This window comes from Rhinatrema bivittatum, chromosome 8, assembly GCF_901001135.1.
Source record: "Rhinatrema bivittatum chromosome 8, aRhiBiv1.1, whole genome shotgun sequence".
Taxonomy (NCBI): Eukaryota; Metazoa; Chordata; class Amphibia; order Gymnophiona; family Rhinatrematidae; genus Rhinatrema; species Rhinatrema bivittatum.
Genome location: NC_042622.1, coordinates 136,920,692 through 137,470,449, shown reverse-complemented (window position 1 = coordinate 137,470,449; position 549,758 = coordinate 136,920,692). Strand labels below are relative to the sequence as shown.

Here is a 549,758-nt window from a genome sequence, read left to right as displayed (position 1 = left end):
GAATGTGTGTGAGAGGAGACTGGGTGTGGGGGAGTGCGAGAGACAGCTTGGTTGGTAAGTGCGCAGGATGCTTGAGTGTGGGTTTCAGAGAGGGAGCCTACATGAGGGGATGTGTGAGGGAGCCTGTATGAGGGTGTATTTATGTGGAAGGGACACTCTTACAGTGAATTTCTGCTCAAAACAAGAGCAGATGTGCAAATAAAAAGGCTCGCCGCCCGGGCGTAGAACGGGTACAGTTGCTAGCTTCCTAGTAATCCTGTACAATCTCCCTCGTTTAAGGGACAAAGAGGGGCGAGGCTTTATCGGGAACGGGAGGGCTTCTTATCTAGGCGTTACAGACGGTCGGGTGTGAGCAGCATATGTTTTTTCTCGCACTTCTGCCATTCACTTCTTTGTAACTGAACGACAAACCACGGCAAAACTTGTCTTGCTGTTAGTTGGGACGTCCCCTTTTGTGATCTAGGATAAGTCGCTAACTAGCAGCCGGGGTTTAGGGTTATTTACTCCTTAGCAGCTGTATCCTCCTCCCAGAGCTGGCACTTAACAGACACATCCTGGGTAATGTGTGCTGGGCGCGGAGAAGTCACGAAGAATGCTTTAGGGAGACGGGGCAGTATACTGAGTTCTCGAGAATAGAAGGACAGCAAGTAGGGGAGGGAAGAAGCACAACATACTGTGTTTTGGTAAAGCAGACTTTGTTCAAAAACAAGAAGCTGTAATGTAGTTTGTATGCGAAGAAAGGCCAGCTGTCATCTAAAAATTACAGTTTTAAACGTCAGCAAAATACTTGAAGGTAAAATCTGCATCTGATACCATAATGCTGATGTTCATTCACTGTGATGTCAGATGCACATCTTTTCTAGGTAAAGAACTTTAATTTTTTAAATTTCTAAATGTGCATTTTTCACAAGTGTGTTTCAGAAATTTGAAATGTTCTATTAGTTTGGATGTGTCCATTTGTCTGTCACAGGAGCTGTTCGTACGATAGTGCTGAACTGGAATAAAATGAGTTTTAATAAATCCTTAGCTTTATTGTTCATTCTTGTTTCCATCAAGCATTGAAAGGAAAAGTCAGAGATCAAAGTGGGGTCTATGATATTGCAAGGAAAGGAACTAGGTAGACTAGATGGGTCTTGTGGTTCTTATGTGCCCCATATTCTCTGGCAGAAGTTTCTTTGACAGTTGGCTAAATTGACACAGAGAAATAAAATTATTTATCTGAAGCCACAAACACAGTTAGTGATAGAGGGGATGTGAGCTTGTGCCTTAGTTATGGTTTGACTAAGTTCAAAGTCTTAATAACTGAAGTATGCCTCCTTCCTGAAAACCACAGCTCAGCCAGTAAATGAAGCAATACGCTTCTATTCTGAAAAAGACAAGGTTAGCAAGTAAAACCACCACCTACACACTGTTTACCTACACACTGTTTTAATGCATACTTAGGTATGCCACAAAAAGTGTAAACCCCCTGAGAACTGCTTCTTGAAAGTGTTTTGCAACACACCCACTGACTGGATTTTGAAATGGTTAGCCAATCATATCACTCCAACTCATACACACAGTCTCTTGCAATGTATTTTTCTAAAGACAAAAACATTTTTGTTGTTTTTGTACAATAACTGTATAATGCAATCAGTGACTACAGGGTTATATAAAAACCTGAAAACAGTTAATGATGTTTTAAAGTTAATTTCTTGGCTATTCATTTTACTAGTAAAGGGCAGCAAATATAATTCCCTGTACCCCTCCCAAGCCCTGAACTATCTCACAACTCTTACCACTGAATCCACTCTCCATCCCCCTTTCTTCTCCTCCATGTGTCCTCTTCCTAAGCCCAGCCCTCGCTCCTCGCTCAGTATTCTCCTCTTCACTTTCCATGACCTCAGCACACTCCTTCCCCCTAGCTCTCTCCTTCCTTGGAGGCCAGACAGTAGCATTATCCTTGCCTTCTAACTCCCCGCTTCAGTCCCAGCCTGACCCAACTCCAGCGGTCTCCTTCCTGCTGGAAGTGCTGGGAAGCAGGAGAGGTCCCTTGCTCCTGGCAATGAAGAAAAAGGTATTGGCGGGGATGGGGTGCAGAAGCCATCATTTTTTGTAGTGGGTGGGCAGGTGGGAGGAGGGAGGCAGGCTGTACTCCTTTTAAAGCTAACATCAAGACAGGGGCTCAGCTTCCAAAATAGGGCAAATCTCTATGATTTAAAAAGTTTTGGGGGGCAGGGGGTTAGGATTCAAGGTATTTATTTATTTATTTATTGGTTTTTATATACCGCCGCTCATCAGAGATATCACGTCGGTGTACAGTGAACGAAACTACGCAATTGCGTTTTACATAAAACAGTATGTTAACAATTGAGGAACAATACATTAAAACAGATAAATGCAGTAACAAAAAATTATATAGATAATAAGAAAAATGGCTTAGGTATGAATTGACATGCTTTTGGGGGGAGAAAGGGAGGGGAGGGGATGGGGCAACTTATTTTTTCTTTAGTAGATGACAACACTACTTAGCCAGATATCTGGTTAAGTAGCATATTATCTGGCCTCACAAGACCGCATAAGTTTAGACCTTCGCAGAAGCAGGTCTAAAGTTATCCGGCTAACCTACGGCTCGATACAGTAAGGCCGCGGTAAAAACAGTGCGGCAGTGTCAGGTGCACCCTTCCTCCCCGCACGCACAGTTCTCCTGACCTAACGCCTGTTTCTCTCTTCTAATCGCATGCAAATGCATGCCGCGGCTGTGAAGCATTAGGGAAGGGTTATGCCCGCGCAACCCATTTTACTGTATAGGCGCTGTAACAGCGCCTATACAGTAACCTGGGTGCGCTGGTACCTGTCATTTCAAATGACATTTGAAATGACAGGCACCAGGAAGTGTAAAAAAGTGTAAAAAACAAAAAACCTGTGTGTTATATAAAAAAATAAAACAATTTTAAATACCTGTCGGAGGGCCGTGGGTCCAGGCGGCCGGTGGGCGGCGGGCAGCCATCAGCGGCATCCGGTAGTCCCTTCTCCCTTCCTCCCTCCCTCCCCTGCCTGGATGAGCGCCAAAATCGCACGGGCGGGTCGGCAGCGGGGGGGCGGCAGCAGGATCCGGGAGCAGCGGGTAGGCAGTAGGGGGGTCGGGGGGGGGCAGCGGCGTCCGGGGGGCAGCGGCAGCAGGATCCAGGGGCGGCAGCGTGTTCGATCGGGCAGGTAGGTGGGAAAAAAAGATGGCCGCCTGCACGGGGGAAAGCTGCAATTGGCCGCTGAAGACGTGACGTCACACCCCATGACGCCAAACGTCGTGACGTCACGTCTTCAGCGGCCAATTGCACGCTTTTCCCGTGCAGGCGGCCATCTTTTTTTTGCCACCTACCTGCCTGCCCGATCGAACACGCTGCCGCCCCTGGATCCTGCTGCCGCTGCGCCCCCGGACCCCGCTGCTGCCTACCCGCCGCTCCTGGATCCTGCTGCCGACCCGCCCGTGCGATTTTGGCGCTCATCCAGGCAGGGGAGGGAGGGAGGAAGGGAGAAGGGACTACCGGATGCCGCTGATGGCTGCCCACCGGCCGCCTGGACCCACGGCCCTCCGACAGGTATTTAAAAGTGTTTTATTTTTTTATATAACACACAGGTTTTTTGTTTTTTACACTTTTTACACTTACCGTAGTAGGCCCGAGCCTTGCTACTTTTTCGTTTGTTTTTTTTTTGCTTCGGGAGGAGGGGACCGGACGGGGCTGCAGGAGACCGGACGGGACCAGGGCGGGTAAGCAATGTTTTTACACTACACTACACTACACTAACTCCTACTAGGGGGAGGCGGTAAACTAGCAGGTTAAGGCCGCGGCAGAACAGCGGGTTACGGAGGAGATAATATCAGCGCCCGTTACAGTATCGCAGGGGAATAGCTAATTCCTTCATTATACAGCTTTTTCGTTCATTTACATGCTGGGTGCGGAAAGGGTTTAGGAAAGGGTTTAGGAAGCGCTAAGGACGTGTGAAACTGGAGACTGTATCGCTGGATGGCCTTACTCGTCTGTATTGTTCGCTCCCAGCACGTTACAGACCGGGAATCTTTAACTCAACGTTACTGTATCGACCTGCTAGCTGGATATTTCAGCCCTTCCCTGGAACGCCTCTGAAATGCCCCTTTTTTATCCAGCTTAATTTTAGCTGGGTAACTAGTTAACCTGACTAAAATTTAGCCAGATAGGGGCTAAATATAGCCAGTAAACCATTTAGACAGATACCTATTACATTATCCATATAAATGGCTTTTTAATATAGACTTTCATAGAAAGCTTTTTCAAAGAAATCAGATGTTTCAGTTTCACTTTAAGCAGCTTAGTGCTTAAAGCTAAGCTGAGTTTCATTTTAACTAGGAGGGTGAAACAATTCGATTTTATAGTCAAAGGTGAATAATTTGAGTCTGGTGCTTTTAACCTGAGAGTCTGTAGGTTCAGAGATCTTGTGATTAAGTACAATTCATTTTGCCTATCTGAAAAATATGAATCCTAGTGCCAAACAAATCTAGTGCTTGTACTGACCTGACAGAGGGTGGGGGAAATCTGCAAAATCGAAAATGAAACTTATCATCAAAGAGAGAATTTTTTCCCCTGCAGAACATGAAACTTATTATCACCAAAGAGAGAATTTTTCCCCTGCAGAACGTACCAAAAAGAGGCCAATTTTAAACAAAAGTGAATATAATGTGTAATATGATGGATGGCTCACTGGTTGTGCTGTCAAGGTAGAGCTCTGGGTTTGAGTCTATATACTGTTCTAACTAGGGTTGGTAGTGCTCTGAAGACAGCATTCACAGGCTCTGGAGGGAGGGAAACTATAGCTATCTAGAGACACTGGATGAAACAGATACTCCTATGGGATTATGGGGATTTCTGCAGGGAATGGCTTATTTGTTGTTTAATATGTTTATTTTTATTCTATTTCATACATTGTTTTTTTTGCATGTTATTTATATTAATTATGTATGTACCTTTGTTACCCACCTATAACTGCGGATACAGTGGGATATAAATCGTGAAAATAAATAAAATTCAATGGAGCCATTGCTGTTGTATGTGTTTCCTATTGGTGATAGGTGTACACACAGGATCTAGGAATGTTATCAGTCAAAATTAATTTAAGAAAACTAGAATTGTAGCATGTCAATACAGTCTTGGGACTTTCTTTTCTTTCAGGGGAAGTGGAGTTTCTCTTTTGGGAACAAGACAATTTCCCGTTGATAGCAGAGCTGAATTAGCCATGCTGTCATGGGAACTGTCTATCAGGGCCCAGGAGGCGGAGCTTCTTAGTAGAATACAGAGCTTTGCTTTGTGCGGCTGTGTGTGCCTTCCTGCGCAGAAAAACAGTCTTTCCTCAGTTTGTTTTTCCGTGCGCGGTAGCACACGCAAAGCTTAGATTCTCCTCGCGAGTTAAAAAATAGATTTATAAAATGTCAAGAAAGCCGGAACCAAGGCCCTCCGGGTTCAAACACTGCACTTGTGGCAAGATCATGTTGTAATAGGCTACAAAGAGCAGGCACAAACAGAAGACTCCAGGCACTTGGTCCGAGAAAGGAAAAGTTTTATTCTTTTTGCCAGCAAAAATAGATGCAGCTGAATTGTTCAGCAAGACCGCACGCCCGCACGCCCCTCCCAAGCAGGGAGTAACTTTTTATACATTCCACATTTCTTATCTTTCGCACATGCGTTCTACACACTGCTGAGCAAGCATATCCCGGCTGAGGGGCTACTGACCCCCTCCTTAGACAACCTGGAACTTTCGTGAAACTTCTCCCGTGTTCTGCAGGAGAGGCAGTGAAAGCTTATCAGAGAATAAGAACAGCGAAGCCAAAAAATGAAAACGTGCTGACAGAGAGTTTCTCAATGTCCTAACTACAGTTGTATTGCAGACTGTAAGTAAACCCATCATGAAGCAGGGCATTCTGGTACATGAAGTCTTTTTTTGGCAGGAGTTTCAGGTTGTCCTCTGACAGGGTGAAGTCTCAGCCCGCTACACATCCTTCTTCACCTGCAAATGCTTGGAAACATGCACATAACTTTCCTGTTACTGGTATAACATCCTGCACATGCACCAATGAAAAAGGATCCAGAGACCATATTCAGGGGCATCAGGCATTCTTATACTTACTCTAAAGAATCCCTAACATGAGGACAGTGAAGTGCATTTAGGAGAAAGATATGGAGTTTTATCTTGGCCATATTAAATTTAAGATAGCAGTGGGATGTCCAGGCAGCGATGTCACAAACCAGTCTGAGATTTGGGAATGGATGCTGGGGAGCAAGTTCTGGTGCAGAGAGGCAGATCTGGCAGTTATCGGCATAAAGATAGTGCTAAAAGCCATGGGAAGTAATCAGAGCCCCAAGAGAATGAGTGTATAGAAAGAAGAAAAGAGGGCCCAGGACTGAGTTGCATACATTAACTGACAATAGGATTGCTTTGCTACCGAGGAGGAGGATCCGCCAGAGGTTATGCTCAGAGTGTATGGGAGAGGAAAGAGAAACAAGATAGCACTGTTAGCACCAAGTCTGTAAATCCACGTGGAAATTCCACCACTAACAATAACTTCCTCCTTTCTTATACCTCACCTTTCCGCAGTCTGATCGGTGCTCATGTAATATAGACGAAGTGTTCGCAAACCTTGCATTCCGCAGCGCGTGTCTGATTAGATTTCTCTTTCTGACAAGCATTCAGGCGAACATCCAGGCCTGCAGAGGGCGCTGGAAAATTAATGATGATCCTGGGTCAGCTTGGGAGGAAGCAGGAAGAGCCTTTTGCAACCAGGACTGAAGGGTCAAGATTAGGGCTTCGCAATTAGCATGGGTCGCTGGCAGTAACACAGTTAAACTTAAAAGTCTGGCCGTCACAAAATGTTCTGATCTGGAGATCCAAATAACGACTAGATCCCAGTCTTTAAAGGGAAAATCCAGAGAAGGATTCTTGCATTGAGGGGAAGTACAGAGCCCACCTGCCCTGCTGATGTCCTTTGTAGCCCTGGAAACATGGTGAACCTGGGACTCTCCAAAGTAGATGATTCTGTCGCTGCTAAGCACCCGGTGTGTATGCGCCTCGTACTCCCTTCCCTCCTCCACAGCCCCACCGAGCTAGTCCTCTTGCCAGAAACTGTTTCTGAAGTTTATATGAAAACACTGAAGATAGTTTTGGGTAGGGAGTTTATTTGGGAATGAAGGGGGCTCGTGTAGTTATATTTCAGTTTTCTCGTTCATTTTCGTTTCTAAACTGTATTACTTATTTAAACTTGGGCTTCCAGATTTCCTCCCTTCTCTCGCAGAAGGAAGGAGGGGTGATGCGTTTGGGCAATTATAACACTGATCCATCAGGTTTCAGTTTGATTGGGACAGAGCATTATCTATTTAAATAAGAGTTTATAATGTGTGCTCTTGCCTAGTTAAGTCTCACTTTGGAGCTGGCTCAATAGACCAGTGCTGCTATGTGGGAACCCTAAGCTTATTTATTTATTTATTTTTAATTTTTTTATACCGATTTTCCTGCATAAAATGCATATCAAACCGGTTTACAATGAAACAGAATAAGCAGGAAGTAAAATTCCTTAGTCTAATACATTTAAACGTCAATAATGAAATAATTTTAAAACAAAGCAAAAAGCTAAATAACATTAATAAAAGTTAAATTATTAACATAAACATAAATATAATTATATTAGAAGGAGCACAAAGGGGAAAACCCCTTCGTTGCGCGACGCCTGGTGTAATCGTGCCGTTAATCGGGTCGCCGCTGGCTGGTCGTCATGACGTACGGGGGGGGGGGGGGAGCCGGTCTTCACATTGCTGATTTTCTCTTAGTTCTCACCCTTTGGGCTGGCTGGAGATGCAGCAACGTTCCCAGTCACTGGGAAGGAGGAAGGGCAGTCTGGTCATTGTGCTGATATAAACACCTGTTGATCAAACTCATGGTGCACAGGAGAGAAGAGGATCAGTCTGTAGCCTTTGATCAAGGACTGGCACTGCAATGATTGTGCTAGACAGGAGGGTGAAGAGTTTTAAAAATGAGGGTAACCCTAGGTAGCTGTGAATGAAGGTTATAAACAACCCACAAAACTGAGAGCCTGATCTGTGCTGTGTTTCAGGGGCTGTCAGAATACGCTGCCTGCCAGTCACATGCATTCATGAAAGGAATGGGTGCCTTCATCACAGGTCTGTCCTGATGGGATCCCCAGGAATGGAATGTTGTATGATGTGCAGTGCATTCCAGTGTAATATATATATAGTACATTGTAATATATGCATGTATGTGATTCATCAAATATGTGTAGCATGCTATACAATTCACTAGTTTTGGTGGTTGTGTAGCTTGCTACAAACTAGGTGGTAAGAACCAATGCCTGGAATAGGTGGTGGAGGCCATCACTTTAATGCAATTTAAATATGTTTGAGACAGATAAGGACAGTAACTTTAAAAAGAGCGCACACCCACATACATGCATATGTGGGCGCAAGCCACGTATGCTAGAATTTTAAACTGTGCATGCATATAATATAAAATATACCTTGTGCACGTATGTGTGCTCCTAATTTTAATTTGTTACGTGAAGAAATGTTCTTTGAATATATTTCCTTAGGACTTGGCTTTTACATGTGCAAGTGAGCAAATTTTTAAAGATGTGTGCACGAAGGAAATAACCAGTTTGACCACTTAGTCCACCAGTTTGCCCAGTCTCTCTCTAGGTCATTAAGACCCCTCTGGTTCTTCAGCCTGCCTTCCCCCCCAGTTTACCCAGACCCCTCACCCAATTAGTTTTTTTCAGACTTACACCTGAACAAGATCAGAAGTAAATATGCACAGGTAACAGCCCAATGTGCGCTGCATTCGCTGGTTTTAAAATCGATTTACAAGCATAAATGTTGGCCCCCACCCAGAACACCCCAACCCATTCCATTTATCACCCGCACATGCATATACGCACATAAATTACGTTGAGTATATGGGCCTTTTAACGCAAGCAATACTTTTAAAAAGTAGCGGTAGGAACAGGGTTACAAAGTTGGGTAAACAACATGGGGTGGCGAAGTATGATAATTTATATGCGCATCTACTCAAAGTAGTAGAAATGACCCCTCTTTGCCACCATCACTCCTCTCTCTCCCTTTGCTCCGTTCGGCAGGCCTGGATTTAAGGTTAGGCAATTGTCTCTGTGCCAAATTTTCATAGGTGCTGTAGCACAGTTACTGTTGCCATACCTTCATCCAGGCCTACAGTTGCTGCTACAACTTGGCCCACCCCACAGCAACTCCATCAAGAAACTTCAGCCAAAGTCCTCCCTTGCTGACTGAACCTTTAGTGCCCTGACTCCTCTTCCAACCTGAGCTTCCTGTTACCCTAGAAACCCAATGAGAGGGCAGGGTGAAGCAGGGCCTATCAGTGCATAAAGGCTCGCAAGCCCTGCATTGAAGTTGCTTGATGGAGTTGCTGCATGTTAGGCTGTTCTACAGGACCAGTGGCAAGGGTAAGGAGGGATGCCAGAAGAGAGGTAGTCTCCCCACACCTCCAATGACTTCTGAGGGCGACCTCACCATCCAGTTGCTGAGGGTACATGGGGAACACCCAAGACCACCCTCACACTGCTTATGGGTGCCCCGGTTTTAAATCCTGCGCTCCCTCCAGCTTGCTGGAATCATCACTCTTTCGCCCCTGTTCTCCATGGGCTGCCACTGCTATTACACATCCTCTCCCTCTCCCTCGGTGGCGCTACCGTCATTCATCCTGTGCACCCAGACAGGCACCACCAGCCACAATGCTATTAGAATAACAAAATAGTTTTCATCAGTTTCTCACGTTTGCTCAAACTTTTTTTTTAATTCAGTATTTTGGGGAGAATTTGCCCATCCTTCAAAGATCTATTTCATTGTTTCTCTGAAGACAAGCAGGATGGCAGTCCTCACATGTGGGTGACTTTATCCAATGGAGTCTGGCCCCAAAGACTTATGCCAAATTTGTAGAACTTTGACTGTGCCTCACTGAGCATGCCCATGCATGCTATTATGCCACATTGCTACTTGGGAGCCCCTTCAGTCTTTTTTCCACAGAACCCTCAAGTCATGGTTTTTTGCCTCACTCTTCCTCCTCATAGGCCTTCAAGGGATTTTCTGGCAGCAGGATTGTTTGTCATGGGGCCCCATGGTCATCTTATCTGATTGTTCCATAGGCAAATTTTTCAAGCATTTGCCTATGGAGGTTTTTGCAAGTTTTTGTTCTTGTCTTGGTTCCACGGTGGTGTGCCATTGGTACCTGGGGGGCATCGTTCCATTGCCACCATAAAGTTTGATTTTGCTTTTATTCTTTTTCATTTGAACATGTCTAACAGTTTCCGATGTTGTCTCCAATGCGGCGGGGTTGTATCTATCACAGATCCTCATGATACATGTATCCTATGCATGGGGGCATCATATGATGTCCATGAGTGTCACAAATATGCGACCATGATCTAGAAGAGCCACTGGTCCTGTTTGCAACTGATAGAAAAACATTTTGGGCACTGGAAGATTGATCCTCTTGCATCAATATCGAAGGACCTCGGAGCTGCATCGGAGAAGGTACTGGCATCAGAGGAACCATTGGCTCCCTTGGTGCTGGTGTCTGTTAGGGAACCCCGAGACAAGTCATTGTCTGTTTCTTTACACTCGAGGGGTTCTGTCTCTTTGTAACTGCATCAAGGGAAGCTGAAGTAGTATCAGCATTAGGTCTCCATTAATGCCCAATGCTGGAAGCAGGGATGATACAGTATCTGCCAAGAACCCCTCTCCCCCTTCCCCAAGCTGTCCCATGACCAGGAGAGCTCATCCTCTCAGAGGTCCCGGGATTTGTGACAGTCTCTAACAGTTCTGATGTCAGCTACCAATTCTTCTCTTGGTTCCAAGGATAATGTGGCCATCCTTCCTGCCTCCCAGTCGGTAGTGGCATTGGCTATCTTTGAGGAGGAGTTAGAGGAGGGCACAGGGCAGGTACTGTCTATATTCCAGTTGCTTCTCAATTCCCTTCAGCTACCTAGTGGTGAGGCATCGGTGCCAGGACTGATGCCAATTTCCACTGTCCTGTTGTTGATATCCAACTCCTCAGGAAGAGTAAACTTCCCCAAGTGGTCAAGACTCCTCAGGATCCAGGCCAAAACACCCAAGAGAAATGTTCAAGATTGTTTCTCTGGACACTTGGATTCCCTTTCTACAAAAAGGGGACTGGCTATGCTCTCTCAGTCTAAAGGATGCTTACACTCACATAGAGAGATTCCCCAGCCACAGGAAATATCTCAGATACATTGTGAGAGACTGTCACCTCCAGTATCACATACTGCCTTTTGACCTAGTGTCAGCATCATGTGTCTTCACCAAGTGCCTTGCTCTGGTGGCGGCACCTATATATCCCTATCTGGATGACTGGCTGGTCAAGAGTACTTTTCAAATGGGAGCAGCAGAATCAATGCGCATGACCATCTGGATGTTGGAGTTATTAGGGTTCTTTGTCAAGTACCTCAAGTCTCATCTGAACCTGACACTTCAATTAAAGTTTATCAGAGCTCTGCTAGATACAACTCAGGCAGAGCCTTCCATCCACAATAAAGAGCTCCCACGGTGATGTCTGCAGTGAAAGGTAATAATACAGATGAGTCAGTAGATATCAATATGGAACATGTTGAGACTGTTGGGCCTCATGGTATCAATTATACATGTCACTCTCTCGGCACATCTCTATTTAAGGAGAGTCCAAGGGAGTGCATTCAAGTCTAAGGGACAGCATTCAAGACACACAAGGACTCTGTCCTGGTGGCAGGACATTTCCAATCTGGTAAGAGGAATCCCCTTCCAAAATTCTCCTACACAAATTGGCTTTACAAAGGATGCATCCAACCTGGGCTAGGGAGCTCATGTAGAGGAGTACTGCACCCAGGGCCTTTGGTCTGCTCAGGAGAAATTCTATCAGATAAACTTCCCGGAGCTAAGGGCGATCCAGTTCACTCTAAAAGGTTTTAGAGATCATTATCCAACAATGTCATCCAGTTCAAATGGACAGCCAGGTTGCGATATACCTTAACAAGCAAAGAAGCATGGGATTGTACCCTCTGTGTCAAGAGGCTGTCCAGACATGGGACTGGGCCATCTCTTAAGGGATGGTTCTTGGGGACGCATACCTTGCTCATGTAGAGAATGTCCTGGCGTACAGATTGAGTTGGTCCTTGGGAGGAAGGGAGGGTTAGCAAAACAGATATTCCGCCAGTGGGGCATACCCATGGTGGATCTGTTGGAGTCCCCTCAGAACAGGAAGGTCCCACTCTTCTGTTCCAGAAAGAGGGAGAGAGCAAACTAGCCTTGGACACCTTTGCCCTAGACTGGGGCAAGAGTCTGCTTTATGCGTATCCTTTGATTCTGCTAGTTACAGAGAGACTGTTGAGGCTCAAGGAAGATGGAGCAACTATGAGACAGATCTGGTTCCCATTCCGGGAGATGTCCATCAGGGAACCAGTCAGAATGGGACTTTCCCAGATCTCATTACTCAGAAACAAGGCAGATTGCATCATGCCAGCATCATGCCTGAATGATTATAAGTTAACCCTGCAACCTCTTGATCTTTCTGAGGATGTGTCTCAATTTCTTTTGGCTTCAAGAAAGGATTTCACTAGAAAGTCCTAAGGATTTAAGTGGAGGAGGTTTGCATCATGGTGTGAGCAAAAGCCCCTAGGTCCTTTCTCCTGCTCCACACAAAAACTGCTTGATTACCTTCTGCATCTATCCAAATCTGGCATTAAGACCAACTCAGCTCTTCTATGACAAAAGACTTAAAGAGGTTAGGGCTGTTCAGCTTGGAGAATAGATGGCCGAGGAGGGGATATGATGGAGGGACTACAAAATCATGAGAGGTCTAGAATGGGAAAATGTTAATCGGTTATTTACTCTTTCGGATAATAGAAGGACTAAAGGGCACTCCATGAAGTTAGTAATTAGCACATTTAAAACTAATTGGAGAAAATTCTTTTTCACTCAACGCACAATTAAGCTCTGGAATTTGTTGCCAGAGGATGTGGTTAGTGCAGTTAGTGTAGCTGGGTTTAAAAAGGTTTGGATAAGTTATTGGAGGAGAAGTCCATTACATGCTATTAATCAAGCTGTCTTAAAGAATAGCCACTGCTATTACTGGCATCGGTAGCATGGGATCTTCTTCATGTTTGGGTAATTGCCAGGTACTTGTAACCTGGATTGGCCACTGTTGGAAACAGGATGTTGGGCTTGATGGACCCTTGGTATGGCACTTTCTTATGCGCAACCTTCAGTTTTTAATTTTAATTTAATTTTTTATATTTCGCTTTTCAGCACTTCAAAGTAAAGTGCTGAAAAGCAGATTACACTCAAGTACTGTGGTTATTTCTCTGTCCCCAGAGGACTTACAATCTAAGCTTGTACCTGAGGCAAAGGAGGGTAAAGTGACTTGCTCAAGGTCACAAGGAGCAGCAGGGGGATTTGAACCCTGGTCTCCCTGGGCATGTTTTAACTGAAGCCTTCCATCAGGCCTCCTGCTGTGTCTTGGTTCCTTAATGTGGTTCTGATCCAGCTGATGAAAGCTCCCATTGAACTGCTGCTTTCCTATGACCTGAAATATCTACCCTAGAAGGTTGCATTTTTGGTGGCAGTCACTTCAGTGTGCAGAGTCGGTGAGCTTCAGGCTCTAGTAAGTTATCCACCTTATATGAAGTATTTTCATGATAGAATGGTCCTATACATCCAGCCAAAATTCTTGCCCACGGTGATGTTGGAATTCCATCTTAACCAGTCAGTCATTCTTCCAACATTGTCTCCCAAGCTACATGTCCACCAAGGTGAACAAACATTGCACAGTTTGAACTGCAAGAGAGCCTTGGCCTTCCACCTGGAGTGAACTGAAGCCTATAGAAAGTCCAACCAGCTTTTTTTTTACCAGCAAATTGGGGATTGCTATTGTCGAATAAACTTGACTAGCAGATTGCATTTCCTTCTTCCTCCTGCAAGTGAACTTTACTATGGTGGGCGATGTCAAGGCTCACTCTATCCAAGCCATGGCAGCATCAGTAGCTTACCTGCAATCGGTTCCCATGGAGAAGATCTGCAAGGCCACAGCCTGGAGTTCTCTCCACACATGCACATCTCACTACTGTTTAGCAGGGTTGGCTGACGTGACAATAGGTTTGGCCATTCTGTCCTGCAGAATTTGTTTGAGAATTTCCTTGGGCCTGTTGTTTTATTCCAGGTTTCTCCTCATAGGTATAATGGAAAAAAGACTTGTTGCTAATAAAAATATTGTTGTGTCATTTGGCACTTATCGTTGTTTCCCCTTTTTTTTTGTTGGGGGCAGCATGTAGCTAGGGATTCTCCATGTGTGGGGATTGCCATCCTGCTTGTCCTCTGAGAAAGCAGAATTGCTTACCTTTAACAGGTGTTCTTCAAGGACAGCAGGATATCAATCCTCACAAAACACACCCACCTCCCCATGGAGTTGGTTTCTGTGTTTTTCTGCTAAAATATAAGACTGTGGGGCCCCACGTGAATGCATGGCATAATTCACAATTCACAATTCCAAATCATTAAATATTTGAACATGCTACACCAATACCTCTTAATCCAGATGTAACCTTAGTTTTTGAAGTCTTCACTCCTATAGAAATAACCGCCAGTTCTTATTTACTTAACCCTATTCTGTAGACGTAAACTTTTCATGAAGACTGTAATCTGTAAACACCTGTATTTATTATAAGAACTTGTATTTACTATTTATATTTATTATTTAGCTATTAACATTGTTCTATTACCACTTGGTACTATTTCTCTCCTTCACCTCTAACTCTAAGTTCCTACTAAGTTAGCCATGTTATTTATACCCAATTGTTGGATGTAATTGTATATTTGTTTAATTGTTCAATCTGTTTGATGTAATTTTCTGTTCCTTGTTCCGTGTAAACCGAAGTGGTATGCACTAGTGCATGAACTTCGGTATATAAAAGCCTTTAAATAAAAAAATAAAAAATAATGGTATGTGTGGGCATGCTCAAAGTTCTAGAAACTTTGACATGTTTTCCATGCCGGGCTCTATCGGTTTTGTCGCCCACATGGGAGGACTGACTTCCTGCTGTCCTCTGAGAACACCTGGTTACTCCTGGGGGAATTCTGCACTACTGCGGAATGCAGAATTTGCGAAGAATTCCCCCTTCCCACAGATTTCCTCTCTCATCGCCCTTCCCGCAGATTTTCACCGTCGCCTCGCCGATTTCCTCCCTCCAAAACCGGAAGCACATGGACAGCGGCCATCGTGAGAGTGGGGGCATCTCAGCACGGCAGAAAATAGCAGAGGACACCCTGGCATGCTGCGAAGATGAAGGCCTGGCGCGCCGTTCGTGGCGAAAAGGGAAGGCCCCTGTGTGCCGCAAACGGCGTGCCTGGGCCTTCATCTTTGCCACGAACGGAGCACGTCCCGTGGCATGCTGGTGAGAGAGAATGTGTGTGTGAGAGAGGGGAGGGTGACAGAGAGCATGGTTGGTGAAAGGGGGGTGGGGAAGGTGAGAGAGAGCAGAGGGTGTGAGAGAGCATGGTTGGTGAGAGGGGGGGGGTGGAGAAGGTGAGAGAGAGCAGGAGGGTGAGAGATGGGAGGTAAGAGATGGTGGGGGGGGTGCTTGAGAGTGGGTTTCAGAGAGAGGGAGCCTATATGAGGGGAAGGGGATGCAGGTGAGAGAGAATGTGTGTGTGAGAGAGGAGAAGGTGTGGGGGAGGGTGAGAGACAGCTTGGTTGGTAAGAGGGGGAGTGCGCGGGATGCTTGTAGGTTTCAGAGAGGGAGCCTATGTGAGGGGAGGGGAGGGTGACAGAGCAGGAGGGTGAGAGAGAGCATGGGAGGTAAAAGAGGGGGGCTGGGGGGATTCTTGAGTGTGGGTTTCAGAGAGAGGGAGCCTATATGAGGAGATTGTGAAGGAGTGTGTATGTGTGTGAGAGATTGGGAGCTCGTGTGTATGAAAATGGGATTGTGTGTATGTGAGGGTGCTGGCCTGTGTGAAGGGATTGTGTATGTGAGGGAGCCTGTATGAGGGTGTGTGTATGTGTATTAGAGAGAGGGAGCATATGTGTGAGAGAGGGAGAGACCGAGGGAGCCTGTGTGAGGGGCAGTACTGAGAACAGGGTCAAAGTCTGGGGCTGGCAATAGAGTGGAAAGGGTTGAGCCTGGAGGTGGAGGGGAGAGATACTGGCAGGTGGAGGAGTTGGGGCCTGAAAGGGCGAACTGGCCAGGGGAGTAGGGAGCGCGAGTGGAAGGGACACTCTTACAGTGAATTTCTAGGGAAATTCTGCTCAAAATATTTAAAATTCTGCAACTTTAAGTAACAACTTTTTTCTGTAATAATTTAAAAGGTAGTTACTTAAAGACTGTCATGTAAATTGTGTTATTTTGACCAATATAAAGTTTGCAGAACTTTGCAGAATTTTCAGTTTTTGTGCGCAGAATTTTAAATTTTTTTGCGCAGAATTCCCCCAGGTTACAGGTAAGCAATTCTGCTTTGAAATCTCACTTCTGAGGGAATCCGCTTTTGTTTCTTGTCTCTACAAATGAAAACCCCACAAGTTGTATTTGTGCTTCCATGCCTGCTGAAAGATGCGGTGTTTCTCTTCTTCCAGGGTCTGGTGCAGCCTTTGTCCTGCAGAAGCTGCTGCTGCGCCGGAGGCTCTCACTGTCGCTGCAGTGGAACATGCTGCTTGCTGTAGGTTGGTACTGGATCACATTTGTGTATTCTCTTTTGCACAATGCAGAAAATCAGCCAAAAGAGAATGTATTTGCATTCATGGAAAGCACCGTTGTTTTAAGAATACAATGAGAAGAGGAGTGCTCGTGCTTAAGGGCAGTCCTTTCACTGCTGGGACACAGAGCTAATCAAAGCAGTCGCTCAAAAAAAAAATAGTGGAAGTGCAGCAGAAGTATTAGAATGCAGAACTGGATACTTAAATCTCTTCTCCACCACTCAACATGTAATGTAACCATCCTAAGCTCAAACTTACTGAGTAAGCTCTTTGGGAAAGGGGCATTATCTTGTACAGTACTGTTGATAATGGCGCCCTCACAATAATTCAGAAATGTTTTTCTTATAAAGCAGACCCTCATCCAGATCAAAGCGAGCTCTTGAAGCCAAATGTTCATTCTTTTCCTATGACACTGGGTCATACCGGGTTCTCAGCCCTTTCTGTAGGAGTACCTCAGTTTCTTTGATTTTTCAGAGTAGCCATGATGAATATGCACGTGGTATATTTTGAATGTATCAAACTGGATCTCGGACTCAACATCTGAAAAGCTGACCTTTAAAAGCTGTGGCTTCAAGGCCAGGGTGGGAAATGGAGATTGAAGTCTGTGTTTCCCAAGGCAGTCTTGAAGTAGCACCCTAGGCAGTCCGGATTTCAGGCTGCCCACAATGAATATGCCTATGAGAGATTTGCATGCATTACACAGCAATGTGATATAAAACTGGCTAAATTCATGGATAAACAATACTGATACCTCTGCTTGACATTAATTAACAGACACTGGTCCCATGCGCTGTGCTTCTTGTGCCACTATGTAACTCTCTGTGAACCATGGGATACCTGCTTGTCCGTATTATCTCTTGGCACTAGTAGCGAAAGGTATTTCTCTTCAAGACTCTGCAGAGCTGAAAGAAGGCATGGGGTAGCCTAAAATTACAATATAGATTTTGAATTAAATCTGGGGGCTCAGTGGACATGGGGATGCCTACGCAGTGCTTTGAACTGTCACCGTGCTTATTAAGAGAAAATATAGTATTTGTATTTACTTAAAAAAATTTCTATAGCACATAATTACTAATTCTGCATGTTGATGGATAAGAAAGGAGTATGTATTTGTGTAGTAAGTAAGCAATGGACACCCTGAGGAACATCTTGCCCTTGCCAACATTTTGAGTTTGCCTTCATAAATAGCACCCCTAACTTTGTGATACTGAGTCAGCCATGACTTAGGGAGAGAAATAGTAAATAAATGCATTTTATTTAACTTTCTAGACCACCTGTCCAATCAAGGCAGTTTAACAACAGATTTAGATTAAGCTTAATAAACAAGTAGAAGCAAACACTTCCTAAACCACCTTGGTTTTGTTTCTCTGCAGTGAGATTCTTGATTTGGATCTGTTGTTTCTATGCTGTATTTTGTCTTGATGAGGTGCCTGTGTTTCAGCACCAGTATTTATACACCTGTCTTGATGAGGTGCCTGTGTTTCAGCACCAGTATTTATACACCTGACCCAGCATAGCATTTCTTATGAGAGCATAAAAAATGCTATGCTGGGTCAGACCAAGGTGCATCGAGCCCAGCATCCTGTCTCAGACAGTGGCCAGTCTGTTCGCAAGTACTTGGCAGATCCCCCAATAATTAATCTATTTCTTGTGTTGTACTCCCAGGGATAAGCACTGGCTTTCCCAAGTCTCCCTGGCTAATAACTGTTTATGGACATTTCCTTCAGGAACTTCTCCAATCCTCTTTGAACCTCACGTCCTCTGGCAGCAGATTCCACAGCTTGATTGTGCAACGAGTGAAAAACAGTTCCTACGATTTGCTTTAAATCTGCTGATTGCTAGTTTCATGGAGGGTCTCCTAGTCCTAGTGGTGTTTGAAAGGGTAAATAACCATTCCCTATGTACCTATTCCACTTCACTCATAAATTTATAAATTTCAATTATATCCCCTGTCAGTCATCTCTTTTCCAAGCTAAATAGCTCTAATCTGTTTAGCTCCTCTCTCTGCACATAGCTTTCGTGTCTTACCTGTGATGGAGCCTCCTAAGCAGATCTTAAAACCCACTCCAAAATGTACCTCTTCAAGCTCTCCTTTAAATAAACAAGACCTGAATGGTGTATAGCTTTAAGAACATAAGAATTTGCCATGCTGGGTCAGACCAAGGGTCCATCAAGCCCAGCATCCTGTTTCCAACAGTAACCAGTCCAGATCACAAGTATCTGGCAAGATCCCAAACAATACTTATCACACAGTGGTAAGTAGAAGTTATTCCCTAAGTCTACTTGTCCAAACTTTTTTTAAACCCAGCTATGTTAACTGCTTTAACCACATCCTCCAGTAATGAATTCCAGAGCTTAATTATGTGTTGAGTGAGAGAGAATTTTCTCTGATTTGTTTTGAAAGAGTAAATAAATTGATTTACACTTACCCATTCTTTCACTCATGATTTTATAGACCTGTAATGCATCCCCCCACAGCCGTTTCTTCTCCAAGCTCACCTCTTTAGCCTTTCCTCATAAAGAAGCTGTTCTCTCTCTCTTATCCTTTTGGTCACCCTTCTCTGTAACTTTTCCACTAACTATATCTTTTTTGAGATATGGTGATCAGAACTGCACACAGTACTCTAGATCAGTGTTTCCCAACCCTCTTTTCAGGATATCCTCAATGAAGGTGAGAGAGATTTGCATACGTTGGGCCTCAAATATATGCAAATCTATCTCATGCATATTCATTATAGATATCCTGAAAACCCTCCTGGCTAGGTGTACCCAGGAAAAGGTTGGGAAACACTGCTCTAGGTGCGGCCTTACCATGGAGCAATACAGAAGCTAGGGAAAGAAGTTTGCAATTGGCTTACAAAGCTATAAGTTGTCAATGGAAAGGAGGCTGTAGAACGAGAGGTCATGAGATGAGGATGAAAGGGGGGTAGACTCAGGAGTAATCTTAGGAAATAAGTTCTTTAAGATTGATGTTATATGGTTTCTACAGTTCGAATCAGATAATGGACAGACAGCAGCAGTATTCTGGAGTAATTGCAATCTCTTGGTACTTTTTACGAGTAAACTGACATACAGAGAATAGAAGTCTCTTAAACGGGACATTCAAGGAAAGCTTGAATAATTGTCAATAAGTCATTCTGACCTGGAGTGGCTAAACAAGGAATGTGTAGCCTAGAGAGGCAGGGTATTTCAGCCAGGCAGCTCCCATTTTCACAATGTTTTGTTTTTCTGGTGTCTGAATGCATACCCTTGTTTTATTTGAAGGTTTTTGGTTTGACGTATTTATTTTCGCCTTTTACTTTCAAGCAATTTCCCAGTAGGTGTAGACTGACAAGGTATCTCAATAATCACAGAACACAGAGAAGTGAACGGGAGAATCTACTGTTGACCTCCCCATCCACAACCCTCTGTATAATCTTAAGCAAGTAACTTAACCTCCCTCTGCACAAATGTAGTTTATAAACTGACTGGTGCAGGAACATTGTAACCTTGCAAAGTGTGTAGCATTCTCTTATGGAATACATATGTGTTGTTGTTATTATTGTTTTATTCTCCATTGAAAAGCAGGGCTGAATTAGCCATGACAGGTGGGCAGCATCATTCAACAGCGCCAAACAGACCACTCTTTCTGAGCTCAGTAGAGCTTTACTCTATTGAGCATATGCAGGAGTTCTCACTTGAGTAATGCCTCATGAGCCCCTCAGTCAGTTTTTGTCCATACTGCTGTCTGGATGTTCACCTGTCTGTCTTCTCAGTTTTTCTCTAATTATTTTCTAACTTTTTCTAACACACTGCCTCTGCAGCCCCCACATCAGCAGTTTTTCAGTGCCACCAGAAAAAAAGAAGAAATAGGAGAAAAATGCCGGAGCCCAAGAAGTCTACAGTCAGAGGCTTCAAGGACTGCATCTGCTGACGAAAGATGTCCCATCACAGATGCGGGCCGATACAGTAAACCGCGCGTGATCAGTAACTTAATTTATTTAAATTAGGGCCCGCTGTAAAAAGAGGCGCTAGGGACACTAGCGCGTCCCTAGCGCCTCTTTTTTGAAGGAAGCGGCAGCTGTCAGTGAGTTTGACAGCCGACGCTCAATTTTGCTGGCGTCGGTTCTCAAACCCGCTGGCAGCCACGGGTTCGGAAACCGGACATCGGCAAAAGTGAGCGTCCAGTTTTCAAGCCGCGGGCCTATTTTAAATTTTTTATTTTTTTTATTTTTAACTTTTGGGGCCTCCGACTTAATATCCCCGGCGCACAGAAAAGCAGTTTTTACTGCTTTTCTGTGCACTTCCCCGGTGCCGGAGCGCACTGTAATGTATCGGCCTGATGGACTGCCTGGAGCCATATCACAGCTCTTCTAACTAATATAATTGTCCCCCAAATCACAGAAAAACTGGGCCTATAAAATGGCCGAACTTCGGGGCCATCATAGCTCCTCCTCATCTGTGAGCTCTGTGCACAATGAGTTGAGCAAGCTTGCCGAGAAGCGCCGGGCGTCAGCTGACCTGGCCCTATTGGAGAAAGAGAAATGGGCTTGGAGCTCCTCGGCGCCATCGGCATAGAGGCTTGATGCACCAGTGAAGGAGCCAGTATCTTCTGCTGTTAGGTTTGGGACATCAGCACAAGCTGCCTTGGCATGGTTGGTGCCAAAGGATAAGGGTCCGGAGCAGTCAGCGTCATCAAAGCACCAAGAGTCTGCATTTCTAAAGTGTTCAACACCGGCGGAGCACTCAAGATGCCAGGAGGAGACTGTGATGTAATCTGTGCGGGATCCATTAGGGCCGAGACCGGAATCTTAGTGAGATCGGGAGTCGGGGTATGACTGTGCAAAAACCCCCTCTCCCTTTTTCATCAGGAAGATTGCTGTGGCTCCCTCTCATTTTGTCTCGGAGGGAACTTTCCTTCCGTCCCCCAGCCCTACCTAAATCCCCCCCCACCTTTATTTTTGTATTTATGCCTGCCTAGAGGCAGGCGTAGGTTGCACGTGCTGGCGCGCGATCCCCAGGCCCAGCGGAAGTGGAGAGGCCTCTGGCCCCGTCCATTCCCTGCCCATTTTTTCAAGCCCCAGGACTTACACGCGTCCCGGGGCTTACGCGCGTCGCCGGGCCTATGCAAAATCCCAGGTGGATTTACGCGTTTAGGCTTTAAAAATCTGTGTCTATGTTTGTACCTGAGGCAATGGAGGGTAAAGTGACTTGCCCAAGGTCACAAGGAGCAACAGTGGGACTCAAACCCTGGTCTTCTGGTTCGTAGCCCACTGCTCTAACCACTAGGCTACTCCTAGATGGACTCAGCTTCCCACCCTTGGCTGCCATATAAGTATGTCAATAGTCCTCCTGTGGGGCTTTGGGTCCCAGGGGATTACTGATAAGTGTTCATCCAGTCCCTAGCTTGAGGTACCTAGAATCTTACGTGAGTTCAGTGTTTATGATTGGTTGAGTACCGTTCTGGTTACCTGTTTTTAATCATGGTTTTTTTTAATCAATTTCTTTGCTAGTCTGTCCACAGTTGCTTTTGAAGAGAATTACTGGCAGGCAGGGGTCACTGCAGGGTTATGTATACTGTGACATCAGCTTGCTGTGTCTCCATCTGCTGGCAGGGGAGCATAAATCCACTGGTCCTCAGACCAGGTATCTACACGAAGGAAAATGAAATTATCAGGTAAGTAATTGCTCCATTATTATAAATGCATAATTTGTAATTGTGTGTGTGAGGACCAAAGGGGTTAGCGAGCAGTTGGTGCAGGGCTGTAAGATTCACCTAGGTGTCCATCTTTGCACTGGCACACACACACTCAGACATACGCACATAATCTCCCAAGACAAATGTTTGGGAAGGGGGAGGTAGGCAGTAGAGTTCCTGGGAGTGTGACAAGGTTACCAACTTCCTGGAAATAGCAATAGCACTCTATGTGCCACTCCTCTGGGATCCTGATCACTGCCTCCCCCCGTCAGCATTTCAAATCACCAAAAGGGTTAGACTCCATCAGAGATTTGACCTGCGCCATGCCTCAGGCAGCAGACTACTATGTGGACACCCTTTCAGGGAGTGACAATAATTTTGGACAAGCAGTTTTGCGTAACCTATTCTTCAAGAAATCCATACTCTATGGGAGTCCGGTTGCAGGTCTACTCATATCTTGGCTAATTCATCCCTACTTGTCAAAGGAGAAAGTGAGTTTACTTACCGTAAATGGGATTCTCAGACTGCAGGATGAATTTGCCATGCTTAATACCTACCGGCCTCCCTGGAGAGTGGATTACATAGCTAAAGATAAGCTCTGCACATGGACTGAGGGGCTCATGAGGCAGTGCTCATGCTAGAACTTTTGCACATGCTTAGTAGCTCGGAAAGGGTAGTCCTTTCAGTGCCATCTGATGACATCACCGAAGTATCATGGCTAATGCATCCTGATGTCTATGGAGAATCCTGTAAGCAAACTCACTTTGTTTTATTTTATAATTTTTTTAATTTAATTTTTATTCAAAGTTTTTTTTTTAAATACAGCCATTAATCAACAAATGTTATTTGTTTTATTTTGTACTTGAGAGTTGGAAAGCTTTTTACCCAGGCTTCCTTGGTGTTCACTCCGAGGGTTTTAGTTGCAGGTTCCATTGCCAGCTACACAGTAACAAGAAGAGAAACACAGAGATGCTCCAACCTCTGGATATACCTGGAGACTGGCAGAACCCCACAAAAGCTGGTGACAGGTAAGATGCGGGAGTTGGGCTGAATAATATAGAAGTTACACGGTAACTCACAGGGACACACTGGGAATAGAATAAGAAAAAATCAAGCATTGTGATTGGTTAGACTGCATCCTGTGATCGCACATCAGATGGCTTTAATACAATCCATGTATAGACACGGAAAGTAAAACTAACCCAATGAATGTATAATCAACATATATACCAAAACACAGGGGTAAATAAAGTTACATAATACATCTTTAAATCATTTTTATTGCACAAAGAAGTTTCATACAAAAGGCTATTTTGATTATATACAGATTAAAAAAAAAACCTAAATCGATCAAGATATACATAAAGGGCCGGATTTGAAACCATACGCGTGCGGCCTACATGTGCGCGCGCTACCTGGCGCGCGCACATGTACGCCCAATTTTATAATATACAGGCGCACTCATGTTATAAAATCCGGGGTCGGCATGCGCAAAGGGGTGCACAATTGTGCGCTTTGCGCGCGCCGGGCCCTATCCGAGCCACGCTGCCTTCCCCTGTTCCCTCCCAGGGAGGGAACTTCCTTACCCCCCACCCCCCCCCCACCCCACCTTCCCTTCCCCTACCTTTTCCTTTTTGTTTTCTTTGTTCCAAAACTTACTTCAGCCCTGGGGCTGAAGTAAGTTGTGCGTGCCGGCTAACTGCCGGCACGCCATCCCAGGCCCAGCAGCTGTGCGGAGGCCTCTGGCCATGCCCCGGGACTTACACGCGTCCCGGGGCTTTACACACGCCCCCGGGCCTTTTGAAAATAGGCCCGGTGCGCGTAACCCCCCCTACACGCGTAAATCCTTGAAAATCTGCCCCAAAGTGCATACCTCTAATTACATTCTCTATAAGACACTCTTATACACCTATATATTCTTACACATATATATAGTGCTAAGGTGCACAATCCTGACTCTCTAAATTTTAATCACCCATTACCATCCATTCGTCACTCACACCCATACACTCACATACTTCATAAAATGTTACCCCCCAAGTTAAAATCTCTCAGCATAGAAAAAATATCCCCCCACCCAACTTTTCCACAACAAGGTCCCTTGTTTCACCCACAAGGGCTTCTTCAGGGAATATCACAAAACGACTTTCCTACTACAGACACCAAATATCTTCAGCCAAAAAAAAGATGTCTTCAGAAATTTCCATCCACAGGGTCACTAATTCCATCCTTTTCCGACACCTCACTGCCGCATTTCTCCCATTAAACCACCGACCCAGCGTCCATGCTCAATCTGCTGTAGTGATGGATGGATGTTAATGGATGATTCAAATTTAGAGAGAGAGTCAGGATTATGCACCTTAACAATATATATATGTGTAAGAATATATAGGTGTATTGAGTGTCTTATAGAGAATGTAATTGGAGGTATGCACTTTATGTATATCTTGATTGGTTTAGCTTTTTTAAATATTTGTACATAATCAAAATAACCTTTTGTATAAAACTTCTTTGAGCAATAAAAATTATTTAAAGGATATATTATGTAATTTTATTTACCCCTGTTTTTTGGTATATACGTTTAATACAATCCACACATCATGAAACACATTGGGGCGGATTTTAAAGGGTTACGCGCGTAATATACACGCGAAACCCTTTAAAACCCCCTCCTGCACGCGCCGAGCCTATTTTGCATAGGCCCGGCGACACATGCAAGCCCGGGACGCGCATATCTCCTAGGGCTTGAGAAAGGGGGCAGGGTGGGGCAGGGCCGGAGCCTCTAGGCACAGTGGCCATTTGCTGCTGGGATCGCAGGCCAGTCATCAGCGGGGCGCGCAACCTACGCCTGCCGGGGTTTTTTTAGGTAGGGCTGGGGGGCGGGTTAGGGAGGAAAAGGTGGGGGGGGAGTGGAAGGAAAGTTCCCTCCGAGGCCGCTCCGATTTCGGAGCGGCCTCGGAGGGAACGGAGGAAGGCTGCGCGGCTCAGCACACACAAGGTGCACCCCCTTGCACGCACCGACCCCGGATTTTATAACATGTGCGCGGCTGCGCACGCATGTTATAAAATCGGGTCTAGATTTGTGTGCACCGGGTTGCGTGCACAAATCTACGCCCACACCTAAATCTTAAAATCCGGCCCATTGTATGTGTAGGTTTGTATCTGACAAGCTAGCTGAGGTGCTAGTGATTACAATAATATAGCCATTGGCTACACATAAGGACCTCTTGGTCCACTCGATCTCTGGTCATCTTTTTGCTTTGCCCTTTGTTATCTGTCCCAAGCATATTTGCATTCTGCCACTGCTTTGGGTGCTAGTTCCTTTGCTGTTGATGATTCCAGGCATCCGTCACTGTCTTGGTAAAGAAATCTTTCTTCACACTTCCTCTGAGCCTCCCTCCAACTTGGTATCTTAACCTCTTGTCCTTCAGCTGATTCTTCAATGGGAAATGCTGCTTTATAATATTTTACTGAAGTCTGCTAGGTATTTGAATGTTTCTAGCGTAACCCCCCACCACACAGACACACACTTTCCCATTGTTTTCCTAAGAGCACATTCTGTGTTCAGTTTGTTTTGCTAGCCTGCTCCATTTTGGTAGCCTCTCTCTGTACTGCTACTATTTTATCAATGTCCTTACAAAGGTGTGGCCTCTAGAACTGAACACAGTATGGGTTACATGCCATCAGTGACCGGTACAAGGGAGCTATTACTTGTCCTTTCCTACTCTCCTCATGGACCCCAACCTGCTGTTAACTATTCCTGTCTTTTTATCGCACTGACTGGCAGCTTTCAGGCTGCCAGTATAAGTATTTTTTTTTTATATTTGATTTATATTCTGCTTTCTGGCACTTCGAAGCAGATTACATTCAGGTACTGTAGGTATTTTGTTATCCCCAAAGGATTTTAGCTCCTTTTTCTTTTTGGTTGTTGTCACTTCTTGGCCTCCAAACTGCTTAAATGGCTAGTGTGTTTTTTGTATCCTAAAAGATGAATTTTAAAAACCCGAAGCACACATTAATTAGGGGATGCGCGAATATATCGGACTCGCGCACACTGAGCAGATTTTAAAAGCTGCCGAGATACGCACATACCTCCCGGAGCACTTGGGGGCATGGGCGTTTCGGAGCGTGAACCTGAGATGTGGGCGTAAGTAATTATGCAACCTGGCGCACATCGAGGCCCCCCCTGCCACGTAACTTTACTTCTGCTATGGATGACATGTAAGTTAAAAAAATAAAGAATAGACAGATAGGCAGGGTTTTAAGGGTGGGGGCTGGCTTGGAGGACTTCTCTCAACTGGGTGAACTGGGGCTGAACTGGTAAAATGGAATAGCGTCAGCACTGCACCTCTTTTAAAATTCCCCGATTTATGCAGTAGAAACAGCATTAGCGAGTGCTCACTTACAATTTGGTGCACATGTGCGTGCAGCCAAGTTATTTTATAACATGTGAGCGTATGTTATAAAATGGCCGCGTCCCTGGGCCCAGGCCAAACATGCACACCAGTTTGAAAGTTGCTATCCCTGTGTATGAATTTGTACTATTTTTTTTATTTTTATTTTTTTCATTAAAGTCCAACTTTTGACCATTTGACCAGGCCTTTAGTTTTTAAGTCTCTTTTCATTTTCTTTCATCCCTCTTGGTCTGTCTGCCAGGTTATAGATTTTTTGGACATCTGTGAGCACACACATTTTTCCTGCAAGTTCTTCTGCAACCTCGCCTGTCTCCAAAGATAAAATTGAACAGAAATGTGCGGGGGTGCAATCAGCACTTCCTCGGGTTGTCTCAGTGTTCTGGGGTACCTACTGCCTTATCTACTTTCAGTTGTCCCTAACACTTTAAGTACATAGATTCTGTAAATGAATTTGTGAGCAGCTCCAAGGCATTATTATCCCTGAACCTTGTTTGGGATCATCATTATTCCCTACAAGAATTAAATTAAGATTTCTGCTTTCTGCTGGTCCCTTCCTCACTAAGCCCACTTTCTCCTTTCATCTTTTCCATTTCCCCCATGTGGCCTTTCCTTTTTTTTTTATAAATCTGAATACAATTTTATTTTATCTCCCTTAACTGACTGGGCCTCTGCTCATTTAACTGCCTCCCCTGACTCTTTCTCCTCATGAGTTTGTTTGCAAGTCCTCTTCCTTGCGTGACTTTATTTATTTATTTGTTTGCTTTTTTATACCGATATTCCAGGGCTTCTATGTCTTGCCTGTATCGTTACTATCTCCTTAAAGAACGTTGCTAATTTTTTTCCTCTTCTCCTTGTTAATCTGCTTTATACAGAGATTCCTTGCCTTCTCTATGTTCCTTTTCATATTGCTGCCCACAGGTCCTCTGTATCTATTAGCTCTTTGGTTCCTGAGAGGGGATCTACTCATCATCCAGAAGTCAGCCCTCCTAAAGTCAAGGACTCCTGTCTTTTAGAATGGTTCTCTTCTGGTCTGAGTCTAACATGGTACATTCTCCAATATCATCATGTCATTGTATCTGTACAGAGCTTCGCATGTCTAGTAGCGCTGTGCAAATGTTAGATAGCCATGGTAGTCAGTGACATTGTCTCTGTTTGCCAGTATCAAATGTGGTATTGCTTCTCATAGAGCGGGTCTTCAGCTTGTTTCCTAAAGAATATCCTTTTCTGTTTTTTATTTCCTGTTGGTGTCCAGGTAGTCCCTCAGAACATTCTATTAAATTCTGTTGTTTATCATGAAGATTTATCCATTATATATACTGTTTCATGTCCTCCATTCATGAATCATTTTAGTAACCCCCTTTTGTACACTTTCAACTGTTTTCCTTATATGATGCAGTGAATGAAACAGCAAAAAATGCCAAATTTGGACAAATAAGTGCCTTGTTTTCAACTAGCATTATTTATTTCCATGCATCCAGGGATCCTTTTTGCCTTCTTCACAGTTATGCACTCTTTCTTACTGAAGATTGTTGGAAATAATCTGACCTCTTTCCTTCAGAGACTCACCTGTAACATGGATACTCTTTCATACCAGATTTATTAATAGTGACTCTCTTCTGCCCTATTTCAGCCAACTTCATCTGTGGAAGCCTTGCTGAAGGGAAACCTTTATTCTCTGTATATAGTAGGGATATGCTGTCATTTTAAAGCAACATGAAAACAGCCATATTTCTTATATTGTTTGTGTCATTTCCCATCCAAAATGACAAAAAAATACTGAAATGTTTTTGTCATTTGTTTTAGTACATGCTAAAGTGTTTTAAGGCGTGCACTTTGCAAAACAAAGCACTTTGTAGATCAACGCATGCAAAAAACTAAAACAAAAAAATGGATAAATTAAGTGAAAACAAAATAAAACACACATTTTTTCCATGCAGATTGCTAGAGTATTGACAGTATCCCCAAGTCTGGTGTTATCTGTAAACTTTTCTACACCCTTATTTAAACAGGTCACATGCTTCAGCCTTGAGGCACCCAGTCTGTTTGGACATACTGCCATTTACATTGATCCTCTGTTTCCTGTAAAGAGCCCAGTCATAGATTTTCCATTTTTATTTCTGCTTATTTTCATTTAATTTGGCTGTCTCGTCTATGGCACTGTATCTCATGCTTTGCTGTAATCTAGGCAGATTATGATCTTGATTTTTCTGTTGTCTTGCAATTTTGATTTTTTTTTTCTTCAAAAGTAAGTTACTGTATAATTTTGGCATAGCTTTCTTTCTCTGAAATCATGTTGTTTTAAGTGAACTATTATCTTACTGCTAATGATTTTTTCCAGTGCCTTCTAATATGCTAGTGAGATTTACTGGTCTGTAGGTTCAACAAAACAGAGTACTTTTTTGATATATCGGTATGATGTTTGTTCATTTTATATTGGATCATGGAAATTGAACTAATAGGAAACGCTGTTATAAATTTAAAGTATCTTAAATGTATATTTGTATAATCATGAATAAATGTGTAATTCTAACGGATTTATTCTATTGCAGAGAACACATCAATCCCAGAACCAAAGGAAGCTGCAGAGTCAAGCAGAAAGGAAACAAAATATGGCGATAATATGGAATGAAGAGAACCCCAAGCCACTGGGTGTACACACAAGAGTGCATCTAGCATCTAGCATCTGCAGGAGCTTTTCTGTTCTCAGGAAAATTGAGATACTTCTAATAAAAATCAACTTCTCAGTGCCTAGGTGCATCCATCTTTAGACCTGCGACTATTGTGAAAGCAGACCATCCGGTCCCTTCTGGAGGATAGGGGACCATGCCAATGTCCAGGCCCTGAGGAGTGGGATTTTCATACCGGTTTACTGGCAAACTGCATGTATTTTGGGTAAATAGTGGGTGCAAATAATCAGGACTATCCTTAATAAACTGGATATACAAGCCAGTCTTTTCAGTAATCTGGATTTCCCATGACTTGTTGGATTGATTCAGACTATACTTCTGCATGTCAATGTTGCTTCACCTGCCTGCACACTAGCTTTTCTCCTTGAAAGGACATAGAGGCTATTAATTTGTCTATCATGGTCTGCACTAAAAAGAGGCCTCCCCATCCCACCCCACCTCTATGAAGATCAGGACATCAGACTAAATACAACCAACTACAGGTTTTAACTTTTTTTTTTTAATGTAAAATAATTTGGTCAGCAAATTGTATTTATCTCCTTAAAGAAGTGAAAATAAACCTGGGTATTAATAAGGTTTTTAAACATTAAGAAAATGATTCAAAGGAGAATGCTCATGTTTTTCCCTCAGTATATTTCTAATTAACACCCACTGCTACTATATAATGATAAAACTGAACTACAAATTTATGTTTATTTGAATGTGTGAAAAACAAAACAGATGGCCAGTAATGCAGTATTTCTTTTATATTTGTTTTTGAGAACTGGAGCAAAAACCTGTCTTTTGAAGGTTGCGGCCTATTCTTACCTAATTAAGAAAACAAATCAGTTTGAATAATATGTATATCCTGGAGGAGGCTGAAGAGAGAGACCCTGGAGTAATGTCAAGAAGTCTATCTTTACTGGATGAATGGAGCATTCGCTGATTATCAGAATTTAAGATGACGTGGGACATGCATCATGGCAGTGAAGTGAAGGTAAAGATGAAAGAACAAGTAGAGAATGGCCCTGTCCACAAAACGGTTGTTAAATCAGGTATGATTCCTGGGGATGATGCAGCTATTAAAGGCATCTGAACTACAAGCCCATAAAACCAGGGCAATAGCCAGAATCTGAAGAGAGCCACCCTAATCTATAATGACTGGCGGCAGTCATAAAACAAAGGATAAGCCAGAATCAGTAATTGCTAAAATTGATCACAGTGGCCATAACCCAGTTGAGGGACATAAAAATCTTGTGAGTATATAGTAATAATGTCCCAGAAAAGGGGGCATTGATTGATTCATTCATACTGTAATGGGATGCCTGTCTTGGTGCACTTGGACGGGGTCTCTGACAGCAGCCCTCTGTAGTCCAAGAAGGGGTCTGCGCTCATGTGTGTGCCTAGCACTTTAAGAACTTGAAGTGCCTATAGGATTAGTATGCCAGTGATCTGCCTAGTTCCTCTCTTTAGTCATGTACCTGCGACTGGGGTATGCAGGATAGGTACACTCTCTCTCTTTCACCCTGTTTAGGTCTTTGGTATAAGCTTCCTTTGTTCCCCTACGCCCCTTCTTTAAGAATCACCAACTCATCAGGTAGCAGTTTGAACTCTTATTATACAACTCAAGCTATCTTCCAAACCCCCTCCTCACATTTACCAACTTTCCAGAGTACAGATCATACCAATCACACTGATGAAATTCCATTACATAATTTCCTTCTCTAGGAATATCAATGTAACCCCAAATATTTGTAGTGGATAACCTCTGAATGTATCTCAAGTGGCAGCTCCAGCTGTAGGAAGTCTCTGTTGTAGATTATTAGATTTAACCAATAACGTTGAAATACGAATTCCTTAGCTTTAGGGAGTAGATACAGACAATTTGAGGTAACACTGGGCAACAATGAAAGTGTTACTGACCTAAAAAGGTCCTACTCTGTAGTATCTTGATGTGCTGAACACTAATATGACCATGAAAAGTTTTTATTGGCTCTCGTTTTGAAGATATTTAATATAGTTCACTTTCTATGTTTAGTCATGTAAATTTATCCAGTAGGACTGTAAATAAGCCTAGAATGATGTAATATTGCATCATATTGCATAATACCATCATGCACACATCATCCAGAGTTTATTACATCATTTTCTGATGCAATGCGGTTCTACTGCCATGCTGCTGCCGAGTAAGCTGACGTCAGCAGTGTACTATATTAAGCCCAGTCAGAAAGGGTGAGCATTTGAAATATTCATGCTGGCTGACTACTGCTGGAGATGCTCCCGAACAGGTGTACAAGAGACAAGCAAAGAAATCTAAGACGTAGTCTATGACTTCATTTTTTCAAACGGTATTAACCGTAGGTCTCCTACTATTGGCATACAATTCAAGATGTAATTATATTATTGCATATTACAAAAAAACTAGAGCCAATTTTGCATTTTCAGAGTCACATTCATGTTTAGCACATGGAAATGTATAAGAATTGACTAATTTCATTTCCGTACATGACTTTTGTGAAAATTTGTTGCCCAGTAATCAATTAATTTATTAGCACATAAGGTAAAAAAGTAATACGGTATAATTTCTTTGTTCCTTTGGTTTGTTTACAGTGTCAGTTTGTTTACAGCACATGAACTGTAATGTAAAAGATAAGCAGAACTTAAGTGTTATCTAAGTTTAACTGTGCACTTAAGAATTACGCAATTGCCAAAATAGATTTCTTAGTGTCCAGACAGATGAATCCAGAAACTGTGAGTTATGCACTTCTACCAGCAGATGGAGACAGAGCAAAGCTGACATTACAGTATATATATACCCTTGCAGTGACATCAGCCCACCAGTATTCTCTGTCTCCAGCAAATGGTGGACGTGCATCTCCCTACTGGGGATTGTTTCAAGTTTTAGAAGAAGAAAGAAGGAAAATTCGCCCCGCTCTTCTGCGGTGATACCAAATGGTCCTTCCCCCATTTGAGAATTCCTGAGTTGATTTCCTTGGTCCCTCAGATTAGTGCCTTTTTCCAGTAGCTGGTTTTTCAGTTGGTGTGGTCTTAGCTGTTGAAACAGCTGAAAGGCAGAGGGTGCAGGAAGCTGAGTGTGGTGGTGACGATATATGTCCTCTCCTCCTGCAGCTGGAGACCGACTTTGTACTCAGTCAGGATGGGCTGAGCTCAGGTAAAGCTTAAAAAAAAGAAAGAACAGAGGCAGGATTTTTGTAGGGCTTCCTCTGGTCTCTGTGCTCGGCACACTGATCCAACATTTGTTCTCACCTCCAAAGGAGTTAAAAGGAATGTGGGCAACCTGGTGGGTTGTATGCCCCGCTCTTAGACGTTGGCCCTTAATTCCTTAAAGGTACAGGTAGTGGCTCTTGTCTGTTTCAGGGGTCAGGTGAATGGTGGTTCCTTGTCGGCTCATCCAGATGTGGCCCATTTCTTGAAAGGAGTGACATCTTTGTCCTCCCTTGCGGTTACCAGTGCCCTTGTGGCTCCATTACTGGCCTGGAATTTCACACCAGAATCATTGACCTCCTAAGAGAGAAGTAAACAGGAGAGCCACCAGGGAACAGAAAGTGAATGCGCTTGAGAGTGCCGTCTCCAAGCAGACTATCCCCGTGGAGGAAGGAGCAGCCTTGAAGGATGCGCACAATAGAAGGACTGAGGCCATCCTTAACCAAGCATTTGAAAAAGTGGCAAGGACTGTGCAGATAGGTTCTTGTTGTTCCCTGAAATTAGCCCTCCTGAAGTTCAAAACCTTCTTCTTAGTATGGTTCAGTTGAGACCAGAATTTAATATTGAACCAAACTGTACAGTGATCACTAGACTCTAAATTTTACTTTACCTGAGGTCAGTGACACTGTCTTCATTTGCCAGTATCAGATCCAGTTGCCTCAGAAATGGCCCTTGTAGGGCATCTAGAACTTCTCCACTCCTAGCTGATGTTGCTTCAGGAGGGTTTCTTCAGTCCATATCCAGTAAACTGAAGTCACTTACAAGCAGGATTTGCTCTCTGCCTGCCATCCTGGTGATGCCCCTTATATCCAAAATTACTTCCTTTTCTTGTATTGGAGGTACAAAAAAGTTTCTCATAGGTTTTTCCAGGGCAACCCACAGTAATTCAGCTGCTCCTTACTCTCCCTTTATTTCAGTGGCCACTATTCTGATCTTAAAGTAATGAACAGCGCTTCCCTCCCTCTTCTCTACTCTGTCTCTTCTGAAGAGATTATAGATTGTGATGCCCATATGCCAATTCTGGTTTCCAATACACCAAGGCACAGTACTTGTAACTACATATATCCAAGTCTGCCTCAGTCATGATGTCCTCCAAGTCTGTGATTTTGTTAACAAGACTTTGATCATTTTCACACTTATTTATTTAGGCTTAATCACATTCCAAAATTACAATAAGGTCTACTAGCTGAGCATCAATAAGAGAATACAATACAAAAAAGCATCAAAAAGTATTAACATCAAATTAAGCATACAGTGAAACAAATGAATAAAACAACTCTGCCTCCCTCTCTATCTCCTTCCATTCTCTTCTTGTTTTTCCATTAATTACTTTGGCAACTATCTTTTCTCTGCTTTTGTTTAATGTCTTCTTGTATGCTGTTGTCTGCTTTATTTTGGACTTTTATCCCTTCAAGGCTTATCTTGGTTCTCTCACCTATTTTTGCTTTTGGGGAAGAGTAGTTAGTTAAACAAAACAAAGTGAAGACACAAACAGTTTAATTAGGATGCAAAGTGATGGCTAAGGACCACAGTGCCCAACATGGAAGGATATATGTAACCCCATTTGTAAAGATTCTTATCCTTCCAGGTATATATCCCCAATCATCAACATTCCTAAAGCCAGCTTCCCTGCATCAATCTTTCAATCATGAATTAATTTTTTTTTTTTATGAGAACAATTCCTTCTACTCCCCTCTTATAGACAGGTAGCACTTCTGAGGTCATGGATTCAGCTGCCTGTCCAAATCCTTATCTTAACTCCTTATACTGCTTTTAAATCATTCTACCTAAGAATATAGTTAGGTGCAGTTCACCTCCCTTTATTCAGCTTTTCAATAACTTTTACATCACTGGGGTCTGAACTATGAAGTTTTTCCCATTATTCTAGTAGTCAGTGTTCCCCCAATATTAAAATATCAGGTCTTGGGGTCTTCCCACAATTGGGACACCCATTTTGATGGTTTCCCCATCACTGGTACACCAACTGTGATGTTTGATGGTTCCCTCTCACTCTACCACTACCAATTTAGGGTTTTTCACACTTCTGGGATCTCTTCCTTTTCATTGGACAGATGCCACAGTATACAAGCCTGTACCCACAGCTTTTGTTGCACCTCTCCACCATAAATCATCTTCCTAACCAACATGGGTCAATGCTCAAAAAAAGGCTTACCTTCAACCTCTCTAACAGAAAATGTATCTAAAATACCCTACCTTCCCCTGCAATTCTGTCACATACTTTTTATTATTCTGTTTCTGTTGTTACAAATACCATGTTATCTATACCAGCTTCTCTACCATACTAGCCAGGTTTCATATACTGTAGCAATCATGTCCTTAAGAAAGAGGAAACTAATCTACAGGGCCTGGATTGGAGAGACTTTAGCACACAGCCAATAGTGACAAAGGCTAAGGAAACATGAGAATCTTGGCAAGTTATATGTCCTGAATAAGCATTACTGCTGTTCTCAGAATCCAGTGGTCATAAAGAAGATGATGAAGTCATAAGAACCTTGTGTTAGATATAAACTATTACTCAAAAGAATACCTTCATCTTTTTGCAAAGGCTATACCAGGAGAACCCAAGGATCATTTCTTATTCAAGGCAAAATACCAGAAAGCAATTTCTATCGCCACCATGAAGGTTAATGAAACGTGGAACATCAAGGAACACATCCAGGAGCTTCACTCTATTTTTCTTATGCAGGGTAAAAATTATATTTTTATAAGTTTGATTGTCCTAAAGAAAGTTACTGAAGAGGACTTTTGTGAGTAAATGGAGGAGAAGGTGTGGGAGGCCCAAGGCAACATGAGCAGTTTCCAGGGCCCACAGGTTATCAAAGGATCCATTTTATTTCCCAGAGGGTTTCCTTGACATTGTTGCATTAGTATTTCCACTTATAATTTATATACAAATGACAGCTACATGTAATCATATCTTCTTAAATTGAAAAGGCTAGTAAAAAGGTCAAATAATACATAGAAACATAGAAATGATGGCAGAAAAAGACCAATCGGCCCATCCAGTCTGCCCAGCAAGCTCCCACACTTATTTTCCCATACGTATCTGTTCCACCAACCACCAATTTCAGGGCCCTTCTTGATAACTGTTTGATTCAAGTTTCCTGCCATCCTTATAAATTAATAAATAGTTTTTCCTTAGCTGGACACTGAAACTTCAGTACTTCCTGTCTCTTGGCTCTTCACCGCAGACTAGAATACTAAGGACCTGATAGACCCCTGCTAGGCTCAGGGTCTCCCGCCCCCAAGCTAATTACAGCAAGACACTTTCTGGAATCTTTTTCTTTTGCCTTAAATGAACCCCACAGTAAATTTATGCACCAATATCAAAAGTACACAAAGCCAGCAAGGAGGTTTGCTTGTACAATTTTGAAATGTCTTTTATGTAAGATTTTAAATTTCCAACATCTTATGGAAGATAATGCATTTCCCCAGCTAAAACGTGTGAAGAGCATTGGGATTTAGGCTCTTTCCTCAGGTTTAACTCTTATGAGCAAATGCCTACCTGCATCGGGAAATGAAGGTGGCCCAGTTTCAGTTCAGAGAGTGATTATTAATGATTTAAAAAAACAAACAAACTTATGAATTTATATCCCAGAGGAGTGTTCTGTGTAGGCAGAAGCAATAGAAGAGGAGACAGCTGCAGTAGTTAGTCAGTGGATTATGATTCTACCAGTCAGTAAACCACAAAATAAAGTTCCACCACTTATGTTTTAATATTTTAATCATTATTATTAGCAAAAGCCATACTCTAATGTAACTACTTTTATTGCAACTGTGCACTGTAATAGACTCTAAATATCTTATAGGGCCATCATATATAGGGGCAAAACATCACCAGGATCAATGAGCAATTAAATCATTGCCATGCCCTTTGCATAATCATTGGTCCTGTCTTATTTGTAAAAATATTTTTAATGTTTTTTATAAAACAAATTTTTTTTATATGCATTTAAAAGTTTACTTAGCTTTACGTCAGATGACTTTGGATCAAGATGTAAGTCCAACACACTCACTTCATGTGCCTTATAAAAAGGCACCCAAAACTCTCTACATGGTCCATGTTTCAGAAGGAGTGCTTCCTTCTTCAGGGGATAGTTATGATGTCTTCTAAGGGTTCCCTATGGCAGTAGCATTTCTCGTTATTCAATCCTGCCCTATGTCTGCTCAAAAAAGTGTCAAGATGGTGAGTGCAGTGACATTGATGACCTCGTCACTGTTTCATATCTGCCTGTAACTAATCAAATAAGTGCACGTCAGAGCTCAAAAACATTCAGCTTTATCAATACATATCAGATGACAGATACTCATATTAAAGCAAATATATCACTCTATTTCTGCATTCAAACCCTTGGGTTGGACCTTGTTAAGATAATATCAAAGATCATGTGATACTGTGAGACAGAGAGATGTGATTTTCCTCCCTCTCCAGTCCAATCTTCCCCCATCTGCTCCAATTTCACTGAAAATTACATCTCAGGTGGATTTTATGTTTCAACTGTTTTATTGATTTTCACATTAATTAAGCGGTACAAACAGATCGGGATGAGGGGAGGGCGTTGCTTCTTCACACCCTCACCCTCCAAGTACAGAATCAACACAGTACAACTAAACAGCTAAACAGGTCTCCCTTCCTCCAACTCCCCAACCCTCTCCCCTCACCTCAGCACAGGTAGACATGACTGTAGATTGCAGGGGGTGGATGTATGGAAGAGTCTGCCAACCCAAGTATGCATTCGATTATAGATGTACATCGCATCAGGTCTGAGGGTTCATGTGAAACTACGGGTTTTGTGGGGTAAGGTATGTAAATACCCTTGCCAGGTAACCAAAAAGACTTTGTTTGACCGTGATATCTACCTTTTCAATGTAGAATTCCATGGTACATAATTCCAGGAGAGCAACTTTCAATTGCGCCATAGAGGGTACTTCTGAGGATAGCCAATTCTTAAGGATAACTCGCTTAACCAGCAGTAGAGTTTTGCACATCCATGACCTAAGGTGGACATTGGGAAATGGGAGACTCTTTAAATCTTCAAAGAGTAGGTGTAGCAAATCACCTGAACCAGATGGTATGCATCCTAGGGTTCTGAAGGAACTAAAAAATGAAATTTCTGATCTATTAGTTAAAATTTGTAACCTATCATTAAAATCCTTCATTGTACCTGAAGACTGGAGGGTGGCCAATGTAACCCCAATATTTAAAAAAGGCTCCAGGGGCAATCCGGGTAACTATAGACCAGTGAGCCTGACTTCAGTGCCGGGAAAAATAGTGGAAACTATTCTCAAGATCAAAATCATAGAGCATATAGAAAGACATGATTTAATGGGACACAGTCAACATGGATTTACCCAAGGGAAGTCTTGCCTAACAAATCTGCTTCATTTTTTTGAAGGGGTTAATAAACATGTGGATAAAGGTGAACCGGTAGATGTAGTGTATTTGGATTTTCAGAAGGTGTTTGACAAAGTCCCTCATGAGAGGCTTCTATGAAAACTAAAAAGTCATGGGATAGGAGGCAATGTCCTTTCGTGGATTACAAACTGGTTAAAAGGAAACAGAGATTAGGATTAAATGGTCAATTTTCTCAGTGGAAAAGGGTAAACAGTGGAGTGCCTCAGGGATCTGTACTTGGACCTGTGCTTTTCAATATATATATATATATAAATGATCTGGAACGGAATATGACGAGTGAGGTTATCAAATTTGCGGATGATACAAAATCATTCAGAGTAGTAGTTAAATCACAAGCAGACTGTGATACATTACAGGAGGACCTTGCAAGACTGGAAGATTGGGCATCCAAATGGCAGATGAAATTTAATGTGGACAAGTGCAAGGTGTTGCATATAGGGAAAAATAACCCTTGCTGTAGTTACACGATGTTAGGTTCCATATTAGGAGCTACCACCCAGGAAAAAGATCTAGGCATCATAGTGGATAATACTTTAAAATTGTCGGCTCAGTGTGCTGCAGCAGTCAAAAAAGCAAATAGAAAGTTAAGAATTATTAGGAAGGGAATGGTTAATAGAACGGAAAATGTCATAATGCCTCTGTATCGCTCCATGGTGAGACTGCACCTTGAATACTGTGTACAATTCTGGTCGCCGCACCTCAAAAAAGATATAGTTGCGATGGAGAAGGTACAGAGAAGGGCAACCAAAATGATAAAGGGGATGGAACAGCTCCCCTATGAGGAAAGGCTGAAGAAGTTAGGGTTGTTCAGCTTGGAGAAGAGACGGCTGAGGGGGGATATGATAGAGGTCTTGAACGAGTAGATATGACTCGGTTATTTACACTTTCGAATAATAGAAGGACTAGGGGGCATTCCATGAAGTTAGCAAGTAGCATATTTAAGACTAATCAGAGAAAATTCTTTTTCACTCAACGCACAATAAAGCTCTGGAATTTGTTGCCAGAGGATGTGGTTAGTGCAGTTAGTGTAGCTGGGTTCAAAAAAGGTTTGGATACGTTCTTGGAGGAGAAGTCCATTAATGGCTATTAATCAATTTTACTTAGGGAATAGCCACTGCTATTAATTGCATCAGTAGCATGGGATCTTCTTAGTGTTTGGGTAATTGCCAGGTTCTTGTGGCCTGATTTTGGCCCCTGTGGAAACAGGATGCTGGGCTTGATGGACCCTTGGTCTGACCCAGCATGGCAATTTCTTATGTTCTTATGAAATTTGAATTTCGTAACCTCTTGAATAAAAAAGTGAGCTTGCTGCCAGAACACTTGGATAAGGGGACAAGTGGCCTAGGGTACCCAGGGCATCCCTACAATGAAGACACTGCCCAATGGAGGAGATGCGCATTTGGGCAGTGTCTTCATTGGGCAATGATGGCATGCTTGGGTGGCCCGCTTGGGTGGATTTTATATACGAGAAGACATCTGCTGTTTGTGCCTTTCAGAACATGTCAACTCAGGTCTTGAAAAAAAGACAAAGATAAGGAGAGGCCCAAAGCTCCCAACACCAAGATGGTGGATGCCGGCTTAGATGCTGAACAAGAAGTCCCTAGACTTACCTCAATTGCTGAAGTAAAATTAGCAGTGGTGAACGCTCTGGAATCCAAACTTCAGAAAATAATAGATAAGCTAGATGAAGTATCCAATATGGTAACAGGTTTTGAGCGCCGTTTCATGGAAACAGAACAACGAATATCGGACCTGCAAGATGGCCTGGTAATGTCACAAACAGAACTGTCCTCACTAGCGGCCACAATTAGGAAACAAGAGGATCAGCTGGAAGACCTCAAACAGGTCCCAAGCGGAGGGCAATCTTTCGGGACTCTTGGAGTCTTGGTTTCAACGGGAGTTGAGTCTCTCTCTTTCTCATGGCACGTTACAAAATACAAATTGAGCGAGCCCACAAGTTGGGCCCATGAAAAGAAAATGCAGAAAGACTGAGTTGTTATCGTGCGGCTCCATGATTTTTCATACAAGATGGCCATAATGCAGACTTTACAGTCCAGCAGTTATCTTATGAAGGCAAAAAGATATTAATCTTTCAAGACTAGTCCGCAAAGCTTTCTCTGGAACGCTGCAAATTTGCCCCAGTCTGTGCTAAACTCCATGCGTTGTGAGTGAGGTCGGCCTCCTGTACTCAGCACGACTACGCATTCGGCATTTGGGAGCTATGAAATGATGTCATACTGCATCTGAAGCTAAAAACATTTTGGAGGAATTGGAAAGGGCTGGTTCTCAGCCTAAGTGAGAATGACTTCTCATTTCATTTTTGGTTTTACACTATGCAAGTTGGGGCAGTTTGTGGTGCAATGTTAACCGCCATGTTATTGTCTATGCCAGATGAGACAAGAACTGTTGCTGGACATTTTGGAATGGGAGAGCCCTAATCTCTGCCATATATTATGGCGATTTTCACTTTGTTTTTCTGTTCTTTATGTTGGCTGCTGAAGGATGCCATTTTTTTTTTGTTTGTTTCAAATAATAAGCTTTGGACTTTGAGAACTAAGTTGTGATAATTGATTTTTTTTCTGTATTTTCTCACTGGACATTTCGTTATAAGAAGCCAGTTTAATTTTGTTTCCTCTTTCACGAGTTAGAACATTGACTATTATGGCTCTCGTTCTCTGTTAAGCAGAATATTCCTTTTGCCAGTGGAAATGAAAACTGATGCTCATGATTTTGGTTTAGGAGAGTTCTAATTTTTGCAATTATTTATTACAATTTTTCTTTTTTATCAATATTTTATGTTGGAAGCCAAGGGATGTGGTTTATGTTTTACATTACCATCTGTGGATTGTGAGAACTATGACGTGGTTTGATTTTTCTTTGTTTTCAATCACTGGTCATTTTCATTATGTGCATTCATTTCAGTTTTTGCTCTCTCTTTCTTTATATACAGGATCTCACTAGAGCTAAATCATTGTCTTTGAAGGTTTGTGGGACAGATGGAGGCTTTTGGGATGTGAGTAGATGGGGGACAGATTATGGGCTTAGATATAGATCATGATCTTCAGGGGACTGTTGGTGGTGATATTTGTTGTGGGGGACGAGGGATGGGAAGTGTGTGTGTGTGTGGGGGGGGGGGATTTCTTTGGTTGATTGGGTTATTCCTAGGGACAGAAACACTGTATGGATCATGAGAGCTTTTATCGAGATAAGACAGCTCAAAGTTTGTATATGGGCCTATGCTGGTGTTGTGTCCGTTGGTCCTAGACAGCTTTGCCCGACATACCTCACCTCTATTTCAGCCTTTTCCACCAGCCTCGGGAGATTGGCGTCCTTGCCGCACTCTCCAGCGTCCCCGGAGCGGCTTTGGCGCGGCTTCCTGCCATGTTGCACAAGATGGCACCACCATTGCTCCTACCATGTGACAGGGGCTGACCAATGGCACCGGTAGCCCCTGTGACATAGTAGGTCAAAGGCTATCGGCACCATTTTGATTGAGGTAGGCCAGACAGTCCAACGGCACGGAGGGAGAAATCCCTTGCGGAACCCCACTGGACCACCAGGGATGTTAGTAAGTCTTGGGGAGGGATCAGGATGGTGGGGGGGGGGGTGTATTTAATGTATTATAGTAAATTTTAATGCTTGGGGTGGGTTTTTTTGAGCTTCGTTTTCCCGTGTCATTTTTTGGGCCCATTTCGTTTTTCCCCGTTTAGTTGTTGTTCGTTTTTCCAAAACACTAACCAAGGAAAAGACTAACTTTACCCCGAAGTGTCCGACTCAAAAAACGACCTGGTAGAAAAAAACGAAGCTCATCTCTAGTAAGCAACGGATTGGATTTGTTCCGGTCTGAAGCTGCTCTGCCGCTTCTGCAAGCTATCTTCACCCTCCGGGGTTCTACTAACTTTGGTACCCACTCCTCAGGGGCCCTTTGCTTATTTCCAGGTGCTTATCCTGAATCCAGGTACTTGCTCCTCGAGGGCCTGTATGTCCATCCTGGTACCTGCTACCAATTCTTCTACCTGCTGGAACACTACCTATCAGCTACAGAGAGTGAGTACTACTTCTCCCAGTCTGTTCATCTACAGCTCTTCGTTGTCTATCCGCATCGGGCCCTACACCACCATTGTGGAACTGGACTCCTCTGCCGAGGATCACAGACTGTTGCTATCTATCCTCTCTCTACTGCTTATTGGGAACTCTATCTACTCAGCTACAAGGGAGTGTGTAATAACATCTGCCAGTCTGTCTCTCCTACAACGCCTCACTGGATATCTGCATTGGGGCCCTATACCAACATTGTGAGATGGGTCTCCTCCGCCGAGGATCACAGACTGTTGCTATCTAATCCACTCTCTACTGCCACCTCTGGTGAACCATACAAGCTGCATAATAAAGATATATTCTCTGTGTTTGTGCATCTGAGTCTAGCCTGGTGCTACAGTTCCCTACGGGGCTCCTCCTCCTCGCTGTTGCCCCTAAGAATCCACCAAACACCTCGATATAACAGCTGGGATGGCTCATATACATTCAGTTTTCATATTTCTTTTTTCTACTGCTATTCCTTGTGCCTGTGGGATGAGATATGATGTCTAATGAAGTAAAAGTTATATCATGGAATGTTTGTGGGCATAGGCTCAGCAATTAAGCGTACCAAAATTCTAGCCTTCCTTAAAAAGAAAAATGCATGGGTGATTTTTTTTTCAAGAGACGCACCTTAATAACATTGAATATTGAAAGCTTAAAACCTGGTGGGTGGGAGATGTCAGATTTGCTTCAGCAACTACTTGTTCAGCGAGTGTAGCTATTCTCATACATAAAAGTTTGCCTTTGACAGTAACAAAAGAAATTGTAGATCCACAGGGATGTTATGTGATTTTGGTCACTGAGACAGGCCGCAAACCTCTTCTCTTGTGTAACATATATGTTCCCAATAATTTTGATCTGCTTTTCTTTAACAATATCTATAGACTTCTGTTTCCTTACTTGGGAATGGGGATAATATTGGGATAAACCAGGGTCGTGATCCTACTTTGGACAAACCTAAATCTTCACAGTGAGTTAAAGTCCAAAAAGGTAAGGGATTTCTCATTCTAGAGAAGAGTCTTCATTTAGTCAATACGTGGAGATTTTTACATCCCATGGAAAAGGTTTTACTCACCTTTCAAGGGCCTGTTCCTTGCACGCCACGCTTGACTATCTTGATTTCTTCGAGTATTTTTTTTCACATTGTTGAAGCTGGAATAGGAGATCTCACTTTGTTGGACCATGCTCTGGTTTGGTTAGAGCTGGGTTGGGGACATGGATACTGGTAAGAGATTCTCTTGGAATCTCCCATACTATTTGGTGTTAGAACGTCTGTTCCAAGATTATTTAAAAGAGCGGTGGAAAGACTTTGAAGTGCATAATGGCATACATAGAGACGATCCCATTTTGTTTGGGTTCACTGCTAAACTGATCCTTCATGGCTATATAATTTCTTATGTGGTGAAACGCAGTAGAGACATAGATAAGCAGTTTTTTCACATGGAAAAACAATTGACTAAGACTAACAGACTGTTGACAGCCTCTGATACTCACGAAAATAGAGAAGCCTATTTGGCCATTAGGGCGGCTTTAAACTCTTTAATCCATCAAAGAACAGTTAAATCTATAACTTACTATACATTTAAGCTATATCAATGCAGTAATAAGTCAGGTAAGTTACTAGCAAAACTCGTCAAATCTCATACGAGTTCATGATATATTAATACCCTTAAAGCTACTGATGGCTCTTTGATAAACACTAATAAGGGCATAGTAGATATTTTGAGGCAATTTTATGAGACATTATATACCTCTGAGAATTGAATCAAGAGAAATGTAGGGTGTTTTTGGACAAGGTGGGGGTGCCCAAGTTTACTCCAGATCATTTATCTTGGTTAAATGATCTATCAATTTGATAGAGATTCAGCGAGGTATTCGTGGAGCTAAATCTTTGAAAGCCTCAGGCCCTGATGGATTCACAGCTGAATTTTACAAATCCCTTTTGGACCATGTCACAGCACCCTTAGAGGCAGTTTTTCAAGCTTTTTTAGACAGAGGTTCTTTCCCTACTGACATGAACTTGGTGCAAATTATAGTGATTCCTAAGGAAGGAAAGGACCCTACTTCTCACAGGACAAGCAGGATGGTAGTCCTCACAAATGGGTGACATCGAGGATGGAGCCCTGTACGGAAAAACTTTTCTGTCAAAGTTTCAACAAGCTTTGACTGACACTGGCACACTGGGTGCACTGAGCATGCCCAGCCTGCAATTATCCCTGTGAGCCACAGGTGTCTCCCTCAGTCTTCTTTTTTTCCGCTCTGCAGTCAGCATAGCGGTTGGAGCTCTGTGAGGATTTTTTAACTAATTACCTCATGGAAACACTTAACTTTTCACTTCAAAAAACACTTTTCCCTGCACAGGTCTCCCTCCGTGTACGTTTTTACGACGCTCGGTGAGTACTAATTCTTATTTTTCGGTCGGTTTCTGTCACTATCTTAAGGCTGTTAACTGACTGAAGCCTTCCCTTCCCCCATTTTTCAGTTAGCTTTAAACAGCTTGCGAGTATCTCTGTGACACTCTGCTTGCTTATGCTAGTGGGGTAGGGATTTTTTCCTTAACTTTAGGACCTCTGTAGCTTCAAGTCCTTCGTTCCCTGGTACCCTCACGCAGTCGATACCCTATCACTACACCGGGACCCTCCTAAACCGCCCTGGGCTTTTATATGTCATCAGCGCCCCTCCCCCCACGGTGCCCTGATGCCTTTATCCATGTTTTTTGCTTTTCAGTGCTACCAGGCTTTTTCCTCCTACGCACTGTTTTTTTTCCTTGGGCTTCCTCGGTGCCGTCCCTACCCGGATGCATGCCATTGACGCACACGCTGTTAGTCACTGCCATGCATACTCGGGTCGCCGCCACCGCTGCCCGAGACACTTTTTAACGATCCCAGGGTCACTTCATCGATGCCACCCCCCCTTTTGGGGATGCCATCGATGCCCCATCCTCCCCACCGATGTCCAGCCCTTTTCCATCGGTGGGCATCGGTGCCACATCGATTCGTCGGTGGGCATCGATGCCGGATGGTCCCCATCAGTGGACATCGGTGCCGGATGGTCCCCATCGATGGACATCGGTGCCGGATGGCTTGTCCGTCGATGGCATTGGTGCCGGATGGCCGTCCGTCGATGGCATTGGTGCCAGGTCCTTTTGCATCGATGGACACCGATGCCCAGGTGTTTCATCCATGGGCATCTATGTTAGAATGCATCCATCGAGGGCAGTCGATGCCAGGCTGCTCCCATTGGTGAAATTCGATGCCCAGGTGGGTCCCATCGGTGGGTATCCATGCCGGCTCGATTCCGTGGATGGGCGTTGATGCCAATGCCAGCCTTATGGCTGGCATCGATGCCCATGCCGATTCCAGGACTGGCGTTGATGCCGGGATGGAATTCATCGACTGGGAGATCCATGCCATCGATTCCATACGTGTCCATATCGATGCCACCGACACATGTGTCTGGGGCACCGATGCCATGTACACTTGGAAATCTGAGTCTGTCCAAATCGATACCGTCAACGTCTGTGGCCCTATAGTTGATGCCCGTGGCCATGCCACAAACGGCATAAATGCCCGCCTCCATGCATCGATGCCCTCGACACCTCCGTTTTCCTTCGGTGTCCTTGACGCCCTATTGATTCGACTTCGACTCAGTCGATGCCGGTATCTTTTTCAATAACGGCAATGTTTTTCGATTATTCGATTCCACATCGTTTCAAAGATACCTATGCCACTGCTGTCAGTGCCCGTCACTGTCATCATTCTCCTGGCCAGTCATCGACGATTTTTCATACCCATTTTGATGATATCCTCGAAGCCCCTTAGGTTGCCTTCAATATCGTCAATACCGACATAGCACCGCCACATAATACCCTCGCCTCCTCACATTGCTCCACGCTTTGGGTTCTTTTTTAAGCCCCGTATTAGCTTAAGACACTCCATTGTGTCAGGAGCAGAGCAGGCGTGCTGACAGTTCGTCATCGATCACCTTCCAGGACGACGAGGGCTTCCATCTCGGCGCTGGGGAAAGACCGGGCCGAGCACCGTGGCACCCATCATCGCCGACATCGTTATCGTCCGCCGCTGACGCCATCCAGCACATCGGTGCCATCCTTCTCCAGGCTGGACAACGCTCGGGCAGAGCGACATCACCACTGCCATCAGCACTGTTCCTACAGTTTTGGCAGTCCTTGGTGATCCAGAACTTCCGGATCCAGGTCCGACAGCTTCTGCATTGGCGTCACGACACATCGAGCCGCTGGGACGAGGGAAGGGAACATGAGTTCCGTTAGGGCTCCTCTGTTCCTGGCGTGCCCCACCGTCAAGTGGTGTGGGACTATGGCCATCTGTTACACTTAGCAGTCTAAACGCCACTCACGCCTGGCCTGTCTCCTCTGTACCTGTGCCACCATACCGGGTTTCAGAGCGAGATGGATGTTTACGTCCCCGGCCTTACCCTCGAGGACTCCGGAGACCGTCGGAGTCAACAATCTTCACCGGCTCGTCTTGCGGCGATCCACGTCGGATGGTAAGTACCCGCTTCGGCGGCATTCCCATAGAGTTGTGTTCTCCCATTCGGACCGTGGTTCGAAAAGTTCTGGGTCATGTGCATTTTAGAACTGTATTAGTGTCACATATCGCTATGTTAGCTATGTTAGCCACAATATCAGGAGAACCCCTCTATCTTCTTGGGATTGCAGCAGGGCTTCTTCTCTTGTCAGTAACAAGTCCCTGTGCCGACCAATGCTCTGACTCTTGGTTCCCTCCCAACCAAGGTCCAGCTGCATTGGCTGATCTGCTAAACATGAGATTCAGCAACCATTGCCCCATGTACAAGTCCACCTTGAGGCCTGGCCACAGGTCTCAGTGTCTCCTTGTACAGCATACAGAAATGCAGGTACCACTTACCGCTCACACACCTGCAGGAGCCTACATGATATCCTCCATTGGGACACCTCCTGGTCTCCCATCTGGTCAGATATCAGAGCGGCCACCCCACCTTGTACCAAAGTCCCGGTACACTCCCCCAGGCGCTATGAAGTGCAGAGGGGAGAAGGGAGGGGGGTTGGGGAGTTTTAATTGCACTATTCTTTCTTTTAACAGAAAATAGTTACTCTCCGCACATCCTGGACCTAAGAAAATCCAACTTTCTTTAGACGTCACAGGTACAATGGTATCTTTGGTTACCATCACTCCATACTGCAGTAAGTACATTATTTTTATGTTTCTATGTGCTTTATGGTGAGTCAACATTACAACCCCAAGCTCTGCCGCTGGCACCAGCTTCGGTAAGTGAACTGTCTCTTGCATCACTGTTGGTGAATGCTGTTTTCTCTGCGGAGTGTAACATCATTCACTTTCCTTGCATAGACTACTGCTAACCACTTTCAGTACATGCAAGGAGCTCTCACTTTTTTCAGGACTCACTATACATTTACTAACTGGGATTACTGTCACTGCCATAAATCCCTTCTGTAACACTTCTGGACACCACAGTCTTAAGACCCTCTTGTCCAGCATGCGCACAGACATTCTGATACATTGTTATATGTCCCTGCGCATATTTTCCATAACCTCAGCCTTTCAACTTTTCATGGTTGGGCTATGGGGTTTCTTCCCACTATGCATTTTTCTCATAATTCAAAACTGCTATGGGTTATATTCAGTGACATTCTATACTCAATGGACCTAAGTGGTTTCATTGCTTTCGTCCCTGATTCTTATCCCAGTTCGAACTAGGACCTAGTCTCCTTCGACTCATGCTCGCAATTCCTTAGGGTTATAAAGTTTCTCCTGAAAGCTGTCAACCCATTATGCATCTATTGCACTCCAGCATAGTTTCTCATAAACTTCCTGGACGTTGCACCCATGAGTTATGCCCTTATGCCTTCCAATACTGCTTTTGCAACAATTCTTTGTGCATACAGACAGACAGCATAGGGACAATGTGCTTTCCAACTCATAAGCACGCATTACCTCTTAGCTGCTCTGCTAGACAGCTGCGCAGCTCTACCCTTGGCCCTTGTTCACTTCATGCGTCCTTGGGCCACATATCTAAGAGATTTAATGAACGCTCTATCAGACCTTCTCCACGTAGGTTCTATCCTCTCGAATGGTCTCAATTACATGTGTACAGGGCAAATCTTTTAACGCTGAGTTTAACTAAACTTTCCTCGGCGTCTGCATCATTCCATACGATGCACAGGTTCTGCTCCCTGCACATGTTTCCTATGCGTTCCCTTAGATGCCTTTTCTTCCATCAAAGGCCTCTTCAATATATCTCTTCTGCTGCCTCTCGTAGCCAGCATTCTTCTAATGTTGAACTGGGATGGGGTTCAGTATTCTTTTCCCCACTCCCTGACTGAGATCAGTATGCTTTCCCATACTTCTCAATCCATCATATCAGTAACCTTTTATTCTCTCACCAGTCAGTCCCAAATCATAGACTTACTGATGTTCTTAGGTTCTGGTAGCGTCACAAAACCTTCTAACATAAATCTTGCCGTTTAATATGGCAGGCTTTACCTCCTGACGCTAAAAAAAAAAAAAAAAAAAAAAAGAGGTATTACCCCTTTTACTTTTCCACCATTTTTTCTTACTCCCTCGGATTCTGTTCTCCAGACATCCTCCACATAGATACACCTTTCTCTTAGGAGGTGTATCGTTTTGGGAGTTGGGTTCCCGTTTTCGGTAATCCTCTCTGAGTCGGCTTACCATGGATTATCCACTGATCAAGCCGCCTCTATTTCTCTAATCACGGAATGAACATATATATTCTCCTTATAAGTCTCATACATTCTACGTTTGAGCCTTTCCATTCCTCTCTTCCACAGTTTGGCAAGGGAACTTCTTTCCCTCTTAATGTCATTCCTGCCAGCAGGGTCCGTGAGTTATGCACTCTTTCCATATTCACCTGACTCCGTTCCTCTGCCACTGAGTAGTTCTACGCATTCAACTTTCTATCCTTTTCAGGTAGATGTTGTATCTCCTTTCCTCAGGAAATACTCTATTAATTTTTCCTAACCTCTCTCTCTCGCCCTAGGGAGAGACTGGGTTTTCCACATTCCTGGACAGTAATGCTGCGCTTACATTCTATCTACATTGCACTGCATTCCATGTGAATTCCACTTGACTCTTTCCTTCATGCAAGGGTCAAGCTGCTACTTCCAGTGGCCACACAGACCTAATCCTTCTGATTAAGTGGTCTATATTTCCTTTCCTACCAACAAGCAGACATTTCACTACAACACTGTGGGTATCCACATACTGTTGTGTCCGTCTTAGCCTTAACAGCTTCCCTTTGGTTACTGCTGCTTGTACTTTTTTATCAGGTTGCAGCCTGGAGTCCTCTCCATACCTTCGCAGCCTATTATTGCTTACATTTGACTAGCCGGCATGCTCCATGTTTGGCCAGTCCGCCTACTCTTACTTTTTTCAATTCACTACCCAACATCCTTCCACGAACCCATTATGGTGTTGCGGATGCCCTCCGTTCCCATTTCCACCTCAGTCGTTACGCCTTTGCGCATCTGCGGTGTATCTGGTGCATTCCCGGGCATCCTCAGCTCGGTACTCACCCATTTGTGAGGACTACCATCCTGCTTGTCCTGTGAGAAAGCAAATGTTGCTTACCTGATGTAACAGGTGTTCTCACAGGACAGCAGGATGTTAGTCCTCACGAAACCCGCCCGCCACCCCGCGGAGTTGGGTCTGTATACTTTTATTTTAGTTTCGCTTGCGCTTTTTAGCTATAAGACGAGACTGAGGGAGACACCTGTGGCTCACAGGGATAATTGCAGGCTGGGCATGCTCAGTGCACCCAGTGTGCCAGTGTCAGTCAAAGCTTGTTGAAACTTTGACAGAAAGGTTTTTCCGTACAGGGCTCCATCCTCGATGTCACCCATTTGTGAGGACTAACATCCTGCTGTCCTGTGAGAACACCTGTTACATCAGGTAAGCAACATTTGCTTTCTCCAATCTCTTTGTTGAACTTTAAACAAAATGTTTTTGCTAAGATACTAGCTGACAAACTAGCTGTGATCTTGGTCAAGTGGGATTCGTCAAGGGAAGATATATCTCCATGAATGTTAGATTCCTTTTAAAAGCAATGTCCTTGGGAAAAAGTCAACAATTACCTTTTCTGATGGTCAGCTTTGACGCAGAGAAGGATTTTGATAGTTCCACTTCACCCTATTTATTCTCTCTTGGACAATATGGGGCTCTCTGGATTGTTTCAAAGGGCAATCAACCTACTTTACGCTGACCCTAAACATAGAAACATAGAAATGATGGCAGAAGAAGACCAAACAGCCCATCCAGTCTGCCCAGCAAGCTTCCGCACTTTTTTTTTTCTCATACTTATCTGTTTCTCTTGGCTCTTGGTAACCTTTTGGTTCTATTTCCCTTCCACCCCCACCATTAATGTAGAGAGCAGTGTTGGAACTGCATCTAAGTGAAATATCTAGCTTAATTAGTTAGGGGTAGTAACCACCGCAATAAGCAAGCTACACCCATGCTTATTTGTTTACCCAGACTATGTAATTCAGTCCTTGTTGGTTGTTGTCTGTATATAGATCCACTTTTCTTCATTCCCCCTGCCATTGCTATGCTGGATATGCATTGAAAGTGAAATATCAGGCTTATTTGGTTTGGGGTAGTAACTGCCGTAACAAGCAAGCTACTCCCCGCTTTTTTGTGAATGCAAATCTTTTTTTCCACATTTCCTCTTGCCGTTGAAGCTTAGAGCAATGTTGGCGTCGTCTTAACTGTGTGTATATTTATTGAATAAGGGTATTATATCCAAGTAGTAGCCATCATTCCCGCGAGCCACCTACTCTTCATTCACGTCCTCTAGACTTTATGGATCCATAGTGTTTAAGACAGACGGACGCAACAGGGCCTTGCGAGACTGGAAGATTGGGCATCCAAATGGCAGATGAAATTTAATGTGGACAAGAGCAAGGTGATATAGGGAAAAATAATCCTTGCTGTACTTACACGATGTTAGACTCCATATTAGGAGCTACTACCCAGGAAAAAGATCTAGGCATCATAGTGAATAATACATTGAAATTGTCAGCTCAGTGTTCTGCAGCAGTCAAAAAAGCAAACAGAATATTAGGAATTATTAGGAAGGAAATGGTGAATAAAACGGAAAATGTCATAATGCCTCTGTGTCGCTCCATGGTGAGACTGCACCTTGAGTACTGTGTACAATTCTGGTTACTGCATCTCAAAAAATATATAGTCGTGATGAAGAAGGTGCAGAGAAGGGCGACCAAAATGATAAAGGGGATGGAACAGCTCCCCTATGAGGAAAGGCTGAAGAGGTTAGGCCTGTTCATCTTGGAGAAGAGACGGCTGAGGGGGGATATGATAGAAGTCTTTAAAATCATGAGAGGTCTAGAATGGGTAAATGTGAATTGGTTATTTACTCTTTCGGATAATAGAAGGACTAGGGGGCACTCTATGAAGTTAGCAAGTAGCGCATTTAAAACTAATCGGAGAAAATTATTTTTCACTCAACACACAAGCTCTGGAATTTGTTGCCAGAGGATGTGGTTAGTGCAGTTAATGTAGCTGGGTTTAAAAAAGGTTTGGAGAAGTCCATTAACTGTATTAATCAAGTTGTCTTAGAGAATATCCACTGCTATTACTAGCATCAGTATCATGGGATCTACTTAGTGTTTGGGTACTTGTCAGGTACTTGTAGCCTGGATTGGCCACTGTTGGAAACAGGATGTTGGGCTTGATGGACTCTTGGTCTGATCCAGTATGGCAATTTCTTATGTTCTTAGGGCAAAAACACCTGACTATCTCTTCTCACAGCCTCCAGGGTGTGGGTCCTTTTTATAGAGGGAAAGATTTAACTTTCAAACCCCAAGTGCTAGAGGCAACATTTTTCTTTGTATTGTCGCTGGAAGAGGGGTATCTTACCTCATGGTGTGCTGTTCGAAGAAAAAACAATTTGGAGTTACTTGTATAGTGTCCAAAATTTAAATTTTACTGAGTAGAATAGACTGATAAAATGGTACAATTAAAAAATTCCCAGTTCTACAGTATTTCTCTCTTGGTTTACAGTCTCTACCTCTATCTCTGCAGGCGTCCCTTTTTTTTTTTTTTGTAGGAAAGGGATCCGTTCACCCTCCTGGATTAGTCAGAATGGAGGCACCTGTGGGCAGGATAACCCTAAACTTGCCAAAATAAAACCCTGCCACAGATGGCCAAAATCCAGTTCTTACAGAGTCCCAACCTCTCTCATCCCAGGGTAAAGATGCCAGATGATGTAAATAGGTTCTTGCTCACAGTTAGCAGATTTTCAGGATCTTTACTCGTTTTTATTTTCCTGTGGGGATCCCATATGGTGGGATCATATGTCCAAACAGCGGCTTGGGCTGTTTCTTGCTCCAGGCAGGAAGGAGGGCAAAACTCTTCCAGGAAGGAGGGCAAAACTCTTCCTCCTGGGCAGCTAGCCAAAATTCTTATCTCCAAAAAATACTAACACTGGTGTTATTCTTTGCAGCAAGTCAGCACACCTCAGGTGGGATGAACTTCCCTATCCCTGGGCATCCCAAACACAGGGTTCCCCATGCCCTGAATCCAGGAGTCTCACAAGACTTCTACCAAGCAAAGTCCAAACATTCCCCAAAATTAGTCCCAGGACAACCACTCTGAACCTAAGGAGAAGATGGCAGCGGTGGAGTCCTTGACACATCCCAAAGAGTTCCAGGCAGGATGGAGTCCAGGCCTCTAGGTAGGTCAAAAACCAAAGGAGGGAAAAATTCTTCAACTTTCCTCCAAAACAGCAACTTATCCTGCCCTCTCCCCCCACTCTTGTGCTCTCTGAAGAAAGCTGTTATAACCTCTCAGGATGGGAACGTCCATCCCAACACCCTCAAGGGGAGGGGCTGTATTGCCCCTCCCCTAATTATCTCTCACTATCTGCACTAGCTGGCATGTCCCAGACTCGTAACCAGACTGGTTGTCAGTTACACACATGAAAGCTGTCAATGCATACCCAAATCAAGGCTGTTATTAAATCTGACCATTACAAATTGTGCTTGTTGAGGCCTCAGAAAACATTACTGAAAACACTGATGACATTAATGATATAATTATGAATATGAATACCAATTTCTGTAACTTAAGTGAGGGCTCTAATGCTCTCGTGAAGTGTTTGAAACAAGATTTAGCTCGGCACATCAGTGCTTTGGTAAATCTGTTTCTGAAAGAGGGGCATGTTCCAGAACCTCTGAAAGTTGCTGTCGTTCAACCAGTCTTATAAAAACCCTAATGTTACATTTTGCAGCTCACAGGACCACCCCACAAGCTTTCACACTCACTTCCATCGGTGACTAATGCTGCTGGAGGCCATCTTCCTTAAGGCATGGGCACGTATATGTGCTCAAATAATATAGACCCTCGGCGGGAAACACTGAGCAGCGCCTACCGATAACGTCAGCCTGAACAGACTATTTAAGCAAGAGCCCTGCAGCATTACCTCGCCTCAGCAATGGGTCTCTTGCCTTACAGTTCGTGTTGCTTGTGTGTTCCTGCTTCCTGCTCTCCTGCATTCCTGAGTCCAGTCTTATCTTCCAGCTTTGCCTCATCCAGCCTTGCCTTCCTGCCTTTCTTCTCCAGTCTTCTTTTGTCCAGCCTTGCCTTGTCCTATCCATCTTGTCCAGTGTCTTCAGTGTATCTTCGTTCTCCCTTAGCCTGACTCTCCGGATCTTGACCTCTTGCTTGGACTTGACCATGATTGCCTGCTGTATGGAAATGACACCCTGCCTGGAGTTGACCATAATTGCCTGCCCCCTGAACCTGACCCCTTGCCTGGACCTGACACTTTTGCTAGCCACCTGCCCGAACCTTGACCTATCTCTGACTCCATTAGTCTTCTGCCTGCCCTGACCCCAGTGTGCTTTTGGACTCTAGTTTTCTTCACCACCCTAGGGACCCGCCTAAGTTCTACTGGCTGCCAGAACCCAAAGACTCAACCTGTAGGGGAGGTGGCTGGTATAGGTGAAGCTTCAGATTGTCCCACTACAGGGCATGTTCACCAGCTGCTGCCATAGGACTTGTGGGTTTGTGTTGCATTCGTGCCTGTTCTTGCCCTCGCTCCACCCTTTCTATCTCTGAGGCGACTCCCTTCGGGTCTGACGGACAGATGCTGCAGTGGCTTCTCCTCGCCACTTCTCCCCGGAATACCCAGGCTGACCTGACGCTGTGGATCCGTCATGTTCCTGATGATGTAAGGGCGCGTGCGCACACTCCAGAGTTTGTACCAGCAAGGGCGCGAACCTCGGGGGCGTCTCCCCGTAGTGACATCATCCGTTTCCAACTTAAAAGGTCTTTGCTTGCAACTACGAATCGAGTTAGCAAGGGGGAAAATCTTCTCTCTGCTGCTCTGCCTCCACAAACTTACCTAGGGGTACCCGCTCCTCGGGGGCCCCCCTCTCTCTTCTTGATATCAGATTGTTAAGACGGGATCTGGTACTTGCTCCTTGAGGGCCTACGTCCCTGAATGCTCAGAAGACTCCTTACTGCCTGGAAGCGATCGCAGACGTGAACACTGTGAGTTCTATTACAGATAGGAACCAGTACTCACTCCACGAAGGCCTATGTTCCTAATCTCTGAAAACTCTCTTCTGTCTAAGACTTTATTGCAGGTATGGAGATCGTGAGTTGTTATTGAAGATTGCAGATAGGAACCGGTACTCGCTCCACGAGGGCCCATGTTCCTAAAACCCTTCACCGACTCTCTTCTATTTCAGAAGCTATTGCATACCTATATCTTGTGAATTACTATTACAGATTGAAGATAGGGTCCGGTACTCGCTCCACGATGGCCTATGTTCCTAAAACCCTCCAAAGATTCTCTTCTATTCCAGAAGCCATCTCATACACAGATATTGTGAGTTCTTATTTCAGACTGCATTTAGGAACCAGTACTCGCCTACGGCTCCTGTTCCTGAATATACTGAAGACTCTCTGTTGCATAGAAGCCATTACAGATAGCTACAATTGTGAGTGTATCATCTACTACTGGTTATGTATCCAGCATACCCTCTCTACTCACTACCTATAGTCTCTTTCTACAGCTCAGCAACCCAGAGATCGCAATTCCGGATTCTGAGGGACTTCAGCCCTGCCGTGCACATCAGCTCACTACTGCCACCTCTGGTGGTTCTACTTCCTGTCTAATAAAGAACTATCTGTGTTTGTCTCCATACTCCAGCCTAGCTGGTGGTCCCTCTCAGGATATCCTCCTGGGGGCACTGTCATCTGCCATCGACCCAAGGATTCACCAATTTACATTAAAGTGTTCATTCCTTATACTACTAGAGCGGTATCATTACAGACTGCCACTCTGTGGGGAGCCAACCCACAACAGATCACTATCTCCATCTACAGAGTACAACGGACTGCTGGCTACTCTCCTCAGGGGAGCAGATTCCATAACAGATTGCTACTCCTCCTCTCTGGAGGAACAGATCTACATCAGGTTGCTAACTCCTCTCCTCTGGAGGAGCTGATTCCTAACAGTCTGCTAACTCCTCCCCTCTGGGGAAGCAGATCCATAACAGATTGCTACTCCTCCCCTCGGGAGGAGCTAATCGATAACAGATTGCTAGCTCCTCCTCTCTGGGGGAGCAGATCCATAACAGTTTGCCCCTGAGGCTGTGTCAACTATGCTGCAGCACAAAAGGCTCACATACCCACTACTCTTAACACCAATTTGGATCCAATTAAGTATAAGAATTATTCTATTTCAAACTTTCCTTTTTAGCCAAAGTTTTATAAAAAGTTATCTTGAAACTTCATGTTTTCATTGAAGATTATTCATTTTTTATGTTCATCAATATGGCTTTAGAGTAGGATACAGCACAGAGACACTTTTGTTCTTGATTTTTGACTCCTTCTGGTGAGGATTTGATAATGGTGCTTCATTTTTTCTAGTCTTGTTTGACTTAACAGCGGCTTTTGATACTGTTGATCATACTAAAGTGGGAGCACTGAGAGGAGAGGATCACTTTGCTGGTGGCTGAAAGGAATCAGTAAGTTTTTGATTTGGACATTGTCTTTTTTAAAAGTATTGGGACAAAGTTAAGAACATAAGAAATTGCCATGCTGGGTCAGACCAAGGGTCCATCAAGCCTAGCATCCTGTTTCCAACAGAGGCCAAACCAGGCCACAAGAACCTGGCAATTACCCAAACACTAAGAAGATCCCATGCCACTGATGCAATTAATAGCAGTGGCTATTCCCTAAGTAAATTTGATTAATAGCCGTTAATGGACTTCTCCTCCAAGAACTTATCCAAACCTTTTTTGAACCGAGCTACACTAACTGCACTAACCACATCCTCTGGCAACAAATTCCAGAGCTTTATTGTGCATTGAGTGAAAAAGAATTTTCTCTGATTAGTCTTAAGGAGCTACTTGCTAACTTCATGGAATGCCCCCTAGTCCTTCTTTTAATTAGTGTGTTTGAGTGTTTGTGCTTTTAATAGTCAGTAAGGCAGCACATAAACAGAAGTTAGACTGTATTTTTAAATAGTCAGTAAGGCAGCTAGTAAGCAGTAGTTAGTGTGTTTATTTTTTAAAAGTCTGTAAGGGAGCTAATAAGCAGAAGTTAGAGAGTTTGTATATTAAAAAAAAAAAAAAAAGAAGAAGCCAGAAGCTAGAAATAAGCTAGGAGCAGTGTATACCTAAGAAAAAAGATTGAAAAGTTCAGTTCAGTTACTCACCTTGGAAAGATGTTGAGGTAGTGTGATTTGGTTTGATTAGGTACCAACATTTGTTAATCAAGAGAGCAGTGAGTCACTCTGGCTGACTAACTGAAGTTAGACTGTATGTTACACGCGTATCCCCTTGAAAATCTGCCCCTAAGTGAACATGATTAATAGTTTATGGATTTCTCCCCAAGGAACTTATCCAAACCTTTTTTAAACCAAGCTACACTGACTGCCTTAATCATATCCTCTGGCAATGAATTCCAGAGCTTAATTGTACATTGAGTGAGAGAATTTTCTGATTTGTTTATTATGTGCTACTTGCTAACTTAATGGAGTGCCCCCTAGTCCTTGTATAATCTGAAAGAGTAAATAACCAATTGACATTTACCTGTTCAAGTCCTTTCATGATTTTATAGACCTGTATCATATCCCCTCTCAGCCGTCTGTTCTCCAAGCTGAAAAGCCCTAACCTCTTTAGCCTTTCTTCATAGTGAAGCTGTTCCATGCCCTTTATCATTTTGGTCACCCTTTACTGTACCTTCTTCAGTGCAATTATATCTTTTCTGAGATGCGGCAATCAGAATTGCACACATTATTCAAGATGCAGTCTCACCATGGAGTGATACAGAGGCATGACATTCTCTGTTTTATTAACCACAAGCCGTTAAGCCCGTTAAAACGGGCTACATTACATTTTTTTTCAGTCCATTTTCTAACACAGCACCCTTCTACACTTTTTCTCCCTCTCTCCCCCTTCCCCTCGTTCACTCCTCCCCTTTCCTCCACTCAGTCTTACTCACCCTCTGTCTCCCACTGCCTTCTTCCCCTCACTCTCACCTCCCTCCCCTTCCCTCAGTCACTCCCCACCCTCTCTCAATCCCATCCCCTCCCCCTCAGCCCTCCTCCACTCCCTTTTTCTCTGCTCCACAACTTCTTACCCTTCCATTTACTCACATCCCTGTCTCTCACCTCTCCCTCATTCTCCCTCTCCCCCTTCCACTTACTCACATCCCTGTCTCTCACCTCTCCCTTATTTTCCCTCTCCCCTCACTCTTCCCCACCCCCTACCTCCCTCCCACACACTCACCCACTCCTCCCTCCCTCTCACTCAGTCCCTCCCTCCCACTCAGTCCCTCCCCCTCACTCAATCCCTCCCTCCCTCCCTCCCTCCCACTCCCTCACTCCCTCCGTCCCTCCCTCTCTCTCTCTCCTCCCTCCCTCGCTACTGGCCGCCGCCGCCGCCTGCTGCCGCCGCTGCCACCCGACGCCGCCGCTGCCACCCGACGCCGCCGCCGCCATGTTTTTTTTTTCTCACGCTGGCTAAGACCGATGTGCTCGCCCGCACATGCGCAGTAGAGCTGCTCTCTACTGCGCATTTGCGGCACGTCGGTCAACCTTCATTTATTAGGTTGATTCCCTTCCTAATAATTCCTAACATTCTGTTTGCTTTTTTGACCATCGTAGCACACCGAGCTGACTATTTCAACTAACTATGATTCCTAGATCTTTTTCCTAGGTGGTAACTCCTAATATGGAACCTAACATTATGTAACTACAGCATGGGTTATTTTCCCCTATATGCATCACCTTGCACTTATCCACATTAAATTTCATCTGCCATTTGGATGCCCAATCTTCCAGTCTCCCAAGGTCGTCCTTTAATTTATCACAATGCACTTGTGATTTAAATACTCTGAATAATTTTGTATCATCTGCAAATTTGATCACCTCACTTGTTGTACCCCTTTCCAGATCATTTATAAATATATTAAAAAGCACTGGTCCAAGTACAGCTCCCTGAGGCACTCCACTGTTTACCTTTGTTCCACTGAGCAAATTGATCATTTAATCCTACTCTGTTTCCTGTCTTTTAACCAGTTTGTAATCCACTGAAGAACATTGCCTCCTATCCTATGACTTTTTAGTTTTCTAATAAACCTCTCATGAGGAACTTTTGTAAAATGCCTTCTGAAAATCCAAATACACCTCATCTACTGGTTCTTTATCCACATATTTATTAACCTTTAAAAAAAATTGTAGCAGGTTTGTGAGGCAAGACTTCCCTTGGGTAAATCCATGCTGGCTGTGTCCCATTAAACCATGTTTATAAGTTTTGTGATTTTGATCTTGAGAATAGTTTCCACAAATATTTCCTGGCACTGAAGTCAGGCTCACTGGTCTATAGTTTCCCAGGTTACCCCTGGAGCCCTTTTTAAATATTGGAGTTACATTGGGCACCCTCCAGTCCTCAGTTACAATGGAAATTTAATGATAGGTTACGAATTACTAATAGGTCTGAAATTAATTGTTTAGTTCTTTTAGAACCCTGGGATGTATAAAACCCACTCCAGGTGATTTGCTACTCTTCAGTTTGTCAGGCTGGGCTACTACATTTTCCAAGTTCACAGTGATTTGGTTCAGTTCATCCAAATCATCACCCCTGTAAACCATCTCCAGAACGGGGTATCTCTTACATCCTCATTAGTAAGCATAGAACAAAGAATTCATTTAGACTTTCCACAATGGCCTTATCTTCGCTAAGTGCCCCTTTAACCCTGCAATCGACTAACTGTTCTACCAACTCTCTCGCAGTCTTCCTGCTTCGGATATATTTTTAAAATTTTTTAATTATGAGTTTTGCCTCTATAGCCAACTTCATTTCTTATTCTCTTTTAACCTGTCATATCAATGTTTTACATTTAACTTGCCAATGCTTATACTTTTTCCTATTTTCTTTAGATGGATCCTTATTCCAATTTTTGAAGGAAGTTCTTTTGGCTAAAATATCCTTTCACCTCACCTTTTAACCATTGCAGTAATCATTTGGCCTTCCTTCCACCTTTCTTAATCCATGGAATACATCTGGACTGCACTTTTAAGTTGGTATTTTTAAATAATATCTATGCCTGTTGTACAATCTTAACCTTTGTAGCTGCACTTTTCATTTTTTTAAACTATTTTTCTCATTTTATCAGTTTCCCTTTTGAAAGTTTAGTGCTAGAGCTGTAGATTTACTTTATTGCCCCCCTTCCAATCATTAATTCAAATTTGATCATGTTATGATCACTATTGTCAATGGGATCCACTACTGTTACTTCTCTCACCAAGTCCTGCACTCCACTAAGAATTACATCTAAAATAGCTCCCTCTCTTATTGGTTCCTGAACCAATTGTTCCATGAAGCTGTCATTTATTCCATCCAGGAACTTTATCTCTCTAGCATATATTGATGTTACATTTATTACCCAGTCAATATTGGGGTAATTGAAATCTCCCATTATTAATGCACTGACAAATTGGTTAGCTTGCCTAATTTCTCTTAGTATTTCATCATCTGTCTTATCATTTTGGCCAGGTGGATGGTAGTATACTCCTTTTATACTCTTCCCCAACTCACAAGGGATTTCTACCCATAAAGATTCTACTGTGCATTTAGTCTCTTGCAGGAACTTTATCCTGTTGGCCTCTATGCCATTCAGGACATAAAGCGCCCCCCCCCCCCCCTCCCCCCACCAAGTTGATCCTCCATATTGCGATAGAATTTGTACCTCAGTATAGCACTATCCCATTGGTTATCCTCCTGGTCTCTAAGATGTCAATTATGTCTATCTTATTATTCACTGCTATACACTCTAACTCTCCCATAAATTCTCCCACAGTGGCTGTTCCCATGTCCATTTCTGCTGCAGTGTAAGCAGCTCCTCACCTGGACCCACCACAGCAGAAGCAGTTCTTCTCCCTCGTCTACTGTAAGATAAGCATGACTAAGCTGTGTCACTATATTCTGGCAGCTCTCTCACTCCTGAGCTTGCAGTACTTCCACAGCACACAGATTTGACAGCGTAGACATATTTTTCTTTCCTGATTAGGCAGCCAGTGTACTCCTCTTCAAGACCCCCCCCCCCACCCCTTCCAGTTTGCTCACCCCTATATTATACCATGCAAGAGTCAGAAAGAATCCATTTGGCACTTTGCAATTAAGAAGAGCACCAGCAGCAAATCTGAGAAGCTGAGGTCATACTCGATATACCCTGGCTTAAGAGTGAGGTTCATTCATTGTACGTGCAAGACAAAACCAATACAAATCCTGTACTGCCAGTTCTGTAAATATGAACTTTGCGTCCATACCCTCCAACAAGGGGTTAAAATAGGATATTTTTCCTTACATCTCTCCATTCAGAAAAATTCTAGTGTTATCTAAGAAACAGAAACACAAACTCCGTCATTGCTAGACACATTGTAAAATACAAAATTCTAGGGGGAAAAATACTGCTCAGCATATATGTAGCAAACCTGCCATACCACAGGAGCAATAACTCACAGGAGTCCAAAAGAAACAGCCCTAGCTATGAAAAGGCAGCACTGCAAATATTACTCTGGGCTTTTGAACACTTATATACCTCGTGTTGGCAAAACTCAATGAGCAAGACTGCCATAGATTCCTTCACACTAACAGAATTCCTCAGCTTGGCCACATTTCCTGAACAGACAGACCTTCACCAAATACAGAATTGTTGACAAAAATGAAAAACTCCAGGAAGGCAGGCTCTGTATGCTGTGCAAAGCTGGAAAACTGATTTCCTTTCTTTCCCCTTGTGTATAGCAGCTTCACCCCCTGCCCCACCTCATGTCTCTTTCTTACCCCCACCCCTAATAGAAGACTTGGGATGGGGAGAGAACTAGGAGAGGAGGGGGAGAGGTCCAGGAACTGGGAGGGCAGATGGAAAAGGAGAAATCTGGGAAGGGGAAAGAAGGAAAGTTGTCCCTACCCATATTCTGGTCCTGCTCCCTTTTACATCCCCATCTCTCTCACTCTCAATACTGCATGCTCTCTCACATACACAGTACCTCCTCTATACACACCAGCTTGCATGCCTGCCACCGTCAGTCATTCCTCCCAACTAACTAGCTTCCCCCCATCTGCCTGTGCCCAATCATTTCCTCCCCATCAGTCAACTAATTCCTTAGTCAGCTGTCCCCAAGTCCTACTTGCCAGTGGCCCCCACTAGCCAGCAAGCCTACAGCCCTGACCCCCTTCCACAGCCAGCCAGCCAGCCTGAACCGCATCCAGCCTTGTCCCCAGCCAGTTTCCAGCTTTGGACTCCCTCCCTGTCCTATCCTAGCCAGTCTCCATAAGAAATTGCCATACTGGGACAGACTGAAGGTCCATTAAGTCCAGCACCCTGTTTCCAACAGTTTACAAGTATCTTAAGAACCCAAACATTAAATAGATCCTATGCTACTAATGCCGGTAATAAGCAGTGGCTATTCCCTAGGTCAACTTGGCTAACAGTTTATGGACTTCTCCTCAAGGAACTTCTCAAAACCCCTTTAAACCCAGCTAAGCTAACTGCCCTAACCACATCCTCTGGCAACAAATTTCAGAGCTTAATTGTCCAGTCTCGGGCTCTCCCTCCCTCCTCCCCAGACTTGGACTCTTCCTTCCTTCCCTTCCTTCGCTCTCTTCCTCCATCCCTAGCCTTAGACCCTTTTTCCCCTCCTCAGCCAGTATTCAGCCTTGGAATCCATCCCCCAGCCAAAGGCCTCAGAACCCACAACCCCAGGAATTTATCTCCTTTCATCCCCAAAGGGCCCACTTCTACATGCTCACACTGGTTTTATGAGACATGCAGATCAGCTTGTGAAATTTCACACTGATTATTTTTTATGTCTCACAAGACCAGTGTGAGTTTGCAGAGAGCTGCATGGAGCTGAGCCAGCAGTAAGTACTTTTGGGATAGCCTGCCCCCCCCCCCCCCCCAAAAAAAAAAAGTTGGACAGACCTGGGTGATCGAGCCTGTTCCAACACCTATGAACCTACTCAGATTTCCTCTGGCCTACAGTTATCCTATTGGTAACACAGGTTTGCTGCCTTCTCCAGGGTTTATGCAGGACAGAGAAAACCCCACACTTCTGTTGGCTGTGTACTTCTATTCCAATGAAATTTCTCTAACTACTGAGCATATATCTTGACCTTAAACATGGCTGCTATAAAGCAACAGCATCTAACTGAGCCTGCTTTGTTTCTTTCTCTAGGCTTCTCAGAAAGAAACTCACTGTGTAAATGCATTCCATGGGAATCACATTTGTACCAGGGTCTCCTTCAGGAACCCTGTATCATAAGTTCTAATTTCATCCTCCATGACTCCCTCTCTCTGCTCCACCACTGTGAACAGGGCCTCTACAACATTTCTGGCTCCAGTAACCCAGGCTGTGGAAGACCCAATCTGGGAATCAAAGCAGGAACCTTCTGCATGGCAGTACATAGCACTGCCACAGGACCAGTCCCTGTCAAATGACTTTGACATATTTGATATAAGCTTCATGAATCATTGTAACCTTGTTGGATATCTATATGGAAGACTGAAATGTCAGTGTGAATTTAGATTGTCATATTTATTGATCAAAAAAAGGTCTGTCTGGTCTTTGTGCATTTTTTCTATCTAGTGAGTTACTGGCTACAGCACCGAAACAGTGGTTTGAAGATACGTTTGGTGAATGAGCATATCAGAGGACTGCCCAATTTGTTGTTTTATTAAAGCTTTAGCCATAGCCATGGACTGAGACAGAACCCCCAATACATTAGGTCCATTGTGTGGAGGAAAGAACCGTGGGGAATCCAAGTGCTGGAGGAAAACCAATGCCAGTTTCTTCAAGCTTCTGGCTTTGTCACCAGCTGCTGGCTGCTTCCTATATTGGGTAGAGGAGTGTCTTATTTTTACTTTCTCAAAATATGTGTATTCATCTAACTTCCATCAGGTTTGGTTTGATGCCCTTGCCATTTAATGTAATTAAATTAATCCTGACGTATGCCCAAAAGGGCCATTGTAATTCAAATCATGATCTGTAATTCATAGCTGGATAGCAGCCCAAGCACCAAGTTGAAAAAAAAATGCAAGTGAATCCCAAACCAGAAAGCTCCTGGAGTGTTTTTTTTTTGTTTTTTTTTTAAATCATAAAGTGCAAATGTTGTGTTGGCTCACCTTTAGGAGAGATCAAAGCAGACCTGAATATCTGCTGCCCAAAAACAAGTGATATATCATTTTCTTTTTTGATCTGGCAGATTTCCTCCTGCTTCTTTAGGCTTCCAAATCAATTGGAATTGGTCTCTACTGGGCTATGGTGCCATAAGCCATCATTCGTAACAACCCAGGGTTTGTAATCCCCCTTCCATCTAAGCCTTAGGTATCTTGATATTGGCCCAGCCACTCTTCTATCAATCCTTGTTTAGGAGCCACAGAACTCGACCCCTTCTAGAACCTGGTGTCTGTATGAGTCACGAGTCACTATGGCACAATGGTTGAGACTTTCTTCTCCCCAACTCCAAGGGGTTGAGAACAAAATATCCTTGTCTTTTCCAGAGAGAGGATATGAGTCGTATGGAGATGCATCACGGACCTTGATGAGTAATAATAAAGAATCCATTGGAAATCTGAAAACAAGACTGGAGGATGATCTACAAGCACTAATTTTGGCAAGAAAGGTATTTATTTATTTATAACATTTATAACTCACTGATCCGCAAATCTCAGTGGGGAACAACAATACATTCATATCTAGAGTGAGAGGCTGTTTGCCAGAGACACAATAGTAAATCAGGGCTGTCAAGCACCTCAACATTGAAGTTCCAGAATGTTTAGAGAAGAGGATTTGAACAGACCAAGGCTGGTTCAAAGTGTTCTTCTTTGCTTAGAGTAAATTTGGTAACTCTCTTAGTGTAATTCTTTTGAACTGTTTTCTTCTTCTGGATTATTTATTCTCAAGCTCTTATCAGAGCCTGCCACAGTCTTATATGCTGAGTCACCATCTCATTATGCAATGCATATGCCAGTCTACTAATATTAGGGTTGGCACCTTACTGAAATCAGCCCTGACAATCTGTTCCTGTCTTGGTTTTGTCTCCCATTGCATCTATGGACTTGCAGCACTGCCTTTACCTGGGAAAACGAAAGTGGAACAAAGCCAGAACTGAATTAGTAGGGATGTGTATTTGTTTTATTAATTTCAGTGTTATGTGCATAAATCCCAGACTTTATAGTATACGCATAACAGATAGTATGTGTGTAGCTTTAATAGCTTCAATTATGCCCACATTATTCATTTTTTTGTATGTACTATAAAGTCCCAGAATTTTGCCCATAACTCTAAAATGAATGCACATCCCTACAAATGAGATGTCTGACTTGTCCTGGGTCAGGTAGCAATCTTATATGCAATATCTACCAGGCCTACCATGGCAGGTCATTGAGGGTGCTATAAAGTGGGTCTGAGCATGGGCTGGCACCATACTGTCTTCAGAATCAATTAGTAGGCAGGGAAAGTTTCAAAGCCATTTATATGGATAAAAAGTGTTATGCAAATTGGCTGTTTGAAAATTACCCTTCCTCAATGTCACTAAAAGTACACATCATGTTCTACTTTTAACTGCATTTAGAGGAGATGTTCCTAGGAATGTAATTTAGTTGGGGAGGAAAATAACACACATAAGGGTAGATTTTAAAGCATTGCTCACGCAAAAATGGCCACATATGCGTGTAAGTGGGCCATGCGCAAGCAATGCAGATTTTTTAAAGATGCAAAGTACACTCATATCTAGCGGTGCACGTGTCAAAGATAAGAGGGCAGAAAAGAGGCGTTCCATGGAGCTGCCAACAGTTACGTGTGTAACTCTGTATTTTAAAACCGGAGTCATCGGCTTGTTATCTGCATAACTTTACTGCTGCTCCAGATGAGGAGCAAGTCTGTTGATCTCACGTTTTAGGGCTTACAGGACAGGGTGAGGCCGGCATTGAGGAATGAGGATAAAAAAAATCAGAGGGGTCTGGAAGACCTCAATATTAAATGTGCAAACTGATGAACTAATTGGAAAAACTGGGTTTTCCCTCGCGTGAGCATGTTTTAAAATCCGCCTACATGTGTGTAAAAGTCAACAAAGTCCTATGGAAGACATGCTCGCTAGCTGTGCTCGAGTAACCTGTTAAAATCAGGAGCATACTTATGCATGATTGGTGCGTTTTAAAACATACGCGCACAAGTGCATGCACAATTTTAAATTCCAGTGTATCTTTGCTTGTGTGCCGATAAGTGTGTGTACGGGCGCAGGCGCATTCGTTTTAAAATGAACCTGATAGATTGCATTTCCAAATCGATGCCTTCTATTTTCCATGAAAAAAAGTACCAGCTTGAAAAGTGAGTGCAAATGTGTGCAGAAACTTTGTAACCATGGAAAGTTTCAAAACAAAACTATGGGGTGTATATTACGCGCGTAACTCTTTAAAACCCCTCCTATGCGCCTAGTCTATTTTGCATAGGCTTGGCGAGGTGCGCATGTCCCGGGGCTTGAAAAAATGGGCGGGGCATGGGTGGGAAGGGGCATGGCCCAGAGGCCTTGCAACTGCCGCTGGGCCCGGGGATCGAATGCTGGCACTCGGACAGCGCGCGCAACATACGCCTGCCCGGGGGCATGCGTAAATAATATAACAAAGGTAGGGGGGACTTAGATAGGGCTGGGGGGTGGATTAGATAGGGGAAGGGAAGGAAAGGTTGGGGGGGGGGGGGGGGCGTGCAAGGTGCACAAGTGTGAACCCCCTTGCGAACGCCGACCCGGTATTTTATAACATGCGCGCGGCTGCATGCGCATGTTATAAAATCGGGTGTAGATTTGTGCGCGCCGTGTTGCATGCGCAAATCTATGCCCGCGTGTAGGTTACAAAATCTGGCCCTATGTGTGTACTTTCTCTTTGAAAATTGGTGGAAAAGTCTATGGATAAAATGTATGCATGGTTTTTGTTCCAAAACACACACTTTGAAACACTGTTTGCCTCTATTTAGTTTTCACATCCAACAACAGTTAAACTTCCACGTTTAAGATTAAATGATTTATTTTTTATTTATTTATTTATTTATTTATTTAAAATTTTTATATACCGGCATTCATGATACAATCACATCATGCCGGTTTACATAAAACAGGGTTTGATGGGATATTTTATATTGCTAATTGATCACAGAATTTTGTGGCTACAGTATTGTTCATCTTTTTCAGTAAACATAAAAGATCCTTTGAAATATTTGATAGGATGGGGGAACTGTAGGACTGGAAAGCTCAGTCCATGCAGTCTTTCCTAGCAATATGATCCCTCTCCGAGCTGTGAGAGGGCATTCACAAATGCATGATTAGGTCAGGGGAGAAAGATTGTCGGTATATATACTTCCTCCACCCTCCTCCACTCAAAAGGGCAATTACAAAGGACATGTCTACTTTTAATGCATGTACTATAATAAGTTTCAAAGAGAAATTGCCCACATTGTTTTTCTCTGACAATTATCAAAAACTATATGTGCCAAAAGTGATCACATGCTTCACAACTATGCAAGCTATTTGGAAATTGCTCCCAATAGCCTAATGGTGAGAGCAGCAGGCTACAAATCAAGGAAACCAGCGTACAAATCCCACTATCACTCCTTGTTACCTTAGGCAAGTCACTTTACCCTCCATTGTCTTAGGTATAAAATTAGATTGTAAGCTCTCTGGGGTAGGGAAATATCTACAGAATATAAAAATCTAAATAAATAAATAATCTCAGGCTACCTTCAGACTTGTATCAGAGACAGTAACATGTAATGTGTTCTTTTGGCTGTCTAGGATCTCCACACTCACAGGCAAGAGAGCTTTTCATATGCCATTTATGGATAAGATAATTGCATTGTCTATGTCTAGTTTGTATTCAGTTTAGATATGGCCATACTTTATGTGATAATTCAAGTCTTGCAATTGGGTCACAATTAAATTCTTGTGTCTATCTCTGCACAGTACAATGAGACTACTATATCAGAGGCATGCACGGGCAAAACCCGGAGAAAAGTGGAGTTAATGAGAGGCACTGTAGAGGTAAGAAAGCCATTATACTAATGGTTGGTTGTTGACTGTTTTTTGTTTTTTTTTTAATTTATTTTTTTTTATTCAGTATCAATAAGATACAGTGATACACACATGAAACTGTTTTATAACTTTTACATATAATAAGTATAAGAGATTCTAGTATACTATAGGCATGGGATAATATGAACTTTGATAGTAGAATGCATGTTCCAATGTCTTTGAACAATTATTATAACTTACGCACGACTGCATTAGAGAGGATTTTAACAAATAACCAAAAAGTTGAGACTTCGGTTTTTAACTAGTCATATATAATAGTTAAGATAGAGGCGAGCATGCAATGACCGTGCCCCAGTACCTTAAGATACTGCCTTTTCAACCTTTACTCCCCCCCCCGCCATTGTCTGTGCTTAGGGTAGCAGCTTAACAAAGTACTAGCTCAATATGGGTTAAGAACATGCCTTTGTAGGGAGGTATCAATTTTCTTAATATAGAAACAACCCAGCTCATTAGGTATTGGTTATAGTCCTATATCTCTGCGGTGGAAGTCTTGAAAAAGAACTTGGTATTAGCGATCAGGTGTATCTTGACTGACATGAGGGAGATGTAAATGTTCAACTGTAGGTTGTTATTGGAGAAAACAGGACCAGATTTGGTCTGTCTGTGTTGTGTTCCGCGCCTGCGGCCGTCCGCGGGCACGGCCCCCTACCTCGCCTGCTTGACCGGACTGCCGGCGGCAGCGTCGGGGCAGACTGCCCCACGTTTAGGCCCAGTGCCCCCGTGCATCGGCGCAGACCTCCGGGCTAGCCGCTGGGTCTGGAGCCGTTCCTTCTCCTCCCTCGCGGCAGCTGCTGCTTTCCTCTGTGGTCCAGGACCCAAGATGGCCGCCGCCATCTTAGGTGCGAGGCCGCGCCTCCTCACCAGATTTAAAGGGACCTCTTCCCTTTAATTGCTCACAGCTGATTCCTATCCACAGGGCCAGAGGAAGTATAAAAGGAGACTTCCTCTGACCATTCCTTGACTTGGCAACTTCGTTGTTCGTCAGGTCTGCTTGCTTTGGTGAGTTCCAGTGTCTTGATTCCTTGTTCCTGCTTCGTCTTGGTATTCCTGGTATTGACTTTGGATCGGCTAGTGGTGATTCCTGGTATTGACTTTGGATCGGCTAGCGGTGATTCCTGGTATTGACTTCGGACTGGCAAGCGGTGATTCTCTGGTGTGTGACTTCGGACTGGCAAGTGGTGATCCCTTGGCATGTGACCTCGGACTGGTAAGCGGCGACCCTCTGGCACTTGACCTTGGACTTCTCCCTGACCATCGCCTCCAAGGGCCCACCTAAGTCCCAGCGGCCCGGGTGCCTACGGGCTCCTCCCGGGGGGGATCGCGGGCTTCCAGGGATGAAGCTCCAGTCAGCCCTTGCACTGTACTTCTGTTCCTTGACCTCTCAAAGGTCCACCTAAATCCCAGCGGTCTGGGTCCCTACGGGCTCCTCCTGGGGGGGCCGCGGACTTCCAGTGGTGAAGACACACCTCTGTTCCTCGACGTCACGACTCTTCGCCTGCCTTCACAGTTGCGTCTCTCTACAGTGCCAAGGGTCAGCTGGTCACATCTTCTGTTCCTGCCTCGCCACCTGATGGGAGAATCTACGGATCTTTCTCCGAGGTATACCATCCTCCTGTCGGCCCAAGGGTCCACAAGCCTGAGCACAACAGTCTGTTTTTGTCTCTGAACACTTAGAGCCACTGCTGACATGAACTTGAACGTAGCTAATCGTAACATTTTCCTGCCCCAGTGGTTGAAAGATGGAGGATCAGTAGAGACCCAGACGCTCAAGATAACTTGCTTAGCCAACAGTCCAGCTTTATCTAATAGGACCTTCTGTGGTTTAGTTAACCCCTTACATCCCTCTGTATAGTCACCAAATAGCCATATCATAGGGGCTAGTAGTATGGGGTGTGCAAAAATCTTAGAACAGTAATTGTTTATGTGCCACCAGAACTGTTGAATTTGTGGGCATGTCCCAATGCAATGAATATAATCCCCATTACTTATACCACATTTTAAACACAAGGGTGACGCACATATCCCTGCTCTAAATGCTGTGACATTAGAAAAATAAAGTTGCCATATTAATTTGTATTGTATCTCTCTTAGTGTAATATTCTCTGTAATGGTACGATTATTTTGAAAGTAACGCTTAACCTTGGCTGAGGTTAGGGATACCTCTGAAACCTTATCCCACTTATTCAGGAGCTCATCATAAGTAGCGGTGTCAGTATGTATCCTCAAGAGCTTAGTGAACAAGGAGCAAGAAAACTTCTGTGCTGGTCGGGAGCAAAAAATACCCTCCAGCAGCAGCCTCTTGGTAAGGGGGAAACCATGGAGGTCTGTTTGATTTATATAGCGTCGTAATTGAAGATATGCAAAAAAATCTTCTTTGGGGAGTTGAAATTTATCACATAACTCTTGAAAGCTATACATTATCGTTGAGTCTGGTGGGAATACCTGAGAGATACGTGTAAGCCCCTTATTTGCCCACGTGGTGAAGATTGAATGCCCCCTCTCTGGCATAAACTGCACATTCTCACAAAGGGCAATCAAGGGGGTTAAAGTTTGTGGGACATCTAATCTTTTACATAAACTCTTCCAAGCTTGGTGGCTGGAACTGAGTACAAGGAAATTTTTACTGCAAGATGGAATTTGCTGAGAAGCGCATTGTAGTAATGAAGAAAGGGAAAAACCCTGAAGCCAGCCAGTAATGTTGGAGGTTGGTGAAAAATATTCGGTGCCCAGAATCCAATCTCTAAAATGGCTTATCATGCAGGCCAGATTATACTGTTGAAAGTCCAGACAAGCTAGACCTTCTCGCTCAACTGACAAACATAAATGTTTTAGGGCTAATCTTGCTTTCTTCCCCCTCCATACAAAATTCCGAATTATCCCGTTGAGGGAACGCAAATCCTGCCCTTTTAACCCTATTGGGAGCATCTGCATTAAATATAACCACTTGGGAAGCTCTACCATCTTTAATAGATGTATTCTCCCTGTCAAGGATATGGGCAGCGGTAACCAGCGTTCAAATCTTTTTTTCATTTTTTGTAACATAGGGGTCACATTGACATGATATATAGAATCTATACGGCTAGGTATAATGACCCCCAAATATTTAATGGTTCCCGCTGCCCATCTGAATGGGAAGCTTGAGCCCAAGTCCCGCAGAGATTCCCAAAAATTTCCAGTGCTTCAGATTTGTCTTTATTGATTTTCAGTCCCAAAAATTCCCCGTATTTAGTTTGATGCTCTAACGCCTTTGGAAGGGATTCTTGCGGGTGAGTTAGAAAGACAAGGATATCGTCAGCAAAGGCTGCCACATTAAAGGGGGGACCTGAACTGTTAAGACCAAAAATACTCTCATCTTCTGAAATCATTCTTAAGAGGGGGGTCTATGGCCATGATATACAATAAAGGTGAAAGGGGGCAGCCTTGGCGAACCCCTCATTGCGGAATGAAGGGATGTGAAGTATGTCCATTAGCTAAGATATGTGAAGTTGGAGATTTGTATAGGATGGATATGTATTTGGTAAGGTTCCCATGTAGGCCAAAATGATCCAAAATAGAAAAAAGATGTCCTCAAGAGACCTGATCGAATGCTTTTTCTGAATCAAAGCTCACTGCCATGGCTGGTGTATTATGAATTTGACAGTGAGCAATTGCCGTAATAAGCTTGGCAATATGTGAACTGGCAGATCGCCCCTTAACAAAACCTACTTGGTTAGCCGAGATGAGCTCTGGTAATACCGAGCTAAGTCTCATAGCTAATATACGGGCCAATACATTTGGACGCGCATTTGGACGCGCATTTTCGACGTGCTAGCTTTACTCCTTTATTCAGTAAGGGGTAATAGCGCGCCGAAAACGCGCATCCAACTCCCCCGAAACTAATAGCGCCCACAACATGCATATGCATGTTGATGGCCCTATTAGTTATGCCTGTGCGATTCAGAAAGTAAAATGTGCAGCCAAGCCAAAGGTAGGTGTTAATTTCTCTCAGCACCGGGAAAGTGCACAGAAAAGCAGTAAAAACTAAGCTAGCTAATTTCATGATATCTCAAGTTATATCGAAGTTGTTGTTTTCCTTAATATGAGTGTCTGTTATTATCTGACTGTAGGCTTCCCAGCCTAAACACATTTGGGTCAGTAAGTTCTGAGGTTAACTGAAAGGAGACATTTCTATGTATAAGGATGTAAAAACTGCTTTTCTGTACACCCTCCGACTTAATATCATGGCGATATTAAGTCGGAGGTCCCAAAAGTTACAAATAGTTAAAAATTAAAAAAAAAAAAGTAAAATGGGCCTGCGGCTTGCAGGTTGAAAACCGGACGCTCAATTTTGCTGGTGTCCGGTCTCCGAACCCGTGGCTGTCAGCGGGTTTGAGAACGAACGCTGGCAAAATTGAGCGTCGGCTGTCAAACGCTCTGACAGCCACCGCTCCTGTCCAAAAAGAGGTGCTAGGGATGCGCTAGTGTCCCTAGCGCCTCTTTTTACCGCGGGCCCTAATTTAAATAAATTAATTTACTGAATCGCGCGCACAGGAGAGTGGCCTGTGCACGCACTGGGAGAGCGGGTGCTCGCCCGCTCTCCTGTGATTTTTACTGTATCGGCCTGATAATTGTTAAAATTTTGAGATCACAGTTGAGTAAAGATATAGGTCATAGAAACATAGAAACATAGAAACATAGAAATGACGGCAGAAGAAGACCAAATGGCCCATCCAGTCTGCCCAGCAAGCTTCCCTCATTTCTTCTCCCATACTTATCTGTTTCTCTTAGCTCTTGGTTCTAATTCCCTTCCACCCCCGCCATTAATGTAGAGAGCGGTGGAGGAGCTGCATCCAAGTGAAATATCTAGCTTGATTAGTTAGAGGTAGTAGGAGTAGTAACCGCCGCAATAAGCAAGCTACACCCATGCTTATTTGTTTTTACCCAGATTATGTTATACAGCCCTTATTGGTTGTTTATCTTCTCCCCTGCTGTTGAAGCAGAGAGCTATGCTGGATATGCATCGAAAGTGAAGTATCAGGCACATTTGGTTTGGGGTAGTAACCGCCGTGACAAGCCAGCTACTCCCCGCTTTGTGAGTGTGAATCCTTTTTTCTTCTCCCCTGCCGTTGAAGTTATGCTGGATATGCGTGAAGTATCAGTTTTTCTTTTCCCCTGCCGTTGAAGCAGAGAGCTATGCTGGAAATTCGTGATGTATCAGTCTTTCTCCGATGCCGTTGAAGTAGAGAGCCATGCTGGATATGCGTCGAGAGTGAAGTATCAGGTACATTTGGTTTGGGGTAGTAACCGCCGTAACAAGCCAGCTACTCCCCGCTTTGTGAGTGCGAACCCTTTTTTCTTCTCCCCTGCTGTTTAAGCAGAGAGCTCTGCTGGATGTGTGAAGTAACAGTTTTTCTTTTCCCCTGCTGTTGAAGCAGAGAACTATGCTGGATATGCATTGAAAGTGAAGTATAAGAATGGAGTGATCAAGCTAGTTGAAAGGCATCAGGAATAGAGGAAGGTGGAGGTAGTAATCTGGATATTTGGTTTGGGGTAGTAACCGCCGTAACAAGCCAGCTACTCCCGTCATTGTGAGTGCAAATCCTTTTTTCCACATTTCCTCATGCTGTTGAATCTTAGAGTGATGTTGGAGTCACAGTAACCATGTGTATGTTTATTGACTAAGGGTATTGTCTCCAGGCAGTAGCCATCATTCTGGCGAGTCACCCACTCTTCATTGGCGGCCTCTTGACTTTATGGATCCACAGTGTTTATCCCACGCCCCTTTGAAGTCCTTCACAGTTCTGGTCTTCACCACTTCCTCCGGAAGGGCATTCCAGGCATCCACCACCCTCTCCGTGAAGAAATACTTCCTGACATTGGTTCTGAATCTTCCTCCCTGGAGCTTCAAATCGTGACCCCTGGTTCTGCTGATTTTTTTCTTATGGTAAAGGTTTGTCGTTGCCTTTGGATCATTAAAACCTTTCAAGTATCTGAAAGTCTGTATCATATCACCTCTGCTCCTCCTTTCCTCCAGGGTGTACATATTTAGATTCTTCAATCTCTCCTCGTACGTCATGCGATGAAGATCCTCCACCTTCCTGGTCGCCCTTCTCTGTACCGCTTCCATCTTGTCTTTGTCTTTTTGTAGATACGGTCTCCAGAACTGAACACAGTACTCCAGGTGAGGCCTCACCAAGGACCTGTACAAGGGAATAATCACTTCCCTTTTCTTACTCGATATTCCTCTCTCTATGCAGCCCAGCATTCTTCTGGCTTTTGCTATCGCCTTGTCGCATTGTTTCGCAGACTTCATATCATTAGACACTATCACCCCAAGGTCCCTCTCCTGCTCCGTGCACGTCAGCCTTTCCCCCCCCATCGAATACAGTTCATTCGGATTTCCGCTCCCCATATGCATGACTTTGCACTTCTTGGCATTGAATCTCAGCTGCCATATCTTCGACCACTCTTCCAGTTTCCTTAGATCCCGTCTCATTCTCTCCACTCCTTCCGGCGTGTCCACTCTGTTGCAGATCTTAGTGTCATCCGCAAAAAGACAAACCTTACCTTCTATCCCGTCCGCAATGTCGCTCACAAAGATATTGAACAGGACCGGTCCCAACACCGATCCTTGCGGTACACCGCTTAAAACCGCTCTCTCTTCAGAGAAGGTTCCACAAACCAGGTCGATATGAAGCTGGTTTTGTGTGATCTTTGCCAGGTTTTGGGAGGATTGTAATATAAGCTTTATTGAAATTTGGTGGAAATTGTTGCACTTCCAATGCATTTTTGTAGAAGGATTCAAGCATCTCCATAACTTTATCTCCTAAAATTTTATAATAGGGAAAACCATTGGGACCCGGTGCTTTCCTGGACTTACTCATTTTGATGGCCTTTAGAATATCAGCTTCTAAGATAGGAGAATTTAGGAACTCTAATTGGGTGGGAGATACTTTGGGAATAATCACTTTGTCAAAGAAAGAATCCTCTTCTTTCTTTCCTCCTGGCCTATCTTTAGTTTATATATTTTCATAGAAGTCCTTCAACACCTCACAAATTTCTTCCCCTCATACCACCCAGATCCCCTGAGGGGTCTTTAATTTTTCGATAAAGTTTCTACTTTGGCGAAGGTGTACCAGGTTAGTCAAGTTTCCCTGACTTGTTGCCATATTTAAAGTATGAGTGTTCTTTGAATTGATAATTTTTTAAGGCTTTTTGATAATGGTAAGATTGTAAGGAACTTAAAACTGCATGATATTTAGCTGAATTAGCCATGGTAGGGGAACGTATCATGTCTTGCTTGGCATTTTTTAATTCAGCTTCTAACCGTAAAATTTTTGCATGTAAACGTTTGTTTCTGTTCTTTACATAGGAAATTATTTCCCCTCTGAGTACAGCCTTTCCAGTTTCCCAGAATAAGCCAGGATAAGTTTTATGTTGAGCATTCAATTCTTGAAATTGATCCCATTTACCTTGAATAAAAGCTTGGAACTGGGTGTCATTTTTTAAGTAAGCCAGAAATTTCCACCATGGACTTGAAGAAGTCTTCCCACCCAGATTGATATCAACCCAAATTATGGCGCGATCAGAAACCCCAGGCTGGCCAATTTCCACCGAGTCAATTAAAGGGAAGATAGAAGATGAGCCTAGGATATAATCTATCCTGGATAAGAACATAAGAACATAAGAAATTGCCATGCTGGGTCAGACCAAGGGCCCATCAAGCCCAGCATCCTGTTTCCAACAGAGGCCAAACCAGGCCACAAGAACCTGGCAATTACCCAAACAGTAAGAAGATCCCATGCCACTGATGCAATTGCTATTCTCTAAATAAATTTAATTAATAGCTGTTAATGGGCTTCTCCTCCAAGAACTTATCCAAACCTTTTTTGAACCCAGCTACACTAACTGCACTAACCACATTCTCTGGCAACAAATTCCAGAGCTTTATTGTGCGTTGAGTGAAAAAGAATTTTCTCCGATTGTGCTTTTGAGACATGTGTGTAATCCCATTCATCACTATGGAGGACCCTCCAAAAATCTGAAAGGTGTAAGGTGCGACACATTTGACTAATGCTGGATCTCGAAGTAGACTGTAAGGGTTTCTTGTGTATCACTGAACGATCTAGCAATGGGTCATGAGTACTGTTGAAGTCACCTGCCAGGAAGAGATATCCTTTCCCATGAGTAAGCAATAGGTTAGTTATTTTTGTGAAAAATCTGGGACTGGGTGAGTTGGGACCATATATATTGCCAATGGTGACATCTTTATCATTCAGCTTCCCGATAATAATAATATATCTGCCTTCTGGGTCAGTAAGTTCTGAGGTTAACTGAAAGGAGACAATTCTATGTATAAGGATGGCTACCCCAGTTTTCTTTCCCATCACTGGTGAAAAGTAGTTTGCCCCCACGCAGTCTCTTTGCAGTTTTTTGCTCTCCTTACTTGTAAGATGAGTTTCCTGTATACAGGCTATGTGCACCTTAGAACACTTTAGAAATTGAAATACCCTTGTTCTCTTTATAGGACTACCAAGGCCAGCTTGGGGGGGGCCTCCTGACCCCCACAAGACTTGCCAAAAGTCCAGCGGGGGTCCGGGAGCGACCTCCTGCACGTGGGCCGTATTGCCAATATTCAAAATGGCGCCGGCGCTACCTTTGCCCTCACTATGTCATACGGGCGACGCCATTGCCTTGGCCTGAAGGCAGAGAAGATCGTACAGGTCGTCAGCCCCATACGCAATAACACCTTCCAACCTTTCAGCCTGCTCAGCCTCTGCAGAGGGAAGATCCTGGGTGCTGAGTAATTGCTGAACCCACCTAAGGCCGGCCCGCTGCATGAAACTGCTGCAAATAGTCATCCGAACACCTAATGCCAGTACCTCGAAGATACGTTTGAGGTGGAACTCAAGTTTGCGATCCTGTGCATCCTTCAAGGCCGCAGCCCCCACCACCGGAATAGTGGTGGGCTTAGTTACAGCGGAGACGGCCCGCGTGCAGGTCGCTCCCGGACCCCCGCTGGACTTTTGGCAAGTCTTGTGGGGGTCAGGAGGCCCCCCCCAAGCTGGCCAAAAGTCCCTGGGGGTCCAGCAGGGGTCCGGGAGCGATCTCCTGCACGCGTGACGTCAGGAGCCAGGAACCAAAATGGCGCCAGCGCTACCTTTGCCCTGTCACATGATAAGGGCAAAGGGCCACCGGCGCCATTTCTCTTAACGCAGCCGTGGCCAGAGAGCGGGAGATCGTGCCGGGACCCCCCCCCCACTGGACCCCAGGTAATTTAAAACATTTTGGGGGGGTTCGGGAGGGTGGGGGATTTGTTTTAAAGGGTCGGGGTGGGTTTTAGGGTTGTTTTGGTGTGCTGGTTTTCCCGCCCTCCCCCCTTCCCCGATTTATGATTTTTTGACGATAAATCGGGGGAATTGTTATTGTATCGCGGCTCTAATGATTTTTGATGATTTAAAATATATCTGACGATTGTTTTAAATCGTCAAAAAACGATTCACATTCCTACTGAAAACTAGTACAAATGGAGCAACTGGTGTAACTGGTGCAACTAATTCAGTGGCATATTAGAACTGGAACAAAAGGTATATAAACAATTGGGAACCAAGCTGGGAGCAGGCATAAGGGTAGGATGTAATGAACAGCGGACAACTGAAAACCAGTCCAGAGGACCACCTCGAAGCATAGATAGGCAGGAATATACAATCGACAAGCAACAGACTGCCTCGAAGCATGGATAGGCGGGAATATACAATCAGCAAGCAGCAGACATATGCAAGTGAAATAGGTATGTTATTTTGGGGTAGGAGGGGAATGGCGTTAAGGAATAGGAAGGGATTGGCATTAAGGGCACAAAGAGGAAGTAGGGAACAATGAGGAAGGGCGAGACTGTAAATTGAGACCAGGTCAGGTATTAAGTGTCAGTGAAAGCTTGGATGAAGAGCCAAGTCTTAAGATTTTTTTTTAAAGTCGCGTGGCATGATTCAAGGCGTAGGTCTGGAGGGAGAGCATTCCATTGGTGAGGGCCTGCTGTGGATAGAGCCCGCTTCTTTCTTGAGGTTTTTGCCGGGAGGGCATACAGTCAGTGTGCCTTTGTATGCGCTTCTAATCGGTCTGGATGATGTATGCGGTCTCAGTTGGGTGCTTAAGATGAGTGGAGCGAGGTTGTGCGTTGCTTTGTGTATGATTGAAAGCACTTTGAAGAGAATCCTGTATTTGATGGGCAGCCAATGAAGGGAACGTAATATAGGGGTGATGTGGACTCTTTTGTTGGAGTTGGTGAGGATCCTGGTGGCGGCATTCTGTATCATCTGTAGTGGTTTGATGGAGTTGGCAGGGAGACCGAGTAAGAGGGAGTTACAATAATCAATCTTAGATAGAATGATGGATTGTAGCACCAGACGGAAAACGTTGAAGTGAAGGAGTGGTTTAAGCTTCCTGAGGACTTGCAATTTGTAGAAGCAATCCTTTGTGGTGTTGTTTATAATTTTTTTTTTTTAGGTTTAGCTGGTTGTCTAGCCAGATTCCTAGGTCCTTGACCGATGAAGAAAGGTTTAGGTTAGGTGTTGTGAGTTGAGAAGAGCTAGGAGAGTTGAGCCGGATGTAAGTGTCGTCATGAGAGATGATGAGCATCTCTGTTTTATTGGAATTGAGAACTAGGTTGAGACTGGAGAGTAGGTTCTTGATTGACTGCAAACAAACATTCCAGTGGGACAGTGCTTTATGGAGGGAATCTGTGATCGGGATGAGAATTTGCACATCATCCGCGTAGAGGTAGTGGGTTAGCTTAAGGTTAGTGAGAAGCTGGCATAGCAGTAGAAAATATATATTGAAAAGAGTGGGTGAGAGGGAAGAACCTTGGGGGACTCCCTGGTCGGAAAGGACAGGTGGAGAGTCTTTATTGTTTATCCTAACTTTAAAGAACCTGTTGTCTAAGAAGGACTTAAACCAGCTGAGGGCAGATCCCTTGAGGCCTATGTTTGCTAGTCGTTCTAAGAGGATTGCGTGTTTTACCGTATCAAAAGCTGCAGATAGGTCCAGTAGGACTAGAAGGTAGGATTGACTCTTTTCCAGATTCACGAGAATGGTGTTTGTGAGTGATAACAGGAGGGATTCTGTGTTCAGAGATTTCCGGAATCCATACTGGGTCGGAGCGAGTATGTTGTTTTCTTCCAGATATTCCCAGAGCTGTTTGTTAACTATTTTCTCCATTAGTTTGGCAAGCAGAGGTAAGTTGGCTATGGGGCGAAAGTTAGTTGGGTTCGTGGGTGGCAGGTTTGGTTTTTTAAAGAGAGGTTTAAGAATTGTAAGCTTAAGCTGGTTTGGTACTAAGCCCTGGGTTAGTGAGATATTTATGATTTCTGCGATAGGTTTAGAAATAATGTTCGGGATGGAGATGAGAAGGTTCGTGGGTAAAGGGTCAGAGGGGTGAGAGGAAGGTTTGAGTTTCTTGAGGAGATTTTCTATCTCTAGAGAGGAGGTGGGCTCGAAGGATTCCAGACTTGTGGTTGTTTGAGGCAGAATCACAAACGCAGAGATGGGCAAAGGATTGAGAGTTGAAAGAGGGTCAGTCAGGGTGGTGATTTTTTTCTTGACGTAGTTGGCCAATTCACTGGCTTTGTTAAGCGCTAGGCTGTCTGGGAAGGTGGGAGGGGATGGTTTGGTGAGTGTTGAGACATAAGAAAATAGTGCCTTAGAATCGAAGATGAAGTTGTGGATTTTTTTTGAGTAAAAATCTTTCTTTGTTCTGAGGATGGCGTTTCTGTATTTATTGAGGAGGGATTTAAAGGTAGCTTGCGTCGAGGTGGAGGGGTTTTTTCTCTACCTTTGTTCATTTCTTCTTAGTTCTTGTTTGAGCGCTGTCAGCTCTGGCGTGAACCAAAGTTTCCTGCTGTCTCGGGAAGGTTGTAAAACTTTGGTAGTGGATGGGCAGATTTGGTCCGCAATTTTGTTGGTGATATTAATCCAAGATGTAGTAGCTGCGCTTGCATCTGAGAGGTCCAGCTGTGATAATTCCTTGGAGAGCTGCTTGCTGAGTAGGTCTGGAGAGCAGGGTTTCCTGTATAGGATGGTGGTTTTAGGGTAGGTTAGAGGTGGCTGCTCTTTGATTTCTAGGGCTGTGGATATGATCCGGTGGTCCAACCAAGGGACTGGGGAACAGGTGGGATTGGAAAAGATGGAGATGTTATCATTGATGAAGATGAGGTCCAATGTGTGGCCTGCTTTATGCATTGGGCTGTTTATGATTTGTGTGAAACCCATGTGACTAAGCGAAGAGAGAAAGGTTATACAGTTGTGGTAGGTTTGTCGGCATTAATATGTTTGGCTATAAGTTCGATCAAGGGAGAGGGATCTGATTCCAGCATTCCTGGAGGGGAGTATATAAGGCAGATTTGTAGGTGCACAGATTTGAAGAAGGAGAATTCAAGCTTTGTTGTTGAGTTTGTAGGTTGTAATGTTAACCCAAGTCCTTTTTTTGTGGCTAACAGGAGGCCTCCACCTAGTTTATTCATACCCAGCCTTTATTCATACCCAGCGTTTTTATTCATACTCAATTATTCATACCCAGCCTCATTTATTCATACTCAGCCTTGTTCAGCCATCAAGCAACCATTGTATTAACTTGTAATATATAACAATTACACCTTGACCATTTGCTTAACCATCGATCTTTCAGCCTTAAACGGTTACAATGCTCACTGTTACAAACTAAAGGACGTACTGGACCATCAGCCAATGATACATATTCACTTGTAACAGATAAGAACTGCACGCTGACTATTGGTTTAACTTGTTTCTTTTAACTTTTATAAATGCTCGATGTATTTGAGAAAAGGGATCACCTGGCTCCCCACCCTACTTAGCTATTCATTAATCGTTGTGACAAGTGACACTTAGTTTAACTTAGTTTACTTTAACTTTATCGTTTAACTGTTTTATACGTTCCATGTATTTGACATAAGGAAATGCCTTGTTTCCTGCTCCCCTCGGTTGTCTGTAAGCCGTTGTGATATGTAAAATTGAACATCAGGATATAAAAACAAATAAAGAAATCTAGACCAGCTTTTGCAGAGACAATCCTCAGCTGGGACCACAAACTGCGGCTCCCTCTAGAACATACTTTCACCCCTTGAATGTGCCAGTAGGTGTCATTGCTGAGCAATGGCTGGGACTCCCACTTGTTGGGCTCAGAAATTGAAGCTGGATCTTCCCCATGGCAGCATGCTAACACTGAGTCAAAGGCTGTCCCATGATTAGACTTGAGGGTCATCTACTTTACAATGAACCCCTCCCAGATTCTCACCTCCCTTGTTCTCCTTTTCATTGTAGATTGCCAAAGAGAAGCTGGAAAAAGAAATATTTGATCATGCTAATATATTTCACCGGCTAGAGTATGAGGTAAAGAAACGAGAGAAGCTTCTGGAAGATATGAAGACTGAGCTACAAATACTGATAACTACAATTCGTCTGGATAAGGACGAAATTGAATTAGCACAGGTAATCTATGCTTTTTTTTTCTAAAGAACAAATACCACTCGACTGGCATAGTTTGGAGAATAGAGGGAGAAGCTGGGAGAGTGGCTAATTCTTCACTAAAGATTGTTTCTATTATCTTCCAGTCCTTGAGAGCTGCAAACAGGTCAAGTTTTCAGGATGTCACTAATAAATATATGCATGATATAGAATTGCATACAATTGTGGCAGTGTGCATCCAAATTTATCTCATGCATATTCATTCTGTAACCCTCAATTTGAGTGAACTTCAGAGAGTTGCATGCCTCACACTCAATTCCAGGGCTGTTTGTCACTTCCTTCACTCTTCCTTGCCCCAAATGTTAGGTTCTCTGTAGTGGGAAAGGATAAACGTCCAAGACCCTGGGCATTCTATTATCCTTATCTTCTAAGTGCAAACAAACAAGCATGGTAACTGTGCTGTTTCAATGTAAACAATAAACATTACTGAGGTAGTTTCCTTGCATGACTAGTGCTGTACTTGATACAAGTCTGTTTGGCAAAATCCTTATGGCAGCTCAAAAGAATCTGTGGTCTCATAATCTCTCCCTCCAGGGTCCCTTCTTTATCCTTAGATAGAATGTGAAGCCTCCCTGGGTAAAACTGTAAACATATAGGGTCTGCCTCTCCCTCTTCACAATACCTGGGGTCCATTGCTTGGCCTTTAACTCTCCAATGTTCTCCTTGCCATCTCCTGTGTACCATGAGGGCACCTGCATAGAGGTTTGCTGTTTGTGAGCATTCAGAGTAGTGGCTGAGAGTTTCCTCACTGCTCCCGGTTATGTTAGCAAATGGGTATTCACTCCTTCTCCACCAACTGCTAGAGAGGCAAGGGAACCCCTTGGACTAGCAGACAGTACACCAAGATGATGAAGAAAACTTTTCTTACTCCTCTCTATGGCAAGAAAGGTAGATAAAAACTTCCTCTCAACCAATCACAAACTGTAAATAACTGCAAAAATCACTAGAGATATATAACTGACCTCTAGGTATGAGATGGAAATTAATCTGTCTTCCTTGTAAGACTCCTCAATTATGGTTTTGGGCCTTTACAAACTTAAGAGAACTGAAAGGCACAGCTTGTATTCTCTCAAATGCAAACTAAAATCCATACAAACACTGGGGGTCACTTGCACATATATAAGCAGGAACAAACCATTGCAACAGTATCTAGAAGGGGTGCTGTCATGGAGATGGCACATTCCTCCACTCGGTTCTTTATGACCTAATTACTAGGCCATACTTAACAGGATCCCAATGGGGTCCTACAATTAGGGAAATCCTGAAAACCTGATTCTGTTTGTTGCCTCGCAAAATGGAAGTGAGTACCTCCGCCCTACCATAGTTTCAGAAGAATTAAAATGAGAAAGGTATGACTATTTTATATATCTCAGTCAATTCCATTTGTAAGTACAATTAGATTGACTAGGAAAAATCTTTAAAAATTGCTAAATTGTATTTTCACAGTCAGCAACTTTTGCATTTGTATTAACATTACGGTTCATGTGCAAAGTCTCTCCTTTAAAATGGAGCTACATTGTAAAATTGTGCAAAGAATATTCAACAAATACTCCACAAAGCATTTAGCTTGTGGAAGCAGAAAGGGCTATATTAGTAGTGCAAAAATCAGATTGGTTAAAAGGAAATCAGAATTGTTTGACTGAGATGATATTCTATAAAACGTTTTAAGATACAAGCTCTCAAGGCTAAGTTCCTTTCCTTCCTATTGCTAAGGAAGTACTTGGGTCCTCTGTAGATTTGCCGCTTACAAATCCATGTATGCAATAGGATAAAATCAGGACTGGTATAGCCTGCTTCTTATAACTAGGTGGCAACCCTAGTCCCCTCCTTCCTAAACACTGCTCAGCTCTGGTGTCATTGAACTTCATTGCACGGTTCTCTCAGCTATGATTTCACATGGGTGCATAGCCTCACTGGTCACTATTAATATGGGACGCCACAGTTGGCCTTTTAGCCAATGGTGGGGGCGGCTTCTAAAATGCCTAGGATATCACATTGTGCTCAGCAAGAGCCAAGCTGGAACAATAAAACCTGTGCTTCAAAAGTTAGAAAGGAATGCCTGCAGATTGACATTGTTAGTTTAAAGCAGGAAGCAGGGGTAAGTAAATTTTTTGAGCCATGGGCCCCCCTTTACATTCATGCAATTGATTGGGTCCTCCCAAGTTGAATAACAGATAAATACACACACATGAAGAGTATCCACAAGGCAGCTACACTATCAACCAGTGGCTCTAGGGCCCATTTCTCCACTTTTTTTTTCTCTCATAGTAGAAGCAACCTCTATCCCCAGCTCACCGAAAGAGATGCATAGCTAAACCATGGTATGCTTAAAATAACATTACTATGCTCTGGCAGCTCCCTCCCTCCTGAGTTTGCAGTGCTTCCAAGACACCGGGTCACAACAGCACAGCCATTTTTTCTTCTCTGATTGAGCAGCCAGCATTCCCCCTTTTAGGACTGTTTAGATCCCCAGTTTGCTCACCCTTGAGTTAAAGCGTTGATTATTAAATGGTGAGGATTCTGGGCATGATGAATTGGACTACTGCAGCAGACATCTTATTGTACCTAGTACCACCTGTAGGTCTGGATGCTTGTCATGAATTCCAGATCATTTTAATGATCAGCAGTGTAGTTATCCTTGACAAATATGTATTTATTAGGGATGTGCAGAAGAAAAAGATTTGTTTCGATTCAGTTTTCATTTCGCCGGGTCCCAAATTCATTGCATTCGTTTCATAGGGGGGAAAACCAATTCGTTAATTAATTTTATTTGTTTTCTGATTTCCCATTGAAGTCAATGGGGGAAGTATTTGCAGCCTATTTTTGGCTGCAGAATTGGAGTTTTCTTATCAATTCTGATGAAACTTCTGGGGACCAATCATCAGAATGAGAAAAGAGCTCCAAGGTACTTAGACTGTGGCAAAGTGGCACCAAAGTGGCATGAATAGCCTAAAGCACTTTAAAGGGGCAAAGGGGTACCGAGAGTGGCAAGAGTGCTTTAACAGAGGTGCAAAGCAGCAGCGAGAGTGTAAAAAACACACCACAGTTTCAAAAGAGAGCAATGATAACAGATGCATGAACCCTCGAAGGCAGCACAACAGGCAAAGTGACAAGACAAGTGGCATCTACATCCTACAGCACAATGAAGGAGGAACATAGCAAGCAGAAAGACTAGCACCAACACATGAGGAACCATGATAGTGGTAAGAACACCACAAGGAGTTGAGTGAGTCATCTGGTGTATGGCAGCAAGGTAGAGTGGCAGAAAGCTGATAGGGGCAAGACAGGTGGCAGAGCGGAGGTAGTCTGGTCCCTGTGGTTTTGATAGGGGCAAGACAGGGGAGAGTTCCCTTTCCTTTGCGCAGGAAAGGGCTCCCTAGAAAGGGTTCGCCCCTAGAGTGGGGTGTTTCCAATGGTGTCTAGTGAGCTCTCGCTGGTCTTTTAAAATCTGGTGGAGTTAGCAGATATACAAATGAGAATTTTCAAGGCCGAGGTGGAGGAGGGTGCCATTTGAACAGCAGTTCAACATGGGTCAACAGATACTAAGAGATAGGCTGGCTACCCCGGGGAGAGTTCCCTTTCCTTTGAGCAGGAAAGGGCTCCCCGGAATCAGTTGGCCCCTAGAGTGAAGCACGAGCCTTCAAAGCGTGGTGATGTAGAGCAGGGTGCCATGTGAACAGCGGTTCAACATGGGTCAACAGGTACTAAGAAATAGGCCGGCTACGCCGGGGAGAGTTCCCTTTCCTTTGAACAGGAAAGGGCTTCCCAGAATGGGTTGGCCCCTAGAGTGTATAATGGTACAAATTGTTAGGATTTAAGCATGTGCAAACAGATCATGACTTCCTGAGCAAGACGGAGGAAGTTCTCTGCTCTGCCCTGAAACTAAAAGAAAATTGTTTGTTTTAATTAAGGATCCATGCTGTGAAGGATTAGTATTTTGAATTGTCAGAGACTGAGGGTTCCCTTTGCAATGACGGTTCAGCCGTTAGGACCAAAAGAAACTCTAATGTCATCTCCCGCCCAAATCTACAATATCAGCCTATGTTGACTTTGTAGTTTACACAGTGCCTCTGTAAACTATGGGAACACAGAGGAAGAACTAGAGTGCAACAACTACCAGTTTTCTATAGTACTAGAAACATTACTGTTGGCACCTAAGAAAGATTTCAGGAACATGGCCCATATTATGAAGGTCATGAAAACTATTGAGCATATGAAATATGCAAGCTCCAAACATCTGAGATCAGCTTTTTATGTTCTTACTTTCCAAATGTGGACGGACAGGCACAGCGTTAGAGGTCAAGCTCTTGTAGGGACATAAGTCCTGGACGGACAGGCACAGCATTAGAGGTCAAGCCCTCATAGGGACATAAGGCCTGGATGGTCAGGCACAGCATTAGAGGTCAAGCCATTGTAGGGACATAAGGCCTGGATGGACAGGCACAGCATTCCAGGATAGAGGTCAAGCCCTCGTAGGGACTTAAGGCCTGGATGGACAGGCACAGCATTAGAGGTCAAGTCCTTGTAGGGAAGTAAAGCCTGGATAGACAGACACAGCATTTGAGGATAGAGGTCAAGCCCTTGTAGGGACTTAAGGCCTGGACGGACAGGCACAGAATTAGAGGATAGAGGTCAAGCCCTTGTAGGGACATAAGGCCTGGACGGACAGGCACAGCATTAGAGGTCAAACCCTTGTAGGGACTTAAGGCCTGGACAGACAGGCACAGCATTAGAGGTCAGGCCCTTGTAGAGACATAAAGCCTGGAAGGAGAGGCACAGCATTAGAGGTCAAGCCCTCATAAGGACTTAAGGCCTGGATGGACAGGCACAGCATTAGAGGTCAAGCCCTCATAGGGATGTAAAGCCTGGATGGACAGGCACAGCATCAGAGGTCAAGGCCTTGTAAAGACCCAGAAGCTATTAACTGTACTTATGCACTTCAGCTGATGACAAAGGAACATGAAGAGCTCTCAGAAATAAGAAAAACGCTACTCAAGTCCAAATCTACAATATCAACCTATGTTGTCTTTGTAGTTTACACAGTGCCTCTGTAAACTATGGGAACACAGAGGATGAACTAGAGTGCAACTATCACCAGTTTTCTATAGTACTAGAAACATTAATGTTAGCACCTAAGAAAGATTTAGGAAAAATGGCCCATATTATAAAGGTCATGAAAACTATTGAGCATATGAACTATGCAAGCTCCAAACATCTTAAGTCAGCTTTTTATGTTCTTACATTCCAAATGTTACAAAACAGGAAAAGAATATTCTGGAAAGAAGTGATGCATAAATATATGAAACTGAAATTAGAAATACTAGAACTAAACTCAGCAGGCACAGCATTTGAGGTCAGGCCCTTGTAGGGACGTATGGCCTGGACAGTGGACGGACAGGCACAGCGTTTGAGGTCAGGCCTTTGTAGGGACGTACGGTCTGGACGGACAGGCACAGCGTTTCAGGTCAGGCCCTTGTAGGGACATACAGCCTGGACAGTGAACAGACAGGCACAGTGTTTCAGGTCAGGTACATGTGCTGATATTATCTGGAGCATAGGAGGCAGTTGGAGCTGCTGCAAGGCTTTCAATTGCTTTTATTCATCTTGCCATTCACAGGTAAAATTTGAAAACCCAAGCAAAGGTAGGTTTATTTTCAAAAACACTAGCATTTCCATCAACTCTGGTACCAGTCTTGAGCAGTGAGGGCTCATTGAAAATACACGTTCACTGGGCACACTGGTTGGTGGACATGACAGATATCGCTGAGCCACTTTGGCTAGGTGTGGCCAGACAGTAGACTTGTGTGCCCAATATGCCAGTGGATCTGTCTGCATGTCCTTTGTGGGCTCTGAGAGATACCGTGACACTAACAGTTGTGCTGGTGCTCCTTTGCTTGGGTGGGCTGAGAGTCACTCATGCCAGCTGCTTTCTCTCTAGCCTGTAGCAGAACAGATGATTCTTTATGGGCAACATGCCTTTGGCATACTGAAGTAGAGGAGGAGGAGGTACTAGCTGTCGCTGACAGAGTGCTGCTCCTGCTTGGGCTAGCACAACTCTCTGAAGTGCCCGCCGCTGTTTCCTCCTCTGCTTCATGCCTAATCTGTCTCTGGCTATGGCGCTCCTGATCACAGACTTTTGCTAACAGCAGGTCCTTCACAAATGAGAGACAATTGGACTGTAGGGCGAGTTTCCCTTTCACACGGGGATCACAGACTGTGGCGAGCATGTATGTGTGGACTTCTGTTAAAGGCCTTAATCTCTCTTGCACCTGCTTCTGCAAAAAGTCCAGACAATGCAGCACCTCAGCTGTCATTCCCTCTTCCTGTTTAAAGTCCTCCAAATTTTCCTCCAGAAAATTAACTATAGGGATGATGTCAGCCAAGGTGGCACTTCTAGAACTCAGCTCCTCCATGACATCCTTGAAGGGCTGCAGGATTTTTACCAGCTGACTCATGACTAACCAATCATGATGCCCTAGGGAATTCTGCACACCTATGTCCATTGAACCACAAAGTTCATGAAGGGGTGTCTGCAGCTCCACTAACCTCTGCAGCATCATAAAGATGGAATTCCACTGGGTGGCAATGTCTTGAATGAGACGCTTGTGAGGCATCTCCAAATCAGTCTGCTTTTGTCGGAGAACCTGCCCTGCCTTCACACTTCTGTGGAAGTGCGCTGCTATGTTCCTGCACTTGTGTATTAATGTATGCAGGTATTCATTCTCTTGGTGATTGGACTCCAACCCCAGAGCTGACTTCACTACCAGGTGCGAAGTGTGTGCAAAACATCGGATGTTCTGAAAGCGCCCGTCATATATTGCCTTAACCATGTTTGCACCATTGACTGTGACAAAGAACCCTGCCTGAGGATTCCTGTCTCACTGGTGTAGTTGCCAGTAGGGATGTGAATCGTTTTTTGACGATTTAAAATATCGACCGATATATTTTAAATCGTCAAAAATCGTTAGGGCCACGATACAATACCAATTCCCCCGATTTATCGTTAAAAAATCGTAAATCGGGGGAAGGGGGAGGGCAGGAAAACCGGCACACTAAAACCCCCTAAAACCCACCCCCGACCCTTTAAATTAAATCCCCCACCCTCCCGAACCCCCCCCCAAATGCTTTAAATTACCTGGGGATCCAGCGGTGGTCCAGAACGGCAGCGGTCCGGAATGGCCCCCTCAATTGAATCCTGTTGTCTTCAGCCGGCGCCATTTTGCAAAATGGCCGCCGCAAAATGGCGGCGGCCATAGACAAAAACGATTCGACGCAGGAGGTCGTTCCGGACCCCCGCTGGACTTTTGGCAAGTCTTGTGGGGGTCAGGAGGCCCCCCCAAGCTGGCCAAAAGTTCCTGGGAGTCCAGCGGGGTTCAGGAAGCGATTTCTTGCCGCGAATCGTTTTCCGTACGGAAAATGGCGCCGGCAGGAGATCGACTGCAGGAGGTCGTTCAGCGGGGGTTCCGGACCGCCTTTTGAAGTGCCTTCTCTGGCAGTCCCAATCACTCAACCATGTCTAGCTTTCCCTGACGTTATGGATTTAATATCACTGCCTACTAGGGATTTCAATTAAAAGAATTATTTTCAAAAGAGGCCCACTGGGGATTTGGCTTCAGAGAGCACCCCAGTCCCAATATACGTGAGCCTGCAAAAATGCCCACGAGGCAGTGCCTGGATGTACACTAAAACTGGGACCGCTGTATTGTGCACACACCAAGCTTGTAACTACAAAAGAGGCCCACTGGGGATTTGGCTTCAGAGAGCACCCCTGTCTCAATATACATGATTCTGCAAACGTGCCCACTGGCCCACTAGGCAGTGCCTGGATGTACACTAAAACTAGGACTGCTGTATTGTGCACACGCCAAGCTTGTAACTACAAAAGAGGCCCACTGGGGATTTGGCTTCAGAGAGCACCCCTGTCTCAATATACATGATTCTGCAAACGTGCCCACTGGCCCACTAGGCAGTGCCTGGATGTACACTAAAACTAGGACTGCTGTATTGTGCACAAGCCAAGCTTGTAACTACAAAAGAGGCCCACTGGGGATTTGGCTTCAGAGAGCACTGCTGTCCCAATATATGTGAGTCTGCAAAAGTGCCCACTGGCCCAAGAGGCTGTGCCTGGATGTACACTTCTACTGGGACTGCTGTATGTGCACACACCAAGCTTGTAACTACAAAAGAGGCACACTGGGGATTTGGCTTCAGAGAGCACTGCTGTCCCAATATATATGAGTCTGCAAAAGTGCCCCCAGGCCCACGAGGCTGTGCCTAGATGTACACTTCTACTGGGACTGCTGTATGTGCACACACCAAGCTTGTAACTACAAAAGAGGCCCACTGGGGATTTGGCTTCAGAGAGCACCACTGTCCCAATATACCTGAGTCTGAAAAAGTGCCCCCAGGCCCACGAGGCTGTGCCTGGATGTACACTTCTACTGGAACTGCTGTATGTGCACACACCAAGCTTGTAACTACAAAAGAGGCCCACTGGGGATTTGGCTTCAGAGAGCACCGCTGTCCCAATATAGGTGAGCCTGCAAACCGCCCCCAGGCCCACAAGGCTGTGCTTGGATGTACACTAAAACTGGGACCTCTGTATGCACATACCAAGCTTGTAACTACAAAAGAGGCCCACTGGGGATTTGGCTTCAGAGAGCACCACTGTCCCAATATACCTGAGTCTGCAAAAGTGCCCCCAGGCCCACGAGGCTGTGCCTGATGTACACTAAAACTGGGACTGCTGTATGTGCACATACCAAGCTTGTAACTACAAAAGAGGCCCAATGGGGATTTCGCTTCAGAGAGCACTGCTCTCCCAATAATATATATATATGAGTCTGCAAAACTGCCCAGTGCCCACTGATGCCCAATGAATGCACTGTCTTCTTGGCTTAAAAGAGCACAAAGAGACAGCCTGAGTTCAATAAAAAAAAAATTGCAGTTAAATAAAAAGGATGGCTTGCTTGGCACAGCAGCAAAATGAAGAAATATCTTTTTCAATGGAAAAGTCTATCAAAGTAGCTAGCAATTGAATATATCTCCCACCCACAACGCCCAAATCCTGCTTGCAACCTACTCCAAGGGTTAAAATAAGCAGAAAATGCCACTGCTAGCAGCTTCTCCCAGTGGCACAGACAGAGAGACCGTCTCAGATCAATAAAAAAAAGTGCAGTAAAAAAAAACATGGCTAGCTGGCACTGCAGCCAAATCGAACAAATATCTTTTTCAATGGAAAATTCTATCAAAGTAGCTAGCAATTAATACAGATTTGAGACACTGAGACTAGCTCTGAGTAAAGCCACCATCCCCGGACCACCTCCCCAGACCACCCCCGCAAAGAAAGTGCGTGGAACGCCACGTGCTTAACGTATAAATAGTGCTGCGTTATCAGGAATAGCGTCACAGAGCACTGAGTGAGAGTGGCGATTGGCTGCATTAGAAAAATGCTTAGCTCTGATAGGTTGCATTCTGGTCTCCTTGCCAACCTGTCTGACCTACTCTATGACAGGGCTTTGAGGTCTATTATGACTCACAGGAAAGGGCTGGGTTTTGCTATCTCCTATTTCAAACGGCCGCTATGAAATCACTGCGAGCCAAAAGAATGAAACTAATATGATATGTTGTATTTGTGGGGGATTGCGATGTGTTTCGGGAACCCATGAATACAACGAATAGGGACTTATGTGTTGCGGATTGCCAATGTGTTGAAAACAAATGCACATCCCTAGTATTTATATCCACTGTGAGGAAGCACAATGTGGAACTCTTGGGAATTGCTATGTTACTGGTACTGTATAGCAAATATGGGATTGTCTAAAAAACAAAAATAAGAAACCCTTTTTAAAAAAAATGATTGTTTGACATTAAGCATGAGGGAGAGTTCTTTAAGCCTGCTTTGTATCTCTTATGAAGGAACAGAAGGGCTTCAAGCTCTGCATTCTGATTGGCTATGCTAGACTTTGTGACACATGATTTCTTTCCATGCTTGAACAGTTTGTACCTTCTTGTTTATTTATTTATTTATTTATTTGTTTGTTTGTTTCATGGGTTTTATATACCGTCATTCGGTAAAGCCATCACAACGGTTTACAAAAGCTCAAAATGCAGGATTTTTAACAATTGAGCAAAAAGGGATAACAGGAAGTATATTAAACAAAGGAGAGATATTCAATTGCAAAGATATTAACTGGCATTTGCACTACAGGTTGAACTAAGGGGTGCACAAAGGGGAGGGCCCCTTTGTCGCGCCCCGCATGGCGCCTGGTGGCAGGGCGCCTTTCAACTGTCGGAGCTGTCCCTGGTGACGTCGGGTGGGGGGGGGGGGGGGGGGGTGGAGCTTCCGATCGGATCTCTCCCTCACATTGCAGTTCTATTTTTTTCCTTTTTCAGTTTCAGGTGATATTTTTTTCTTCTCTTCTGTTCCCATGGCGATGGAGAAGTGCCGCAGGGTGCCCAAAGGTGGTAGGTGGGCTGCCAGTTCGAGGGCGCCGGTGTTATTACATCAGCATGCAGTCAGCCATCCGAGAACTGCAGTCTACCTTGGCATGGTGCTGCAGTTGTCAAAAGTTTTTGACATAAATCCATAGGAGATCCAAGATGGCGCCCTAAGGAGAGGTCGCAGTAAAATTGGCTCATCTAGGTTGTTCTGTGCCGTGTACCTTTATGCCTCATACTAAGAGGAAGGGCAGGATCTGGCCAGAATCCCCTGTGCCAGCCGTGATGACACCTTCCCAGCCTACTATAGAGGGCTTTTTTGCGCCGAGTAATGCATCAACTCCGGGAGGGAGGTCCACGGGGATGCTGGGTGAGGAACCCACCGCGTCGTTCCAGGATGTACAAACTTCGTTGAGCCCCAGAGCGCCCGAGACGCCCTCTCCCCCGACCCGTAGCATTAACCAAGACCTGGGCTGACCCACCCAGCAGATGGTAACCGAGATGGGCACTGCTGCAGAGGCGGGTAGAGGAATATTTGCTGTGTGTGCAAATGGTGAAAGCCCTGCAGTGGTGGAAATAAAATCGCAGGAAGTGAAGGCCACCATGGAGGGGCAGGCTGATATAGAACCGAGTGCTGTATTTTCTTTCCCAACAAGGGAAGAGGACTCGACCAATGAAACTGCAAGGATTTCAGAGGTTTGTCGAGGAAGCAAGGTAGGCACAAACCTCAATCAGAAATTGGTTAAGCCACGGGAAATAACTCTTGAATCTGTATGGAACTCTCTGGCTATATTAGAGAAATCAATTTCATCTTTGACTCCGGCTTTAACAAACAATCAGGAGAACATTCAAAAGATTGAGCCTGTAGTGATACAGCATGAAGCCAAGATTAAGGAGATGGATTCAAAAATTGTAATGATGCAAGAAGTTCAGTTAAACTTAGTGCAATCTGAGTTGGCTACTTAAAAAAAAATTAGAAAATCTGGAGAACTCACAGAGATATTTGAACCTATGGGTTTTAAATTTTCCTCAAGAGAGGTTGATTTCCTTGAGAGATCAATTTAAAAAACATCTACTAGAGGTTCTGCAAGTTCCACCAGATGCGATTCCCACAATTTCAAACATTTACTTCACATCGAATACAGTACCGGCTAACCTACCTTATATGTAGGTACTGATTTAACAGCTTTCCTTGAAACTTCAATGGAGGAGCAAATTGAGTCCCGAGGAACAATTTTGATTTCCTTTGTGTTTCCTGCAGATAGAGAGATGATTTTGAAACTGTTTCTTCGAAATAGGGAAAAGATGTTCTACGGGCAAAAGATTTGGATGTTCCCAGACATTATTAAAGCGACACAAATCCGAAGGAAAAAAATGCTAGAGATGTGCCAAGAGGCTAGGCAGTTGGGTGCTAGGATAACTATAAGATACCCGTGTAAATTTGTATTAAATTTGAATAATGCTCACTACATTTTTTTTTAACCAGGTCAATTACGTTTATTCCTGTATAACCATAAGATTGAGGGGAGTGATGCTTGGCTGTCTTGAGCTTAGAAGGATTGTATTGTATCCTCCTTTATTTTCTTCTTTTTTGTAATAATTGAATGGATAATGATCCTATAAATCTTGGATCTCCCTATTGCCACTTAATTGCTGAATATGGTTATGGGAGAATGATTGTAATAACTGCCTGAATGATTATTTTTTTTCTTCTTATTAATGTTTTTGGGTAATTATCCTTTGGAACATATAATGACTGTATATTACGAAAAATTTCCTGTATATCATGTTAAAATCATATAAATAAAGAATTTAAGAAAACAAAAAAAAGTTTTTGACATAATTTTTTTTTTCCACAGAGGATCCGTCAGCTGGAGAACAACATTGCAAAGACAGAAACCAAGTGGAGCGCTGCCAAGAGTCTCCACAAAACATATCTGAACATATTGGACTGCCTTAAGTTTGTGAGCTTCTCTAGTGACTTCTTTGAATGGAACAGCAATTCTTTGTAAATTGACTCCCCACACAGCCATTGTCTCTAAAGAAAGTCCCTCATTTTAGGGTAGTCTCACCCCTTGCCTCTGTATGTTAATACATATGGGTCCAAATGAAGGGTTCTTATGAAATTCTGTTGGTATGTACGTGGGATAGGATGAGACCCAGGTTAGTATATGGACTTCAAACAGTTTTTCATTCCTCATATCCAAAAATGATGTGTGATAATGTCACTTGTGGAGGGCAAATGGCCTAGTGGTAAGTGCTCAGCAGCTCAGCCTAGATCAGTTCTACCAACACTTGCAACTCCAAAATACAGGGCCACTCCAGGCTGCATAAAGCATGCACGTGAGTGAAGTTGGCAGGAGCATTTGAGAAACAGGAACAAGTCTATTGGAGATATAGACTTTAGGAAGATTGACAGGATAGCTGGGAAGAAGGGCAGGGATGGGCAATAGAAATATGCCAGAAGGTAATTAACTGCTGTTAGGGAAAAAAAAACCTCAGCTCCCTCTCCCTTCCACATGCTCTCCTACAGAGAACACCTTTCCCTTGTTTTTCTCCAGAATGGATTTCTGGCTATGATTCTTCTCTGATGGCTTTTGAAATCTGATTAAAGTTTTTAAAATAATTAAATTGCATAATGCCCCCTTCCAGAAACTGGGCCACATCATATTCATGCTGATGGGTAACTCAGCAAGCACAGATTATAAAGCTGCCCAGTAGCACAGCTGATCTGACAGTGGACTGTACTGAAATACTTTCACATGGATCTGTAGCAGTGCTGTACACTCAAAAGAAGAAAAGCAACTTGTAAATTTACATTTTTTTTTCTTCCAAAATGTAAAGACTAGTGTGCACCAGTAACTTGTAGTTCCTTCCCTGGCTCCTTCTGGGCCTTGTCATGGAAACCAGTCTGTGGCACCCAAATCTGGTATGGATACTTTGACTTTCTGCAGTTGAGAATGCCACCTGACCCATCTATGGATTTGTGGTCCCAGTTTCTCGAAGAAAAACAAGAAATAGAATGCATAGATGCAATGGGGCAAAAGCAGGCTTATTAGGGTTGAGCTGGCCAAGTGTAACCTGAACTTCAGGTGATATATTTTGGTGGTCTGCATCTGCCCACAGCATTTGTACATTGCTGACTTTGGGCTAAGCTGGCTTGAGGCTCCTTTCCAGTATTCTCTAAAACTGACTTAAATCCTGTGACTGCTCAGAGTGGGCATGCTGCCCACAGGCAAATACAGGCGTGACCTTTGGAGAAAACGAAGATGACCTGGACAGACTGATTTCATGGTCCAGACACCAAAACTACCTTTTTCTAACATACCCAATATTCAGCTGCAAAGCTCCCTAATCAGATTTTACATTTTCTCTCCAATATACTATAACTGCAACATTTTTTGTTGGGCTCATAATTAGCTTTTCTTCTGACCCCTGACTGTATATGAAATGCCTGCCCCCCAAGGCAATACCTCAACACCTCAAGTTAACTTTAGACATTTCGCCTTCCGTGGGTTTGAATTTCCTAGCCGCTTGTTGTGACTTTTGTATCATGTTGATGCATTTTAGGAAATGCTGCATTTTCCAAGGCAAGTTGCTCTGGTGGAGGAAGCTCTGCACGTCTACAAGAATGCGCTGGCTACCATGACTCAAATGGCAGACAGGGCCATCAAAACCAGAAAAAATGTGACGGTAAGATCTGCACCCCTTGACATTCTTGGCACCTGTAGGGCAGAACAAGAGGAAGCTGAGCAGTGACAAGGATTTCAGGGGGTTCCAGGAGTATCCAGTCATATCTATCCAGACAGAACAGGGCAAGAGAGGAGGGCTCTGGCTCTCACTGGGGGAGTGCGTCCATTGGGGTTGCCAAAAATTTTAAGCAGGGGCGTAGGCAGAACTGAATATTTTGATGGGCTGCCCCAAGGTTAATATGGTTAGAGACTGTGCCCACCCCATTCCCCCCCCCCCCCCCCAATCACTTACTCCATCCTATGTGGGTCTTCATAGCATTGACCTTTAATTTTTGGCATTACTCTATATCTTCTGTCTTTTCACTCTCTCATTGCCATAACTGTCTCTCTCTCTCTCCCACTGTGATTATGGCAGCTACTTTATACAAGCTGCTGAAAAGTAATTATGTAAATAGGCTTCCGCTGAGGCCAGGAATTCTTGCACTTTTAAGATGCTGAGAGGAGTAAACAGAAGGACTTTGATATCCTCAAACATTTACAGGACTAGCCCAAGGGCAGTGTTGTTTTCCTGTTCACGTTATCCTTCTTAAAGGACAGGGGTGTCATAAACTGGCACTGATTCCAGTGCCTCCAGACCTCTAACTGTTGCACATTTAAAGGTTCAGAGAGTCTCAAACTCTGGATAATCACATCTTAGAACAATAGGATGCCTGGGAAGTACTTCCACTTCTATGCTGGCCTGTCCAGCTGGGGTCATCAGTAGGATCTGCCTGATTAGGTATTGTTTAATTACCATGTACACAGGTAAGGGTCACACTCTTCTCATGGGTGATCTGTACTCTCTTTACTAGCTCCCTCCAGAAGAGTTTTTATGTTTTCTGAGTTCACTAGTGCTTGCATGGGAGAACCATCCAGCTCCCCTGGAATCACAAAGCTGAAGAATCTCAACCAAGGACTGTTCACAAAGTTGCAATCATGTGGAGTCCTTCCAGTGACATTTATAGGGTCCCTGCTTGCTCGAGTATAGTTGCAGGCAAAGTGCCACTCTCTCTCCACAGCTGAAGCACAGCAGAGGAGATGGATCCCATGACCAGTGTCTTGCTTTTGGACTGCAGCATCCCAGTACCTCTGGTGCTGGTCTCTTAGGATTGTGCTATCTGGGTCAGTAACAGCTGTTGCCGATTAAACTACTTTTGTACAGCCTGATGCTGGGTATAGTGGTTCTATACCATTGTCTGTAGTGCTGTTGCCCTCTGTGAGGCCTTCCAGTAGTCATACCATTTTGACTTAATGTGCTCTGATGCAACAGAAACTTCTTTTTTCAGCCTCAGGTACGAGAAAGAAAAAATATATAGTCTGTCCAACTGTAACTCACTACCATTCCCTACCTGTCTAGGCAGGGATAGACCCCTTAGCCTGCTATACTTGTTATGATTGGTGACTGTGTGTGGACCCTTGACCCGAGGTTCGAGTTGATACAGCCTGTGGTGAGGTGTTGGAGTACTGGAAATCTCTGTGCACAGTCGTGGGGGGGATCCTCAGGGATTAGGAGACGACCCCCGTATGGTAGTAGACTGTAAACAGAACTTGGAGAGTCTGAGGAGAGAGAACGCCAGGCAGACCACGGGGCGGTCGGCGCCGGGACAGTCAAGCAGGAGGTACTCCAGTAGGACAGTCCCGAGAGGCGGAGCTGCAGTGTAGTGGGCGAAGACGAGAGAGTGAAGGCAAATCCGCAATGCGGGGAAGCCTGAGCCCAAGAGCAGTAGCTGGTGACTGGAGGTGACTGGCTGAGCCATAGAGAGGAGGACCCGCGTAGCGGGATAGCTGACAATGGTAGAATGTCTAGGAGCAAGCCCCAAGGAGCGGGGAAGCTCAGGGTGATCTCAGGATAGGTGAGCGTGGCCCGAGGAGCGGGGAGCGCAAATAGTCTTGAATAATATAGCGCAACTCCGAGAAGCGGGGAAGGCCAACTGAGGACTCACAAGACACTGCTGTAGTTCCAAGGAGAGCTGAGAGATAGAGCAGGTAGCCAGGAGGACCCAGGAGGCGCGGGGCCAGCCCAAGGAGTGGAGTAGGCCAGGGAGCAAGTCCCTGTAGAGCGCACACTGACCCCCAAGGAGTGGGTGCCAAACAAGGTCCACGTTGCAAACAGGAACGGCATCTCAGGAACAAGAGACAGGTGTAGGACTCATACGGAACTTGTTGCCAAGTCGGCTTTCTGGGGGCGAAGCAGGAGCTTAAATATAAGAGTCCAATGACATCATCAAATGGGGTTGCCCCCGAGGTTCCCACCGAAGCAGCCTCAAAGGCGGGACTTGTGACGCGCACGCCTAGGAGGATCTGACATCGGAGCAGGAAGTAATGGCGTCCATGGCTCTGCGAGGAGGCCCGAGGAACGTGGCGATGCAGGCAGGCCCGTGCAGCGAGCAAACCCGGGGAGGATAGAAGTGTAGAACAAGCAGCGAGTACTCGCGGTCGCAGCCATCTGCGACAGACAGGCATAACAATTTAACTCCCAGCTGCCCCTGCAGCTAGACTCTTGGAAAAAAATGTATTTTTATTTTTTTTGGTTATGGATCTCTGTTCTCTGCTGGCACTTAGAGCAGAAATTCCACTGCTTCTACCATATGTGATGCTAGGTGAACAGTCTTAGGTTTTAGAAGGGGGCTGGAGGACAGAAAAATATGGACTACAGCCATTCTCCACAGAAAATGTTTTATTCACAGTGAACCAGAACAATAACAGAAACAGCCTGCTTACATCAGCAGCATAAATCAAGACTTCCAACATTCACAATCTCACCAGGATGCTGCCTTCCTCCACCTTAGGGCCTATCTGTTCTATCCTGGATTTGGTCTCTTAATCCCTTGCTCAGGGAAATGCCCTAGGACAGGATTCTCTTCTGGGCTGTGCTTTAAGGTGGACTAGGCTAAATGTCTGGTCCTGTTCTTTTAAGGGGGCCTTGATATATATTCCTTTACAATCACTAATCCCTTTGATGCATTCAGGGAGGATTGGAGGTGTGGATGGAAACGTGCTCCGTTTACCTCCACCTATCGCAAGAGCTCTTTCTCCATTGAGACTTCTGTAACAAGGTCTTTGTTTAGAGACACCAGAGCCCATCTGATCAGTGGGGTCCTTGATCTCTATGCAGCTCCCAAGACAGCTACCGCAAAGTCCAGAGGACCTTCCAGATGAACCCATTTCGCTTTCAGAAGAGAATGTTCCACCCCTAACACCTGGCAAGAGGACACAACAGCCCTTCGACCAAGTGGCAGAGTTGATGAAAACTTTATTTGCATTCCTTTCTTTGAAGGACAAGGAAAGCACTCTTCAAACGCTCTCCTTTCCGGGGTATCAGATTTGCCCCCTCTTGTCCTGAACCCGGAGGTATCTCATCAGAATCCCCATGAGGACCTCTTCTATTCCAAATTTCTGGACAAGTTGGGTAAGGTGTTGGGAGTTAACATTCATCGGGAAAAAGAACCTTGCACAGAAGTCTTTGGCCTTCTCCAGTTCTTAGACAGCAGAGCCAGCAGTCATTCTGATACATTTGATCCTGCAAGAATTACAGACAAAGATGAGAGTCCAATTTCCTGTAATCCAGTAGCTAGAAAATTAGACCTAAAGTTTAGAATCCAGGAATCCCTGGGATTTGGGATGGTACAGCTACCCATTCTCCAACACTCCAGCAGGGAAAGATCCCAGGCTGATGAACAACTTTAGGAAAAAGATGTTCCAGAGTTCAATGCTTAATCTTCACATTTCCACACCCATTTCTACATGGCACAGTATTTTTTATTTCATTCAGAAACTGAAGCCATTGCTCGGCCCAGTTAATGGGGGCAAAACTGCATATCTGCAGCCATTTCTGGACACAGAGGAATGCATACACGATCTTATTTGAACAGTATGCAAGGCATTCGACATGACTGCTTTTTCATCAGCTTCCATTAGTACACACCAAATAGTTTGGCTGCGAGCCAGCAATGTTACGTTTGGTGGCTCAAAGGACTGCCCTGTAAGCCACTGCACTCACCCCCCGCTGCTGCCTGCCACTTCCAGAGGCCTCCTGTTGTGGCAAAATGGCACTGTCACTACATGCTGCCAACCACCACTGATGCTGCCAGGCCACTGCCTTCCCTTAGGAATGTGCACGCATGTGCGCATATAAAATATGCCCCACAGTAGGAAACACTGAGCTGTGTCTTCCAATAACTTCAGTCCGACCGATCTATTTAAGCAAAAGCCCCGCAATATTACCTCGCCTTAGCAATGGGTCTTCTGCCTATTGGCAGTGCAAGTTACGTCTGCATTCCTGATTGTCCTACTTTCCTGTTTGTTCCTGAGTTCCTGGTTGTTTCTGTGTTCCTGTGCTCCAGCTTTTCTTGTCCAGCCTGCCTCATGTGGCCTTGCCTTGCCCAGCCTGCCTCGTCTAGCCTTTCCTCATCCTGATATCTTGTCCAGTATCTCCTGTGTGTCTTTGTCTGTTCTTGGCCTGATCTCCTGGATCTGACTTCTTGCATTAGAGCTGACTACGTTTGCCTGTTGCCTTGACCTGGCCTCTTGCACTGGACCTGACTACAATTGCCTGCCACCTGGACCTGACCTCTTACATTGGACCGGTTTACACTTGCCTGCCGCCTGGACTTAACCGCTTGCATTGTTCCCTGTCTACGCTTGTCTGCTGCCTGCTCTGACCATTGGCTGGTTCCTCATCTGCGGGGGAGGTGGCTGGTGCAGGTGAAGCTCCAGTCTGTCCCACAACAGGGTGCATTTGCCAGCTATCACCGTAGGTCTCATAGATTCTCCTACGAAGCTGTATCAACTACACCACAGCGACAAGGGCTTACTCTCACGCCATTCATCACAGTCGCTAACAAGTTGGCAGATGCTCCCTGCATGGAGGACCACCTCTTCAGAGATATGCTCAGGGAAATGATGGCCCAGATCAAGGAGCAGTATGTGGCAGTCCAGTTGCTGTTAAAATAACTCTGAGCAACAGTTATCATCAAGGTGCCCTTACTTCACTCTTAAGCATTTTTTATTTTCAGAGACCCTTTACTGCAATTCCAGTGTTATTGTACTCCATCTCTTCTTCTGCAGCAACAACATCTGGCTTGAAGCTGACTGACACAGCAGGTCGAGCAAAAACATGGGCCCAGTTTTTGCTTAGTCTCCAAATCCAGCACTCAGCCCTTCCAGTGGGGGTGGGGGGAATTTGTCTCTATCGGGGTGGAGTGGAACAAAATTACCAAGGATCTCTGAGTACTCAAGATTGTGGATCCTGGCGGCTTTCGACACTTCCCCATTGCTTAACCTTCAATCCAGATCTATCTCACTCCTCACAGCTCTGACTGGAGGTGGAGTCGCTTCTCAAGAGCAGACACTAAAACCTGTTCCACTGATTGACATTGTTAGGGGTTCTATTCCTGTTATTTCCTTATCCTCAAGAAATCTGGGGTATTGAGATCCATCCTTCAAACAAGAATCTATTATGGGAAAAATTCAAGATGAACTCCTTCCATACTATTCAGCCCTTCAACTAGGCAGGGGAATGGATGTGTACTCTAGATCAGAAAGATATGTATACCCACATACCTATCCATCCCTCCCTTTGGCACTATCTATGGTCTGTGGTGAAATTCTTTCACTGCAAGCATCAAGTGCTCCCCTTTGGACTCTCAGCAGTACTGAGGGTCTTTATCAAATGCCTGGCTTGTAGTGGCAGCACATTTCCATCATCAGGCAGATGTGCTGCTGCTTTAGCAAATTATGGCACCTTCTCAGGAGAGGTCTCTCTGCAGAAGACAACTCATCTTCTTCAGTTACTGGGTTTCCTATTAAATTTTGAAAAATTGACCCTGATCCCATTTCAGAAAATCAAATTCAATGGGGCATGGATAGCCTGTCTACAGAAAAGCTCCACTGGTGGTTAGATCCATACATTTTATGGGAGGGAGCCCCTCTCTCTTTGTTTCCCCATCAGATCACATTAGCAATGGACATGTCCACCAAGAGATGGGGAGCACATACAGGTCCTTTCTGAAACCAAGAACTTGTTTGTCACTGGAATGGCAGACCTCAGTGACTTGGCTGTTTAGAAAGGAAAAGCTGCCTTCCTGATTGTTCAGTCCCTTATGGTACTGAACATATCGGAAGATAAAGGAGAGGAAAATAAGGTAGCAGTGATCCTTTCATGACAGGCATGAGGAAACCTACCAGAACTTCTCCCATGCATTAGGCATGGGACAGTATTTCTGATAGTTGAAATTGCTAGTTGGAACTGTTCAGAGTTATTTTTTATGGTCTTTCCCGCTTTTTAAGAGTGAATTATCTTCATTTTCAAATGCTCAGTATGCTGCTATTTAGAAGAGTCCATGGCTTTTGAAAGTAGACTGAACAACAGTTGCAACCTGGGAAGTTAGAAGAGTCAGAGTATTTGTTCAACTATGGAATTATCTTCATTTGATTAACTGAAAGCCTAACAGGATGATCAACTTTTTGGGCCTTATTAACAACTTTTTTTTTTAAGTAGCAATGAATCAACTGGAAGGGTGTCCAAACCTTTGCACATGCCATATTCACTATTTTATTATTTTCAATATGTTAAAATCAGCAAATAGTAATTTTGCATTTAAAACTGCAGAAAGATGTGTTTAACTTTGTATTATGTAGAGGGGGTGAGCCTCTGTTCACTTACAGCGGATTTTAAATTGGCCACGTGCGTAGAAATCACCACTTATGTGCATGGCCGGGCCCTGCGCGCATTTTAAAAAGGGCCCGGCCATGCGCGTAAGTGGCGATATGCGCATTAGTGCCAGGCCCTCACAAATGGACGGGCCGGAGGGCAAGGATGGGCAGGCTGGGGGGTAGTCCGGTACAGCACCATTCATCACTGTCCTGGAGCCTCAAACACCGGCTGGCTGCCGGCGTGCGCAAGTTACTTCAGGTCGGGCCCTGAAGTAACTTGTAAAATAAAAGGTACCAAAAAAAAAAAAAGGCGATTTAAAGGGTGGGGAGGGGAAGGGGAAGGGAGGTTAGGGTAGGAGGTAGGAAAGTTCCCTCCCAGTCTGCTCCTAAATTGGAGCGGAATGGGAGGGAACTGGGGGAGCTCCAATCTCTTCACCGCGCAAATTTTCATATGTTTACTCCCCCCTTGCGCGTGCCGCTGCACATACGTGTGCGGATTATAAAATCTGGCGTGTATGTGCACCCGGCCCACGTATTTTATAACATGCGCCCGTCAGTGCACGCATGTTATAAAATCGGCACGTCCATTTGCGCATGTGCACATTTTAAAATCTACCCTTTAGAGATTATTTATTTATTTATTTGTTTGTTTATTTACTTAATTTTCTATACCGATGTTGGTATTTACCTTCACACCGGTTTACAATGTTTCGTAACTAAAAGTCATAAAATACAATAAAAATTTTAAACCAATCAGACAAGTAACTATACATCAGAATCATTCTTAACTTAATATAAAAAAACAAATCATGAAGTAAAATGATAAACTTAAAATTAAATAATCACATTAAAACATGCCCATTAGCATAAAATAATTAAAAGAAAGCATCAAAATATGTAGACATTGAGAATTACTAGCTGACTTCTACTTGGAATACTTGTACAAAAAGCCATGTTTTTAGTGCTTTCTTAAATTCTTTTAAATCTTTCTGAAGCCTTAATTCTACGGGTAACATATTCCATAGACCTGGACCGGTTAATGAAACAGCTCTTTCCCTAACAGAGGTAAGTTTAGCAGTTGCAATAGAAGGAATTGTAAGAAGACCTTTACCCGCTGAACGCAGATTTCGTTGAGGTGTGTGAATGCGTATAACTGCATTCATCCAGACTACTTGTTCTGCATAGATTGCTTTATGTATCAAACATAGAGTTTTAAATTTAATTCTATACTCAATTGGTAGCCAATGTAATGCGGAAAGAACAGAGGTAATGTGATCTCTTTTGTTAGTACTGGAGAGGAGCCTAGCAGTAGAATTCTGTAAGACTTGCAATGGTCTAAGTGATGACTGTGGAAGACCAAGCAATAAGGAATTGCAATAATCTATATTGATAAATAGCAAAGCTTGAAGAACAGTTCTAAATTCGTCATGATTCAATAAGGGTTTTAAGCGCCTAAGAATTGACAATTTATGATATCCTTCCTGTATCTTTGTAGAAATTTGTTTTTTTTAGTGTAAATTCAGGGTCAAGCCACATGCCTAAGTCTCTAATTTTATTCCCTAAAGAAATTAGAGATGTGAATCGGAACCGAAATCTGATCGGTTCCGGTTCCGATTCAAATCTTAAAATTTTTATCGTCCGGCCCGATTGGGTTTTTGTTTATCGGCTCGCTCGATCCGATAAACAAAAATCGCAGGCCATGGCCTGCGATTTTTAAAGGGTCATGGGGGTTTTTTTTATTGGGCCATCGGCGCCATTTTTCTTAGTGGCATCAAAATGGCGCCGATGGCCCGAGAGCGGGAGATCAGTCCCGGGGCTTCCATTGGACCACCAGGTACTCGTAAAAAGTTTTCGGGGGGTTCGGAAGGGTGGGGGAAGGTAAGGGTTTAGTTTTAAAGGGTCGGGGTGGGTTTAGGGGTTGTTTTGGTGTGCCGGTTTTCCCGCCCTTCCCCCAAATCCCTGATTTACGATTTTTCACGATAAATCGGGGGAATTGCTATTGTATTGCGCACTCTAATGATTTTTGATGATTTAAAAAATATCGGACGATTTTTTAAATCGTCAAAAAACGATTCACATCCCTAAAAGAAATGGTAACATTTTCCATGTTGAAAACTTTGCTTTGATCTGATGGAGTTAGTTTACGTTCTAACAACATAATTTCTGTTTTTTCACAATTGAGACTCAGTTTCATTTGTTTTAGTAATTGTCTAACGATATTTAGATAAATATTAGAAATTTTGAAGGTTTTTTCGATAGTCATTTATTGGTATAATGATTTGAATATCGTCTGCATAGATATAATAGTTGAGCTGCAGGCCCGAAAGTAGTTGACAAAGAGGCAACATGTAAACATTGAATAAAGTAGCCAATAGGGCGGAGCCCTGGGGTACTCCTGTTTCGAGTGGATAAGTTTTAAAATATGAATTGTTGATAAAAACCTGATATGATCTATTAGTTAGATATGAGGAGAACCATTCTAATGTTTTGTCCTTAATCCCATTTTCTGACAGTTTATTTAGCAAGATGTTATGGTTTACTGTGTCATATGCTGCTGACAGGTCGAGAAGAATTAATAAATAACGTTGTCCTGATCAAAACCTTTTAATATTGTATCAGATAAAGATAAAAGAAGAGTTTCACTGCTAAAATGTTTTTCAAAATCTAAACTGGGTTGGGTATAATATGTCATATAATTTGACCAGGGGTGCCTAAACCTCTGTATACAACTGTAGCTAAAATATAATATAAAAAAATAGATAAGCAATTTTAAAAGAATGATGACATATAGCCATGCAAATTTAATAATAGCTGTACTATTCTAGTTATAGAGAGGCATTATAATAAGAAGGGCAGTATGATGCTCCAGGTTGTCCTGAGGGTAACAGTATAAAAATAAATAAATGAAATGTCAATTAAGCAAGGATCATAGATTCTATTCCAAAAGGCCATAAGGATATGGCAATGGGCATGTGACCATCAAGCTGTTCTGCAAGCAGCCTACCTTTTAGGGATTTTCAACATGTTGACAGATCACATCAACAGGGTTTTTCATCCTCACAAATGTCCTTATATCAGTCAATTGCCGACAGGCTGTTCGACCTTTGGGGACATCCATTAATCAACCTCTTTGCTCCATTCTTCCAAGCAAACTCAGGTTGCTTTTCTGCTCATCTGGAATTCAGGTCTCATGTATGCTTTTCCACCAATTCCCCTGATAGCCAGAACAGTGCAAAAAGTGCTTAAAGAGCAGGCCCGCCTGACACTTATTACATAAGCATGGCCCAGACAAGTGTGATTCTCTGCATAGTACAACTGTTCATCAGCCCTCTGATTCCTCTAGAGGCTGATTTGACCTTATTGATGCAAGAGGGAAGTCTGTAACCATCCAAATATCTTCTCGCTCACTGATTATATCTCTATCCTTATGCAAGGAAGTTGAAGACACATTAACATCTGCTAGGAAGCCTTCAATAAGAAGGGTTTACAGTTTCAAATAGAAATATTTTTTGTCCTTGTGTCAGTGGAGTTCTCTGGACCCATTTGCTTGCGAACCATGAGAGCTATTTCATTATTTGTTCTCTCTTTTCTCTTCGGGGCTCAGTACCTTGTCAGTTAAGGTGCATCTCAGTGCTTTAGTGGCCTACCATGTTCAAGTAGAGGGCAAACCAATATCCATTCATCCTTTAGTGTCTAAGTTTATGAAAGTCCTATTCTATACCAAACCGATGGCCAAACCACCTGTTCCATGGGACCTTAATGTGGTTCTGCCACAGTTTGAGGCCATCCATCAAGCCTTTGGTGTCAACTTCTTTAAAATTTCTCACATAGAATGTATAATTCCTTGTTCTGATCATGTCAGCCAGATGTCAGTGAGCTTCAAACATTGGAACATTACTCTCCATATATGTAATTCTTCCACAGTAGGATGGTGCTCTACATCCAATCCAAGTTTCTACCAAAAGTGGTGTCAGTTTTTCATATTAAACAAGCCATCATATTACTCGCATTCTTTCCACATGAACATGAAGATGAAAAAGCCCTTCATTTATTGGAATATAAGAGAACCTTGGTTTACTACCAAAGGAGAACTCAGTCACATTGTCAAGCCTCACAACTATTCATCTCTTATGATCCTAATCATCTGGGCATAGCAGTTGCCAAGTGAATGTTGTCCAGTTCACTAGCAGATTGTATCACAGATTATTATGCACAGATTATTATGCTGGCCTTCATATTATAAATGCCATTAAGTGAAAACCATGGCTGTCTCATCTGCAAGCTGTGCCTATTGAGGCCATCTGCAAATCTGGGACTTGGTCGTCAATGCACACCTTCACATCCCATTACTGACTAGACAAACTATCAAGAAGTGACAGTAAATTTGGGCAAGCAGTTTTGCGTAGCCTGTTCACCTAGTAGTCCATGCTCCATGGTTGAGTCTGGGTTGTTTATTCAGTAAGTGCTCCACTGCAAGTTCAGCTTGGAACTCCCAGTGTATCATAGCTAATTCAGCTCTACCTGTAAATGGAGAAAGCAAGTTTGCTTACTGTTCTCCGTAGCAGGATGAATTAGCTATACTTAACCCATTATGTCCCAAATATTTTAAGAAGTTATTCTCTAAATAGGACACTGGGACATAATTGGTTAATGCCCGCCTGCCTCCCTGGAGAGTCAACTACCTAGCTAAAATAAGCTCTGAAATCAACTGACGGTCTCATGAGACAACACCCATGTAGGAACTCCCACACATGCTCACTAAAGCAAAAGCTCTATGAGCTAAGACAGAAATGTCTATTTGGTACCGACGAATGACATCACCCAAGTGTCATGCCTAATTCATCCTGCTGTCTATGGAGAATACCATTTACGATAAGCAAACTTGTTTTAAGGAGAATTCTCCCAGACTGTGCTAATTTCAGACATTAGGAATACTCCCTTTGTTTATGGAATTTAACTCTAATTCTGATTATAATCTGTTTTGAGACTAGTTTGGAAAAGGTGGAACATCAAATGTTTATAAATAAATAGTCTTCGATATTAGGGCGTACTCTCTCAGTTGTTCTAGTATCAGACAGGAAGAGAAATCCCCTTGGTCTGTGCTAGGTAATGGAAGGGAACAAGGAACCTCCATAATTTCAACATGTATGAAGAGAACAGAGGTGGGGCTAGGCTAATGAATCAGCAGCACTGCTGAGCTCTGCCCTGCAGAGGACTTTACTTCTGCTCCAGCTGGGTAGGCAGTGTTCACCGGCCAATATGGAAGGAATCCTAGTCACCGGACAACAGTGACACCTACTAGCTGACTCAAGAGTGTCCTTGTTCTGAGCTCCAGGAGGAACTATAGTTTGTTTCTCTCTGACAAATGACTGTTGCAGCCATGACTGTCCCAGAAGAAAGGGGCTTAAAAACAGGAGGAAAAACCCTGGATGGTTGTGAATTAAATCATAGCACCATAGCCTCAAAAGGAGCCATTAGAAAAAAAAAAAAAAAGCAGAGATGTGTAACAGCAATTGATTCCTTTGGGTGCAGATTCTCCTCATTTGGTACAAAGAATAGCATAGGCAGAATATTATTAGTGAAACTTTATTGGAGTGCTTCTCACTTGTTTTTGTTGTCTGCTGACTCCCAACAGCTGGAAATGAGCAACCTGGAGTACGACTTCATCAGTGAGAGGAAGACTAGAGAAACTATGCTTAACATAGAGAAAAAACGCATCAAGGACATCATTGAGAAGCAGCCCTACAAACGGGTGAGTGCAAGTCTGAATAGAGGAGAGCATAACAGGTGAGGAATGGGGAGGAAGGAGGATAAAATAAAATATTAATGGAGAAGAGCATGAAGGCAGATCCTGATGGGGTGGGGAGGGGGAATAGGTAAGAGTAAATCTTAATGGAGTAGAGAGTGAGGACAGATATTGACAGAGTGGAGGGAGAGGCAAGAGCAAGTTTTAATGGAGGAGAGTGCAAGGGCAGGTCCGGATAGAGAAAGTGGAGGGAGGAAGAGCAAATCTTAACTGAGGAGTGCATGATGGCAAGTCCTGATGGAACATGGTGAAGGGAAAGGTAAGTGCAGAACTTAATGGAGGAGAGCATGAGGGAAAGTCCTGACAGAGAGAGGCAGGGTGTGGTTAAGTACAAATCTGAAGGGAAGGAAGGGTGAGGGCAGGTTCTGATGGAACAGGGTGGCAGGCAAGTTTGCAGGTAAGTGAGAGTCTTAAGGGTGGGGAGGGAAGCGGCGGGTGAGGACAGAACTTGAGAGAACGGCATGGGGAGATTTTGTGCCACGTCAAGCCAGGACACCAACCTGGAACCTGGTCAGAGCTGCAATCCATGTGAGCTGAAAGGAAGGAGGTGGAATCAGTGGCCTATGTGTGACCCAAGGGAAAAGGAAGCTACAACAGCAACTCCTACAAGGAGGACGTGACATTAGTGGCTCACATGGCTAAAGGGAAGGACGCAGCATCAACTGCCCAGGCAGGCCTTAGGGAAGAAGGAGGCAGGGTCAATGGCCCACATGAACCAAAGAGAAGGAGGTGTCATCTTTGGACAAGACTGCCGGAGATAGGGATATGGTTGGTGGGGAGGGGGAGTATTTTGAGGTAGACCTGCTCCACTGATGTGGACATGGGGGCTGGAGGAGGAATTAAGGTTAGGAGTGAAGAGGAGTTCAGGACATCCTATCCCTGTTATCTACTATCCTATCAGTACCCACCCGACCCAGTACCTTTTCTTTTTGCTTTTGTTTTAGAAAATCACCCTTGAGTGAGGGATGAATAAGTATAAGTCCTTAGGGAAGAGAATGTGGGGGTAAGTCCTGATGGAGAGGGAGAGGTGGGGTTGCAGATAAGTACAAGTCCTTAGGCAAGAGAGTGTGAGAGCTGGTCCTGACAAAATGAAGAAAGAAAAAGTGCAAGTTTTAAGGGAAAAGATCATGAGGATAAGTTTTGCTGGGGCTGGGATGAAGGGCAGGCACTGATTAGTAGTAAAAACAAGTACTTAGGGAAGAGAGGGTGAAGGCAGGTGCTGAGGGAATGTGGGGTTGGGGAATTTAAGGTTGCCAATTGGCTACATGTCATAAGCAGAGCTCTTCAAATTTTGGCCCATGGTCCATATTCAGCTAGCCTAGGTTTTTTATCTGGCCTGAAAAAACTGCAACAATAGGTTGTTTGGTTGTCTGGAGTTGGAGACTACAGAACATGACTGACAGTGGGTGCCGTGGCGGCATTGAAGGAGTATGTACCATCGTCCCTACTTGCAGTGTTGGCTGTTGAAAGTCAACACAGGGACTACAAACAGAGGTGGCAGCAGGACTGCCCCAGGGACAGTGAGCACACCCACATGCACTCCTTCAACATCCGTGTGGTACACGCTGTCAGCTGCAATCTGTGACTAGCAGCTGGGGGGAGATGACAAACTGATGACACTGAGGAGGAATGACTAAGAATGGGGAGGGCACTGATGGGGACTGACTGAGGCTGCCATGGGGCACCTAGGGGGAACGACCAATGTTGGAAGAGGGCAGTTTCTCCAAATAGGTTTGTTTTTGTACATACCTTGACAGAAATGAATTTTTTGCAAGCCATGTCATGTTGGGGATCAATGCAATCTCTCAAATTTACTTCTAATGCCCTTCTTAGTACTTGCATTGTGCCACAGAGAGCATCCTTCTGGAGTTCATGTGGTATAATTTTGATTGGTAACATATATTAAGGGGGATTGACCTTTGGGAGGACATTAAGAGGGAATAATTGAGGCTGTGGTTCTATGGATGGGGACCTTGTGAGGCAGTCATGGGAAACTGAGGGGAAAAGATTTAGGTTGTGGAGGGCACTGGTGGAGGATGATTGAAACTGAGAGGTCAGTGAGGAAGGGAAATGAAGAAGAGGGACTGAGAAAGGGAAACAGGAAAAGTTGGGAGGGAGATGAAAGGGGAAGATAAAGACTGTGGTTTGCTAAAAGGGGAAAATGGAAGCTTGGGAATCAGAGGCAGAAAGATTGAGGGATGAGTTGCAGTTGAGAGTCAGAGGGGGAGAGATGGGAAAGGCAAGCCAGAGGATGAGAGTGAAAGAAAGTAAGGGGGCAGCAGAGAAAGAGTTGGAGGTGAGAGGTTGAGAAGATAGATGGAAGGAAATGAGACAAAGATGAAAGATGGACAAGATGGGAAGAAGTGAAGTTGGACAGCACAAAGACAGAGGCGAAAAAGATACAAATGAGAAGTGAGATGAGAGAGATTAACATTGGTAAGAGAAGGGGGGGGGGGGAAATAGAGAAAGGTGGAAATGCATAAGAAATGGTAAAATAGAAAGAAAATCTGGACAAAGTGTCAGAAGATAGAGGAGATGAAAGATGGATAAACCTTATACTGAAAAAACCCTCAAGCAGCAAAAGTTAGAAAAACATAGTTTACTTTTGATAACCAGGAAATTTTATAAGCTGCTAAATTTTCTTTGGTGCTGTATGGCACACCATGGGCTTCTACTCTACCCCTCATCTTCCAGGAACAAGAGAGGAGAGAGATACTCTCTGACTCTCAACTGCATCTCATCCTTCTCATAAAACGTTTGGGGACCAGTGTAGGTTTTACTTCAGTGCATGGAATTGTATATCTGATGTAGGAATGTGCCTTTGTTTAAAATTAAAATGAAAAACGCAACAAATAAGGCTAATTTGGGGCCCCCAAATGAAACAATCTTATTTGTTCATTTAGTTTTAAACTAATCATTTGGGCCTAGGTCTAAGCCCAAAGCCAAGGACTCACCTAGTGCAGTGGTCCCCAACCTTGTCCTGGGGGTCCACCAGCCAGTCAAGTTTTCAGGATATCTTCAATTAATATGCATGAGAGAAAATTCTGGGTTGGGGACCACTGACCTAGTGCATAGGCTGAGGCCAAAAGCAGGGGCCGGGGCCTATGCCTGAGTGAGACACTGGCATCTTGGCCTACGCCCAAAGCCAGGGCCTCAATTAGGGCATAAACTGAGGCCAAAAGCAGGGGCCGGGGCCTAGGCCCAAGCCTGAGGCCGGGCCTCGGCCAAGATCCCCAAAAATAAACAACAACAAAAAAATTACCTTATCTGTCAGATATCCAACAAAGGCTGGGTCCTGACTCTAGGGCCTAGGCCCAGATACTGATACTGCAACCCGATCCAGAGGCCGTGGCCCAGACCCGCCGCCGTAACCCAGCCTGGAGGCTGGGTCCTGATGCTGGGGCCTTGGCCCGGACACAGGCCTTTTGCCAGGGCCTTGGCCAGGAGGCCAGGTTCTGATGCCTGAGCCTCAGCCCAGGGTTAGGCCCAGGCCTCAGAACCCAGAACTTGGAGCCTCTTCTTCATCCTCGTCTTTCTTCGGCACTTGCAAGACAAATGATGCCATCCGTGGAGGTCGAGCTGGAGTTAACTCCAGCGCATACACCCCAGTGGATGGCGCCATTTTGATGTACAGCAATGCTGTACACATTAACTCCAGCATGACCTCAGCGGACGGCATCATTTGGCTTGCAAGTGGCGAAGAAAGAAGAGGATGAAGAAAAGACTATGAGGCCTGGGATTGACCCTGGACCAAGGCTCAGGCGTCGGGACCCAGCCTCCTAGCCAAGGCTCTGGCATCTGGCCTGGGTCCAGGCTGAGGCCCCGGCATCAGGACATGGCATCTGGGTCAGGCCAAAGCCTTGGCCTTGCGTAGGCCATGATCATGGCAACTTACTGCACCCTTAGCCTACGCAAAGCCAAGGCTTTGGCTTGGGCCTAGGCTGAAGCCAGCAGATCCCCACCAGATTGGGTAAGTGGGGGCCAGGGGGATCCCAGCCCCCTTGGTTTTTTGAGCGGGCAGGCGGGAGGCCCAGGGAGGCCTCATTTTAGTTTTTTGGCAGTGTTTTTTTGGGAGGGGTGAATTGTTTGATTCATTTTCATTCGTGAGAAAAAAACGAAACAATCCATGAACTGAAATTTGTGGAAAAAACCCTACTGAAAACGAAAATTAATTTTTTTCTCCTGCATATCCTTGTTCTTTGGGAATCATTGGGACAATCAGACCTATAATTCCATGCAGGCTGGCTTGGTGGTCAGGTGGTTAAGTGCTGTTCAGTGCCATAGAAGATGGTCCCTGGTTTGATCTCTGAGTTATCTTCCATACCCTAGGTCGATTGGGACTGGGGATGATGTAGAGGCAGCGCTCACAGATCCAGAGGGTGGAAAAAGTTATAGTCATCATTAAAGATGACATCTGATGGCTAGATTTAGAGCTCATGATATAGTGTTCCGGAAAATCCCCAGACTGTTATGATGAAGAAAGGAGTAACTACCTACCTACCTACCACTCCCTCCATCAATGCAATAGGATTAACATGGAGCCAGATATCAACCATTCAAGAAGTATAAGTTATTAGAGAAGGGAGGGTAAGTGCAGGCCCTTAGGGAACAAATAGAGGGCAGATCATAAGTGGGGAGGAGAATGAGCTCTTTGGGAGGATGGAATTTTGGGCTTGGGCAGGGTCAGTCTTGAGAGTAAGCCCTTGGTGGGTGAATGGTGAAAAGATCAGGTTCTAGGGGAGCAGAGGGCAAGGATTTTTCTTGAGGGAATGGGGTAAGAACAAGTCCTGAGGGAGTTGAGAGAGGGCATGCAAGTTCTAGAAGAGCAGAGGATGAGGATATTTCTGAGGAGAGATTGGGGACAGATCTTGGGGAATGGGATGGTGAGGGCAACTCCTGAAGGAACAGAGATTAAGTGCAGGAAAAAAAGGTGGGAAGGGAGGAGGCAGATCCTGGAGGAGCAGAGGATGAGCATACTTCCTGTGGGAGAAAAGGGTGAAGGCAGGTTTTTTGGGAGGGTGGATCCTGAGGGAGCAGAGAGGGCAGGTTCTGCAGGGAGCAGTGGGTGAGGTACTGGGGACGTAGGGATAAAGAGGGCTGTAAAGGAGTTAATATCTTATTGAAACAGATTGGATTAGGGGAATTTTATTAGAAGGGTAGAGCACAAAAGAAGACTCAGTTTATAATAAAAATGAAGATCTCTTCCTTGGAAACTGCATGTGCCTGTGATGATCAGGCCATGCTGAGGACTGGCTGTATGTGTGCCTGTACCAAAGAGGGTCCACTGTCCACACAATGTCTCTTAGCAAACCTGCCCCTCTCCAAACTATTCTCAAAGACTTCTTTGCATAAGTACTGACTTTACCTTTTTATTGCAAGATGAAATGAAATAAAATATTACTAGTGTACTGCATACAACACTGGTAAATAAGTAAATATCGATGTTCTTGCCTGTGATAAACCAAAGGCTTTTTCCATGTTACAAGTACAGTGCAAACTCCTTTGGCACACCCCTTGCTGCAGTGCTAATGCAGTTTTCTTTCAGTGCTAATAACCATGCCATTTCAGAGCCTCCTAAACTATGTAAGTTAGACGTGATAAACTGGTATGTACTACAACGAAGCACTTAAATGAGTCACTGACTGCATTAACACTGAATGATGCCTCTCTTGTGGTGCACACTGCAGTTAGGGCTGGTACCCTGTACAGAGACTGAAATTGGCACCCTATGGTGAAAAAAAAAAGCTTTACTCAAATCACCCTGTAGTCTTGTTCTTACCTTCCATCCTTGCTCTTAATTTCCATCCCTGTCTCAGCAACACCTTCCATTCCTGTCACCCTCCTTCCATCCTTGTCCCTTCCATCCCTGTCCCCACCCACCTTTTCTTCTACCCTTGCCTCTTCACTCTTATTTTCTGTCCCTGCTTGCATCCTTTCACCCTCCTTCCATCCTTTCCCCCCATACCTTCCATCCCTGACACCCTCCTTCCATCCTTTCACCCCATACCTTCCATCCTGACACCCTCCTTCCATCCTTTCACCCCATACCTTCCATCCCTGACACCCTCCTTCCATCTTTTCCCCCCATACCTTCCATCCTTTCCCCCCATACCTTCCATCTCTGACCCCCTCCTTCCATCCTTTCCCCCCATACCTTCCATCCCTGACACCCTCCTTCCATCCTTTCCCCCCCATACCTTCCATCCTGACACCCTCCTTCCATCCTTTCCCCCCATACCTTCCATCCCTGACACCCTCCTTCCATCCTTCTCCCCATATCTTTCATCCCTGACACCTTCCTTCCATCCCTGTCACCCTCCTTCCAATCTTTCCCCATATACCTTCCATCCCTGACCCCCTCCTTCCATCCTTTCCCCCCATACCTTCCATCCTTTCCCCCCATACCTTCCATCCCTGACACCCTCCTTCCATCCTTTCCCCCCCATACCTTCCATCCCTGACCCCCTCCTTCCATCCTTCCCCCCATACCTTTCATCCCTGACCCCCTCCTTCCATCCTTTCCCCCCATACCTTCCATCCCTGACACCCTCCTTCCATCCTTTCCCCCCATACCTTCCATCCCTGACACCTTCCTTCCATCCCTGTCACCCTCCTTCCAATCTTTCCCCACATACCTTCCATCCTTGGCCCCCCTCCTTCCATCCTTTCCCCCCATACCTTCCATCCCTGACACCCTCCTTCCATCCTTTCCCCCATACCTTCCATCCCTGACACCCTCCTTCCATCCTTTCCCCCCATACCTTCCATCCTTTCCCCCCATACCTTCCATCCCTGACACCCTCCTTCCATCCTTCTCCCCATACCTTCCATCCCTGACACCCTCCTTCCATCCTTCTCCCCATACCTTCCATCCCTGACACCCTCCTTCCATCCTTCTCCCCATACCTTCCATCCCTGACACCCTCCTTCCATCCTTCTCCCCATACCTTCCATCCCTGACACCCTCCTTCCATCCTTCTCCCCATACCTTCCATCCCTGACACCCTCCTTCCATCCTTCTCCCCATACCTTCCATCCCTGACCCCCTCCTTCCATCCTTTCCCCCCATACCTTCCATCCCTGACACCCTCCTTCCATCCTTCTCCCCATACCTTCCATCCCTGACACCCTCCTTCCATCCTTTCCCCCCCATACCTTCCATCCCTGACACCCTCCTTCCATCCTTTCCCCCCATACTTTCCATCCCTGACACCCTCCTTCCATCCTTCTCCCCATACCTTCCATCCCTGACCCCCTCCTTCCATCCTTTCCCCCCATACCTTCCATCCCTGACACTCTCCTTCCATCCTTTCCCCCATACCTTCCATCCCTGACACCCTCCTTCCATCCCTGACACCCTCCTTCCATCCTTTCCCCCCATACCTTCCATCCCTGACTCCCTCCTTCCATCCTTCTCCCCATACCTTCCATCTCTGACACCCTCCTTCCATCCTTACCCCCCTCCTTCCATCCTTTCCCCCCATACCTTCCATCCCTGACACCCTTCTTCCATCTTTTCCCCCCATACCTTCCATCCCTGACACCCCTCCTTCCATCCTTCCCCCCCATACCTTCCATCCCTGACACCCTTCTTCCATCCTTTCCCCCTTACCTTCCATCCCTGACCCCCTCCTTCCATCCTTCTCCCCATATCTTCCATCCCTGACACCTTCCTTCCATCCCTGTCACCCTCCTTCCAATCTTTCCCCATATACCTTCCATCCCTGACCCCCTCCTTCCATCCTTTCCCCCCCATACCTTCCATCCCTGACACCCTCCTTCCATCCTTTCCCCCCATACCTTCCATCCCTGACACCTTCCTTCCATCCCTGTCACCCTCCTTCCAATCTTTCCCCATATACCTTCCATCCCTCACCCCCTCCTTCCATCCTTTCCCCCCCATACCTTCCATCCCTGACACCATCCTTCCATCGTTTCCCCCCCATACCTTCCATCCCTGACACCTTCCTTCCATCCCTGTCACCCTCCTTCCAATCTTTCCCCACATACCTTCCATCCTTGGCCCCCCTCCTTCCATCCTTTCCCCCCATACCTTCCATCCCTGACACCCTCCTTCCATCGTTTCCCCCCCATACCTTCCATCCCTGACACCTTCCTTCCATCCCTGCCACCCTCCTTCCAATCTTTCCCCATTTACCTTCCATCCCTGACCCCCTCCTTCCATCCTTTCCCCCCATACCTTCCATCCCTGACACCCTCCTTCCATCCTTTCCCCCCATACCTTCCATCCCTGTCACCCTCCTTCCAATCTTTCCCCATATACCTTCCATCCCTGACTCCCTCCTTCCATCCTTTCCCCCCATACCTTCCATCCCTGACACCCTCCTTCCATCGTTTCCCCCCCATACCTTCCATCCCTGACACCTTCCTTCCATCCCTGTCACCCTCCTTCCAATCTTTCCCCACATACCTTCCATCCTTGGCCCCCCTCCTTCCATCCTTTCCCCCCATACCTTCCAACCTGACACCCTCCTTCCATCCTTTCCCCCCCTGCTTACAAGAGAGCTGCACTGGCAGCCTGGCAATCTGAACACTGCTTCCTACCCCCAGTGTCTCTCCTTCTCTCTCTCCTGGCCAGTTCAAACTGTGTACCTCACAGGAAAGAGAGGCGCCAGCAGCAGAAAATGGCATTTATAAGTGCTGGGTTTCCTGGCAGCAGCAACAGCATTTTGGCTCCTAGGGGCACCGAAGGAAGGAATGACGTTCAACAGCATCTCTTCTGTACCCTTTGGGCAGAGGGTAGGGAGGGAGGCAACGTCAACACTTTTACGGCTCCACAGGCCCTATTTGAATAGGAACCATGGTTCCTGTTCAACCTATCAGCTGCATTGAGAGGGGACACTTGATGGTGCCCTCTAGTGCTTGACACCCTTTGCTACTGAATGATATCCCCCACCGCCTGCCATATCCATCGCACTAACACTAAATGATGATGTCTTTGCTGTGTATACTTCATTCTCAGGTTTCCATTTGGCACTTATTTCTCCTCTGAGCACCTGGAAAGCTACTTAGATCTTTGTTCTTTAGTGGAAACTCCCCCCTGATGTTTCTTTTCTTTTTTAAGGACATGACCAAGAAGGAGCTTAGCAAGGAGATTCAATCATTGATGCAACGTGAAATTCTCTCATCAGGTAAAGTTGTACTTGTGGCCTAAGGAACTTCCAGGGCTCTTCACCAACTCTTGAGCAGGTTCATTACCAGCTTGAGTGGGTCAGTGAGGAACTGATTCAGAGTCAGAGCCAACTTTTAATGGGAAAGGCTCAGTGCATTGATGGAGCCTGCCTGTAGAACATGGGATATGGAATATACATGGCAAAAGTGTTCACTCCCTGGCTTGAGACTTGCTGCTCAGATGTAACTGGGTTAATCCAAGTGCAATAGTTTAAAATAAATTCAAAAGCAATTAATTGCCTCGAATCAGGTGAAAGTTAATTGGCTTTCTACCAGTTATAAGTGTAATTAATAAACAAAGGTTATTGGTGATGGAAGAAACTTGGCGCTGTGCTGCTGGATACCTGTCTATCTCCTCTGTCAATACTACTACTACTTATCATTTATATAGTGCTACTATATGTATGTAGCACTACACTGATACACATAGGAGACAAAAAATAAGTTTCAGAAAATGTATTTATTACAGTGAATGTGGTTAAACTTAAGAAGGCTATGATCTGGAAGAGCTAGGCTTTAAGATTTAAAAAATAACCTAAAGAAAAGGTGGATTTTTAGGCAGGTCTTGAATATGGTCAGACAGTGAGCATGATGCATCAACTCAAGAAGGTTCTCGCAAGCATATGGTGCAGTGAGGTGGAAAATGCTGAGTCAGGAGTTGGCAGTGGAGGAGAAGGGCACAAAGAAGAGCAGTTTGTTTGATGGACAGAGGACACGAAGAGCAGTGTAGGGGGATACGAAAGGAGAGGTAATGAGGAGTTGAAGAAACATGTACATGTAGGTAAGTAGAAGAAACTTGAACTGTATGCAAAAGAAGATGGGAAGTCAATGCAGTGTCTTACAAAAAGGTTATATAGATGCAGCGACATTAGCAGAAGATATGTCATGCAACTGAATTTTGAAGAGACTGTAATGAAGATAGATAGTTCAGTGGAAGACCTGTGGGAAGGCTGAAGTAGCCATAACTGGAAATTTTGATTTCCACTCACCCTGATAGGCCAATGCAATAAGGTGCAGCCAGCCTAGTTCACGGGTTTCTGATGCAATAAGGAGATTAGCATGTCCAAAACATGCACCCTAAGAAATGTGTGCCCGATAGTGCCCAACGCATGTAAATTCCATGTAGATGAAGACATTAGCTATTACTGCCCGATGCAGGTGTTAAGCCCATCAGTCGCAGACGGTTGCGACCGCTGTTGCTCACCTCTTACTTCTCATCTTTGACTCCATTGGGCTGACTCGCGGCCTCCGCCAGCTATCGACGGCCTACCTGCCTCTGTTCCCAGGCCTCCTTGGACGGCGTGGATGCTGCCGATCGCCATCTTGCCCTCAGAGTTCCTTAGGTGCGCATGTGCGCCCTCGGGCCAGTCTTAAGCACGTCAGGGTGGGAACCTCGGGGGCATCCCTTCCGGATGACATCATTCATTGTGGACTCTTAAGCTGGTTGGCCCTGTCTGCCTATGACTTGGCAATGAGTCCCTTCATTGCTGAATCCGCCTTGCTCGTTAAGGACCTTCCGTTCCAGCTCCTGCTTCCTCAGCACGAGACATCTCGGGTACCCATTCCTCAGGGGCCCCTTTCCTCATCTCTGGCTATCCGCTCCTCAGAGGGCCTTGCGCCTAGGACTACTGCCTGCCCCGTTCCCCGGGGCTTCCTCTGGAACCATCTCTACTCCTACTGTGAGTACTCTGCTCTGCGGACCTTATCATTTCATCTCTACTGAGGAACTCTCATTGGTGTACCCCGCTCCGTGGCCCACTACCCTATCATCTCTACTGAGGAACCTTCATCGGTATACCCTGCTCCACGGACCACTACCATCTCATCTCTACTGAGGAATATTCATTGTGGACCATTGCCGTATCCTCTGCGGACCATTGCCATATCATCTCTATTGAGGTATCCTCCTTGGGTGTCCCTCACTTCACAGACTCAGTGACACCTCTATGTCTGTGTGCCTTTCCTTCTATACTCCCCACTCCATGGGCAGTGATTCTCTACTACTTTTAATAAAGACTCTAAATCTCTGTTGTCAGCTGAGACCTCGCCTCCTGACGGTGAGGCTCACGGGGCTCCTCCCTGTGGGCGGGACCATCTCTCACCTCTGCCCAGGGCCCACATAGCCACAAATCCTAACAGCAGGAAAGCGCACCCAAAGGCTGGGTGCCCAGTGCACATTTTTAAATTTAACTCCAGCTCTGGAAATGGAATAAAGTTAACTTGCAGTCAAGGGCTCATGAGAAACATTAAAAAATATGGTCTTTTTGTTGCAATAAATATGTTGTTCTCCTTAGTGTAATCCTGACACTTGAATTTAATGTTTTCGGTGGAGAAAAATATCTGAACATTTAGTCAAAAAAAAGCACACTTTTCTTATGACCACACAATTTAGATGCTGTAGCAAAGGACGCCTGATATAATAAACTTCAGCATTGAAATAAGCACCTCAGCAAAATAATCAAAAAGAAGCGCAATCAAAACATGCGCTCGTATTGAATGTCCATTGCAATAAACTTTATGCGCCAGAAACGCATAATTCTCCTTTAGCGGGCCCCAATTTCCCTCTCATTTAAATACTGCATCGGGCACACAGGGGATGTGGCTGCACACGTCCTATTGCATCGGCTTGTGAGACTGTTGCGAATTGGGGTGAGGCGGGGCATCAGCATGCACCCAGAATTTCACACACTCTCTTACTCTCTTTCACACATATGCTGACTTCTCTCATTCTGCCATGCATACACTTTCTCACACAGATGCCCACACGAACATACTTCTTTCCTTCTTCCACACACACATGCATACTCACACATGTCCTTCTACACACTAATATACATACCTATACTCACTTTTCTCCCTGTCTCTCCAAATATTCATTTACACTCTTACCCCTCTCCCTCCCACGCACACGCACACACACACACACACACACACTCTCTCTCATTCACTGTCATGACAGATGGCTCCTGCAGCATACAGACCAGGATAAGGTTATTAGAGTTTATTAGAGATATAAACACAAATAGATCTCATTTTACAGCACAGCAGCTACTATAAAGAATAAAGATATACTTTACAACATAAGGCTAAAATGTGTATCTAATCAAAAGACACAGTCCAGGTCTTTAAACAGCAGTTCCTTCCTTGTGACAATATGAGCAGAATTTGAGACAAGACTTCACAATTCAGTTCAATATATTTAACACTTCACATAAGCAAGAAATCTTTGTACCACAACTTTCACCCAGAATCCAGTCTCGAATATCAACCTGCATGTCCAACATCACTGTCTGGATGCTCCATATGGCTAAGGCATGCACTGGACCTCAGAAGCAGGCTGAGCTCCAAAGTCTCAATGCATGGATGAGACAATGGTACAGGGAAGAAGGCTTTAGATTTGTTAGGAATTGGGGAATATTCTGGAGAAGGGGGAGGGTATTCCAGTAGAGATGGGTGTAACCCGTTTATTTTTATTTGTTGATTTATAGCTATGAATGTTACTTTTGTAAACCGTTGTGATGTATATGTGGAACGATGGTATATAAAATATCTACATTAAATAAATAAATTTAATTAATTAATAGATCTGCTGTTGGCACTAACATTGAAAAAGGATATAGAGGTGATTTTAAATTAGACCATGGGGGAAGCTCATAGTCGCACAGAGGTATCTCCCAAAAATACACATAAAACGGAGAAGTTAGAATATCCCAATAGAGAGGCTGTGCTAAAGGCTGAAGTAGCCCAGAAGGATTTAAATAAGTGCATACAGAAACGGATGACTCCAAACTGCTAATAAGCAGGTTGTGAATACAAATAAAGTTAAAATACAAATAAAAAACGTACTTTAAAATGTCTGTGAATGAAAAATAGTATTGATGAGTTAGAATGTAAGGCATTAGAGGAGTATTAAGGATATGTAGGGCTTATATTTTCATTTTGTTTTTTCCCCCTTTATTCTCATTTTATTTAATGTGGGGTGTTTTGTTTTTTTTTTGGGGGGGGGGTTGGTTTATTTCCTGAACCAAAAGAAAAAACATTAAATGCCCCAAAAATCCCCAAAACAAAAAAAAAATATGAAAGTGAACCTCCCAGAGACCCTCTAATCCCCTTCTAACCTGGCAAAGAGAAGACTGAGGTCTGGGATTACCTGATTGGAACTCCCCGAATCCAGCTGGAGCTTCACAAGATCCCTTCAACCCCCAACCCTGCTAATAATACTATTATTACTTCTTAATACTTCTATAGTACAACTTTATGTTCACAGCACTGTACATAAACATATAAGAGACAGTCCCTGCTTGATAGAGGTTATAATCTAATCAAGACAAACACAGAAGTCAATATTCAGAAGCATTTAGCCAGATAACTCAGAAGTTATCTTCCTAATGAAAATTTGGGTATTTATCCAGCAAAATTCTAGCAGGATAATTTTTTATCCAGCTAAAATGTGGCCAGATAAGTTAGAGGCATTCTGGAGGCATAACTAGGAGGAGATGAGTTATCCATACAAATTATTTGACTAACTCTGGTTAGCCCATAGACCTGCCCTAAATTAGCCAGATAAACTTATCTGGCTAATTTTAACATAGCCGGATATATTCAACGGCACAATCATGCCACTGAATATATAGGATAAGTTAACTGGATAAGTTTATCCGCCTAACTAACTGAACCACATAGAAGCTGAATATGGATCTCAAAATATCCCTTTAACCCCTGGATTATTTAACATAGTAACAGTAACATAGTAATGATGGCAGAAAAAGACCAAATGGGCCATCTAGTCTGCCCAGGAAGTTTACCAAGGTAGTAACTGCCACTCCATGCAGGTTACCCCCACATTTCTGTCAAGGGTAGTACTAGTAACTGCCATTCCGTGCCGGATAAGCTTTTTTATTTATTCTCATCCTCTAGCCTTTAGGGATCCACAGTGTTTTATCCCATGCCCCTTTGAAATCCTTCACAGTTTTAGTCTTCACCACTTGCTCCGGAAGGGCATTCCAGGCATCCATCACCCTCTCAGTGAAGAAATATTTCCTGACATTCTAAGTCTTTCTCCCTGGAGTTTCAAATCGTGACCCTCTAGTTCTACTAAATTGTTTTCCAATGGAAAGGTTTTGTGGACAACCATGGATCATTAAAACCTTTCAAGTATCTGAAGGTCTGTATCATATCACCCCTGCTCCTCTTCTCCTCCAGGGTATACATATTCAGGTTCTTCAACCTCTCCTCATAAGTTATTCGATGGAGACCACCCACCATTTTGGTCACCCTTCTCTGGGCCACCTCCATCCTGTCTGTATCTCCTTTGAGATATGGTCTCCAGAACTGAACACAGTATTCCAGGTGAGGCCTCACCAAGGACCTGTACAAGAGGATTATCACTTCCCTTTTCTTACTAGATATTCCTCTCTCTATTCTGCCTAGCATTCTTCTGGCTTTGGCTATCGCTGTGTCACACTGCTTCTTCGACTTCAGGTTGTTAGACACTATCACCCAAGGTCTCTCTCCTGCTCCATGCACATCAGCCCTTCTTTTGCATCCGTTGGGCTCAGACGGCTTCGACCCTTGTGCCTCACCTTTTTCTCTGCTCTCCTAGCTAGCCTTGGGAAGGTGGCTACTGCCGCGTCTGCAAGCCGAGTCCTCCGGTGTCCCCGGAACGGCTATGGCAAAGCCTCACGCCATGTTTTTCCTAACGGCCTCCTAGGGTGCGCACTCGCAAGCCACCCACGTCTTTATCCACGTCATGGCAGGAACCTCGGGGGTGTCCCCCTCGAGTGACGTCACGCCAGCCGGGTATTTAGCCTATGCTTGTTTGCTAGCTCGTTGAGTTGGACTGCTACCTCTGGATCACCTCACTACTGCCACCTCTGGTGGTATACAGCAGCTGTACAATAAAATCCACTCAAACACCTCAAAACCATAACAGATTGCTAACTCCATGGATTCGGTTCAGCTCACCGCATTGCAGGCCATTCCAGGCCTGGCCCCAATGAATCTTCGAACAGCAGAATGCGCTGGAGAATTTGACTGCTGCATTTAATCAGCTGCACGAACAGATGAATTCACCAACCACCACAGGTAAATAAGTTACACCGCCAGAAGTGACGGTCAAGACCATTGTACCTCTATCTGCTCCAACAAACTTCTCAGGGGAAGTTTGGAAATGTAGAGGATTTATCAACCAGTGTTGCATGCACTTTTCCCTGCAACCTAATCATTTTCCTACAGTCTATGCCAAGACCACTTACATCTTGTCTTATCTGGACGGAAGATCATTGGCTTGGGCCTCTTCGCTGTAGGAGCACGATGATCCGATCCTACATGATCTTGCTGGGTTCCTTGAACTGTTCAGATCATTTTTTGATGACCCTGCCTGGCACCCAACTGCAGGATCTTCGTTGGTTCACCTGAAGCAAGGTAATAAAACTCTATTAGACTTCGCCATAGAATTCGATACACTGGCGTCTGAATTACATTGGGACCCTAAATGCCTGAGGACTCTCTTCTTCGAGGGACTGAACTCTCGTTTGAAAGATGAGCTGGCAGCTTGCGAGATGCCTGAGACATTGGCCGAACTATGAAGTTGGCAACAAGGATCGATCGCTGACTTTGTAAGACCCTTCAGGGTGAAACTCGAGTTAAGACTACACCCAGGCCTGTTCTCTCGGGTCCAGTTGTGTTATGGTTTTGAGGTGTTTGAGTGGATTCTCGGGTACTGTGGAAGATGACCACGCCCACAGGGAGGAGCCCCGTGGGGAGCCACAGTACTGGGCTAGACTCAGGATGCACAAACACTGAATTGTCTTTTATTATACAGCAGATGTAAGCCACCAGAGGTGGCGGTAGTGAGCAGATTCTGAAGTAGCAGTCCAGGGACCCTTGGTAAAGGGACCCGTCTCACCAAGTTTATATAGGGAGGTTCCGCTGTAAGGTTCCCAGCATGGCAAGCTGTAGATGAGATAGACTGAGAATTAGATTACTCACTAGATGGTAGCTGTAATGTAGAAGGTTCCCACCAGGCAGAAGTAGATGGTTCCAGGCACCGAGGCAGGGAGAGCAGGCCCTCGAGGAGCGAGTACCTGATCCCAGTAAGGCACCTGAAAAAAGAGGAAGGGCCCCCGAGGAGCGGGTACCCAGGCTAGCGGGTACCCGAAGAGCAGAGAGAGAGCTTCCAGTGGTAGCACGGAAGCGGCAGAGCAGCGTAGATTGGACGAATACAATCCTTGCTAACTCGATGAGCTAGCAAACAAGCGAAGCCTAAATATTTTGTGATGTCACTCGAGGGGGACGCCCCCGAGATTCACACCATAGCTGGAATAAAGACATGGGTAGCACGCGCATGCGCACCCTAAGAGGATCTTGGAGGAACATGGCGGTAGGCAACACTATAGCCGTTCGGGGACGCTGGAGAGAGCAGTTTGCAGATGCGGCAGTGGCCATCTTTCCAAGGCTAGCGGGGAGAACAGAGAAAAGGTGAGGTACAAGGGTCGAAGCCATCTGAGACCGATGGACACAACAGTACCCCTCTTCAAAGTGTCCCCTCCAGCCCTCCTACCTGGTCTTGGTTTCTGGGGATGCATTCTGTGGAATTGTTGAAGTATCTGTTTATCCATGATATTTGCCTGACGTTCCCAAGAGTTATTTTCAGGTCCATAACCCTCCCATGACAGGAGGTATTCCCATACTCTGCCTCTTTTCCTGACATCAAGGATAGCGTCTACCTTGTATTCGATGTCTTCTTCTGCATCAATAGGTGTAGGTTCAGGTATCTTGGTTGAAAACTCAATAAGAATTAATGGTTTCAATAGTGAGTCATGGAACGCATTATGAATCTTCAATGCTGGTGGTAATTGTAGACTGTAGGTAAGAGTACCAAGTCGTCAGAGAATGGGGAAGGGTCCGATGAAGCGAGGAACAAAACGAGCTGAAGGCAGCTTGAGTCTTAGGTGTTTAGTACACAGCCAGACTTTGTCACCAGGCTGAAATTCTGGAGCCTTGACGTGATGAATAACATAGCTTTTCTTTGCTCTTTGTCCTGCTTTGTGAAACATCTCTTGAGTTTTAGTCCAAAGTTGTTGAATAATTTTGGCAGTAGATTGAGGTGCCGGGGATGACACTGAAAGTGGAAGTGGTAAAGGTGGTGCTGGTAGTCGTCCGTAGACCACTTCAAATGGTGTTGATCCAGTGGATGTTGCTGGATGAGAGTTGATGGCGAATTCAGCCCAGGGCAACAGTTCAGCCCAATCATTTTGACGTGTGCCAACATAGGTGCGAATGAACTGTTTGAGGGTCCTATTCACTCTCTCTTTTTGCCAGTTTGACTGAGGATGGTATGCAGAGCTGAAGTCGAGAGAGATATCAAACTTCTTGCACAATGCCTTCCAGAACTTGGCTGTGAATTGAGTTCCTCTGTCAGAGACGATGTGCTTAGGCATGTCGTGTAGGCGAAAGATGTGAGCTATAAAAAGACTTGCAAGCTCTATAGCTGAGGGTAAGCCAGGAAGAGCCACGAAGTGAGCCATCTTTGAGAAACGATCCACTGTTACCCAGATGGTGTTGTTTCCTCCTGAAAGTGGTAAGTCTACCACAAAGTCTGTAGCAATGTGAGTCCAGGGCTTGTCTGGCAATGGCTGTGGTTGGAGAAGGCCCCAAGGACATCTGGGTGGCGATTTCTGTCCAGCACAATTGGTACATGAAGCAATGTAGGAAAAAGTGTCTTCCTGCAAGGTGGGCCACCAGTAGTACCTCTGTAATTTTGCTAGGGTTCTGTGTTGACCAGGGTGTCCAGCCAGTTTAGAGTCATGAGCCCATGCTAATAGCTTTTTCCTTTGGTTCTTGGGTACAATGGTCTTACCTGCAGGTACAGAGTGAATAGCTGACAAGATAATTTTCTTTGGGTCAATGATATGTTGAGGTTCCTCTGGTACATCCTCAGAGAGGAATGAGCGAGATAGGGCATCTGCTCTGATGTTCTTATCTCCAGGGTGGTATTTCAGCACAAAGTCAAACCTGTTAAAGAACAGGGACCATCTCACCTGCCTATGGTTTAGGCGTTGAGGGTGGCGGAGGTACTCCAGATTCTTGTAATCCGTGAAGGCTGTGATCTGATGTTGAGCACCTTCAAGCCACGGTTGCCACTCTTCGAATGCCATCTTTATTGCCAGTAATTCTTTATCCCCTATGCCGTAGTTCTTCTCCGCTGGCGAGAAGCGACGGGAGAAAAAAGAGCATGGGTGGAGAGTCTTGGAATCACTGGACTGGCTTAACACGGCCCCTACGCCCATGTCAGAAAGATGCCTTCTCGAGCAAGCCATGCCTCCGACATCCGGATCCGACCTGGCCTTTCATCGTAGAGGTTGATGCCTCAGACATAGGCGTAGGGGCCGTGCTAAGCCAGGCTGGTGATGCTAAAGCCTTACACCCATGTTCTTTTTTCTCCTGACACCTCTCACTAGCAGAGAAGAACTACGGCATAGGGGATAAAGAACTACTGGCAATAAAGATGGCATTCGAGGAGTGGCACTCCTAGCTTGAAGGTGCACAACATCAGATCACAGTTTTCACAGACCATAAAAATCTGATGTACCTCCGTCACGCTCAGCGCCTAAACCATAGGCAGGCGAGATGGTCTCTGTTCTTTAATAGATTTGACTTTGTGCTGAAATACCGCCCTGGAGATAAGAACGTCAGAGCAGATGCCCTATCTCGCTCATTTCTCTCTGAGAACATACCTGATGAACCCCAACATATCATCGACCCGAAAAGAGTTATCTTGTCAGCTACTCACCCAGTACCTGCGGGTAAGACCGTTGTACCCAAGAACCTAAGGAAAAAGCTGTAAGCATGGGCTCATGATTCTAAACTGGCTGGACACCCTGGTCAATGTAGAACTCTGGCTAAACCACAGAAGTACTACAGGTGGCCCACCATGAAGGAAGACACGTTCTCCTACGTTGCTTCTTGTTCCAATTTTGCCAGACAGAAGGCCCCGGTCATCCTTGGGGCCTTCTCCAACTCTTGCCAGTGCCAGATGAGCCCTGGACTCACATCGCTACAGACTTTGTGGTAGACTTACCACTCTCGGGAGGTAACAACACAATCTGGTTTACAGTGGATCGTTTCTTGAAGATGGCTCACTTCATGGCTCTCCCTGGCTTGCCCTCACCCATGGAGCTTGCAAAGCTTTTCAACGCCCATATCTTTTTCCTACACGGCATGCCAAAGCACATCGTCTCTGACAGAGGAACACAATTCACAGCTAAGTTCTGGAAAGCACTGTGCAAGAAGTTTGATATCTCTCTCGACTTCACCTCTGCATACCATCCTCAGTCTAACGGGCAAACGGAGAGAATGAATAGGACAATCAAGCAGGTCATTCGTGCCTATGTGGGTACTTGTCAAAATGACTGGGCTGAACTGTTGCCCTGGGATGAATTTACCATCAACTCTCATCCAGCAACATCAACTGGATCAACACCATTTGAAATGGTCTACGGATGACTAACTTTACCACCTTTACCACTTCCACTTTCAGTTTCGTCCCCGGCAGCTCAATCTACTGCCAAAGATATCCAACAACTATGGACTAAAACCAAAGAGATGCTCCGTAGAGCTGGACAAAGAGCAAAGAAAAGCTATGATGCTCATCACTGCAAGGGTCCAGAATTCCAGCCTGGTGTCAAAGTCTGGCTGTCTACAAAACATCTAAGACTCAAGCTACCATCAGCTCGTTTTGCTCCACACTTCGTCGGACCCTTTCCCATTCTCCGACGACTAGGTACTCTTACGTACAGTCTGAAACTTCCACTAGCATTGAAGATTCATAATGCGTTCCATGTCTCACTACTAAAACTGCTAGTCCTTATCGGGTTCTCAACTAAGACACCTAAACCTACACCTATTGATGCAGAAGAAGACATCGAAAACAAGGTAGATGTTATTCTTGATGTGAGAAAGAGAGGCAGAGTATGGGAATACCTCCTGTCATGGGAGGGTTATGTAACTGCAGAAACTCTTGGGAACCTTTGGCAAATATCATAGATAAAGAGATGCTTCAGCAATACCACAGAATACATCCTCAGAAACCAAGACCAGGTAGGAGGTCTGGAGGGGGCCCTTTGAAGGGGGGTACTGTTGCGTCCGTTGGTCTCAGACGGCTTCGACCCTTGTGCCTCACCTTTTTCTCTGCTCTCCCCACTAACCTTGGGAAGATGGCTACTGCCGCGTCTGCAAGCTGCATCCTCCGGCGTCCCTGGAACGGCTATGGCAAAGCCTCACGCCATGTTTCTCCTAAGGGCCTCCTAGGGCGCGTGTGCGCATGCCACCTACGTCTTTATCCACGTCATGGCGGGAACCTCGGGGGCGTCCCCCTTGAGTGACGTCATGCCATCCGGGTATTTAGCCTATGCTTGTTTGCTAGCTCATTGAGTTAGCAAGGATTGGACTCGTCCAGTCTAAGCTACTCTGCCGCTTCCGTGCTGCCTCTGGAAGCTCTCTCTGCCCTTTGGGGTATTCTCTAACCTGGGTACCCGCTCCTTGGGGGTCCTTTGCTTTCTATCAGGTGCCTTACTGGGATCAGGTACTCGCTCCTCGAGGGCCTGTTCTCCGTCATCAGTGCCTGTTACCATCGACTTCTGCCTGGTGGAATCATCAACCTTACAGCTACCATCTAGTACTCACTAGTTTCGTCCCCGGCAGCTAGTTCTCAGTCTGATCATCTACAGCTCTGCCGTGCTGGGAAATCTACACCTGGATATCCCTATACCATCTTGGTGAGACGGGTTCCCTCTGCCGAGGGTCCCTGGACTGCTACCTCTGGATCACCTCACTACTGCCACCTCTGGTGGTATACAGCAGTTGTACAACAAAAGACAAAACTCTGTGTGCATCCTGAGTCTAGCCCAGTACTGTGGCTCTCCATGAGGCTCCTCCCTGTGGTCATCCTCCACAGTACCCAAGAATCCACTCAAACACCTTGAAACCATAACACCTTCACCCCTCAACGTGTATAGTTCTTTCGGATTACCACACAGTCCAACCAACTCCCTCACAGGCTTCCTGCTTCGGATATATTTTTTAAAGTTTTTATTATGAGTTTTAGTCTCTATGGCTAACTTGCTTTCAAATTCTCTTTTAGCCTGTCTTATCAATGTTTTACATTTAACTTGCCAATGCTTATGCTTTTTCCTATTTTCTTTAGATGGATCCTTCCTCCAATTTTTGAAGGAAGATCTTTTGGCTAAAATAGCATCTTTCACCTCAACATTTAACCATACTAGCAACCATCCACGTTTCTTAATACATGGAATACATCTGGACTGTGCATCTAAGATGGTATTTTTTTAACAATGTTCATGCCTGTTGTACACTCAACCTTTGTAGCTGTACCTTTCAGTTTTTTCCTAACTCGTTTTCTCATTTTATCAAAGTTTCCCATTTGAAAGTTTAGTGCTAGAGCCATGGATTTACTTATTATCCTCCTTCTAGTCATTAATTCAAATTTGATCATGTTATGATCACTATTGCCAAACGGCCCCACCACCGTTACCTCTCTAACCAAATCCTGCGCTCCACTAAGAATTAGATCATAAATAGCTTCCTCTCTCATGTATTCCTGTACCAATTGCTCCATAAAGCTGTCTTTTTTTCCATCTGGGAACGTTATCTCTCTAGCATGTCTGATGTTACATTTACCCAGTCAATATTGGAGTAATTGAAATCTCACATTATTACTCCACTGCCGATTTGGTTAACTTCACTAGTTTCTCTTAGCATTTCATCAGCCATCTGATCGTTTTGGCCAGGTGGACGATAGTATACTAACATTTTACTCTTCTCCAACACACATGGGATTTCTACCCATATAGATTAAATTGTGCATTTAGTCATTTGCAGGATTCTTATCCTTTTGGACTCTATGCCATCCTGGACATAAAGCTTCCCCTGATCCCACCAAGTTACTCCTCCCAATATAATTTATACCCTAGTATGGCACTATCCCATTGGTTCTCATTTTTCTACCATGTCTCTGAGATGTCAATTAAGTCTGACATCATTCACGGCTATACACTCTAATTTTCCCATCTTTCTTCTTAATCTTCTAGCATTGGCATACAGACATTTCAAAGTGTGTTTTTTTGTTTGCATTAACAGCCTGCTTTTCAGATGACAGGAATAATTCAGAAACTTTTTAACTCAGGTGATTCTTTACTTATAGGCACATGCACTACTATTGCTTTTATTGAACCTCTCTGCTTTATTAGTATTCTTTGACGATACCTCTCTCCGAAATGAGCCCATCCCTACAGAAAAGACTCCCCCTTCCTCAAAAGGATCCCCAGTTCCTTACAAAACTGAATCCCACTTCTTTGCTACATCGTCTCATCCACACATTGAGACTGCAGAATTCTGCCTGCCTCTGGGGACCAGCACATGGAACAGGGAACATTTCAGAGAATATTACTCTGGGGGTTCTGGATTTTAGCTTTCTACCTAAGAGTCTAAGAGGGTCTTTTTCAAATCACTTTAGGGTGTTAGGGCCCTAATGTCTATGATAACACATAACGCATGTGATAAATAATGCATCGTGAGATGCGTATGCAAATTTGAAAAAATTAGTCAAATGGGAGGAGTTTATGAAAATGAGGGATGCTTAACACACTATCACAGGATTTAACTACACCTTTTTTCAGGGTGTGGAGAGCGAGAGAGCTATTAGGCAACATTTTATACCACTGTAAGAGGGGCCATTCTGAACTCGGGGTGAGATTTTGGTGGTGGGATAGGTTTTGGGGGGCAGTTTTACATGCACAGTCAGAGGTAAGAACAGCACAGTTACCATCAGTAAAGATTTTATGTGATCTGGAGTGATGAAAGGTATAAAAAGATGAAATATGTACAATGTATTCTTGACCTAACTTGATGTACTCTCTACCTAGCTGCTATCAAGCTTGGTCCAGAGTACAATGTACAAATCTCATCTTTGTGTACCTTTTATCACTCCAAATCACATAAAATCTTTACTGATGTCATTGTCTACTGTGCTGTTCGTTCCACTGACTGTGCATGTAAAACTGCCCTCCAAAACCTAGGCCACCACCAAAACCTTACCCCGAGTTAATAGTTGCCCCTCTTACAGTGGAATAAATAGTTTACTTATATGAAAGCTTTATAAAGAGGTTCTCTCTCTCTCTCTCTCTCTCCCCTTTCTTTTATCACAGGTGCTATTTTCACAATTTTATAGCAAAATGATAAATCTGGGGGTAAATTTGGCTTCCAGAGCCTCCTTCCCACATTTTTCTATGTCTGTGATGCCCACATGTACCATGACAGCTGGCTCCTCCCCTGTAAAATCTAAAATCTTATCTAGATGATGTGTGAGGTCCACTACCTTCACACCTGACAGGCATGTTACCAAGCGATCCTCATGTCCACCAGCCACCCAACTATATACATTCCTAATAATAGAATCACCAAGTAAGGACAGCCAAACTAACCCTTCCCTCCTGGGCAGTAGCCCTGGGGGAGACATTCTCAGTGTGAGAGGACAATGCATCATCTGGAGAGTAAGTCACTTCCTGTTACACAAGGTTGATGCTTTCCGACCACAGACCTTCCTTCTCCAAGCCAGAAGCAAGGCTAACAGACTAGAGTTGGGACTTGGCTACTATAGCCCTGAAGGTCTCATCTATATAGCTCTCTGTCTGCCTCAGCTCCTCCAAGTCTGCCACTCTAGCCTCCAGTGATTGGACTTATTCTCTGAGAGCCAGGATCTCTTTTCATTGGGTGCACAAATACAATCTCTCACCGGTGGGTAAAAAATCATACATGTGATACTTGATACAAAAGACTGAAAGACCCCCCACTCTTGCTGCTGAACTGCTGCCTTCATCTTAATTTTTTTTGAGCTCCTAGTTAAGTTTAGGTTGCTACAGAAGTAGGAATACATACAGGTAGAATTCTTTAAATTTATTGGTATATTCAGTATTAATCTGGTAATGACCTGCAACAGGATAATTAAACTCTAGATAAAGACTGGGGTAATCCCATGTTTTAGATAAAAGTCTGATTTTTTATTTGAAAGTGTCTCTTGCCTATAAATCAAAGGATGAGCTAGAGGTGGGTGGGAGGGAAAGACCTACACAGAAACTCTAAACTGTTTCCTACCTTTTGGCTTGCTTTTTATAACCAACACACAAACTCTAAACTATTTCAATTCCTTTAGCTTGCTTTTTATAATACTCACCCACACACTAAAGAATATACCTCAGGGAGGTGAGATAGGAGATATGTGATAGAGACATTGAAATATCTCAAAGTTTTCCATGCACAGGAGGTGAGCCTTTTTCAATGGAAAAGAGGCTCTAGAATAAGGAGTCATGAGATGAGGGTGAAAGGGGGTAGATTCATGAGAAATTTTAGGAAATATTTCTTTACAGAGAGGGTGGTGGATGCATGGAACAGCCTCCCAGTGAAGGTGGTGGAGGCACAAACAGTATCTGAATTCAAGAAATCATGAGATAAATACAGGGGATCTCTAAGGAAGTGATGCTATATTAATTGGATGGATGGGCAGATTGGATGGGCTATATGGACTTTTTCTGCCTTCATGTTTCTACTTTTCTAAAAAGTGTGTGTGTGTCTTTCTCTCTGACACAAAGACTCACATACTCTCTATCGCTCTTAGACACAAAGACATACCCATAGAGAGAAAGAGAGGGTTGTGAGTGAAAGGTTGCCTCATTACTTGGCAGCTGTTTTAGGAGCTGATTGGTTGGCAAGAGACTTTAACACCAGACCAGGAATTCAGGATCTGTATATGAGAGATGTAACCAAACTTCCAAGGTCATTTATCAATTTGTGTTAGGGCCTTAATGCGCAAATTAAACATTGAGTATTCCAGTGGGAGGAGTTTGGGCAGAGTTTATGGAAACGCACACTAATGTGGGATTTAATGCTGGAAATAACTACACTTATTTTGGAGCACGGTGAAAAAAACCTTTTTAGCATGCTGCCGTGGCCATTATTACAGATCGTGGTGATTATCGCGTACGATAAAAAGAAGTATTCTATCAGACACACTTATCAGGCTCTCCTGGAGCTAATAAAAACACCAGTTCTTACCTGGCCTGTCTTCTAAACCCAAGTTTACTTGTTGGGGGATATTGGATGCTTGAGGAGGCTCGCTGCAGACAACAACAACAGGAACACAACAACAAAAAGAACCTCAAGAACAGACAAGATCAATTCCAAGCCCTCCTAGGCAAATCCCACCAGAGGCTGAGTCACTGGCCCCGCAGGTTCGGGGCCCACGGCAGCACCTGGCACACAGATGGCCACAGCAGTGGAAATGCAGGGAGCGCATCTTTTCTCCCCGAGCATTATTGCTGGGCATGCCAGAGGATTGTATGGTTAGCAGGTATTGCCTCAGCTCTCAGGCTATCCTGGAATTATATGAAGAAATCCTAGGGGATCTGGACAGAAAGGTCCACACTGTGCCTGGCCTCACCAAACTATTGGTCAACCTACATTTCATGGCAACTGGCTCCTTCTAAATGACAGCAGAAGTCATAGGGGGAATGTCCCAAACCAATTTTTCCCACTGTCTGGACCAGGTCATAACAGCTGTTTCTGACTGCATTAATTACTAAATAGCATTTTCTCGGGACAGGCAACCCTTGATGGACTTGAAGAGTGGCTTTTATCCTCCATTAACATTCAAGATGTCTGATGCTCGAATGTGCATCCTTGACATGGTGGCCAGGTACCCAGGAGCCATGCACAATTCCTTTATACTTAGGTAATTGGGACTGTGCGAAAATTTTGAGGATGGCCTCTATGGTGATGGTTGGTTCATAGGTAAGAGAAACGCTTCTTTCTGTATTCCATCTCTGGCTATGTGTTTGTGGCAAATGGCATGAACAAGGGGGGGGGGGGGGGGGGGGCTGTGGGGGATGTAACAGCATGGCTACCATGACAAGTGGCTTGTACACTTACATCTGCAGGCCATTGCCCTAGGGCCTGCCTTTTTCTTCCCATGCTGCAGAGGCCTAAGAACATGCCATACTGGGTCAGACCAAGGGTCCATCAAGCCCAGCATCCTGTTTCCAACAGTGGCCAATCCAGGCCATAAGAACCTGGCAAGTACCCAAAAACTAAATCTATTCCATGTTACCATTGCTAGTAATAGCAATGTCTATTTTCTAAGTCAACTCAATTAATAGCAGGTAATGGACTTCTCCTCCAAGAACTTATCCAATCCTTTTTTAAACACAGCTATACTAACTGCACTAACCACATCCTCTGGCAACAAATTCCAGAGTTTAATTGTGCGTTGAGTGAAAAAGAACTTTCTCTGATTAGTTTTAAATGTGCCACATGCTAACTTCATGGAGTGCCCCCTAGTCTTTCTATTATCCGAAAGAGTAAATAACCGATTCACATCTACCCATTCCAGACCTCTCATGATTTTAAACACCTCTATCATATCCCCCCTCAGCTGTCTCTTCTCCAAGCTGAAAAGTCCTAACCTCTTTAGTCTTTCCTCATAGGGGAGCTGTTCCATTCCCCTTATCATTTTGGTAACCCTTCTCTGTACCTTCTCCATTGCAATTATATCTTTTTTGAGATTTGGCGACCAGAATTGTACACAGTATTCAAGGTGCGGTCTTACCATGGAGCGATACAGAGGGATTATGACATTTTCCGTTTTATTCACCATTCCCTTTCTAATAATTCCCAACATTCTGTTTGCTTTTTTGACTGCTGCAGCACACTGAACCGATGATTTCAATGTGTTTTCCACTATGACGCCTAGATCTCTTTCTTGGGTTGTAGCACCTAATATCGAACCTAACATTGTGTAATTATAGCATGGGTTATTTTTCCCTATATGCATCACCTTGCACTTATACACATTAAATTTCATCTGCCATTTTGATGCCCAATTTTCCAGTCTCACAAAGTCTTCCTGCAATTTATCACAATCTGCTTGTGATTTAACTACTCTGAACAATTTTGTATCATCTGCAAATTTGATTATCTCACTCATCGTATTTCTTTCCAGATCATTTATAAATATATTGAAAAGTAAGGGTCCCAGTACAGATCCCTGAGACGCTCCACTGCCCACTCCCTTCCACTGAGAAAATTGTCCATTTAATCCTACTTTCTGTTTCCTGTCTTTTAGCCAGTTTGTAATCCACGAAAGGACATCGCCACCTATCCCATGACTTTTTACTTTTCCTAGAAGCCTCTCATGAGGAACTTTGTCAAATGCCTTCTGAAAATCCAAGTACACTACATCTTCCGGCCTGCTAATCTTGTGAGGGCAAACAATGCACTTGCCATAAATCTTGGTGTGTGAGCAGGCACTATAAACTTTCTACATGTTCACTTTCAAAAGTGGCCTGTTTCTATCCTCCCACTGGAAGCAGTTGAAATCTCACTGGTTAATCACAAACTTGAAGTGTCCACACTGCTGGTTCTGCCAGATCATGTGTGGCCTGTTAGTGATGCGTCAGCCAGTATGCCAGGCACAGTTTGTCTTGACCATCACACAGCTAAACCAGAAGCAGTGGCCTGTGCATTTTGGGAGCCAGGCATATTCCCTAAGTCAAGGTTCACAAATTGGTATCTCTGGAGGACCTGCTGCACAGCAGGCAGGGACTTGCCCAATCAGACTATGAGGTAGTGTTTTTTTCTGCTAGGACAGATGTGGCAACTCTTATGTATTGCTTCAAGGTTGACTGACTGCTACAAACTAGTAGGCTTAGCTTGGTTGTGAGGGCTTGGCATGCATTTGTTGGAAGCCGCAGACGTGACTTAGTAGTGCGGAAGATTTGAGCTAGCTTTGGCTACTGCTGTCCTGGACATATACTGTCCCAAAACAATGTGGCATGTACTTAGGGTAGGGAAATCAGCTTTTAAGAGTCAAGCTAAGCTACAGGCTAGTTTCTACTGTCTTATAGCATGCTGTGGTTTACCAGCCAGATCTGCATGTGACTGTGCTATGACTGATGCCCTAAATCTGTCTTTGCCTCAGGATATTCTGGGTACAGTTGCAGGACCTGGCTTCTCACCCCCCCTTGCCATTCCCAACACGCCGGTGGAGACAAGGTACAACGAGGCCTTATGTGCTACTCGCTGTACCATTGAACACACCTTTTGGAGTTCTCAAAAGTTAATTTTGCTGTTTGGACAAAACTGTTGGAGCTTTAATGTATGCCCCACCCAAAATTTGAAATATATTGTTGCTCTGCTGTGTCTTCCACAATCTCACTTTACGCCATGGTCTACCAATGGCATACCCCCAGATCCCCCAAATGCACCACACAAGCCGAGGACACCACGCTGATTGGCAGCCAGCTTCGGCAAAACCTTATACAATGCTACTTTGCCTGTTAGGCCTCATCTACACCATCTCTATCCAGGGAAGGGAGGCCAGTAGAGTGTTTGCTGCTGCTCTCCTTTCTATCATCTTTCTTTCTCTCACTGCTTCTCTATCTGGGTCAGTGTGTAATTGAAAACGCATATGACTACTTAGCAGTAGACTGTACTTGAAAAACAGTAGTCAAAATAAAGAAAACATCAAATACATGTGGCTGACTTTATATGTTCTGCCTGATGGTGAGACTAAAAGAGGCATGTATGGCACGATAATTTGTGCATGACTGCAAACACAGTGTACATTAGGGATGTGAATCGTTTTTTTGACGATTTAAAAAAATCGTCAGATATTTTTTAAATCATCAAAATTGTTAGAGTCGCGATACAATAGAAATTCCCCCGATTTATCGTGAAAAATCATAAATTGGGGGAGGGCGGAAAAACCAGCACACCAAAACAACCCCTAAACCCACCCCGACCCTTTAAAACGAATCCCCCACCCTCCCGAACCCCCCCAAAATGTTTTAAATTACCTGGTGGTCCAGTGGGGGGGTCCCGGCGCGATCTCCCGCTCTCGGGCCATCATTTTGGCTGCCACTAAAAAAATGGCGCTGATGGCTCGATAAAAAAAAAACCCACCCGACCCTTTAAATTGACCCCCTTAGCCTCCCCCACCCTCCTGCCCCCCCCTCCCAAAACCTTTTAAAATTACCTGGTGGTCCAGTGGGGGCATGTGGCACGATCTCCCATTCTCGGGCCATCGGCTGCCACTAATAAAAATGGTGCTGATGGCCCTTTGCCCTTACCATGTGACAGGGTATCCGTGCTATTGGCCGGCCCCTGTCACATGGTAGGAGCACTGGATCGCCGGCGCCATCTTTAAAGGTGGCGCCGGCCATTTACTGGATCACCGGCGCCATCTTTAAAGATGGCACCGGCTGCCTCCATAGTAAACTGCAATAATGATTAATGAACAGCACCCGTGCCTTATAGAAAATTGTAAAACACAGTTCCTCAAATAATTACACCTCAACAGCCGAACCACTGCGGGGAAACATTCGTTTTCGCCGTATTGGCGATCCGCAACGTATCTTGCCATATACGTTATATACGTGGGGAGGTGAAACGCATCGCGACTCCCCACGTATGTACCGTATTATCCGTTTAATTCGGTGCACCCTGCGGCGCGCACTTTTCTTCTCCCGATTAGCTACTAGCTAGCTTAGGATTTTCACAAAATGGCAGCGCCCATGCCCTACATTCTGGTATCCATGCCGACCTGTCTGACCCTTTCCTGTGAGTCACAGTGACTCAAAGGAAAGGGTCGGACAGGTCGGCATGGATACTGGAATGCAGCGTATCTGCTCTGAAATTTTGTGAAATGCACTGAATGCAGCCAATCATCATTCAGTGCTCTCTTTCGATTTTACTGATGAGCCAGCACTATATAAAGATCAGCACGAGGAGAGCCACACATTTTATTTCCAGCGATGCTGTGGGGAGGTGGGCTTGGTGTAAGTGGTGGCTGCACTGAGAGATAGGCTAGTTAAGGAAAGAAAAAGCTAATTATTCTTTATTATGCTGCAGTGCCAGGGCCAGCTAGTCCTGTTTCTTTCAAGCTGTTTATTTATGTGATCTGATTTATTTATTTTATTTATTTAAGGCTTTTATATACCGACTTTCTTGATACAAATCAAATCAACTCGGTTTACATTGAACTAAACAGACAATATAATTAACCAATCAACAAGAGAAAAAGGAGCATAAAAGTTACATTATAACAAGGATGCCTTAACTTGGAGTAAGAAATAAAGAGGGGGTGAACAAGATAAATAAATAAATACTATATACAAAAGAGGGGGGCAAGGAGCCAACCTCTTTAATAGATACTATACATGAAAAATATGGAAAAATTTGTATACATAAGTGGGTGATGGAACAATTCTTGATCAGGCAATGGGGTTTGTAGTGGGGAAGGCTTGGCTGAACAGCCATGTCTTTAGTTTCTTTTTAAAAGTTGTTAGACAGGTCTCCAGTCTGAGATCCGGAGGCATGGCGTTCCAAATGGAAGGGCCTGCGGTAGAGAATGCCCAGTCTCTGATATTTGAGTGGTGCACTAGTTTGATTGTAGGAACTTGTAAGGATCCCTTGTAGGCATCCCTTAACGGCCTAGCCGTCGAGTGCAGTCTGAGAGGATGAAGCAGATCAAGAGGGGTCTGATGGTGGATATTTTTATGAATGATTGTGAGAGATTTATGAAGGATCTGGAAGTTTACTGGGAGCCAGTGGAGATCTTTTAGAATGGGAGAGATATGCTCTCTCCGATTGGTATTTGTCAAAATTCTTGCCGCTGCATTTTGTAGCAACTGGAGAGGTTTAATTGTAGAGGCTGGAAGACCATGCAGAATGGAATTGCAATAGTCGATCTTGGAGAACAGAATAGCTTGGAGGACGGATCTGAAATCATAATGGAATAGGAGCGGTTTGAGTTTTTTGAGTACTTGTAGCTTGTAGAAGCACGCCTTAATAGTGTGTTTTATAAAATGCTTCCTGGGGGTCCAGCGGGGGTCCGGGAGCGATTTCCTGCTGCGAATCGTTTTCCGTATGGAAAATGGCGCCGGCAGGAGATCGACTGCATGAGGTCGTTCAGCGAGGGTTCCGGACCCCCGCTGAACGACCTCCTGCAGTCGATCTCCTGCCGGAAAATGGCGCCGGCAGGAGATCGACTGCAGGAGGTCGTTCAGCGAGGGTTCCGGACCCCCGCTGAACGACCTCCTGCAGTCGATCTCCTGCCGGCGCCATTTTCCGTACAGAAAACGATTCACGGCAGGAGATCGCTCCCGGACCCCCGCTGGACCCCCAGGAACTTTTGGCCAGCTTGGGGGGGCCTCCTGACCCCCACAAGACTTGCCAAAAGTCCAGCGGGGGTCCGGAACGACCTCCTGCGTCGAATTGTTTTGGTCTATGGCCGCCGCCATTTTGCGGCGGCCATTTTGCAAAATGGCGCCGGCTGAAGACTACACGATTTGGTGTGCCGGTTTTCCTGCTCTCCCCCTTCCCCCGATTTAGCTACGGACCGCCGCTACGGAGGTAATTTAAGGCTACGGAGGTAATTTAAACTACGGACCGCCGCTACGGACCCCCAGGTAATTTAAGGCATTTGGGGGGGGGGGGTTCGGGAGGGGGGGAGATTTAATTTAAAGGGTCGGGGTGGGTTTTAGGGGGTTTTAGTGTGCCGTGTTTTAGTGTGCCGCTGGACCCCCAGGTAATTTAAGGCATTTGGGGGGGGGTTCGGGAGGGTGGGGGATTTAATTTAAAGGGTCGGGGGTGGGTTTTAGGGGGTTTTAGTGTGCCGGCTCACGATTTTAACGATTTTCACGATACTTTACACACCCAAAGGGCAACAATACGATTCCCTCCCCCTCCCAGCCGAAATCGATCGTTAAGACGATCGAGGACACGATTCACATCTCTATTGTTGAGTGAGGTTAAGAAATTTTTTTGCAGCTATTAGGAGACCTCCTCCTTTTTTTTTTCTTTCTGGGTAAGGAGAAGACATCATATATCTGTGTAGGCAATTGATTTATTAAGACTGTATCTGAGGGTTTAAACCAGGTCTCTGTGATGGCACAGATGTCTGGTCCAGTATCTAGCAAATGGTCATTAAGGATGTGGGTTTTTTTAGTAATTGACTGGGCATTGAAGAGTGATAAGGTGAATAGAGCCAGTCCAAGTAGTTGTGTAATGGGTGAGATCATTACAGGGGATAGATTTCTACGAGTTATAGGATGATATCTTAGCGTTGGCTTCATCCTGAAGCAGGTGTTGTGATGTATTATATGTATTGGGTGTCCTAGTAACATGGTAGTACTAGGGAGATTGCTTTGATTGGATTGAGAAGAGAAGCTGTGCCAGGGAGAGAAGCAGCTACCACTCACCATTAGGGTGTTGTGGCTGGCTTGGAGAGATATATTATTTTCAATTTCATCCATTTTTCTGGAGTGACAAAAATTCCAGCTTTTTTAAACTGATTTTTTTTTAATTCAAGTCACTTAGTCTCACTGTGCAATGGGCTTCAGTGGGTAGTGGTTAGTTTAACAGACTGAACCTTACTATTGGGTGGGTCTGTGCAGTCAAATGCCCAGGGAGTCTGCCTCTTTTGTGCTTACAAGCAAGCAGCTTCTGTGTGCACACCACACACATTAGTGCACAGCCAGGCACCGTGACAGTGGGCAGTGGGTATTTTTAACAGACTGAACCTAACTATTGGGTGGGTTTGTGCAGTCAAGTGCCCAGGGAGTCTGCCTCTTTTGTGCTTACAAGCAAGCAGCATCTGTGTGCACACCACACACATTAGTGCACAGCCAGGCACAGTGACAGTGGGCAGTGGGTATTTTTAACAGACTGAACCAGTGCTCCCTCCATGTGACAAGGGCCGGCCAATGGCACGGATACCCTGTCACATGGTAAGGGCAAAGGCCATCGGCGCCATTTTTATTAGCGGCAGCCGATGGCCCGAGAGCGGGAGATTGGTACTGGGAACTCCACTGGACCAACAGGTACCTGTAAAATGTTTTTGGGGGGGGTCGGGAAGCTAAGGGATTAGTTTTAAAGGGTCAGGGTGGGTTTTTTGTTTATCGGCTCGGGCGCAGCCGATAAACAAAACCGTGATCGGACCGGACAAAAAAAAAACCACGATGTGAATCGGAACCGGAATCCGAACCGATTCCGGTTCCGATTCACATCTCTATCCCCTAGGGCATCATGATTGGTTAGTCATGAGTCAGCTGGTAAAAATCCTGCAGCCCTTCAAGGATGTCACGGACGAGCTGAGTTCCAGAATTGCCACCTTGGCTAACATCATCCCTATAGTTCATCTCCTGGATGAACGTTTGGAGGCCTTTAAACAGGAACAGGGAATGACAGTTGAGGTGCTGCATTGTCTGGACATTTTGCAGCAGCCGGTGAAAGAGAGATTAAGGCCTTTAACAGAACAGAACACATACATGTTCGCCACAGTCTGTGATCCCCGTGTGAAAGGGAAACTCGCCCTACAGTACGATTGTCTCTTATTGGTGAAGGACCTGCTGTTAGCAAAAGTCCGTGAACAGGAGCACCATAGGCAGAGACAGATTAGGCTTCAAGCAGAGGTGGAAACAGCGGGCACTTCAGAGAGTTGTGCTGCTAGCCCAAGCAGGAGCAGCACTGTGTCAGTGACAGATAGTACCTCCTCCTCCATGTCAGAACGCCTAAGGCATGTTGCCCATAAAGATTCATCCTTTGTGCAATGGGCAAGAGAGAAAGCAGCTGGCATGAGTGACTCTCAGCCCGCCCAAGCAAAGGAGACACCAGCACAGCTGTCAGTGACATGGTATCTCTCAGAGCCGATAGATAACAGGCAGACAGATTCGCTGGCATATTGGGCACACAAGTCCACTGTCTGGCCACACCTAGCCAAAGTGGCTCAGCGATATCTGTCATGTCCACCAACCAGTGTGCCCAGTGAATGTGTCTTTTCAATGACAGGGGATATCATGAGCCCTCACCGCTCAAGAATGGCACCAGAGTTCATGGAAATGCTAGTGTTATTGAAAGTAAACCTGCCTTTGCTTGGGTTTCCAAATTTTCCCTGTGAATGGAAAGATGAATAAAAGCAATTCAAAGCATTGCAGCAGCTCCAACTGCCTCCTATGCTCCAGATAATATAAGCACTGCAGCAAATGTACGTGACCTCAAACGCTGTGCCTGACTATCCACTGCCCAGGCCGTACATCCCTACAAGGGCCTGACCTCAAACGTTGTGCCTGACCATCAACTGTCCAGGTCTTATGTTCCTACAAGTGTTTGACCTCGATTGTTTTGCCTGTCCGTCCAGGCCTTATGTCTCTAGGTGGGATTGATCTCTGTCCTCTATTGCTGTGCCTGTCTGTCCAGGCCTTATGTCCCTAGGTGGGATTGACCTCTGTCCTCGACTGCTGTGCCTGTCTATCCAGGCCTTGTGTTCCTACAAGTGTTTGACCTCGATTGCTCTGCCTGTCCATCCAGCCCTTATGTTTATACAAGTGTTTGACCTCGACTGCTGTGCCTGTCTGTCCAGGCCTTATGTCCCTAAGTGGGATTGACCTCTGACCTTGATTGCTTTGCCTGTCCTTCCAGGCCTTGTGTTCCTATAAGTGTTTGACCTCGATTGCTTTGCCTGTTAGTCCAGGCCTTATGTTTCTACAAGTCTTTGACCTTGATTGCTCTGCCTGGGATTGAGCTCTGTCCTCGACTGCTGTGCCTGTCCGTCCAGGCCTTATGTCCCTAGGTGGGATTGACCTCTGTCCTCGACTGCTGTGCCTGTCCATCCGGGCTTTGTGTTCCTACAAGTGTTTGACCTCAATTGCTTTGCCTGTCCTTCCAGGCCTTGTGTTCCTATAAGTGTTTGACCTCGATTGCTTTGCCTGTTAGTCCAGGCCTTATGTTCCTACAAGTCTTTGACCTTGATTGCTCTGCCTGTCCATCCAGGACTTATGTTCCTACAAGTGGTTGACCTCGATTGCTTTGCCTGTTCGTCCAGGCCTTATGTCCCTAGGTGGGATTGACCTCTGTCCTCGACTGCTGTGCCTGTCTGTCCAGTCCTTGAGTTCCTACAAGTGTTTGACCTCGATTGCTCTGCCTGTCCGTCCAGGACTTATGTTCCTACAAGTGGTTGACCTCGATTGCTTTGCCTGTTCGTCCAGGCCTTATGTCCCTAGGTGGGATTGACCTCTGTCCTCAACTGCTGTGCCTGTCTGTCCAGGCCTTGTGTCCCTAGGTGGGCTTGACCTGTGTCCTCGACTGCTGTGCCTATCCGTCCAGGCCTTGTGTCCCTAGGTGGGATTGACCTCTGTCCTCGATTGCTTTGCCTGTTAGTCCAGGCCTTATATTCATACAAGTGTTTGACCTCAATTGCTTTGCCTGTCCGTCCAGGCCTTATGTCCCTAGGTTTGATTGACCTCTGTCCTCGAGTGCTGTGCCTGTCCGTCCAGGCCTTATGTCCCTAGGTAGGATTCACCTCTGTCCTCGACTGCTGTTCCTGTCCGTCCAGGCCTTGTGTCCCTAGGTGGGATTGACCTCTGTCCTCGATTGCTTTGCCTGTTAGTCCAGGCCTTGTGTTCCTACAAGTGTTTGATCTCAATTGTTTTGCCTGTCCGTCCAGGCCTTGTGTTCCTATAAGTGTTTGACCTCGGTTGCTTTGCCTGATAGTCCAGGCTTTATGTTCCTACAAGTCTTTGACCTTGATTGCTCTGCCTGTCCGTCCAGGGCTTATGTCCCTAGGTGGGATTGACCTCGACTGCTGTGCCTGTCCATCCAGGCCTTATGTCCCTAGGTGGGATTGGCCTCTGTCCTCAACTGCTGTGCCTGTCCGTCCAGGCCTTGTGTCCCTAGGTGGGATTGACCTCTGTCCTCGACTGCTGTGCCTGTCTGTCCAGGCCTTGTGTTCCTACAAGTGTTTGACCTTGATTGTTTTGCCTGTCCGTCCAGGCCTTATGTCAGTAGGTGAGATTGACCTCTGTCCTCTATTGCTGTGCCTGTCCATCCAGGCCTTATGTTCTTACAAGGTTTTGACTTAGATTGAAAGCCCTCTGGGGATAGGGAAATACCTACAGTACCTGAATATAATTGACTATGAAGTGCTGGAAACATTTGAAAATAGCAAGATAAATAAATTAGAAAAAAGAAAAAACTGCTGTGCCTGTCCGTCCAGGCCTTATGTCCCTAGGTGGGCTTGACATCTGTCCTCGACTGCTGTGCCTGTCCGTCCAGGCCTTATGTTCTTACAAGGTTTTGACTTAGATTGAAAGCCCTCTGGGGATAGGGAAATACCTACAGTACCTGAATATAATTGACTATGAAGTGCTGGAAACAGTTGAAAATAGCAAGATAAATAAATTAAAAAAACAAAAAACTGCTGTGCCTGTCCGTCCAGGCCTTATGTCCCTAGGTGGGATTAACCTCTGTCCTCTATTGCTGTGCCTGTCCGTCCAGGCCTTATGTCCCTAGGTGGGCTTGACATCTGTCCTCGACTGCCGTGCCTGTCCGTCCAGGCCTTATGTTCCTACAAGGTTTTGACTTAGATTGTAAGCCCTCTAGGGATAGGGAAATCCCTACAGTACCTGAGTGTAATTGACTATGAAGTGCTGGAAATGGTTGAAAATAGCAAGATAAATAAATTAAATAAACAAAAAACTGCTGTGCCTGTCCATCCAGGCCTTATGTCCCTAGGTGGGAATGACCTCTGTCCTCGACTGCTGTGCCTGTCCATCCTACAAGTGTTTGACCTCGATTGCTTTGCCTGTTCGTCCAGGCCTTGTGTCCGTAGGTGGGATTGACCTCTGTCCTCCATTGCTTTGCCTGTTAGTCCAGGCCTTATGTTCGTGCAAGTGTTTGACCTCAATTGCTTTGCCTGTCCGTCCAGGCCTTATGTCCCTAGGTGGGATTGACCTCTGTCCTCGACTGCTGTGCCTGTCTGTCCAGGCCTTGTGTTCTACAAGTGTTTGACCTCGATTGCTTTGCCTGTCCGTCCAGGCCTTATGTCCCTAGGTGGGATTGACCTCTGTCCTCGACTGCTGTGCCTGTCCGTCCAGGCCTTATGTTCCTACAAGGTTTTGACTTAGATTGTAAGCCCTCTGGGGACAGGGAAAAACCGACAGTATCTGAGTGTAATCGACTATGAAGTGCTGGAAACGTCTGAAAATAGCAAGATAAATTAAAAAAACAAAAAACTGCTGTGCCTGTCCATCTAGGCCATATGTCCCTAGGTGGGATTGACCTCTGTCCTCGACTGCTGTGCCTGTCCGTCCAGGCCTTATGTCCCTAGGTGGGATTGACCTCTGTCCTCTATTGCTGTGCCTGTCCATCCAGGCCTTATGTCCCTAGGTGGGATTGACCTCTGTCCTCGACTGCTGTGCCTATCCGTTCAGGCCTTGTGTTCCTACAAGTGTTTGACCTCGATTGTTTTGCCTGTTAGTCCAGGCTTTATGCTCGTACAAGTGTTTGACCTCCATTGCCTTGCCTGTTCATCCAGGCCTTATGTCCCTAGGTAGGATTGATCTCTGTCCTCGACTGCTGTGCCTGTCCGTCCAGGCCTTGTGTTCCTACAAGTGTTTGACCTCGATTGCTCTGCCTGTCTGTCCAGGCCTTATGTCACTAGATGGGATTGATCTCTGTCCTCGACCGCTGTGCCTGTCTGTCCAGGCCTTACATCCCTACAAGGGCTTGACCTCTAACACTATGCCTATCCGTCCACTGTCAAGGCCTTACATCCCTACAAGGGCCTGAACTCTAGTGCTGTGCCTGTCCATGCAGGTCTTACGTCCCTACAAGGGCTTGACCTCTAATGCTGTGCCTGTCCATCCAGGACTTATGTCCCTAGGTGGGATTGACCTCTGTCCTCGACTGCTGTGCCTGTCCGTCCAGGCCTTGTGTTCCTACAAGTGTTTGACCTCGATTGCGCTGCCTGTCTGTCCAGGCCTTATGTCACTAGATGGGATTGACCTCTGTCCTCGACCACTGTGCCTGCCTGTCCAGGCCTTACATCCCTACAAGGGCTTGACTTCTAACACTGTGCCTATCCGTCCACTGTCAAGGCCTTACATCCCTACAAGGGCCTGGACTCTAATGCTGTGCCTGTCCATGCAGGCCTTACATCCCTACAAGGGCTTGACCTCTAATGCTGTGCCTGTCCGTCCAGGCCTTATATCCTTACCAGGGCTTGACTGACCTCTAACGCTGTGTCTGTCTGCCCAGCTTGGAGCTAGTATATAGTTTTCATGACCTTCATAATACGGGCCATTTTCCCTAGATGTTTCTTAGTTGCCACATTAATGTTTCTAGTGCTATAGAATACTGGTGGTAGTTGTACTCTAGTTCATGCTCTGTGTTCCCATTGTTTACAGAGGCACTGTAGGGTAGGGATGTGAATCGTGTCCTCGATCGTCTTAACGATCGATTTCGGCTGGGAGGGGGAGGGAATCGTATTGTTGCCGTTTGGGGGGGTAAAATATCGTGAAAAATCGTGAAAAATCAAAAAATCTAAAAATCGCAAAACCGGCACATTAAAACCCCCTAAAACCCACCCCCGACCCTTTAAATTAAATCCCCCACCCTCCCGAACCCCCCCCAAATGAGTTAAATAACCTGCGGGTCCAGCGGCGGTCCAGAACGGCAGCGGTCCGGAACGGGCTCCTGCTCCTGAATCTTGTTGTCTTCAGCCGGCGCCATTTTCCAAAATGGCGCCGAAAAATGGCGGCGGCCATAGACGAACACGATTGGACGGCAGGAGGTCCTTCCGGACCCCCGCTGGACTTTTGGCAAGTCTCGTGGGGGTCAGGAGGCCCCCCACAAGCTGGCCAAAAGTTCCTGGAGGTCCAGCGGGGGTCAGGGAGTGATTTCCCGCCGCGAATCGTTTTCGTACGGAAAATGGCGCCGGCAGGAGATCGACTGCAGGAGGTCGTTCAGCGAGGGTTCCTGCGCCTCGCTGAACAACCTCCTGCAGTCGATCTCCTGCCGGCGCCATTTTCCGTACGAAAACGATTCGCGGCGGGAAATCGCTCCCTGACCCCCGCTGGACCTCCAGGAACTTTTGGCCAGCTTGTGGGGGGCCTCCTGACCCCCACGAGACTTGCCAAAAGTCCAGCGGGGGTCCGGAAGGACCTCCTGCCGTCCAATCGTGTTCGTCTATGGCCGCCGCCATTTTTCGGCGCCATTTTGGAAAATGGCGCCAGCTGAAGACAACAAGATGCAGGAGCCCGTTCCGGACCGCTGCCGTTCCGGACCGCCGCTGGACCCGCAGGTTATTTAACTCATTTGGGGGGGGTTCGGGAGGGTGGGGGATTTAATTTAAAGGGTCGGGGGTGGGTTTTAGGGGGTTTTAGTGTGCCGGCTCACGATTCTAACGATTTATAACGATAAATCATTAGAATCTCTATTGTATTGTGTTCCATAACTGTTTAAGACGATATTAAAATTATCGGACGATAATTTTAATCGTCCTAAAACGATTCACATCCCTACTGTAGGGTACAAAGTCAATATAGGTTGATATTGTAGGTTTGGACTTGAGTAGCAGTTTTCTTATTTCTGAGAGCTCTTCAGGTTCCTTTGTCATCAGCTGAAGTGCATAAGTACAGTCAGTAGCTTCTGGGTATTCACTCGACGCCACCGGAAATAACCCACTCTAGGGGCGAACCCCTTCTAGGGAGCCCTTTCCTGCACAAAGGAACAGGAACTCTCTCCTGGGCCAGCCTGTCTTGCCCCTATCAAAACCACAGGGACCTGACTACCTTCGCTCTGCCTGCCTGTCTTGCCCCTATCAGCTTTCTGCCACTCTGCCTTGCTGCCATACACCAGTCGACTCACTTAACTCCTTGTGGTGTTCTTGCCACTATCATGGTTCCTCAGTGTGTTGGTGCTAGTCTTTCTGCTTGCTATGTTCCCCCTTCATTGTGCTGTAGGATGTCAATGCCACTTGTCTTGCCGCTTTGCCTGTTGTGCTGCCTTTGAGGGTTCATGCATCTGTTATCGGTGCTCTCTTTTGAAGCTATGGTGTATTTTTTAGAGATGTGAATCGTGTGCCCGATCGTCTTAACGATCGGGTTTGGCTAGACGGGGGAAAAAATCTGATCGTGGGTGATATGGGTGATGTGAATCGGAATTGGTTCCAATTCACATCGTTATTTTTTTTGTAGTGAGGCCTGACCCTTTAAAATTAACCCCTTACGTTTCCCCACCCTCCCGAACCCCCCCCCCAAAACTTTTTATGATTACCTGGTGGTCCAGTGGGGGCGCGGGGACAAATCTCCCGCTCTCGGGCCATCGGCGCTATTTTGGCTGCCACTCAAAAATGGCGCCGATGGCCCGATAAAAAACCCCCACCCGACCCTTTAAAAACGACCCCTTAGCTTCCCCCACTCTCCCGAGCCCCCCAAAACATAACTGGTGGTCTAGTGGTGGTCCCAGGAGCGATCTCCCATTCTCAGGCTGTCGGCTGCTATTCATAAAGATGGCGCCAATGGCCCTTTGCCCTTAACATATGACAGGGTATGCGTGCCATTGGCCGGCTCCTGTCACATGGTAGGAGCACTGGATGGCCGGCGCCATCTTTAAAGATGGCGGAGGCCATCTTTACGACGGCGGTGGCCATCTTTACGACGGCGGCGGCCATCTTTAAATTCGGCGGTGGCCATCTTTACGAAGGCGGCGGCCATCTTTAAAGATGGCGCCGGCCAGCCAGTGCTCTTACCATGTGACAGGAGCCGGCCAATGGCACGGATACCCTGTCATATGGTAAGGGCAAAGGGCCATCGGCGCCATCTTTATGAGTGGCAGCCGACGGCCTGAGAACGGGAGATCGCTCCCGGGACCACCACTAGACCACCAGGTATGTTTTGAGGGGATCAGGAGAGTGGGGGAAGCTAAGGGGTCGTTTTTAAAGGGTCTGGTGGGGGGTTTTTTTATCGGGCCATCAGCGCCATTTTTGAGTGGCAGCCAAAATGGCGCCGATGGACCGAGAACGGGAGATCGGTCCCCGCGCCCCCACTGGACCACCAGGTACTCGTAAAATGTTTTGGGGGGGTTCAGGAGGGTGGGGAAAGGTAAGGGATTCGTTTTATAGGGTCGGGGTGGGTTTAGGGGTTTTTTTTGGTGTGCCGGTTTTCCCCGCCCTCCCCCCTCCCCCGATTTACAATTTTTCACGATAAATTGGGGGAATTTCTATTGTATCGCGACTCTTAATGATTTTTGATGATTTAAAATATATCTGACGATTGTTTTAAATCGTCAAAAAACGATTCACATCCGTAGTATTTTTTACACTCTCGCTGCTGCTTTGTGCCTCTGTTAAAGCACTCTTGCCACTTCTGGTACCCCTTTGCACCTTTACAGTGCCTTAGGCTATTGATGCCACTTTGGTGCCTCTTTGCCATAGTCTAAGTACCTTGGAGCTCTTTTCCTGTTCTGATGATTGCTCCCCAGAAGTTTCATCAAAATTGATAATAAAACCCCAATTCTGCAGCCAAAAATAGGCTGGAAATTCTTCCCCCATTGACTTTAATGGGAACCGGAAAACAAATTCACGTATCAACATATCGGGGCGCCATACTTCCGAATGCAACGGAAATGACCCCCGACGAATACGTATCACGAATGCAACGAAAATTTTCCGGCTGCACATCCCTACACAACATTATATCATAGTATTTCATAACTTATTTTTATTCATTAATACAATATCAAAAAATACATGTGCAAATTACAAAAGTCCATATAATAACTTTTCAGTCAGTTTTTAACATCTCTATATCATGGACATACCAAAGATATGGACATATGAAAGATATTCAAAAACAGTGTCCTAAAACACCCCACACATACTCATTCACATTCATACCTCATACAATCCCCCACCCTTTATAAAACTCTAAAGTGCCAATTTTTAACAATCCCAGGAGAGCCACTCTGCAACACTATCCTTTTACCCCTATATTTTCAATTCATTATATCATTAGTTTTTATTGATACCACACTGGGTCCTTCCCATGTGCCCCGTTATCAGTATTGGCCATGTGTAGGTGCACGATGTGCTGCAGGTAGTCAGAACTCAATAGATATGTGTGTCAGTGTGCATCTCGGTAAGTGATGTGCTGTGTTAGCCTCTGTCAGTCTCAGTGTCTGGAGCTGCAGTTGCACTCGTAGGTTCCTCCCTTACCATACTAGTGCATACCCCAGAGCAGGCAGTGTGTGTCTGCATTCATTTTACACCCACTGCCTTTGGCACCAGTGATCCAGTGCTTCCACTCTTGAGAAGGAGTGCTCAGAGAGTTGACTGTATGGGCTGCTGTATGAATGGGCTCATGCGTAGTACTCTTACATCCTCCCCTAGGCTGCTCACTGTTTATATCTTGCGTTGAGAGAGGGGCGGGGGTGTGAAATTTTGCCAGCGTCACACCTCTCGTTTGCAGTCTAACATTTCCGTATGAGTTGACATCTGCCTGTAATGTACACCTTCCATGCCTCCCCTCCCTTCCTGCCGCCCCTGAGGCTTTTCCACCTAGTACTTAGAGTGGGCCTAATAGTGTGGTTATTTGGGGGTATGCAGGGTTCCCATAACTTCAGCTGCCAGAGAGGCTTTCCACGTTTGGAAGGAGGGTTGTGGGTGTTAAGAAGTTTTCCACTGAATGTGGGGATGCAGGGATGGCAGAAACGTGGAGTGGCAAGGACCACCTGATGCAAATGATGTTGGGGTTATCTAGATTATTGGTTTGGGGAGGGGTTAGTGCCAGCATGTAGCAGACACCCAGTGCATGGGGGTGGTTGGTTTGCTTGGCAGGTTTGTGAAGCCTGGCGACAGACCTATTTGAGATTCCCTTTTTCTGGTCACTGGTCTTCTTAGCCTCTTCTCTGTTGATCATTTCATGGACAGTTGACATATAGGCTGACACTCCAGGTTGCATCATTTAACACTCACTCTGTATTCTATATATGCTGGCAAGGTAGGGCTACCTACATTCTGCCATATGTAGGTCAATAGGTTTACTGTGCACAAATACATGCCCATATCTGCTGTAGAATCTAGCTTAACACTTTCAGCACTTCACTTGTCCACTAACCAACCTTTCCTTGCTGACTTGCTGACTGTTGGAACAGAGTGTCAGCTGCTGTGTGACCTTAAAGGTAGTATTCAGATCCCAAAGGCAGCCCACTACAGGTTTGGCAACCAGTCTGTGGAAGTCTGCCTGGTCCCAAGCAGCAGCTGCAGCAGCCATCTAGGTCCTTTGCTCTTGGCCTTTGGGCATTCTCTACACGGCACTGCTCCCTCACTCCTCTTCCTTAGTTGTCACATAGCAGCTGACACCCTGTTCCTGCAGCCTGCAAATAGATGGCATATTTTGTTTAGTATGAAATCTAAAAATGGTTGGGTACAGATAGCATTTGAAGTGGAGTCATGACACAAGTAAGGGGGCCCAAGGTCAAGTCTTGTGTCATGATGACTGTAACTTCCTCTTAACACCACACAAGCTCTACATGTACGCAATGTACTGTGTGGGCTAGGCACCTGCAGCTGCACATTTCAGCTCCCTACAAATCAACCACACTTTGGCCATGAGTCACTTTTCAAGTAGGCCTCTGACAAAAGAGTGATGTAATGAGAGCATTCGGTGTGATAGCCAGAGAGAAGGGCCATTGTATGGTCAGAGGTGATATATCTTCACTATGGAAGAGGATAATGGTTGTTATCACTCCACTATGACCAGCGCATAGCTGTACAACTCATTGGGCCCCCACATAATGAAGACATAGCTACTAAATGTATAGCCAAGCATTTCCACACCTTTTGTACCAGACGTGTATGGAGCTGAGCACTAGCTAGCTAGTGTCCATCTCACAGGCCCATGTAACTAAGCGTTAGCTAGCAGAATTCAATGTGAAGAAGGTAACAAGAGCCAATACTGACATTCCCCAGTAAGGAGCTTCTTGTTTAGCTCTTGCTATCTTCCTTAGGAGCATACACTATCAGGCCTGGCCCATATGGTCTTGCCTTCTAAATAAGTGGCTAGTTAGGATGTGCAAGGGCATTCTAGCATGCAAGATTATGTGGAGGGCAAACCTTATATCTAGTGAACTGTTAACAGAAAAACCACACAATGAAATGATCCAACCAGAAAGTGTATTTTTCTAACCAGTGACCACTTTATTAGCGAACATATATATTCAACTGTTTGAAATAAAATCAACGTCTTTGGTAATCACATTCTGCAAGGACAAGATAGCAAGTAGCACAAAACATTGTAAATTAACCGAACAGCACATTCTGTGTAGACCTATACATACATTGTTTTAAATGGCAACATTACATATACAGGCTACATATGCATCTTATCCTTTTGATACAATCATGATTACAACCAAGAACATAGAAAGTGGAAGTGACACCCACAATAGCTACAGTACAGCTCAAATGTTGGAGCTGATAGCAACCTTACTATGTGATGGCAAAGAAAAGGCCTCAGACAGTCCATGTTGAAAGAGTGCACTGAAGGGTCAGCCTAAGGGACAAGGAAGCAGAGTTCAAGTGAAGGCTCCAGACAGTCCATGTTGAAAGAGTGCACTCAAGGAGACATCTTAAGGGACAAGGCAGCAGAATTCAAGTGAAGGCCCCAGACAGTCCATGTTGAAAGAGTGCACTGAAGGGAACAGCCTAAGGTTCAAGGGAGCAGAGTTCAGAAAGAAAGCAGCAGAACCAGGACTAAAGAACACGGCATGGAGGCAGAGGACCAGGACAAGACACAGCCGCCCATGAGAAGACTCAGCAGCATGGAAGCAGCAGCAGCAGCATGAACTGAGATGAGATGAGAAACAGCAGCATGGAGGCGGCAGCAGCATGAGCTGAGATGAGATGAAACAGTCTCCAGTATTAGGAGCAGGTGATGAGACATGATTAGAAGAGGCAGCAGCTGGACCGTTACTGGAGGCCGCATCAGGGATGATAGAATACATGCAGAGCATCAAGGAGGGCTTTAGAGCTAGGCTGCAGGACCACATTGGCAGAGAGTAGCCAATGTGGTCCTGTGCCAGCTTCTGCTAGCTGGCACAGGAACTCTGTAGTGAGGGTGGGCCCAGCAGATTTCTTCCATCTAGATGGCGCAGGAACTCTGTAGTAAGGACAGGCCTAGCAGGCTTTGTCCATCCTCCAGGCACAGGAACTCGGTAGTGAGGACAGGCCCAGCAGGCTTTTTCCATCTAGCCAACACAGGAACTCTGTAGAGAGGCTCACCCAGGTTTGTTGGTACAACTCTTCTTATTTGGCATTCGATGCCCCCACCTTTGCTGCTTCATGACCCCTTGTCACAACATGGCTTGCCACTTGGGGGACATGTCTTTTGGGGGCTTACCCTCAGGTGTCTATCAGGCCAGGGACTGCTGTGGGACATAGAGTTCAGTGATGCTGGGAAAGACACGGGTGGATACTCAGGCATTCTTTGCAGGATTTGCATGAGCATTTTGGTCATACTGTTGTTTGATGTGGCCAGCATCATTACACCCTGCGTGTGGGCAGCAGTCTGATCCCACAAGGCCTGGATCTAACTGTTCACAGCCCTCCTCAGGTGCATTAACTTGGCTCGTATCTGGCGGAGGTGTACCCCTGCCTCTGTTCCAGCTGGTCCAGCTGCATGTGTATCGACTTCTCTGTTGGTGGCGGGGATGTTGTTGGTGCTGAGGCTATTGCTGGTGCTGAGGCTGTTGCTGGTGCTGGTGGTGGTGCTATTATGGTGGTGTGGAGTGTTGAAATTTGGGCCTCCAAATGTGGCATGAGGGGGCTGCTGGGCTGCTCCGACCAAGGGCCTGGTGCTTCAGGCTGGCACCAAGGTGTGCTGGCTTGAAGTTGTGCTGCATCAATGGGCTCCTAGTCCTGGCTGGGTTCCTATCTGAAGCCAGAGATCTTCAGGGACACATTGAGTGAGCTGGCTGAACCAAGGGGTTCAAGCATCTGCATAGCCCCCTAGGCTTTGCTGCTGCTCTTCCTCCTCCTTGCTCACCTGGGTCTGGGCATCCATTAGCAAGGTCTTCTGCAAAAGGGCTGGTGCATTGTTGGTCCCTGGGCTTGCTGGCTGGTCCCTGGGGCTTGCTGGCTAGGACTGGCAGCTTCGTGGGCAAGAGCCCTGGAAACAAAGAATAAGACATAAGTACCAATGGCAGCAAGTATCCATTTTGCATTTGGCGCACTTTGCACCTAAAGCATTGTAAGCATCTTATGCCAAATGATGTGTATAACCATAGTAAGAACATAAGAAAATGCAATACTGGGTCAGACCAAGGGTCCATCAAGCCCAGCATCCTGTTTCCAACAGTGGCCAAACCAGGCCATAAGAACCTGGCAAGTACCCAAAAACTAAGTCTATTCCATGTCACCATTGCTAATGGCAGTGGCTATTCTCTAAGTGAACTTAATAGCAGGTAATGGACTTCTCCTCCAAGAACTTATCCAATCCTTTTTTAAACACAGCTATACTAACTGCACTAACCACATCCTCTGGCAACAAATTCCAGAGTTTAATTGTGTGTTGAGTAAAAAAGAACTTTCTCCGATTAGTTTTAAATGTGCCCCATGCTAACTTCATGGAGTGCCCCCCTAGTCTTTCTACTATCCGAAAGAGTAAATAACCGATTCACATCTACCCGTTCTAGACCTCTCATGATTTTAAACATCTCTATCATATCCCCCCTCAGCCGTCTCTTCTCCAAGCTGAAAAGTCCTAACCTCTTAAGTCTTTCCTCATAGGGGAGCTGTTCCATTCCCCTTATCATTTTGGTAGCCCTTCTCTGTACCTTCTCCATCGCAATGATATATTTTTTGAGATGTGGCGACCAGAATTGTACACAGTATTCAAGGTGCGGTCTCACCATGGAGCGATACAGAGGCATTATGATATTTTCCATTTTATTCACCATTCCCTTTCTAATAATTCCCAACATTCTGTTTGCTTTTTTGACTGCCGCAGCACACTGAACCGACGATTTCAATGTGTTATTCACTATGACGCCTAGATCTCTTTCTTGGGTTGAGGCACCTAATATGGAACCCAACATTGTGTAATTATAGCATGGATTACTTTTCCCTATATGCATCACCTTGCACTTATCCACATTAAATTTCATCTGCCATTTGGATGCCCAATTTTCCAGTCTCACAAGGTCTTCCTGCAATTTATCAGAATCTGCTTGTGATTTAACTACTCAAATTTGATTATCTCACTCGTCATATTGCTTTCCAGATCATTTATAAATATATTGAAAAGTAAGGGTCCCAATACAGTTCCCTGAGGCACTCCACTGTCCACTCCCTTCCACTGAGAAAATTGTCCATTTAATCCTACTCTCTGTTTCCTGTCTTTTAGCCAGTTTGCAATCCACGAAAGGACATCGCCACCTATCCCATGACTTTTTACTTTTCCTAGAAGCCTCTCATGAGGAACTTTGTCAAACGCCTTCTGAAAATCCAAATATACTACATCTACCGGTTCACCTTTATCCACATGTTTATTAACTCCTTCAAAAAAGTGAAGCAGATTTGTGAGGCAAGACTTGCCTTGGGTAAAGCCATGCTGACTTTGTTCCATTAAACCATGTCTTTCTATATGTTCTGTGATTTTGATGTTTAGAACACTTTCCACTATTTTTCCTGGCACTGAAGTCAGGCTAACCAGTCTATAGTTTCCCGGATCGCCCCTGGAGCCCTTTTTAAATATTGAGGTTACATTTGCTATCCTCCAGTCTTCAGGTACAATGGATGATTTTAATGATAGGTTACAAATTTTTACTAATAGGTCTGAAATTTCATTTTTTAGTTCCTTCAGAACTCTGGGGTATATACCATCTGGTCCAGATGATTTACTACTCTTCAGTTTGTCAATCAGGTCGGGGGAGAACAGCGTGGAGGACCCGTTGCTCAGACGGAAGCAGGGTCTACCCTCCCCACCCCCCCCCCCCCCCCCCCCCCCGGTTGGAGGCTCAAGAATTACTCGCGAGGAGTTTAGAGAATGTGGGTAATGAATCTCTGGGAACATTGAGAGAGAAGCCACAAGGAGAGGTAGGAGAAAACATCTTAGGACCCCTGGAGTTTGAAAAACCAGCGGTAATAACTTTGGAAGTCATATGGGATCTTATGGCTACCATGGCCCATACCCTGAAGATACAATCTCAGCAGCTGGGTAAATTTGAAAGTATATTGGATTCTGTGGATAAAGAGTACTCACAGAAAATTCAAGACCATACTAATAGTATACAGGATTTGACTATAAAAGTAAACCAGACACAGTCACTTAATTCTTCTCTAATGAAGGATTGTATTACATCTCAGAGAAGGCTGGAGTCAGTTGAAAATTATCTTTGTTGTTTGAATGTTAGACTGGTTAATTTTCCTAAAGTAATGGGTGAACCAGTTCTGGTGACTTTCAAACGTTTTGTAATTGAATCCCTAAAGATGGAAGCTGAAAAGGTGCCGCCTGTGAAAAAACTTTTCTTTCTTACATCAAGAAGAAATAGTTTGCAGATTACCTCTGGAGGAGAGAGGGATGATTTAAACAATTTAACACAATATTTGGAAAATTCTGAAATGGAAGTCACAGAAAGGGCAACCCTCTTTGTCCAATTCTTCACGGAAGTAGAAAAAGGACAGCTGTTGAAAGCATTTTTTCAAAATATCAATAATGTGTTCATGGGAGGGGTTGCGAGGGTCTACCCAGACCTCTCGCGTCCTACTCAACAGCGTAGGAAATTGTTTATAGCTATGCGCTCTGAGGTTTTGGCTAAGGGTGCTAGCTTTCTCCTCCGATTTCCTTGTAGATGTATTGTGAAATCAGCTGGTAATGTATATGTTTTCTTTATGCCAGATCAACTGAGACAGTTTCTGGATGGGAGGTCATAAGTTGATTTAACTGAGGGTAATAATGAATGAAAGAGAGCTTCAAGCCTTTTCTGTAAAAAACATATTTCATTGAGAACTTCTCTGTTTTCTTTGTTCTCCTCCCCTCTAATTTCCAATGAAAAAACAGCTGATTATGTGATGTAAGCCATTATATATATATATATATTTTGGGATTGTATTATAATTTTCCCGCTAATCTCTTTTCTGTAATTTCTGGCAAGGTATGTTCCTTGTATATATTTTGAAAAATTTATAAATAAAGAATTAAAAAGAAAAATAAGGTCTACCACATCTTCTAGGTTCACCGTGATTTGATTCAGTCCATCTGAATCATTACCCATGAAAACCTTCTCCATTACGGGTACCACCCCAACATTCTCTTCAGTAAACACCGAAGCAAAAAATAATTTAATCTTTCTGCGATGGCCTTATCTTCTCTAAGTGCCCCTTTAACCCCTCGATCATCTAACGGTCCAACTGACTCCCTCACAGGCTTTCTGCTTCGGATATATTTTAAAAAGTTTTTACTGTGCGTTTTTGCCTCTACAGCCAACTTCTTTTCAAATTCTCTCATAGCCTGTCTTATCAATGTCTTACATTTAACTTGCCAATGTTTATGCTTTATCCTATTTTCTTCTGTTGGATCCTTCTTCCAATTTTTGAATGAAGATCTTTTAGCTAAAATAGCTTCTTCACCTCCCCTTTTAACCATGCCGGCAATTGTTTTGCCTTCTTTCCACTTTTCTTAATGTGTGGAATACATCTGGACTGTGCTTCTAGAATGGTATTTTTTAACAATGACCACGCCCCTTGGACATTTTTTACTTTTGTAGCTGCTCCTTTCAGTTTTTTTCTAACAATTTTTCTCATTTTATCAAAGTTTCTCTTCTGAAAGTTTAGCATGAGAGCCTTGGATTTGCACACTGTTCCTCTTCCAGTCATTAAATCAAATTTGATCATATTATGATCACTATTGCCAAGTGGCCCCACCACCGTACCTCTCTCACCAAGTCCTGTGCTCCACTGAGAATTAGATCTAAAATTGCTCCCTCTCTCGTCGGTTCCTGAACCAATTGCTCCATAAAGCTATCATTTATTCCATCCAGGAACGTTATCTCTCTAGCGTGTCCCGATGATACATTTACCAAGTCAATATTTGGGTAATTGAAGTCTCCCATTATTACTGTACTACCAATTTGGTTAGCTTCCCTAATTTCTCTTAGCATTTCACTGTCCGTCTCACCATCTTGACCAGGTGGACTGTAGTATACTCCTATCACTATAGTCTTCCCCGACATACAAGGGATTTCTACCCATAAAGATTCAATTTTGTATTTAGTCTCATGCAGGATGTTTATCCTGTTGGACTCTATGCCATCCCGGACATAAAGCGCCACACCTCCTCCCGGGTGCTCCTCTCTGTCATTGCAATATAATTTGTACCCCGGTATAGCACTATCCCATTAGTTATCCTCTTTCCACCATGTCTCTGAGATGCCAATTAAGTCTATGTCATCATTCACTGCTATACATTCTAATTCTCCCATCTTACTTCTTAGACTTCTGGCATTAGCATACAAACATTTCAAAGTTTGTTTTTTGTTTGTATTTTCATTCTGCTTTTTAATTGATAGGGATAAGTTAGAATTTTTTAGCTCAGGTGAGTTTTTAGTTACAGGCACTTGGACTATTTTTCTAATTATTGGAACCTCACTGTCGGGATGCCCTAATTCTAATGCATCATTAGTATCCTTTGAAGATACCTTTCTCCGAACCATGTGCTGCTGAGCGACTGTCGGCTTTCCCCTTTGTTCTAGTTTAAAAGCTGCTCTATCTCCTTTTTAAATGTTTGCGCCAGCAGTCTGGTTCCACCCTGGTTAAGGTGGAGCCTATCCCTTCGGAAGAAACTCCCCCTTCCCCAAAAGGTTCCCCAGTTCCTAACAAAACTGTACCCCTTTTCCTTGCACCATCATCTCATCCGCATTGAGACTCCAGGGCTCTGCCTGCCTCTGGTGACCTGCGCGTGGAACAGGGAGCATTTCAGAGAATGCTACCCTGGAGGTTCTGGATTTAAGCTTTCTACCTAAGAGCCTAAATTTGGCTTCCAGAACCTCCCTCCACATTTTCCCATGTCGTTGGTGCCCACATGTACCACAACAGCCGGCTCCTCCCCACCATTGTCTAAAATCCTATCTAGGTGACGCATGAGGTCTGCCACCTTCACACCAGGTAGGCATGTTACCAGGTGATCCTCACGCCCACCAGCCACCCAGCTATCTACATTCCTAATAATCGAATCACCAACTATGACGGCCAACCTAACCCTTCCCTCCTGGGCAGTAGGCCTTGGGGAGATATCCTCAGTGCAAAAGGACAATGCATCACCTGGAGAGCAGGTCCTTGATACAGGATCCTTTCCTGCTGCACCTGGTTGATGCTCTCCCATCATGAGACCTTCTTCCTCCAAGGCAGCACCAGGGCTGCCAGTCTGAAGTTGGGACTTGACTACCATGTCCCTGAAGGTCTCATCTATATACCTCTCTGTCTGCCTCAGCTCCTCCAGGTCTGCCACTCTAGCCTCCAGTAATCGGACTCGTTCTCTGATTGCCAGGAGCTCTTTGCATCGCATGCACATGTACAACTTCTCACTGGTGGGTAAAAAATCATACATGTGACACTCTATGCCAGTGATTCTCAACCTTTCTAATGCCGTGACCCCGAAATACAGTTCCTCATGTTGCGGTGACCCCTTGCCCCGCCCTTGCCCCGCCCTCGCAGGGCGAGGGCGGGGTGAGGGTGGGGCTTTGGTCATATGGGGGCGGGGTTATGGATGGGGTTGGATTTTAGTGCATACTTATTTATTATGACATTTATAAACAGAACCACCATTCCTCATAAAACAATAAAATTAAGAAACATAAAGCATCAGTTATAATAGTAAAACCATACTAATAAAAGAATATTTTAAAATTACTGATAAATAGAATTTCTATTAATTAAAATCATATACATTTTTATAATTTCCCACACACCAATAATATTTCAAAACAGCACATATATCAAATAACACACAATAATTAAAACTAATAAGGATTTTAAAAAGCCCCTGCTGTCCATACATGGGAGCTCTTGTTTTCCAGTCACCCTGATATTGTCGAGGATTAGGAGGTTATCCTCTCTCTCTCACACATACACTCACATGTCCATTCTCTCTCACACATACACTGTCACATACTTACACATTCATGCTCTTATACCCACCATAACCTCTCACTCTCACAGACACTGATACACTCTCAGGGTGTAAGACACTCTCTCCCCCCACCCCCCCCCCCCCCCCCCCCCCCCACTCACACACACACACTCTTACTCCCCTGGATTTTCTCATACACACTCATGCTCTCACTCTTACTGGCTCCCTCACAACCTCAGAGCCTCTCAGATAAAACTCTATGCAGCAGAAATAATGCTGAATGTTGAGAATTGTGTTATGCAGACTAATCTGGAAAATGCACTAATTTCTACATGAGTCATAATGAATCAGTCCTCAGCTGCAGGCATCAATTGATTATCCTGGCTCCCTTTATGTTTGCCAAATACAGTTCATGTGTAACAGCAATCCTAATTCTCCACCAGATCAAGCTGATTTCACATCCCACTTCATACTTTGTCACCTTCAGCTGAGTCAAACAATTAATCTAATTACTGCCACTGCTGCCACGTGGCTATTGGGGAGACACTGATTGCTGCTATTGGCACTGAAGCCCATTCTGCTGCCTCCTCTGTGCAGGCCCCGTGGGTTTCCACTTCCTCCATGTTGATCTCGTACATTGTGAGATCCGCCATAGAGAAAGTGCTACTCTTGCACATTCCCAAAGATTACATGTGCCAATCAGTAAAAAGTATTTTTTTTTACATCTGCTTCCCTTTCTAATTTTTTGCCATTTCCTTTTATATTGCCTTTTTTTCTATTTCTTTTCTCTCCACCTGTCTTCTTCCCTCAAACACACAGTCAGGTTCTCATTCTCACATGCATTTCTCTCTCACACACACATACACAGGCTCTCACTGGCACAGGCTATCTGAGTCTCACACACAGGCTCTCTCACACCCCCACATGCTGCCTTGCTCAAGCACAGGCTCTCACTCTTACATGCTGTCTCTTTCACACACACAGAGGCTCTCACATGCTGTCTCTGCAAACACACACAGTCTCTCAACTCATCTCATACTCGCACACACCTCTCTCTCACCTCTGGGCCTCTTCTTTACGGGTTGCCACAGGATGGGCTCTGCAGTGGCCCTAGTCTTCCCGGCCCCGCTGCTCCTCTTCTGCACGCGGCTGAAGCGCCTCCTCCTTCCTCCCCATGCGGCTCCGGCAACATTTGTCTTCCGGGGCAGGGCAGGCAGGAAGGCAGTAGGAGGAGCACCTGCAGTGGCTGATACACCTCCTTCCTGCCTGCGCGGCTCCAGCAACATACGTCACTGCGACGCGCTACCTTTTTGGGCCATGTCTCTTCTCTTTTGGGGTTGGAGGAGGCAGGTCGCCAGCTTCGCCCCGCCTCCCCGCAGCAGCCGTGGCGCCACGGACCGGCAAAAAACCCCAACGGCCCGGTACTGGTCCGCGGACCGGTGGTTGGGGACCTGCTTTAGGCGCAGGGCCGGTGCAAGGGTATTAGGCGCCCTAGGCGAAACGTCAGCTATGCCGCCCCCCCCCCCCGCCTCCACACACAATTAACTTACATTGTGCATTAATGAAAATAACGAAGTCTGTATTTATAACAGAACACTTATTTGACATTTTTATACCATGTAAACCATTGAGATGATTTGTCTTATCGACGGTATAGAAACTCTTTTATAAATAAATAAATAAAAATATATAAAATAAACATAAACCAAAGCTATACTTGTTGCTCAAACAAAAAAAGCAGACACATCACATAATATTAAATAATTAAAATGGCAGTCAGTCAAGAAAAATGAACTTAAAAAGCCATCTTTACTTACCCCCTCCAGCAGCTCTCTTACTCTTCTTCCATGCAGGCTGTAGTACACACCAGAAGCAGCAGTAGTGGCTAAGCTCTATACCAGGGGTCAGGAACCTTTTTGGCTGAGAGAGCCATAAACGCCACATATTTTAAAATGTAATTCCATGAGAGCCATACAATATGTTTAAAACTAAATACAAGTAAATGTGTGCATTTTATGTAAGATCACACTTTTAAAGTACAATAAGTCTCTGAAAATATTACACCAGGCCTTAAGACACCAATACATCTCCTATTAGGAAAACGGACCAAGTCAGGCTGCTATAGAGTCCTACACAGAAACAACACGCCAGCAGAAAACCTCACCTGAATCACGTGCTGTCCCTCACCTAACATAGAATAAAGAGACCAAAACGCATAACAAGAAGCATGCAGAAAAAACTGAATTGGAAACTGCAACAAGCCAGAGTCTCTGTATGCAGTGTAACAAAGGAAAAAAGAAACATCACACATCCTTATAAAACAAATCAAGAAATATAAAATCATCAGCAGTAAAACTGTACTAACAAAAAGAACATATTTCGAAACAGCTGATGAGTGGAATATCCAATAATTAAAAACTCATATAAAACATTTCCAGATACCAACAAAATATTTAAAAATAGCAGACACAAAGACCCAGTAATGAAAAATAATAAGGATACAAAAATTTTTTTGCTCTGCATACCTGGGAACATTTGATATCCAGGTGTCCTGAGATTGTTCTGAATTAGCAGGAGGTGGGGTGGTTTGCTTGGAACTTTCTCCTCTCTCAGTCACATACCAGCGCTCTCTCTCACACTGGCTCTCAATGACACACCTATACACACATGCTCTCAGTACTCACATATACACATGTTTTTTCTCTCTCATATAGGCTCTTAATTACACATTTACACACATGCTGTCTATCTTTTCACGCTTACACACACACACAGGCTTTCAATCACATAAATACATGCTGTCTTTTTCTCTCACACACAGACTCTCATTCACATGCTTACAAACATGTCCTCTCTTTCTCTCATTTACACACAGGCTCTCAATCACATACTCACATGCTCCATCACCTAAACCAGCTGTCAGACACAGACACACATGATCTCTCTCTTACTTATACACACAGGCTCTTAATCATACATACACATGATTTCTCTCACACACAAAGGATCTCAATCATACACACATACTCTTTCACACAAACTTACACATACAGGTTCCCAATGGTAAACTTACATTCATGCTCTCTCTCTCACAGGCAGGCTCTCAATCACAGACATACTCTCTTTCACATACACAGGCTCTCAATCATTCACATACATGCAATCTCTCACTCACACACACAGGATCTCAAACACACATGCTTGCTCGTTCATTCACTATCTCTCTCCCCCACCCCGGGAACTAGCAGCAGCAGCAGCCTCCTCCCAACGCTAACCTCTTCATTTTCAGCCCTCGCGGAGGCGGAGTCCCATCGGCCGCGGTTGAAACTCCATTTTCCTCCGAGCCGCGCTGCAGTCTTCTTCCCGTCGGACACTAGCGTGGCCTCTTCTTCCCGCGCAGGCACCCGATGCTCTCCACTTCCTCTTCCGGGCCGCGGGAAGAAGAGAGCACGCCGGTGCCACTGACTCAGCAGCACCCGGCTGACACCCGATGACTCCAGCGCAGGCACCCGGCTGACACCCGATGACTCCCGCGCAGGCACCCGATGACTCCATCGCAGGCACCCGGCTGACACCCGATGACTCCCGCGCAGGCACCCGGCTGACTCCAGTCGTGCCCGGCGTGCTCTCTTCTCCTCCCCCCCGCGGCCCGGAAGAGGAAGTGGTGAGCATCGGGTGCCTGCGCGGAAGAAGAGACCACACTAGCGTGGTCTCTTCTTCCCGCGCAGGCACCCAATGCTCTCCACTTCCTCCTCCGGACCGCGGGGGGGGGGGGCGGGAAGAAGAGAGCACGCCTGGTGCCGCTGACTCCAGCTGTCCTGCCGCGTTCCGCCCGGGCTGACAGCAAAGGACTCACATGGTTGAAAGCGCGGCTCTCTTAATTTTACCGGGGCAGTGCCGCCCCCAGGAAGCTGGCGCCCTAGGCGACCGCCTAGTTCGCCTAGTGCTTCCGCCGGCCCTGTTTAGGCGACCCCTGCGTTTTGGTCGTTCGACCCCCGCCGGGGTCGCGACCCACAGGTTGAGAACCGCTGCTCTATGCAAAAGACTGGGAAGCCCCCCTCTTGCTGCTGGACTGCTGCCTTCATTTACATGTGAGGTGAACTTTCCTGCTGCAGCTCACGTGGTGTCTAGCCACTCAGCCATGCCCTTGAAGACATCCGGTCCCTGCCGTTGCACAAGGTGCTCCTCCGGTGTATGTGATTTTATTTTGGCTCTCCACCTTTGTCTTCAACTGCGCCTTGATGTCCCGGTACCTATGGGACACCTGCTCCCTGCTGCATTGGACACCACTGTGCTTGGAGATGGCCTGGGCTATGGTGTGCTAGATTTGGCCCTTGGCTGCCTTCAAGGTCTTTGTGGTACGGTTGCTGAACAGCATGGCATAATGCTCCAGGACCCTTGCAATCACCATCTCGTTGTCCGGTACACTGAACTTGATAGACCTGAGATGAGGGCGTCCTGCTGCTTGACTGCCAGAAGAATGTTCCACTTCACTTCTGGGGAGGTGTCCTCCCTTTCCTGAATCTTTCTACCTTTCCCCTCTCCCCTCCTCCCACCCCTGCCCTGCAAACTCCCTTCCCCTCTGCCCTCTCTATCCCTAGCCTGCCGTACTCTTCCCTCCATCCTCACCTGTGTATCCTCTTCCCCCTCCCGCCTCCTCCTATCCATTCCCTCTTGCCTATCTCTATTCCTCTCCCTGTCCATACTCCTACTCCTCCTCCTCCTCGAATTCCTGCCCTCATCCTACCACCTCCTCCTCCCCTCCTTTCCTCATGCTTCTCCTCTCTCCCTACGCCTCTCATGCTGCAGTCTCCTCACTCCTCCTCACCACAACACCACTCCTCCACTATTTGTTACTTCTCCTCTCCTTCACTCCTCCACCACCAACACTCCTCCTCACTCTTCCATTCTTCCACTCCTCCTCACTCCTCCTCTCCTCCACCACCACCACCACGCCTCCTCACTCCTCTCAAAAAAGACTGACAGATAAATATGACAAACTAACAAAAACTTTCACACACAGAAAAAGACAAAAGACAAAGGAACAGGAAACAGATGAGAAACACAAAACAAAAGACACAGCACTCAAAAATTACTAGCTAAATGTCTACTCCAACCGCTATCCAACAACTCACCTCCTCTCCTCTCTCTCCCTCGCCTAACACACTCAAAGAGGCAGCTGCAGGAAGTTGGCATATATAAACTGAAAAAATAACATGCCACGAACTAATCAATGCTAGCTGCTGTTGCGCCCATCGGTCGCAGACGGCTGCGTCCTCTGTTGCTCACCTCCTTTTTCCCTGCACCAGCGATTCTCGGATGAATGGCGGCCTCTGCCTGTGCATGCCGCTCTCCTCGGTGTTCCTGGACAGCATGGGTGATCTCGTCTGCCATCTTGAATCGGGGATTACCAAGGGCATGCGCATGCACGCCAGGGTCCATCTTATACACGTCATGGCGGGAACCTCGGAGGCATCCCCTCCGCATGACATCACCCACCAGTGTGTATTTAAGCCATCCGGCTGGTGCTATCTACAAGTTAGCAAGGACTTCCTTCCTGCTGAATTCCACTCCTTTCAGAGATGCTTCGCTATTGCTTCGCTGAATTGTTCATGACCCTGACTTGAACCCCTTAGGTACCCGCTCCTCGGGGGCCTTGTCGCATTCTGGCTATCCGCCCCTCAGAGTGCCTTCCTGCCTGGAGATACATCTACTTCTTCTCTGGGTACTTCTTGTTCAGCCTTGTGAGAACGCTAACATCTTGCTGATGGAAACTCCAGTGTACCCCGTGCCTCGGGACACTATCGTGCTCACCTCAGGAACCTTCCATCTACACTTCAGAATGAGTACCATCATCTACCTAGCTCTGCTAACCTCCTGCACTTCTCATACCAACCATCATGGGTTCTCGGCGTACCCCACACTGCGGGCCACTACCGGGGATATCATCACTGAGCTACCCTTACTACTCTGGACTGTGCCTTTCCTCCCACTTGGTGGGTATTTTCCTGACATTCCAGTATAATAAAGTCTCATTCCATCTGTGTCCGTCTCAGCTGAGGCCATGCCTATCATAGTGAGTCCGCACAGGGCTCCTCCCTGTGGGTGGAGTCAGCTCTCACTATGATCCAGGGTCCACAACCATACCAGATTATAACAGCCGCATAAAATGATGCGTGATGTGCTGATGCAACAAGCCACGCGCTGACAGAGCCTCCATAGACTTTGCGTTACTTGTCTATGTGATGTGGTAGACAGGAAATTAGCCTAACCACACCCTTTTATTTAACTCTTTATTTATTCATTCTCAAAATATAACAAGTCAAACAAATTTGATTAGAAATAGCACATAGAGATCAAAATACAATTGAAAGAAACATTATTAGAAGAAATAATAGATCTCAAGTACTTTATCAGACCACAAAATTGGGGAATCCAATACAAAATAAAGAAGAAGTAAAATACAAAGAAATCAGATGAATGCTAAGGGAAAATCTTCAAATTATTTCAGTACCCTAAGCCATGACAATCAAAGACTGACTGAAGGGGGAACAGTATCTTGTCTGTATCTATCATTGACTAAAACATTCAATTTTGGGAGGGATCAAAGAAGACATTTTTAATTCTTTTATATTTAACAACACACTTACAAGAAAAAAGTAATCAAAACAATGCCCACAATTTAAAAACAGTGGGGCGCATTAAGAGAAAACATTTCCTTTTGGATTGGGTGACCTTAGCTATATCTGGGAACATATGGATTTTAAAACCTAAAAAGGGGATATCTCTGTTTTGAAAAAACAACTTCAAAATAAAGTCACGATCAGAGTCTAATGCAAAAATGCCTAACAAAGTTGAAGGTTGAATATCTTCATCTTCTGATTTTTCAAGAAAAGAAGAAAGATGTGAAAATTCTAGTAGATCAGCAGCTGTGGGATCTTCACTTACTTGATTACCTTTCTGACTCACTGGAGCATAATAAGGTTTCGATATAGGAGGTAGCAGACTTTCAGTGATAGATTTTCCATAAAATATTTATGTAATAGCTCTACAGGAGAAGACATCTCAGGAAAATTAATAATCCTAATATTCTTGTGGTGAACCACATTCTCAAGATTATCTATCTTATTTTGCAAATATAGATGACCAGAAGAGACCACATCAGTGGTTTTCTGCATAACTGTCTCCTTGATTTCCCAAGAGTCAACTCTTGATGAAATATCAAAAGGAAGTTTGATCACATTTCTCCAACCTTAAAAAATCTTCATTGGCTACCTATTCCACAAAGAATCAAATACAAGTCCTTAACCATTCTCCATAACGAAATTTACAAAGATAACAATTCCTCTCTGAACAACATGATCTCAATACACAAATCACCACGTACTTCAAGATCTTCTGACAAACTACTTCTAATCATTCCACCCCTGTCATCTGCGAAACTATCGGCCACTAGAGATAGAGCCTTCTCGATAGCAGGACCGATAATATGGAACTCTATCCCAGGATACCTAAGCTCTATCAGAGATCCCAAAACCTTCAAAAAAGAACTAAAAACATGGTTGTTTAGACAATCATTCACAGACTGATATGATAAATCTTGATTTATCCCACTTCTTGATTTCTGTAACAAGCCTTTTTCTATTTAAGTTATATATTGCCTACTGATAACTTGTTCTACTCTGCCTTTTGCCGAGATGTTATATTTATTATCTGTAATTATTCTCAACCTATAACTCGTTATCTGTATGAAGTTTTATAACTTGTTCTCTGCATGAAGTTGTTTCACTGTAAACCGGGGTGAAGGCACTCAGCTATACTTCGGTATATAAAAGAATATAAATAAATAAATAAATAAATAAATAAATATCGAGTAACTGAGAATGTGAAGCTTGAACCGAGTTGGAAGGTCTCATTAGTGTGAAACAAACTGTGCAACCCGAGTAGAGAGATTTGCAATAGCTTCCCAGATAATATCCAATGTAATATTTGTAGGCTTAATCAAAGGAGCAGACAGTACCTCTTTAGAAGCGATCCCTTCCATAGGGATCAAAGAAAATGAAGCAGGTAAATATTCCGGTTCCTGTGCACACCAGTCAGAAGAAACATGGCTCAGCTCCAGTATTCGGGCACCTTCCGACGATGTCAGAATAGTCGCTCTGATGTTATCTGAGTGCGATGGGAGAGAAATGCTATCAACAGCGGCAACAGGTGGCCTTAGTTGCGGAGGAACGAGGTGCTCCTCTGGGGTTAAAGATGACTCCAGGTCTGGGACAGCCGCCGGCAGACCACTGCTCGGCAAGCAGTCCAACAATGCCTCAACAGAGGGAGAAAGAAGAACCGAGCCCCAGGAGATGGGCTTGTCCATCAGGCTGGTTGGAGTAGATGACTCAGAAGCCTCCAAGTATACTCTTGCCTTGCCCTTCCTCTTACCCATCGCCAGAGGAATAAAAGTAAGTATAAGGCAAAATGTTCCAGGAGGTAAGAGGGGAACCACAGAGCAGCTCCCATTAGCATGCAGCTATCTTGGATTCCCCAGTTTTTTACCACACCCTTTTTTATCACGGGTGCTATCTCCGCTATATTTATAGCATTCTGATAAATCTAGACCTTCATTAATTACCTATTGAATACCATGTTCAATATAAGGTAACATTGCTGGTGCACCAACTAGTTTGACTTTTACTCATCAGCTTTGCTCATCACAATGGGGTTTATTAGAAGGTTGTCTTGATGAAATAGGCTCATCTTGTTGAGATACATGAGCAGTCTTTCTTGATCGCTGCACCAGAACTCTGGAAGACTTTATCAGAAAACCTCTTGAACAGAATGAACTAAAAGTTTTAAAATGTTACTTAACACTTTTCTGATTAAGCGATTTTTTTTATTGCTTTTTCCTCTACCTTTTGCATGGAAGCGGTATTAAATTTATTTATTTATTCTAACCTTTTTGTTGTTTTTACAATTTTTATTATGATTTTTTAATTTTAACTTGATTATAATGTTTTACTATGTTTTTATACTGAGTCTTGTCTCTGTTGTGATGCCGCCAAGGGACAAGCCCACTAGCAGCCTCTCACCTCCTGCTAGCAGACCCCAGCTCAGTTTTTCCTTGCAGCATGGAGCCCTGCCGCCACTGCCTGCCTCCCAGCATGGCTTGGATGCCACCAATGCTGGCCCTAGTGCGACCTGGGGAGGCAGTCGACTCTGTCCTCTGCTTAGCGGCATGGGACTACTGACTCCACTTCTCTTTGTAGCCTGGATGCCACCAACACTGGCTCCTTGGTGTGGGTGGGACACTGCTGACGCTGCTGCTCCTGCCCCAATGTCTCTAGGTGTGTGCACGCGCCTCTTTTCACAATTTAAAGTGGCCGCAGCGGGAAAAGCCCCACAGCCCTGTTTGATGATGTCTCTGCCTTGTCAGTCCAGCAACCCTATAAAAGGGATCTCTGCCAATTTCTCGGGCCTTCATAAGGATCTTCATGGTCATACATGGAATTGTCTTCTTTCAAGGTCTTCCACGGTCATGTTTCTGTCTTGATGGTCTACATGGTTTTTGTTGGATGTTCTGGCCTTTGCAATGGATCCTCATGGTTGTCCATGGTCTCTTCATCCTGCAAGGTCTTCTGTGGTCATGCTTCTGTCTTGATGGTCTTCATGTTCCTCGATGGATGTTCCTGGTCTCCTTGTTCTACATAGGAACTCCTCCATGTCCTCCATTCCATATTCTTGGTCTCTTGTCAGTTTCTCATCCAAGTCTTCTGAGTCCTTGCCTCATTCTAGTCTTCTGAATCTTCAATCAAGTTCCTGATGCTCCTGTCTTCATTCCAAGGTCTGTCTTCTAGCTCCTCTCTTGTCCCTTCTCCAGGTGTGCCAGTGATGTGGTCCATGACTAGCCCATGAGGGGCTGTGGAGGGCACTTCCCAGTACAAGGCCTGACTCCAAGTCCATCTTCATTGGATCAAGCCCTTGGAGTCCAGCCTTGTTTTTAGAGTTCCAAGTACCAAGTCAGGTTCCAAGTTGTTTCAAGTTCCTAGTTCCAGGGCTCATGGAGCTTGTCTAGATAGCGGATCTCCATGTTCCTCATTTCAAGCCATGTTCCTCATTTCAAGGGATGTCTTGACTCCTGTCCTCATCCGAGTCTCAGTCTTGAGCCTGTCTCACTTTTGGCATGGTCCACAACCCACCTGTGACAGGTTGTGCAGGGTGCTCAGCGGGGCAGTGTGGTCTGCAACCAGCCCATGACAGGCTGAGTTGGGTGCGCTATGGTGCAGTGCCCGTGGAAGCTGAATTCTAGCCTGGATTAGAGCCTTCATCCATGTTCATCATCTCCAGAGCCTTTATCCTAATGCCAAGTCTTTGTCCAGGTGCCAAGCCTTCAGTGTCTTCATCTACATTCCTCAACATACCATGTCCTATCCTCAGCTTTCTTCTGTCCTGATGCACTCGCCGTTCCAAGCAGCAGGTCTGAAAGGGCTATTGAGTAGCTGGAGTACTACTCTGGAAACCAGCATTGTGTTGTTGGGTCTCACTCTGTGCATACAAGTTCAGTGGAAGTTTGAGTGTGCTATGTTCAAAGTCAAGCCCATGCCTGGATACCTCGCCTCTCACAGTGCCTACCTTGAAGCCTTGCCCTGTGGTTGTGTCATGATCCAAGGGCTCACTTTCTCTCAAGCAAGCGACTGCATCCTGTGCTTACAACAGTCCAAGTTCCTCTTTGCATGTTATTGTAGATTGTCTTAGTTGTATCACATTTTTCATTTTATTATACATGTTTAATATTGTAAATCGCTTAAAGCCTCAGCAGCAGGCAATTAATAAATTGGCTAAGTTAACTTTACCCTCCTTGGAATGCCCCCAGGTCCATAGTCAGACACAGTCTGGGTATCAAAGTTAGCCTGGATAAACGTATCCGGCTAAGTTTGGAGGTATATTTAATAATACAGCCACACTATTGAATATAGTTGGCTATCTTAAAGTCAGGGGAGAGAGAGAGAATCTGCATTCTGGTGCATATAGCTGATATGAAAGCCGTTTTAAGTGGAAATGAACAATGGTAAAACCAAAACTTCCATTATAAGATCCAGTTTTAGGAGAGAGACGGTTTTCCAGTCCTGGATTCTGAACTTGCATCTCCTTGTATTCTAGTATTTCAGATCCTCTTCCTTCCATCTGAAATCAGCACCATAGCTACTAGCTATATCAGGGAGGACTGGGAGGAGGGGTCTTGGGTAAGATTATCTTTGATGGAGGGACCGATTAAATAGGTTGGGTGGGTTATAGGTTGTGTCTGGTTATCTTGGTTGGGGAAGTTTAGGCCTTTGTAATTAATTGTGTTATGTTAGATTGATATTTTGCCTATATGACTCACCCCTAGTGAGAGTTAGTTGGATGCCAGAGTTATTTTATTGTATTGTTTATCAATTGTTTAATAATGATTCTTGAAATATATTTGTTTAATTTATAAATTGTATTTTAATGTTTTATTTCATTTGTAATTTGTATTTTTTAAATTATATTTCTGCATGTTAATAAGACACTAAGGGACAAGGAGGGTGGGATATAAATGCAAGATTAGATTATGAAGGCAGGACCAAATGAAAGTCTCCATACAGAAACAGGAACCCCTAGAACCAGAACTAAAATTGAATGATGCTTGAGTCAAACATTTTAATATGACCCAAACATAACTGCAAAAGTACCAACTGGACAATAACTTGGGCAAGTTAAAACATTTTTTTGTGCATTGTACCATGATATGTAGCTGCATATCGGCATAAAATAAAAGCTTGATTTTGCTTCTAACAATCAAACTAATATTAAAGTAAAAAAAACCTCTAGAAGCAAAGTCATTCTGCTCAGCAGATTAAAATGAATTTCCCTGAGCGAGGGTGTAGATTATGCTGGGTCACCCACTCCTGATACGTGATGCATGGCGGCTCCATGTCCCGGACAGACCCTGCTGACCTGTATCCAGATACGTTGCTGTCCTGGGCCCTAGGTACACACAGCTTTATACATATTGCTGTCCTGTGCTGATGGTACATCCCACTGTCCTGGCCTCTGTGCTGTCTTGGGGGAGGGGGGGGGGGGGAAGGCAGCAGAAGAGGGTTTCTTTTGTGATAAAGTGCTGAACCCAGTGTGTATGGCTCTGGGAAGTTTCATTTGTGAGACCCAATCCCGCACATTTCCTTTCCCTTTCTTGATCCTTCAGCCTTTCCCTCTCCCTTCCTCTCTTGCTTTCACCCAAATGTGCAGATAAATCACCAGAGAGTGTTAAAGACCAGGAGAAGTACGAGCAGCAGCTAACCTTCGACATAGACCGTCTGAAGAATGCTGTGCAGTGCACACACATCTGGGTAAGTTGTCATGTTTTGAGCACAGTATAAATGGATTGAGGTGCCTAGATCCATCCCTGGGTTAGAAAGTTGCGTCAGGCACTGCAACTAAACACAGCTAGGTTGTTTCAGAATGCAGCTATATTTAGCTGCTATAAAATGAAGCGCTCATGAAGATGTGGCTGGGAGGAGGGGGGGCGCTAAGTATGTGTGTAGAATTGAATTGGCAATAACACTACACATGTTGGTTTTCTCCTGGAACTTCAGCCACACAAATAGCAAATGCAAAATGCATGAGTACTTTTTAAAGAGGAACTACCCACATAGTTTGTCTTTGAAAATTGGCTTAAAGGTTTGAAGTTGCATACTTTGTGCTCTGCATTTTATTGACATTTGCCCCCTTTAATAATAATTTGGATTTTTAACCCGCCTTTCCAAATAATGTTCAAGGAAGCTTACAGCATTTTCAGTCCCTTTCCCAAACAGCTTACAATCAGGGAGGATAACTTTCCAAACTGCTCGCGTACGCCCATATATGCATGTACATGGGGGCACACGAATTTACTACAGTATTTTATAGCCTGCACACAAATGATATGTGCAGGTTATAAAATACAAGTATATGTGCACGCACACATGCTCATGTATGTAAAAACCGCAAGGTTCGCAAGTTCAGTCTTATCCAGAAAAGTAGTGGCACTTATCCAGATAAGCTCTGATTTAAGTGGCTAAGTAGCAGCACTTAGTCAGATAAGTCAAAAAAGCGCTTCTTGGCCAATTAACTTTTATTTTTCCGACTTGTCCGGTATGTAAGATAGCTGGAGAAATCTAAAACAAAAGTGCTACTTATCCAGATAAGTTCAAATTTGTCCATCTAAGTAGCAGCAAAGGTGCTATCTAGAAGACAAGTCAGAATTTAGCCAGATAAGTGTGTGCAAATGATATATCCGCATGTTTGTACTTTGAATTTTAAAGGAATATGCAAATAGATTTTACTTGCGTTTACCCCCCCCCCCCCCCCCTTAAGTCGGCATTTACACACGTAAGATAGGGGATTTTCTAAATGTGTGCAGCAATGAAATTATCAGTTTCACCAATTAGTCTACCAGTTTGCTCAGTCCATGTACAGCTTGGGAAAAACCTCCTGGCTCTTCAGGTTAAAGTCCCCCCATTTCATCCATACCCCCCCCCCCCCACACCCACTCATTATTTCACTTTTGAGATGTTTACGATCACTTACAACAGATACTGAACAGGAGTAAATATATGCTAGGAAAGGGCTTAACACGCTTCACTTTGGCGGCTTGCAAAATAGCAACTTATGCACGTAACCGTTGGCACCGGCCTGCCCCTTGTTTACATGCGCAAGTTTATTCGTGGTCCCCGATACATGTGCGTATGTTATGGTTTTTAAATTTGAGGCGGATAGCTGATACTGCCTTTATTGCCTTTATTCATATGCATACAAGTTGGGACGCTTGTCTAGTTTTTATGCATTTTGTATACCTGTGTTATATTACTGTTGTTCTCATGTTTATTGCCAAATAATAAAAATATAAATTAAAAAAAAAAAATAGTGTATACTTGCTTACATGCTACTTTACGCATGCATGTGCTATTTTTTTACGGCGCATATTTTGAAAACTCGCCTCAAAGTGGGTACCTAAGGCAACGGTGACTTGCCCAGAATCACAAAGAATGTCAGTGGAAGAAGCATGATTTAAACCCTGATTCTTAGCTTATTGCTCCAACCTCTAGATTAGTGTTTCCTGACTTATTAAAGCTCGGGGCATACCTACATTAACAAAAATGTTGCTTAGCCCACCAACTCAGACATGCAGAGGTTTCATAGGAAGCACCGAAAACCCTACCAATCTCTCATCCAAATTTTAAAACAAAGGGCGAGAGAGAAGGTTGTAGGATTTAATAAAAGATAATGATCATTGCTAACGATAAGCATACTGACATGCTGGGGGGGGGGGGGGGGTTTCTGTCACGCTACAGCTGCCAGAGACACAGTAACAATCTAGGATGCTATAACTCCATTGTCTGGTTCAAGTAGAAGCTTTAGAATGTCATTCAGGGACAGCTTTATTTCAATTAATGGAAACATTAATGTAATGTATTTTAATGCATTGTCAGTTACATTTTCATTAAATAACAGGAACTATTTTCCCAATTAATACTAAATGGCCTTCAAAAACTAACCAAATATTTTATATTTAGTAAAACTCTAGCTTCATTTTTTTCCCCATTTTACAAGAGATCTAAGGCATTTGAGATTATGCGGTGTACGCACTTATGTACACATCTTAAGCACTGAAGGCATCTCAAATGAGTGCTCTGCATATCTATGGATTTAGCACTGGGGGTCCCAATTCCATTCCTCAAGAGCCACAAATAGGTTTACTTTTGAGGGAGTGAACGGTTTCAGATACTAACATAAGGGCTGGGCTATCTTTCTAAGCTGAGGTATTTTTTCCAGAGGGGGAAAATACTGCAGGATTTACTCAGCTGTTGTTCTTGCTACTGCAGCTTAGTAAACCCTGCAGAATTTTCCCTTGCAGTAAAATACCGCAGCTTAGCTGCCCCCAGAACTAATGTGCAATGGTGGCCTCAGGGTGCAAGATTGCCATGCCTTAAAGGGGTCAATCTGCCTCAAGTAACACCCCCCACCCCCAATAAGAGTGGCAAAGACCTGGGGATCTCCGGAGTTCCCGGTCACATCCTCCTGCCCCCACTGCCCCTGGAACATTGTTCCCGCTAAACTGTGTGTGTGTGTGTGTACATGCGTACATAGCTTGTGAACCTTGCAGACTCTGCAAAACATGGTCGGGTAGATTTTCAAAGGGGTACGCGCGTACCCCCCGAAAACCTACCCCAAACCCCCCCTGCGCGCCGCCGAGCCTATTTTGCATAGGCTCGGCAGCGCGCACAAGCCCCGGGACGGGTGTAAGTCCCGGGGCTTGCATGGAGGGGCGTGTCGGGGGCGTGTCAGGGGCGAAGTGACGTGGCGTTTTGGGGGCAAGTCGTGCGTGACACGGCGTTTCGGGGGCGGTGACGCAGGTGTGGTTTCGGCCCGGGGGCGTGGCCGCGACCTCCGGACCAGCCCCCGGGACCGGAACACGGAGCGGGGCAGCCGGCCTGAAAGCAGGCGTAACTTTGCCGACAAAGGTAGGGGGGGGGTTTAGATAGGGCCGGGGGGGGTGGGTTAGGTAGGGGAAGGGAAGGTGCAGGGGGGTGGGAGGGAACGGAGGCAGGCTGCGCGGCTCGGTGCACGCAGGCTGCCGATTTTGGGCAGCCTTGCGCGCGCCGACCCCGGATTTTAATGGATACGCACGGCTATGGTGCGCGAACAAAAGTACGCGTTCGCACAACTTTATAAAATCTGGCCCGGTGTGCATAAGAAATACCAAATTTATTTTTATTTTACTGGCTAGTAGCTCATAAATTTGAATTCAGCTTATAAAAGGTTGTACAAAAGAACATTGTTGTGCACGTAGCCTTTCAAAAATTAGAGGGAACATTGCCCTGGAGGTAACCGAAGTTCACAAAAAAAAAAAAAGTTTTAAACTGTAGAACCACCGCCCTCAACTCCAACCTGTACCGTTTGTCACAAAATCGCTCCCTCGCACCACCCTTGTCCACCCTTAGTCACCTGTCCAACCCCCTTCTCTTGCACTTAAAAAAACTTGCTCTGAGGCCATCCAGACTGTCAATTATACTTTCATACATTCACCTAATTTGCATAGATTAGTTATTCTGAATAGCAGACCTGTTTTTGGCCCTTGAGAAGTGGGGTCACCCTACTCTGCTGTCTGTAATTCCTTATTTGCATTCATTATACATATACAGGATGCTAACAAATAGGTTGATTTAATAATGCCCACTCAGTTGTGTGGTGCGTACATTTTTGTGTGTACACTTTTACTCCCAATTTAACAAGAAGTTTAGTGCACAAAAACATGCACACAAATTAGCACTCCTCCTCTTGCAAATCCCATATTAATCAAGGAATTAGCTATTTCTCCGCAATGAAGAGAGGTGTGAGGGCTCAACTCTTGCTTTTTTTAAGACTGGAAATTTAACTCCTGGTCAGAGTTGGAGTAAAGTTTCTAAGGCTAGTGTTAGTCAATAGGTAAAGCTGGACCTCGAGTGCCATATGCTAATCTGGCTTTCAGGATATCCACAATGAATATGCATCAGATGCAGCTATATGGAATGCATGCAGTGCATGCAAATACATCTCATGAATATTTAATTGGATATCCTGAAAACTTAAATGGCTTGCGGAGTTCGCGGTGTGGGGGGGGGGGTCCTGTACTCTGGATTTTTATGCAGAAAACACGCATGTGCATATATATGTGTATAAAGTTTTATAAACCATATTTTATGTGCATTAAGAGGTGTTTATTGCTTTGTTTACTAGTCCTTTCTTATCTTGCTGTATCGTCCTTTACATTTGATGCTTCCTTCAACTATTCCCCTCCCCCCACCACCACCACCATCCTGTACTGTATGCTGCCCACACTCAGAATCCAGATGTTAGTGATATAAAAGAGTGTTTCTTTAGTTTAAGATGAGCTTCTGGGAGCTAATACTGAGAGCCAGATAGAAGTCAGCTAATGAGTGAAATATCTTCATGCGTCCTTTCAGCTGGGAGCAGCTCCCACACCTTGAATCAGGTGCCTTGCTGCATACAAACATGGGATGGGGAGAGCCAGGGATGTCTCAAGATCTGTATCTTTCTCCTCCCCTTGGACAGGAGATAGTGGGAAGGTTCATGGCCCAGCAGAAGACAGGAGAACGGCTCGAGCGACAAATAGAGGAGCGCATGCAGGAGCGTGATAAGCTGAAAGAACGCCTGCACGACTTAGAACTGGAGCACGCGCAGCTGAAATTCCACCGCACCAAAAGCGAAGACAGGTGGGCACAGAAGAGGATTCTGAGAATGACTGTCTGAGTCTTACTATGTTTAGGGCACATTGAAATCATCCCGTGTTAGCACTGAACTCACATTGCATTATCACTGCAGACAATCAGCTGGCAAAGGGATTGCTAACTGAGCACACTGCAGTGATAACACTGAAAAGGAGCTCATTTACCAAAGGAGGGCACGCTGCAGTGATAATATTGAAAAGGCAATTATTTACCAAAGGCATGCGCTGTACACTGCTAACAATGAAAAGGGGTACACACACACTGCACTCATAACACAGACCATGATATAGTTTAGTACTGTTCTTCCCTACACTTTGGACTGGGATCTGATGCCCATTCTTGAGTGAGTGGAATCATATGCCACTTTGATGAACAGGGAGTGTACATGGGAAGGAGGGGAACATTCTACTCTAGGACATTTGGGGGGGGTGGTGGGGGGGGGAGGTGCTAGCTGCATGTCTTATTTGCTCAAGCAAGCATACTCTCCTTGCCCTGTATTACTGCATATTGCACTATAGCGGCCCTGTTCAGCTAGTGTTCGTACAAGTCAGGAGATCTATTGTTGAAATGCAATAGAGAGCCTTCAAGTGTCTCTCATTTTTCTTTGGAAAGCTCTGAGAAACTGGCAGATGGGCTGGATAGGAACTTTGAGGAGGAAGAAGGTAGACTGGAAGTAATTAAAAGCAAATTAGCCGAGAAGCAGAAGATTCATCTTGCTGTTCAGAATGGGATTGATAACCTCTACATGAAACTGTACGGGGTCTCGGTTCCCACTGAGGTACAGGATTTCTGCTTCTTTTTTTTCAATCAGTTGCATTACTCACTGTTGCAAATCTAATATCATGTCATCAAGATTTTAAGCACAGTCCTGGTTTGTCTAACTCATGTAACAAAGCACTCCTCCCAGGATCACAATCTCATGCTTCAACGGAGTTTATTTGGCAGCAGAGGCATCCTCTATAAAGGCTGGTTTCTCATCATGGCACAGAGGTATGAACTGAGCCTGCCTTAGGGGTGGCCAAGGGTGGGAGTGGTTGGTCAGAGGATGCCTGCCTCACTTCTCTCTCTTCTGCTTAGGAAGAAGTGGGAGCTTTTAGAAAGTTCTGTACAACTTCCTCAGACAACAGTTGGAAGGTCCAGTCGATCTCCTTCACCTTTATAAAGATAAAATGGCACAGAGCTTTTTTGGCGCAATTCTTTATTAAGGATTCAAAAATCCAACACTAAAACAAGTTGTTATTTTACAAAGCCATATCCATTACACGTTGTAACAATATTATCCATTTAAATACAAATTAACTATGTCGAACTTTGAATACCCTTTTTTTTTTTTGCTCCCTCCTTCCCCCTTAAATCACATATTATACATTCTAACACCTCATGTCCATCTTTCCACCCTCAAGTTTGAAAACTAAACATTTCACTTACAAGTGCACAAATATCAAATTACATTTTAATAAATTTCAATATTCAGCTATGTTTAAGATAATGGAACACTTCTAAACACCCTCCTTACTACTAAAGAAAACAGGAAGAGGGGAGGAAGAAACAGCCAGCAAGTTACAGACTGTCCATCTTCCTTTCACAAACAGGATGTTACAGACTGTCTTCCCTCCTGTCACAGACAATGGTGCTCTTACAGACTGTCCTCTCTCTTCTCTTGGACAATAGGAGGTTACACACTGTCCTCCCCTCTTTCACAAACAATCAGGCTGATGTAATAAAACCCACACTAAAACAGGCGCTATTTTTTTGCACCGATTTCTGATAGCATGTGGTAAAAACAGGTGGCCCTGCAGGATGTAATAACATAATTGTATGCAAATGAGACCCATACTAAAAATCCATGCTAGGTTAAAAAAAAAAAAAAAAAAGGTGGGCAGAAATCAGCACTAAAAATTGGCTGACAAAAATGCTGCAGAGTTCCTTTATTGGCTGTTTAAAATGACGGGCCAAACTGATTACTCTACATTAATCCATATCAGAGCCTACAAAAGATTGTATTGTCCTGTGAAATGCTTATGAGTTAGATAAATACTACTGTATATCCCAAACCTAATTTCAAACTCAAGTTACTATTCTGCAGTAAATTCTTTCAGCTTCAGATAAACTGGCATACTGGAAAACGCACAACAAACAATACTTATGCGCCAGGCTCTGTACAATACAAAACATTGGACAAACGAGAACTGGGTAGGAATATGTGCTCAATTATGCAAGCAGAATTATTTACAGTTGTCATGGCTTATTCTCAGGATTAGCACTCAAATATGCTGTTAGGGAATGCTAGTTTAGTGGACCCTTGGGCCGACCTGCAGGAGACTGGGAAAGGTGTTCAAAAGTCTCTAGTATACCACAGGCCGGGAGGCAGATGTTCAGGCTGGACGTAGAGGTGCTCTTCACCCTGGAAGCTGGTACTCCCCCGGGAGGAGCCCGTAGGAGCCCAACCGCTGGGACTTAGGTGGCTTCACCCTTGGAAGCCAAAGCTCCCCCGGGAGGAGCCCGTAGGGGCCCGACCGCTGGGACTTAGGCGGTCATGGATCAGGACTGGGAACTGGAACCAGACTAGAACAGTAGGTCAGTACTGTAACAGGGCTTGGGTTCTGGAACCAGGCAGGAACTGTAGCAAGACTCGGATACTGGAACCAGGCAGGAACTGTAGCCGGCAAGCAGGAACCAAGCAGGTACTGCGGCTGGCAAGCAGGAACCAAGCAGGTACTGTAGCAGGCAAACAGGAATGGAGCGAATAGCAAAGCAGGACACTCCAGGGCACAGCGCAACAGGGATCCGGTAGGTAAGCCCGTTGCAAGGCAAAGACTGGGTGGCCGCGGCCGGCTTATCAAGGCCGCAGCGTCTGACGTCAGGAAGTGGGCGGAGTCACCACTGGCGGGAAACGACCTAGAAAAGCGCCCAAGTGGCGCGCGCCTAGAGACCGGGCGTCCATGGAGGGCTTCCCAGCGGCGCGGCCCTGGCTGGGACGCAGCTGAACAGGACAGGAACTAGGCCAGTGAAAGCGGGAACAGGTCCAGAAACACGGAGGTAAGGGTCTGGTTGCAGCACTCGTGGCCAGAACTGCAACAGTACCTCCCCTCTTACGCCCCCTCTTAACCGGTCCGGGTTTACACGGGTGGTCCAGATGGAACTGCCGTAATAAGTCCTTGTCAAGGATGTTACGGGCTGGTTCCCAAGAATTATCCTCGGGTCTGCAACCCTCCCAGGCAAGCAGGTACTCCCATAGGCATTGGTGAATCCGGACATCCAAGACCTCACATACTTGATATGTAACTTCATCCAGTACTGAAGGGTCCGAAGGTTCAGGAGCCCGGGAGTGGTACCTGGATAACACAAGAGGCTTCAGCAATGACACATGGAACACGTCGTGTTTGCGCATGGAGGAGGGTAGACGTAGTCGGTACAAGACTGCTCCCACTCATTCGGCGACTCGAAAAGGCCCACAGAATCTTGGAGCTAGTCTTCGAGACGGAATACGTAGCTGAAGATTTTTGGTACTTAGCCAGACACGGTCTCCTGGGAGGAAGATAGGTGCTGGCTGACGATGCCTATCCGCCCATTTCTTGGTAGACTGGGCGGCTTTACGGATCTTTCCCTGGATGGACGTCCACAAGGAAAGAACATGGCGGGCTGAAAGTTGTACTGCCGGGAGTGCACTAGGTTCAGGTAAAGGCAAGGGCGATTGAAGTTGCTCCCCATAGACGACCAGGAAAGGCGAACTTCCAGTAGCAGCATGCGTGTGATTATTGTACGAGAACTCCGCCCATGGGAGTAGCTTGGCCCAATTATCTTGGCATTTGTTCACGAACGAACGGAGAAAAGTCTTCAGGGTTCGGTTAGTTCGTTCCGTTTTCCCATTACTTTGAGGATGGAATGCAGACGGAACACTAAGTTGCACATTGAAGCGTTTGCAAAGTGCCTTCCAATAACGAGCAGTAAACTGTTGTCCTCGGTCGGAGACTATATCCTGTGAGAGACCGTGAAGTCTGAAGATATGCTGGGTGAAAAGGTTAGCTAGGTCAGGTACAGAAGGCAACTTTGGCAGGGGGACAAAGTGCGCCATCTTGGAGAATCGGTCTACGGTTACCCAAATGACCGAATTACCTGCTGAGACGGGAAGATCCACGACAAAGTCGGTGGAGATGTGTGTCTAAGGCTCCATTGGGATGGGCAAGGGTTGCATCAGGCCTCTGGGCTTCCCGATGAGCGGCTTCTGCACCGCACAGGTCGGGCACGAGCTCACAAAGGCTTGGACGTCCTGTCTCATCGTCGGCCACCAGTAGAATCTGTTCAACAAGTCTATGGTCCCTTTGCAGCCAGCATGGCCCCCCGTGAGGGAGTCATGGGCCCAAGTGAGAACTGCTCTCCGGGAGTGATGTGGAACGACGGTCTTCCCTTGGGAGGACACCAAGGTTGTTGCTAGACTGACTTTCATAGGATACAAAATAAACTGAGGCATGTCAGGGGTCTCCTCGACCTCAGAAGAGCGCGAGAGCGCATCGGCTCGAACATTCTTAGAGCCGGGTCAATAGCGTAAGGTAAAGTCGAACCGGTCAAAAAACAGCGACCACCGGGCTTGCTTCAAGAATGCTAGGTTTTTGTGATCGGTGTAAATCGTAACCGGATGGTTGGCTCCTTCCAACCACTGCCTCCATTCCTCCAGGGCAAGTTTCATGGCTAGCAACTCTTTATCTCCAACACAGTAGTTGCTCTCTGCCGGAGAGAATTTCTTCAAGAAATATGAGCAGGGTAGCAATTGTCCGGAATCTGAGTACTGGCTCAGCACGGCCCCCACGGCCACGTTGGAGGCATCCACTTCCACCACAAAGGGCCAGCTGGGATCCGGATGACAAAGGCAGGTGTCTAACAAGAAGGCTTCCTTAAGGACCTCGAAGGCTTGGCAGGCGGGAACAGGCCAATCCACCACGTTGGCCCCCTTTCGGGTGAGGGCAGTCAACGGGGACACAATACGAGAGTAGTTAGGAATAAAGTGACGGTAGAAATTGGAAAAACCGAGGAAGCGTTGCAACGCTTTAAGGCCCTTAGGGCGGGGCCAGTTCTTAATTGCCGCCACTTTCTCAGGATCCATTCGAAAGCCGGTTGCAGAGACTATGTAGCCCAGGAATGGCAGGGACGTCTTCTCAAAGCTACATTTTTCCAGTTTCACGTACAGGCCATGCTCCCTAAGTATTTGGAGCACCTGACGGACATGCTGACGGTGGGAAGGCAGGTCCTGGGAGTAGATTAACACATCATCGAGGTAAATGATTATGCAAGAATTCAGAAGATCCCGAAACACCTCACTTGCAAGGTGCTGGGACTCCGTCGGAACATTACGTAAGTCCAACCTTGTGAAAATCTTCGCTCCTTGGAGCCTATCAAGGAGCTCTGGGATTAACGGGAGCAAGTATCGGTCTTGCTTAGCAAAGAAATTTAGGCCTCGATAGTCTAAGCATGGTCTCAGCGAGCTGTCCTGCTCACTAACATAGGAGGAGCCTGCCCCTGCAGGCGACTTGGACGGGCGAGACTGCGGAAGGGTCTCCACCTGGGTATTGGAAATTATGTCCGTAAAGTCCTCATATGGTGCAGGAGGACCCAAGGCAGAGTGCATCAACGGAAGTGCAGGAATCTTAGGCACTTTCATACAATTAGCTAGGCAAAAAGGACTCCACTCGACAATCTGTAACGTATCCCACTGAATCGTGGGCGAATGTTTCTGTAACCACGGCAACCCTAGCACCACAGGGTGGGCAGCCTTATCCAACACTAGGAAGATTATCTCCTCCGAATGGATCGCCCCGGTGCGGACAGTAACGGGTGCCATGGACATCAGGACGGGTCCTGGAAGGAGCGTCCCCTGGATAGAGATAATTCATAACGGGACCTCCTGTCTTTGCATAGGGATGCGCAACTGAGAGACTAGGTCCTGCAGGATGAAATTACCTCCGGCTCCTGAATCCAGGAATGCCATCATCTCAAACGATCCTCCAGGATATTCCAGGGTAACAGGGATGGTACATTGAGGAGCTGTAGCACAGCCTAAGAGGAGCTCCTCCCGACCTCCTAGGCTTTGGCGTTTTCCGCACGCTCCTGGCAGCATGCCAAGAAGTGGCCCTTCTGACCACAATATAAACCCAACTTCAACGAACGACGACGTTGCCTTTCTTCAGCAGAGAGTGGGTCCCGTCCCAGCTGCATAGGTTCGCAGGTGGGAGCATCTGGACGAGAAGTCTTGGGAGAGGATACAGGTCTCACTGGCCTACGGGCAGGGCTATGGCGAGAGGAGCGCTGCTCCTTGGCCCATTGTTGTAGGCGGCGGTCAATGCGAGCAGCCATCTTTATCAAGGCATTGAGGTCCTCCGTCAGATCTCGAGCGGCAATCTCATCCGCTCGAGATCTGACCTTCCAAGAAGATGGCCTTAAGGCTACCATCCTGCCAACCTACTTCTTGGGCTAAAGTCCGAAACTCCATAGCATAATCTGCCAAGAGTCGGAGTTGCAGCAGATCAGACGTAGCCGTGGATATTCGGGCGGGCTCATCAAAGGCCTGACGAAAGTTCGAGATGAACTGTTGTAAGTTCGTTAGCGAAGGATCATTGTTTCCCAAAGGGGAGAAGCCCATATTAAGGCTTTCCCATCAAGCAGGGACAGGATGTACGCCACTTTCACCGCATCCGAGGGGAACTGCCGAGGCAGCAGAGAGAACCGTACAAAACATTGGTTCAGAAAGCCGCAGCAGGTCCTTAAATCTCCAGCGTAGTGGGAGGGTGCCGGCAGCTGAGTCACTGAAGAGTCTTGACCCTCGGGGGCTGGTTCTGGGGCAGACGAGGCTCTGGCATCCAACCGGGCCGATAACTCCCCTACCGAACCAGTAAGGACCTCGAGGTACTGTTTTTGATACTGCAGCTGCTGGGCCAACCAAGGCAGGTACAAGGGGACAGGCGCATCCGCCGAGTCCATGGCCTTGCAATCTGTTAGGGAATGTCAGTTTAGTGGACCCTTGGGCCGACCTGCAGGAGACTGGGAAAGGTGTTCAAAAGTCTCTAGTATACCACAGGCCGGGAGGCAGATGTTCAGGCTGGACGTAGAGGTGCTCTTCACCCTGGAAGCTGGTACTCCCCCGGGAGGAGCCCGTAGGAGCCCAACCGCTGGGACTTAGGTGGCTTCACCCTTGGAAGCCAAAGCCCCCCCCCCCCCCCGGGAGGAACCCGTAGGGGCCCAGCCGCTGGGACTTAGGCGGTCATGGATCAGGACTGGGAACTGGAACCAGACTAGAACAGTAGGTCAGTACTGTAACAGGGCTCGGGTTCTGGAACCAGGCAGGAACTGTAGCAAGACTCGGGTACTGGAACCAGGCAGGAACTGTAGCCGGCAAGCAGGAACCAAGCAGGTACTGCGGCTGGCAAGTAGGAACCAAGCAGGTACTGTGGCTGGCAAGCAGGAACGGAGCGAATAGCAAAGCAGGACACTCCGGGGCACAGCGTAACAGGGATCCGGTAGGTAAGCCCGTTGCAAGGCAAAGACCAGGTGGCCATGGCCGGCTTATCAAGGCCGCGGCGTCTGACGTCAGGAAGTGGGCGGAGTCACCACTGGCGGGAAACAACCTAGAAAAGCACCCAAGTGGTGTGCGCACCTAGAGACCGGGCGTCCATGGAGAGCTTCCCGGCGGCGCGGCCCTGGCCGGGACACCGCCGAACAGGACAGGAACTAGGCCAGTGAAAGTGGGAACAGGTCCAGAAACACGGAGGTAAGGGTCTGGTTGCAGCGCTCACGGCCAGAACTGCAACATATGCAGCAGAATTTATAGCTGGCATGGTTTATTCTTGGAGTGTTTTGTGTATCTCCGACATGTGCTTTTTTACTCCTGTCCTGATCTAGGAGCTAAAAAAAACCTGCATAAAAAAAACAGGCACTAACTGGTCTCCCTGCTAGTGTGGCTGTCTGCATTGCCTGATAATAGCTAATAGTTTCATTTATATGGCATTTGCATGGGCCTGTACTTTTTTTTTTGCACAGGTTTTTTCAGCAGTAAAACTTTTTATCATATACATAAGTTAGGTTAGCACTGAAAACTCCATATAAAAACCCGCAGATGATTTAGCGAGGCTTATTACATTGGCCTCAAAAGGAGGTTACAGACTGCCCTCCCTCCTCTCACAGACAGGAATTTACAGACTGTGCTTTCTCCTGTCATGAACAATAGTTTACAGATTGTCTTTTCTCTTCTCATGGACAATAGTTGTCTTTTTTCATAAAAAATTGGAAATTACTGTCATGGTTCGGCTGGCTGGACAAGGGAATTCCTCCAAGTTGAGCAGTGCAGGGCTTTCTAGCAAGGCAACGCAGGGTCTTCTGCCTGACCAGCCACCTCTCCCTTGGGTTGGTCCTACAGGTTCTGGGGACTAGCAGGACTTTCCTAGACTAATACATGGCAAGATGTGGTCAAGTTAAGCAAGGTCTTAACCTGTCCAGCCACCTCCCCCTTGGGTTGGTCCCACAAGTTCTTGTGGCCAGCAGGACTTCTGGGACTGGTCTTCTGGAGGTGGTGTACTGAGTAAGGTACAGGACACAAATTATATCAAAGAGGGTACTGGTAGACAGGGAAGACAAACAGACACAAGGAAGGGCAAGACTGGAGGAAGGTACAGGGCAAGGAACACAATGGGAAGCCAGGCCACTGGGGAGGCCTGGAGGAGACACAGGGCAAGGTCAGGAGAAAGATACCAGGCTAGGCAAGGCTGGACCAGGTAAGGGCTAGGAGAAATAAGACAGGAACTGGGTCCAACATTTAGACAGGAGCAAGGTAAATAAGAGCCCTCCAATGCAGAGCATGAGCAGACTTGAGAGGCCACAATTGACAAACCTTTTCTGTTGGAAAGAAATCAGTAAAACTAGGGATCAGATAATGAAACTTCAGGGAGGACGACTCAGAACCAACAGCAGGAAATATTTCTTCATGTAGAGGGTAGTGGATGCCTGGCAGGCATGGCCTTCCGGAGGAGGTGGTGACGACAAAACCAGTGAAAGATTTCAAAGGGGCATGGATTAAACACTGTGAATCCCTAAAGGCTAGAGGATGAAAATGAAGAAAAGAGTGCATGGGGGTAACTTGCTGGTGTGGTGGTTACTACCCTTAACCAATAAGCTTTCATACTGTTGATACAACTCCATTATTACTCTCTGCTTTAATGGCAGGGGGAAAAGAGGAAAAGGAGAATTAGATTCAGACAACAATCAAGGGTATTGAATTTTATGGTCTGGGAAAAGGAATAAGCATGGGGGTAACTTACTGATGCGGCTGTTACTACTCTTAACCAATAAGTCTGATACTTTTGATGAATTCCAACATTGCTCTCTGCTTCAACGGCAAGAGGTAACGGGGAATTAGACTCAGAAGCAATCAACAAGGGTCCTGACTTTGACGGTTTGGGAAATTAAGTATGGGCGCGACTTTTAACGCGTGGCAGATGTTACCATAAGCTTGCTGGGCAGACTGGATAGACTGTTTGGTCCTTTTCTGCCATCATTTCTATGTTTCTGTGAAACAAGACAAGGCAAGGAGGCCATAACGCCACATAGGAAACAAGGTAAAGCACAAGATTGACCAAAGTAAAGAGCCAAGGTGGCTCGATGATGAGGTACCGAGGCTACTGTGAGAGAGGTTCTTATAGGGAAGTCCTTGCTGAGTCATGCAGCCTTCAAGAAGGCATCTAGAGTGGGTGCGAGCGTGGCTCAGTGAGGACCCTTGCTGGCAAGGAGGCTGTGTAGCAGCCAGAATCAGTACAATTACAGATTGTTCTCCTTCCTATCACAGACTAGAGGAAGTTATAGATTCTCTTCCTTTCACTGGGAAGTTGGAGACATTTCTCCTTTTTCTTTAGTGGATGGGTGGACGCTACAGAAAGTCACCTCTTCAGCTACAGAATGAAGGAAAAGCTGGTACATGTTGACTTCCTTTTTTTTCAGAAAAAAATGAGAAATTGTTCCCTTCTTTCCCTCCACACTTATGCTTTGAGACCATGTAAAGTTTTAGACTAATTCCTGCAGACTGAATGCAGCAGGAGGTTGTAGAATGTAGCTTGCTTTTTCTTCTTCAATGGCAATAGGAAGCTCGGTGTGGAATTACCTAGCCTTTTCTTTTTCAGGGTGCAGATCCTACAGATTCCAAAGACTCTTATGACAAGCTGAAGGCCTGTGAGATAAAGCTGGCATACCTAATGGACATTCATGCCAACCTGATAAAAACGCCCTGGGTGAAAGATGAGCGTATCGAGGTATTGTCAGTAAATTGTGTTGCCAACTGGCTCCAGTTGCTCAGGGCAGGCTAATCTAGTCCTAGATTTACCCCTAGTACATCTGTAGATATGTAGTCCTGCATTTCTTGGGGAATTCAATAGAGAACTGAGAACTACAAGTCCATGAAGGCAATTAGGGTAACATCAGAGCTGAATCAACCTTTCCTGCAAAAAATGAAACCATTTGGCAGTCCCCTTAGTATTTTGTGATCTTGTATCTCTATTAAGCTGTTTATCATCTAACCTGTGTCATGCGTGCAGCCCTTCCTGCAGGTTCGAGAGCTCCTTGAAGCATCTGCAGCGGTGGATTTACACAATCGGAAGGTGATATTAGAGGACATGAGCAGTTCTAGAGGTAAGTGGAGTGGACCAGAGAGAGATCAAAAGAAACAGTACCAACATTACTCTCAGAGCCTCTATGCCTGCTCTGTCATTAGGGGGGAGGGGATTCTTTTGTGATTTTTCATTGTATATAATGGGGAATCTCTGACATTTCAGACTATGATGCAGTTAACCTGCAATTCTTATCTGGGTGGGGAGTCCTGATTCCTTTGAGTGTTTTAAAACAGCAATACAAACCAAACTGCTCCCTCCCCTTCAATTTTCAGAGAATTCAGTTGACAGTTGAAATTCAAGCATTACACACTCCCTGGTCTACTGATTTTTGTTTCATGTCTGAAGAAAAATACTTGGATATCTATTGGACACATGGTAACAAACCAAAAAAGGGGGTTGAATCTACATAAGTCTGAAACTTCTCAGCAGAAGAAACAAGAATGTAAAGTTTTAGAAAGCTGGTCAGTCTCTCTCTCTCAAGCAGGCCGATTCAATAAGAGATGCAGGAGAGCTGGCACTCCGAGTCGAGCGCCCGCTCTCCTGACATGTGCCCAGGCACCTCTCCTGGGCACGCGATTTTGTATTTAAATGAGACCAGGTGCTAATAAGGAGGCGCTAGGGACAATAGTGCATCCCTAGCGCCTCCTTATTAGTGGAAGAGTCGGCTGTCAGCGGGTCCGACAACTGACACTCAATTTTACCAGCGTCGGCTTTCGAACCTTTTCACAGCCATAGCGGGCAAATTAAAAAAAAATGTTTTTTTGGTTCCTCCAACTTAATATTGCTAGGATATTAAGTCAGAGGTTGTACAGAAAACCAGAATTTTCTGCTTTTCTGTACATTTTTCAGGGTCCCTTAGAACTTAACGCCTGCCCTTGGCAGGTGTTAATTTCTGAGAGTAAAATGTGCAGCTTGGCCATACATTTTACTTTTAGTATTCCAGGCGACTAACTAATAGGCTCATCAACATGCATTTGTATGTGATGAGCGCTATTAATTTTGGGGGGTTGGCCATGCATTTTCCACATGCTATTATTACCCCTTACAGTATAAGTGGTAATAATAGCGTGTCTGAAACGCGCAGCCAAATGGGGGCTAAATGGTGCGCTTGGTCAAGCGCACCATGCTGTATAGAGCTGTAAGAAAATTAGGGCAAGCAAGGGAGGAGCGCTGCTGTGCTGATCATCATCAGAACTCCCAAGCAGGTGTTGCACAGAGACACATTAAACCCGATTCTAAAACCCTGTGATTTTAGAGATTCTTTTCCAAAGCATTATCCCAGCACAATGCTATAGATGAGATCAAAAGCCTATGCAACCAAATCAATTCTTATTTTGCAGTAGTAATACTAATCAGGTACTTTGTGGTGTGTGCTGTAGCAGAATCTATGTTCATCTTGGGAGGTTGAGGTCAGGCAGCCTTTAGTCTTATGGTTCACCTTGTACCTGAAGCTTGTCCCTATACCCACCAAGAATGTATACTCTTTTTTGTCAGCAAAACCTGAAGAGGCAACACTCCAAGAAAATTAAAAAAAAAAAATCATTTTAGAAGGCGAGGATGCATCAGCGCTAAAGAATGTTCATCTTTTTTTGCCCAAAAAGAAAGGAGACCAAAGAGTAATACTAAAAGCAGACTTGTAAAAGAGAAAATTAAACCAGCAGGTTTGAGATACTGTATCTGTTTTAACAAAGTTCCCAAACTAGTTTTTGTTTCTTTTCCTCTGTACCTCCAACTGCAGGCTCACAGCTAAGCAATCTGTGGCCTTGTACATTATGGGGTGGTTTTCTCATTCCTGTATCACAGGAAGTCTTTGGGTGACACACCTGAGTGGCAAATGAGAGAAAATCTCATTAATGGGTTCTTAATATATTCTTGTCTGAGGGAGTTTTTCCCTCCTGTTTCAAGAAGGTGGTAGTTTGCCCTATTTTATCTTCCTATAGATAGATCCTGCTGGGTATAAACCCATTTCCATCTTCCTTCATTGAGCAAATTAATCGAAAAAATGGTTTTATCTCAGTTGGATATTCTTCTTACACAGAATGATGTTTTATTCAGTTCTCAGTGAGCTTTTTGAGCCAGTAATAGTACTGAAACCTTCCTAATAACAGTTTCAGATTTCATTTTACATAAGCTGGATTAGAAAGAGTCAGCAATAGTACATTTTTTAGCTGTTTAAGCAGCTTTTGATTCAGTAATACATTCTGTTATGCTACAGCGTTTAACAGAAATTGGAATAGGTGAGGTGGTTTAGATTGGTTAAACTCACTTTTGCTGATCATTATCAGCAGATTTATGTAGGCCAAAAGTTTTCTAATTGGTACCCTATCTTTTCTGGTGTTTTTCAAGGGTCCTGTCTCTCAGCATCTCTATTTAAATTGTTTATATGCTCCCAGTAAAAATTATGCTGCAGGAGCTGGGGATTGCTTTTAAAATGTATGCTGATGATATACAGCTGCTATTTCCCGCTGCACCAAATTTAGGATACAAGTTAGACAATGGATGAATGATAAGATCATAAGAACATAAGATATTCCATATGGGTCAGACTAAGGTTCCATCAAGCCCAGCATCTTGTTTCCAACAGTGACTAATCCAAGGTACAAGTACCTGGTAGGGATGTGAATCGTGTCCTCGATCGTCTTAACGATCGATTTCGGCTGGGAGGGGGAGGGAATCGTATTGTTGCCGTTTGGGGGGGTAAAATATCGTGAAAAATCGTGAAAAATCGTGAAAAATCAAAAAAACGTAAAATCGCAAAACCGGCACATTAAAACCCCCTAAAACCCACCCCCGACCCTTTAAATTAAATCCCCCACCCTCCCGAACCCCCCCCCAAATGACTTAAATAACCTGCGGGTCCAGCGGCGGTCCGGAACGGCAGCGGTCCGGAACGGGCTCCTGCTACTGAATCTTGTTGTCTTCAGCCGGCGCCATTTTCCAAAATGGCGCCGAAAAATGGCGGCGGCCATAGACGAACACGATTGGACGGCAGGAGGTCCTTCCGGACCCCCGCTGGACTTTTGGCAAGTCTTGTGGGGGTCAGGAGGCCTCCCCCAAGCTGGCCAAAAGTTCCTGGAGGTCCAGCGGGGGTCAGGGAGCGATTTCCCGCCGCGAATCGTTTTCGTACGGAAAATGGCGCCGGCAGGAGATCGACTACAGGAGGTCGTTCAGCGAGGCGCCGGAACCCTCGCTGAACGACCTCCTGCAGTCGATCTCCTGCCGGCGCCATTTTCCGTACGAAAACGATTCGCGGCGGGAAATCGCTCCCTGACCCCCGCTGGACCTCCAGGAACTTTTGGCCAGCTTGGGGGGGGCCTCCTGACCCCCACAAGACTTGCCAAAAGTCCAGCGGGGGTCCGGAAGGACCTCCTGCCGTCCAATCGTGTTCGTCTATGGCCGCCGCCATTTTTCGGCGCCATTTTGGAAAATGGCGCCGGCTGAAGACAACAAGATTCAGTAGCAGGAGCCCGTTCCGGACCGCTGCCGTTCCGGACCGCCGCTGGACCCGCAGGTTATTTAAGTCATTGGGGGGGGGTGGGGGATTTAATTTAAAGGGTCGGGGGTGGGTTTTAGGGGGTTTTAGTGTGCCGGCTCACGATTCTAACGATTTATAACGATAAATCGTTAGAATCTCTATTGTATTGTGTTCCATAACGGTTTAAGACGATATTAAAATTATCGGACGATAATTTTAATCGTCCTAAAACGATTCACATCCCTAGTACCTGGCAAGTATGGAAACATTAAATAAATCCCATGCTGCTAATGCTGGCAACAAGGAATAGCTATTCCCTATTGATTAATAGCAGTTTGTAGACTTCTCTAGGAACTTATCCAAACCTTTTTTAAACCCAGCTACACTAACTGCACTAACCACATCCTCTGCCACAAATTTCAGAGCTTAATTGTACATTGAGTAAAAAATAATTTTCTCCGATTAGTTTTAAATGTGCTGCTTGCTAACTTCATGGAGTGCCCCTAGTCCTTCTATTATCCGAAAGAGTAAATAACCAATTCAAGTTTACCCATCTAGACCTCTCATGATTTAAAAAACCTCTATCATATCCCCTCTCAGTCATCTCTTCTGCAAGCTGAACAGCCCTAACCTCTTTAGCCTTTATACATAGGGTAGCTGTTCCATCTCCTTTATTCATTTTGGTTGCCCTTCTCTGTACCTTCTCCAATGCAACTATATTGTTTTTGAGATGCAGCGACCAGAATTGTACACAGAATTCAAGGTGCGGTCTCACCATGGAGCGATACAGAGGCATTAATACATTTTCCATTTTATTCACCATTTCCTTCCTAATAATTTCTAACATTCTGTTTGCCTTTTTGATCGCCACAGCACACTGAGGCGACGATTTCAATGTCTTATCCATTATGATGCCCAGATCATTTTCCTGGTTGGTAGCTCCTAAAATGGAACCTAACATCGTGTAACTACAGCATGAGTTATTTTTCACTATATATATCACCTTACACTTGTCCGCATTAAATTTCATCTGCCATATGGATGCCCAATCTTCCAGTCTTTCAAGGTCATAAGAACATAAGAAATTGCCATGCTGGGTCAGACCAAGGGTCCATCAAGTCCAGCATCCTGTTTCCAACAGAGGCCAAACCAGGCCACAAGAACCTGGCAAGTACCCAAACACCAAGAAGATCCCATGCTACTGATGCCAGTAATAGCAGAAGCCATTCCCTCAGTCAACTTGATTAATAGCAGTTAATGGACTTCTCCTCTAAAAACTTATCCAAACCTTTTTTGAACCCAGCTACACTAACTGCACTAACCACATCCTCTGGCAACAAATTCCAGAGCTTAATTGTGCGTTGAGTGAAAAATAATTTTCTCTGATTAGTTTTAAATGTGCTACTTGCTAACTTTATGGAGTGCCCTCTAGTCCTGCGTTTTATCACAATTTGCTTGTGATTTAACTACTCTGAATAATTTTGTGTTATCTGCAAATTTGATCACCTCATTTGTCATACCCCTTTCCAGATCATTTATAATTATATTAAAAATATAATAAATATAAAGATAATGGCCTCCTGTTGAATGTAGAACTCAAAACCAAAGGGATACACCAGTATCATATTAACTGTACAGAAAACTAGCTGGTGCAACAAAAGAGGCTGCTATTCTGTGGTTATAATACTTCTTAAGATTAATGATTTATAACAGAGAGGAAAAGACCTCAGCACTGGTACCAATCTGTTTTGTACCGTCGGATTTTGTTGTAACCAGTAGTTGCAGTCATGGGTCATAAAAACCTCTCATTTTTTATTTTCACTTCAAAAATTTTTTTTTTTATTTTCTATTTTTGTTAATAAATCACTTCTATGACTGGTTCTTGTATTTTGTTTTTGTGTATGTCATATGTCTTTTCTTTTGCCAATCTTGGTTCAAAACAAAAAACCAGATTTTTACTTTTAAACGTCAGCAACGAAATCGCCCGATAGATATTGATTGTCACACTTATCTTATTGAAATGATTCTTGTTGAATTTTTCACCAAGATTTCAGAAAGCTTTATTTTACAAGTTCGATAGAACTTGTAGCAGAAACATGTCATGAAAAATTCTGAAATTGCATTGTCCTGATGCAGCATTAGCGAAACGTTGACAACGTTGGCATCTTACAGCAGCTGACATAGCGCTGACTAAGTATATTAAAAGAAGGCTTTCTGAAATCTCGGTGCATTTAGTCTCATGCAGGATCTTAATCCTATCTATGCCATCCCGGACATAAAGCACCACCCCTTCTCCCAGATGCTCCTCTCTGTCATTGTGATATAATTTGTACCCCGGTATAGCACTGTCCCATTGATTATCCTCCTTCCACCATGTCTCTGAGATGCCAATTAAGTCTGTGTCATCATTCACTGCTAACATTCTAATTCTTCCATCTTACTTACTTTTTGTTGTATTGACATGCTTTGTTTTTATCCTTTTATTTTATGATTTTTATGCACGTTGCCGGTGTGCCCCACTCAGATCAAAGGAAGGGTGGGTAACAAATATATTAAATAAATAAATAAATTGCTTCGCCAACTTCATTTCATCAGACACTATCATCCTGAGGTCTCCCAGTTTGTGCACATCAGTTTTTCACACACCCCTCCATAAATACACTCCTTCTAATTGTCATAACCCAAATGTGTGCCTCTGCACTTCTTGGCGTTGCATCCCAACTGCCAAACCTTTGACCACTTCTCAAACTTTCCTAGCTCTCTTCTCATTCTCTCTGCTCCTTCAGAATGAGAATTTCTATTGTAGAACTTTGTATCATATGCAAAAAGACATTTTCTTCTAACCCTTCTGCAATATTGCTCACAAAGATATTGAACTGTATCAGTCCCAGAACAGTGATAAGTGAGGAACTCCACTTATCACTCTTCTTTCTTCAGAGTGGTTCTATTTACCACTACTCACTGATGTCTGTCAGTCAGCCAATTTGTAAGTAATTTCACTACATAGGTACCCACTCCTAGGCTTCTCATTTTATTCATGAGTCTCCTATGCTTGACCGTATCAAAAGCTTTACTGAAATCCAAGTAAACCATATCAAGTGCTCTTCCTTGATCCAATTCTTTAGTCACCCAATCAAAAAAATCAATTGGATTAATTTGCCAGGGCCTTCCTCTGGTAAATCCAGGTTGCCTCAGATCCTGCAAGCCATTGGATTGCAGATAGCTCGTTATCCTTTCCTATAGTTTCCATCCTCCTCCCTGCTACCACCGTTGTGAAGCAGTATCATCACTGCCTTTCTCTAACCCTATGGCACTCCTCTCTCCAAGGATCTAGTAGACAGGTCCTTCAGTGGACCCACCAGCACTTCTCAGAATTCCATAAGTATCCTTGTCCACTTTCAGTCTTCCTAGCTCCACCCAAAAACACTCTTCTGTAAATAGGGATGTATGTACCCCATTATCATCAGTATTCTTGCTAGCCAGCAACAGTCCTTCACTAGTGCCTTCCTTAGTGAAAACTGAAGTATTTGTTTAATATTTCTGCTATTTCTTCATCTTTTTCCATACCTTGCTCTTTCAGTCTTATAACGCCACCTCTGGTCTTCCTCATTTCTCTGATATATCTGAAAAATATTTTGTTAGCACGCTTTACCTATCTGATGATATTTTTTCCATACAAACTTTCGCTATCCTGATTTCTTTCTTTGTTTCCTTCAGCTTTGCCAGATATTCTTGCCTATATTCCTCTTTTTGAGTTCCGTTGTACTTTTTGAATGCTGATCCTTTTGCCCTTATTTTCTTAGCCACTATCTTGGAGAACCATATTGGTTTCCTTTTTCTCCTTCTTTTATCGCATACAGGTTTGTCGTCTTTGTTATAGCTCCTTTTAATTTGGCATACTGTTGTTCCACTTCACCCCTCTCCTCTCAGCCTTCTAGCTTCTTCTTGAGGTACATTGACATTTTGCCAAAATCTATGTTCTTGAAGTCCAGGATCTTGTTGTTCATTTGACTTCTCTCTCTCCAGGGCCAGATTAAGGTCAACTGATAGGGATGTGAATCGGGCTTCGGACGATTGAAAATATCGTCGATATTTTCAAAATTGTCAGAAATCGGGGGCTCCCCCGAAATGATAGGAAAACCCCATGATATTGATCGTGGGGGTTCTCTTATCATTTTGGGGGAGGGCGGGAAAAACGGCACACAAAAATAACCCCTAAACCCACCCCGACCCCCCCAAAAACATTTTACAGGTACCTGGTGGTCCAATGGGGGTCCTGGGAGCGATCTCCCGCTCCCGGGCCGTCGGCTGCCACTAATCAAAATGGTGCCGATGGCCCTTTGCCCTTACCATATGACAGGGTATCCGTGCCATTGGCCGGCCCCTGTCACATGGTAGGAGCACTGGATGGCCCGTGCCATTTTTAAAGATGGCGCCGGCCATCCAGTGCTCCCTCCATGTGACAGGGGCCGGCGAATGGCACGGATACCCTGTCACATGGTAAGGGCAAAGTCCATTGGCGCCATTTTTATTAGTGGCAGCCGACAGCCCAAGAGCGGGAGATCGCTCCCGGGACCCCCACTGGACCACCAGGTACCTGTAAAATGTTTTTTGGGGGGTCGGGAGGGTGGGGGAAGCAAAGGGATTAGTTTTAAAGGGTCGGGGTGGGTTTTTTGTTTATCGGCTCGGGCACAGCCGATAAACAAAACCACGATCGGGCCCGATGAAAAAAATCCACATGTGAATCGGAACTGGAATCCGAACCGATTCCGGTTCCAATTCACATCTCTATCAACTGATGCCCTTAGCACAGCCCAATAATGGTGCCTACTTGGCCCTTCCATTGCTTAACTGACAAGACATTAATATTCAGTAAGTGCTGAAGGTGAAATAAGAGGCTAAAAATTAAGTTTTCTTCCAGGCCATCCCCTACAACTATATTAAATATAAACTTTTAAAAAAATGTTTAACACTAAATAGCAGTAAGCAATATAAGCAAATTATTTACTTAAAACTAGGGGGCAACAGAAAAAAAGAAAATTTTCAACACTCTGTGGTGCCCCCTCTTCCCTTGGAGCCCTATGCATCTGCTTATTTTGCTTAACAGTTAATCCAGGGCTGCCTCTCTCTTGGTTGATATATCAAACCATACTGTCTGATGATCACTGGTGCCCAAGTGGGTACCTACCCAACATTTGAGATACTGTCTCCATATTTGTGTACCAGATCCAGTAGAGCTCCACCCCTCATGGGTTCCATCATCCACAATTGTACAAATGTCATTGTTGTGTGAGTTTCCTCACTCTGAAGGACATCAAATCTTCACAAGAGAGCACTGTTCTGTTCGTACGTCCCACTCTGCATGTAAAAGTGGTCCATAACCCCTACACTTCTACCTAAACATCACCTCGAATTACTAGGGGGGCTTCCTATAGTAGCATAAATAGCTGATTACTATGGTGCCACCCCCAGAGGTGCTCTCTCTCTTCCCCCTTCCCCAGCCTAAAAATACCCAAAACAGAATTTGTGAAAAAATTCCAAATTGCATTAAAACATGCAGTATCATGCATTATGGCTTTGCAAAGCCAGCCCACTTTTACAAAAATCCTTCCCCTTTTAAAAATTTGCATTGCACCATGGGTTATGGTGCTTATCGCATGCGTTATGGTGTTTTTCGCATGCGAAAATGCCTTAACATGATTTGATAAATGACCCTGAAAGCTTGCTGCTCTTCCTGGATACCTTTTCTGCTGATTTTTAATTTCTCCACATTCCAACTTCCTTCTGCCACCTCTGTTTACTAGTTTAAATGCCTTATGACATATAGTTTGAATTTCTTATTTCTCCTTTTTCCTTCCACGGAAAGACGTGAGACATCCTTACCATATACCCTTTTACTAATCCATACCAGCCCCATCCCCCAATATATCCCAAACCTTCTGCCATACACCAGGTTTTGAGCCATGTATTGAACTTGGTTATTTATTTTATTTATGTATTTATCTATATGGCTTAACATTTTCTTCCTTTTTCCATGAACCTGAAAAAGAAAAAGTATTCACCATATGCCCAATCTCCTTACCCAGATTCTGGAAATCTCTCTGTACTGTTTGGATGTTGTTTCTAGCAAGGTCATTGGACCCCATATGGATGATTGTATTGATTTTAGAGTCCTCACTTTATTCTTTAATAGCATTGACTATCTGGTTTGCATTTCTACCAGGTGAGGATCCTGGAAAGCATTTAATGGTTGTATTCTCATCAAAATGAATTCCCAAATTAGTGCCTCCTATGACTGAGTCTTCCAGCAGAAGGAACTTTCTTTTTTTTTTTTTAAACTCTTTATTTTATAAATCAGAGTCGAGACAGACACAGGGCAAGACAAAGCAAAACAATGTAAAACACAAAGATCAGGGAAGCAAAACACATATCTGCTTAAGATGAGTGGAAAAAATTCCAGTATCTTTCCCAGATTATATTATAGAAAGACATATTATCACGCAACATGAAAGTTAGTTTTTAAAGCAAGACTACAGAGTGAGCCTGAGTTATCCAATCATGCAGGGTTGGAGTAGACTTCCACTTCCAGGCAATCGCAACGTGAGCAGCATGCAGTAGATGTTGAATCAAAAGTTTCTTTTATCTATCCAGCCTCTGAGTACCCCAAATCCCCAGAAGATATAAGCCAGGAGTCACAGAGAAAGTACAACCTGCAATCTGCCCAGTAAGTTTGCTTACTCATGCCCAGAAAGTAGATACAAGAGGATAGTCTCACCAGACATGAAGGTAAGACCCAGGTTGGCCACAACCCCACCAACAATTTGGAGAGGAGGTGGCAGAGAAATGAGCAAAGAAAAGCGGGAAATGGTAAGAGTGCATAATGAGGTGAACCAGCAACTCAGCCCTCTTGGTGCAAAGAGATGATATATGCACCCGGCACCAGATTCCCCGCCAATCCTGTGGGCTAATCGTGAGCCCCAAATCAGTACTCCACTGCCGTTCCACCTCCACCTCCCTGTCTACATAAGTCTAAATAATCACTCAGTATAAAAAGGAACTCGTCTTCCATCGCATAAAACCCTAAGTAAATGCAAGTTCTAAGACAGTAGGAGCAACCCAGCGCCATCCCACAAGCTGTCTTCGAGCTAGATCCTGCTTTAAAAGATCATAATAGGGCTGAGTGGTGGCCTCAATATCAAATTCATCCTGAAGCTCGGCAAAGAAGAGTAGTCTATTGCCCTCATAGAGATGACCCAGACAGCAAAGATCTTCCACCCTTGTTTCACTGCCTGACTGAAAGTGTGAATAGTCAGAGCAGGGTTCTTCCAGAGCAATGAGAAGGCATAGGGGCCCTGATGCGTGATACGTAATCCTTTGCAGAGCACTTTCCAAACTCGGACAGTGCAGGCAATGAGCGGACAGTTGCAGCAGGCTCATCTAACCCGGGGGGAGAGAGGAGATAGTGAGAGAAGCGACACCAAATCCACTCCATCAGCAAGGTATCTTTCAATAGCAAGCCAGGGCGAGGTTCGATCCCAGTAGAGCCAGGTATAAATGCCCGTTAAGCATGCCATTCAAAAGTATGCCTGAAAACAGGGAAAAGCCATTCCCCCTTCTCCTTGGGGCGAGACAGCACCTTTAAACTGACCCTGGCAGGTTTTCCCTCCCACAAAAAGTCAAGTAGCATAAAATTTACAGTGGAGAAAAAAACGTTTGGCAAGAAACAAGGAACATGCTGAAAATTACAAGATAATCCAGGCAGTATGTTCATTTTAATTACATTGTTTCTCCTACCCCAGGAAAGATAGCAATTGCGCCAGTCCCGAAGGTCACGTCTAATTGCTGTGATTACCAGGGCATAATTAAGCCTAAACAAGTCTTTCAAGTCTTGCGGGATATGAATCCCCAGATATTTAATGGAAGTTGTTGCCCGTTTGAAGGGAGCAAAACAAGTCGGTATCCTCTCTGGTGTACTGGTACCGATTGGGTGGACAACAGATTTGTGAAAATTAACCTCTTATCCAGACACAGCACCAAAAGCCGTCAGCTCTGCTAATAATACCGGTCCTTTGCGTTTCGGGTCTGCGAGAAAAAGGAGGACATCATCAGCATACAGAGAAATCAAGTGAGAATGATCACCATCCCTGAAGCCAGGCAAGGCCTGATGCATGTGCAGCTTAACTGCTAAAGGTTCAATGGCCAAATTGAAAAGCAGAGGCGACAATGGGCAACCCTGCTGGGTACCTTTCAATATGGGAAAAAAATCCGACAGATCATTCGTAAGGACTCTGGCTCGGGGACGATAGTATAAAGCTTGAATCCAGTCACAAAACAAATCAGGAAACCCATTTTGGCTAGGACTGCAAATAAAAACAGAAAACTTAACTGATCAAAGGCCTTTTCTGCATCTGGACTAATGACTAGACCGGGGATCTTGTCTTGTTTAGCTAAGGCCAAGATATCAAATAGGTGACGGGTGTTAGTCACTGAGGTGCGACCACTAATGTCTGGACCTATCAATGAGCCCATACAGCTTTTGAGTCGCAACTGTAGTACTTTCGCTAAGATCTTGACATCAACATTCAATAATGAAATTGGCCGATAAGCTTCCAGTTCAGTGTGATCTCGCCCCAGCTTTGGCAATAAAACTATAGTGGCATCGGAGAGACTGCTGGTACCATCAGGATGGGCTTGCATATAGTCAAAAATGTATTTGAGAGCCCCAACGAAGTCTGCCAGGACGTATTTATAAAATTCAACCAGGTAGTCATCTGGACCCCGACTCTTCGAGCCAGGTAAATGTGAGATAGCATTCTGAATTTCTAGGGTAGAGATAGGGGTCGCCAATCGCTCCTTCTGGACATCAGTCAGGGTAGGCAGCAACAGGTTGGTTAGATACCACGCTAATTCGGCAATGGAGGCCTGATTATCAGCAGAATATAATTGTGTGAAAAAAGTCTTGAAGTGAACATTGATGCCCTCAGTAGAGTGAGTCAGAGAGCCATCTGGTCGTTGAATACCGGAAATCAGGGCCCGTTGTGATTGATGACGCAACAAGCGAGCAAGCTTGGGCCCAACCTTGTTCCCGAATTCATAGACTCTCTGACGAGAGTACCGAATAACATGTTTGACATCTTCGAGTTGCAGCTTATGAAGAGCAGCCCTGTGATGCTCCAGCTCTCGATAGGTACGGTAGGAGCCAGTGCATTTGTGGGCATGCTCTAGCTGTCGAATGCAAAGTTCCAGAGAGCACTCCCTGTGAGCCCACTCACACTTATGGTGAGAAGCAAAGCTAATAATGCGGCCTCGCAAGTCTGATTTTAATGTCTCCCCCAATAAAACTGAGGTATAAGCATTAGAATCATGAATTTCTAAGAACTCTTTTATCAAATCCCGAATAAGCTCGCAAAAGGGTTTCAGCCGTAATAGGGCCGTATTAAAACACCAAGTTTTCCCCGTGATGGGACCATGAGGAAAATAAAGCGGGAGATGAATAGGACTTTGATCAGAGATAACTGTGGAACTGATATCAGCCAGACCAGCCCAAGAAAGAAGTGAACGGGAAGAAAGAAAGAAATCTATCCAGCTGTAAGAAAGAAATCGAGGTGAGTAACAAGTATAATCTCGGCCAGTAGTATTTTGTTCCCTCCAAACATCAACCAAGTCATAACTGTTGCACGGGAAAGTGGACCCTTGGCCTGGTGCAGGATTGGTAGGCCCTCCGGTCGGACCTGGAGGGTGCCTGCCACAAGGAGGTGGAGTACAGGAAGAGACTGAGGTTAGTTGGAGCTTCACCAATAGGAGATGATCTTAGGTGGGCCTCGCAGGATGTCCTATAGAGGAGTGCCCACCATGGGCAAGGGTACGCGGTCAAAGTTCAAGGAGGAAGGCCAGAGGTCATGGAAGGCTAGCATAGAGAGTACAAGTGGAAGGCACGGGTCAAGGCCAGATAATCGGTCCAGAGAAGTTAGCCAAGGTGAGGGTCAGATACCAGAGGTCAGTCTGGACAAGGTCAGGTCAGGCAAAGGTCAAAATCCAGGCAGCAATGCAACATGGTCCAAGGACAGGCAATGGTCAGTACTGAGAGATCAGTCCAGGGGGTACTACCAAGGAGACACAAAGGACCAGGAGATAGAAGGAACAGGAGACACTTGGAACAGGAGATGCTTGGAACAGGAGACACTTGGGTGTCGACCGAGGAGGGTGCTCAATGAAGGTCCAACCAGACCCGGTCTCCAGCCACCGAGGAAAGCGGACACCGGATGGAACGGATAAGCCATATGATCAGCCAAGGACAGGATCCAGGGTGAGCAGCTGACAGGACAGGAGTGACCCAATTCCAAGGTGAAGTGGAACTGAGCGAGCAGCCCTTAAGTAGGGCCAGAGAGGTAACTCCCTGGGAGGAACTAACAGGTGGGGCCCTGGAACGGAACAGCCGCGGGCCCTTTAAATCCTAGGAGAAGCCGCAGGCCTGCCCCTTAGGAAGGAAGGGGCAGGACCCTGGATAGCGGCCATGCTGCCGACCGCAGCAGGGGAGCAGGAGCTGGGCCTCGGCACAGGACCCATCGATGACGGCGGAGTCCAGCCGCGAAGAGGAGGCAGAGGAGCAGCTTCCTGCCGCGGGAATGAGGACCCCTCCCCCCGGAGGGGGCAAGGGATGTTGGTGGCCTCCTGCCGCGTTGGGGAAGGCCCGGCACGGCTCCTGCTGTGCCGGCAAGATGGCGGCCAGGCCACAAGGACCCACGGCGTTGGCAGCTCCTGCCGTGGAATCAGGAGAAGGCAGGCTGTGGCCTTACCGGGCCGCTGAGCGGCGGCGACATTGGCAGCACTGCCACGGAGGTAAGCGTAACAATAACACATCATCAGGCTTTTAAGGAGTCTACTACCCTACCTGAGGAGCTCTCAGAATGCCTATCCAATTTGGGGTCGAGACTAACATTCCAGTCCCCTCCTGCTACGAGAAGGGCATTTAACAAATCATGCAAGTGTGAGTAATAGTTTTCTGTCCTGTGTTGGGGCCATATACATTTATGAAGATTAAGTGTTCCTCATGGAGAGAACATTCCATAAAAACATAATGCCCTTTTGGATCTTTATGGACCATGTGGATGATCAAGGGCAGGGCTTTATGAATCAAAATACATACCCCATGGCTTTTGGAATTGTAAAAGGCACATTCTACTCAGCCCACCCAGTCCCGGGCCAGCTTAGCATGTTCTGAGTCAGTTAAGTGAGTTTCCTGAAGAAAAACCACTTGCGCCCCTTTTTTCTTAAGATAGTCCAGTATATGCCGACCCTTGATGGGAGAGCCTATACCCCGCACATTCAAAGAGAAAATGTTAAGAGGTGCGTTAGCCATTAGGCAGGAAAATAAAATCTTGCACTATACATGCCGAAGAAGATTTGCCCCAGGTACGCTTGATTCCAATTGGTTTTATGTGATAACTCTCAGAAACCTAAAAGAAATTGTGAGTAACCCACCCCAAAACTCACTCCAAGTAAAGAACCCAAATAATCCTGCACTAAGAGAAAATAAGCAGCAGGATGACACCACCACCCTCCCATCCCTCTCACCCACCCCCCAAGGAAGAACTTGGACCACTGGGGGTACTCCCAGAACTAGCCCGTATTTCCTATCAGCAACCCCGTGTAAACCGACCCTCCCCTCCCACCATCCAAACACCAACCATCTCACATAACCATCCCAATAAGGATAACTGTAAAGACAAAATTCCAGTCCAGAAAAGAGTGTCTACGCTAATGAGATAGGCATCCATCCTGGGAGGGAAAGCTGGGAAGTATAGCTGAGGAAAAACAGCAAAGCGTCCTTGGGAAAGCTGAGCTCGGTGGCCATGAAGGACAAGGCCCAGGAAGGAGTCAGGATCTCAAAGTAACGAAGGCCAGATATGCCATATAGCTTGACCGGAGTAGACAAGGAAAATAAAATATATAGAAGCGACCCCAATACTTCTATCAGCAATCTCCACATAACCCACCCAAACCACCCAAAGCCCTCCCCGGTCCCCTCCCCGCCTCCTGACCCCAGCAGCCAAATACTTAGACAATTGTCGAACTGATGAAAAAGGAAAAAAAACAACTCTGGCAATAAATAAGTTCAGGCTAGATCTAAGCGCTTCTTTGAAGAAGCAACAATGCCCCAGAGAAACAATTTTGGAAAAAGGATATACAGCCACTAGCCAGAGAGAAATTCTCAGGGAGCATCAGCAGAGGCTCTGGCAGCCATTCCTCAAATCTTCTGAAGGAGCTTATGTGCCGCAACCATGGATTCACAGATCTCTGATGTAACGTCAAGCAATATGTGAAGATGAGCTGGATATAGTATTGCATAGGTTAAGCCGAGATTATGGAGCTCTTTTTTAACATCCACAAATGCAGCTCTACATTGTTGCACTTCGGCCAAGTAGTCTTGAAAGAGAAAGATGCAGTGGTCCTAATTTGCAGCTAGCTTCGAGCAGGCAACACTTATCTTTAAAGTTATGCACATGGAGGATTACTGCCCTTAAGCAGCCAGCGTCCTTCGGCATGGGTTCCAGGGCCCTGTGAGCCCGATCCAGTTAAACTTTACCCCATGGAAAGGGGCTCTGTAACAGAGTGAGCAGCAAGGTGGAAAAAAACTCCACTGGGTCCAAACTCTCCACCTGTTCTGGCATGCCCACAATACGAATATTATTGCAGCGGCTCCTGTTTTCCAAGTCATCTTGCTTTTCCTGGTCCGCCTTGTGTCCCCTTTCCAAGGCCTCTAATTTCTGCCGAGTGGTGGTGAAGGACAATTCCAGCTCCTCAACCTGCTCAGTGATGGTGTCCAACTGAGCACAGTGCTCCCCCACTGTGGAGACCACCTGAGAGACGCGATACACTACTGCTTCCAGCTTAGAATCTAAGCTGGAGTGGATTTTGTCTCCCAGCTGACTGATTGCTGCTTTCACTACCGCGGCGATGTCAGCAGGGAGCATGGCATCTGCCATGTTGTCGTCATCTGAGGTGGCCTCATCTGCACAGGCCGCGCAATCCGACGGCAGTTTGCGGCCAGAACGTTTGGCCCTGACAGCCTGCTCTCCCCACATCAATGGAAGAGATTTCTTGGCCACTTTATCAGCCATCGCAAGAGCGTGAGGAGCCAGAAGAAAGTGAAAATGGAGCCATTAAAGGGCTGCAGGGTCAGGAGCTCCAGGGAGATGTGACCAATTGGCTCTTAAGCATCACTTCACAATGAACTTTCTGTTATGACTTTTGATTGTGTTATGAAATTTCTGTTTGCATTGGGTATCATCTTTCCTTTCAGATTCCATTTCAGTTTCCATTGCTAGTGCATCATCATTTTCCATACAAAAAAGGCATTTTGTACCAGTATCATTTGATAGAAAGGGTGTCTCTGGGTCACAGATCTTGCTCTACCAGAGGCCACTGCAAACCACTTATTCCTAGGTTTCTGGATGCTCTGTGGAGTGGGGGTGTATATCCAGGCAGTACAACTGGGGAGAGTGGGTGGCTGTGGGTCACAGGCCTTATTCCACCATAGCCCACTGTAATCCACCTATTTCTGGGTTTCTGAATCCTCTCTGAGAGTGGAGACAGGTTTTCTGAATGCTGTAAAGTGAGGGAAGCTCCTTTGGTGGTTGCTAATTCCTGTTTAGCCTTTTTATTTGTAGCTAATTCTGGTTTAAGTTGAGCCAATTCCTTTTTCATTGAAGACAGCTGCAAACAAATGTGGCACGCTCTCTTCAATGAAAAATGACTTACCACCAACTCCTATCATGTTGCAATTTTCCTTGAAGAGGCCTAAGGTATTCATTCTTGCATCCATATTGATGGCTAGCGAAGGATTTGGGAACAGTCTGTCTGCTCAGTACTCTGCATTATTAAATCAAGTTTCCTCTATGAATATGAAGTTGTAAGTACAGGAGGGGCAATTAGCACAATGTCATGAAAAATTGGAAGTATGTGAAGCAAATAGTACTAAATTGCAATCTGATGAATTATTGTTAATTATATATAACATCATGTTTCATAAGTTAGAAAATCTTGAGAATGTTGCAACGTGAAAGAACTTGCATCCAATGAATTTTCCTAAAGAAAATTTCTCCGATGGAGATGTTTAATAAATATTTATTGGAGGTGTTAAAAATTCCATCAAATGCTGTTTACCACCAGTTAAACATGAAGTTAATTCAAACAATACATTGGAACTTTCGCCATATCTTCTGATAATTTTGATTTGACTGCTTTTCTGGAAATTTCAGTGGTCGATTCTATTCTTGCAACTTTGATTGCTAAATGTGTGTTGGAACCTGATATAGATTGAATAGTAGGACTTTTCTCTTGAAATAAGCAGACTCTTTCTGAGAATTTGAAAATGCAGATTTTTCCAGATGTGGTTAAGGCTACACAAAAGAAAAGATGCCAGTTTCTTATCTTGAATTCTAGAGTCCTGAAAATTGGAACATTGTTTTTTTTTAAATTTCCATGCAATTATTTCATCAAATATCACAATGTAAAATATATTTTCTTTGATCCAACTCAATTAATTTTTTTGAGTGATAAGGTTCCATCCTCCTCCACTGTAACACTCCCTGAGGTAGAATCATTTGTATCTTGAGTTACCAGCTGTTGCAAGCACAGCCTTCAGGGACCGATGGTGTGGGCTCGGTGCGCATCACTTGGCTCTTGGGAGAGCAGAACCCATTGGCCACAGGACGGCTCAGGTCAAGACATGAGTTGCACCCATGGTGAGGTGTATGAGCGGGAATGGGCCTCACAGGAGCAGAGCTGGACGGAGCTAGGAACACAGGACTATAATGAAGTCTCTGGCTAGGACTAGGAACTTGGAACATAGGAACTTGGAATTCACAAGGAGGACGATGTGGAGCTTGGGACTCACGAAGAGTGCATCGTAGAGCTGAAGACTTGGAACTTGGAACATAGAGCTGAAGACTTGGAACTTGGAACGTGGAGATGAAGACTTGGAACATGGAAATGAAGACTTGGGATGAAGAAGGTGAGTCCCACAGGCGCCCTACATAGCATGTGGGGCTGGTCATGGACCAAACTGCAGACTCATGGGAGAACATGGACACAGACGAGAATGAGCAAGACCCTCAGGTGCCCTACACAGCATGAGGGGCTGGTCACTGTTGCGTTTGTGCCTGCTTTCGCCCTCGCTCCACCCTCTCTACCTGTGTGGCGACCCCCTCTGTGCCTGATGGACGACTTGATGCCATGGCGTCTCCATGCCGCTTCTCCCCGGCGTCCCTGGGTCAGCTCTACGCTGTGGATCCACCATGTTCCTGATGACGTAGGGTGCGCGCGCTCTGGAGTATGTACCAGCAAGGGCGCGAACCTTAGGGGCGTCCCCCTGTGTCAATGTCATCTGCTTCCCACATAAAAGGTCTTTAATTTTGCTAACAGATCGAGTTAGCAAGGACTCCGATGAGACTAGCTTCGGCTGTCCAAGACTACTTTGCACCCAAAGGATTGCTTGCGGGATTTCTTTTTAGCCCTTTAAATCGGGATTTCTTTTTAGCCCTTTAAATTGGGGCTCTCTTCGCGGCGCCGTGCACCAGGCATCGCGAGCACGAAGGAGCAAGACCAAAGGGGCCTGCCCCTTGGTTCGCTCCTTAGTGTGCCCTCAGTGTGCTCTCATCGACCGTCTCCAACCCTCCGACCAATTCCTCTCAATCTGACCTGACTTAACATAACGCACCCTGAGCTCTGAGCTCCATGCTCAGTCCTGGAGGGTAAAGCCTGCTTATACCCCGAAATCTACTCGCCCATCCATGTGCTTACTTAAGGACCTGAAAAACAGGAGGCCCACTCAGCCTCCTCTCTCAGCTGATGGACGCACACTCAACTCTCAACCTCCACACTCAGCAGATGGACGCTCACTCATCTTTCAACCTCCACACTCAGCAGACTGACGCTCACTCAACTCTCAACATCCTCAGTCAGCAGATGGATGCTCACTCAACTCTCAACATCCTCAATCAGCAGACGGACGCTCACTCAACTCTCAACATCCTCAATCAGCAGACGGACGCTCACTCAGCTCTCATCCTTCACCCAGCTCTACAGGACTCTCACTCGAATTCCAGCCACTCCCCAACTCTTCAACAAACGGACGCTCACTCAAAGCTCACCCTGCCCCTCACCACAAGAGGAACATGACACAAGGCTACCCAATCTCTGTCCTACACCACAGCGTGCTTACCAAGGAAAAATCACCCATGCAATTCAGGACCCGCGTTACCAGATCTCTCATCCCAATCATGATCTCCCTCTTTACTCAACTTCTGGGTCTTACACTATTCTCACTGACTCTGTTCAATGCTCAATCCCTCACTAAGAAATTACATATTTTAAATGACTATCTCCTTGACTCAAAGCCAGACATCTGCGCTATAACGGAAATCTGGCTTAAACCCACAGACATAACCCCGATAAACCAACTACCTACACATCTCTACGACTTCTTCTCTATTCCCAGACAAAAAAAGAGAGGCGGTGGCCTGCTCCTAGCAGCCAAGAAACAACTTAGGCTAACTCTACAACCAGCCAAGTCGACATCTAAATTAGAATTTGGCCTGTTCAAATCTGACCAGATTCAAATCCTTCTCATTTATGCCCCGCCAGGTCTCCTAGACACCGACGCCTCCCCCACTGTAGAAACCATAGCCAAACATATCAATCTAGATGCCCCCGCCATGATCTTAGGAGACTTCAACCTCCACGTTGATTCAATTCCTCTCTCTACCAACTGCGAAGCATTCCTCACCTCCCTCAAGGCTATGGGCTTCAAACAAATTATCAATAAGCCCACCCATAAAGCAGGTCATACTTTAGACCTCATCTTCATAAACTCCGGCTTCTCACATTCTACCCCCCCTGAATGTACCCCAGTCCCCTGGTCAGACCATTCATTGATTTCCACCACCCTAACGAGAAAAGAAAATCCCAACTCTCACCCCACTCAATCCACATTTCACTACAGGAGATCATGCTCCCCCGAGGTCCTCAATGAACATCTAACAAAGGAACTACTTAACCTAGATGTCTCAACCCCCAACTCAGCTCTGTCTTCATGGAACAGCATCACAGAATCAGTAGCAAACAAAATATGCCCTCTTACAACCAGAAAAATCAGACGTCTAACAGGAAACAACCATGGTTTTCCGATGAACTCAGAAAACTTAAACAAAACCTTAGACAGAAAGAGAACAAATGGCGTAAGACCCCATGCTCGAGCACACTAGCTGCCTACAAATCAGCCCTCCACTCCTACAGGACCTCCACTCTTCGAACAAAAAAAGATTTTTATGCCCACAGAATCCACGACCTTGTTTTTTATGCCAAGGCCCTATTCTCATATGTATCGGATCTCACTAGAACCATCACCCCATCCATCCCAGACGCACAATAAAGCTCTGGAATTTGTTGTCAGAGGAGGTGGTTAGTGCAGTTAGTGTAGCTGGGTTCAAAAAAGGTTTGGATAAGTTCTTGGAGGAGAAGTCCATTAATGGCTATTAATCAATTATACTTAGGGAATAGCCACTGCTATTAATTGCATCAGTAGCATGGGTTCTTCTTAGTGTTTGGGTAATTGCCAGGTTCTTGTGGCCTGGTTTTGGCCTCTGTTGGAAACAGGATGCTGGATTTGATGGACCCTTGGTCTGACCCAGCATGGCAATTTCTTATGTTCTTATGTTCTTATCAAGCACAATCAAAGGCAAACGAACTCGCAACTTTCTTCCAGAGCAAAATAACCAACCTACTAACACTCCTGCCCATCAACCCCACCTATACTCCCATCTCCATCTCTCTCTCGTCAAACTCTGGAACCACATTGGATTCATTTGAATCTACATCTGCCCTAGAGATAGAATCCTTAATAAAGAAAATGAAACCCTCATACCATCCCCTTGATCAAATCCCAACTAAACTACTCCTATCGGTACCAGACGCCATTTCCAAACATCTAGCGGATATCATAAATTGCTCACTATCACAAGGAATTTTCCCGAATGTAATAAACTTGCCACTCTCAAACCCCTGCTCAAGAAACCAAACATAGACCCTAAGGAACCCAACAATTTCCGCCCCATCTCCAATCTGCCGTTTGTTGCTAAGATTATGGAAAAACTAGTCAATAACCAACTATCAGATACCTGGAAGACCACAACATTCTCCACCCAACGCAATATGGATTCCGCAAATCTCTAAGCACGGAAACCATCCTCATCTCCCTCACAGATCACCTCCTCATGGGGCTGGACACTGGACACTCCTTCCTCCTAGTACATCTTGACATCTCGAATGCATTTGACACGGTGAATCACTCCATTCTCCTCAAAAGACTTTCAGACATCGGGATAACAGGAACAGCCTTCAAATGGTTCAACTCCTTCCTCAGTAACAGAGGATACAAAGTAAAAATCAATAACAAAGAATCTCCTCACATAAACTCCACAAGAGGTGTACTCAGGGCTCTTCCCTGTCACTCACACTCTTCAATATATACCTTCTGCCCCTCTGTCAGTTGCTTTCAAATCTAAAACTTAAACACTATTTCTACACAGACGACGTACAAATCCTGATCCCAATAACCAGATCCCTCGCAAAAACACTTAAGTTCTGGGACAACTGTCTCCAAGACATCAACCACCTCCTAACTAACCTAAACCTAGTTCTGAACACATCTAAGACGGAACTGCTCCTTATATCTCCCAGCCACAGTGATAACCTTCACTTGACTCACACTAACATCCTGGTCAACCAAGCAAGCGATCTCGGTGTTATAATTGATAATCAGCTAAATCTAAAGAGGTTCATCAACAACACAACCAAAGACTGCTTCTTCAAACTTCAGGTGCTAAAAAGACTCAAATCTCTTCTGTACTTCCAGGACTTCAGATAGGTACTCCAGGCCATTATATTTTCCAAATTAGACTATTGTAATTCAATTCTACTAGGTCTTCCCACCTCTTCCACCAAACCTCTTCAGATGCTGCAAAACTCGGCCGCCAGAATCTCAACAAACGCCAACAGAAGATACCACATCACACCTATCTGCACTGGCTTCCGGTAAGCTTCAGAATTTTACACAAATGTCTCACCATCATTCACAAATCCGTTTACAACAAGACCTCTATCGATATCCATTACCCACTCACGCTCCACACGTCTCCAAGACCCATCAGAGAAGCTTACAGGGGATCGCTTCACCCCCCCCCCCAGCCAAATCCACACTCCACTCAGCCACCAAAGAGCGAGCCTTCTCGACAGCGGCGCCTACCATTTAGAATGCTATGCCCCCTGACCTCAGACAAGAATCCTGTCAATTGACATTCAGAAAAAAACTGAAAACTTGGCTATTTCAACAAGCCTTCCCTTAATCTGGGACCTCCACAACTACAGGCACACTCCAAGGCCCTCTAATCATCGCACCCCCTTTACCACTATTGTAAATATTGGGGGTCATTTTCAAAGGAGTTACGCATGTAAATGTGACATGCTATCGTAGCAATTTTCAAAAGCTATTTACTCGAGTAAAGTGCACTTACTTGAGTAAATCCTATGGACAATTCAATGGCATATATTGTAGCAATTTTGAAAAGCCCACTTACTTGAGTAAAGTGTATTTACTCGAGCAAAAACTAGTTTTGCTCGAGTAAATGCTTTTTAAAATCTACCCCATTGTTAATATGGTTAATGAAAATACAGTATTGATATTGTTTAGTTCCGAGTTTCCTCTGCCACTGGCTCCTCCTTTTCCCAGTTTAACTACCCCTGTTTTATTGTAACTTTCGCTATCTTCTTGGTTATGTTAACATTATTTCCCCTTGTTCCATGTAAACCGATATGATATGATCTGTATCATGAATGTCGGTAAAGAAAAGCACTAAATAAATAAATAAATAAATAAATAAATACATAAATAAATTTCCTTTGGACCCGCTTCACTCTTGCAACATTGCCTCTCCGGACCTACCAGGGGTACACGCTCCTCGGGGGCCTCATTCTCTTTCTCTATTTCAGATTACAGAAAGGACCCGGTACTCGCTCCTCGAGGGCCCATGTTCCTAAACTCTCTGAAGACTCACCATTGCCTGGAAGCGATCGCAAGAGACGGACATTGTGAGTTATTATTTCAGACTACAGATAGGAACCAGTACTCGCTCCTCGAGGGCCTATGTTCCTGAACACTCTGAAGATTCGCCTTGCCCAGAAGCTATCGCAGGTACAGACCTTTGTGAGTTATTATTTCAGACTACCGATAGGAACCGGTACTCGCTCCTCGAGGGCCTATGTTCCTGAATTCTCTGAAGATTCTCCTTGTCCAGAAGCTATTGCATGTATAGACATTTGTGAGTTACTATTTCAGAAGGTATATAGGAACCGGCACTCGCTCCTCGAGGGCCTATGTTCCTGAACACTCTGAAGATTCTCTATTGATTAGAAGCTATTCCAGATACAGATTATTGTGAGTAACCACCGCTCTCTCAGAGCTTTCCCTGGAACCAGGTACTCGCTCCTCGAGGGCCTAACCCTTTCCAGCTACTGAGCCATCTCAAGACCTTATGTGAGTTATCATCTAGTACTGGATATGTATATCTGCATACTCTGTCTATTCACTATCTACAGTCTCTTTGCAGCTCAGCAACCTTGGAATCGTAGTTCCAGTATCTGAGGGACTTCAGCCTTGCCGGGCATACCAGCTCACTACTGCCACCTCTGGTGGTTATACTACCTATCTAATAAAAGAACTATCTGTGTCTGTCTCCATACTCCAGCCTAGCCGGTGGTCCCTCTCGGGACTCCCTCCTGGGAGCGCTGTCATCTGCCATCGGCCCAAGGATTCATTTATCTACTTTCTGTCCAGCTGAGCACCATCTCTAGTACTCCGCTGGTACAGATTGACAACTCTGCAGTCTACATCATAACATATTGCCATTCCTTAGTAGACCCATAGGAGTCAGTTCACTACAGATTGCTACTCCTCCCCTTTGGGGAGGGGATTCTATCAGACTGCTATTCTCATCTGCTGGCTCCTCCTATCCGCATAGCAAATCCCAACAGATTGCTAATCCGCTAGCAGAACCCACAACAGATTGCTAACTTCAGTGAATCCGGCTTAAAGGTATGGACACCTATGAATTTGCTTAAGGTATGGGAAGTCTATAACCTCAGTGACTTCAGCTTAAAGACTGAAGAAGCAGTAATCCTGGGAATCCAGCTTAAGGTATTGGATGTTAGTAACCATGGACCCGGCACACCTCTCCACTTTGCAGGCTATACCGGGCTTGGCTCAACGCATCTCAGAACAGCAAGAAACCCTGGAGAAACTTACTGCAGCATTTCATCAGCTTCATACACAGAAGATACAATGCACAGCTTCTACACAAGAAGGTCAGTTACAGGAGGTAACCTTAAAGACTGCTGTTCTACTGGCAGCACCTATTCTATTCTCCGGAGAACTCCAGAAGACGCGAGGCTTTTTGAACCAGTGCAGCTTACATTTCACTTTACAACCTTCATTATTTCCCATGGGCCTTTCTAAGACCAGTTATATCCTGTCATACTTGGATGGGAGAGGCTTATCGTGGGCATCTATCTTGTGGGAATGAAAAGACCCTATCTTGAAGGACATAGAAGGATTTATGGACTTATTTAAATCCGTCTTAGATGACCCTGCTTGTACGTCTGTTGCCAGGTTTGCTCTGGTGGACTTGAAGCAAGGCAACAGATCTCTGGCTGAATTTGCCATAGAGTTTAAGACACTTGCAGCGGAATTTCGCTGGGACCCCAGATGTCTTAAGACTCTCTTTTGCAGAGGCCTGGATACCCTCGTGAACGACGAACTGGCCCCTCGTCAGACACCTGATTCGCTCTCGGGACTCCCTCCTGGGGGCGCTGTCATCTGCCATCAGCCAAGGATTCACCTATCTACTTTCTGTCCAGCTGAGCACCATCTCTAGTACTCCACTGGTACAGATTGCCAACTCTGCAGTCTACATCATAACATATTGCCATTCCTTAGTAGACCCATAGGAGTCAGTTCACTACAGATTGCTACTCCTCCCCTTTGGGGAGGGGATTCTATCAGACTGCTATTCTCATCTGCTGGCTCCTCCCATCCGCATAGCAAATCCCAATAGATTGCTAACCCGCTAGCAGAACCCACAACAGTCACGGATCACACTGTCCCCTACGCGCCCTCCACAGCTGGATGGCTGGTCGTGGACCACGAGGAGATCATAGCACAGGATAGTGGAAACCCCTAGGATCCTCCGGAGTCAGAACTGGAACAGGCAAAAGCTTGAAGCTAGCAGGCTCGAAGTAAAAGCAGGGGAATCTCCAGAGGCATGGGTCCCACTGGACCTGGAGCATTAGGACTGGGACAACATCAAAGGGAGACAGGACCCTCACAGGCAACTTGGAACTAGGAACTTGGAACTTCTAGGGTCATCTAAAAACATCTTGGAACATCTATGATCATGGTACATCTTGAAACCAGGAACTTGGAACTAGGAACGTCTTGGATCATCTTGGAACAGACTACAGGGCTGGAACATGGAACTTCTTGGAACGGACATCAGGATCCGGACTTCAGGAATAAACATCAGGATCCAGACTTCAGGACAAACATCAGGATACGGACTACAGGAACAAACATCAGGATACGGACTACAGGAACAAGCATCAGGACCCGGAGTCAGGAACAAGCATCAGTATCCGGAACCAGATGAAGAGACGTCTTCATGAGCAACTGAGCTGATGCGAAGACAAAGCTGAACTGAAGCAGGACCCTCTTATAGGGCTGAAGAGGCAACTCACTTGGAGGAGCTGCTAAGAGGACCACACCTCTCTATCCCTACAAGAAGGGAAGAGAGCCGCGGGCCTGCCCCCTAGAAGGAGCAGAAACAGGAAGGTCAGTACCCTGGACAGCAGCGTCCCTGCTGCTATGCTGGGAGGAGGCAGAGCAGTGGAAGCGGGCCTCTGGGCAGACCCTGATGACGTTGGCAGCCTCGCGCTGTTATTGTTTTGAGGTGTTTGAGTGGATTCTTGGGTACTGTGGAGATGACCACGCCCACGAGGAGGAGCCCCGTGAGGAACCACAGTACTAGGCTAGACTCAAGGCATGCAAACACAGAGATTTGTCTTTTATTATACAGCTGATGTATACCACCAGAGGTGTCAGTAGTGAGGTGATCCAGTGGTAGCAGTCCAGGGACCCTCGGCAGAGAGGACCTGTCTCACAGAGATAGTATAGGGAGATCCGGATGCAGGTTCCCAGTGTAGCAGAGCTGTAGATGAGACAGACTGAGAATGTTAGATTACTCACTAAGTTGGTAGCTGTATAGGTGGAGATCCCAGGAGGCAGAAGTAGTTGAATACAGGCACCAAGCTTGGGAGAGCAGGCCCTCGAGGAGCGAGTACCTGATCCCAGATAGGCACCTGAAAGAAAGCAAAGGGCCCCCGAGGAGCAGGTACCCAGGTTAGAAAAATACCCCAAAGGGCAGAGAGAGCTTCCAGTGGCAGCAAGGAAGTGGCAGAGTATCTCAGACCGGAGGCTTTCCATCCATTCACGATCCTTGCTAACTCGATTAGCTAACAAACAAGGGCAGGCTAAATACCCGGATGGTGTGACGTCACTCAAGGAGGACTCCCCCGAGGTTCCCGCCATGACGTGGATGGCGTGTGCGTGCGCACCCTAGGAGGCCCTTAGGAGAAACATGGCATGAGGCTTTGCCATTGCCGTTCCAGGGATGCCCGAGAGAGCGGCATGCAGACGCGGTGGTAGCCATTTTCCCACGGCTAGCAGGGAGAGCAGAGAGAAAGGTGAGGCACAAAGGTCAAAGTTGTCTGAGACCGACGGACGCAACACCTGCCCTGTGAAGGAGGAGGAGAAGTGACTACAGCCTCAAAGGACAGCCTGAGGATGTGGCCTCCAGGCCACGGCACCAAATGGCGGCGTCGGTGGCCTTCCAGGCCACGAAGGAAAGCCTGGCACGGCTCCTGCCATGCCAGCAAGATGGCGGCCAGGCCACAAGGTCCTGGCGTCGGTAGCTCCTGCCGTGAGCAGGGAAGCAGGCAAGGCCCCAGCTTGAAGTGCGGCCTCTGACCGCGAGGAGTAGCGTCGGCGGCAGGCCAAGCCGCAAAGGTAAGGCCCTGTCCGCGTGAAGCGCGGGCAGGGGCGTAACAGTACCCTCCTTCAAAGGCCCCCTCCCAACCTCTTTTGCTGACTCCGGGAGGAAGGCAGGTAGAGTGCCATGAAACTTGGGTCCAACACACTTCACCGACTGAAGAGCTGAAACGAGAAAAATAGCTTGTCATAGACATATCAGATATCCACTGTATGTGGAATCATGAATGTGTGGGCTAGGACCCACCAGCTTGGACTCAAGTGTCCTTGGACTCAGTGATGTGTGGGCTGGGACCCACAAGCTTGGAATCAATTCTTGGAAGCGCCAGAGTGGGACATGAACCCACGACCTTCAGATCAAGGTCTCTTCACCTTAGGCATTGCACCACATGCTAAGGCAGGCAACAGGTAAAATCAACAAGGCTCGGGCTGGGGTCAGTACCAGTGAAACAGTCCTGAGGTACAACCTGGAGAAACAGACAGACAAACAGGAAGAAAAGGACGCTGGAGTACTAGGATGCAGGAACCATGGAACCATTGAAGTAAGGCTCCTACTAGGAGTAGGTTTTTGCTGGAGAAGCACTGATGGAAGATGCCAGGCCTGGGATGCAGGTGCCTCCTGCTGGTCAATAGACCCAGGATCTGGGGTACTGGAAGGACTCAAGGTTCAATTTTGAACTGGAGAACATTGACTCAAATAGAGATCAGAGAAGAATCGGGGTGCAGGCGCCTCCTGCAGGTCGTTGGAACCCAGGGGTAATACCACTCCTCTACGGAGGGTAGAAGAGATCTTGAATTGATGTAGACACCCTGCATTGGCTAGACGAACCTCAGGACTTGTACTGGCTGATGGGCACAATTTGCAAGTACCTCCAATCAAGGAAGATATAGAACTGATGAAGGAAGAATCAGATAGCTGATGCCTCTTGCAGGTTATAGGAAGCTCTGATACATGAGCCGGCTAGCAGAGGATCAATTGCAGGTGCCTCCTGCAGGTCGTGGGAACATAGGACGCTCTAATGCCGATCTGGGAGAACCCCGGAACTGGAGCAACTCGAAGGCTAGAATAAGACTCTTGTAGATAGGAATCAGGTACGTGGAAGAAGGCAAGTGAGCAAAAACGTTTTTGTAGAAACCAGAGTATTAACAACAAAACAGTTCAGAGAAAGTACAGGAACTAGAAACAAAAACAGGAACTTAGAAACATCCAGAGAAGTTAGAAAAAAATTTTAAGCCAAACTTCAAAATCAACACGAATGTCCAACACTGAGCCCAGCACACCACACCGAGTTCTGGTCTTTGCATTCTGTTGCAAGTGCAGCCTTCAGGGACCGATGGTGTGGGCTCGGCGCTCATCACTTGGCTCTTGGGAGAGCGAAACCCATGGGCCACAGGACGGCTCAGGTCAAGACATGAGTCGCACCCATGGTGAGGTGTGTGTGCGGGAATGGGCGTCACAGGAGCCGAGATGGGTGGAACTAGGAACACAGGACTATAACGAAGTCTCCGGCTAAGACTAGGAACTTGGAACTCATGAGGAGGACGACGTGGAGTTTGGGTCTCACGAGGAGGACGATGTGGAGCTTGGGTCTCACAAAGAGTGTGTCGTGGAGCTGAAGGCTTGGAACTTGGAACGTGGAGATGAAGACTTGAGACGAGGAAGGCGAGTGCCACAGGTGCCCTACACAGCACATGGGGCTGGTCGTGGACGACACTGCAGACTCGTGAGAGAACATGGACACAGACAGGAATGAGCAAGACCCTCAGGTGCCCTACACAGCACGTGGAGCTGGTCGCAGACCACACTGTCCCCTATGCACCCTACACAGCCGGATGGCTGGTCACGGACCACGAGGAGATCAGGGCGAGCTTAGGAAGTCTCATAGCACAGGGTAGTGGAAACCCCTAGGATCCTCCGGAGTCAGAACTGGAACAGGCAAAAGCTTGAAGCTAGCAGGCTCAAAGTAAAAACAGGGGGATCTCCGGAGGCATGGGTCCCACCGGACCTGGAGCATTAGGATCGGGACAACATCAAAGGGAGACAGGACCCTCACAGGCATCTTGGAACTAGGAACTTCTAGGTTCATCTAAAAACATCTTGGAACATCTATGATCATGGGACATCTTGGAACCAGGAACTTGGAACTAGGAATATCTTGGAACAGACTGCAGGGCTGGAACATGGAACTTCTTGGAATGGACAACAGGATCCAGACTTCAGGAACAAACTTCAGGATCCAGGATCCAGACTACAGGAACAAACATCAGGATCCAGGATCCAGACTACAGGAACATGCATCAGGATCCAGACTACAGGAACAAGCATCAGGATCCGGAGCCAGGAACAAGCATCAGGACCTGGAGTCAGGAACAAGCATCAGGATTCGGAGTCAGGAATCAGCATCAGGAACAGGTACCAGATGAAGAAACGTCTTCAGGAGCATCTGAGCTGATGCAAAGACAAAGCTGGAATGAAGCAGGACCCTCTTATAGGGCTGAAGAGGCAACTCCCTGGGAGGAGCTGCTAAGAGGACCACACCTCTCTATCCCTACAAGAAGGGAAGAGAGCCGCGGGCCTGCCCCCTAGGAGGAGCAGAAACAGGAAGGTCAGGACCCTGGACAGCGGCATCCCTGCTGCTATGCAGGGAGAAGACAGAGCAGGAGAAGCGGGCCTCCGGGCAGGCCCCAATGATGTTGGCAGCCTCCTGCCGCGTGAAGGAGGAGGAGAAGCGGCTCCAGCCGCGAAGGACAGCCCGAGGATGTGGCCTCTAGGCCACAGCACCAAATGGCGGCGTCGGTGGCCTTCCAGGCCGCATGGGAAGGCCCGGCATGACTCCTGCCATGCCGGCAAGATGGCGGCCAAGCCGCAAGGTCCCGGCGTCAGCGGATCCTGCCGCGGGCAGGGAAGCAGGCAAGACCCTGGCTTGAAGTGCGGCCTCTGGCCACGAGGAGTAGCGTCTTCAGCAGGCCAAGCCACGAAGGTAAGGCCCTGTCCGCTTTAAGCGCGGGCAGGGGCGTAACACCAGCTTAGCCCTTAGATGCTTGGTTAGGTTATGGCACCTAGTTGTCAGGTCTATTTTTCAGATCTGCTATAAGTTCTATGGATGTGGGTTTATTTGCTCCGAATATAGTGGACTGTTGTTGGATGGGTGATATGCAAACTGCTGTAATTTTCTTCTTGGCTTTTTGTATTCAGATTATTTCTTGTTTTCCATCTTTATTTCTTTAACAAGTATATTTTTGGGTGTTATTTTTATAAATATAAATAAAGAGTTAAATAAGAACCCAGCAACTTGTCTCCTAAGTTGGGTTTAGGAGCACAAGTTTCCCTTTTTACACATGAAGTGGATTTTGCAGAATGTTTTGGCTTTGCATCTAATAAGCTTACAAACACACACACACACGTTTACACTTGTGAAATTTTATGCAAAATCACAATTCAAATTCATGCAGAGCAGCTCATTAACTATGTTTGCAGTGGTGTAGTTATTTTTGTGAGGTTTTCCATAGGAAACTTCTATAAGTATGTTTTTTTTTTACAGGGCTTATTTACATGGAAGTCCTATTAGAAAACTTATCCATGGAAAATTGCAACTTCTGTACAAAATTTGGAGCTCTTTAGTAGGGATGTGCAGAGCAAAAGTTTATGTTCATAAGTCCATAAGTCGAAAGGGGGTCCCATTTGCGGTCAATATGGACATATGGAGAATTCCATAAGTTGAGTCTATGTCCATATGTGCAAATAAAAATTTAAACCCCTCACCCTCCTTAATCCCCCCCCCCCCCCAAGACTTACCAAAACTCCCTGGTGGTCCAGCGGGGTCAGGACGCCATTTCTGACCTCCTTTGCAAGGAGCACGTGACGTCGGCGTCACGTCGGAGTGACGCGGCGTCACGTGATTCCCCGCGGGTTCGCTCCGGGACCCTCGTTCGACCCAAAAGGAACTTTTGGCCAGCTTGGGGGGGCCTCCTGACACCCCCAAGCTGGCCAAAAGTTCCTTTTGGGTCGAACGAGGGTCCCGGAGCGAACCCGCTGGGAATCACGTGACGTTGGCGTCATGTCGGAGTGACGCGGCGTCACGTGATTCCCCGCGCGATCGCTCCGGGACCCTCGTTGCACCCAAAAGGAACTTTTGGCCAGCTTGGGGGGGTCAGGAGGCCCCCCCAAGCTGGCCAAAAGTTCCTTTTGGGTCGAACGAGGGTCCCGGAGCGAACCCGCGGGGAATCACGTGACGCCGCGTCACTCCGACGTGGCGCCGACGTCACGTGCTCCTCGCAAAGGAGTTCAGAAATGGCAGAAATGGCGTCCTGACTTCTCGCTGGACCACCAGGGAGTTGTGGTAAGTCTTTGGGGGGGGATTAAGGAAGGTGAGGGGTTTAAATTTTTATTTTGGATCAACAATCGCGATTTCCAACGTATTCAACATAGCTATGTTGAATAAGTTGGAAATCCGATCGTTTTCGCCTCATCACTTTTTTAAGTTAAAAAAAAAAATAAGTAGCGTTTTACATTTAAGTTCAAAACGAATGCACACCCCTACTCTTTAGTACATCAAAGGATTTCTAGTTAAAATTCCCCAGTTCTGTTTGTAGTACTAGGTTGTAGAACCCTCACATACCCCATAACATCTGTGATAAGGGGGAATGCATTTCTATAATGATACTATGGTAGAAAACCTAAGACAAATCACATAAAGTTCCAGCACTAGATAGCTTACTGTCTAAGAGCCCGGTGAAATAAGATATAGGTTAAAGTTTCTTAATACACAGATTAAAAACTGTGGTCAGTATTCAAAACTGGCTGGTCAAGTAACTTTGCTGGTTAGAACGTATCCAGTTAATGTATATTTGCTGGTTAGAACGTATCCAGTTAATGTATATTCAGCAGCACAGCTATGCTGCTAAATATATGTGTATAACTGAGCACTTAGCCGTATAAGTTTAGCAAGCTAAGTTTAGACCTGCTCTGTGGCACATTTAGCTTAGCTATACAACTTATGTGGCTATGTTCGAATATCAGCAGTTAGCCGCGTAAGTTCTATGGCTAACTCGCTCTGTCCCAAACCACCCACTTCATATGCGGCTAACGTTTTAGCTGTATAAGGGACTTATACAGCTAAAACGCAGCTAAAAAGCAGCGGCCACTGATGTGGGTACATATTCAGAGGCCACTACTTAGCCACATAAGTCCTGCTTATCTGGCCAAATAGTGCTGAATGTGCTTTGAATATTGGGGCCTTGATGCAATAAGCTAATGGTAAACTAACTGGAGAATGTAGACACAAACTGGAGTTAAAGAGTGCACTCAGTAAACTTTAACTCAGAGGAGCAGGAGAGTCTCTCAAACATGATTTATGTGCACAAGAATCATGTGTTGTGCATATAAAAGCATGATTTATGCTCATATGCATGTATAAAATATGATTTATGTGCACAAAAAATATATTCAGCGCAGAAAATCCTTCTTTGTACACATCATATTTATGCGCACAAAGCATGTTTTCTGCAAATAAATCCAGATTAGAGGTCCTGGTACCAGAACAGACATTAGTGCTGGAAACTTTACTCCATTTTTGACAGGAGTAAACGGCCGAATTTTAAATCAGCCACGTGCGCAAATATAGTCACTTATGCATGTGACTGTATCCTGCGCGCACCGCATGCATTTTCAAAATGACCCAGCCACGCATGTAACAATACATGTATAATTGCCTGGCCCTAAAAGGGGGGGGGGGGCTTGGGGGGTGTGCTCTGGATGGGGACGGGCAGGACGGAGGCCGGCTGGGACAGCAGCCATTAGCTGTTGTTCTGGGCCAGCGGCAACAAACTACTTCTGCTCCAGGGGAGCAGTAAGGAATGAAACAAAAAAATTGTTAGTTTTTGGGACAGGTTAAGGGGGGTGGGGAGGAGAGGGGAAGAGGGAAAGAGGGAGGGGGTTTAGGTAGGGGGTTAGAGAAGTTCCCTCCCAGTCCGCTCCTTTTTAAAGTCCAGCGTGCATGTGTGCTCAGCCCACGGATTTTATAACATGTGCGTGCCGGCATGTGCATATTACAAAATCGGCACATCCAAGTGTGCTTACTGGGAACCGCGTGCACATGGATGCGTGTGCGCACCTTTTAAAATCTACCCCAAAATTTCCAGAGCAAAAAAACAAAACAAAACAATGAATTAAGCACGCTTATCTTTCTGCAAGGGAGAGGAGGGGTGGGTGGTAGTAGTTAATGTCTTCATTAGCATGGAATTTCCATGCAAGGGCACCAAGCAGAATGAAGTTCTACATTTATTTATTTATTTATTTATTTATTTATTTATTTATTTATTTATTTAAGACTTTTTATATACTGTCTTTAGCAAATTAGATTTGAACAAAAACGGTTTACAATAATGAGCAAAATAATAAATACTATTCTTTCATAAAGTGAAAGTAAAAATAAAAATAAAATAAAAATAATAAAAAGTATGAATAAAAATTACATAGTAACTTATCACTATCAATATTACTAAATATCTTTATCCTAAAAGATATTAAAATAAAATAAAATAAACTTTAAATTTAACACATTTATGCACATTTTTGTGCAGAAAACTCCTTGAATTAGGAGTAAAATTTGCGCACAAAAAATGTGTGTGACAACTGTGGATAAAGCTCCGTACTTTGCTGAGTGCATCTTATTACATTGGGCCCTTTGTTTTAAGCAAGAAAAAGTTAAATGACTTACTTAAGCTCACACGGTCATTACTGGAAGTGGGAATGGATTTTGGCATGCCAGGTGTTACAATATTTAACTTTTACCAGTCAACTACACTGCCAGCCATGTTAGGAGGGACTGTTTATTAGGGATGTGAATCGTTTTTGAACGATTAAAATTATCGTCAGATAATTTTAAAATCATCCTAAATCGTTAGATACGCGATACAATACAAATGCCCCTGATTTATCGTCAGGGGCATTTGTATTGTATCGTTAAATAGGGCACGGGAATTATTTGGGGGAGGGTGGGAAAACCGGCACACCAAAACAACCCCTAAACCCACCCCGACCTTTTAAAACCAATTCCTTACACTCCCCCACCCTCCCGAACCCCCCCCAAAATGTTAAATTACCTGGTGGTCCGGGGGGGGGGGGGTCCCGGCGCGATCTCCCACTCTCGGGCCATCGGAGCCATTTTGGCTGGCACTAATTAAAATGGCGCCGATGGCCCGATAAAATAAAAAACCCACCCGACCCTTTAAATCGACCCCCCCCCCCCTTAGCCTCCTCCACCCTCCCGACCCTTTTTTTTAGGGAGGCCCGCGCCGCTAAAAAAAAACAACCCACCCGACCCTTTAAATCGACCCCACCCTCCCGACCCCCCCCGAAACCTTTTAAAATTTGCCTGGTGGTCCGGGGGGGCCTCGGGGAGAGATCCGGGGGGCCTCGGGGAGAGGAGAGATCCAGGGGGGCCTCAGGGACAGATTTCCCGTTCCCAGGCATCACTTGTCCTAAAAAAAAAATGGCGCCGATGCCCCTTTGCCCTTACAATGTGACAGGGTATCCGTGCCATTGGCTGGCCCCTGTCACATGGTAGGAGCACTGGATGGCCGGCGCCATCTTTACTCATTAGCCCCGTAGCTAAGGTGTGTGCATGCATGGCTGCGTATACTTTGTCATGTGACTGCGCCTCCCACACCTCAGCCGATTCATAATCTGACCTGGGCAGAAATGAGAGCCCCTTCCACCAATCCTTCTTGTGTGCCTATTCAAATCTCGCAGGGTTTGCATTTCCTGTATGTTGATCTCGTGATAGGGCCAGCAAATGAGGAGGAGTGGCAGCACTGGCTCCTCTCTCCTCTCCTAATATGGCAGTGGCAGCAAATCAGAGGCCCCAGTGCAGCTGCCAACAGATACCATGCTGCCACTGGCTGAAGAAAGGAGAGCCAAGGGCGGAATTTGGGGGGCATTGTCAAATCAAGAAGAGAAAGAGGACCCAGCAACAGCCAGCAAACCCCATACTGCTGGCAGCTGAAGAGGGAGGAAGGCCTCTCCTTTACCAGCGGACCCCATCCCGCTTGTAGCTGAAGAGAGAGGGCCTTACAGTGTGTGTGTGAGAGAGAGGGAGCCTGCCTGCATATATGTGTGTGTGTGAGAGAGAGAGGGAGGCTGTCTGTGCATTTGTGAGAGTGAGGGGGACTGCCTACAAGTGTGTGTATGTGTGTTCTGTGAGAGGGAAGAAAATGTTGTTCTCCCGCACCCCACCAATATACGATAAGCTCAGAGTGACTGAAAATCAAAAGTTCCCAGGTATGGAGAGCAGGGAATTTTTCAGCCGTTATTAGTTTTAATTATTGAGGCTTTTATGTGTGTATTTTGAAATATTTTATTACTGTTTGGAAAAATGGTAAACATTTTTATGAATTCTTAGTTATTGATTATTATTCTATTCATCAGCAGTTTGGAAATATTTATTCTTTGTGTTAGTGCGGTTTTACTTTTATGATTGATCTTATATATTTCTTGATTTTATTTTTTGTTTTAAAAATGGTGGTATTTATGTTTTTCCACAGTTACACTGCATACAGAATCTGGCTTGCTTTAGTTTCTAGATCTGTATTTTTGCATGCACATTTCTATTTATACTTTATAGTCTCTTTATTCTGTATTTGGTGAAGCTTTGACTGTGTTCTGCATGTCCAACCGAGGTGAGGTATTCTGTTAGCATGTAATTTCTGTGTAAGGATCTATAACAGCCTGGCTTGTTCTGTTTTCCTAATAAGAGCTCTATTGATGATTTAGGGCCCAGTGCAATATTTGCACTGTTGCTTTTTCATAGGTAGGATTGTTACTGTTTGACTACTGGCAGTTAGTGCTGTTTTGGTATAGGTGGTTTACTATATTTTAATTGTAATTCCATTTACTCATGTCTTTCTGAGGGCCAGACCAACACCTAACACATGTTACAACCTAATGCCATATAGGTTTCAAGTGTCTTTTGCAGACTTTTCTAGTTGACACCATAGCAGTACATGTATTTCTGTACAACAAAATGGTGCAGGCTACGGTGCCATTTTTACATATTGATAGAGGTGCTTGGGGTTTGTTCCTTTTTCATGTAAGCATTTTGGACCCACGGATGGGGTAAGATAGGTTTAGGGGGTGTGTCAATTTTGAAAGTTTGGATTGCTGCAGGGAACAGGACTTTTTTTTTTTAGGTAAGGAGGGGGTCATGGAAAAGTGTGTGAGACTAAAAGATGTGAGAAAAGCTTAAGAACAGTGAAAAGAAATGCTAATGAAGAGATAAGAGATGGAAGCTGAGAAGACAGAGATGGATAGAATGAAGGCAAAAGGCAGAACTTGGGCCCTTGGTGGTGGGCCAGAGGCAGCAGCAAGTAGTAGTGGCACAACATAGAATCACTTGTCACCCCTCCTACCACTCATGCAAAAGTTATGTGCTCAATGATAAGGTACATCTGCACACAGCCTGGAAAAAATTAGAGGGAATATCGCTGGCAAGTCTGTGGAATAAAACTTAAACATATGTAGTAAGAAAACCAAACAGTATACTATATAAGTAATTACCACTAAGAAAAAAAACACTTCCAATAGTAGTCAAACTGAGTTTGGTAAAAAATAGAATGAGCTAGGGAAGAAAGTGAAGGATGGTATAGCATGAGATGTAATAGTGTGTCCCTGTGGTGGTATGCCTGGGAGGAGCCCTATAATCCCAGAAGCATCTGCCAGGGGTTCTTTTTCTCAGCTGCCTCAGAGTTTTACAACCCATACACTGTGAGCCAGCTCATATATAATATCTTCTAGTACAGCTCAGAACATGGTAGAACAACTATGTAGGGAATGTTTATTTACTCTTTCAAACAGTTCTAGAATGAGAAGATACTCCAATTAAAATAAGTAGTAGCTTAAATGGGTCTCACTTCAAAAGAGAAATGCATTAGATGTCAAGTGAATAGAGGCATAGTAGTATATATATCTTTATTAGGTATTAAACTGTATCCCTTTTAGAAAGAAATGTTATCTGTAATCCAGAGTTGCTATATTTGATAGTGGGCTATTATTGATGGGTTCCTCTAAATTTAAGTTTCTGCAGTTTAAGGAATTTATGACATTTGTATATACAGCTATTTTACTAGCATTTTGAAGCTTTGGCTTCAAGCAGAATTATCTCCCATTTTGTTATGTATCAATCATTGTCAGAACGGATCAATTGGAGTGTTTAAATATTTTCTATTGCCATCTTGTCATAGCCAAGGACTATCTTCAAGCATGGCAGAATTTATAAAACCTCCTGTCATTATCAATTAAAGACCATTAAAGATTTTAGGGCACTGGTTTCCAAACCTGTTCTGGAGGCCACCCAGACAGTTAGGTTTTCAGAATATCCACAGTGAATATGCATGAAATGAATTTGCATGCACTGCTGCCATAGCAAGCAAACTTTATCCTCTGCATATTCATTGTGGATATCCTGAAAACCTGATTGGTTGGGGGTTCCCCAGGAAAAGTTTGGGAACCTCTGTTGTATGGTATTCTACTCAATGGGTTTCAGTCCTTGGAAGCCATAAGTGTTTTGTGTGATTGAATGGATGTATTGTATCTGTGTTAATGCTTCGGCATGGGTCTACCTTCTGTGTTAAAAAGATGGATACTATGATTTGACTTGACTATATCATTTGGTCCTTTACTAGTTTTTGTATATTTATGCATCCTTCTAAATAATCAAAAAAATAAGTGATAGCAGATTTAAAACATATTTTATTATATTTTTTTCAGTCAATTCACAATTAAGCAATGGAATTTGTTGTTGGAAAATATGGTTAAGGCCAGTAGTATAGCTGGATTTAAAAAAAGGTTTGGACAAGTTCTGGAGGACAACTGTTAACCAGGCAAGCTTGGGGTATACAACGTTTTACTGCCAGTAGCTTTGAGCAAATAGGCAATGGATCCCCTCCATTAGGATCTGCTGGGTAATTCCAAGCGGCCCAGATTGGCCATGGTCAGAGACAGTGTGGCATTTCTTATATTAGGTGTGGTCCTCACCCTCCTATGGCTAGGACAGGTATGGATCCTCCCTCCCTTCTCTGCGTTGCCTTACCAAAAACACTTTGCTCACTCTTTTGCTTTCTCTGTGCCAGACCTATTTGAATATGAAACCCAAGACACAGAAAGCATCACCACCAGGGATGACATTAAAAGACAAAGCCAAATGATTGTTGAAAGCAGCACTAAAGAGAAGGGCCAGAAGTAGCCAATGCTCCTGCAGACATAGATAAAGGGGGGGGGGAGGGGGGTCCAGAAATGATACTTCAAATACTTACAGAATGATTTTCCAAGATGCAATAAAAAAACAATCTTAAGTGTTGGTGTCCGGTTTCTTTCACCTACACAACCTTAGAAAACTACACAAATGAGAGGCTGTGTTATGAAATGCTTCGTTTCACATTTTTCGCAGTGGCTTGAAAGTTATAGTACTGTTAAGCTACTGTATTTACTGTGTGTATAGTATATAATATATTCTTTTATACATACAGGTTATTTGGAAATAATTTACATATACAGTAACTACTTAGTATGCAATATATATATTTATTTATTATTTGAATTTTTTTATATACCGATATTCCTATAAAGAATATAGATCACACCGGTTTACAAAAGAACTGAACTTTCGCTATGAGGCGATACATTAAACAATGAAAATAGCCATTGAACATTTGAAACAAATGGAATCAAGGCACAGCAGCAAACCGAGAACAAAAATAAATAAAATGTGATTCACAAATCGAACATTGTTTAAGATTGGAAAGTGTTCTTAAAGGGCTGTGAGGAAAAAGATCAATAAGTCCACTAGACGTAGGTCATAGGACTAGCGTTCATGTTTTTAGATCTGCATCAAGGAGAACCAGGGTTTTCAGGGAAAGATTGATTAAACAGCCAAGTTTTTAAGTCCTTCTTGAAGGTGAGGAGACACTGTTCTTGACGAAGGTCAGGAGGAAGAGTGTTCCAAAGTGTTGGCCCAGATGTAGATAATGCTCTTTTGCTTAGAGAAGATTTAGAAGGGGGAACTTGCAGAGAGCCTTTGTAAGCTCTTCTAATAGGTCTTTCAGAGGATTGAGCACGGAGTTGATGGCACAGATTTAGAGGGGCAGTGTTATGAATGTGTTTATGTATCATCATTAGTACTTTGAATGAAATCCTAGCTTTGATAGGTAACCTGCAGTATAGGGGAGATATGATCTCTTTTGTTTGAATTGGTAAGTAGTCATAACTATACTGGAGTTACTATCTGTTAAATGTATTATATATGTATAGATGCAAACACTACACTATATACTGTAGATGCTACTTATAAAAAGCTCATAAATACTTCAGTACTTACTGTAGTATACACACACACTATAGGTACTGTATATAGTAATAGCTTGTAAAATGATCTATTTGGATGTGTGATTTAATATAGTGGTTTTTAGCCTTTTCCACCTGAGACTCGTTTTGAGCTGTAATACTTAGCACTATCATAATTTATTTATATTCTGCTTTTCTGGCACTTCAAAACAGATTACATTCAGATAATCTAGGTATGCAGCAAGGAGTTTCACGCTCACAAAATGAGCGTTCAAAATGTGCAGTCAGCTCAGCGCCCTTGTATGGAAATTCCATGCTAATGAGGACATTAAGTATGTCCTCCCAATGCAGAGATGCACTGGCTGAACACATATTTTTTTAACGCGGGAAACTTTACATCTGGTGGAGTAATGTTTCCAGTGTTGCTGACAATGGACAGATAGTTGGATAAATGGCAGTGGCTTACCACAGCCAGATCGCCAGATAAACCCGGACATATCTGCAGGGCCGGCGGAAGCACTAGGCGAGCTAGGCCTGGGCCTAGGGCACCAACCATTGGGGGCCGTGAGCCATGTGGGGCTGCGAGCGGCAGCGCCAAAGAGGAGTGGAGAATCAGCAATTTCCACTCCTCTTTGCCGCCGTAGTGCCACCGCTCGCGGCCCCACATGGCTCGCGCCCCCTAATGGGGGTGGCGGCACAACCCGGGGGGGCGGGGGGGGGGGGGCACTCCACTTTGCTGCCACTCATGGCCCCACATAGCTTATGCTCCTTAATGGGGGTGGTGGCGGCAAGAGGGGAGGGTGCAAGGCAGAAGGTGCCTAGGGCACCTACTCCCCTTGCAGCGGGCCCTGCTAATCTGGCTGGCCTGAGAGAAAACCACCAATTTCAATAGCAACTCCCCTCACCTCCTCCCCTCCCGAGTTAAAATGCGAGTTCAACTTGTGCTGAGCACACACTTAACTCATCAAATGCACATTTTAACTCCTGATGCATTAGCATATCATTGGCTTGCTACATCGGGAGTTAAAAACCTTTTAAATCTGTGCGTTAAGAAACTGTGCGATGGATTTCAGTGTACGGTTTTAATGCAGATTATTCAGTTTATACTTGAGGCAATGGAAGTAAAATAACTTCAAGTTCCAGCTCAATAAGTATTTTTTCCATAATTTTTAATACCAGAAATGAGATGCTGCCATGTGTCTCCAATAAGTCACCTACTTGTGATTGGCAGTTAGTTCACCCTGGCACAGGTGGTGATTTCTTTTCTGCTGTACCCAGGAGCAAGTCCAGCCCATAGATTCTGAAATTCCTAGGTTAATGGTTAGAATAAGGAACCAGATGATTAGAAAATTGAAACTATGCTGTCTCTGCTCGAGTTCTATATGTCTCGGTATACCAAGGGAGGTCAATAACACTGTATTTTTTTATGCTATTGTAATCTCCTCTTAACAATGGTTTGGTAAAGAGTGGAATTTTAAGACTTTGTAAAGGGGCATGAGCATGGCCAGGGTTAAGTATAACCTATGCAAAGGGGCGAGACCAGGGCCAGGTGTGAACTCTCTCTCATACATATATACATAACAAACCTGAACACGTTCTTCACACTCTTAACATGCTCGATGAACACTGGTAGGAAGATGGCTGGGAGTTGGGAGAAGGCAGATAGAGAGAAAGCAAAATTGCTTAACTTGTAATAGGTGTTATCCCAGGACAGCAGGATGTAGTCCTCACATATGGGTGATGTCACTGACGGAGCCCTATCACGGAAAACTTTCTGTCAAAGTTTCTAGAAACATTTGACTGGCATCCTGAGCCCACTGAGCATGCCCAGCATGCCATGATCCCTCGAGCCACAGGGGTTTCCCTTCAGTCTCGTTTGTAGCAATAAGCTTTAGCCAAAAATAAAATAATAAAACATACCGGACCCAACTCTGCAGGGTGGCGGGTGGGTTTCGTGAGGACTACATCCTGCTATCCTGGAATAACACCTATTACAAGGTAAGCAATTTTGCTTTATCCCAAGACAAGCAGGATGCTAGTCCTCACATATGGGTGATTAGCAAGCTACAGGCTGAGTCATCCATGCGTTGGACCAACAGCGTACAATTTGTGCAACGGGCACAACAACTGGTGCACTGTTGGAAAAGATGAGGCAGCCTGAAATCACAGCAGGTTGGATGTGGAAGGAGTTGGCACTATACTGGAAACAAGTTCTTTAAGACAGACTGTCCATAGGCTGATTCCTGTCTTCCTTCCTTGTCCAGGCAGTAGTGAGCTGCAAAGGTATGAAGAGAACTACATGTTGCGGCTTTACATATAATAATATAAATCCTGTGAAATGTATGAGTGGGGAAGCCCAAAGTGACCTCATATATTGTGCCCGAAGGCTACAAGCTTATACAAGCTTTCAGTGGCAAGGGCCTTTTTTAATCATTGGTCACTGTGAGCTATTTTTTGGGAATGCTTCCGTATCTGAAGCTGTACCATCTGTATGCACTTATTCTTGAGACCGCTTCCGTGCCTGAAGCTGTACCGTCTAAGTGTACTTATCTGCAGTGCTCTCCAGTCCAATTTTCACGTTAGAGAGCTAAAGTATGGTGCGGCTGGGTGGGTAAATCCGACGTTGTACCGACACTCAGTGTTTCGGAGAGAGCCTCCTTCTTCAGGGGGTCGGATGCGAATCCTGCCGGCCCAATAGCTGTAGGTAGTATAAGTACAGTAAAATGAAAAGTGCATGAAAAGTCCCACTGATGTTATCTAAAACATGGCGATTCAATGAAGAAACACTTACATGCAAGAGAAACACTCTTATCTGGCTGCGCGTTTAGCGTCTCAGCATGGCTCTACAAAGAAACAATGTTAAACGAAGGATGAAAAAAGGGAACCCAATATTGAGAAACTCATACCAAACTCTACCTGGCCCGCATAAACAACTGACTTCCGCGATGCTGGTAAGCAGTCTGTTGCCTTGCCATGAGTTGTCTGTCAGCAGCGGAGTTTGAATGAAGACTCTGAAATTTAAAGGTTACACAGGCCCGCCAAAATAGTGGATGTGTCCTTAATTGGACTACATCTACATCATCAATGACGCCATCTTGGATTGCAAACTATCCAAAAAAGTATATGAGCATTATCAATCGTCATCTTGAATATTTCTGATTCGGGAAACGACTCAAAGTTGATCCAAATAGGGATATCTACGTCATCAGACGCCATCTTGGATATATTGGCCTGGACGGAGGAAAATTCTCATGCTGTGGAAAGTATATCGCAATAAAAAATTTAAAATTTAAAATTTAAATATCGCTGTTGGTAAAATGGTAAAGTGGAAAGAAAGAAATTGCCGTGGGTGTTGCTAATGTATAAGAAAAAGGCAAATCGTGAGGGAATCAAATAAGGGTATACCACTCAATTTTTTCATTGAGACCTTGGGGTTCCACGGATTGTAGATGGTGAATCCACTGATTTTCCTTCAAGTTTAAAGCCGATAGTCTGTCACCACCCCGCCATGATTGAGTGACCTGATCTATAATGAGCACTGAAATTGCTCGAAAGTATGTTGATATGTGGCACAGTGCTGCACCACAGGGGCTTTCAAGTCCAGATTTTTAATCCGTTCAGCTATTGGCACTGAACGATAGTGTGCTACTGAGGTTGACATTGCTCTTACTGAGTGCACCTTTACTCGCCCTTGGAGAGGGAGGCCTGCTTTTTCATAGCATAACGCTATACAATCTGCAAGCCAATTAGAAAGAGTTTGTTTGCCCACTGCTTTTCCTGGTTTGTTTTTATCAAAAGAAACAAAGAGCTGGGTGGATTTCCTATGTAGAGGCCAATTCGGGGCTATGAGTATCATGGACCCTTCGTCCTGTTGCAGCTTCACTAAAGTCTTGGTTATTAGCGGTATCGGGGGATACGCGTATAGAAGGCCTGAATTCCAATGGCAAGCAAAGGCATCCCTGGGTAATTGGCTTCTCTGCTTGTGCAGGGAGCAAATGTTGAAGGTCCAAGAAAACAAACTGCAAGTTGATCCAATACTGCAGTAGCGACCAAAAGAAAAGAGGATCAATAAACACCAGGATTTCTTTATTGAGCACTGAAAGTGATAAAAGCTCGACTCAGGCCGAGTTTCGCTCTATGAGCTGCTTCAGGGGCTAACAAATAAAACATATATAGAAACATATAAATACAAGTAAAGTGTTCTCTGGTGAGTTTTCAAAATCCCGAAGCCGGGCCTGTTTGCGGTGGGGGTTGAGCTCTAGGTGCTCTTGGTTGTCGGGTCTGTGATCTTTGTGCTGGCCTTGATGACCTTCCACGGGCAGCAGTAGGATAGTATCTCTGTGGTCTATAATATGGCCTTTTTGAATCCTTCCTTGGAAGTCTACGTGTGGATGGTTGGGATTCTGGTGGAACAGAGGAAAGTTGACTTAATGTTTCCGAATGTTCCTTCAGTTGAGAGACTGCTTCACGTACCTTATCTCCAAAAAGATTATCTCCTGCACAAGGTAGATCAGCAAGCTTCTCTTGCACCGCTGGTCTCAGGTCGGAGGCCTTGAGCCAGGCCCATCTGCGAGCACTAATGCCTGTGGCAGACATCCTAGATGAAGTTTCAAAGCTGTCATAAGCTGCTCTAACTTCATGTTTCCCAGCTTCCAGGCCCTTATGAATGATGTTGTTAAAGGAATCTTGAAATTGTTGGGGAAGAGATTCTGATAACTTCTGAAGTTGTTTCCACAGATTACGCTGATATTGCGTCATATAGAGTTGGTAGGACGCAATTCTGGACACTAACATGGAATCCTGGAACATTTTCCTGCCGATGGTGTCCAAAAACCTGTGATCTTTTCCAGGAGGATTTGATGAATGAGGTTTAATCCTTTTAGACCTCTTTTGAGCTGACTCTACTACTACCGATTGGTGAGGTAGTTGTGTTTTCTGAAAGCCAGGAATATGCTGGACTAGATAGGTAGCATCAGTATGATGTCACTCTGGTCGACAGCACTGTGAGCTAGCTCCGGGCCCCCCCCCCCCCCCCCCGATTCGCCCGCCATCCCTCCCTTAAAATTATAAAAAACATTTTTTTCTCGGCTGGATGTAGTGCAGGACGAAAGGGCTGCTATTTCGCCGCAGTTTGGCGAAAAAACGAGCATCCAGAGACCCGCAGTGAGCCCAAGATTGGTGCGGCCTACCTGGCTCCCCTGGTGAGTTTGCTCCGGAGCACCTCTGTTCAAATCGGCCGCCATCCTCCCTCAGTCTGTTTTTCTTTTGCCTGTCTGGCGCTTGGTGGTGATAGAGGACGTGTGGGGCTGTCGATTCGCTGCGGCTGGGGACCAAAATGAGCGCTCTGCGACCTGATATGCGCCAAAGATCGGCGCGGACTCCCCAGAAGAAAAGGCATAGTGTGGCCAAGATGGCTGCTGCCATCGCAGGAGACAGCACAGCTCCGGTGGCAGAGGCCCTCCTAAAAATATCTGCTAGGGTTGCTGAACTGCTGGATGCCAGGCTGTTAAAAATTCAATCCTCCATGGAGGAAATAAAGAATGCAGTAGAGTGGCAGGCTAAAAGGCTAGACGAGGCGGAGCATAGAGTATCTGATCAGGAAGACCGGCTGCATATTGTGGAAAGGCAAGTACAAGACCTAACCACGCAAAATTCCTCACTGCTGTACCGTTTACAGGATCAAGATAATAGGAACCGGCGTAACAATATCAAAATAATTGGCCTTCCAGAATCCGTGTCAGACCAAGAATTGTATGATCTTATTGAAGTCTGGCTGCCAGCTCAGGTGGGTCTGACTTTGATTTCTGGTTGCTTGCGCTGCGAAAGGGTACACAGAATGGGGCTGACCAGGGAAGCGACTTACAAGCCTCGGCCTGTGATGGCCAGAATTTTAAACTGGTCCCACAAAATTCAACTTATGAGAGCCTTTCGGCAGCACAGGGGTGTGGAATATCAGGGCCACTGGATCATGCTGTTTCATGATTTCTCCGCAGCAGTCTCAGCACAGCGTAAAGCTATGTCTCCTGCATGCACAGAGTTAGACAAAAGGGGGATCCAGTTTGCACTACTTTTTCCTGCCAAACTCCGAGTGCAGCACAATGGTACTACCCTGTTTTTCTCTAAAAAGGAGGAAGCCAATTCTTTTATATCCTCGCTGGAACAAGTCAATGCTACTTGAATGATGCAGCTCTGCTGGACTGAAATTCACCAGCAAGTCAGGTCTTCAAATTCCTAGCGGTGTGAGCCTGCTGGCTCTGCATTTGCAAAAGACTTTGTTTTTCAATTTACTGTAGTTACCCCATGCCTGACTTTGGGCCCCTAATTAAGGGTACAATTCTCGTCTCCTCACTAGAGATGTGCTTCGTTTTTTTCTACCGGGTCGTTTTTCGGTTCGAATACTTCGTGGTATAATTCGGGTCTTCTCGTTTCGTTTTCGGTTCGTTTGCCCGAAAACGAAACGAGAAACCCGAAACCGGACCGAAAAACGAATCGGTAACGAAGCGAAAAAAAAACCACCCCAAGCATTTAAAAACATTTTTAAGCATTTTCGTACATATATAACAACCCCCCCCATCCCGATCCCTCCCCAAGACTTACGAAGATCCCTGGTGGTCCAGCGGGGTCCCGGGGTCCATTTTCCCTCCGTGCCCGGTGTGCTGTGCTGCAAGCCGTGCGCCTCAAAATGGTGCCGAATAGCCCGAACTACCATGTCACAGGGGCTTTCGGCGCTATTGGTCAGCCCCTGTCACATGGCCATCGGCGCCATCTTGTGCTCCTATCATGTGACAGGAGCTGACCAATGGCGCCGAAAGCCTCTGTGACATAGTATGGGCAAAGGCTATTGGCGCCATTTTGGTTACTGGCAGCCGAAAACGAAATCGCTTTCGGACCCTTGCTGGACCCCCAGGGATTATTGGCAAGCCTTGGGGGGGTCAGGAGCCACGTGTAACAAGCAGAGAAATGCAGAAATTCTGAGTTAAAGCGAGCGCAGGTTAAATCTGCTTGCGACTCAACTTCAGCCAACAAGCAAGAGGCTGACCGGATACGGAATGCCTTAAACAATGCTCTGCACCAGAGAGCGTCGAAATCCTTAAGATATTTTAAATATCAATTATTTAAACATGGGAATGTTCTGGGTAGGCTTCTCGCGAACTTAACCAGACCTCGCAAAACCAAGTCTTTTATTGCAGGGATTAAGGGTAGTGATGGTACCTATCATACTGATCCACATAATATTGAAGCGAGTTTTGTAAAGTATTACAAGTCGCTATAAGCATCTAAACCTTTCCCTCGATTGTAGTGGGAAGCTTTTTTTCAACATCTAAATTGGCCAAACCTGCCTGGAGACACCCTCCATACATTAAATGCCCCCATTGTGGACTCTGAAATTTTTGCTTTCATACAGAAACTGAAAAAGGGCAAGGCAACTGGGCCTGATGGGCTAAGTAATGAGTTTTACACAATCCTAAAGTTCCCATTATTGAATAGTTTAACCTCATATTATAACTCTCTCATTCAGAGTAAGAACCTCCCACCGGATGAAAATTGTTCCACTATCATTTTATTGCCAAAACAAGGAAGGGATTTACAAGAGGTGGGATCTTACCGGCCCATTTCTCTAATAAATGTGGACATCAAAATTCTTGCAGCAGTTTTGGCAGCTCGGCTCAGCATTATCTTGCCCACCTTGGTGCACTCAGATCAGACTGGCTTTGTTTCTCATCGCCAAGGGGTGCAAAATGTGAGACGGCTCATTCTTGCCCTAAATTACTATCCCCAGGAGGAAGCTCTTATTCTAAGTTTGGATGCCGAAAAGGCTTTTGACTCCTTATCCTGGGACTATATGTTTTGGGTGCTTCAGCAATATGGGATAACTGGGGACTTTGTTACGTGGCTACAAGTTCTGTACAATAATCCTAGTGCCAAAATTCTTATTAACGGAGGTTTATCGGTCTCCTTCCCTCTGCAATGTGGGGTTTGGCAAGGGTGCCCACTTTCCCCTCTACTATTTGTACTGGCAATAGAGCCACTAGCTGAGAAGTTACGATGGGACAAAGGATTTTGGGGAATCAGTTTGAGTGGACATCCCGTTAAACTTGCTTTGTTTGCAGATGACATTCTGCTCTTTGTCGGACGACCCCGGCAGAGTGTGCCTGTAATACTCTCTATTTTTACACAGTTTCGGGATATAGCGGGCCTTCACATTAATTTTTCAAAGTCAGAAGCATTCACGGCTTCCACAGACGTGGCCTGGCTCCTTCCCCTTCAAATGGGCACCTGGGAAACTAAAATATTTAGGAGTATGGATCCCCAGAGAATTGGATAAGCTCTATGAGTGTAACATATGTGAAACCTTGGCATCCTTGGGGCGGCAGTTGCAGGCCTGGCAGTCTCTTCCCCTCAATTTTGCAGGGCGTTGTGCTCTAGTTAAAATGATGGTTGTTCCTAAATTGCTATACAAGTTACACATGCTTCCCCTTTGGCTTAAGGTTTATGATCTTAATAAATCGCAGAGGGGGTTGATCCAATTTATATGGGCGGGTAAGCATGCACGGATTGCCTATCAAACACTAGTGCACCCAAAGGCTCTGGGTGGGTTGGGCCTGCCTGATTTCCGTGCTTACAATGTTGCTTGTCAGATGCGTTTTATTGGGGAATGGATTCTTGATGAATATACTTACTGTGAAGAAGGGATGTTAAATCATATGACTTGGCCCTGGTCTCCTCTCTATGTGGTCCAAGCTCCTGCGGCCAGGGTACAATCTCTCAATATTCCCAAATGTTTTTTTTATCCATGCCGCAGGGCCTGACGGTGGCTCCGTTGGCTGTATAGATTGCCGGGCTTGTTCTTATTGTTTACCCCGTTGGTGGGTAACTGTGATTTTCAGCCTGGTATTACCACCAGTGGCATCTTCAAGACTTGGGCTCGCTGTGGACTTAGGTATGCCTTTCATTACTTTGAAGAAGACGTCCCTCAAGTGTTACAATATACAACTATGGTTGAGAATTACAAGTTACCCCGTAAGTTTTTCTTTGCCTACCTACAAGCTCGCCACTACTTGCAGGCTTTTCGCTGGCAATCAGAGGAGTATGCACGCGAAACTGCTTTTGCTAAAACACTGGTTGAGTGTGCGTACTTACATAATTCTATACAGGGCTGGAGTAGACTGATTTCAAATACGCGATTGACTTCTCATATTGATCTTGTGGCCCGCTACTGGACGCCGTTTTGTGCAAAAGATGTTACAGTTTCCTTCCTTACTTCATGCTTCACTTCTCTACATAAACGACTGAAGGACTGCGGGTTGCGCGACCTGCAATTTCGGATTATCCATCATACTATTTGTGATGTGCGCCGTTTTCGAATGGGTCATCTCTCCTCTCCACTCTGTATTAAATGTTCCACAACAGAGGGTACCATGTTGCATCGGCTGATTCTCTGCTCTTCCCTGGAGACTTTCTGGAAAATTTACTGGCCTGTGTCAATAAATGTATTCAGATACCTTTACGATTGTCTGCTGTGCTCCTATTGGCAAGACCGCAGGCGCTCCTTGTGAAATGTACGGGGGCACAGGATCGCTTTGGCAGGACTGCTTTTCTACTAGCTTGCCGAACAATACTTGCTGAGTGGATTGAATCTGTGAGTACACCCTCACTTGTGGCCTGGCACCATCGCATGATGGACATGATTTTGCTGGAACGCATGGATTTTCCCAAGTCTCCTCAGCCTAGGGATAAGCAATATGCAGATTACTGGGCTTGCTATTACTCTTCTCTCACCTTGGATTTCCAGACTCAATTGCTTACAGCAGGATATATTGAAACTTGGTACACCAACTCTCCCGGGGCGAGTAACTCCTGAGTAGCCTTGGTACTAAATTCTCTTGATCAGGGTTTCTCTTTCCCTAAATGTTTTTAGGGCTCTTGGGCAGGGGTTGGGGGGGGGGGGGGGCCGCGAATGTGGTTGGAAGGTGAGGTGGTTGTCTGAATGGGGTGTATGTGGTGTGTTTGGTTTGTGCAGTTTGAATGTGTTGGGAGTGGTGGAGGTTCTGGTTGCTTATTGGGGTGGGTATTGTTACTAAACAGGAGGCCAGCATCACTACTGTACTGTTTGTTCTCTTGTTGCTATTGTTTTTTAATATGTTGCAGTGCTAGTGGAAATGCTTGTCTCTACAATAAAAATGATTTTGCAAAAAAAGATAGCATCAGTCTGTTTATTTACAGGTGGTATGGTGCAGGGATGTTCCCATAGCCTGTGTTGCAAGTCCACAAGAACTTCGTGAACTGGTATTGCCAGGACTTCTTTAGGTGGATCCACAAACTGCAATACTTCCAGTGTTTTATGTCTAGTATCTTCTTTGGATACTAGCTGAAAAGTGATAGTGTCAGCCATCTCTTTAATGAAAGTAGAGAAAGAGAGGTCCTCTGGAGGGGATTTCCTTCTTTCTTCCGGAGGAGAAGGATCTGAGAGGACTTCCTCCGAGGAAAAGTCGGTATCTGGATTATCCCAAGTGTCCGATGAATGTGGACGAAGAGGAGTCGATGGAAGAGGAAAAGATGGCATCGACGGCATTGAGGGTTTCACCGGTGGTCTCGATGGAAACAGTGGAGAAAACAATGGTCTTGAACGAGAGATTCCCGATGAACCTGGTATAGGCTCAGGCATCGGTACATCCTTTGTTATCTCTTCTTCCATCGGTCTTGGCATCGGAGCATCGGGTGGTTGCACCGGAATGACATCGATGAGTGTCCAACTTTGCTAGTATTGATGTTAAGAAGGACATATCTGGCACCGGTGTTGGTATAGGCATTGGTGCTGGTGAGGGTAATGGTCTCAGTGGTTGAACCGGAACCGGCGATGGACTCGGTGACGGTATCGGAATCGACACCGGTGACGGGGGTGGAACCGATGTCGGCGATGGAACTGGCATCGAAGGTGGAACCGTCATCGGTGCTGGCATCGAAGGCATGTCTCGGAGTGCATCTCGAACTGCCTGGCGGATATAACCATCCAGTTCTGCCCTCATAGCTGGTGAAGTCAGAGCAGCTACGGGGGGAGGCAGTGAAGGCGATACCGGTATCTCCACAGGTCCCTGTGGAGGTACGGTTCCCGGCACCGGTATCGGTGGGGATTGCCTAGGAGTTGAAGGCCTCGAAGGCCGTAGAGACTCCTCTCTCCGAGGTTTCTTTGGAGTTGGTTCGATAATTATCAAGGGAACTCCGGTTATCGGGTCCAATTCCGGATTCTGAGGCCTCCGATGTCAGTCGGTTCTTCTGTCGATGTTCGATGCCTTTTTCCATTGTAGATGTAGACTTTATCGATGACCGTGAAGGGGTCGGTGAAGGCCAATCATCTGCTTCATCCGGGCGACGTCTAGTTTTCAGGACGACTTTTCTAATCGCTCCAGCCAGAGACGATTATGTCGAAGTTGAAGTTGACGGCATCAGTTGAAGATGAAAAAGATGTTCCATCTTTTCCATGTGCGCTCGTCTGCCTTTCGGCGTCATCTCGGTGCATCTCGGGCACATCGACACATCATGTCTCTCGCCGAGACAGAGTACACACTCGATGTGTGGGTCCGTTATAGACATAGTGCGGGAGCAATTCGAGTACTTTTTAAAACCGGTAGCCATAACGAAGGCGAGACAGCCGTCGATGACCTTCTGACTAGGTTTAATGATAACGGAACCGACCAGAAAAAAATAAATCACTCACCGACGGTGGAAAGAGGGAGACCCCTATGGTGGGATAATTTTTTCTGAAATTTCTGAAACTATTTTTGTAGTGAATATTCACCACACAGGGCTCCTTATCTGTGAGGTTAACAACAGCATGGAAAAAAGAAGACTGAAGGGAGACCCCTGTGGCTCGAGAGATCATGGCATGCTGGGCATGCTCAGTGGGCTCAGGATGCCAGTCAGAAGTTTCTAGAAACTTTGACAGAAAGTTTTCTGTGATAGGGCTCCATCAGTGACATCACCCATATGTGAGGACTAGCATCCTGCTTGTCCTGGGATAATAGGGATCTCTCTCTCTCTTTCAAACCGCCTCCTCTCGGCCCTGGTGAGCTTGCTCCTTCAACCCCAGCCCCCCTTACAATAAATTTCCTAGTCAACCTTGTCCCCCCTCCCTCCACTTATCGAAAAGCCCCCAAGTCTAACCCCATATTCCTAGTGATCCTCTCCCTGGAAAATCACCCTCTCCAGCAACTCTTCTCTTCAGCCAGTAAAGAACAGGCCTCCTCTTCAAGCCAGAATCTGCTGGCTGCCCTCTGCTTTGGTGAAGGGGGGTGGCAGGAGCAAGTTGGTGTTATCCTTGGACAGAGGTATAGAGCCTGAAATTCAAAATCATGGCCTGCTCTTTGACGCCTCATGGGTGGACAGGAGCAACGTCACATGTGCTCCCTACTCTCTCCCTTTTCCCAACACACCCACTCCTTCCTCCATCCCCTCTGATTACTCGGACTGTGCCCTCCCTCTGATCATCAAACTCAAATCTCATTGTTCCTCCTATCCTCTCACACCCTGCAGCATCTTTGATCCCCTCACTCACTCTTTCCCTCTTTGCCCCACATAGCCCAAAGCCCTGATTCTTTCACTCGTACTTTTGTCCTCCCACATCCCATAACACAATTTCCTTCCCCTTTCTCTGATCTGTTCACTCACCCAACATCTCCTTTCATCAGCAGCAGAGGCAGCAGGGCCTGGGATGATGGCACATTAAGTGTGAAGCCAATACATCCCAGACTTCCAGAAGCATTGGGGCTGACAGGCATTCACCCCATATCCTGTTTTTACCTTGATGCTGTCCCTGACAGCCTCCTAAGTTGTGATGGGAAATTGCCCAAAAATCAAACCCATGTGGCTGTTTTTGTCTCAGGGTAAGCAGCTCCAGCACTCTGGGGCCGATGCAATTAAGTACGCTCACCCAAGCACACTGTATAACCCGCAGTCGGACGCGGGATAAATAGGCGCTAATCCACCCCCTAATGCAATAGGGGGATTAGTGCCTATTTAACGTGCATCCAATGCGGAGTGAATGAGATAGCGCTCATCAATACAAATGCATGTGAATGAGCCTATTACTCATTCACTCCGCATGCAAAAAGATACATGTGCGTCTCAGACACACATTTATTGCTCAGGTATTAACGCCTGCCTGGAGCAGGCGTTAATACCTGAGCATTTGCATGTTGAAGGCGCTATTAGGAGCCGCAGGTTGGACGTGCATTTTCCTCCCCTTACTGAATAAGGGGTAAGGGAAAATGTGCGTCCAAGAGCAGGCTAACAGTGCACTCCGATGGAGCGCACTGTACTGTATTGGCCTGAAAGTTATTTGGAGTAGACTTAGATAGTGATTGATTAGAAAACTTTAAGAAGAGCTGAAAATTAAGAGGCTGGAGTTATTAAGGTTTCCTCTTCTCATCATGAATTTTATTATGTTCTGTTCTTCCTAAACATAGCTTAGATTGTGGCATGAGGTCCAGTGTTCTGCTTGGTGATCAGTATTGATAGTGTTGCCAGATTTTAAATGTGGTTTATAGCCAAAGTAAGACACTTTGTAGCACAAAACAAGCCCAAGTAATCTGTGGAAAAGGAGGTCCCAAGCCCAAAAGTAGCCCTGTCTTCAAAAGATGAAATAAAGGTTAAATATTCCATTTAAAATCAGAAATGTATCTCAATCTTGATGGTGGAATTTTAAGTTCTGCAGAGGCATATGAACAGAATGCTGCGCAGGACTTAAAATTCCATTGTCAAGAATGAGATGTTTCTAATTTTAAATTCAATGAAAATTTGCTTACAAACATATAAAAAATGGTTGATGGACACAGATCAATGATTACATATAAGGCAAACAAAAGTGTTCAACTTGTAATGCCTAGTTCTGTCTATAACAGTTAATAGGGAGTACAGCAGCGTCTCCTGAAGATAATTGTTTTCCGGATTAAATGCAAAGCACTGGGGACACTAACGAGTGGTTCCAAACAAAGGCAAATTCATGATGGCTCCTACACAACTGGCCTTATCGCTCATCTTTTGGGCTCCTGTCTCTCCCAACGCAGCCCATGTGGCGAAACACGGTCCGTGTCGAAGGACCAAAAATCTGTTCTCTTCAAGCAACTGTGAATAAACAATGAATATGTTAAAATTAATTCTTTGTTAAGTCTCTTCGACTGAGTTCTGTAAGACAAGGTTCCATGAACGTAACCAGCGCTATACTACCTACTACTGTGGTCTGTGTACACAGTAAAACATTACACATCCATCCCAACAGGTAATAGTGTAGGTTCTCCATGGCCCATTTAACTGCTAGGCATTATTTTTCTATAGTCAGTGTTTTTCATTATCTTGTAACTTATGACTAAGATATAGTACAGGGTGCACCTCTTCTCCCATGCTCTGGGATAGAACTGCCCCAACCCTAAGTCCAAGGCATCAGAGCTTAAAATGAACAGGAGCTTAAAGTCCATGCTATGTAAAATGGGATGTTCACAAAGGGGTAGATTTTATAATTTTGCGCGAGCACGTAATTTTGTTCGCGCACCAGGCACAAACAAAAGTACGCTGGATTTTATAAGATACGTGCGTAGCCGCGCGTATCTTATAAAATCCGGGGTCGGCGCGCGCAAGGGGGTGCACATTTGTGCAACCTGCTCGCGCCGAGCCCAGCGCGCGCTGCCTGTTCCCTCCGGAGCGGCCTCGGAGGGAACTTTCCTTCGCCCTCCCTTCCCCTACCTAACCCACCCCCCCGGCCCTATCTAAACCCCCCCCCCCTTACCTTTGTTGCACGATTTACGCCTGCTAAAAGCAGATGTAAATCTGCGCGCGCCAGCGGGGTGCTGGCGCACTATCACCCGACCCAGGGGCTGGTCCGGAGGCCTCGACCACGCCCCCGGGCCGGCACCACGCCCCCGGACCCGCCCCCGCAACGCCACGTCACGCCCCCGAAACGCCGTGTCATTTTAGGACATGCCCCCGACACGCCCCTTTTACAAAGCCCGGGACTTACGCACGTCCGGGGCTCTGCGCGCGCCAGCAGCCTATGCAAAATAGGCGCGCCGGTGCCCTGCGCGTGTAAATCCGGCCGGATTTACACGCGCAGGGCATTTAAAATCCGCCCCAAAGCTTCTTCTTTAATTCCTCAAAAGCCTTTTCTGTGGCTGAATCCCACCGGACTTGATTAGGTTGGTCCATTTTCAGCAAGTTGGTCAAGGATGCTGTAAGATCCACATAATTTGGAATGAATCTTCTATAGTACCCGGCTAGTACTAAAAATGCCCATACCTGCTTTTTTGTTCTAAGTCTAGGAGTTTTTTCCACCTCTATTTTCTTAACCAAGGGTCTTATGGTCCCATTCCCTATAATGTGCACTAAATATTGTATCTCCATCTGTGCTAATGTGCACTTCCTTGGGTTTGTGGTCAACCCTGCTTGACATAGGGATTATAGTACCCCCGTTAAATGTTCAATGTATTCCTGCAAAGTTTGGTAGAAAATGATTACATCAGCCAGGTAAGCTCTGATGTAAGCATGGTGCTGCCTTAGTACCAGGTTGATTGCATGCGAGTGCCCCGTGAACCCCAAATGGGAGGACTTTAAGCTGGTAAAACTCCTGTGGATGATGAATGCCATGGAGATTTTCCAAAATCCCTTAGTTAAGTCTAAGGTTGACAGATAGTGTGCCCCCCCTCTCAATTGCTCAAGGTCCTTAATTCTTGGCACTGAGTATGTGTCAAAGCACAATATGGCATTTACTTGAACAAAATCAATACAGAAATGGGTAGATCCATCAAATTTAGGGACTAATACTATGGGGCTTGTCTATTCACTATGCAATTCCTCGATTACTCCTACCTTCAACATTTCATCCAACTGTTTATCAATTTCATTTTTTTTAGCTTCAGGAATCCTATATGGCTCCTGCCTTATTTTTCAGGTTCTGTATATATCTTGTGTTGGATTATCTGAGTTTCCCCAGGCATACTGGAAAACACGTTGGAAAATTGCTCTATTAGTGTCTTACTATCTTACTGCTGGTTTGTGGGGGTCATGTCAGTACCTACTTGTATTATATCCTTTTCTGCACCCCTGTCTATCTCTGGGCTGAGATCCTCCTCCTCATATCTGGGGTTGCCCGTTCCTAGCACATCCCACTCAACCCAGGATTTCAGCCAATTGACATGGAAGACCTGTGTCTTATTTTTCCCTTGCATAACATTGTAATCCACAGGGCCGAGGTGGTTGCATATTTTACACGGGCTCCTCTAGCGGGCTAGCATTCAGTTAGGAGAGGTGGGTACTAACACCAGTATTTTATACCCGACTTGAAATGCTCTCTCTCTTGCCACCTTATCATAAAAGGTCTTCTGTTGCTCTTGAACTTTTTGAAAATTTTCTTGGGTTATTCATTGTGTTTTCTATAACCTGTCTCTCAGCTGCAGTATATAACTGAAAATGTTTGTCTGATGAGGTCTGACCCTCCCCAAACTCTCCCAGAGCCCGTAAAACTCCTTGGGGGTGCCTCCCAAAGAGTAGCTCAAAAGGTGAAAATGCACTTCAGCTCTGGGATACACCTCTAACTGTAAATAAAAGGAATGGGATGAGCTGGTTCCAATTTCGCAAGTCCCCCTCGCTGCATTTATGTGGCATTATTTTTATGGTTCAGTTGAATCATTCTTTGAGCCCATCTGTTTGAGGGTGGTAGGTGCCAGTCTTGCAGTGTCGGATCCCAAAGGTGGCCCATACCTTCTTCAGTAATTGGGACATAAAATTTGTTCCTCTGTCAAAATAATCTGGGGGAACCCTACTTGGCAGAAAATTCTAATCAGTTCCCCCACTATGATTTCAGCTGAAGTAGTTTGCAGGGGTACCAGGTTGTGTAATCCACCATCACCAAGATTTATTCATAGCTCCTCACAATCCTTTCTAGAGGGTCTACTGTGTTCACAGCCAACAGCTCTCAGGGTTGGGCAATTACTGGTAGAGGGACCAAGGGACTCCGTTTTGGTTTGTCCTTAGCGGTTTTCTACAAACAGGGCAGGAGGAACAATAATCCTTTATAGCTGGGCTATTCGTGACCAGCAAAAATGCTCTATTAGTTGAGCCAGAGAGGCTTTACCTCCCAAGTGCCCTTGCCATAGGAGTGTCATGGGTGAGGGACAACACTGTCCCCTGAAAGACCTTTGCCACCAGCAACTGCTTCCTTGCCAAACTTCTTCACTAATCTTACAATATGGGTATGCTTCTTCACATTTATTAAAGCATTTTTCTTCCATATTTCTCCTCACATCCTGAATTACAGTATCCATTTTGTGTTCTTCCCTGAAGTCTGATAGCTTCTTATAGCATTTTAGGCCCCAACCCTACTATTCCCCTGCTGTCTTTCGTGCTCTGCCTGCCCTCTTTCCTGCCTCTAGTTGGGGATCCTCCCCATTTCTGGTCTTTAGGTTTCCTGGTACTTTCCAAATCTGAAAAAGGGAATATTTTCCCCAGTTCATCTGATCCTTCTATCACCTCTGGCTCACTGTTTCCATGAGATTGAGCTCTTGCAGCAACCCAAGTTTCTTGGTCTAGAATTGGCCTTGCAGCTCCTCCCACTCCCTTCCTAAAATCAGCAGAAAGGGGAGCATTTTCACTACTGCCAGTTTTAGCTTTATTTCCTTCCCCTCCCATCCCACTGTGACCTCAGTCAGGGAGCAACTGTAGATGACCCCATATACACACCGGACCTGCAATCAGAGATTGGTTGCTCCCTGTGTCTAGAATTGCTCTCATCTGGGCCCCATTCATGCTTACTTCTCTGGTGAACCATTCCTCTTGTCCACCTTTTATTATCCTCTCCAGTTTTCCCAAGCCAGTAAATGCCCCTCCACCCACAGATAAAACACCTGAGTGCCCCCCCACCCTTCCTCCTGGAGGAAAACCTCTTACTTTAAATCCTGCGGGGCTTCTATCCTCCTTTCTCCGGGATGGACCAGGTTTTTCCATCCCCTTTCTCCAAGGGAACCCCTTAGTCTGTGCCAATCTGATGCTCAAAGTCCCTTCTCTTGTAGCTTCCCTGAACCGGACCTCTATACTAGGTTTCCTATTGGGATTGATGCCCTTGTCTGAGTTCAGGAACTATTTGCTACATTGGATAGCCTCTCCCAACTCAATGGGTTCCTACTGATCCACCTAATTCCTTGTAGAGGAGTGTAAGATAAATATCTTACTGCTCAAGTATTAAGGATGGTAATACCTCTTTACTGCTTCGGAACTCAGGATGCAGCCACCGGTTTGCTAGATCCTTTAATTTCTGCATCATTACTTGGGGTCTTTCTCATTTTCCTATCCTCAAACTCCTAAGCTTCCTGTGATATGCCTCTGGAGTGAGCCCTAGGTAATTGATAATGGCTGCTTTTACCTCGCTATGGTCTTTATCTAGGGTCCTATAAGCTGCCTGAATTTCACCTGTCAGTTGGTACGCTAACCTAAAAGCCTACTGCTCCCTGGGCCAACCAACTATCTCTGCAACCCTTTTGAATGTGACCAGGAAGGCCTTGGAACTGTTCTCAGGTCCCAGTTTGGGCAGTCAATCCCTTTGGAAGCCCACCCATTCCACTCTCAGTGTTTCTGGATGTAAATGGTGCTTCTCCCACCTCCTCCTGTAGAGACAGACACTGCTATTATTGGACTAAAGTGAGTGTGTCCCTGGCTAGTTCTTCAAACGGTCTTAGAAGGGGCAGGTTTTGCTCACTCTGGTGTTAGATGGCCTCCTGCACCAGTTGGCTTGTAATGTCTTGCTGCTTTTGCAGTTGCTTGATCAACCATGCTAGAAGCTTCTTGGTCTCTATTCCGGTCTCTGGGTTCCTCCTACAAACAAACAAAAAAACAACTCAAGTGTGGACCTTCATGAGAGAAGGCAGAGTGGGGTTTCTAGGTAAACAGTTCTGCCTTTCTCCTCTTCCCCCAAGCTCCCCTCCTTATCAGAAATTAATGTCAAGCTCACCTGATACTCTCAGTATAGCAACTCCACCTCCAGAGAGGTCTCCGGCTATCCTTCCCCTCAAGGCGTAGGTATCCTTACCTCCCAATTTCTCAACTGTAGGCCTTGCCAGGGTCTGTGGGGGTCCTTGCTGCTTCCTTCTCTGCTCTCTGTATGGTCTCGAGAGATACTTCTGTCACCAATTCGTAAGACTCCATCTCCTTGTATCTTGATTTACTCCACAGCTGAAGTTGCCAAGGGCAGATTCTAACTGCACTATCCTAGGATAACCAGCTGGTAGTTGGAATACCCATGCACAGCTCCCCTCTTCTCACTCCACCATTTGCTTTCACAAGTCTTTACCTTCTTGTAGCTCCTCCTCCCTAATTAGGTTAGTTTCTGATTCCAGACGCTCGTGACTTGCTTCTCAGCTGCTTCCCTGGGGCCTCTGGGAGTTGTCATTTTTACCTCCCCTAGCCGCTTTTTTTCTTATCCATGATTCTCTTAGAGTCTTCCTCTAGTCTGACTTAGAGAATGGGACATATGTCCCATTACAGTAATACACTAGCAAATAAGTTATATTCAAGAAAAATGTTTCCATAGCTGTTCTCACGCACCACAGGGGGGCCATTATGAGAGGATAACAATTGTTTTAAATAATAAAATGAAGAAGAAATGTCTGTTTATGCAAGTAATCTGCAGAGGTCTATCTGTACTTAAAAAGAAAAATGTTGGGCACTCTAGTCTATTTTTACAACTTTCCAATGATTTAGATGAAGCTCAAATCGCCATTAAAATGCAAAGGACCCAAGTGATAGAAGCTACAAATTCCTGGTTAGCTGTTAGTAAACAGGAATCCAATTAAGCATTTAAAAAGTGAATTGGCCTCCCAGGGACAAGTTAACAATTCAATGTCCTGCCAACCGTTTCTATCTTCCCTTTTGCCCCTCCTGATTACCAAGACCTCCTCACTGCATGACACCAACACAGTATACTGAACAAAAGGTAAAACAAAAGTTTGCATGGCAGGGCTAAGACGTGGCAAAATTACAGAAGTTGATCAGATAATAGGGTTATGGCTAAGTTGGTGCATCCAGATCAGATGGGGTTCATCCCGGGGAGGATGGCTGCCCATTATGTGCGCAAAACTATAGATTTAATTTGGGGTAAAAGAATTGCACACCCGTGCAGTCTTCCTCGCAGTGGACGCCAAAAAGGCATTTGATTTGGTGCACTGGCCTTTTTTGTTTTGGGTTTTACAGGGGATGAATGTTGGTCCATTTTTCCTCAGTTGGCTTCAGTTATATTCTAATTGCATGGCCTGCATGAAAGTTAATGGGTCTTACTCCAGACCTTTCCATATTCAACGTGGGTCGTAGGAAGGGTGCCCTTTATGATTTGCTCAGTTCCTACAGCCTTTTACGTTACAAATCAGGAAACAGGATGCCTGGGGTTAAGGTGGATGAATGAAAATATAAGCTCTGACATTTTATTTACTTTAACGGACCCTATTCTATCCCTGGGGCGGCCATGGTAGCATTAGATTTTAGCAGGGTTTCAATGTTTCAAACTAAATATAGAGAAATCTGAATTGCTAAGTCTTACAGTAGTTGAGGACCAACTTTCCATGCTACAAACCAGGATTCCACTCAAATGGGCTACTCAAAGTATTAAATATTTAGGGATTTGAATTAGCAGTCACCTGGAGGTTTTATTTGCATTGAATTATAAACCCTTAGTGAAATCAATTAGTCAGGATTTAGATGTTTGGTCTGGGTTCTCCTTACCATGGTTTGGTAGAATTGCCTCTGATAAAATGAATGTTCTACCTAGATTCGACTACGTTTTTCAAACTATTCCAATTTTCATCCCCTCTAAGGTCCCACAGAATTGGCAACTGCATATATTTTTCTTTTATTTGGAAATGTAGACCACCCCCCGGGTGGCTAGAAAGATAATTTTCCTCTCGAAAGTGCAGGGTGGACTGGATGTCTCTAATCTACACTGGTACTATGCAGCAGCCCAACTTCAGGCAATATTAGATTGGAACAGAAAGAGTGAACAAAAATTATGGGTACTAATTGAACAATCATTGGTGGGGTCTATGCCGCTCTGGGATTATATTTGGCAACCCCGGGAGACCTGGTTGAAAATACCATGGCTTCTTCCAACCATGAGTCTTACCCTGCAGGTATAGAGACAATTGAAATTCATCATGGGGGGTAATCGTAGATACTTTTTAGTTCTGCTATTATAATTCTTTCTCTGTGAGACTGTCACTCATCATTTTAGACATTGGATAGCTCAGGGGTGACCCAATTTGGCAGGGTTTGGAGTGTACAGCAGTTCCTCACCTTTCAGGAACTTCAGGACAAATTTAGTTTGGAGGTGGGGGAAGCCTTTCAATATTTACAATTTCGCCATTTTACGGTAAAGGAGGGGATCAAGGAGAATCTAATGTTGGGTAAAACCCAATTTGAATATTGGAGTGATCATGTTGATTATATGACAGGTATGGTTTCTAATATTTATAAATTTCTTAATAAAGATTTACATGAGCGGACTTCTTTTGTTTTGGCATGGGAGAAAGATTTGGGGAAGAAATTGCAGACAAGGAATGGGACTGTATCTTTCTACACACACACAAAAAAAAAGAGTTTGATTTTGGCTATTATGTCAGAAAACAGTTATAAGGTTCTAATTAGGTGGTATTTAACTCCAGTGCGTATCCAGAAAGCATATCTGAGTATGGATATTTCATGCTGGAAAAAGTGTGGGAACAGAGGAACCTATCTTCATTTGTGGTGGGAGTACCCCCGAGTATCTTTATTTTGGAGAGCTTTCTCCTTTATTGAAGGGATTCTAGGTTTCCAATTAATATTTGCCCCTGAAAATGTGATATTGAAATTACCCTTAGCTATCCCAAGAGATAACTGGCGATTGGTTCATCAGGTTTTGCTTTCCGCTAGGTGCAAGTTAGCGGGGTGGGGGGGAGGTGGAAATCCAGATACTATTCCTTCCATTGATATTATTAAACACTTGAAGTGGGTTTGCTTTCCATCAGGCCTATACAGTAACATTCACGAGAGAGTGGGCGAGCGCCCGCTCTCCCGGCGCGTGCACAGGCCACTGTCCTGTGCGCGTGATTCAGTAAACCAAAATATTTAAATTAGGGCCTGCTGTAAAAAGAGGCGCTAGGGACACTAGCACATCCCTAGCGCCTCTTTTTGAACAGGAGCAGCAGCTGTCAGTGGGTTTGACAGCCGATGCTCAATTTTGCCGGCGTCAGTTCTCAAGCCCGCTGACAGCCACGGGTTCGGAAACCGGATGCTGGCAAAATTGAGCGTCCGGTTTTCAACCCGCGAGCCGATTTAATTTTTTTTTTTAATTTTTAACTTTTTTTTAACTTTCGGGACCTCCGACTTAATATCGCCATGATATTAAGTCGGAGGGTGCACAGAAAAGCAGTTTTTACTGCTTTTCTGTGCACTTCCCCAGCACCGGCAGAAATTAACGCCTACCTTTGGGTAGACGCTAATTTCTTAAAGTAAAATGTGCGGCTTGGTTGCACATTTTACTTACTGTATCGCACGGGAATAACTAATAGGGCCATCAACATGCATTTGCATGTTGCGGGCGCTATTAGTCTCGGGGGGGGGGGGGGGGTTGGACGTACGTTTTCAATGCACTATTACCCCTTAGGGGTAGATTTTCAAACCGCGCGATTTGGCGTACTTTTGCTGGCGCATCAGGCGCAAGCAAAAGTACGCGGGATTTTAGTAGATACGCGCGGAGCCGCGCGTATCCGCTAAAGTCCTGGATCGGCGCGCGCAAGGCTATCAATTACGTATAGCCGGTGCGCGCTGAGCCGCGCAGCCTACCCCCGTTCCCTCCAAGGCCGCTCCGAAATCGGAGCGGCCTCGGAGGGAATCCTCTAACGCCCTCCCCTCACTTCCTCTACCTAACCCCCCCCTTACCTTTGTCGGGGGATTTACGTCTCCCGGAGGGAGACGTAAATCCCCACTCGCCAGCGGGCCGCTAGCGCGCCGGGACGCAACCTGGGGGCGGGTACGGAGGGCGCGGCCACGCCCCCGGACCGCCCCGGGCCGAACCACGCCCCTGGACCCGCCCCCAAAACACTGCCGACACACCCCCTAAACGCCGCGACAACCGGGCCTGCCCCCCCCGACACGCCCCCCTCGGAGAACCCCGGGACTTACGCGAGTCCCGGGGTCTGCGCGCGCCGGTGAGCCTATGTAAAATAGGCTCACCGGCGCGCAGGGCCCTGCTCGCCTAAATCCGCCCGGATTTGGGCGGATTTAGGCGAGCAGGGCTCTTAAAATCCGCCCCTTACTGAATAAGGGGTAAAGCTAGCTCGTCGAAAACACGCGTCCAAATGCTGGTTAACAGTGCGCTCCACCGGACCTGTACTGTATCGGCCTGTATATAAGCTTTCTAAGTTTTATAAGATTTGGAATCGTTACTTATGTTATCATGTGGGTCCTAGCTTTCCCTAGGAGCATCTTTGCAGTCTTAGTTTTCTTTAGAGAATCATTACTTGACTTTGCTATTCTTGTTTGGTACTATGAAAGCTATTTGTCATCTCACTGTCTTTTATTGATGAGGGGGAAGGAGGGAAGGGGAGGTTACCATTGATAATGTTTTCAAATAATTGCAATCACACCAGATTTTTTTTATATTACAATGTTTTATTGGTGACTTGTACTTGTGTGAGCAATAAAATGTAATTGATTAAAAATTTTTTTTAAAAAGTTGATCAGATTGGCCAAACATTACAATTTGTACTATCGTGAGATGGCACCACGACCAGCTGCACTTACCTCCAGATGCTGCTGACCTACACTGATGCAAAACCCTCTTGCTCATGGGTGCATGCTGCTGTTGCTGGGGGTACTCATAGGTGTGGGGGCACTCACTCATATTGAAGGTCCTGTGGCGGGAAACCTCCAGCAGTGCTGCTTGATGACATCATGGGAGGCTGCCCTTTTAAGCCTAGCCATCCCGTTTCTCAGTGCCTAAGTAACAGGTCCTCCTGCCTTGTAGTGCCTGTTGCTACTACTCTGTGTCCTGCTTTGTTATTTCCTTGCCCTGCCGGTCCTTCAGTGTCTTGTTTTTGTCTAATCTGTCTGTCTCTGACTGATTTCTGGTTCTGATCCCAGCCTTGTACACTGACCACTTTTCTGGATTGCCACCTGCCTGATCTTTAGCCTGGAACTTGACACCACCTGATTGCTGCCTGCCCTGACCTCAGCCTCAAACTCAACATCATCTGCTTGCTGCCTGCCCTGACCTCAGCCTCGAACTCAACATCATCTGCTTGCTGCCTGCCCAGACTGCTGCTCGCTACTCAACTTTCTCTGTTTAAGGGACATTCACCTAAGCCCTGCCAGCCCCTGGAACTGAAGGGCTCAATCGGCAGGAAACGGGGATGGTATAGGTGAAGCCCTAGTACCAGTATGAGCAAGTCCACCTGCTTTTGGTGTGAGCCTAATAGGTTCGCCTGCCAAGCTGGCCAACCACGCCACAGCCCAAGGGTTCACATAACAGTATGCCAAGGCCAGGAGCTCAGTGGACTCGTCCCATCTTCAGCTTGGCACTCCAGATCCAACAGCAGCAAGACCACCTTAATCAAATGACCGGCATACTACAAGTCATTGTAGCCCAAATGGAAGCCATGCAGGTCATGCACCCAATCCTGCCTCAGCACCTTCTCCCATGGCAACAACACAGCCCCCGAGATCCATGCTATACTTACCACCTCCGTCTAAGTATGAAGGAGATCCAAAGGCCTGCAGAGGCTTTCTTAATCAGTGCAAAATGCACTTTGAGCTGCAGGCCACTAGCTTCCCCTTGAACCAGACTAGTCATGCTTATTCTGTTTCTCCTAGCAAGCTCCACCCTGGCCTGGGCTTCCCATCTATGGGAATGGAATGACTGCCTGGTGAGGACTGTGTACAATTTCCTGAATCAGTTTTGAAAAGTGTTCAACAAGCCTGGTTGATTCTGTGCCACCACAGAGTTGCTTCACCACAGAGTTGCTTCGTATTGAGCAGGGCAACTGTACAGTAGAGACCCACAACATTCAATTTCAGACCCTGGCCTCAGAGCTCCGTTGGGGCAAAAATAGCCTTGCTGCCATCTTCTGGTAGAGCCTTATGGACTGCACCAAAGATGAGTTAGATGGACGAGACCTGCTGCTAGGCCTAGACAATCTTATTACACTTGTGTTTGAGTAGACCTCCGCTTTCAGGAGCCGGCCTGATAGAGAGAGGTTTTCCCAACGACACTTCAGACTGGCACTGTTTCAATATCCCCTGGTCCCCGCTGTGGATGCAGTGTCTGCCTCCCTCACAGAAGAACCTATGCAACTCAGCAGGGCACAACTCACGAAGAAGGAGAAGCTGAGACACCGGCAGCTCAATTTCTACCTCTACTGTTCTGCTCAGGGCACTTTGCTGACTGATGCCCTATGAAGGCACAAAACTTCCATACCTAGGGTTGATGGGAGAAGCAACCCAAGGCCGACTTTCTTCCTCTCTGCAGTTACTCAAACCTATTCGTCTTAGCTCCCATGATTCAGAACTGTATACAGAGGCATTTATGGACTCTGGTGCCAGAGGCAATTTCATCGATCCAGGGTTGGTTCACCAGTACAACCTTCCCACAGTGACTTTGGATAAACCAGATAATATCTCCACCGTCTGTGGGGAGTCTCTTCTGGGCCAAATGCCATGATTGCCCTATCACTTACCCTTCACACTGAGTTCCTGCTCAAGGAAAGTATTTCTCTTTGTGTGATGACCAAGGCAGTCATCCCAATCATCCTGGGCGTTAAGTCACAACTCCATTATTGATTGGCAGTCTCTACAGATTGCCCATGGAGGGTCCACTTGCCAGCAACAGTTTCTCACTTGGGTTCCTTCACTAGTACCACTAGCCCGGTCCATGACTTCTGTCCTTCTGGGTCTTCCTCCTCAGTACTCCACATTTGCCTATGTCTTCAGTAAGAAGCATGCGGAGACTCTGCTGCTGCTGAAGTCTTACAACTGCCTAATTGACCTGCTCCCAGGGACAATGTGCATTAGAGGGAGGGTCTATTCCCTTGCTGGTCTGAAAACAATAGCTATGTTGAGCTACTTTAAAGAAAACTTGGACTGAGGGTTCATCTGCCCTTCCTTCTCCCCAGCAGTGGCAGGATTCTTCTTTGATGGGGGGAAGGATAACTCCCTCAGGCCATGCATTGGTTACAGGGGTCTTAAAGCTGTAACTTGTAAGAATAGGTACCTGCTACCTCTTATCACTTAAATTTTGATCGTCTGCAGGGAGCGCAAATTTTCACCAAACTTGATCTTAGAGGGGCTTACAACCTCATCCGGATATGAGAAGAATGGAAGATAGCATTCAATACCCATGATGGACATTATGAATACCGCATAATGCCATTTGGCCTTTAAGAACATAATAAAATAAGAAGTTGCCATACTGGGTCAGACCAAGGGTCCATCAAGCCCAGCATCCTGTTTTCAACGATGGTCAATCTAGGTTACAAGTACCTGGCACATACCCAAAACATGAAGTAGATTCCATGCTTCTAATGCCAGTAATAGCAGTGGCTAATCCCTAAGTCAACTTAATTAATAGCAGTTAATGGACTTCTTCTCCAAACCTTTCTTAAACCCAGCTACACTTACTGCCCTAACCACATCCTCTGGCAACAAAATTCCAGAGCTTAATTGTGCGTTGAGTGAAAAAGAATTTACTCTGGTTGATTCTAAATTTGCTACTTGCTAACATCATGGAGTTCACCCTAGTCCTTCTATTATTCGAAAGAGTAAATAACCAATTCAGATTTACCCGTTCTAGACCTCTCATGATTTTATAGACCTCTCTCATATCCCCCCACCTCTTCTCCAAGCTGAACAGTCCTAACCTCTTTAGCCTTTCTTCATAGGGGAGCCATTCCATCCCCTTTATCATTTTGGTCCCCCTTCTCTGTACCTTCCCCAGTGCAACTCTATCTTTTTTTGAGTTGCGGTGACCTGAATTGTACACGGTACTCAAGGGTCGGTCTCACCATGAAGCGATACAGAGGCATTAAGACATCTTTCGTTTTATTCACCATTCCGTTCCTAATAATTCCTAACATTGTTTGTTTTTTTGACTGCTGAGCCAACGATTTCAATGTATTATCCACTATGATGCCTAGATCTTTTTCCTGGGTAATAGGTTCCATATTAAGAGCTAACTGAGTAACTACAAAATAAATTGAGTACCTATCTTTCTCTCTCTCCTGTATCGGGACTGGTATTGCTGCTTGTGAATAAACTAAAATATGTTTATTGTTGTTTGTACCACTTCTTTTTGTGACCCTTGCATGGGGACTGAATAAATGCTTCTTTTACTCGGGCTTATAGTTCCAGAGCATATCCCCACCGAATCACTTCTAGGATCCACTGGTTCTCCTGCCTAAATCAAACAGGGTGTCTGGTACAAAAGCCACTGCTGACTCTAGCTGTGCTGTCTGAATGCTACTGAATTGTGATAACTCTGGGTCTTCGCCCAAAGGGGACTGTTGCATGCACCCAACCAGTGCTCTTGCTACATATCTTTCACAGATGGTTGCCTAAAGAGAAAGGCTAGCCATTTCAAATTATCTCTTTAGTGGAGACTCCACCTTCCTATCCTGTCAGTCCTTAAGCGTTGCTCCACCTTTGACTGGAGCGAGTGAAATAACTAGTCCATCTGTTGTTGCAGTGGGTATGGTTTTTCCACAGCTCCCCCCCATCCTCGATTAGCGCTAGTGTCATGACTGAGGGCCCAGCATGGGCTGGAGAAGAGCTGTGAGTAACCTGCACTTCTGAAGCAATCTTTAAAACTTTATCCACATGTTTAAACTTAGCTAAAACAGGCTGAACCAGACTGCTGGTGGGAAAATGCAAGCTGCTTCCTGTGGTACTTGAATTCTAATTAACCATTGATTAGCTACAGCTGAAGTTTCAGATCTCAAGGCATGGCTTGCAGTATTTGTCAATAGAGTGGAAAACCCATAGGCAGTGGAATGGAATCTTACCACTTCTTCTTGTTCAGACTGGTTTTAAAGGTAAGTTAACCTGAGCTGGAGATGAAATAAAGATAGGTGTAGCCATTAACCTGGTGGGACCAAGAGTCAGATTGGTGGCAGAAGAAACTCAAGCACAATTATCGTTTATTAAAACAGGTACATTTGGACACATTTCTCTTAAATTATTACTTTTTTCCTCCAGTGATTTCTGCAAACCCATATTACTTTCAGAAAAAGTCAGAGCAGGTAACAGAGGCAGAGTGAAGATGCTTTTCTTTTTTTTGTGTTTGGCACTGTGGATCAAATTTGGCGCAAGAGAGTCCTGTGAATGTGTGTTAATTGAAGCCGAAGGGAAGTCATGCCTCAGGTGTGTGGCTTCCTTCTTGTTTCTACTGAAAAGGAATACTGAAGTCCTCTAATCAAGAATATATCCTTTTAACTTGCTTGCAGTATTTCTCTTTCTGAGTTCTACTGAAATATATTTCCTTCAGAAGGATTTAAAACAGGTAACTTTAACAATTGATCATGTTTTTCTGTTTTCATTGTCTGGTGGTGCATATTAACTACAGGGTGATCACTTTGGTAAGCTTGGAAGTGCTATTAAATCAAACATTTTCTCTGGGCTTACCAGACAGATGAGAAGTCCTAGCCCTGCTACCATGGGGATGGTGTGGCCTTGTCATTCTGTCATGCTAAGGGCTCAGCTTAGGCTGGAAAACCCCTATGGGTGCAGCGCAGGATTTCATGGCAAGACAATATAACTGGAGAATCTTCTGCCTGTACCAGCCAACTTCCCTGCAGGTTGAGTCCTTGGGTTCTGCTGGCTGGCAGGACTTAGGCTGTGGCTGGGCCTTGGAGTCTGAGGCATGGACTGGAGTTGCGTGGAGGTAAGAGTGAACTGGAACATCTGGAAGAGACTGAAGCTGCATACAGGTAAGAGTGGAACTAGAACTCAGGAACAAAATAGGTCCGAGGGCCTCAAAGCAAGGGAAGAGCCAGAATGTCCTAAGGTCACAGGCAGGCAAGGGCAAAGCAGAAGGCCTAAGAGGCCACAAGAGTAAGGATAAGGCTAAGCGAGACAGTGCTGAAAAGCCCAAAGGCCAAAGCAAAATACAAAGAAGGGACCAAGCAGGAGGCGAGTAGACTCGATGACAAGGCAGCGGGTTTAGCAAAAGATAGGTTTAAGCAGGCTGAGCCCTGCTGAGTCATGGGATGATGGAGACTAGGCCTGGAGCGACTTCTGGTGGTTGGGAGGCTGCATAACAGGCAGAATCCTAACAGGTTGCTGCTCTACTTCCCTCGTGCCACAAACCCCATCACAGCTCTTGCGAAAGGAGCTAGCTACACTACCAATGCAGTGGGCTCTGCACCCCCTACACTTTCTCCTGCACTCTATACCTGTGATCTGAGGGTGAGGGGGGTGGGAGTGCTCCAAGTAAGGCTGGAACCTTTGGCTGAGTCAGTGCTATGGGTTGCTCCTTGCTACCGTGGCTTTTTTTTTCCCCCAAGCCTCCTAAAAGCTGTCCTGAAGATCTGCTCAGCAAATAAACTACAGCGATCTATAGCCCCAATTGCCCTGGGGGAGAAAGAGCAGCCAGCTTACTGATTGGTTGTCAGGAACTCCAAACCCTTACTCAGCCAAGGTCTCCCTGGAGAAAGCAGCCTGCCTGAGAGCCTGTTGCCCCAGGAGCTTCCTTCCTTCTCCAGATTTCTCTTGCCATCTGCTGGAGGAAGAGAACAACTGACGTCTTCCCTGTTATATAGGGAGGGACGCCTGGACAAAACTTGGATTCTGCCTCCATTTGCTGATAGGGGGATGAGTAGTACCTATCGTGTCTGGTCTGCAAGATGATGAGGAGAAAAGAATTATTATGATGCAAGACCCCAAAGGGGGATCTAGTTGAAATACCAATACAAGGAAAACAGTTCAATATAGACAATAAATACTTATCTGATAAAATCAAGTCAGTTTTTAAAGTTTGATTACTGGACGAAACTGGGTTGTTTTTTTTCACAGACCCAGGGCAGAGACTGAATGAATTGAAGTGGGGGGAGAGGAGTAAGAAAAAAACATTAATTGTTTGCACAGAGCAGCAAAAAAAAAAAAAAAAAGCTAACAACGGCAATGTTCCCCCATCTCTGCTCCTTACCTCCTTACTCCCCTCTCTGCACACCAACTCTCCTTTGTTCTTCTCCCCTCATTTGCACCTCACTCTTTGCTCACCGTCCACACTGTCCCCTCATCCTCACTTTTCTTCCCTTTCTTCTTCTACATTCCTTTGCTTATTCTACCCTTGCCATTGCACCAGTATCCCCACCATTCAACCTTCTGTCTTTGCCTTCTTTTCATGGTGTTAATCATCCTCTTTTCCCCAAATTTCTCTCCCTGTCTTGCCCTCCACCTATCACCTAGAGCTACTCTCTCTTTTCCCCTTCCCCAGGAAGTTAATCCTTAATGGGGCAAAAAAAAAAAGCTTCTTACCTTAATTACGACTCTTATCTCTATTTCCCCTTCCGAGGCAGGAGCTGGATTAGGAGGCTTCAACAGGGAAAAATGGGGAGGTCAATAGCTTCGGAGTTCAGGGCCAAGATGTGAGAATTTAGCAGGTTCAGAAGTGAAAGCAGAAAGCTCTGTTTTCTCAAAAGTTGCAAATAGCACGAAGGTGTGCTGGAACAGCTCTACTTCTAAGCAACTGCATATACCTTCCTCTTCCTTCCTGTTCTGCAGCAACATTTCTCTTCCTTCCTGTTCTGCATCGGCCCTGCTGTTCCTCTCACCTCAGATTGGCTGCTATTGATGAGGTCATCACTCTACGACTGCTGGCTGGGCTGCCTGAGGCAAAGAAAAAGACGCCAGTAACATAGAGAGCTGCTAGCACTCGGCTACCCAGTTGCCCAGACCAAAATTAGTCCAACCTGCACAAAACTATTTCTCCCATACAACAGGAAAAAAAGAAGCCAAATGTGGCTACTTTTTTCCCCCTTCGGTTGGCCACATAATGTTAAAATATATGGTATTTTCAATAATAATTATATTTCTGATGTATTAAAACATCCACTCAGAGAACACTCCGATCCACGAACACTGGGCTCATTCCTACACCATCACCAAAAATGGCCCACCTAACCTCAACAAGGGAACGATCCATAACAGTGGCAGGCCCAACACTCTGGAATAGCCTACCACCTCAACTCAGGCTCAACCCCACAACCCAATCATTCAAAAAGAATCTTACAACATGGCTCTTCAATAAAGCATAATCCAACTACCACCTACCACCCACCACATGAGGAGCTGCCCCCCCCCCCCCCACACACACCTCCCCCCCCTTACCACCCCACTTTCCACAGAACCGCATAACGATTTTTCTCTATCCCTTTATCATAACTTATAACAACTCCCCACAGACCAATTGATATGCATGATACAAAGTTTTCGATGCAAAATGTTATAAAGTGCAACGCTATATTATATATAAAATACAATGCAATATTTCATAAAGTTCGATGCAAATTGTTACAAAATGCAATATAAAATGTTACAAAGTTCAATCTAAAGTGTTACAATGTTTCAATGTAAAGCAAGAAGTCTGTTAGACTCCTCTGTTACAATATAAACCGGTGTGATATGTCCGATGAACATCAGTATAGAAAAATAGAAAAATAAATAAAGTATGCCAACAGGTGGATTTACAAATCTGCCAAATACATTACGGTAAATAAATATTAAAATCCCTCCCTCACCCCATTATACACAGAATGACATTCCAGTGTTAGTCCAAATACAGTTTTTTAACAAAGTTTTGAGGGAAGCCTGGGGTAAGAAGATAAGGAAGGAAAGAGAGCAAGGGCAAGAAAGGGAAGGAGGGCAAGAGAAATAAAAAAAAAAAAGCAACAATAGGAACTACCGTATATATCCAATATTACACGTCTACCAGTCTCCCTTTCCAGTTTTCTCCCCCCCTGAACAATGTGCTCAATAGTCTTCCCATCTCTCCCACCCACTAACATCTCTAGGTCCAGTGCTATTGGGTGTGCATACCATGAAATTGCATGGGGTGATACACCTGGGGGACACAGCAGCAGTGGACTGCAGAGCTGGCATCAGCCCAGTGCAAGGCCTATATGCAGCAGTTGCCACCTTCAGTCCAACAGGTGAGATCGCAGTGGTGGACCGGCACAGAAAGATAAAGAGAGTGCTGGGTTGCAGCATTTTGGAGCTGATGTCATCTTTTGAAGAGGCATGCCAAGCGATAGGCCATGAGACATGAAGTCCAACAGATTTAAGTCACTCCCACATACGTGGAGCAAACGTGGACTCGGTCAGCATGATTTTTTTTCCTGGTTTCACAATGCTGCTGCTGACTTGCCGCTCCTGGAATGCCAATAGCAAGAGTGAAAGCAGTAGGGGCAGGGTGTAGGCAAAAATCCAAAATAGCCACCATTCCCGCGCCCTTGGAGGATGAATCAGTACCCTGGACAGAGTTGTGGCCAAAAATAGCTGCCGAATTGCCGGAACGACACCGGTTTGCCGGTGGAGGAGCTCAGAGGAGCCCTTCCAGCCCTCCGAGCAAGGAGCACAAAGACCAGCCCTGTTAAGACGCGACCGCGTCGAGCCACAGGCTCGGCACGCGGTCCCCCGGGTCATGCTGAGGGAGGGGAAGAAAGAAAACCGCCAAGAGGGAAAGTATAGAGGAGGAAAAAAGACCCCAAAGGAAGAGAAAGCTTCCCTCACCCCGGAGCTGATCTTACCAGGGGGAAGTCGCTCTCAGAGCTGTTTTGCCGTCTGCTCAGAAAAAACAGCTTCTTTTTTTTTTTTAAATTTTATCCAAAAAAACCACTAGGAGCCAAAAAGAGAAACCTGACTACAAAGAACAGGCCCTCTCAGCGCTAGGGAAAGGTAAAAAATCCTCGGAGAGCCTGCAGCCATCTGGGCGGGCTCATGAGGGAGGGATCTGGACAACCAGATGTACACCCCATGGGCACACAGATGGGCTCAGAAAAAGGGTAACAACCCCGGCCCATCTGCCTCTACCAGATGGGGTAGGACCCACAAGGAATCCTAAAGAGAAAAAACCCCTGGGAGGAAGGCTCAAAAGAAAAAGCGTTAAAGAAAAAAACTAGCAGAACTGCAGGTTGAGCACCCTGTGCCATCTGCTAGAAGCAGAGAAAATACTGAGGAACTGCAGGTGGCACTAGGGTTTATGTGGCAGTGTCAGACAAGTTTTTTCTTGGTCTCCACCTGCTGGCAGGGATGCATAAGCCCAGGTGTCTGGACTGATCCAGTTACGTACAGGGAATTGCTATTTCAATATTTCTGCCCATAAAGTAGCAAATATCTAGAGCTCCCAAGTTGTTAGGTGCCATGATCAAATGGAACTCACTAATTTTCAGCTAGAATTTTTTTTTTTTTAATAGCAACAGAATGGTCATGGATTGACAATCACTGTAATAGCTTCTTATGTAGAAATAAAGGGTAGGTTGTGCATTCACAAAGCATAGCTAAAAACTGAAATGGCAATCCTAAAACTAGCTGTCCCTTGTTGCAAACAATACTTCTGAGTACTATAATTGAGTCTTTAAGGGGCAATTTATAAATTTAAAATGCAATTGTGTAATTTAAAAGCCTCTCTTATTCTTCGAGCATGTGTATGTTAGCAGCAGCAGCAGCAGCAGCATCTATTGAGAAAGCAGATCAAGTGAATCCATGCTTCAGCATGGCTCTGCCCAAGTGACCACCACAGTTATCTCCTGCTGCAGAAGAGCAAAAGAAAAGCAAAATTGCTTACCTTGTAATAGGTGTTATCCCAGGACAGCAGGATGTAGTCCTCACATATGGGTGACGTCATTCACGGAGCCCTTAAGCGGGAAAAAACTTCTGGCAAATTTCTAGAAGCTTTTGGTTTGGCTGCCTGAGGCTACTGAGCATGCCCGGCATGCCATGATATTCCCTGCCACAGGGGTCTCACTCCAGTCTTGTATGTAGCAATAAGCGTTAGCAAAATAAAATAATAAAGTCTGATGCCCAACTCCGCGGGGAGGCGGGTGGGTTCCGTGAGGACTACATCCTGCTGTCCTGGGATAACACCTATTACAAGGTAAGCAATTTTGCTTTATCCCAGGACAAGCAGGATGCTAGTCCTCACATATGGGTGATTAGCAAGCTAGAGGCTGAGTCATTGTCCATGCAGGTAACCGGGATGCTTTGTTGAAGAAATGAGTCAGCCGAAGAATATAGCAGGATGGATGTAGAAGGAGTTGGGATTAAACTGGAAACAAGTTCTTTAAGACAGATTGTCCATAGGCTGAATCCTGTCTTCCTTCCTTATCCAAACAGTAATGAGCTGCAAAGGTGTGAAGGGAACTCCATGTTGCTGCTTTACAAATGTCAATAATTGGCACTGAACGAAAATGTGCTACTGAAGTTGACATGGCTCTTACTGAATGTGCCTTTACTCGCCCTTGGAGAGGAAGGCCTGCTTTTTCATAGCAGAATTGTATGCAATCTGCTAACCAATTGGATAGAGTATGTTTTCCCACTGCTTTACCTGGCTTATTTGGATCATAAGAGACAAAAAGCTGATTGGATTTTCTAAGGGATGTAGTGCGATTCAAATAAAAGGACAATGCACGTTTACAGTCCAAAGTGTGTAAAGCTCTTTCCCCTTGGTGAGAGTGAGGCCTTGGAAAGAATGTGGGTACAACTATCGTTTGATTTAAGTGGAATTCCGTAACTACCTTAGGAAGGAATTTTGGATGTGTTCGGAGAACCACTCTGTCATGGAGAAACTTTGTGTAAGGTTCGTATGTGACAAGTGCTTGTAACTCACTAACCCTCCTAGCTGATGTGATGGCTACAAGGAAAATAGTTTTCCATGTGAGAAATTTAAGGTCACAGGAATCTATGGGTTCGAAAGGAGTATGCATTAACCTTGTTAAAACCAGATTCAGGTCCCATTGTGTAGCTGGAGGCCGAATTGGTGGCTTAAGGTGAGTGAGACCTCTCATGAATCTATTGACGAGAGGTTGTGTGGATATAGGTGCATCTCCTATCTTATTATGATAAGCTGAGATTGCGCTGAGATGTACTCTGATTGATGATGTCTGAAGACCAGAGTCTGAAAGATGGTACAAATAGTCCAAAAGAGAAGTAGTGGGGCAAGTGAAAGGATCAATATGGTTCTGCTTGCACCAAAAAGTGAACCGTTTCCACTTGTAAGAATAATTGCGTCGTGTGGAAGGTTTGCGGGAAGCTATAAGTACCTGAGAAACATTAGTTGAAAGATTAAGGGATTGTAGGATTAAGCTTTCAACATCCATGCTGTTAGGGATAGGGATTGAAGGTTGGGATGGCGCAACCGACCCTGATCCTGAGTGATGAGATTGGGAGCTACTCCCAGGCGAATTGGATCCCTGACTGACAGGTCTAGCAGTGTGGGAAACCATACTTGTCGAGGCCAATACGGGGCTATGAGTATCATGGTCCCCTTGTCCTGTTGTAGCTTCACCAGTGTCTTGGTGATAAGCGGTATTGGAGGATATGCATATAGGAGGTCGGAGTTCCAAGGGCGAGCAAAGGCGTCCTTGGCTGGGTGGTTCTTCTGTTTGTGCAGAGAACAGAAGTTGTGCACCTTGTGGTTCAGATGCGACGCGAAGAGATCTGTTGATGGTTGTCCCCACCGTTGGAAGATCTTGGTCGCAATGGAGGGATTCAGAGACCACTCGTGTGGCTGGAACTGGCGACTGAGTCGGTCTGCCAGGACGTTGTGAATCCCTGCTAGATAAGTGGCCTGCAGGAACATTGAGTGGTCTAGGGCCCAGTCCCAAATTTGTGCTGCTTCCTGACAGAGGAGATACGAACCCGTACCTCCCTGTTTGTTGATGTACCACATGGCTACTGTATTGTCCGTTTGGATTAGCACAGTCTTGTGTGAAAGGTAGTCCTTGAACGCATGCAGCGCATAACGTATAGCTCGAAGTTCTAGAAAATTGATTTGATATGTGGCTTCGAGTTTTGTCCAAGTCCCTTGAGTTTGAAGAGTGTGTAGATGAGCTCCCCATCCCAAGATGGATGCATCTGTAGTTAATGTTATCTGAGGGATCGGTTTTTGGAAGGGTAGGCCCTTGCGTAAATTGTCCTTGATTGTCCACCATTGTAGCGAGGCTCGAAGTTGGTGGGTTACCTTGACTTGATAATATAGCGGTTGAATGGCTTGGATCCATTGTGATCGTAGAGTCCATTGGGTGAGTCTCATGGCAAGTCGTGCCATAGGAGTGACGTGAACCGTGGAAGCCATGTGGCCTAGCAGGATTAGAAACTGATGAGCTGTCACTTGTGGTTGAATTGATATATAGTACGCCAGCTGGGACAGCGTGTGTGCACGGTCCTTTGGAAGAAAAGCGTGTGCTAGGTTTGTGTTTAATTCTGCACCTATATATTGGAGTAAATGAGATGGGTGCAGGTGGGATTTTTGATAATTGATGAGGAATCCCAACTTGTGTAGTAACTGTATTGTGCAATGAAGAGAAGTTACTGCTCCTTGCTGTGACTGACTTTTTATGAGCCAATCGTCGAGATAAGGGAACACATGAACACCTTGTTTGTGCAAATGTCCCGCCACCACAGCTAGGCATTTGGTGAATACTCGTGGAGCTGAGGCTAGGCCGAACGGCAAGACTCTGTATTGGAAATGGTGATTTCCCACCTTGAATCTGAGGTATTTGCGATGAGGTGGGAAGATTGGAACGTGAGTGTATGCGTCTTGAAGATCCAGAGAACAAAGCCAATCTCCTTGTTGTATGAGTGGAAGCATGGTTCCTAATGATACCATCCTGAATTTTTCTTTTCTGAGAAATTTGTTGAGATTTCTGAGATCTAGAATGGGACGTAGGCCTCCGGTTTTCTTTGGAATGAGGAAATACCGGGAATAGAATCCTCTTCCCTTCTGATTGTGTGGTACATGTTCCACAGCTCTTGCTGTCAGAAGAGCAGATAATTCTTCTTGTAATTGAGGATTGTTGTCTAGATAGGAGTTTATTGGTGGTAACTCCTGAGGGGGAGATGTGAAGTCTAGTTGGTAACCTTGACGAACTATTGATAAGACCCACTGATCTGTTGTAATGTTTTCCCATTGCGTGTAAAATTGGGAAATTCTTCCCCCAACTGGTAACTGTGGATGAGGGTTTGGTAGTTGGCAGTGTTCTCTGGAACGGTTTTCAAAAACCAGAGGTTGAAGTTGTTTGAGGTGGTGGCTGAGGCCGTGCGGCTCGTTGCTGTCGCTGTTGAGGACGCTGTTGGGTTCTCGCAGGCCGTGGTCTGGTGTTCTGTGGATAATATCTCCTTGGCCTGTAGAATGGACGCTTTGTGTCCCTATGGGGCGGCCTACGCGGAGGATGAGATGATGTATTATGTGACAAAGTGGAGAGCTGTTTCAAAGTCTCAGAGTGATCTCTAAGTTGTGCCACAGCGTCTTGCACTTTTGTGCCGAACAAATTGTCACCCTGACACGGCAAGTCCACCAATTTGTCCTGAACTTCTGGACGCAAGTCCGAAGCTTTTAGCCAGGCCCATCTTCTTGCAGATATTCCAGATGCTGCAGTCCTAGCAGAGGTCTCAAAGGCGTCGTATGCTGCTCGAACCTCATGCTTTCCAGCATCTAGGCCCTTTTGGACAATCTGTTGAGCTGCCTCTTGTTGTGACTGAGGCAGGGAGGGTATAAAGTCCTCTATCTGCTTCCATAAATTTCGTTGGTGCTGCGTCATGTATAGTTGATAAGCAGCAATTCTGGAATTGAGCATAGCCCCTTGATAAATCTTTCTGCCGATGAGGTCTAGAAACCTGTTATCCTTTCCAGGGGGAATAGAGGCATGCGTTCTGGATCTACGTGACTTCTTTTGGGCAGATTCCACTACTAGGGAATTGTGAGGAAGCTGAGTTCTTTCGAATCCTGGTGCAGTTTGGACCAGATAAGTAGAGTCCACTCTTCTGTTGACTCCAGGGGTTGTGCAAGGGTGTTCCCAGATTCTTTGCTGGAGTTGCAGCAACACCTCATGTACTGGAATAGCCATATTATGTTTTGGGGGATCTACGAATTGTAGGATTTCCAGTGTTTGTTGTCTTTCGTCCTTTTCAGCTTGGAGTTGAAAAGGAATAGATTCTGACATCTCTTGGATGAACGCCGAGAATGATAAGTCCTCTGGAGGGGACTGTTTCTTTGCTTGAGGAGGAGTATGTTCAGATAGGAAATCCTCCGAAGAATGGTCAGATTGTGTATCTGACCGTGTATCTGATATGGGCTGGTACTTATGAGAAGTTTGTACTCTAGATGGGGACATCCCAGATGTGCCCTGCAAGGGATCTTGATGGTCAGGTGAAGTGTCACTTGCTTCCCTTTCTCTCTCTATTTCTTCCTCTTCTTCAGGTCCAACAGGCAGGGATGCCAAAAGATCTTGGTATCGCTTCGTGAGGATTGCATGTAATTTCCTTTCAGAAGAGATGTCAGGGACAGGTTTGGAAGTGTGTTTAAACTTCCCTGGTGCCTTTTTTGAGGAAGGAATTAGGCCGTGTACAGGAGGGTCAGTTGAAGCTATTGTATAGTGAGGTGTTACTGTGGAAGTAACTGGTATGGAGATGGGAATCAGTGAAGAAATAGGCCTGGGAATCCATGAGGATGCAGAGGTCATCGATGCCATCGATGGCTGCAGCTGGATCGACGATGAGGCTAGTGATATCGAATCGGTAGCCCGTGTCGTATCTGAGCAGGTCGGGAACGTTGCCGGTACAGATAGTGTTGTTAAAACATCCGTTGATATCGGCATCGTCATCGAGGTCAATGGTTGTAGAGCCATGGAGATGGATGGTGGCATCGACATCGAAATCGATGGCGTCATCGACTCTGTAGTCGCATCGACTGGTCCTTCGGCATCGGCTCGACGGCCGGCATCGACTGTAAAGTCGGCATCGACCCGGTGGTCGGCATCGACACTGAGGTCGGCATCGGCGATGACGCCGGCATATTCTCTTTGAAGGCATCCGTAACTATTTGCTTGATTAAAGCCGTTAAGTCAGATACGGATGTCGATGGCAGCGATTCTGTAACGCTGGTCGATGACTTTTTTCGGCGTTTAGGCACCGGTTCCTCTGGCGGTGGAAGTGGAGGAATTAAATGATGTCTACGGTGCTTATGCGGTGGACGAATGTCAGACGCCGATTTTGTCGACGATGTGGATGGGGTTGGCGAGGAGGCGTCCCCCGATCCTTCGGTGAGGCGTTTGGTTATCAATAACTTTTTTGTTACGCCGGCCGGCGAGGATTTAGAGGAAGTTATCGGTGATGGCGGTGTTTGAATTTGAAAAATTTGGGCCATCTTTTCGTATCTGAGTTTCCTACCTTTCGCCGTCATTTCTTGGCACTGGGTACAGGCCGCGATGTTATGGTCCTTTCCCAGGCAGCGAACGCACTCGACGTGCAGGTCTGTAATTGACATAGTCCGGTTGCAGGCCGGACATTTTTTGAACCCTGAAGTTCTGTCGGTCGACATCCGTCGATCGATCGGTGTTACTTTTTGAAGAAAAAGTTATGGTGTTTGTCACCAGCCGGTGACAAACCGAATGAGACCCGGTAGGGTGAAAAAAGTTGTAAAAAACTTGTAACGTTGTGAGGTAATCACAGGCTCCTAAGAAGACCGCGATGCAGTCAGCAGCGCGGAAAAAAGAAGACTGGAGTGAGACCCCTGTGGCAGGGAATATCATGGCATGCCGGGCATGCTCAGTAGCCTCAGGCAGCCAAACCAAAAGCTTCTAGAAATTTGCCAGAAGTTTTTTCCCGCTTAAGGGCTCCGTGAATGACGTCACCCATATGTGAGGACTAGCATCCTGCTTGTCCTGGGATAAAACATGCTACCTTCCTCCCTGTAGTACATGTGTATATCTCAGGCAGGACATTATTCCCCTCCCCCTCCGCACCTTCTTGCCACTATATTTGTTTGTATTTTATTTATTGAAACATTTTTTTAAAACCTGCCATAGCCAAGGTGACTTAATGCACCTTTGAAATTGTGAGATCCAATAAGTAAGAATTATCTCCATATTTAAGTGTGAGTAAACAGCAAGTTGCCTCCATTTAACTATTTATGAGGTCTTTACTCACTATATATATATATATATATATATATATATATATATATATATATATATATATATAAATAAATGTTTCCATTTATATGATGTTGGCTGGGATCTAGTATTCATAGCCAAATCCATGGCAGCTAAAAAAAACAAACCATATATATAATGAGAAATTATTACTTACCTAATAATTTCCTTTTCTTTAGGACAGTCAGATGAACCCATGACAAATGGGTTACGCACCTCTACCAGAAGATGGAGACGGAGCAAATTGATGTCACAGTACATATATCCCTGCAGTGAAATCAGTTGTCTACAAAAGCAACTGTGGACAGACTAGCAAAAATTATTCAGATAACCATTTGAATACTCAGCCAACACTGAGCTCAGACAAGAAAGTATTAACACTAGTCTAGGAACTGGATGATCACTTACCAGTAACCCTGTATCACGTAGTCACTGAGGAGGACCATATTACAACCATTTGGCAGCCAAGGGAGGGAAGCTGGATTCATCTGACTATCCTAAAGAAAAAGAAATTATCAGGTAAGTAGTAATTTCTCATTTCTTAGCATCCAGTTAGATGAATCCAGGACAAGGGGGATGTACACAAACTACTCCCGAATAGGGTGGGAGGCTGACTGCAGTCCAGTCAAAACTGCATATGAAAAGGTTGTGTCCTCTCAGGCTTGCATATCCAGACGATAATACCTGGAAAAAGTGTGTAATGAGTTCCACGTCGCAGCTTGGCAAATGTCGATGGGAGAAAACAATTTCACTTCCGCCCATGACTCTGCCTGAGCCCTAGTGGAATAAGCCCTGACCTAACTAGGTAATGGCTTCCCAGCATCAGCGTATGCAGCCGTGACTACTTCCTTAATCCAGCGAGCTATGGTAACCCACGAGGCTGGCTTTCCCTGCCTAGTACCGCAGTGAAGGACAAACAGGTGATCCATCTTCCATAAAGGCTTGGTAACCTCCAGATACCGGACAATATGTCTCCTAACATCCAAGGGTTGCAAAAGACAATACCCCTCTACATCTCTTTCTCTGTTCAGAGTTAACAGGGAGATGGACTGATTCAATTGAAAGTCAGTGAACACCTTCGGTGGAAAAGAAGGACCAGTACACAGCTGTACCGCCTCTGGAGGAATGGCTCCCGGCAAGGTCTGCAGTTCAGAAACCCTATGCATAGAACAAACTGCCACAAGAAACACCATTTTCAAGATCAGTAACCGCAAAGTCAGGTTACGCAACGGTCTAAACGTAGGGTCCGCTAAGAAATCCAATACCAAATTAAGACTCCATAAGGGCAGTGGAAACCGCAAAGGAGGAAGATGTTTCACTCCTTTTAGGAAACGGGCTACATCAGGATGAGTCGACAAGGAACCACCATTCATCTGACCTCTGAAACAGGCAAGAGCCTCTATTTGTACATTTAAGGAGTTAAGTGCCAAGCCTTTATTCAAGCCATTCTGCTAAATTCCAAAATGAGTGGGATCTTGACCAACAAGGAAGAGTACCTCAATCCTCAAACCACGCCTCAAACACTAGACAAACCCACAAATATGCCAAGTAAGTGGAGAACTTTCTAGCTCTTCGCAAGGTGGAAATAATGCTGCAGAGTATCCACGTTTTAGCAAGCGAGCCCTTTCAAGGGTCATACCGTAAGACAAAATTAATTTGGATCTTTGTGAAGATTAGGATCCTGCCGCAACTGATCCCTGGGCACCGGAAGCTGCCACAGATCTACATACCACGGTCTCCTGGACCAATCTGGAGCAACTAAGATCACCATCCCTCTGTGGTGCTCGATCTTTCAGACTAATCTGCCCAATATAGACCATGGAGGAAAGGTGTACAGCAACTTGTCTTCCGGCCACTCCTGCATACCAAGGCATCGATCCCCAACAACTTCAGATCTCTCCTGCGACTGAAGAATAGCGGAACTTTCGCATTGCGAGAACTTGCCAGCAGGTCTAGAAACGGGAGACCCCAGAGATCCAGAATCAGCTGAAACACCTCATTTGATAGTGCCCATTCTCCTGGGTCCAGACTTTCCCTGTTGAGAAAGTCTGCTCTTACATTGTCTTTTCCTGATATATGCGAGGCTGAGGTCATCTGAAGATGTAGTTCAGCCCATTCCATAAGTTGATCTATCTCCTGCGGCACTTGTTGGCTCTTGGTTCCTCCCTGCCAATTTATCCCTGACATTATCCGGACTGCTCAACCCTGCAGCCTGTCGCCGAACTGTAAACATGCCAGCCAAATTGCCCTGACTTCCAAACAATTGATGTTCCAGAGAGATTCTTCTGCATCCATGCGCCCTTGCGCTGTCAGCTCCTGACAGTGAGCTCCCTGACCAACAAGGCTTGCATCTGTCGTAGGTACTACTTTTAAATTATCAAGATTCTGAAGACTGAAGTACTCACCATTCTTTTCGAGACTGACGTACTCACCATTATTTTCAAGATAAGTGTTTTATTTGAGGCTTTTTTCACAAAATTCACTTGTTCACAAAAATTGAATTTTAATTTAAAGGTGGTTAGAGGCATAAGCTCGATGATTAAAAAAAAAATAAAAAATATATATATAGGCTTTATGAAGTTGCAGATAAATAGTGCAATGGTTAGCCTAATACTTTGAGGTTTATGCCTTCTCCACTTAACTATTTGTTGTAAGAAACTGCTAGTTCATATATCTATTTTACCTTTGGCTGTTAGGTTTGTTATTTTCTTATTTATTGGAATTTTCTACCTTGGACTTATTTTCTTGGTTCTTGCACGTCAAACCTGTCAGCAGCTTTGGTCCTTCATATGAGCATTCACACTCTCTTCCCTGCCTCCCCCACCCTTCTATCTCCCACTTTATTTAGAAACTTTTATATACCGGTATTTGTGGGGACATCATACCGGTTCACATGGTAACTGAAAGATTGGAAAATACATTGCAACAGGGGAATGTAACTGGGCGGGGGAAAAACAGAAAGGCAGTAGGAATGATAGGAGAACAAGAAGGTAATAACCAAAACAATTTACAATGAAAGTCTCCTTAATAAGGAGGTTACCTGAAAGGGGACTGCGAGGGGGAGTGGAAGGAGTTATTCTGTGTAAGCATGGTTGAACAGGAGAGTTTTTAATTTCTTTTTGAATTTAAATGCACAGGGTTCAAGTCGCATGTGGACAGGTAGTGTATTCCAGAGAACGGGCCCGGCAATAGAGATGGCACGGTCTCGGGTGGAGGAGAGATGTGCCTGTTTCAAGGATTGAACGTGTAGGGTGCCTTTGTTGGTAGATCTGGTGGCTCGGGTGGACAGGGGGGCAGTGAAAGGGAGGTCGAGCCAGTTGGAGTTGTGGGTGTAAATGGACTTGTGAATTATGGTCAGAGTTTTGTAGTGTATACGGGACATTATGGGGAGCCAATGTAAATCCTTGAGGATGGGGGTAATATGGTCATGTTTGCGTGTGTTTGTAATGAGTCTTGCAGTAGCATTTTGCAGAAGTTGAAGGGGTTTGATAGAAGACAATGGGAGCCCTAAGAGGAGGGCATTACAGTAATCTAGTTTGGAGGTGAGGGTAGCTTGGATCACTGTGCGGAGGTCATGAGCGTAGAGCAGGGGTCTGAGTTTCTTTAGTACATTTAGCTTGAAGAAGCCAGTTTTGAGGATGGAGTTGATGTGAGGTTTCATACTTAGGTTGGGATCAAGAAGGACTCCGAGGTCTCTAACGGAGGGTTGAGCTGTGAGGAGGTTAAGTTTAGGGTCTGTTTTCTATCCCCAACCCATCTCTATTGCGCTCACCCTTTTCTCTCTGCTCTTCCTGCCCCCACACCCATCTGCCCCACCCTCTACAGAGCACCAGCTTCCCCCCCCCCAACCAACCACTCTCTTTGCCCCTTCCCATGGTACTTAACATCCCCTCTTTCTCCCCCACCCTTGTTCCCTATCTATCCAATAATGCTATTCTGTTTCTCCTCCGTTCTCCAGGATGTTAAACTTCAGTCACCATCATACCTGTGGTGGTCAAGTCTCTGGTTCCCAGGCAGCAGCCAGGTTATGAGGCTTCAGAAGGGTGAAGAGGGGAGATTTCAATGACAACTGCAGCAACTTTGATAATGTGGGCAAACAGGTTGGGCTGTGATGGCAGGCTGCTCTGTTTTCTGACATGATAATGTTACTGGCATGATAATTTTACGTGTTGCCAAAGTAATAAATAAGAATTAAAATAAGAGGAAGGAAAGAGGAAAAATAATAGTAAAGTAAACTTACAGATTACAGGACGTACAAAAGCAAATCTCAGGTTTTTGTAGGCAAACAAAATTGTGAGTTTTGATTTGAAAGAAGTATCTTGTGGCTTAACACCCATCATGATTTCTTTAGTGAAGGGTGTACAGTCTCCTCTCACAACTCCTATTGTGTTTTGGGACTTTTTCGTCAAATTATGACCCATAAATCATAACATTTATTGCTTAATTTTAGAGAACCATATTTATAGAAAAATAAAAATGAGAAATCAAACCAATGCACAATAGCTATATTCAGGATGGGGAGGATTCTGATAGATTTAGCCTTGTTGCCGGTTTAATTTATATCATATTTTCTCTATGTCTGGAGTTAGTTGTGTTTGGTGGTGTTGCTTGCTAGAAAACGTTAGTGATACCAGCACAAAAACAAGCTACAAAGAAACAACTTACTTTCCAAGTTTGCGTTTATAATTTGTTTTATGAGCACGGTGGTGTAAGAGCGCTCTCTTTGTGCAACCACATACCGCTTCCCCTTCCGAGCCTGCGAACAACATTAACTGCCCCCTCCTGCAGTCTCTGATTGGCTGCTGCCGGTGAGTCATCACACTGCGACAACTGGCAAAGTAGCCCGGTCGTCTGCAGTAAAGAAAAAAAGGTGCCAGGAACAAACAGGGTTACTAGCACTCAGCCGTCCATTTGCCTAGCCCAACCTGCAGACAAAAAAAAAAGTTACCACACAACGGGAAAAAAGAAATAGTCCAAGTGGGCGGGAAATAGCCCAGTGTGGCAATACTGTTTGACGCCTTCCACTATTTGTTTCAGTCGCCTCTGATTGGCTGATGACCATGAGTCAACATTCTGCAACTACTGGTACAGAAGGGACTTCCTCGGACGAACAAAAATGGCGCGGGTTACTATAGTAACCCGCGGATAGCCTTAAAATTAAAATAAAATAGCTATCCGCTCATCTAGCCCAACTGCACAAAAGATTTTTTTCCCCGCACAACGGCAAAAAAAACCTGGGCGTGAAATAGCCCAAACTGGCAACACTGTCTTCTACACCTGCCTAATTATTTCACCTCTGAGGGGGCTGCTACCAATGAGGTCATCACTCTACGACTGCATACTCCTTCTTCCTTCCGTGTCCTGCAGCAACAGTCTCCTGCATCAGACCGCCTGTTCCTCTCACCTCTGATTGGTTGCTGTCGAAGAGGTCATCATTCTGCGACTACTTGCTGGGCTGCCCGAGGCAAAGAAAAAGACGCCAGCAAAATAGAGGGCTGCTAGCACTCAGCTACTGAGTTGCTCGGTCCAAAACTAGTCCAACCCGCACAAAAATATTTTTCCCGCACAACGGGAAAAAAGTAGCTGGGCCTGAAATAACCCAATCTGGAAACACTGACAAGTGTATGAATTTTGTTGCATAAAAGGCTGTAGCCCTTTTTTCACATTAAATCAGAGAAGATGTTTTCTGCCTTAAAGAAACTGGTGGGCTCTGACCAGAGTCCTCTCAGGGATAAAAACATCCCTGCGGGACTGCAATCTATGAACCAAGCACTGCAGAGGAGGTTTGCCAAGGGAGTTCAATATAATAGTGAGTATTGCGCTTCTCGTGCACTGTTCTTTTTTTGCAGGCCATCGAGATCAGATGAAGCTAACAACTTTTGGATCTGATTCAAACCATTTTTTAAGGTAAATACTACCTATATCGCCTATTTATCAGAGCTTTATGAAATGGAAAAATATAAGCATCCAAATATTTTATACTTAATATTTAGTTTATTTATACACATATTTCACTTTTTTGCAATTTTAAGCAGATTACACCACAATTACAAATAAAAAAAAATCACATAAAACACATTAAAATCTAAAAACACAAACTTAAAAAACACCATCACAAATATAGTGCTATTAGATTAATATGGTTACAAAGATCTTTGCTGCACAGAGCTTAGGTGCTTTTTTTTTTTTCATGGTTAATGGTTTATGTTGAGAAAAATCGAGCTTAGGTATTGAAGTTAACCCCCTGCTGCATCTATCCATTGCACTATGTTGCTAGTTTCCTGATTCTTTCTTATTCAGACATGAATAAATGGAAGAAGGAATATGCATTTTGCTATCATGTCCTTCTGAGTATATTAACTACTTAATGGACACTCACAGAAACACAATGAATTCATCTGGTGTGGCATAACCTCTTTTAAGAAAAAAAAAAGGTGGTGGGGGGAATAAGTCCAACCTTCAGAGGGAAGGTGGTGCATGGACTAGCACATGCTCTACTGAAATTGATCTTTATACAATAAGGGTGAGGTCATTTTCAATAGGACCAAATATGAAAAGCACTAAAAAAAAATCCGTTCTTAGTATACATTTAAAATCAGTATAGTCACACTTTATCCTAATAAATATAGGTGGGTATTTAACTTCCCTTATAGATCTATAATCATATTTTAAGTTTGCAAGAATAGGTGCATGACAATTCCAGCCATAAAAATGGAAAACCTGTTACTTAGTTGAGTCCGTTTGAAATTATGAAAACCATAACAGACACCAAACTATGACACCAGCAATGTTGTTTTTTTTAAGAAAACAAGAGTGATCAGACAAAACACATCTGTTATTTTTAATGTTTCAAATTAAACTATTTTATGAATAGCACAATAATTAAATCATAGCATTAAAGGAAATAATAACATGGTCCTGTTCAAAAGTTTACACACCCTTAGTTCTTAATATTGTGTATTGCCCCCCTTTTGCATCAATAACAGCTTGGCAAGTGGCGTGGTCATTGTTAAAAAATACCATCCTAGAAGCACAGTCCAGATGTATTCCACACATTAAAAAAATGTGGAAAGAAGGCAAAACGATTACCCGCATGGTTAAAAGGGGAGGCAAAAGAAGCTATCTTAGCCAAAAGATCTTCATTCAAAAATTGGAAGAAGGATCTAACAGAAGAAAATAGGATAATGCATAAGCATTGGCAAGTTAAATGTAAGACATTGATAAGACAGGCTAAGAGAGAATTTGAAAAAAAGTTGGCCCTAGAGACAAAAACTCACGGTAAAAACTTTTAAAAATATATCCGAAGCAGAAAGCCTGTGAGAGAGTGAGTTGGACCGTTAGATGATCGAGGGGTTAAAGGGGCACTTAGAGAAGATAAGGCCATCGCGGAAAGATTAAATGATTTCTTTGCTTTGGCATTTACTGAAGAGGATGTTGGGAAGGTACCTGTACTGGAGAAGGTTTTCATGGGTAATGATTCAGATGGACTGAACCAAATCACGGTGAACCTAGAAGATGTGGTAGGCCTGATTGACAAACTGAAGAGTAGTAAATCACCTGGACAGGATGGTATACACCCAGAGTTCTGAAGGAACTAAAAAATGAAATTTCAGACCTATTAGTAAAAATTTGTAACCTATCATTAAAATCATCCATTGTACCTGAAGACTGGAGGATACTAATGTAACCCCAATATTTAAAAAGGGTTCCAGGGGCGATCCAGGAAACTACAGACCAGTTAGCCTGTCTTCAGTGCCAGGAAAAATAGTGGAAAGTGTTCTAAACATCAGAATCACAGAACATATAGAAAGACATGTTTTAATGGAACAAAGTCAACATGGGTTTACCCAAGGCAAGTCTTGCCTCACAAATCTGCTTCACTTTTTTGAAGGGGTTAATAAACATGGATAAAGGTGAACCGGTAGATATAGTGTACTTGGATTTTCAGAATGCGTTTGAAGTTCCTCATGAGAGGCTTCTAGGAAAAGTAAAAAGTCATGGGATAGGTGGCGATGTCCTTTCGTGGATTACAAACTGGCTAAAGGACAGGAAATAGAGTAGGATTAAATGGACAGTTTTCTCACTGGAAGGGAGTGGGCAGTGGAGTGCCTCAGGGATCTGTATTGGGACCCTTTCTTTTCAATATATTTATAAATGATCTGGAAAGAAATACGATGAGTGAGGTAATCAAATTTGCAGATGACACAAAATTGTTCAGAGTAGTTAAATCACAAGCAGATTGTGATAAATTGCAGGAAGACCTTGTGAGACTGGAAAATTGGGCATCCAAATGGCAGATGAAATTTAATGTGGATAAGTGCAAGGTGATGCATATAAGGAAAAATAACCCATGCTATAGTTATACAATGTTAGGTTCCATATTAGGTGCTATCACCCAAGAAATAGATCTAGGTGTTATAGTGGATAACACATTGAAATCATAAGTTCAGTGTGCTGCGGCAGTCAAAAAAGCAAACAGAATGTTGGGAATTATTAGAAAGGGAATGGAGAATAAAACAGAAAATGTCATAATGCCTCTGTATTGCTCCATGGTGAGACAGCACCTTGAATACTGTGTACAATTCTGGTCGCACATCTCAAAAGAGATATAGTTGCGATTGAGAAGGTACAGAGAAGGGCGACCAAAATAAAGGGAATGGAACAGCTCCCCTATGAGGAAAGATTAAAGAGGTTAGGACATTTCAGCTTGGAGAAGAGATGGCTGAGGGGGGATATGATAGAGGTGTTTAAAATCATGAGAGGTCTAGAACGGGTAGATGTGAATCGGTTATTTACTCTTTCAGATAATAGAAAGACTAGGGGGCACTCCATGAAGTTAGCATGTGGCACATTTAAAACTAATCGGAGAAACATCTTTTTCATTCAAAGCACAATTAAACTCTGGAATTTGTTGCCAGAGGATATGTTTAGTGCAGTTAGTATAGCTGTGTTTAAAAAAGGATTGGTTAAGTTCTTGGAGGAGAAGTCTATTACCTGCTATTAATCAAGTTGACTTAGAAAATAGCCACTGCTATTACTAGCATCAGTAACATGGGATAGACTTAGTTTTTGGGTACTTGCCAGGTTCTTATGACTTGGATTAACCACCTTTGGAAACAGGATACTGGGCTTGATGGACCCTTGATCTGACCCAGTATGGCATGTTCTTATGATTGTTATGTTGGAAAGTCTGTGTGCCCCATGTGCAGCTTCCTGGCTGATGAATGCAAATTCTCCTCCAATGTTTTCTGATAAGATACTGCATTTATCCTGCCATCAATTTTGACTAACTTCCCTGTGCCATTGTAACTTGCATGCCCCCAAAACAGCAGAGATCCATCTCTTTGCTTTATGATAGAGATGGTGTTGACTCCTCTCCAAACATAGCATTTATATTTGTGACCATAGAGTTCAGTTTTGGTCTCATCACTCTAAATTATTTTATTCCAGAAGTTTTGAGGCTTCTCTAGTTGTCTGGCATATTGTAAATGGGCTGTTTTGTGGCATTGGTGCAGCAATTACATTTTTGTGGCAACTCTACCATGCAGCCCATTTTTGTTCGTGTCTCCATATTGTGCATGCGGAAACATGCATGCCACTTTGTTTCAGAGAAGCTTATATTTCAGTAGAAGTTGCTTGTGGGTTTTTCTTTGCATCTCAACAAACTTTCCTGGCAGTCGTATCTGAAATCTCTCTTGGTCTGGCTTGGTATTAACCAAACCCATAATTTTCCACTTCTTGATTAAAGTTTGAACAGTATTGACTAGCATTTTGAATATCAATTTATATTCTTTTCCTGATGTATAAAGTTGAACTACTTTTGCTTGCAGATCCTTTGACAGTTCTTTTGCTTTCCCCATGCTTTAGTAATCACCAAAGTCAGTGTAGCCCTGGATGAAAAGATTTCACAAGAGCTAAGAAACTCACTAATTACAATCAAACAAGGCACAAGTGTGGCTACCTGTCCTTCATTGCCATCTCGACTTGTGTGTGTTAACTTTAATGTATATTATCAGCCCAAACTTTCAACAGTGTGTAAACTTTTGAACAGGATCATTTTATTATTTCCTTTATTGCTATGGTTTATTTAATGATTGTGCTATTCTGTGATACATAAAATAGTTTAATTTGAAATTCATAACAGATGTTTTGTCTGAGCACTTATGTTTTCTTAAAATGCTACACATCATACAAATTCTGCCAGGGGTATGTAAACGTATGAGCACAATTGTAACATCTGTTGTGGATGCTGGCCTATATCAGATACAGTAAAGGTGTCCATGATTAGTCTTTTATTGGAACTGATACTCTGAGATAAATTCTTAAGCATGCTGGTAACAGATCACTGTGCCATAGCTGTTTGTGTTACTGTGAACAAACTGCCTCTACCAGTTGACAAAATTAATACAAGATACAGCGAGAAATCAAGATAACATATGGAATGTCCGGATGGAGGTATATGTCTAGAAAACTTGCAGTCTATATCTGTCTGTAATGAGATTCACTTGCATCCAGCCAAGGAAGCAGACATGATATTTGTCAAGGCCTTTGTTCAGTGAAAGACCCAAACCATGTAAATGGCCAACTATTAGGAGAAACTTTTACCTGTGGCATTTTTTCTCATTTTGCAAAAAATGTTTGGGTTGTTTGGCTGCTTCTGACAGATTTACTCCTGTACATCTATTTCACATCTCCAAAAAGTGAACAAAGGTTTAGAACAGATGTATTGTACCCAGGTATCATATAGCTCTGTGGCTGCCTAAAGTTACAGAGGGGTCAATATTGAAAACGGTTTGTCCTAAGTTTGGTTCAACCCCTGACATTTCTGGATAAGCTCTTATCTGGCTATTTCGGGGTGGTCTGGGGCAGAGTGGTGTTATCTGGCTAATTTTTAGATAGTCTGATATATTTGGTGCTGTGACTATGCTGCTGAATATCTAGGTAAATGGGATGGATGAGTTTGTCCAACTTTGCCAGCCACCCAGCAGCTAAAAATGGATCTTGGTTTTACTTAGGGCAGCTGTAAATACAAACATCATACTATACACTAAGAAAGCAAAGGACATTCAACTTGAAGCTGGGCTTTATATATATCATGATGTGTGTTGAAATTGTTGAGGAAGGTTCTCCAGTTTTAAGCAAGAGCCTTTTCATTTGTCTCTTTTCATTTATTCCGGCACATTAGATTTTCTTCACTGAAGCAAACAGTTGCTGACAACTAAATGAATTTGATAATAGTGCTTTCATGCTTTGTCAGTTTATTAGAATCTGAAAGAACCAATTCATATTGAGTTTGCTATTTGGGTTCATTAGTTCTTTTGGTTGCTGGTCTATCATGATTAGTTTGTTGTAATTAACTGTATAAGATGGGGGTTTGATTTATTTTATGATTCATTTTGGAGACTTGGCACACATTTTAAAAAGATTGGAAGGTGTACACTAAGGAGTACATTAGTTTCAAAGGAGTTCTTTACATTGCCGTTCCTATAAGTCTATTCTTTTGGAAACCCTGGTGCGTAGTCTTGTTTCTTTTCTCCTCCCTATCCCAATACAGTCTTCTTTCCTTTCCCTTCCTTCCTTGGCCCTCTCAATTTCCTTCTCTACTCAGCCAGGTGCAGTATTCACTTTCCTCTCATACTCTTCTTTCCTTTCCTTCCTCCTCTCTTTTCTCTGCCCTACTGCTGTTGACGTCATAAGAGCATAAGACTTGACATATTGGGTCAGACCAAAGGTCCATCAAGTCCAATATTCTGTTTCCAACAGTGGCCAATCCAGGTCACAAGTATGTGGCAGGATTCCAAGGGGTAGATCGATTCCATGCTGTTTATCCCAGAGAAAAGCAATGGACTTTTCCTCCAGGAACTTGTGCAAACCTACTGAAAGCTTTCACTACATCCTCTGGCAACAAATTCCAGAGCTTAGTTATGCATGGAGTAAAAAATATTTTCTCTTACTAGTTTTAAATGTATCACCTAGTTACTTCATTGGGTCTCCCTTAATCTTTGTATTCTTTGAAAGAGTAAACAACTGATTTAACTTTTATTAGTTCCACTCCACTCATCATTTTATAGACATGTATCATATCTCCCCTCAGCTGTCTCTTCTCCAAGCTCTCTCTCTTAATCTCAAATATTCCCCTTACCCTGCTGCTGTCAACCAAGCTCAAAGAGCCTCTTCCTGGACCAGCTGCTGCTGCTGGCTCTTGGGGCCTGATTGGAGTTGAAGATCCTTCTGCGTTTATTCAGCTGGCAGAGCCTGAGGAATCCTGCTAGTTAGACTGCATTGCTCATCCTTGTGTCCATCTATTTTATACTTACCCATGTAATTTTCTGTATATATGCATTTGAAAAATAAGATACACAACTGGTCAGACACAAGGTGTTCCTACAATACTATAAATAATGCCTTAAAAGAAAACAAAATTGTATAGCACACAACGGAACTCTCAAGATTCTCAGAAGCTCTTGGGATCCAGGTACTAAGCATTTTAGATGTGTAACTAATGCTTTTTACCCTGAAATTTCCTCTTAAAGAAAGTGTAGCATCACCAATTACTGATGTCTGTTGCGCTACCTCTAATTTGCCTTGAAACAGTGGTGACTTGATAAAAGAAATGAGTTTTAAGGGTGACTCTGCTACAGCCCACTAATACTGTTAGAGCCATTAACATTATTACCAAAGTGGGTGTGGAAATATAGCCACAAGAGACCAGCCAGTGGCACTGTGATATTTATTTTAATCCTGGTAATAACAAATCAGAAAATTAGAGCCAAAGGCCAGATAGTTCCACACAAAAATGTCTTTTCTGTGCCTAGCTACCAGAATGAGCAGGAATTATCTCTCTTCTAAGCCAGCTGATTCCTTACTTTGGCCAGAGAAGAAGGAAATGGGATGCAGTTGTCCAGGCCACTCAGTGGTCTGCTGCTTGTTGACATTGTGCGCTCTCTGTGATGCTCTTCTCACACACATTATCATAGTCCTCATTGTGCATGTCGGGCCAGAATTTTTTTTTTTAATCTTTCCAATTAGCAGTAGATATTCTTTGATTCTGGCTTGGCTGATCTGGTTCAGTATCTAGTTATCTGTTGCATGAAATAGGGAGAGAGATGGCATATGTGGGAGACCATCTCTTGCTTGAAAGTACATTGTCTGTAAGTTAGTTGTGGAGCTTATTAGAATGCTGGAGGACGTATATCTTATTGCAGGTGATTTAGATCTCCATGTTCTGTGCTGAATGTCCTTGAAGCTGCAGGGCATAACATTTTTTTCTTCTGTGGGAAAGTAAGTGTTGATGATGTCATCCAAATGTGTGTGTTTTTTTCCTTCTGCATACTGGCACAAGCATGGGAATAGGTTGGCTATCCTTAATCTAACTGACTAGGCCTCTTACTAATGCTTATGACCACCCAGTGTTATACTAATCTAACACTGCTAAATATATGAACATACTGGTTCACAAGAATGCACCATCCGTAAAGATGTGGGTGACAGATCAAACAATTGCTTGCCCGGTTTGTTGTGCTACAGATTAATTGTTCTGTTATTAAGGCAGGAATGCAAGCTGTTTTATAAAACTTGGGTACCAGCCAAGAATATTTTAGGAGCCAGGGGAGCATTCTTTCTCTCCTCTTACCTGATTTTATTTATTTTGCTAATTTTTTCCACTTTTGCTTTTTTTTTTTTTTTGTTCTCTCTCTGGCCTCTGCCCATTCCCCACTCTTCTCTCTTTCTAGCCTCACCAAGTCTTGTACCTGGGTCTAGACCTATCGCGGTATGGCTCTTCCAAATTCGAAGATCTATTGGCATGCCTCCGTATCTGGTTGAGCTCCGGCATCCCCCCCCCCCCCACCTTAGGACCCCCTGGATTTATACCAAACCAATGGATACAATCTTACTGTTTTACTAAATTCACCCAAAAGTACCCTAACTATAAAATGGATTTGTAGATATCATCACGCATGAGGATCAACTTCAGAGTTCTCATATTGGTTTCTCTAGACCATAATAATTCATGTTTATCACCAGTAACCTATTTCCCATGATAAAAGCCTTAAATTCCTAGACTAAATATGGCAGGGAATAGGTTTTTAATTGTAAATGCCCTATACGCAAAGTAATCCCCCCTAAATTACCAAGGTATTGCTTTAGAAGGCACTAGCATCCCGTCTATTCTCATTCGGAAATGGAACGATGAGCTACAAATTAATCTGTGACCAGATGACCAGCAGCATTTTGGGTAGGATGTGCGCATTTCTAACAGCAGTAGAAAATCAATGTATGGATTATTTCATACATGTAGATTTCCTTTCCTTTTTTCTATGTTCAATCAGTCAAGCCCCCTCTGCTTTGTGTGATGTGACATGACTCAAACACATGATGCAGTACAAGTTTGTACTCAATTTTAGGAATATGCTGTTGTTTGTTAGTGCACACTAAAATGAAACCACAGGAAAAAAAAAAAGCAAACAAAAAAGAATGAAATACAAACATTTTGGCTGCATACTCCTACTAAATTTCTGGTTCTTGACAGAGTTGGGGGATGGATAATTGAAGTTCTCTTAAACTCACTTACTCATTATGTTTTCTGGGTTACTGAGATGAGGTTTTTATACCCTCTAACAGAAGCTGAAAGTTAAAAAAATCATGCTGTAATACTACCATAATTTACTTCTGGAAATTCATGTCTCAAACTGAATTCTGAAGAAGACTTAAGGGGCCTATGCAATATTTGTGCGCAGAAAACAGGTGTCCAGCCACCTATCCTGGGCGCACGATGCAATATTTAAATGAGGGGTCACGCTAAAAAGGAGGCGCTAGGGAAAATTATGCATCCCTAGTGTCGCCTCGGTTGGGAAAACGGATGTTCAGTCCACGGCCTGGACCGTGTATCTTCTGTGTGTATATTGGGTGACCAGAATTTTTTTTTTCAAACCCCACCCCTTTTTTTTTTTTTACCTAAATCTGCTCTCTTTGGTTCTTCCTACTTAGTATCATGACGATACTATTAGGAGGAATCACAGGTGGATTTTTCTTATTTTTTTCAATGCACCCTTGAACATGGCATAACTCTTACATCAGCGCCAGGCTGGCGCAAAATTTGCCATCTTGCAGTGGGCGCATTGGCCATGTGGGAAATCATTTTGTTATGACCACCGGCCGTGGCCGCCCGCGGCAGGCCCAACTTATGTCATACTTGGTTCTCTACCCCCGGTACTCTCGCAGAAGTGGCCAGTTGCTGCTGCCGCGTTCCTCCTGGCTCCCTGCACTCCACATGGCAGCTGGGATGCTGCCGACCTACGTTCCTATCCTGGACTTCTCTAGGCGCGCGCGCCATCTGTCCTCCCTTTAAAGGGCCAATGGCGGAAACTCCAGGCTCATCGCCGACTGATGACGTCACTGGCCCGGGATATTTAAGCCTCACCTCTAGCCACCACTAACCGACTTGGCAACGAGTTCCTTTTGGTGACAGTTCCTTTCTCTGGACCAGCTGTTCCTGCCTTTGAGTCTCTGCACTTCTCCATCCGGGTTCTGCGGGCCCTGGCTCAGCGCTACTTCACCTGCACACTCTCAACGCTGCCCGCTCCTCGGTGCCAGGCTCAGCACCTCTTCACCCGGTCTCTCTCAGCGCTTCCCGCTCCGCGGGCCCTGGCTCAGTGCTACTTTACCTGCACACTCTCTCAACGCTGCCCGCTCCTCAGGCCCTGGCTCAGCGCTGCTTCACTGGACTCTCTCTAGGGCTCCCCACTCCTCAGAGCCAGCCTCAGTACTACCTTACTTGTGAGTCCCTCCCGCAGTGCCCTCTGCTCCTTGGGACTCTCATGGCACTTCTCTTTCAGGACTTTGCTACAGTGCCTTTCTCAGCAAGACTGGGCTCAGCGCAGTACTCACCAGACTGTCTCGCGGTACCCCTGCTCTTCGGGGTATCACCCTGCGCTGCTACCCTCCTCGCACCTGCTACACTGGGTCCCACGCTCTAGACTTTATTCAGCATACTACAGTTCGTGTCTCTGCACCTGTACCTCCTCACCTCGAGGCCACTCCCACGTGGTCCTGCTCTACTCCCTTCAGAGCAGCAGTGGCCTTGCACTCCTTGAGCCTCTTTCTCCTCTTCCTCCCTCGGAGAGCGCTCCTGTCTCGAACTGTGCCTAACCTCTCTGATTCTCTCTGCACTCACTTGCCTGCCCCTCTCCGGGACCAGACACACAGAGGCACTCCTAAGTCCTGCCGGCACCCAAAGGCTCAACCTGCGGGAACGAGGGCTGGTACAGGCGAAGTTCCAGCTTGCCTGGGTTCCCGGCCAGCCTCGTCTCCCTACAGTGGGGACCTGTGGGGCCCAACCCTTCAGGTAGCAACAACCCCACCTCGGGCCAAGGGTCCACAATTCCTAACACTTTTTTGCATCGCAGGGATTAGCTAATAGCTCAACTACATGGAATTTACATGTGATGAGCGCTATTAGCTATGCAGTGATTTGGACACATATTTTGGACACGCTAATCTCTGTATTGCATGGGGGGTTATGGACCCGTGGCCAACCGTGTTCTAGCTGCTGTGCATGGTATTGAATTGACCCCATAATGCAGATATGGTTAATATAAAGAGGCTTTCTTTTCAGCCTGTTGCACCAGTCCAGACTATTGGGTTATCCTCCGCTTACTAGAAGATGGAGACAGGGCACACCCATTTTCAGTGACATCATCACTTGGTATATAGTCTGGTGCTGCACCAGCAATAGTCAGTATTTCTCTGTCTCCAGCAGATAGTGGACACATGCTGGACTGGTGTAAGGATTTCTTGGCTCCCAGGTCTCCAACCTTTGAGCCTAGTCCCTAGTGGAGTTTGCTTCCAGGGCAACGGTTTGTGTGCTGTTTTCCTTGGTGGAGCAGGATCTCTGGCTCCTAGGCAACTATTTTTGTGATTGTTCCCCTAGTGGATCAGGCTGCGCCCAGGGTTCCTTTTGGGCCTGGTTGAGCAGGGTCTGGATTTTGGCTGCCAGGATTCCCTTGGGGGTCTGGTTGAGAAAAGATCTAGATCTTGATTCCCAAGTTCCCTTGTGGGCTTGGTTGAACAGCATCTGGTAAGCAACTCCCAGGTTCCCTTTTAGGTTTGATTGAGCATTGTCTGGCAGGTGGCTCAGGACCCTGTAGGCAGTTCCCAGGCCTCCAACTGAGCCTGGTTGAGACTCGTGGTCTGATAGAGAAGGCCTTTGGCAGGTGCCCCTCTACCTGAAGCTTATGGGCGAGGGCCCTTCTCCCCCTTCCCCCCCCCCCCCCCCCCCCCCCCCCCCCGCATGAATTGAGTTCCCTTTCCTCTGGACTGACTGGACTAGGCAACAGCAGCAAAGCTGTTTTTATCAGAAATAAAAAAAACCAAAAAACCAACAAAACCCCACAGCTGTCGAAATGCTTCCAGTTTTTTCCCTCCCTGAGGTATGTTTGAACGGAAGCTGCTGCTGTTGTGGAGATGACCAGTCCTTAAGGGAGTTTCTCTGTTGTCTGGCAGAAGCATTTTTGGTGGCAGACTCTGCAGCTGTTCAAAGAGCTGGAACTTTCAATGGAATGTCCTGTGCATGGGAAAAGCCGTAAGGCAAAGGAAAGCAGACCATGGCAGTCCCACTGGCAGTGCCAGCCACTAGTTTGTGGTATTTTATGATGCCACACGTTTATCACTTGTACCTATTGGGGCTGAGTGGGTGACTATGGGCAGAGCAACTCTGTTATGTACACAGACAGTGTGAACCCAGCAAGACCACACGTTCAGCACAAGGCTCACTTGCAGAGGGCATCTTGTTAAAGGCATTATGAAGATCTGCAGTTTAAGCTATGCTTTGGAGGGCCTGTTTTTACCTTCACCTTCCTGGTGTGCTTGTGGGAAAGTGCTCAAGCCCCAAATAAAAAAATACCACTTGCTCCTCCCAGTCCTCCTCAGCCCAGACTCTTAAAACACTTTCAGGCCAATACAGTAAAATGCGGCCACGGTTAACCTGCTTCTAACCCGCTTTCTACTCACAATTTGGCCGTGTTGGTCCAACCTGCGATTCACTATCCCTTTTAACCCATCCTTACCGCTTCTTTAAATCAACAGGTAACCCTTTCCTCCCGCGGCATGTGTATGAGATATAAATGATCGGATTAGCTATTCCCTCCCATTCAGTAACATGCGCCCCGACTATCGCCTTTTTAACCTGCAGTTTAGCCGCGTCTTTAACCTGCTAAATTACCGCCTATCCTTACCCCTGCGTTAGAGGCAGGGGTAAGGGTAGACGGCAAACTTTCCCCCAGCCCCCGCTCACCTGCCCTGGCCGCGTCCATGGGTGCCGGTCTCCGGGGCAGCCCCAGTCCTCTCTCCCCTCCTCCCGAAACAACTTTAACCAAAAGAAAACCTAAAATCACCTCCTCCCGAAGCAAGGCGCAGGGCGAAAAGCGACTCTACATGTAAAGTATTGTGAATAAGTGTAACCAAAGTAAACTTACTTTTTCTTTCTTTCAGCCCTCTCTGCCCTCCTGCGGAGGCGCGCACCGCGGCTCCCCTGCCTCCCGGGGGCAGCCAGCGGCGAAAGCGGCTTCCAGCAGCCCCCGCCGGCGAAGACGAATGAACGCATGCCCGTAGTGCACGGGCGCTCAAGCCAGCGAAGCGTATGAACGTACGCCGTGATGTCACGCATGCCCGTTCATGTGCTTTCGCTGGCTTGAGCACCCGTGCACTACGGGCGTGCGTTCATCTGTCTTCGCCGGCGGCGAATAATTATTCACAATAGGGCGCCCGGCCCTAACGCACCTCTTTCTACCGCACCTTACTGTATCGGCCCGTTTGTGTGGACAAAAAAAAGGGGGGGGGGGGGGCACTAGTGTGAGTGTTGGAGTCCAGAAGCATTAGTAGGATTCTTATTCCCTCTCTCTAGGAACCATCTTCTTCAAAGGGATGTAGTGCCCTTCCACCCTATGCTGATTAGTGAATATTGGGCTCCCAGGGTATCTCCTCCACCAGATTCCCTTGTAGCCAGCAAAGTAGCTGATCATGGTGGAGGATAATCCCTTGGGAATAAGGAAAGTATTCTGCTGAAGAGTGCTCCCCCATCATTGGGTTATTCCATAGAGAGAGGCTGGTTCCCGCTTTCCCTTTGAGGTAATGCCATGGTATTGGCCGTTGACGACAAGACAGGGCAGCAGGTTCAACATTTAGAAAGTATTCCCTTTTAGGATTACTATTTGGACAAGATCTGAAAAGGATGATTCCCATTGTTTCCCAGATTTCCACAGGATAGTGGCCATAAGCCTCATGACTATTTGAAGCCATGTGGCCTTGAATGTCAGAAGGGTCAGCCCAGGGAGGTGATACTCTTGTCCAAATGTCGATCAGCCCAGTCATAGGGTGATGAAGACAATTCTTGTCTTTACAGAGATTTCTCCATATACTCATCTGGCCCATGGAGAGTTGGTAGGCCCCACCCCCCAAACTTGTAAAACCATTCTGGTAGGCAGCTGGTTACAGTGGCCCTACTGTGAGTGATTCCTCGCCACATCAAGCCCACAGTTCTGGTCATGGCATGGGACAGGTGGTCCCTAGAGGTTGCCATTCCTTTGTTTCAGTGTTTTGAGAATGTTTCCCTGTGTGTCAGTCTCCAAGATTAGGTAATAAATGCTGCCCGGGGGAAGCTTCAGAGTTTGATAGCCATGTTCCAGTACCACTCAAGGCTCATGGTTTAGCCTGGTACTCTTATTTGGGGTTCTAAAAGAAAAGGCAAGACTGGTCTGGCACTCCCTCAGTCAGAAAATAATTGTTGGATGTCTTGGGATGTCCCTCTTCGGAACCCTTGCTCCGTCAGTTTGGCAGCGAGGCATGAGGAGTTCCTTTCTTTCTTAGAACTTTTAGAAGCTTCTGTTGAATTCTCATTTGGAAAGATCTCTTGAAGTCCGTCCTTCCTTTTGTGTTTTACATTTGAAGGAAGCATGTCCGCTCTTGACATCTGACTTGCCTTGATGGCAAAGTTCTTCGCTCCTGAGTCAGAAGGATACATCCTAGCCTTATTTCAGTCTGTGCCTATCAACTTCACCTAAAGGGGCTCAGGTTCTCGGAGTCTTGGACTGAATGAAGAGCTGCACAGGAAGTCTGGCACCCTTCCAGTCTCTGGGTTTGCTGGGGGTGCTTGCCCTGATACCAGGGTGGGCAGAGGTTTTCTCACTCAGGTAAGAGTCAATAAATTGTTAGCTCAAATGTGAAACATTCCACAGAGTTCCCCAGGAAGTAGGAGTGTCACCAGCTCCTGGGTTCTAACATAGTAATGAAAGCAGATAAAGACTAAATGGTCCATGGTAGTTAACTACATGACAAATAGAATTTTCTCTGCCCCTCCTGTTTTATGAAGTCTGTCTGTTGTTCCTGAAGTTAATTATGTTTTAGGGGCAGTTGGTATTTTCCATTGCTTAGACATAAGAATTCTGATTGTTGCTGGTGCAGAACCATCCTATATACCAAGTGATGATGATAATGAAAAATGCTAGAGATGATGTCCTCTGTCTCTATCTGCTAGTAGGTAGAGAGAACCCACTAGACTGGAATGATTTAATAGGACTCAAGGAAAGGAAATTAACAGATAAGACTAAATTTAACTTTATTTTTGTGCACAAGACAGTGTTTCTCAACCCAGTCCTCAGTTAAAAGGAAAAAGTAATTCATCAGACAAGGTTAATCCATAGTCTATGAAACTTGCCAAGTCCCCTGTGGATCCCAGATTTGATTGCACTTTGCAAGATCCCTCTTGCAGCATTTGTCAACTCGGTTCTCGGGACATACCCATTCAGTCAAGTTTTGGATATCCACAGTGAATATGCATGAGAGCTTTGCATGCACTGTCTTCATTGTTTGCAAATGTATCTAATGCATATAGTCATTGTGCGTATTCTGAAAAATCAACCAGATGAGTGTGTCCCGAGAACTGAGCTGAGAAGTGCTGCAAGAAGGATCTTGCAAAATATAATCAAATCTGGGATCCGTACTGGATGTGGCAAGTTTATTAACTATGTATTAACTATGCCTGATGATGATTTTCTGTTCAGATCTCTGGGACAATCAGTCTAATTACTTTTACCTTTTTAACTAGATCGGTGCTGGTAAAATTAAAAAAAAAAAAATCTATTCTGTACTAAGGTATCTGAATGAGTAAATGAAAAAAAAAAAATCTGCGAGTTCATTACTGTTCTAAGATATTTCCTGTTGTAAGAATATTCTGGATTTTACGGTATGTTAACTGATCTCCACAGAGACCTTTAAGGAGAATCCAGTATGCCCTGTCCTAATGTATTGAAGAGAAATTTGATTTTAGCTCTAAAGGGATTTTTGTTTTGTTTTTGTTTTAATGTTGCTCGAAAGATGCACGATATTTGCTTCACTGACCCTGATGCAGTCTCTTATGGCTATACAGTTTTTACACTGTTTGAAAATAATTGTGCTGACAGGAAAATTTTCTGACACATGCTTTTGTGACATTTGGGGCTTGATTGACTAAGGATTTTCTCGCATTCTGTGTCTATGGGATAAAAATTAGATTAATTCAGGCCCTAGGTATGTTATATGACCTTTAGTGTGAATTACTAAAAATCAATGATGTCACCTTCCATTTCTGTAACTGAACTTTTTTTTAAAGGGAGAGCAATATTTCCCTTTTTTTGTTCACTCTCACACTACTGGAAGCCAGATATTAAAAGTATGACAACCATTTGTGATACATATATATAGAAACATAGAAATGTCTGCAGAAGAAGACCAAACGGCCTATCCAGTCTGCCTAGCAAGCTTCCACATTTACTTTTTCTCATACTTATCTGTTACTCTTGGCCCTTATCAGTAACGTTTTGGTTCTAGTTACCTTCCACCCCCACCATTGATGTAGAGAGCAGTGCTGGAGCTGCATCTAAGTGAAGTATCAAGCTCAGTTGGTTAGGGGTAGTAACTGCCATAATAAGCAAGCTACTCCCACGCTTATTTGTTTATCCAGCCTATGCAGTTCAGTCCTTGTTGGTGGTTGTTTTGAATATAAATCCTCTTTTCTTCATTCCCCCTGCTGTTGAAGCAGTGAGCTACGACTGGAAAAAAGTAATGTGAAATAATTATTGTTGCCTAGGGCAGGGACATACAAACATTTTGATATAGAGCCCTTGCCCCTAAAAGATTATTTTTAAGAGACTAGCCGCCTCTCTACCCCAGTGGGCAGTTCTTCACCATGCTGTCACGGGGTGGACTGGCTGATCTTTTTTTCTTCCCTTGAGGTCCTATTTAGCTTCCCTTTTCACTTTACATTAGTCACCAACTGTGCCTTCCTCTCTCCTCTCTCCATGTTCCTCTCTTTTACCTTTCTCGACCCAGCAGCACAGGGACAAAGTGAGATTGCTCCCTCTGTCTCCAGCAGCTTCCCCCACCTCATGCTTCAGTTATGCTGGCTGTTTGTAATCAGCAGCCAGCATTCACCTCCTCCTCCTCCCCAACCAAGTACTTCACATTCCCCAAGGCTGGGAGTGCCTCCCCATTTCAGCACCACTGACCTAGCAGCAAGCTGAGCCTTGCTCCAAGTTATGAATAATGATCACTGAACCAGTTGTATCTCTTGTAATGCATGCCTGAACATGCTTGGCCTATACCCAAGGCTTCTGACGCCAGTTTAAAGTAGCAACAATTTTTTTTTGGCTCAGTGTTTTCCAGTGCTTTTGAATTTCCAGCTCAATTGGAACTGCTCTTTTTTTGGGCTATTGTGCCTTTAGCCGTCATTCACAACTCCTAGAGGGTTTCCCCCTATTTTATATCTCCTTTCGAATACCCTTATCCTAGTTATTTCAGTGACCATCCTCAGCAGGGTGCCATACAGGAGAACTCCCCTAGAACCCTGGACTCTTTCTTGTGGACCCTAAATTGAGCCACTCTTGTTTTACCGTTGCACAATGCCTGGAACGCCTCCAGAGACTAGAATGCTGCCTTCATAGCATCCTTGGCCAGCACAGGGAATGAAAGACCTGACCCAGGAGGTGGGCCCAGATATTTCACATGGCAGTGCACAGCATTTGCCATTGAACCACTTGACTAGCCCCTCAGATTTCAGCAAGGCCTTTGACATGGTTCTGCATCGGTGACTTAAAAACAAATTGAGCATCCTAGGTATAGGTCCTAAAGTGAGTGGGTTAGAAACTGGTTTTATGGGAGGCAACTAAGTGAAGTGGTAAACAGAGTTCACTGTTGCAGAATAGAGGGTTACCAATGGTGTGCTGCAGGGATTGTCCCTGGGTCTGTTCAACATAGAAATGTGGCAGAAAAAGACCATATGGCCTTCATCTGCTATCATGGTCAATGTTGCTATGGATATCGATAATCCATCCTTTTTATCCTTAATGGGACCACCTCATTTTCCAAAACAAATTGCAAAAAAATAAAAATGATGTATTTTGGTATGAGCAGATTAGAAATATTTTAATAGATACCTTCATACACAGGACCTGCTGCTCAGTACACTTGGTTATTGCAGCTACTGTCCACCATAATAATCCAAGTTCTTATGAAAATGACCATAACATTTTCTTTCTAAAATTTTTCTGTGTATAAAAACAATGTATTTCCTAGCCTGTAGACAGATGGACTGAGGTCCAGTGGATTATTCTCCCTTGCCAGCAGATGGAGATGGAGAAAGCTGACGTCACAGTATATATATACTCCTGCAGTGACCCCAGCCTGTCCGTATTCTCTGTCTCCAGCAGATGGTGGACATGCATCTCCCTATGGGGATTGCTTAAGGGTTTTTGGAAGGAGAAATTTGACTTCTGGAAAAGAAAGCCCTGCTCTCCTGCAGTGATACCAGATGATCCCTCCCCCATTTGAGAATCCCTGAGGTGATTTCTGTGGTCCCTCAGAAGTGTGCCTTGGTCCGGTAGCTGAGTTTCCCGGTGTGGACTTAGCTACTTGTTCAGCTGAAAGGTAGCAGGTGCAGGAGGCTGAGCATGGAGGTGACAGCAGATGCCCTCTGCCCCCACAACTGGAGACCATCTTTGTACTGAGCCGGGTAAGCGCTGAGCTCAGGTAAAGTTTAAAAAGAAAAAAAAGTTTTACCTTCGGAGACAGAGGGGTTTTAGAACTTCCTCCAGTTGTCATGCACGATGTACTGTCCCGACGTTCATTCCAGCTCTCATTGGGGTTGGGGAGCTGGGGAGTCTGGTGGGTTGAGCAGTCTCAGTGGGCTAGGCCCAGTAGTTAGGTTTTTTTGCTTGCAAGCCGCATGGTAGGTCGCGGTGGCATTTTCGCGAACACCTGTGCGTGATTTGCTGCCCTCTATAGGCTGTTGGTGTGTGCAGTGTGTCTGCTCTGCGCACACATTGTGTGCTCAGTTTTGGGCGCGCCTTTTGTGCGCACAAATTTTGAACTGTTTCAAATGCTTTAGCTTGGCACACAAATTCTGCGTGTGCCTTGCCGTGCTTATTTCTCTGGCGCTTAATTTTTCTGTGTGTAAATTTTTGAGCACGAGCCATTTAGATGCACGATTTCTGTCGCAATGGCGTCAGTAAACAAAAAGCCTAAGCGCCTTTCTCATTGTATTGCTTATCATATTAGGGTTTCTCAGCTTGACCTGTCTTCTAACTTGTGTCAGGACTGTTCGGACACTCAGGAAGAGTTGTCTTCCTTCAGATTTTGCTAAGCCTGGCTCTTCCCATTCTGATGATGGGTTAGTTACGGCCTTGGCTGGAGAGATGCCAGACCTTGGTTCTCCCTTGACTGGCTCCTCTGCAGGAGAGGGCAGTTCTGTGGGCCCCGCTCCAGTTCCTTCTGGGTTTGGTTTGGACCTGGCTGCTTTATTTTCAGTGGAATTTTTCAAGGCTTATAAGCTTTTCTTTAGGTGCAGTCCTCTGCTTCACCCAATCCTGTTAGGTTGGACCCTCAGCTGGTGGCTCCTCTCTCTTCCAGTTCTTTGCTGAAGTGCCGGGGCTCACCTTAGCTCCCTGCAGGTATTCCTGATTGGAATCCGGATGGCACTGATGATGAGGCATATCCTGATTCTCTGGTGGATGGAGAAATCCCTCTGGGTTTGGAACTGTATCGAATCATGTTGCGGTTCTTTCATAGAGATGAACTGTGGGCTCTGATTTCCAGACTTTGAAACAGCTGGATGTTCCTGGTACAGATGTCATATCAGAGCCGAAGAAGAAACCCATTTTGGTTTCCTTGCATAAAGCCTATTATTTTTCCCTGTGATGGAATCCATTTAGGAATTGATTGATCTTGAATTGGATGCCCCAGAGACAAATTTTTAAAGGGGATCGGACATTGGAAGGCCTGAAACCCCTGGATCTAGCTGTGAGAGAGTGTTTGTGTTTTCCCAAAGTGGATGCACTGGTATGTGCCATCTCTAAGTGGATAACTATCCCCATGGATGTGCATGATAGGAGGATTGAGGCTACCTTAAGAAGCCTTTGAGGCAGTGGTGATGACTTTACAGATCACTTCCTGTTGTGCCCTAGTGGCGCAATCTTGTCTGTTTCTCTCTCAGGACTTTGATTCTGGAGTGAATTCCAGAGTGGTTGTGGAGCTTGCTGCCGCCTTTTTAGCAGACACAGGCTGCGATTTGGCCTGTACCTAAGCCAGGGAAGTGGCTTCGGTGATAGTGGCAAGACGTCAACTCTGGTTGCGAAATTGGTCAATTGACGCAGCCTCTAAAGTTAATCTTACAAGGATGCCCTTTAAAGGTTCGTTCTTGTTTGGGAGTGAGTTGGAGAAACTGGCCAGTAAGTGGGGTGAATCTCCAGTTCCTCGGTTGCTGGAGGATAAGCAATTGCAATGCCCCTTTGGTAGAGGGTTGTCTACAGGGTTCCAAGCAGTTTCGTCCCTACAGAGGGTCAACCTTTCAGAGGACGCGGCCTTTTGGTGGGTCTCTGTTCTTTTGTCCCTGACAGCCCAAGAGAGGAGCGGGCTCAGGTGGCGGATCTTCCTGAGCCTCCCATTGAAGGTTTGCTGACCCATCTTCGGGAACAGGAGATAGGGGGATGCTTCTCTCTCTCTCTTTTATTGGAGGTAGGTCAAGATCACGTCTGACCAGTGGGTCCTGGAGATGATACAATAAGGATATGCGCTGGAATTTTGCAGTAATCCTCGGGACATGTTGATTGTGTCACCTTGCCACTCCCTACAGAAGAAGCAGGCAGTGGAGTTTGCACTTCAAAGGCTCTTTCAGGCTGAGGGCTGTGGTTCCGGTGCCCAAGTGTCAAGAAAATATGGGGCAATAATCAATTTTAATGTACCCAAGAAGAAGGATTTCTTTCGTCCCATCCTGGATCTCAAAAGGATCAACCATCATTTGAAGGTGACTCGTTTTCGCTTGGAAACCTTATGCTCTGTGATAATGGCAGTGCAGTTGGGGGAATTTCTGACTTTCCTGGATCTGTCTGAGGCCTGGCTTTATATTCCCATCTGCTTGGAACACCGTTTTCTGCATTTTGCGTTGTTGGGATGCCATTATCAGTTTTGGGTGCTGCCCTTTGGTCTCGCTACCACCCCCAGGACGTTTTCCAAGGTTATGGTGGTAGTAGCAGTGGCCTTGAGGGGTGAAGGGATCCTGGTGCACCCATACTTGGACAACTGGCCAATTAGTGCCGAGTTCAGGAAGAGAGCTGCCTGGAGACACACAAGGTTATCTCCTTGTTGCAGGAGCTTGATTGGGTAGTGAACCTGGCTAAGAGCAGGCTTTAGCCATCCCAGTCGTCGGAATATCTGGGGGTTCAGGTCAATATACGTCAGGACAGAGTTTTCTTGCTGGAAGTTCAGATTCAGAAATTGATGTCTCGGATGCGTCAGTTGGTGAACACTTTTATGTCCGGTGTGGTCCTATCTACAGGTGCTCAACTTGATGGCAGCAACTCTAGAAGTGGTGCAGTGGGCGAGGGTGCATATGTGTCCTCTTCAGCACTTGCTACTGTCTCATTGGAACCTGCAGTCTCAGGACTATTCGGATCAGCTCCACTTGCCAATGAAGATCTGCTGTCTCCTCCAGTGGTGATCGCAGGCGGCTCAACTGAGAAAGGGAGTTTCCTTGTCCTCCCCGACCTGGTTGGTACTTACGATAGATGTGAGATTCCAGGGTTGAGGAGCTCAGTATCAGGAGTGGTTGGCCCAAGGGCATTGGAATATCAAGGAGTCATGTTGGGACATCTATCATCTGAAAACCTGGGCAGTCTGATTGACATGCTTGCAGTTCAGCCACAGGCTGCAGGATCAAGCAGTCCACGTGATGTTGGACAATGTGATGACGGTGGCCTCCCTCAGTTGCCATGGGGGAACCAAAAGCCAGCAAGTGTCTCAGGAAATAGACCAATTTATGGAATGGGCAGAAGGACATCTACGGATGATCTCGGCCTCTCACATTGCAGGAAAAGACAATGTAAGAGCAGACTTTCTCAGCAGGGAGAGTCTGTACACAGGAGAATGGATGTTATCAGCTGAGGCGTTTCAGCTGATTGTGGATCACTGGGGCCTTCCGTTCTTAGACCTGCTGGCGACTTCTTGCAATGCGAAGGTTCCTTGATTCTTTATGCCTTTCCTCCGTGACCCTTGTTGGGCAAGATAATTTGCAAGATTGAAGGCCACAGGGGGTTGGTACTCCTGGTGGCACTGGACTGGCCCAGGGGTCCATGGTATGCAGATCTACGAAGACTCCTGGTGGAGATCCCCCTTCGTCTTCTGCCTCTCATGGATCTGATGCAACATGGACTGGCCCTTTATTAGGATCTGACTCGGTTAAGTCTTATGGTTTGGCCCTTGAGAGGGCTTGCCTGTTGAAATATGGATATTCTTCTGCAGTGATTGCCACCTTACTCCGCGCTCAAAAGTTCTGCACTTCCTTAGCCTATGTGCGGGTTTGGAGAGTATTTGAGGCCTGGTATGAGGAGCATGGTGTTCTTCCTTGTTCAGTTAAGATCCCGCTCATTCTGGACTTTTTGCAGGATTGGTTGAATAAAGGATTGACCCTTTATTCCTTGAAGGTGTAGGTTGCAGTTTTTGCCTGCTTCAGATCCCCGGTGAATGGTGGTTCCTTGTCATTTCATCCTGATGTGACCCTTTTTTTAGGGAGTGAAGCATGTTAGGCCTCCCTTGAGGGTTACCAGTTCCTTTGTGGAGTCTTAATTTGGAGCTGGGATTCTTGGCGGATCCTACGTTCCGACCTCTGCGTGGCCTTTCCTTGCGGTTGTTGACCTTGAAGACAGTGTTCCTGGTGGCTATATGTTCTGCATGTCGAATTTCCGAACTTCAGGACTTGTCTTGCTGGGAGCCGTTCCTTCGGGTGATTCCAGGGGCATTACAGCTGCGTACTGTTCCATCCTTCTTGCCTAAGGTGGTCTCAGAATTTCATTTGAATTGGCCTGTTTCCTTATGTCCCTAGATAAGGTCAGGGATGCAGAGGAGTATCGCATCCTGCGCCCCTTGGATGTCAAGAGACTTGTCATGCGGTATTTGGAAGTTTCTGAGCCTTTCCGGAAGACAGATTGCCTGTTTTTCCTCCATAGCAGAAGTAAGTAGGGCACTTCGGCTCGCGGGTTACAATAGCTTACTGGATTAAGCAGGTGGTCATGGCTGCGTATGTGGATGCTGAAAAGCTGTTGCCTTCGCAGATTTGAGCTCATTCCATTAGGGCTCAGGCAGTGTCATGGGTGGAGGTTAGATTGTTGTCTCCCATCAATATCTGCTGAGCTGCTTCATATGTAACTCCTTACATTCTTTTTCCAGGCTTTATCATCTGGATGTGCAGGTCTGGGAGGATGCAGCCTTTGCACATGTGGTATTGATTGGACTGTGGGTCGCCTCTCACCCTGTTGGGGAGTAACTTTGGTACATCTCACTGGACCTGAGACAGTCTGTCTACATGCTAGGAAATGGAGAAATTACTTACCTGATAATTTCATTTTCCTTAGTGTAGACAGATGGACTCAACTTCCTGCCCTCGGCTGCCACACGAGTGTGTCAGTAGTCCTCCTGTTGGGCTCCAGGTCCCAAGGGATTACTGGTAAGTGTTCATTCAGTACCTAGATTGGGGTACCTAAATTCTTACATGAGTTCAGTGTTTCTTGATGGCTGCCTATTTTTAATCAAGTTTTTTTTTTAGTCTGTCCACAGTTACTTTTGAAGAGAATACTGGCAGGCTGGGGTCACTGCAGGAGTATATATATACTGTAACGTCAGCTTGCTCCATCTCCATCTGCTGGCAGGGGAGCATAACCCACTGGTCCTGAGTCCATCTGTCTACACTAAAGAAAACAAAATTATCAGGTAAATAATTTCTCCATTGTATGCCGACCAGTACTTATCTGTCAACTGAACTTGCAGATGAATATTACAAAACAACAAAAAAAACCAAAACCAAAACACCCCTGCCCTCCAACAAACCCAATGTAGTATTGTGTTTAAAAAAAAAAAAAAAAAAAGCCATCTGCTTTATGGATCTAATACTAGCAGTGTGAGGCCCCCCTCCCCCAGAAGCAGACAACTATTTTGAAATATATAACTTGGAGGGGGGGGGGAGGGGTTAATTTTTTGTATTTTAGTATTCCTCTAAAAGTTCAGTCGACAAATAAGTACTGCTTGGCATACAATCCATTGTTTTAATGTGTAGAGAAACTTAAAAAAAAAAGGAAATATGGGCATTTTTACAAAACCTATAATAATGCTGGCAGGCCGTGTAAAGCGCATCAGCCCGGTCTATTCCCCCGAAAGAATGTGGTAAATTAATGAACACATGAATAGTTAATGGGATACAAAAAAGTCTGCAGCTTTATTACTATCATAAACAGGAACTATTATCATCTTATACCCGAGCTGGAATTGTAATTGACAACAACCAGGGCAACACCCTCTTCTTGCCACCCACTATAGCCCTCAAGATAGCCTCTTTTTCCAGGTTCTTTCCCCCCCGCTTCAAAGCAAGGTGGCTTAATTTCCAGAGACATACGATTGACCCCTAATTTGCCAGAAAGATGCCTTTTTGTCAGCCTTTCAGCTGGCCAACTTTTGTGATGACACCTGCTAACACATTTCAATTTCCGCACCAGCTCAGGTAGGGAGTCCCTTCCGCTAATCCCTCCAAGATGCAATGTCCATTAAAACAAGCATACATAAGCCAGAGTCAAGTGTATAACATAGCGTATAATCCATGGTTATTGAAAATATGCACAAAAAACCCTCAAATAATTAACATTGCAAACTATTAGCAGGTTTGTAAAATGCGTTCACAGCTTACACATTAAACTTTCCGTCCACCGCATTAAACATTCCTGCCTATAACTTTATCCTAATCCCCCTCCTTTTTTTTTTTTTTTTTTTTTTTAACTTATCTGTCAACTCCTAGGAAACATAACAAACATGCTGAATATTGCAAAGACTGAAATTATTCTTAGTAGCTTTCCACCATGAATCTTTCCTTCTTCATTGAAATTCGATGATCAGAGTATCCCAGTCAGCTTTTCAGGTGCATAATTTAGGTGCAATTATTGAACCTAGTCTTTCATTGACTCCCTATATCAAGTCTGTTGTGAGATCTTTTTATAAATTTGTATGGTCAGACAATTGCATCCGTTTTTGAAACCAGAAGTGTTCCGCACTGTTCTTCAAGCATTAATTTTGAGCAAACTTGATTACTGCAATGCATGTTTCTTCAGCCTTTCCTCAAACGCGCTATGCCCATTGCAACTGGTACAAAATGCTGCAGCTCGAATACTAACTGCAATTCCTATGCGTGATCATATTTCTCTGATCCTGGTTTCTCTGTACTGGCTACCTATCACCTTTACAGCGAGCAACACTGATTTACCAAGTTCATAAAGGGGAATTCAGACTTCTGGATAAACACTCTCTTTTAAGGATTTACCAAACCCCCTTGTTTCCTGTGGTCTGAAGGAAAGATGGTAGAGGTGCCATCAGTCAAGCTTGCATGCTTGGATATGACTAGAAATAGGGCCTTTTCGGTCACGGGCCCACATACTTGGAATTCTCTGCCGGTCTCTATTCGGTCCATTGAATGTGAAAACATTTTAAAGAAATCACTAAAAACATTCTTGTATAAGCAAGCTTTCCAATTAGATAGCCAGTTATAATCTGCTTCCTGTATGCAGCAAGTGTCCTGTTGAGGATTCAGGCCTAGCTAAATTCTTGTTTTGCGGGTTTGGAGGGTTTGTCTGATTTGTAATGAGTTTGTAAATATGAATTCAGTGGCATTTTTTATGTATGTTTTATATATAATTTGCCTCAAAATGTATTATAAAGTGTATGAAACATAGGTTTTAATAAATTAAAATTCAAATACAACAGTTGGGTGGAGGGTGGGAAAATACTGTCGCAAACAAAGAGGGGAGAGACTGCCCGCTTTCAAGGCCTCATTTTGGCCATGCTCTTTCCCTCCGTATGTCATCCCTCTCTCACTGATATCACGAAGGGTGGGGGAGGGAGATCAAGCACACTGAGGGACCAGGCTGACTGTTGGCATGGTGATGGGGAGCCAGATGTGCAGAGAGCCAGGTTATCTGTGGGTTCTGGGCACTGGGCATGGGCCCATGCATTTATAATGGTGGACAGTAGGTGCAACGACCAAACATATTGAGCAGTGGGTCCTGTGTATGAAGGCCTTCTAAAATTATTTTGACATATTTTGCAATTTGTTTTTTAAAATTAGGTGGTTCCATTTAAGGATAATGAGGGTGGATTGTCAACATTTATTTGGGTATTTTCTGACCCTGTGTGGTTCTTTTTGACTGTTTCTGTGAACCATTTGATCAGCACCCTATTAATATATTTTAAACAGGTTTGTTGTTATATAGACATGGAAACATTACAGCAGAAAAAGAACATATGGCCCATCTTGTCTGCCTATCCACACAACTGCTTAGTTCTGCAATTGCTACCACTCCCTCAGAGATCCCTTGTCCTTGCCCCATGCGCATTTTCAAAAAGGGCCCGGCCACACGTGTAAATCCTGATACGCGCACAAGTGCCGGCCCCTGAAAAAGGGGTGCGCTGGGGGCTGTGGTCTGGACGGGGTGGGACGGAGGCTGGCCAGGACAGTGGCCATTAGCCACTGTTCTGGGGAAGCGCGCGCCAGCAGTTGGCCGGTGCATGTAACTTGCTTCTGCTCCAGAGGAGCAGTAAGTAATAAAATAAAAAAATTAGGTAAAGGTAGGTTAGGTTTAGGAGGTGGGGAGGAGAGGGGAAGAGGGAGAAAGTGTAGGTAGGGGGGTAGGGAAGTTCCTTCTTAGTCTGCTCTTTAATTGGAGCGGGCTGATAGGGAACTGGGGAAGTCCTGATTGCGTTGCCGCGCATATTTTACGAAAATTCTCCACCCCCCATGTGTGCTGCCTACACATGTGCACGCAGATTTTAAAATCCAGCGTGCTTATGCGCGCGGCTGATTTTATAACATGCATGTCTGTGTACGTGCCAGGTACTGTGCGCACAAGGACGGCCGCACACTGCTTTGAAAATCTACCCCTAAGTCTAATAACTATGACAATTGACAGTTTTAGTAGCCATCTTCTGGACAGATTCCATGCTATTATATCCTTTTGAAGGTTCAGTCTCCAGAACTACAGTATTCTAAATGAGGTCTCACCAGGGATTTATACAGGGTCAATATCTCCTCTTTTTTTTCTCTTAAGCTTTCCTCTCCCTATGCACCCAAGCATCTTTCTGGCTTTTGTTGTTGCTTTATTCACCTGTTTGGACACCTTGCTTAAGAACATAAGAACATAAGAAATTGCCATGCTGGGTCAGACCAAGGGTCCATCAAGCCCAGCATCCTGTTTCCAACAGAGGCCAAAACCAGGCCACAAGAACCTGGCAATTACCCAAACACTAAGAAGATCCCATGCTACTGATGCAATTAAAAGCAGTGGCTATTCCCTAAGTAAAATTGATTAATAGCCATTAATGGACTTCTCCTCCAAGAACTTATTCCAAACCTTTTTTGAACCCAGCTACACTAAGGGGCGGATTTTCAGAGCCCTGCTCGCGTAAATCCGCCCAAAACCGGGCGGATTTACGCGAGCAGGGCCCTGCGCGCCGGGAAGCCTATTTTACATAGGCCTCCCGGCGCGCGCAGAGCCCCGGGACTCGCGTAAGTCCCGGGGTTCTCGGAGGGGGGCGTGTCGGGGGCGGGCCCGGTCGGCGTGGCGTTTCGGGGGCGTGTCGGCAGCGTTTTGGGGGCGGGTACGGGGGCATGGCTACGGCCCGGGGGCGTGGCCGCGCCCTCCGTACCCGCCCCCAGGTCGCGGCCCGGCGCGCAGGAGTCCCGCTCGCGCGCGGGGATTTACGCCTCCCTCCGGGAGGCGTAAATCCCCCGACAAAGGTAGGATGGGGGTTTAGACAGGGCCGGGCGGGTGGGTTAGGTAGGGGAAGGGAGGGGAAGGTGAGGGGAGGGCAAAGGAAAGTTCCCTTCTAGGCTGCTCCGATTTCGGAGCGGCCTAGGAGGGAACGGGGGTAGGCTGCGCGGCTCGGCGCGCGCAGGCTATACGAAATCGATAGCCTTGCGCGCGCCGATCCAGGATTTTAGCCGATACGCGCGACTACGCGCGTATCTACTAAAATCCAGCGTACTTTTGTTTGCGCCTGGAGCGCAAACAAAAGTAGGCTGTTCGCGCTCGTCTGAAAATCTACCCCATATTGCACTAACCACATCCTCTGGCAACAAATTCCAGAGCTTTATTGTGCGTTGAGTGAAAGAATTTTCTCCGATTAGTCTTAAATGTGCTACTTGCTAACTTCATGGAATGCCCCCTTGTCCTTCTATTATTCGAAAGTGAAAATAACCGAGTCACATCTACTCGTTCAAGACCTCTCATGATCTTAAAGACCTCTATCATATCCCCCCTCAGCCGTCTCTTCTCCAAGCTGAACAGCCCTAATCTCTTCAGCCTATCCTCATAGGGAAGCTGTTCCATCCCCTTTATCATTTTGGTTGCCCTTCTCTGTACCTTCTCCATCGCAACTATATCTTTTTTGAGATGCGGCGACCAGAATTGTACACAGTATTCAAGGTGTGGTCTCACCATGGAGCGATATAGAGGCATTATGACATTTTCCGTTCTATTAACCATTGCTTACCAGATACTGTCATTTCCAAATCCTGCTCTTGATTTGCGCATAGAAGAATTTCACCTCCTTATATCTTTCCACTCCTTGGGTTTTTGCAGCCCCAATTCATGACCCTGCATTTTATTTAGCATGAAATGTAAGTAGGCATCCTTCAATCTTCTCTGGATCCCTCCTCATGTTCTCATCACCTTCTGGGCTGTCTACCCTGTTTTTCAGATTTTGTAATCTGCAAAAAAACCAACCTTTCCGGATGAGGCCTCCCACAATATCACTTACAAAACTGTTGAAAAGAAATGGTCCCTGTGGCACTCCACTAGTAACACCCCTCTCATTGAGTGAGCTCTATTTACCACTACCCTTTGTCGCCTACTGCTCAACCAGTTTCTAACCAAGTCTGTCACTTTTAGGCCCCATACTAAGGGTGCTCAGTTTTATTTATAAATTACCTATGTGGAGCTCTCTCAAAGGCCTTACTGAAATCCAAGTACAGTACTCTGATCCAACTGTGTGTGTGTGTGTGTATCGTGCTGAAACAGGAGTCATTCTGGGGATGGGAGATGGCGTGTGCCAGCCCCCGGAGATGGTTCACATTCCCTAAGTGAAGGATATTCTCCAGAGCTGAAGAGAGGGAGTTTCTCACAGGAGAGGACTGTGCTGGGCTACATTAACTGACTTAAGTTTTCACCCATCCAAAAAAACTGTATTGAATTGTTTGAATTTCTGTGCTGGACTAGACTGACCTAGTTCTCTAGCTAGCCAAAGATGTTATTTTGAACTGAATCTCTGTGATGGACTGCATTGATCTAGTTTTCTAGATCAATGCAGTAAAGTGCGGCCGCATTTACCCCGCTCCTACTCACTTTCCGGCCGCGTTAGCCCTTCCTGCGATCCACAATCCCCTTTAACCTACTCTTACCGCGTCCTTAAATCCCCAGGTAACCCCTTCCGCACGCGGCATGTATATGAGATGTAAACGATCGAATTAGCTATTCCCTACCATCCAGTAACACGTGCCCTGACTATCGTTTTTTACCCTGCCGTTTTTCCGCGCGTTTAACCTGCTAACTTACTGCCTACCCTTACCCCTGCGTTAGAGGCAGGGGTAAGGGTAGGCAGCAAACTTTCCCCGAGCCCCCACTCACCTGCCCTGGCCGCATCAATGGATGCTGGTCTCCGGGGCAGCCCCGGTCCTCTCCCCCCTCCTCCCGAAGCAACGAAAGCGGAAAAACATCTAAAAATCGAAAAGTGAAAAAAAAAAAAAAGTAGCAATGAAGTGGATGGTCAAGATTGCCAGTCCTCTCTCCCCTCCTCCCGAAGCAAGGCTGCTTTACTTTACTTTACTGGATTGACCTGACACGCTTTGAAGCTTTCCCGTATTTTTTCTTCCCTTCCCTCCACTTTCTTCCAGCACTTTGCCTGTTTTCTTTTGGGAGACTCTCGTTTTCACCACTTCAATTCCCTGCTGGGTCCCTGGGGGGACCCAGCAGCTAAGGCCTCCTCCCTCCTCACAGTCCCATGTGTAAAGCAACGACTAACTTTTTTTTTCGCAGCCGCTCGAGATTGCCAGTCCTCTCTCCCCTCCTCCCGGAGCAAGGCGCGAAAAGCAGCCTTGCTTCGGGAGGAGGGGAGACAGGACTGGCAGGGTAAAGCAATGAATTACTTTTTCGTAGCCCTCCTCCAAAGACGGACATCGGCAGAGACGGACATTGGCTCCCCTGCCTCCCGGAGGCGAAGATGGATGCCTGCACGGGCGAAAGCAGCCCCTGTGCGTGCAATTGGGCCGCTCAAGGCGTGACGTCACGACGTTTGGCGTCACGGCATCTGACGTCACGTCTTGAGCGGCCCAATTGCACGCACAGTGGCCGCTTTCGCCCGTGCAGGCATCCATCTTCGCCTCCGGGAGGCAGGGGAGCCGATGTCCATCTTCGGAGGAGGGCTGCGAAAAAGTAAGTCCCGAAGCAAGGCTGCTTTTCGCGCCTTGCTCCGGGAGGAGGGGAGAGAGGACTGGCAATCTCGAGCGGCTGCGAAAAAAAAAGTTAGTCATTGCTTTACACATGGGACTGTGAGGAGGGAGGAGGCCTTAGTTGCTGGGGGGAGCAGGGAATTGAAATTGTGAAAACGAGAGTCTCCCAAAAGAAAACAGGCAAAGTGCTGGAAGAAAGTGGAGGGAGGGGAAGAAAAAATACGGGAAAGCTTCAAAGCGTGTCAGGTCAATCCAGTAAAGTAAAGCAGCCTTGCTTCGGGAGGAGGGGAGAGAGGACTGGCAATCCCAACCGTCCACTTTGTTGCTACTTTTTTTTTTTTTTTTTTTTTTTTCGCTTTTTCGATTTTTTTTTTGCTTTCTTTGCTTCGGGAGGAGGGGGGAGAGGACCGGGGCTTCCCCGGAGACCAGCATCCATTGACGCGGCCAGGGCAGGTGAGCGTAGGAGAACCGTCCACTTCCTGGTACCTGTCATTTCAAATGACATTTGAAATGACAGGTACCAGCGTGTCCGTGAAGCGTTAGGCCCGCCCACCCAGGTTACTGTATAGGCGCTGTATAGCGCTCTATACAGTAAAATGGGTTGCGCGGGCCTAACGCTTCACGGACGCTTCTTAGATGCAGTTTGCATTTGCAAGCTATTTACATACAGGATCGAGCGGTAGGTGAGCTGGACTGTGTGTGTGGCAACTGAGGGTGCGCCGGGCACTAACGCAGCTCTTCCTACCACTCGTTACTGGATTGACCTGCAAAGAAGCACAAGGCTGCTGGGAAATGTAGTTTGGAGACCAATTAAGTCAAAGTAAACAGCAGCTCTGGAAAGCTGTGTAAATAATTGGGAGATATAACAGAGGCAAATTACAAAGCTGTCAGCTTTTGTCAGGACAGTTAGAAAGAAAGAGCTCTGTCTACAGACAAGAAGGAAACAAGGAGAAGCCAGGAGAGATGGCATACCTGTACTCAGAGACAGATGTCACAGCTTGATCAGTAGGGATTTTGAATCTGGGGTGATACTGGTGTATCAGAAAGAGATGAATCTTACAAGTGTGAACAGGGGCAGGTTGGCCTATTGGGGCTTCGGGTGTGCCCAGGTGGGCTGGTCAGGCCAGTAACATGACACTAGTGTTGATCGCAGCAGCCCCATGCCCGCGGAGCCTCTGCGATTAAACCTGGCCCCAAGCAGCTGTTCTGGCAGAGCAGGAGTCTCCACTGAGGCTCTCCGCTCATTTCTATTTTTGTTTTATTTTTTTCTCGCTGCTGCAGTCACGATTCCATGGCTTACCTTTTAATTTGTTGTGTCCACGGCTGCAGCATGGCTCTGTAGGCCTACATTTTTGTTTTTCTTTTCTGCAATGTTGCTGAGCTCTTTGGGGTCACTCCCTGCCCCTCCTCCATCATTGCAGTGGCATTCCCAAGGCCTTCCCTCACACTACCTCATCCCCCCCCCCCTTGAGGCAGCCAGCAGACCTCTTGCTGCTGCCTCACCATGGATGAAGTCCTCAGGCTCTGACTGATGGCCTCTGACTCATTTCTGCTGATGGCCCCCCTTATGTTGGGGCTGAGGCAAAAAATAACCCCACCCCGCTGTAGCAGGCTCTCTTCCCACAGCAAGGCCATCAGCTGGTTTCCCTGCCTGGATCTCTCCTGCACGCCAGTGTAAGTAAATTTTTTTTTTTTTTTTTTTAAATATATTTAGAGGTCTCGGGAAAAGAGAGAGAGTGGGAGTGTGCAAGGGAGCATGCATGTGTCAGTGGGTGCAAGGCAGTGTATGTGTGTCGGTGGGTGTGACTGAGCACGTGTGAGTGTATGTGGTGTGTGTGTGTGTGTCTTTGAGCCAGGAGGTGTCCCTGACGTGTATATCTGTCAGTGGGTATGAGGGAGCATGTGGAGTGAGTGAGTGTCAGCGGGTGCGAGGGAGTTTGTGTGTGTGTGAGGCAAGAGAAAGTTTGTGCGCTCCCTCACCCCCACTAATCCAGAACAATCTCAGGGTGACTGGAAAGTATAGAAAGCAGGGAATTTTTAAAATTCTTATTGGTTTAATTATTGGGTATTATCTGATGTTTCTGCTGTTTAAAAATATTTTATTGGTTTTTAGGAAATTTTTTAGTTTTATATGAGTTTAATTGGATGTTAAGCTGTATTGAAATATTTATTCTTTTTATTAGTATGGCTTTACTATTGCTGATTTATATTTCTTGATTTGATATTTTATGAGGAATGGTAATGTTTCTCTCTTTCCATTGTTGCACTATATACAGGATCTGGCTTGTTGCAGTTTCCAATTCAGTTTTTGTCTACACATTCCTATTTATACTTTTTAGTCTCTATTCTGTATTTAGTGAGGGTCAATCTGTGTTCTGCATGTGTGCCAGAGGTGAGGTATTCTGCTAGCATGTAGTTTGTGTAGGGACCTATAATAGCTTAGCTTGTTCTGGTTTCCAAATTGGTGTTTTAGACCCCGGTGTAATATTTTTAGCATTGCCTTCTCATTGGTAGGGTTGTCACTGTTTGAATGCTGGCTGCTGTTGCTGTTTTCGTATTGGAGTTTTACTATATTTTAATTGTAATTCAGGTTACCCAAGGCTTTCTGAGAGCCGAGCCTACACCTAACATGTTACAATAGGCTTAATGCAATATGGGATCCAAGTGTCTCTATTATTTATTTTGCAGGGTTTTCTGGTTGGCATCACAGTAGTGCATGTAAACATAATGTACATGCTGTAAGTGATACTTTCAGCTCATAAGACTGTACTTTGTCCTTTTTAATGTAAGAACAGTTATAAATGCATAATTAACTGTGTGTGGGGAGGAAGGGGCTGGGGGTACAAGGCTGTAAGGTTTACCTATGACGCCCCTTTCACCATCCCTGGCTGCACTGGATCGATGTGGGAAAGCAGGATTCTGGAGCTGTACTGCTTTGAGTCCTGTGGCTCTCTCCAGTCTCAGCCAGGGCTTCATTTTTCTATTTAAGTCATGGAGGAACAGGACTGGTCCTGGTCTTCCTTCCCCTCCCCTGGAGTGGGTAGGCAATGTGGAGCCTGGGGAACCATAAAAGCAGCAGTAGCACTCAGTCAATGGTAATGCGCTGAAATGGTGGCGGGGGCATGCAGAAGTGAAGGCAAACTCCTGTCTCAAAAAGGAACAGGGTGAGCCAGGAGGAAGTGCCTGTGCAGTGTTGGGGAGGCTTCTGTAGGCTGGTTTTGTCTTTTGAAAGGGTTATTAACTAACTGTGGAACCAGTGAGTCTCCTGGAGTGGGGGGGGGGGGGGGGGTCAAGAAGGGGGGGGTTGGGAATGAGAGAGGGAGAGGGCTGCTGCAGGGTGGGGTAGGGCTGGCAGCAAGCAAATACTTTTTACATATTGCTGTGGCAGTACTGGGCCAGGGGCACTCACTGTGCGAGCATGTGAGCAGCAGCGTAATGATGGAATGTGTGTGTGTCTTTGTCTTTCTTCCTAAAAGTCGCGGGAGAGCCGGCGAACAGGCCAGTGTCCTGGGCGCGCGATTCAGTATCGGCCTGTATGCAAATTAGGCCCGTGGTAAAAGGAGGCGCTAGGGTCACTAGCGCGTCCCTAGTGCCTCCTTTTTGACAGAAGCGGCGGCTGTCAGCTGGTTTGACAGCCGACGCTCAATTTTACCGGTTTCGGTTCTCGAACCCACTGACAGCCACGGGTTCAGAAAACGGACGCCGGCAAAATTGACCGTCCGTCTTCCAACCTGTGGGCAGATTTTTAAATTTAAATTTTTTTTTTTATTTTTGGAGCCTCCGACTTAATATCGCTATGATATTAAGTCTGAGGGTGTACAGAAAAGCAGTTTTTTTCTGCTTTTCTGTACACTTTCCAGGTGCTGGCTGAAATTAACGCCTGCCTTTGGGCAGGCATTACTTTCTGTATTGCGCGGGAATGACTAATAGGCCCATCAACATGCATTAGTTTCGGGGAGGGGGGGGTTGGCCGCGCGTTTTCCACGTGGTATTACCCCTTACTGTATAAGGGGTAAAAATAGCGCGTCAAAAACGTGCGGCCAAACGGGGGTTAACAGTGCGCTCAGCCCTATAGAAAGACACCTATACACACTTTCTCTATGACACACTCATACACTGAGAGCGAGAGTGTCTGTGTGGCTGTCTTTGTGTTAGAGAGAGAGAGAAACACAAAGTGAGTGTCTGAAAGAGTGTGTGAATGTTTGTGTCTAACACTGGCTGGCTGGCACTGTTTGTCCCATTACTTGGCAACTGGTTCAAGAACTGATTGGTTGACAAGAGACTATTTATTTATCTATTTGTTTGTTTTTCTATACCGAGGTTCAATTAGACATATCACTCCAGTTTACAGATTAACAGAGGAGTCTATTAAACATAGACTTCTTATTTTACATTGAAACTCTAAAACATGTGTAACAGTCTTTATAACAAGGGTAACAAACTTGATAACATGCGTAACAAATATATACGTCCATTATTATGGACTTCATATGTTACATGAAAACTTTGTAGATTGAGTGATAGACCTATCACTCCGGTTTATAGATTAACGGAGGAGTCTATTAAACATAGATGACTTCTTTTACATTGAAACTTTAAAACATGCGTGACAGACTTTATAACATGAGTAACAAACTTAACGAAATGCGTAACAATTCTTTAGTACCAGATCAGGAATCCAAGATATAATTATGAGAGATATAACCAGACTTGGGGGCAGATGGCGACCGATTGCATGGATGGAAGAGGGCCCACAGCTCTGTTTGCCCACCCCTGGTTTAGGGTGTATTCTATTACTTAGTTATTTAGGAAAAATGTCAAATTTGTGTTACAGATTTTTTGGCTTGATTCTGCCAGGCTCCAGGTCACATGAAGGGACATTTTTGTTTTTGAGAACTGTTGAAACACATCCTGCAGGGGAAAGTGCACAAGGGAGTCAGACAGATACCACGTGGGCCGGATTTGAAAAAAATCCCCCGGGCTGATATTTTTTTGCAATCCGCCCCTGAATGTGGAGTAAACATTGATGTCTGAAGTAAAGCTGTTCTTACTACAAGTGCTGGTTTCAGAGCAATGTGTTCCAAAGAACTGTAAATGGGTTGTGCAAGACTAAGCCAGCGACCTGTAAACTATATGTACATATTACTTGGCACAACTTTTGGGGATGGAGAGGGTTGAGGAGAAGAGGATGTAAAGAGCAATCCTACAAGCCTATCTAGTTATAGCAAACTTCAGTTTAACAACTGCTTTAATCTGGTGCTATTCAACCTGAATCTTGGGAATTGCACTTAATGTTATGAGTCCTCACTGTGGCTTTCACTCCATGTATAAATCAAAAAAATAATTAAACTGTACACTTACATTTATCACTTGAATTAGTCTTTGAAACCCTCTCATCAAAATTAGAAACAGTACAAAAAATATATTTTAAAACAAATCTGTAGAAATGCTGGAGTGAACAGGCTGCTGCTTTGTTTTTTTGCCTCAGGGGTGGGGGCCCACTCTGCCCTGTCCAGCTCCTTTCTGTCATATGTCAGTAGTGCTTCTGTAATAAGCCCAAGTTCTTTTTTTTAAGCTTTTTTTTTACTTCCTTTTGAAATGGATTCAATAAAACATTTATTGTTATTTTGGATCACTTAAGCTGGAGGTATAGGCCAACAACAGACATGGATTTCAGGTTATATGCAAGGAATATTGATGATGATTATTTGTATATAGTTACTCTTGTTCTTGGTTAATTTCCATGTTTGGGGTGTCCTAAAATCTAGGTCTGTTTGTAGGCCTGGGGGCTGGAGTTTGACACCTCTGTGCATTGTAACTTTGCAGTGTGTAGGAGGTATTACTGCTTTCCATAATTGCACCTCTTGTGCAGTGTTTGAAAAGGCAGCTAGTTGCAGCCTGCTGATCTGCAATCATATTCTCTCTGGCCCATAGGCTGTAAAATTAAACTCCATGTTTTTCATAAATAGCATCTTTCATTCAAAATAGATGTTTTTGCTCTAAGACTGCTATGGGTAACATCTCAGAAGGAATGCAGATGGGAGCAATGTGGGCAGATTGGAAATTAAGTGATAGCAACAGCACAGCATTTTTATTTATTTAGTAATTTAGCCATTTTATATATACCATCATTCCAAGTAAAGATCACAACTGTTTAAATCATGACACAAATATTAGAAGTAGCCAATTACAGTAAAATCCAGCAAGCTTACTCCACCACACCCCCTATTACATAAATCCCCCCTCCGAATGTTACTCTGCTTTCCTGATATAAACGCCTCTATGCCTGTCGATTTGGTACTGTGCACTAACTTTGTACATATTTGATGTATATAGTTTGATGTATGGGCTCCTCCCACAGTTTTATTTGTAATCTAGTTCAATATGTATGGGCTCCTCCCACAATTTAATTATTTGTATTCTAGTTCAATATATTATCTGTTCTATGTAAGGGCCTTGCCCAATGGTTTTGTGTTCACTGTAAACCGATGCGATGTGTGAACGGCCATCGGTATAGAAGAAACGTTAAATAAATAAATAAATAAATAATTCGAAGTGTTCAAATGTCATACATTTAGCAATAGACACGTACATTGCTTAAGGCAGTCATGGAAGGACAGATGTACAGGGATGAGGTAACAGGAAACAGGAAACATTTTTCACAAGAGGCATTAAGAGGTGCTAATGGGATATAGGGGAGAGAGTTGAGCGAAGGTGCTTGCTGATGAGATATAGGGGGGGGGGGGGGGCACGGTTGACAGAAGTATGTTTCCTGTCAGGAAAAAAGAAATAAAACATTTAAAAAATGTCTGCTAAAAGTTGAGAAAATACTTGCTGTTTCATTATTTGGGGCTGGAGTTTTGTTACATGCCTTTCCACATAAAAATGCTCAAAGTCTGGTACATCAGGTAAGCATAACGATTCAGAATAAAAATGATTTCCCAGTTGTAATTAGGGCATTTGTTCTCAGTGTGGCTCTTGATGCTCCATCCACAGCTGGAGTAGGTATGACAGATCTATGTGTGCTGAGGTCTAAAAGCAAGGTTGTGGAAACACCTCTAATGCCTATTTTTGGTGGGTATGCGAAAAACCCAACTAGATGGGTTTTTCAAGGACTGAATTGAAAGATATTGTATTGGAAGAAAGGAGTGAACATTAATTGGGGAAAAACATTGTGGAGGATAATAGAACATAAGAACATAAGAAATTGCCATGCTGGGTCAGACCAAGGGTCCATCAAGCCCAGCATCCTGTTTCCAACAGAGGCCAAACCAGGCCACAAGAACCTGGCAATTACCCAAACACCACGAAGATCCCATACTACTGATGCAATTAATATCAGTAGCTATTCCCTAAGTAAACTTGATTTGTCTTTCAGGACATTCTATATCACCCAGAGGGGAAAGCTCCCATTTATCTACAGCACATTCGGAGGAAGAATACGTTAGGGTAACATTGTCTTCCCCATGACGGATATCTTCCAATCGTTCGCCCGTCTCGGAGCACAGGGCTATCGACATAGAGCTACAGGAGCCATTGCGGAAGAAAAGGAGGGTATCCGAGCACATACAACCCCAACAAATTCCGACTAAAGAGCTGGATACTGATTTATTATTGGGAGCAAGTTTACCGCCACAGTCGATAAACCCAGCAAAGCCAAGAATACCACCACAAACTCAACAAACTTTTTCACAACTCTCATCAGCCCTTTCGGATTTCTTTGACACACTACAATCCACATTTGCACTCCCTCCATCTCCAACGAGTAGTGCACCTTCACCTCAGCCGCATTCATTGCCGGAACGACCAAGGAACCCCTCTCCGCAGGTTCCTTCTCATCAAACAACAAAGCAACCTGTACAGAGAGAATCACTACCAATGGGAGATTCCGACTCCCCTCCATCATCGTCTACATCATCCACGGGATACTCATCGGACCCACCGGAGGATCCCCCTGAGCCATACTCGCCTCTGGAAGATCTATCTTATCCCAAGTTCCTGGACAAGATGGGAGCAGTCCTTAACCTAGATGTCCAAAAAATACCAGATCCTTGGGTGGAGACGCTTGGTCTCAAAATATTTGATGTATCGGCTGAACCCACCTCGCTTCCATCCACAAGGTGTTGGATTCGGTCCTAGAAAAATCGTGGGAAACCCCCTTCACTATCCCACCATTCTCCAGGAAGACGGATCTCAAATTTAAAATGTAAAAATCACAGTTTTATTCAACACCACGGCTCCCACACCATTCCCTGGTCGTAGAATCAGCGATGCTGCGGGCCAAAAAATCTAAGTTACATGCCTCTGCACCTCCAGGAAAGGAACATTGATTCTTAGATGAGTTTGGGAAGAAAGCGTATCAGTCGGCGATGCTATCCGCTTGCATAAATCAACATCAGTTCTACCTGGTTCAATATTTATACGAGTGTTTCCAAACACTGAAATCGGCACTTCCTACTGCGGAAACATCAACATCACCAATTACCCAGCCTATTCAGGACATAGAAGAAGGTATACGGCACCTTCTTCGAATTGTGTACGAAGCGTTTGAATCTGCGTCTCGTACGTCAGCATCGGCTATAGCAGCTCGGAGAATGACCTGGCTCCGTTCCAGTGCCATTCGAGAAGATCTCCATGCTAAGCTTGCTAATTTGCCATGCAAGGGTGATAATCTTTTCGCTGATCGCTTCCAAGAGACGGTAGCAAATTTAAAAGACCAAGCAGTTGCCATCCAGTCGCTGATCCAGCCTTCATCCTTCACCAAACAGTGCAGATACTATACCTCAACCCGTAGACAGCAATATCATCGGCGACCTTTTAGGCAGTATCCGCAGTATAGACCTGCCGCTTACAACCCTCCTCAACGAGCTACACCTCAGCCTCTTCAGAATAGAAGGGGTAGACTAGAGTGCAGAGAACTCAAGCACAACAGCCTCAGATGATGTCCAAAATCACCCCATCTTTTTAATGGAGGCTCCGTCATCGCTTCCACTGAACCCACCAGGCAGGATCACATTGTGCCTACAATACTGGGAGACCATAACCACAGATCTATGGGTTCTGGAAATAGTAAGACAAGGATACCAACTCCGCTTCACCACCAAACCCGATCTTCCACACGTACTCGCAAATCAAACTCTGGGTCGTCAACATCAGTTGACACATGAAATAACGTCCCTACTCCAACAGCGAGTGATTCAAATTGTTCCACCACATGCTCACAACAGGGGATTCTAGTCACCATATTTCCTAATTCCCAAGAAGACCGGTGGTCTCTGTCCCATTTTGGACCTATGTGAGTTGAACAAACACCTAGTCAAGGAAAAGTTCAAAATGGTATCGCTCAAAACTATCTTGCCACTTCTTCAACCCAAGAACTAGATGTGCTCGATAGACTTAAAGGATGCTTATACCCATATTCCTATCCATCCATCTTCGTGGCAGTAGCTGTCCTTCCAGTTTCGGAACCAACATTATCAATACAAGGTCCTGCCGTTTGCCCTCTCAGCAGCTCCCAGGGTTTTCCCCAAGTGTATGGCAGTGGTGGTGGCGCATCTCAGTCAACGGGGCATCAGTATATTTCATATCTGGACAACTGGCTCCTAGTAGCGTTGGAACCCCAAACTCTCAACGACTACCTTCACCAGACATTTCAATACTTGAACAGTTTGGGAATTGTAGTCTATTATCAAAAGTCCATTTTAATCCCGACACAATCTCTTCAATTCATGGGAGCACATCTGGACACCATACAAACCAGAGCCTTCCTACCGACAGATTGGAAACTGGAAATGCAACGACTTTTTCGGTCCATCCGATTAATTGAAAAGCCTTCAGCTCATCAAGTCCTCACAGTGTTAGGACACATGGCAGCAGCCATTAATACCGTTCCCTACACGAGATTGCACATGTCGCCTGCAATGGGGACTCAAACGACAGTGGAAACATTCACAACCATTAACGTCAAAAGTGAATTTGACACCCTCCATGCTGCAGGATATAGCGTGGTGGCTCAAGGAACCGACTCTCGCCAAAGGAGCTCTATTCACTACACACCCTCACAATGTAGTTCTCACTACCAATGCCTCTCGCAAGGGCTGGGGAGCACATTTGGACCACCTACAAACCCTATGTCTGTGGTCCCCACAAGAACAAAATCTACAGATCAATCTCCTGGAACTCAGAGCGATAAAACATGCTCTTCAAACTTTCCTTCCACACTTAAGAGGTCAATGGGTCATGGTCTATACCGACAATCAGGTAGCGATGTTTTACATCAACAAACAAGGAGGGTTGGTTCATGGTCCCTCTGCAAGGAAACACTACAGATTCTGGATCACACAGCTTGTTACTCAATATACCTGCAAGCGACCTATCTGCCGGGAGCCATCAACACTCGGGCAGACCGCTTGAGTCGCATATTCTACCCTCATGAGTGGACACTCAATCAACAAGTAGTGGACACTGTTTTCAAGGAATGGGGGATACCAAGGATAGACCTCTTTGCCATGAAGGAAAACACGAAAGTTACTCGGTTTTGCTTAGTTTGGCCCAGCGAACATCGGACAGCACAGGATGCGTTCCTCCTACCATGGACGGAACTCCTCAAGTACGCGTTCCCTCCAATACCCCTCGTAACCAGAACATTACAAAAATGCATACTGGATGCAGCTCAATAATATTGATAGCACCAGCGTGGCCCCGACAACAGTGGTACACACACCTCCTACATCTATCAATCGCAGATCCAGTCTCACTGCTGGATCGTTCAGACCTCTTGTCACAGGAAGAAGGGACACTGCACCCGATGCATATCTCCCTTCACGTGACAGCGTGGAGATTGAGCGGCTCCTCTTAATGGAGCAGGGAGTCTCCTTGTCTGCACAAAGTATACTTCTCAAATTGAGGAAACCATCTACCAGGTGGAATTATGGATTTAAATGGAAAAGATATTTGACCTTGTGCTTGTCTAGGGGCACACATCCATTGAACTGTTTACCTGAATGTTTGTTGGATTATCTACACACCTTATATGTCATGGGCCTCACAACCTCATCTATTAGAGTGCACCTCAGTGCAATAGCGGCCCATCACCGACCCCATTGCAGACAACCTATCTCTGTTCATCCTATCATTTCACGCTTTCTGAAGGGCCTTTCTCATCTACGACCTCCAATTTCTAAACCTCCAGTTCCGTGGCATCTCAATGTAGTTTTGAACATCTAATGGTATCGCCCTTTGAGCCACTGGAGTCAGCACACATCAAGTACCTTACATGGAAGGTAGTGTTCCTCATCGCAGTAACTTCAGCGCGCAGAGTCAGTGAAATCCAAGCTTTGGTGCATTGCAGCCCTTTTCTACAATTTTATCATCACAAAGTAGTGCTTCGATCCATCTTTTCTTCCAAAAGTGGTAACCCAATTCCACTTAAACCAATCCATAAAACTGCCGATATTCTTTCCCAAACCTCATCACAATAATGGAGAACGACTGTTGCACACTTTAGACTGTAAAAGGGCCTTAGCTTATTACAAAAGAAGAACACACTCAGAATCATGAGCATCACAATTGTTTGTTTCCTTTAACCCAAATGTTCCAGGCCTTCCAGTTGCTAAAAGGACTAGAGCCAGCTAGATAGCCCAATGCATTCAATTCTGCTACCAAAAGAATAACTTAACATTATCTTCTCATCCTAACGCACATCAAGTGAGGGCAATGACAACCTCAGTGGCGCATCTACGATATGTGCCCCCCATAGACATTTGCAAAGCAGCAACATGGTCGTCTTTACATACTTTCACGTCCCATTACTGTTTTTAGATCAACAAACAACTGGCGACACCAAGCTGGGGCGAGTCATCTTACAAACGATGTCAACGTGATTACATTGCCACTATCCACTTTCTTTGATCACGCATACAGAAGTCACTAACACATAAAAGCGTGATCAGGAACTTAGGACTCCCATGATAGCATGGCTAATTCAGCCTTGCTATCAACGGAAAAAAGCAAGTTTGCTTACCGTAAACGGTGTTTCCGTAGATAGCAGGATGAATTAGCCATGCTGACCCATCCACCTCCCTAAATAGTCGATATACTATACTTACTTCATAAACTGCTACATTACAGACTGAGGAGAGACTGTTTTTCTGCGTGGGAAGGCACGCGCAACCATACAGAGCAAAGCTCTGAATTCTACTTAGAAGCTCCGCCTCCTGGGCCCTGATGGACAGTTCCCATGACAGCATGGCTAATTCATCCTGCTATCTATGGAAACACCGTTTATGGTAAGCAAACTTGCTTTTCTGCATTTTTTAGCATTAAATCTTGGCTTCCAGACCTTAGACCATTTCTCGAGCTTCGCTAGATCCCTCTTCATGTTTTCCATTCCTTGGCTGTCCAGCTTGTTACAGATTTTAATATCATCAGCAAAAAGACAAACTTTTCCCTTCCACCCTTCTGTTATGTTGCTCACAAACATATTGAGAAGAACTGGTCCAAGGACAGATACCCGAGGTACACCGCTAGTAACACCCCCTCCTCAGAGAAAACTTTATGTACTACTACCCTTTGTTGCCTTCCACTCAGCCAGTTTTTAATCCACTCAGTCACTTTAGCATCCTTACCAAGGGTGTGCAGTTTATTTATAAGTCTTCTGTGCGGAACCGTGTCAAAGGCCTTGCTGAAATCCAAGTACACTGTCTAGTGCTCTCCCTTGATCTCCTCTTTGGTCAGGATCTCCTCTTTGGTCAGGATGCTGGGCTTGATGGACCCTTGGTCTGACCCAGTATGGCATTTTCTTATGTTTCTTATGTTCTTATGTTCACCCAATCAAAGAAATTGATCAGATTCATCTGAGATTTACCTCTGGTATAACTATGCTGCCCTGGATTTTATAGTCCATTAGATTTCAAAAATCTAGGTGTCATAGAGAGACAAAACATTGAAATCGTCAGCTTCGTGTGCTGCAGTAGTCAAAAAAGCAAACACAAAGCTAAGAATTATTAGGAAGGGAATGGTGAATAAACAGAGAATGTCACCATGCCTCTTTTGCTCCATGGTGAGATTCTGTCTTGTGTGTGTAATTCTGGTCTGTGGTAAAGGCAGTTTGCTTAGCTTAGCTAAGTTTAAAAAAAGTTTGCACAGTTTCCTGCATAAGAAGTCCACAAACTGCTGTTAATCAAGTTGATTTATGGAATAGCTACTGCTTATTACTGGCATCAGTAGCATGGGATCTATTTAATGTTTGGGTACTTGCCAGGTATTTATAACCTGGATTGGCCACTGTTGGTGGCAGGATGCTGGGCTTGATGGATCCTCGGTCTGACCCAGTATGGCAGTTTCTTATGTTCTTAACACCAGATCCAGCCATAAAAACGTACTCATTGCACAACTTTCTAACAGACCACGCCCCTGACATTCTGTGCCTAACTGAAACTTGAGTACATGAAACAGACACTCCCCAGTTCAGTCTAATCTGCCTGCAAGGTTACTCCTTTGCCCATTCCCCCTGCCAGGGAAACCACAGTAGAGGGGTATCCATTCTTTGCAGAGCATCTCTGGGCTTGACCATCTCCCCTATCAGGAAATTGGATGGCATTAAAACACTGCTTGGTTCAATCAGTGGGAGCTTTTCTTGGTATACCGCCCACCTTGTCACAGTGTTGAGGCCCTTCAGTAGCTCCTAATAATAATATCAGAGATGATTCTTGAGCACCTCAGTCATTTTGGGTGACTTCAGTATTTATTGGGATGACCAAAACGCATGTAACTGATGACTTCTTATCCTCCCTACAAGCTCTCAGTTGGTCAAGGAGCCTATCCATGAAACAGACCATATCCTCGATCTAGTTCTTGCCCCACTGACACTCCTACAAGAACTATCAAAGTCACACAAATTGCCTCTTTGTCATGGACAGACCCCATTATCTGATTTATATGGAGTTGAGGTCACTCCCAACAAATACACCCACAAAGGAAGCCCCTTCAAAGCAGGTCAGACCCACCTCCTATCTAATCATGAATTGTCTAAAGTTAGCTCCTTCAACACTTATCATTGTTAGATGGAGCTCTACCTTTGCTCTACCTCTACCTTTCATTCTGTGGAATTCTGACCTCAAGAAAGCCCTGGAAGATCACAACTATAAGGAACCCCAATCCCACACCTAGTTCACCTCAGAATTGAAGAGTTAAAATTGGAAGAAGACTGGAATTTGCTGCTGGTGAAAATCAAAATTCCAAATGGATAGAGATAACTGCAGAAGACACCAGACTCACAATAAAGCAATCTTGGAAGCAAAAAATACTACTTCTCTAATACAATCTCTCAAGCAAAAAATTCACCTCGAGAATTCTTCCACTTCATCAATAAGCTCATACGAGTTATTACATCCTTGCCCCATCTTTCGACACAGCCACTGCAATAAACTAGCCAAATTCATTGTCAGTCAGATCAGAATTTAACCTCATCACCTCTGATGTCCCAATGCATACAGAGCCAACCACACCTTCACATTCACTTGCCTCCTTCTGCCCCCAACTTCTGGAAGAAATAGTCTTCTCACAAGACCTCAAGCACACAATCTGTCTGAAGGAACTTTGCCCAACATGGCTCATCAAAAGGCCAAATCTGTTCTCCTTGCCCACCTTCAGAACATCATAAAATCTTCCCTATTTGAAGGCCACCTCCATAACTACCTTAAGAAAGCTGTGGTAAAACCCTCACTGAAGAAACCAAACCTGACCCCAGCAATCTTAATTACAGATCAGTCTCAAATCTTTTTTTTTTTCCTCAGTAAAATAATTGAAAAAGTGGTTCTGACTACTAAATGAGCTCCTAAAAGCCACCAACTTCTTGGACCCCTTCCAGTCTGGCTTTAGACTTTACCACAGCACAGAAATAACTCTAATATGCTTGCTGGACAACTTATGCCTATACTTTGAACGAGCTCAACAGGCTCTCCTCGTGCTCTTAGACTTTCAGCCGTGTTTGACACAGTAGTCCATAAACACCTTATGACCCGACTAGAGGACCTATGTCTTTCTGGCTATGTGCTATCCTAATTCAAATCCTTCCTCCAGGATCACACCCAAACCAGCGCCCAGGGACAGTCCTTCTTCCACCCACACCCCCATCCTGTGCAATTTCCCACAAGATTCTGTCCTGTCCTTTATTCTATTCAACATTCACCTAGCTCTTCTTGGCAGGCGAATCAGGGAATGCCAAGTCCCTTACCACACCTATATGGATGATATCTAGCTACTGTGCTCCCTAGGAACAAATCCTGACCAAGCAATTGCCAACCTAAACACCTTAAGAAGATTGCAAGCTGGCTTTACCTCATCAAACTAAAGCTTAACCCTAAAAAAAAATGGACGTGCTATGGATTGGAAAGTTGGACCATTTTCATATCTATTCTAGAGTAATTCTAGAGGGCTCTATTCTGCCTTTCAGTTACCAAGTCCATAGTTTTGGCTTTATTGTGGACTCCAAACTTTGAGGCCCAAATTTTATCCTTCACAAAGTCAGCCTTTTTCCACCTAGGCCAGCTCTGCACCCTCTTCGATGACAGTGCTTAAACTACTGTTATCCAGGACTGTGTAATTTCTCACCTAGACTAATGCAGTTCCCTTTACATGGGCATGCTGAAAAAGCTGGTTCACCAGATACAGCTCACAGGCCTTCTCAATGCCAGCAAATTTGATTGGGTCACCCCTCTCCTAAAATCTCTTCATTGACTCCCAATCTCTTGCTCCTGGATTATAATGCACTCTAGGGTTTTGCTGCCCCCCTACCTATGCAATTAACTCTCTCTGTATATACTCCCTTTCACTGTCTGCACACTCTGCTTAATGCTCGCCTGGTAGTACTGGCTCCCAAGGAAATGCGGCTCTCTTGCAGAAGAGAGAATTTTTGCTGAAGGTATCTCTTCCCTCTGGAACTCCTTGCCAGTAGACATCAGGCTGACGTATGATCTTTTGACCTTAAAAAAACAAAAACAAAACAAAACTGAAAAATAACTGTTTGTAGATGTTTTTGGCCCATGAACATGAACCACTAGTTATGCCTTCATAAATCCTTAGCCACCTGCCTTCTCCCTTTTGAGCCCTCTCCCTCATTTCTTCCCTTTCTCTTCTGAGTTCCTAGTATTTTCTTCCCTTGGACCCCCTTGTTAAGTATACCTCGTACCCTATAGGCCACTCTGTCTCTCCCTTTCCAGAGTGGATGTATCTCCCTCTTATTTTACTGTTGAATGTTACTGCACTTCCTATTTGATATGTTCTTACTGCTGCTAGTTTTTATGCCTTTCCTGTGCTCGGCTATTTGTATTGCTTCGTGCCATATATATATATATATATTTTTAATATGACCCCACTACTGCTAGTTCTTATATCCACCCATGCCTGTTTGTATTGTCTCATGAATCCTCTGTTTTGTAATTCCCTGCCATTGGTTTTGTTAACTGTCTCTGTAACACACTTTGAACTTTTTCACTGGAAGAGCATGAAATAAATAAATGATGATGATTATATAAATCCTCTATTGCCTTTGGATATGTTGTACTTAAAACAAGGTAAAAACTTTGAGCTGTTTCAAAAGGTTGTGGGTTAGTTCCCGGCTTTCATGCTGGAAGGCTGTTGCTGGCCTGGAGAGAATTCTTCTGGGGGAAGATTCACCCGCTTCTGGGTCAGTTGTAAGGAATGAGCATGAAATGCAGTAACCTTGAGACTGCAGTATAAGGTCATGGAACTAGGATAACTACTATTGAGGCTAAGCTAAATAATATTAAAGTCAGTGGTGACTGTATATGATGGACAGTCTTGGCTCTTCATTGGAACAAGGATGGCTCTATTTATTTATAAATTTTCCAAAGATGCCTACATTAACCTTTCTTTCTGTATTTCATAATTTATATGACTCAAATTGTTACTGTTTCTTAGTCTTTTCCCCTTAGTTATAGAATATATTGTTCGTATTTGTTGAAAAAAAATTGTCCCCAGAAAATAGAGATTTCTCAGTCTTCAGGTTTGGAATGTGATAGTTTAGATGTTTCAGCATAATTAGAAAGTCAGAGGGGGAACTGATTACTCGGGCTACTTTTAATAGTCAGTTTTGCGATGGAATTTGATACTTAATTTGTGTTTAAAATGTTTCTTAGGCATTGTAAAAACTTAAAAAAAAAAATATCCGAAGCAGAAAGAAAGCCTGCGAGGGAATCAATGGACAGTTAGATGTTCGAGGGGTTAAAGGGGCACTTAGGAAAGATAAGGCTATTGCGGAAAGACTAAATAAATTCTTTGCTTTAGTGTTTACTGAAGAGGATGTTGGGGAGATACCCGTTCCGGAGACAGTTTTCAAGGGTGATGATTCAGATGAACTGAACCAAATTAAGGTGAACCTGGAAGGTGTAGTAGGCCAGATTGACAAATTGAAGAGTAGTAAATTGCCTGGACTAGATGGTATATACCCCAGGGTTCTGAAAGAACTAAAAAATGAAATTTCTGATCTATTAGTAAAAATTTGTAACCTATCATTAAAATCATCCATTGTACCTGAAGACTGGAGGGTGGCCCATGTAACCCCAATATTTAAAAAGGGCTCCAGGGGAGATCTGGGAAACTATAGACCGGTGAGCCTGACTTTAGTTTCGGAAAAAATCATGGAAACTGTTATAAAGAATAAAATCACAGAACATTTAGATAGACATGGTTTTAATGGGGCACAGCCATCATGGATTTACCCAAGGTAAGTCTAGCCTCACAAATCTCCTACATTTTTATGAATCGGTGAATAAAAATGGTGGACAAAGTTGAACCGGTAGACGTGGTGTATTTGGTAAAAAAGCGTTCGACAAATGTCCTCATGAGAGGCTTCTAAGAAAACAAAGTCATGGGATAGAAGGCGATATCCTTTTGTGGATTGCAAACTGGTTAAAAGACAGGAAACAGAGAGTAGGATTAAATGGTCTTTTTTCACAGTGGAAAAAGATAAACAGTGGAGTGCCTCAGGGATCGTACTTGGACCGGTGCTTTTTAATATATTTATAAATAATCTGGAAAGGGGCACGATGAGAGAGATGCTTACAAAATTATGCAGAGTAGTTAAATCAAGAGCAGATTGTGTTAAATTGCAGGAGGACCTTCTGAGACTTGAAGATTGGGCATCCAAATGGCAGATGAAATTTAATATGGACATGTGCAAGGTGATGCATATAGGGAAAATGAATCCTTGCTGTAGTTATACAATGTTAGGTTCCACATTAGGAGTTACCCAGGAACGAGATCTAGGTGACAAAATGGCTGCTGTGGCAATCAAAAAAACAAACAGAATGTAAGGAATTATTAGAAAGGGAATGGTGAATAAAATGCTGGATGTCATAAGGCCTCTTTTTATCATTCTATGGTGAGACCGCACCTTGAATACTGTGTGCAGTTCTGGTCACCGCATCTAAAAAAAGATATAGTTGCACTGGAGGAAGGACAGAGAAGGGTGACCAAAATGATAAAGGGGATGGAACAGCTCCCCTATCAGAAAAGGCTAAAGAGATTAGGGCTGTTCAGCATGGAGAAGAGACAGCTGAGTGGGGATATGATAGAGGTCTACAAAATCATGAAAGGACTTGAATGCGTAAATGTGAATTGATTATTTTTTCTTTTGGATAATACAAGGACTAAGGGGCACTCCATGAAGTTAGAAATTAGTTCATTTAAAACAAATCGGAGAAAATTCTTTTTCATTCAATGCATAATTATGTTCTGGAATTCCTTGCCAGAGGATGTGGTTACAACAGATAGTGTAACTGGGTTTAAAAAAGGTTTGGATAAGTTCCTAGAGCAGAAGTCCATAAATTGCTATTAATCAATAAGGATTAGTAGTTTGGGATCTATTCATTTAATGTTTGGGTACTTGCCAGATACTTGTGACTTGGATTGGCCACTGTTAGACACAGAATACTGGGCTTGATGGACTCTTGGTCTGACCCAGCATGGCATTTCTTATGTTCTTTTAGAGCGAAATGGTTTTCTCTCTTTAACTGTAAGAGAAGAACTTTTCTTGATGTTTCAAGAAGTAGTCAGTAAAGAAGATAGTCCTTTCTGTATTTGAGATCGAAAGCACTCCAGATGGGATGATCTTCTTTCTGAAGTATTCCTGTAAGTGGTTACTTTTCAGGGAGCTATGTTTTTCAAACCATCCCAATTATATGTAACTTTGTGTGATAAAACTCCTCTTTCCAAGAAAATGCAGCCAATGATTCAAGTTTCATCATTTCAATCACTACATATTATGTTTTTCTTTGTTTCTCTTTAAAATTGTCATCTTGCCAATTGGTGATCTGGTTTTCCTTTCCATTTGATGGGCTGTTAAGATGTTTAGTAGCTAATATTGTGCAGTTGTTTCTGTGTAGATACATTTTTATGCTTAATTATGTGTTAACTATTTTCAGGATCAATATTTATTTATACAAACTTCTATTCCGCTGATCTGCATATTTTAGCAGAGTATAAAAACATACAAGAGAAAATCGGACAAAAAAACAGATAACTTATTATTAAGCAGCACTAGTAGTTAAGGAGAAGAGCTACTGGAAATCTGAAAGGTAAGAAGTAAAAGGGAATCTCATTAGTCAAGGAAGGCAGGATAAACAAATAAGATTTTAGCAGCTTTCTAAAACAAAGTAGGTCCTTTTCTTCTCTGGTTTCCAATGGGAGACTATTCCATAGGTCTGGGCCCACAATAGAAAATCTGTGCTTGTGAGACTTCGATAGCTGTGCTTGTTTGAGAGAGGGAATTTCTAGTAAATGCTGGGAGGTGGAGCAGAGATTACAGGCTTGCTGATATATTCAAATAGAGGAAGATAAACAATTTGGAGCTAACCCATGAAGGGCCTTAAAGATCCAGGTGAGAGTTTTGAATTGTGCCCGTCACATGATGGGCACCCAGTGCAACTCAGTGAGAACCGGACAATTGTGACTACATAGAGAGGCGCCAGAAATTAAACGAGCCACAAAATTTTGGATTAGTTGAAGAGCATGAAGATGAGAGTTGGCAGACCCAAGTACAAACCCATTACAGTAATCCAGGTGTGACAAGATTTAGGGATTGAATGATGGTGCGAAAATCAGATTAACAGAGAAGCAGTTTCAAAGGGCGCAGCAGGCGAAGCCTGTAATAATATTGAACTAGGGACCCTATATGAAGCTGTAGAGTCGAGGAATCAATGAGAACCCCCAAGGTATCTTGTAATTATTTTTTTAAATTATAAATTTATTTTATTTATTTATGAATTTTTTTTATATACCGCGACACGTTTAGGACATCACCTCTGTTTACAATGAACTATAATGCAGCAACAGGCTTTACAATGAAATAGTTAAATACCAAACAATAAATAAAACAATATACATACAACTAGCTTTACAATAAACATAATAGTAGAGCAGTATTTGAAATACTGGAGATTACTGTACAAAAGGAAGACTTATTCAATGGGACATAGATCGGCAATAGAGAAGCGGAGCATGGGGGGCAGGGCGGGGGAGAGAGGGAGAGATAACGAGAAAAAAAAAAAAGGTTTCAGCGTTGGTCATGTGTTATGGAAAGGTAAACTGTCATGTTGTAAGCAGTTTAAGAGCCATATCAGTCAAGGGTATGCTAATTTGAAAAGAATTAAATTATAAAGAATTTAAAAACAGCATTTGCTTGGCGTTTTATTAGATATTGTCTGAATTTATTTCACAACCTTTGTTTATGTATCAATGCTTTGGTCAAGGTTGATTTTTTTTTTTTTTTCTTTGACCACGATATTTCTTATCTTTCAACCAAACTGAGTTGTCGAAGGCAGACATGGAGTCAATAATATTAGGAAACTTAAATGCTTTATATACTCCTTATCTAGGCAATTAATCTGGTATGGTGATTATATACTTCTCTACTGAACCTCATCAAAGCTGAAAAAGCTTTGATGAGGTTCAGTAGAGAAGTATATATTTTGGGTTTTAGAACAATATGGGATATAGGTGTCATTTATTCAATAGCTACAGCTATTGTATGCTTTTCCTCAAACTCAGATAGTTAATGGACAAGTTTCTTCTGTGTTTTTCTTTGTTTTATGCTACTAGAAACATAGAAACATAGAAATGACGGCAGAAGAAGACCAAACGGTCCATCCAGTCTGCCCAGCAAGCTTCGCACTTTTTTTTTCTCATACTTATCTGTTTCACTTGGCTCTTAGTAACCTTTTGATTCTATTTCCCTTCCACCCCCACCATTAATGTAGAGAGCAGTGTTGGAACTGCATCTAAGTGAAATAGTTTAATTAGTTAGGGGTAGTAACTGCCGCAATAAGCAAGCTACACCCATGATTATTTGTTTACCCAGACTATGAAATTCAGTCCTTGTTGGTTGTTGTCTGTATATAGATCCACTTTTCTTCAATCCCCCTGCCATTGAAGCAGAGAGCTATGCTGGATATGCGTGAAGTATCAGTCTTCCTCCCCTGCCGTTGAAGCAGAGAGCTATGCTGGGTATGCGTGAAGTATCGGTCTTCCTCCCCTGCCGTTGAAGCAGAGAGCTATGCTGGATATGCATTGAAAGTGAAGTATCAGGCTTATTTGGTTTGGGGTAGTAACTGCCGTAACAAGCAAGCTACTCCCCACTTTTTTGTAAATGCAAATCCTTTTTTCCACATTTCCTCTTGCCGTTGAAGCTTAGAGCAATGTTGGAGTCGCATTAACCGTGTGTATGTTTATTGAATAAGGGTATTATCTCCAGGTAGTAGCCGTCATTCCCGCGAGCCACCCATTCTTCATTCACGTCCTCTAGACTTTATGGATCCACAGTGTTTATCCCATACCCCTTTGAAGTCCTTCACAGTTCTGGTCTTCACCACTTCCTCCGGAAGGGCATTCCAGGCATCCACCACCCTCTCCGTGAAGAAATACTTCCTGACATTGATTCTGAGTCTTCCTCCCTGGAGTTTCAAATCGTGACCTCTGGTTCTGTTGATTTTTTTCCGACGGAAAAGGTTTGTCGTTGTCTTTGGATCATTAAAACCTTTCAAGTATCTGAAAGTCTGTATCATATCACCTCTGCTCCTCCTTTCCTCCAGGGTGTACATATTTAGATTCTTCAGTCTCTCCTCATAAGTCATTTGATGAAGACCCTCCACCTTTTTTGGTCGCCCTTCTCTGGACCTCCTCCATCTTGTCTCTGTCTCTTTGGAGATACGGTCTCCAGAACTGAACACAGTACTCCAGGTGAGGCCTCACCAAGGACCTGTACAAGGGGATAATCACTTCCCTTTTCTTACTCGATATTCCTCTCTCTATGCAACCCAGCATTCTTCTGGCTTTAGCTATCGCCTTGTCACATTGTTTCGCCGACTTCAGATCATTAGACACTATCACCCCAAGGTGTCTCTCCTGTTCCGTGCACATCAGCCTTTCTCCCCCCTTGAATATAGTTCATTTGGATTTCCACTCCCCATACTAGGCAAGGTTATAAGAACATAAGAAATTGCCATGCTGGGTCAGACCAAGGGTCCATCAAGCCCAGCATCCTGTTTCCAACAGAGGCCAAAACCAGGCCACAAGAACCTGGCAATTACCAGGCAATTACTCTCTTATATATTTTAACAGTCAAACCCTTAGCTGCCAAAATAGTCTTCTGCTGATATACAGATTCTTAAATTTCTGTTTATCTGAATTTAGAACGTCTGAGCAGCTTTGTCATTTTTTGCCAGGGCTTTGATAAGGGCACTCGGTATCTTCTAGTTTTACTTGGCATATCAACATTTTTTGATATTCTCAATCATTCTTTTCTACTAGTCTATCTTGAATCAGTGGGGGTTTCCTCCATTGTCCTTTCCTGGTTCGCTATTTTAGAATGATGATTGGAACCACTTTTTCTGGCCTGCATCCATTGCCTACAGGAGTCCCTCAAAGATCCACAAGATCAGCTCTTCTTTTCAGTCTTTATTTGGTATAACTTTGTTCAGTTCTAGAAGGCTTAGATATTTCATTTAAACTATATGCAGATGATATACAGTTTTTCTTTCCAGTTTCTTCTACCATGGAGGAAGCTCTACAGAAATGATCCTCTTGCTTAGGTTAGATTACAAAGTGGCTTGGATCCAATAGACTTGCCCTTCATATTGGTAAGATTCATACTGTATTATTATCTCATATTCCTCCAAACAAGTGTACTGCTAATTCCTCTGTTCCTCTTTTCCTATTAAACTTCAGGCTCGTAATTTGGGTGTCATATAGACTCATCTCTATTATTGCACGCTCACATCAATTTTGTGGTTCAGTCTTCATATTTTAAATTGTGGATCCTGTGTTCTTTTAAACCTTTTCTTTCTAGCTCCGATTTTTATACAGTTACCCAAACACTTGTTCTGTCATCTCTTGATTATTGTAACGCATTGTTTTTAGGCCTGCCACAGTCTCATTTGAAAATACTACAATTAATCCAAAATTCCACGACATGTCTAATTTCTGATACCTCCCCAGGGGATCATATAACTCCAGTCTTAGCCAGTCTTCATTGACTTTCAGTAGAGTGGCATGTTAGATTTAAAATTCTCTCAGTTTTAAGGCACTTCATAATCTTGCGCCTCCTATTATTCAAGCACTAATTCTCTCTCTCACGGCAATTACACTTATCAAAATTAGTATTAGAAGTGCCATCTCTTAAGATAGAAGATCCTTGATTTCAGAAAAATGGGCTATTTGGCATAGCAGCCCCCAGAGTTTGGAATTCACTCCCTGAAGTGATCAGATTGGAACAGGACTTTACTTACTTCAGAGAGTTCTGAAAGCACATTTTTTTACCCTCAACTTTTCAAAGGTATATCACTTTTCAGAGGTATATCACCAGATTGATTATTTTAAACTATTTCTGTTTTTGTTTATATGTAATACATTTTGATTACTGTGTATGTGAATTGTTACCCTTTGTGAATGATGGATCAGCAGAATATAAATGGTGCAAATAAATTAATAACTCTGGGGCATTAGTTTCATAAATTGGCTAACATCAAGCATTCGATAAAAATTGCAAAAAATGTTATTTAACAAAACAAACAAGCAATGTATCATTCAATAACATATCAAATACAATTATAAGATCCAATAACCACCCTTCCCTTGCAGGTTACACCAATAATCATTCATAACACACCACACATCACCAACAATCATACATAATCACATAAAAATACTATTATCCCAACATGTTTCACTTGACAATGGCTCTTCAGAGGAATGCCATTTATAATTATCTGGTGATAACCTAATATACTCTATGGAAAGTTTCAGATGAAAATTTTCAAGATTGAAGGAGCCAGTTGAAATGTAATCCTTGTATTAGATCTTTCTCAAATCTTCATACTTCATCTATATGTACAAAATGGCACAGGTAAAGAATATTTTCTTTGTTTGAATATACAAATCACTTGATCAAAATCTTCACATAGTGTATACACTCTGGGAGGTTAAATGTCTCAGCAACTTATCGCATATTGCCACAAGCTCAAGCCCAACAAACATTTGTTGCTATGAAACGCCACCCTTATTTAATCAGATCAAACAGGTTTGTGATGTGTTATGAATGAATCTGAATGAATGATTATGGGTGTATCCTGCAAGGGAAGGGTAGTTATTGGATTTTTATAATTGTATTTGATATGTTATTGAATGATGCATTGCTTGTTTGTTTTTGTTAAATAAAGCTTTTTGTATGAAATATGTTTATATCATTTTTTAATTGATGTATAGTTGATATAACAATGTATAAAGCCAATTGTTTTTATTTAACATCTATCATTACCAGGTGGTAGATTCCAATGTCCTTGGCTCCTTATTTTAAATTGGGAAATGCAGCTCTAAACTTGACTTAGAGTGCATGCATGCAGAATTCTTCGGACCAGGGTTTATAGACAGAAGTGTTTATATTTGGTAATCCCACAACCGTACAGTCCCGAAACTACTGAGAGCTGACTTTTGGAGCTTGCTTGACTTGTCTGATTCTAGATTTCAGAAAAACTATTGGTTGTATACCCTGGCATCTGTTCTCCCTCTTCTCCCTACCTGTGTATTATGTTGAGATCAGGATATTCTTTAGTTATCTCTCCATGCTGGAATGGTGCTTAACTCTGAGCCAGTTAGAATACTGTGTAGGCTGTGAATTTTAGACACCACACCTTGCTAAATAACAGCCCGATATTGTAAAACCGCGGGAGAGCGGACGAACGCCCGCTCTCCCGGCGCACGCACCGGCCCTTCGCCGGTGCGAGCTATCCAGTATGCTCCAGCATGCAAATTAGGCGACGTGGTGCAAACGAGGGAAAGGAGGCGCTAGGGACACTAGCGCGTCCCTAGCGCCTCCTTTTGGCCTGGAGTGGTGGCTGTCAGCGGGTTTGACAGCCGACGCTCAATTTTGCCGGCGTCGGTTCTCGAGCCCGTTGACAGCCACAGGCTCGGAAACCGGACGCCGGCAAAATTGAGCGTCCGGTTTTCGGCCCGACAGCCGCGGGCCGAATTCAAATTTTTTTTTTTTAACTTTTTTTTACTTTTGGGGACCTCCGACTTAATATCGCTATGATATTAAGTCGGAGGGTGCACAGAAAAGCAGTTTTTACTGCTTTTCTGTGCACTTTCCCGGCGCCGGAAGAAATTAGCGCCGACCTTTGGGTCGGCGCTAATTTCTTAGAGTAAAATGTGCGGCTTGGCTGCACATTTTACTTACTGGATCCCGCGTGCATACCTAATAGGGCCCTCAACATGCATTTGCATGTTGAGGGCGCTATTAGGTGCCGCGGGTGGGCCGCGTGTTTTCCTCCCCTTACTGAATAAGGGGTAAGGGAAAACACGCGTCCAGAGCAGGCTGACAGTGCGCTCTGACGGAGCACACTTTACTGTATCGACCTGTAAGTGGCTTAAAAAAAAAAAGGAAAACTAGCCCCTAGTGAACTCTGGAGCTAGTCTACCCATCCTAAGAACAAACAAAGCTTGTTAAGCTGCACCAAAAGTGAAATTTCAGTCAGAGCCCTGCATTGATCCTTCACTCTTCTTTCTTGTACACCTGATCTTTATCAATGTATCTCTAAATATCCAGCGATTATCAATGGGCACCCAAACAATTGTAGAAGGATCTTTACTGTACTAAATAGAACTGTACTAAATAGACCTACACTTGGAACCTAGCAGGCAATGGCCCAACACTGACCGACGAGACATCGGAAGAGGATTAACTCCCTGATGAAAGGTCTCAGTGCAGACCTGAAACGTGGCTACGTCGGTGACCCATCAAACCATCAGATAAGTCGGGGTGTTGCAAGAGCTTCTGTTGTAAGCCATAAGAGACTGCCGGTTAAGCCTCCTTGGGTCGCGTCCATCAGCGGCTTTTCAAGTTTTATACCCTTTGTTTGGGATTAGTTATCCAGGCTGCGAGGAGCGTTCATTTGATAACACTTTGAATTATTTGAACACTTGAGTGTATTTTTGCACCACTTTCTACAGATTTTTAGATCATCATACAAAAATCCTTTAAAAAAAAATGTCCTTTAACAAAAAGCTGTTTTGACTGCAATATTGTTTTGTACACACATTGCACACATTGGTCGGAGGAGGGATGTTTATGATTACACTCCACAGTCATATTACCCTGGTTGGGGATTTATGATCTTGCATATGAAACATTCCTTTCCTTCCAAAAAAATTTTTTTTGTTCGATTAATAGTTTAAAAAATTTTTTCATTCGTTTCACGAGGATTTAAGAGTTTTTGAAAGAGTCGTCACATCTATTATGAAGGTTCTATTTTTGAGGTTCTCTAAATATCCAGGCATTAATAAAAAGCATTACCATTTTTAACCTATGCAGTGTTTCTAAAGTATATATGGCAAGCAGTACTATTTATCCTATATCAGTTGAAATTTTTCTATATCTGCTTTTCTGATTTTTGATTCCCTGAGAGTTTGATTCCCTGAGAGTTGCCATTTTGTAAGAATCAAACTTAACTTATATTTACTGAAAGTGATTTTGGTCTATATGGGATGTGATGTCACAAATGACATGACACATTACATGAGCCAAGCAGCTGTTTCCAGAGGGTCAGGAGACTTGTGCAAGAGCAGTTTAAAGACTTTCAGTGATCACCTAGTATTCATGGAAAAACTGACACTTGCTGTGTATGCTTTTGATATATACTTATTACTTAAAGGTATTTATCCTTTTCCAACATTTTTAGCATAGGCAAAGATACAGAAAGGGATTGAATTAGCTCAAATTTAAAATTTGTGACCAGTAGTGCCGATCGTTAAGGCTAGGGTTCAAGTTTTGACGATTAGCGCTACTGTTCACAAGATTCAAACTTATGCCATTTCAGCCCCGTTTAGTGTCTGTCACCATGTGTGCAGTATATGTGCAAGTATTTTTCTGTAGCATAGGCAAAGAACGGGAAACCCCTTTTTTGAAAATGTCACCTAGAATTATGTCATCTCTGCAGGTATATTAGAAAATCAGTCTTCATGTATTTCCCTCCGAATATTACCTCATCTGTTCCTCTTGGTGATTTTAGTTCCAGGTCTCCTTCCCTTTTTTTTTTTTTTTTCTAAAACCTTTATCTTGTATTGACTTCTGCATTGTTTTGAAATGTTGAGTATAGGCTTTGGTGTAGCCTTGATATGTTTGTCCCCCCCTCCCCCCTGGCCAAACCCCTTGAGGATACTGGTGGTGCTGCTGCTTCATTATGATGTAGAAGTATAATGGTGGTGATACATAGTTTTTTGAAGACCAGTATATTTAGATCCACCATTCTGGAGAGTGGAAAGGTGAGATGATTTTTTTGGAGGTGAAAAAGTTCTAGAACCAAGAGTTCATGCTATGAAGTTGAAAAATAGTAGATCAGGAGTAACACAAGGACATAATTATTCACATGAAGGGTTGCGGATGTATGGGAACAGTCTCCTAGTAGAGATGGTAGAGACAAAAACAGTATCAGAATTCAAGAGACTCTGAAATAAGCACAGATTATCTTCCTTACAGGAAAGTGAAGGTAAAGTGAGAGATCAAGGGGAAGAAGTAACATCAATAATCGGGATGGCAGCTTGAATGCAGAGCTCCCTGCCTGTTCCAAGTGTGTTTGGTTTTTTTTTTTTCCCCCATATAGATTGGTTGCATGAATTGAGCACATTGAAGAAATAGAAAGCGACTCCCTCATGTTAACTATTTGCAAGCCTGTTTATTTGAAGTAACTTTCTTACCCCAAGAACGGAGGTGTGTCTAGTGTGGCAAGAAACATGGGTGGCAAATAGCACAGAAGAAAATGTGGAGATATCACTGTTGTGAGTGCTGGGGAAGTTCTCTCTAAAGAGGAATTGCAACTTGGTTTAAAGACCTAAAGAATAAGGATATGGGAGTGAAAACTTAACTTTTAGAAACTGTAAATGACCTCCAGGGAGATATCTTGGAGATTGGCCAGAGAGGTGAAGAGGCAGAGTTGAAGTTGGAAGATCATGTTGAAGTTAGCATGTGGCACATTTAAAACTAATCGGAGAAAGTTCTTTTTCACTCAACGCACAATTAAACTCTGGAATTTGTTGCCAGAATATGTGGTTAGTGCAGTTAGTATAGCTGTGTTAAAAAAGGATTGGATAAGTTGTTGGAGGAGAAGTCCATTACCTGCTATTAATTAAGTTGACTTAGATAATAACCACCGTTATTACTAGCAACGGTAACATGGAATAAGCTTAGTTTTTGGGTACTTGCCAGGTTCTTATGGCCTAGATTGGCCACTGTTGGAAACAGGATGCTGGGCTTGATGGACCCTTGGTCTGACCCAGTATGGCATGTTTTTAAGCAATGATGCAATTACAGACTTCTGCAAATGATTTGGGGGAAAAAAGAAATTGGACTTGTCAAATTTATTTATTTGATTTTTTTTTTAACTCTTTATGATATAATTGTATAAACAAATAATACTGTACTACACATACTAAAGTTGGATAAAAGTTCAGAGCATACAATCAATAAACTGCATTTGTCTCAGTCAATGTGTGTTCATTACCGTCATAGTAACCATCAATTAGACATCCGTATCCATTTCCCGCCAGGTCCAATATGGATCCCATATTTGCTTATTGGTATCCATTCTATTCTGGAGCCATATAGGTTAGCCTCTCTTGTACAAGTTTGGACTCCCAACAGTTTCTGGAGGGAATACTTTTCCATAGGGGTGCAATCGTTAAATGGGCTGCATGTAACTAATGCCCCACCAACTTCCTATGCCCTCTCGTTTCCCATTTGTTACCCCATTTTCCCAACAAATATAAAGAGGCATCAACAGTTGCTTGCAAATTGCAGAAATACAATCAGTAATCCATTCAATGCAGACCCACCACATATGAAGGTATGAACTCTCCTTCCTGCACCCCCTCCAGCAGAGTGGACTGCTGTTGCTAAAGCAAGCATAAAATACAGGTGTGCGATATAAATAATGTAATGATTTGTATAGCACCTCATACCCTTTTTTACAGATAGAAATATTCCGAGCAGCTTTCCAATCCCTGACCTCTAACTGGATATCCAGATCAGTAGTCCATTGTCTGAGAATCCAGTTATTTATGTGGTTTTTATATTCCGCTTTTTGGCACTTCAAAGCAGATTACATTCAGATACTGTAGTTATTTCTCTGTCCCTAGAGGGCTCACAATCTAATCCCTAGATTCATCAAAATGCTATAACAATGCATGAATAACGCCCACGCCAAGAAAAAGAGACGTGTTTATGGAAATTTTAGAATTTCCACATCACATGGTAACATAGCGCTTCGCATCAGTAGTATTGTGTGGTGCAGTAAACCTTTCGCACCCCGCAATAATTCCTATTTCTTATCTCGTGCTGAGAGAGAGAGCGCCCATCTATAAGGCCTTCATAGTAGTCAAGTATTTATATCTCTATAGGAGGGCCATCTAATAGCTCAAGGTGAGGTGGTGTTGGTGGTTTAGGAGCCAGTTTTTCATGCAGAGTGAGTCGCATGAACAGCACAGTACACCTCTGTGAAGATTTGATGTCATTTGGAGTAAGGAAAGGCTCACAAAGATGACATTTCTACTATGTTCTCTCACCCTAGCTTGATGGACTCTATAACAGGGTGCCATCAAGCTAGGGTGAGATAACATAGTCCAAAATTTCATCTTTGAGAGACTTTTTCCTCACTCCAAATGACGTCAAATCTTCACCAAGGTGTACCGTGCTGTTCGTATGTCTCACTGTGCATGAAAAACTGGCCCCTAAATCACCACCCACACCTTACCTCAAGCTATTAGATGGCCCTCCTATATGCATATAAATAGTTGCATACTGTGAGGACCTCCCCAGAGGTTCTCTCTCTCTTCCTCCCTCTGTCTCCCCTCCCAAGCCCAGAAATGTCCAAAGTACAATTAGAAAAATTTATCGCTAATTGTGTTTCGGTCAATTTGCACAGCTTAATGCTAGGAAAAAAGATGTAGTTATTTCCGGCATTAAAACCGTGTGATAGCATGTGTTATGCTATCCAACGGTGCGATATTGCTCCTCATTTTAATAAATCCTGCCCAAACTCCTCCCTAATCCTGCCCCTTCCCAAAATTTGCATTTGCGCTGTGCGCTAGCGTTATCGCATGCGTTAACATCATAACGCATTTTGATTAATGACCCTGTAAGTTTGTACCTGAGGCAATTGAGGGTAAAGTGACTTGTCCAAGCTCACAAGGAGCGGTAGTGGGATTTGCTATAAAAATGATTATTGTCCCAGACCCTGCTCTCAGTACCTCAGGCTTTTTGGAAACTGTGTAACTCTGTACCATACTCCCAGCCTTCCATTTCTGCTGGAGCTAAGACCTAAAGCCATTTTGTAGAAGCAAAGTATACAGAAACATTACCTTACGATGGCCTACAGTTTCAGCATAGCCTGACAGGCATATCTGGTGACATAGGAATGGATATTATTAATTGTATTTATGAAAAAATGGTAGTAAACAAGCATAAGAGTAGAAGAGACTGAAGGAAGAGGGGGACAGAAGAGTAAATCAAATGCTGAAAAGAGACAAAATCGAAATTGCCTTCTTTTCTACTACTGAACTTCTCTGTCCATTTTAAGATATGGAGTTTGTAATGGTATCTCAGACATGACTTCAAAGTGAAAGTTTTTTCACCCCTAGTGCATGAAAACAATCTCTCACTTGGGATAGTGTCTCCTAAAGGGCTAATTTTGTGCATAATCAGGCCAGTGGTGCCCAAAACAATTGGGAGAATTTCTGCATCTTTTCTTAGTCTCTGATTGCATCATTTGGTACTTGAGGATCTGTTCCTTCTCTCTCACTCTCTCTACTTGGTCCGCAGAATAGTTGCTTGGTACCAATACTTCTCTAGCAACAGAGCTATTCTTCTGTTTTTCTTTTACAACATCCAGTTTTCTTGCATTAGAGCTTCATTCTGTACGAATCTCTCAGGATCACGTTCTGAGTACTTTTCTGGTACAATGATATTTTGTTTACACAGTTTCCAGGGGATGAGCCATGCCACTTTATTATGCCTTTCTGTACACAGGCTTTCTGACATTAGTACTTGACACTCAATGAAAGGTGTGTAACATTTTCTAATTTTGTTTTACTGAATCTTCATTCATTTGTTTTACCATTGTTTTCAATACCTGCTGTAAACCATCTTGTCCATAATCCACTATCCTGTACTGCAATTATAAATATCTCATCCTCAGGCCTAAGCTCACCTGACCTTTGCCATTCCTGAGTCAAGATTTGATCTCTATGGGATTTCTGAAGCAACTCTGTATTTCCCAATATATTTGTGCTTTCTCCAATTGTTATTTCCTTGTTTGCTTGTCTGATTCTTTAAAGAGCTTTTTGTTTTACAAATTCTGTTGCTTCTTTCCCCTTATGTACTACCGTGTTTCCCCGAATATAAGACAGCGTCTTACTTTCTTTTTACCCCCAAAAGTCCCACTATGTCTTACTTTCAGGGTATGTCTTATATTGGAAAAACAGTCGAATTTTTTAAATACCTGTCGGAGGGCCGCGTGGGTCCAGGCGGCTGGCGGCGGGAGCCGGGTGGTCGCGTGTTACCGTAAATCTAGGCCGCGGGCGGGTGGGCGCTTGTTCCAGGCGGCGGGGAGGGGGGGGGGCGCGGGTGGACGCGCGTTAAATCTAGGCCGCGGGCGGGTGGGCGCTTGTTCCAGGCGGCGGGTGGACGCGCGTTAGTTCGAGACGGCCGGCGGGTGGTCGCGTGTTAAATCTAGGCCGGGTCGCACAGGCGCGCATTCATTCGCTGCCGGTGGGGCAGCCCCCACCGGCAGTGAATGAATGCGACCCCTGCGATTCGATGCTCAAGGCAGTCACATGCCGTGACGTCACGGCATGTGACTGCCTTGAGCGACCCGGCCTAGATTTAACTTGTGCGACCCGGCCTAGATTTAACACGCGACCACCCGCCGGCCGTCTCGAACTAACGCGCGTCCACCCGCCCCCCCGCCGCCGCCTGGAACAAGCGCCCACCCGCCCGCGGCCTAGATTTAACACGCGACCACCCGCCGGCTGTCTCGAACTAACGCGCGTCCACCCGCCGCCTGGAACAAGCGCCCACCCGCCCGCGGCCTAGATTTAACGCGCGTCCACCAGCCCCCCCCCCCCCCCGCCGCTGCCGCCTGGAACAAGCGCCCACCCGCCCGCGGCCTAGATTTACGGTAACACGCGACCACCTGGCTCCCGCCGCCGACCACCTGGCTCCCGCCGCCAGCCGCCTGGACCCACGCGGCCCTCCGACAGGTATTTAAAATTTTTTTTATTACGTCTTACTTTCGGGGGATGTCTTACATTAGCCGACCCCCCTAAAATTCCCACTACGTCTTACTATCAGGGGTGTCTTACTATCGGGGAAACACGGTAGTAGTTTCTCGCTCGTTTCTCCCACTCGTCAAAACAATCGCCCCAGCTTTAGAATGGAAACTGATCTGTTGAGGCTGCTAAGTAAGATTGAAGATCTTGAAAACAGGTCCCAAAGGGGGAACCTTAGGTTTCAAGAGCTTTCTGAGCTGGAAGATTATAGTGATTCAGCTGATTGTGAAGCAGATTAGTAAAGCCAGTTTGCTAGTGAGAGATTATCCCAATAAGAATATAGAAGTTATGGTGGACCAGGCACATCGGACATTGAGGGTGTCTAGTCTTAATGCTCCAAGAGACATTATGGCGTGTCTGCGTGATTTCCCAGTGAAAGCATTAATACAGCATGCTATATCTTTGTATTGGGAAGAACACAATTTAGGATTTTTTATGATATCTAGCTTTTAATGCCATAGAAAAAGAGAATTTATAAGAACTAACCACCATAGTGCACAGAGAAAATATTAGCTGTCAATGGCTTTTTCCATTTGCACTAGCCTTCACCATAAGTGGGGTGATGTTGAGAGCCAAGACTGTGGGGGAGGCTTTATCCATTTTAAAAGCTGCAGACTTAGTGGTCCATGTACCTGCATCTACTCTGGGATTGCCAGTAAATTACCTTGGCTATTTCTTTTTTAGCTCATTGTTAATTTCTCTTTCACCTTCTCTACAATCCAAGTTGCATTATGTCCCTGTTTTATTGTAACTGCTATTTTCCTATTCTATCACATGTTAATGTTAAGTGTTTTAAGTATTTATCCTTTTGTCACACCCTGTTTATTGTAAACCGGCATGATGCGACTCCCATCGCGAATGCCGGTATATAAGAAATGCAAATAAATAAATAAATAAAATGTGCTCCTGTGATATGGCAACAGATGTCTAAAGGAGGAAAGCAGCTGCAGAGGCACTCAGGTCGCTCTGCTACTTCAAAGGAAACTGTGACATGATTTGAGAAATGCCTCTGATATGTTCTTCAATGTCCGAATAATCTACAGTTTGTTGTGAGGGTTCAGACAGGATTGGACTTTTATTGTAATTTGATTGCTAGTAATGGGGAGATTTCCTGATTGCTGACACTATTCCTCATATTAAACTGTTAGATTTATTTATTTATTTTTTTGGCGGTTTGGATACATCTAGATATGTTTTGGGGGTTTTGTTTTGCTGGGGGGAAGGTTTTGGAGGTATGGGGGAGTTGGGAGAGGAGTTCAAGGGGGCATAAGTTAGGAATAAACAGATTCGCAGGAACATGCACTTTTTAGTGTGTATACTTTTCATTGATTGTTTGAATTTTGGGGAATTTTTTGGCTTATTTGTACCCTTCTGATATTTAATGAATGGGTTTATTAAGATTTTCTCTCCAAATGTTAAAGGTCTTAATGTTCTGATGAAGAGAGAGTTATTTAAAGAAGTATCCAATATGAAAGCGTCCATCTTTTTTATACAGGAAACTTTTCCCCCACATGTTTGCATCTAGTTCTATACTGAATACATGTTGTGGAGTTGGGATTGTTTTCTAAAGATCTCTTGGTTAATGTTCAAGATGTTATAAGGGATAAAGAGGGTAGATTTCTTGTAGTTAAGATGCAGTTAAACACACAATTGTAAACTTTAGTGAATGTTCATGCTACGTACAAATTCTAACTCGGGTATATTTTTTGAGTTCCTAAGTCAGATGATCTTATTTTGAGGGGATTTGTTTTTGTGGATGATGATTTTAATATAACTAATAATCCAACTTTAGAATCTATCTAAATCTGACTCACCAATAGAAAAATCCATAGCATATCACTAAAAAAAATTCTGCAAAAATCCAAGATGGAAATTTAGCAGTCAGCTGTGTGTGAACATTCTCTTTGCCTAGTAGCTCAATCTTGGTATTTGTAATGCCTTATAGTGGTCGGAAACGATGGATGAAGGAGAGATCTTTCTCTGCAGCTCCTCCAGAAAGTCCCCTGACTGGCATCCATAATGTACTTGTCCATGTACTTCGGGAGACAGTTGTATCGAGAGTTGAGTTGCTGGGGAGAGTGCATGAGGAAGTAGAACTCTCTTCTCCCCCTGACTCATTACTATCTCTGTCCCAGATAGCCAGAATTTTCTCGGCGAATCCTGCTGCGGCGTGAGACCCTGACCCCCATGGTTGGGGTCAACGCAGGCTATGGTGCCGGCAATGCAACGACCCAGGCAGAGATCGTGGTGGTTCAAGGTGCAGCTGTTGAGACTGACCTAGACCTCGCTGGAGGTCCAGGAAATATGTCAATCTTAAGAAGGCAGTGGAATGTAGAAGAAGGCTCTGCTCAATCTGCCAGCTTTTCTGTTGGAGTCACCTCTACTTCAGAGCAATTTTCCTTGGTAAGACCAGATATTTCTTTGGAATCGATATGGGAAGCCGTTGAAGTTTTGGGCTCTGCTATTATATAACACAGCTTAGTCCTCTAGTATCAAAACATTCTGATCTTGAGAGTCTAATTCAGAATTTGGAAGCCTCCAAACTGAATATGGGACAGCAAATTGATACATTTATGCAAGGTTTCGAGCATGTTAAATCATTGCAAGAGTCCCTAATGAGAGAACATTTACTGATGTCAAATAAGTTGGAAAACTTGGAGAATGCAGTGAAAGGAAGGAACCTTTGATTTATTCATTTTCCTAAGCTCCCTCTTACCTCGCCTAATGAAATGTTCAAAAGATATTTAATGTAAGTTCTGAAAATTCCTGAACAAGCTGTTTCTCTAGTTTCCAAGGTATATTATTTACCTCAGTTTAAAAGAGGGGAAGAAGTGGAGCAAGAAAGGTAAGTTTTACTCTGAACCAAATCGAGTAACCTTAATATTTCAACATTACTTGAGTCCGTGGATATTGAGGATTAGAGTTTTTCCAGACTTGGCCAAACAAACCCAGGAAAAAAGGAAGCAATTTCTGATCATGAGGCCTAGACTTTTTCAATTGGGAACATTTTTTCTTCTGAAATACTCATGTAAATGTTGTATAAAATATAGAGATGTGTATCCCCTTATTTTCTTTCAGCCTGCACAGTTACCTCATTTTCTGAGTGATAAGTTTCCGCTAGATGAAGTTTCTCTGACGTTAACTGCCTTTCTTTCTCCCTTTAGAGTGCTTGCCTTTTTTTCTTTCTTTTTAAATTAATTTCTTTGAATAGTGATTGGATCCCCGTTTTTCTTGAGGATTTGAGGTGAATATGACATTTAATTTCTTATTTAATTTTTATTTCGTTTACTTGTATCCATTTTCTGTTTTTTCTTTCAAGTTTATTCTTGAATTTGTAATATGAAAAAATGCATAAATAAAACATTAAAAAAAAAATAAATTCTACAAACCTCACTCACATATCTGCATTCCATAATAAGAGATGACACCGTTTATCTCTTATCCTCACAGCCTGGACCATTTGAATTTGTTACCCAGAATTACCACTTTAAAACCATCCCAAATAATTTGTTCAGATTCTCCATTATTATTGTCCCTAAAATAATTCACAATTTCATCTTCTAATTGTTGACAAAATTTGGAATCATCCAGTAAACTCTCATTAAATTGCCAAAAATAATTACCTAAATCTTTTTGAGAAGGAATAAAATCCAATCAAATTGGAGCATGATTGTACCATGAAATAATATCTATATCATCATTTACTACATGAGAAACTAATATTTTATCAATAAGAAAAAAATCTATCCTGGAGTAAGAGTCATGGGGAGAAGAAAGGAAAGAATAATCCCTATTGGACAGATTTATCAATCTCCATTTATCAATTAAATCAAACTTCGCAACCACCTTCTTAATTTGTCTATGGGAGCATATCTCTAACCCTGTCACTGAAGAATACATTTATTTAGAACACATTTCCTTGTCCGTCAAATGTGCAGGAAAGATTGAACAAGGAGATCTCAGAATTTTAAGCTTTACAAGCTATTTTGAGTTTTAAATTAGGAAAATCTCCTGGCTTAGATGGATTTTCCGGTAAATTTTATAAGAAATATAAGGAACTGTTAGTTAGCCCACTAATACTTATGTTTTAATATGCTGTTAGCAGAAGTTTTCCACCTTTAATACAGATGATAAAAACTAAGGAAGAGAGGGCTTGCACGCTTAGTGGATCATATTAGGCCCATTTTGTTGTTAAATTTGGACAGTAAAATATTGGCAAAAATTTTGGCCATTAGGTTGAGAGGGTAGCATCTGATCTATTGCATGAAAATAAGATGGGGTTTATTGTGGGAAGGCAGACTACTTATAACATTGGTCAGGTTTTGAATTTGATCTAGCATGCTAAGGTGGGGAGTATTTATTCATTGTTATTAACTGTAGATGCTGAGAAGGCCTTCAGTAGGGTCTACTGGTCACATTGGGGTAGATTTTAAAAGGGTATGTGTGTGCTACCCGGCGCGCACACATGTACGCCCGATTTTATAACATGCGTGTGCAAGGGAGTGCACAATTGTGCACCTTGTGCGCGCCGAGCCTGCTCCGAGCCGCGCTGCCTTCCCCGTTCCCTCCCAGGCTGCTTCGAAATCGGAGCGGCCTTGGAAGGAACTTTCCTATCCCCCCCACCCCACCCTTTCCCTCCCTACCTTTTTCTTCGTCTTTTTTTTGTTACAAAACTTACTTCAGCCCTGGGGCTGAAGTAATTTGCGCGCGCCGGCCAAAGGTCAACGCGCAATCCCTGCCACAGTGGCAAATGGCCGCTGTGGCAGGGATTGCCAGCCTTTTGAAAAGAGGCCCGGCGTGCGTAACCCTTTGAAAATCCGGCCCTTTATGTTTAGAGTTATGAAGAAATTGGAACTTGGCCTTCACTTTATTACATGGGTTAGAAAACTTTCTGAATCCCCTAATTCATGTGTCAAGATTAATGGAGGTTACTCTCACCCTTTTTCCTTTGGACTGGGTACTAGGGAGGGATGCCAGTTATCTTCATTATTATTTGCCTTAATTATGGAAACTTTTGTAAAAAGAGTTGGAAAGCAATTTGGATATATGTGGCATACAGTTAGGTTTGAATGAGTGATCCTTTGCACTCTCTCCTTACTTTGGTTCATGAAATAGATCTTTTTGGCAGGGTCTCTGGTTAAAATGAATATGGGTAAGTCTGAAATGTTAAGTATTCATTTTTCTTCACCTTTTGTTTCTATGCTAAAACAGCATTTTTCTTTTCAATGGGCTGAACAGTATATTAAATATGTGGGGGGGGGGGGGGGGTCAAATTCCAGCTAATGTGACTATATTACAGAGCTGTAGCCAGGTAACTTGGGGTGCCTATGGCCTTGTAAAAAAATACACCCTCACCCTATACACAACATGAGCTTGAAGAATCTCTTAATTTTTTAGCTTTGGTTGAAGATCTACAGGACAAGGTGGGCAACTATAAGGGCAGATCTTTAAACCTGCGCGTGGGCGTAGATTTGTTCGCTCAACCCGGCGTGAACAAATCTATGCCCGATTTTATAACATGCACACGCAGCACGCATGTTATAAAATCCAGGGTCGGCGTGCGCAAGTGGGTGCACAATTGTGCAACTTGCACGCGCCGAGCCATGCAGCATTCCTCCATTCCCTCCATTCCCTCCGCACCTTCCCCTCCCTTCCCCTATCTAACCCGCCCCCCAGCCCTATCTAAAACCCCCTCCTTACCTTTATCGGGAAAGTTACGCCTGCCTCTGGGCAGGCGTAACTTGTGTGCGCCGGCTGGGTGCCGGCACGCCATCCCCCGGCACAGCGGCTGTTCCAGAGGCCTCTGTCCCGCCCCCAGAATGCCCCTTTTTCGAAGCCCCAGGACATAGATTTCCATCTAGTTTTGCAGTCCACCATTCTATCAAAACTAGACTACTGCAACTCCCTCCTCATAGGCCTCCCACACTCTACCATCAAACCCTTACAAATCCTGCAAAACTCCATGGCAAGAATAATCACTGACACTCGAAAAAGAGAACATATCACCCCAGTCCTAAAGGATTTGCATTGGCTTCCCATCCCCTTCCGCATAAAATACAAAACCCTCACCGTTCTTCACAATGTACTCTATAGCAACAACCCCGCCTGGCTCAAGGAAATGCCACGCTTCCGTGCATCCAATCGCCCATCCAGAGCCACCTTAGCTGGCACCCTCCACACCCCACCGCTCAAAACTGTGCATCTCTCCTCCACCAGAGATAGAGCATTTACCATAGCAGGACCCACCCTATGGAACTCACTCCCCACCTCACTCCGCCTCGAACCCTCCCTTCTCAACTTCAAAAAAGGCATCAAAACATGGCTCTTCCTGCAGGCCTACCCCGACTCTAACCAAACCTAACCCCCCTGCCCCGGCCACATCGCCACTCTACTTCCTGCCACACCTCCCTACAAGAAAAGGTTAATTATGCAATCTATGAAAATGTAAGGATTTTGTTAATGCTGTTATTCCACTAAGAATATTGTTAAGACTGTTATTTCAGTTCCTATCCACTTTTCTCCTTTCTCTCCTACTCTTGTTTTTCACGCCCCTCAGGCTCTAGCTTTCTCCCTACCCCCCCCTCTCTCCCTTTTCCTCCTCTGCTCCCCTTCCCCTTTCCCGGTTATTTGTAATTTCTATTTCCTTTTCTCCATGAGTTTATTGTGAACCGGTATGATGTGTCCCACGAATATCGGTATATTAAAAGTTCATAAATAAATAAAATAAAATAAAAATACGCACGTCCTGGGGCTTGCACGCACTGCTGAGCCTATGCAAGATAGGCTCAGCGCGCAGGGGCAGCTTGGGGCAGGTTTTCGGGGGATTACGCGCGTAGCCCTTTGAAAATCTGCCCCGTAATGTGTCCCTAGCTGAGATTGGAAACTGGGTGAGTGATCATAGTGACCATCTGGACTCCCTCGCTAATACCATCGCAGAGCTTAGGAGAAAAAATAAGCAATGACAGAAAGGAGCATCTTGGTGGCAGGGTGGTGCTTTATGTCCGGGATGGCATAGAGTACAACAGGATAAAGATCCTGCATGAGACTAAATGTACGATTGAATCTTTATGGGAAGAAATTCCTTGTGTGTTGGGGAAGAGAATAGTGATAGGAGTATACTACCGTCCACCTGGCCAAAATGATGAGATGGACAGTGAAATGCTCAAAGAAATTAGTGAAGCTAACCAAACTGGTAGTGCAGTAATAATGGGAAATGTCAGTTACCCCAATATTGACTGGGTAAGTGTAACATCAGAGCATGCCAGAGAGATAAAGTTCCTGGATGGAATAAAAGACAGTTTTATGGAGCAATTGGTTCAGGAACTGAAGAGAGAGGGAGCAATTTTAGATCTAATTCTCAGTGGAGCACAGGATTTGGTGGGGCCGCTTGGCAATAGTGATCATAATATGATCAAATTTGAATTAATGACTGGAAGGGGGACAGTATATAAAACCATGGCTCTAATGCTAAACTTTCAAAAGGGAATTTTTGATAAAATGAGAAAAATAGAAAAAAACTGAAAGGTGCAGCTACAAAGGTAAAAAGTGTGCAATGGGCATGGACATTAAAAAAAAAAAAAAATAAAAATTGCCATCCTAGAAGCACAGACTAGATGTATTCCATGCATTAAGAAAGGTGGAAGGAAGGCAAAACGATTACTGGCATGGTTAAAAGGTGAGGTGAAAGAGGATATTTTAGCTAAAAGATTTTCATTCAAAAATCGGAAGAAGGATCATTCAGAAGAAAATAGGATAAAGCATAAGCATTAGCAAGTTAAATGTAAGACATTGATAAGTTAGGCTAACAAAAAATTTGAAAAGAAGTTTGCCATAGAGGCAAAAACGCACAATAAAAACCTTAAAAAATATATCCGAAGCAGAAAGCCTGCAAGGGAGTCGGTTGGACCGTTGGATGATCAAGGGGTTAAAGGGGCACTTAGAGATGATAAGGCCGTCATGGAAAGATTAAACAATTTCTTTGCTTCAGTGTTTCTGAAGAAGATGTTGGAGAGAGACCCATTCCGGAGAAGGTTTTCATGGGTAATGATTCTGATCAACTGAACCAAATCACGGTGAACCTGGAAGATGTGGTAGGCCTGTTTGACAAACTGAAGAGCAGTAAATCACCTGGATCGGATGGTATAAACCCCAGGGTTCTGAAAGAACTAAAAAATGAAATTTCAGAACAATTAGTAAAAATTTGTAACCTATCATTAAAATCATCCGATGTACCTGAAGATTGGAAGATAACCAATGTAACCCCTAAACTATAGACCGGTGAGCTTGACTTCAGTGCCAGGAAAAATTGTGGAAGCTCTTATAAAGAATAAAATCACAAAACATTTAGATAGACCTGGTTTGATGGGACACAGCCAACATGGATATACACAAGGGAAGTCTTGCCTCACGAATCTCCTACATTTTTTTGAAGGGGTGAATAAACATGTGGACAAAGGTGAAGCGGTAGATGTGGTATATTTGGATTTTCAGAAGGCATTCGACAAAGTCCCGCATGAGAGACTTCTAAGAAAACTAAAAAGTTATGAGACAGGAAGCGATGTCCTTTTGTGGATTTCAAGTTGGTTAAAAGACAGGAAACAGAGAGTAGCATTAAATGATTTGTTTTCACAGTGGAAAAAGGTAAATAGTGGAGTGCCTCAGGGATCTGTACTTGGACCGGTCCAGATGACACAAAATTATGCAGAGTAGTTAAATGTCAAGCGGATTTGTGATGAATTGCAGGAGGACCTTGTGAGACTGGAAGACCTGGCTTCCAAATAGCAGATGAAGTTTAATGTGGACAAGTGCAAAGTGATGCATATAGGGAAAAATAACCCTTGCTGTAGTTATACAATGTTAGGTTCTATCTTAGGAGTTACCACCCAGGAAAGAGATCTAGGCGGCACAATGGATAATACATTGAAATAGTTGGCCCAATGTGCTGTGGCGATCAAAAAAGCAAGCAGAATTGTAGAAATTATTAGGAAGGGAATGGAAAATAAAAGGAAGATGTCATCATGCCTCTGTATTGCTCCATGGTGAGACCACACCTTGAATACTGTGTGTAATTCTTGTCACTGCATCTCAAAAAGGATATAGCTGCACTGGAGAAAGTGCAGAGAAGGGAGACCAAAATGATATGGGGCATGGAATCGCTGCCCTATGAGGAAAAGCTAAAGAAGTTAGGGCTGTTCAGTTTGGAGAAGAGACGACTAAGGGGGGATATGATAGAAGTCTTCAAAATCATGAAAGTACTTGAACAAGTTAATGTAAATCAGTCATTTACTCTCTCAGATAATAGAAGGACCAGAGGGCACTCCATGAAGTTAGAAAGTAGCTCATTTAAAAGAAATCAAAGAAAATGTTTTCACTCAGCGTATAGTTAAACTCTGGAATTCATTGTCAGGGGATGTGGTTTCAGCAGTTAGTGTAACTGGGTTTAAAAAAGGTTTGGATAAGTTCCTAGAGGTTAAATCCATTGCGGATGATATGTTGTTATTTATACAGAATTTGCAAGCATGCTTGAGCGACATTATGGAATGTATTTATATGTATGGCTCTTTTTCAGGGCTTAAAATTTAACTATGATAATAAGTCTATGGCGTTTCCACTCGACGCTGAGCTACCCATAAGGTGGAGAGGTGATTTCCCCTTGGAGTGTGGAGGGCATGAAATACTTAGGAATTTACATTGCTTGTACTGTTCAAGGCTTATATCTGCAGAATATAAGTGCCACTCTCTGGAAAGTTCAAGTGTTACTAGAGAGATGAAGATCTTTTCCGTTACCCCTTTCTGGGTGTTGCGCACTAATGAAGATGATTATTCTCTCCAAAGTGCTTTTCCCTCTTCAAATGTTTCCTTTCTGGCTCAAAAGATCTGATGTTTTCCAATTTAGGTCTATGGTCTTCTCTTTCATTTGGAATGGGAGATGGCCTAGAATATACTTAAATGTGCTTAAGCAGGGTAAAGGGAAGGGAGGCCTGGCTGTACCAGACATAGAAGTGATGGCAGAAAAGAAACTAATGGCCCATCCATTCTGCCCAGTAAGCTCCCATAGTTATCAGTTTCCTATACTTACTTACCAGTCACTCAGACTACCAAGGTTAGGGCTCTTGTTGGTTACTGTTTGAGTCCAATTTCCTTTTACCCCCTGCAGTTGAAGCAGAGAGCAATATTGGAGTTGCATCAGAAGTATATTATCCGGTTTTTTGGTTAAGAGTAGTAACCACTGCATCAAGCAAGTTACCCCCATGCTTACGTTTTTTTCTCAGACTGTACAGTTCAGTGTCCTTGTTGGTTATTGTCTGAATCCAATTCCTCTTTTCCCCCTGCCGTTGAATTAGCGAGCAATGATGGAGTTGCATCAACATTATGAAGGCTTATTTGTTAAGGGTAGTATCCGCCACACCAGCAAGTTACCCCCATGCCTCTTATTTCATTCCCCTCCCCCTTGCTTTAGGGATCTACAGTGTTTATCCCATGCCCTTTTTAAATCTTTCACCATTATTGTCTTCACCACCTCCCCTTGTACAATGCCACGTGTCTTCTGCAGTATGTACAAGGCTGGGCTTCGCATCATAACAAATTTGATGAGGAGGGGCTACTGGTGGAATGGGTTAGCCCATATCAGGGGATGTATTTACTCCATCTCCCAAAATCCTCTATTTGGGGCCTAACTCTTAACACTTTTTGGGTGGGGGCTTTATACAAGGCGTGGCAGTGGTGGAGGCCTCTTGCACAAAAGTCTGCCTTGGTTACTCCTTTTTTGCCTCTCAATGGCAATTCGGCCTTCCCTGCTGGTTTTGATAACTCTGTTTTTCATGCTTGGAGAGAGAGGGGTCTATCTTGCCTCGGATACCTGGTTGACTCTAACGAGTGTTAGCTATGGTCATTCCAGCAACTATAGGAATCCTGGGACCTTCCCAAGGAAAATTTATTTGCTTATTTGCAGTGTCACCACTATGCCTTGACAGTTTGCAGTGGTAGTGTGTCACTCCTTTCTTTTTCAGATTCAGAGGAAACATTTTTGGAAACCACTCTGCATTTTAATAAAGTTGGTATTTGGGTTCATTTCCTCTCCGAATATCTGCCTGATATCCGGAGAATGTTCAAAATGATTTATAGATATATGGTACTGGTCAATCTACTAGAAATATAGTTTAAAATTTTACATTGCACTACTATATCTAGAGATAAGGGGGTGCATATGCGGCTTTGGGAATCTGATGAATGTTTAAAATGTCTGAATCTTAGAGAGGATTTCTGCCACATGTTCACGGAATGTTCCAAATTGAGTTCTTTTTGGAATAAAGTATGTGGTGCCATTGAGAAGATGCTGGGATGTACAATTCCTTGGAATGGCAGGCTTCTCTATTTTCACTTGTTTGCTGATGCCCCTTCTTTGCCTGGTGTGGGACAGAGGTTTGTAGTGGTCTCGCTGACTTTAGCGAAAAAAGTGATTCTGTCCTGCTGGCATAACAATGAGATACCTGCTTATCGGGACTGGAGGGAAGCAATGATCCAGAATGCTCGGATGGAGCGTTTGAGAAAAAGTGATTCTGGCAATAAATGTATTCTGTATTGAGGGGTTATTTCCAGTTATGGGAGAAAGTTCTACGTTGGTAGTTTGAGGGATTTTGCTAATGATGCTAGATCTCCTGCGGTTAGATGTGGTGATGTTACTGTATTTATTGGTGTTGGTGTGCATGGTTTAGGGTTGGGGAGGGTGACTTGGGTGTGTATCTGGGTTTCTATATTGTGGGGGGGGGGGGGAAATCAGAAAAATGTGGTATGCAGCAATGCTTACTGGATAATGTGTATATCCTTTGCACTTCTCGCTCTATATATTTGCGATTGTCTTCTTGGTGGACGTGCTGTTTCCTTTGATCTTGTTTGCTGTGTTCACTTTAATGAAAAGTATGTTGAAAAAAGTCAGATTTTGCAAATTGGTGCACTTTCTTTTTTTTAAATTCCCATGTAAATGTTTGGCATCATATCAAGATAACAGGTGTGTTTTGTATGAATCTGTGCAGTTAGAAAATGTTCTTAAATAAGATTTGTGTATGATTTTTCTTTCTTCTGACTTACTGCTAATTAGGAATATATTTAGAATCATGTAATACTGATTGGCTGGGTTTTTTTCTTTTGATTCTTTGGAGCTATATTTGTTGGATATTATATGGAATTCCATCATCATCTCCCCTTTTGGAACCTGAATCATAGATTTGTATTATTTTTTCCTTTCTCCTAGAACAAACAGGATTGTTGTCTTCACATATGGATTACATCATCAGATGGAGTTCAGCACAAAAACTTTGACTGGCACACTGAGCATGCCCAGCATGCCACTATCCACACGTCCATGTGGGGTCCCTCTTCATTCTCTTCTTTTCTGCGGAGCTATTGTCTCGCGGATGTAGAGCTTGCGCTGTTTTTCTTGGAAAACTGTCACGTTCGAGTTTGTCAGATTTTTTCCTGTGTCGGGTCCCTCGTCTTCTTCCTGGCCTTAGTTAGAGGGTGTTGCAGTGAGTTTTATATTCTTTGTGGTCGATCTACGACTGTGCTGTCTCCCGTGGCCGCCAACCATTGACCGCTCGCCGGTTGTTTTTTGATATGGTGGCATCGCCGGTGCCCTCGGACGATGTCCATAACAGACCCCCCAGACCTAATCATGCAGGATCAGGGTAGACTGCACCATCCCAACCTCCAGGCCTTGTCCCTAATGGCTTGGATGTTGAGAGGGTGATTTTGCAGCCCCTGGACCTCTCAGATGATATGTCTCTGGTCCTGGTGGTGTACAGGAAGCCTTCCACTAGGAAGTCTTATGGCCTGAAGTAGAGGAGGTTCTCCCTTTGCTGTGAGCGCCACAGCTTAGATCCATTCTCTTGCTCTACACTGAAGCTACTTGATTACCGCCTACACTTCTCGGAGGCTGGCCTACAGACCAACTCCATCAGGGTACATCTTAGTGCTATTGGGGCTTACCACCAAGGGGTGGATGGTTTGCCCAACTCAATACAACCGCTAAGAAACCCTGCTGTGTCCTGTGACCTCATTGTGGTCTTGGCCCAGTTTATGAAAGCGCCTTTTGAGCCTTTGCACTCCTGTGACCTGAAGTACCTGACCTGGAAGGTCATTTTCTTGGTGGCGGTCACATCGGCATGCAGGGTCAGCGAAAGTCAGGCCTTAGTGTCATATCACCTTACACAAAGTTCTTTCACAATTGGGTGGTTCTGCATATGCACCTAAGTTCCTGCCTAAGGTGGTAACAGATTTCATCTGAACCAGTCAATCGTCTTGCCCACTTTTTTTCCCAAGCCTCATTTGAACCACGGCGAACGGGCTCTGCACAGTTTGGACTACAAGAGAGCCTTGGCCTTCTACCTGGATCGAACAGCAGGCCACAGGCAGTCCACACAACTCTTCATTCCTTTGACAGGAACAGATTGGGGGTTGCTGTTGCTAAGAAGACTGTCCAACTGGCTGGCAGATTGCATTCCTTTCTATGCGCAGGCGGGACTGCAGCTTGAGGACCATGTCAAGTCTCACTCTGTCAGAGCCATGGCAGCTTCGTTGGCCCACTTGTGAGCAGTTCCAATTTATGAAATCTGCAAGGTGGCAACGGGGAGTTCCCTTCACACCTTCGCCTCCCACTACTGTCTGGAAAAGGATGGCCGACGTGACAGCAACTTCGGTCAGTCTGTCCTCAGGAATCTCTTTCAGTAGTGAAACCCACCTCTTCCTGCCTGAGGCCCTTTTTTCAGATTCATGCTGTTTCCCGCTGTTACCAACCGCACCTCTGTTGTTGTGCCTGTTGGCACCTGGTTAGGTGGCAGTTGGTCCTTTGGTTCAGGAACAGCCTGTAGCTAGGGATTTACCAATACATGAGGACTACCATCCTGCTTGTCCTAGGAGAAAGCAGAGTTGCTTACCTGTAACAGGTATTCTCTTAGGACAGCAGGATGTTAGTTCTCAGGAAACCCGCCTGCCACCCCGTGGAGTTGGGTTTCTCCTCTGTTTGTTTTATTTTTTCGTAATTCTATGTTACGAGACTGAAGAGGGACCCCCGCGTGGATAGTGGCATGCTGGGCATGCTCAGTGTGCCAATCAAAGTTTCTAGAAACTGATGATGTCACCCATATGTGAGGGTTTAACTTCCTGCTGTCCTAGGAGAACACCTGTTACAGGTAAGCAACTCTGCTTTTTTTTTCCTGTTAAGGTTGACTTAGAATACTTATGATTTTTTTTTTATGGTGATGTAAAATTTTGAAATTACTATAAATAAAAAAAAAAAAGTAGCACATTAAAATATATCAGTTGCAAACATACAAAACATTAAAATAATTCACTTATAAAAACGCAGACATCATAGCATAAACACACAAAATCATACTAAAAGACAAATGACAAAACCCCCTAATCCTCTTGAACTGAGCCCAATTAAATAACTGCTAATTCACAGAACTAAAAACTTGATTAAGAAACCACCATTTAATGGATTTTCTAAACTTTAAGAAATTTGACGACTTGCGATATTCAGGAAGAATCACTTTCCATAACAGAGGACCTTTATATTCAAAAGCTACCTGTTGCATACATTCCAACCTCCTCTCAACTTGACCTAGCAATTTTTAACAGATCCAGAATCGATGTTCCTAACATACAGCTCGATCCAGTAAAGTCCGTGGGAGAGCGGACTAACGCCCGCTCTCCCGGCGCGCGCACCGGCCCCTCCAGTATTTAAATTAGGCGACGCGGTGCAAACGAGGAAAAAGAGGCGCTAGGGACACTAGCGCGTCCCTAGCGCCTCCTTTTGGCCTGGAGCGGCGGCTGTCAGCAGGTTTGACAGCCGACGCTCAATTTTGCTGGCGTCGGTTCTCGAGCCCGCTGACAGCCACGGGCTCGGAAACCGGACGCCGGCAAAATTGAGCGTCCGGTTTTCGGCCCGACAGCCGCGGGCCGAATTCAAATTTATTTTTTTTTTTACTTTTTTTTTACTTTTGGGGACCTCCAACTTAATATCGCTATGATATTAAGTCGGAGGGTGCACAGAAAAGCAGTTTTTACTGCTTTTCTGTGCACTTCCCTGGCGCCGGAAGAAATTAGCGCCGACCTTTGGTGCAGTTTTAGTAGGATTACTTTTCTGATGATCCAAAGAGCTTCTGATTTTAAAGGATTAATTTTTAATTTATGGACAGATAGCCAAAAGGAAGTGTGATCCAAACATTTGTTAAAATTCTATAAATCGTCTAGTTGTATTGGATCTATAAACACAATTGCTTGTAAATGATCTGCATACAGATAACAGCTAAATATAAAACTTTGAATGAAAAAGAGAAATTTGAGGAATGGGAAACATTGAAAATGAGTACTTTGAGATCTGTGCACTTTCTCATATATCACAAGCACTTTTCAGGACAGAATACAAGGGGTATAAAATTTTGCTTGAAATCCGATGTGAAAATAGGCCATGGTACCAGTCGTGTAAAGTCATTTGGGTTGGTTGATACCTTCTACACTACAGTATGTTGTTTATGTAGGGCCTGCATAGTGAGGATTTTGCACCATAAAATGCCAAACCTGCCAATCTGATTGGCTAATTAGCTTTTTGTTATATATCAAAGATCTGCAGCCTTGGCAAGGTGGCATGATTAATAGATTATTACAATGTATTCAAGTAGTCTGATTTTGTTTTGTGTTTTTTCTCTTCTCAGTGAAAATTGTGATCCGGGGGGATAGGAATACAGGAAAAACCACCTTATGGCACAGACTACAAGGGAAGAAATTTGTGGAGGAGTATATTCCTACTCAGGAGATTCAAGTCACTAGTATACACTGGAATTATAAAAGTAAGTGTGGGGAGCAAGGAGAGGAGACTGCTTTCATACTTATTCAGGAGAGAAATGAAATGTGTACCTAGGAGTTATATCTTGTGTCCACTGCAAAAAGAAAAGCTGAATGCAGGTATATGCCTATCTAGCTCAAGAAGACAACTCTTTTATAGGAAGCATTTCACAGAACCATAAACTGATTACAACTTTAGGTGGCAAAATCTGGCACTCACCTTGCATGTGAAACTTAGAACATAAGAGGTGACTTCTTGGTTACACTAAGGTCTATCGAGTCCGGCAATCCTGTCTCTGACAGTGACCAGCCTAGATCACAAAAGCCCAGCAGATCCCATAAAGTAGATCTAATTTTATGTTCCTCATTCCCATGGATAACAGTGGTTTTCTTTAGTCTACTTGGCTAATGTTTTATGGACCTTTCGTCCAGGAACTTGTCCAAACCTCTCTTAAATCCCACTATGCTAGTTGCCTTGACCATGTGCTCTGGCAAAAGTTTCACAACTTGATTGTGCATTGATTGAAAAAGTACTTTTTAAGATTTATTTTTAATCTGCTGGTGGTTAGTTTCAAAGAATGTACTCATATTTTAGTATTATTTGAAAGGGTAAATAACTGCCCTTTATTTATCCATTCCATCCCACGCATGATTTTGTAAACTTCTATCATGTCCCCCCTCAGCCATTTCTTTTCCAAGCTGAAGAGATCTAAACTGTCTTCCTAGGGGAGCCTTTCATGCTCTTTATCATCTTTGCTGCCCTTCCCTGTACCTTTTCTAGTTTTGTTATATATTTTTTAAGATGGGATGACGAGAACATATACTTGTGTACAAGGGTCTCCTGCACAACTTAGATTACAGTTGATCAATAAGTGCAAAAGTCCAGAGAGAGATTAACTGCACTTCTGACAGATGTTCTGTTTCTCCCCAGTCACCAGTGCATTCATAGATCTCTGTAAGACACTCTTAGTTGTTAACTGATGTATTAAAAGCAGGTGTGATCAAACAGGAATTGCCAAAGATAGCCCTTGCCAGATGCAAAACAGTTGTGATAGCCCCTGCCTCCATCACAAGGGGACCCCAAAAAAACCTGGCTTTTAAATAGGGACTTCTTGTTTTCAGTTTTTTATTTTTCCTGGGAATTTCTGTGTTTATTACAACAAGAAGAAAATCCAGATAAAATATATATTTATTTTTCCTTTTGATAAGCAGGCTGAATTATTCATTACATGTGGGTGATATCATCCGGCAACACTGAATGAACTCGTCTCTCCAAGCTAGTAGAGCTGTAAGCTATATTACGCATGTGCGGGAGTTCCCTTGTGAGTTTTCTTTGTCATATTTTTGTCCAAGTACAGCATGGATATGAACTCAGTCTTTCTTATTAATATTTCTGTAAAAATTCTTAAAACTTTTTAAATTTATATTTTTCCTTCAGACACAAGTGGGACTGCAGAGGCAGCACAGCTACAACAGCACTTTTCAGTGCTACCAAAAAAAACAAAACAAAGAAACGTGGTCTTCTCTTCCATTATGTAGTTGAAAGCTCATTTGTTTAGATCTGCGTTTACACTGTCTTGATTGCTTCTGAGTTGCACTCTGATTATTGGGGTCAGGATAAATTATTCTTAGTCTGGTTGTTGCTATTTGTTTAAGTATTATTATTTTGTTTTAATGTCCACTGTAGTATAAAGACTTTTCTTGCTGATTTATCACGTTTAGTGAAAGATTCATTTCATGAATTGCCCAAAGACATTTAAGGTTTTCCCATTGATAAGCAGGCTGAATTAGCCAATGCTGTCTGGGACATCCTCTGGCAGCCCTGGGCAGAGCTGCTCTCCAAGATCATAGAGCTTTGACTCTGTGAACCTGTGTAGGTCTTCCTGCGCCATTTCTGCTCAGTCGTCTTCTGCGCCGCCGGTGCTCTTCTCTCGTCTCCTCAGAAGGAATTTTCACCTAAGTAAATCACCAAAACAGTACTTTTAAGTGCTACCATGGCACTCAAGCCACCGGGATTTAAATATTGCCATTGTGTCAAAGTTATGTAAGAAAATAAGAACAAGAATAATCAAAAAGCAGAACACCTCTCTAATAAGTCAAGAATCACAACAAAAAGAGAGGGAAAAGGATCAAAATCCAATCATTAAAGCGAATTATGGCAAATGACAATATCATAAATAATTGCTTCGGAATTTCAATCTGCAGCCTCTCGCCTCGCAATGGGCCGCAAGCTTAAATCAGCTTACAAAGCAATGTATAACATTCAATCATTTATTGTCATATTGCTCACTATTAATTCCAGTTTTGTAATTTCAAAAATTCTTTTATTGATGCAAAATTAATTAAATCACCCAAAAAGGTTTAAACATGCCCATGAAAAAACCATATACTTCCCACATCTAAACTATCCAAAGTTTATATTAAAATTCCGACATCAAAAATGTTGGAAAAAGGAATACTTAGCCAATTCTTTGCAATGTCCTAAGACAGTCATAGATTACAATTCAGAATACTCCCGACATGATTCATGTTTCGATTGTTGTTACAATCTTCCTCAGGGGATTTTTATCAAATACTTTTTCTTGAAAAGGCCAATATTCTTCAACACCTTAAAAACAAAAGTAGATAAAAATCAAATCTACAAACTCACAGAACCACAGGATATATATGCATGGACCTGGTTCAAATGAAATTCAATAACAGCACAGCATAGGAAAAAATTCACCCGGACGACAAAACTGTCTCACCCAACATGTTCAAATATGGCGCCAACGCGTCTTTGAGGCCATCCTCACCGACTGGCATTTAAATTTCACTTAGTCTTCATACGTCACCGGAAATCCTATCCAAGAAACTTGCCAAAGAAACTACTAATCCCACACTGCAAAGGACTAAAAAAACAGACCAATCAATTTCTTTATTTAAGCCCTTAGGGACTACCGTGTCAAAATAATGTATCCATTTCTGTTCCCTGCGTAAAAGGTAATTATCAAAATCACCTCCTCTATTGCTAGGTATCAATCTTTCGATAACCGCAAAGCGTAAAACTTCAAAAGAATGACCATGTTGTAAACAATGTTGCACCACTGGTGCCTCCACGCGTTGACGCGCGATGGCACTTTTGTGTTCGATCATACGAGTTTTTAAACTGCGTTTGGTTTTGCCAATATAGAGTAAGGGGCATGGACACCATAGCCCATAAATTACACCCTTCGACTGGCAATCCGTGCAAGACTTGAATCTAAACTTGCCATTACCAAACACCGGTAAAGACTCTCCAGAAAACGACTGACTGCAAACGCTACACTTATTACAGGGAAAATGTCCCTTAGAATCCATATTATCAGCTAAATCCCATATTTTTTCATCAGAAAAATCTGAACATACCATAAAGTCTCTTAAATTTTTGCCTCGTTTAAAGGCAAAACGGGGAAGTTGCTGTAACTCTGTGTGTAAACTAACTACATGCCAATATTTCTTTATAATGTTTTGAACTTTATATATCTGCGGAGAGAATGGAAGTACACAAGTACTTTTGTTAGAAATCGGCTGATTATGAGAAGGCAGAAAGAGAAGGTCACGATTAACCCACCTGGCACGTTTATATGCCTTTCTGATGATTTTTAACGGGTATCCTCTCTGTTGAAAATTGAGGATCAAATACTTCTCATGATTTTAAACACCTCTATCATATCCCCCCCTCAGCCGTCTCTTCTCCAAGCTGAAAAGTCCTAACCTCTTTAGTCTTTCCTCATAGGGGAGCTGTTCCATTCCCCTTATCATTTTGGTCGCCCTTCTCTGTACCTTCTCCATCGCAATTATATCTTTTTTGAGATGCGGCGACTAGAATTGTACACAGTATTCAAGGTACAGTCTCACCATGGAGCGATACAGAGGCATTATGACATTTTCCGTTTTATTCACCATTCCCTTTCTAATAATTCCCAACATTCTGTTAGCTTTTTTGACTGCGCAGCACACTGAACCGACGATTTCAATGTGTTATCCACTATGACGCCTAGATCTCTTTCTTGGGTAGTAGTACCTAATATAGAACCTAACATTGTGTAACTATAGCATGGCTTATTTTTCCCTATATGCATCACTTATCACAGATGGGCATAACTACTGTTTCATCTGCCCGGGCCCTGACCAGTCCACCTGCAGGGCCTGTGGTCGGATGTTGCCCAAGGCCCAAAGACAGAGGACTCAGAAGATTGCAAGACTAAGAGGCGGGGACAAACTCGTATGCTCAGGCGTCTGAATGGCTCTCTTCGCACTCATCCCCAGTATCGAAGACGCATTGAGCTGAACAGGCAAGGCCTTCCTGGGCCCACCTAGCGGAAAAACAGAGCAGAGCCAAGTGGGTCATGCTCCCACAGTGCTCGACCTCCCCCCACCCCCAAGGAAACAGGCGTCGAGGAATGCGTTCGTTAGACCTGTGACCAAAAAAGCGTTGACAGCCGTTGGCAGCATTGAAACCCACGGACTAATGCAGGTGTCGAAGCAAGGCAAGCACAATGCTTGATGCAGGAGCGACCCAGCACTTGCAGCAAAGAGGGAAGTATCTCACGCAGGGACACATCACAGAGCCACAATGCACCAAAGTGTAGCTCACAAGCGCCGCTTACATCGAAGCAGATGCCTCCCAAGTGGAAGATGATGCAAGCCACGCAATGAAGCGTCTATCCACGACGCAGATGAGCTGTGCATCAAACCCAATGCATGAAGAGACGGTGGTGAAGCACAAACCTTACCAGAAGCAGGCTTCTCACAAGGAGAAACCGAAGAAAGAACCTCAAGTGGTGTTGTAATCGGAAGAGCTCTTGGAGCTAGGTTTCTCATATGTGGAGCCACTCTAAGATGACAATTTCTCAGTGAGATCCTCTGGCTCATCCCAAAGAGAATATTGGATATGTCTTCTGTGTCAAAGAGGAAGATGCACTTGCCTTAATTACAGGAGTGACAGACATTTACACAGGGATAAGAATCCAAACGAATGTGGTAGGGGACCTGATTCTACCATCCTCTTAGCTGCAGTGCATTTTCCAATCAGAAGGGCTAAGTCCACCCTGGATAAAGGACAGGACAGAATCACACCTACCGCCCAGAAGAAGAGGCACCAGGTTCCTAGTGTGGGAGGACTAGCTTCCTAAGCAATGTCTCAAATCTCTGCAATTCTGAGCAATTTTTTCACGTCCTTGGAGAGTGGCTAGCAAGGGCATCATCCACCCAGCCCCTTGACTGAAGAATTCTCCCCTGCAAGGGAGTCCCTGTTCCCTTCCCCCCCCCCCCCCCCATGGGGGGATTATAGCCCACAGGATTAGATGGTGGACCTCCATCCACAGTTCTCCCAGCAACCAGACTCTGAGCTCAGAGACTCCCCTCCAACGTTACCGGGTCCTCCACAGGAATCCCGTCGGACCTGCCGGAGGAACCACCAGAACAGTTTTCACCCCTAGAGGACCTATCCTACTCTTAAGTTTATTGAGAAGGTGGGGACAATTTTGAAGATCGAAACCAAAAAGATGTCAGACCCAAGATCGGAAGTCTTGGGGATTTTAAAGATCTTTGAAGTTCCAGCTGACCCTACAGCCTTGCCCTCCCATGCAGTCCTGGACGTGGTAATCGACAAGACCTGAGAATCCCCCTTCTGAGGACTAGCAATGTCCAGGAAAATGGACCTTAAGTTCTGGATGAGGAAGACCCCATACTATGGAACCGTGCAACTGCCACATGATTCTGTAGCTGTAGAATCAGCCATGAAGAAGTCTAAAAAAAAAATCTAGGCTACACTCAAACTTTCCAACTGGTAGGGACAACCGTTGCTTGGATGAGTTTGGATGGAAAGCCTTTAAGCAGCAATGTTGAATGCCAATATTCAACAACATTAATTCTAGATCACTCAATATTTCTATAAGTGTCTACAGTCCCTCAAACTGCACTTCATGGCTGACACATCAGATAACTCATTGCCTCAGATCTTCACTGATCGGAGGAAAGATTGCACCACCTCCTTCGCATGGTTTATGAGGTGTTTGAAACATTGGCCTGCACATCAGCGGTGGCCTTTGCGGCCCGGAGAATTGCCTGGCTGAGGGCCAGTGCCATACATGAAGATGTCCACAAGAAGTTGGCAGATCTGTAGTGTAAGGAAGACAACCTGTTTGGAAACAAGCTGCAGGAGACAGATTCCCAGCTTAAGGAGCAGAACGTGGCAGTCTTGTTCTGTTGGCTGTTGTCCCTAGCTTCCCCCAACTGCCAGAAAATATTACTCAGTCTACAAAAAAATATTACCAAAGGCACCCTTTCAGGAGGACGTACACACCCTACTGTCCACCAGGGTACCAGCAGCCGCAGCAGTCACGGCCCAGGAATAAACCAAGGGCCAACATCAACAGAGGCAACAACAAGGCACTAACTCGAAGCCTCAACAGGGCTTTTGAGAAGGGCCCAACTGTGGCTACCACTATTGGTGGGGGGCAGAATATCCAAGTTTTACGACTCTTGGGAATCAATTACATCGGACTGTTGAGTATTGAGCATTGTCCATGAGGGGTACGTATTGAACTTCAAAAAAACACCCGTCTCTCCTGCAACTGGTTTCTTCACCGTGGGACCGCATGCAAGCGCATCTATTGCAAAAGGAAGTGGACTCACTACTACAACAGGATATCCAGGCGGTGCCTTTGCACCAGTGCAACAAGGGTTTCTATTCCCAATATTTCCTCATTCCAAAAAAATCGGGGGGTCTTCATACAGTTTTGGATTTGCGGGCTCTCAACAAATTCATTCGCAGGGAGAAGTTCAAGATGACATCCCTCAAGACCATTCTGCCTTTTCTGCAACCCAATGATTGGATGTGCTCGCTGGATCTCAAAGATGCTTACTTCCACATTCCAATTCACCAATCTTCATGGCGCTACCTGTGTTTCCAAGTCCGTGCATGGCATTACCATTACAAGGCTCTTCCCTTTGGGCCATCGTCCGCCCCGAGAATTTTAACAAAATGTTTAGCAGTAGTGGTTGCCCACCTGAGAAGGAAGGAGATTAAACTGTTCCCTTATCTGGATGATTGGCTTCTGGTGACATCAGAGGCAACTACTCTTTAAACACACTTGGACACAATAAATTGCTTGGAAGGGCTAGGCTTCATAATAAACTTAAAGAAATCCAGCCTTTAACCGACATAAACTCTTCAGTTCATAGGAGCCAGTATAAACACCATTGTTGGGAAAACATTCCTGCCGGGGGACAGGGCTCAAATACTTCGCATTCTAGGTACACAACTGAATTTTGCACGCCCCTCTGCATGTCAAATTTTAACCCTTCTGGGTCACATGGTGGCAGCGATATATGTAGTCCTACACACGACTACATATGTGCTGCCTGCAGTGGGGGGCTAAAGGCCCAATGGATCCAATTTACTCAACCATTGTCCAAGACTGTGACACTTATCTAGGCTATGAGAAGGAACATTGCATGGTGGCTGTCCCCGCCAGTCCTTACTATGGGATCCCCATTCCGCAACCCGGCACACCAACTAGTTTTAACCACAGAAGCATTAATGAGGTTGGGGAGCTAATTTAAGGCATGTAAAGATGCAAGGTCTATGAACATCATTTGAGAGAACCCAACAAATAAACCTCCTAGAGTTGAGAGCGATAAGGAAAGCCTTCATATGTTCCGCGACCACCTTCAAGGAAGAAATGTCGTGATCCACACAGACAACCAGGTGGCCATGTTTTACATAAACAAGGAAGGGGAGGGTCAGGTTCCTGGCTCCTAGGCAAGGAAGCGATTTGGATCCTGGAATGGATAGAAGCACATTTCATCTCATTGTAGGTGATCTATCTCCCAGGGATTGTGAACACCGAAGCAGGCAGACTCAACAGGATATTCCAACCATACGAGTGGGCTCTCAACCAGAAGGTAGCGAATGATCTCTTCACAGCAAGGGGCCTCCCATGCAGGGGCCACTTCGCAGTGATACACAACAGGAAAGATCGAACATTCTGCTCGGTCTACCCAAGCCTGGAGCGATTTGCACAAGATGTGTTCCTCATCTCTTGGTTGGAGGGACTCTACTATGCTTACCCATGAATACCACTGATTTTCCAGACCATCCAGAAATGCATTGCGGACATTGCGAACCTGATCCTCCTCGCTCTGGTTTGGCCAAGACAGCCTTAGTGGCGCTTATCTAGTTTGGCTATCCATCACTTCTCCTATCTCAGTGGGAGACAGCGTGGATCTGTTGACACAGGAATGGGGCATGCTGCTACACCCTATGCACTCCTTGCTTCATCTCACCACTTGGAGATTGAAAAGAGAATATTAGACTACCTTCAGTTGTCGACAGGAGTCCAAGACATTTTAGTTTTGGCTAGGAAAGTTTTTCCACAAGGAGACACTATCGAGGCAAGTGGCAGCATTACATGGCTTGGTGTATTGACAAGGGAATAGACCCATTTTCCTGCTCCAATCAAGATCTACTGGAATACCTTCATAGACTCTACCAATCAGGGTTGGCGACAGCATCCATCCTGGTCTATGTGAGCGCTATAGTGGCATATTCTCACCCATGCAATGACCTTCCCGTGTTGAACCATCCTCTGATGTCACACTTGATGAAGGGAATCTTGAAACTTAGGACAACTGTAACAAAACCTCCAGTTCCTTGGGACATAAATCTGGTTTTGGAGCAGCTCATGCTCCCACCCTTTGAACCCATGGACACTGCACATATGAAATATTTCACTTGGAAAGTAGTGATCCTGGTGGCACTGACTTCAGCAAGATGAGTTAGTGAGCTACAGGCCCTAGTTCACTACCCTCCATATTTGCAGTTCCACCGGGATAAGGTTGCCTTGAGAACTCATCCCTCCTACTTACCAAGGTAATCTCAGCTTCCATTTGAATCAAACTATCATGCTACCTAAGTTTTTTCCAAAGCCACATAAAAATAACAGGGAGAGACTCCTCCACCTTAGACTGCAAAAGGGTGCCTACTCACTACAAGTGAAGGATGCAGTCAGAAGGTAGAACTTCGCAGCTTTTAGTGTCCTTCAACCCAATTACACCAAGGCTTCCAGTTGCAGAGAGGACTCTTATCAAACTGGATATCCCAGTGCATTCACTTTTGTTACTCAAGACGCTTGACACAACTTTCAGACCCAGTCAAGGTGCATCAAGTAAGAGCAGTAGCAACTTTCATTGCACATCTCTATGAGGTACCATTGCTGGATATTTGCAAAGCAGCCACATGGTCATTTCTGCAGACTTTCACATCACATTACTGTCTGGACCAGCAGGCATCTTTGGACGCAGCTCTGGGTTCAGCAGTATTGAAGCACGTGACAAGGAAATGAGGCTGTCCACGAGCATGGCGGGTTGTACACACAAGGAAAACTACTTCCTTGAGGGTAGATGCCCACTTCTACGTCTGCATACTACAGTGTGTGGAAGTCAACCCTGAGCTGGGGATTCCCAGACAGCATGGCTAATTCAGCCTGCTTATCGATGGGGATAAAAGCAAGTTTACTTACCGAAAATGGTGTTTTTCCATAGATAGCAGGATGAATTAGCCATGTTAACCCACCCACCTCCGTTGACAGCCTCTCCACTCCTGCTGTGCTGGATAAGCTATGTTACAGACTGAGGAGAAATGGCGATAGTGCAGGAAGACCCACGGAGACGCACAGACTCAAAGCTCTGTGATCTTGGATAGAAGCTCCGCCCAGGGCCGCCGGAGGATATCCCAGACAGCATGGCTAATTCATTCTGCTATTTACGGAAAACACCGTTTATGATAAGCAAACTTGCTTTTATGTTGAAAACCTATATTTTGGCATATGATTAAGCTGTGAACTACAGATGAATCTTTTTAATTTTGTATTTATTTTTAATTTCTGTTACTTTTGCCAGGTTCAAATTATTTATTCATCTACCATATTTTCCGGTGTATGTCACACCCATTTATAAACAGCTATTTTTATGAAAAAGTTAGTACATAAGTCGTGCCTTTATATAAAACACACCTGCATGCCTTGCAGGTCTCCAGTGAAAGAGAGGGAGAAGTGATTTATTTAAAAAAAAAAAAAACCCAAACAAAACCACACATAAGTCGCGCTGCTGGTATAAGATGCACTGATAGAAATTTGGGGAAAAAAACCTGCAACTTATACAAGGGAAAATATATTTTTAAAAAACTTGATATCTGCACCAACAGTGTTCAGGGTGGGTTACAATAAAAAACATTCAAAATAAAAGAAAAAACATATTCTTAAAAGAAAAACAAACAAGAGACGTCAAAACAAGCTAAACACTATAAATTGCACAATATAAAATCAGTTGTGCTGGACTGGGCAAAAAAAGCATAAGCTTATTGGCTTTGAAGGATGTTACACATTGTATGTTTTTTTTTTTGTTCATCTCTAGGGCTTTGGCATGGGCAGTATATAAATATAAATAAAAACATTTTCATACTACACAGTAAATTTGTAATGCAATTGTTTTATACATTTCCAACTTATTTGTTTTGGAAAACCAAGAATTGAATCTGCCAAACGTTTACTTATGGAAATCAAATATAAATCACAGGAGCAGACTTGACTCATATGAATATGGCAGACTGTTAAATTGTACCCATAAATATTTGTTGTAGAATGTTGAAAGACATATGCAAACTCCTTTATTTTATGTTTCCTGGTTAAGAACATAACATAAGATGTGCTATATTGGGACACACTAAATGTTCATCATCCAGTCAGGTTTTTAGGATTGCCACACTGAATGTGCATGAAATCTGCATATACTGCTGCCATTGTATACAATAGACTTCATGCCTATTTATTGTGGAACCTCTAAAAACCTGACTGAATTGCATCTCTTGAGGATAAAGTTTGAAGACCTCTGCTCTCACGTACATGATTAATCAGGGAATGCTCACACACACAACTTACTGCATACAACTTACACATGTGTATGCAGACTGACAGGCTGGGGAGGGATGACTTGCTCCAGATGGGGAGGGTGAGAGAGAAGTTGCATTCCACGAAGGGGTTGGAATTGCTCTGCTGTGTGTGTATGCGTGCCTATAAGATGAAGCCTGGGGAGAGAGGGAGATGGGAGGAGGGGCATCAGTTACTCAAGGGATATGTGTGCACGTATTGCTTGAGATGAGGAATTTTTCTGGAATAACTGGGACGTTGTAGTACTCGCCCTTGGCAAAATGAGGGGGCAAAATAAATGCTGCTAGTAGGGCGGTGTATGGCTGAGAGGAGACCAGAGGGATGCCTGGAAAGAAGAGCCAGGGAAGACAACCATCCAGGATGCACCATGCCAGGCCTAGGGTGATACCACCAATGTGCCTCATCTGGACAAAAGTAAGGCAGTGGCAGAAAGAGGAGGAGAGAGAGGGCTGAAAAGGGTGGATGGGCAAGAGAGGTGAGAGCTGGTAGCAGGGGGAAATGGCTGGTGTCAGGTGAGAAAGGGGGCTGAGGGAAAAGAACAAGGGTGAGAGTAGAGAGCAAGAGGCAGTGGGAATAGGAGGAGATAGAAGAGGATGGGGAGAGAGAGGGAGGCTGGGGGAGAAGAAAAGGCCCCTCCACCCAACAGCTTTTTCCTCCTTCAGCAAAATCATCTTCTCCCTTCAGCCCCTCCCCACCACCATTGCACTTGCCCCATTCCTCTACTGTCCTCCCTATTTAGTCCGCCATTCTCTCTGGCTTCTGTCTCTTTTCCCTCTTCAGTCTACCTTCTACTGTCCCCAGTTTTATCTTCACCTCATTCGCTCTCCAGTCCTCTTGCTTTTTCTAATGCCCCTACCCCCCCTCCTCATTGCTCCTACTTCGCTCCCCCAGACACCACCTCTCTTAGAACTCCCATCCATTTTCCATGCCTGTGGTCCCAGTCCTGATGGGTGCAAGTCCGGCTTGGATTGAAGACAGTGGTGCTGAGGTGGACAACAGCAGACCTCATGTGATGATGGCAGGCAGCAGGGTCCTGCCGAGTTCCACACGCAGCACAGCAAAACTAAGGCAGCAGTTCCCGTGCTGCACAGTGTACACTCGGGGACATAACACAGCTGCCATGGCAAGAATCAGGGAAGGATGAGACTTACCAGCAGCAGCAACAGCAAAAAGGGTAAAAGCGTAAACTTTTTTTTTTTTGACTTGCAGCAGAAATTACATCTTGATGTAACTTCTGTTGTAAGAAGTTGAAGGCAGGGGGAAGATCAAAGCTCACCTTGTCAATCATTCACTGGCAGCAGCTCTCTATTGGAGAAGGTTGGACCATGGCTCCAGTGGACCACCCCTTTCCGATGCTCATGCTCTATAAGCTGTGAGCTGAACATGTGCAGAAGCCTTTTTTGTTTCCTGCATATGTCCAGCCAGGTGATTGGTGCAGCAGCCAGAAGGAAAGTGTAATCTGATTGGTCCCTAGCCTGGCCACCATTTTCTAACTCTGCTGCCTGCCTCGACCGGATTTTACAGTGTCAGGACAGTGTAACCGGACACGGTACAACTTAGAGGAAAACCAGATTTTCTGGTCCAAAACTGGGCAGTTGGTCACCCTATCCTCAGGGGAGGAAGTTCCCCAGCAGTGGAGGTGGCCTTGGGGTCCTGGCCACCATGGCCAGCAGAGTCAGTTCCCATACCACTGGCCGGGGACCGAGCACCTCTGGTCCCGTCCCCTGTCTGACAGTGCGGGTTAGAGCCCTTAAGACCCCTGGGGGGATGCCTCTTCAGATGTTTCAGACTCTGACACATCATAGGGGCCTCCCCTTTGAACCATCTCCTCCTGACAACAAGGTGCTGGATATTCTCCAGTATGAGGAGCCCCCTAAGGATATCGTGGCAGTCCCAGTGCATGACATCCTTTTGGAGTTACTGAGGATGCAGGAACACTCGCTCTCAGTGCCTCCCATTAATAAGAAGGCAACCGCGAACTATCTCGTCCTGAAGGCTTTCAGATTCAACAAGCGTTAGCTGCCACACCAGTCAGTGGTGGTCAAATCTGCTCTCAAGAAGGCCAAGTTCACTCGGACCCATTCTTTGGCGCCCCTGGGGAAGGATCAGAGGTCCATGGAAGCTCTTAGGAGAATGGTGTTTCTAGGTGCTATGCTTATCACCTGCATAGTGGTCTACCAGCTTTACAAGGATCAGTATATGTGGGACATCCTGAAGCAGATGCAGGAGGTGGCTGAGCAGCTGCCTCAACAGCAGCAGGACACACTCCAGTTGCTGGTGCACAAGGATCTGGAGTGCGGGAAACATGGGACCAAGTTGACCTATGATGTTTTTGAGACGGCATCAAGAGTCTCTGCAGCAGGGATCGGTGCCTGTAGACTAACCTGGTTGTTGGCATGGGATCTCTATCAGGAGGTGCAGGAGCAATTCACTGATGTGCAGTGCACAGGAAAGAATCTCTTTGGGGATATGGTGAAGGATGTGGTGGCCCAAATTCGGGACTATTGTGCGACACTCCAGCATCTCTCTGTTGGCACTCAGGACACATCCTCCTCATCCAAGAGGTCTTCGAGATCTGGCCATGGAAGTCTATCTTCCACCCAAGGAGATAGTACCCTCTGCCACCTTGGCCCCGTCAGCAGCAACAGATCTCTCTCATAGCCGTCCCAGGCAGCAGAAGGCCCCAAAGCCCCAGCCAGCACCTCATTCAACTCCGGGGAGTTTTGACTGGATCACAAGGAGCATGCCCAAGTCTGCCGTACTTATGGTGAGGGATCTTCCGGTCGGGGGCAGGCTGTGTAACCTCGGACCAATGGATCCTTACCATTGGCCAAACAGGATACGAATTAAACCTTTTGAGGTCCCGTCATATTGCCCCCCGAATCCTTTTTGGGGACTGGTAGCACATCAGGAAGTGCTTTTAGTGGAGCTGCCTTCCCTCTTAATGGCCAGAGCGGTCAAACCTGTTCCACCAACACAAAGATGGCTGGGACTCTACTTCTGGTACTTCCTGATTCCAAAGAAAACAGGAGGACTCTGTCCCATCCTAGATCTAATGGCCTTGAACAAATTTCTAAAAAGAGAAAAGTTCAAGATGTTTTCCCTGGGCACCTTAATCCTCTTCTTGGAAAAAGGGGACTGGCTGTGCTCCCTTGTTATTAAAGACACATGTTCTCACATTAAGATCTTCCCTGGCCAATAGAAATATCTTTGTTTCATGGTAGGGAAACAGCAATTCCAGTACTGTGTTCTGCTGTTTGGGCTAGCGTCATCCCCACGTGTCTTCACAAAAATGATTAGTCGTGGTGACAGTGCACCTTCGCAGACTGAGAGACCATGTTTTCCCATCTGGACAATTGACTGGTCAGGAGCACTGCTCAGACAGGGGCCAAAGAGTCCATGCGCTCGGCCATCTGGGTGCTGCAGTAACTAGAGTTCGTTATCAAATACCCCAAGTCTCATTTCAATCCATCACCGCAATTGGACTTTATTGGAGCTCTGCTAGACAAGGCCTTTCTGCCCCGGCAACGGGCCATCAAGTTGATAACCATCGCAGTAAAGATTCAAGCAAGCCAGCAGGTTTCAGAGTGGCATATGGTGAGGCTGCTGGGCCACATGGCCGCAACAGTACATGTTATTCCCTTGGCACGTTTACATGTGAGAGAGCCCAATCGATCCTAAGGTCCCAGTGGTGACAAGCTATTCAGGATGTACTGGACTACATCCGAGTCACTCTTCCCCTCTGGGACTCTTTCTCCTGGTGGCAGGACAATTCCATACTGGAGTCTTCGGGTCCAAATTGTGCTAACGATGGATGTGTCCACTCTGGACTGAGGGTCTCATGTTGATACGCTCAGCACCCAGGGTCTGTGGTCTGCCCATGAGCAAGTGAGTCAAATCAGTTTCCTGGAATCTCCGAGCTATCATTTACATGCTGTAGGCTTTCAGAGATTGGCTATCCAACAGAATTGTGTGGATACAGACCGATAACAAAGTGGCAATGTGGTATATGTGGTATATGTTATGACGCCACAGTCGATGCCCTCCACTCAGTCTAAAATTCTAAGTTACTCTGTTTCCCTGGTATAATGTTGTAATATTATAATGTTATAATGTAACAATAATAAGACATCTTAGACATCTTAGTCATATTATTCTCGTGTTCTCACTAAGATGTTTCCTCTAAGATGTTACGTCCCCACCGTGGATGTCCTCCACTCAGTCCAAAATCCTCCAATCAAGTTACCCTGTTCCCTGTCATAATGTTGTAATGTTATAATGTATCAATAATAAGACATCTTAGTCATATTATTCACAAGTTATAATGTAAACCGATGTGATATACCCCAATGAATGTTGGTATATAAAAACAAATAAATAAATATCAACAAGCAGAGAGGTATGGAGTCGTACGGAGTCGTATTTCCTGTGTCAGGAAGCAGTCCAGATATGGTCATGGGCCCTCTCTCATAGGATGGTGGTCAGGGCCATGTACCTGGCCAGAAGAATGGAGAATGTGATTACGGATGGACTGAATCACTCCTTTAGACACCATGAATGGTCTCTGAATTAAGGGGTTACGAATTGGTTCTTTCGCCTTTGAGGAAGCCCAAAGGTGGATCTATTGGTAGCACCTTGGAACAGGAAATTTCCTCAGTTCTGCCCTCTGTACAGGGCACATAGCAGACAAGCCTCAGATGCCTGCGCGCTCCATTGGGGCGAGGATCTCCTGTACACATATCCTCCAGCCTCCACTGGTGGCGAAGACTTTGTTGAAGCTTTGTGAGGACAAAGGGACCATGATTTTCACAGTCCCTCATTGGCTGAGATAGGTTTGATTTCCACTCCTCCAGGAGATGACCATCCGGAAACTGATCAGACTGGGGTCTTCTCCAGATCTCATCACCCAGGATCGGGGGATGTTGCACCATTCCAGTCTTCAGGCCCTGTTACTCACAGCCTGAATGTTGAGAGGCTGATCCTGCAGCCACTCAATTTCTCAGAAGGTGTTTCTTGGCTCCTTGTAGCTTCTAGAAAGCCTTCTACTAGAAGATCCTATGGACTCAAGTGGAGGAGGTTTTCTGTGTGATGTGAGCAAAAGGCCCTAGATTATCTTTTCATCTCATCACAAAAACTGCTTGACTACCTTCTACACCTTTCAGAAGCTGGTGTCAAGACCAACTCTGTTAGGGTTCATCTGAGTGTGATCACCATGGTGTAGATGGTAAACCCATCTCTGTACAGCCTATTAAGGGTGTTTCTGCCTAAGGTGGTGTCAGACTTCCATCTTAACCAGTCCATTGTCCTGCCAACATTCTTTCCCAGGCCTCATTCACACCAAGGTGAACAAGCCCTGCACAGTTTGGACTACAAGAGAGCCTTGGCCTTCTATCTGGAACAGATTGGCCAGCAGACTATATTTCCTTCTGCTATGCCCAGGCGGGATTGCATCTTAGGGTCTATCTCAAGGCTCACTCTGTTTGAGCTATAGCAGCGCCAGTTGCCCATTTGTGAGCAGTCTATGGAGATCTGCAGAGCTGTGACATAGAGTTCCATCCACTTATTCACATTACATTACTCTCTGGACAGGGATGGCCGACGTGACAGCAAGTTTGGCAAGTCTGTCCTTAGGAACCTGTTTGAGGTGTAGTATTCAACTGTTCCCACCTGGGGCCCGTTCTTTCTGTTTAGGCTGCCCCACTCCTATTACCAATAAAACTTGTTGTGCCCTTTGGCACTTTTTTTGTTAGGGGGGGAGGGGGCCGCCTGTAGCTATGAATTCACCCATGTGTGAGGACTGCCATCCTGCTTGTCCTCAGAGAAAGCAGATTAGCTTACCTGTAGAAGGTGTTCTCTGAGGACAGCAGGATGTCAGTCATCACAAAACCTGCCCGCTCCACGGAGTTATGTTTCCACATTGTGGGTAGTAGCAGTAGTATTTTATTTGAAATCTGTTATAAGACTGAGGGGACCCCATGTGAACGCATGGTTAAAATACATGCTTGAGCATACTCAGAGAGGCTTAGTCAAAGTTCTAGAAACTTTGACATAAGTTTTCCAAGCCAGGCTCCATCGGATGATGTCACCCACGTATGAGGACTGACAACCTGCTCTCCTTGGAGATCATATGTTACAAGTAAGGATCTCTGCTTTATCTCCACAGCCTCCACGGGGAGGCTGTTCCATCCATGCACCTGTTCTGTAAAGAAATGTTTCCTTAGATTTATTCCTTAATCTGTCTCTCTTCACCCTCATCTCATGACACCTTGGTTAAAAGACTCTTTTATGTTGAATGAGGCCCCCCCTCCTGTGCATTGATACCTTGGAGTTATTTTATCTTCTCTATCCTCCCTTTCTGCTTTAGATTTTTGTCCCTATTTGGTTTACCACAAACACCTCTGGCCATTTTAGTAGCCACCCTCTAAACTTGATTTCATCTGATTTATATCCTTTTGATGGTGCGATCTCCGGAATTGTCCCCAGTGTTCCTAATGAGGTCTTATCAGGGACTTGTATGGAGCAATGTAATCTTTTTTTTTCTGCTGACTATTCCTCTCTGTATATATCCAAACATCTTTCTTTTTTTTTTTTTTTTTGTTATTGCCTTATTCATCTGTTTGGCCACCTTGAGATTATCGTATGATCACCACAGTACCGCTCTTGTTTCATGCATAGAAAAATTTTACCCCAATTACAGTACCACTGCATTTTATTAGAATTAAATCTTTGCTAGCAGACTCTTGATCAGGGCTTCCCAAACCTGTCCTGGGGACCCCACAACCTGTCAGATTTTCAGAATATCCACAATAAATATACTTGAAATAAATTTGCATATCAGTGTATGCAAATTTATCTCATACATATTCATTGTGAATATCGTGAAAACTTGACTGGCTGTGGGGTCCCCAGGACAGGTTTGGGAAGCCCTGCTCTAGATGATTCCTTAAACTTTGCTAGATCCCTCATGTTTTGTTTTCCATACAATCCTGGGTTTCTACCCTGTTGCAAACCACAAAAAGATAAACCTTTCCCAATGGTCCTTCTGCAATATTGCTTATAAAAAAAAGTTTAAAAGTATTGGTCTGAGGACTGATCCCTGCAGCAGATTAATAAACACCCCTCTCCTTGAAGTGAATTCCATTTACCACTACCCTTAGTTAATTCCCGCTCAGTTTTTAGTCCAGTCAGTCACTTTAGGGTCCATACCAAGGGAGCTCAGTTTATTTATGTCACCTATGTGGAACCATGTCAAATGCCTTACTGAAAACTAAGTACACCACAGCTAGTGCTCTCCCTTGATTAAACTATCTGTCACCCAGTCAAAGAAATTGATCAGATTTGTCAGACAAGTCGTACCACTGCTATAAATCATGCTGCTTTGGCTCTTGTAATCCATTGGACTGCAGAAACTTCACTATCTACTCTATTAATTTATTCACCACAGAGGTCAGACTAACTGGCCTATATTCCCAGGACTGATGGTGTCTCCATCAACTTGGCATTAATGGAAATGTCTTTTAACATAATTTACATGCTGACTACTCCAAATACAGCTGCTTTAAATTAGTCTTTAGAAATAAATCAAGTGTTTCATTGGGTTTGTTTTGCTTTTTTTTTTTTTTTTTTGTTGTAGCTCTGAATATCTGGTTATGATGAATACCTGGTTAACCTTCCATATTCAATTTTTATTCCTGCAGCCACTGATGATATTGTGAAGGTTGAGGTCTGGGATGTAGTTGACAAAGGTAAGTAATTTATTTACATGCTATTGTTTTTTGGTTTTTTTTTAAATAGTAATTTCTAGCTCTTGAAATAAAACTTGCTGTGGTCTGAGCAGTGTGTTTAAATATTTTCATAGCAAGTAGTAAATCTTCCTGATTATTCCCTTAGTCGTCATTACCTCATGCAAACCAGTGTCCTACTGGCTTTTGTTATCAAGGATGACACAAAGGACATTATGCACTGTGCGTCAGCCAAGGGAGGAAGGCAACAGTAGAGCATGCCTCTTACAGACTGCAGGGGAAAGAGAGATGATTTTAGGATAGCTCAGTGAGGTTGAGAGGGCAGGTTCCCTGACTATCACATACCTACACGTTTCTTTACCCATTCCAGAGGAAGTAAGAATTAGAGTCTTACCACAATCCTCTTTTCTTTGTGTATTAACTACTGGAAATCCATGAAAAATCAGATGTGATTTATTAGTAAAACTTTGCCTTATTTTTCAGTTTCTACTTCCAAGACCTAGGGAAGTAATGTCCCCCAACCCTGTGCTTGGTATTTTTTGTTCTGTGGCCAAGGGAGGAGATCCCTACTGTTACTGCGCTGACGTCTTGCTTTCTAGGCCCCAGAAAGGATATCCTTGGCCCTGTGCTCAAGGTACCTCTCCTGAGGGAGGGGATCATCAGATTAGCACTTTCTGTGAATATCTTTCCTCCTGGGACCCATGAAGGAGATTCCTGTATCACTTTGGTGTTTCTACACTGTGGTATAATCACCACTCAGATGTCCAGAATGCTTTCCCTTGCCTTCAGTTCTAACCTAAAAATCCCATTTATTCCATTTTACCTATCTTGGAGCTTAATATCTTGCCAAATTATTTTTCACTTGTCATATGACTTTGTATTTTTTTATACTATGTACTATTACTTTAAAATAAAATTGGGCAGATTGGATGGATTTATGGTCCTAATTTGCCATCATATTCTATGTTTCTGTGTAATATCCTGGTCAAGATGCCATATAAAACCAAAATAATTATAAAAATGACCTTCAATTAGCTGACGCCTGGCAGATATAGAGTAATTCTTACTGCTCTTGGTTTAGTTGCAGTGGCTGATTAAAATAACACGTCTCCTTTCTGAGATGTCTAATTCATTTATTTATCTATTTATCTTGACAGAACGAGCGGACACATTTAAATCTCCTAAAATGTAAAAGCAATATCTCATTTGTTGAACATAGAAAATTTTAGCTAACTTGATTTTACTTGACATACTGAATCATAAATTCCTGGAAAATAATCAAATCTACAAATTTAGATTAACATGTTAAGTTAGAAGGTGACTCAGAATTCTTTTCTGCCTACTTGTAGCTAATTTTACATGCTTAGAAGTAAGGAGAATTGAAATGTTAGGGTTCTTCATTTTTGTTAAAACTGATTTTCACCCATAAATTCCAGGATTTTTCCGAAGGTGACAATTGGTTTAAACTGATTTTCACCCTAATTTTAGGCAGATTAAAGAGCAGCTCCAGAGCATGGATGCAACATTTCAAGGTCTTCAACCACTGCTGGAAGCCAGTGAGAGCCAAAGCATGTGCTGCATTACTACTATTACTACTACTATTACTACTACACATTTCCAGTGACAGATTTAGGATTTTGACACCCCTAGCACTGTTGGTGCTGATGTCCCTTGCCACCCCACTCCCTGACAAGGGACAATAGAGCAGAAGGTATAAGGCACAGGTTTGTTTGCTCTGCTGTGTTTCAGGCTTTCTTCCTCCCCTCATGTCCCTAAATAACAACAGGAGAGGTGGGGGAGGGGCGGGGGGGGGGGGGGACATGATTAGGGAGCAGAGTGGCTTTTCTTTGCTGTCTATCTATTATGGTCTCACCTTCTCTTCCTGTTCCCTGTAGAAACCAGGAGGGGATGGAATGGAATAGGGAATAGACCAGTTTGTCTTTGCTTTGTCTCTTCCAGCCTCATCCATCCCTCCAGTTCTCTACACTGGGGGTGGGGGGGCTGCAGCAGGAAGCAGAAGGCTGTTCTCTCATTAGTGAGGTTCAGCAAAGCTGGGAGACAGCAAATATTATGTGGGCATGCTGCCCTCCCCAGATGTTTGCCACCCTAGACACAGGCCTAGTGTGACTATTGGGAAATCCAGGCCCTAGCATTTCTGTAATGCTGCTTGACGTATTCAGCGCTGTACAAATACAGACATTCTCTGTTCAATAGAGCTTACAATCTAATCAAGACAAACATATAGGTCAGACAATTTTTTAAATTAGGCTGAAGGTGGACCAACAGGCCTCAGAAAGGTGGTTTTTTTTAGATGGGATTTAAGCAAGGTGAGGGAGCATGTTCCACCACCAGCTCAGGAAGTCTATTTCAAGCACATGGTGCACCCAGGTGGAACACATGGAACAGGAATTGGGTGGTAGAGGAGAAGGGCATAGATAGGAGTGACCTGTGTGATGAGTGGAGTGCATGAGGAGGGGGGTATAGAGAGAAATAAGAGGTAGTGAGGAGCTACAGAGTGAAGGCACTTATAGGCGAGTAAGAGGAGATTGAACTATGTGCGGGAACACATAGGGAGCCAATGCAGTGATTTCAGAAGAAGGATTATATGGGTGTAGCATCTTTGGCAAAAGGTAAGTCGTACAGCTGAATTTAGAATAGATTGTAGTGGAGAGCGATAGCTTGCTGATTGAAATAGTCTAGAGATCAACAACACCCAACATCAAGGGAACCCCTTGATATGTGGTCATGTGTGGTCGCTATCTTAAGAACAGCCACTTTGTGACTGCCCTTTTTAATAGCTGCCGTGTTTTATTCTTTTTAATTTTTTATTCAAATACTTTTTTCTTTTTTAATATTGTATTTTTTTATTATTTGTTAAAAAACCTAAATGTGCTCCATTTTCCCCGGCGTTCTGTCCGACCCACTTATCAATTGCTTCTTTCCTTCTTTCTCTAGTACTTATCTGAGAATGCTGATTGTTGCCGCTTTTATGGGTTCGGAACCGCCTGCCCATTTAGCACCTCCTTTCTCTTTGAAAAAATCAACATCTTACGTTTTAAATTCTATACTTTATAAAAAAAACAAACTATATTTAATAAAAAGTCATATCCCACGTTTCAAGTATTTAGTACTTACTGTCTTTGTGTATCTACTTCTTTAAGTAAGCGGCGCCTTCATTCTGTAATCCGGCGTCTCTCTCTATTCCATGTCTTTTAAAGATACCTGGGACCAATCCCTGTTGTCCCCTTCAGACCGAGGGTGCTAGCACCCTAGGGTGCCTAATAATTGCATTAGTGTGAGATGCCGATGGAGCACTGTTATCTGTAGGGTCCGCTTTATTTTGCTTATAAATTATGCTCCCTGTCTCATATCAAATTGTGTTCCCTTTCACCTCCTCTCCGTTTTTAATCTTATTTACAATGTACATCTGCCTATCCTTTTCTGCCCAATCTTTTTATCCCCAATTTGTAATATTTTAATGTTTAAATGTTCTCTTCCTGCTTGTAATACTAATGGACTGTTTCTGCGGACCTGATAGAAATCCGTTATGTATCCTGCGGACCTGATGGTGAACAATCGTCTCTTGCGTTGTCTTAAAATTTTCCTTCATTGGCATTTCTTGCGATTAAATTAATTATCCGCCGCTTCTTTTCCTTCGAGTTGTACTCCCTTTTTGCTATTTTCATATTCCTTCCCGTTTTACCCAATTCTTTGTCCCCGATGTTTCTCTATATTTATGTATAAATTGAAAAGCCCTCTTTATTACTGATTAACTATTTGAGCGGACCTGATAGTGGTTTATTTTTGCCAGTGTCCTTTTCCTTCTGACTGATGGACTTGATGGTACATAGTCATCTCTCTCTTCTCCAGCTTCTTCAATTTCCTGTGCACTCATCTCCCGCATTTGGTTCAATTTGTAAGGACTATCAAGTTTCTGTTGTTATTTTGAATTGATCAAATCGCTTGTTCCGGACGGCCCAACTTGCCATCACTGTTTGTTCTTTTGTTATTCTTTCTTTGAACCTATGTTTGTTAAGAAACAGCTGCGCCCGTCAGTCTTCAACTTCCTACTATGCAGGGATTTTTGGAGCTACTGGTTATTCTAAACACACTCTGCCCTACAAGGGGACCTATATTTTAAGCAATATGGGTCCGTGTGTTACATTTTTAACCTATTGTAATCCATGTACTGACTTTTATAATACTGCTACCTGTTTGTTTCTTTCTTATTTCAGATGTGCAAAAAAGATTTTTGTATTATCCAAAAATAGACCAATTAATTCAAAATAGACCAATTCAAGCCCTTCGGAAAACTGTGTCCCATGTATAAATAAATTGTTGTTCCATCTGCAACAATTTTTGATTCAAATCTCCTCCCCGGGGATGTTCTTTGATCTGAAACACTACTTCCACCAGGAATTTCTGTACTTGGTGTCCTGCTTCTTGCCAGTGTTGAACTAGTGGTACTCCTTCTGTTTGATGCCTAAGGCAACTGAGCTGCTCCTGGATCCTCGTTTTGATTTTGTGTGGTCTTCCCTATGTAGACCTTGTTACAAGGGCACCAAAGTGCATAAACCACATTAGTAGATTCACATGTGAATTGACCTCTGAAGTAGAATGTCCTACGTCCCAGGATTTCCAATTGTGTGCCTGTGTACATATGAACACATACACTGCATCTCGCCCATCGGATTTGTGTATCGGCTCTGTGTGTATCCTCATGTTCTTTTTTCGCCAATAAATTAGAATGTACTACCAGATCCTTTAAATTCTTAGCTCTAGTCAATGCAAACATGGGTTTCTCTTGAAAAACAGGATGTATCCGGAGGAGGGACCAATGTTTTAAAATACTCTTTTTCAACCTTTGCGTGTGTGGTGTAAATGGTAACACACAAACCAATCTTTCATTGGTTTGTGTAGATTTTGGTTGTAAAAGCAAATCTCTATTTGCGCATCTGGCCCTTTTATAAGCCCTTTTGATAACCGTGGCAGGATATCCCAGTTGGAGGAATTTGTTTTTCATGTCCTCTGCTTGGACCTTAAATTCTGTTGTCGTGGAGCATAACCTTCTCAAATGCAGAAATTGGCCTATCGGTAAATTGTCCCTTAGATAATTCGGATGATATGATGAATAATGTAGTAGCATATTCCTGTCCGTAGGTTTTCGAAAAATGAAAAAACTAAACCTTCCTTGACTCAACGTGATTTTAATATCCATGAATGATATTTGTTGCCTGTTGTATTGACTGATGAATTGTAGATGGGGGTTGCAGCTGTTGAGCCATTCCATGAAGTGTATAAACCCATTCTCTTCTCCTTGCCAAATCATAAAAATGTCATCAGTAAACCTCTTCCATAGGTGAATATGTTTGCTAAATAGGTTATTCTGAATCCATTTCTTCTCAAACGCGGCCACATAAAGATTGGCAAGGTCGGGAGCCGTTGTGGCTCCCATAGCTGTTCCCTTTATTTGTTTGTAATATTGCCCTAGAAAAGTGAAATAATTCTGTTGTAGTGCAATGCTAGCCAGTTCTATGATAAATGCATGTGGTGCCCTTTGATGTAATCTCGTTCCTGTTAATATTTCAGTGATAGTGGCTAGAGCCTCATCTTGAGGGATGCTGGTGTACAGAGCTGTAATATCTATTGTCACCAAAAATACTGGATCTTCTAATGATTGATACTCCTGTAAAATGGTAATCAGGTGCACCGAATCTCGTATGTATGAAGGGATCTGTGGTATAAAATTTCGTAAGGCTCGATCTACGAATCATGATAAAGGTTCAAGTAAAGATCCTTTAGAGAATACTATGGGCCGCCCTGGTGGCTGGCTTATAGATTTGTGTATCTTAGTTTGTAAAAGACTGGACAAATAGGATGTTCAACAGTAAGAAACCGGGCCTCTTTTCGGGTTATCCAACCTGCTTGTGATGCTTGTTCGACTATCTGATCAATTGTTTTCTTGATATCCCTGGTGGGGTCTGCTGAAAGTTTCAAATAAAAAGTGTTATTTAAATGTCTTTCCACTTCTGTGATATATTGTGTTCTGTCTTGTACCACTATTGATCCTCCCTTGTCTGCCGGTTTTATGATAATGTCATGATTCCCCTGTAATTCCTGTAGTGCTTGTGCCTCTGCATCCGTAAGATTTCGAAGTCGTGTGGGATGTTTTGTTCTTGTTGAAAAACTGTCTTTGTGGATAATCTCTGCAAATGTATATATAATCGGGTCAATTGGCCCCGGGGGTACCCATGTTGATGGAGGCGCTAGATCATCTTTATTAGTTGCCTGAGTCGGAGTGTTGGCAAAAAACAACCGTAGTCTCAATTGCCTTATGAATCTGTGCAGATATTTCTCCCCTTCAAATGCTGAGTATTCGTTGATAGGGGTAAAAGACAATCCCTTGTTAAGGAGAGATATTTGTGGTTCAAATAGCATGATTGATGATATATTGATGAGCCCCATCTTGGGATGTTCCTTTATCAGTTCCTTGTTTGGTTCTCCCATAGTGGCGCCGTATGTTTCCTGTTGTCTCTCTTAATCGCTTGTCGTCCTTGTGTTGTGTATTGCGATCTAAAAAATGGGGATCATCTTCCGTGGCCCCTGTGTCTCTATTTCTTTCAGAGATGCGTGTTCCCTGTTTCGCATCGTCCCCTGAGGAGTCATCAGACGACCCTGCAAACGTTACCCTTTGCTTCCTAGTTTTCTGGTTTTGGGTGGACATCCATGTGTAGACATTGTCTCGTTTGTAGTCTATCTCATCTCGAAGAAACTTAGCTTAAATTGTTTAATTTCTTCTTTAAATTTGTTCATCTGTTCTTGTAATTCTCTAACCAACTGCTGGTATTTTTCTTTTGGCTCTTCTTTTTGGATGTCTTCCAATACTAGTTCAATTTCTTCCTTTTTTTGTACTGCTGTTGTTTGTGCCTTTTCGATTATAAGAATCATGAGATCCAGAGAGCATTTATTGAGGATTTTGTTCCAATTCTGTATAAATTCCGGATCCTCCCCGTATACTCTAGGTCAGGGGTGGGCAAGTCCAGTCCTCGAGGGCTGCAAACCAGTTGGGTTTTCAGGATACCCCTAATGAATATGCATGAAATAGATTTGCATACAACTGAGGCAGTGTGTATGCAGGTCTCTCTCATGCATATTCATTAAGGATATCCTGAAAACCCGACTGGTTTGCAGCCCTCGAGGACCGGAATTGCCCACCCCTGCTCTAGGTTCTTTCTGAATTCTTAACCCTCTGGGGATCCACTGTATACGACAGTACTCTATAAGCATGCCCGCATGAAGCTCTGTCCAAATGAGTCGTTTTTGTGATGCCATCACTGAGTTCCACTGATCTTGCTTCTGCCCATCTTGCGTGGCAAAAATTGATGGTGCTGCTAGGAGTGCCTGCAGTCTCGCTTCCGAAAATGACAACGTATTGTCCCAAGTAGTAGTGCTAGTCATCTTTGTGAGGTTATTTTCTATCTAGTATCAACTAATCAACAACAAACCTCGTTCCCTTTGTTCAAGAGATCAACACCCAATATCAAGGGAACCCCTTGATATGTGGTCATGTGGGTCGCTATCTTAAGAACAGCCACTTTGTGACTGCCCTATTTAATAGCTGCCGTGTTTTATTCTTTTTAATTCTTTATTCAAATACTTTTTTCTCTTTTAATATTGTATTTTTCATTATTTGTTAAAAAACCTAAATGTGCATTTTCCCCGGCGTTCTGTCCGACCCACTTATCAATTGTTTCTTTCCTTCTTTCTCTAGTACTTATCTGAGAATGCTGATTGTTTCCGCTTTTATGGGTTCGGAACCGCCTGCCCATTGAAAAAGCACATCCTTTCTCTTTCAAAAAATCAGCATCTTACGTTTTAAATTCTATACTTTATAAAAAAAAACAACTATATTTAATAAAAAGTCATATTCCATGTTTCAAGTATTTAGTACTTACTGTCTTTGCATATCTACTTCTTTAAGTGAACGGCGCCTTCATTCTGTAATCCGGCATCTCTCTCTATTCCGCGTCTTTTAAAGATACCTGGGACCAATCACACACTAACGCGATTTAGGCACCCTAGGGTGCTAGCACCCTCGGTCTGAAGGGGACAATAGGGATTGGTCCCAGGTATCTTTAAAAGACGCGGAATAGAGAGAGACTATAGTGGCACAGGGAATTTTGACTAAATTCCCTGTGCCACTATAGCTCACAGCTCTCCAAAACAGCAGAGATTCACCTCAATGCTTCACGGAGGGATGGTATTGATTCCTCTCCAAACATAGTCTTTATAGTTGTGACCATAAAATTCACTTGGTTTCATCACTAGATTATTTTGTTCCAGAAGTTTTGAGGCTTCTCTAGGTGCTGTTTGGCATATTGTATATGCACTATTTTGTGGCATTGCGCAGCAGTGGCTTTTTTTTTTTTTTTGCAACTCTACCATGCAGCCCATTTTTGTTCAAGTATCTCCTTTTTGTGCATGCTGAAATGCATACATCAATTTGTTTCAGAGAAGCCTGATTTCAGTAGAAATTGCTTGTGGGTTTTTCTTTGCATCCCAACAAATTTCCTGGCAATTGTGTCTGAAATCTTTCTTGGTATAGCTTGGTATTAACCAAACACATAATTTTCCACTTCTTGATCAGAGTTTGAACAGTACTGATTGGCATTTTCAAATCTTTGGATATCTTTTTATATCATTTTCCTGATTTATAAAATTAAACTACTTTTGCTCGCAGATCCTTTGACAGTTCTTTTGCTTTTCTCCATGCTTAAGTAATCACCAAAGTCAGTGTGGTCCTGGATGAAATGAATGAGTTTCTCAAGAGCCTAAGAAACTCATGACTAGTTATACATAGACACTAATTACAATCAAACAAGGCATAGGTGTGGATACCTTCCCTTCATTACCATATCAACCTGTGTGCCAACTTGATGTATATTATCAGCTCAAACATTCAAGGCTATGTAAACTTTTGAACAGGGCCATTTTAATTTCTTTATTGCTATGGTTTGTTTAATAATTGTGCTATTCTGTGATGCATAAAATTATTTAATTTGAAATACATTGAAAATAAGATGTGTTTTGTCTTATCACTCATGTTTTCTTAAAATGGTACACATCTTACAAATTCTGCCAGGGATATGTAAACTTATGAGCACAAACGTATGAATCCACTCTAGGTATTTTTATAGTATCATTGCTTGCTGTGCAGAATTATGAATGTCTTCTCCTGGAAAGCATACTACCTGTTTAAGTATAATGGAGGGCACCTGGCTCCAGGGAAGTAATTCAATGAATACTGAACTGGGGGAATGCAACCAGCCTTTCCATCTTCACTCCACTATGCCTCTGCTAGGCCACACTGCCAGTATGATTGATAGTTCAAGGGTTTCCATGTGGTGTTGGCTTCTCAGAATTACCCAGCCTTATGGGTGTCACACTGAAGAGTCAGTGGGAGACCATAACAGTGGGAGTTGTGTATGTGGGAATGGTGAGCATGAGTTAGGATGAACAGCTAAGAAAAATTGCTTAATAGACAGTGTATCTAGAAACATTCAGACAAAAACTTGAATTGGAAACCGTAACAAGACACTGTATGCAGTGCAACAATGTAAAACAGAATCATCACTATTCCTCATTAAACATCAAACATTAAAATCAATATATATAAACATCAGTCATAATAGTGAAACCATAATCATAAAAAGAATAAATATTCAAAACAGCTGATGAAAAGAATACCCAATAATTATTTTTTTAATTATTCCCAAATACCCTTAAATGGAGAATATAAACCAAATAAATAAAATATTTAATCACAGAAGACATCAAATAATACCCAATTATTAAAACTAATAAGGATAAAGAGAAAAACAATCCCCTGCTCGCCATACCTAGGAACTTTTGATTTCAAGTCATCCTGAGATTATCATGGATTAGTTCAGGGAGGGAGTGGTACAACTTTCTCCTCTCTCTTTCACATACCCATATTTTCCAAAAAACACACACACACACACACACACACACACACACACACACACACATACATATACATACACACACATACACACACACGTTCTCTCTCACATGCTTTCTCACATACACGTTCTCTCTCTTATATTCTCTCTCGCACATACCTCCTTGACTCAATGTGATTTTAATATCCATGAATGATATTTGTTGCCTGTTGTATTCACTGATGAATTGTAGATGGGGATTGCAGCTGTTGAGCTATTCCATGAAGTGTATAAACCCATCCTCTTCTCCTTGCCAAATCATAAAAATGTCATCAATATAAACCTCTTCCATAGGTGAATATGTTTGCTAAATAGGTTATTCTGAATCCATTTCTTCTCAAACAGCAATTGATAAAGACAATACAGTGCAATAATAATTAAGTAATATCAGGTAGTATTAAAATACAGTGCTGATCAACAGTTTTTAGGAATGCTTAAACGCACACAAGAGCATGCGAAGGGGGAACAAAGAAGTTCTGTGTACTGTGATGAAGGCATGGTGATAGAGCAGAACAGAGCAAATGGAGATTTCAGCTAAGAGAGATGGGGGGAAATTGGAGGTGGTACAATAGGAGCGGCAGGCGGTGTTTAGAGCAGGGAGGTCAGTTGGGGGAGGAGGGGGTGGAAAGGGAGAACAGGGAGCACAAAGGGGCGCACTATGGGGCTGGCCCCTTAGTCGCGCACATTCGGCGCACGACACCGGCAGTGAGGCTGGGTTTAAATCTTGCCTGCTGCCCCGGTTGATGACATGGCAGTGGGCGGTCCGTCGCCGTGTGGAGGGATCGGGCTGGGAGTTCTCTAATGCCAAGGTGGCTCCAGGGCCCTGATGGGTCTGCGCCGGCCACGCGGGAGCCCTCAGCCCGGTCGGGAGAAGCAAGCGGCGAAAAAGGAAAATGCCGGCAGTGAGGCTGGGTTTTAAATCTTGCCTGCTGCCTCGGGTGATGACGCGGCAATGGGCGGTCCGTCGCCGCGTGGAGGGATCGGGCTGGGAGTTCTCTAATGCCGAGGTGGCTCCGGGACCCCAATGGGTCTGTGCTGGCTGCGCGGGAGCCCTCAGCCCGGTCGGGAGAAGCGAGCGGTGAGAAAGGAAGATGCCAGCAGTGAGACTGGGTTTGAGCGGGGTCGTGTTCATCTCCCCACAGAAAGGCAATACTATGGACACCACGTTCCATATGTAACACCCCACAGTCACCCTTCCACAAAATGTAAAGAATCTTGGAGTCACCATAGACAATCAGCTAAATCTCAAAACACATATCAATAATTCTATAAAAGACGGTTATTTCAAATTACATACACTGAAAAAACTGAAACCACTACTCTATCAATGTGACTTCCGTAACGTCCTGCAGTCTCTCATCCTTACCAAAGTAGACTATTGTAACGCTCTCTATCTTGGCCTCCCCAGTACTACCATACTCCCCTTACAAATGCTGCAGAATGCAGCAGCACGTATACTTACCAACACCCATAGATCAGAGCACATTACATCCATCCTCAAAGACCTGCATTGGCTCCCCATTGCGCAACGGGTAAAATATAAAACAACAAGCCGTAAAGCCCGTTAAAACGGGCTACATCCCTCTGTCTCTCACCTCCCCCTCATTCTCTCTCCCCACTCTTCACCACCCCCCTCCCCACCCTCCCTCTCCTCTCACTCAGTCCCCCCTCTCCCTCCCACTCAGTCCCCCCTCTCCCTCCCACTCACTCAGTCCCCCTCTCCCTCCCTCCCACTCACTCAGTCCCCCTCTCCCTCCCTCCCACTCAGTCCCTCCCTTCACCCACCTCCATTTCCTCCCGGCGCCGTAAGCGCGACTTCCCGCAACCCTCACCCGGCTCCATTAACTCCTCCCGCTCCTGCCGGCAGATCTCGGGGGGGGGGGGTCACTCCCGCGCGCGCGCGCGCGCGGCAGTGACCCCCCCCCGAGATCTGCCGGCAGATCTGGGGAGAAGTAGCGGCACCGAGCGCGCGCGGTGCCGCTACTTCTCCTCCCGCTCCTGCCGGCAGATCTCGGGGGGGGCGCGGGAGTGACACCCCCCCCCCGAGATCTGCCGGCAGATCTGGGGAGAAGTAGCGGCACCGCGCGCGAGCGGCGCCGCTGCTTCTCCTCCCGCTCCTGCCGGCAGATCTCGGGGGGGGGGGGCGCGGGAGTGACACCCCCCCCCCCCCCCCGAGATCTGCCGGCAGGAGCGGGAGGAGAAGCAGCGGTGCCGCTACTTCTCCTCCCGCTCCTGCCGGCAGATCTCGGGGGGGGGGCGCGGGAGTGACATCCCCCCCCCGAGATCTGCCGGCAGATCTGGGGAGGAGAAGTAGCGGCACCGCGCGCGCGCGCGCGGCGCCGCTGCTTCTCCTCCCGCTCCTGCGGCCCCACCGCCATTATTTTTTTCTGACCAACGTCCTTGCCCGCACATGCGCAGTAGAGCTGCGCTCTACTGCGCATTTGCGGGCCGTCGGTCACAGGCCATTTATAAGGTAGATATCTTTAAACCACAAAGCCCTACACACTGAAAATATGACCTGGCTCAATAATGCCTTACACTTCCATAAACACTCCAAACCTCCCAGAACTCAACATGCTGCCACATTACACACGCCCCCGCTCAAAGCCACCCTACTCAACACAACTAGAAAGCGTGCCATGTCTATAGCCGGGCCAACCAACTGCAACAATATGCCACCGGACCTTCGTCAGGAAGCATGCCCAAAGAAGTTTAAAAAAAACCTTAAAACATGGCTTTTCTTACAAGCTTTTACCTAATACGCTTTCAACCTCATAACAGCAGTAAAGATATCCCCTCTGTAACTTCTTGCAGCCTTCCATCCTTTACCAAAGCCTTAATAACATCCCTCCTATCTGCTAGAGCTGCAATCTTTTGCTCTTTTTTGTAACATATTATTACCTTCCCGCACTGTAATATAATGTACCTGTCTACTTTTCTATTGCATTTGTTCCTTCCTCGCAATCTTCCTGCACCCCCTTCGCCTTGATTTTCCCTCTTCCGCTTGACCCTTAACTATCTCTCTGTTCATATTTTTTGCAATCTGTTTTTCCCTTATTTAAATGCATTTTACTCTGCTTCTTAAGCATTAGCGTCAGCTTTATATCCCCTTCAGCTGTACCTTAGATGTAATTTGACCTGTTTCTTCACTTTGATATTATTCTATCCAGTTCAATTGTAAAGCACTGTTGCTAGTCGTTTTGTTAATTGTAAACCGATGTGATGTTACTAAACGAATGTCAGTATATAAAAACTGCAAATAAATAAATAAGAGGGCATATAAAACAGAGGTAAAAAAATACCAGCACTGGTTCCAAATGAGCTGGAAGTGCAAGAAGCAGAAGGAAAAATGCTGGTCCAAAAAAACAAGGCTAGCAGTTCAGAAATAAAGATGCAGCCATTTCAGGAGTGGATGGTTTCATGCAGCTTGTTTTTCTGATGCAGATGCACAACACATATTCTGAAACATGGAAAGAAAATGATAGTGTTAGTGTCTCATAAGAATTGCCATACTGGGTCAGACTGAGGGTCCATCAAGCCTAGTATCCTGTTTCCAACAGTGGCCAATCCAGGCATAAGTACCTGGCAAGATCCCAAGCAATAATTCCCCCATGCTGCTACTGTGCAGTGATAAGTAGTGACTATTCCCTAAGACTACTTGGTTAATAACATTGTATGGATTTCTCATCCAGAAACTTGTCCAAACTTTTTGTAAACCCAGCTATGCTGACTGCCTTAACTACATCTTCTGGCAATGATTTCCAGAGCTTAATTGTGCGTTGTTTGAAGGAATTTTCTCTTGATTTGTTTTAAATGTGCTACTTACTAACTTCATGGGGGTGTGTCCTACTGTTTGTGTTTTTTGAAAGAGTAAATAACAAATTTATATTTACTACCCATTCTGTTCCATTTAGGATTTTATAGACCTCTATCATATCCCCCCTCAGCCATCTTTTCTTGAAGCTGAACAGCCTTAACCTCTTTAGCCTTTCCTCATAGCGGAGCCTTTTCATCTCCTTTATTATTTTGGTCATCTTGCTCTCTCCCAATAACATTTATGTAAATTACAGCACAGGAAATTAAAATGATTTATTCAACACCACACAACTGGGGCTGGGTTGGAGTTAAAACAGTGGCACAGAGAGAGGAAATGACCTGACCAAAGGATTGAAAACAATTGGCTGAAAAGTCGAAGCCAGAACCAAGATTGCATCTCCTCTCTTGTTGTTGATGTATAAGTTAAGTAGGTACATGGCATTTTTTTTGTAGGCAATGTCAGTGTGAAAGCCAGTTGCCCTATAACCCCCAGAAGGAGCAGGAAAGATGATGATAGGGCATTATGTGTTCATTGAGAAAAGATAATCTTCTATGCGTGTTTTATTTATTTATCTATCTATTTATTTATTTATTTTTAAGGTAAATGCAAAAAACGAGGGGACGGTTTGAAACTTGAAAATGAGCCTCAGGAGGTAAGCTGGTTTTTAGAAAACATGTTATTGTTGAATCAAAAGTTGTAATATTGTCTCATTCAGTTTTTGACGTACTGTGCTTCATTTAATTTTAATTTTAAAAAAAGCTTCTCTAGTTTTTCCTTTGATGTCTCACCCTGTTTTTGTCCCTGTCCACCAGAATTCCCTGTAATTGTGGTGTTTTCCTTTATTTCTCTTCTGAATGGAATGCCAGCATTGATTCATACCTCCGAGCTGTCTGCCCCCATTCATATCTTCCCATTGTTTAGCAATTATTGAACCTGGAGTGACATTCCTGACTGTTTTATCAAATAGCCTGTGATTTGATCTATTTTCCGTTGCCAGGCAGAGTCCGAGATGGCTCTGGATGCCGAGTTTTTGGATGTCTACAAAACCTGCAATGGCGTAGTGATGATGTTTGATATCACTAAGCAGTGGTAAGAGGATTTTGCGCTACCATATCTGGCAAAAAAGAATCTGTTTTCCCATACTTGTGGTGTTTTCAGTGGTAATATCTGACATATAGTTACGTAGGAATTTGGCTGCCAGTAAAGAACCCTGGCGAGTGTCGTAAGGCAATTCTAATAGGAAATAACCCAGTCATACCTCTTTGAATCTCCAAAAGCAACGTATATAAACCCTGTCTATCTTCCCCCTCTTGCATGCTTATTAGCAAAATTAATCAGGGTAATTCCTTTACACTCTGGCAACAACAGTCTGCATACTCTGTATAGAAAGAAGACAAATCACATTACATAGCTGTTTTTACAGGTAGTATCAAATTGTGCCCTCATAAAAAGTGTGCTTCAGATGCGGCCTCAGATTGTTAATTTCTCTTTTGGATTCAACAAACTGCAAGAAAACAAACCAGTCAGTACTATGGCCCTCTTTCTTTGGGTGTGGCAAATGTAATCTTCTATCTCGATGTTATTGACCATATCTTTGCAAATCATCTGTTTGTGGGGCTAAGGTTTGTTTTCCTTGTCTAATTTTTATTTTTTTTTGTAATTGCATTTTCATTGTAGTAGCAGGAATTATCATTACATTAACATCCTGCCATGGCAATGGAAGTAATCTGAAGTAGTCAGATACACCTTTTTGCAACACATGTGGTGTAGGCTTTTTGCATCGGGCAGTATGTGATTTTTTTACTGTATCATTTTTATGAAGCAATCTTTGTGTCTATTTGTGTTTATTTTATTTTTAATATGTTTCTTATTTATTATTGTGGTTTTTAAGTGATCATATGGAATGTGTGGAATATAAATTTTTGAAAAATAAATAAAATAAACATATAGGATTGGGCGGCATGAGCATTGAATAACTTGCCCTATTTTACCCTTTAAGGACATATTCAGTCAGGTGTATTAAGCATTTTTCTAGTAGACAAAATGGGAACATCTGATTTAATATATCTCTCCCGTTATGCAATATCTTGTTACCTTGAGTGTTGGTCTGCTGCAATTTGCAGAACATTGATTCTCGCTTGGATTGTAAGACAGCCATTAGAAAGTTGTAATAGAACTTAAACAAACAAAAGCTTGCCTCTGCATATGTTCATATTGAAATATATGGCTGAAAGGAAGTTCTGTGTCTGTTCACAAAAATGGTTTATGTTTTTTGGTAAAAATTAGATATTTATATAAAAAGTATGTATAGCTATTATGCAAACTAAGGAATTAAAAAGAAAGATAAGCAGTTACTTTATAAACCAATGTACTAAATCTACATCCAACCTTTCTGTCTTGCAACTGTGTACTATTGCCCAGGACATTTAACTACATATTGCGGGAGCTCCCGAAGGTGCCGACCCACGTTCCAGTATGTGTGCTGGGGAATCACAGGGACATGGGAGAGCACCGGGTCATTCTACCCGACGATGTGCGAGAGTGCATTCAGAATCTGAACAGGTGAGCCACAGAGGGAGGCAAGCAGGGCTTTCTCCTTTTGCTTATAACGTGTGCCCTGCTTTCATGTAAAAGGCAAATGCAGTTCTGTAGTTTATGCATGTAGGTGCTTCTACAACAATGGAGCTCTGATCGCATGACGTCTCAGAAGCTAAGGGCTGGGCTTGATTAAAACTTTGAGATACTCAGTGAACACTGGCTTCATTGCTTAGCAGTGGAAGCAGTTTATTTTGTCGGGTGCAATTCCAGAAATAGCCTGACAAAACATATTAAAACATAAATCGCTGCCTGCGAGAAGTGGGATATATTTTTATTCTCTTTATACTTGTCATTTTTTGCCCAGGCGTCCTGGTTCTTCTTATATCCGCTATGCTGAATCTTCTATGAAGAACAGCTTTGGCCTAAAGTACTTACACAAGTTCTTTAATATCCCATTCTTGCAGCTACAGGTAAGGACTCCTAGCTTTATTCTATGGGAAAAAACTCAGTGACTGATAATCTGATTGGTTTATATGAGAACTCTGTTATCTGTTTTGCACAGAATTCCCTTTGTGTTCCTTTGCTATAGCTTAGCATGATCAGGTTATGCTCACTTGAATAATCTGAACTACCTTTACAAAACCACACTTTTACTTGTAAATAAAACAAGGCAACAAAATCTTGAATTGGAAGCAAATGTGAACAAAAGAATTAAAAATAGGATGGGACGGGGTTCCTTGATGAGCATGGGTCCTGTCATCTTATCCTAAGATTGACAATTGTAGTGTTATAGAAGTTCTGAAGCTGCAGGTGTCGACTGGCTGGGCAGCTTGAATTCCCAGCCATGTCTCATGCTTTTACAGTCTTTATTCAGTTCTCTTTATAAAAATGCATGCACCAGAAACTTGAGCATGCAAAACTGATGCATGATCAGGTTACTGCTGTTACTTAGCACAACCTCCCCACGTGTTGTCTTCCTTTTGAAAAATACATGGGGATTTGAGAAAGCAGGAACAAACTCCTAAGTAATGTTCCCAGTTTCACTTAGTGACATCATGAGATGTTCAGCTAGTCTGGTTTCCGTGAATGCGGGGCATTTAGCTTCATGATTATGGAGAGCGAGGGTGAAAAGTTTGTAATAGGGCTTTTCTTTCAATTTTCTTAAAAAAAAAAAGTTTTCAAAAGCGATCAAAATTTGTCATAGCATTGTGAGTTCTGACATGAATTCAATCTTAAAAAATAGACATCTCTGTGAGGTTTGAGCCTGAAGTCATTGTCAAATATGCAGACATGTTTTACATTTTGTGTAAAGGAGAGAATTGAAGTAATTAAGACAGCTATGGGCAGTTCTAGAATAATAAAGGAAAGAATTGAGTTTGTTTTTGTTTATGCATGTCAAAAGCCCATGTATTAACCCCACAACATTGTGAACTTTGAGAAGGGCATTGGCAATACATTGGTATTCTGCCTGCTCTCGACATATCAGCCTGCTTGTTTACCTTTAGAAAGTCTTATTTTCTATTTAATAGACAATAGCAACATTACAGCTGATAGTCTGTTAATTTCAGTGCTATTGGTGATGAAAGCATTGGTATAAAATTACCATGCTTTAATGCTGAATGTATAACAAACTACCTTGTAGTGTTAGGACACTGTCTCAGGCAGTGCGAGAGCTTTGCAACCCTTCTCAGACAGCTGAATTACTCTAGCTGTGGACTTGATTCTCACATCATGCCCAAGGCCTGATACAGTACTGCAGGTTGTATCAATGTGTTAAGAAAAATCTAGGGTTGTGTTTGTCTAAGGCAGATAACTTGCCTCAGAATTCCATGCAGTCTAGTACTAGTGCGGTTTATGGAGTAAACATGGTGATGTTTGCGCTCTGGTTACTGCTGAAATCTTTATAGCAAACCCACAAGCCAATACAGTACAGTGCGCTCCGGCAGAGCACACTGTTACCCCGCATTTGGACGCGCGTTTGAGACGCGCTATTACCCCTTATTCAGTAAGGGGTAATAGCACATCTCAAACGCGCGTCCAACCCCCACCCAAAACTAATAGCGCCCGTAACATGCAAATGTATGTTGATGGCCCTATTAGTTATTCCTGTGCGATTCACTAAGTAAAATGTGCAGCCAAGCCGCACATTTTACTTTCAGAAATTAGCGCCTACCCAAAGGTAGGTGTTAATTTCTGCCGGCACCGGGAAAGTGCACAGAAAAGCAGTAAAAACTGCTTTTCTGTGCACCCTCCGACTTAATATCATGGCGATATTAAGTCGGAGGTTTCAAAAGTTAAAAATGAATTTAAAAAAAAAAAAAATTGGCTCGCAGATTGAAAACCGGATGCTCAATTCTGCTGGCGTCCGGTTTCCGAACCCGTGGCTGTCAGCGGGTTTGAGAACCGACGCTGGCAAAATTGAGCGTCTGCTGTCAAACTCGCTGACAGCCGCTGCTCCTGTCAAAAAAGAGGCGCTAGGGACGCGCTAGTGTCCCTAGCGCCTCTTTTTACCGCGGGCCCTAATTTGAATAATTTGTTTTAGTGAATCGCGCGCGCCGGGAGAGCGGGTGCTCACCGGCTCTCTCGCGAACTTTACTGTATCAGCCTGTGAGTGAGTGACAAACACCTGGTCTCTTCTTTTCTTCTGTCTTACTTGATTTGTGTTTTGCATAAAGTGCAACATTGATCAAAGATTTTAACAGTATAGCTACCTTTTTCTGTTCCAGTGGGTAAATGTTAAAACTATTATCACTTGCTCTGCAAAATTAACTTGCTCAGCTATATGACTTGGATTTAACATTTTGTATTATGATATTGATATTGATTTACTTTTATTAATAGAGACTCTGTTCTTGCCTGTTTTGTGTTTACATTTATTTGAGCATTTATCTGCCTATATCAGATTTGTGCTAGGCAAAGTACAATAATATAACAATGTAATATAAACACCTTTACAATAAAATACAAAAGTACAATAAAACATTGCATGACAATAAAATAAAGCAAACATAAAAACAGTAATCCATTTTGGCTGTACTGCAGTCTTCCTCACCATTACCCAAAAGCTTCCTTATAAAGGATGGTCTTAAGCTATTTCCTAAAAACTACTATATCATCGATCTCCCTCATATAGTTAAGCAGAGCATTCCAGTAATCTGGCCCAGAAAAATTAAATGCTCCACATCTTGTACTAGCGAGGTGGGCATTTTTGACTGCAAGAACAATGAGCAAGTTTTTATTATTAGGTCATAAAGCTCTGTGTGGAACATATCGGGTCACCAATGATTTGAGGTAATCTGGCCCATTATACTTCAGCAGCTTAAGTAACATTGGTAGCACCTTGAATTTAATTTGTTGTTTTTTAGGCAAGTTCTTCAAAACTGGTGTGATAGGCTCATTCCCTCATCTACCAGAAACTAGGCAGGCAGCAGAATTATGTAGGATCTGGAATGTTCTAAGGCTTGAATTAGGCAGACCCTGATATAACAATAATCAATGCAAGTTAGGACATAGGCTTGTAGTATTGTTCAAAAAATCTTTGGCTCAAGAATATACTTTATATGCCGTAAAAGACATAATTATAATATCCAGAACGGAGGAGCTGCTGAAGTTGGGGTTTGAATGGTAAAGTGGAATCAAATATTACCCTAAGGTTCCTCACAGAGTCTTTAAATGGTATTAAATTATCCAGTAAAGGAAAGGTTAAAAGGTGATAATCACCTAAAAAGATTTAGTTTGGGAGAAACAAACTACCTCTGTTTTAGTGGGATTTAACATCATCTGATTTTGACACATGCAGATGTTAATCTTTTCCAGAGCTTTTTGAACGCAACTCAGAGTAGCTGTTAAATCCCTATTAATGAGGAAATATAACTGGAGGTTGCCGGCATATATTCGAAACTCAATACCTAGGAAATCTAAAAGAGCACTTAGCAGACGCATATAAATGTTAAATTATGAAGAGCTCATGTTTGCAGTCACTTAGTTCAGATTACGTTCTTATTTATATGTGACTTAAGTAAATTTTGTCTTGTCTGACAAGACAGCTACATCAGTTCTCATAAGTTGGTGCTTTGTAAGCTACTTCTTTTTCTCTGCTTCCTCGCATGTAGTGTGTTCGTAAACTTGTATTCATCCCAGAATTGTGGTAGAGATATGGTCTCTTCAGTCAAGTGAAGCCAAGACTAATATGGATGTGTCTGCTCCACCAGACACATCCATATCACCTTGATCTCTGCCTCTTGGCCTTTTGGTGCATGTTTGCTAGGAGCAGGGGGGATTAGTGATGTTACTGAGCAGACACAGAATCACAAACTCTTTTAATATTTCATGACTTTGCATTATTTATATTTAGTTGTGAACCTGGATAGACTTTTAAATTAATCCTAAAGGACAGGATGCATCTGAGGAGGAATGGAAGGGGTGTGGAAAAAGCAGTTAAAGCAGCAGCGCTCTGTTATTTATTTATTTGAAAATTCTTATATTCCACAACTTCTGACATAAATATTCAGCTGTAGTTGTCAGGGAGAATGTTACCACTAAATAGCAAGTTATTTATTTTATTTATTTATTTTATTTAACTTCTTTTAATATACCGATGCTCAAGACCAGGTCTTATCGTACCGGTTTACAATAAACTAGGGGGGAAACCAGTTAACATAGAAAGCGAAAGTTACATTAAAACAGGGAAAGTAGAACAAGGCCGTTTGAAGAAAAGGGATAGATTAAACAATTTCTAACTGTTGAGCAGAGCAGGTAAGCGGAGAGCAATTGCTTACATGGTAAAAAATAAAATATATACAGATAACATAGCGGTGTCGAAATGACAAGTTATTTGAGTGAGCAGTTCTAGCATAAAGTTTCTTTGTGAGGCGGAAAGAGGACGCAACCGAGGAGTGGTGGTTTGTGCGGGTTACCATAAGGCTTCTTCAGCGATTATGCTTGGGCGAACAGCCATGTTTTCAATTTTTTTTCTGAAGGTGAGATGACAATATTCCAGGCGTAGATCTGGCGGGAGAGAATTCCAGTGATGCGGTTCAGCGGTTGATAGCTCTCGTTTTTCAATGGAGTTGTGTATAGCAGATTTGCTAGGGGGAACCTGGAGGGAGCCTCTGTATGCAGATCTGGTTGGCCTTGATGAGGAGTGGAGTTTGAGTGGTATGGTAAGTTGGAGAGAGGATTGCATATGGTTTTGTGGATGATGGTCTGTCTTGAAGAGTATTCTGTAGTGGATGGGTAGCCAGTGTAGTATTTTTAGAATCGGTGTGATGTGGTCCATACGGCGAGAGTTTGTGAGGATCCTAGCTGCAGCGTTTTGCAGCATCTGAAGAGGTTTGGTAGAAGAGGCAGGGAGACCAAGCAGAAGTGCATTGCAATAATCAATCTTTGAGAATAGCATGGTTTAAGGACAGAGCGGTAGTCATGGAAGTGTAGGAGAGGTCTTAACTGTTTTAGGACCTGTAGTTTATAAAAGCCTTCTTTAGTGGTGGTGTTAATGAATTTTTTAAGGTTCATTCTGGAGTCTAGGGTGGCTCCAAGGTCTCTCACTTGGCTTACTACTGGTATAGTTGTGGTTCTGGCTAGTGGGTTATTGTCATTGGGGGAGATGATCAGAAGTTCGGTTTTGGATGTATTGAGACCCAGGCTGAGGCTCGTAAGAAGGAGATTGATAGCGTGAAGGCAGCTGTTCCAGTAGTTTAGAGTGTTGGAGATGGGATCCTTGATGGGGATTAAGATTTGCACGTCGTCCGCATAAATAAAGTAGGTGAGGTTGAGGTTATTGAGTAATTGGCATAGGGGGAGAAGATAGATGTTAAATAGGGTCGGGGAAAGAGAGGAACCCTGGGGAACGCCTTGTTTGGAAGCTACGGGGGGAGATTCTTTGTTGATTATTTTTACTTTGTAATACCTATCGCTTAGAAAGGATTTTAACCAGAGGAGTGCCAAGCCTGAGATGCCTATTTCCATCAGACGGTTGATGAGGATTGTGTGGTTAACTGTGTCGAACGCTGCGGAAATGTCTAGAAGAGCTAGCAGGTAGGATTGACCTTTGTCAAGGTCCATCAGGATGTTGTCCGTTAATGAGAGTAGGAGAGATTCTGTGTTTCTGCGTTTCCTGAATCCGAATTGTGATGGATATAGAATGTCGTGGGAGTCAAGGTAGTCTGTGAGTCGAGTGTTGACCAGTTTTCCCATTATCTTGCCTATGAAAGGTAAATTGGCAATGGGGTGGAAATTTATAGGGTTGGATGGGTCCAGTTAGGAAGGCTATACACACCAGGTGAGGGTTGGGGGTAAAGTGTGCAGATGAAGGAGGTGCTCATTTGCTTCTGCGACCTTGCTGGAAAGGCTGGCAGTATCACCTCTCCTCCGCGTTGACTCTGTGCCTTGTCCTGTGTGTGGCCATCTGCCGACTACTATGCATTGCAGCTGCCTCTTTCGGGCCGGCAACATCAGTGTGTCCTACTCTGGGCTCAATGGCTCTGGCTGCTCTCACTTGTTTATCTTTGTCATGGTGCTCCCCTACAGTTGCTCTCCATAGGCTCCCAGATGCGTGTAAACATCCTCTAACTTCACAGCTCTGGGTTCCAGCACTCGCTTTCCCCTACTATAGTGTCCTCTGGAACCTGCTCTGCTGGATTGTGTAGATGGCTCTGTTCTAACCCGAGCAAATGCTCCAAGCCTCTAGCTGCTTATCTGTTTTTGCTGGCACAGCACCCCACATACTGTAACATAGGGGCTTACAGACTGATGGACACGGGTTCAACATAAAGCATTTTCCTTTTCCTCCTGCTTGACCAGTCCATTACACTTGGGATTTCTCTGCTTCTCAGCTGCTGGAGACAAAGGGCACACTCCCTTCATGATCTCATTCTGGGCTATAAGATGGGCATGACCTTAGGCCCTTGCTAGTAATTTCTGTTTATAGTTTCGGACAAGGATAGACTGACTCTTTGGAACCTCCCAGAGTCAGGGTGTGGCCCTGGCCTAGTAGTGCTTGCTGAGCTACTAGGGCAACATACTCCTGAAGTTGATTTCCCCACTGCATTTGCCTCCCAGGAGAGAATCTGGTAATAGGCAGCTAGGTGTGGATCCCTTTTTCCAAAGGAGTGTGAATTCCCCTAGGAGGAACCCTCCATTTCTAAGGGCAGCGCTTCTCAACCAGTGTGTCACCAAGCAGCAGCAGGTGTGTCGTGTGCTACCGGTCTCCTGCTGCTCTTCCCCCCCTCTTCCTTCACCGAGCGAGAGGCAGGCTATCTTCCACTGCTGCCGTTGCTGCCCGGGCTATCAGCACGTTCAAGCCTGGATGAGAACGGCAGCAATGTTAGTGAAGGCTGGCAACTGCGGCTGGGCCTTTTCTTCTTCCTGCACCTGCCCCCACCCTGGCCCGGAACAGGAAGTGATGTTCAGTGGGGTGCGCGAGAAGAAGCAAGAGCCCATGCTGCACGAAAAAGTAGCAGCAGCGGCAGCAGCCCCGAGCGGTAGCGTGGGCCCGAAAGCAAAATCAGAAGCAGCCAGAAATTGGCACAGGAGACAGCAGAATTAGCCTCCCGTAGCTGATGGGATTCTTCTTTCTTGGCCTGCTCTGTACTCATGGTCCTCTTCCTTAGGGCCCATGATCAGTCTCTCTGTCTCTCACACACACACACACCAGTTATACCCCCATGACCAGTTTCTGTCTTTCACACACCAATCATCTCCCAACCAGTCTTTCTCTTACATACACACCAGTCACCTTCCCGATCAGACACACACACACGCACACACACACACACACATACTTTCATCCTATGCTAGCTCTCGCCACATGCACAGGCTTCTCATTCCCATAATCAGCCACTACTGCTTTTGGTGTGTGCTGCTGGCCTGCATGGAAGAGGAGTAGGAGAGCTGCTGGAGGGGGTTAGTAAAGGTGGCTTTTTAAGTTTATTTTTCTTGATTGACTGCCATTTTAATTACTGAATATTATGTGATGTGTCTGCTGTTTTGAAATATTTTATTGGTGTTTGGAGAATTTTAAATAATTTTTATGAGTTTTTAATTGTTGGATATTATTCTGTTCATAGTTGTTGTGAAACATTTATTCTGCTTATTAGTATAGTTATACAATTATTTCTGTGTTCTGTTTTCCTAATAGGAGGTGTATTGGTGTTTAGGGCCTGATTTAATATTTGTAGTGTTGCCTTTTCATAGGTAGGGTTGTTACTGTTTGAGTGCATCCATAATACAGGTGTAACTGTGTGCGGATTAGTGTATATGCTTTTCTGCAGATTCTGGGAGTATGTTAGGTCGGTTCTGTGTATGTGACCGAGGTGAGGTATTTTACTGTATCAGTCTTATTTGTTGTATTTTCTCAAGAGGACATGCACTGGTGATAAACTGCTGTCTTTTCATAAGTAGGGTTATTGAGCCTGGAAGTAGAAGGAGTTTGAGTTGCTGTTACTGAGATGACACTAGAACCAGAATATATTTTTTGTAAGGTGAGTTGTACGGGGAATGTCATAATTCTGCTTTACATCCATAATTGTGGGTCGGAGGGTTCCTGTGGATGCAAACTATACTTTTACATTTAGCCCTATGATAGTCATGTGTTCAGTGAATCATGCATGTGAGAACCATCTGTCAGGTGTGTCCCGACAGAAAAAAAGTTGAGAACCACTGCCTTAGGGAGTAGAGGGCCCTAAAGGACCTGGCCCTATCTTTAAAAAAAAACAAAAAAGGATAGGAGCTGGGGTCTCTCTTTTTCCCCTCCCCACATCTTTCTCTCTCTACTCTGGCTCCCTCCCTCTTGGATGTTTAGCACTCTTCCTGCTTACCCAGTGTTGTGAGGCAATAAATCTATATTGTGGGGGGGAGAGAAGAAGCTGATAGATGTAGGCTGCAGCAGGCAGCGTTACCGTGACAGACTGCCTACAACAGCTTTCACAGAAGGTGGTGAGTACGAAGGGAAACTTGGGAGAGGGAGGAAGTTGCACTGCAGGGCACCATGATGCTTGAGGAGAGGCAGGCCTGTGGGGCCGCTTCTGTGCTTTTTAAAAAAATGGACTGAAAGAATGCTGCAGGGCTGCAGGTGTTCCTGCTGAGCTAAGAAGGTGCCCAGTCTGGTTGGATCCTTTTGCATAGCCTGTGATGGCAGACCAAACTCTGCCTTCTCATGGAACCCAGCGGGAATCCCTGGCCTCCCCCAAGTGGGGAAAGAGACCGTAGGAGGAGTTTGGGCCAACAGCTGATTTTAGAGGAGGAGGAAGGGCTCCCCCCCAGGGTAGCCAGAAGCGGTAGCCTCTCTGGCAGAAGAGAGCTACAGGGAAGGTCCTGGAAACAGGATGATGAGTCCAGAGCAGGGCCGCAGACCAAACCTCACTAGGTCCTGGCAAGAGCCCACCCTAGGGGTTTCTTTCTAGATTTTGTGATATTAATGCACCAGACTTCCTGCACTATGCAGAAGCCTGTTTCTGAGGTCAGTTTGAGATCCCTGGATCAGGGATCAACAAAAGGAAAGAGTTGGACACTAAACTCTCGCAGGATAAACTAAAACTTAAAGTTTCACTTGCTGCGACAGTCATACTAGACTCCAGAGAGGAGGGTTGTTCTGGGGGATGAGTCAGGGCCTAGTGTATCCCTGAGCACTCAGGAGGAGGGCAGTACTTTTCAGATGGACAGTAGTAAGGCTATTCTCAAAGGAGGAACTTTCAGCCCTCATTTCTAACATACAGGTAGCCTTGAAGATTTCAAGCAACAAAGCAGGTGAACTAGCGGAAGGTGACCCTCGTTCTGCAGGGAATAAGGAAGCCATCAAGGACTTTCTGTTACATGATGCCTCTAAGGCAGATGGTACTGGTGGAATGGGACTCCCCCTCAAGGGGGCCTCAGAGGAAGCAGGGTCATGGGAAAGTTGTACCCTCTCTGCAGAAAAAAAGAACAAGTTACAGTTTGCAAAGGTAGATGTGCTGGTGTTAGCAGTAGCCCATAGAACTACTATCCCTAGAAGTCATGTGATAGTCATGAGAGGATGCTGATCTGAGCAACTTCCACTCCCAGATTATTTAATGTGGACAAGTGCAAGGTGTTGCACATAGGGAAAAATAACCCTTGCTGTAGTTACACGATGTTAGGTTCCATATTAGGAGCTACCACCCAGGAAAAAGATCTAGGCATCATAGTGGATAATACTTTAAAAGTGTCGGCTCAGTGTGCTGCAGCAGTCAAAAAAGCAAATAGAATGTTAGGAATTATTAGGAAGGGAATGGTTAATAGAACGGAAAATGTCATAATGCCTCTGTATCGCTCCATGGTGAGACCGCACCTTGAATACTGTGTACAATTCTGGTCACCGCATCTTAAAAAAGATATAGATGCGATGGAGAAGGTACAGAGAAGGGCAACCAAAATGATAAAGGGGATGGAACAGCTCCCCTATGAGGAAAGGCTGAAGAGGTTAGGGCTGTTCAGCTTGGAGAAGAGACGGCTGAGGGGGGGATATGATAGAGGTCTTTAAGATCATGAGAGGTCTTGAACGAGTAGATGTGACTCGGTTATTTACACTTTCGAATAATAGAAGGACTAGGGGGCATTCCATGAAGTTAGCAAGTAACACATTTAAGACTAATCGGAGAAAATTCTTTTTCACTCAACGCACAATAAAGCTCTGGAATTTGTTGCCAGAGAAGGTAGTTAGTGCAGTTAGTGTAGCTGGGTTTAAAAAAGGTTTGGATAAGTTCTTGGAGGAGAAGTCCATTAATGGCTATTAATCAATTATACTTAGGGAATAGCCACTGCTATTAATTGCATCAGTAGCATGGGTTCTTCTTAGTGTTTGGGTAATTGCCAGGTTCTTGTGGCCTGGTTTTTGGCCTGTGTTGGAAACAGGATGCTGGGCTTGATGGACCCTTGGTCTGTCCCAGCATGGCAATTTCTTATGTTCTTATGACATCTGTTTTCTGGGACCCCCTAAAGCTGGAAATGTCAGAAAAGATTGCCAAAAAGTCTATCCCCATGCTATGGGGGTTAAAAGACTGTAAGATCTAAGCTCGCTTGCTGAAAAAACACCGCTGAAATACAGGTGAGTAGAAGGAGCCAGTCTCTAAGAACGAGAATATAGCCAACTGTACTCTTCCCACTAAATGGTGGAGGCTGTGAAAGTGGTTATGAGCTAGTTCAGGAAAAAAAACATACTACCTTAGACGTTAAACTCGAATCTGTGGTTGATAAAGTGGCTCAGCTGTTCTCCACTGTTGGAGAAACCATAGCCTGATTGGATAGTGTTACTGAATGAGTTGAAAAAATCAAAATGTCCTTTAATGGCCACGACAGAAATTGGAGGTCTTGGAGTGCTCCTATAAATGCGCCCTTGAGAAGCAAGAAAGCCTTAAAAACAGATATTGGAGCAACCATTATCAGAATTGTTGGCTTGCCTGAGAAAGTGGAGGGCGCTGATCCAATGGGCTTCTTTGTTGTTTGGCTGCCTGGCCTGCTCAATATTTTGTGTAAGAATATGCTGTTTAAAATTGACCATGATTAACAGATCCCTTGCCCCTGCATCAGCAGAAAATGGCCGACCTCATGCTGTGATAGTGCATCTTCACAATTACGGAGACAAAGGCAAAAATTATGTGTTATCAGGGCAAAAGAATTTATATTTTTCATGATTTTTCGGTAGACCTTCAGAGGATGAGGCAAAAATACTCTGAGGATAAGAAAGAACTTAACACAAGGGAGTTCCATATGCACTGTTGTACCTAGTTCATTTAAGGGATCAGCATGTGAATAAACAAATTTTTGATTTAGTGAAAGAAGCCACCTCATTTTTGCAAAAGATACATTCTGCAGAAAAGGAGAACCCCTGCTGAGATTACTAATATCCTTTTTTTATTCTCTGTTGGGGCTTTGTTGAATTTGAATATTTCCTTTTGGCTTGGGTACTTTCAAGGGAATCAGATGACTTAGCAGATTTATTACATGGGGAGGGACATTTTTCTTTTTAGAAGTAGTTATAGGGAGAGGGATGGGGGAGGATGTGAGGCTTTTATATTTTCCTGATCGTGATGCTGCAGACATTCTGTGTTCTAAGGGGGCCCTATATATGTCTGTTTGGGACAAGTGTCTTTGGCCTGCGGTTATTTGTACTAATTGACAGATGTCTGCTCTTTCAAGTGCATGACTATGGACCATGGATACTCTCGATTTTGCAGTGTATTACAGTGGGCCCTTGGGTTACGAACTCAATTGGTTCCAGAGGGCTGGTTGTAACCCAAGTTGGTTGTAAGTCAAGACAATTTTTTCCATAGGAAATAATGGGAAAACCAGTAATGCATTCCAAACCTCCCAAAAGCACCCCTTTCCTAACCATTTCTATAATAAAAAATGGTTGTATAAGGTCATTAATTACTAGAAACACCAATACTTCCCTAGTTTACTCACAAAAAGGTTATAAAAAGTGCTTAGCATACCAGAAACAACAAATCAAGTTTATTTTTCTATTTATTTATTTATTTATTTATTTATTTATTTATTTAAAAGTTAACTTTGGTTTGCAGGACAGGAGGAGGTGGTTATTGTTTGGGAGGAGAATTCCATTCCATTAGAACATCTGGTATCCTTTCTCTACTTGGGGGGGTCTGTAGCCCACTAGGACCTGCTTTTGGCTCACTTGGTCCTTGAAAAGCACGGGTACAAGTACAGATCCCTGAGGCAATCCACTGCCCACTCCCTTCCACTGAGAAAATTGTCTATTTACTCCTACTCTCTGTTTCCTGTCTTTTAGCCAGTTTGCAATCCACGAAAGGACATTGCCACCTATCCCATGACTTTTTACTTTTTCTAGAAGCCTCTCATGAGGAACTTTCAGATGCCTTCTGAAAATCCAAATACAATACATCTTCCAGTTCACCTTTATCTACATGTTTATTAACTCATTCAAAAAAGTGAAGCAGATTTGTGAGCAAGACTTGCCTTGGTTAAAGCCATGCTGACTTTGTTCCATTAAACCATGTCTTTCTATATGTTCTGTGATTTTGATATTTAGAACACTTTCCACTATTTTTCCTGGCACTGAAGTCAGGCTAACTGGTCTGTAGTTTACCGGATCTCTCCTGGAGCCGTTTTTGAATATTGGGGTTACATTAACCACCCTCCAGTTTTCAAGTACAATGAATGATTTTAATGATAGGTTACACATTTTTACTAATAGATCTGAAATATCATTTTTTAGTTCCTTTAGAATGCTACCTCTGTGGTCATTCACTTTGCACACTGTTGCATTTCATATGTATATTTTTGCCAGTGATGATTACAAAATTCATGTCTACAAGATAGCTACAGAGGTGTAGCATTCCGAACTGACTTTTTCATCCACAACAAATTTCTCATTAGGGGGACGACATATTACTATTTAAAGATATTTACATTTATACAAAAATATTGTGTTTTTATACATTCACAGCATTTGGTGACTTCCATAGTTGTTGTTGGTTGTGTAAGCAAGAGATTGGTAGGGTTGGGCCAACTAGTTAAATGTTGAGACCACATTTTGTCAGAGGGAATGCTAGGATTCCACTATAACACAGGTTGGCATTTGGGGAGGAAAAAAAGTGTGGGGGAGAAGGCCATCTATAGACAATGGGCTAATTATGCAGTAGTTATTTGCAGAGATTAATAGAACTTTGCTCTTAGAGGCTGCTTGCTAAGGTGGTGTGGTCATTGCAGAGTGTGAAGGTGCTATACCATGTTAATTCTGTAGGTCATAAGCCTTCTAAAAGATAACAGGTCTGGTGCTATCTGACATTTAATTTGTTTTTAAATGTTTGTTAGATTTTCAAATATACAAATCAAGAACACTTGACATTCAAAACTGCATGGAGTTTTTATACCATATTATAAGAAAAAGGAAAACCTTAAAAAAAAAAAAAAAAAAAGAAACAAAAAACGAAACCACAATATTGGGGGGAAACCATTGACTGAATTAAAAGAAGGAAAAAACCCAAAGGAAAAATATTGCCAATAAATTTACATAACTTGAGGATAATTAACCTACTGGACTAAATCTTTAGGAGTAGATCTATTCTGCAGTTGTTCAGGATCATAAAAACGAAAATTTGCATCCCTTACTTTAACTAAACATTTAAACAGAAACTGAAGTCGAAAAGGTACCCCCAAAACAAAATCTTATTTTTCCTAGCCAACGACATCCTCATCATCATCTAGGTGGCCTTGGCTATATCAGGGAAAACTCTGATCTTATAGCCTAAAAATATCTTGGTCTTAACCCCAAAAAAACTTTCTAATCGTCTAATTCTTATCTGATTCCAAGGCAGTTGGAACAGACAAAGTAACCCTGGCCTTCACATTCAGCTGAGAATCCTGTAGTTCAGCAGTCAAGTTCAAATTTTCAGGGAATACCTTTAGAATCCAGAAGTTTATCCATGGGTTCTACCTTTTCATTAGAAGAAGAAATATAGAAAACCTTAACCACAGAGGAGATATCAAGAATGTCTTTGGAAAATTCAGAAACCTTAAATTAAATCTTCTGGCATGATTTTCTACATTCCCCAATTTACGATGAAGAATAATATCCTTTATCAAGGCTGTATCAGCATTAGTTAATGAAGCTGTCTAAATTTATTTACTTATTCAGTAATCCTAACAGAATGAGAACTAACTTGAACATGTAATTGGTTAAATAAAAACAAAGCATTATCTATTTTTGCAGACATAGACCTTTCAAATTCTACAATGGTTGTCCAGAGTATCTCCATAGTAATCTCAGTTGGCGAGTCCTTTTGATGTGGAACAGATAATCCTTTGGGCCCCTGGCAAAACTGGACCTATATTCTGACCTCTCAAACCAGGCACTTTACCAAAGCAGACATCTTCCCATCTACTGGCTGAAGAGTGGTAGCCACTTTTGGCAGCATCCCAAAGCCCACAAATCCTGAAAAATATTCCATACCAACTTTAGGAAGGTCACGGCATTTAGGGAACAAAGAAATCAAAGTGTCTTCCTGAGGAGCTGCTGCAAAGCCAAGCTCTTTTTGCTTTGAGTTAATTGTCAAAGGCATAAAGGACTCTGTCGTAGGTTAGATCAAAGGAAGGGAACCGCAGGCTTTGATGGGATAAACCAAAGAGTTCCTTTCCTCTTTCTCCCCATAACTGAATAGGCCAAAGTATTCACAGTTACCGTTATGGGAAACCTACTACAAGGGACGCAGAGGTAGCTGTGTGCCACAGGGCACAGTTCTTAAGGTGTAGCCTAGGGGTCCCTTGATATCAACTCTAGTGCACTGAGTCTCAGGATACAGCCAGCACTTCAGGTAAGTGCAACAAGGCAAATGGTAGCTTCACAGGCATGTTCCCTACTTGCTCTACATAAGAACATAAGATTTGCCAACTGGATCAGACCAAAGCTCTATCAAGCCTAGTGTCCAGTTTGAAATAGTGGCCAAGCCAGGTCACAAGTACCTGGCAGGATCCTAAGGGTTAGATAGAGTCCAAGCAGCTTATCCCAAGAATAAGCAGTGTATTTCTGCAACTCTACCATAGACTTTTCCTCCAGGAACTTGCTGAAACCTTTTTTTAAATATAACTACACTAGCAGCTTTCACCACATTCTCTGGCATCAAATTCCAGAGCTTAATTTTGCATTGAGTAAAAAAAATATTTTCCTTTATTAGTTTTAAATGTATTACCTAGTAACTTCATTGTGTGTCACCTGGTCTTTATACTTTTTGAAAGAGTAAACAACTGATTGTTTTCTCTTTCCATTCCACTCATTTTAAAAACTTCTATCATATCTCCCCTCAGCTGTGTCTTCTGTAAGCTGAAGAGTCCTAACCTCTTTAGCCTTTCTTCATAGGGGAATTGTTCTATCCTCTTTATCATTTTGGTAGCCCTTCTCTGTACTATTTCTAATTCTGCTATATCTTTTTTGAGATGTGGTGAGCATAATTGCACACAGTATTCAAGATGAGGTTGCATCATGGAGTGATACAGAGGCATTATAATATTCTCTGTTTTATTCTCCATTCCTTTCTTAATAATCCCTAGCATTTTATTTGCTTTCTTGGCTGCTGCTGAACATTGAGCAAAAGATTTCAATGTATTATCAATTATGACGTCTAGATCCTTTTCCTGAGTGGTGATTCCTAATGTGGAACCTAGCATTGTGTAGCCATAATTCAGCTTTCTCCACTGGGAAAATTTACCATTTTAACCCTACTCTGTTTTCTAACTTTTAACCAGTTGGAAATCCACAATAGGACACTGCTTCCTATCCCATGGCTTTTTAATTTCTAAAGAAGTCTCTCATGAGGGACTTTGTCAAATGCTTTCTAGAAATCCAGAAATAATTTATACTATATCAACTGGTTCACTTTTATCCACATGTTTGTTTACACCCTCAAAAAAATGTAGCAGATTAGTGAGGCAAGACTTTCCTTGGCTAAATTCATGTTGGCTTTCTCCAAATTAAACTATGCCTATCTATATGTTCAGCAGTTTTGTTCTTTATGATAGTTTCTATCATTTTGCCTGGCACAGACTTCAGACTCACTGGTCTGTTTCCTGCATCACCTCTTGATCCCTTTTTAAAAATTCACATTACATTGGCAACCCTCCAGTCTTCAAGTACCATAGTCGATGTTACTGATAGTTTATAAATTTCCAATAACAGGTCCGTAATTTCATTTCTTTTAGCACTCTGGGATGTATGATCAACTGGTCCAGGTTATTTGCCACTCTTTTTAGTTTGTCAGTATGACCTAGTATATCTTCCAGGTTCACTGAGATTTGTTTCAGTTCCTCTGCATCATCACCTTTAAACATTATTTCTGGCATGGGGTATATCTTACATCTTCCTCAGTGCATACCAAAGCAAAGAATTCATTTAGTTTCTCTGCTATGGCTTTGTCATCTCTAAGTGCCCGTTTTACACCTTGATCATATAATGGTCCAACTGACTCCCTTGCAGGTTTTTTACCTCAAATGTATCTTTAAAAAGTTTTAATTATGAGTTTTTGCTTCCATGATATGCATTTTTTCTAATTTTCTCTTTGCCTTCCTTATCAATGCTTTGCATCTGACTTGCCAGTGCTTATGCTGTTCCCTGTTTTCTTCATTAAGATCCCTTTTCCATTTCTTGAAGATGTCCTTTTAACTATTATAGCATCTCTCACCTCATCTTTTAACCATGCAGTAGTCGTCTAGGCTTCCTTCCACCTTTTCTAATGTATGGATACATCTGATCTGGGCTTCCAAGATGGTATTTTTTAAACAATGTCCATGCCCGAGATAAAATCTTAACCTTTGCAGTTACTCCTTTCTGGCTTTTTTTTCCTAACCATTTCCCTAAGTTTATCAGTCACCTTTTTGAAAGTTAAATGCTATCACAGTAGATTTATTTAGTGCGCTCCCTCCAGTTATTAAGTCAAATTTGATAATGTTATGATCACTATTGCCAAGTAGCTCCAACACTGTTACCTCTCACACCAAATCCTGTGTAGCGCAGGGCACAGTTCCTATGGGGTAGTCCAGGTACCTTTGATGTCTCTGAATATAGCCAGCAATGTGGGGTAAGTGCTGCAAGGCAAATGGCAACTTCACAGGATTGTTCCCTCCTCTCCTGACATTTAATTTATAAATAAAATACTGGACCTGTTACTTATGAATAAAAAAAGCTTCTCTAATATACAAGTAGGTGCCCATCTAAGTACCAGTGATTATCAGGTGATACCATTTGAAATAACGGCCAAGGTAGAGAGGAGTCAAAGTCCCAGATTTAAAAAATACGGACTTCGGTAAAACGGGGAAATATGTAAAGGAGGCACTGGCAGGGTAAGAGAAAGAACAATGGCCTAAACAAACAAAGTGCTACAGTAATGAAAACACATCTTTGTCAGCAAAGTAATAAAAATAAGAGAAAAAGGAAACCAGTCTGGTTCTCCAACGAGGTGGCTTAAAAAATAAAGGTGGAAAGATTAACATTCAAAAAGAACACAGGATCTCAAATTGAACACCACAGAGAAGAATGTCTGAGAAAACTGAATGAGACAAGGATAGGAATCTGTGTGGTAAAAAGTGAGAGTAGAAAAATAGCAAAAAGTGACCTGGTGGCTTAATGGCAAGTGCTTGCACTTCCATGTGGAAGGTCTTCAGTTCAATTCCTGGATCAGGTCTTCTGCATTCCAGGTTACCAGAGCTAGACTTGCTGCAGAGGCAGCATATACAGCCCTTGGGGCAGGGGAAGGGATTTATGGTCATCATGGTGGCTGGGTTTAGAACCCATAAGACAGGGTTCCATGGCTCCTATCCTCAGACCAGACTAGTAATAGTAGGAGGGAGGGTCTATTTAAAAAAACAAAAATCCCTGGGTAGAGGTAAATGAAAACGAATGGAACCAGGATTCCAGTACTAGTTCCTACTAAGCTGGAAGAAAAAGAATGGAGAAACTACTGGGCCAAAGGAAGAAAAAAGAAGAGATGGATAAATTGGTAAAGAAGGTGTTGAGACTTTTTTCAGGTGTGTCACTGAAAGGAAGGCCAGAGGTGGAACTGTAAGACTGAGAATAGATAAGGAACAATGTGAGGAGAGATGCAAGGGAAGAGCCGAAATGTTAAACAAATATTTTTGTTTGGGAGTCCTTGAAGAAGGGTCTGGAGAAGGACTGCTGATTGTTGGCAAAGGTGCATATGGGAGTGGGGTAGATATAATACCATTTACTGAAGAACATAAAAAATTGCCATGCTGGGTCAGACCAAGGGTCCATCAAGCCCAGCATCCTGTTTCCAATAGAGGCCAAACCAGGCCACAAGAACCTGGCAATTATCCAAACACTAAGAAGATCCCATGCTACTGATGCAATTAATAGCAGTGGCTATTCCCGAAGTAAACTTGATTAATAGCCATTAATGGACTTCTCCTCCAAGAACTTATCCAAACCTTTTTTGAACCCAGCTACACTAACTGCACTAACCACATCCTCTGGCAACAAATTCCAGAGCTTTATTGTGTGTTGAGTAAAAAAGAATTTTCTCCGATTAGTCTTAAATGTGCTACTTGCTAACTTCATGGAATGCCCCCTAGTCCTTCTATTATTCAAAAGTGTAAATAACCGATTCACATCTATTCGTTCAAGACCTCTCATGATCTTAAAGACCTCTATCATATCCCCCCTCAGCCGTCTCTTCTCCAAGCTGAACAGCCCTAAACTCTTCAGCCTTTCCTCATAGGGGAGATGTTCCATCCCCTTTATCATTTTGGTTGCCCTTCTCTATACCTTCTCCATCGCAACTATATCTTTTTTGAGATGCGGCGCCCAGAATTGTACACAGTATTCAAAGTGTGGTCTCACCATTGAGCGATATAGAGGCATTATGACATTTTCCATTTTATTAACCACTCCCTTCCTAATAATTCCTAACATTCTGTTTGCCTTTTTGTCTGCTGTAGCACATTGAGCCGACGATTTTAAAGTATTATCCACTATGATGCCTAGATCTTTTTCCTGGGTGGTAGCTCCTAATATGGAACCTAACATCATGTAACTACAGCAAGGGTTATTTTTCCCTATATGCAACACCTTGCACTTGTCCACATTAAATTTCATCTGCCATTTGGATGCCCAATCTTCCAGTCTTGCAAGGTCCTCCTGTAATGTATCACAATCCGCTTGTGATTTAACTACTCTTGTATGGAATTAGCAAAACTGAAAGTGGACAAAGTCATGGGGCTAGATGGAATGCATCCTAGAATCCTAAGGTAACTTGGAGAGAGTTCTGGCTGGTCCACTGAAGGGACCTGTTCATGAGATCTTTGGAGAACAAGAGTGGTCCTGTGGGACTGAAGGAAGACTGCTGTGGTCCTTCTTCATAAAAGTGGCAACAGAGGAGGTTGGAAACTACACCTTGGTGGTAGGCAAGTTGGTGGAAGCTCTATTAAACAAAGTAATGCAGTTGGTGTGGATGAGCAGATTAGATAGGCCATATAGGTGTTTTCTGACATCCTGTTTCTATGAGTGAGTTATGGGATGAGAGAGAAAGGGTTAGACTCAGAAGTAATCTAAGGAAATATTTATTTACAGATAGGGTGGTGGATGTATGGAGCAGCCTTCCTGTGAAGGTGGTGGAGATGAGGACAGCATCTGAATTCAAGAAAGCATAGGATAAGCATAGAGGATCTCAGAGAGTAGTAGGCATGTAAAGCCGAGTAGTTGGCATGGATGGGCAGACTAGATAGGCCATAATTTTTTTTCCTGCTGTCATGTTTCTATGGTTCTGACTATCTGCAGTCCAGAAGGTTACAGGATATGAAGCAGCAAGGTTTTACCAGAGGCAGATTGTGCCAAACAAATCTGTTTTTTATTTTTCATTTGGGTGACTATAGATTTAGATCACGAGTATGCATTGCATGTGATTTTCTTGGATTTCAGGAAAGCTTTTGATACTGTATTGTATACAAGGCTGATTAATAAATTGAGCGGTCCAGGGATGGGTCCCAAGGTAATGGGCTGGATTAGAAACTGGCTGAATGAAAGACAACAGAGAGTAGTGATAAATGGAATTCACCATGGTCCTGGGGCTGGTTCTGTTCAATATCTTTGAGTGATATTGAAGAGTGTTTAGAAGGCAAAGTCCACCTTTTTTTGCGGATGACACTAAAATTTGCAACAGAGTGAAGATCCCTGAGGGAGTAGACAGACTGAGAATTATCTAAGAAAGGTTATGAAGTGCTTTTGGCTATTAAAATTCAATTTTCCCAAATATTTAGAAGAAGAAGATTGGAAGGATTGTATCATTTTTGACTTGGAGAAATATGCAAAAAGATGTGAATATTGTATGTTAATACAGTGAATAATGGAGCTGTGATTTAACTAATTTATGTATGTTAAATTGTATTTTTGAAAAATGATTGTTATGTAATTATATTTCTTGTGAGTGGTTGTGTATGGATGATTGGATGAATGGTATTTGATGTGATATTTATATATTGTGTTATTTTAGAATTTTGATACAATAAAATTTAAAATATATATACAGGTATATGGTATATTGTTTGTGGAATGTAATACCTATTTGACCCTTATATGTGTGTTGCCTAAATAACAGTGTCATTCGAGGCACTTGTAACTGTAGCTGAGGGTTTTGTGACCCCATTTGAGATCTCAACCCATAGTTTGAGAAGCCCTGATATAAAAACACTAGAGGCAGTACAGAGAGAGGTAACCAAAATGGAGTGGGGGTCTGTGCCAAAAACCATATGAGATTAATATTAAGGACCTAAATAAAAACATAAGAAATTGCCATACTGGGTCAGACCAAGGGTCCATCAAGCCCAGCATCCTGTTTCCAACAGCAGTTAATCCAGGATGCAAGTACCTGGCAACTTCCCAAACCTTAAATAGATCCCTTGCTACTAATGCTGATAATAAGCAGTGGCTATTCCCTAAGTCAACTTGATTAATAGCAGTTTATGGACTTCTCCTCCAGGAACTTGTCCAAATGTTTTATAACACAACTAAGCTAACTGCCTTAACCAGATCTTCTGGCAACAAATTAATTGTGTGTTGAATGAAAAATAATTTTCTTCAATTTGTTTTAAATGTGCTACTTGCTAACTTCATGAAGCGCCCTCTAGTCCTATTATCTGAAAGATTAAACAACCAATTCACATTTACCCATTCTAGTCCTCTCATGATTTTGTATTCCTCCATCATATGTCCCCCTCAGCCATCTAGTCTCCAAGATGAACAGCCTTAACCTCTTTAGCCTTTCCTCATAGGAGCCATTCCATCCCCTTTATCATTTTGATCGCCCTTCTCCAGTGTATCTATATATTTTTTTAGATGTGGTGACCAGAACTGAACACGGTACTCAAGGTGTGGTCTCACTATAGAGCAATACAGAAGTGCCCCCCCCCCCCCCCCCCCCAAGATGGTATTTTTAAGCAATGTCCATGCCTGTTGTACAAGCTTAACCTTTGTAGCTTCCCCTTTCAGGGTTTTTTTTTCCCTATTTTCCTCATTTTATCAAAATCTCCCTTTTGAAAGTTTAGTGCCAGAGCTGTAGATTTACTTATTGTCCCTCTACCATTCATTAATTCAGATTTGACCATGTTAATGATCACTGTTGTCAAGGGACCCCACCACCGTTACCTCTCTCACCAAATCCTGAGATCCGCTAGGAATTAGATCTAAAATAGTTCCCTCTCATGTTGGTTCCTGAACCAATTGCTCAGTGAAGCAGTCATTTATTCCATCCTGGAATTTTACCTCTCTAGCATGGCCTGATGTTATATTTAGACAATCAATTAGACTGGTGTATAGTGTGGATATAAAAGACTCAGCACTGGTGTTATTTCTGAATGTTTTATCAGATTTAAGACCAGTTGTTGCAATCATGGGTCTTTTTAAAAAAACTCTTCATTTATTCTATTGAAAACTCTTTTTTGATTTTTAGTTTTTCTTTAAAAATACTTCTGTGCTGATTGGCTACTTTGAGTCTTGTTAATGCCGAGATTCCAATTCAAAAATGCTTTTAAGCAACATTATAACCATTGAATCAAATTTTTTGTGCGAAACCAAGGCAATATTGTTACAAATTATCACAGTCTGTAGAATTGTTCCATAAAGCCCATTAACCAGTAATACTTTATCGGCACTTATGTAGGCATTGAATTACTTATCTTAGAAGGAAAATTTCTTTTTTGGTATATAAACGGTGCTTGACAAAGCTGCTGCAACGCCAAGAGACATCAGAAACGCCGATGTTGGCAACATTTCGCAAGATTGCTGCATCAGGGCAATGTCTCTTTGATGACAAGATATCTAAAGACAAAGTTATCATTGTTGGTGATAATATTACAAGCAGTCTCAATCTTAACATTTCTTTTACTTACTATTTCTCTTGTTGCCGCTTCTCATATGCTTCGGGCTTAAAACAATGGCGAAAAGCGCTCCCAATAATAACAATTTTTATAGGCTACTCACTGATGACGTAAAGACGTATTCACGTCTATTTAAATCCTGGTTTAAATACCAAAAAGCTGTCAAATTGTAAACCTAATTTGAACTAGACCAATCTATTCAACTATTTAAGCCACAGGGTTCCTCACTATGCATTTTAAATATCCATCATTGTTCTCTTTTATATAAAATGCTAGCTCTGTCTCTTATCATTTTGGCCAGGTGGATGGTAGTATACTCCTATCACTATACTCCCTCCCCAACACACATGGAATTTCTACCCTTAAAGATTCTACTGTAAATTTATTCTCTTGCAGGATCTTTATCCTGTTGAACTCTAATACCATCCTGAATCTAAAGTGCTGAAATATGTATACCCTAGAGGAAAAGAGACAGTTGAATATAATATATATTTAAAAGTCTGAAAGGAGAGAACTATGGGGAGGAATTTATTGTTATCTATTATTTTATTATTGATTCATTATTGATTTATTATTATTTTAATATTTATTTTAGGGTCCATGCATGGCTTGTCTCCATTTCTGGATATGATTCTTCATTGGCTATGCTAGTAATATTATATTTATTGTTCTTTTAATAAAAATTTAAATTACAAAAAAAGAAATGTCTGAAAGTTATTAATGCATAAGTAGTACACATTTTTTCAGTGGAAAGAAAGTTGTAGAAATTGGAGCTTTTTATCAGGATCTCTAAGTGTCTCAAGAATGTCAGGAATATTTTTTTTTTCTGTTGACAAGTGAGATTGAGTCAGCCATAACTTGTGGGCGATGTCATCTGATGGTGCTGACATAGACCCAGCTCTCTGAGCTCAGAAAGTCTATCTGCTTTGTGAGCCCCTCAGCATTCATAGGAGCTACTGAATGGATGTGTTATCTAGTCTATTTTTGGTCTTGGGTTTGCAGACTTGGGAATCCTTATTTTTCAATGCTGCCTCATCAGCCCTTGAAAATAATTTATTTACTCCAAAAAAATACCTGTGTGTATGTGTGTATATATATATATATATATATATTTATTAAGCACGTTATACAGGGAGATTCACTCAAAAGAGGCCCCAAATATTCTGTTGTAACTTCCATTAGGATGAAGCAATCTGAACCAAAAAAAAATGCTACATACCTTGATGTAGGTGTAATCTTTTGCATTACATGTGATGCTGGAAGTGATCGCCATTTTCCACCAGACACATTTCGATCCGGCGTTCCATGTTCCTGAATGTGTCTGCGAGCATATCGGGGGGAATAGCAATTTCACGTTGGATGTTTTCCTTCAAAATCACAGTGCGAAGCTTGTTCCAATAGATTTTCTTTGAGCATACCCCAAAAGAAGAAGTCTGGTGGTGTCAGATCCAGCAACCGTGGTGGTCAAAGCCCCTTTGAAATTACCCTGTTGCTGAAAAAGGACTCAGTTTATGCTATTCTCTTTTCCGATGTGTGACATCTTGCAAACAGAGGGTTAAACATCATGACGGCTGTCCAGCACTTACCTCATCGCTTCAGCACGGAAGCATCCCAGCTTGTTCGAAGCTCCATATACTGAGGAGCACATTGTTTCGTTCAGATTGCTTCATCCTAGTGAGAGTTATTACAGAATATTAGGGGCCTCTTTCGAGTGAATCTCCCTGTATAAAAGGACATTTATTCTCTCTATCTGCCCCCTTGCCACCAATATTTCCTCCATAGGACCTTTAATTGCCTTCCCAGACCCACAAACTGGTATCAGCAGTGTGGTGGTCCTGTTGTCTCACCAGGTGAGGAAAGGGAAACATCCTTTGGATATGGGAACCCCTTTAGACATCACACCAGAGCGAGCCATGTCCTCAGATTCCAGTGCCAACTTCTTTATGAATATTCATAAACAGTGGCCCAGGCTCTGGACCATACACTTAATGAATGCCAGCATTGCCTTACAGACACTGGCTTTAACTTCCAGGTTCTGAGGAAGACAGTCAACACCAAAAGTGGGTTCTCTGGTTGGATGGGTAACCGTAATTGTTACCACGCCAAATTAAGATTTCCGCATATAAAACAAGAGCAATTCATTGTACAAGAGGAAGGCAAAGACTGAAAATGAGCAGGGCAGAGAACCGCCAGCTTACAGGGTTATACCCAGGGTACTTGGGTCCCTAGTGCTCATCCTGGTGCTCAACAGCAGCTACAAGAAATATATATACTGTGGCCAGGGCAGGATTTATTGGTCATTAAGGCTTCCTTATCTCATTATAGGAAGGAGCCAGAATTGTGAGGGAAAGAAATGTCTAGCCTTTTACCAGCTTATTGTCTCACTTACCAGGATGTGAAACAGTTGTTGACATTTGTGTTATCCAGAGATGTTAGGATGTCTCCGTATTAAAGGCCAAATGGCTTGACCCTGCTTCCCCTAACCCTGAATGTCTGAGTGCTAAAGACTTCTTAAAGTCCTTAATCCTTGCCCTTAATCCACTTCTTAAAGTCCTTAGTCCTTGCCCTTAATCCACAAAAAACTGAACTCCTCCTCATCTCCCCCAAACATGCATCCATACCCATACCCTTCCCCTCCACCTTCCACCCCCCTAACTTTCTCTCTGACACAAGAAACCTGGGGGTCATAATTGATAACCAACTTACCTTCAAACCATACATCAAATCTATCCTTAGCAGCTGCTACTTCAAACTTCAAACCCTAAAAAAACTTAAACCCCTCCTCTACTTCTCTGATTTCCGCACAGTACTTCAATCTATAATTTTCTCAAAGATTGATTACTGTAACGGACTCCTACTTGGTCTCCCTGCTTCCCATATCAAACCTCTCCAACTCCTCCAAAATGCCACTGCACGCATCCTCACTAATGCCAAAAAGAAAGACCACATTACTCCCACCCTCATTAATCTCCATTGGCTACCCATTCATTCACGCATTACCTACAAGACCCTTACCCTCATCCACAAAAGTATTACCAATGAACATTACAACTGGCTAAACCCCCCCTTCCTCCCACGTACTTCTACCAGACCCACCCGATCTTCGCTCCGTGGAACCCTTATTCACCCCTCTATAAAATCTACAAGACTCATGTGCCCCACCAAACGGGCCCTCTCCCTAGCAGGCCCTTCCCTCTGGAACTCCATGCCCCTTGACCTTCGCACCGAAACCTCCACACCCACCTTCAAAAAGAAACTCAAAACCTGGCTCTTCCTCCAAGCATACCCCCAGTCACAATCTTCATCATCCCTTACAAACATCCTCACCCAACCGCCTACCCCTACCAACACCCCTTCTTCAGGACATACTCCCTGCACCCACCCCCCCAATGAACTTCAAACCTAAAATATTACTTAGTACCCGCCTCTCCCCTCCAATCACTGTTCCTCTGCGCTTATACTAACCTGTAAATAATCTGTGTTTATCACATTTTCCTCAAACCCCTGTACATATCTTTTCCTTATGTATCCTTTTCTCCCTCCCCCCCCCCCCCTCCCTTTGTCTTGTCTACCTATATACCTCTCCTCCCCACCTTTTTATCTTGTTTATTGCTATGTTACTGAGTTTATTGTTACAAACTGTTCTTTGTAAAGGCTTTGCCTATATATCCTTGGTTGTAAGTTATCTGTAAACCGGCACGATGTGCAAACGGTTGCCGGTATATAAAATAAAATAAAATAAATAAATAAATAAAGTCGCTTTGGGAATGTTTCCAGGTAAAGCAGAATGGCCAAATTTGGTCCAATGTAAAATAATGGCTACAGAGGAGCCCTTGGAGTTTCTCGGTCACTTGTTTGGAGGTATTTGTGGCCGATTCAGGATCCTGAAAATGAAAAGAATCAGGCCCCGCTGACTATTTCTTTTTGGGTCTTCCACAGAAACTAACTGAGAAAATGACCTCTATATGCATTACTTGGGCCACCAAAATTCCCACTAAAGTATATGCAATTGCACAAGCATTCTTTGATCAAATTACAGTTTCCAATGGATGACAGGCTGATAAACTATCAACACCTTCACAGAGGGGGGATTCAGACTGGTGCCACATGGACCAAGGGACATAGTCTCTAGTGGAAAATTGCCTACAAATCAATATTATGCAGCTATGGACCATCCAGTATGCGCTAAGAGCTTTCTTCCACTTTTCAGGCAGAAGAGTCTTGATCCTGATAGACAATTAGGTGGCTATGTCCTACATAAACAAGAAGGCATTGGCTCATGCATTCTCTGTGAGGAGACCCTTCGAATCTAATCATGTCCAATCATTACAGCAAGTATCTTCAAGCGACTTATTTACTAGGTGTTGAAAATACAGTCAGAGACCATCTTGATAGAGTTCTACAGCCCCTCAAGTGGTCTTTAGATCAGGAGGTTCTTATCCACCTGTTCATATTGGAGGACAGTTGGAAGGTTGAGAGGTTCTGCTCCATGCATCCAAACAATTACAGATCAATTTAATGTTTTTGTGTTGAATTGAAGCTTTAATCTGCTCTGTGCATACGTTCCATTTCCTTTCATTGCCAGAACTATCCAGAAGCTGCTTCTGGACAAGGCAAGGGTGATTCCAATTGTTTGTTAGTTCAGCCTCTGAGTAACTTGGGAGTATCTCTATTTCTCAACTCCCAGGAGAATGAAAGTCTCTGCCACCCAAATCTGTCTTTGCTTGTGCCCATGACATGGATGTTGAATATGCAGTAGCCTCTTCCTTCTCTTTGAGATGGAGGATGTGATGATTTCAGCTAGGAAACCTTCAACCTGAAAAATCCTATATTTTCAAGTGAAAGAGGTTCTCTATGTGGTGTGAAACCAGCCAATTGGATACCTTTGCCTGTGGCCCAGAGGAATGACTTCAGTTCTCCCTCTTGACCTCAGGTCTCAGTACATTTCAATACCATAGTGGCATATCATCAGTAAGTGGATTTAATATCAAAGTTCATAGAGGGACAGTGGTATTTCAAGCCTCTAGTCGGTAAACTTCCAGTGTCTTGCGATCTCCATGTGGTCTTGGCTCAACTCATGAAATCTCCCTTTGAACCCTCTTGAGTTAGACTTGAAGTTTCTAACCAGGAAAGTGTTTCTCATGGCCATCATTTCAACATGAAAAATAAGCAAATTACAGGCTCTGGTTTCTTATTTCCCATACTTGCAGTTCTTTTACAACAGGGTTGTACTATGAACTTACCCTAAATTCCTTCTGAAAGTTATATTCCATGCCAACTAAGCTATTATGCTGTTGGTATCCTTTCTGGGACCGCATACACACAAAGGAGATCAGGCTCTTCACTCCTTAGACTGCAAGAGAGCTCAAGTGTTCTACTTGAAGAGGACTCATCCTCACAGTCAAGTTTTTCAACTGTTCATCTTTTGTTCCCAGTAAGTTGGGAAGGGCAGTTGAGTTTAATTAAAAAAACAAAATCAAAGAAACTTGATATACCACCATTTAAAATAATAAAATCACAGTGGTTTACAATAAAAAAAAAGCAATTAAAGCAATATAATAAACATAAGTACAAAAAAATTAATTCTAACACACCCTACACTTCAAAGCCATGTAAAACCTCCCGACCTCTCTCTCAGTCCCCTCTGCTGTATAACCTATAACAATCTGAACAAATGCTTGATCTACAATAGTGCCTATATATACTCAGAATTAAAATCTAAAAGTAGACATCTAAAAAATATTTGCCAAATTAAAAAAAAAATTGTTTAAACAACCAGATTTTAATGTCTTTTTTCTAAACAGACTCAAATGTACTTCTTGCCTGATTTCTAGTGGAAGCACAGTCCACAGGAATGGAACTTGAAAGCCAAAAGAAATCTAGCAGGTCTCTTCTAATTTAATTTCTGAGTGATCTTGCCCTCTCATTAATTCTTGTTGGGATGAGTGCAAAGCTCTTGTATGTTTATAGGGGACTATTTTAGCTGTCAGATATTGTGGGAATCCTTTTCAAAACACTTAAATGTCAAACACAAGATCTTGAATATAATCCTGGCATTAAAGTAGCTCCCTCAAGAGTAGGGCAACAGTTTTCAAATCCTGATGTTCCAAACCTTGGCTGCTGTGTTCTATAAAAGTTGTAATTGAGCCAAAGAAGTTGCTGGTAACCCTAAGAAAAGAAATTACAGAACTCCAATCTTGATGTCACAAAAGCATGAAGCAAGTTGATTAAATCCAGTTTTCCAGAAGAGTTCTAATTGTCCAGCACACACTGTTATGCTTTGACTGTCTTACAGATTATACTCTTTCAAGGCTTATCAAGTGAGAGCTATGGCGACTTCAGTTGCTCATTTGAGGGCCACTTCCCTTAAAGACCCATGCAAAGCTGCTGCTTGATCGTCTCTGCACATCTTTATTTCCCATTACTGTCTAGACAACATATCCCGGGGAGATAGTAACTTTGGACAAGGAAGTCTCTGCAGCCTGTTCACCTAGCAGTCTGCTCTCTACCTAGAGGGGCTGGGTTGTCTGTTTAGTAGATGCTCTGCTCTACAACGCTATGCTTGTGACTCCCCACAAGTTATGGCTGATTTAATCCTGGTTGTCAAAGGAGAAAGCAAGTTTGCTTATCTATAGACAGGGTTCTTCATAGATAACAGGTTAAATCATCCTTGCATTTAATACTCCGGAGAGTTGGCTACTGTGAAGCTTAAGTTATGGAAGAGACTGAAGGGCTCACAAGAGAGCAATATGCTCAGACTTTCCGAGCTCTGAGAGCTGATTCTATGTCAATGCCGTCGGGTGACTTCACCCACAAGTTATGGCTGATTTAATCTGCTATCTATGGAGACCCCTGCTTACAAGTAAGCAAACTTGCTTTGTTGGAAAGAGTGGTAGATGCCTGGAGTGCCCTTCCAGACAAATAGTGGAAGCTAAATACTTCAAAAAGTTATGGAATAAGCACAAAGAATCCTTGCAAAAAATGAATGGATAGGAGAACCTTGATCTAGTGGCACTACAGGCCACGGAGGGTGTACCTACGAGGTAACGTGCATCCAGTAGCGGTTATGCTTCCTATCAGTCTATGCTTCCAAGAAGACTTTGGGATAAATTGCATGGAATGATGGTTATGATCCAGATAACAGTGGCAAGACTGCATGGGGCTTCCAAGAGGCAATTGGATTACTTGCATGGAATAAACATAGTTATTTACAGCCTAAACATCATTAAGCTTAGGAAGGCCAGATATTTTCGATGATAGCTTTGCTAATTTTGTTAATTGTGCAGACTATTAGAAAGCTTGGTATTAAGATATAGAAGTGGAGAAAAACATACCAGAGTCCAGACATCGTAATTCACAGTCTTATATATATATTTGATCCCTTGTCCTATATTTCTTTTTAATAAATCTCACAGTAGTCTGTTTATGCTCTTGATAGATCCTGGCATTACGATTTTTATATGTTGCATTTGATATGCTTTGAAAACTGATTAGGTGAGCAATGTGAGTTATAAGTAAATTTTGAATTTGGATCTAGTGTTGGCCTCTTTAGAATCATGGAGGATAATGTCAAGGCCTGAAATGGCCTACCAGTAGAGGTGGTAGAGACCAGTACTTTAAGAGATTCTGGGTATGTTTAGTACTGAGACAGAGAATAGTGGTCAAATGGATTTGCCAATTTGGTCTTTTTCTGCTTTCATTTACTCTGTTACTTTGTATTTTGCTTCATCCTTCTCACTAAAGATAGCAAAAGGGCAATTTTTTAAATGTTTTTTTAAGGGCTTTTTACTGTAATTTTTAACATCTAAGTAAGCCTTATTAATAGGCTAGTATATTTCTAAGTGAGTGCTCCTTGTATTTTGTTGCTTGCAGTCATGGTAAAATCACTTTTAGGTTACCTGTAATAGGTGAGATCTCTGGTCTACTGCAACATCCCAGAAATAGATTCTGTGGCACAGTTTGAGATTTAATGGCAAATCTAATGCACAGTCATATAAATTTGCATGTACTTTGCTTTTCCCAATTTGTATAAAATTTATAGCTTTTATTCAAAATGTTACATTAAAAATATTCTTTATGAAATAACTTTATAACCTTTGTCTCTAGATTCTGCTCTTTTTATGTTTTCTTCATTTGAGTTTTCTGTTAACTTTATTTTCTTTCTCCTATTTCCTTTATTCTTTCCAGTTATCCCACTCTTTGAGTACAGCTTTTCACTCCCTTTCCCAAAAGTATATCTCATCTTCCATGCTTCCTGTTACATAGTAACTTTGAAGACTGCAGAAAAAACCGAAATGACCCATCCAGTCTGCCCAGGAAAGTGTTTAGAGTTGTAACTACCGCTCTGTTCAGGTTACTCCCCCATGCCTTGTGTTTAGGGATGTCTCCCTTTTTTTGAAGATATTACCTATTTAAGGAATGAGAGAAGAGAGACCAAGTCATGTTACCTAATTCAATACACTACTGTTTTTGTTCCTTCCTTGTAAGCTCTTCCCTCCAGTTGTCTCTTCTTCCCTCACAACTTCTTACCTTTCATAGAAACATAGAAACATGATGGCAGGAAAAGACCATATGGCTCATCCAGTCTGCCCATCCGCCAATTAATTTAGCATAATTCTCATCACTTCCTTAGAGATACCCTGTATTAATCCTATGCTTTTCTTGAATTCAGATACTATTTTTGTCTCCACAACTTCCACTGGGAGGCTGTTCCCTGCCTCCACCATCCCCTCTGTAAAGAAATGTTTCCTAAGATTACTCCTGAATCTACCCCCTTCACCCGCATCTCATGACCCTTTGTTCTAGAGCCTCCTTTCCATAAAAAGGATCATCTCCTTTGCATGGACACCTTCAAGATATTTATTTATTTGGACATTTTATATACTGTCATTCCATGTATAGGTCACAACGGTTTACAAATTTGAATGTCTGTATTATATCTCCCTATCTCACCTTTCCTCTAGGGTATACATGTTTAGATCTTTAAGTCTATCCCCATATGCTTTAGAATGAAGACCTCTGACCATCCTGGTTTATATCCTGTTGAAGGTGCGGTCTCCAGAATTGTACACAATATTCCAAGTGAGATCTTACCAGGAACCTATACAGGGCAATATCAACTCCCTTTTTCTGTTTCCCTTCTGTTGTTCTGCTCCTCAATGGTCCGTGGCTCTTTTTTTCTGTGAGTGATATGGGACTGGAAGCAGGGGGGCAGGAGGACGTTTTGCAGCAGGAGCTGCACTGAGGTCTGGCAGCCAAAGTGGGGGTAGCATTCCAAAGGGTGAGAGGCAGCAGGGATGAAGAAGACAAACAGCTTGATTTGTAATGGACCAGAGAGAGAGAGAGAGAGAGTAGTGGCCTAGTCTGAGGTAGCAGCGGAAGAGAGCCCAATCTGTGGGAGGATGAGGGACTAATCATGTCCCTGGTGGGTGAGAGAAAAGCGGGGTTGCTTTGTGTCCAGAGGGAGAACGGGTGTGCCAGCCTAAAGGAGCAGCACTGGCAGAAGTGAGCGGAGGAGGCTTGATCCACTCTAGCAGGAAGATGAGAAAAAGCATGAGACAACAGCATTGGTGATTGGGTACCTTCTCTGAATTCTGCAGCAAAGGGCACATTCTGTGGCAGCTGCTGTGAAATTGTAGAAAACTGGGGATTCTGATCTCTGCTTGCTTCCAAGAAGGCTGTAGTAAAAGAACTGTGCATTTTTGCCCTTGTTTCCTCTTCCTCCGTTAAATTTGCAGCTCTGTCCAGCACCAAAAGTCTACATTCACAATTACCTGGGTGCTTTATGTCAAATTTATATCATTCCTCTCACTGAAGGATGCCTATTGTGATGACTCCTTGACCTTGGGCCGTGGATCCATGTTCCCTGAATGATAAATGTCATTATGGTTCTTATGGCCTGGATTGGCCACTGTTGGAAACAGGATGCTGGGCTTGATGGACCCTTGGTCTGACCCAGTATGTTATTTTCTTATGTTCTTACATTATCCCCATCCCTAGCCAGTCTGATGGTGCTTTTTAATGGAATTGGTGATATGTGTATATAGCACCCCCTGCCCCAAATATAGTAACATAGTAGATGATGGCATCCAGTTGGCCAGTCTATACTGCAAAGGATGTGTCCCAGCTTCCACCATAGTGCTTGACCACATGTGAGATATCATTCTTTATCAACATCATTTTCTGTTATCTTTTGCTTGGCTTCTTTGCCATTTTGGGTAGATGAGCATACATGTTTTCTTACTTAATATATTTGTATAGTGCCATCAATGTACACAGCACTATACAAGCTCGCATTATACATTTTTGGGACAGGGACTTAGACTGTCAAAGTTTGAATAGAGGCAGGGAAAGGAGAGGAGGATTATATGGAGTTTCCCCACAATTTTGTGTCTTGTGTTACTCTTTTATGTCAATTTTGAAGAAAATAATTTAGAAGAAAGGTTTCCCCATAGACCATGTATAGTTTTTGTAGAAAATCCTAAAAGCTGTATATCAATAAAATGTAAACGACTTCATTTATATCGGTATTTTTTGTTAAAATTTGCAGTAGCTGTAGATCACAAACTTAAGTCAACAAGTATCCAGTAGGAGAAAAACCATTGTGTAATAACTTGAGAATAATATGCATAGGAATAAGTGGAAGATTTTTTTTAAGGATTAATGTTATTTAATCTTGATAAGTATGGTAATGCTACCCAAAAGGTATGCCAGGGGAGAGGGCAATGCAAAGCAAGACTTTGTGACTTCAGAAATCAGACTTACAAAGGACTTTGTAAATGGATTTTATGCTTAATTGTTGTATCCTGGAGAGATGCTACTATATAATTCATGAGACCTCTCAGAGGGAGAGAGAGGTGTCACTTGCCCTATTACAGAATCTCGTCGTGCTGAGATCTGTTACCTTTTTCCTTCCTGCTCAGACAGAACTGTGCATTTCTTCTTCCTGCAGCGGGAGACGTTGCTACGGCAGCTAGAGACAAATCAGCTGGACATTGACGCAACGCTGGAGGAGTTATCTGTGCAACAAGAGACTGAGGACCAAAACTACGAACTGTATGTCATTAACTCTTCAGTCTTAATCCTGTTAGTGCTGGCCTGCACAACCACTGTCTGGGTTTCACATTTTAGGGCCTGCTGCTTCTTTCCAATAGACACAAAATAAGAAAAACCCCCTTTGTTCATCTGGCCTCTGTGAAGATGAGAATAATATGCAGACATCCGTATTTAAGCTTTCAAACAAATTTCCCTTATTTCCGCTGCTCATCCTTTTCCCAGTGAAGGCTTGTTTTCAGATAGTTATTGAAAGTTGATTAAAGTAACCATGGGACCAACGTCTGAAAATGAATTAACTACTTCATCATAAGTGGACCTGGTCTAGGAAAATAATTTCAGGCGAGGAATTTGGAAACTTGTCTGGTATCTCCTGGCCTTAATAATGAAAGAGTGCTTGTAATATGTTTTGCTTTGTTACATTTTTTTAAGGGTACATTTTTAATAAGGACATTATATATGGTCTCAATATTTCTTGAATAAATAGGTTTCATTGCATTTCATTTTAAACTAATTGGCTTCTTATGAGTTTGCTAATTGAAAAGAAAAACAATTTAAAGAGTCAGAGTCTATAAAACAACCTATATAAATTTTAATTTTGCTGATTTTATTGCGTGCAATCAACAGATGTAATATTGTTAACATTACAAATACAGAATCTTTGCCGAGACTCTAAAGAAGTGTAACGTGACATTGGCATATTGTGTGACGAGCAAAAGGTGAAAAAAAATTGAGTTTAGGAATACATTTATAGTCATTATTTTTTATTTTCATTACCTTTTCAGAGTTTTCCCCTTTCTGCAGGGCAATATTACATGACCTTGCTACTTATATAGTAGATTAGACGTAGAAGGCGTTGTGGTGCCTGTCACTGGGGAAACACAGTAGCAGCTTTGGTAACTCAATATACACGTGGGATGTGGCATAGTCAAAGAACTGCACCTAGGAGGCTGCATGTTGAAAGTATCATAGTAATTTGTGTTAGTGCTTTTGATGACACATACATAATCTGTACAGACAGATACCAGATGAGAGATTATTGGTGTCCATTCAGCATAAGGTCATCCTACAGTATAACTATTAATTTATTCCCTTCATCTGCTTTCACTAGGCTACCTTGTGTTTGCTCATTGTCTTGATATTATGAAGGATAATTGAGTTTAGGAGTTAGTAATTCATTGTATTGATAGAGTTGTCATCTGAGTTATTCAGGTTTTATTTTACGGAATCTGGTGTTTAGAGAGCAAGATCTATGGGATGCAACAGGACAGACTTAAGATATCTTGTATAGATACTATTCAAAGATACAACCTTACATGTTCTGTAGGAAAATTGTTTACTAGCAGTTTCTATCCCTGTTCCCTTTAAGGACAATGGGTGTACTTCCAATAGTTAAGTGGATGAATTGCCTAGTGGTTAGAACCAGGGAAACCATAGTTCAAATCCCACTGCCTTTCCTTGTGAACCTTGGCAAGTCACTTTATCCTCCTTTGCTTCAGGTGCAAACTTAGATTATAAGCCTTCTGGCGATAGGGAATTACCTACAGTACCTGTATGTAATCTGCTTTGAAATGCTGAAAAATGGAATATAAATTTAAAAAAAAATGAATTAAAAAATTAGTAATGCATAGCCCACACGTCTAAAGCAGCACATATTTCATATGCCATGACAAAAACAATATGTGTAAACCCAGTGCCAAGTTAAAACAAAACTGCATGACCAGGTGGGGAATTAAAAAATAGGAGAGAGGAGGTGAGATGTATGACAAAGAAGGAATTAGAAGAGGAAAAATCAGATGCCATTGGTGAGTGGTTTTCATTTGTATGACTGACGTAAATACAGCAGCTATAATCTTACATTTAAGTTGTTGAGCCAGGCAATTATATCAGGATTTGTAGTGTGCATCACTATTATTTCTGCAGCGGAAACAAGATATACACTTTTTAAATAAATAAAATGTGGAGGGCAATTTTCAAAGATATCAAGCCACCTAATTACAGAGTTAGGAGAATAGATCCTCTTTCAAAATTGCAGAATCTCTGATCAACTAAATGTAGCAAAGCAGTATCACTAGGGAGTTATATTTTAGTTGCTCTAAATGTAGGCATTGTTGGGAGCAAAAAATGTGTGCATACAATGAATTTTCAAATGTGCATGCCTAGTTTCTCTCTCCTAATCTTGTTTGCAGAAATAGGAGGTACAAAGTGTTCAGGTATTTTGGTACTTGCATACCTTGAGCAAAATTTCAAAGGGAAACTACATGGGTTTTAGTTTCCTTTGCACCCACATACATTGAACAAAGTCAGAAGTACATGGACACTTCACTGCTATGTGGCTTAGTGAAAATTGCTGCCTATGTTCCCATAGTTTGTTCTGGGTGGCCACAGTCGAACCCTGGAGAGTTTTTAAATTTCCATTTGTATATCAATTATCTGCATATACTATTTTGTGTGTGTGTGTGTGTCTGTAGATATGGTTTAATTACCCATAAGCAACTCATAAGATCAAATGGACCTTCCATATTGGATCTTTCACAAGATGTATGTTTGGTGCTTCCTGTGAACTCCATTCAGTTTTTTTCAAGTCTTATCAGGGTTGAGATAAGTTGTTGAAAGTTAGACCTGAAACTCAATTTTAAGTGATAATGTGGGGGATTGTTAAGGTGGTAAAGACAAGATGTGCTTGGTTAGGGAAGGGATAGAAATAGAAAAGAAATGAGCCAACCAAAGGTAGAAGGAGGAGGAGGGATTTGGTCCTGTGTGTAGTTTGAGGGGAAGAAGGGAACGAGTTTAAGGTATAGAAGAGGAGAAAGGCTAAGAGGAGAAAGGCTAAGAGATGGGGTGAATGGAAAAAGTATAAAATAATAAGAAAGCTGAAATGGCGAAAGAATGAAACAAAGCAAAACAAAGAAATTGATCAGATGTCTGCAGCAAAGATTAGAGAACTATTTTGTGTGTGTTTAAATTTTGACTAAAGTACACATTGGATTGCATGCAAAACTGGACACACATGGAGATTATTTACTAAAAGATATCTTCCATTTGGTGTATGAGAAAAATGCTTAATAATAAGGTTCACTGTTTTGAAAAATGCACAAAATTTCCCTGCACACTGCAGAAAAACTTTCAGGCCGATGTTATACCATGTGCTGGTTACAGTGCAGTTTAACCCGTGATTGGACGCACGTTTTGGATGCGCAACCATAACCCACGATGTAAAATGGGGGTTGGCACGTCCAAAACATACGTCCAGTTGCGCACGTAATAGCGCTCATCACATGCAATGCATGTTGTTGAGGCTATTATCTGTTCCCCCCCCCCCCCAAATGCAAAAAAAAAAAATGTGCGCCCGAGGTGCAAATTTTTACTCACCAAAATTAATGCCTGCTCCGAAGCAGGGCCATCAATTCCATCAGCATCAAAGGCTGATAGAGGCGCCGAAGATAGGCATTTGTGTAGCTCTTCCAGGTCGAAGATGTCAGATGTGTCGCCAATGGCCTCTGCACTGGGGAGAGACCGTGCGAGTATTGAGGGAAGCCGAAATAGTAGTGGCATCTGTCCCCATTGATGCACAATGCCGGGCAAGGGAATGACCCAGCGGATGCTGTGATGCCCCCGAAGCGACCCCCATGGGGAGGACAACCAATTTTCCATGATGCCCATGGCTTTGCCATGGCCTGCATCAGTCTAAATGTCCACCACCGAATCTCCTTTCAGTTCCAAAGAGGATGTGGCCACACCGCCTAGCTCCCAGTCAGTTTTGGCATCGGGATGTTTGAAGAGGAGCTTGAGAAGCGCATGCAGGCAGTGCGGAGTCTCTGTGTCTGAGCACCAATGACAACGGGGCTAGCACTGACCTTCCTGGAGCCCCCGCTCAAATCTCTACATGTGCTCATTAGTGTGCTACTGACACAACCTGTGCATGTGCCCTGGGGCAGCATCGATCTCTGGCAGGGCATCGTAGGTGCCACTGGCTTATCCGGGAGTCATCCCTGATTCCCCGAAGGGGAAAGCTTCCCTGGAAATGGGGGCAGCCCTGGGGCCAGGGCCCAGTCCAACACAGTCAGTTCCATCTGTTCCCATATCACCAGCCAGGGACAGAGAGCCATGGGGCCCGTCACCTTTCAATGACACTGATGATGATACCCCTTATGATCCCTGAGGGGATGACAACTCAGTTGCTTCCAAAACTGATGCATCAGATAGCCTCCCCTCTGACCCATTTCCTCCAGTTGGATTCTTCTATGTGGGGTTTGTTAGGTTGATGGCAGAAGCCCATCCCCTTTCAGTTAGAGACAGAGGAGAATAACCCAGCACAAGATGCTGGATATCCTCCAGTATGTGGAACCTTCCAAGGAAATTGTGGCAGTCCCTGTACACGAGATCCTTGTGGATCTGCTGATGAGAATGTGGGAACACCCTCTCTCAGTGCCTACAGTTAACAGGAAGGCAGACATGGTTTATCTCCTCCAAAAGGCTCTCGGATTTGACACGCATTAACTGCCACACCAAATTGTGGTTGTTGAATCCACTCTCAAAAAGGCCAAGCACATTTGGGACCCAATCCTTGCCACACTTGGTGAATGATTAGAGGGCCGTGGATGCGCTTGAGAAGAAGGTCTTTCAAAGAGCTATGTTTATTATCTACATAGTGGCCTACCAGCTCTGTATGGGCCAGTATATGCATGACATTTTGAAGCAGGTGCAGGAAGTAGCTGAGCAGCTTATTCAACAACAGCAGGATACACTCTAGTCCCTGGTGCACAAGAGCCTGGATTGCGGGAATTATGAGGTCTGGTTGATCTACAATGTTTTCAAAACAGCATCTAGAGTCTCTGCAGTAGGGATTGGAGCTTGTAGACTCGTATAGCTGCAGGCCTCAGACCTCCGACCAGAGGTGCAGGAACGACTTGCAGATGTGCCGTGCACAAGAAAGAATCTCTTTGTTGATAAGTTGATTGATGTGGTGGCCCAAATTTGAGACCAAATATAACAGGGGAAACAAAAATGAAAATTTAAGAAAGAAAAGGGTCAACAAAGCATAATGTAGTTAAATCACAAGCAGATTGTGATACATTACAGGAAGACCTTGCGAGACTGGAAAATTGGGCATCCAAATGGCAGATGAAATTTAATGTGGACAAGTGCAAGGTGTTGCATATAGGGAAAAATAACCCTTGCTATAGTTACACGATGTTGGTTCCATATTAGGAGCTACCACCCAGGAAAAAGATCTAGGCATCATAGTGGATAATAGTTTGAAATCGTCAGCTCAGTGTGCTGCAGCAGTCAAAAAAGCAAACAGAATGTTAGGAATTATTAGGAAGAGAATGGTTAATAAAATGGAAAATGTTATAATGCCTCTGTATCGCTCCATGGTGAGACCGCACCTTGAATACTATGTACAATTCTGGTCGCCGCATCTCAAAAAAGATATAGTTGCGATGGAGAAGGGTCAGAGAAGGGCAACCAAAATGATAAAGGGGATGGAACAGCTCCCCTATGAGGGAAGGCTGAAGAGGTTAGGGCTGTTCAGCTGGGAGAAGAGATGGCTGAGGGGGGATATGATAGAGGTCTTTAAGATCATGAGAGGTCTTGAACGGGTAGATGTGAAGCGGTTATTTACACTTTCGGATAATAGAAGAACTAGGGGGCATTCCATGAAGTTAGCAAGTAACACATTTAAGACTGATCGGAGACAATTCTTTTTTCACTCATTGCACAATAAAGCTCTGGAATTTATTGCCAGAGGATGTGGTTAGTGCATTTAGTGTAGCTGGATTCAAAAAAGGTTTGGATAAGTTCTTGGAGGAGAAGTCCATTAATTGCTATGGTGAGCATGGTGAGGAATGTATCTCCGGTGGGAAGAGGATGGAATAGTTTATCAATACTTGGCTCTGATATGTTTTTTATATATAGCTTCTAATAAATTTGTAGTATCAGTGTCTATAACTCTAGGTGACTGTAATAGAGTTCAGTTCTTTCTTTGTTTCCTTGACCACTTTTTTTTCCTAAGCAAGAGCTCTTGCCTTGAACTTCTATGCTCCAGCCTTAACCCCACACATCTTAATCAATGGCAATTACAGAGGCCAAGTCATGCAGTCTTGCAGCATTTAACAAAGACGAGCTGTAGTCACCAATACTTTAACAAAGCTAAAAATCTCGAATCCTGTTTAAACTTCTATCAATCACCCACAAAGCCATATTCAACAACACTCTACTGGACCTCAGAATCCCTCTTCAGCTTCACACGTCTTCCCGACCGCTAAGATTAGCACAAAGAGGAACTCTACATGCACCTCCCATGAAAACATCTTTAAGTAAAAGAGCTCTATCCACAGCAGGCCCCAAACAGTGGAATCTGCTTCCTCCGGAGCTAAGGCTGATACATTGCCCCAACACGTTCAAAAAAAGACTCAAGACATGGCTATTCGGTCAAGCATTCCCTTAACTTACTTAGTCTTCCACAGCTCCCATAGACTGTTTTCATACCTTTGACGTCCAGAACCTATGCTCATGTTTTTACTCATCAATAAGAAATTTCTCCCTCCTCCCCCCCTCCACGAACAATCTTCCTTCCCCCTCCCCCCCCATTAGCAAACCTCCCTCCCCATGTGCTAGTCTCGCTCTAATAGTGCATACTGCTACTGTTCCTAGTTATGTTATATTATCCAAGTTGTTCACTCCCTTGTTCATTGTAAGACATATGTTGTCATTGTTTTCTACTTGTTATAATGTAAACCGGAGTGATAAGTAATTCTGTTACCTGAACTTCGGTATAAAAAAAAAAAGTTATAAATAAATAAATATTCATAAAAGAATTCTAGAATCCGTCTGTAGGCATATTATAAAAGGCGATATAGTCAAGAGTTTACAATCAATCTGAAAATGACTTAAAAATTGTACCTTTTATTTGAGCAACAAATAATCTGGCCCTTTGGACTAGAACAGTTTCTTCCCAGGGTGCAGTGGGTTGCCTAAGAGCCCTTCATATATGCAGATTGAGATCTTTCAGAGCAACTCTATGAGCTCCTGAACATTGCTGCAGTACCTATTCCATAAACCACCCAAATGTCTGCTTGGTACCAAAGTCTGAACTTTATCTCATTTCTTCCATCTTGCTCTCCCCTCCCTCCCTGCCTTTTTCTACCTAACATGAGGGCTAAAGAAACTAGCGCATTTGTCAGAAGTAATATCACATGCTCAGATGGCATTACAGTAGCATCTCAATATTCATTCTGCCTCAGGAAGTGATCATCACATGCTTCACTTTGCTATTTATGCAGACAGTTTTAGCTCTGAATGGTGTTTGTGCTGGCGCAAAACAAAATAATACTGTTGATTTCTGTAAAGCAAGTGACTTGAGTGTCAAATCCAACTGGGTTTAGGTACTTTGTAGAGGCGATGTGCTCTAGTCTAGGCAGAGAAGACAGCTGCAGCTAATTTAGTGACCCAGTTATCTCAAGGTTAGTCTCAGAAAAGACTTCCCTCCAGCCCTCTGGGCCACTGAAGGTTCAAGGGTTGCTTGGATATGCTTTCTAGGGTGAGAATGGTATTGTAAAAAAAACAACAAAATGAGCTAGAATAAAAGCTTCCATAAGCAGTGGGACCAACATCCATTCCTATACAGTTCTATATGGCTGGGGTAGGAAACAAATGCATTCACTGTGGAAAACTCTCCTACTAACATTTATAAATGGCATTTCCAAATTTTCTATAAACAGATTGTAAAGTGTAATAAAACAAAAGGAAGGCAAACTCCCCTAAATAAATGACTAAACTGTAAAGATTTTCCTTTAGCAACATCTGTTAAAAATAAAAAGAATACTAGGAATGGCCTAGTACTCTTCTGCAGAACGATATAATAAGTCGGGCTGAGCATAGGTTTTGTGTGGGTTTTAGTGTGGGTTTTTCAATGGTAACCTTACTCAGGGTTGTCATTTGGATTTTTGCAGTGAAAAATCCTGTGCTAAAAAACCCACAATATATTTAGTGCCAGTACGTGCAAATCGCATGTAAACAAAGGCATTAGCTATTACAGGGCAATGCAGAAAATCATGTTTAGTGAAGAGACATTTTAGTATATATTTTCTAATGCAGGAAATTTAATTCCAGGTGAGGGCAGAAGTAAAACTTGTCATTTTAGTCTATTGTGTGCCTGTATGGTTCTCTATATAGGTGTGTCTCTGTGGTAAATATAGATTATGGGGGTTTTATGGGGGTTTTTTTTATGGTTTGGTACATTTTGTGGGTGAACTGAAGATTTATTGTGGCATATGACAAAAAAAGTGAGAAAAAGATGATGCTTTATTGCTGAAAAAGAAAGGAAAGGAGCAGGCTGACATGCTTCAAGCCATTCACAGAAAGGCACACAGGAACCTTTTGGGGAAGGAGGAGACTTTTCCGAAAGGACGGGTTCCACCTTAACCAGAGTGGAACCAGGCTGCTGACGCTAACTTTTAAAAAGCAGATAGAGCAGCTTTTAAACTAGAACAAAGGGGAAAACCAACAGTCACTCAGCAGTGCCTGGTTTGGAGGAATGTATCCTTGAAGGATACTAATGAAACAGGAGAGTTAGAGCATCCCACCAGAGAGGTTCCAATAAAAGCAAATGTAGTCCATGTGTCTTTAAGTAAAGAATCACTTGTGCTAAAGAATTCCATATTATCCCTATCACCTGAAAAGCAGGTTGTTAACACAAACAAAAACACACTGAAATGTCTGTATGCTAATGCCAAAGGTCTAAGAAGTAAGATTGGGAGAGTGTATATGAGTAATTGATGAGATACACATAATTGGCATCTCAGAGACTTGGTGGAAGGAGGATAACCAATGGGATAGTGCTATATCAGGGTACAAATTATATCACAATGACTGGGAGAATCAACTTGGTGGGGGTGAGGCACTTTATGTCCGGGAGGGTATAGAGTCCAACAGGAAAAAAATTATACAAGAGACTAAATGCTCAGTAGAATCTATATGGATAGAAATCCAATGTGTGTTGGGTAAGAGTATAGTGATACCGTGTTTCCCCGATAGTAAGACACCCCTGATAGTAAGACGTAGTGGGAATTTTAGGGGGGTCGGCTAATGTAAGACATCCCCCGAAAGTAAGACGTAGTGTTCAAAAAAAAAAAAAAATTTTTTTAAATACCTGTCGGAGGGCCGCGTGGGTCCAGGCGGCCGGCGGCGGGAGCCGGGTGGTCGCGTGTTAAATCTAGGCCGCGGGCGGGTGGACGCGCGTTAGTTCGAGACGGCCGGCGGGCGGCGGGTGGTCGCGTGTTACATCTAGGCCGGGTCGCACAGGCGCGCATTCATTCACTGCCGGTGGGGGCTGCCTCGGCAGCCCCCACCGGCAGTGAATGAATGCGCGCACAGGCCCACAGCGCCTGTGCGACCCCTGCGATTCGGCGCTGGGGGCTGCCGGTGGGGGCTGCTTTCGGCGCTCAAGGCAGTCACATGCTGTGACGTCACGGCATGTGACTGCCTTGAGCGCAGTCATTCACTGCCGGTGGGGGCTGCCGGGGGCTGCCGAGGCAGCCCCCACCGGCAGTGAATGAATGCGCGCCTGTGCGACCCGGCCTAGATGTAACACGCGACCGCCCGCCGGCCGTCTCGAACTAACACGCGTCCACCCGCGCCCCCCCCCCGGGAACAAGCGCCCACCCGCCCGCGGCCTAGATTTAACACGCGACCACCCGGCTCCCGCCGCCGGCCGCCTGGACCCACGCGGCCCTCCGACAGGTATTTAAAAAATTTTATTTTTTTTTGAACACTACGTCTTACTTTCGGGGGATGTCTTACAGGTTTTTTCCAATATAAGACATACCCTGAAAGTAAGACATAGTGGGACTTTTTGGGGTAAAAAGAAAGTAAGACGCTGTCTTACTTTCGGGGAAACACGGTAGGAGTATACTACCGTCCACCTGGCCAAAATGGTCAGACAGATGATGAAATGCTAAGAGAAATCAGGGAAGCTAACCAATTTGGCAGTGCAGTAATAATGGGAGATTTCAATTACCAAAAACAACAAGTGCAGAAATCTTTATCAGATCCGAAATTTATTAGACATTCAGACACAGTTCATATGGCAACTCCACTGTAAATTTTTACGTATAATTCTGAGCGTCCGTGTCGGGGGACACGACACCATGAAATCACGAATCTTTTTTGGACTTTGGATTGAAAGTGCAGATCCAGCCCGTGTGGTGTTCAGATTTCAATTACCCCAATATTGACTGGGTAAATGTAACATCAGGACATGCTAGAGACATAAAGTTCCTGGATGAAATAAATGACTGCTTCATGGAGCAATTGGTTCAGGAACCAGTGAGAGAAGGAGCTATTTTAGATTTAATTCTTAGTGGAACACAGGATTTGGTAAGAGAGGTAACTGTGGTGGGGTCACTTGGCAATAGTGATCATAACATGTTCAAATTTGAACTAATGACTGGAAGGGGGACAATATGTAAATCTACAGCTCTAACACTAAATTTCAAAAGGGAAACTTTGATAAAATGAAGAAAATAGCTTGAAAAAAACTGAAAGATGCAGCTGCAAAGGGTAAAAGTATACAACAGGCGTGGACATTGTTTAAAAATACAATCTTAGAAGCACAGTCCAGATGTATTCCACGCATTAAGAAAGGTACAAGAAAGGCAAAATGATTACCGTCATGGTTAAAAGGTGAGGTGAAAGAGGCTATTTTAGCCAAAAAAAAATCCTTTAAAAATTTGAAGAATCTGAGGAAAATAGGAAAAAGCATATTTTAAAATATCCATGCAAGTGCACTGTTAAGTTAGATGGGAATAGTTATACATTCACAGAGCCAGTAGGTCTTAGGGATCTCCTAGCAGGAAAATGATCGGCCTATATGATTAGAAGAATATTGACAATGCATTTTTCCTTGACTAATGTTTTCTCTCTAATCTGTTCAAATGTCTTGAGACTCACTTGAATTTCCTTAAGTATAATAATGACTGAATTGTATGCTTAATGTAAGGTTGAAAAAAAATTTCCTGTTTCTTATTAAGGACTCAGTCATTATGAGATTTCTTAAATGTTTTGTTTATTGTAAACATTTTGAAAAAGTAATAAATAAAGAATTAAAAAAAAATAAAGCATAAGCATTGTCAAGTTAAGTGTAAAACATTGATAAGGCAGGCTAAGAGAGAATTTGAAATGAAGTTGGCTGTAGAGGCAAAAACTCATAATAAAAACTTTTAAAAATATATCTGAAGCAAGAAACCTGTGAGGGAGTCGGTTGGACCGTTAGATGACCGAGGGGTTAAAGGGACTCTTAGGAAAGATAAGGCCATTGCAGAAAGACTAAATGAATTCTTTGCTTCTGTGTTTACTAATGAGGATGTTGGGATGATACCGGTACTGGAGATGGTTTTCAAGGGTGATGAATCAGATGAACTGAACCAAATTACTGTGAACCTAGAAGATGTAGTAGGACAGATTGACAAATTAAAGAATAGCAAATCACCTGAACCCCAAGGTTCGGAAGGAACTCAAAAATGAAATTTCAGATCTATTAGTTAAAATTTGTAACCTATCATTAGAATCATCCATTGTATTTGAAAACTGGAGGGTTGCCAATGTAACCCCAATATTTAAAAAGGGCACCAGGGGCGATCCAGGAAACTATAGACCAGTGAGCCTGACTTAAGAACCGGGAAAAATAATGGAAACTATTCTAAAGATCAAAGTCACATAGAGCATATAGAAAGACATATGGTTTAATGGAACACAGTCATCATGGATTTATATACCCAAGGGAATTCTTGCCTCACATATTTGCTACATTTTTTGAAGGGATTAATAAACAAGTGGATAAAGGTGAACCGGTAGATGTAGTGTATTTGGATTTTTAGAAGGTGTTTGACAAAGTTCCTCTGGAGAGGCTTCTAACAAAATTAAAAAGTCATGGGATAGGAGGCGATGGCCTTTTATGGATTACTAACTGATTAAAAGGCAGGAAACAGAGAGTAGGATTAAATGGTCAATTTTCTCTGTGGAAAAGGGTAAACGGAGTGCCTCAGGGATCTGCACTTGGACTGGTGCTTTTCAATATATTTATAAATGATCTGGAAAGGAATACAATGAGTGAGGTAATCACATTTGCAGATGATACAAAATAATTAAGAGTAGTTAAATCGCAAGCGGATTGTGATAAATTGCAGAAGGAGAGACTGGAATATTGGGCATCCAAATGGCAGATGAAGTTCAATGTGGACAAGTGCAAGGTGTTGCATAAAGGGAAAAATAGCCCATGCTGTAGTTACACGATGTTAGGTTCCATATTAGGAGTTACCACCCAGGAAAAAGATCTAGGCATTATTGTGGATAATATATTGAAGTCATCGGCTCAGTGTGCTGTGGCCATCAAAAAAGCAAACAGAATGTTAGGAATTATTAGGAAGGGAATGGTGAATAAAACGGAAAATGTCATAATGCCTCTATCACTCCATGGTGAGACCGCAGCTTGAGTGCTGTGTACAATTCGGGTCACCGCATCTCAAAAAAAGATATAATTGAACTGGAGAAGGTACAGAGAAGGGCAATCAAAATGATAAAGGGGGATGGAACAGTTCCCCTATGAGGAAAGGCTAAAGAGGTTAGGTCTGTTCAGTTTGGAGAAGAGATAGCTGAGGGGGTGATATGGTAGGGGTCTTTAAAATCATGAGAGGTCTTGAACGTGTAGATGTGAATTGGTTATTTACTCTTTTGGATAATAGGGCTAGGGGTCACTCCATGAAGTTAACAAGTAGCACAATTAAACTCTGGAATTTGTTGCCAAAGGATGTGGTTAATGTAGCTGAGTTTAAAAAAGGTTTGGATAAGTTCTTGAAGGAGAAGTCCATTAACTGCTATTAATCAAGTTGACTTAGGGAATAGCCATTGCTATTACTGGCATCAGTAGCATGGGATCTACTTAGTGTTTGGGTACTTGCATGGTACGTATAGCCTGGATTGGCCACTGTTGGAAACAGGATCCTGGGCTTGATGGACACTTGGTCTGACCCAGGATGGCAATTTCTTATATTCCTGTGTTCAGGCAGCAGATATGTCATTTGAGGACAACACTACTAGGGTTAGCAGACAGATGTGGTCTGGATGCACAGGCAGCTCCAGGGCACTTCGTTCTCTCTATGAAGAAATCAGAGATATTTATTTATCTATCTATTTATTTAAATATTTATTTAAAGGCATTTATTACGTGCCCTTCCTACATTCAGTGCGGGGAACAATATGAACATAAACAATCAAAAGAATAAGAGAAACATGACAATACATAGATCACCCAAGAGGGAAGGGAATAACATAATTCTTCTTAACAGTACATAGATTATCTGAAAGGGGGGAGATATTGATCCTTTAACCAAGCATGAACATACCATTCCAGGCTATGACAAGCTTTTCAGTACCTTGCATTTTCTTGCCACTGGCTCACTCCATTCTGACGATTAAGCTCTTTCCATGGCCCAGACACACCCGTGACCCATTCAGGATGTACCAGTTACACCAGGCACTGTGTGGGCGGTGGGACTCCAGATCATGACACTGTCCCACCAGCGGAAGCACCATATACTACCTTAGATGTAGTAGCAGACCAGTGTGCAACAGAACTGATTGCGAGGCCTATGTGATGGTGGGATGCAGGGCTATACACCAGGAGATGAAATGCATGATCTGGATCTTGAGGCTGTATCCCCTCTAATGCTTGCTGGTTCTCTTCTGCTGTCTGCTGTGGCAGTCCTCTCTGTGGACCCTCTGTTTCCATCTGCTGATGAGCATATGGAAAAAAAAAATTGAACAAACATGAGTTTTTACAGCAGCCAGAAATCAGTCATTACATTAGTGTAGCAATAAATATAGCATTAGCATAACTTGCAAAAAGAGAGTGCAAAAGTAATTTGAGGGTTGTTTAACCAAAAATTGGCCATTATGGTCATTTTTGTTTTACACTTCTCCTAGAGCCCCAGGCTCTAGTTTTATCTCCTGTTTCCCCTTTCTGTCAGCTAATTGCATTTATGCTTTTTATATTTGTAAGTTATGCCATTGCTATATTTATTGTTACACTAATTTTGTGACAGTGTTCTGACAGTTGTAAATATTCATTTTTTATATATAATTCCTAATAAACTGTCTGTTAGTAACACTATGATGTTTTTGTATGTTTGTAGGATTCTGTTTCTCTTCCTCTAAATCCCCTATTTTGTTTCCCCAGCCATATGCTTGATATTGATATGCCTCTTGTTTGCTGAGGATGCTTCTGCTATAAAAGTCTAGATCTAGGATGCAAATGAAGATTAAGGGGTAACCTGCATGGAGCAGCAGTTATTACCCTTGACAGAAAGCATGGGGGCAACCTGCACAGCATAGCAATTACTACATTAACAAAATAAAATATACTTAAATTAAACAAATACATAAATAAAGCTTGCTGGGCAGACTGGATGAGTCCTTTTCTGGCCTCTGTTGGAAACAGGATGCTGGGCTTGATGGACCCTTGGTCTGACCCAGCATGGCAATTTCTTATGTTCTTATCTTTAAAGTACTGCTTAACCTCACTTTGGGCAAACCACTGTGTCCCTAAACCTTGGAAACTGCCAGAACTATGAAGCCAGATCATCCACCCCAGAGGTGGCTGCCAGTATGTGTTTGGCATGACATAAAGTGTTGGAGCTGTATTTAATCATATTTTTGAATTAGTAGTAGTAATGAATCGTCTGCCTCTGTGAATCTAGATGCTAGCTTTTTTTTTTTTTTTACCTCTTTGCAGCTTTTGATTTATTTTCATTGTTGAATAGCAATCAGCAAAACTCAACCCTTTTGGCAAATATTCAAATTTTGGGCAGTATGAATGATGCAATCCAGAATCGCTGTCCTCTTGCCTGTTTGTCAACATTTGTGGAAATTGTCATTAGGTCTTGATGACAACAAGATGGTGGTGTAATATCTGATCAGAAAATTGGTGCTTCAGTGTCATCATTGCTCCTGACTTCTTGCTTTGGGCATTGCATATGTATAGGATCAGGTGGAAGAGTTCCCACCATGCTGGGTGGGGTGTCAGTTTAGTGGTGGCTTAAGTGAAACATTGCTCTTCACCAGCAAGGTTTCAGTAGTCTGGAAGAGAGCCTTCCACTCCCAGCCCATTCAAATCGGAATGTAGAAGCAGTGATTTACATGCAACTTCAGAGAAAAGTTATTTCCTCTGAACCATTCCCACCAATGCATTGTTCTTTTCCTCTCCAACAGGCCGATTCAGTAAAGTCTGCGGGAGAGCGGACGAACGCCCGCTCTCCCGGCTCACGCACCGGCGAGGGCGATGCAGTATTCAAATTAGGTGACGTAGTAGAAACGGGGAAAAGGAGGCGCTAGGGACACTAGCGCGTCCCTAGCGCCTCCTTTTTGACAGGAGCGGCGGCTGTCAGCGGGTTTGACAGCCGACGCTCAATTTTGCCGGCGTCTGTTCTCGAGCCCACTGACAGCCACGGGCTCGGAAACCGGACGCCAGCAAAATTGAGCATCCGGATTTCGGCCTGACAGCCACGGGCCGAATTCAAAATTGTTTTTTTTTTTTACTTTTTTTACTCTTCGGGACCTCCAACTTAATATCGCCATGATATTAAGTCGGAGGGTGCACAGAAAAGCAGTTTTTACTGCTTTTCTAGCAGTTTTTACTGCTTTTCTGTGCACTTTCCCGGTGCCAGAAGAAATTAGCGCCGACCTCTGGGTCGGCGCTAATTTCTGAAAGTAAAACGTGCGGCTTGGCTGCACATTTTGCTTTCTGAATCGTGCGCGCATATCTGATAGGGCCATCAACATGCATTTGCATCTTGCGGGCGCTATTAGCTGCCGCGGGTTGGACGCGCGTTTTCCTCCCCTTACTGAATAAGGGGTAAGGGAAAACGCGCGTCCAATAGCAGGCTAACAGTGCGCTCCGTTGGAGCGCACTGTACTGTATCGGCCTGCAAGTAATGTTGTTGTCTGACTGGCATGTCTTGTAAGATCTCATTGTCTCAGTCAGAAGTATGCTCTAAGATCATTTGGGGTTAGATTCTAAGACTGTGTAGATAAGATAGGGGTCAGTTTTCAAATGGTTTAAGAGGTCTAATTTTGGGAGTTGGGCAACTAAATCAGCCCCTTTGAAAACTGATTAGGCTGAGCACCTATGTTTAATTGCTTAAAATGTGGGTGGCTACCAGAGAGGAAGGAGGAAAAAAAGTTAGCTGCTTAGCATTTATTTTCAGTACTAGGCAGCTAAATCTAGGAGAATCAGTTGCAGATCTAAATTTAGGTGACTTAGCCTAAAATTGAAGCCCCCAAGTTTGTCTTAAAATCTATCTATGCTGGGAGCGAGCGGCGAAGGTCTGCTAAGATTGTTGGGTGTTATGTGTGGAACCTTTGCTGTACATTTCTTTTTTTTGTGCATGCCTGGTGAGCTCAGAGCTATAGCCGCCAGGTATTTGTAGTTTTTATTTAAAAAATGTAAATAGATTTAAACATAAAATCTGTCTATGCTTAGGAACAGCTTTTTTTTTTTTTAAACTGCCCTCATTTACAGTACAATAGCGTTACAAATGGTGGACAACTTTGTTAGGTTTTCAGTTCTGAAAATGTATTTCTGCCCTGCAGTTTCCTTGAAATGATGGAATCTCGTAATCGAGGGCCTGCTTCCCCGATAGCAGCTAATGGACAGAGCCCTTCCTCAGGCTCCCAGTCTCCCATCATCCCTCCCAGCTCGACATCGACTGAGAGCTCCAGTCCTGGGACACCACAGCAGCCCCCTCAGCATGTTGCAGCTGGCACAGCAGCATGCCCTTCGCCTCCACCCTCTGTGTCACCAGGAACTGCAGCAGAGGTACCCGCCTTACTTGCATCGCCCCTGCAGGTGCCCTCGCCACCACTTCCTGCTGCAGCAGCTCCTCAGCAGAGGCGCAGTATCATCTCGCGGATTTTTGGCTCTTCCACCCCAGAGGCGACGACTCCTAAACCAGGTACCAGAAAATCGAGCGTGTTTTTGGACTATTTTATTTAAAACTGTCAGTTATAGAAATTTTACACAATATTTGGACAGTAGAAAACAAGCTATTTATTTATTTATTTAGTTAGTTTATGGACATTCTGCTTTTTAACAGGAATGGCCTCAAGGTGGATTACAACACACTTTTAAAAACAGACAGTACAGTTAACTATTCAGCTAGAACAGAATTCACAGTTGGCATAGCATTATGCCAACTGTGCAGGGGAGAAGAAAAGAGGGTTCACACTCACAAAGCGGGGAGTAGCTGGCTTGTTACGGCGGTTACTACCCCAAACCAAATGTGCCTGATACTTCACTTTCGATGCATATCCAGCATAGCTCTCTGCTTCAACGGCAGGGGAGAAGAAAAACTGATACTTCACGCATATCCAGCATAGCTCTCTGCTTCAACGGCAGGGGAGAAGAAAAACAACCAATAAGGGCTGTATAACATAGTCTGGGAAAAAACAAATGAGCATGGGTGTAACTTGCTTATTGCGGTGGTTACTAGGGATGTGAATCGTTTTTTGACGATTTAAAATATCGTCCGATATATTTTAAATCGTCAAAAATCGTTAGGGCCACGATACAATACCAATTCCCCCGATTTATCGTCAAAAAATCGTAAATCGGGGGAAGGGGGAGGGCAGGAAAACCGGCACACTAAAACCCCCTAAAACCCACCCCCGACCCTTTAAATTAAATCCCCCACCCTCCCGAACCCCCCCCAAATGCATTAAATTACCTGGGAGTCCTCCGTAGCGGCGGTCCGTGGCTAAATCGGGGGAAGGGGGAGAGCACGAAAACCGGCACACTAGATCGTGAGGTCTTCAGCCGGCGCCATTTTTCAAAATGGCCACCGCAAAATGGCGGCGGCCATAGACGAAAACGATTCGACGCAAGAGGTCGTTCCGGACCCCCGCTGGACTTTTGGCAAGTCTTGTGGGGGTCAGGAGGCCCCCCCAAGCTGGCCAAAAGTTCCTGGGGGTCCAGCGGGGGTCAAGGAGCGATTTCCTGCCGCGAATCGTTTTCCATACGGAAAATGGCGCCGGCCATACGCGTATGGCCGGCACCATTGTCCGTACGGAAAATGGCACCGGCAGGAGATCGACTGCAGGAGGTCGTTCAGCGAGGTCCGGAAATCTCGCGAGGGTTCAGCGAGGTCCGGAAATCTCGCGAGGGTTCCGGATCTCGCTGAACGACCTCCTGCAGTCGATCTCCTGCCGGCGCCATTTTCCGTACGGAAAACGATTCGCGGAAGGAAATCGCTCCTTGACCCCCGCTGGACCCCCAGGAACTTTTGGCCAGCTTGGGGGGGCCTCCTGACCCCCACAAGACTTGCCAAAAGTCCAGCGGGGGTCCGGAACGACCTCTTGCGTCGAATCGTTTTCGTCTATGGCCGCCGCCATTTTGAAAAATGGCGCCGGCTGAAGACCTCACGATCTAGTGTGCCGGTTTTCGTGCTCTCCCCCTTCCCCCGATTTAGCCACGGACCGCCGCTACGGAGGACTCCCAGGTAATTTAATGCATTTGGGGGGGGTTCGGGAGGGTGGGGGATTTAATTTAAAGGGTCGGGGGTGGGTTTTAGGGGGTTTTAGTGTGCCGCTGGACCACCAGGTAATTTAAGGCATTTGGGGGGGGGATTTAATTTAAAGGGTCGGGGGTGGGTTTTAGGGGGTTTTAGTGTGCCGGCTCACGATTTTAACGATTATGACGATACTTTACACACACAAACGGCAACAATACGATTCCCTCCCCCTCCCAGCTGAAATCGATCGTTAAGACGATCGAGGACACGATTCACATCTCTAGCGGTTACTACCCCCACTACCCCTAACTAATCAAGCTAGATATTTCACTTGGATGCAGCTCCATCACTGCTCTCTACATTAATGGTGGGGGAGGAAGGGAAATAGAACCAAGAGCTAAGAGAAACAGATAAGTATGAGAGAAAAAATGTGTGAAGCTTGCTGGGCAGACTGGATGGGCCGTTTGGTCTTCTTCTGCCGTCATTTCTATGTTTCTATGTTTCTATTAGCAAGCCAATGGTGTGTAATTTATGGCCATATTCAAGTTAGGTCGGCAGGAAAGGCCTGGGCAAACTACCTAAGAGCGTTTTCTTTCTGAAAGTGAGATAGCGGGGCTCATGGCATAGGTTTAGTGGTATCTTGTTCCACATTTTTGGTGTGTAGCAGCTAAAGGGTCAAAGTCTATTACAGGACAGTTTGGTAGAAGTCAGAAGAGGGGAGGAAAGAAGAGCCATTTAGGAGGCTCAGAGTTCTCTTCTTGGGGTGTAAGTGAAAAGAAGTTGAGATGAGTGTTCTGGGGCCTGTTCCTTCATGTACTCGAAGATGAAGCAGAGAGTTTTGAACTTTCTGCTGGGAGCCAGTGTAATTGATGTAGTATTGATTTTATATGGTCCACTGCTTTGGCTTCTACCTGTACTCTGGAGGTGCTTCATACTGTATTGTGAGATGCTGATTCTGCTAGTGATTGGATCACAGTGGCAAGATTGTTTTTATCAAGGTAGTTGCACAGTTGGCAGATTTGGTGAAGATGCATGAATGAGGTTCTTGCTACTTTGGTGATGTGAGTTTCCATGCTGAGGTTCTGATTGAGTTGAATCTCCTAGGCTTCATACCTAGTCCCTGGGATGCAATAGAGTATCTAACAGGGTAGATAGCAATTGTAAGGGATGATGACCTTGAGGGCTGATCCAGAGAGGTTCTGATTTGGAGGGGTTCGATTTGAGTTTATGGTTGCTAAGCCATTGGGCTACTGCTGCAAGACAATTATTGAGATTATCAAAGGAGGAGGTGTGAACAGATCCATTTTTGATGCAGAATTGAATGTCATCCAAAACAAGGTGGCATTCAGTATTGAAGAACTGAATGAGGTCACAGATTGTGTGAATGTAGATGTTGAAAAGGATTGAGGAGAGATTGAACCCTAGGGCACTCCACACATGAGATCTCTGGGTTTAAAGGGATTGTTGGCCCAAGTAGCAGATTGTGTTCTGTTAGATAGAAATGACTCAAACCATGTCATAAAGACACGGTTGGTCAAGACAGCGAGTTCTCCTGAGGCAGAGAGCAGTAACGTACGCTCTCGAAATGCTACCAGCATCGGGTGATGTTTGTATTCCTTGCTTTAAAATGTTATTTGTGATACATGAAATTAAAATTATAAACATTGAAAGTATTTTATTTGCAATAGAAAATTTAACAAAAATTTTTTTTATAAAAGTACTGTGTTCCATCTTACAAATTCCTATGATAGGGTTTCCCGACAGCAGTGTCAGCTGTCGAGGTGTAATGTCTGAGGAATTGTGTTTTAACTGATTGTTTGAAGGCTTTGATGCTTTTGTTTCGGCAACTCTATTAAATAGCTATAGTGTGCCTAGAGTGTGTGTTGTGAGTAGTTCAAACCATTTATGGGTAGTGTCTTTGATGCCAGTGTTTCTTAAGTGCCGAATCAGGAGTTGGTGATCAACAGTGTCAAAGGCAGTAGAAAGATCTAATAAGACAAAGAGAGAGTTGCCACCTAGGTCAACATAAAGGTGGATACTTTTTGAGATGGCAAATAGGACAGATTCGTTTCAATGACCTTTTCTGAAGCTGGATTGGGGGCTGTGTAGGATGCTGCATTCCTCAAGGAAGTTGAGGAGTTTGAGTTAAACCACCTTTTTCACTAACTTGGATGGAAGGAAAGGTTGTACACTGGGTGATAGTTGTTAGTTATTTTCTGATCCAAGCAAGGTGTCTTCAGAATAGATTTTTTGAATGAGTGAGGAAGGGAGCCTTGAGTTTTTAGTATGGCATTTATTATAGTTGTTAGACAGGAAGCTTGGTTGTGTTTCAAATTTCTGATGAATTTGGTGGGATAGGATCTAATGGGCTCACAGACTGACTGATTCTTTGGAGGATCGTCTCCACCTCTTGTACTGAAGTCAGGTAGTGAATACTATCAAGGAGGAATTGCATTGGTTTGTCCTTGGTTTGGTTGGAGGGGGGGGGGGGGGGGAGGGGGAGCATGTAATATCCTTGCCAAGGTGAGAAGGAGGACCCAATAATTTGGATCATCTCCATGTAACATTGAGTGAAGTCTTCTGTTGTGTGATCCTCTGTAGTAGTAGAGGTTGATTGGGGTTCAGGTTTACAGTTTCCGCACAAGCTCCAAACATTTACTGGGATGATTTGTGGCTAGTTTGATTTGCTTGTAAATTTAATCTCTCTTGCTTGTCTAATGGCTAATTTGTGTTTTTTGGAATGTTCTTTGCAGAGATGAAGGTTGGCTTTTTTTTTTTTTTGTATCTCCAAGTCTGTTCAGTTGATAGAATTGTTTGAGGAGATGATGACCTTCATGGAACCATGGAGTGTTTCTGGGGAGGGGTGGGGGATTCTGATGGGATTGTTTGAGAGGGGCTAGAGCCTCAATGGCTGAAGAGAATTAATTTCCTTCAATTGCTGAACTAGGGGTTCGGATTGGTCCGTGATGGTAATAGTTGCTGGTATGTTCAGGAAGGTTTCACTAATAACTGTGTGTAAGTTTTTGGAGGGAGGTTTGAGTATGGGAATAAGAGGGATTTTTTTAGGAATTGAAATGGTGGCCCTGATTAATTTCTGTAGTTGGGGACCACTAGAATTGTGTTGGGATCAAGCTTAATGTTTGAAGAATGGAAAATTAGATAAAGAGAGGGTCAATGCTTGTGTGCGGGAGCCTTGATTTGCTGCACGAGACCAAAATTATCCGTATTGTGCGGGAAGGTAGCGACATAATCTTTGAGGAGGGCCTCTGCATAGTAATTGAAGTCTCCTGGGACCAAGAGGTTGGGGATAGTGGATAATTTGAGTAAAGCAACAGGGTGATTCTGTGGGAGGGGGAGGGGTGGTTGTTAAGGATGAGTTTTGGGCCCTTGTCCCTTGAAATGTATTTACTTAGGCAGTTAGTTTAAAAGTAACTAAATCAAGGGCCAGTGCTTTTTTTTTTTTTTTTTTTTTAAATGATAGCAACTCATCCTACATGGCCCATGAGTTGGGGTATATGATGAATTAGGTAGCCAGGTGGGCATAGTTGGGTTAGAGAAACAGTGTCACCCATAAGGCAAAGAATATGGAGCTTGAATACTTTAATGAGGTTCAGGATATTGTGGGATTTGCTGTTTGCGGAGTGTGAATTGAGAAGGCCAAGCTGATGAGGAGAGACGATATGAGTGGATTGGGTGGAAATCATGGATTGCAATAAGAGAGAGTGAAGAAGCCTTACACAGGATTGTTTGGGTGGTTAAGGATACTCTCCCAGGACAAGCAGTATGGTAGTCCTCACAGATGGGTGACATCAACAGATGAAGCCCTGTCACGGAATACTTTTGTCAAAGTTTCTAGAACTTTGACTGGCACACTGAGCATGCCCAGCATGCCACTAACCCTGTGGACACACGGGGTCACCCTTCAGTCTCTTTTTTTCCTCACAACAGTTGCCTTGCGGTTTAGGAGCTCTGTGAGAAATTTCTTCATGGAAAAATTTGAAGTCCATCTTCGCTATTTCACCCTCACCGCTCCATTCCCTCCGACGCTCAGTAAGTATATTTCCTGCGATTTGCGGTTGGTTCCCAGCGGCATACCCCTCGGTGCCAGACGGTCACCGACCACGCACCACTTTTTTTTGACATGGCGACTGGGTTTAGAAAGTGCCCCAAGTGTCCGAGGACTATGTTCATAACTGACCTGCACAATGTCTGAGTTTTGTGCCTAGGGCCTTCACACAATGTCTGTCGCTGCCCAAGTTGCACACAAATGCCCCCCACAGGCCGGCATGCTCGACTGGAAAAAATGGAGCATTTGTTTGCTTCAAAATGCTCTGCTCCATCGACTCCGGTACATAGTACACCGACCCGAGGAGGTCCATCTACCTCGGCGACATCCCGCCAGGAAGACCGTGGAGCGGGTGACAGTCTGTCACCGACCCATTCAAAGACATCAGCGTCATCGTGCTTGGTGCTGGAGAAAGACCGGACCGAGCACCATGGGAAACACTGGCACCGACGTGCATCCTCGCCTGGTGCCGGCACCAATACCGCAGCAGCATCGACTTCCACCGAGCCTTCTGCGAAGAGGGCCCGGGGAGAGGAGCCCCCCATCCTCCTCTAGACCTGGGATCCCAAGGTGTTCCCCACCGATATCGGTGCTGGGTACTGAGCCTCCACAGACTCCTCTGGAGGCTGAGGTCTTTAAGATCATGAGAGGTCTTTAAGATCATGAGAGGTCTTGAACGAGTAGATGTGAATCGGTTATTTACACTTTCGGATAATAGAAGGGCTAGTGGGCATTCCATGAAGTTAGCAAGTAGCACATTTAAGACTAATCGAAGAAAGTTCTTTTTCACTCAACGCACAATTAAGCTCTGGAATTTGTTGCCAGAGAATGTGGTTAGTGCAGTTAGTGTAGCTGGAGTCAAAAAAGGTTTGGATAAGTTCTTGGAGGAGAAGTCCATTAACTGCTATTAATCAAGTTTACTTAGGGAATAGCCATTGCTATTAATGCATCAGTAGCATGGGATCTTCTTGGTGATTGGGTAATTGCTAGGTTCTTGTGGCCTGTTTGGCCTCTGTTGGAAACAGGATGCTGGGCTTGATGGACCCTTGGCCTGACCCAGCATGGCAATTTCTTATGTTCTTATAGAAAGTAATTTTCCTAGTAGCCATTACATCCGCTCACAGGGTCAGTGAGTTGCAGGCTCTTGTAACCTACTTGCCCTTTACAAGGTTCCTCCATGACCAGGTGGTTCTCCGCACTCACCCTAAATTCCTTCCTAAGGTGGTAACTGACTTCCACTTAAACCAGTCTATTGTCTTGCCCACTTTCTTTCCAAGGCCTCACACTCACCCGGGTGAGCGAGCTCTGCACACCTTCGACTGTAAGCGTGTGCTTGCATTTTACTTAGACTGCACCGCAGTCCACAGGAAGTCCACCCAACTCTTTGTTTCTTTTGACAAAAACAAACTTGGAGTTGCGGTGGGCAAGCAGACTCTCTCCAACTGGTTGGCAGACTGCATTTCATTTTGCTACCGGCAAGCAGGCCTTCCACTTCAGGGGCGTGTAAAGGCGCACTCAGGCAGGGCCATGGCAACGTCAGTAGCACACTACCGTTCAGTACAGATTGCCGATATCTGCAGGGCTGCGACTTGGAGCTCTCTCCATACCTTCGCAGCCCACTACTGTCTCGACAAGGCTGGTCGGCAAGACATAGTCTTTGGCCAGTCTGTCCTACGGAATTTATTCCAGTGTAAAAACCCAACTCTTCCTACCTCAGCCTGCTGTGAATTTCAGGCTGCCTCTTGGTTGCCAACAACACCCCAGTTGTTGTGCCTGTTGCACGTTTTGGGTGCTCGTTGAACTGCTATATTCTATGGCAGTCTGTAGCTAGCTATTCACCCATCTGTGAGGACTACCATCCTGCTTGTCCTGGGAGAAAGCAGAGTTGATTACCTGTAACAGGTGTTCTCCCAGGACAGCAGGATGTTAGTCAATAGAAATATTCCATAGTTCTTAGATAATGTGAATTGAAAGGCTACTTACAGTTGTTGAAAGGGTTGCTAGGGGGAAGGATAATTGATGCAAAAACAATTAGATAAAGTTGTGAAGTTGCTCCAAAGTTGTGCACGAAAGGGCATGCCTTTCGGTGCTGAGACCTGCCTATGGTCAGCCCCTGTGGGCTGCCCTCTTCCTCTGATGTCAGTGGTTGAGGTGGAGCTAGGGAAGCCCAACTCCAGTTGTGATGGAGCCGGCCTCAGGGCAATTTGGTACCTGGAGAGAAGAGAGGAGGGAGTGTGGATGGAGTCTTCCTTCTCGCTCTCCTTGCTGCTGCAGATTGGGTGACTGGGTAACCTCTGCTTCGGCCCATGTGGTACCCCTCAGTGGGGGTGGGACTAGAGAGGCTGTGTTCCCGCCTTGGTGGGGATGGCCTCAGGATGATTCGGTATCTGCAGGGGGAGGCGAGAAAAAGCTCTTGGGGGGCATGGATGGGGTCCCTCTCCTCACTCTCCTTTCTGCATGGCTGGATGACCTCTCAGCATCTGGAGCCCTGGATTCAAATTGGTATACTGTTAAAAACAAAAATTGCTTCTAATAGTCGGTCTAGTCCCAAGTATGGGTTTGTTTCCAATATCTGCTTTAAGATAAATGCAGAGAACATCTTTTCTTAGCATTCCAGAACTGGAAATACCAGAGCTGTGTGGGTGGGTCTTAGTCCTGTAATATTTGGGGGTGCTGCAAGGGAGGACTGAGGTATATTAGAGTGTGCAGTACGGGCTTCAGTATTATAGTAGCAGGGTGATGCAAGTCAGGACTCTGGTACATTTGCAGGACTGTATGTAGGATCCCAGTACTGCATTATTCGGATTTGTGCAAGTCAGGACTGAGGTATATTACCAGAGCTGTGTGTGGGGGGCTTCTAGTACAGCTTTATTGAGGGAGTACTGACGGTCAGGATGGAGGTGCACTAGCAGATCTGGACAGGAGTGGCGCAGGATGTTTTAGATTCACGTACAAGGTTTGCATAAACTTAACATGACCTTTTTTCATACAACAGTGCTCTGGTGACAGTCCCTTACTTTTATGAGCACTATACTAGAATAACTTCGAGATTTTCAAAAAGGGAATTACAAGAGGGTACATTGAGGGTTTATTGTTTTGCATTGTTAGGTTCTTACTACTGTAAAGACTTGGAGAAGTCATTATGGTGAAACTCAGATGAAGTAAACCAAACTCATACATAGGAAACCCAATTTTCAATAGCCTGTAAATCACCAAATGCCTGCTTAAGTGGAATCGTGGAAATCTATGCTAGTGTTTTATAAATTTTGGCGAGAGCCACACAGTTTATAAAATAGCATGTATTTCTACCCTGAAAGTACATGTGCATGTTTCAGTTCAAATGTATATTTGTATTACAGGCGAATTCACACTTTTCTAACTATTATATAAAATTCTGTGTATATATTTTACACACATAATAATTGTAACGTAATATATAATAACCCCAGGTTATACATGCAGGCCTGTATTTTATCAAGAATGCACATACTCCTCCTCTTAAATACTTTCTTGTGGTATACTTGCAAACACCATTTTGCTGACATCGCCACCAGTTTATCCAGAACCTTCAGCACTTCACCCTGACCCCCCCCCCCCCCCCACACCCCACACCTCTACCCAAAAGCTGTAGACAAGACAAGTGCAGTTTCACTTCCATTACTCAGTTACCAGGTATCAAAGTGTACCAACAAGTTCAGTAATGAATGCATCTGTGTACCTATGCTGCTTCAAAATAGCAACTTCTGCACGTACTTCCAACCCCTGCCTCGAAAGGCTCCTTCCCCCGCCCCCCGTTCACGTTTATGCACAACACTGCAGTATGCGCATACTTGCAATGTTTTCAAATAGCATATGCATGAATGCACGTTACTTAGGTGCATATATACCAATTTAACATACGCAAAGCTTTTGAAAATTAACCCCTATGGATGGATGTCTGTACAATAAATGCATTAACCTAAAATCCCTAGTTATGAAAACATTTTATAATGGCCTAGCTCACACTTCAAACATAGGAGCTTCCGCTCTCAAGAATTTATTTCATAAGCGAATTGCACGAAAATCTTCTGAAAGCTTCAGCATAGTCCTTTCTCAAGTTGTCTCTAGCATTGCTGCAGGAAGATGCTGTGTTAGGAGCAGTGGGAATTTCACCAGAAAACAGGTAAAATGTGAGCAGTGACAGTACAAGGTCCTCTATTTTAATCTCAGCCCTGCTCTGCAAAGGCCATCTGTAAAAATGAGGAGCATAGTAACATGCATAGTAACATACATAGTAGCATTGCAGAAAAGGACCAATGGTCCATCCAGTCTGCCCAGCAAGTAACTGCCACTCTGTACAGGTTATTCCCATATTTTTCTTAAGGGTAGTAACTCACTCTTTGCAGTTATCCCCAAACCTTATGATACCCATAAAAATGTCAGTTAACATTTTTTACTGGGTGATGATCTTTCTTGAAAATTCATCACATTGCTTGACGTGCTTTGCTTATGGACTTGGCCATAGAAGCAGTCCTGTGCTTTTTCCCTTATGTCTGTGTATGATTACCCCAGACTATAGAAATTGGGACCCTCTTGTTTGTTGTCTGAATCTAATTCCCCTTTTCCCCTGCTGTTAAAGCAACTGAAACATTGTTCCCCACATTTAAAGCATCAAGGCTTATTGGTTAAGGGGAGTAATACCCATGTTTTCTGCTAAGACTAGTAATCAGCAAGTTACCCCCATGCATGCTTTCTTCAATTCCTTTAGGATTTGGCTGAAGAAGCAGTCCTGTCCTTTTTCCCTTATGTTTGTGTATCAGTATTCCAGACTGTAGAAGTTGGGGCCCTCAGTTGTCTGAAACCAATTCCTCTTTTCCCCCTTGCTATCCAAGTAGGGAGCATCTGTTAAGGGTAATAACTGCTGCACAACCAAGTTTCCCCCCTTCATGTTATCTATTTCTGTTCTCTAGCCATCTAAGCAGGGTGCAATGTTGCATTAAAAGCATCAAGACCTATTGGTTAAGAATAGTAATCCTATGTCTTCTGTTAAGGGTAGAAACCACCACAGTAGCAAGTTACCCCCCCTGCACGCTTTTCTCATTTCCGTCCTCTAACCTTTAGAGATCCACAGTGTTTATCCCATGCCCCTTTGAATTTTTTGACTGTTTTTGTCTTCTCCCCTCCTCCTCCAGAAGGGCATTCCAGGCATTCACCACCCTTTCCGTGAAGAAATATTTCCTGACATTGGTTCTGAGTCGCCCCCCCTGGAGTTTCATTTCGTGACCCCTATCCTATTGTTTTCTTTCCAGTGGAAAAGTTTCAAAGTTCATGCATCATTAAAACCTTTCAGGTATCTGAAGGTCTGTATCCATATCTCTCCTGCACCTCCTCTCGTCCAGGGTATACCTATATTTAGATTCTTCAATCTCTCCTTATAGGTCTTCCAATACAGACCCTACACCATTTTGGTTGCCCTTCTCTGGACCGCCTCTGTCATGTCTCTGTCCTTCTTGAGATAAGGTCTGCAGAACTGAGCCTGAAAATGCATCTTCATTTGCCAATTACTAGAATTTGTGTTCATGGTTTTAGCTCTAGACGGCTGTGCTGTAGAAATGCAATGACTCATTTGACGCCAAACATAAGATGGTAATAAATATTGGCCACTGATCACCAGAGCTGGATTTTAAACTTGCAATTAAAGAGCTGGAAAAATTTGTATCCTTGTCCAAGCCTACATTCCCAGTCTAAGAATATTTTATGTACAAGAATCATCACATCTGACCCCAGGGGAGTTCCCCCTATGTCTGTAGCCTTTTGTCAGCATGGAGTTCCTGAGGGGGTTCTCATGTGTCCCAGGATTTTCCATTTCCACTTTGTGCACTCTACAGTGTTTCTTTCACTCCTTTTATTGCCTCAGCTGTTGAGAAGAATAATTTAGACCATATTGATAAAAAAAATAAACTTTGCTTTGGATCTTTGATCTAATGGAGGGCTGCAGTCACATTTTCATCCTTTGTGGTCAGGATTTAAAGTTACAGCATAACTACTTAATCCTCCTGGAACTATGAAATTTTCCTTTAACTTTGTAAATAAAGAGATTAATTCCCATCCACCAAATGGGAAAACTCTTGTGGGAGTTGGTTTGAATATCTGAAAACCACTGCAAAACGTTGAACCATGGTGCCTTAGTTATCAGTCTCTGAGCTCCCTACACTGTGCCACTGATGGTAGCTTTCTGTCTTCTTCCTCTGCAGAAGATGCTGCTCCCACCAACACCTTAACTAAAGTACAGAACGTGGAGGATTTTGTTCCAGATGACAATCTGGACAGTAGCTTCTTGGAGGACCCAACCCCTCAGAAAGGCAAGAAGAAGGCAGAATGCCAAGAGCGGCCAGGCAGTGACAGGTAAAGTGATGTGCAATCATATGCAGGATTACCCTGCTGCTGCTGCTAAAGAACTTAGCTATCTCGTAATTTTAGCAGATGTTTTAATTCCCTTCATTTGGTTTCTGTTTCTCTGTGCTAAAGTCATCCCTTTTCCTGTTAGCAATGTCTTCCATCTTCTGTTTGGGATTTTTTTTTTTTTACCTTGTTTTAACCCTTATTTTATTCTAAACTCCAGGTGTTCAATAATTTACTGTGTAGAATATACATTACGTTAGTGTTTGTTAATCTGGTCCTTCGGTATCTCCCTAGCCAGTCTGGTTTTCAGGATATCCACATTGAATAAGCATGAACTGTTTCACGGTTCCTTTTATTTAGATGAGACAGAACTAGAAGTGCTTAGTGGTAATGTTGTACAGCCTTCAGTGGAGAAAGAGAGAGATGCTTGGGTGTCCTATAGAATCACTTTCTTATTTTTTGGATGTTGCTTCTTTTAGATTCTTGGTCCATGTCTCTCTCCTTTAGGATACCACAGCTCCTGAGCCATATAGTGGGGAAGTAAGCGAGTTATTTTGTCTTCCCTTTAATCGTTTGAGCTGTGGTTGCTGGCCCATGGTCTCAGCTTGGGTTCTGCCCCATTTAACATGGCTGTAAACGGTGCTGGAGCAGGTGCTGATTGTGCTAAAAGTCCAAGGAAGAGGAAGGTGATTTGATTAAAATATATATAGAAAAGCTCTTAAAATAATGCAGATCTCCATTTGAACTGTTGCATATCATTTAGATGTGGTTCAGCAGTCCGAACTCTGCAAGACCTGTAAGAATCATAGCCATTTGTAGTCTCTTCTTTTTCTTCTCTTAACCATTTTACTTTATAGGATGGTGTGTGATGTCAGTACTACTTCAGTGCCAGTCGCTTTTCCCTACCGCATGAGTAGTGTGAGAAATCCCAGCTCCCATTATCTAGAGGCTAGTTCATTGTTTTGTTGGACAAGTCACACTGGTGGAATACTTGCCTACTAGCCCAGTAAACTTCTGCTATGTTAAATGTCTGGTGAGTGTCCTGTTTGATTTCAGCTCCAAGGTTTTCAGTAGTGATCAGAGGATGGAAATTGAGTAATATTACTCTGGAGTCATAGATGATTATGGCTATGGAAAAAACGGGCAAAGTTATTACTAGTCATTTCACAAATAGTCATATAGAGTTTTAGACCTTTTCAGACATTGATTTAGTAGGGGAAGTTGTTAGAGGTGCAATGCATAGGAATGACTTTCATTCACAAGTTAGATTTTCACTGGCGCATACCTTCCAGCATGTCCACTGCCACTAGTACTCTTCACTGTGATTACTTACTGTCTTTTTCTCTGACTTCATGTAATGTCTTAACAGCAGTTCTTTGAAGATCAAGCCGATACCATAGAAAATAGTATTCTCAATTGCAGTATAGAATCATTAGCTTATCCAGTAACTCCAGAGCTTGGTGCAGTGAGCAGTTCTACAGATTTTATGGGTTTTTGTTGTGCCGTTCCTTGATGGTAATGTGTCCTAACAGATTAAATTTGCAGTGTAGCACTCAATTTGAGAGGGTTAGTTTTAGTCAGGTTGTCATGGGAAAATTATAGGAACTAGAGATGGAGAAATTTCTACGTGCATGCACACAGGCTAACTGTTACATAGAAATGAATGCATATAGTACAGTAAAATTTGGGCTGAGAATCACCTACCCATATAAATTAGCTGGCTCTTTAGACAACATTGTATGAGAAAATGAACCCCAATGCCTGACCTATAATCACTGCTGAAAATCTTCCTGCGAAATAAATACAACCTGTGACCTGTCCCTGACCTCTTGCTGTTGCTCTCCCTAGAATATACATTTACTGCTTCTTAGCAGAGCTACTGTTTAGTGGATCAGTAGGCACATAATCAACTAACTTGATATATTGACCCCCAGGCAATAGGACAAGATTCATTACACTCTGGACCACTAATTGGATATGCCAAACTATTTGTCGAACACATGTAAGAAGACTTGACTGAATCAAAATTGGAACATTATGTAGAGTTAGTTAATGCCCATTATTAGTTTAAATTCTCTTTGATTATTATAGATTTGTTGCTCATAAATAGAAGAATAACCTGTAAGATGTCTTTGTTTCTACTGGTTGAGTCCCCTCTCTTTACTTCTTTGTCCAGTGAAGGGGAGGCGTTGGCAGGAAACCCTATGGTTGCTGGTTTTCAGGATGACCTGGACCCGGATGACAGGATAGCAGGACGATCTTCTTTGTTAACCATACACATTCCAAGCAAAGACATTATGCTGTCCAGTGAGGAAGAAGAGGATCCCAAAGTCGACATCCTAGCAGATGATGTTATTAACTCAGAACAACGAGAAAAATGGTAGGTTGGATGGAAATACAGAAATTGATGCTACTGTCCAAGAAAAGGAATTTTGTGTAGCACTTTCGTATAAACCATATCTCAAAGAGGGGTTGTGAGGTGATGCAATAGCTGTGATGTATCCACCCCAGGCCTATTGAAATAGTAAAGAAAAAAGCAAGAATTATAATTATATGAAGAGTTTAAGATTTAATAATGGACAGAGAGACTATGTAGAAGACAGCAACATGTCTTCCTCTTGATCGCATAGTAAATGTTAGAAGATATGTGGCCAGCCTGTGATTTTTAAAGTTCTATGCTATAACCCCCAGGCTACATTGCTAGCCAGATAAGACAAGACAGGAGTCAATGTGTGAAACAAGCACAAACAATGAATAATCTGACTTTCAAAGACATGAGTCTGCTTTTCTTTTATTTATATTGAAGTGTCTGAAAGGTGGAATATAAATAAATAAATTTATTTATTTAACAGACACACCCATGACTAGTTTGTGAAAACTGACCATTTAATCCTACTCTGTTTCCTGTCTTTTAACCAGCTTGTAATAGGCAAAAGGACATCACCTCCTATCCCATGACTTTTTAGTTTTCTTAGAAGCCTCTCATGTGGGTCTTTGTCAAACGCCTTCTGAAAATCCAAATACACCACATCTACCAGTTCACCTTTGTCCACTTGTTTCTCACAGGACAAGCAGGATGGTTGTCCTCACAAATGGGTGACATCGAGGATGGAGCCCACCACGGAAAACTTCTGTCAAAGTTTAAACAGAACTTTGACTGGCCCCTACTGGGCATGCCCAGCAAGGCACTGACCCTGCAGCCAGCAGGGGTCTCCCTTCAGTCTTCTTTTTTCCGCGCAGCAGTTGCCACGCGGTGAAAGGAGCTCTCTTACCACGTTCCTGACAGGAATTCGGTTTTTTTCTTTCCGAAGAAAATTTGCCCCTCAGGGGTCTCCCTTCGACAAATTTTTGTCACCTCCGCGAAAGCCGGTAAGTTTTTTGCCGATTTTCATCGACTGCCGTCGATTTTGGCCCTAGAGGCCTGTTGGCACTTACCAATCCCGCGGCTAAATTTGGCCCTAGGCCATGGCGACGGGGTTCCGTCGTTGTCCGGATTGCACCCGGACTATGTCAATCACAGATCCCCATCGGGTCTGTGTTCTATGTTTGGGAAGTGAGCATGATGTCCTGACTTGCACTAAATGTGCCCTAATGACACCTAAGGGTCGTAAAGCCAGGATGGAGAAGATGGGGCTCCTCTTCCATGCACCCACCCCAACGCCATCGATAGCATCGACGTCATCGGAACCGGCACCGTCGAAGTTGCACCACCATCGTCAACCCTCCGGTGACCGTCCTCCACCGATGACTTCTCGGCCGTCGACTCCTGTCCCCTCCCCGGATGGGCGAGGAGATCGGAAGGATAAGCATCGCCATCGACGGCACAAGTCTCGGCCCGTCGAGGATCCACAACCATCGACCTCTGAACAGGCCGAGCCACCGACGAAAAAGCCTCGGTCAGACCTGGCACCGTCCACGTCTCGTTCGCAGGCACCGAGGAAACCCTCACCCTCCCGGGGTGCGGGGGCCGTGATCCCACCGGTTACGGTGGTACTTCCGGCCCTGCCTCAGCCTCCCTCTCCCGTCGAGCCGGGTATGGTTACCCCTGGTCTCCGGGCAGAACTGGACCGGCTGGTCCAGGAGGCCATCGAGAATGCGATGCGAAGATTCCAGCCTCCACCGGCACCGCCTCCGGCACCGATTCCGGCACCGCCTCAGGCACCGACCTCAGCACCGACTCTGCCACCGAGGAGGGAACCGACCACCGAGCCTCTAGTGGAAGCGTTGGCACCGATACTAAATCGTATGGAGGCACTCATGCGCGCCCTTCCATCGGTGATTCCAGTAGCACCGACTACACCATCATCTCCGGAAGGACATTCATCGACAGGAGAAACACCGTTCCGGATTCCCCCGTCCGGTGTCGTTCCATCGGTGCCTTCACATACCTTTCCACCGATTTATCCTTCGGCTCCATCGATTCCAAGATCGGCACCGATTCCATCGGTACCCCCGAAGCCCTCGATGCCGTTCACAGTTCCGCTTGCAGCACCGATTCCATCGATGCCTTTGGATCCTCTACCAGGTCCTTCAGGACTGCAAGCCCTACATGATCCTTATGATACCTGGGGTGATGATACATCTTCAGATACAGATTTACCATCCCCACCATCTCCTACAGAGAGTAGAAAACGATCTCCTCCTGAAGATCTCTCCTTTATAAATTTTGTAAAGGAGATGTCAGAAATTGTGCCTTTTCAGCTGCAATCTGAGACCGATGACAGGCACCAAATGATGGAGCTGCTCCAATTTCTGGATGCCCCAAAAATCATCGCTTCCATCCCCATTCACCAGGTATTTCTGGATCTTTTAAAGAAAAACTGGGAATCACCTTCATCTGTGTCACCAGTTAATAAAAAAGCTGACTCAACATACCTCGTTCAGTCAGCACCAGGATTTCAGAAGTCTCAACTGGATCATCGCTCTGTTGTAGTTGAGTCTGCGCAAAAGAAGGCCAAGCGCCTAAAACCACACTCTTCCACTCCCCCTATCAAGGACAACAAATTCCTTGATAGTGTGGGCAGGAAAGTGTATCATGGGGCTATGTTGATATCTCGCATAGCTTCATACCAACTTTATATGACTCAATACAACAGAGCTATCCTTAAACAGATGCAGGACTACGCTGACACATTACCGGACCAATACCAGCCACAGCTTCAAGCCCTCCTTCACAAAGGATTTGAAGCTGGGAAGCACGAGATCAGAACGGCCTACGATATCTTCGATGCTTCCACGAAAGTCTCAGCTACTGCCATCTCAGCCAGACGTTGGGCTTGGTTAAAATCATCCAACCTTCGCCCAGAGGTCCAGGATCGTCTAGCCGATTTACCCTGCTTGGGGGACAATCTGTTCGGAGAACAGATTCAACAGATTGTGGCGGAATTGAAGGATCACCACGAGACGTTGAAACAACTTTCGTCTGTTCCATCTGAGGTATCCTCCAAACCACCACCTAAGAAGGACTCTAAAAAGTCATTCTTTCGGCCACGTCGTTATTACCCTCCGTCGACTAGGCCTCGTCCGGCTCGATCCTCCACCAGACCTCAGCTACGCCAACCTCGGAAACAAAGACCTGCTGTAGCCCCACCTCCCGGGCCTGCGGCAGGCCTTTGACTTCCCGATACGGAGCACATGCCATATCCCACTCCCCCACATCCCTGTAGGGGGTCGTCTGTGCCACTTTTTGCAGCATTGGATACGGATTACCTCAGACCAGTGGGTGCTGGCAATTATCGCACAGGGTTACCACCTCAATTTCATAACTCTTCCGACAGACTCCCCGCCTCTTCAAGCATGGAGTCTATCCAGCCACTTGACTCAATTACAACAGGAAGTATCCCTTCTTTTGCAATCAAATGCTATAGAACCTGTCCCTCCCTCTCAACGAGGCAAGGGATTTTACTCCAGGTACTTCCTAATTCCAAAAAAGTCAGGAGGGCTACGTCCAATTTTGGACCTTCGGGCCCTCAACAAGTACCTTCAAAAAGAAAAGTTCAAGATGGTAACCCTGGGCACGTTACTCCCTCTGCTGCAAAGAGGGGATTGGCTATGCTCCCTCGACCTCAAGGAAGCTTATACCCATATTGCGATAACACAATCCCATCGCAAATATCTGCGGTTTCTAGTAGGCCGCGACCATTATCAATACCGAGTACTACCTTTCGGTCTGGCATCTGCTCCACGAGTCTTCACCAAATGCCTCGTAGTTGTAGCAGCATTCCTCAGGAAGGAAGGTGTCCACGTATACCCCTATCTGGACGATTGGCTAATCAGGGCCTCCACCCCTCAGATTGCCCGGTCCTCCCTACAATTGACAATCAACACACTCCTTTCCTTAGGGTTTCTTGTCAATTACGAGAAATCTTGCTTCGTCCCATCTCAAACCTTATCTTTCATTGGGGCAGACTTGGACACCTTACAGGCAAAGGCCTACCTTCCGCTTCAACGGGTCCAAACTCTCATGTCCCTAGCTCACCAGCTCCAGTCTCAAGATACGGCCACGGCTCGCCAGTTCCTCATTCTCCTAGGACACATGGCATCCTCGGTTCAAGTCACTCCCATGACCCGACTAGCCATGAGAGTAACACAATGGACTCTACGACACCAATGGATTCAAGCTTTTCAGCCTCTGTCCTCCATAGTCACAGTCACACAAGCGCTGCCGCCTATCCTTAACCTGGTGGACGACTCAGGTCAACCTCCTTCAGGGCTTACCCTTTCTTCCACCGGATCCGCAAGTAATCCTAACCACCGACGCTTCTCACATCGGTTGGGGAGCCCATGTGGACAACTTTCAAACCCAAGGGTTATGGTCCAACGAGGAAGCCGAACACCAGATCAATTTCCTGGAACTTCGAGCAATCCGCTATGCGCTCCGCACTTTCAAAGATCATCTCTTTCATCAGATAATCTTAATCCAGACGGACAACCAAGTGGCCATGTGGTACATAAACAAGCAGGGAGGCACAGGCTCCTTCCTTCTGTGTCAGGAAGCTGCGCAGATCTGGGCGGAAGCCCTCTCCCACTCCATGTACCTCAGGGCCACTTACCTGCCGGGAGTAGACAATGTATTGGCAGACCGGCTGAGCCGTGTCTTCCGACCGCACGAGTGGTCACTCGATCCTCTGATAGCGACCTCTCTGTTTCACAAGTGGGGTTCTCCCCGCATAGACCTCTTTGCGTCCCCTCAGAACCACAAAGTGGACGATTACTGCTCTCTCATTCGGAGCCAGCACTCTCGGCCGAGGGATGCATTCTCCCTCAAGTGGACAACCGGTCTGCTCTACGCATTCCCTCCACTTCCTCTTGTGTCAAAGACTCTCGTGAAGCTACGCCAGGACGGAGGAACCATGATCCTGATAGCACCTTACTGGCCACGCCAAGTATGGTTTCCAATACTCCAGGATCTCTCCATCCGCAGGCACATTCCTCTGGGAAAGGACCCGCATCTGCTCACTCAAAACGACGGATGCCTCCTCCATCCCAACCTCCAATCCTTGTCCCTGACGGCATGGATGTTGAAAGGTTAGTCCTTCAGCCTTTCAACCTTTCAGATTCCGTTTCTCGAGTCCTGATAGCTTCACGAAAGCCTTCCACAAGAAAGTCTTACTCATACAAATGGAAAAGGTACACATCATGGTGCACTTCTCAGTCCCTTGATCCCCTTTCCTGTCCAATCTCCAAATTCTTGGACTATTTATGGCATCTCTCTGAATCAGGTCTTAAAACCTCTTCCATTAGGATGCATATCAGTGCGGTAGCCGCCTTCCATAAAGGTGTACAGGGTGTCCCTATTTCAGTACAACCCCTAGTAACACGTTTTCTTAAAGGCTTGCTCCATCTGAAGCCACCCTTACGGCCTCCGGCCCCATCCTGGGACCTTAATCTGGTTCTTGGTCGTCTAATGAAACCTCCTTTCGAACCTCTGCACTCCTGTGAGTTAAAGTATCTCACATGGAAAGTGTTATTCCTTTTGGCTATCACTTCAGCTCGCAGGGTTAGTGAATTACAGGCCCTAGTTACCTATCCGCCTTACACTAAGCTCCTGCAGGACCGGGCGGTACTCCGCACTCACCCTAAATTTTTACCTAAGGTAGTTTCTGAGTTTCATATTAATCAATCCATCATACTACCTATCTTTTTTCCCAGGCCCCACTCCAACTCTGGAGAACAGACCCTGCATACCCTAGACTGTAAACGGGCTCTAGCCTTTTACCTAGACCGTACAGTTTCTCACAGGAAGAGCACTCAATTATTCGTCTCTTTCCATCCTAACAAGTTAGGACAACCTGTGGGTAAGCAGGCTCTTTCCTCCTGGTTGGCGGACTGCATTGCTTTCTGCTATGAGCAAGCGGGCATCCCTTTTCAAGACCGTGTCAAAGCACACTCTGTGAGGGCCATGGCTACGTCAGTGGCACACCTTCGATCGGTGCCGCTTCCTGACATCTGCAAGGCTGCAACCTGGAGTTCTCTCCATACCTTTGCAGCCCACTATTGTTTGGACAAAGCTGGAAGACAGGACTCCATCTTCGGCCAATCTGTCTTGCGTAACCTTTTTCCAACGTGATGTACCAACACCCTTCCACCTTCCCGGTAGGGTGCGGATGCCCTTTACCAAATTCCACCCCAGTTGTAGTGCCTGTTGCACGTCGTTGGGTGCATTTGGTGCAAGTCAGGACATCCTCAGCTCGGTACTCACCCATTTGTGAGGACAACCATCCTGCTTGTCCTGTGAGAAAGCAAATGTTGCTTACCTGATGTAACAGGTGTTCTCACAGGACAGCAGGATGTTAGTCCTCACGAAACCCGCCCGCCACCCCGCGGTGTTGGGTTTGTTTTGTTTTTACTTTCTAGGCACTGCCTGTAGCTTTGAACATCAGACTGAAGGGAGACCCCTGCTGGCTGCAGGGTCAGTGCCTTGCTGGGCATGCCCAGTAGGGGCCAGTCAAAGTTCTGTTTAAACTTTGACAGAAGTTTTCCGTGGTGGGCTCCATCCTCGATGTCACCCATTTGTGAGGACTAACATCCTGCTGTCCTGTGAGAACACCTGTTACATCAGGTAAGCAACATTTGCTATATTCAGTCCTTCAAAAAAATGTAGGAGATTTATGAGGCAAGAATTCCCTTGGGTAAATCCATGTTGGCTGTGTTCCATCAAACCATGTCTATCTAAATATTTTGTAATTTTATTCTTTATAACAGTTTTCACGATTTTTCCAGACACTGAAGTCAGGCTCACCAGTCTATAGTTTCCCGGATCACCCCTAGAACCCTTTTTAAATATAGGGGTTGCATTGGCCATCTTCCAGTCTTCAGGTACATCAGTTGATTTTAATGATAGGTTACAAATTAATTGAAATAGGTCTGAAATTCCATTTTTTAGTTCTTTCAGAACCTTGGGGTGTATACCCATCCAGTCCAGGTGATTTACTACTCTTCAGTTTGTCAATCAGGCCTACCACATCTTCCAGGTTCACCATGATTTGGTTCAGTTGATCAGAGTCATCACCCATGAAAACTTTCTCCGGAACTGGTATCTCTCCAACATCCTCTTCAGTGAACACCGAAGCAAAGAAATTGTTTAATCTTTCCGTGATGGCATTATTTTCTCTAAGTGCCTCTTTAACCCCTTGATCATCCAACGATCCAACAGACTCCCTCGCAGGCTTTCTGCTTCGGATATATTTTTTAAAGTTTTTATTGCGAGTTTTTTGCCTCTGTGGCCAACTTCTTTTCAAATTCTCTCTTAACCTGTCTTATAAATGTCTTACATTTAACTTGCCATTACTTATGCTTTATTCTATTTTCTTCTGATGGATTCTTCTTCCAATTTTTGAATGAAGATCTTTTGGCTAAAATAGCCTCCTTCACTTCACCTTTTAACCATGCTGGTAATTGTTTTGCCTTCCTTCCACCTTTCTTAATTTGTGGAATACATCTGGTCTGTGCTTTTAGGACGGTATTTTTTAATAATGTCCACGCGTGTTGCTCACTTTTTATCTTTGTAGCTGCACCTTTCAGTTCTCATTTTATCAAAGTTTCCCTTTTGAAAGTTTAGCTCTAGAGCTGAGAATTTACTTACTGTCCCCTTTCCAGTCATTAATTCAAATTTGATCATATTATGATCACTATTGCCAAGTGGCCCCACCACTGTTACCGCTCTCACTAAATCCTGCGCTCCACTGTACAAAATACAATGTATAATACTACTTTTGTGCTATGCAATATTTATGCACCAACCATATACTCCCATACATTTTCTCAACATTTCTCTGTTATTGAACCCCTTTGCTGCTGGTAGGTGGAGACTTCAACTACGTCTCTGACCTGTCATTAGATAAATCTTCACCTTCTGGCATAACAGGTGTGGATGAATAATTGGTGTCTCCTGTTGCAATTACCCTCCCCTATGAAGTTGCCTTATTTGAATCATCATATTTACAGATTTGTCTTGTATACTGTCCTCCTGGACTTCTAGATCACAATTGTTTGCCATTAATTGAATTTCTTTCCAGTGTGCTAAACCCAGATAAACCGTCTATTATATTAGGTGACTTTAATCTTCATATGAACATACAACGACTATCCTCTACCTGTGAACTCCTATCCGATAGCCTATCAGCATTAGGATATGAATTACTCTTATCTGTTCCAACCCACAAAGCAGGTCATATGCTAGATTTAATCTTCGTTAATAAACCAACTGTGACACTTCTAAAATCAAATATCTCCCCAATCCCCTGGACTGATCACAATATCATCGAAAACAACTCAAAATATCCAGAAGCAACAGCCCATAAGTTTCCTTTATCGCCCACCTTTTGTAACAGATGACCTTTCAGCTGAACTTCAACCAAAATTCACAGATATAGATCTAACTGAGAGTAATCAAGTGATACATTCTTGGTATCACATGACCAGTACAATTGCAGAAGAAATTAATCCTCTTTGAATTAAAGTAATCAAACACCCTAAAAGACACAAACCATGGTTCAATAAAAACATCAGGAATAGAAAAAGGCTCCTCTGGAAAAAAGAAAAAACTTGGCGATGATGCCCCACAGATCTCAATTTAGGTGAATACAGATCATACCTCGCTTATTATAAAGCATTGACTAACCGCATCAAGAAAGACTTCTGTGCTAAAAAAAAAAAAAATACAAAAATTTAATAATAATCCAAAAAACTTTTTTTCTATTCAAAATCTAACAAAAGATAATACTAATAATCAAAATAACTTACTATCAGCTAACAGCTTTATTTATTTATTTGTTTGTTGAGTTTTATATACCGTCATTCGATAAAGCCATCATAACGGTTTACAAAATTTAAATTGTAACCCTCTTAACAATTGTGGAAAAAATATAACAATGTGTATATTAAACAGAGGTTAAACATTTCAAGTCCAGAAAGTATCATTATGTGGGAGGAGCAGGGATTGTTTGTTCTGGTTGGAGAGAAGTTATTTTGAGGTTTTGGGATGAAAGTTCGATTGGGAGTTAGGATGTTCAGAAGTATGAAGGTCAGTGTAGAATTTGCGAAACAGCAATGTTTTTAGGTCTTTTCTGAACGTTTTGAGGTTGGGTTGGGTTCTCAGATCTTTAGGTAGGGAGTTCCAAAATTTAGGGGAGGCAATGGAAAAGGCTCTTTCTCTTGTTGTTAGATGCGCATCTCTGATGGGGGGGTTGTTTGAACGTAGGTTTCTTTGAGGATTCTGGGGGGTTATGTTTAAGCCATTTAGTCCATGATGATCATTGTTTAGAATTTTATGAATGGTGGTCATTGATTTGTGTTCGATGTGTGCTTTAATTGGGAGCCAATGAAGTGAGATCAATATGGGTGTTATGTGTTCATTTCTTTTTGTTCCTGCCAGAACTCTGGCTGCTGAGTTCTGCAGAATCTGGAGCGGTTTGAGGTTTGAATAAGGTATTCCAATTAGTAAGGAGTTGCAGTAGTCGAAGGTGGAGAAAATGAGTAGTTGTAAGACCGTTCTGAAATCATAAGGGTTAAGAAGCGGTTTTAAGTGTCTTAGGGTTAGAAGTCTGTGAAATCCTTCTTTAGTTTTATTTGATATGTGGTTCTTGATGAAAGTTCTTTATTGATGATAATTCCAAGGTTCCTGGTGTGGGTGGTGGGGAGTATATAGTTCATTTGTTTGTCAAGATGTAATGAAATTGCAGAATTTTTCAAACAGAAAATTGTTAACCTAACAACCAACATTAATTCCACTTAAAATCAACAAATTAAGTTTACTCTGAGTCCCTGCTAAATGGGTCTGCATTTGATGAAATGTCATCCTTAGAAGTAGAGGCTTTAATTAAAAACCGTAATCCTGTTCCACATCCCAGAGACAGCATCTCGATCCTATCTTTAAAACCAATTACTCACACTATTTCAATAGTTTTAGCTCCAATAATTAACCTCAGCCTTAAGGAAGGAAATGGCCCTGATCTTATAAAATTTGCAATAATAAGACCAATACTTAAACACAACCTCAATCCATCTGACATAAACAATAACAGACCAAACTCAAATCTCCCCTTCATTGCCAAACTTTTAGAGAACATCTCAAGAACAATAACATTTTCTGCCCAGTTCAATATGGTTTCAGAAAACATGTAAGTACGGAAATCTTATCAACTTTACATAGATGTTTTGATAGTGGTCAAAAGTTTCTGCTGGTACTATTAGATCTCATTGCAGCATTCAATATGCTAGACCATAATATTCTAATCAAGAGACTCACAGAAATTGGACTACCAGATACTACTCTGCAATGGTTCTCATCCTACCTAAACAACAGGTTTTTTGAAGTAAAAATTCAAACCTCCACATCAAAGAAAATAAAGGGTTTCTACAAAGTAAGTAGGAGGAATATACTTGCTTTTAATAATTGTCATCAAAATTCCCCATCTGTATTTTGGGCAGCAGTGGAGGCAGTTCTCAGGTGACATGTTATATCTTACACAGCCCAAAAACATAAAGAGCTTAACAGGGTCATACTATTACTGGAGAAACAATTGCATAAAGACAGACTCTGTTGTGCTTCCACCCCTATTGTGGCAAATAAGGCCAAATTCCTTAGAACTCAAGTCTCTCAATACCCTTTTACATCAGCTCACTAAGAAGAGCTTGCTTTATTACAAATATTTTGTTTTCAATTTGGAAATAAAGCAAGCCACATGTTGGCAAGGCTTGCAAAAACCTGGGGTGTTCCAAATATATTTGTGTTATAAAAACACCTTCAGGGACCTTATTCAATTCTAGTAGTGCAACAGCTCACATTTTTTCTACTTATGGGCAATTATATTGTAACGAAGGCAGATAGAGTATGGAAAAAAATAAGAGTTCTTATATGCTTTAAATGTTTCTCAATTCAGTTTATTATGTAGGCAACTCCTTATGTAAAAACAATCCAAGTTAACAGATTTTCTTCGCACTCTATCTGGCTTCGTGATATTACATTGAGTGTAGTTACCTACTCCAATTATTACTTTTGCAATTATATTCTAAAGAATCATAAACTGTAACTGGATCAGATTTCAGCACCAGTGGCATTCTGTTTTGAGGACCTGATTGTTAAGGGATGGTTTATTACTGAGCTAAATAAAACCACCGTTAAAGTCATTCCTGAGGTGGGTAAAGATCCTTTGTTTCCCAAGTCATACAGACCTATTCTTTTAATTGTGTCGTAAAAGTTTTAGCTAAAGTTATGGCTGATAGATTATCTCACATTCTGTGCGATCTTATCTTGGAATCCCTGGTGCGTTTTGTTAGAGGCTGCCATTCAGTGGTCAATGGTCACAAATTAATTGCTTTCATTGAGCAATCGAATAAATGCCAGTTGAACTTCTCTTGATATGTTTTGACGCTGAAAAGGCTTTTGACAGGGTCAGTTGAGATTTTTTTTGTTGGTCTCTTCATTTTTATGGGGTTTTTTTTTTTGTTTTTTTTTAAATTTTTATCATTTTGAATTTACAAATTTTTGAAAAGATTAATACTTATATCCTAAATTTCCATTCATTAAACAAAATAAAACAAAACAAATTAAACATCTTTCATTTGTACATTCAAAATCAGAGACTTCTCAAGAAGAAAATTAGGGCATTGTCAAGATAATGTAATCAAATAAGGAGATATTTAAGGAAAATAAATAAAAACACAAAGCTTAACATAGCAATACCAACTGGTATTTATATAACTCCCAAATCTAGGATACTCATTTGGGGGCAATGGGGAGGAAGTAACAGATGATTGGGCATCTACAAATTGTTGTAATTGATCTAACTGATGGAAAATATATATATGATCCCCTTTCTTAATTTCACATTGACAAGGATATCGTAGAAAAAAGGTAAAACCTAAAGAGGTAATTTTTTGCCTTAATGCAAGAAATTCTCTCCTCTTTATCCCAGTGACTGGTGCCAAATCAGGATACATTTTTATGGATTGTCCATGGAAAGATATGGGAAATTTCTGAAAATATCTTTTCATTAACTTATTTATATCCTGTATTGATATAAATGATACAATCAAAGTGTTTCTATCTAAGACATCTAAATTAGAATCTTCCAGAGGGCTAGGCCACGCACACCAATGGGCCTTCGGCCCCCCCACATCTCTGGGAGGTCACAGCGAGCATGAGGCCCCCTATAACCCCTGGGAAGGTAAGGCATCCTTATTCTCCTCAGAGGAATTGGAAGATCTGCCTTTCGAACCCTTTCCCCCGGAGGAACGTCGGCGATCTCCCCCCGAGGATCTCTCCTTTGCGGGGTTCGTCAAGGCCATGGCTGAGTCGGTGCCCTTCCAATTATTGATGGAACAGGTTTCTAGGCACAAGATGCTTGAGATCCTGCAATTCATGGATGCCCCCAAGGAGGTGATGGCGGTATCAGTCCATGATATTTTCAAGGCACCGGTAAACCACCTGTGGGAGCATCCCATCTCGGTGCCACTGCTTAATAGAAAGACAAATGCGGTGCACCTAGTCCAACCATCTACTGGGTTCGACCGTCGTCAATTCCCCCACCAATCGGTGGTGGTAGAGTCGGCCATGAAAAAAGACTGAGGGTTCGTACCCATGCCTCGGCTCTGCCAAGGCGCAAACATAAAGTTCTTGATGCGCTGGGGCACCAGGTGTTTCAGAGTGCCATGCTCATTGCCCGCATATTTTATTACCAGCTTTACATGGGGCATTATTCCCAAAATCTGTGGAAGCAGGTCCTGGAGTTCCTTGAGCGTCTGCCTCAACAATCCCAGGAGGATTTTCAGACTATCATCCAGCAGGGCCTAGAGTATAACAAATATGAGGTCCACTCAGCTTATGATGTCTTCGAGACAGCCATGAGATCCTCTGCAGCAGGCATTAAGGCCCATCGGACAGCTTGGCTACAAGCTTCCGACCTGCGCCTGGAGGTCCAGGACCATCTAGCTGACCCTCTGTGTATGGGGGAGAACCTGTTTGGAGACAGGATTAAAGAGGCTGTGGCCCAGCTAAAGGATTACCATGAGACCCTTCAGCAATTGTCGGTTAGTACTTCTGACAGCCTACCAGGAAGCCCAAACAGCAATGTCCGAAATGGCCTTTCTATCAGCCTCATAAATATTATCCGCCCGCACCGAGGTCCAGGTCTCAGAGGCCTGTCCCCAAGGCCAGACAGAGGCAGCCTAGGCCACCTCTGGCACCTGCGGCTCCAACAAAGAACCTTGCCATGGGATTTTGACTGGCAGCGAGGGAGTATGAGCCATCCTTCCCCATGGAACCGGGGTCATCTCCAGCTTTTCGCAGATCAATAGATCTCAATCACATTGGACCTCTGGGTCCTATCCATTGTTCACCAGGGTAACCGGCTGCACTTCCAGCGACCTCCACCCCTCTCCCCTCCGTGCCCCACGAGGGGATGTTCAAATACTTCGAGTGGAGTTCTCTGTCCTTGATTCCACTGAAGCGGTCGAACCTGTTCTGACCAGTCAATGGGGCAGAGGATTCTACTCCAGGTATTTCCTAATTCCCAAGAATACAGGTGGCCTCAGGTCCATATTGGACCTGAGAGCTTTAAACTGCTTCTTGGTAAAGGAAAAGTACAAAATGGTCTTGCTGGGCACCCTGATCCCCCTTCTCAAGGCAGGGGACTGTCTCTGCTCTCTTGATCTATAAGAAGCATACGCCCATATCCCCATTTTTCAGGCGGATTGGCAGTACCTAAGATTTCTGGTCGATGGACACCACTATCAGTATCGAGTTCTGCCTTTTGGCCTGGCATCTGTGCCCCGAGTTTTCACCAAATATCTGGTGGATCTCAGGGCCCATCTTTGCAAGTAGGGAATTCATGGTTTTTCTCTACCTTGACGATTGGCTCATCAAGGGCAACTCCCGTCAAGGAACTCAGAGTGCTATGAGCCTCACAATCGAAACTGGAGACCCTGGGATTCGTGATCAAATATCACTAGTCCCATCTTCAGCTGGCCATACAGCTGGACTTCATTGGGGCTCACCTGGACACTGTTCAGGTGAGGGCCTTCTTACCTCGGGACAGGGCAGAGACCTTAGCAGCTCTTGCACGACATGTCTCCAGCTGCCTACATATCTTTGCTCATCAGTTTCTCCAGCTGCTGGGCCATATGACAGCGATGGTGCATGTTACCCCATTTGCTCGGCTACCATGCACAGTGTGCAATGGACACTATGCTCTCAGTAGTGTCAGGCGTTGCAGGACCTGCATGCTCACATCATAGTCACAGAAAGGTTGCGGCAATCCCTCCTGTGGGTGGACAGGCCCCTCAAACCTGGAGCGGGGATGTCCCTTTTGGAATGCTCAGCCCCAGGCCACTCTTATCACCAATGCCTTTCAGACGGGGTAGGGAGTGCATGTTCTGAGTTACTTCCCCCAAAGGTTGTGGTTGGTTCAGGAAGCACGGCTCCAGATCAACCTCTTGGAGCTGCGAGCGGTCTGCTATGCCCTCGGGTGTTCCAAAAGCTTCTCGTGAACAATGTGGTTCTGGTTCAGACCGACAATCAGGTGGCCATGTGGTACCTGAAGAAGCAGGGGGGAACTGGATTGTTCCCCCTCTGCCAGGAAGTAGTCAAGGTTTGGACATTGGCCATCGAGAACGGTATAACTCTCCAGGCGGTCTACCTTCTGGGAGTGGACAACATCCTGGTTGAAGCCTTGAGTCTGATATTCCAACCTCACGAATGGTCCCTCAGTCAGGAGGTAGCGAACCGCATCTTCCACTGTTGGGGGACCCCAGACATAGAACTGTTTGCCTCCATGGAAAACAGGTAGTATACAGTTTTTGCTCCCTCAGCAAGAGGGGCATAGAATCGATAGCGGACGCCTTCTTGATGCACTGGGGAGTGGGCTTGCTGTATGCCTACCCGTCCCTTCCACTCAATCCAAGACCCTCCAGATGTTGCAGCAGGATCGAGGCTCCATGATCCTGATCACTCTCTATTGGCCCCGTCATGTCTGGTTCCCAACCCTTCAGGACCTAACTGCGCACCCCCCAATCTGCTTTTCTAGGGGAGTTTGCTCCTTTTCTGTACTGCCCTCCACTCAGTCTATTTCAGTACTTGGACACACTGCAGGACAGTCCCACTTTTATTTATTTATTTATTTAAAACATTTTATATACCTGCATTCGTTGTGGACATCATGTCGGTTTACAGTCAACAAGTTAAGTTTGGAAAATTACATTTTAACAGGGAAGTTCAAACTGGGAGAGGGGGTAACGATAGGCAGCTAAGAAAAGACAGGGTAAACAAAACAAGGATCCTCGCGGTGAGGAGATGGATTATAACAAAACATAGTTCCTCAATATGAGAAAAAGGGAGTAGACGTATTGTGGTCTACATTGGCACGGGTTGATGACTTTTTATTCTGGTTACTGTACATTTTTGAAAGTGCATTGGAATACTTTGCAGATTTATTGTGCTAGGTGAAGTCAAATGTTTCTGGAAGTAGGGTATCTCTTGCAGAATGAGTGCTACTACCCTTAACAGAAGGCACTGAGGGTAACTTGGACAGAGCAGCAGTCACTCCCTATATAATTTGCTGGGCAGCCTGGACAGACCGTTTGGGTCTTTATCTTTTGTCATATTCTATATTACTATGTTACCTTGCACAAGTTTATGCTAATAGACCATGGAGTGATATGAAGCAAGAGGGTTGCTTTGTCTTCTTCATACTTGTGCATAAAAGGTACTTTTTTGTAAATAAGAATTTGACAGTTGTAGATGTTTTATGTTTATTTTTGGGGGGTTTTTTGTTTGTTTTTTTTTAACAAGCATAGAATTTGTTTGAAAATAATTACCCTTTCCTGTGTAATAGAAAAATTCAGTGATCTCTTTTTGGTGTAACTGTACACAAAACTGAAGATGTAGTTTTGTCAGCTAGTCAAGCAGACAATTGGTGGTTAAAGAGCCCTGCTGCATATTACTGAAACCTGAAGATATAATAATGGTGGTAAAGTTTTAGAATTAATGTGCTACAAAGAAAAGCTGTTTACAGAATTTTGTTTTTCTTTTAAGGTCTTCCAAAAATTCCTTGAAACCCCAACAGGAAGTGGCTTCCACCAAAATCTCGAACCAAAAACCTCCAGTTAACTTAATTTCTTCTTCTTGGCTTGATAACAATGGCAACACACAGCTTTCTGCAGCTAAGCCTGATGGATTGAGCCCTGCTTCTGTATTCTCTGCCTCTTCATCTGCTGTGCAGCCTCAGAAAACCTCTGTCCCAAACAAACTGTCCACTCCCAAGCAAAAAGGGAAAGGAAGAGAGACAGCAGAGTCAGACAGTGACCAGGAAGGGCCAATTGCCAGTCAGATGCTTTCATTTGTGATGGATGATCCAGATTTTGACAGTGAGGACTCCGACAGCGCTGCTAAGAAAGTGGTATGTAGAGTACATTGTGATAAGAGCCTATAGAAATTTGCATGGCACTGTCACATGCCAAAAGAGTGTGGTTTACATGTTAATCCATTCCAATGCATAGAAATAAAGGTAAATAAAAAATATATATAGTGATACCTTTCAGTTGGACCAGCATAATTCATTTACTGACTAGCTTTCAAGAGCTAATACTCTAATAAATTTGTGACCTGAGGAAGAGAGTATTAGCTTTCAAAAGCTAGTCAAGAAATGTATTAAGCTAGTCTAATTATATATAATTTTATATATATATATATTTTTTCATTTGTTAAACTTTGTTTGCTGTATGCCAAGGCAGAATGATTTTTTCTGTTTCCAGAGTGAAGGGTCAGGATTTCTCGTGTTTGCTAATGTTTCTTTTTTTACTGTCAAATATATTATTCTTGTCATTGCTTTTATCTTGTGGCTGAACTTGATAAACATGCCTGCATTTTTCATATTAGAATCACAGAAAACCTTGAAGTATAAAGTATATTTATTTATTTGTTAAAATGTCTATCCTGCCAAATACCTATGGCCCAAGATGGTGAACAAAAAACATTCATTACTTTTTAATTGTTCAAACTGTTTATTATACTGAAATACAATAACATATGCGACAAGCGGTTGCTCTGATGCTCACCACATATAATAGAAAATACAATGAATTTTTTGTTTGAGAATACATTCATTATTAAACACATCCCTCTAAACCCCGAAAACAAACCAACCCTCTTCCTCTCCCCCTTGGCAAATTACCAGAATCAGGTTTCATTACTCACCGAATCAACTATACATACTAAATCCAAAATCCCCCATGACTGCAAAATGGACAAAAATATGACAAAATTCACAATGACATACTGTTAAGCACAAAACTACGGATCTTAACTGGCAAAATTTGAAGAAACACATTCCAAATTTGTAAGAAACTTTCGTCATTTACATAGGCGTCCCGCCCCCATTTTTTCCAATAACATTAACTCATGGAAGGCATTTCTCCAGGCCCAATGCAATGGAGCTTCCTCTGTTTACCACATCGAGAGAATACTCTTTTTCTCCACCAAATAGGCCTTACATATTAAAAGCCAATTACCCTTACCCTGAATATGGAAAGAAGCAGAATCATCAAAAAGGACAGCTTCGGGGGAAAAAATTATTTTGCGCAAGCATGGTTTCAAAAACATCTTGGATCCCTTTCCAGAATTTTTGAATGGGCTAACATAACCAAAAGACATGACGCAATGTTCCCCTGTCGCTTTTACATTTCTGACAAATATCTGTGATAACAATACCAGACCTATACGCCCATACGGGAGAAAGATAAGTTCGTGTTAAATTGCGCCTCCCTCAGTTTCCCAGAGGACACTAAAGTCTTGATACCATGCAATCCCACCCTCAACTGAGAGTTCAAAAGTACTATGGAGAGTTTACCATTCCATTTATCAAGCAACGAAGACATAGATCATAAGCCAGGAAATTCTCATCCTCCTAAAATCCTCAGTTTGAAAGAAATCTTCCAGTCATCACAAAATACATGTTGAAGTTGAGCAGTTGGCAAACTACCCATATAGTGCCACAATTGTATATAAGTACATTGTATGATCAAACATTTGTTTTAATTCCAAAAATGGAAGTATCAGCCCCAACAACCTGATATAGATGAGTGTGACCCCCTTTGTTCTCCAAGAATTGAACACCCAATACTGGGACCCCGGCAAGTACTGTGGGTTCCCACTAAGTGGTAAATAGGGAGATATTAAAGAAGAGTGACTCAATTGTGCCAAAGTATTTGCCAAGTCTCCTGAACTACCAAACATAGAAGTCCCAATTTTAAAAATGGCTATAAATCCTGAGTTTTAACTTGTAAAACAGAGTATAAATGTAAGGGAGCAACCAAGACTTTTTCTATCTCTAAGGGAGTGTAGTGTGTCGTATCCCATATCCGATGTTCCCTATTAACCCACCAAATTAAATCTATTATCTTTCGCACATTATCTGCTGCCATTCGTTGTGGGATGAATCCTACCTGATCCAAGTGGACTAAAGATGGTAAGAATCTGTTGAGGCGTTGAGCTAATATTTTAGCCAAAATCTTCAGATCTAGATTAATCAGAGATATAATATATGAGCCACTGACTGTCGGGTCTCTTCCTGGTTTAGCGATGACAGAGATTACTGCAACATCTGAATGTAGAGAAAAGGAACCCCCCTGTCTAATATGATTAAAAAGAGTAGTGAGATGTTTAGCTAGTATGTGGAAGAATTTGCGATAGTAGGCACTAGAAAGCCCATCCAAGCCTGGGACTTTGCCGGGTTTAAGTATTTTGATCGCTTGTGAGACTTCTATAAAGGTAATGGGAGAATCTAAAAATTCCATTTGGTCAGGGGAAAGGGTGGGCAGTTCCATCGATTGCAAGTATTCAGCAGTGTCGGGGTCGCTTATAGCTAGATCTTTACTATATAAAGCTGAGAAAAATTCCGAAAAGCAATTCCTAATTTCATCAACTTTCACATGCATCTCCCCCTTGGCATCTTTGATTTTAGTGACGAAGCCCTGAGCCGTTCGTTTTTTCAGTTGCCATGTTGTGGCCTGATTTATCACCTCCTTCATAGTATTCTTGTTTGGCTAAATCTAAAATATGTAATAACTGACTTTCATCTAATCATCGAAGTTCTGTTTTTACCACAAGCAATTTATGATAGATATGCATTGATTGAGTGCGAATATGTTGTTGGGCAAGCCGTGCAATCTTGTCTAGGAGTTCAATGAGCTTTTTTTCTCCGTCTTTTTTAAACGAAGCTGCTTTGGAAATAATAAGACCTCACATTGCAGCCTTTGAGCAATCCCAAATGATCCCTGGAGAAGTGTGCTTTTGAGAATTAAGTTGAAAGTATTCCTTCAGTCTACCTTACAAAAGCCTTTGGAAGGCATCATCTTTTAGCAGGGCTGGTGCAAGGGTATTGGGCACCCTAGGCAACCCTTGCTCTACCGCGCCCCCCCCCCCCCCCCCTCCGCCTGTTTCGGCGCTGACTGTGTGCTTCTCAGGGCCGCGAGAAGCACACAGTCTCTCTTTCTCTTTGCCGCGAGACGGATAGGCCCCGCTTGTGGCACCACGTGGCTGCTCTTCGGCGCTCCCTACGGCTCGGAACCCTAGGCAACTGCCGAAGTTCGCCTAATGGACGTGCTGGCCCTGTCTCTTAGTAAGGATTCATTCAATCGCCAGAAGCGCTGTCCATTATCACCTATGTGAGGCTTCGATTCCCACATTGATAACCTTTGTCAGTATAGTTTTGTCAACTAGGAAAAAAATCAATGCGTGAATGTTTTATGTGGAGAAGAATAAAAGGAATACGATCGGGAGGAGGGGAATAGATGTCTCCAGGTATCTACCACGTCCCACTCCCCCGGCAAGGTGTGAAAGGCTTTTTTAGTGCCCGTTGGTAACCTAGTTTGGGTGCCAGAATTATCAAGGTCCGAGCATGGCAAGAAGTTAAAATCTCCCTTTATTATAATAGACCCGTCCCCTTGAGATTCCAGGAGTTCCCTAATGCATTCTAAAAAAAAAACCTCCCAGATTGTTATTGGGGGCATATAATGACAGAAATGTATAAATGTTTCCTGCTATGCATATTTTGATCAAAACGTAATGACCTCCTCGATCAGAGTGTTGTTAGCAATTCATGAGTTAAATGGGAGAAAATGAGAATACCAGTTTCAACATATTTGGCTGCTTTCCCACTTGCTGCTAAATATTCATAGGGGTATTCCCGAAATTGGAGCAAATGCTCTTGCGTCTTGCGGAGATGTCTTCTGAATAAAAGCAATTGAGGCGTTATGTCCTAATAGTTCCTTGCATAGCAAAAAGTGTTTCCTATGGGTATTAAGGCCTTTAACATTAAGGGGTAGATTTTCAAACCCCAGCGCATTTAAATCCCAGGGTTTAAGCACGTGGCCGGGCCTTAGGCGCGCCGCGCCAATTTTCAAACGGCCCAGGCACGCGCGTAAACCCCGGGACGCATGTAAGTCCCAGGGCTTGAAAAAGGGGCAGCCTGGGCGGGGCAGGGCGAGAGGGCCTAGCACAAAGGACATTTGCTGTGGTGCTGGCGCGCACAACTTGCTCCTGCTCCGAGGTAGGAGGAAAAGGTAAAATAACAAAATTTGGGGTAGTTAAGATAGGGATGTGGGGAGGGCAGGAAAGGGGAAGGGAGGTTAGGGTTGGGGAGCGGACTGGGAGGCAACTGGGGAAGGCCCCGATGCATCACTGCGTGTAATTGCAAAACTAGACACCCCCCCTTGCACGTGCCGACCCAGCATTTTATAACATGCGCATGCTGGGTAACGCACACGCATGTGGATGCATGTGCATAGGTTTTGAAAATCTATCCCTAAGTGATGTTATGCGGATCACTTATTATAATATCAAAAATAGGGTGCATTAAGGTAGGCCAATAAGTGACTGGAATAAATGTTATCAAATAATAAGAATCTAAAAAAATGGGAGGAGACTGGTATTCTCTGTTAATTCAAACATTTCAATAAACAGTATGAACAAAAATCCCCACTAAATTTCTCCTCTGGTGTTTCGCATCTCCTAACTTGCGAAACCCTCCGCAGGAGGGTCCTTGCATGACTAAGAAAAGATCCCAGAACTGATCTTCCCCCACTACAGAAAAATGCCAACCTGCCCTACATTAAATAGAAAGTGTAGCCCTTCATAACTCACTTAGGGCTTAAAAAATAATAGTTCTGGTGGTTGTATAATTAAGTTCCAAAGCCTCTTAATTGTTGTCTTAAAATAATTGCAGTGGAAAAAGAAGAAAAAACCCACAAATGTCACTGTTCACAAGAGCAAAGATATTGAAAACTTGCACCTTGTTAGTAATCACACATTGAATAAACAGTTCAATGTTTCTTCATCTCCAGTCGAGAGTGATTGTTCCCTTCTCAGCCGATTTTTGCTGGAGCCTTCGGCACTTTGACTCTGCGCCATTTTGGAGTCTGTCATCGCAGCAGCTGGGATGGATGAAGGAACCTTAAATTCGCCGTCAATCCCATTTGCTGAAACGCTTCTGCTGCATCTTGCAAAGTTTTAATGCGGCAGGAGACTCCTTTATGTTGGGAAAAATAAAGCAAAGGGGAACATCCTTCTATAGCGTATATTTTCTTTTCGCAGAACTTTAGTTTCTTCCCATAGCTCAAAACACTTCTGGAGTGTGCTAGGAGCAAGATCATTAAAAATAGAAACTTCACTCCCCGCCACTGTCAGAAATTCTGCCTTTTAGCTGTTTTCAAGATAGATTCCTTCTGTGTATAGCTGTGCACATTAATGACAATGTCTCTTGACTTATTACCTCGGAGAGGGACCAACGCTATGTGAGCCCTTTCAATTCGAACTTGAATTTCTGAATTTGGAGTGTCCTCGGTCTGTCCATCTGCATGGGTTAGCAAGTAAGTACAGAGCTCTGATGAGACGGAGGAACAATCAGAAAATTCTTCCGTCTCGGGAATCCCTTGCAGGCGAAGGTTAGCGCACCCCGAACGGTTTTCTAAGTCCTCTATCTTATCGGCGAGTGAGGCTAATTTCAAAGTCAGGGCTTTATTCTGGATATTCAGTGTGTTCAACATAGTGCTGTGGGCCTCTGTGCGAGAGTCCAGTTCATCTACTCTCTGACCTGTAGATGCGAGGTCTTCACGTATTTCAGCTATGGATGCCATTAATTCAGATTTGTGTTGCCGCATATCTGACCTCAACTCTAGGAACCACTCCCGGAGTTCAGACCACATGGGAAAGTCCTGAAAATCTGGGGCAGTATTAGAATCGCCCTCGGCGGTATAGGATAATTCCTCTGTGGCCTGCAAGCATGGCTTTTTAAAATTGTTAGCAAGTTGTCCGCCATCTTCACCCGCTTCACTGGTTAGTTCTGCCAGTAGTTTGTGAAAGGAAAACTGTTTCACATCGGCGGTTCTCTTCCTAGTGGCCATGTAGATGCTCTATAGATTGATTAGTGAGATCGTGATACCCAAAAACCAGGATTTTGACGACTTTAGAACTTCAAAAATGAAAAGTGGGGCATGAGCAGCAGGTTCATGTGTCCATTCAGTAGCACGGCAGAATAGCGCCCCCCCGAATAAATTTTCTATGCAAAGAAGAAAGTTCTCATAAACTGAAATGAAGATACTAATAGGTCACTGACGATATAGACATGAGCAAGCAAAGTGCTTAACAGTATTGGAAGTATGAGTGTCTCCTAGTTTAATTTTTGGAAAGATATTTTAGTACAAATGGAGTTTAATTTCTGTTGGAAGGTCTAAAACGGCTTTCCTGTACCTGTTTTCAAATTAAAATGTGGTTCTCTGAGATTTAATGAATTTGCTACACAGTGAGTAAGAAAATATTTGGTTACTTTCACATACGAAAAAAGGAAAAAATAGAAGGTAATTTATAATGGAAAATGAAGAAATTTCCAAAATATTCAGTAAAGACTGTTACGTGAGTATGAGTGCAGATATACCCACATGTAGGTCAGCCTCACAGTTAGATTTTTATGAGGAAAACAAATGGCTTATTGTAAAAGAAAAGAAACTTGTTGCAGCAGATGCATTGAAGATCAGAACTTTGGGGGTGGAAAAAAAAACAGTCTGAAAATTTCAACTGAATGGGCCAGTTGTGAAGTTGAAATTGTTCTAGATATAAACAACAAACTTCACTGCAAAAGAAATATTTGATTACAAAGAGAGCTCTGCCTGTAAAACAGCAGAAAAAAACACATCTGAATCCCAAAAGGAGAAACCGACAGAGGTGTTTAAGGCACAAGCTCATAGTAAGGAAATAACTGCTAAAATATTCAGAACAGTATATAAGATCACTAAAAAGCATAAGTCTTTCTTCGATTATGAGAGTGAAATTGATCTTCAAGAATTAAATGCTGTGGATATGCGCATGTTCAAACATTGTTCTTCATGTGTCCAAAATGATGAAATTGAATTTAATACATAATACACTGACTCAGACTCCAAATTCTCCATATTTATCAACGAGTCCACTAAGTGTTACTTCTATACTGATTTTATATTTGTGAATTTATTTATGTTTACACAAATGGAAAAATCCATTAACTTGTTCCTTGATTTGATTAAACTTCTGATGTGTCCACCAAAGGAATATTCACTGCTCTGATGAATAATTTGAAATAACTGGGTATTTGTACTGAATTTATATGCAAAATTCTGATGTCAGTAGTCTATGATGCTGCAGTTGTTATAATCTGAGAGAAAAGTTGGGTAAAGAAGATCATTTAAGATGTTTCCAAATGGACTATTCTAGTATTTTGCTGATCACAGGCTTGAGCTTTCTGTTGGTGATACTGTTAAGAGTGTGCTGGACTCAGTTTGTCATTGATTGATAAGCTCTATGTAATTTATCACGTATCATACAAAAATGTTAGAGATCTCAAATAATGCTAGAGCTGCAGCTACTAAAAATTGATAAAATTTTAAGCACCTGTTGGGTCGCTTTAAATTTCTGAACTGTATCAATATGGAATAATTATGAGGCTCTTGTTCAGCATTTTCAAATAGATTCCAATGATACAGCTCACAGAGATGTGAAAGGCAGAAGCAATATGAAGGATTGCTCAAGAACGTAGAAACATAGAAATGCGACATCAGAGAGAGACTTTATAGCCTATCTAGTCTGCTCAACTATTCAGCTTTACAATGCTTACCATTCCTTGAGAAATCTTCTGAGTTTATCCCATGCTCTCTTGAATTTGACTATCATTCTTGTCTCCACCACCTCTGCTGCACCACCCTTTCTGTAATGAAATAGCAGCTTAGATTAACTTTTTTTGTGACACTTCAAAGCATATTGCATTCAGATACTATAGGTATTTCCCTATCTCCAGAGGGCTTACAGTCTAAATTAGTACTTGAGGCAATGGAGGGTGAAGTGACTTGCCCAGGGTCATAAGGAGTGTCAGTAGGATTTGAACCCTTTTTTTTCCTTGGTTCAACAATATGCTTCTCTAATTTCTAGGCTGCTACTCAGTCTACCTTCTTTCACCCTCATCCTGACTCCTTATTCCAAAGCCTCCTTTTTATTGAGAGACCCACCGCCTGTGCATTCATATCTCTGAGGTATTTAAATCTTTTTCTGCTGATAAGCAGGATGAATTAGCCATTATATGTGGGTGATGTTATCCAGTGGGACTGAATGGACTCATCTCTCCAAGATAATAGAGCTTTGAACTCTATTGAGAATGTTCGGGAGTTTCTGCTCAGGTGTTGCCTCGTTAGCCTCCTCAATCATTTTTTGTATGAGCACTATCACGGACGTGTACTATGTCTCTTCTCAGAGTTTTTTTTCACAAACTTCATTTTTGTCTGTCCAATTGATCTTTTTTTTTAATTGCTTCAGTAGCACCCCAAAAAAAGTTGCGGTCCTTACCAAGAGGCCTAGCTGCCTCAATATGTCCCAGAAAAAGGAGCCAGTGGTGAGTGGTTTCAAGGGCTGTTTCTGTAGAAAGGTAATGACCATTTTCAATGGCCATGAGTGGTGCTACATCTGCCTGGGTCCAGAGCAGCATGACCAGAAAAACTTTTATGCCTGCAGGAGAATGTTTGTTTGTTTATGTATTTATTTTAATAAATAAATAAATACATGTTTGTTTTCACTCTGTATTTAAGTATTAACAAAAATCATAGAGAAGAACAATCTGAAAGTGTAATAAAAAAAAATTCTCCTCATATCAGAGCATAAATATGTAACAAAATACTAACCATCATAAATTCAATCGTATGCCATTGCTCATCGTATTATAACATTATTACATGTTTTTTGTTTTAATCGTAGGTGAGACAACTTTTATATAATAATTTTTTAATTTTGTAATATGCAGATAAGAGCCACTTATCTTTTCCACAAAAACAACTTAAATTGACTGTGGACCAGGGTTTCAAGATGACGACCTCTGCATCAGGGACTCCTCATTGCTATACTTCTAAACGGCCACTACAAAGGAAATAAACCTCCATTTTAAAAACAAAAAGGTGCGAAATAGAAACCAATCAAAAGAACCACCAAGTGACTGTATAAACTTTTAATACATATGAAAAGTCTTGTGCATAAAATATATAACTCTGAATAGTCACATTCCCACCTATTGAAAGTGTGGTTTTAAGAAAAATATAAAAATCCTTAATGGTTGAAAAGCAAGAATGTCACTCCTTCCTAGAAATGATGAAATAAATTCAATTGTAACCAACTAAAAATATCATTCACAAAATGTGCCATTGAATATTCTCATTCAATCCTGCTGGAAATACTGTATTGAGAGTAAAATGCCAATAATATTCACGGCGATTTAATAAAACTTGAAAACCGCCGCCTTTTGAGATAGTGTAATCTGTTCATTCATGGAACATTGAAACCGATCAGATGTGATTATGAGATGCAATGTTGGATCAATGGTGCTTGTATTTTCGCTTTTCTAACTCAACTCCGGTGCTCTATAAGTGGGTGCAAATAGACCACTTTTGTATGTCTTACATACACCAAGGGGCAAGAACATTGTATGACATAAATCACTGAGCATGATGTACAATCCATGTAACTTCTGCAATTGATGTTGAATCTTGTAATAGGGTGAGTCCATTGTTACCAGGATAATATACTGGCACACAAATCACATTTACTACAAGGATAATGACACCTCTGTGCATCAACTGACACGCTATCTGGAAAATGCATGGACCACATAATTTCTAAGCCCCTCTTGAAAAATCCATGGCATCTCTGAAAATATACAGTACATGGCAAGGATATTCGATAGCTGCAATGGAATATGATAAATTATTTCAGAATACTCGTATAGTGATCATCTACAGATGTTGATTTAAGGAGTACTCTATGAACCGTGCTCAATGATAAACTTGCTTGACAATGTGTAAAGGATAGCCTCTAGAAACAAACCACTAGATTAGATGTTTAGATTTGTGCTTGAAATCTTCTAAAGATGAACAAAGCCTACATAATCTAAAGAAATGTCCAGCTAGTAAACCACATTTAAACTGCCTGGGATAATAACTTTGAAAACGGAGTAAGTTATGATTCACTTCTTTCTGATATGCTGTGATGTAAATAGGTGAACCCTCTTTAAAAAAAAAAAAAAAAAAAAAAATCCAAAAAAGAAATCTGGGATGTATGGTAATACATAGTAAAATGCAAATTATATCCACTGCATTAAGTCAATTATAAAACAAAAAGATTTTGCTCTGTCCTTATCCAGATAAAAAAAAAATAATTTATAAAGTGGTTTATTAAAAAATAGAACTGGTATATACATGATTTCCCTCAAATTGAGAAAGATATAAATTAGCTAAGTCCAGGGCTACTAGGGAACCCATAGCTGCTCTGTATGTTTGGAGATAAAAATCATCATAAAACAAAGTAATTGACATACAAATGTGGCAAATGTATACAATAACGAGGTAGGTAAGCGATAAGAAACTGGACAATGTTGAAGAGCAGACGTTATTAAATCAAATGTGAGGGACATTTGTGTATAAGGACTCCACATTTAAGGTAGTCAGAATGGAATGTGAGGACAGACCAGTCAGGGACTTAAATTGTGAAGCATGTACGAGTTCTTGTATATATGAACAAGAATGACACAAATGGCTATAAAACTAGATCTATATATTGAGCTAAAAGCTCTAGAACAGAGCCATTATCAGAAACGTTTGGGCAGCAAAGGAGTGTAATCATGGATTTATGAATCTTCAGAACAAATAAAGTACAGGGATTCTGGAATGTTTAACTATGAGAAAACTTATTTTTTATAGTCAAAAATCCTGTTTCAAAGACTTCTTCAACAACACACTGACATTCTGGAGAGTAGGTGTCTGATCAACAGAAAAATACATATAGAAATGTTTGCAAAAATTGTCAACGCATCTCGGCATTGTAGGCTATGGTGTCCATTATTACAACGCCACTGCCTTTATCTGCTGGTTTTACTGTAATAGTGTCTTGCACAAGAGAATTCAAAGCTTGCTTTTTTTGTGCGGTAAGATTATTGACCTTACTGAACAACTTTCCAGAGATGCTAAATCAGAGAGCACTAAATCCCAAAACGTAGCTAAATATGGGACCCAAGTAGAATGAGGTTTGATAAATGAAATATCCAAATTGTTCTGTGGACTTTGAGCAAAGTACAAACGAATTTGTAAAGTCCTGAAAAAACGTATAAACTAAGATTCTGCACTCAAAATGATCATGGATACAAGTTGGGTACAAATGAAAGCCTATAATCTAGGTCTTGAATCTCTGTTTCACAAAGTATTTTACCTGAAATGTTAATCATCAATGATTCAGAGATGTTTGAGAATGTGTCTGCAGTCTATGCCATGAGTCTCCCCTGGACTTCCATCAGTGGAGAGAAGCATCAATCCATTCGGATGCATCAGTACCCTAATGCATGCAGGGCTTGACTCTGAGACGGGAGCACAGGGTGCAACCAGGATGTATCAGAGCATCATCAACATACTACTCCAGATTCCTTGATGCAAGCAAAGTACCTCACATCAAAGCAGATCAGGTCTAAGTCTTCAAAGTACTTGAAGCATTCAACTATACTAGAGCCCAAGATCCTTCAAGCAGCGTTACCAATGCAATTGTATGCAACCTATCAGCTTGAGAGGGAATGAGATTGCTCCACCTTCAGTCACTAGAGCGCTTTCACTGCTTCGCTTAATGGCAGAAGGATTCCATCTTGAGCCGCTTGACCCATAAGCTCCATACTCCCACTTACTTCGGCAACCACAATCTCAAACACAAGAGCTCATTCTGGTATTGAAGGAAGATATACTACAGCCTATTGTGGGCCAGAGACCATACCAGTCCCTGGAAAAAGACTCCATTCTGGTAAAGATTTCTGCCCTTTTCAAGCAGTCTGATAAATCTCTACAGCCTATTCTTCAGACGCTGGCATCAGCAATTTGACCTAGTAGAGTCCGGTGTCACCCATAGGGCTAGACACTCCTTCAGAACCAATTATTTAAGCTTCTTCCTCATCCCAATCCAGTGCAGTGGAGTCTAATAGATTCAAAATGGACTGCCAGGAACCACCTCCCTTGCTTAGTGGAGGAACCTCCTACTTACCTTCCTGTTCATTAAATTCCTAGGTGAGTGACCTGGTACTTTTTAGGTTCAGATGAGGACCTGCATATCCTCTGATCCTCTTTTAGAGCTACTAGAACATACATCACCTCTAGAAAACCTTTCATCCTCAAAGTTCCTTGAAAAGATGGGAATAGCACTCGGTGTCCATGTTTGTAAGGACAAAGATTCCCACTCTGAATTACTAGGGATGCTGCAAATTGTTGATACCCCATCTAAACCAGTAGTTTTGTGTGTTCACACCATTCTAAATGCCCTGCAAATGAGAATGTGGGAAATATCTATCTCTGGCATGCTGACTGCAAGAAAGTTGGATCAGAAGTACAGGGTGCAAAATCTCAAGAGTTTGGTGTGGTGGTCAAGTCTGTGATGAAAAAACAAAGAAAACGCAATTCCAGTTTCTACTAAGGAAGGGCCACAGGTTTCTAGATCACTTTGGCAAGAAAGTATATCAGGCTCCATGCCGACTGTGAGCATCACCATTCATTAATTTTATATGGTCCAGTATATCCACGACTGTCTCCAAAAATTAAAACCCTTTCTCAAAATAGATGAAGATTCCTTACACTACCCTCATCCATTCTTGAATACGGAAGAGGGCATTCAAAACCTCCTCCATTCAGTCTATGAAGCTTATGATTCCATCTCATGAACTTCTGCATCATCCATTGAAGTGTGATGCATGGAAGAGCTTCAGGCCAGCAGCATTAGAGAGGATGTATATGAAAAGCTAGTGGACTTTCCATGATTTGGAGATATTATTTTTGGAGAAAAGTTAAGAGAAACAGTTATGTAGCTAAAGGACCAAAATGTGGCAATCCCTCTCAGTGGTCTTTGAACAACCATCTACCCTATGATGGCAGTTCTATCACTATAAATGACCTAATTTCCACAGACTACCATTCCATTCTTACCAGCAATACCGTCCACAAGTTCCCCCAGCTCAGCATCAACAGCCTCTTTCTACTAGGCCTAGATAAAGAGAGCGCCATCAACTAAAAGCTAATCAACCAGCCCAGCCTAAGCCTGGACTGAGCTTTTGATCCCTCAACCAAGCTGCATCCACCTCATCTGATCAGGGGCAGAATCCAGTTTTTCCAGGTCAAGTGGTGCCAAATATATAAGGATCCTTAGGTCTGCACATAATGCAATTTGGATACCACTTGCATTTCCCCCAACTGCCATCTCTTCTGCATTGTTCAGTGCTTCAGCTGAATCCATCACGTTTGCCGAAGTTTTGCCTAGAAGTTCAATCTCTTCTGCAGCAATGGGCGACAGAGCCCCTGCTGGTGTCTCAGCATACCCAGGTACTTCTTTATCCCCAAAAAATCAGGGGGATTGTGGCCTATTCTGGATCTTGCATATCTGAACACGCATATATGTTGAGAGAAATTCAAAATGAATTCCTTCAGCATGATTCTAACATACATTCAGAAATGCAAATGGGATGTATACTTTGAACTTCAAGGATGCTTACCTGCAGATGCCCAGCCACCATTCCCATTGGCACTATGTTCGCTTCAAGGTGAATTCTGCCCACTATCAGTGCAAAGTGTTCCCGTTTAGCTTGTCAGTTGCCCTGATAGACTTTACCAAATGTCTTGTGGGAGTAGCAGCACATTTATGACGATAGGGGATTCAAGTTTTCCCTTAACTGGACAACTGGCTAATCATGGCAAGAACACAGAAGGTGTGATTTGTCTACACAAAATTATTTCTCTTTTACAAAGCTTATGTTTTCTATTCAACTTTGAAAAGTAAAATCTAATGCCTATGCAAAACTAAAGTTCTTAGGGGTCTGGATAGACTCCCAGCAGGAGAGACTGGTTTTCTTCTCAGACAGAGCAAATCTCATGTGCCCCCTTATCAGCAAATTGCTCTCCTTTCAGCAAACAACAGCAAGAGCTCTTCTAGTAGTCCTAGGACACATGGCAGCAGCTAGTCATGTCGTACTAACCCAGATACATAGAAACATAGAAATGACGGCAGAAGAAGACCAATCGGTCCATCCAGTCTGCCCAGTAAGCTTTCACACTTATTTTTTTTCTTACTTATCTGTTACTCTTGTCCCTTATAAGTAACTTTTTGGTTCTATTTCCCTTCCACCCCCGCCATCGATGTAGATAGCAGTGCTGGAGCTGCATCTAAGTGAAGTATCTAGCTAATTGGTATGGGGTAGTAACCGCCGTAATAAGCAAGCTACTCAAACGCTTTTTTGCCCAGCCTGTGCAATTCATTCCTTGTTGGTTGTCTGAATATGAATCCTCTTTTCTTCATTCTCCCTGCTGTTGAAGCAGTGAGTTGTGCTGGATATGTATTCCAAGTGAAGTATCAGGCTTGATTCGTGGTAGTAACTGCCGTAATAAGCAAGCTACACCCATGCTTATTTGTTTACCCAGAATAAGTAATTCAGTCCTTGTTGGTTGTCGTCTGAATATAAATCCTCTTTTCTTCATTCCCCCTGCTGTTGAAATAGAGAGCTATGCTGGATATGCATTGAAAGTGAAGTATCAGTCTTATTTGGTTTGGGGTAGTAACCGCCGTAACAAGCAAGCTACTCCCCTGCTTTTTTGTGGATGCAAATCCTTTTTTTCTTCATTTTACTGTTGAAGCTTAGAGCAGTGTTGGAGTCGCATTAACCGAGTGTATGTTTATTGAATAAGGATATTAATCTCCAGGTAGTAGCTGTCATTCCCGCAAGCCACCCCCATGTCTCTTCTCTTCATTCACATCCTCTAGACTTTATGGATCCACAGTGTTTATCCTATGCCCCTTTGAAATCCTTCACAGTTTTGGTCTTCTCCACTTCCTCCGGAAGGGCGTTCCAGGCATTCACCACCCTCTCCGTGAAGAAATACTTCCTGACATTGGTTCTGAGTCTTCCTCCCTGGAGTTTTAAATCGTGACCCCTGGTTCTGCTAATTACTTTGCAATGGAAAAGGTTTGTTGTCTTAGGATCATTAAAACCTTTCAAGTATCTGAAAGTCTGTATCATATCACCCCTGCTCCTCCTTTCCTCCAGGGTGTACATGGTTAGATTCTTCAATCTCTCCTCATAAGTCATTCGATGAAGACCATCCACCTTTTTGGTCGCCCTTCTTTGGACTGCCTCCATCCTGTCTCGGTCTCCAGAACTGAACACAGTACTCCAGGTGAGGCCTCATCAAGGACCTGTACAAGGGGATAATCACTTCCCTTTTCTTACTCGATATTCCTCTCTCTATGCAGCCGCATTCTTCTGGCTTTAGCAATCGCCTTGTCACATTGTTTCGCCGACTTCAGATCATTAGACACTATCTCCCCAAGGTCTCTCTCCTGCTCCGTGCACATCAGCCCTTCTCCCCCCATTGAATACAGTTCTTTCGGATTTCCACACCCCATATGCATGACTCTGTACTTCTTGGCATTGAATCTCAGCTGCCATATCTTCAACCACTCCTCCAGTTTCCTTAAATCCCGTCTCATTCTCTCCACTCCTTCCGGTGTGTCCACTCTGTTGCAGATCTTAGTGTCATCCACAAAAAGGCATACCTTACCTTTTATCCCGTCCACATGTCGCCCACAAAGATATTGAACAGGACCGGTCCCAACACCGATCCTTGCGGCACTCCGCTCAACACCGCTCTCTCTTCAGATAAGTTCCATTTACCATCACACATTGTCTTCTGTCTGTCAACCAGTTTGCAATCCAGGCCACCACCTCGGCATTCACTCCTAAGCTTCTCATTTTATTCACCAGTCTCCTGTGCGGGACCGTATCAAAAGCTTTGCTGAAGTCCAAGTAGATGACATCGAGGGCGCTTCCTCGATACAATTCCTTGGTTACCCAGTCAAAAAAGTCAATTAGATTTGTCTGACAGGATCTTCCCTTTGTGAATCCATGCTGCCTCTGGTCCAGCAATTCTCCCGACTATAGATAGTTCACTATTCTTTCTTTCAACAGTGACTCCATTACTTTTCCCACCACCGAGGTGAGGCTAACCGGTCTGTAGTTACCAGCCTCTTCTTGTTCCCACTCTTGTGAAGCGGGACCACCACCGCTCTTCTCCAGTCACTAGGCACCACTCCCGTTTCTAGGGATCTATTGAACAGGTCACACAGCGGACCCGCCAGCACATCTCTGAGCTCCCTCAGTAACCTGGGATGAACCTCATCTGGCCCCATGGCTTTACCCACTTTCAGTTTCCACAGCTCTTCCCATACATTCTCTACTGTAAATGGAGTTACATCTACTCCATTCCCCTCCAGTTTCTTGTTAACTAGCGACGGTCCTTCTCCAGGGTCCTCTTTAGTGAACACAGAACTGAAGTATTTGTGTAATATTTCTGCCATTTCTTCATCTCTCTCCACACATTGATGCTTTTCACCTTTCAATTTCACTACACCACTTTGAACTTTTCTCCTTTCACTGATGTATCTGAAAAATGTTTTGTCACCTCTCTTTACCTCTTTGGCAATCCTTTCTTCCGCTTGACTTTTTGCCATCTTGATTACTTTCTTTGTCTCCCTCAGTTCTACCAGATATTCTTCTTTGTGCACCCCCCCCCCCCCCCTTTGGGATCCTTTATATTTCTTGAACGCTGTTCTTTTAGCCTTTTTGTCAGCCACCTCCTTTGAGAACCCAGATAGGTTTCAGTTTTCTTTTGCTTTTCTTTACTTTTCTGACAGATTAGTTGACTTGGTAATTGCTCCTTTCAGTATGGTCCACTGTTGTTCCACATCTCTCTTGTTCTCCCAGCCTACTAGTTCTTCCTCCAGGTACTTCCCCATTTCATCAAAGTCTGTGTTTTTGAACTGCAAAACTTGGGTCCCGGTGCTTCTTTTCCATATCCTTTTTGTGATATTAAACCATACAGTTTGATGATCACTGGTGCTGAGGTGGGCGCCCACCTGGACATCAGAGACATTATCTCAATTAGTGAGCACTAAATTGAGTATAGCTCTCTCTCTCGTGGGTTCCATTACCATTTGTTTGAACAAAGCTCCTTGGAGGGCATCCACTATTTCTCTACTATTGTTAGATTCTGCAGATGGGATTCTCCAGTCTACATCCAGCAAATTAAAGTCTCCAACGATCACCATTTCTCCCTTCTTTCCCATCTTTTGGATGCCTTCAACCAGATCTCTGTCAAGCTCTTCCTTTTGGTTTGGAGGCCTGTAAACCACTCCAATAAAAATGGATGCCCCATCTTTTTTTAGGTTGGCCCATAGTGCTTCTTCATTGCCCCATCTTCCTTGCAGCTCAGATGCTTGGATATTGTTTCTGATATAAAGAGCCACTCCTCCCCCTTTCCTATCCTCTTTGTCCTTCCTTAACAAGTTATAGCCCGGTATTGCCGTATCCCAATCATGAGATTCAGTGAACCGCGTCTCTGTGACAGCAACTATGTCCAAGTCCGCCTCCACCATTAGGGCTTGCAGATCTGGGATTTTATTGCCCAAACTATGAGCATTTGTGCTCATAGCTTTTCAGCTTTCCTCGTTCAGGTTACCGCTGTTCCTGGACTGCTTTTGTGACTTATTTAGTTGAGTTTTGTTATCCACGTCTCCCTTTCCCTTTGCATTTGTGCAAAGGAAAAGATTAGTGCCTCTGATGACAGATTCATCCAGCACAATGAGCTTTTTCCTTTGGTTACTGATCTGGAATTTCTGTATGCATTGGGTTTCTTCTTTCTTTTCAGATAACACTTCAATCTTTTTCTCAAGAACTTCTTCAGTATTTAATACAGAGAAGGCTTTTTGTACTTGTTGCACTTGATACAGTGTGTCTCTGCAACACCAGTCTAATTCTACCAGAGCCCACTGTAATCCTGTTGTTTATTGAGTTCCTTAATGCCCTGTGTGAGTGGGGGGGAGGGGGGTAGACTTGTGGGCTGCACAGCTGTCAAGAACAGGTGCCTGTGGGTCACAGGTCTTATCCTACCTGAGCCCACTGTAAATCTTTTCCCTTGGCTTTTGGTTTTTCTGTGGTAATGGGGAATTAATTTCTGAATAATGTAAAGTGGGTGAGACTTTCTTCATTGAAGCTAATTCAGCTTCAACTTCAGCCAGCTCCTTTTTCAAGGAAGAGAGTTCTGAACAAATGGGGCAAGCCCTAAGTTTCCAGATGATTTCCCTTAGGATAAAGGCTCCACAATAATTACATTGAATAGTCCTCATTTTGGTAATTTATTTGATGGTTTACACCTAAGGAAATACCAATTTACTAATGTATCTTGTTGCCAATTATGAATTTAGGAAATCTATATCAGAAAAACAAACCCAGGTGTGGGTGGGTAGAGGGGTAGGGTGGGAGGGAGTCAAACAGTTAACCCTTGGTCACGGATGTTCTCAGGACTCTGTATCTGCAATTGAGTTTAATAAGACCCTCCCCCTGATTGGTTTACTAAGTTAAACCTTTACTTAGCTGGACACAAGAATCTTTAGTGCTCCCTGGCTCCTCATTGCCCACTGCCCACATATTTGCTATCTTCACTGGGGGCCTGTGCTCCCAATGGGATCAGCTCATGCAGACACTATCTAATATAGCTCATACTTCCTATCAAATGATTCTGGAACTCAGGTGATAGCTACAATCTCAAGTCCTCCGAGAGGGGACTCCCTTTTGCTTGCATCTGTATTGAATAAAGCCAACAATGGATACCTCACCTGGTTCTACTTCGAACCGAAGGTATTTGGTCTCCTGCAGAAAATCAATATCAAATCAACCTACTCAAGTTGCGAGCGAAAAGAAATGTACTGATTATGCTCGCACACTTTCTTCAAGACTAATGCATTCTCACCCAGTTTGACAATCAGGTTGCTATGTTTTATGTCAGCAAACAAGGGAAAATAGGATCATGGCCCCTCTGTCAGGAAATATTCAAAATCTGGAACTGGGTGGACAAAAATCAAGCCATCCTGCAGGCCGATTGCCTCAGCAGAATATTGCATTCGAACGAGAGATCTCTGTTACAATCTACAGTGGACAAAAGATCTTCATATTGAGATCAGCCAGCAGTGGATCTGTTTGCCTCACAAAAACACCTCAGCAGCATAGTGGCTTACCATAATACATTGAATAGCAAACCCATCTCCACTCATCCATTAATATCGCATTTCTTGAAAGGACTGTGTCACATCAAACCGCCAGTTCAAAACACCACCAACCTCTGTGCTTTGAGATTTAAATGTAGTTCATTCTCAGCTGATGAAATCTCCATTTGAGCATTTGGAAACAGCTTTTCTAAAGTTTTCGACATGGGAAGTAATTTTTCTGTTTGGAATCACTTCTGCTAGAAGAGTCGGCGAACTCCAGGCTCTCATACACGATCCTCCATATCTGCAATTCTTTCACAACAGGTGATTCTCTGAACTCACACAAGTTTCTTTCAAAGGTGGTCTAATTTTTCCATATCAGTCAGTCTGTCATTTTCCTACATTCTTTCTTTCCAAGGCCAATGCACATGAAGGTGAAAAAACTCTCCATACTTTGGACTGCAAAACAGCTTTAGTATTCTATTAATTAAAAAAAAACCAAAAACAACTCTGCCTCATTGTCAAACCAATCAGCCTTTTGTATCCTACAATCTCAACCATTTGAACATAGCAGTAGCCAAGCATACCTTATCTAATTGGTTGGCTGAGTGCTTTCATCACTGCTATGCCTTAGCAGGTTTACAGATCACAGACTTGATTAAAGTTTCACAAAGGGCCCATTGAAGATATCTGTAAAGCTGCAACTTGGTCTGAGGGTCATACTTTCACATCCCATTACTGTCTTGCTGACATCTGAAAACTGACAGTAAATTTGGACAAGCAGTTTAGAACATTCTGTTAGTCCATTTTCCATGCTGGGATCCTCTTTACTTACTAATTAAATGCTTTGCTTCAACCCACAACTTGGAAATCACAATATATGTAATGGCTAATTCAGTTTTCTTATCATAAACAGCGGTTTCCTTAGGATGAATTAGCCATGGAATATGTGCCTGCCTCCCTAGAGAGTTGACTTACATAGCTAGATTAGCTCTAATACAGACTGAGAAGGCTCATAAGGCAGCACATGCATGGGAATTCCTACACATTCTCTGTAGGGCTCAAAGCTCTGGTATCTTGGAGAGATGTTTGTTCAGTGCTGCCAGATGAAGTCACCCATGTCATTCTGCTGTCTATGGAAAACAGTTTACAGTAAAAAAAAACAAAACTTGCTGTCTATCATATCTCTCCTTTCTCGTCTTTCCTCTAGGGTATACTTGTTCAGATCTTTATCTGGTCACATACGCTTTACAACGAAGATCACAGATCATTTTAATAGCCACCCTCTGGACCGACTGCATCCTATTTTATATCCTTTTGAAGGTGTGGTCTCCAGAAGTATACACAGTATTCCTAATGAAGTCTCACCAGAGACCTATACAGAGACAATATCACCACCTTTTTTTCTGTTGACCTTTCCCCTCCCTATGCACTGAAGCATCTTTCTGGCTTTTGCTATCTTGTCCTCCTGTTTGGCCACATTGCAACCAAAATATATGCCTACATTTTTTAGCATTAATTCTTAGCTGCCAGGCTCTAGTCTAGATCTTCCTCAAGCTTCCTGGATCCCCTCCTGATGTTTTCTACACCTTTCTGGGTGTCTTCCCTGTTGCAGATTTTGGAACCATCCACAAAGTGAAAATAATTTTCCATAGGCCTACACTATTACTTATGAAATACTTGAAAACAATAGTCCAAGTGCTAATCCCTGCAGCACACTACCAGTAATACCCCTTTCCTTAGAGTGAGCTAGAACATAAGATATGCCATACTGGGTCAGACCAAGGGTCTATCAAGCCTAGCATCTTGTTTCCAACAGTGGCCAATCCAAGTCACATGTACCTGGCAAGTACCCAAACATTAAATAGATCTCAAGCTACTATTGCTTATTAATTTGTTTTTGGATTTTTCTTCTAGGAACTTATTCAAAACTTTTTTAAACCCGGTTACACTAACTGCCGAAACCATATCCTCTGGCAATGAATTCCAGAGCTTAACTGTGTGCTGAGTGAAAAATAATTTTCCTCAGTTTGTTTTAAATGAGCTACTTGCTAACTTCATGGAGAGAGACCCTTAGCCCATCTATTATCTGAGAGAGTAAATAACCGATTTATATTGACCTGTTTGAGTCCTTTCATGATTTTGAGACCTCTATCATATCCCCCCTCAGTCATCTCTTCTCCAAACTGAACAACCCTAACTTCTTTAGCCTTTCCTCATAGGGGAGCCGTTCCATGCCCCATATAATTTTGGTCACCTTTCTCTGTGCTTTCTCCAGTGTAACTATATATATTTTTGAGATGTGGTGACCAGAATTGCACCCAGTATTCAAGGTGTGGTCTCACAATGGAACGATAGAGGCATTATGACATCCACCATTTTATTTGCCATTCCCTTCTTAATAATTCCTAAAATTCTGTTTGCTTTTTTGACCACCACAGCACCCTGAGCCGACGATTTCAATGTATTATTCACTATGATACCTAGGTCACTTTCCTGGGTGGTAACTTCTAATACAGAACCTAACTTTGTGTAACTACACCAAGGGTTATTTTCCCTATATGCATCACCTTACACTTGTCCACATTAAATTTCATCTGCCATTTGGAAGCAGTCTCACAAGGTTCTCCTGCAATTTATCACAATCCATTTAAGATTTAACTACACCGTATATTTTTATGTCATCCACAAATTTGATCACCTCACTCGTTGTACCCCTTTCCAGATCATTTATAAATATATTAAATAAATAAATACATACATACATAAATATTAAATATATAAATAAATATTAAATAAATGTTATCAGTTCTTAGTCATACTATAAGTTAAAATGTTACCTTCCAAATTTATCTGTTCTTAGTTATACTATAAGTTAAAATATGTGACCTTTCAAAGTTATACTAACTTTCACAAAATGTTAACTGTTCTTACTTATACTAGGTTATGCTGTAAAAAATAAGCTGCTCCTGCCTTATTTACTGTTCAGTTTATATGTGAACTGATGTGATATTTCAATCGAATGTCGGTATATAAAAGCAAAATAAATAAATATTTAAAAAAACACCAGTCCAAGTTCAGATCCCTGAGGCACTGCACTGTTTCCTTTTTCCACTGTGAAAACAGACCATTTAATTCTACTTTGTTTCCTGTCTTTCAACCAGGTTGCTATCCACAAAAGGACATAGTCTTCTATCCCATGGCTTTTTAGTTTTCTTAGAAGCCTCTCATAAGGGACTTTATCAAATGCCTTCTGAAAATCGAAATACACCACATGTTACTGGTTCACCTTTTTCCACATGTATATTCATTCACCCCTTCAAAAAATGTAGGAGATTGTGAGGCAAGACATCCCTTAGGTAAATCAATGCCGGCTGTTTCCCATTAAACCATGTCTATCTAAATGTTTTGTGATTTGTAATCTTTATAACAGTTCCCATGATTTTTATCGGCACTGAAGTCAGGCTCACCAGTCTATAGTTTTCTGGATCACCTTTTTAAATATCACAGTTACATTGGCCACCTTCCAGGCTTCAGGTATAATGGATGATTTTAATGATAGGTTACAAATTAATTGAAATAGGTCTGAAATTTCTTTTTCAGAAACCTGGAGTGAATACCATCCGGTCCAAATGATTTGCTACTCTTTAGTTTGTCAATCTGGCCTACCCCAACTTCCAGGTTCATTATGATTTGGTTCAGTTCACCTGAATCATCATCCTTGAAAATCATCTCCGGAATGGGTATCTGACCAACATCCTCTTCAGTAAACACTGAAGCAAAGATTTTTAGTCTTTCCAAGATGGCCTTATATTCCCTACGTGCCCCTTTAATCCCTAGATCATCTAACGGTCCAGTTGACTCCCTCGCAGGCTTTCTGCTTTGGATATATTTTTTAAAGTTTTTATTATGAGATTTTGCCTCTTGTAGCCAACTTCTTTTCAAATTCTTTCTTAACTTGTCTTATCAGTGTCTTATATTTTACTTGCCAGTACTTATGCTTTATCCTATTTTCTTCTGATAGATCCGTTGCTTTATCCAAGGCAAGTCTTACCTCACAAATCTGCTTCACTTTTTTGAAGGAGTTAATAAAATGTAGATAAAGGTGAACTGGTAGTTTTCAGAAGGCGTTTGACAAAGTTCCTCATGAGAGGGTAAATTTGAATCGGTTATTTACTCTTTCGGATAATAGAAGGACTAGGGGGCACTCCATGAAGTTAGCATGTGGCACATTTAAAACTAATCGGAGAAAGTTCTTTTTCACTTAATGCACAATTAAACTCTGGAATTTGTTGCCAGGGAATGTAGTTAGTGCAGTTAGTGTAGCTGGGTTTAAAAAAAGGATTGGATAAGTTCTTGGAGGAGAAGTCCATTACCTGCTATTAATTAAGTTAACTTAGAAAATAGCCACTGCTATTACTAGCAATAGTAACATGGAATAGACTTAGTTTTTGGGAACTTGCCAGGTTCTTTTGGCCTGGATTGGTCACTGCTGGAGACATTATGCTGGGCTTGATGGACCCTTGGTCTGACCCAGTATGGCATGTTCTTATTTTCTTCCAATTTTTGAATGAATATCTTTTAGCTAAAAAAGCCTGTTTCACTTCCTTTTTTAGCCATCGTCTGACCTTCCCCCAGCTTTCTTAAAGCATGGAATACATCTGGACTTCGCTTCTAATACTGTATTTTTTAACAATGTCCATTCCTGTTGCGCACTCTTAACCTTTGTAGTTTCATTTTTTAGGGGTTGGTTTTTGTTTTTTTTTTTAATTTTTCTCATTTTCTCATTTCCTTTAGAAATTTTTCTCATTTTATCATTTCCTTTAGAAAGCTTAGTGCTAAAGCTGTGGGTTTACTTACTGTCCCTTTTCCAGTCATTAATTCAAATTTGATCATATTATGATCACTATTGTCAAGTAGCTCCACCACCGTTACCTCTTTCATCAAACCGTGTGCACCACTGAGAATTAGATCTAAAATTGTTCCCTCTCTCGTCTGTTCCTAAACCAATAGCTCCATAAAACTGTCATTTATTCCATTCAGGAACTTTACCTCTCTAGCATGTTTTGATGTTTCACTTACCCAGTCAATATTGGGGTAATTGAAATCTCCAATTATTACTGCACTACCAATTTGGTTAGCTTCCCTAATTTCTCTTAGCATTTCACTGTCCGTCTTATTTTGGCCAGGTGGACGGTACTAATCTCCTGTCACTACTCTGTTTCCCAACACACAAGGGATTTCTACCCATAAAGATTTGATTGTGCATTTAGTCTCTTGAAGGATCTTTATGCTGTTGGACTCTGCCATCCTGAACATAAAGCCTCACCTCACCACCAAGTTGCTCCTCTCTATCATTGTGATATAATTTATTACCTGGTATAGCACTATCCCATTAGTTATCCTCTTTCCACCATGTCTCTGAGATGCCAGTTAATTCTGTCGTCATTCACTGCTATACATTCTAACATTCCCATCTTACTTCTTAGACTTCTGGCATTAGCATACAAACATTTCAAAGTATATATTTGTATTAACATTCTGCTTTTCAGTTGACAGGGATAAATTGGAATCTTTTAGCTCAGGCGATTCTTTAATTATATAAGCACTAGGACTACTTTTCTTATTATTGGGACCTCTCTGTTGGGATGCCCTAATTCTAATGCTTCATTAATATCCTTCGAGGATACTTTCCTCTGAACTATGTGCTGCTGAGCAACTGTCCACTTTCTCCTTTGTTCTAGTTTAAAAGCTGATCTATCTCCTTTTTAAAGGTTAGCACCCGCAGCCTGGTTCCACCCTGGTTAAGGTGGAGCCCAACCCTTTGGAAAAGACTCCCCCTTCCCCAAAAGGGGTCCCCTGTTCTTTACAAAACTGAATCCCTCTTCCTTGCACCATCGTCTCATCCATGCATTGAGACTCCAGAGCTCTGCTTGCCTCTGGGGACCTGCATGTGGAACAGGGTGCATTTTAGAGAATGCTACCCTGGAGGTTCTGGATTTCAGCTTTCTAGCTAAGATCCTAAATGTGGCTTCCAGAACTTCCCTCCCACATTTTCCTATGTTTTTGGTGCCAACATGTACCATGACAGCCGTCTCCTCCCCAGCACCTTCTAAAATTCTAACTAGGTGACGCATGAGGTCCACCACCTTCACACCAGGTAGGCATGTTGCTAGGTGATCCTGATGCCCACCAGTCACCCAGCTGTCTACATTCCTAATAATCAAATCATCAACTATGTTGGCCGACCTAACCCTTCCCTCCTGGGCAGTAGCCCTAGGAGATACATCCTCTGTGCGAAAGGACAGTGCATCACCTGGTGCATTTTCACTACCCTTTGTCATCTCTCACTTATGCAGTTCCTAACCCAGTCAGTTTAGAGCCCATAACTAGGGCCTATGTGTAACCATATCAAAGGCCTTACTGAAATCCAAGTACACAACATCTAATGCTCTTCTCTCATCCAACCTTCTGGTCACCCAGTCAAAGAAATTGATCAAATTTATCTGACAACATGTATCTCTGGTAAGACTATGCAGCCTCAGATCTTGTAATTCCTTGGATTCCAGAAACTGCACTGTCCTCTGTTTTAGCGATTTCATTAATTTACTCACCAGAGGGGTCAGATTAACTGGCCTATAGTTCCCAGCTGCCTCCTTCCACTTTTGTGAAGAACAACATCAACCTGTCTCCAATCCTCCAGAAATATTCCTGACTAAAATTGGTTGAATTTATTCTGTGTGATGCTTTACAAGATACTCCTATGGGAATTCTGCACCCAAAAATTTAAAATTCTGCAAAATTCTGCATACTATTTGTTGGTCTAAATAACAATATAAATCAGTTTTTGAGTAATTTATTACATTTTAAATTAAGAACATGTATTTCTCAACAATGCAGAGTTTTAAATATTTTGAGCAGAAGTTCCCTAAAAGTGCTCTGTAAGAGGGTCCCGTCTACCCTCTTTCCATACTCCCCTGGCCAAACCTTTTTCACTTTGCCCACTCAGGCCCCAACTCCTCCACTATATCTCCCTTCCCCCTCTAGGCTCAATCCCTTTCACTCCTCAGCTCTCCACTTCCAGAGTTGGACATCTTCTCTAACACACTGGCCTCTCACACAAGCTCCCTCTTTTCTCATGCACATACTTGCACACCCTCTCACAGACTCCCTGTTTTTCTTGCACACACACTCTCACAAGCTCCTTTTCTCTCACACATACCCCTTCATGCAGGCTCCCTCTTTCACAAACATGCGCCCTCATTCCCTCATACACACACACCAGCAACCAATCTCTCCTCACATTCAAACACACACCCATGGTAGGTACCCACACACAGACTCCCTCTCTCTCTCTCTCATAGACACACCTCCTTGCATACTGACTCTCTTTCACATACATCCCCCCTTGCACACAGGCTCCCTCTTCACAAACAAACACCACTTTTTGTGTGGTATTGTGTTATTTTGACCAATATAAAGTTTGCATAATTTTAAAATTTTGTGCACAGAATTCCCCCAGGAGTAATTAATTATTCATCAGTTGATACCAACAGTAAGAGTTGTTTACATGATGATCTTCAAATTGAGAAGAGTTTGGAGCCTGTATGGAAATTGATAAAATTGCTTTATTGCTGGCATTTAAAGAAGATGAAGCACTGATCAAGGACCAGGAAAAAGATAAGTAGATACAATAATAGAAAGACTATTGGCTTTGTAGAATCTGTAAAGGACAGTACGCTTCTAAATTCTTTGGAAAAAATGGCAAAACTTTACTGAGCGGGAAGATAAAATGGCTGCCATGACCACATGGAATAAAATCTGTATACATCAGACTTATAGGAGCATATTGTATGCAGTCTGAGTCAAAAACAACATGACAATACTGAAAACAGGAGAGAAGCAGCAGAATGTAGCAAGTCAGTGCATGTTACAAGATTCATGGGAAAGTGTTTACGAACTGGATGAAAAAATTTGAAATTATTGGAGAACCTCCCTTTTGGCACACTTTCTAATTAGAAGAAACGAGGACTGGAAGGATGTGGCTCCAAGGAGCAATGTTGGTTGTGGCTGTATGAATGTCTGTATGGCTGTTATTGAATGCATGGATGAGGAACATGCTGTTAATTTGTTAGAGTATGAACCAAGTGCTGCAAATTTATATTTGTACTATTGGTGTCATGCATAATAAAACATAAAATAAGAATTTTCAGGAAATATGCATACCAACTTCCTTTTTATCTTCAAATTAAACACTGTGAAAGTGTGTGTGTGTATAAGCGAGAGGAAGGGCATGTCCAGTCTTGCCCCTGTCCCTCACAGGTCACATCTGGCCCTGGTCCCACCACCATCATACCCACAGTTTCACTTCCTTTTTGTCTACAAATTAAGCCCTGTCTATATATAATTTGGGACAGGGGCACTGGATGATATATATACCATCCCAGATGTTTTGCAGTTGATTGTATGGCATTGGGTTGTCATAAAGAGAGGAATCGCAAAGGCGAAGTGACTGCAGGCACAGTGAACATGATCCACACAAAGAGTGACCCAATGCATTTGATTGTTCTAATTGTGCAATAGGGTCTGATGATTAAACTGAGATCACATGATAAGCAAGCTTATAAACCTAGGGGCGGATTTTAAAACGAGCGCGAATAGCCTACTTTTGTTTGCGCTCCAGGCGCAAAAAAAGTACGCTGGATTTTAGTAGATACGCGTGGAGCCGCGTATCTACTATTTACGCCTCCCTCCCGGAGGGAGGCGTAAATCCCCGCGCGTCAGCGGGCCTCCTGCGCGCCGGGACGCGACCTGGGGCGGGTCCGGAGGGCGCGGCCACGCCCCCGGGCCTCCCCGGGCCGTAGCCACGCCCCCGGAACGCTCCCGACACGCCCCGAAAACGCTGCGCGGTTCGGGCCCGCCCCCGACACGCCCCCCGACACGCCCCCTCCGAAAACCCCGGGACTTACGCGAGTCCCGGGGCTCTGCGCGCGCCGGTAGGCCTATGTAAAATAGGCTTACCGGCGCGCAGGGCCCTGCTCGCGTAAATCCGCCCGGTTTTGGGCGGATTTACGCGAGCAGGGCTCTGAAAATCCGCCCCCTAATGTACACACTTTAGGATACTCCAGACTTAATCTCTTAGAGAGAATTATTGCTTGAAAAATAGTCTTTCTTAGTAAAACACATATGACCCAGACACAGAAATTGTTATACCGGAAGGCTGTCCTTGAAGTTTTGAGGGTGGGTACTCTCAAAACCTAGTAAACTGTTGCAGTATGTGACTTTCTATAGATCAAATTAAGGAAGTTTTCCTTTCATTTTGTAAATGCCAAATGCTACCAAACATAGGTACATTTTTAATTTTTTCTTGAATAATTTAGGATTAGTTAGAAGCCTGAGGTAGTCTGGGATCGAGTTTCAGAGTATTGGACCAGCAACTGAGAAGGCATGCCTTCTTGGAAGATCTAGCCTTGCCATTTTGATTGTGGAATTTATAGGAGGTTTTTATTTATTGAACAAAGATGACGCATCGGTTGATATATTTGAAGAGATGAACAAAGCTAAACGTCGGATGATTTATATTGGAGTTTGTGAATGATTGAGAGAACTTTATTGAATTTGTAGCCATACAGGTAGCCAATGCAATGTACTGAGAGTTGGGGTAATATGGTCTCTAATTTTTATATTGACAAGAAGACTGGCAGCAGCATTCTGCACTAATTGAAGCAGGCGAAGAACAGTGTCAGAAAATCCTAAATACAACCCATTACAGTAGTCCAATCCTATTAGAATTAGAGCTTGTAAGATGGTACGAAAATATTCAGGGTACAGCAATGGTTTCAGTTGTTTTATTAGATGAATTTTGTAGAAAGAGCTTTTTTACAACCAAGGAGATTTGGGAGGACATGCTTAAGTCTGAATCTAGGGTAAATCCCAGATTGTGGGCTTGTGTTGTTATGGGAATGGCAAAGTTATCAAAAATTAGATGAGATGGAGGGTAGCAGGATGAGTGTGGAAAAGTAGATAAATGTAGTATTTATGGTTTTGAGGCGTTAAGTTTTAATCGATTGTGAGATAACCAAGTGTTGATGGTTTAAATATACAGACTGTCAAAGGAGAAGGTGTCGGGCCAAGATGAATTAAATGGTACAAAGAATTGAATGTCATCAGCATATATTTTGAAATCTATGCCTAAGCCGACTAGGAGGTGACAGAGTGGAAGCAGGTAGATATTGAATAAAATAGCAGAAAGGGAAGAGCCTTGCGGTATTCCAGAGGGAATAGTGAACCAGTCGTAGTGATATGTACCAATATTGATTTGCTGCAGACGTTTGGATAGGAAAGATGCAAACCATGGAAGAACAGTATCTTTGATACCAATGGATCACAAACTGGAAAGGAGAATGTTGTGATCCAGAGTATCAAAGGCAGCTGAAATATCGAGAAATACTAAGATGTAGTCTGTATTAGTCGAATCCTCGAATAATTGTGTCAAAAGAAGAGAGGAGTAATGTTTCAATGCAGTGGCCTTTTCTAAAGCTGTGTTGATTAGGATGAATGAAATCGTTGTCGTTGACATAATCTATTAGCTAGTATAGTACTACAGATTCTATAAGTGAAGTCAAAGTTGCAATAGGGCGGAGGTTACTGATAATGGTAGATCCTATTGTTTTCTTTTTGGGAATCGGAAAAATAGAAGTCTGCTTTAATATGTCGGGAAATATACCTGAACTAAGGGAGAGGTATTTAAGTATTGGTCTTGTGAGAAGCAAAGTTGAAGATGGCAAGGTATGAAATGATCTACTAGAAGGTGGAGGAAGCCATCACTGTAGCCGATTCTGGGCATTCTTGGGACCAATATGGAGGACAGTGATAGGAATAGGATTGAGAGCTCGGGTAAAAGACATGGAGAAAAGAGTTTGTGTTGTATTGTATATGAGAATTTATGTGCCTCTGTATGGATGGGCTAGTTTGGTCTTTATCTGCCATCATTTACTATGTTAAAGAGGAAGGAGGCAAAGTCCTTATTACATGAGAGACTTTTCCATTTTGTACTTAAGTGGCTCCAATTTTTGTGATTGCGGATTATTATCTGAAAATTCCAGGAGTAAACGTGAGGTTTTGAACTGTAGTTGGTCTGGCTTTTTTCTCTGTATTTTTATTCTAGAAAGGTACAGCAAATCAGCCACCATAAAAATAGAACTGGAACTACAGTGCAACAGGCACCATGTATTGTAAATTACGGATCTGATTGTTGAGAAATTTAATTTTCTTTTAATTATTAACACATTAACCAAACCCAGGTAGGTTTTTTGGTTGGTTTCTAAATTTCTTTTAATTTTTTGGTGATTGCTTGGTGCACTGCTGTATCGAGATTTACTGGTCACAGTTTTGTCATCGAGTCATTTGATTTCACATGCTTGTTTTTCTGCTCAATTCCCTTATGGATAAGAGGCCCAATGGCTTTGAGAGGTGCCCTTTGTGCAAGAAGCACATAATAGATGTAGCTTTTGCTTGGGGACTAGTCACAACATCCAGGAGTTTCACCTTTGTGTTACCATGGCCTCTAGGATGTGTCTATCTTGGCTCAATCTTATGGAGAAGTACTTGGGGGTCCTGAGTTTGGTCTATTGACATTGATGGATCTAGGAGCTACACCATTATCAAAATCTCCCTCAATATCAAGCACCAGGAAGAACCAGAGGGATAGTGTCTTCTGTCTCCCCTCACCTGAAGAAGGCGAAGTGCTTAGCCTCTTTGATTCTGGCTTCAGAGTACCACTGACATGCATAGTGTGAAGGCCAAGAAGCAGGGACATTCTGGTGGATGCTGTTAATTTTCCCTCTCACACACACCCTCCCATGTGGTGAGAATTCATCCTCAGTTTGATCCCAGGAATCACCACGATCTCCAAGATTCCATTTATCAGCCACTAATCCACTGTACAAAATCGTCACTTGGTTCTAATGTTTTAACTGAGATATTTACTGTAGCCTTGCTCTCCTGACGCCGTCAGGAAGAGCGTTAGGTGGAGGCTTTTTCAAGCACCGGGAAAGTCAAAAAATAAGTGAATACCTTACTGGTTTCTGGTGAAAAGAAAATGCATATGGATAAATCCTGAGGAAGACATTGGATGTCGAAACTTGCACAAGTCGGGATTAATTCGAGACATTTCAAAGCTAAGTATAGCAACTCAATTTCTGACGGTTTGGGGTAACAATAGATAGTGTTTTTACACGAAGAAAATAAAGACAAAATAAATAATAATAAAAAAAGAATAAAGAATGGAATTTACTGATGCCTATCTCTGAAAAGTTTTTAAAATATACTTTTGAAATAAAAATACGGAGGTTGGAGGGTGTGTTGATGATTAAACGATAAAGGCACCGAGGGGGTTGCCAGACATTAACTATATGAAACCATCCCTCTCCTTTTAAAAAAATGTTTTTGATTTCATAAACAAATCTTGAGCAAGGCTACAGTAAATATCTCAGTTAAAACATTAGAACCAAGTGACGATTTTGTTCATGTATTAAGTTATACACTTGGTGGGTAATCTCTGTTTTGGAATAGTGACTAATCCACTGTAGGCATTCCAGGAAGACGAGGCCACCCCTCCTTCCTCCCAAGTCGTATTGGCATTGGCAGTCTTTGAGGAATTGATGAACAGGAAGATTCATCAAGCTTTGGACAGAGCAATGCATAATAGTTTTCCAGTATCAAGGGCATCAGTGTCCCTGTAGACAATGGACCTCTAGCTGCTCGCAGGATTGGCACCGATACCAATTACTGGAGAGGAATCAACATTGATACCAACCACACAAATGGTGATTTATAACTCATTGTGCAAGGACTTTCCCCAAGATGCAGACGTTCATCAGGCCCCAACTGAAAAGTGCTTTCTTCTCTTGCTAACTGGATAAGATTCAGGTTCACGACACTCAGCCTACCAATTGAGCTCTCTTGGGGTTACAGCTGTGGATCTGGAGATTTCTCTGATCCATAGCTGTAACCCCTGACCTTTTGTAGGAAATGAGAAAGTCTCCACTGAAGGGACCTCTCCTATGCAGGCTTCATCCAGAAGAAGTCCAGTAACAAAATACTGCATATCCTACAGTTCATGAAGTCTTCTAAGGAAATTGTCAGTCCCAGTACATGAGATCCTTCAGGAAGTATAGGTGAGGATGCAGGAGATCTCCTCTCTGTCTCCCGAGAACAAGGCAGATGCCCTATGTGGAATCCAAAAGGCTACCAGAATCGAGAAAAGCACTTGTCACGCTATTCTGTGTTGGTCGAATCTGCTCTCAAAGCCAGGAGATCCAACACCCTTTCCTCGGTGCCCCTGGGGAAGGATTCCACACTTTAGATCCTACAATTTCAATCAAATGCCAGCCTGAATTGGTACGTCTTTAGTATCACTTTGAACGTCTTTGTACAGCTCATTCAATGTAATTCTTGGGAGACAGTGTTTCAAGGGGCAGGAGCTGCTGTTGAAAAGGCCCTTTCTCTTCTCACTAAGCCGTGCCTGACGGATGGAGGGCCCATCTGAAAGTCCTCTTTGCAAAGATCGCAGAGCTCAAGATGAGTTATATATATGGAGCAAGACATTTGCCCACAGTAACTACTCTATTGCCATAAGTTTATAAACCAATATTAGAGTATTGTATTGAACTCTCAAGGCAATTGGTAACCAATGGAGATCTCTCAACACTGGGGAGATATGGTCTCTCTTAGATCTGCCAGAGGTCATTCTAGCTGCAGCATTCTATATTTCTAATAATCGAATCACCACTATAACGGCCATCCTAATCCTTTCTTCCTGGGCACACGGCCCATGAGAAAAGGGTTAGGACTGCAATTCAGCAGTGACATTGGTAATACATGTAGCGTAGCGTTGATGAATACTGTAGGTTGATTTTAACATATGGAAAGCAGTGCAGTTGGGCTTTGTTAGTACAGTTTTATTGTATTTTTTTTCTAGAAAGACTATATATGATTGCACAACAATATTTTTATTTAGAGCATATATTTTTATTTAGAGCAAAAACCTATTGTTTAATATCACTTTTGAGGCTTTTTATTTCTACTCTAGAATTGCCAAGTCCCTGGAAGAAAAAATAAACACTCCAGAACAATTCCTTATCAATCACAAGGAATCTTGATGATTTTTAATGTTCCAGGGGTAGATTATTGAGCTTAATGTTATGGAAGAAATTGTTTGAGAATGCTGCTTGAATTTATAGGATTAAGCCAAAACATAGATAATATGCTTTTATTAAAAGTTTATGCTAATGATCCATTGTAAATGAGTTGCTGGAGCATTTAAGAATGTTTGCCTCTTTACTCTTTTGTTCTAAGGATGTGTTCCCAGTGCGAGAGGATATCTCTGACGTCTCTGAAGAGGATGTGGCCCCCGTAAAGCTCCCTGATGCTCTGAAGCCTACCGTCCACCCCTTCAGACCCAAGAATGACTTAGATTTATTTGGCTTGGGATTTGAAGAAAAAACTCCTGCCGAGAACAGTGATGAAGGTAAGAGTAAATCCGCTGCTCCTGCCAAGTTGTCAACTTTGTGGAATATTGCTGGATGGATTCATTTTTCTGAATTGTGCACAGTGGCTCTTATATCAATTTGGTTATTTGTCATTTGCAGTTCTTCTGCTATTTGATTAGTTTTTCTTAGGCCAAATATAACACATTTATGCGGTTTTATTTATAGGTCTTGTATAGTGGTTTTTGAATTTGTGATTTATGTATTTGATGATTTTGTTTTCTGTAATGAATAGAGAGAATCTCTCAGATCTGCAGAATATACATTTTTATAAATAGATATTAAAATGATTTTCAGCTTCTATTGTAGGAGTTTAGGCAATAATGCAATGAACTGAGAGTAGAAGGAAAGACTGCTAGTCAACCTTACACATTCTGATATGAAATACTACCCATCGTTTATTTAAAACCACCTTTCCATTTTGTTTGTGTCCAAGGCAACTTTACAACATATTACATTTCCTAGCATGTAGCAGATGGACTCAGGACCAGTGGGTATGGTGTGCTCCTGATAGCAGTTGGAGACAAAGTCAGATTTCAATCTGACGTCAGCACTACATATACCTGTGCACGAGGCTCTGCTCTTCAGTTTTTTCTGTCTCCATAGCAGTTTGGGACTTCACACATGTTTGCACAGCGTTAGAAAACCAAACTCCAAATTTAAAGAAGAAACAAAGAAACCCCTACCTCCAAAACGAGCCCCGTTCTCCTGCGGTGATACCTAAGGGTCCCTCCCCCAGTCGAGATTTCCTGAGGTAATTTCCGAGATCCCTCAGAAGTAAGCCTTGGTCCGGCTTAGACTTAGCCCCCGGGAAAGGGAGCGGTTGAGAGGCAGCCTCGGTTTGGTAGCCGACCCAGCTTGAACTTAGCCCCCTGAAAAGGGAGCGGCTGAGAGGCAGCGGGTGCAAAACCGAGCGTGGCGGTGAAGGTAATTCCCTCCCCCCCTGCAGCCGGAGACCGCCCAGGAGAGGACCGGGAAGCACCAAGACAAGGTAAGATAGAAAACTTTCTCTAAGTTTCCGGTCTCCGAGGCTCGGACAGCCGCACAGATCGTCCCTCCGGCGTCTGTACAATCAGGTTGAGCAGTCCCCTCCAGGCTAGACCCCGATCCGGCAAGAGGGTCCTCCCACGTGGAGACCCCCTGAGGGGGCCGCCATCTTACCGCGTGGTCGCCGGTGCCTTTCCCTCCCTTGGTCGCTGCATCATCCGCACAACTGAGCCGTGTGCACAGCGGCCAGCCAGGGGCACAAAGTACTTGTGTGCATAGCAGCATGCACATCTGCCTGTGCGCACAGCAACGCGCACACCAGGGCCGGGCACACAGAGGCGCGCACAGCCACACGTGCATCTTCCGCTCCTACGCGCACAATGTAGGCATACCCGGAGCGCATAACCAGGCCTCCCGGCACGCGAACCTGTACAGGATACACACGCAAATCATGGCACCGCTGTCCAAGACAGCTAAAGGTCAAGCCCTCTATCCGGCATGCCACCTGAGAGCGGCGCAGCCCGAGGTGACGTCCGCCCTGTGCCTGCTATGCGAAGAAGCTTGGGGGGAACTGAGACAAGGTCCCCCTCAGCCTGTAGAGGACTCCAGATCCACCAGCGAGACTACCCCAAACCAAATAAGCCTGATACTTCACCTTCAATGCATATACAGCATAGTTCTCTGCTTCAACGACAGGGGAGAAGAAAAAAGGGTTCGCACTCACAAAGCGGGGAGTAGCTGGCTTGTTACGGCGGTTACTACCCCAACCAAATGTGTCTGATACTTCACTTTCGATGCATATCCAGCATGGCTCTCTGCTTCAACGGCATGGGAGAAGACTGATACATCATGCATTTCCAGCATAGCTCCCTGCTTCAACAGCAGGGGAGAAGAAAAACAACCAATAAGGACTGTATAACATAGTCTGGGTAAAAGGTCAGTGCCCGCCTTCCACTCCGGAGAGGCCTCAGCGCCAGCCGCGCTCGATTCTTGTATAATTTTTAAAAAACCTGCAAAAAAGAAAGGCAGACGACCGCGCCAAGGCCCGCCCACGACAAGCCCTTCGACCCAATCAGGGTCAGCACAGCAGACCTTTAAGCCCCATCAGTCTAGGTGTCGCGCGCCGTGCGTCACGCGCCGAAGGGGCGCGACAAAGGGGCCTGCCCCTTTGTGAGCCCCTTCGTGCAGCCCTGAGGACTGTGGACTGGACAGTCCCTACCCCTCCCGAACCCGGCAGCAACCGCCTAAACTCTCCTCCTCCTCTGACGGGGCTCCCTAGGCCCCATCGAAGCGAGAGCTCACCCGACCTAGTGGAAAAACGTGCAGAGGAGACCTACACGAGAACAGGAACATCGAAAACCGAAGGAAGAAGCAGCGGAGAGTCAGCCGTGCCCCAAGCAGTCTCTGGCCTATCAGAGAGCGCTGGACTACTCTTCAAATTCTCGAACTCACGCCGGGCGTCACGCACCCACCACCAACAGCACTACAAACGATGACAAACGAAAACCCACCGCTACCCACACCTAACCAGCGCCAACAGAAAACAACCCCACTATCATAACCCACACTCAGCCAGAAGTTATCCAACCAGCTCTCACATTATCTTCGTCATACAGCTCTCATCACATCGCTACCCAAGTCACAAACGGACCTCAGTAAAACACCCTCATGGACGTCAACTAACACCCACATGGACCTTCAATTATCACTCACACGGACTTCATCATACTTTCATCCTGACGCCTCAACTCTCACCAACCACACGGACCTCAGTAACCCCTCAAACGGACGTAAGCAAACACCCACACGGATCTCAATCAATCACATGGACCTCAAACATTCATCCTGACGCCACAACTCTCACCGACCACACGGATCTCAGTAAGATATCACACAGACCTCATCAAACTCTCATCCAGACACCAAAACCACACCAAACACTCCCAGAAATCATTCAGAAACATCTTCTAACCTCCTCCCAATTCTACTAAACGGCACACAATCTGAAATCTCACAATGGCTCCGAATATAAGCATCTTCCCAAATTCGACAACCCCCAGACCACTGCTTCAACCAACGACAACCCACTGCGCTACAAGATACTCCAAAAACACATTCTTGGCTTCACCCCCCTCCAAGCATCATCAAAACAAAACCAACTACCTGATCAACATCCCTCTAATAAAACATATCAAAAACCTTTTCTATCTCTCATTCATCTTGATAAATGCCCAGTCACTAACCAAAAAATTCATTCTAATATCAGACATAATTCAAGAAAAGAACCCTGACTTTATTGCAATAACCGAAACCTGGTTCAAGAACACATTCTCAATCCCACGCAAGGCTCGCAGGGGAGGAGGGCTCCTCCTCATCGTTAAAAAACATCTCTCAATGAAATTGATACATCACAACCTACCAAATAACTACGAAATCGCACTCCTCGAATCTGAATCACTACAAATATGCCTAGTTTACTGCCCTCCAAAACTCTTAGACAACGAGATCTCTCCATTCCTCGAATTCTTAATAACTAACATTAGTTTGAAAAAACCAACCATTATTCTCGGAGATTTCAACCTCCACATCGATGCCAACCCCATATCTCAAAACAGCCAAACACTACTAGACATGCTCTCCAGCCTAAGCCTTAACCAAATAGTAAACAACCCTACACATAAAGCTGGTCATACCTTGGACCTAATTTTCACCAACCAGTACTTCTCTGATACCACCATATCATCCAAACCAGTTCCTTGGTCTGATCACCACATCATACAATGTAAGACTCAAGTGAAAATCGATCTAACAGCAAGAACATCCACACCTCAATCATTCAAATACAGACCCCCATTCCAACCCTCTCTACTCCAACAGGAACTAGGAAAACAAATGAAGAACCTAGACCTCTCCAATATAAATAATGCCACCCAATCTTGGTTCAACATTACAGAACAAACCGCCAACAACATAAACCCCGAGAAATTGAAACTATCGAATAATAACAGAACAAAAACCAACCCATGGTTCAACTCTCACCTAAGATCTATGAAATCCAACCTCCGAAAAATGGAAAAAGAATGGCAAAAATCAAAGTGCACAGCTTCCCTACAAAGGTATCGAACACAACTTGCCACATATAAAAAGACCATCCTGAACTCCAAACGCGACTACTATAGTCAAAAGATAAAAACTTCCACGAATCAACCCAACGCCCTCTACAACATAGTAAGAAACCTCATTAATGAGAACAATATCAACTCCCCCACCTCCAAAACAAACAACCTAAGCCAAGACCTCGCCATTTTCTTCAAGAATAAAATAAACAAAATAGTGACCACCATCAACAATACCTCAGTTACCAAAGACAACATGGACACCCCAAATATCCCACCATGGGCGAACTTCGAACCAATCTCAATCATCGAAACCGAAAAAATGCTAAAGAAAATAAACCCAGCTCGCCACAATCTTGATGTAATACCTACCCGTGATTTAAAAGAAATATCACACAGCATTGCTCCCACATTAGCAGCTATCATAAATAAATCACTTGAAGAAGGTGAACTTCCAACTAAATTAAAAATCGCGAATATCACACCTATACTGAAAAAAAAGAATCTCAATCCAGATGATCTGAATAACTATCGCCCCATCTCAAACCTCCCCTTACTAGCAAAGATGACTGAGAAAGCAGCACTGTCACAACTCAATGAACACCTGGAAAACAACAAAATCCTACACCCATCACAACACGGGTTCAGAAAAAATCGCAGCACAGAAACCCTTCTACTCAATATCTCAAACAAAATAATAAGAGGCTTTGACAATAATCAAAGCTACATTCTAATACTACTCGACCTCTCTGCGGCCTTCGACACCGTAGACCAGAAAAGCCTGATATCAAGACTTGCGAACATAGGTCTTACTGGCAATACCCTTGCCTGGTTCACTTCTTTCCTAGAAAACAGGTTCTTCAAAGTCACTTAACAACAACTCTTCTGACCCCCTCCCCCTCGAAACAGGTGTTCCACAAGGATCAGCCCTCTCAGCCACCCTCTTTAATATTTACTTACTCCCCCTCTGCCAACTCATTGCAAGCCTAGGCATATCATTCTATATGTACGCCGACGATATTCAGCTCCTCATTCCCATTACAACTACGGTCGAAGATGCACTGCAACTAACAGCAAACCACCTTATCGCAATTCGAAACATGCTGAACCAGCTAAAACTCTGCCTCAACATGGACAAAACAGAATGCATACTCTTCGATAGAAACACAGACCAAATGACCACATTACCCTCCTTTCAAATTGGCACCTCCAACATTCAACTGAAGAACAATACAAAGGACCTTGGAATATGGTTTGACTCCGAACTAAACTTCAAAAAAAACATTGCAATGAAAACAAAAGACGGTTTCCACAAACTCCACATACTTAAACACCTCAAGCCTCTACTCCACCAACAAGACTTCAGAACCGTCCTGCAATCTCTCATCTTTACCAGCCTCGACTACTGTAACGCATTACTAATTGGTCTACCCAAATCTACCCTAAAACCGCTACAACTATTACAGAACGCCGCTGCCAGAGTTCTAACCGGCAAAAAAAAATCAGACCACATATCCCCTGTACTGAAGAGCCTTCACTGGCTACCTGTCGAACAAAGAATAAAGTTCAAAACACTAACAATCATACACAACGCGATACACAGAACAGATAACACCATCCTTGATAACATGCTCCAAACTCACAAACCACAACGCACGACTAGAACGTCAAGCAAACTGCTCCTAACCATACCCTCTATTCCATTGGCCAAAAACTCCAACACTAGGAACAGAGCCCTCTCCATTGCGGGTCCAAAAGCATGGAATTCCCTACCTATCTATCTAAGTTCACTCAGAGACATAAAATCCTTCAAAAAAGAACTCAAAACATGGATTTTCAGTCAGTCTTTCACAGATGACATTGGTTAAGCATACCTCAAACACACACCCAAAATGACTCTCTGACATTACCCTGTCTTGTCATAGAATTAATGCATCAGCACTTTATTATAACCGGCTCAGGCAATTTTTACATAGTTAGATATATATTTACTATTATTATTATTTTCAACCTGATAAGCAATATTTATACATAGTTAGACTTGTTCAACCTAAAATCTGTACTTAATAGTCCCCGTAACATCTTGTTTACATGTTACCCATTTATATTGTTCATTGTTTGTTTTTAATTGGATTCTCTCTCATATTGTTAGTTATATGTATCAAACTCGTTGTATGTATCAAGTTGTTATTCTGTAAACCGGAGTGAAGGCATTTTTTGCTATACTTCGGTATAAAAAAGACTTTAAATAAATAAATAAATAAATAAGCATGGGTGTAGCTTGCTTATTGCGGCGGTTACTACCCCTACTACCCCTAACTAATCAAGTTAGATATTTCAATGGTGGGGGAGGAAGGTAAATAGAACCAAGAGCTAAGAGAAACAGATAAGTATGAGAGAAAAAAATGTGTGAAGCTTGCTGGGCAGACTGGATGGGCCGTTTGGTCGTCTTCTGCCGTCATTTCTATGTTTCTATACCCCGGACCTCTCTATTCCCGACTCGGCTCCTCCACAGTGGGGGCCCTTGGGGAGCGCCGTCGGACCCAATGCGGTCCCAGGCAACGTCCTCTGGGCGGGATTCTTCGCTGAGCTGCAATCCTACATCCACACACAGACAGGGCCACCAGCGACACAACCATAACCCCTGCCAGCGGTCCAGAACCTCCCAGGCCCCTCCCGGCCTCCACCAGATGAGCCTCCCCTGGACAAATACCTCCCGTTAGGGGACACAGATGACTCTGAGGAGGAATCAGAACCCCTGGAAGAGGGGGAAATCCCTCCAGAAACGGAACTGTATCGAGCCATGATGCGCTTTGGCATTGGCCATCAGGACACATGCAACACAGCAGAGTCCAAGGCGAGCCCCTTCCTGGCTGGGCTCCGCCAGACCTCATGCCATTTTCCTACACTAAGGCCGTACAACAACTGATCGACCTGGAATGGGACGCTCCAGAGGCTACCTTTAAGGGAGGGCGAGCCGTAGAAGCTCTCTACCCTTTGGACCCCACAATGAAGGAACTCCTGAGGTTTCCCAAGGTCAACGCCCTGGTCTGCGCCACCACAAAGCGCAGTAACATACCAGTCGAGGGAGGAGCTTCACTCAAGGATGCCAATGACAGACAGCAGGAATCCATCCTCAAGCAGTTTTACGATGTATCATCTATGACCTTACAGATCGCTGCCTGCTGTGCCGTGGTATCACACACCTGCCTGGCTATGGCCGGGGACGCAACTACGCCAATCGAGGCATTAGACCTAGCAATATCATTCCTCACGGATGCGACCTCAGACCTGGTATGCACCTCAGCCAGGAGCTTCTCGTCCATAGCAGCAGCCACAAGACAGCTCTGGCTCCGAAGCTGGTACATAAGAACATAAGAAAATGCCATACTGGGTCAGACCAAGGGTCCATCAAGCCCAGCATCCTGTTTCCAACAGTGGCCAATCCAGGCCATAAGAACCTGGCAAGTACCCAAAAACTAAGTCTATTCCTCAGCCGACGCGACCTCTAAGATGAAGCTCAAGAGAATGCCCTTTAGAGGAACACTCCTGTTCGGAAGCGAACTGGACAAATTAGCCAACAAATGGGGCAAGTCCCCAGTGCTCCGTCTACTGGAGGACAGAAACAATAGGAACCAACGCCCCTCTCCCCGGGCACCCAAGGGCAGAGGATCCCAGCATTTTAGACCATACAAAAACACTTACCAGGCCCCTCGCCCCGCCGGCAGGGGACAGTCCTTTCGGAACAGACACAACAAAAGAGGAGCCAGCTCAGGACCAGGCCCCTGCCACAACACGCAATGAGAATCAGCAGACCTATCTACAGGAAGAGATCATAGGGGGCAGACTTGCCCTATTCTACCAAAGATAGGTCGAAATAACGTCGGACAGTTGGGTCCTATCCATCACCCAAGAAGGATACTACCTGGACTTCCACAGCATCCTCCCGGACAAGGTTGTGATTTGTCCGTGCCACGACCTCTCCAAGAGGAAGGCAGTGGAAACCACACTATCAAAACTCCTTGCCCTAAAGGCAATAACACCGGTGCCCACGCACCAGCAAACTTCTGGACACTATTCCATCTACTTCATCATGCCCAAGAAAGAGGCAACATTCTGGCCCATACTGGACCTCAAGACCATCAATCGCTACCTGAAGGTACCCCGCTTCTGCATGGAAACCCTGTGTTCGGTCATAAAGGCGGTACAACCAGGAGAATTCCTGACCTCCTTGGATCTGTCAGAAGCCTATCTCCACATACCGATCCATCGCATCCATCAGCGTTTCTTACGCTTCACGATATTGGGCCATCACTACCAGTTCCAGGCCCTACCGTTCGGGTTAGCTACGGCTCCCCGAAGTTCACCAAGATCATGGATGGTAGTAGTAGAGGTGACACTGAGGAAAGAAGAAATCCTCATGCACCCATACCTGGACGATTGGCTGATCAGAGCGAAATCGCCAGAGGAAAGCCGTCAAGAAACTACTGCAGAGCCTTGGGTGGGTAGTCAACACACCCAAGAGCCACCTGCAGCCCTCCCAATCCCTAGAGTACCTGGGAGTCCGGTTCGACACCAAATGGAACAAAGTCTCCCTTCTTCCTACAAGGAGGAGATTGATGGAACAACTACAAGCATTGTTGAACTCCACTCTTCCCACAGCATGGGACTATCTCCAAGTCCTCGGACTCATGGCATCAACCATAGAAGTCGTCCTGTGGGCATGGGCCCACATGCGGCCCCTACAACATTCACTACTGTCACGGTGGAACCTAATGTCTCAAAACTACTCTGCCCCCCTCCGGCTACCGGCGAAGGTTCGGAACCAGCTACAGTGGTGGCTACAAGAAGACCATCTGAGCGAGGGAACAAGCCTATCCCCACCAGACTGGACCTTGCTCACCACGAATGCGAGCCTGCGAGGATGGGTAGCCCACTGCCAGGAGCTAACAGCTCAAGGGCAATGGGACAAAGAAGAGTCGGCATGGAACATAAACCGACTGGAAGCCCGAGCAGTCAGACTAGCCTGCCTACGGTTCAGTCACAGACTCCGGGGCAAATCAGTCAGAGTCATGTCAGACTGGTTCCCCCCTGGCCTACATCAACTGCCAGGGGGGAACCAGAAGCCAGCAGGTGTCTCTGGAAATAGAGCCCCTATTGACGTGGGCAGAATCAAACCTACAAGGGATATCAGCCGCCCACATCGCAGGAAAAGACAACATCACTGCGGACTACCTCAGCAGAGAGAGTCTGGATCCAGGGGAATGACCATTTATTTTATTTATTTATTTATTTTATTTATTTATTCAGCTTTATATACCGGCTTTCAACTTAATTTCAAGGCGGTTTACACTGATCGAATTTGCAGTAGCAACATTCAAAACACATATATACTAAACCTATCATTATACATGTTACATCATTTTTCAAAAACGTTAAATTAATAACACAATACTTTTACATAAACCATTTTAAATACAGTCATAGATAAAAACCCCAATCATTTCTTCCCCTTCCTCCTCAATTCTTTCTCTTTCTCCTACCCTTCTTCCCGTCCTCTATCCCGTCTATCCCCCTCCCTTTTAGCCCTTCTTCCCCCTAGTTCCCCTTATTCTATCTCATCCACTAAGTAGCTGTGGTAGGAGGGGTCAATTATTTAGAGTAAAAGCCTGCTCGAATAACCAGGGTTTTTATCTGCTTCTTGAAGCTATTGATGTTTTCCTCTGTACGAATTTCAACAGGTAAGGAATTCCACATCTTTGGTCCTGCCAAAGACAAGGACCTCTCCCTCACTGAGCTGAGATGGGCTAATTTGGGTGATGGTATGGTCAATAGGGCTTGACCATTGTCTACAGCAGCCTTCCAGCAGATAGTAAACCACTGGGGAATCCCAGCCATGGATCTTCTGGCAACCGGATCCAACACCCGGGTTCCCAAGTTCTTCAGCTGAAGACAGGAACCGCTGTCGCAGGGAATCGACGCCCTCGTCCAGACCTGGCCACGGGAGGACCTACTGTACACCTTCCCTCCATGGCCACTACTGGGCGGAATCATCCGCAAGATAGAACACCACAGAGGGCTGGTACTTCTAGTGGCCCTGGACTGGCCAAGAAGGCCTTGGTACACGGACAAGTGAAGACTTCAGGTGGGAAACCCTCTATGCCTACCTCCACACAGGGATCTACTCCAGCAAGGACCGATCCTCCACGAAGACCCAATGAGATTCTCCCTTATGGTCTGGCCATTGAGAGGTCTCGCCTGAAAAAGAGTGGATACTCAGGACCAGTGATTTGACACACTGCTCCGAGCGCACAAGTTCTCCACCTCCTTAACAAATATACGAGTATGGAGAATATTCGAAGCCTGGTGTGAGGACCGCAACATCCTTCCACGGACAGTCAAAATCCCCTTGATCCTGGAATTTCTGCAGGACGGCGAGAATAAAGGGTTGTCCCTCAACTCCATCAAGGTGCAACTGGCCACCCTGGCCAGCTTCAGACCCAGGGTGGACAGCACCAGCCTAGCGGCCCACCCAGACGTCTCCCACTTCTTAAAAAGGGTCAAGCACATTCAGCCACCTCTAAAGTGGCTGATACCCCTATGGAATCTCAGTCTAGTGTTAGACTTCCTAGCGGGAGCTTCGTTCAGACCAACTTGCAGTCTGTCCCTATGGCTCCTGACCTTGAAAATGGCGTTCCTCATGGCAATCTGCTCAGCCCGTCGAATCTCCGAACTTCAAGCACTATCATGCCGGGAGCCATTCCTCAGATTCACGCTGGGATCCATACATCTGCGCACTGTACCCTCCTTCCTGCAAAAGGTGGTTTCTCACTTCCATCTAAACCAAACCATCTCACTGCCATCTCAAGACTAGCATAAGGACTCAGAAGGCTCACACCTTCTTCGCCACCTGAATGTCGGCAGACTCCTAGTCCGATACTTGGAAAGATCGGAACTTGTACGAAAGACGGACCATCTATTCATTCTTCACAGGAGGAAGAAGCAAGGGGAAGCAGCCTCGTGGGCAACCATAGCCCACTGGATCAAAGAAGTAATCAAGGCAGCCTACGTAGAGGCAGGCAAGCCTCCACCTCTACAAGTCAAGGCCTATTCCACAAGGGCCCAGGCAGTGTCCTGGGCAGAAACCAAGATGCTGTTACATGCAGAGATCTGTCGGGTGGCAACGGGGTCCTCCATACGCACCTTCTTGAGATTCTATCACCTGGATGTTCAGGCCAAGGAGGACACAGCATTCGCAAGAGCAGTACTAAATGGGCCAAGGGCAGCCTTCCGCCCTGTTCGGTAGTAGCTTTTGTACATCCCATTGGTCCTGAGTCCATCTGCTACACGCTAGGAAATGTAGAAATTACTTACCTGATAATTTCATTTTCCTTAGTGTAGACAGATGGACTCAGCACCCAGCCAATGGCTGCTTCGTAATCAAGAATCCTCGGGGAAACCTCCTCCCGAGAGCAACACAAGCACAGGTAAGCCAACCCTTATCTCTAGTTCAGACATCCATATTACCAGGTGTTGGCGCTTCTCGTTTGAGTGCCTTGGCGGTCTCCAGCTAGAAACCACGTCAACCAATCCGAGAAATCAATTATCAAGTTAATTAAGTTAATCAAGTTACTCAAGTTAATCAAAATTATCCAAACACACATATATCCATAATTGCTTTTCGAGGAGAAAACTGAAGAACAGAGCCTCGTGCACAGGTATATGTAGTGCTGATGTCAGATTGAAATCTGACTCCCTCTTCCAACTGCTATCAGGAGCACACTATACCCATTGGTCCTGAGTCCATCTGTCTACACTAAAGAAAATGAAATTATCAGGTAAGTAATTTCTACATTACAGGATACTAAAAGCATCAATGTAATACAATGGTTTTATATCACATAGTAGCAAACTATTCAACTTTATTTAGCAGTAAAGTATCGTATACTAGGGGCTGCACTTCTGCTCGTATTGCCCACCATCTGCACCAGTGGGCTCTCCACACTAGACTCCATGTTCCTGCCTTGGTGTTTGTGTAGAAGCATTTAGTGGAGAAAGCATGGGTAAAGGTGTGTCAGAAGATTTGCAGACGGGGTATGCGGGTGGGGGAGGTGCGGGTTGCAGTGAAGTATATGGTGATGGGTGGGGTGTATGTATATAGTGGTGTAAGTGGTACGGGCTGTTGGTGTGTGTGTGCACTTTTCACCGTTGCACTTTCCACATTCTCCCCTTTCCAGTTTCTTCCCCACCTTTGTGGGAATGGTGTGAATGTGTTTTAAGTGCGAGTGGTGGATGTGCTATCGAGAGATGAGTGGTGTATGTGTTCGGGGGAACCCACATTCATTTTCTGACACCCTCTCCTCCCCTGTGTACGTGCACACTTTCTCTCGCCTCCACTGCACTTCCCATTTTCCCTTCTACCCCATGTGTGTGCAAAGGTGTCAGGGAATGATTAGGGGTGGGAGGGGTGTAGGAAAATGACTGGGTGTTTGAGTGAGATCTGTGCCCTTCCCCCTTGCACTCTCCACTTTCTCCCTTCTCCTCCTGTGTAAGTGTGCATGTGGATACACATGTGTTGTGAGGTTGGAGTAGAGGGGTAGGGAAGGACACTTCCTTACTCGTGTGTGTAGAGTTGAGGGAGTAGAGATCAGTGTATTGGGGGACATTAGGAGTTGGTGGTATGAGGGTTTATATGTGGGTGGGTGTGTATTGGAAGGAGGAAGTTAGTGTGTGGGGGGTATGCATGAGGAGTGGGTGTGGGAATGTGGGGCATTTGGTGTATGGGGGTGAAGATACATATGGGGTGGGTGATGTGCATGCGAGAGGGGTTTTTATGTGGAACTGTAGATGTGTGAATGGGGGACAGTAGGATATGGGGGGATTTGTACTCTCCCCCTGCCCCCTCCTCCCCCTCACATCCCTCCTTCACTCCTTCCTCCCCCTCGCATCCCTCCTTCACTCCTTCCTCCCCTTCCATCCCTCTTCACTCCTTCCTCACTCTCCCACTGCTCCCTTCTTCCTGCCTCCGTCACTCTAACTCGTTCACTGTTCTCTTTCTACAGCTGCTGTCAACCCTCACTTCTCCCTCTGCTGTCTTTCTCCAACTCCCATTACCCCTCATTCTCCCATCAACCCCCTTCTCCAGCCTCCATCTCCATTCACTCTCCTACTGCTCTCATCCTGCCTCCCTCAATCTCCTTCTGCTCACTCATCTAGCCCTCTCCCTTACACCACCATCACTCTCATTGATCCCTTCACCACTCCCACTACACCCCCTCTCTCCAACTACTTTTTCACCTTCCCCAGCCCCCTTTCGCTTGTCCTACCCCCTCTCCCCATCCTCCCATTGTCTCTCCCCATCCTCTGCTCCCTTCCCTTTTACTCTCCTACTACATCCCTCTCTCCCACTATTCCTGCATTCATTCTCCTCTGCCAACTGCCCCCCCCCCCTAGTCCCCTCCCACCTTGGGTTCTGAGGTCATCTTTGTGCAACTGATGGGACCTGGGAACCTCCACCAGCTCTTCTGCTGCCTACCTTGCTGCTCCTAATTTGCTGGCATGCTGGTGGGCCTGAGAAACTGATTACTGTGCCTCTATTTGTTGTTTTGTTGTTACTTTTTGGACTGATGGGACCTTGGAATCTCCACCAGCTCTTCTGCTACCTACTGCCGCTTCTTTGTCTTCTGCGCTGTGTGGCCCAGAAACCCCATTAGCTCTTGTGCTGCTGGTGTCTCCGTGAGATTTTTTTTTTTTATTTCCTTGTGCTAGTGGGGCCTGGGAAACCCCCACCAGCTATTCGTTTGCTGGCACCACTGCTGTAGTGGCTGGCTTTGTGCCATGATGCAGGCTTCGCTGCTCTTCTCTCGCTGTTTATAGTCTCTTCTACTACTCTGGGTGGTGTCGTCATGTCAAGCATGGACAGATACGATGCAATGATTACTCATAGCCCCTAATATTTTTTTTCTCATTTATTTATTAAGCTATTAAGCAACTACATAAAACTGCTTCTTAATAATGCAGAACCATAGTTAACAAATTCACAAACCCAGCAATATATCATGTCACATATAATGACAGAAATAATAATAATTGTAATAATAAAAATATTAATGTTGAAAGTAATAACATGCATAATAGTGACCATATAGCCCAAACGTTAAAAAAACTAAAACCCAAGCATTCAAAATCTAAAACCCAAGATCTGATCACATATAACAGCCAGACTGAGTTTAAAGAAGTCTAAAATTAATGGGTTGCGAATCATTATAGATATTAGAACATAAATCTCATACTGGGTCAGACCAAAAGTCCATCAAGTCCTGCATGCCAATCTCCTACAGTGTTCAGTCAAGGTCACAAGTAATTGATAGGATCTCAAAGAACAAAACCACTCCTCCTAAGCCGTGGTTTTCCCAAATCTGCATGACTAATAATAGTCTATGAACTGTTCCCAGTACTAATAATCAAAACCCAATTGGTTTTGATTATTAGAATTATGGACTATTCCTCCAGGAACTTGTCTAAACTCTTTTGAAATTCAATTAAGCTAAACTGCTTTCACCATATCATCTGGCAAGAATTCCCCAGTCTAATTATGCACTGAGTGAAAAAATACTTTTGTCTAATTTCTGTTAAATATCCTACCTATTAGTTTTATGCATTGCCTAATCCTAATACTGTTTGAAAGGATACATAACAGTTCCTTGTTTTTCCATTCCATCCCACTCAAGATTTTATAGATCTTTATCATATCTCCTCAGCAGCAGATCAGAATTGGCTCAGCAGCAGCTTGAGGTAAAGTGTTCCATAATTTGCTGAAAGAAGACAGTTTGTGTAGGAATAGCAGTGGGCAGTTGATCCACCTGGGCATGGAGGCCCCACTAGAGAGCTCTCATGTTCAGGCGAGTCATGGGGACCACATGAACCGCTACTGTCATGTTCCCAAAAAACAATCAAAATTGTTCAAGCCATGACTTGGTTTTGCTGCACCATGATCCGGACCAGTGATCATAGGTGAATTGTTCTTCTGACAGGAGATGTCAGATGATGTCACTCAACATCGCCCCAGGATCTCTATTAATAGGTGACCTGTAGGCCCACCTGGAACTGAACCAAATTGCTGCACAGCACACTTTTTACTCTGCTGCTATTTCTGTATGAACTGTTTGTATTCACTGAGTTACAGAGCATGGAACACTGTACCTCGAGGAGCTGCTGAGCCAATCCCGATCTGCCGCCAAGTTGCTGGGTCTACACCGCTCAGGTTACATCGCTCAACATAGCCTCAGGATCTCTCTTAAAAAAAAAAAAGTGGCCCATACATGGCCTGGTGGGCCTTCCCTTAAGAGCCTACCAAAGGTTCTGGCCCTTTGTGTTCCCCTTAGTGGGCCAATAGGGCCATGATGCATGATGTGCTGGATAATTTGACTCAGGTGTTTTAAAATGATGAATTAATGTTATATTTTATGATAGCATTGTTTTTATACTGCCATGAAGAGAAGGAATATGTCTCTGCGCACCCTTAATGGACAGTTCAGTTCTGCATCATATTAAATTGGCTTAGTTTGTTAGCTTGCAATGCCATATTTCACATTATCTGTTTTGGTTTCATATTTCTGTGCTCTAGAAGACGTTGAGAATACATCAGTTTATTATATTGAATCCTTTTGAAAACCTTTGTTACTGATCACAATATTGGCATGATTGTTAGTTTACTTTTTTTTAGGAAAGCTGTTTTCAAAGATCATGCATGCCTTTTTTTGCAATTTACTCTCACAAAATGCAAGCAGTTTGAGAAAAAAAAGCCCCAAATCAGTTATGTAACCGTAAAATATCTATCAAAGCCGTCCAAAGTGTGAGACCCAAATAAAGAAAACACTGCAGGTTTGAAAGACCCCAATCGTGCACTTAAAAATCACACATTACATCAATATACCACCACTGCTGCAGTGAGACTTGAATCGCTGTCATCAAATATTCCATTCTGCTAACTTCCTTGTGACTCCAAAGGTGGCCTGCCTACATTTCTTGCTGCAGGACTTCCCATGGCCTTCCTTTGACCTAGGTCCTCTCCTCATTTTAGGGTGTCCCCTCATACCCACACTGTTTAGTGATGCCACACTGTTGACCATATTGTTCACACCACTTGAGCATGTTGTCTGCGCCTCCAGGCTTAATATAATGTTGGCTTTTGGGCTGATTACAGTACATACCAGGCTCTCCAAATCATCCAAGGAGTCTGCTAGAGAAGCTCTGTCAGCAGTCTGAGGCACTTTGAAACAATCCAAAGATCCCAAGGCCTAGACATGTCCTGCTTCACCATCCTGAAGCTGTTTACAAGAGATATTAGAATAAAAAAAAACAAGAAAACTAAAATGGAGCCAAGCTGCATGGTGTGACTAACCTGCTACCATTTTGGATCCCTGCTGCATGTCCTATAAAGGTGTCTTCTAATCGCAGATCATGCATCAGCAGGTCTGGCAACGCCATGCCGAGCCAGGAAGAGATCAGTGACCCTGCAAGACATCTGCCTAGTGCAGGGCATTGGAAAACAAAGGTGACCCTGCGAAGCAGTCAGATAGCCTGGCAGGAGGGCTTCTACCCAGGTTAAATCACATGGAGTATGGAAAATAGGAAGCCTGACGGTCCCTTGGAGGCTGGAGGGGCGAGCGAAAATTAGCTAAAAGAGTAAAGTGTTTATGGTACTTTGAATTGTCAAAGTTGTAATTTCATTCTCAGAAACAGGGGTCATCTTAAATTCAAGGCAATTTTATATTCAAGCCAGTGTGGTATGTAACAAGCCAGAATCAAAATCAGAAAAACAATTATATTAGGATTTAAAAACAAATATGGGTCATATATTGTAGAAATGGTTTTATGGCACCCTTAATGTGTTAGATATTCTCATTTGGACTGTTTATACAGGGAAAATGTGTTTCATTTGGTTTCAAAGCAACTTACAACTGTTCTTTATACTGTCAGCTGATAGTGTGAAAGAGACTGATAGACCAAATGTCATTTGTCTTAGCAGAGAAGGAGACCAAGCAGCCTTCTAAGGAGAAAAAGAAGAAGAAAAAGAGCAAAGAGGTATGAGTCTATTTCCATAGAGACTAAGGACAAGGCTTCTCAGCTCTCTGCCAACACCGCCCTGTAAACAAAATCTGTCTTAATATCACGGCATGCTGTTGCCTAGCTGATGGCATCATAACTTGGTTTTTATGCATTCGGGTATGTGTTGCTGTCGTCCGGTATACATCCAATCTGGAGTCGGGTCCAGTGGTACAACTGAAGTATTATTTATAATAAAATTTAAAATTACCCATTCATGAGCAGAAATATGTTTAGAGAAGAAAGGATGATATTTCCCTTCAAAGTTATGCATTGGTCTGTACAAAGATTAGATTGTCAAAGTCTGTTGAATTCATGAAGAATTGGTGCATATACCAGAGAGAATCCTTGGGCATTGAATATGTGGGATTAAGCTGATTGCCCACAGGATGTCACTGTTGCATCTGGAATGACAGTTGTGCAGGATAAGGTGACCTATGAATTATTAGTATGTCTACCTGTGAGAAGTGATATGAGCAATGCAGTAAGAGTTCTAAGACAGCCAGTTACTAAGAGTCATTTGTTAACCATTAATATATATTTCAGAGGCAGCAGACAGTCCTTTTTTCTTATTGGATGGCAGTGGTAGCAATATTATATGTTATGCCCAAATATTGGAACCAAGTTTTGATGTCTGCTGTGATGTCATGAATGTCAGCCATGTGCCCTATACAGTTATATATTGTCCCTGCTTTGCACACAGTGCCCTTCTTTTATACTAAAACTAAGAAAATCACAGCAATCAAATGAAAGTAGCATTTTTGTAAATTTATGTCTGATCAATAAATTATAAACTGCTGTTATTGTGTGATATAGTCTTTTGGCTTTGCTTGGTTTTGCATCCTTTTTGGGAACTGCTCAATTTCTCTCATGTGTAATGAATACACACAAGACTATGCTAATTTGTTACTAGAAAGTTTCACATAGCACTTAATATAAGCACTTGATAACTGGTTGAACTGTAAATTAGTGTTCAAAGAGGAACCACTATTGGCCATGGGCGTAGCATCCATAGTACACAGTGGTGCACAGGCACCACCAGGTTTAAAACGGGGTGTGCCTTGCATCACCAGCTTGGGAAGCTATTGCGTCTTCTCTGGTTCTTCCACCCAGAACAATAAGTGCTACTGCCTACCACTAATGTTCCCCCTAAGCTGCACGTGTGCACAGGAAAAGTTCTGCGCTCATGCATGCGTGCAGCTCTAAGCTGCATGTGTACTTGTGCACATCTTTTCCTGTGAGCACGCACAGCTCACCCCCCTCTCCCAGTGCAGGAAGCCTGGCTGGGCCATGGCAGAGCCATCCCAGTATGGCCCAAAGTGAAGAGGAGGCCAATTGGGCCTTGGCAGAGCCCATCCCGCCATGGCCTAAAGAGAAGAGGAGGCCAGCTGAGCCATTGGGAAGCCCATCCTGCCACAGCCCAAAGTGAAGAAGAGGCCGTGTGTGTGTGTGTGTCTGTCTGTGTGAGAGCCTGTGGATGTGTGTGTGTGTGTGTGTGTGCAAGAAGAGCATGTATACGTCAGAGCCTGTGTGTGCATATGAGTGTCTGTGTGAGATCTTGTGTACGTGTGTATGCTTGCCTGTGTGAGAGCCTAAGGAAGTGTGTATATGTCTTTATGAAAGCCTGTATATGTGAGATCTTGTATGCCTGTATGAGAACCAGTGTGTTTATATGTCTGTACAAGAACCTGTATGTTTGAGAGCCAGTGTGCATGTATGTCTGTGTGAGAGACTGCAGTATATGTGTGCGCCTTTGTTTAGAGACCATGTGTGTATATTGTGTGTCTGTGAGAGCCTGTGCCCATGTATGTGTGTGTGAGCACGTGCCTGTGGGAGTCTGTGTGTCACACACAGGCTCTCACAGGCACGTGCAATATGTGTGTGAGGAAGTGAGCGTATGTGTGTAAGAGAGGGAATGTGTGTGAAAGCATTGGCATGTTTGAGTGAGGGAGTGTCTGAAAGAACGTATCTGTTAGTATGTGAGAGAGGGAAAAAGAAAGAAGATGGTTTATACGGCCCTACCTCCCTTAATGCACGATAATCTCAGGGTGACCGCAAATCAAAAGATCCCAGTTATGGAGATCAGGAGAATTTTTAAAATTCTGATTAGTTTTAATTAGGTGTAATTTGATGTTTCTATTGTTTTAAAATATATTTTTAAAATATTACAACATTTAATTATTGAATGTTTTATTCATCAGATGATATGAAATATTTTATTGGTGTTCTGGGAAGTTTATAATATTTTTTAATTAATGGATGTTTTACTCATCAGAGGTTTTGAAATATTTTATGGTGTTGGGGAAATATTAGAACAAATGTATGCAAGTTTTCTTAAATTAATGAATGTTTGTCAGCTATTTTTAATTTTATTCTTTTTATTAGCATGGTTTTAATATTATGAATGATGTTTTATATCTCCAATTTTATTGCTTGATGTTTTGAGATGAATAATGATCTTTCTGTTCTTCCATTGTTGCACTGCATAACACAGCTGGGCTTGTGGTTTTTGTTGGCACATTTTTATTCTGCATTTGGTGAGGGTCTGTCTGTGTTTTAAAGGTCCAGTTCTTGTGTAACTTTAATCCTTCCTGTGAAAATGATGGTTATGGTCCTTTCTTCCTCATTTCTATTTTAAACAGAAGTTTGCTCTTTATTAATTTCATTTGCCTGCAGAAAACGGTTTTGAATGTTCTTGCATAAAATGTTTTTTTCATTCACATATTTTGTTGTGACTGCTGTTAGTAGATTAGGTAATTATCGGAATTAGCAGCTCTCTTTAGTAGTGGGGAAACTAGTATTCTTGCTATTTTATCTGGATCTAGTCAAAAACCTGCCCCTGGCTTTAACTGGGTAGCAGTATGGTGAGGCTTTCAACTCTGCTGCTTGGGATGTCTAGACTCTGGGAAGCATTTGAGGAGAAAAAAGCTATTTTCCAGACAGCCCCCTGTGGAGTGGATAGGGTCTGAAGCACAGAATGATGAGCTTTCATGAGCTCCACCGCTTCCTTGACTTCCTCCGAAGAGATCGTCACCACTGCATGACGCCTCTGTGAGCCTTTCCTGCATACCCTCATGAACACCTGAAGCCCACAGCCATAGGATTCTGCTATGGCAAAGGTTCTCGGTGGCATTTCAAAAACATTGTGGGTTGTGCAGACCACTTGTTTTTCACACTCCTCACCAGATTCTGCTCCTTTTTCTTGAAGGAGAGACTCACTGAATGTTTGGACCCTTTGCAGGATTCTGTGGCAATATTGCATCCTGTAGATTAGATGATGGCATTGACACACGGTATTTTGCTAATGCTTCTTCCCAAAAAGGGCCAACAGCTGAGATTCACATCCAGGGGTACTGAAGTGAATGGGTTGTAGATTTCTCGGCCCTTTTTTGGGAGGCCCTCCTACTGCTTCTTTTGGCTTCCAGCTCATTCAGATGTGGGGCTGGGATCGGATGCCATGAGACTTCAATCATAGCTACCCAAGGATTTTTTCCTTGTTTTATATCCCCTCCCAACTCACCTAGTCCAGTCATTTGTGATAGTCCTCAGCTGGGGCCATGCACCAGGGCTCCTTCCAGAACCCTGCAAGCAGTAGCCCTAAATGTGGCCACCAGGTGTCACTGTTGTGCGATGAGCAAAGCCTTTTCCTCTCAGGGGCTGTGAATGCTGCCTCTTCAGCATGGGCTGCCTTGGGGCACGGAACTGAAACATGAATTAAACACAGCTTCTCCACATGATAATATTGCATGTATTTATTTTATTTTATAAACCACCTTCCTCACCGCTCAGGGCAGGCACAAAGCAATTAACATAGAACAATATGAAAAAGGACCATGACAACCAGGCAATATACATAATTTTCACCTAAAAATAGTTTTGTAAGCATAAAAACCCATAAAAATTAAATAACTGCTGGTATTAGTCAATTATGATGCAAAATCAATGCTGAGCCACCATTGTTTCTTCACCCAGCCCCTCCCCACCAGTATTTCTTCCACCCAGCCTGTCTCCTCCAGTCTCTTCTGCTTCCTTACCAGTCTCTCTTCTCTTCCCACATCTGTATCCACCAGTCTCTTTCTATCCCCTTAGCTCTTTCTCACCATTCCCTTTCTGTCTTCTGTCTCAACCAGTGTCTCTCTCCTTCTCTCCCCAGTCTAACCCACCAATGTCTCTCTCCCTCCCCATAGTTTGTCCCCACCAGTCAATCTCCCCCCCCCCCCCAACCTGTCCTAACCAGTGTCTTTCTCTATTTGCCCAGCCTGAGAACCAAGGTTCTGCTCTTTCTCCAGTCTGATCTATCAGTGTCTCTATCCTCCCAACCTGACCCACTTAATGTGTTTGTGTGTCTCTCTCCTCAGCCAGTCCCACTAGTGTCTCTCTCTCTCTCTGTTTTCCCATCTCCATCTTTTGTACCTCTTCTTCTTGATCTCATCGCCTCCTTTTCTCTTGTCAGGGACAGGAGGGCAGTAGCAGGGGAATTGAAGGAGAGGAGGAAAGGAGATGGACAGCAGCATCAGCAACATTGAGGAGAAAAAGAGAGGAGGGAGGCAGACAGCAGGAAGGGGAGAAGGAACAGCAGTAGGAAGAGGAGAGTAAGATAGCACCATAGGCAACACTGGGAAAGAGAGAGAAAAGAGTAAGCAATATCAGGTGAGTGAGAGCGAGGGGCAATATTGGGGGAGAGAGTATACAGCATGGGTTAGGCAAGTGGGAGGTTGCAGAATTCAACAGGATACAGTGTCAGGCCTGAGGCAACATGGGTCATTCTTGGAGGAGACAGTATCAGGCCACAGGCAGCAATATTTAGCTTTCTGACTCTCACTGTCATCCCGTCCCCAGCCCATTCTATTCCCTCCTCTGTCTTGAATTCTATTAACAGCCCTTCCCCACCCTTTAGCTCCCGCTGTCAGCCTCTTATCCCATTTCCCTCCTACCCAATCTCAAAATCCCTGTACTCCCAATTCCTCACTCTTCTCTCTATCCCAGAACCTCCCCCTCTCTCAAGTATTCCTTGTCCCCCCCTTCCCGAGTCTCCGATCTCCTGTGTCCCCCCTCAGTCCCCGACTTGCTTTTACCCCCAATCAATCTGAGTTTCAACTCTCTCTATCTCCGCATAAGCCCCATCCATATCCATTCAGTCCCCCCTTTCCTACCCCACTCTGTGATCCCTACACTCTTCTGCCCACCCCACAAATTGCCACAGCATACTTCCCCTCGTTTCATGACTGCCCATGGCACTCTCTCAAGACCTCCACCTCAAGTACCCACTCTCTCCTCCCCAACTTGAAGACTGCTGCTGCTGCTGCTCCTGCTTGCCTTCCTTCCAGGGCCCGCTCTCTCTTACCCCAGGGGGTGGTGGTAAGGTGCTTCCAACCTGCTTCTGCTGGCACCTGATTCTCTCCCTCCTGCTTGGGTCAAACGTGAACCATGGAGGAGTGAGTTCAATATTGGTCCCTCTCTCCTGGCTGGATGGGAGGAGTACCTCAGTACTCTACTGATACTCACCTTTTCCTTTGGGGCTACAGCCTGGGAAAGGGAAGATGGGAACACCAAAATAGCTTTTTTTTTGACTAGCCATAAATTCATCAGTCTCGATTCTCAGGAGCAGCATTTTAATAGTATTTCAGTTTCCTATGCCACAGTGACTGGCCCAATGTGGCATAGGAGGCTGACATGTTAAATACCAATCTTGCTGCCACAATGAGTGAGTTCTTTCTTGGCATTTTGACTTCCAGGGAAAACCCCATGATGGTCCTGGGGAGTCTTAAGAGTGTATGGACCAGATATTGGGAACCATTGCTCTCAGAAGACCTGTTATTAGCCTGTAATGGACAAGCTGTGATGGGGTTGTCAGTGGAGTATTCCCAACATGACTTCTGTCAAATAAATAGGGCTCCAGGACTCCTTTCATTCTGAGAATATTAATGCCAAACCAGCCTGAGATTGTACTGACCCTGGAGTCGAAGACAACTGTGGCCTTAATAATCAGCTTTGTGGCTATCAGGGCTTAGTAATTGGGCAGGAGAAATTTTTGCTTTAAACCCATATGACTCATGCTTAGGGCATATGGTGCTGAGAGAGGCCAAATCTGCTGGACCGATGCCATTGTTGAGGGGAAGGTCCCTTGATGCAGTTAGCAGAGTCAAGGCACTTGATGCCAGACCTTGAACAGTTTTGTGTCAGACAAGAACCTCAGCAATTTTCCTATCCAGCTTTGCCTAGAAAAGTGCCAATGATAGCACTGTGGTTGGCCTCATAGGGGACTGGATGTCATTCATAGTTCTTTGTAGCTTGCCCTCTAGGGCTTCCCTAGCAAGCAAGCAGTAGCTTTCTACTGGGGGCAGATTCAAGCCCTTAGAAAGTCCACCCAGCTTTTTGTTTCTTTTGAATTCAATAAATCTGGAAGTGCGATGACAAAGCACACCATTTCTAACTGGGTAGCAAATTGTATCTCCTATTATTATGCCCCCAACAGGTCTGACCTTAGAGGGACATATTAGGGCCACAATGGCCAGCAAGAGGTGTTCCATGAAGACAACAGCGCCTCAGTCACACACAGCCACCCACCTATTTGGAATTGTTCCTCACCCCCATAAAACTATGTATAGGAACTGCAGAGCATACAAACAGAAAGGCTTTTTGCCTTTTCTGAAAAGCTCTAGAAATTATTTGTTCAGTGCCAAGCACGATCATGTGACTGAGCTGCTGTCTTCAGAGAACACTTTTTATAGGTAACCAACTTTGCTTTCTTGGGCTACTGTTCCAGACCTGCCCCTTGAGTTTTGAATTAGTAGAAATCAACATTGCCATTGTGATCGTGTCTCTGGTGTCTGATCTCATTTCCCTGGCCACTGAATCCTAACCCTCCCCCAGCATGAAAGAACATGGCTTGTAACTAGGAAGCTCTGAGTAAAGATCATAAAATGCTTGCTGAAGTCTGTCTATAATGTGCTTATGATGTACCTGTTGATTATAAATTTAAATAGATGGGTTTTTTTCCCCCCATCAATAGCCACAAGAAGATGACAAACTGGGTAAGAAGAAAACCAAACACAAGAAGAGCAAGGACAAGGAGGATAGCAAAGATGATAAGAAAAAGAAGAAGAAAGGCAAGGAGAAGCTTGATGACTTTGATGAACTGGAGGCCTTTCTGGGTGGCAGAGATGGGGCGAGCAAAGCCAGAGGAGGAGAGGACTATGAGGAACTATAGAATTTAAAGATCTTCAGAATGATTGTCTGAACTTTGAAAAGGTCCCTTTTTCTCTCCATGGCTGGGAAATGCTCACTCGCTCCCCCCATCCTGTGCTTTTTTGAACTGCCACGGACAGGTGCAAGAGGTGCTAGGACAGCCTGGGTGTCCTCCCTATGTGAACTTCTCAGACAAGAAAGCTTTACATTTCATTTTGTTCTCATGAAATCCTGCCATTGAAAAGATAAAACCTGACACACACACACCCAGCCTCGGTAAGGTGATGTTACAGGTTCATGGCCACTAATCCCATGTTACGTTCCCTATCCTTTTTCAAACAAATCTGAATTTAGTGGTTGTGGGCTTTTGTGAGGTGTTTGTTTCTTATTTTGGTGGCAGGGAAGAGGGAGAGTGTAGATATCAAATATTTTGGGGGTACTTTTTTACCCGGTCTGCTTGCTTGTCATGCTGTGTCTTTTTGATAAAGAAGATTAATACAGAAGAGGAGGCCGCAGGTCTGTCCTGGTGCTACCAGCAGGTCTTATCTCACTCTTGATTATTATTTATTTATGAAGTTTGCATACACCACTCCATATAACGGAAGCTAAAGATTACAAAATCATTGCTGTTAAAACAAACTCTCACTGCAGTCAGTGATGACTGGGTATGAATTAGGTATAACCTGGTTCTCTGTTTTAAACTCAAGGCTGTATATTTTAAAAGCAGAAAAATACAGATGCATCAGGGCTATCACTCATAAACCTTATACTCCTGTAGATTAGTCCAATATGAACCAGTGCCTGATTTCACTGTCTCTCAGTTCCCTCATTTTACAGCTGCCAGTGTCTGTTTACTCCTGTCTGCGCCTCTCTCCAAAGGATTTGACCTCAGATGCAGGAGCATCCCTTTTTCACCTACCCCACTTCCCAGCCCAAGGCTTTTGGGAAAATACTGATTTACATTCATTAATATAAAAAAAATTTGAAAATTTGAAAAATTAATGAAAAGCTGAAAGGCACTGAAGGGAAAGCCCTGCAACTGATACCATAAAACTAGGAGACAGAGGTTCAATTAAGTTATTAGAAGTTAAAAAAAAAATAAATCTGTCTAAATCTGAAAAGATTTATGTTTTGGAAGACCAAATGATAATCATGTCCTTTTTTGAAAGCAAGTTTATTCTATCTTCTAATTTCTGGAAATGTATGCAGTTTGAAAACATAAACTCTAAATTGGGGTTAAATTGAATGCCTGCTGGGAGCAGCAGAAAGAAATCCAAAATTAGATTCCTCTGTGTGGAACTTTCCAATTTGACATTTTTACCAATGCACTATGTCTGGGGTAGCTCCAAGTGCACCAGTTTGGTTTTTGAAGCTCTTATTCCAACAATATACACAGAAGGATATTTAAAGAAAATGTCTTCTCTAAAAACAAAGAGGGTAATACACATTTGCTGACCAAATTGTAGTCAGCCAGATATTCAGTGGGGCAGCCAAATTATTGAATATAGCCAACTATCTTACAGATAGCCGGATAACTTTATCCAGGTAACTTTAGGACTACACTTTGGTACAACCAGAGTTATCCAGCTAGCTCTGACTGTCAGAGTTATCAGATAACTTATCTGGCTGACTTAACTCGACCTGGAATGCCCCTACATTTCCAGCTAAATTTTAGATGGATAATGAGTTATCAGTCTATAATTTAGCCAAATACATGCCCCAAATATTCAAAAGTTAGCATTTAGCTAGACAATTTCTGATTATCTGGTTAAGTACCTCTTAATTTTGACCTTGAAGTATAGGATCAAAAAAAAAATTAAACAAGCAAAACTTTAAAACAAAATCAACAAATGCAAAAATTACATTTAAAAACATAACTCAAGTACCATAAATATTGAAAAAGTTTTTATGGGAGGTAATCACAGTATTTTGACAACTTTAACATTGTATTTTATATGCACTTTGCATCTCTAAAAGTTGCATATCAATAGTATAATCATTTCACATCTTTATTATTATGTAACATCTTCCAGCTCGGCCTTTATAAAGGAGAACTATCACAAAAAAAATACTTAAATAATACTTTTTGTGCTTGCTTTTTGCTTGCAAAAATCACAAAGAATGTAATATTTAAGTATTTTTACAATTTTTTTATTTTTAGTTTTGCTTATTGAAAATTGTTTAAAATTTTTTATCTTATACTTCTAATATTGGGATCAAGTTTTTGATAATTTAATCATTTTTTTTCTGTTCTATAAACAAGTATGCTGTACAATTATTAGTAAAGAATATGACCACAGTTGATGTTGAGTTGATTACTTTTTTGTTCAACTCCATTATACTTGTAGCACATCAGCCCCATCAGTCTGTCTTTGAGAAATAAAACTAAGGTATTAAAATGCAATTACCCAAAGGAAAGTTTACCTCAAAGCAAAATGAAAAATTAAATTGATTGTTAATTCTTCCTGCACTAAAACTACCCAGCCTCTTGAAGTGACTTTTTTCTGGTTATTTTATGGCCAGTATTTATTTTAAAGTATCTAACTATAAAAAATGTTGTGTGGTAACTGTACAGCTGGTAGGCCCTGTTGACTGAGCTTTCTGTTGAAAATTGTTGCCCACTCAATTATTTCTTAGCGAAGCTCGCATACCCTTTCTGCTAATTATGATGCAGATATTAGACACACATTAAGCCATTCACACAGAATGTTCTGCATTTGGTCATTTATTAAAGCTGCAGTGACTCCTGCTGATGTATCAAAAACAATTTTGAAATACTTTCCTTACCTATTTTCACATTTTTGTTTGTATTAATTTAACTATTTTTTCCTCTTTTTATATTATATGCAAAATCTTTGCATCATGATTATACACACATACACACACAATGAATGTATCATATGCTTTAGTGGCCATATTTAAATTTAAAAACTATTAAGGAGCATATGCACTAAAGACTTTCTCCCATTTTGAGCCTGTGGGAAGAATACTTAGTACATAGTTCCCTAAATGTTTTTATACTAATTAAGGGGAAGACCATGTTTTTTCTCATTCAAAAAAAGAGAGAGTAGGAGGTACTGCTGCTTTAAACTACCCCTCATATTGTTAATCTGTGAAAGATGGGCCCTGTTTTCAAACAAATCTTGTTATACAGAGAATGGCCATAAACCTTTTGAAAAGAGGACCCAGTCATTGAAGGGTTTAAACTAAAATCCAAATTATGCTTCCCTTCCTGTAATCTGCTTTAAGCCTTATACAGTTGGTCTCTATCCCAATGTAAATGCACTTGGTTCTTGTATTTAAAGAGAGTCTTGCTGCATGAACAATGTATTTCCAGCGTGTTTACATTTTAGATAATTTCCTTTATTTTATATAACTATTTTGAGGGAAACTTGCATGGGATATTTTTTTCTTCTGTGATAAAAAAGAAAAAAAATAAATTAATAATGCAGTCATCAATTAGCAGATGTCTTGATCGAATTAATACTTTATAATGGATTCCACCTGTTTTGCACACCCCTGAGACCTTGAAAAAATGTGCGCACATTCAGGATAGGCTGATTTAATGTGTATTTAATTATGTTACATAGTATTGAGTCTGTGTAGGGTACGGTAGTAAGGTTAGCTTTACTTTGCTACCCATTAGGAGCAGATTCCACCTGGTAATAAGTTTGAAATTGCAAGCTGAAATAAGGTCAGCAAACAAGCTCCAGGTAATAACTTGGCTTAGCCTAATAGATTTTTGGCTAGATTTGCAGAGCTAGCAACTTGAGGGTAATTAGTGTTGGAATTGATACTTTATGAAGGTAATTGCTGTTACAGGTCACAGTTGAGTTGATCTTTGTCATGCATCTGAAATATCTGGATAAACCAACTCTCATTTAAAAAAAACAAAACATTTAGATAGGATAATAAAGCATGCAAATTAAACTGAATCTTGCAAACATGGGAATTGCCTGCAAGTGGAGAAGGAGCTGACCCGACCTAACTAAGGCGGGAGGCCACAACCAGGGAGATGCTCCAACTCTGGAGCACAGGAGTGGGCTGAGGCCGGGGGTGGGCCAGTGAACAGAATTTAAAAGTTGGGCTCGCTTGACCCCAGCCTCCTCTTTTGGCAGTTTTGGTAAGGCCTCGTTCCCTTCATTGTGTTCTCCCTACCCAGCCCCACGCACATACATACTTTCTGGCTTACCTGGCTACCAGCTCCAGGAATGTGGCTCTGATGAGCATTGTCGAGAGGGGGCTGGCATGGAGGGCTGCAGTCCCGGACGGTCATGTGGCGTGCAATGCGGTCCATGTTTCACGGGTGTATGGGTGTCCGTGCATTGTCTCCACCACCCTCCCTTCATTGTGCTGGGGTGCCCATTTGGGTGGCTGCTGTTAGCGGCGTGGTGGTTGGGGAGGCTGGACGCCGAGCTGCTTGCATGTTGAGGGATTTATTTTGGCAGGCAGCAGCGGAGCGAGCATCTGGTGGTGCCCCTTGGTGTTGGCCTTCTCTGGAGCAACATTTTCTGCAGGTGGTGATGGGGCAGGACTGAGGGCCGCCTCCTTTTGCAGCAACAGTCCAGAGCCGGAGTTAAAATACACGCAGCAGAAAAAAAAAAAAGCAGAAAAGAAGAATCCCCTCTTCTCCAGCGGCTGTCAGTGCATCCCTCCAGCACCAGGGGAGAGGAAGAGAACACAAAGCGGATGGGGATGGAGTCTGATGATTGCAGTGGCATCTGTGCTCCTTATCGTATGGGTGAGTTGGAGGAAAGGTGTTTTTGTTCACAGGGTGGAGTGTCCTGGACCGGCGGCAGTCCAGGCAGCTGGTTTGCTTTTAGCTCTCTTGCCCTCCTCTGCTCCATAACCCCGCTGCTAGCAGCTATTCCGGCACCTATTTCCAAAAATAAAATTTTAAAAATTACAAAATACCCAGAGCTGTGATCATCAGAGCATGCGGTTAAGGGCTTCACAAGGAGAGAGGTCGGCTCATGCTGCATATCTTCCTTTCCAATTCGGGGCCACCGGATTTCAGTGGCACAAGCACAGGACCGGAGAAAGGTTAGTGGCAGTACCTGCTTGAAGGCAACAAGGGCGGGTTTCAGACCTTTCCTTGGTGGCACAGCTGGGGAATTCCTGCAGTGCACTCCTCCTAACTGGGGCCATTCAGCGGGAAAATGGCAGCATGGCATGTCTGGGCAGTAAGGGGAGTTGGGAACTGCAGCTTGAGCTCAGCAGGAGTGCAGAATGGATGGTCTTGTTGGAACCTGGCGAGGATCTGGCATTCCTTGCGTCTGGTCTCTTTGTGGTATGGCTATGATGCAGTTTAGGGGGAAGGGGGGTCAGCGGCTGAAGGACTGCCCCAGTTGTGATTAGCCCTAATGCATGGTGCCCTTGGTTAGCAGCCATATCGAGTGGCAGTCATTGCTGTGCACCAGGTTTTTGCTCACGCAAAGAGGCATTTAAAAAATAAAAATTTGCTATTTCCTGGCGTGTAGCCAGATGGACTCAGAACGAATGGGATAGTATCCGCGTGCTAGCAGTTGGAGACTGATCTGACGTCAGCACGGGGTATATATATCCCCACAGGAAGCGTAGCAACTTAGTAATTTCCGTCTCCAAAGCAGTTTGGAGAGCCTGCACGCTTGCTGAGCGTGTTTTCCAAATCTACTTTTTCTTTTCTTTTTTCTACTTACTAAAACTTCTACAACATCGAGCCCCGCACTCCTGCGGTGATACCCTAAGGTCCCTCCCCCAGTAGAGTTTCCCGGGGTGATTTCCGTGATCCCCCGGAGGTGTAAGTCCTCGGTCCGGTGGCCGACTCATGGCAGGGACACAGCCCCCGGGCGAGGTTCGGGTGAGGCTTTCGAGGCGCCTCGGTCCCGGCGTGGACCAGGCAGCGGGTGCATATCCTCAATCGCGGCGGTGAAGGTACTTGCCCTCTCCCCCCGCAGCCGGAGACCGCCCGGGTTCCAGCCGGGAAGCGCCGCGGATCAGGTAAGGCGTACATCTCTTATTTCTGGTCTCCGAGGAACAGAGGATCGGCGGCGTGGCACGCCGTGGAGGACGCCATTTTGTGGGCCTTGTTCAGGTATTGAGCGCCCGTAATAGGCGCGGCTCTATTCCTCCTTGTGCGTATATTGCCTTTTTGCTGAAAGCATATTGAATGCCACTGAGCGTGTATTGGTAACCGCCTGTTGCTGAGAACATATTGAATGCCATTAACTGTGTATTGCTAACCGCTTACTGCTGTGAGCCTATTGACTGCCTTTGAGCGTGTATTACTAACCGCTTATTGCTGACGGCCTATTGAAAGCCATAGAGCGTGTATTGCTGACCGCTTATTGCTGAGAGCATATTGAATGCCTTTGAGCGTGTATTGCTGACCGCTTATTGCTGAAAGCATATTGAAAGCCATAGAGCGTGTATTGCTGGCCGCTTATTGCTGAGAGCATATTGAAAGCCATAGAGCGTGTATTGCTGGCCGCTTATTGCTGAGAGCCTATTAATTGCCTTTGAGCGTGTATTGCTGACCGCTTATTGCTGAGAGCATATTGAAAGCCATAGAGCGTGTATTGCTGGCCGCTTATTGCTGAGAGCCTATTGACAGCCATAGAGCACGTATTGCTAACTGCATATTGCTGAGCGCCTATTGACAGCCATAGAGCGCGTATTGCTAACTGCATATTGCTGAGTGCATATGGCATACAATTGAGCGGTTTTCCTGGCCGCCTATTGCTGAGAACATATTATTAGTGTGCGCCTGTTGTATTACGCGCCTATTGCTGCCGCATATTATTATTATTGTGCGCCTGTTGTATTAAGCGCCTATTGCTGCCGCATATTATTATTATTGTGCGCCTGTTATATTAAGCATTCAGCGCATACTTTTCAATGGATCAGAACGCCGCAGCGTCTTCAGCGGCGGCGCCGCCTGCCTCAGGCATTAAAGCCCTTGGCCTCTGCTCTGCATGCCAACTTAGGGCCACGCACAGTGAAGAGCCCGACTCCCTATGTGCCCAATGTGAGGAGGCCGTGGGACCCTCGGGCCAGGACCCGTCTCAGCCACAATTTGCCAACAGTTCCCCAGGGGTTACCCCGGATTTAGCGGGCAGTCTCAACCACTCGGGAATCCCGGGGGATCTTGTACCCCGGCGATTAGAGGCTGCTTCCATTTCCTGGGTGGATCTCTTTAAGGGGATTCATGCCTTTGTACAGATGCAAACGGCTTCTCATCCAGGCCCTGCGGTCCCTGCTGTTCCTGTTGTTCCTGCGGTTGCTGCGGTTCCTGCGGTGGCTGCGGCGGCTGCTGCGGCTGCCGCTGCGGTGGCAGCTCCGGCGGAGCCTGTTCCTGGACCCTCACACCCTTATCGTGAGAGGGTCCTTCTGCCGCTGGACAGTCCGGATCAGTCAGACGAGGAGGTTTCACCGGATGAATCCGAACTTCCGGACGAGGGGGAACTTCCCCCAGGGATTGAGCCCTATAGAATGAGGCGTTTCTTCCCCAAAGAGGATCTCTCCAACCTGGTGTCTCAGTGTCTGGCAGAGTTGGATATTACAGGTCCCAGCACTACGGTACCTTCTGCATAGAACCCCCTGCTGGAAGGTCTTCGTCCTACAGCACGCCATTTTCCATTTTTGCAAGCGGCACAACAACTGATAGATTTAGAATGGGCGGCACCAGCGGCCACATTCAAAGGGGGCCGGGCCCTGACGGGCATGTACCCATTGGCACCGGCTATCCAGGACCTGCTGGCGTGCCCTCAGGTGGACACCTTGATTAGCGCTGTGGTTAAGCGCACTACCATTCCAGTCGAGGGGGGGACGGCCCTCAAGGAGCCTCATGACCGGCGACTGGACGCCATTCTGAAGCAGACCTTTGAGGTGGCAGCGCTATCTTTGCGGATTGCGACCTGCTGCACAGTGGTGACGCGTGCCTGTTTGTCACAGGCTAGGAACAACGCTCCTGCAGCTGACATGGAGTCAGCTCTCTCGTTCCTCACAGATGCGGCATCAGTCCTAGTCCGGACAACAGCTAAGGGGATTTCTTCCTCCGTAGCCGCCAGGAGGCAGCTCTGGATCCGGAGATGGTCGGCTGATGCGCCTTCAAAGACACGCCTCACCAGATTGCCCTTTAAGGGCTCTTTCCTGTTTGGCAGCGACCTTGATAAACTGGCCAGCACATGGGGCGCTTCTCCAGTACCTCGCCTACCGGAAGATCGGTTCAGAAGGGGCCAGCGTGCCTTTCCAAGGCCCTCTAGGGGCAGGAGTTCACAGCGCTTTGTTCCTTACAGGAGTCGCTACCAGGCACCACTTCCTCAGGCCAGGAATCAGTCCTTTCGGACCAAGCAGCGCAAGAGGGGAGCAGGCCCGGGCTCAGGTCCCGGCCGCGCCTCCCAATGAGAATCAGCCGATTCATCTGGGGGACGGAGCCATAGGGGGCAGGTTAACCCTCTTCTACCCCAGATGGGTCGAGATCACGTCGGACCAGTGGGTCCTCGCCATTATCCGGGAGGGATATTATCTGGACTTTCATCATCTCCCTCCGGACAAGTTTGTGGAATCTTCATGTCCCAGACACAAGACGGCAGCATTGGAAGCTACCCTGGTGAGGCTCCTGTCCTTGAGAGCCATCATCCCAGTACCTGCCTGGGAAGTGAATTCTGGACACTATTCCATTTATTTCATGGTACCCAAGAAAGGGGGCACCTTTCGGCCTGTGCTGGATCTCAAGTCAGTCAATCGCTACTTACAGGTACCGAGGTTTCGCATGGAGACTCTTCGCTCCGTCAAGGCTGCAGTACAGCCAGGAGAATTCCTCACGGCATTAGACCTGTCAGAGGCATACCTACATATCCCGATCCATCCGGATCATCAGCGCTACCTTCGCTTCAAGGTTCTAGGCCGCCACTTCCAGTTTCGGGCTCTGCCCTTCGGGTTGGCCACGTCACCACGGACATTCACCAAGGTGGTCGTAGTGGTAGCAGCGGCACTCAGGCGGGAAGGAATTCTGGTCCATCCCTACCTAGACGACTGGCTGATCAGGGCGAAATCTCGAGAGGAGAGCCTTCGGACAACCGACAGAGTGATTGCCCTTCTGGAAAGCTTGGGCTGGGTAATCAACCTCAGCAAGAGCTGCCTACAGCCTTCCCAGTCTCTGGAATACCTGGGAGTACAGTTCGACATGCAGGCAGACACAGTCAGTCTCACTATCAAGAGAAGGCTGAAGCTTCAGTCGCGTATCCAGTACTTGATGGGAGCCAGTCGGCCCATAGCTTGGGATTATCTGCAGGTTCTTGGTCTCATGGCATCCACCCTGGAAGAGGTACCTTGGGCAAGGGCCCATATGCGACCTCTCCAACACTCCCTGTTCTCTCGCTGGAGCCCTCGTCTACGGAACTATTCCACGCACCTACCTCTGTCTGCCAGAGTCCGGACACAGTTACGGTGGTGGCTGCAGTCCAACCACATGAGCAAGGGGTCGAGGATGTCCTCCCCCACGTGGACCCTGCTCACCACAGATGCCAGCCTGAGCGGCTGGGGAGCACACTGCGAAGGACTCACTGCACAAGGGCGGTGGCGCGGAGAAGAGTCAGCGTAGAACATCAACCATCTAGAGGCTTGGGCAGTCCGATTGGCATGCCTTCGATTTGCTCACAAACTGAAGAACAGAGCAGTCAGAGTGATGTCCGACAACGCCACCACGGTGGCATACATTAACCGTCAGGGCGGAACCAGAAGCCGACAAGTATCTCTGGAGATCGCCCCACTGATGGTTTGGGCAGAGGCGAATCTTCAGGACATCTCCGCCGTCCACATTGCCGGGAAGGACAACACCATGGCAGACTTCCTCAGCAGAGAACGTCTAAATCCAGGAGAGTGGCAGCTGTCACCCACAGCCTTCCAGATGATTGTGGATCACTGGGGGATTCCGGACATGGATTTACTGGCGGACAGGTCCAATGCTCAAGTACCCAGATACTTCAGCCGCAAGCGCGACCCGTTCTCCCACGGAATCGATGCCCTGGTCCAGCCGTGGCCTCCAGGGACTCTGCTATACGCCTTTCCTCCGTGGCCTCTGCTGGGCGCCATCATCCACAAGATTCAGAATCACCGGGGCCTAGTTCTTCTAGTGGCACCAGATTGGCCAAGAAGACCCTGGTATGCAGACATGAGAAGACTACTGGCAGGGGAGCCTCTTCCCCTGCCTCCTCTCCGGGACCTTCTACGTCAAGGTCCCATTCTCCACGAGGATCCAGCTCAATTCTCTCTTACGGTCTGGCCATTGAGAGGGCTAGACTGAAGAAAAGAGGTTACTTGGAGCCCGTGATAGATACACTCCTCCGAGCTTGCGAGTTTTCCACATCCCTCACCTACGTAAGAATCTGGAGAGTATTTGAAGCATGGCACTAATCCACATGCGACCACAATCCCTATTGTGTTGGATTTCCTGCAGGATGGACTTCAGAAGGGTCTCTCCCTCTGCTCTATCAAGGTTCAGGTGGCTGCGCTGTCTTGCTATGGTCCCAGGAGGGATGGCAAGACCATCGCCAAGCACCCAGATGTTTCTCGCTTCCTGCAAGGAGTCAAGCATATTCGTCCGCCACTGAAGTGGCCAGTGCCCTTATGGAACCTTAACCTTGTTTTGGATTTCCTCGTGGGATCCACCTTCAGACCCATTCGGGCCCCATCTCTCCGGTCTCTAACCTTGAAGATGGTGTTCTTGCTGGCTGTATGTTCAGCCCGCCGCATCTCAGAGCTACAAGCACTGTCCTGCCGTGATCCATTTCTCAGAATCACTCAGGAGGCTATCCATCTTCGCACTGTTCCCTCCTTTCTACCGAAAGTGGTTTCACAGTTTCATCTTAACCAAACCATATCCTTGCCTACCACGGCGGGTTTGAAGAAATCTGAAGAAGGGCGTTTATTACGCCATCTCGACATTGGCAGATTGCTGCCCAGATATCTGGAAGTGACACAAGAACTACGAAAGACGGACCATCTGTTCGTCCTGCACAGCGGGAAGAAGCAAGGTGAAGCGGCCTCGCGGCCCACCATCGCCCGCTGGATTAAAGAAGTTATCAGAGCAGCTTACGTGGAGGCTGGGAAGTCTCCGCCTCTACAAGTCAAGGCTCATTCTACTAGAGCACAAGCGGCATCCTGGGCGGAATCCAGGATGCTGTCGCCTGCAGAAATATGTAAAGCGGCGACATGGTCCTCCCTCCATACCTTCTCCAGGTTCTACCGTCTGGATGTCCAGGCTAGGGAGGACTCAGCATTTGCGAGGGCAGTCCTACATGGTCCTCAGGCAGCCTCCCGCCCAGGCTGGGAATAAAGCTTTTGTACATCCCATTCGTTCTGAGTCCATCTGGCTACACGCCAGGAAATGTTGAGATTACTTACCTGATAATCTCCTTTTCCTTAGTGTAGACAGATGGACTCAGCATCCCGCCCAGCTGCCTGTGTACATGGGTTTCACCGATTCAAGGTAAGCCATGTCATCTGTTTCCATAAGAGCGTACACTCTACCAGGTGTCAACGCCTACCGGTTGTGAATGCTGGTGGTCTCCAGCTACTAACAATCGGTCAGGGGAATCCTGTTTCACTTTTCACTGAGCGTCAGTACACACATCCATAACAGCTTTTGCAAGGAAGATTACTAAGTTGCTACGCTTCCTGTGGGGATATATATACCCCGTGCTGACGTCAGATCCGTCTCCAACTGCTAGCACGCGGATACTATCCCATTCGTTCTGAGTCCATCTGTCTACACTAAGGAAAAGGAGATTATCTGGTAAGTAATCTCAACATTGCTGGCATTAGTAGCATGGGATCTATTTAATTTTTGGGTGCTTGCCAGGTGCTTGTAATGTCAATTGGCCACTGTTGGAAACAGTATGCTGGATCTGATGGACCCTCTATCTGACCCAGAATGGCAACTTCTTATGTTTTTAAGCATAAAGGCTGACCTACCAGATATACCAAGCGATGGCATAAATCAGCCAGTTACTTGGCATGGGGATTGCAATGGTCATCACCAAAAATAAGGAAGCAATATTATCCTCCTCTTCTATCCATGGCCAGAACTCATTTAGAATCCTGGGTGCAGTGCAGCAGACTGCACATTCAGATTATGTAGGCCGGTTGCAGTCAAGAGTTACAATTGAATGGGGAGGTGCGCATATGGGGGTAGATTTTACAAATCTATGCGCGCGCGAACAAAAGTACGCAGGATTTTATAAGATACGCGCGTAGCTGCGCATATCTTATAAAATCTGGGGTCGGCGCGCGCAAGGGGGGAACTTTCCATTCACCCCCCCCCCCCCCGCACCTTCCCCTCCCTTCCCCACCCCACCCCCCGGCCCTATCTAAACCCCCTCACTACCTTTATCTTAAAAGTTACTACTGCCTCCAGGCAGTAGTAACTTACGCGTGCCGGCGCAGCAGGCCCCGACATAGGCCGCTGTGTCGGGGCACTCGGCCATGCCCACACGCCCCCGATCCTAAACCACGCCCCTGTCCACGCCCCCGACCGCCCCTTTTTGCAAGCTCCGGGACTTACGCGCGTCCCGGGGCTTGCACGCACCGCCGAGCCTATGCAAAATAGGCTCGGCGCGCGCAGGGGGGATTTAAAAGGGTCACGCGTGTACCTTATGCGCGTAACCCTTTTAAAATCCAGCCCATGTTTTCTCCTCTCTTCTCTGCGTCTTGGGTTCACCTGGCTGCATAGGCATAGTCTGGCCAGAAAACAGAGTGCCTACTGTGTTAGCAGGCCCTGAGGGTGGTAGAGACTCAAATGTCCAGGTGCCTGTATTATATTAAAATCTATCCAGGTCACCATCTAGGATTCCCCTCAATACATAGTAACGTAGTAATGATGGCAAAAAAGGTCCAAATGATCCAGCCGGTCTGCCCAGTCTGCTGCTTATGGTGGTATCTGCCGTGCCGTGCAGGTTACCCTATGTTTCTCTTCAGGGTAGCAACTGCTGCTCCTGCAGTTATTTGATGAGCCACCTTGAAAATATTCCACTTCTCAAATGCGCTGGAGCTCCTTTCTGAGAACAGGTGTTATCAGTTGCCTCCTTTTCCTAGCTACTGCTTGAGCCCAGCCTGTGGAAATTAATGGGCTGCTTGCAAGGCACAGATAGCTAGGCCCCACTTTGTGCAGCGCATACAATGCACTCAGCATGTCATTCCTGAGTCCATTTTTGTTTTGAGCCCTTTCAGCAGTGGTTTTATCCTCAGCTGGAAAGAGAGATGGGGTCCCCTGCTTAGGGAAAGGTATTGGACTGGGGATAGGGGACATTTGGTCCTGTGCTTCATTCATTCCTGAGCACCACTGTCCTGTACCGGGATGGCAAAGCAAGGGCTATGTGCAAGGCCCTGTTGGGTTCCCTGCCTACAGGTTTTTATTATTTATTTACTTATTTATGAACATTTAATATTCTGCCTTTCCAAGCTTGGTTTCAATGCAGATTTAAAAAAAAAAAAAAATCTATGGGGTTGGCGGCCCCTGCCAGCTAGCCCGGCGTTATTGCCAGAGCAGAGCTTTCATATTGCGCTGCCCACACAAAAAATGACTTCCTCCACTTCCTCCTATCCCCTTCTCCTATGCAATAGTAACATGAGGGATCTGGTTTACCACCTTTGGTGGCAGGATGCTGGGCCTGAGGGACCCTTGAACTGACCCAATATAAATATACTATATCAGCATGCTTGATATTTCAAGCTGTCACAGTCAATTTTTTGCCACAGACCCTGCACCCTCACACCCCTTTGCATTAAGACAGCTTACGGTCAGATGCTCGGATGCAGGCCAGCACTCAGGCTTTGAAATCGTCCCTAGTGGTGGCCCCAAAACTTGTAGGATTTCTGTTCCGAGGACATGTGTAGTCATTAATTGCCTTTGTTCCTAGTTTCAGCACAAGCCTCCTCATCTTCCCCCTCTTTTACTCTCTTTTGAGTCATTTCATCCCCTGTTGTGTACTCAAGCAGTGAGGGACAGGGACAATGTGCAAGGAACCCGGGACATGACTCACATTGAGTTTTGTGTTCTGGCAGCCATATGCAGCAGCCAGAGCTGCACCAGGTGTCTGCACCCTTATGACCCCCCTCCCCCCTTCTCCTGCAATTGTATATAATTTTATTGTGCATATAATCTTACTTCTAACTTCTGGCCGTGCATCATCTTAAGAAAGTGTACTAGTTGTAATTATAACGTAAATACATCCTCTGCATGCTCTTTATCAGACATCTTAAGAAAGTGTACTAGTTGTAATTATAATGTAAATACATCCTCTGCATGCTCTTTATCAGATAGTACAGGTAGTTTAGAGTCATTCTTGCTTCATGACTGGTAGGTAAGGTGTGTCGCCAAGATCATGCAGGTGTGTCGCAACACTTCCCAGTCCCACACTGACCCAGCTGCTCCCCCTACCCAAGCGAAATAGATCTTCCGCCTGGGCTTAAAATGCTGATAGCCCGGGTGGAACGTGGCAGGACAGCTGGAGTCAGCAGCACTGGCATGCTTTCTTCTTCCCGCACCCTGGAAGAGGAAGTGATGAACAGCAGGTACGTGCACGGGAAGAAAAGACCATGCTAGTGCGGGCAGCATCGGCCCGAAGAAAAGAAGAAAGGCGTGACCTGAAGGATGAGCAGTGCAGCTTGGAGTAAAATGAGGAACAACGTCAACCCTCGTGGCCGATGGGACTCCTTTCTCCGAGAGGGCTGAAAATGAAGGAGGTTGCTGCTGCTGCTGCTGCCGCTAGGTCGGGGGAGGGGGGAGAGTGAGTTAATGAGCAAGCATGTGTGTTTGAGATCCTGTGTGTGTGTGTGCGAGTGAGCATGTATGTGAATGACTGAGAGCCTGTATATGTGTGATTGAGAGCTGGTTTAGGTTGAGGGAGCATGTGAGTATGTGATTGACAGCCTGTGTGTAAATGAGAGAAAGAGAGAGAGCATGTGTGTCTGTGTGTGATTGAGAGCTGGTTTAGGTGAAGGGAGCATGTGAGTATGTGATTGAGAAGCCTGTGTGTAAATGCGAGAAAGAGAGAGAGCATGTGTGTAAGCATGTGAATGAGAGTCTGTGCATGAGAGAAAAAGACAGCATGTATGTGTGTCATTGAAAGCATGTGTGTGTGTAAGTGTGAAGTGTGAAAAAATAAACAGCATGTGTGTAAATGTGTAATTTAGAGCCTATATAAGTGAGAGAGAAAAAGCATGTGTATATGTGAGCGACTGAGAGCCAGTGTGAGAAAGAGAGGAGAAAGTTGCAAGCAAACCATCCCTCCTCCTGCTAATTCAAAACAATCTCAGGGCACCTGGTACGCAATCTAGGAGTATGGATTGAACCAATTTATCTCTATCTCAACACATTTCCAACAGGTCAATACAGTAAAGTGTGGCCGCGGTTACCCTGTTTCTAACCCGCCTTTTACTCACAATTTGGCCGTGTTAGCCCAACCCGCGATCCACTATCCCCTTTAACCCATTCTTACTGCCTCTTTAAATCAACAAGTAACCCCTTCCACCCGCGGCATGTATATGAGATGTAAATGATCGGATTAGCTATACCCCCCCATTCAGTAACGCGCGCCCCGACTATCGCCTTTTTTACCTGCAGTTTGGCCACGCGTTTAACCTGCTAACTTACCTCCTACCCTTACCCCTGCGTTAGAGGTAAGGGTAGGTGGCAAACTTTCCCCCAGCCCTCGCTCACCTGCCCTGGCCAGTGAGCGAAAAAGGGGCAGCCCAGTCCTCTCTACCCTCCTCCCGAAGCAACGAAAGCGAAAAAGGAGCGAAAAAGGAGAAAAGCGACATGTGAAGTGTAACTTACTCTTGCAGCCCTCCTCCGGAGACGCACTGTGGCTCCCCTGCCTCCCGGGGGCAGCCGGCGGCGAAAGTGGCCCCGCCAGCGAAGATGGATGCCTGCACGGGCCCTCTGACACGATCGCTCCAGCTGCGGCCACTTCTCCTGTGTGCATTCAGCCTGTGCATGCAATTTGGCCGCTGAAGGCGTGACACCGCTTTCGCTGCCGGCAGCCCCCAGGCTGCCGGCGGCGAAATGACAGGTACCAGCACACCCAGGTTACTGTATAGGCACTGTATAGCGCTCTATACAGTAAAATGGATTGCGCGGGCCTAACCCTTCTCGGACGCTTCTTGGACGCGGCTTGCATTTGCAAGCTATTTAAATACAGTATCGAGCGGTAGGTGAGCCGGACTGTGCGTGCAGCAAACGCGGGTGCGCCCGGCACTAACTCAGCTCTTCCTACCGCTCCTTACTGTATCGGCCCGCAAGATAGTAAAAAACTCCATTTTAAAATTACATGTGTTGAAGCGACTCCGCCCCTTATTATTTTTTCATGACTACCGTTCAGTGTTGCAGGCATTGATTATTGCAATGGATTATACATAGGTCTACCTGATACAGCAATTAGACCTCTGCAACTGATTCAGAATTCAACAGCCAGACTCCTTACTGCCACCCCTCTAAAGCAGCATTTATCTCCTATTCTGCAAAAACTTCACTGGTTGCCAGTCAAATTTAGGATACGTTATAAAATCATTACACTAATTCACTCTTTGCTAAATAGCACAGATTCCATCTGGCTATGTTCCATCTTGCGAGTGTATAGAACTGGGAGAGAACTTAGATCAGTGGGAAAAAACCTTTTAGAGGTTCCCTCAGTGAAAAAGGCCACATTAAATATAACAAGGCAAAGAGCTTTTTCTGTTGCGGGCCCCATTCTGTGGAATGCCTTGCCAGACTCCTTGAGATTAATTTCTAATTGAAAGAAGTTTAAGAAAGCTTTAAAAACTCACTTATTTAAGGAAGCATTCAGGAACATAGAAACTACCAATTAACAACTAAATTGTCATGATGCCAGCTCTTCTTAATCATTATCAAGAATAGAATGATGTCTTACCATCATAGTTTTGTTCTTTCTTTCTTTCTTCTTTTAGTTTTGTAATGTAGCAGCCAATTATTTACTATCCTAGTTCACCCAAATTTTACATTATTGTTCATGTTATTAATTGTATTTTTATTCAAACTTTGTTTAGTTATTTATTTTATTATGCTTTTATTTTATTTCATGTTATTCTAGTTTTATTTTTATTTTATTATTTTAAGTAAGTTTTGATTATAAATATATTGCTCTAAACTGTTTTGGTCAATTTTTATATTGGTAAACGGTATATAAATAAGCTAAATAAATAAATAAAATAAATCAAACGTTCCCAGGTATGCAGAGCAAAACATTTTTTGTATCCTTATTATTTTTCATTACTGGATCTTTGTGTCTGCTATTTTGAAATATGTTATTGGTATGTAGAAATTTTATATATGAGTTTTTAATTATTGGATATTCCATTCATCAGCTGTTTTGAAATCTGTTCTTTTTGTTAGTATGGTTTTACTGCTACTGATTTTATATTTCTTGATTTGTTTTATAAAGATGGGTGGTTTCTTTTTTTCCTTTGTTACACTGCATATAGAGACTCTGGCTTGTTGCGGTTTCCAATTCGGTTTTTGTCTGCATGTTTCTAGTTATGTGTTTTGGTCTCTTTATTCTTTGTTAGGTGAGGGTCAGCACCTGTGATTCAGGTGAGGTTTTCTGCTAGCTTGTAGTTTCTGTGTAGGGCTCTAATAGGAGATGTATTGGTGTCTTAAGGCCTGGTGGAATATTTTCAGTGTTGCCTTTTCTTAGGTAAGGTGGTTACTATTTAAGTGCTGGAAATTGGTGCTGTTTTGGTGTGGGATGTTTAGACTACTTATGCAATTTCTGTTTAGACAGAATACGTATCTTTCCCTTGTGTCATTCTTAATAATAAAAATAATACTGCACCTTTATTTTTTATTTCCGCTGAGAATTGTAATGAGCAATGTGTCACACATGTGAGTGTGGTCTGTCAGGTGTGTCACGATGGGGAAAAAGGTTGAGAACTACTGCCCTAGTTAATAATCCTCATCACTCAATATTAAGGCTGCGCAGGCATTACCTGATCGAGCATGTACCCAGTCAGCAGGAGTCTGCGAACCCAATCATCTTACTTTAATAGAGACAGACTTACTAAAGCATTGATAATTCTTTGATCAGTTGTTTATAGGTTTTGCTTGACTACAATCTTGCAGGTCATCGTGCTGGGGGTGGTATGAACAACCATTTTTGGGAGACTTTCCTGCTAGCCAATGCCCTTATTAATATTCCTTTGGAGTCCTTATGATCAGGCCTGGATTGTCAATAGGCACACTAGGCCTGCATCTAGGACAACAGAAATCTGGGGGGGGGGGGGGGGGCAGCTGCTTGACTTCTGTTTTAGTTTTTTCATTTTCATGGAGAGGCCATGGTATGCATCCAGGACTCAATACACAAAGGGTCACTATTGGCTTCCAGTGATTAGTTCAGCATATTACTTCTATGAGTTTCACAGAATGGCTTAGAAAGTTGGCCAAGTTGGTTTTAGTTCCTCGTCATCAGTGTGTGGGCCCCTTTTAAGAATCAGGGACCATGGCCAGGGGATATGGTAGGTAATATTGCCACTTAGATAAGTTAAATGAATTATTATAAATCTTCTGTCATCTGCTTGGTTTAGAACAGGGCTTCCCAAACCTGCCCTGTGGACCCCACAGCCAGTCAGGTTTTCAGGATATCTACAATGAATATGCATGAGGCACATTTGCATATACCAAGTCTCCATGGTATTCAAATGTATCTCATGCATATTCATTGTGGATATCCTGAAAACCCGACTGGCTGTGGGGTTCCCAGGACAGGTTTGGGAAGCCCTGGTTTAGAAACTCACCAGATAAGGTGAAACACAATGAGTGCAATTTTACCTCTGAACCTCATCAACATGTATTAACCCACTAAACAGAGGAACATTATCTAGTATTAAACAATTTTTCTGTAATGTTACACAAAACTTTCTCATGAATAACAAATATTTATTTAAATATTTATACAAATGTCAATACATACCAACTTTATATAATTAATACAGTGTAAGGTGCACCACAATACTTATATACATAAAATACTCCAAAGCACCATTCCAAATTCCTACATCACATTCAATCATTCCATCAATCCCTACCTATTTAAACCCCACACATTCATAAATCACCATATAAAAACCAAACAGAATATCGGATCCTCTCATCTGATTCCCGATGATTATTACTCCTCAAGGTATCTAATATCCACTATATTTCTACTTCTAAATTTCCAATATTAACCTAACTAAAATAATATTAAAATAACAGCAATTTTCCTTCCATTCCAATCCATTCACTCCCTACTCATTAACAATGCTCTCCCTATTCCCAAAATGTCCGATGAAATCCATTCCTAATTCTCTCCCAACAAGGTCCCTCGTTTCACCCGACAGGGCTTCTTCAGGGGATACGTTTCCAAATTAGAGTCACCGCCGGCAGAATCTTTCAATATTATTTCCACTACTTCCCAAAATTGATGACACCTATACAAAACCCAACAATTTGGATCTTTGACATACAAAATGATGGGAAACAACCAGATTTACATGGATCATTCTTCAACAATCCTCCATCGCTTGTAATCTTCAGTATGAGTTTTGCCAAAATCGTATTGATATACGGTGGTAACTGAATCTTCAAATAGGTCAGTTTGAGATTACAAGGTGCACTACAGTGGTTTAAAGTCCAGATGCTTAAATATTATCAAATTAAAGGTCTTTTGTGATATATTCACCTGAATAAGCCCTGTTGGGTGAAACGAGGGACCTCATCGGGAGATAATTAGGAACGGATTTCATCTGACATTTTGGGAATAGGGAGAGCATGTGAGAGAATTAGGAACTGATTTCATCGGACATTTTGGGAATAGGGAGAGTACTGTTAATGAGTAGGGAGTGAAGTAAGAACAGATTGGAATGGAAAGAGGATTGCTGTTATTTTAATATTTAGTTAGGTTAATATTGGGTATTTAGAAGTAGAAATATAATATTAGATACCTTGAGGAGTAATTATTATTGGGAATCGGATGAGAGGATCCGGTATTCTAATTGGTTTTTAAAAGGTGATTACATATGGTGATTTATGAATGTGTGTGGTTTTAATAGATAGGGATAGATGGAATGATTAAATGTTGATGTATGAATGATTTTGAATGGTGCTTTGGAGTATTTTATGTATATAAGTATTGTGGTGCACCATGCACTGTATTAATTATATAACGATGGTATGTATGTATTGACATTTGTATAAATATTTAAATAAACATTTGTTATTCATGAGAACATTTTGTGTAACATAGAAAAATTGTTTAATACTAGATAATGTTTCTCTGTTTAGTGGGCTAATACATGGTTTAGAAAGTCGGGCATTTGCAGTCTGATACTTTTGCTCAGCACCCCTGCATCATATATGCTTGACAATTTGAGTAGCTGAATATAGGGGATACTCACTATCCCTGATGCCTTCCCAAGACCAGTGCATATAGCACATCCTTATAAGGGTATTTTGTGATGGCCTACAGCAATAGTTGCTCTTGCATACTGGATTTTCCTTTCTCTTCCCTGAGCAATTGCCTCAGCAAATGACCGGTTGTTGTCCAAGTATATTTCACCTAGTGTTCATAGGTGGCATCATAGCTTGTGCAGCAATGGGGCTAGCTCAAGTTTAATCTCGTTTCTGCAAGTGAATGGAAGGGTGCTTTGTACATGCCTCTAATCTAGTCTCTAGCATATGCATGATAGCATCGGAAGGACCCTGGAAAAGTAACCCTGAAATATGGGCTAATAATCTCCCAGTGTTTGCTAATATGGTTGATGAGTTTCTTTCTTAAAAGTTATTTTGTTAGAGCTTGCAGCTCTTGCAACCTTGCACTATATAATAGTTATTGCATTTCTTATGGCAAGGTCTACAGACCAATAATCTACAGATCAAAGTTATTGCATTTCTTATAGCAAGGTCTACAGACCAAACAGTAGGTGATTTAGTGCTATTCACCTATTGTGGTGATTCAGGATTACCATATTCCCATTAGATTATTTTGCATACAGTTCATCCCATGTGATAAACCCCATTGGTGTTTTGAGATGGAGGACTGGACAGCATATGGCAGTTTTCAGCACATTCCAGAATGGAGACAATTGCATAGGTTGGTGCCAATATGCAGTATCCTCCTGTGGTTTTTGGAGGGCTAGTACTATAACCCGAGCAAAATGCAGTTCATTTGCAGCATTATCATGGGTTACCAAGAAATTGAACAAGAGCATTGGGAGATGTTAAAGCTCTAGGCAGCATTAGTGGAAGTAATATATGGCCGCAGCTAGGTTGATGGGGGACCCATGGCTTGTGGCGGGGGTTGACCAAGACCCGGGGTGCATGGCATGTGCAATTCCTGAAATCTGGCTGGGTACAGAATACCAAGTAGTGTGGTATTCCTGTTCCTACGTTGCATAAGTGGGTGATGGTGAGAGGAATTGCCTGATAAGTTCTTCGGCT

The 549,758-nt window shown here is 44.1% G+C and overlaps 3 protein-coding genes across 6 annotated transcripts; all 3 read left to right on the top strand.

The window, feature by feature from the left end:
- The first annotated feature begins 6,757 nt into the window (after positions 1 to 6,757).
- Positions 6,758 to 30,134, top strand: TMEM141 (transmembrane protein 141). Its single transcript, XM_029614016.1, has 5 exons — positions 6,758 to 7,061; positions 8,114 to 8,180; positions 16,660 to 16,746; positions 23,377 to 23,484; positions 29,421 to 30,134. Exons 1-5 carry the CDS (start codon positions 7,008 to 7,010, stop codon positions 29,498 to 29,500), a joined length of 396 nt encoding a protein of 131 aa, XP_029469876.1. The 5' UTR covers positions 6,758 to 7,007; the 3' UTR covers positions 29,501 to 30,134.
- A 139-nt stretch (positions 30,135 to 30,273) lies between these two features.
- On the top strand, positions 30,274 to 242,224 carry CCDC183 (coiled-coil domain containing 183). 2 transcript variants are annotated; one of them, XM_029614015.1, is made up of 15 exons: positions 30,274 to 30,534; positions 35,329 to 35,470; positions 64,374 to 64,495; positions 67,826 to 67,903; positions 81,266 to 81,433; positions 93,769 to 93,873; positions 95,480 to 95,602; positions 107,930 to 108,046; positions 117,186 to 117,252; positions 172,582 to 172,682; positions 177,427 to 177,587; positions 178,215 to 178,380; positions 187,760 to 187,888; positions 188,171 to 188,264; positions 242,113 to 242,224. In XM_029614015.1, exons 1-15 carry the CDS (start codon positions 30,499 to 30,501, stop codon positions 242,139 to 242,141), a joined length of 1,638 nt encoding a protein of 545 aa, XP_029469875.1. In that variant the 5' UTR covers positions 30,274 to 30,498; the 3' UTR covers positions 242,142 to 242,224. The 2 variants fall into 2 exon arrangements, with proteins under 2 accessions (XP_029469875.1, XP_029469874.1); XM_029614014.1 differs by lacking the exon at positions 242,113 to 242,224 and adding an exon at positions 227,005 to 227,126.
- Positions 242,225 to 273,766: 31,542 nt separating this feature from the next.
- Positions 273,767 to 531,745, top strand: RABL6 (RAB, member RAS oncogene family like 6). 3 transcript variants are annotated; one of them, XM_029614010.1, is made up of 15 exons: positions 273,770 to 274,222; positions 353,077 to 353,211; positions 371,877 to 371,924; positions 386,360 to 386,412; positions 386,758 to 386,849; positions 388,182 to 388,322; positions 388,663 to 388,768; positions 422,119 to 422,222; positions 438,867 to 439,228; positions 451,082 to 451,232; positions 453,406 to 453,609; positions 469,762 to 470,125; positions 503,698 to 503,869; positions 521,019 to 521,077; positions 528,111 to 531,745. In XM_029614010.1, exons 1-15 carry the CDS (start codon positions 274,093 to 274,095, stop codon positions 528,306 to 528,308), a joined length of 2,319 nt encoding a protein of 772 aa, XP_029469870.1. In that variant the 5' UTR covers positions 273,770 to 274,092; the 3' UTR covers positions 528,309 to 531,745. The 3 variants fall into 3 exon arrangements, with proteins under 3 accessions (XP_029469873.1, XP_029469870.1, XP_029469871.1); XM_029614011.1 differs by having other exon boundaries at positions 273,771 to 274,222; positions 521,022 to 521,077; XM_029614013.1 differs by lacking the exons at positions 503,698 to 503,869; positions 521,019 to 521,077; positions 528,111 to 531,745 and adding an exon at positions 479,042 to 480,287 and having other exon boundaries at positions 273,767 to 274,222.
- Positions 531,746 to 549,758: the final 18,013 nt, after the last annotated feature.

Excerpts from the sequence above, each read along its gene's own strand:
- TMEM141 (XM_029614016.1), top strand. The coding sequence starts at position 7,008 with ATGGTGAACCTGGGACTCTCCAAAGTAGATGATTCTGTCGCTGCTAAG. Across the intron at positions 7,062-8,113 it reads CTGTCGCTGCTAAGCACCCG|GGGCTGTCAGAATACGCTGC; the intron begins GTGTGTATGCGC and ends GCTGTGTTTCAG. Across the intron at positions 16,747-23,376 it reads GAACATGCTGCTTGCTGTAG|TTGCAGGTTCCATTGCCAGC; the intron begins GTTGGTACTGGA and ends CGAGGGTTTTAG.
- CCDC183 (XM_029614014.1), top strand. The coding sequence starts at position 30,499 with ATGACGTGGGACATGCATCATGGCAGTGAAGTGAAG. Across the intron at positions 95,603-107,929 it reads AAACCAGAAAAAATGTGACG|CTGGAAATGAGCAACCTGGA; the intron begins GTAAGATCTGCA and ends GACTCCCAACAG. Across the intron at positions 172,683-177,426 it reads TGCAGTGCACACACATCTGG|GAGATAGTGGGAAGGTTCAT; the intron begins GTAAGTTGTCAT and ends CCCCTTGGACAG.
- RABL6 (XM_029614010.1), top strand. The coding sequence starts at position 274,093 with ATGTTTTCTGCCTTAAAGAAACTGGTGGGCTCTGACCAGAGTCCTCTC. Across the intron at positions 371,925-386,359 it reads CTGGGATGTAGTTGACAAAG|GTAAATGCAAAAAACGAGGG; the intron begins GTAAGTAATTTA and ends TTTATTTTTAAG. Across the intron at positions 503,870-521,018 it reads TGCCGAGAACAGTGATGAAG|CAGAGAAGGAGACCAAGCAG; the intron begins GTAAGAGTAAAT and ends CATTTGTCTTAG.